Raw genomic sequence first — 576,716 nt, 5'->3', positions numbered from 1 at the left:
AAATTCGAGCTAGTCAAAACCTCCTGGCAAGGGAATGTATCAGTGGAGCTCAGAGATAAAACCTAGAATGCATATGGTGAATGCTTAACTCTTGTCAAAGTGACTTATGCATTGTCCCTTATAATCTTTGTTACATTTAACTGAAGACTAAACCAGTTAACCAAAAAATGAGTGAATTTTTTGACTAAATTTTAATAATTAAAAAGATATGTAGGAAATTGGGGCACCTGGGTGGCTCCGTTGGTTAAGCCGCTGCCTTCAGCCCAGGTCATGATTCCAGAGTCCTGGGATCGAGCCCCACATCGGGCTCCTTGCTCTGTGGGGAGCCTGCTTCTCCCTCTCCCTCTGCCTGCGGCTCCCCCTGCTTGTCATCTCTCTCTCTCACTGTCTCTCTCTCTGTGTCAAATAAATAAATAAAATCTTAAAAAAAAAGAAAAAGAACCACAGTACCCTCTTTGAGGGTATTTTGTTAAAAAAAAAATAAAAAATAAAAAAATATGTAGGAAAAACTGATTCATGATCCTGACCTCAGGAATGTATTGATGTTGTCCAGGCGTAAACCAAATATAACATTGCCCACATTTCATATATGTTTAAAATAGCTGGCAGAGGTTTTTTTTTTTTTTTTTGGTACACATTTGTTCAGTAGCGGAAAAATAAATAATTTAAGTATCATGCAAATATATATACTATTCTATAGGTAACTATGTTCTCTAGATGCCATAAATACTCTCTCTTTAGATGCCAGGGAGGGGTGAAGACTATTGTTTTAGAGATGTCCCTCTCCTTAAAATTCAGAAATTTTTGAATATATTTTTACACACGGTACATTTTGAAACATTGATAACTTTTCAGAAATGATAACATTAGAAACTTCAAAAATAATCCTACTTAGTTAATTTGACATATAATACAACATCAGCAAGTTTAAATTATATATACCTATGTCCAACTGCGAGATACATACAATACATATAATGCTATATGTGTGTATGTGTGTATGCACATACATAAAATTTTTATATAAAGCAAGAGAGTTGAACCTGCCCTGGTATCTAGGGAAATGTCTAAAAATTGACACCATAGTTCCTGAGACAGGTACAACCACAAAGCTAGAAACCTTTTATCTTTCTGTAGGAATTTGGCACTGGATCCAAGGAATTCCTTTGTAAACATCCTCCCAGATAAGTTAGTAATACCAGATGAGACTTGAATACTCCTAGCAGTACCACATGAGAGAAGATAGCAATTTGTCTCCCCTTCTTTCTGCTGCAGAGATAAAGAAGAACTTAAATCAATCCACTCAAGCACATGAGAAGGGGAAAATTTAGTTTCACGACTAAAGCAATCAGATTATTATGCTGTGTCTCGTGGCACTATACCACAAAAAACAAATTTCTGCTTCTGTTTTCAAAACTGAAATATGGCAAAAGTGAAATTCTCCCCTACCTACTCTGTCCCTACGCAACACAAGCATATATATAATGATTGCTCATGAAATTTCCATTGCAGTTACTGTACAAATTCACTTTCCAGCAGAATTTTGAAAGCAAATGGACCCAGAAGATTGTCAGAAGCTTAAATCTGAATCATAACCATGTTTCACATTTAAGGGGTCCAAGAATCCAAAACTTCTCCCTTGCATTTATGGTGAACTTGAAATACAGCTGAGTTGAAATAGTATTTTTCTAGGCATCTTACAATATACATTCCAAGTGGGAAAGATGGAATAGGTCATTATTCAGAACAATTTGCTCCTAGATGATGGATCAGAGGAATCACTTGCTGAACAATCACTCATTCTCAGCCAAGACTGTCAGCATTTGGAATACGGGTTGACAAGAAAGTCTGAAGTGACATTTGCATCATGCCAATGCCACCATCATCATGCGGTGCTCCTTTCTCATTTTCTTATAGCAGTCATGGAGACTGAGCACAAAGAATAAATGACTTGAGAGAAATGAAAAAAAAAATAGGTTGTCGGAGCACCAAAGCTGGAACAGGGTGCGTAAGACAAATATTAATGCATTCCTTCTGTTGGAGCAATGAAAAAAGGGACTGATTCTAAAGACTTGGGATGTCGTCACAATATTAGGAGGCTAAAGACAACAGGATCAAAGCCAAAATTGCTGAGAAACACACCAAGAAAAAGTAGATAATTTTGTAAAAGAAAAGACCTCATCCAAGCTAAAGTTTAGTCCCCATTCTATACGAAGAACAACTTTTGGATCAGCAATCAGCTAGAACCAAGGGTTCAAATCCCAACCGGGTTGATGCTGCACTTTCTTTCTGCCAAGATAGATAAATTGAGTTTGGCATGGAACACAGGCCTTTTGGGAAAGACCTTAAAACCCCATCTGTTCTATTTATTCTAAAGATCCCAGTGCAGTTTTTAAGAGTAGGCATTTATTCTGAGGCAAAATTGGGGTAACGTGAGAATTCAGGGCTGATAGACATAGCCCTAGTGACACTCACTTTATAACAATGATTGATACTGGTCACCATTGCCACCATCACCACCACTGTCATAGCAAGCTTAAAAATTAAAAAGAGAAAATTATCAAAAGCAAGCAGTAGGAAAAAAGAGAATAAGCCCTCTTAGATATTATAAGACATGACTGAAAATAAAATCAAACACAAAACTATTCATATAACTTTGTATATGATTTTATTATCTTTAAAAAATTCAGCTTGCTAACCAGGCTGCACTTAAGGAGAGAAGAAAAGGAAACCTTAAAAGACTAAATGTGCCCACTGCTAATGTGGTTTCCATCATTCCCTTACTTCCTCTGCTGAGGTAGATAGTAGTGAATACATGTTTTAACCCAAACGGAGCTTTGAGGTGCAGTGGCACTTACAGGACAGAGCTAATAATGGCTATGGCTTTTCATGACATCTCTTTGGTACGCTTCAGCATGACCTTGTCAAAGTTAAAAGCTCATAAAATTCCTATTTACTTTTTGTGGCATTACGATTCTGCATAACAGTGCTTAAAACAAAAACACAGTATAATTATACTGTCAATCAAGCAGCTAAGAAAGGCATTTTCCACCAGCCTCATACCTAGCAAACTGTAAATAATTTATAAAACCAGAAGTCATGACTAAGTGGCCGTGTTTGGGGGCTAGTTAAGCACTTGTCATAGTGCCGTGGTTTAAGAGAGCTGGGCACAAAACACTGCTTGTTTACTTTTATCCTGTGAGTGTAAAAAATTGTTGTTTGTGCTTGTCGCCTTTCCATGCGGGTTCTAATAAAAATATCAAATTGTCAATAGAAATTTGAACAGGTGTACAGTGAGAGTAATAATGATGTTTTATTCATATGTATTTCCAGCCCATTTAACTTCATCCAACAAACAACAAAAAATATTTTCTTCATTACCTCCAATTAATGTAAATGTCAAATGTGTTGAATATATTATCACACTGATAATTTGTTGTGTTGATTGATTTGTGGAATGTTTTGGATTAAAGTAACAATTTTTCTTACTTGACTCACAATTGCATGTTGTTATCCGTCACCTCTGGATTATGTAAATAACAAATTTGTTTTCATTAGATCTAGTGCTAATTCTGGTAAACAAGATTTTCAAAGTGTCAATGATTTCTGAGATTTCCAGCTCCTTCATTATTTTTAGTTATTTTATTAATTATTAACAGGAATTTATCAGCTCTGGAGAAAATATATATATCCTTCATGCTAATGACCAGACAACCCTTTGCAAACCCTTTATATTTGTAAAGCAGTAGCAAAATAAACTCAAAATAATTAAATTCTAGGTTCCATATCCCTCTTTGTGTTTTAAATTCTATTTGTTTCTTATAACACTCCCTCATAATAATCAAGATGTATATAGGGAAACATTTCTGTAATTGATTTTGTGCTAGTTTTTTTTTTTTAACTGCTCTGACCATTACTTAATCTTCTTGTTAAATATATTTAGAATGAAAAATTTGTGGTCAGTTCAGAGGCAAGATTTAATGGTAAGTTTAGTAGGTTTCTTAATATGATAATGGAGAATTTTTTTAATTTAGATATCAATATATTTTATGTTCATATTTAAAGTTAAGTGAGAAATTTAAGTTATTTCCTTCATGATTCAGGAGAAAAATCTAGTTTTTTTTCCCTTTATTTTACTATCTTCCATTATCTATTTCAATTAACTTTTCTTTGTTAAATGGGAAATATAAAGAAGGCTTGAGTATATATAAGCATAGGATTAAGTTCTACCTTAGTCATTTTTTAATCACTCTGAGAATTGGTTTGACCTCCCTATGCCTTGGTTTTCTATTCTGTGAAATGGGTATAATATTTATCATAAGGGGTTCATGAAAACACTAAATACTTGTGAAACAACTAGCTTACACATGGCAGGTAGCCAACAGTTAATTTTTATGGGTCTTTCTTCCTTTATTTTATTTTTTATGTGTAAATATCATCTAAATCAGGACACTGCATTCTATAGAAATGTGATATTTAAAAAAATATTTTCTTGTATATACGTAGCTGGTACGGACTGCAACCTAACTCCTGAGATAGGTAACAAATAATATTATTTAATTTTGATTTTTTATAGAGATTAGTGAATCTTCAAGTAGATTTTTACTTAAAAGCAAAATAAAATTAACATGGTGAAAAAGATATATGTCATGTGGTGGACATATTCTATTTTAAACTAGCTTAATTTCTAATATGAGCTCTTATGTGTTTTTAAACTGAATTGACTCTTGATTTTCTTCTATTTCCCCCATGGTCTGGGTATAAATACCTCGAAGCTTATGTAAGTGTGTGGGTTGATGGGAGTTTGTGTGATGGTGGAGGGATTTTTCCCTGCTATGGGCAAGGTCCTTGCCCATAGCAGGGAAAAGCATTGCCCTATGTCTGTCAGTCATCCAGCTTACCCATCAGTTGTCCATGCTGAGTCAGCTTTCAGTTCTGTTTTCATAGATTTTTCTGGTTAAGGTCCTTCATAGCCATATTGTTGCCATTTTCTTTTTTTTTAAGATTTTATTTATTCATCTGACAGAGAGAGAGAGACAGCGAGAGAAGGAACACAAGCAGGGGGAGTGGGAGAGGGAGAAGCAGGCCTCCCGCGGAGTAGGGAGTCCCATGTGGGGCTCAATCCCAGGACCCTGGGATCATGACCTGAGCTGAAGGCAGACGCTTAACGACTGAGCCACCCAGGTGCCCCTATTGCTATTTTTCTACTACACTGGCACAGAAGAAGTCACTGAAGCCCTTTCAGACCCCCTTTATCTCAATACTCTATCCTGCCTTATAATTTCTGACATCTCATTAACTCTCCTGGGGTTTTACCCAGGAACGAAAGCACAGGTTCCCCCTAGTAACAGATCCCACAGACTTCTCAGGAATATTCCTCTCATCTCTCCTCAACTTGGACCTTGGTCTGTAAAGCAGGGAACAAGCTCCCTTTCTCAGGGACCCATATCCATTTACTCTTACCATCCTCTGCTTCTTTCCTTTTCCTCCTACCTTTGAGAAATATAGGTTACTGTTTTGTGTCAGGTAGTGTCTTGAATGTATTGCTCATGCTTTGCATTTCATTCCAGTCTTCTAAGGCCTAGGATGAAGCTCAAAGACCAAGAATTGTCTCTTAGTTTTCCCCTCACTTGGTGGGGTAGAAGGTGGCCTTCCTGAGGCAGTTCTATTAGTTTAAGAGGTAATGTAAAATACTGAGCTGATGACATGAGAAAATGGCCACATGGTATAAGGGGATAAAGTTTGAAAAAAAAAAATCCTACCACTAGAAAGGTATGAAAAACAATCACAAGGGTGAATAATGGAGTAGCATTCATCCTTTGGGAGTCATTTATTCTAGCATCCATTTCTCATCCTACCTTATCTGAGCCTGAAAACCACAGAGTAGCAACCAAATTTGGGTCAAGAGTGAGAGGTGTAAGTAGGGACGTAAAGAGATCGAGAGGAGGAAGGAATTGGAACAGTCTGGGCAAATAAAAGGTAAGGGATTGAAAGAGGAATCTCTCTCTGTACAGCATTGCAGAAAAAAAGCACACTAAGGAAGCAGACACTGGTTTCTTGCCTAGGACATCCTGGACACACGGTATATCACATCACACTATCATGGAGACAGATATGGCAAAAGTCACCACTTATTTTCCGTAAATACACCCATTTGAAGAGTGGATTCTAAATTTGTAAGAATGCTCCTAGGCTCCATTAAATAAAAATAAACATACTTAGAATCGTTTAAGTGCCTACTAGCCTTCACATTTCATGTTAGCACACATATTCCAAGGCATATCTGCTGCATTTTCTTTACTCCAAGACACATTGTGCCTGTTAGGCTTGGGATTAAGAGAAGGACCATAAAAATAGCAAAACCCAACAGCTAAGCTAGCAGAAAATTCTGGCAGTGGGCGTAGTGGCTTTCATGACTGGTAGTAGCATTAGGATTTCAGTCGAAATGCCTTTTGTAATCAGTGTAACTTATTGAAGTCTGGTCAGATTTTTTGTGTCACTGACTTAGTCAATGAGGAAGGCATTCTAAACACTTAGAACCCCTATGAACAGTATTCTCAAAGCAATATTTCTTCAAGGAATTCTAGAGACAGAGGCCAGTTATAACCTCTGGTCAGTAGTGTAATACTTATAAGAGCTTCATGTAATGAGGATGTTTGTCTCTGGTCCATATCCTGAGATAAGGGATGAACTGAGAAATTCAAATCCAACGTTAAGAAAAAAAAAAATGATACATATGTATGTGCATGTATACACACATACAAATACACATACTTAATAATAAACACACAGCTGAGACAATTAGTATAGGTTCAAAACAACAACCAAAAGCAATTTGCCATTGTCAATAAATAGAATAAAGACTGTGCAATAAATGAATGAGAAACAAATGCCTTTTAATTATTGCCTAGGTTGGGGAAAAACCCAAGGTTTATCTGGAAATTGACTATTACAGTAATATTTCTTATATAGCCAATCAAGTGGAAATATTCAAATGCTCAAACTATGATATCAGTAAACTGGCCTGCAGTTGAGACTAAACATTATTAAAGTTGAAGTGCAGTTAGAAGACTCTCTGTGGTAATAAATATTATGTACCAAGCAGTAAGCCAGTACTTCAATAGGCTCTTGAGACTCACTGTAAGATTGACAGGCCCTGGTGGCTCCTTGCTGGAGGGCCATTCTGCCAACTCCAAAATATGTAGAACAAATCAGGAACTTGCCTTTATTTTACCTTTTACATCCAGATTAAAAATAGTCTCAGAGATTTGGAATAAGACAAAATCACATTTAGAAGATGGGTGATAGACATTGGGGAGGGTATGTGCTATGGTGAGCACTGTGAATTGTGTAAGACTGATGAATCACAGACCTATACCTCTGAAACAAATAATACATTATATGTTAAAAAAAAAAAAGAAGAAGAAGAAGAAGATAGGAGGGGAAGAACGAAGGGGGGGAATCAGAGGGGGGGATGAACCATGAGAGACTATGGACTCTGAGAAACAAACTGAGGGTTCTAGAGGGGAGGGGGATGGAGGGATGGGTTAGCCTGGTGATGGGTATTAAAGAGGGCACGTACTGCATGGAGCACTGGGTGTTATACGCAAATAATGAATCATGGAACACTACATCAAAAACTAATGATGTAATGTATGGCGATTAACATAACATAATAAAAATTTTTTAAATGTAAAAAAAAACTAATGATGTAATGTATGGTGATTAACATAACATAATAAAAATAAATTAATTAAAAAAAGATGTATTAAGTCACAACTTATTCATTAGGCCTGAATTTATATATTCTCTGAGTGTTTATTATGACTGTTATAGTAGTCAAAATTTGCACTAAAGAAAATCAGATTAATTAGGAAATTTCCAGCGTGATAACTAAAACAAAACGTATTTAAAAGTGATCAGAAATTGGATCTAATAGGAAATATGATGATAATGACCAAAGCCAGCTCTCTGAAAATTACATTTACTCATGGAGAAATTTGGAAATTATTTTTCCTGACTTGCATATAAAGTACTTTAAGAAAAGAAATCACATATAAGTCTTAGAAGTCAACCATGTAGTAAAGAGGGTCTGTAGTTTCTTAATAGCATATCACTTTGCTTAATAAAGATGAAAATGTTTAACGGATCATTAGAATTTTTCCTGTTCCTCAATATATTAATACAAGATATTAATTATACAGTGTCCTTAACACTCTGCTAGAGTTTGTGGTGGGGCCCACATAAGTAAAACGGCCATTTCTTTGTGTGAATCACAATAAGGTTTAAAAGTCAAGTCAATCCATGGGGGAAAAACATTAATAGGTAACATATAACAAAATAATAGACTACATGGTATTTTGGAAAAGAAAATAATCTAGAGAGGTAAAGTTTATAATGAGCTAAAAGTGATCAAGAAAATATTCAAGAAAATTCTATTAAAGGAAATGAAAAACCAAACTTTCAAAGAAATAGATGAGAACAACTCAGGCCAAAACGTTTTTAAAAATCATGCTGTATAGCAAATATGATAAGAAGAACCTTAGCACTAATTAGACTACTAGTATTCATCTCCACAATTTGTCATTAGAAAAAGGGAGATCAATCTGGAGTGGTAAAAATCTGTAATTTCATATCATTTCACATGTAAGACAAGAATAAGTGAAAATTAAAAAGCTAAGGAAATATTTTCTTTTTGAAATTTTTTTTTAAATTTATTTGTCAGAGAGAGAGAGAGGGAGCACAAACAGGGGGAGCAGCAGGCAGAGGGAGAGGCAGGTTCCCTGCTGAGCAAGGAGCTAGATGTGGGACTCAATCCCAGGACCCTGGGATCATGACCTGAGCTGAAGGCAGACGCTTAACCAACTGAGCCACCCAGGCATCCCAAGAAATATTTTCTGATAGAGTTTTTATAAGACTTGGTACAGACTTATAATAAAGAAGAAAACAAGTACAAAGATCAGTGCATGGTCCCAAGTTTGGGGAACTAGGCGGAATGTGGTCTCATAGACAAAAATGGAATGATGACAAATTAATGTTAAATATGACTCATTGTGAGAGATATTTCAAGAACCTGGTCTGGGTGGAGTTGAGTATTAGTAGAAGCCTTCCTGGGCAACAGGAGTATGATCAATATCCTTATTATTTGAACATTTTGCATCTAAAACATACTTTAATAATAAAAAATTAACAATTATTCAGTGCTTATTCTGTGCTTAACCCCAAGCTAAACATTGTATCCATAATATCCCATTTAATCTAATTACACAGTTCTGGGGATTTATAGTGAAGGAGTAGTCAAAATAATTTTCTGGTTAAGCCTGATCTTAATTTTAGAGTAGTCAGCAGTCACCTAGACCTCAGAGTATATGATCTGACCATTGCATATGGTGGGGATTGGGAGGGCATAGGACAAGGAGCTTATGAGCAGAGGTTTTTACTTCAAGGAGCCTAGAGTCTTAGATGAAAAAAGAAAGGAAAATAAAAAGAGTGGTGTGAAGTTTGTTCCCCAGCTTGGGCCCTAAGATTTAATTTGAACCCCTTTAAAAGAGAGGGTTTTTTTAAATTGTTTATTGTTATGTTAATCACCATACATTACATCATTAGTTTTTGATGTAGTGTCCCATGATTCATTGTTTGTGCATAACACCCAGTGCTCCACGCAGAACGTGCCCTCTTTAATACCCATCACCAGGCTAACCCATCCCCCCACCCCCCTCCCCTCTAGAACCCTCAGTTTGTTTTTCAGAGTCCATCGTCTCTCATGGTTCATCTCCCCCTCCAATTCCCCCGCTTCATTCTTCCCCTCCTGCTATCGTCTTCTTTTTTTTTTTCTTAACATATATTGCATTATTTGTTTCAGAGGTACAGATCTGTGATTCAACAGTCTTGCACAATTCACAGAGCTCTCCATAGCACATACCCTCCCCAATGTCTATCACCCAGCCACCCCATCCCTCCCACCCCCCACCACTCTAGCAACCCTCAGTTTGTTTCCTGAGATTAAGAATTCCTCATATCAGTGAGGTCATAAGATACATGTCTTTCTCTGATTGACTTATTTCGCTCAGCATAATACCCTTCAGTTCCATCCACATCGTTGCAAAATGGCAAGATCTCATTCCTTTTGAGGGGGGCTGCATAATATTCCATTGTGTATATATACCACATCTTCTTTATCCATTCATCTGTCAGTGGACATCTTGGCTTAAAAGAGAGGTTTTATGTAGAAATAGAAAGAACTGTTTATACAGTGATGTTCAAGAAACACAAGACAATATAATTTCACTTAGGTGTTGTTAGGTGTTGACCCAGAATGGGAAGAAATGAGCCTTTCACTCCCTTCAGCTGGGGACATAGAGCTTTCTGGCACCACAATAGCTCTAGAACACCTCTGTCATTGCTTGATTATGGAAAAATCTCAGCAGAGCACTGGTGGAGATGAGATGCTAGCATGAGATGACAGATGCCTGCGGTGGGAGAGGGAAGGGAGAGTATCCATTTGGTGTCTGACAAAATGCTGAAAATGCCTAGTGGAAATAGACTTTTTTGTTTGTACATGATAAATACCCTCTTAAGACCCCCAGAAGTGCCTGAGTGGGAATAAAGGGAAGGGAATGTTGCAAGGGGATAGAAATTCTTATTATTCAGGTGAGGGCAAGAACAGATAAAATTTTGTCTATTCATTTATTTAACAATTAAGTTCTGTATACCTGAAATGCTTCTGTAATTATTCTGGGAATTAGAGCAAACACAGTGAGCAAGCAAGACAATGTTAATGGTCAGTAAAATGGAGATACACATCACTTAATAAATAAATGGTGATATAAAGAATTTATACAACTCAAAAGCAGAATAAATAAGCAATCCTATTAAAAAATGGATAGAGGAACTGAGCAGACATTTTTTCCAAAGAAGACATACAATTGGCCAACAGGAGCATGAAAAAGGTGCTCAACCTTTTGAACCACTTTTTAACCACTAATCACTAGGAAAATGCAAATCAAAACCAAAATCAGATATTCCCTCCCACATGTTAGAATGGCTATGATCAAAAACACAAGAGATAACATGAGGATGTGGAGAAAAGGGAACCCTTGTGCACTTTTGATGGGAATGTAAATTGGGGCATCCACTATGAAAAACAATGTGCTGATTCCTCAAAAAATTAAAAATAGAAATATCATCTGATCCAGAAATCCCTTTCCTGGATATATATCCAAAGGGAATGAAAACAGCATCTGGAATACATACCTATACTACATGATCATTGCAGATTTTTCACCAAGATATGAAAGCCTAAGTGACCATCAACAAATGAATGAATAAGGATTACTATATGTACATATTGGGTTATATGTATTATGTATGTATACATACAAACACACAATGGAATACTATTCATCCATAAGAAAGAATGAAGTTCTGCCATTTATCAAAAATGTGTATGGACCTTGAGGGCATTATGCTATGTGAAGTAAGCCAGACAGAAGAAGACAAATACTCCCTGGAATCACTTGTGGAATTAACAACAAAAAAACTAGTCAAACCCATAGAAACAGAGTAAAAAAGTGCTTGTCAGGGGATGCGTGTGGAGGAAATAGGGAGAGTCTGGTAAAAGAGTACAAATTTTCAGCTATAAAATAAATATGGTCTGAGGATCTAATTAATGTAAAACATGGTGACCATAGTTGATCTGTATTTCATATTGAAATTTGCTTAGAGAGTAGAACTTAAGTGTGCTTATGGGGAAAAAAAGATAAATATGTGGGGTGATAGATGTGTTAATTAGCTAGATGGGGGTAACCCTTTTACAATATATACATATAACAAATCACCATGATATATATTGTAAAATCTTACAATTTTATATGTCAGTTTCGCCTCCATAAGAAAATAAAGAAGAAAGAAGAAAGAAAGAAAGAAAGAAAGAAAGAAAGAAAGAAAGAAAGAAAGAAAGAGGAAAGAAAAGGATCAGAATTGTCATTGCTAAAGAAAGAAGTTTAGCAGAGAGCCAAAAACTCAAATGAAGAATGCCAGTAATGGATTTCTGAGGAAAATAATATTTAAACTGAGACCTAAAATATGAGTAGAAATAAGCCAAATAAAAAGATGGGAAGAGGGGAGTTCCATACATGGAAAAAATTTGCATACATTCTCGAGAATAGAGCTGATGCTTTGAAGGAATCAAAAGCTGGATTAAATGGCTGGAATGTATGAAGTCAGTAAAGGGAGGCTGGAGAGTATAGATTGTGAAAGACCTTGAGTTAAGACTTGATCTTGAAGACAATGGAAAGTGATTGACTTCTCATTTATTGCATTACATTTTTAAAAGATTATTATGACTGACACATGAAAAGATGCTCAACATCACTCATCATCAGGGAAATACAAATCAAAACTACAATATCACCTCACATCTGTCAGAATGGCTAAAATTAACAACACAGGAAACAACAGATGTTGGCAAGGATGCAAAGAAAGGGGAACCCTCTTACACTGTTGGTGGGAATGCAAACTATGCAGCCACTCTGGAAAACAGTATGGAAATTCCTCATAAAGTTAAAAATAGAACTATCCTATGATCCAGCAATTGCACTACTAGCTATTTACCCAAAGGATACAAAAATACTAATTTGAAGGGATACATGCACCCTGATGTTTATAGCAACATTATTAACAATAGCCAAATTGTCAATAATTCCAAATTATTATAGCCAAGCTATAATGTCCATCAACTGATGAAGAGATAAAGAAGAAATGGTATGAAATATTACTCAGCCATAAAGAGGAATAAAATATGGCCATTTGCAATGACATGGATGGAGCTAGAGAATATTAATGCTAAGCAAAATAAGTCAGTGAGAGAAAGAAAAATATCATGTGATTTCAGTCATATGTATAATTTAAGAAACAAAACAGAAGAACATAGGGGTGAAAGAAAGGGAAAGGCAAACCATAAAACAGACTCTTTTTTAAAATTTTTTTAAAGATTTTATTTATTTATTTGAGAGAGAGAGAATGAGAGATAGAGAGCACGAGAGGGAAGAGGGTCAGAGGGAGAAGCAGACTCCCTGCTGAGCAGGGAGCCCGATGCGGGACTCGATCCCAGGACTCCAGGATCATGACCTGAGCCGAAGGCAGTCGCTTAACCAACTGAGCCACCCAGGCGCCCCATAAAACAGACTCTTAACTAACTTAACTACAAGAAGAAACTGAGAGATGCTGGAGGGGAGGTGGGGGGCGTGAGTTAAATGGGTGATGGGTATTAAGGAGGGCACTTGTTGTGATAAGTACTGGTTGTTGTATGTAAGTGTTGAATAAGTAAATTCTACTCCTGAAAGGACTATTACACTGTATATTAACTAACTGGAATTTAAATAGAAACTTGAAACTAGAAAAAAAAAGATTTCTGTGATTATCATATGGAGGGTGGATCTAAGGGATGAAAGGCTATAGAGATACAGGCACTGGTACGACTGGGAGATTCTTTCATTATCATGGACCTAGATGATTGTGGCCTGAACTAGGAAAACGGCAAGAAAATGAAGAAAAGCAACAGATTTGAGAAACACTTAAGTAGTCAAACAGAAGGGACATGGTAATTGATAGAAAGTAGGCAATTAAGAAGAGTTCAAGAACAGTACTCATACTGTTGAGTTGGGCAACCCAGAGCAAGGTGGTGCTGGTCCCTGGGCTTAGCCCCATTGAGGAATGTGGGACAAAGGAAGGTTGAATAAGAACTAGAAACCAAACCTACAAGGTTGTCTCCTTATGGATTCCATTGCACCACATTTGCCTGGTTTTTCTCTTAGCACTTCTCATAGCTCCTTGTCAGTTTCATTGTAGGTTTCTTTTCATCTGACTGACTTCCACATTTTGGAGAGCTCAGTCCCTGGACCTTTCTTCTTTTCTACCTATACTCATGACAAAGATAATCCATCCACTCTCATGGCTTCAAATACCACCTATAAACTGAGAATTTCCAATATCATATTTCTTGCTAAGACTTGAGCACTGAACTCCAGACACATATATCCAAATGCTGACTTGTATCTGTACCTAGATGTCTGATGGGCATCTCAGACAGTTATCTGAGCTTTATCCAAAGCTGAATTTCTTCTTCCATCTCCACCTGTTCCTTTTCATCCTATCAAGTGGCTTCCCCTATGTTCCCAAATCCTGTCTGGTCTCTCTGCTTCTACCCCTTCCCTTTGCAAGCAAAGGGATCACCATTGAGTAAGTAAGGAGACCACATTGGGGGCTTTGCTGTAAGCCAGGAGAGTGAGGTTGGTGGCTGAACCAGTGTGGTAGAAAAGTGGGTGGTGAGCTGTGGTTGGATTGTGGATATACTTTGAACTTATAAACATATTTCAGAGTCTTTGCATGGTTCCTTTGATTTAATGCATTCCCAGCAGATACTCCCAGGGCAAACTCCCTCACCTTCTAAAGGCCTCCAAAGGCCTCCTAATCTTATATTTCACCTTTCCCCGCATTTTATACTCTTTTTGCTAATGTATTTCTATCTCTTATCATGAGTCACTCTTTAACATTCTATATATTTTATCTACCTATAATGTATTGTTGGTTGTACTCCTGGAACATAATAAAAGTTCAATACATATTTGTAGAATGAAAGGGTAAATTAATTAATTCCAAAGCATCTGAGAAGGTATAGCATTTAGAAGTAATATATAGACTATCACTGCCAGGCACTCATTTCTCAGATCTTGAGGGACAATTTTGAGATATCTACTAAGACATTTTCATACCAAGAAACTCTAGAGTGGTTCAACAAAATCTAACAACCATTAACCATTCTTAACCATGTTAAGAATTCTGGAATAAAAATAGATCCAAAATTAAGTAGAAGCTTTCTAGATAATAAAATTACATATTTTTCCCAAATGCAAGAGAATGCTTTATATATCTTCAGAAATAAAATGTCAAAACTCTTGATCCCAAAGCAAAGTAACTGCTAAGAGAAATAAAATATTTCAGCAATGATGCTTTATTTTCCGTCCATGAGACACCATTTCTCTCTCTAGCAATTCAATAGAGTGAAACAATGAAAGTAATGCCCTCGACCTATTGTATAGAGATATTTTGTATTCTAAGGACTTTGTTTAATGAAACAAATGTTTTACTGCTTACAAATGTTAAGAACTTAGACTTGGTCCAGAGACAATAAAACCATTGACGTGATACCTCATCGAATGACATGTCAAGGAAGAATCAAGATTTTTGTGTTTGTTTCTTTTTACCAGGCTTTCCTTTGCTTTCAAATAAATGTAAAAAGAGAAGAAATTATAGAAAGTATTTTTGTAATTTTAAAATCATAAAATATATGATTACAAAAAACTAATTGCAAATTAAGTATATTGGGCTTAAAAGACAAATATATCTGGGTGCTACTCAGGTAGTTTCCCTTTTCTATATAGAGCACAGATAATGAGTCTCAGTTGTTTTCTGTTATACTCTATCATTTTCCAGGGATTCATAAATTATACAATACTCTGCTTAATCTTCTACACCTTCTTTTGCTTCTCTATTCTCTGTTTACACATTCTGAGTATATGTCAGCCAATTATCAGCATTTTGATTATAAACAGAACGAAACTTCTTCCAAAGCCTGTTAGCATATAGAACAAGATATTTTGAAATATTTTCTGTCTTTTTTTTTCTCTCCACAAATCCATAAGCGGTATAACATTTCTTTTGCCATTGCATGAACTTGGCATTTTTAACTAGCTTGGGATTAGCTTTTCTGTGTGTTCATGAAGCATTAAAGCTTTGCTGAACAAAACAGTTCCTCTGACCTCTGCTAGAAAAATGGAATATCTTTAAGCATGCTCTTTTTATTAATGGATTTTTCCATTTGTAAATCTTTCCCCAAACCTCTTCCCCATGGCTCACGCTGTGTGACAGTGTCTAGAAAAATCATTATTTATGTCCAGGAAAAATTTTCACATCAATAAAATCTGGGGTCACAATTAAATTATACTATATTTTGTTAATTAGTAACTACTTTCATTAGATAATTAGTTTATTAATGCAAAATCATCAGGGTCTGGCCAACTTAGAGTTAAAATGGGATCCAGATATCTGTTTTACATTCCTCTCCAAGAACACAGAAATATTAAGATTGTCATTAAGATATGAAGCATTTTAAATGGAACCAACAAAATAATCCCTTAGATATTGTGAATGAAATGAAAAAAGATAGATGCTTAGACTGGTGAGTAAGTAAACAAATATATATATATATGGTAAAAAAGAATAAAATATTAATACATGATACGAAATGAATGAGCCTCAAAAACATTATTCATTTTTTTCAACATTTATTTTTTAATCTAATTTTATTATGTTATGTTACCATACATACATATTATGTATGTCACCATGTATTACATGATTAGTCAAAAACATTATTCTGAGTAAAAGAAGATATAAAACATCACATATACTATGAATCCATATATATATATCAAATCTTAAGAAAAGGCAATTATGTGATACATAAAGTAGATTAGTGGTTGCCTGAGCTGGGCATGAGCATGGGGATTAATTATGAAGAAGCTCAAGAATCTAATTAGAGTGATGAAAATGTTCTAAAATTAGATCATGGTGATAGTTGCAAGACTCCTAAGCTTGCCAAACATCTTTGAATTGTACAGTTAAAATGCATAATTTTATCCTATATAATTTATGCCTCAATAAAGCTATAAAATATATAAGTAAATAAATGCCTAGGTCTATGTACTATTAAACACCCATATGCTGTCTTTTAAGGTCATTACTCTTTACCATGACAATAGCATCCCAAAGAGTCAACCAAAAGCCACCACCAAAACGGATAAGTCCTTTAAAATATATGAAAATAGGGGCACCTGGGTGGCTCAGTCGGTTAAGCATTTGCCTTCGGCTCAGGTAATGATCTCAGGGTCCTGGGATGGAGCTCCGTGTCGGGCTCTTCACTCAGCAGGGAGTCTGCTTCTCCCTCACTCCCTCTCTCTCTCTCTCAAATAAATAAATAAAATCTTTAAAATAAAATAAAATATATGAAAACAATAGGAAGTAGTAGACAATTTATCTACTCTAAGGAAAGCAAAAACCAAATAAAAAAAATAGTGGCAGTTCTCCCTGACCATTGAATTTCAGAAACCTGTTACTTTGCTGCCTAAATGCATAAATATCCTCATTTATTCTATGCCAACAAATACTAGAAACAGTCCCATTAATACTATTTTCATATTATTTTTTCTCCAAAACCTGAGTTGAATAAACATGTATTATTCCTTCAGAAACCAAACTAGCAGTTACATCTCTTCTAAAATACCAAATGAATAAATAAATGCATTTTATACATTCAAATAAATAACGCCAGCAAAATTTCCCTTCTGGTTTCAAATATCTTAGTGGAATTTGATGATTTTATAAAATGAACTACTTTGGGGAATTGTATTCAAGATTATGGATAAAGTTATATAAATATTTGAAAGACTTTTTTTTTCCTTTCTGCAAATATGTTTCAGCACTTAGTGTATGGAACCATCTTTTAACAAAGCTATCTTTGTCATATCTGTGACCATTTGGAGTCTCTTTCTATACCCATTCTTAAGTATGAGTTTTATTCAGGGGTTATCTATACGTTTTCTGTTTATTTTCTTACTATTTAGGTAGAAATTTGAATATTAATATAGATAATAGCAATTGATTTGCCTAAATATTTCATTTTCAAATTTATGCATTTTTTTAATATTAAATGATAGTTTAATGATAATGATAGCCATGGATCAAGTAAGCTGACTTGTATCCAAGGAGATAAAACTTGTGACTTTGCCCTTTTAAGTAGTAGCCAATAATCAACCGAAGTGCTCACATCAAAATGCACCTTGTTGGTATCAATGACTGACTTTCCCAAAATAAGAACTATTTAGAAAATCTGTCACTTTGGTATATCATCCACTGGCCAAGAATTTCAGGTTCTAAGCAGATCAGTGCTGTTCAAAGTTAAAAGGAGAAAAGATATATAATATATGAGCTGCCTTGGTTATAGATTTCAAAGGCCTAAAGGATTCATGTATATATCAATAAGAATTTGAGTCTGAGAAACAGATAAACCATTTAAAACAGACACCCATCACCTAGTTCTAATTAAGCTTTGCTACATGGAGGAGGATACCTAGAATAATAAGTTCTTCTGAATTTAAAAGGGAAGTTGAAAAGTTGAATATTCATGTGAAAATTCCCAAATGTTAAATGTTGACAACTAACTCTCAAATTGCAAAACATCATAGATGACAGTATTTACCAGAGAACTGGGTCTCCTAATGGTGAACTCAATCCTTCTGCTTCACAATGCAATCTCATCCATTTTTGTACCTTACAAGATCCTTCATAGTCGAGTACCACATATATACCAAGCTCCTGCCACTGTTGCAGCCTGTCTTTTGCTTTTGCTCATGCTGGCCCTTTGGCTTAACATATCTTCCTTTCTCATAATTACTTAGCAAACTCTGGATTTTTAAAAAAATTTTTATGAAAGCTTCCATTTATATCTCTGATACTCCTTCATTATAGCAACTATTCCTTTATTAAAGCAATATTTTTTTAAATGGCAGTCTAGTGGGAAACAGTTTCTTAATGTTCCTTGAAAGCAGGGTGCCATATGTTCTCATTTTGTGTTCACAGAATAGTAACTACATATAGTTAACCCTCAAATGTTTGAAGGAATGAATGAATAAATAAATAAATTACTTGCATTAAAAAAGATAAATTTCCTACCTCAGCTCTGCTACTGATTTGTTATATAATCCTGGACAAGTCATTTCCATTGCTGGGCTTCAGTTTCCTCACCTATATAATGAATGCACTAGTCTGGATTTCCCCTGTGGTCTTCAATACTCTATTTTGATGTTAGTGAGATAGTGATAGTAATATCAATAGTAAATGAGTAATGTCCATTATTAAATCCTTATTGTGCCCAAGGAGCTGTGATAAGTGCCTTCAACACAGTATCTCACATAATTTTCACATGATAGTATAATATTATATCATAAATTCATAAAATATATGAAAACAATAGGAAGTAGTGGACAATTTATCTACTCTAAGGAAAGCAAAAACCAAATAAAAAAAATAGTGGCCGTTCTCCCTGACCATTGAGTTTCAGAAACCTGTTACTTTTTTTTTTCCCATTATATAGATAATAAAATATATGTTTGGAGAAATGCATTTTGTTGTCATTCATCAAACTAGAAATGCAAAGTTTATCGTCCAGTTTTCTATCACTCCTTTCTTATCAGGGGTTTGTGAATCATAATAACTGAAGTTCCTATGGTTTAAGACCTTAATTATAGTAACTGGCAAGGCTAGTGATTATCTGCCCAGCCCTGTACAGCACTGCATTTTTCCTACTCCAAATCACACAGAGCCATGCTATTCAGAGTGTGGTCCATCAACAAGCAACATTGGCATCACCTGGGAACTTGCTAGGAATGTAGAATCATGATCTCCAGCACAGACCTGCTGAATCAGAATCTGCATTTTAACAAAATACTCAGGGGATTCCCAAGCACATTAAAATTTCAGAAGCACTGACGTAGAGAAAAGCTGTTCCTGGTTTATCACTAATCCTATCAATATGGAGGTAGATAAATAGGAAGTGTCTTCAAAAAGGAGGTCTTCAAAAGTGGAGAATAAGAGATGTAAAAAGAAGTATCAGTGATGTGATCCTGAAGTCATGAGACAATATCTAAACGGCAGTTAAATTCACATTTTATAGATGACAGAATACCCATTTGTGTCCATTTCTACTTTACATAACAATGTCTCGATAAATTCATCTGCCAAGTTTAGCATCCAATTGTTGGTCATTTATTTTCTTTGAGAGTCGGTACTCCTATTTTACTGAAGGTTTTACTTATTGTGATTTTATCCTATAGATGGTTGGGACTCACAGTAATTGAAGTTGTATTCTCTTCAGAGACTTTAATTACAGATATTACAAAGAATCAGGGTAGGGGCACCTGGGTGGCTCAGTTGTTAAGCCTCTGCCTTCGGCTCAGGTCATGATCCCAGGGTTCTGGGATCGAGCCCTGCATCGCGTTCCCTGCTCTGCAGGAAGCCTGCTTCTCCCTCTTCTACACCCCCTTCTTGTGTTCCTCTCTCGCTGTGTCTCTCTCTGTCAAATAAATAAATAAAATCTTAAAAAAAAAATAAAAACAAAACAACAACAACAACAACAAAAAAACACAAAGAATCAGGGTATCTGTTTTGAAACCAAACCTTCTAGAAGTTGTTTTGTTCTTTTTTCTGTAGACATTTGTATATCCTACATCAGATTTAAACCATGATAACAAAAGGTCTTCAGTTGAAATCATTACTAATAATTGCCATTGTGAAGCCTGAACATATACTTTCTTGAGTGATAACAGGACAAGAAAAGGTTGAGTGCCTCACTGTATTCAGTAACTTAGAGCAACAGGTATATGTGAACTCGAAAAAATTATCTTTCTTTTCAGTAAGCAGAATTTTTTCTCTGTTTCTTTTTCATTGGAAAAACTGGTGTCTAGCTAGCTGAGAGAGAGAGAACAATGGGGTATGCATCACCTCAGTATCATGTATTTTTGAAAAGAAATGATTCTTCCTTTGTTCTTTGTCTCTTCTGGGCTAATTGGGTATATGAGAAAAAACTTCTCTTGTATAACTCTACAGTCTTTAAAAATGTTCTCAAGTGTTATGTTAAGAACCTATTTCTTTTGGGGATCATACCTCATACTTATAATTGAATTCTTCCTGGAAACAATGGAAAGGAAGAGATTTATTCAAGGGAGGTCACAGTCTTAGAGTAAGGTTGTCCCATTTATAAATATATGGATTGTGCATTTCTATTCTTTCTGCTTTATCAATAAGAAATATTGTATATGTATTTGTAAAGGATAAATCAAAGCCATATTTTACTGAAATTGGCAGATGGTGTCAAGATCAGCTGGACAAAATCTAAAATAACAGTAGTTACAACTTTTGTGGATTCTAATCCTAGAGCTGATCATTGGAAGAACGTTAGTTATTTCTGGAGTATTGTTACTAGTATGTAGTCACAGGGTAGGGGGAAGTTTTTAATAATACGTGTGACAAACGGGCAAGGAGAGTCTGAGACCAGACCCCCAGTTGAAACACCAGCAAAGGTTCAAAGCTGAGCTTATCCATCTCAAATATTTTCATTACCACTTAGTTTACCTGTTTCTGAGAGTGTTTGTGTGGTAAATGCTGGGAGAGTAAGTTTTCCATTCTGACTCCTTTTTCTTCAGTGAGTCTCTGTTCTTTCAATCCAATAATACTTTTTATTGCTGAGCATTAGATGAGACTCTAATCATTTATTTGTTTGCTATATAGCTAGGTTTCTATTTTTCTTCCTTGGCAATGTAGCTATTTAAGATCCATGAATTTTCAAAAATGATATTTTAAAATAAGAACTTGTTATATGCAAAAGCCTTCCTAGTCAGCAACTACAGCTTACTTTTCTGAAACATTCTTCAGCAAATCTTGATATTTGCATATTTGCTCTGTCTTATGGTGATTATATCCAGCTGATTCTTCCTGAAGAATAATATCATTCTTGTTTGAGTCAAAAACAGCAACAACAACAACAAACAAAACAGTTCTTACTCCTGATACACCAGTTCCTAAGTTTTTGAAAAGTTATTGCCTTTACCAACACCTTCCCTTGGCTCAGGAGGATATAGGTGTGTGGAATCTGAGAGTCCATCATGCAATCAAAAGTTTTGTTTCTTCACCGTTCATCCCATTAAATATATAATACACATACATACATATATACATACATATGTATGCACATGCATATAGATATAACTGCATACATTCGTAAACAAATATCATCACTGCTGATTGTGTCCATCTGGCACTCTCCCACTTTCTCTGTATATTCTTCCTTGCTCTTTAAAGTTGTGTTTATAGTGAAAACCAATTATTTAAACTTGGAGTCTCTCATCCCAAACACTTTTGCCTTAAACTAGGATATTTTTTTCCTAATTTTCTACTTTCATGACACTCTGTTGACATTCTTTGCATTAAATTTATTTTTTAACACACAGTATAAAGTAAAACAGAATTCCAAATTTTGAGACAATTTACAAGAATCTGGTGGCTGTTTAAATAGTAGCTGCATCTAATCAAATGAATCAACTTAGCTCTCCACAGATTTGCCAATAAAAGCCCATCATTCATGAATTTATAGCCATAAATGTGTTTGGAATGTTGATGTTGATGTCTTATTTCAAATAAGAAAGATTATAAAATCAGAAAGGAACACAATCACAACTCTATTAATCATGAGTCAGACATTTCCTGTGGCAATCATATTACTGTTAGTTCTCAAAAATGATGCACCTATGCACGTATGCATACTTATGGTGGAGGTCAAGGCAAGGAACTCTTCATCTCTTTCTACTTTATTTCCCACTAGATTAAGAGTTACTCATTCATCTTTTCATTAATATTTTTGCTTCCTGCTATGTATGATCCACTGTGTTAGCCTTAAATAAAAATACCTGCAAACTAAGCTTGAAGATGACAATGAAATTTGTTTCAATTCAATACATCAAGTTGGAGGTACACTTAACTGGTTTCCAAACCATGTGCTAGCCCTGAAGTAAGATAGAGTAATAAAATAGAAGATCTTTGTCAGAGAAATCACAATATCTTGGGAAAAACAGTACAAGAATCAAATGCCAACTGAGAGCCTGTAGTGCTCTGCTGGTGATAAAAATTAAATGCACACACAAAAAAGAGTCATTAATTTTTTTCTGGAAGTGGAAGATATGCAAGGAACAAAGTGAGTGGGGATTTTGTGGAGATGATAACTTAGCTGGGACTTGAAGAAGATAGAAGACCAAAGTAATTTGGTGTAGTGACATTTGAGATGTGGCAATTTGTGAAAAAGCATTCAGCTGTGGAAACGCAAGGCATGCTCAGATTATTTCCAATAATCCATTAAGGCTACAAAAAAGAGGGGCAGAGGAAAGTGGTAAGTTTGAAAAGGGGGAGAGAGATGTTAGCAAAAAAATCTCAAATACCTTGTTAAAAAATTTGTCAACTATTCTGTAGAAACCAGTAATAATTTCAAATCCTGTTGCCTGTGATCAAACAGTGATATAGGACTTAAAGCAACAGTGGGCCGTTCTGTTTAAGACACCGCTAGGAAATGGGGCACCTAGGTGGCTCAGTCAGTCAAGTGTCTGCCTTCGGCTCAGATCATGATCCCAGGGTCCTGGGATGGAGCCCTGCATTGAGCCCTGCATCCGGCTCCCTAATCAGTGGGGAGCTTGCTTCTCCCTCTTCCACCCTCCCTTCTTGTGCTGTCTCTCTCTCTGTCTGTGTCAAATAAATAAAATCTTTAAAAAAAAGATGGCCATACACTACACATAATAAAAAAATAATAATAATAATAAAAAGCTCTAGGAGATAATTAGAAGAAACTTTAAGTGTCTTTAAAAATGTAGAAGAGGCCAAAGAGAAGTTGTTGGTACTTACAGTAACATTGGCAGAAATGAGTATTGAAAATCAAATCTATATAGCCAGATCTATAACAAATCCGTAATCACATCACTATTGTAATGTACAATTAAAAATTTAAGGTTACCTTGGAAATCATGAATTTTATCTTAAAGGACAAAACATAATGCTCTTTTGACATGTCTCTAGACATGTTTATTTGTTTCCTATGGTATTTAGAAATTAGATTTAAGTATGATGATCATAAATACAATTACTTATTTTTTCTACTATTTCCAATAAATATTTACTCTGTGCAACCAAGTAATGCTGGATTGGTACATTTTATTATAAGTTATGAATTATAAAAAAGTCTCTATATAGCTTATGTTTCACAGAGGGGATCCCAAAAGTGTTACCTTATTGTTGTTCACAGGTAACCATCAATGGCATGTCCTCAACATGCTGAGATATAGTTCTCAGTTTTATTTACCACTGCGATATAGATATGATACAATTTTCTCTCCCTTTTTCCTATTTTGGGAGTGGTAGTAGATAATATAATAACAAGGTAATGTTGGTAAAATTCCCATTAATTGTATAGCTGATAGTATTGAGCTTTTATTTTATGATGGGCCCTGTGTTAAGTACTGACCATTATATGCAGAAATTCACTTAACCTTCAAATCAACCCAGAGGAAAGTTCTGCTATTTCCTTTATTTCACAGATATTGCTCAAGGATGTTTAGTAACTGGTTGAAATCATAGAATGAGTAAATGTCAGAGCATGGATAAAAACCCAAGTCAGCCATAGACTTAATTTCATGCTAAGAGAAATGTCTCCCCCTATCCTAGATAGTTGGTTTTATCATTTAAGTCATCCCTCATCTCCCATATAATACATTTAAGAATTATACCCTATTTCAGCATTTCTGGTGTATTTTTCAAAAGGTTCTTGTCCTACATTTTTGTTGTTTGGTGTTTTTTTCTTTTTTACATTTTTTTAATTTTATTATGTTATGTTAATCACCATACATTACATCATTAGTTTTTGATGTAGTGTTCCATGATTCATTGTTTACATACAATACCCAGTGCTCCATGCAGTACATGCCCTCCTTAATACCCATCACTGGGCTAACCTATCCCCCTCTAAAAACCTCCCCTCTAAAACCCTCAGTTTATTTCTCAGAGTGCGTAGTCTCTCATGGTTCATCTCCCCCTCCGATTTCCCCCCCTTCACTTTTCCCTTCCTACTATCTTTTTTTTTTTAACATATAATGTATTATTTGTTTCAGAGGTACAGGTCTGTGATTGAACAATCTTACACAATTCACAGTGCTCACCATAGCACATACCCTCCCCAATGTCTATCAACCAACATTTTGTTGTGGTTATTTGACCCTTTCTTCAACCCAATTTAAACAAGTTATAAAATATAAAAAATATTAAACAAGTTATAAAATAGATTATTTTATTATTAACTGAGAGTATTGCCATAAACTGGAATAAAAGAATCTCTATGTGCAATGTTATATTTTACAAAAATTTTAGATTAAATGTTTTTCATTTAACACCACTACTTAATTCTTAGATTCACAAATCTGTAACTCTAACTCACTTCAATATTGTTGATGTTTCTTTACATATCAAAATTTAACATTTGGTGACTTGATAAACTGAATGATAATAGGAACTTTTATGGACATCTGTGTCTTAATTTCTAATCATCAGTACTATCCAGTGAGAACCCTAAAATTGGAGAAGACATGAGATATTTTAGAGACACTGGGAGCTTGTTTTCCCTTTTATCATTTCTTGAATATATCTAAGATGACTTCACTATCTATTAGATAAAGTCAGCCCCCCATAAATCTTAAACAGATACAAAATCATTTAAAGACAAATTTGAAATAGATGTTTGAATGAAGTCCATAACGTATCTATGACTTATCTATTATATTGTTTATCATAGCCATTTTCATACCCTAAATATACTACCGATAATAACAATCATAAGATACTTAATCATTTTTTAAAATAACTGAACTCCAGTCCCATCCACGTTGATGTAAAAGTTGGGTATTCATCCTTTCTGATGGCTGAGTAATATTCCATTGTATAAATGGACCACATCTTCTTTATCCATTCATCTGTTGAAGGGCATCTCGGCTCTTTCCATAGTTTGGCTACTGCAGACATTGCTGCTATGAACATTGGGGTGCATGTGGCCCTTCTTTCACTACATCTGTGTCTTTGGGGTAAATACCCAGTAGTGCAATTGCTGGGTCATAGGGTAGCTCTATTTTTAATTTTTTGAGGCACCTCCACACTGTTTTCCAAAGTGGCAGTACCAGCTTGCATTCCCACCAACAGTGTAAGTTGTTCCCCTTTCTCCACAACCTCTCCAACATTTGTTGTTCCTTGCCTTGTCAATTTTTGCCATTCTAACTGGTGTAAGGTGGTATCTCAATGTGTTTTTGAATTATATGGTAACAATGAATCATGGATCACTACATCAAAAAACTAATGATGTATTGTATGGTGACTAACATAACATAATAAAATAAAATAAAATTTAAAAATAAAAATAAAAATAAAAAAATAAAAAAACAATGCTTATGGATCAGATATACTCTTGAATTTGTTAATAACTTATTCAGCAAGTGTTTCCTGAGCTCTTACTAAGTATGAGACACTATGATAGACAGTATGAAGAAGAGAAGGATAGGACCTCCCTTTAATTTTAAATTTTACTGTGAACATAGAAAACTATACTACTTTGTAATCTAATAAGAAATCCAGCAAATTTTTAAATAGAGAATAAAAGTAAGGGGTAATCTACTTCATCTGGAGTGATAAAAGGAAGCCTCTTTGAAGAGGTGTCTTAGAAGCTGGGAAGTGAAGAAAAGGAGAAAGCAAGACCAAGAAAAGAGTAACTTGGGTGCCACATTAGTTATCCACTGCTGCATAATAAATAACTTCAAAAATTATTGGCTTAAAACAGTATACATGTATTACTCATGGTTTCTGCAGGTTATTAATGTAGGCACAGCTTTGCTGGGTACCTCTGATTCAACGTCTCTTAGGAGTTTGTGTTTATGTTGCTGGTCTGTGCTGTGGTTTCTGAAAGCTCTACTGGAGCAGGATTTGCTTGTAAGCTCACTCACATGGATATAGTCAGAATTAGTTTGTCACCAGCTATTGGACTGAAGACTTCAGTTCTTTGGTGACTTTTGGTCAAAGACCTGCTTCAGGCCCTGCCACATGGCCCTCTCTATAGGGCAGCTCACAACACTGCAGCTGGCTTCTCTTCCAGGAAGTAAGAAAGAGCATTCACTCTTTTATACCTAATCACTGAAGTAGCATCCCATTACTTTGCTGTATTCTATTCATTGGAAACTGATTACTGGATCCAGTCCATACTCAGGAGAAAGAACTAAACAAGGATGTGAATATCAGGATTTAGGGATCATTGGAGTGCATCTTAGAATCTGCCCACTACAGGTAGAAAAAAACAGTGTGGTACCCAAAGTCTTGAGTGAGGAAATAGCTTGGGATATTCTAGAAATTGTCAAGAGACCAGTGTAGCTTTAAAGTGGAGAAGGGAGTCAAGATTGTGTAATGAGATTGGGACAATTAATACAAACCAGATAATTTAGGGCTGTGTGGGTCATAGTAGGAAGTTGTGAATGTAAAAGTGAGAATACCTTTCCAGAAAATCTTCCTTTTAATAAAATATATAGGATTAAAAAATGAGTAAAAGAATGTTGAATATATTCAAATTTATACTTTCAGTGAACTAGGGTAGCAGTGTAACCCTGAATTCTCACACGCATACATCCAGTGATGAGGGAAGTATGAATTATGCATATAACATTTCTCAGCTTCTCACAGTTTTCACTGGAGCCTGCATTTCAACACTGATTGCAAATGGTCCATGAATCTACCCAAAGCCAGATATGCTGAACAAAAGCTGCTGTTGCCTGGGACAACCCTAGCCTTTAAGCATGTTAGGACATAAATTGTGTTTCTAGGAATTTTACACAGGATTTTTTTTTTAAACCTGTCCTTGCAAACCAAACACTTCACATAATTTGAAGTTTCTTATGAATTTTTCCAAGAATGTTGCTTGTAACACTACTACAGAGATGAATTTTAATGTACAATTGGAGCACGTATTCACTGAGATATTTGATTCTGTAATTTATGATATTGTTCTTTGTATAGTTGACTTTTTCTGCCATGGACACAGCTTTTTTTGGAAATTTTTCTACTTCCATAAAGTGGGTAATGGAACCTAAGTACTTGCCATATATAATAGAGTCTAGAGATTTCTTAGATATAACCTGGAGAGAAAAAAATGTCAAAAAATTAAAAGAATATTCATCTATAGGGAAATGAAATGGAAAAGAGCAATAACTCCCCATAATAAGTATTTTAAAAGACATCCTACCTAAAATCATTCTATTGGAGAAGCCATTCTTTTTATCCTATCATCTAAGTTATAATAATATTTTGTTAGGTAAACCAACTGATACAATTTTTCTTAGCTCTCTGTCTATATATCCATGCATCCATCCATGAAGGAGATGGAGGTCATATTTTAACTTTATCATGTGCACAAATAAAATTATACCATATTTATAACTGGGAATATCATTTCATTCTAGGTCATAGATCTTTATTTTGTTCAACATTAGTGTTTCAGATATTAATTTTTTTAAGATTTTATTTATTTATTTAACAGAGAGAGAGACAGCTAGAGAAGGAATACAAGCAGGGGGAGTGGGAGAGGGAGAAGCAGGCTTTCCACCGAGCAGGGAGCCCGATGCGGGGCTCCATCCCAGGACCCTGGGATCATGACCCCAGCCCAAGGCAGATGCCCAATCACTGAGCCACCCAGGTAGCCCTCAGATATTAATTATTTTATGTGTCTTAGCAACCCATTAACAAAGAGCTAATTGAAGAACACAAAATAAGTATCAAGTTATTCCCCAAACCCCCTTTCTCAGTAGTTGTTTCTCCTTTTAAGAGAACATTATCTTTCTCACAGATGGTTGAAGTGATGTATTATGGGAAATTAAACACACTTGGCTTTTTTCCTGAATTTTCTACTTAGCAACTAAGGCTGCTCACCCCAGAAGTATTATTTAACTCTTCCCCAGATACCTTCTTAATCAACAGCAGTAGGATTCACAGTTGGAAAACTCTTTTTTTTTTTTATGGTCCCCAAACACTGTTTTACTTTTTTAAGTATTTGTAACATTTTAGGATAGCAGGCCATAAAGAATATTTTTTTAATCCAAAGGTAGGATTTAAAACAGACTTACTCGTAATCATCTAAAAATTTAATACTGTTAAGAATGTGGAGAAATGTCCCTAGAGATATGAATTGATATAAGCTTTCAGCAGGACCATCTAGCAATAGCTCAACATTTTAAATGTGCAGACTTTTTTTTATCTATTAATTCAATTTCTGGAAATTAAACATAAAGAAGGGAAAAGAATATTTGTACACAACAATAAATATAAGAATATCTATTTTAGGTGTTTATAGTGATGAAAAGTGAATCTGTATGTTCATGTGTAATTGATAAAATAGCAGATCTAAACATATTATAAATTCATATTATGAAATCCTTAAGAAAAAGATAGGCTTAACATTTATGTACTGGCATGAAATGGTAATTAAGGATTAAAAGGCTATAGAATAATATGTTTAATATCACATTTATCTAATAAATGTACTTGCATATGGGCTACAAATAAAAGGGCATCCATCAGTCTCCTATAAGTTGTGGAGTATGTATCTGTTTGTTCACTGTAGTACATATCTCTAGTGTTGGCAGCCAACATACTCCCCAGCTGGCTCCCATATTTTGTAAAGATGAGACTGAATTTGACATCCAGAAAAAAGCAGGCGGAGCCTGGGTGAGGGGTAGAATAAGAGAATAAGAGGCATTGTTGGCAATACTGGATTTCTAGGGTAGAGAGGAAAAATAATTTTTCCCCTACCCTTCTGGGTTCTTGGTTGAGAACGCCCCTTCTTCCCTCCCCCACTAATAAAAAGATAAACAGGAGAGGAACCGACAAAAGTTTAATAACATGTATACCTCCTGTATACATGGGAAATACCCAGGAAAACAGAGTAACTCTCCAGACTGGCCCAAGCCATCCTTAAATATCATCTCCAACTAAGGACAAAAGAAAAATATTGGGAGTTGGGAGGAAGGTCAGTAATGGGAGTTTACTAGAAAAGCAGAGTTAAGAAGGGTATGCAAACTTAAGTCTGCATTCTTCATTAATAAGAGTTTCTAGAGATGCCATCACTCTCCTTTTCTGGTACAGAGAAGGATGCTCCCTTACAAGAGATTTCCCCTTGTAAATGTAAATGTCTCTTTTAAAAGGATAAATTCTACTCTGTTTTCAGAGCCTCTCAAAAATAAGCAGCCCCAAATAATCTTTAAAGAGGCATACTGTGGGGTGGCAAATTCTGCTCCCCTACTCCAGCCACACCTCTGCGTTTCCCAACTATTTCCATCTGTGAAGCCTGACTTTTTCCTAAGCTACTTTGACCTGGAACTTTGTCATTTGAAATAGTAGTGCTTTTTAGCTGTTGAAAATCATTGTTTGATCCTGGGACACTCTAGGTTATTCCATTCGTATTTGTTTTTATTGTTTGTGAGTGTGTATTTGTTTTCACCTGTTTGCTTATTTTTTATTCTGTGCTATCATTTCATATACAGGTTTCCCCCATTACCTGAAAGTAGAGGGTTCTTATGAAAACATTTTTAAGTTGAAATGGCATGAAGTAAAGAAGCAATTACCATTAATTTATATGGAAACATTTTTGAGAGTTCCTAAACCCCCAAACTAACCTCTCTTAGGCTTTTTGATATATTAAGACACATCTTGGTAATCGATTCACAAAATAACCAAGATAAAGCACAGATGCTCACAGACTCAGTTCAAAGCTACAGCAGCTTGATGCTGAGATGCTGAGTACAGTTCCTGGGGAAGGAGCCTGGCGGGGCCTCTCTTGCTGCTCAGGGTGCTGCTGCCTCTATAATGGCTCACCGCAAAACAAATGCTGAACACTATATTTGCTTTTTATTATTTTTTTTTGTAAAAGTAAAAATCCCTCTTTGGATTTATTTCACTTGGGAAACACAGGTACTGATGTAGGTCTTTCATAAAAGCTAAGTGGCATAACATGAACTTTAGAAAAGCAGGGGATACCTTTATGTGAATTTGAAACATTTTTATTGCAAATGTACTAACAAAGCCACTCAAAATATAATTCTTGTCTAACTTTCATTTTCACTTTACTTATTACAATTAGCTGACCAAAAAAAGAAAAAATGGGTCTAGAAAGGAACAAAGTGATGCTTAGGCATGGTTTATGATGTTTATTTCTTGCATTATTAATTTCTTGATTAGTGATGGCAAATCATAGGTAAGACCAGTGGTTTCAACATTATTTCAGTCATGAGCCCTACTGGCCAAGAATATTTTTTTTAGATTTTATTTATTAGTGATTTGTAATGAGAAAATAAGAGATGTTCAAAAATGTTATAAAATTTCTCATAATATTGAATATACTTTCTCAGAGTACATATACATATAACACAGACATAAATACATCTACAGTACACAGGAATATGTACATGTGAATACACACATCCTTTTGCCTCCCATATCACAAGTCATTTTCCTCCTAGGCCAAACATTTATTGGAAGTTATACCAGACAGGTTATAGATTTACCAGCACTACCTGGAGACCATTAGATCTTATTTAAATACATCAGAACTTCAATTCCTAGTAAGTAACTCAAGTAGTCCTTATTAATCAGATTCCCAGAATACTTTTGGGAGCTTGGAACTCCATTATTTCTACTTCATAAGATAAGTATTTGGGAGGAAATATCTAAATTGTGAAATATTGACTTGTTTACTAAAAAAAAAAAAAAAATGAAAGAAACAGCAGTAGTTAGAAAAAGAATACTGCTCCAAACATTCTAAAATCAATATGCAACAGAGCCTCAGTGGACAAACAGAAGATAGCTGTGTTCCAGTCTTCTGGGGCATTTTTCTCCACCACTTTGGGTATAAATTACCTTGTTATCATGAAAAAGAAAACCCAAACAGCAATGTCTAGGAGAGAAAGAAAGACACATCATACTCCCCAGTAAATTATTAACAAAGAAGATAAATCAAAATGTTTTGTAGGCCCTACTACAACATTTATGAATTACTCTCAGTCCTGAAGAGGAATAATAACCCAGTTCTTGGATTTTGAAAGTTATATTTAAATATATTTCTCAAGATTTCCAGACAGATTTGTTTTTGCCTTTCAGGTGGTACATAACAATCATTGCCAAAATTCCACTTGCTTTGGTGATTTCCTTTGAACAATTTACCATATTATGTACTTATGCTCTAAACACCTGTGTTTTTAATTTGCTTAAAAACATTTCTATTAAATGTTCTTTCCTAAAATTTTGTTAGAAAAAAGTACCTTTTGATATTTACTAATTTTGTATTTTAAGTGAAGATGGCCCCTCATATGGCTCCCAGATTCTTTTGTATATTAACTGATATTTCTAAGTATTTATTGTTTCCAATCTTTGCTACAAGTTATGTTATGCACTGCCAAGATGAACAAAGAGAAGTAAAGCTGGGAGGAAGCTTTTCATATCAGGTTGAATTTATGATTTGTTGGAGAAAATTAATATGTAAAACAATAATTTTACAGTAGTCAATAAGGGCTATAATACTGTGACCATATGATTTGAGAGAACACATAGGGAATCATATGTTTGCCTGCACAACTTGGGGAAACCGATGAAAGCACTTGGTATATAAGCAGAAGCTTTCTTTCTTTTTTTTTTTAAGATTTATTTATTTATTTGAGAAAGAATGAGGGAGAGAGAGTGAGCAGGGAAGTTCAGAGGGAGAGGGAGAGAATGCCAAGCAGTCTCCCCACTGAGTGTGAAGCCCTACGCAGGGCTCCATCCCACAACCCCAAGATCATGACCTGAGCAGAAACCAAGAGTCAGGTGCCTAAATGACTGAGCCACCCAGGAGCCCCATGAGCAGGAGTTTTCTAAGAGCCATTATGCCACTGTCAGTTCTACCACAGGGACTATGCACTTGCTTTTCCATCGGCCTGGAAAGATATTACCTTCCATTCTACCTGCATCCTTCCTTGACCTTATAAGGTACACCTCATCCTTTATACACTAGCAAGCACTACCTTTACCCTCTCAGAGAGACCTCTATAGCCCTGCAATTTGAATTAGTTTTCTATTCAAAGAAAATTTTTCTTAGCAATACTTTTCTTTATCTGCTCTTCTAAGTTTGAAATTATATGGACCTTTGTGTGATTATTTCATTACTGTCTGCTTCATCTGCACTGTAAGCCCTGTGAGAGCTGAGGCTCACTTTAATAGCTCTAGCATCTGGCAGAAACCTGGCATATAGTAAGTGTTCAATAAACATTAGTCAGATGAGTGACTAAATGCAGTTTGCTAAGTTTCACTATCTTCATTCATCAAATAGATTACTATCTACCCTATCTTTGATAAATTATGAAAGGGCAGATGTTTAAAAATATGACATGTTTATCAACATGTGCACTGTTATAGTTACTATCTCATGTTAACTCAATATTCGATACAATTCCTGCACATCGTTTAAAATTCAGAATCTATGTATTCGATGTTCATGTCTCTTAGTATTTGTAAATTAAGATCACTTGCCCTCTTACTTGTGGTTTATATTCTTAGGATTTCTTTATAATAATTTTTTATTTAAAGATTTTATTTATTTATTTGACAGATAGAGACACAGCAAGAGAAGAAACACAAGCAGGGGGAGTGGGAGAGGGAGAAGCAGGCTTCCCGTGGAGCAGGGAGCCTGATGCGGGGCTGGACCCCAGGACCCTGGGACCATGACCTGAACCAAAGGCAGATGCTTAATGACTGAGCCACCCAGGTGCTCCTCTTTATAATATTTTTAATAATCTTCCTTCTTTCTTATCATCAGAGTGAACAGAGGTGCATTACAGCTCAGGAGTTCCTTTAAGTATAAAAATCCACAGTACAATCAGTACTATTTTTCTATTTTTCTCCCAAATATCAAAAAATATCATCTAACTTGTTCTCACACAGTTATTGGAAAAAAGTTATTGCTATCTTTTATCATTCTTGGTCATTTTTCAAATTTGTTTTAATAACCCTACATTTCTTCAATAAATTATGATTGAGTGTTTAGCACATGCAAAACAATGTTCAGTGCATTTGTAGGTTATGTTGTACTTTGTATCATCACAGGTTAAAACATCTTAAAACTCCTTAGGTAGGGCTTTCTATCCTTTTTACATAACACAGGTAGAGAATCCTTTTCCCTGTGAACATACAATTAACCTACTTTATGCCATTGCTAACACTTCATCTCTGTTCCAATATTACCACCAATTCAGAACCCAGATGTATTTACCTACTTTTTCTCTCCCTTAAATCTTTTTTCCTTCTTTCTCACAATAAGAAAACCAGCTCTCAGTTCACATTTTTAACTATCCTCATTTACATTTCAGAACTAGAATGTTCTGCCTTCACACATTTAGGGATTTTTCAGCAGTCTGACAGTTTTTAATTTGATCTTGTTTTGCAGGTCATGAATTCAATTTCTGAATACTTTACCATTTTTCGTTTTCTCAAATAGAATAATGTTCCATCCATCAATTGTTATCTCCTTATCTTCAGGTTGTTTTTTTTTTTTTTTTCATTTCCCCTAAACCAAGGTCAATGTTTGTAAAATCTGCTTTTTACTAATTAAATCTGACATCATTTGATAATATCAGTGATACTTAAATAGCATATAAATTCATCTTCAAGTGAATCCACCCTGGTGAATTGGAAGGTATTAGAGATTACATTTACAATAATAAACAAGTCATGTACATTATTTTCAATATTTAAAAAAAATATTCAAACTCTATAACTTGTCTGTGAACTGGTCAAATATGTTCTCTCTGGCACTCACCAGAGAGAAAAGGTCTGATCACCTTTTAAAATGGTGTGTGCAAATTTTATTAATTATGTGTCTCCTTAGACTAAAATGTGCTGAATACTGCTTCCCTGAAACAATTTCTGCTTTGTTACTCAGAAACCTGAATTTTAAACGGGAATAAAAAAGTAGCTTAAAAGCATGTCGATTATACTAGCATAAGTTTTATTGGAGGACTTCACCTCACTTTATAAAAAATAATCAATGATGAAAATAAGTATAATGAGTAAACATTATCATACAGTAAGAGAAACCTAGATGTCCTCCCCAAGGCATCCAGGGAGGCTCCTCAGGGATTAAGACCCATTTTCTGCTGGGCTTTTATGTGCTGAGAAAACAAAAATGCAGACCGCAAGGAGATGTCCTTGACTGTATAAAAGTTCCATCAAACATGAATTTGAAGATACCAAAGAACAATTATGATATTAATAATAAAGGAACATGTCTCTGTGTTTTTTATTTACGTGGGAGAATCTGGTACTAGTTAGCAGAACTGATAACCAAAACTAGTAGGTATTAAATAGTGCTTAATCTGCATTGCCTTGTGCCTTCTCCTTTTTTTCAGACAAATCCCAGTTTTACATTCAAAGAGCCATGTAATCAGACTACAGTAGTATTGCTCTTTGAAAGCTCATAATTTACTTAGAATTCAAGCCACAAGCCTGCTCTATGCCTCAGTATATTCAGTGATGAACCCAATAGCTTCCCATTCTCAGAAGCAAAGCTTAGACGGAGGGCTGGTCATTTGGCTTCAAAACAGAATTGTGGCAGTGACTCAAGACCCACTCTCCTTGGTTGTAGAGCTCATAGCTTTTTGCCTGTATAAAACTCAGGAGCTATCTTGTAGTCTCTGTATGTAGACATAGATGAGAATGCCTAGCCAGATTGAATGCAAGGGAGCAAGAATTAAATAATACCTCTTCTCCTTAGCATGATGCTCTTCTTTCCAATGCCTAGGTGTGACAGCAAAGAAAGGGGGATTTAAACATAAGCTGAGAACAAAAGTTCGAGTTTGGTGACCATCCAGTAGGGTATGGTTGAGAAAAGCATTGATTTAAAAGTCAAAAGACCTAGTGTTCTCCTCTGGCTCTGATACTTACTGGCTCTTAGGCCTTAAAGGAGATACTAAACATTTCATGAAAGGCCATGAATTTTCTCCTGTTGTTCACATGTAGATTTTTTTTTAAGATTTATTTATTTATTTTAGAGAGAGCAAGAGTGCAGCAGGGAGGGACAGAGGGAAAGGGAGAAAGTCCAAGTGGGCTTCCCACTCAGCACGGAGTCCAACACTGGGCTCCATCTCAGGACTCTGAGATCAGGACCTGAGCCAAAACCAAGAGTCCATTGCCCAACTGACTGCGCCACCCAGCTCCCTCCACACATGGATTTCTATAAGAATCAAATGAAAACCCACATCTGAAGCATCTTCTTCTTTAGAATTGTGGGTGTTAATTGAAATGGAACCATTGTGGCAAAACATTATGAAGAGGGGCCAGGAAAAACTGGATTGCAGTCTGGCTGGGGTCCCTGAGGCATGGAATCTATTCCCACCTCTGACTACTTTTCTAACTGTAATTTTTAGAAAGCCTCAGATGCCTCGTGTACAAAGTGAGGCTTTAATAATATCTATTTCTGAAGAATGTTGGGCAGGTTAAATGAAAGAATTGATGGAAGCCATTTAGCAAATGGTGAGGTACATAGTGCACAAGAAACACTTGCTGCCACCATTGTTACTGTTGTCATTACACTTATTAAAGGACTTTACCTTGCTCACTCCCAGGCACATTTCTCCCATTTGTTGTATGCCTAGCATCAGACATTGCAATTTTATGGTCAGCAAAAGCAAGAATAAAAGGCTGGGATACCTGGTGCTCAGGAGATGCTAGGCTTTGACAGAATATGTCTCTCACACCTTTCAAAGGAGAAGAGAGTAAAAGTTAAAAAGCATTACTATTAATGGGGTTCTGCAAACTACAGCCTATGGGCCAAATCTACCCACCACTGGCCACCTGTTTTATAAATACATTTTTTATTGGAGCACAGCACATCTATTCACTTCCATCCTGCCTCTGGCTACCTTTATGCTACAATTGCAGTTGAGTTGCGTGGTTGCGGTAGAGACCCTGTGGCCCATAAAAATGAAAGTATTTGCAACGTGAACTGTCACAGAAAAAGTTTGCTGACCCTGGTATAGTTCAGAGGGCTATCAGGTGGAAGACAGCACAAGAAGTCAGGGGACCACTATTAAGTATAATACCAAACACTGAAGTAATTAATCAGAAAACCAAAATTCATACAAGCAACATAAGATTCTGAAATTGATTTTTAAGTAAAAAGTCTCACAAAATCCTGCTATGAGAAGACTGACCCCAACGCAGGCCTGGCTTAGGATATACAGCTGGGCAAAGGGGCCTTGAGCAGCTGAAGGGAAGTGAAGCATAAACATAAGGAAGAACACTGTGGCTAGTGGTTATATACCAGCCATAAACATCCATGATGCCTCTATGAAAAAAAAAATGAGTTCAAAACTCAATGTGTAAAAGTCTAACAATGGATTCATAAAATATAAAGGAGAATTCTATAGCCTGAGAGCTAAAGGAAGTTTTCTAATGCTTAATTGTACCTTACCCTTTAGAGAGAGTCTGTGATGATACATATTCAATATTTCATAAGTGAGCTTTTATTTTTATTTTGTTCTTTCCTGTCACAAATGTGCATAGTTGACCAGCTAACTATACCCTTAGCATAAACTAATGATTGCTATGTTTCTCTTAATTGTACCAGATTTATGAGGCCTATCATGTTATCACTTTTAGGGACCAAATAGAATAAAGTATTCAAGTGATTACATGCATATTTTTTGCACAAACACAAATGGTGATAATGTGGAAAGTGAACCAATGGTTTGTATATGGGAGCCTCTATGAGATTGCTCACAATGTTAATTGTCGATTGATATGTGAAGAACAAATCCACTGAACATAAGTCTCAAGGAGTGTTAATGTGTCATAAATGAAAGAAAATAATTATTTTTCAGAGTTGAAATAGGTTTTTAAAGTTGAGGGGCATCTGTGAAATAATTCCATTTGCCTGTTTGGGGGTATTTAAAAGAATCTCAAATGCAAATTAGTAAGATATAATGGACAATCGCTCTTAACAATATAATTGTTATACTCAAGCTTATGCCAAGAAAGGTCTTACTAGTTGTGATCACAGAGACATGAGTAGGTATTGGGGGAAGGAGTCTTGGAAATAATCTGACCTAATTTCCATGGTCCTTTAGAAACTTTCTAACTTGAGACTTTTTTTTTCCTTCTAGAAGAGTTAGCCTCTAAAAACATTAAGCTTAAATTTCTGTCTTTGCCTTTCTGAAGATGATTTATTTAACTATATATTTCAATTATCTCATTTGTGTTCTTAGAGCCACATTTAATTGTTCCCATCTCCAATAACATATTTTAGAAATATCTGTTATTTCTGAAGCTTTCTATTATTGTGACATTGGTCAGGGTTGGAGGGACACACCATATCTTCCTTTAAATCTATTTTACTTAAATTCATCAGCAAAACCCCATTTATGACATTTTTATCAAGCATTGTCAGAATATATGGACTGAATTTTACGATCTGCTTACTAGATTGATGGTTTATATGAGTAATTGACAGAAATGCTGGTTTCTAGATTCCCCTGTAAGCTTTGCAGATCAGAAAGGGTAAAATCATTTTATAAAAGCCTCATCCATCCATTATTACTAGGCAACATGCAATGGGAAGACGAGAGAGGAATGCCAAGAATCAGACCTGCAGGAACAATTGTGGAATGACTCTCTTCCCGCCTCCAGAATCAAAGGGCACCTTGGGATCATCTCTGAACAGCAGTCTGGGCTGGTATCGAATCCTGTCAATTCCCGGGTAGATACAGCTACAGAATCTCCTAAAAACTCTAGTGCCAATATATAGTTTTAAGAAAACAAAACAAATACAATTATATCCATTAAAGGCTATGCTTATTTTCTGAACCAATTCCATGAGAAATTCTAGCTGTGAAGGCCTCAGGCAGGTTCACTGTAATAAGACACATGAGTGGACTGGGCCCCACGTGATATGCAGAAACAAGTCTGACTATTAAAATGTTCATTACACCCATGGTCACCATGAGTCATCATCTAGCCTGAGATTGCATCGAGGAGGAAGAGAGAGGGCTAATTATAAATGCAGTTTAATTAAATCTCTAGAGCCAAACTGAGTAAGAAATGGAAAAAAGATTCTTTCGCAGAGGTTAACTTAAATTTGACCTCCATCCTAGACCCATAGTTGCAGGCATGATTGCCCCATTTTATCAGATAAAAAAAAAACAAAACCCTCAAAGCAGAGAGGCCAAGGGGTTGGTCCCACATTAAACAGCCAGAAAGAGGCAATGTTAGAAACTGAGCCCTGATTTGTCTGTCTCTACCAGCAACCTATTAGACCATCCCTGTGCTGTGAAGGAGGATGATGTAGGAAAGCAAAATGAGGAGCCCAGCTACCTGGGTTTGAATCCCACATTTTCCCATGTAAGTTAGTGACTCTAAGCAAGTTACTTAGCCTTTCTGTGCTGCAACTTCCTTATCTGTACAATGGGGAAAATAATAAATAATAGTGTTAGAATTAAATTAGTGTGTATAAATAACCTGGTACAAACTACTCAAGTGTGTACTGTTATCATATATCCTATTTGCTCCCCAATTCTATCCCTTTTTCTCAGAAAGAAAAATATTTAAAAGGAAAATTGCATAAATTTCCTGAATAATCAAAATGTTCAGACTTTACTTGGTTTGTGGAGATAGAAATACACACACACATACACATTTATACATACATGTGTGTTTATATCAATTTATAAAGTCAAGAATTAATTTTAGAAATAGTAACTCCACTTAGACTATGCTGCATTTTCTTTCCCCAAATTAATGCAAAATCTACATTAGAATGGCTTTCAATGTTTGAAGAAATGAAACTACTCAGGAGTTTACATAGGGAAGCAATTTGCTTGGATTGAATAAGGTAATACATAAGTATGTAAAACCCTTTCTCTGTAAATGCTGCCTTTAATTAGGAATGGAGCCCTGAAAGAAATCCTAGTTATTATACCCACGAATTGAACTCAGGCAACTATTTTAATTGGAACAGAAAGAACCAAAATGCAGAAGATTTATCAAGGAGGTTTAAAAAAAAAAAAAAACTAGTTCATAGAAAACAACATTTTGTGTTCTTTTTCTTCACTCCAGCACAGAGATTGGAATAATCCCCTTGTCAGAGGAGATGGATGGCGTACATTCGGGATTCTGCAGGGCATTAAGTAGTTGTTGCCATGTCAAACAACTCTCTCCCATTATTAATACTGAATAAAATCAACGTTCTTCTCCTTATTTCCTTGGCTGGAGCGTATATACATATCCATGCTCGTATATTCTCCTCCGTTCTCAGCCCTCCTCCTGTCTTTGCATTCTTAGCATTTGTTGTAGTACTTGCTCTATCGCGGTTTTCTCTTCAGCAACTTCTCTCCCTTTTTAGACGTTAGCTGAAGAAAACTTGACCTCTTTTCATTTTTTTCCCCCCTTCCTTGGGCCATTTTGCGAGGGGAAAGGGCACGTTTCTGTCATTCTCCCACAAGTGGATTTATCTGATAGAAGCCGTCTGTGTTCTTGCGATAGCCGATGGACATCTGGATGAAAGGGAAAAGGAGCAGTGGGTTTGGGCAGATGATAAGTCTGGAAAGGGCTGTAGTGAGGATGACTTCACCCGCTACTCAGCTGAGCCTCCCTTGCCCCCCACTTGATAAGACTGCAGAGCTGATCTCCTGGGCTGTCCTCTTGCTCAGGTTCCTCCAATGCCAGGAGGGAGCCAGGAACAGGGATAATTAGCATGCTTCAGGAATTGTGTAATGGGGCACCGGGGTGGCTCCCTCAGTGAAGTGTCCAACCCTTGATTTCCACTCAGGTCATGATCTCAGGGTCACGAGATCCAGCTTCACGTGGGTCTCTGCACTCGGGGGGCAGTCAGCTTGAGATTCTTTCTCTCCCTCTGCCCCCGTCCCCCCCACCAAAATAAATAAATAAATCTTTGAAAAAAAAGAATTGTGTAATAGTTTAACAACGATTAAGATATGTCACTTGGTAATATCTGGGGCCGGTAGAGCCACACTGTCCTCAATGAGTTCATAAAGAATGAAGTGGGGGCACCTGGGTGGCTCAGTCAGTTAAGCACCCGCCTTGGGCTCAGGTCATGAACTCAGGGTCCTGGGATAGAGCCCCATGTCCGGTTCCCTGCCCAGCAGGAAGCCTGCTTCTCCCTCTGCCCCTCCCCCTACTCGTACTCTCTCTATCAAATAAATAAAGTCTTTAAAAAGAAATGAAGTGAGAGTTTCCTGAAGCACTGGAAATGATTTTGAGGTAAATGAGGCCTAGAATAGTAACAGCAGGAGCAACTGAGGTAATACTAGAAGTAATAGCATTGGTGGTGTAGTAGTAATAGTAGGAGTAGTGCTAGTGACTGCAGTGGCAGTAGCAGGAGTGAATTTTTATTGAGTGTTTACTATGTGGAAGGCACTGTTCTAAGTGCCTTAGATGAATTCTCTTGGTGAATCTCTGTAACTATTAGGAGACTATTATCACTCATGCTTAACAGAGAAGGAACTGAGGTAAAGAGAAATAATTTGCTTAATTAAGGTCACATAGGTAATATGTATTTGAGAGGACATTCAAATATGTCTATCTTACTCCAAAAGTGAGGCTCTTTTCCCGGATTCATAGTGTCTTGTTTTGTGTTATGTAAATTTGTGCAGAGTTTTGCGAAAATCCTGAGGAATTGAGATTCTTCGTCACTAGATGTTTCTGATTTAGAGTTCATGTTTTTAACAACCATATAATGAAATTCTTTTTAAAACTGAACATTTGTAGTATTTCATGAGAAAGAGATACTGGAGAAGAGTGGGGCAGGGTCTGTGTCTATTTAGAGTGACACATTTGCACGGCATGTGCTTCCAGGGTTACTTAGAAGGAGGACACTGAGTTTAGATGGCCCGACCCTTGCTAGCCTGTGTAGAGTTAGCTTCACAGTCCTTGCCTCGTTATCATTTTACATATTCATTGAGCAAATTTCTGATCTTTATTTAAGTAGGCCTCTCTCTTGGGAAAGAACCTGCTGACCAGCTATTTTAATATTGGGTTCCACAGCCATTATATATTCTATTACTCATTATTTAATTGACTTGCTTGTACCAATTAATTTTGGGTTTGAGATACCTTGGGATGGTGGTTTTCCCACCTCTAAGGAATTAATCACATCTGGATATGTCGATGATTAAAAACACAGATCTCTAGAAGCAACACAGATGTTGGAAAGATTTTTAATAAACACTTGTGGCATTAGAGTTATCACCTTATAGCCTGTGAAATGCCCTTACATATATTACATTTATTTGGATGGTCTTTTTATGAATATCTGTGTCATACTAAGCAATTAGTAGCACAAGAGCATGCACCCTGTCTTTATTCATCAGTAAGCCCCCCAAAACTGGCATTGAACCTGGCACAGTGTAGGTTTTTGAAAAGCTTCTGTTACATGATTAAAGGCTCTTGTCTGATCCTCACCAAAATTCTTTAATATAGGTAGAGGAGGTGATGTTATCCCTGTTTTATAGATGAGCAAACCAGCCAGAGGAAAGTTGAGTAACTTGATCATGGGACGGTTTAAGTGGTCAATTACTGAATCCACAATATTTTCATTCTTTTTTTTTTTCAGTGTAATAAACAATGGTGAAAATTATATGAGTCCCCTAGCTTATGTAATTTTCAGGGTTCTCCTTCACAAACAAAAGATAAAATAACACTGCAAGTACAAAATCAAGTAGAGAGTTTGAGAAACTTGTTAAGTACTTAAGCTTAAAACTTAAGCTTCGTTTGGTTCATGTTTTATCTGTCTCTGATATGCTAGCTTTTTTGTTATTGTTCTAATAATCAGTTGTCAAAGGCTCTGCCAGACTCCACGAGAAATGTTCTGATTTTTTCTTAGAGAATTTTTACAAAGATTTCCTTTTTGGAATATTGGCAGTTCTTTTGTCCTGACTCACCTTGTTAAGTCAGGGCATCGGATGCAGAATAATCATAAAACCAAGATTTTCAGGGCATTGGATGCAGAATAATCATAAAACCAAGATTTTCAGTGGCTGGGGCCTTTCGTATGACATCTTTAGTGATGTGTCTGATTTAGACATGTGAGAGTTGGGGGACCGTAGGTGAGTGGAATCATGTCAATGAAGGTCCATGGATAGTAGAGCATAAAGCATATAAAGAGAACCAAGAATCAGAGAGAGTAATGTTGCAAGCTGCGAAGCAGAAAAATGCAGGATGAGATGGGAGAGTAGGTTTGGTCTCCAGTCCTTAAAGACTGACTAAAATGCCTGGACTTTAGATAATGGGCCCCGGAAGTGATAAATTTTTGAGTGAGGTGATGATACGATAAAAATTATATATCAAGAAACAAACCCTAAAGCATTGTTAAGATGCAATGTGTTAGCACTTCATTTCAATCATAAAGTAAAGGAAAGAGGATATCTTGCAAAATCAAAAACATTATCTTTATTGCTCCACTAGGAGTAAGCACACTGAAATTATCGGACAGAAATCTTGCCCCTTGGCATGACTATTTATGTGGTCTTCCTCATACCTCACCTGGCACACTTTCTCAGCCTCTTTGGCTTATCCTCTCTGAGTTCCCTAAATCTCTGTCCTGTGTCACTGTCTTTTCTCTGGCTAGATTTCCATCTAGTCTCATCACTTTCAGTATTATCCATGTGATGATGATTCCCCACATCCATATCCCCAGGCCCCTCCCCTTTTATTTAAGCTCTAGACTCATTTAACTAAGAACTCCATCTACATGTCTGACAGGATTTTTATTCTTTCTTTCTGTCTTTCTCTCTTTCTTTTTAAAGATTTTATTTATTTGTCATGTCTGACAGGATTTTTAAAATCAGTAAATCTAAATAAGAGCTCTGAATTTGTTCCCATGTATCCTCTCGGCCACCAGCCTATATCTCTCCTAGCTTTCCCTGTTAGAGAAAATATTTCTGCATTAACTCAGCTACCCATGTCAGATACTTCATAGTTAAATTGGATTAATTTCTTTCCTTCATACCCCACATTCACTTCATTAGTAATTTGCTATCGGTAAAATATATTTTGATTTTAAAAGAGTTACCCTCTAAGGATTCTGGAGATATACCAGCAGCAGAAATAGCAGAAGTTTCAAATCTCATGAATCACCATAGAAAAACAGACAAAGCACATTGAGAGTGAAACCCAAAATCCATGGACAATATTTACCATAAAATTAGGTGACAAAGTGTCCCCTGATCTCCAAAATACAGTGAGCAGATTATAATCTTTAGATAGTATTTCCCACTGAATTAAACCTCTTACAGAGCTCATTTTAGGTCTGGGGCAGGAAATACACAAGTTAAGCCTGGGATATTTTGTGATTCCAGATACCAAGGAACCTATCCAAGACTACTTTGGGGTCATGTTGAAACAACACTATAGCCTGTCTGAATGATCATTGGCTAAAGATAGGTCTATTTGAATGTCATTGAAATAATAATTGCAATAGATCAAAATCTAACAAATATTGTTTAAATCCATGAGTTGAAAATGGTATTTTTCAATAAATTAGCCCCACTCTTTTCTTCCCCCAAAGGAGTAGAGAATAAAGAGCAGTCTCTCTCTCTTCAGACACCTACAACCATACCACCCTGAACATGCCTGATCTATATATACATTGCCCTCCTCAAAGTAAATTATTAACCCACAAATAACTTCTCTTTTTCATCTTTATATTTATTTACTTATTTTAAATTTATATACAATATAAATACAAAATTCACTCTTTTGGGTATACAATTTTGACAAATGCATAGAGTCATGCCAGCACGATCATCATCAAATTATAGAACATTTTTATCAACCCAAAATATTTGCTTGTTGATGCTCCTCCTTGCCTTCAACCCCTGGCAATCACTTATTTGTTTTCAATCCCTATGGTTTTGACTTTTCTAGAATGTCATATAAATGGAATCATACAGTATGTAGTCATTTGAGTCTGGATTCCTTCACATAGCATAATTCATTTGAGATTGATCCACATTGTGTATATGAGGAACCTGTCTCTTATCATTGCTTAGTAGAATTATATGGATACACCATAGTCTGTTTATCTGTTCACCAGTTATAGGACATTTGGGTTATTTTTCAGTTTGAGTTATTATGAAGAAAACCACTGTAAGTATTCATTTCCAAGTGTTAGTGTGAGCAGAAGTTTTCATTTGTCTTTGGTAAATACCTAGCAGTAGGATTGCTAGGTTACATTATAAGTATATGCTTAACTTTATAAGAAATTGCCAAACCTGTTTTCCAAAATGGCTAAACCATTATAATATTTTTAAAAAAGGAAAAAACCCTAATGTGTTATGTTTGGAATATGATGGGGAAACAATTTGTTATCTTCAAAACTAGCATATTGGTAAAGCATGTATCCTAGCTTCGCTGTCTGAATCATACCATTGGGTAACAAAATAGATGAGAAGAAGTGTCTCTTTATAAAAGTATTTCTGGTAAGAAATGAAATTATGAGATTAAAATATCACCATTTTGCAATCTCTAATGAATGAATAGCCCTAAGTATAAATAATTACTGGTATCACAAAAAGAGACACAATCATACATAATGTGCTTCTGGATGAAAGAACACAGAACTACCACTAAACTTGATAAAGGGTCAAATCTGAGTCTCATGAAGCCTCTGGATCTAGCTGCCAATTTTCAGGAAGTACAGAGGACAGAAGATCACAAGTGTTCAACTGCACCATGTTTATGCAAGCTGCAAAATCCAAACTAAGAACGTCTTCATTTTAAATAGCTCAGGACTTTTAACAAATATGTAAACAAAAAAAAAAAAGGAAAAGGAAGGATGGGGAAAGCTGTAATTTAAAGGAAGCTTATAAGATGCATCAACTTTAAGAAAAAAAATTGAGCTAAACCCAACTATATTGGCTAGGGATGCACACTGGATGATAAGACTATAAAATTGGGAGGAAGAGATAAGAGTAAAAGTGAGAGTAGTGCTAATTTTAAAAGAGGAAAAGGATTTTTGATAACACCAATATGAGATTTGGTGGGAAAAAAAAAATGATCCGAGAACAGATCCTTGTGTGATATCACTCTTTATGAGGTAGAACAAATAATAGCTAAAGAAGAAATATTTAGAGGTGTTGAGGAAGAATCTCACATGTTTATGTTGCAGTTGTTTCAATCAGGCAATATTTTCAAGAAAGGACTATTCAAGCTATAAAAGTCTTCATAAATTTCTAGTAGGATCAGCCTGAAAAAGAAATTTGGGGTTTGGAATTTGAGGAGACTTGGGTGACCTAAGAAACCTATATCCAGAGGGGTAGGGGAGGCAAATTGAGAATAAAGATAAAGTAACCAAATATCTTTTGTTTATGATGTGTTCCAAGTTTTTCTTCAATATGCTATTAAAAAAACAAGGTGGAGTATATTAGGTATTGGATCAGATATATTAGGATTTTGGTTATTTGTTGAATAAATGAATGAAAAAGATCACAGACATTTTGGAAAAACTTGAGGAAAAGGCCATAGGAATTATAACACTGAATTGAGTGTGAATTGATATCCGGTTAGCAGGATTTTTGTGAGCCATGCAAGACTTCCTCCCAATAGTCAAAAATTAAACTTGTGAAAGTGATCAATATAAATTTGAGGGAAGGCAGAAGCATCAGCTGATGCTCGCATTACGACAAATAGTTTCTCAAAATTAGTTCAGAATCTACATTGTGCATATATTTCTAGCTCCAGCAATTAGTTGTTTTATTTGTAAATAAAACACTTTCTACAAAGCATATTTCCATCCACATAACAAAGCTCAATAAAGTGTTTTAGTCCCTGCTGGCCACTATTACAGTTCTATTTTTTAATCAGCAGATGTTCACTTATTTCTAACTACGTATAAACATGGCACTGAATGATATCACTGTGGTTCATAGATGTGTGCCCTGCTTATCTGAGGTTTAGCACCCTTTTCTTTTCTGAGAAGTAAACAGCATGCAAAGTACCGGAGTTCGGAACATTTGGTTTAAGGTGGATACATTAGTTTGCATAATGGATTAAAACTTAGAAAAGTAAAAGTGAAACTCACAACCCTGCCATGAGACATCTATTCATCGTTGTTGATGCCTACAAGGGACTTGCCATTCCCATAACTATTTGCTTCTTTGAAAATATGGATATGGTCCTAGTGAATTGAAAAGGGAAAAAAAATCTATAATGTCGATAGGAAAATCAAACACAAAATTAATGATAAAAACATCAAAGGAAATAGATGTCTGCTTTTATCTCTTGTTATAAGAAAACACTTCAAAGAAAATCAAACAAAACAAGCATAAGGTTTCCATAGATGACTCTTACATATATCATGCGAGCCATGTCTGAACATGGTAGAACACATTTGATGGACATTTCATTTATAAAACCTCCTCTCTCAATACACACTACACACTTAGTTTCTTTGGTTATTGGGGTATTTATTTCATCCCACTGACTTATTCATGCTTTCATGAATGTTTTGAACTACCTGCATTACATTTTTTTTGCAAATATTTCTCCCAACTTGATATATTTCTGGATAAATTGATTCCTAGACAAAGAAGCTACAACAAAACCAGGATCACAGCTCCATCTCGTCTGCATTCTTCCTCCTCCCTTTTAATGCAGTCTACACAGACGAAGTACCTTCTACTTAGCCACATGTAATGCAATATTTATTATAAATAAAGCTTTGATTCCATTAGTCTGGCATGGTCATCAGCATCAGTTTGGAAACCTTTATCTTTTAGACCGATTATCGGAAATTGTGACAATGATTTTAAAGTCATTAGCATTTAGGTCTTTGTTTCTGGAAGTCGAATATATTTAATTATTATTTAGCAAACTCCTATATAGTGGCAGGCACTATTCTAAGTGTATTACAATTGTTAACTCATTTAACCTGCACAACAGTCCTATGAGGTTCCATTAATATCCCCATTTTGCTGATGAGGAAACTGAAGCACAGATCTAAGTAATTTGTGCATGGCAAATGATTGAGCTAAGTACAGAAACACAGGCAGATTGACTCAAGAATCTATATAATCACTATGCTAGTCATAAGAATACCTGGGGATGCTTGTCTAAATATAAATTCTATGGTCTCATCCCTAGCAATTCTATGTGATTGAGGCCCGAGAGTTTGTATGACTTCCTGTATTTGTAGGCTTACTGAGTACGCACCTTCAATGTTGCTAACCTGATACGGTTATTTCATATACTTCATTTTTAAAAGGGAAACACGGGCTTAAATAAGTCCTCTAGTCCTGGCTCCCTGCGCTTTAAATGTCACTGTATACCTGCATTTATTTTACCCATAGGCAGAAGAAGGGACTTACTACATTGTATGAGTTTTATAGGTGCCAAGAACCCATATGCTTTCCAAGGCCTTTGGTTTTGAATGCAATTCCAATATTTTTCTTCACCTAGACTGGTTTCTTAGGAAAATGCAACATCTCTTCTTAAGTGTAATAACACTTACAGTGTTAATCTATCATTTGTGCGCTTCGTGTAAATGAAGAATTAGAAAACAAGTGTTGAGAACAGGGTTTGGAGTGGGGAGGGTGAGTGTAGGGGCTGCCTAAAAAGGGAGTGGGAGAGAAAGGCCTAGCAGATGCCACCAAAAATATGGAGTGAAGAGCCCAGGAGGATGCTGAGGGTAGCTCTGCCTCTTTGGTTTTGCCAAGGGCTGGCTGTGTTGCTGATACAGACATGGGGTTTTAAAACCTTATCAGTCAGCTTCAGGTACTACCTGTCCTTCGAATCTGCATCTCTGGGTGACAAACCTCTTTGTCAGTAACTCATTTATAGATTTTGCCGCTGGTGAATTTCCTTATCTAAACTCTTTAGGCAAATAAGCTGTAAAGTAGCCCAGATTGGAGATGCATTTCAGTATTGACCGTGCTGGGGCTGTGTATAGTAAGGAAGCTAAAAATCTTCATGTCAGATCAAATGCTATTGAATCAGTCAGGAGAGGGCATGGAACACAGTGTCCTGACTACAGTTTCTTTGCATTTAGCACCTCTATGAAATGGTAAGAGAAAGAAATAGAACCTAACTACTCAACCATTCCTACTTCAGCTGGTTTAAAGCCAGGGTTAATTGTGAAATTTGACAGCTATTGTGTTTCTCACATAATTAGTAGTAACAGTACCTAAAAGCTAAACCTCTTAAAAAAGGAGCCACCATGCTGCTCTTATATAGCTACCTTTAGGCAGTTATAAACTAGTTCCATTTCAGTTCAGGTTAAATTTTTAGTATACTGCAATGAGATAAAAAGTGTAATTGTTCCAGTCACTATAATTTGAAATAATTGACTTCAGTGTTACATCATAGTTTTTGCAATACCAACAAGTAAGAAGGACATTTGTAGCATTACAGTAAATAAGGTTTTCTACCACCAGCTTGTAAGCATTTTACCCTCTCCTGGGAGTACTAATGTCTGGCTTGGGCTTTGAAAGTAAATGCTACCTTTGCTCCATCATATTCCAATTCTTTTTCACTGTAGTGAATAAAGGGAAGGAATTAAATAGCATTTAGTCATCCCAAAGGTCAAAAGGAATATTATAATTCCAGAAAACTTCACTTTGCAGCTAAAACCCTTCATTGTTTTGGCTTGGCAGCTTTACTGGAGAGGACAATTTTTGCGACTGAATTATAGCACTGAACATGCATTAAACACAACAGGCTTACTACTGTCAAATTATTTATGCCACTTATAAATTTTAGCAATTTGGCCATAAAGAACAAATACTCACGATTTTTATGAAAAGGAAAATTCAGAAATATTGAAACTATTCACTGGCTTCTTGTAACTCAAACCCAAATTTTTTATTGAGTTAGAGAAGGCATATTTATGATAGGGAATTAGAAAGACATAACTTGAGCATTTTTATAAGGTTCTGTTTAAGATTCTATGGCATAATCCAGAACAACATGGTATAGTGGGAAGACCATTATCTTTTTGAATAACATGGGCCTAGGCTTGAGACCAGTATATCCTAACTATAGGACTATGATCAAATTCTAAGATTCTATGGCTCATCTGTGAAATAGAGATAAAAATATTACCTATCTCATTTTTTATTGTATAAAACGCAGTAGAAACAGCCCATAAAGAGTGCAGCATAGTATCAGATACTGATTTAGAACACAATAAATATCATCTATTATTGTCACTATCATCATCATCTTCATCATCATTATTGCCACCGTTTTTATGGTAATTCAATGAACTTAGTGTTTCTGGAAAAATCTAATAATTTGAACACTGTAGCAAAGAATGAAATAGAGGTGACATTTCTCTTTCAAAGTCATAGCCAAGGGTGTGTTTTCAATTTGATGCGATATTACCTAATTTACTGTAATGCTACTATGATGTAACCCCTTAGCCAATTATGTCAAATTATGGTGACTGGAACAATTAGACTTTTCTTCAATAGCAATGTACCAGCTACAGAAATTTCTATTTATGCCTAGCCACACACTAGACTATAATTGTAATCCTCTTTTGATATTAGTTATAGCCATTTGACTGAGTTCTAGCAAATGAAATGTAGTTGAAAGTGACATATGCCACTTAGGCTTCACACATAAAAACCTCTTCACCATTCTACCTTCTGTCTCTTTCCCAACCTGCTACTTAGAAATTAGCACCCATCCATATACTAAAGATAGATCCCAGTTCCCTGGGTACAACCTCAGCAGAACTTCCCTACAGGAGCAAACACCAGATACCATCAGTTGTAATTTATGTTAGAGAGAAATAAACCTACAAACTAACTGATGCTACTAAGTTTCGAGGGGTTATTAACTACTACAGCTATTAGTAGCTTGAGTGATACAAGCATACTTGTTTACTTTTCTTCCTTCAGAAACATATATTAAAAAATCACAATACAGGAGGGTGCTTGGGTGTCTCAGTCAGTTACGATTTCAGCTCAATCTCAGGGTCTTGGGATCAAGCTCAGCAGGAGTCTGCTTGGGATCCGCTCTCTCCCTCTTCCTTTGCCCTCCCCCACCCCACTCTTTCTCTTTGTCAAATAAATAAATCTTAAAAAAAATACAGGTATTTTCAATTGTATTATTGAAAAGCAGGAAATGGAAGGTGATTGATTTAGTAGATCAGAAAAAGTATATATATATATTTTTTTAGATTTTATTTATTTGAGAGTGAGAGAGCAAGAGAGAAAGCATGAATAATGTAAGGGGCAGAGGGAGAAGCAGACTCCCCACTGAGCACAGAGCCCAATGCGGAGCTCGATCCCAGAATTCTGGGATCATGACCTGAGCTGAAAGCAGACTCTTAACGGACTGAGCCACCCAGGTGCCCTAATAGATCAGAAAAAGTATAAAACCAAGGGAAAATATTTTGCAATCTAGAATTCCTTGCTTATCCAAAGTATCAAATAAGAGTGAAAAGCACAACATACACATTTTCAGATGTTTGGTCTTAATGTAACATCCCCCAAGCTGTTGAAGAATATTCTCTATTAACACAAAGAAATAATCAAGAACAATATCCATGAAACAGAGCATCCAATATAGGAGAGAGGCAACGGGATCCCAGGATGGTATTGATGGGAGGTACCAAAAAGAGAACTGTACAGCAGTCTCAGAAATCAGCCAGACCCCAGCAAAGAAAGAAAGAAATGGAATTATTAGTCACCTTAGTCTTTGTATATGAAATAGTACTAGGCATATAGGAAACTGGGCACATGAAAAATGAGACAATATTAATTTCAGAGTAGACAAAATAATGCATGAAAAAAGAAGTGCATGCATATCATATAACATGGTTCTACTGTGGTTACTATTTGCATAACAAATGTGACATAGTTTTTAAATAATCTGATCCAAAATTATGACACAATTATATTAAAAGTTTGGGAAGGTGTGTGCATGTGTGTTGAGAGAGTATTTTAAAAAGTGCATCCTGGGGCACCTAGATGGTGCAGGCAATTGAGCATCCAACTCTTGGTTTCAACTCAGGTCATAATTTCAAGGTCGAGAGATCAAGCCCTTCCTTGGGCTCCCCATTCAGCAGGGAATCTGCTTGAGATTCTCTCCCTTTTCCTTTGCCCCTTCCCCAACTTGTGCATACTCTCTCTCAAATAAATAAATAAATCTTTAGAAAAGGTACATCCTTATTTTCCAAGGTAAGGAATACTTAAAAAATATTTAAAACTGAAAAATTATACCTAAAACCACAGTATGGGCATGTTCTATAGAAAATGGAATGTAAAGGTAACTTGAAAAATGGATTAAAGCATGGAAAATTATACTCTTTAGAAACAGGAATCAAGGATGGGATGGGAGGGAGTGGGGAAGGCTTATAGAACTAGTGAATTTGTAACATTATATACATATAAATTTGATTTGAGAATTAAATGTCTTTGCAGATGTCACACACCTTTTCCTCTTCAATGGCCTTGTTTTTCTTTGCCTTTTTTTATTCCAACTCTCTAGCTCTCCTTGTACAACGCTGATTGTATGCAGGAATCACCTGTAAGCTTTTTAAAATGTAAACTCTGGCCCACCTACACTTACTGAATTTCTTGATGGCAGACGAGGGTGTTAGTAATTTTAAAAAATTACTACTTAGGCCATTCCAACACTTAACCAGGTTAGGAATTGTTCCGCTAAATTGTGAAGAGGATTATTAACATGACTTATACTAGATAATGTTTATTGAGCATTTACCATGAATCAGAATCTGTTCCAAATGCTTTACATGTGTCTGTCTATTCCTCAAAGTATTATGAAATGTATATGATTTTTTTTTTATTTACAGAAGAGTTTCAGAGAGGTTAAGTAAATTGCTTAAAGTCACATGGGTCAAGAGTGGTGAAAGCTTGATGCAAACCCACAACTGATTATGGATTTGAACAATGTTTAATCACCACTCTATACTGTCATTCTCTGCTAGTCTTACAAAGATCCCCTCATACCTGTTATTACTCCATGGTCTAGAAGGGCCTGGTTCAACTAGACCTTGAAAAATGTTGTCAGTGATCATTATGAATTATGTTAATTAATGTCTAATACTGTTTGCATTTCTAACTATAGAATGAAAGGTTATAATTTTCTGTTAATGGAATTCCATATTTAGTGAGTCGGTTGATAAAGCTATGTCAGACAGAAAAAGACCTTCAGAAGTCCTGTATTTGTAATGTGTAAGTCATCACATGTACCAGGGATTCCTAAACCTGGCTGATTGGAATTCCCTTGGGGTGCTATATAAAAACTACTAAATTCCCTTGGGGTACTATGAAAAAAAACTACCAAATTAAAATCACTGAGAGTATAACTTGGCAACTGTAGTTTCAGAATGCATCTCTGGATATTCCATAATCAACCAGGTTTGAAATCATACCACCTATGTGGAGAGGCAGACCAGTCTTTCATGTTCCTTTGTTATGTTTCTTATCATTAGTGGGAATAACATTCTTGTGCTTAGAACAAGGGAATCTAATTACAAATCATCACTATACACTACATAAGGGCCTGGTACCAAATGTGGAATTAACTAAAGCAGAAAGGACATATTCATGCTTTGAAACAAACATTATTAGAATAAAAATTGTGGCATTTCTCAGTGTACTCAAAGAATTTCTCAAGGTATTTAAAGTGATCTTAGAAATAGTCTAAATTTTGGTGATACTCAGCAATGAGGGGACACAGTGAAATTTATCTCTATTTTTGTCTCACCGCATATTGGCTGTCAGGTTGAGACCCACAACCTGGAACTTCATTTAGAATGTCACTCTACCTTGTTTTGTTCTTTTTGAATCTGACCTTTACTTTATCCAAATATCATTTTGTCTGTAAATATTAAAATGAGTTGCTGGCCACTCAGTGTTGCAAAATATGTGAAACACTTTAAAGGATTTTCTGGCTGGCACAGAAGCTCTTATTGTGCAAAGTTAATCTTTTGAAAATGTTTTACTATGGACAGCATTGCTTGCCATAATTAGGCAAGTAAGAGAGTCACTCATGAAGCTGTAACAATTGGGTATTATGCTTTCATCTCAAATAATTTCAAATATTAAATGCTCATAGAATAGGATTTAAAAAAGGTTTCTGCATCTTAAAGGCCACTTAGGCTATAGTGGAATTGCCTATGCCCAGCATGTGCCAAATGTTTTTGCATCCTTAGGTAATAAAATTGTGAACTCCTGTGGCTACACGGGAATTTAAGACATTATCCTGTCCCAAACTCTCCAGACCAGCTTTTGGTAAGAAGGTCATTTACCCCATCCCAGACAGTTAGGCATTATTACCTGCCTACTGTGGTGTTTAATAACCTCTCCATCAGGAAATGCTTCTACATATCTGAAATATACTGATTTTCTGTTGTTGTTTTGTTTTTCCAGAATTCTGGTGAAGAAAAAAAGGGGCTGCTTTAAGGTTAAGGGCTCAGGCTGCATAGTGAGTCTTGGGATTTGTTCTCCCCCTTTGGAATGTGGTCGCTATATATTTTGGTCCTTGGCAGCACATCCAGAGCCATTACACACAGTTACGCAGTTTATGCGCTGCACAAAAGCACCAAGGAGGTTGTGGGGTTGAATTCATATGTACTCCTGTCTAAACTCAACACCTACCAGCATGTTAGGTCTACTCCCACCCCATTTCCCCCTTCCCCCCCACCCAGGCATCTTTCCTAATCTTCTGCATCAAGGAGAAGCCCCACAGGGAATGTTTCTATTTTTCTGTTTCTATTTTTGTGCTTGTTTTACCCAGCTTGCTCAAAGGTGCCCAAATAGGAACATTGAAGACAGTGGCTACAATAGTGAGTCTCGGTCCTAGAGGGCCTAGATTTACCTTGGATACTGTTTGTTGTTGTTGTTGTTGTTTGTTGTTTTGTCCCACAAGAGCAATTCTGATTCAGCAAGTCTGGAACAGAGCCTGACAATGTTTTTGTTTTGTTTTGTTTTGTTTTTTGTTTTGTCCAACAAACACTCCATGTTACTCTGATGCAGGGGGTCCAAAATCATGCTTTCAGAAAAAGTGGTTGGGTAGGTTAGCTTCGTTAGGTTGGCACCTGGTTGTCTAATGAAGCTACTTCCATTGGGATCATGGAGGCTTTGGCTGCCTAGTTGGACCTCATTTGATTTGTAGTCAGAAGCCAGTGGAAATTTTTCAGCTTATCGATGAAGTTGACCAGCATCCCTCAATATCCACAGAACTCTTGTCATTACAGATTTCACTTTACATATGTGTTATTTTCACTTTAGGTGTTTCCTGCATGCTTTCTTTATTTTATTCAAAAAACATTTATTAAGCACCTGCTCTGTACAATGCATAGTATTTGAGAGACCCTGATGATCCAATTACAGTTTAGTAGGTTACTTCAAATATGCATGAAAATACCCCCGATTAAGGTACAAAGTAATAAATTTCATAAAAATTACAGTGCTTTAGAGTATAGAGAAGAGGCCATAATACCATTCCTGTTATTGTGACATGATACATGACTTTATACTATCTACAGAAGCAAAGACAGGATTCAGAGATATTAATAATTGGATTTAAAAAAAACTATATTCATTGATTCATATATTTTATCACTATTTTGCTTTGGGGTGTTGTAATACTACTGATAAGTTAAGTCCATTGGCCATGGCATTTCATGTGTGCTATATAATTATAAATTTGAAAGTTTTCCGTTGAGATTTTTATCAGATATAAATGCACAGCATAGATCAAAATGATAATTCCTTACAGAGTTTATATACTCAGGAGCCTCTAACTTTCAATTTAGATGTTTGTTCCAATATTGATTTTTGTATTGCAACACTAGAAATAAATTCTGATCTAGAGTTGACAGCATAATGCTTTAAATATGTTAGATTATTTTAGCTTCAGCAGTTTATTTTTTAGTTGTTTTGGGTGTGTAACAGTATGGCTTAGGTTGTCATCTTTTTAGACTACCAATATTTAAATAGGGAATGAAAGGCAGGCTGATTGTTTGCCCCTGGGCACCAAAGTAAGAAATCTCATCATCAGACTATTTTGTAGTTTGTAACCACGTAAGAGGACACCTGTATCTCTTACCTATTCCATTGCTCCTACATTTCACATGAGATAATATGAGGAAATGAACAATCATTTTGAAGCTGTATGTAATAAATTGGGATGTTTTCTTATCTGATGGCAGGATTAGACAAATACATAAAATTGGTGAGGGTAGTAAAAGTGAGTTTGGAAGTTCTTAAAGCTCTCCTTTCATAGTATCTGAGTCTAGCCTGAATTTCTCATTCGTAAAATAGGGACAACAGTAGAAGTTTCCTGATGGATGTTTATGAGGAAAATGAGATGATATGTTGGTCAGTTCTGTGCTTGCTTGACACAGGATACATGCTTCAACTTAACCCAGTAGATGTTTACTGAATATGTTCTATGTGGCAAGCACATTTGTTCTAAGTGCTGGGGAATCAGAGATAAACAAAACAAAGTCCTTGACCTCATGGGCCTTAAAGCAGGGGAGACATAAAGCTGAAGGTAACTCCAAATACAGAATGTGGTCTGAAAGGACAACCGTTCGACCTTATTTATTTCAATTGGTACTTTTCAAACATACTTCTTTCTTCTTAGTCACTCCAGATTTAGTAGCTCCATTTATGACATACCCAATAGTATCCATTACCTGTCAAACAACAATTTAAAGATAGAATTCTATTTGTTCAACTCACCCTTGTTTTTCTTTTTACAGCTTCAGATAAACTCTATTAAGGAGATGTTGTAATAGGAAAATTACACGCAAGAGTATAATAATTACCTCAATTCTCATTTCAGCTTAGATCAATTTTGAATGACGACTAGAAAAAACAGTTAGCTTCTCTAGGATTCCGTTTCCTCAATTATTTCCATGAAAGTTTACCCTTGAAGAAGAAGAAGAAGAAGAAGAAGAAGAAGAAGAAGAAGAAGAAGAAGAAGAAGAAGAAGAAGAAGAAGGCGGGGGGAGAAGGGGGAGGGGAGAAAGAGGGGGAGAATGGGAGGGGATGGGGAGAGGGGTATGAGGAGGGGGGGAGAATGAAGAAGAAGAAGGAAAGAAAAAGAAAGAAAAGAAAGAAAGAAAGAAAGAAAGAAAGAAAGAAAGAAAGAAAGAAAGAAAGAAAGAAAGAAAGAAAGAAAGAAAGAAAGAAAGAAAAAGAAAGAAAGAAAAGGAAGAAAGAAAAGAAAGAAAGAAAGGTTCTTTAACAAGTACTTAATTAATCCCTATTCTATGCCAGATACTGTTTTATGAGCTGGAAAATTAGATGAGTCAATAAATAATTAGTTATAATATGTCAGAGAGCTGAAAGAGTGCTAGGGAATGGAGAAGGGGAAAACAAGGAAGTGGTTGTGAAGGGGGCTGTGTTTTGGAAATGGGTTGTCAAGTAACAGCTTCCTTGAGAAGATGGTATAGGAGCAGAGAACAGAGAACAAAGGAAACCAGGGGATAAAGGAGTGGAAGAACTTTCCAGGCTGAAGGAACAAGAAATATAAAGGCCCTAAGGCCAGAGGGATGGGGTCAGGGAGTGATCTTGAAAGCGACAACTTTGTATTATTCTGTAGGTGAAATGAGAAGTCATCTGGAGAGTTTTCAGCAGAGATGAGTGTTTGTTGGTGTCAGAAGGAACACGGTGGAAAGGAGACTACAGAATTGGACTGGATGTGTTTTTCTTGACCACTTACCTACAGCAGGGAACTGACAATCTGAATGATGTTACAGGTTTTCCTTCGAAGAAAAAAAAATCACATTACTTCTTTATGCAGAATAGTTGTATCTAGGCATAGGGTTTTAAGTTTTCTATATTCTTTGATCCATTCTGGATGTTTCAATTTTTTGATCCATTCCTTGTGGTTTTCTTTTAACTGTAGAAAAATACTTGATTGAGGCCATATATCAGAACTTAATGCTTTAGACCAATTGGAAAACTGAAAAAAAAAATAAACCAACTCATAATCATTTTAAAGATAAGAGTCAACCTGGCATTGCAATATAAATAGAGACCAATTTAGACAAGAGACATAAGGAGAAATCTGGAAATCTCTTTCAAGATGTGATAATATATCCATGTGTGAATATCATTGCATGTGAAAAGCTTCACTGGATGGAAAACTTAATGCAGTTTGCCCAGGGTTAGAAACTATGGAATTATGTTAGATGAAGGTCCTAATAGAGATACACAGAAATCCTAATAAAAATATTATTGGTAGGGGGTTTAGGTATTTAGACTTTTAACTTTGGATTACAGACAATCTGATGTGTTCACTTTGCCTTAGGATTTCAAAATTTTTTTAGTAATACTGTTATTATTCTTACAGGGAGACTAAGCATAGCCAGCAGTCATATTGGCTTGAAAATTGCACTGTCTCTTTAAAAAGATTGACATGCTTTGTGAATTGTGAATCTCTGCTTTGTTTTCAAAAACAAATGGACACATTTCCCATTTAAATAGTGGTCTTCACTGTCTGCCCTTTGAATAAATGCTGGGAAAGTGTCTGATGTGCATGTATTTATCTTACAGCTTGACAAATGGAATTAATGCCAAAGTGTTAAGCCATTACTGTGTAGGGGAATAGAGGTCTCACAAATACATTTGCTATTTCACTTTTTCTGTGTGTTCTATGCATTGAAGCCTGGGTTAATGATATCCTCAGAAATTGTATGGTCTGTTAAATGGTAGTGGTGATGAAATATGGTTGCCACTGCTTCCAAAAGAAAAGCTTTATGTGATAATAAATCCACAATGTTGGAAGGGTGAGGCTAGGAGTCAGGGATGGGTATAGAGGCAAAGACCCAAAAGGTAGGACCAATTAATATCTTCCAGCCTTTGGAAGCATATGTTGTCATCCTGGAGTTTCTCCCTTTCAGATTAAGAACCAGCCACTACCAGCACCAGTTACTTTCTCATGAGGGTTTCTCATCACGAATGCAAAAACATGGCCACCTTGTAGTCCACATCTCCTGAGATAATACCTGAAGCTAAGACTTGGTTTCATACTCAGCAAACATTAGAACCATCACAAAGACATAACAAAGATATACGATGCCCTCACTTATGAGAATTCGAACTCCACGTTTTGGGGGAAATATAAGAGAAAAAGAGATAAATCCCTTTAGCCCCTTCCTTCCGCATAACAGATTCCCCCCTTCTCCTCCTCAACCCCATCTCTTCATCTCATGTCCCTTCTCCTTTCCATTTTGAAGTAGACCCAGGCCTCCACCATCCTCAGGGATAGGAAAACCTCAGGGCAAAGTGAAATCAAAGTACTGTAGTTAATTCTTAGCTTTTGAGCTTCCCCGAGCCCAGGTCCTCCAGATTTAAAGAAGTTTCAAGGATAATTTTGACAATCAGTGATGTTTACCTTAATTTGCCTTGTTGAATTGAGAACCTAGCTCTTGTATTTGAAGATACAATTTCATTGCATATGCAGTCTGCTTCTAAATTAGCTATTTTTTAAAAAAATCAAAATATCCTGTTTCCTAAGAGTAAGGACTTTCTGTTATATTCATCTATAAAACCTCACAATGCCTAGATCGTTGCTTTGGACAAAATAGATACATATTGAATGTTTCAGTTGAATTATATAAAAATCTCCTGCCATCTTTTGAAGAAATTTTAGTCAGCTATGTATCCCATACACTGCCTAGCCCATTTAAGACTATAGATGAAAGGTTTTCTGTACACTTTTTATTTAAAATTACTGTTTTCCCTTGGTGAACAGAATAGAGTTATCTCTGAACTTGTTTTTAAATTGGAACGCTAGAATGATTGAAGTTTGGCATTATTTACCAATCAAAAGTTATTCTCTAGTGAATATTATTCCTTAAAAATATTCAAATTTTCTAAAGCCACTGTGCCAGATAATCTAAATCCATAGGACACGAAGTAGCAATTTTATTTGATGCTGACAACTTCTCTTTAGGTTTTCCTTTAAAAAAAAAAAAGTCTATGTGAAATCAACTGAGCATAAAAAAAGAACGTCTATTTCTACTATCTACTGATGCCTTTTGAGCTTCCCTTGGTTGGGAATTTAGAATTAACAAAGGAATTTGTGATGTCTTATATACTCTGTACTGTAATCTAATATTCATCTCTGATATCATTCATAATTACTATATATTTAAATCTCAGTTTGGAATTCAGGTGTCAAAGGAGGAATAGAACTGGGAAAGTCTTCATTATCAGTTATGAGCTGCTGTAAAACTTACAGTGTTAAAACATCCCTTGAAATAGACATTAGAGACCTGAAAAAGGGATAATATAAAATTGATCAAAACCTGTATTTCAAAGCAGCTTTCCCCACCGTCCAGAAAAAAAGGCTTTAGATAGAAGTGGTTTAGGGTTATTTCATACATGAACATGAACATTTAAAATCAGGCAGAAATTTCTATCCTTCATTGGAAAACTCAGATAGATAGATACACACACACACACACACACACACACACACACACACACACAGACGGATAGATGGATGGATACAACATATCAGGAGTAAATTCCAGAAATAAACAAACTCACCATGAACCTCATCTCTCTAAGAAAAAAAAATCACAGAGGCTCATTGCAAAGGTTAATCAAGATTCTGGGGGGACATCTCCTGTGCAGCAGCTGACAAGCATTTCATTAGGGCAGAAGTCTGAAGCTTCAGTGAGATTCTGGAGAACAAACCCACCAGGAGCCAGATTGCTGGGAGGAGGAGAGATCAGAGCTGGGTGGGGTGAATGGACTTGAATATTGACAGAGCTCTGAGTCTCTTCCTGAAATGGCACCCATTTCACTCCCCCCAGAAATCTTTCTGCTCAGAACCACACAGCTCTTCTCAGCAGCATTACCTATCATTGTGATCCTGTATTCCTGCACTTAATAACTTAATACAGAGTTACCTTTCCCATCAGAAAATCTGCACTAAAATTCTATCTTATCTCTGTGTGTATATGTCCATACACAAATTGTGAATAATATATTTCAGTTACTATTTTCATTTCAGGTATCACGCATTTCCTCTGCAATATTTTATCATTCCCAGTTTCCATCCATTCCACTTGTTTGGAAAGGAAAAAAATATATATGTACACACACACACACACACACACATATATTCAAATTTACCTGTAAGGGTTTTTTGTTGTTGTTGTTGTGATTTCATTTTATTGTTGTGTTTTTTTGACTTATTAGATCCAATCCTTATGTTGACACAGGTATGTTTTATTTTTCATTAGATACTATTGAAAATTAGGGTTGGAACTTATTTGTTCAAACAAAGAAACTGAAAATACCATGATTATTTTGGAGACTATAAAGACGTAAAATCAACATTTGAACCACAGCAGAGTGAAATCACAGCTCAGTAACAAGTTCTCATGGCAAGAATTATTTATAATAATTAAGGCCAGATTATTAATTGGAGAGAGAAACAGAGGCAAAAAAGAGGACTTTTCAAGGCACATATTATGGGGAATGAGCCAGAATTATTTTTAGATTTATTTTTGGACCATCTGTGTATAATGTTGTTTATCTGTGAGACCCAGGAACAGTAGAGTTTGGTGATTTCTAAGTTGTACTGGTGCCTTGGGTAGGCCTATTATGGTTGTGTTGTTAAGTAGAGGAGTGTTCCAATAGTTTCCAGTTCTTTTCCTGTCCATTGCCTTATTTCCCTGCACTTCTTTCTGAAGGTAAATGCCCAACACATGACATGCTCACGTAGCAAATGTCTTATGATCTGCAAAGCCAGTCTCCAAAGTAAATAAAACACCAGTCAAATCCACTTTGTCAGCAGCTTATCAAGAAGCATTTTTGTTTTGGTTGTGCTCATTTTTTCTTTACACTGTGTTTGAAGGAAAGTTTTATATTTGAAAGACTAAATTAACGCTTGGACAGCAATTGATGGTCCACATCACATTCCTGCTGGATATGCACCCACCTCATTTTCCAATAGTGCAGCAAGGGCTATGAGTTTTGAGTATTAGCCCAGATTCCCAAGGATCGGGTACAGCAAAAAAGCTGACAAAACTTTGTTACCCAGAGCTCTGACCATCAAAGGCGGGGGGGGGGGGGGGGCGCAATGGGGCCGAATCTGCCTCTCTTGCTCTTTCCCTGATCCTTCAGATAAATTCATTACTTTGATCCTTAAAGCAGTAAATCTGACACTTCTCAGCAATACTAAATTCACTTCCTGCCCATTTTGAATAGAAGGACGTTTATAGCCGTTGTCGGCTCCTCGGAATCACAAATCCAAGAGTGACAGTGGGACTGTCACCCCTGGCTATCCTGCCGGATCCGTGGCCCAATATGGAGACACATGCATATTTAACAGAAGGCCTTTCAGTGGTGAAAGCAGTACGTCACAGCCGAATACATTTATTATAACATCAAATGGCTAAAACTGTTTATTCTGTGAACATAATGGTTTTCTGTGTCTTTGGTTCATCTTAATCTGTTTTAGTGCCCAGCTTCTCTCAAAAACCTCTTTTGAATGCAGAGTTATTCATTTCAGAGAATAGCTGTAAGAGGAAGAAGAATAAAACAAAATTAGCAGTTGATCAAGAGTACTTTCGGCTGCCACACTTTCCATTAACGATTTGATTTGATGTGAGTGCAATGCTTTCCCTGATACATTATGATAGAATAACACTGACAGAGAGTAAAACCAGAGAAAACTAAAACTTGATCCGAGCTACGGCAGCCTGCCACCCTCTCTATTAGCATTTTAATTTGGTGGGAACTGTGTGGTGTCTTAGTCTCAGTTCCCAGGAAAGACTTTCACATTTAGGAGTGCCTTATCCCTATCAAGTCATCGTGAACTTTTTTAAGAATTTGTATGTTTGTTTATTAACGATCACCTCTGCTTTCCCATTGGCAATGGAAGGTGTTTATCAGACAGTGCTCTACAGTCGAAATCTAAGGCTGCCTCTTGATGACAGATTGTAAGTCTTCATCAGGACTAAAGTACGCACTTAAAGAAAAAAAAATTCTGATAATACCTTTGTTGAAGTGGCTTCCTGAAAGAGAACTGTGTTTTCAGGAATGAAGCTGAGACATTTATTTGTTAATCCTAGCTCGGCCAAGTCCAATGTTCTCCTTCCCCTTGAGACTTCCCAGAACTGGGCTTTGTGACCTGGCTTCCCATGTCAGATGTGGGGTTTGAGAAACAGTATGTTAGATCCACCGAAAAGGAATGTTTTTCTTCTTCTGAAGTCTTAAACTCAGAATGTTTTATTCTCTTGCCTGATTGATCAGTTATTAGCCAGAAACAAACTATATACATCCAATTCGACCCCCTTAAGGGTGACAGAGCTTCTTTTTAAAAAATATCTCTCTCTATATTTTATTCCCACCCCTCTCAGCATCCACAGAAACTCAAAACATTTTCTATACCTTGACATTTGGAAGCAGTGCAGATCTGAACATTTGAGAACAAAAAAAAAAAAAAGGAATATATATATTTTATCACTATATATATTTTATTACAAAGGGGAAACTCCTGTTTCTTTGAATTTCTTAAGTTGCCACCCAGTACAGATCGGGCTCTGATTCACTGTATTTTTTCTATTTTTCTGAGACGTTGTATTAAAGCTTCCCTTTTCAAAATCATTTCTCATATGCATATTCCTTAACTAAGAGTCTTCCACATCAAAGTTACACTTTGAAGCTTTCTAGCAAAGTAGCAGCCCGGCAATCTATGACAATAGTAATAATTTAGTTGCGTGGTTTTATTGGAGGAAAAGTTTCATCCTTATTTAAATAGTGGTTTTAAAGCTTAATTAACTAAATTGATAGCTTTATGTATGTAAATTGCCATAACGGAAGAAGGGAATATGCAAGATGGGGTGGGCGAAAGTGAGGGCAGTCTGCCCTTGTCCTATAATGCCTTTTTATTAAGCAGATCTCTATGCTCCCTGGGTATTCGGAGGCCTGTCTGTGGTGTTGTAATTTTTAACAGGGGGATCTGTGTGGAGACAAGGTCTTTAAACGTTTAGAAGCTAATCTAGCCACAATCTTAGGAGGATGAGACCTGTTCATTATTTGGAGATTTATTACTTTGGTACACTAATGCCCTTTAAAAATCAGATTCTTGAAAATAAAATATTCTCACCCAGTCAGCCCAGAGACCAATGGTAGGGTACATAATGCCACCAATGTTTTTCCATTATCCTGTAAACACCTGTGTGTCTGGTATATATATTGTAAAGCTCTAATGACAGCTTAGATCTCTATAAAACACAGCCATGTACAAACATATTTACCATATATTTACCCATTAATGTTTCAGTATTGCACTATTAAACATATGATTTGTATACATTATATTAAAATGTTATTTTAACTTATATAAAACTTATTTAATATATATTTATTTGTAAGCTTATAATAAAGTATTTATTAGATTAAACCAACTGAAATTTATGGCACTCAGCTGTCTTTGACCTATAAAATGGTCATTCTATGTGATTCAATGTACGATATATAAAAATAAAATTTCAGTTGATACATATTCATTAAAAATACTTGGGATCGTTTTCTTTGATCACAAATCTGATGAAAGCTATGGATTTCTCCTTAGAAAAATTTAGAGTGATATCAAATTTTGCATATAAATTTAGGGTGTTCATGGCTTTCTGATGAGCATCACTTAATTTATCCAGTCTCTTAACAACCTTCACACGTTGTCTGAGATTGTATAGAAAGGCAGACGGCAGAGAACCAAATGGTGTCTGACCGATCTGCTGTCCTAAGGGAGGGTTAATATGAAAACAAACTACAGGCCTAGGACCCACAAGGATTTCTAAATGACCACTTTGGGGAGAAAAACTACAGTCTAAGGATATTAGAGTTTATTCTCTGGGTAATTAATGGCCCCCCTTTGGCCTCTTCTGGCTTCTTTCTTTGAGTCTTGGGTTTTCTTTTGGCGAGGAAAGCAAGAACAATTGCTCTTTCAGACCTCCGAACTGTAGACCATGGACTGAATTTCATCTCTGTCTTAATCCGCCAATTTTTCCTAGTGTGTTATTTCGTCCCCAAGACCATTTCCTTGGCAATCAGAGTAAACCATGGGCATGAACCTAAATAACGCACTCTAAGAAAAGGTAGGAGAGAGTGACGAGCGCCCAAGATAAGAATCTTTGAGAGTTAGTTTACCTTGGAAGAGTAAATAATGTAATGGGCTCTTTCAGTTTAAACAGCTCTTAGAGACCGCCCATCTCCATTCACCTCTTTGAAATGCATGGTGACAACACATTGATATTGCTGAGGTTAATGACTGACTGATTAACAAGAGAGAGCACATTTGCAGGCAAATGAGCTGTAATAATTGTTGCGGGAACTCCTTTGAAGAAAATGCTTTAAATAGGCTTATAAAGGCTTTTGAAATGGCTTCTTCGCTCCATCCAGACAAGCCACTCCCTATTCCCTTCTTGCCTTCTGTGTTCTCTCCAGGATAGTGGAAGAGAGAACTCCATCAAGCTTGTCCTGAATAATCTAAAGCATGGTACTTGTTCATCCAATCTGAGGTATTTCAGGCAGCAGTTTCTTTAACTGGGTGGAATTGACACTTTTAGCAGCTTTGATCTTTCGTTTAGGTCTGCTAATTTAGAAACCATGTGTTAAAACTTAAAATCCAGGAAGACTCAATGTGCCTATTTTCCTATGCCTCAGAAAAGGAGTTGGACATTTATTTGAAACAGTGAATATGCAGGTATCAGCAGGTATCACATACGTGGAGTTACAAAAGGAGTGTTTCTCCATCTCTTTTAAACTCATGTACTGTTTTGTTAACTAGAAGTACTTAATCTTCATGGTCCCCAAATTCCATCAGATTTAGGATGATTCTCATCCTCTCATAGGAGTCAAAACTTTGGCCATGTCTAATTGCCAGTGTGGCAGCAGGCTTCAAAATTCAGCATGCATCAAAATCCCCTAGAGGGCTCTTAAAAAGAAAAGGAAAGAAAAGAAACGGACTTTGAGGTCCTGCTCCCAGAATTTCTACTTCGGTAGGTCTAACAATTTGCATTTCTAACACATAAATTTGATGCAGATAGTGATAGTCCAAGAACCCTCCTTTGAGCTCATTGTTCTTGAGTTAACTCCTCAGGTAGAGATGCCTACAGCTGGTCCTAACCCCTCCCACCCTCTAACCCACCATCCTAATCTTTCCATACACAGGGGCAGACATCAGCAGGTCAACTACTTGGGGTAAACAATGGGTCAGTCACCCTCCCTTTCTTGTTCATATGCTATGGTTTTCTTTTTATTCTTGTTTTTAGTCATTTACTTAGTCAACATGCATTTGACAACTTCCCAAGCATAGGCATTAAGTTAAGGTCCTGAGTTACAAAAGTGACTGCTGACAGTCTGCAGTCTGATTAGGGACCTTCCTGAAAGTGCTGCGTCCTGGGTAAGAAGGTAGTACACTCAGGTGCCTCAGATAAATGGAATCATTACGGCATCAAGGGGATGGGGATACAGTGATCAAGCTTCACTAATCCACATGTTATTTCTGTAGTATTTTTCTTTTAATTCCTTCTCTTTAAAAGTATATTAAATTTATTTTAAAAGGGTTCATTATATCACTACCACAAAAGTTAAAACAATACAAGTTCTCATGAATAGAGGGTAACCAAAAATAAATAAAGATATCTACAACAAGACAAGTCCATTAAATTCTGGCTAGATATTGTTACCTACAGAAAGGTCAGTACCTGGGGTTTTCTTAGTGGAAAAAAGGGAAATGAGCAAATGCTGGGAGGATATTAAAGACATTCTAGCAAGACATGAAATGTCCACTTTGATGTTGAAAGAAAATGGGGAAAGGGAGCATTTTTCATTATGTAATTTGTTGTTATTTACTGCTGTGTCAAATATGCTATCCATAATTTTATTAGGACCACCAGTATGATTTACCTCCCTTTTTCAGAAAATAATAAATAAATAAATAAAACTCAGCTGGAAAGAGTCAGAAAAAAATGGGATTGACAGACTGGAGCAATAGTCTTTAACTACTAAGAAACTGAGACAGCCAGGGTGAGGAGGATGTATCAAAATGTGGTGTACAGGACAGAAAGATGGACTTGTAGCATGAACTGTGCCTCTTTTAAGGAGTCACCTCAGCTCATCTGTATTCCCCCCAGCTTGGAAGGGTACCTTTGACTCTAATATGTTTTGTTTTTTAGTTTTATTGAGATATAATTAGCATATAACATTATATTAGTTTGAGGTGTACAACATAGTGATTTGATACATGTATATATTGAAAAATAGTTACCAGAATCAATTTAGTCACCTCACAGTTTTTTTTCTTATGATGAGACATTTAAGATCTATTCTCTTAACAACTTTCAAATATACAATACAATATTGTTAACTATACTCATTATGTTATACATTACATCCCCAAAACTGATTAATCTTATTACCAGAAGTTTGTACATTTTGACCATCTTCATCTGTTTCCATTATCTCCCACTCTTTGCCTCTGGCAACCATAGATCTGTTCTCTGTTCCTGTTTTGTTTTTAGATTCTCTATATAAATGAGATTATCCAATAATTGTCTTTCTCTGTCTGACTTGTTTCACTTCACATAATGCCCTCAGGGTCCATCCATGTTATCACAAATGGCAAGATTCCATTATTTGTTATGGCTGAGTAATATTCCATTTTATAAATAAATACATTTTCTTTATCCATTTATCCATTGTTTCTATGCCCTGTCTATTGTAAATAAAACAAATGGTAAATAAATCCAATAGATCAAATTATAAATTTGAATCTAATGCTCTTAATGCAAAACAATGGCCAGCTTTTCATGGAAAACTTTAACAAGTATTTCAAAAGGTGTTCTCATTGCCTGGAGTATCTGTCTTACCATTGCATGAAAGTGCAACTAGAACAGCAATATCAGGGATTACATTTTATTATAATGACTGTATATGTGAACCATGCTTCTGATGTAGGAATTGGAGAATATTGTATCATTGAGAAAGTACCCATGGATGCAGTTATCACCTTAGCTAGGCAGAAAAGTAAAGATATCAACTTCTTTTCTTGGCCACTGATGAAAATTGTGAGTTGAACTTAGAATGAGAAAAGCAGTTTGACATCAACGGTAAGAGTAGTTAATACCATCACTCTACCTCTAACACCATTACATATAATTTAAATCCATACTTACTGGATGGAAATAAGAAGGAGAAGAAGATGAAGAAGACAAAAAAGACAAAGATGAAGACAAAGAAGAAGAAGAGGAGAAAGAGGAGGAAGAAGAAATAAAACTTATTTTATACTAATTTTTTCTAACTTCCACATGCATTATCTCAATTTATTTTTAAACTCATTTAGCAAATAATGAAATTGGATCCCAGAGACTAAGTTAATTTACACGGGTCACCTTTTCAATTTGTCACTATTTGAAGCCAATTCTGATTCTTAGTCCCCATTCAATGATAACTAGTTGTAAAAATTATAGTATTTGTAATAGTAATAATAATAGCATCTGTTGAGTGCTTATTATGAGCTCTTTTACATGAATTATTTAATTTAATCTTGACAACAGTCTATGAAGCAAATATTATTATTTGTCTCCTAATTTTCTAGATGAGGGAATGATGCTCAAAAAATATAAGTAATTTTCCCAAGGTTATATAATAAATGGCAGAGCTGGGACCATACACGGAATCATTTTCATTTTGTGAACATTGGAGTTCTTATGTGTCTGTTCTCAAACCATCTTGAATGTATTTTGAAAGCATATCTAAGTCCTGGATATAGACATTGATATGGAACCAATATCAGCCATTAATGTTCATACGCATCTCCAAGAACCAAAGCTCTGAAGTTTTCTCTGAATCACCTGGGGCATTATCCTGTCTCTGCCTCCCATTGCCACATACTCAGGGAGGCATTAACCATTAACTCCTCTCATTAAATGAATTCCTGCTAGGGGTTAATAAGATGCTGTTGTGGCTTTGTAATATCATTTGCAGGCAATATTTGCTTGTAGGATTTTTTATTTCCTGATCTCAAAACAAACAATACTAACGTGATGGTGGGGAATATGATCTATTCCCCATATTCCTTTCTGTGAAGTCAGTCCCAAAATGTAGGCTCTTAACCTACCATACCATAACCAAAATACTTAAAAGTCCTACAAAACCTGACTTCTTAGTTTTAACAATATCTACCTCCAACTTATAGCAATTATATTGCTTTTTAAAAATATCTGGTTTTTAAATAATCAAGTACTAAATGAGAATATCATCTGGTACCAAAAAACCCTGAAAGATAAGGTTGACATTCCCATAACTTCATTCTTCAAAAGGTAATTTTTATGGTGGGATGTGTGTGTGTGTGTGTGTGTGTGTGTGTGTGTGTATGAGTGTGTATGTTTTATTTTCCCTAGACCATTTTCTACTTACTTACATGAATCTATGTATCCATAGGAAATACACAGTATTGGTTTTTTTTTTTATTTTCACATAAATTGTATCATAGAATATACATCTTTATCATTTGCATATTTTTTCCTATTCTAAGTGATTTAAGAAACTTTGCATATATATAGTTTTTACTTCATTCTTTTAGCTGCTGTCTGGCCTTCTCTAATTTGTATATGCTATAAACTCGCCATTGTCTTACTGATGAATATTTAGGCTGATCGCAGTCTTTTACTATTTAAACAAAGTAGCAGAGAGTATCCTTGCCCAGCACATGCTTGTCCATCAGATCCTCCTCCATTTATGCAAAGTTTTTTCTAGGAATGATACATAGGAGTGAAATTCTGAATCATAAGACATGCAGGTTTCAAGTGAGGGAGAGAGAGAGGAATAACAAGAGATTAAATATACTAGTGTTGCCCTAATTGCCTGTATTAGGGCTGTGATTCAGAAAGGGTGAGGCTCGGTTGGTCTGAAATATAACCCTTTTAACTTCATCATTTAGCATATTCCAGGCTTTTCACCTCAGCTGCCACTTCAAAGCCTGTCTCATTTATCTCTGCTCTCTCTAACATTAGCACCCATGGAAAAAAGACTCCACGAGGTAGGAGACTGACAGTACTGTGCAGTTGAAATGCTAGAGACAGAATTCTCTATTGCCAAGGGAGATGTACTGTGCCTCTGAATATTTAAAAGTTAACTTTTTACCTTTCCTGGAAATGCAATCAAAATGAGTTGTACACCACCCCCACCCCCAAAACATCCTCCCCCATCCCCACCCCCAGGCAGCTCCTAAGGAATTAATGACCAGCTGAGGTTAATGAGTCCCCACTCAGCTCTGGGCCATCAACTCTCCCAGCTGGCCGTTAATCCCCTAGAAATGCCCCACGCCTTGGTAGTTACTCCTTAATTATGGAAGGCATTAAGGATCAGGAGAGAACCCTGAGCCAAATGAAAAGGCCATTTTTCACTGGTGCTCAGCATGGGACACTTCAAGTCCAGGTGGCACCAGGAGACACAACCACATTTCTATTAAACCAACTGTTTCTGAGGAGGGGTCATCAATCTCTATTTTGTCCTTTGATCATCCAAATTCAAGGAGGCTATTCAAGGCTACCGTAGATCTGAGACCAAGCAAATAACTTGTTTCTAATGAATTCTTGATTAAACTGTCTGAGGACCAATACTTTGGACTTATTCAAGCCAGAGATAACTTTATCTTCATGTCTGGGAGGAGTAAGTGGTTATCTATATGGTTTGATTTTTTAAAGGAGTCTAGGAGTTCTCCTTTGCATCCATCTATTTCTCCCTACTTACCTGTGTCTAAAGCTAAGCTGTTAATTATTCTCTTGGGTCTGAATAGATTTTAAAATGGATTACTCAGAAAACCAGAATTATTTCCCCATGGCCTTATTAAATTTTTTTCAGCTGATGGGGTTGAAGGCACTAGCCATTACCATTTTACTAACCAAAGCAGTGAATATTTTTATCTGTTTTTAATGTGGAGGTCCCAGTGCCTGCGAATTTTGAAACTTGTTAGATGAAAGTATCAAGGTTAACATTAAAATGCAGGTTTGGGCTGCATTAACAAGCTGATTAACAAGCATTAACACTTTAGTCTGAATTAAGTTAGTCCAAGGCGCTTGAGGGAGCCGTCAGAGTGAGCCAGAGGCAGTACTGAGAGTTGAGGGAGTTGTACAAATAAAGCCTAAAGAAAACTCTACCTTCTTCACCATTTTGTCCCAGTTGAAACATGCCCCGTTATTTTTTCTAGCATGAAGATAACATTAGATTAATTTGAAGTTAATACTGTAGCACACAGAAAGCCTACCTTTAAAACAGGAAGTGCAAAGTGAGGCATTTACAGTATCTCTGTCTAGGGCTTTTGAGACAGAGAAACTGGGCACAAGTCCTGATTCTGCCCCTTGCTTAATGATAGGACTCTGGGCAAGCGCTTTTACCTCCCTAGGGAAAAATAATGCCTCCTCTATGTTGTGAGGCCAAAAGACAATAATGCCTATGAGAAATGGCGCACAGTTCTTCATAGTTAATGCTTAATATATGGCACTTATAGACAGATTTAATCCAATGTCTAATAAAAAATAACAATCACATTAAAGTGAAATCTTGGAGTCATCTTTGTCTTTTTCATTTGCCCTCTAAATCTAATCTGTCATAAAATCCACTCTGTAAGTTTGTGCACCTGTGTCTTTGCTGCCCCTACTTCTGCCAATGAAACTTCCCCAATTAATCACTTCTCTAGCTTCTCCATTTGGACCACTTAACAACTTGGTCCAAGCTCTTCCCTCTCGCTCCTTTGGATCCTACTGTTACCCATCCTCTACTGATCTTCTGGCTTCCTGTGTCTGTCTTCAAAGCTTTCTTCCAAATGATGGAGTCAAGTGTTATCACACACTACCGGAATTATTTTTTCTTTACTACTTATCCAAATCCTCCACATCTTACAAGATTCAACTCTAACCCCATCAATTTCTTGCACTTGGCCCACAGCACCCTGCCCTCTGAAATCCTATTAGCCTGTAATATTCATATCACTCATCACCTATCTCACATTCACTCAGATTGTTATTTTTCTTTTCTTTTCTTTTCTTTTTTTTTTTTTTTGGTATGTGTGTACAAACCTTGCCTCCCTAGTCATGTTGTACATTCAAGCAATTGCTTACATTTTTCATTCATTGACTATTCTCTGAGTATTCTTTTTAGCATGGCTTTCATTTTCTAGGCAATATACATGGCTCCAGGGATAAAATAATTACAAAAGAAAGGCACAGTTCTCTTTCATGAAGCTTATGGGTTGAGAGGGAGATATACAAGGTAGATGTCAATGAAATGATAACTAATGTTTACATACTTTTAATTTGCAGAAAGAACATACAACAAAAGAATCTAAGCTTGAGGAGCAGAGAGCTTGCTCGGAGAAAAGATTGAAAAGGAGTTATCTGATTAAGAGTTACCTATTTGAGGATGGTAGTAAGAATAACCCACACAAAAAGAACAGATTTATCAAGGATCAATGGCAAGACAATGGACAGGAGGAACTAGAGAGTAGATTGGAGGAACTGGAAGGCCCATGGGGCTAGAGCCAGGGAATAATGGAGAAAAGGTGTGAAATAAGGCTGAAGAAAGAGATAGTTTATTATGGTGTCTACAATTTCTCCTAAGAGAAATGGTATATATTTATTGTCTCATAAAGGCTCCATGCCTTCCAGGTCCCTGGTAGATATCTGTTGAATGAATGCCTAAATGAAATGGTGATGTTTATATAATTGCTATTTGTTCCTCGTGTGTAACTGGAGAATGAATAGGAAATCTGTAATGATTTATTGGTAGGATTTTCAAGGGCTTAGATTTCTGACCCAGCTTCTAAACTGATAAAAATACTATGAATTATGTGGAAAAACAATGAAATAAAAAGGATAAAGCAAAGGGAATGTATTCTACTTAGAAAGAATTACTGAATGTTTAGTTCCAGAAATGAATGATTTAAAAGAAGATATTTCCTTTGCTCTTATTTTTTAAGCTATGCCAAGTAAAATATCTCAAAATCTAAATAAATTCCCACTCCAGCTTCTATAGTGACTTTATACAGTGTCTGTATAATTGTTCAAAATAAATCTTCATGACTTTGCTGCATTTTGTATTGGGAACTTAGCTTCTTTAGTAATGAAAACAAAGTTAACATGACTTGACAAGAAGTCCTCCTTTCCTATAGATGAGTACTGTTGGCATTGAACATAAAAACACTGAAGTATGTAAGTATATCATTTCCCTACAGGCTAGTTAAGAAGAAAAATCTTAAGAATGATTTAACCGCATTACCTGAAAGTATAACACACTTTTGGGTTAAGTCAAGTCAGAATCCTGACTTAGTATCTACATGCCTCACTCCTTACCTCCCATTCTAGGATGCTTTATTACACGGAGTGGATATTTCCCCCCTTCCTCCTCCTAAGACATTATCTGGTCTCTATCAAAGATTAAACTCAGTTCTCTAGTCAGTCCAGGGCGACACATCTATTCAAAGTATTAATGGATAATCAGACTCCTCAGGGAAATTTAATGTGGTTAAATAGTAATAAAGGAACTTTCCAATAGAACATAAACAATACCATAATGAAGAATATTAAATCATATGTTTTGTCACTGAGCCCATTATAGAGCCAATTTAAAATTATAATAAATTTGCATTTGGCACTTGCTAGAGATTGGCAAATTTATTCATGTGAAAAATAGGGAATATAGATTAAATGTCTTTGGATTTCCCTGTTAGGGAGCACTAAAAAATAATCACTCTTGTATAAAGATACCTTTGTCTATCTATCTATCATCTATCTATCTATCTATCTATCTATCTATCTATCTATCATCTTTCTTTTTAATATATACAAACATAAAACCCACATACATTCTTAGTCCATTAAATGTGCTTTACTGACTCAAAAGATATATTTTAATTGAAGCATTTCAACACTTGAAAATTAATGACAAGCAACAGAAAAATTAGTGATTTGATTTTAAATGCCTCTCTCTTCCCAGAAACTGGCTAGCATTTTGTTCCAACACATGATGTATGATGTATGAAGGGGACTGGACAAAGAGAGAAGCAGCGTGAGCCAGGAAAAGTGATTCAGAATTGGCTGGTGCAAAAGCCAAAATGCACCCAGACTGTCTCCTCAGCAGCAAACAGGAGACAATCTGGTCACCTTTAAATGACTGGCAACTATACCCTACAACCAGTTGCTGGCATTAGTGGGGCTGGTTTTTATATCTTTCCCTCCATTTCCTGAAAGTTCTTCTGACTTCTTTTTTTTTTTTCTCAAGAAAAACAGCAATAAGCCTGGACAGGACACCCTGACCCCTTTGTGACCTACAGTTTCTTTTGCCTTCTAAGAAGGCAATACCAAAAGTTATGAGCTTGTTTCAATATCACTTAGTGATGACATGCTAATAGCTCCAGAAGAATAGTACGATTTGATATTTTTCAACCATATTTTTACCCAGAAATTCCACTCCCAAGTGCTTGTCTTGATACATACTGGGATGTCTCTCTTAATGTCACCTATTATGTAAAAGATTCGAAACATCTTAAATGTTGAATAAGAAATCGGTATGTAGTGAATGGAAGTGATGTACACGTATGTTTATTGAAATGAAGGATACTCAAAATAGATCATTAACAATGGAGGTAGGGTATAAAACAGTATAAATGCACAAACAAATATACATATATAAATAGTAGTTATAGTCGAGGTGATGGGCAATTTTTAGACTTTTCTGGGTTTTGTGTATTTTGTTTTTACAGTAAGCATATATTACCTGTATAATCCTGGATAAGAGTAGCAATAGTAATTTTTTTCCCTCTCTTTAAGTAAATATGTCTAATAGTAATAGAATTTCCAATGGTCAAAGGAGATATTTTTCTTACACAATGTGTTATTGATCAGGGTACTCCAGAGAAACAGAAGAGAGACAAACAGATAGAGACAGAGAGATAGAGAGACAGAGACAGAGAGAGAGAGAGAGAGGGAGAGAGGGAAGGAAGGAAGAAGACAAAGAGGGAGGAAGAGAAGGAGAGATTTATTATCAGGAATTGACTTACACCAGAATTATGGAGGCCGGTAAGTCCCCAGATCTGCAGCCAGCAAGCTGGAGAACCAGAGGAGCTGATGGTGCACTTGCAGTCTGAGTCTGAAGGCCTGAGAACGAGTAGAGTGGTTTGTGTTCTAGTCTAAAGGCTGGCAGACTTGAGACTCAGGAAGAGATGATATTTCAGTTTAAGTCCAAAGGCAGGATAAAACTGATATTCCAAACTGAAGACAGTCAGAGGAGAGGAATTTCTCCTTACTCCTGGGAAGGTCTATTTGTTCTATCCAGGACTTCAACTGATTGAATGTGGCCCACCCACATTAGGGAAGACAATCTGTTTTACTCAGTCTATGAATTTAAATGTTAAACTTATTCAAAAACACCCAACAGAGACACCCAAAGTAATATATGACCAAATATATGAGCATTTTGTGGTCCAACCAAGTTAGCATATAAAAGTAACCCTCACACACAGAATTTCTTAGACCTTATCTATTTTCCATGCTCTGGACCAGAGAAATATTGTAGATTACAAAATGGTTTTAATTCAACAACAGAAAAGGAAGAAAGAAGTTTCCATACAAGGCAGTCTTTATGTTACCTATGCTCACTGTGTGTTAAATAAAATTTTGAATGGTTTGTTTCAGAGAAAATCTGAAGAATTGAGGGATTTTGCAAAATAATTCAGACAATATCTTTCTATTGAGCCATTTTCTTTGAAATAATGGGTTATTGTCCAATACTGTGATTGACTTTTTACATTAATCCTAGGCAGTGGTACATTTGTTGTGCCATCTTTTAGGCTTCTGAATAGAACTATAGTGGGAACATAAAAAGCACAATATAAAATCAGAAATTTTTTTTTAATTTTGTTTTAGTGGAATAAGTGTCCAGAGAGAGAGAGAGAGAGAGAGAGAAAGAGAGAGAAAGAGATTTTGGTTTTGATATTGATTTTGGTATTTTAACCATCAAACACTTATAATTTTTAATGATCTTTTTTTCTGCTAGGTAATTATATTAATCTGCTATTGCTGCTTTAATAAATTGTGGCTTAAGCAGTAAAAATGTATTATCTTTCAGTTCTAGAGGTCAGAAGTCCAAATAGTCTTAATGAGTTAAAACCTAGGTGTTGGCAAGGTTGCATTCCTTTCTGGAGGCTTTGGGGGGATGATCTGTCTCTTTGACCTGTCCAGCTTCTGGGAGCCACCCCTATTCCGAGGTCCCTGCCCCTTCCTTCCATCTTCAAAGACAGCAGTGTTTCATTTCTCTGTTCTTTCTTTCATGGGCACATCTTCCTCTGACTGACTGTCTCCTCTGCCTCCTCCTTCCAGTTTTAAGGACCCTTCTGATTACATTGGACCCATGGAGATAATTCAGGATAATCTCCCCATTTTAAGGTCAGCGATTAGCAAACTTAATTCCATCTGAATCTTAATTGCTCTTTGCCATGTAACCTCACACACTCGAGGTTCCTGGGATTAGGACATGGGAATCTTTGGAGGACCATTATTCTCCCTACCACAATAATTAAATCTTTTCCACTGAATAGAACCTCATGGGGACTTTAATCAAGATGTCCTTGTCCTCCCTAGTCAAAGAGCTGTCATGTAACTGAGGCAAAGCCAACTGTGCTTTATTCTACAAATTTATACTAAGAAAAATGATCAAAGACTGAGAAAGTTGGAGCATATTAATTTCAGTGGTGGAATCTGAGACTATCATAGATGGCTTCTCACAAAGATTCTCTGGAGCTACTGCCCCCTGTTGTTTATCGGTTTCCTTGCCTTATTCTTTATTCTTCATTTATTTCTGTGAGTTCCCATATCTTTCCATTGAATTCTGTTTTTCCTTAATTTTTAGCTAGGGTGAATTTCCTTGGCTTACAACAAAATAATCCTAATGATACAAGAAATGACAAAAAACAAGGGAGATGGAGGATAATTAGAACCGCCTTCCAAGTGAATAAATATAATTTATTTTATACCACTGTGCTTAAATATTATAAATACTCTAGATAGCAAATGGAATTTCATACTTTTCTAACAGCACACATGTAGAATTACAAAATTGCATTGTCGTTCCATTGGACTAATCATAGAGATGAATTAGGGGACATTGTGGTTATTTATGTATTATTTCTATTTGTTTAAATGAACTCATGGCCCCAAGGCCTATGGGCATGTGTACAAAAATTAATAAACACAAGACTAACTTCTCACAGCAGTTTCCGGAAACCTCACTGGCTTTTGAGATTCTCCACTAAGTATAAATAAGAAAATAACTATAGAAATCTAGGGTGCCTGGAGGGCTTAAAATCTATGCAAAACAGATTTTATTAAAAAATAAAACTAAAAGTTGGCCTTGTTGTTCTTTCATATGTGGTTTTCACTGAAGTAAACTGTAATGAAATTCCTTTAAATGCTACACAAAGAATTCAAACAAGATAAATCGCTGCCTTAGTAAGAGGGTGTTAAAAAGAATCAATAACAAATATCTCCCACTTTTTTAAAAAAGATTTTATTTATTTTAGAGAGAGAGAGAGCCAAGAACAAGGGGAGGAGGAGGGGAAGCAGGGGGAAGGGGCAGAAAGAGGAACACAGGGAGAAGCAGGTTCCCCGCTGAATAGGGAACCCCATGTGGCACTCAATCCCAGGACCCTGGGATCATGACCTAAGACAAAGGCAGACACTTAGACTGAGCCACCCAGGCACCCCATATCTCCCAGTTTTTAAAGTTTGTGTTATGGTACTTTGCTTTTATAAAAGACTTACCTCTGTACCTGGTTTTGCTACCCGAATGAAATCCCAAGAGGATTTTCACTTTTACAGAAAAAGGTGAAAAGCGTAAAGAACGTTCAGTGTTTGTTTTGCAGTGAGCTGTTTTAGAGGCAGCTCGCCCCCCTGAGCAGTGAGAGGGGCCCTGTCAAGCTCCTTCCCCAGGAACCACACTCAGCATCTCAGGATCAAGCCGCCAGGGCTTTGACCTGTGTCTGTGAGCATCTCTGGTTTGCCTTGATTTATTTTGTGCATCTGTTAGCAAGATGTGTCCTAAGGTATCAGGAACGCCTCAGAGAGGTTATTTTTGGGGGGTCTAGGAACACTCAGGATTTTTTCCATACTAATTAATGGTAACTGCTTCTTTATGCCATTTTGCCTTACCAAAGTTTTCATAGGAATGCTCTACTTTTGGATAGTGGGGGAAACCTGTGTAGGATTTTAGTCTTGGTTGGGTGATTTAAGGAGGGTCTAAAGCAGTAGGGATTTGCTCTAGATTAGATAGTGTCAGAAAGTGGGGGAGTTCTAAGATTGGATATCTCAATCAGTCTTATCCAGAGGAAGGGAGACTAGCAGAAGGATAAATCTGCAATTGGTATAGAAGTAGCAGTCATTTGGGCCAAGAAAGGGGGCATTTGGTATTTTGTGGATGGTACAGTGACCTTATTTTTGTCTGTGCTTAGCAAAATTATGGAACAGTCTTGCTTTGTCTCACTTTATCATGGTTTCAGAGTAACCTGTTTTGAGGTTAGTATTCTGTGAGAATTGTATGTCTAAAAAGAGAATAACACAGTCTAGCTCTAGGTTGTCAGGCTAGGTTCTAAATGTCAGCATCTACCTCTTTTCTTTCTTTTCTTTCTTTCTTTCTTTCTTTCTTTCTTTCTTTCTTTCTTTCTTTCTTTCTTTCTTTCTTTTCTTCCTTCCTTCCTTCCTTCCTTCCTTCCTTCCTTCCTTCCTTCCTTCTTTCTCTTTCTTTCTTTCTTTCTTTCTTTCTTTCTTTCTTTCTTTCTTTCTTTCTTTTCTTTCTTTCTTCTTTTCTTTCTTTCTTTCTCATTCCTAAACATCCTACAAGATGCTGTATAGCCCCCCCACAAAAAAGAAGTATCCAACCTAGAATGTCAATAGGACTGAGGTGGAGAAATACTCTGCTAACTGAAAGTACTTATAGTAATAATAATAATAATAATAAATTTTGGGATTATATTTTGTGAGGTGATTTTTCTGAGGTTACAAGAAAGAAAGAAAAAAAGCACCAAATTTCCCAAACTATTCCTTCTACCAGTTACTTCTTGCTTCAAGTGGAGGTGAATTAACACTTCTCACTGGGGTACCACAAAAAAATTTCCCGATGGGTTTGCCTGAGACCCGGGGTATCTGGAAGAGAGGGTAGTCCAGAGGTAGAGGGAACCCAGTAAGGGTACTCTGAAATGGCTGTAATCCTTGAGTGGCACTCTGAACCAAAGTCCCTCACGATCTGTCCTTGTCTTCCCCAAGGCTTTGTCCTGCTCATTTTTGTTGCTCAAGACACTCTTATACAATCTTCAAAAAGCTAGCTCCTTATCATTGAAGTCTCTGTGCAAATACATTTGATCACACACACCCCACCTCCAACCAGTCTTATTACTCTGTTTTAATTATTTCATGAGGATTATACTAAGTGGACTTATATCATTTATTACTGTATTTGCCTATATTTTCCAGTAGAAAGTAAACTCCATGAGAGCCCCAGCCTTGTCCATTTCACAGCCGTATCCCCCTTACCTACAGCAGTGCCTGGCACATGCCAATAAGTGCTCTGTGATTCTTGCTGAATAAATGAATGAGTGAATGAATTAGTCTTGGCTTCATCTCTGTTCCTGTGAAGCCATATGGTCAGAATCACAACCAAATGCTATCCTGGGAGAAAGAGGAGCATGCTGAGACTGTTGCTTCTACAGTAGTGGGACGTAAGACTCTCCACACATAACAGTAAATTTTTTAAAAAAAGAGAGATAAAAAACAAGGAGAGATACTGGAGAAGTATTCTTCAATTCTATAAAAGCAAAACAGAATCAAACAAAACATCAGGTGCTGATAGGAAAGGAGATAAGTTTGATGGCAGACAAATGAGGAGGAAAGACTGAAACAAAAACCACAGAGATTTCATTGTTTTGTTTTGGATTTTTATGTCTGTCTTTAAGAAATTTTTTTTCTTGAGACAGAAAATCAGAAAAGTACTGCCAAGAAAGTCAAAATGAAAGAAAAAGGAAGAAGCCAATGGATAAAAAGGCAGAAGACATTTGAAGATACTCGACAAATCATTGTATATTTAAAATCAGTAGGGTCAGATGACATGAATTCTATATGTTCAGAGACTGATACATAATTTTGCAGAATATCCTCCTATTAATTTCTAGAACTTTTCAAAGGCAAAGAATGGTTCCAAAAGAAAAGAGTATATTTAGACCTTGCCTTAAAAAACAGGTGTTTGGAAAGGCAAGCATCCAGCTAATTACAGATTGGTCAGCTTAGTGGTAACAATCAAGAAGATACTAAAAGAAATTACCTTTCCCCCAAAAAAATCATATTTCGAGCCCCTGGAGAGGAACACAGTTCTGAGAAGCAAACAAGATTTTGTGAAGAGTGAATCATGCCAGACCAACTTAATTTTCTTTATGATAGACTGGTGGGCCGTGAGATAAAGGGGAAGTAATAGATGTAATCTACCTCGATTTCATTGAGGCTTCTGATTCTGTCCTACATAGGATTCTCATCAGTGGGCTAGGAAGATTGGTCTATGCTGTACCACTATTAGGAAGGAGCATAAATGCCAAAAGACTGCCCCAGAAGGATGGTTATCTGTGTCTCAGGATAGAAGCATGTTTCAAGGACTGGTAGGGCATTGTAGCCCACAGTATGTTAGGAGACAGCAATGGATGATTTAGCAAGAAGGGGGACACAGGAGGTCTCGTGACTACCTTTATCATTAATCATTGTATCTTTGAGGAGTTTGCTTCCTTTCTCTGGAGCTCAGTTTCACAACCTGTAAGATGGGTAAGTTAAAGCAGATATTTCTTAGGTCCCTTTGAGCTTTAAACTTGTATGATCCTTTGGTTAATATTATTTTAAGGATTTCTTCATGTTTTGGATAATAAAATTGAAGGTTCTCATAGACATATGGGCTGTTTCAACATTATTTACAACTTCCATTTAACAAAAAAACATTACACAGGAGAGGTTGCCCTTTTTCTGGTAACTCTCATATCTATATAGTTTTTTCATTTGCATAGTAGTTATTTTGAGCGTTTGTCGAGTGCCCAATATGTGCTCAATGACAGGAAATGAAGGAACTCAATTTGTCAAATGCAGCAACTCTCACCTTTTATGTATCATACGTAATATCTATATCAAAGTTTTCTGAAAAGCAATAATTACAGAAGAATGTTAAAATGAAGTATTTGCTAACAGATTAAAAACAAGGACTAATATAAACTGTAAGTTTAAAAAATTACATTTAGAGTCATGCAAACTAATTATGTTTGCTACTTAAATTATAGCAAAATGGTTTATTGCAATAAATGAAAACTCAAATGCATAAAATCTAGACCTCACTTTCATTGACTTAAAAGCTACTTGCTTATTAAAAGCCTATGCCATTTTCTTTTTCATTAAGTAGTTTATTCAGAAAGCTAACCAACCTTGGTCAACTCTAAACTATTCTTAATTCCTGAGAGCTGATTGATTTCTTACAACTTTAGCTAGTTTATATGGAAAGCATATCTTTAAATTTCTTGTAAAAAGCACCCAGATGGAATAACATCCTAAGGTGGTAATATGCTTATTGTTCATTACTTCACGTTTTAAGTTGGCATTTCAGATTAGTTAAGCATTTGATACAGCTCATGTTTATGCAAGTGTTTACAAATTAGAAAAGCTGTTAGCAGCATTTAATTTGTTTGAATATATATATTTAATTTACTGCTTCTAATGGAAAGAAGCTTAAGGGAATTTAAGAGTCATAGCCTTATTGATAGACATTAAGCATATGCGGAATGCAGTTTTTATTGCTAATATTTTACGTTTGCTGCATGCCAACACTTAAGTGCAGTAAAGAAGGCTGTGTAATTCCAAAGGCAGGAATGTGTGTTGTACATGTAGAGTGTTTATATCACTATACATATTTATCTTTATGTGGGCTTTTTCACTGCCCTCTAAATGAAATGTGTTTCCCTCCCACTAATTTCCTCACACTAGTGTTATAATGAGAATGGAATGCTCCTCTGATCTTTTGGCATGAGATTTGTCTAATCACACAGAAATTCTGGACACAGCTCAGATCCTGTCATGGCAAATATCATTTCAAGCTTTTGCCAATGGCCAGTTTACCTCCAGGACTATGTGATTAAAATGAATCATTTAGAACAAGATATCATCCAGCTATCTTTCTGAAACCCATGCAAAGAGTTTACGTTGATCAGGATTCCTACTGACCCATCTATAGACACATTGCTCCTGGCTATAGATCTATGAGTAATGATGACTTCATCATTATTATTTTTGGAAATTATTTGATTTCAAGCTGAACAAAATCACTTATTCAGACATGATTTAGGCACCTACTTTGTGCCAGGTTCTGAGCTGAGTGCTGGGAGTGCAAAGGTGAGTAAGAAAAGGCTCTTCTCATCATCATTTCTGAACCGGGCTATTAGAGGCAGGCTTCTGTCTAATTTCCCTGACCCTGATTTTACTGGTCCCTTCCGATTTATCCTCCACCCAGCCATTAAAAGCAACCCATCTCAAAAATAAATCAGAGCATGTTGGACCTTATGTTTAAACCCTCCAATGACTGCCCTGTCTCCCACAAGATAAAATCTGGGCTTTCAAACATAGCATCAAAGGTCCTTCATAATTTGGCCTCTCTGCAGCACCATTTGTCACCCTCTTCACTACACTTTTGCTCCAATAACACTGAACTGTTTTTTAGTTCCTCTATACACTTTTTCTTGCTTTGCCTATTCTATCTCTGGCAAAAATTCTCTCTTTATCTGCTATCTTCTGTTCTTCCTTCAAGACTCAGTTCAACCACATTTACTTTTCTGATCTCCTTTCCAGCCAAGGACCAGGCAAATTAGGGCCAACTGTGTTAAGGCATTTCTCATGCCACCTACATATCTCCATAACTGCATTTAACCACCTAGTTGTATAATCACATGTCTATTGTTTCAACTCCCCCACTAGATTGATGTTTTTGTATTTGTTTGAAATCAGTAACTTTGTTTTTTTCATTTCGATAATACTAGTTGGTTCTTTTTAAAATTCCCACCTGTTTTTATTTCCTCTGGGCATGAAATTTAAAAAAAAAATTCTGTCCCGTATTTTGGGTGTCGTTTCTTCATTTATCTTGAAAGATCCTAAACATATTCAGTTTAAATTCACTTTTTTGTAGACTCTTCAGTCATTTCCATTTATATTAGAGTGAATTAATCACCTGATTGTCAATTTTGTGATCCTGCATGTTGCTACTTTTCCCAATCAGTTTCAGAATGTTGGCTTTAAGTTTCATCTTCAGTGGAAACCTTCCCTACAACATTCAGCCCTTGAATAGGCCCCTTGAGTCCCATGGTCCAAACCAAGTCCTTATAGTCTCATAGCTGTGGCTCAGGATTCCTGTCCTGTGAGGTTCAGATCCACTCATCAAACCAGTGAGCAGCCTGCCCAGGTTTGACAGAGAGAAAGACTGTGCCTGTTCTTATCCTTTTAATTTAGCCTCATATAAGCTTTAACTGCAGGCATCACTCAATCACCTTTTGTTTCCCAGGCACAGAAGGGGTACTTCAGCCTGTCCTTTTTAAAAATGCACCTGGGTTCAGTCTGTATGAGCTATGAGACAATTCTAACTCCCACTATATCCCCATATACACACTCTTTACCTCTTCTATTCTGAGACTCAATGCCCAGGAGACTTTGAGAGAGGTCAGTCTTAGTTAACACTTGGATTTTCTGTTCCATTTCTCATCTTCAAATTGTTCATCTTTGGGCCATGGTTATGTATTTTTACTTTTACTTTTTAACATTTTACTTAACAATCTTATATTTATGATGAAAGGAGGAGGAATCAAGGAGTGAACTGGTATGTTCATCTGTCATCTTCATTTTCCTTTGAGGAAATAAGTAGAAATGGGAAGTGGGGACATAAGGGGCTGAAGGAATGGGATGAGTCAGTTCGACAAATAAAAATGAGAATATTCTAGTGTAAGAAACAGTGTTAAAACCCAAGAGGATAGGGCTCCCCCCACTTCTCCCTCTCCCTCTGCCTGCCACTCCCCCTTCTTGTGCTCTCTCTGTGTCAAATAAATAAATAAATAAATCTTAAAAAAAAAAAAAAAACAAGAGGTTGGAAATACTAAAAAGATAGAGGCCTTGATCCTCAGGGGTTAGGATGATATATACTTAATCTCATTGATTCATAAAACACACTCTTACTGAGTACCTGGTCTATGGCAGACGATTTTAAAAAATTAATAATGTGGAAAGTTTGAGGAATCTAAGCTATCTGGAACACCGACCTTATGATTAAACTGGCACTAAATGATGAGTTGAAATTAACCATTCAACAAGTAGGGGTATTCTCAAGAGAGGTAACTGCATGCAGGAGGCCCTAGATGTTGAAGAGAGTGTGGTGTTATGGAAGTACAAAGCTACTTCAGTGAAGCTAGAGCAGAGATGGCAAAGCTCAGGTCATCTAACCTCATGGCTGTATTCAATCCCGTCTACAAAGAGATTATTTCCAGTAATGGAAAATGCCTCTTAGACCCTGCAATTCTATTCTGGGCCACTAATGTGTTCCCTAGGCGTTCACAATGATGCCTGGGTACCTCCTTCTTTTCACCCTCCTTTAGATCATTTGGTATTAAACAGCCCAAACTGAAGTTTTAAGAGCTGATACAATTTTCCTTCCAAAGATCTCATGTCAAGTATCTCCAAATTGTTTGGAATCCAATTGAATAAATTATAATGTATGCGACTATCTTTTCTCTCCCAACCTATCATGAACTCTGAAATGATATGATGTCTCACTCCTAAATTACTTAACACTGTTCAAATGCCAACTAATTCTTCCTGGTTGGCCAAAAATGAGTACAGGATGGCAGTTCCCCCAGGAAATTTCTCCTCTGGGAAATGAAGCTGTTAGCAAAGCAAGTCAAGGACCTGTTAGACATTCTGCTGTTAAACAAATGAGACTTTCAGCAGATGTCTGGAGAGTTGAAATCCCCATCACTACTCTGTCTTTTCTCTGCACTGATTTTACAATCTGTGTCTAGTAATACACCATACATTTCCTCCATGTGTCCCAGTGTACTCTCACAAAGATAGCACTTCTGTGTTCTTCATTTGTCCTAACCCATATGCTCCTGCCCTCAGGTCTGGGGATTTCCATATGAATGTATATCTTCATGACATTTACCCCTGTTCTGCCTCCTGTCTAAGCAGTCTGTTTATTTAGGAGTGGGTATAGTCTCCTATTACAATGTTATAACCCCCTTCCATTGAATTATATATAATAGAGAGCCCACAGAATCCAGGTAATAGTTACAAAATCACTCCACTCTTGCTGGCCTATCTCCAATGCACTGTATCCAATTTTTTTTTTTCCCTCAACTTCTTTCCAGTAAAAATTACCAGGAATTCAGAGTTAAACTTTCTTTTTTTTTTTTAAGATTTTTTATTTTTATTTATTCATGAAAGACAGAGAGAGAGAGAGAGAGGCAGAGGGAGAAGCAGGCTCCCAAGGAGCAGGGAGCCCGACATGGGACTCGATCCCAGGACCCTGGGATCACGACCTGAGCCGAAGGCAGACGCTTAACCATCTGAGCCACCCAGGCGCCCCAGAGTTAAACTTTCTATGTTCTTTGCTACTCTGGACCAGCAGTAGGGACCTCTTCTCAGAGTCTATTATCATGCAAAATCTCAGGCGTCATCCCAGACCTACTAAATCAAAATCTGCATATTAACAAGATCCCTAGGAGATTTACATTAAATGCATATAATTTGCAGAGCACTACTCTATCATACCAGATTTCCCCCATATACCTGAACCTTATTCTCACTTCCTCATGCCATAAAGCTTCTGGATCAGCTTCAGTTGGCCTCTCTGCAAGCTCACCAAAGGTAATCAATCTCTGTCCAAATTCATCCTTAAGATATAGAGAAGATAGTTGATTCATTTGGCATTTAAATATGTGACACTGTTTGCACCATGTTTTCTCCAAATAGCAGACATGAATGTACCATTTCTTTTTTTTTTTTTAATGTACCATTCTCTTGACTTTAACATATCTGGGTTCCACTGCCTATAACCACTGAGAAAGTGCCGTTATCACATAACCTACCACCTGTTTTGTAATGTTTACAAGATACTCTTAAATATTCTTAAATATTTATATTTTTAATTTAATATATTAAAAAACTTAATTTTATCCTAAAATATATCAGCTGTTGTGAATAGAAGATAACTTTAAGTATATCTCCCCCACCACCAAGAAAACAAAAACAGAAACAAAAACAAACCAGTATTATTAAATTTGAGTTAAATACCGTTGTCTACCAAAAACTCTGAGCCTAAGGCCTTTTCTTTGTTAGAAGGAGAGATTGTGAAGTATTAAAAGTATGCTAAAGATACAGAGCTCCAAAGTTTTTTTTCTTTGATGTAAGGTGAAGCCCTGAAAGACTAGAAAAGGGAACTCTTTTCATGCAATGTGTTTCAAATGTTATTGCCAACTACAATTAATCTTGCAGTCAAGTCTTTGGGAAACACCGTGCTATTCAACAAAGACTTCCCGTCACTTACGTCCTATAGCGGTACTTGCTAATAGAGTTAAGATTATAAATCTGAGGGAAGTGTGTCTACTTTAATTAACTGGATCAGAGGGAAATTTTTAGCCACTTCTCAAAGATGATGCTTCCTTGACATATATCTATATAGTATTCAGAAGTAACAGTGGTCATGACTGATAAGTGACTTGTATTGGTCTGTTTGCTACCATAAAATAGGGAGCCTCCTTATCAAAATGAGACTTATAGTTTCACATTCAATGTGAAATCTTTCTTTGTGCCAGGCACACATTTGGAAACAACCTCTCTATTCTGCTTAGATCTCAGTGTTTATATTGGTACATTTTCCACAGTGACAAGTAATGTACAAGGGCAGAACAAAACATCACCATAGCCTTGCAAAAGCTTTATAATAACATTGTATTGCTTTGAACCATTCAATCAATTGTAGACATGGTTTAAATGTACAGAAAAACTAAATGCGATACCATGGGAAAAAATGAAAAGTATTTTGCAACCTAACTTCAGCATAAAGAGTTTGGGAGCATATTTTTTTTTAAGAGAAGAAAGTTACACCTTGGCTCCCTGGATTATTGTATTTCTAGTATGGCCATAATAATTTCTCTTTAAAGTTTCAGAAACCCAGTATTTCACTCAACAAAGCATGTTTTATGCTAATTAAAAGTGCCCAAGAAGTCATGAATTCCCTATGATCTTTATGGAGAGAAATCAATACCTGTATCTATTTCTATAAAACTCCAGGGTTTTACTGGTGGATATCAGAATCCAGAAAGGTAGGCTTTTATGTTGTGTTTCTTGTAATAATGAGCAATCTAGGGTCAATAGAAGTCTCATGCAGAGTACAGAATAAAAGAGCAACTATGAACCATTGAAAAATAAATGCAGAATCAGATATTTGTAATGCTGCTTAAAGCAAGGCTAATCTTTATTCAACATTTTTTACTCACATATAAGACTCCCATTGTGTGCTGTCTTAGCAATGGATATATTACTGAGTTTCTAAAAACTCTGTATTAATGCAAAGAATTATGGTTTTATAACTCAGTGGGGGGATGCATGTACGCACACAGACAGACATACGCATAGACCCCAATTATTGCTATCTCTAGCAGCATTTATTATAATAGGAATTCTTGAAGTGTCTTGTTTTTGCTGCAATTCAAAACTATTGAAATGTTTTGAGGAGGGGGACTGGCTGATACCTACACATTCACCCAAGAGAAAATGACATGGATAGCTTTAAAGAGTGCTAAGATATCTCACTGCATGTCTCTAATGGATACCATTCAGATTGGCTGCAATCATAATCCTAATCATCATTACGAAAAACTTAAAAGTCTATTTAATCATATTTGATTTTGTGTCCAATAAAATTATAACATAATAGTCTATCTGCTGCATTGACTGATATCACAATAGAATGAGTTTTATTGCTACAGATCCCTAAAGTGTTTTCAGCAGATTTTTCTGAAGAGTGGGAAGAGGCAAGATTCAGTGAAGGAATAGGTTCCAAAAGAGCTTCCTATTGAATATTTATTTGAATATTAAGTTCAGTATTATAACCGGTGCTCTTCCTCAAATGATGCCATTTTTTCCTGAAGTGCAAGTGTTTCAAAATAACAATGGAATTATTTCAGAATTCCACTTGTAATAACTCATATATTACCAATTGGCTGATAAAAACTGGTGGCTCCATAGGAAGACATGGGCATATAAAACACACACATCCAAGCAACATCAAAAACAGAGTGAAATGATAAAATGTCATACTGCTTTTGGAAAATTAAAAGCAATTCAGTGAGAGTTGTGTAATTGAATGTTATATCCTCTCGCAGGTAATTGTCATCCTTATTTGCCACTGCCAATAAGCTGGCAGTAACTCATATTAATCATAGATGAAGGTAAGATTCAGGATTTTCTTTTTCTGATTGCTGTCCTAAGTTTACCCTACAGAGGCTATTGTTAGTACCTTAGTGCCTTAGAATTTATTCACAGTGTTGGGCTGTGTTCTGAAGTCCTCTAGGAAAAAGGGCTTCAAAATATACCTCTCCCTGTCCCTCTTGTTGAGAGCTCTTTTCTTGTGAGCCGGTAGGAAGTAGCATCGACAAATCTGTGCTCTTTGATAATTGGCACATATAGGATCCCTGTGCATTCTGGTCCCTGCTGACTCAGGAGAAAGAAGATGACAGGGGGCGGTGTCTTGGGCGGGCCGTTTGTGCTCAGGCTGCATGCTGAACACAGCTCCTGGGCAGCCATCATTTGTAGACTACCTTTTCATTGGAAAGTAGGCCTTCACCTTTGGCAGGTGGCTCTATTATACTAAGCAGCTCACAAATCTGGTGGGGAAGCGCCTCAAACTTTCTTTGAATGGTTGTGTTCCACATTCATAGGTGGTGTTCAGAAAACCTGCATGAGAGCAATAATTGTGCTCTCTTTAGAGGCAGTGGTGTGTCCTGAAAAGCTCACATGGATAAGCCATGTGTGGCCCCTAAAGCCATCCACCACACTTGTAACAGAACACACCAGAAGTTATAATAATGAAATGCTTGATGGCTTTTTCTCTCAGCTGCCTAATTATGAAGCTTATATTTTATAACCATTTGAAGTTTTCTCATTGTTGTTGTTTTTTTTTTTTTGGAAGAGTTTTTATTTCTCTCAGCATGAAGGCATCCCACGTGCGTAGTTTACATAGTCACAGGAGGTAAGGTTTTAGTTTTATCTTATTTTTATGTTAGATATCATTCAGGTCTAGCTTTAGCAGCAGGCTTTAGTCCAAGAAGTACTGAAAGGAATGCACCAAAATCTCTTGCCTCAAAATGCCTCTCCTTTATCAATATTTGAAATCCACAATTAGAGATTGTCTTTCAATATGTACAGATGTCTACACTCTTAAGATTTATTTATTAAAATCAAAAGATACCAGAAATGGATAAACAATAAAGTTGTTCCTTATCTCAGTTCAAAAACATGTACTGAGCATCTCTTAGGTATCTGAAACTCAGCTGGGTCCCAGAAATCCAAGGAGTGGGTATATATTCACTTCTCTTCCAAGCAGCTGACATGAAGTTTATGATGGATCTGGGGACTAGGTTAGAAACTAGACCCATGTTTGGAAAAAAGAGTGAAGAGAAAACAGGTTTAACTTCCCTCACAATCTCAACAAGAAATAGACTCAGTTACATTTAGTTAAATTGTACACTTGATACGTCATTTGGTTCCTAATATGTTTTATGTACATTCAGCAATAAGCTTAGGTATAAAAGAATAAAGGGGTGAGAAAAAAACACTCAGAATTATATAGCAGTTATTTAATGTTTAATATATGAAATACCTCATGTTTAAGGATGACACCACTATCAAGCCATATTGCTAGATACCATAAAGAGGTATAAATTGTCAGAGCAGCAAAAGTACACAGTGACCCTGTGTTCAACTAAGCACAGCATTCACTATAGTAGTTAACCTTTGACTGTAGTAGTAAATTAATGCAGATCTCCAAAAAACACTCCTATGCAAAAATCACTCTGGAAACACTGATGCATAATAATAAAAGTCTAACAGTGACTTGACCTTCAAAGCTTATGGCTAGGGGAGGTATCATGTAGTGTTGAACTAGGGAGGAGCATATGTTCATTAGGAAGGTTGTTGAACACTAGACATCTTATATTTTATGGTTAAATTCTGCCACAGCCAAAGAACAGCAACTTGCATTATAAAGACAACAATGTCAGGTGTTCCAACCTATTTTAGTAACACCCCTTTATTACTGAAAGTGCCTCCGGTAAATGCCCAAATTGCCTATTTGCACTAAATAAAATGTCACTTTGTGAATAAATTAGGCATTTTATGCTACCTTCTGTATGTCTAATGACATCCGTTGTAATATAATGTTTGCTTGTCTCTAGAGGCTGGCTCTAGAAATCAGCTTGCACCTGTGGCTTTTGGGAGATATTAAGTAGAGCTTTTTTGTACTCATTTCCCCTGGCAAAATGTCAGCAATATTCAAGGAAAGACTTGAAAAATATTACCAGAGTATTTCTCGATACACCTCTAGGACTTAAAGTTTTGAATTTACACGGACCTTTTGACATGTCGCGGTCCCTGTCCAGTGGGAGTTACTAGCAGCTTGTAGTTCATACTCTTCACCTTGATTCGGCCTAAGAACAACTGGAGTTAGATTAATGTTATGTGCTTGGCATAAGTGTGACTAACTCCACCAGTTTTGTTTTTTTCAGATGGTCTGGTTTTGCATTTATCTGTTGTTACCTCTATCCTGAAACAATTCAATTTCTGCTTTCCTTTTTTATGCACCTTGATTTCATACAAAAACTATAAAAACTATAAATTTAGCATGGCCACCAGAAGGGAAGGATGCATCTGTAGTGTATAGTGATCCAAATAAATCCTTAAAGTTGCAAAAGTTATCCAAATCTCATGTCACTATGTCAACACCTGGAAAAGTTTCCTCTGGTGGCTTTCTTGACCCTATATATACTAAAACACCAAAGTTGTGAGCTAAGTTTTTGAAAGATGTTCCCTTAAAAGGATGGTCCAGATAGAACTTTCACACAAAAGTGTAAGGTATAAAGCATTTGTATTCAGAATTTCTCATCTTCCTCTTTTGTTCGATTTGGCAAGAAGTGGTAAAAGTGAGGACCCAGGCAAAGGATACCCTAATGACTCATCATCTAAAAGAGAGAAATTATGAAAATAGTTACAGTAGTTCTTCAGCACACTTGATTCTATAAGAATTTTGAATAATAGCAATTGCTAAGATAAATTGAGTATTTACCATGTGCCGGTAATTATCTAAGGCATTTTACACACATTGTCTCTTTGAGTAGTTACAACAACCCACGGAGATAGGCAATACTATTATCCTGGTTTTTCAACAGAATAGGAAATTGGTACTGTAATAAGCTACATCAAAATTAGGACAAGTCCCCTTATTAAGTCTTATTCTTTGCATTACAAATTCTCCTTTAACTTGGAGAGTTGTATAGTATGTTATTTATAAGCATAAGTGATGGGAGTGAGAGAATCTTAGGTTGAATACCCTCTTTGCCACTAACTCTTTAGTTGACTTTAGGTATCAGTCAAGATATTTTCTGTTGCCAGTTAGAGAATAACACAGGCTGACACACAGAGAAATATTGGGAGAAGAAAAATTTATTCCCCATAGAACTGAAATTGCTAAAGTAATGCAGTTTTGGGGCATGATTAGTCTCAAGATTTCAACAATGTCACCAAGACTCAGTCTCTATTTTCTAACTCTCTTCTACTTCCTGTTGACTTCATTCTTAGGCTTCACTTGATGACGTGATGGAGGCTGGTACTTCCAGTCCTAAAAGCTCCCAGTTTCAAGTTCTGTGGGAAAAAACCCAAAAAACAAAAAACCCACAAAACTCTCTAAGCCCACCAGTTGGAGCAAAAGTCTGAAGCCTCATAGCTGCATCTCTGAGCCAGTAACTGAAACCAGGGGAATGCAATGCATTGATTTGACAGCATTAGTCTGGGTCACATGTTCTTTCCTGGAGCTCCAACTTAAGCATCTACAAAAGAGTGGATGTGAGTGGTTCACCAGTAGAAAATTGGACTGTTCTTATTGGGAAAAAAAAAAAAGTGGGATGGGGATGGAGGAATTGATTCTGAGCATCAGAAACGACAAATGTCTGGTACAATTTGGGAGATTTTCTTCATCTCTTTGAACGTCACTTTTTCATCTGTAAAATGGGGGAAATTATTACTACCTAATAGAGTTGTGAGAATCCAAAGAGTATGTGAAATACAACGTATAGAATCTTCTAGTTAATTGGCTTCTCCAACTCTTATTTCTCTTCTTTTTCCCCTTTTCTCTTCCTCTTAGCCATCATTTTTATTTTTATTTTTACTTTTCTTTGTCATCATCACCAGCATATTCATAAATCACTTACTACTGGATCTGGCCCATGGCAAGTCTCCTATAGAAGAAAACCCTTCCAGAAGGAATTGAGTAGAGAAAATATGATAGTAGCTCAGCATGTGATTCCTGGAAGTCAAGCTCCTCAAAAGAGGTATCCTGGGTCTCAGTTAAATATCACATCTAAGTATATATACAATTGCTTAAACAATACTGCATACATCATTGCTGGCTTAGAGATCATCTAGTCCTCTATAAAATCCAGGTTCTGGGGTTAAAGGTTATTTCCTTCCCTGTCTTGGAGCAGCAACCAGATAAAAATGTTCCATTGCACCTTATAAGTTGTCTCCTAGAAAAAGGAGTGAACCCCAACCTAACACACACACCTCTCTTAAGCTTTCATTTCACATCTGCATGAAAATTATACATTTTGTGACTTATAACAAAATTATAGAAGACAATCATGTTCCCTGTCTTTATCTCTGATTGGATACATCACATAAGCCATGCTTTATTACCAATCCCCAAATGATGTGATTGGATTATAAATGCTAAAATTCACAATTTCTTCATCATTGCAAAATAGCAAGCTGATGAGTAAAAATATACTTAGTGTTTAAACCCAGTCACCACCTTTTCTGAACATTAAAGCTCAGCATACATTTCAGTTCAAATTAACAATTGTACAGTGAGTACCTGCTTGACTTTCCTTAATTTCCAAAATAAAATCCTGGGGTAGGGATTTACTGGCCCAGGATAGATCAGTTGCACATCACAGGACAAATGAATATAGTCCCAGGAAAGTGACATTACATTAATCTACTCTCTCCATGGTAATCATGGGGGATGGGTTGAAAGCACAATTTAAAAAAAAAAAAAGAAAAGAGAAGAAAAAGAAAATGGTTCTGGACAGAGAACAGTGTTCCATCTGTATCTACCTCCAATACAGACTTCTCAGAATAGCTAGAAACATATGGATTTCAGCTTTATTGAGGTATAACCGACAAAATTATAAGATACTCTTTAAAATTATAAGATATTTAAAGTGTACATCTTGTTGATTTGACATATGGGTACATTGTGAAAGGACTCCTAGTCTAGTTTATATATATATGAGAATGTTTAAGTTCTACTCTTAGCAAATTTGAATTATACACTACAGTATCAACTCTAGTTATGAGTTCATACATCAGATCCTCAGATTTCATTAATCTTATATCTGGAAGTTTGTACCCTTTTACAAATCTCTCCCTATTTTTCCCACCCCAGCCCACAGCAATCACGCTCCTACTTTCTCTGTCTATGAATTTGACTCTATTTTAGATTCTACATATAAGTAATACCACGCAGTATTTGTCTTTGTCTGGCTTATGTCACTTAGCATAATGCCCTCAAGGTCCATCCATGTTGTCACAAACAACAGGATTTTCTTCTTTCTCATGGCTGGATAATATTTTATCATATACACACACAGACATAGACCCACATACACACATGCACACATATCACATTTCCTTTATCCATTCATTCCTTGACAGACACTTAGGTTGTTTCCATATCTTGGCTATTGTGAATAATGCTACAGTGAACATGGAAGTGCAGATATCTCTTTAATATCCTGATTTCATTTCCTTTAGATCTATACCCAGAAGTGGGATTGCTAGATCATATGATAATTCTATTTTTAATTTTTTAAGGAACCTCCATATTGCTTTCCATTGTGGCTGCACAAATTTACATTCCCACCAACAGTGTACATCCTCACTAATGCTTCTTTCTTTTTGATAATACCATTTTAAAAGGTATGAGGTAATATCTTATTGTGGTTTTGATTTGCATTTCTTTGATGATTAATGATGTTCAGCACCTTGCAGCTATCTGCTGACCAGGTACATTTTTTTTCTGGATGTTTATCTTCTTTGAGAAAAATCTATTTCTATTCAGTTCCTCTACCCATTTAAATCAGATTGTTAGTTTTTTTCCCTATTAAATTGTGTGAGTTCTTTCTGTAGTTTGGATATTAACCCCATATTTGGATATTTGCAAATATTTCTCCATTTCCACAGTCGCCTTTTCATTTTGTTGGCTGCCTTTGTTGTGCAGAGGTTTTTCAGTTTGATGTAGATTTTTATAAGTTCTAAATAGTTTTGGGTTTCTTTGGGGGGAGGCAGTCATGAATAAAATGTACCACCTTCCTTCCCATATGTCTAAAACCTCATTATCTCTTTAACATTCAGCCCAACTTTCTTTTGCTCTTGGTGTCAAATCTCCCCCCAAAAGAAAATCACTGCCAAGATCAGTGTCAAAGAGCCTACTGCCTATATTTTCTTTTAGAATTTTCACGGTTTCAGGCCTTGAATTTAAGTCTTTAGTCCATTTTAAGTAGATTTTTGTGTATCATATAATATAGGAGTCCAGTTTCATTCTTTTGCATTTGACTTTCCAGTTTTCCCATTAGCATTTATTAAAGAGACTGTCCCTACTGTATATTCTTGGCTCCTTTGTTATGAATTAGTTGACCACATATGCATGGATTTATTTCTGGGCTCTCTATTTTGTTTCATTGATCTGTGTGTCTGTTTTCATTGCCAGTATCATACATTCTGATTACTATAACTTATCGATATAGTTTGAAATAAGGAAATGTGATGCTAAACTTTATTTTTATTGTCTTGTCAAAATACCACTTACATCTTCATTGAGACTTATTCATTCAGAGATTAAATGATCATCTAGAATTACCTCAAAAAGAATTCATTTTTTTTGTTTTTGTGCAAAAGATGTAATTCTAAGATTTTATATATTTTAAATAGTTATGGGTTTTCTTTGGTTTGAGATCGTCTTTTTTTAAATTTTATTTACTTGACAGAGAAAGAGAGAGAGTATAAGCAGGGGGAGCAGCAGAGGGGGTGGGAGAAGCAGGCTCCGCACTGAGCAGGGAACTGACTTGGGGCTCTATTCCAGGGTCCTGGGATCATGACCTGAGCCAAAGGCAGACGCTTAACCTACTGACCCATCCAGGAGCCCCTGTTTGAGACAGTCTTGAACAAAACTTACCACCTTCCTTTCTATGTGTCTAAGACTCCATCCTTCATATAAGATTCAGCTTAACATTTCCTTTCTCAAGCATCTGTAGCTGGGGATGTGGAACACAAATACTGTATTGCCTTTTCTATTTTTTTTTAAATGTGTGTGTCCTACCCTCTGAACAGGATTATAATCAAGGGAAAACAGTGAGTTCCATTCTTCTTTGTGACCTTGGTATTGAGCCCCAAATCTTGTATAAAGATTTTTCTTTAGCTGTAGCAATTGTTGTTAATAATAATAGTGACTGCATATTGAACTTCAATGATGTATTGTGCACTGAGATGAGCATTTGATAGTCACTCATATGTAATTCTCAGGAAACACTAATCAGGCAATTGTTATCATCTCTTTTAAGTACACAGAAACTGAAACTAAAGTGATAAAGACTCCTATCCAAGATGGCATATGGAACTCCATGCTCTGTTTCTTTTTTAATATCCAAAGACTATTATTAATTACCTATTAAATCTCAAAGTCTTTGAATATGTTTCTTCACAATGAAAAAACAGTGCACTTGTAACATTACTACATTGAGGGGTATAAGATTCTGCTATCACAACATGTTTTCAGGCCCATATTGAACCCCTCATATCTAGCCCTTCTATGAACTTCTTTAATAACCTTCACACATCAGTATTATTACATTATTGGGTATCTGGTAAACTGAACAAATGATGGATGAATACTATGTTGTATTTAACTTTTTTTCTCAATACAGCACCTGACATATTATAGCAGGTATTGAATAGATAATGCTTTCATATATAGCTAAAAGAATCAATCCATCCATCCCTCTATCCATAAACACAACAATTAATAAAGAGGTTAGATGGTGCTACAGAGATTTGTCTACAAAATATCATGTAATCTGACTTGGATAAGTAAGAGCAATAAGTGACTTTCCTAGACTCTTACCACCTTGGACCTTCGTAGAGCACTGCACAGAGAACTCTCTAGGGCTAATTGCCAACACACTGCTGCCAACACAGTGCCAAAATCCCTTGACTTGCATTGTTATTACCTTATTCTTATTTATTCTATCTGAAATATGGTTTAATATTAATTTATGTACTTGATCCTGAGTTTTGCTATCAGCAGTGAACATTTTCATGTGATGTAAACAAATATGAACATTTAAACAAGCAACAGATTACCCAGCGGTGAAATGTACTCACCACTTCTAAAGCAGGGATCAAACCAACATCTTCTGAGCACTGAGTTAGCAGGTTAAACACGGCCAGAGTTGTCAGAGTTTGCATATGCACCCTTCCTCATAAGCATATAGGAGACCTCCTGTGTTGCCAGCAGCCCTGGACATGGTAAAGGGAGGATCATGTAACTCAGAGAGATTATTTAAGACTGCTAATAAACTCATCTTTTCAGTGTAGATTGGAGAAGAGCCAATCTTCCTAACTCTTGAAAGTGATTTCCTCCAAATATTCTTAAGTTCCATTTTACTTACTCCATGCTTAAAAATCTGTAATACAACTGAAAATATCATTATCCCTTTAGTGACTTTTTTAGCCTCTACTTTAACAACACTTTTCTTTGTAACAATATTTTAATGTATATGAAAAAGCACAGGGTAGGTCACCTTACCTGATCTTACTAGATGGAAAATCCATTTACTTTGGTGTTTTTGTTTTCTTTTGCTTAATGTGGAGTTACCATATCCAAATCCAAAGCCTGAAATGTTTCAGATTGTTCAAAAGAAGATTTTGAATAATCACATGAGTTAATAAATGTGGCTAAGTATTCTCATTCATAAAACGGTATTTTTTACCATGTCATATGTATATATGTATGTATAAAAACTTATATATATTTATAAAATAACTATTTCCTGATTATGCATAATTCAAACTTATATCATGCTATAATTCATCTCTACATATCTGACCTCCACCTAGATAAAAGAAAATTATATTGAGCAACAATGCAATATAAATGAACAATATAGAGCACTAATGTATTATCGTTACTAGATAATAAAGCAATGTTTGCCAACATCACCTAACCTAGACTAATATAGTCATCAAAAAATAAATACAATATGGCCCTGATATTTCCTCCCCTTCTACCTCCTCCTCCTTTTCTGTCTCTGTTTCTGTCTCTGTCTCTTTCTCTTGTGCACGTACGTACACATGCAGAGCTTACTTATACATGGTTGCTTGGCAGCTGGATTCAACCTAAAGAAAAATTTTTGTAAATCGGTATCTTCATAAAATTAAAAATGTTTGAACACAGAACCACAAAAACACATGAAAAAAATGTATTGGATATACTAGTATGACTTTGTTGCTATCATCTTACAATTGCAGCCAGAACTTCATTAGGGATTTAGCTAAATGTTCATTTGGCAGTGACTTCCTATTTGAATAGTATAGAGTAAGAATTTCAGGATGTTGTGATTTCTATGCTTTTGCTGATAGATATACTTGCTATCCTCATAATTGGTTTATCCCAATAGATAGCCTCCTTAGAGACCATGCAGTCACGGAAAATATCACCCAATTTCCTTCCAAGAATTGTTGGAAGGTTTAATCAAGAAATGTTTGTGAGGTGCACTGGGGAGGGAAGTACTCCCCAGAGGCAGAGAGAAATGATTATTACTAGAATTAGTCTTTACAAAAATCTCTAATCATCGCCCAAACAAGATGAAGAGATGATGGAAAAAATCCTACGCAAATTAGGAGCCAAAATTTCCAAATATTTTTTTTTTCTTTAATTGGAGCACTGTTTTTTTTTTTCCTTTTAATGTTAGTTGCCATTGGGGGTCTAATATTTTAAATGAGGTTTTAGAACAAAAAGAACATTAAAATTATGGATTTGGACTTCATTCTATGCTTCTACAATTCTAAATTGCCTATAATGTCCTTCTTTACACATGCGTTGTAGGAATGGTTGTTTTTCACAGACCCTGCTCTTCTACTAATTAGTTGCCAGAATTAAGTTCGCAATTACCCAATTGAAATATTTTAAGAAAATGTGTCACGTATCAGGAAAATAATTGAAAAGCATAATTTGAGGAGGAATTTGGGTCCTGTCTTGTATATTGTAATAATTCGGATGTTCATTGCAAGTGAGAGGGATCTGATTCAAACTGACTAAAGCAAAATTATAGATTTATTATAATGATCCTTAAGTCACTCATGAAGCCCAAGAACAAGAATATAGCTGGGCCTGAAGACTTATTGAAAGAACAAACTCAAACATTTCTAGGACTTGCTTTCCCTATCCTGTCTCCTCTCTCCACTGATCATGCTTTTTTCTCTTTCTCTCTATAACAGGATTTTCTATGTTTCATTAGCTCTTGTAGAAGAAAATCTAGTTGCTAAGAATCGCATCTCATGTTCTAGGCTCTTCAAAAGAGACTGACACAATTTTTCCTGTTTCAGTTCCAGAATTCCTAGGGAGGGACTCATTGTTCAGGCCAGGTTGCGTGCCTACATTTAACTGATCAACTTAGTTAGCTGGTGGTCTCCCTGAAACTAACCTAACAGTGGATGGAGTGAAGATTGAGGGGCAATCTCCAGACAGAAGTGCTTGGGAGACAATTCCCTAAGGACCACCTACAGGCCTTTAGAAAATAATATTTCTAAAACAATCCACAGGTTGCTTTTCTAAGTGTAAAATAGGAAAAAAAATCATACAATTAAATAATATTATATTTAACCTTATAAAAATAACTTGATCTAACTTAATCCCAAAAGTGTAAGAGTGAAATTTTTTAACTGGTTAAGACATCATCACTACACAAGGGTGATAAACTCAAAAGAGTGAAAAACTTAAAACTATTTGTGGATGGTATTCTCCTTAGTTCAAGCATATAGTGAATAATGAACCTATGGAAACCTTGTGCTAGGAAGTGGGAATACAACAATGGGCAAGACAAGCTAGTGGAGCAATTGACACATTAAAAAATAACATACAGTAACGAAAAAAATGCAATGATGGAAATGTCTGCAGATTATTATGGGAATACTGAGAAGGAACGAAGCCCTGTTAGGAGTGAGGGGTGATCATAAGTCGCTTCCCAAAGGAGTCAACCCCTGAACCATGTCTACCATGGTAAGTACAAGTTATTCAGATAAAGAAATGGAAAACGAGCAGCAAGAGGTAAGCAGGGGCAGATGACAGAGGAGCTTGAAAACCTAGCTACAGAGCTTGGGTTTTCTGAAAGTTCCTAAGAGACCATGGGAGTGGCGCTATCCAATTTGCTCAGAACGAGGTCTGAGTTACATTTCCCATAAACACAATTCTAGATGTTTGGTTTCTAAGTAACTTCTCAAGTGATTAAGTAAGCTAGGCTAATTTGGGGGAAAAAAAAAAAAGGTAGTCCAGCACATTCTGTCATGTCCTAATTATATGATAGCCCCGTCCCACATCCACACACTTCCAGGTAGAAAAAATCTGCTAGTTTCAAGAAACAATTGTGCTCATTCAAAAAAAAAAAAAAAAAATCAACAGAATTAACTATTTGAACACCTTTTTCTCCCTTGTTCCAAGAATGCAGAACACTTCACCATATTCCCTTCCTTTGTATTGCTCACCCCCACCAGGCCCAGGCTTTCAATTATAGTCAGGCTAAATTGCCTGCCTTCCCCTGCCTTTTACTCATCATAAAGTCATTTGAATTTGCTCTTGGGAATTTTCATGCCCAGGACCGACTCTTTCTCCCCATCTGCCAGAATCTATGGTTCTCATTATTAAAAACTCAGTTTGAGGCCATTCCTCCTGGGGCTGCTCATTGCATTAGATAGAGGATATGTGGGACTCTCCCTCTGTCAGTCCCAACCATCTCTTCTACTGCATTCATGATATGTGAGTGTATTTTTGTTCCTAACATTTTTGTGTGTGCATTCTTCTTAAAATATCCAGAGCTAAAACCACAGAGCATAATGATATGCCCTCTCCAAAATGTTTATTAAGTTGAATGATACTAACTTTAATCACAGAAAGAGCAAACAGGCATGGTCAGCTTTCCTATGTGCATGTTTTGTATCAGTTTCAGAAATATTTCACACAACAAAAATATTATTTCTATTGCCACCTTGTAAAATGAGATTGTGTCCTGAAACAATATTAAAATCACAATCCCAGGAAACTCATCATTCCCCAATAATAAAATGTATTGGCTTTAAGCTGTAGCAAGTCCTGAGAAATTGGTCCATGAAATCAAGGCATAATAATTTAATGAAAATCTATCTAAAAAGAAAAAAGAAAGAAAATCTATCTAAGAACTTTAAAATATATATGAGAACTAATTATCTGTTACTTGTCCTCTATGGTTGATTTGTTATAGCTAGCACCTGGGCCTCTTATTTAGCAAATAAAGAAAATGCCAAATACAAAAAAAGTTTTTATCATTCTGTTTTTTTTTTTTTTTTCAAATACAGTCTTTCCAATACTCTAGAAAGGGATCCTGGTCATATAATCTATATTTGTGTGAGGACTTTCTCAATATAATGAGAGGCATCTATTTACTAAAAAATGCTAGCATCTGTCATTTAACAGAAAATAATTGTTAAATTATAAGTCTACCACCACTTAATTTTTTTATCCTCTAGGTACAAGTTTGGTCCCAAGCAATTGCTATTTATTTATTTGTTGGCATTAAGAATGTTTTCAGTACTCCTGCCCTGGATTATGTGTGTGCATGCGCACCCTCTATTTCTTTAGGATCTTCCATTGTTCCCCAACTTCTGAACTCTTCCTTGACCCTATTTTACTCTCTCTAGACTTAGCTGTTCTAACCACTATTCTCCCAACCCTCCTCTATGCTTTGTTCTCTTTTCCCCTTTCCAACTCTACCTGTACTTATTTTACTGCACAATTAATGTTTTATTCCAATCATGCAACATATTTACAATTCTCCTGGAACTTCATTTTCAACCTTAAGGCTTGGCTGTTCCAGTAGCAATGAGGTGCAATGGAAAAAAATGCTAGAGGAGAAAGGAGGAGACTCATTTCCTGTGTGCATGTTTTATGTAAGGTTTAGAAACATTTCATACAACAAAAAGATGATTGCTTTTGCCATCTTGTAAAATGTGATTGTTTTGAAAAAAAAATTAAAATCACAATCTCAGGAAACTCATCAGTTATGACACCTATGAGCTGGGTGACCTAAGGCAAGGAATTCATACTCTCTAGAATTGTCTCTTTCTTTACACTAAATCAGTGGTGTTGTTAATGTGTTTCTTTCTTTCTTCCTTTTAAGTAGACTTTATTTCTTAGAGCAGTTTTAGGTTCACAGCAAAGTTAAGGAAACAATACAGAGATTTTCCCTATACACCCTGCTCCTATATATGCATAGCCTTCCCCCTTATCCGCACCCCCTACTAGAGTGGTGCATTTGTTACAACCAATAAACCTACGTATCATTATCAACCAAAGTTCTTAGTTTACACTAAGGTTCATTCTTGGTTCTGTACATTCTATGGACTTGGACAAATGTATAATGACATCTATCCATCATTATAGAATCATACAGAGTAGTTTCATTGCCCTAGAAATCCTCCTTTACAAATGTGTTTCTTGTCTTTGTTTCTTTTTACTTTGTTGTTATTTAATTTTTTTGTTTTTGTTTTTGTGAAAGAGTGACACTCTCCCTTTGTTTTTGTTTTAACCAAATCTTCTGTTGAATATGAATGTTTAAAGCAAAAAAAGAATTACTCTATTTGATAAAGAGATGGAATCCTGAAAACCTGTCTCTTAGGATCCATCTTGTCACATCAGCCCAGATGCCAGAGAGACCTCTGTGGACTCACAGGAATATAGTCTGAAAACCACTGCTAACCCTCTCTTTATATGGCTTTCATTCATGAAACATACCCGGGATGGAGCTGAGAAAGTGAACCCTTGTTTAACACATTCTCATGGCAGCTGTTGAGACGGTATTAGAAAGCCATTAATGTTAACAATATGAAAGGCTAATGCCAAGCTGCTCAACAAACCATCAGACCCATACAGAAGATACTCAAATGTTAACACTATCTTTTGTGCTGACTAATTCTCCCAACCATCAACTTGTAAGTATCACAACTCTCTCAACCTAGTGGGCCCTGGCTTGCTTCACCTCCCATGCTGCAGAGCTGGAGCCTGTTTCCTATCATCTGTCCTGCATCAGCCCTTCTTAGTTTTCAAAGTTGGGGATTTCAAGTGAGATGTATATACTACTTAGAGACCTGGCTCTACCTAAATGATCTGGACTTACAAGTTACAGAAAAATTGTCTTTCCGGTTATAAGAAAGAAAGGACCCAGACAAGAATGCCAAAAGAAAGTCATTTAACAGAGTTACTAAGAGACATTCAACAACTAAAAATTCATATAGATTTTACTTTTCTTGTTTAGTAAATATAACCTGGGATTCATTCTTAAAAGCATTTGCTTAGACCCCATAGCTTTTGGAAAGTCAAACTTGATGACAGATGCTGCGTACTTATGTATTCCATTCACAGATTTGCTAAGAAACTTGTCCTTATGATATCATACATTTTGATATAGTAATTAACCACACAAAATAACACAGAGAATTCATGAGTTAATATAGACATGTGGGATGGACAATGGCAAATGTTTCCTTATGACGTGAAATAATTCTCATTTCAAGTAAACTAACTAAATGTCATTTTAGATAACATTTGAGGTTGGGATGATTGTGGCAGATATACATAATTTTATTTGATGTATAGCCACAGACAAGTGTCAAAATTAGGAGATCTGGAGGGAAAAGCTTCACTTTCAAGCGTCAGTGCAAGCCATAAATCTTCAGTGTCCCCTAGTCCTTACACTTAGATCTAGACTCAGTCTGACTTTCAGGCCATCAACAGCTGGGCCACAAACACCCCCATATTTCCTTTATTTTGGTTATCTCATTACACTTCCTGTCTTTCAAAATCCTACAACAGTAATGGTTAATATTATGCAATTTAGCAATCGATGTCAGAGTATCTTTTGAAGCTTGCTAGTTATTTAACATCTTATTCTCCTCCTCCCATAGCCTATTAACAGCTAAACTATATATATATATATATTTTTTTTTTTTCTTGTTCCACTCTTAGAAGGATTCTGGAAAGGGTCATTGGAAACAGTCATTGAGGGAGCCCTTCACAATTTTGTGAGGATAATTTATTGGAAAGAAGTAGAAATAGAAATGAAGGTCTACGAAAATAAAATAGGGAACATAGAAACAATCAGTGAGAGCCAGAAGAAGAGAAGTCTCTCATTTTAGAGCACATGCTTCCATTCTGGCCCTGGGATCTCACGGAGTTAACCATGAGGCTTGAACATCATGTGTTAGCATCTCACAAAACTTATGTTGATGGAAGTTACTCTCATTGCTGCTGCTGTTATCAGTGTCATATTTGTTTGGGAATTGGCAACTTTATTATTATTTCTTTTTTTAATTACTGACTACAAATCCAGGCCACAAATCCAGAATAATTAAAGTCTTTACCTTCCATCCAGTGTTTTGTTTTGCTTTGTTTTGTTTTGTTTTGCTAGAAGGTAGAATGGAAGTTACAATATTGATCAATGCAGTGTCGAAACAGTGAGCCCTCCCCGTCTCAGCAGCCCTGAGTAATGTATTTGTGAAATTTGGCTTAATGAAATAGTTTTTTAAATTTTATATAGATCTCTAAAATTTAATTTTATATATATCTCTTAATTTGAGAGATAATATGTATATTATCTCTTCCTTAAATAAACTATTTTCAAGGTAGCTCCACTTACAGGTCTTTCCATACATGTGTATGTTTTAATACATCTTAATACACTATTTGTTTAAAAAATAGGGGGCTACTGTGAATTTATGTGGTAAGCTTGGATTGTGATCCAAAAGGCATACTTCTGCCTTATAAATGAAATGATCGGTCTTGCATTTGTGCTGTCTCCCCCCATTGAAATGAACAGCGACTGTGATAATTACCGAATGTCTATGTTTATACAAAACATACCAAATATAGACATTTGCTAACTATCAACATATATGCTGGCTTTTATAAATGCACTTGGCATGTTTAGCAATTATCACTGAAAGTATTTCCATGAACTTGAACGTAGATGTTGAAAATTCTATTTAACTAACAAATAAAAAAATACCATCTTGTCATTATTAATTTCTCAGAAATATGTTTATAATTCAATGAATTCAAAGCAAAGGTAGTTTTTGAACTACCTTTGAATGCTTTATTCATTTACCTTTAATTTTTATCTTATTTAAATTCTGCCTTAGCCTATCTTGATCACAAAATATACTCAGTTTAATTTCATTTTGTCAAGTTCTTAACTATTAAGCTCAAAATACCACTGCATCTGTCACATGATCAGCAAATCCTTACTCTCTAGGATGTACAAGATGCCTTTTTTTCCTATGCTGATTGACAAGCAAAAGGGTAGGCCTCAAAAGACTTATTTGCCACTTCACTCCACTTTTTCTCCACTTATTTTCCACTCTTTCCTCAGTGAAAGTAGATCTGACATTTACGATCACTTTCCTAATGAGCTGGAGGAGTTGATTATTGCTGTTTGGTTGTCTGTCTTACCGCTTAGGTTTCCTTTAGGGCATACCGGGTATATTTTCTTCACTATGGCCCCCTGGTGTTTGCCACAAAGCCAAGTCTTAACAAGTATCTTAGTTGAATGAGCCAGTATTTGATTTTATTCATATGTGTTGGGCCAAAACTGACTTCCTAATGTAGTAAAATCATACTATGCTTCACATAATGACTTTCTTTTTTTTAAATTGTGCCCCATGCTTATTTTATGCTCATCAGTATCTGATTTTCCAATACAGTGGCCAAGTTTCATTTCTCCACTTACCGGAGCCATCCTCTGAGGTCCTCATCATTAATTGATATTTATTGAGCATTTCCTAGTGTGCAGCTTTACACCGGCCCCTCTGTTTAAAATATTCCTCCCTAAATGTAGGAGTCTATCGTTCACATTAGACACAGTCCTCCATCAGATGCACAGAAGTTTCAAAACCAGCATTGGCTGGCCCCTAATTAATCAAGACCGAACGGTGCTTCTCCTCGTTTGGGGCTGGGTGCCTTCTCAGCCCTGACAGGAAGGCCCGGAGGAGCGTTGATTGTAAGATGTTCTGACTACAACTTATGCCGCTTAATAGCCATCACGCCAGAAATTTACGATCCTATATCACACTTTAGGGAAGCTTCTGCAACTTGCCAGCTCACTTTGTTTGCAGTAGTCAAAGCCCTGGAGGCATCAGCATTTAACTGTGATTTGAAATTGCTGAAGTGGGCCGTTCCACCAGGTTGGGTGGCCTACACAGCAAGTCTAATAACAGAGGGCATCTGTTTGGGGGGAAATGGCCAGGCACGCTGTATTCAGATGATCCTCAGCAAGAAGGCCTTAAATGCCTGAAAACAACTGCTTTTCTCCCTTACCCGCACTCAACCCCTTTTTCTGTTTGAGGATGGAGCACAAGTGTAACCTGAGCTGACCTTGGGCTCAATGTATTTATTTATGGTTTGTTGAACCCTTGGTCAAGTTTCTGTCACTGTTATTAATCATTCAGATTCCAATTGTCAAACAGACAATTGGAACCCTTCTGCACAAAAGCTGAGTAAACAGGGTGCAGTTGGGGGGTGGGGAGAGAAAGAGAATGAAAACAGAGGATTAAGGCAAATAAAATGGATTAATCCCTGACATGATCATTTATACCAGGACTAGGAGTCCAACAGAAGGTCTGTTGTAGATTATGTGTGTGATTAATTGCTGCTATAGTTTCATCAGTGACAAAATGATTAATAAAGTTTAGGACAAAGGCAAATCCTTTTGGATCTGCACCTAAGTGTATAAAATCTAGCAAGGGCTTCTCATTCAGACCTCAGTTCCCTTGCAAGACAGGCAAACTTCTAATTCATATTTCTGATGCCCTAATTAGGAGAGAGCTCTGCCTTTATAATAGGTCCACCTTCCAGTTGCTTGCAAAATAGTAAGGGGTTAGGAACAAGAACCCACTTCTGAAAAGACTTCCCAGCAAGAGGTTTATTTGTGTTCAACTACTAAGAAGCATAAATACTGCTAGCCAGCAAATTAAGCAATAATCCCTCTAGCCCTTTGCCCAAGTAAGCGATTGTGCATTTCAGTACAAAATAGGATGTCAACAGCGGAGATGGCATGGGAGAGTGGATGGATGCAAGGGAGGATTTAAGCGATAATAACGTTTTATTTCTGAGATTTTAATCATACTCAATAGGGAATGTCAGTTTGTGATGTTCTTTCATATACTTCATACCCTTCAACTCCTTAAGACTCACAGTAATAGAACTTGTTGTGGATAAAAATCACTTAGGGTATATGCAGGTATATATAAATGCAGGTTCTTAGGTCCCTCCCCCAGCGATTCAGCATCAGCAGATAAGGGGAGAGGGGGACTATGGGTAATCTGTATCTTAATAAACATCTGCGGGTCAATCTGATGGAGACAGATCTCAGAGGCTTCACTAAATGCTCTTCAAGGCAAAGTATGTTATTATAATGTTTTTAATTGGTGAAGAAACTAAAGATCAGAGGAACTAACTTAAGGTCAACATCAAACTTTGATGTTTTTACCACTGTCCTTTCTTTCTGCACTGAATATTTTGTATGGGAAGAGTCACAGTCACAATAGACAGCCACAGAGGAACGTGGTATAAACAATACAAAGCAGGGCTTTCCAGCCTTAGCTACACTTTGAAATCACCTGGGGGGTTTCAAAAATATGGATGCCTGTGTCCTACTCTCATATACTTGATTTTATTGGTCTTGTGAGTGCTTTGGGGAATGGGTATTTTTAAAGATCACCAAGTGATTGAAAGGGCACATAAGTTTTGGGACCACTGGTATGAATCAATGAATTAAGACAATATGCCTACATTGACTCAAGCATGTCATATGAAATATGAGATGGCTTTCTGTAGTAGAGGAACATTTTAGTTTTAATAGTTATGTATTTGTTTTATTGTATATTTTTGAAAAATATAAAGTAATAAACCAAACCCTTTATCTGATACATATTCCTTAAGACAAAGCTAAATTAGGCATTTACAGTTTTTAAAAAGTGAATAAATTAAAAAATCTATTAACCAGTTAATAGTATAACTGTATGTGGAAGGGGCAAAAAAATATGGATGTAGTATATAAATAACTGAAACTTAGAAAAAAACTGGGTTAAATTATTATGTCTCTAAAAGGGACCCATCTCATAAATGCAAGTAAGTTATTGAGACAACGTCTAAGCCCTTAATTATTTGATTAGTGTATTAACATACTGATAAGTCAACATGTCAGCTACTCAGAGAGGTCAGATGTCAGGTAGGCAAGACCATGAAGCATCTGGGATGAGAGAGGATGACAGAGGCATGTATGACAGGGAATGACTAGAAACAGTTTTACCTTCTTTACAAAAATGGGCCATCTAGAAATGAATTTAGCATAAAGAGATGAGGTAGAGATGCAGAAGGAGACAAGATACTCCTCCAAGTAACTCAGGACCTTAAGAATAGACCTGAGATGATATTATTGAAAACAATACTGGAAATTATCTGAATTCTAAATACAAGAATATAGCGTAGAAAATATTAAAAGGTCTAATGAATGAGAAATTGCATAGCTGAATATTATAACATAAAATCACAATCATCACCATAATAATAATAGCGATAATAGTATGATATAGTACTGGCAAAGGAATATCTGAGAAAGATGAATGGTACAAGCATAGTATCTAACAGTCTGTCCCAACATGTCATATTAAGTATGTTGTAAAGATAAACATTGAATGTGTTGGCAAATGGCATTGGGACAATTAGCAAATAATAATAATGTTGTAAGTCTAATTTGTCACTTATACCAAAATAATTTCCAAATGAAATAGAGATATACATGTAAAGAAAAAAGGGAAAAGTATTTGAAAAAACACAGTAAAATATAAATATGTACAATATATTTGAATGGAGAAAATTTGCTTTGATGAAATCAGAGACAGAAACCATCAAGGAACATGTTGATACATATAAATAATTCAATTCTCTTAGGACAAAATTAGTGACAAATCAAAAATGGATAAAAATATTTGCAATTTATGTTATAAAATGTTACTGTCTTTGGTATATAAATAGGTTTTATAAATCCGTAAACAAAAGACAAATATGTCAGTAAAGAAATGGTCAGTAGACACTCTAATATGTAATTCTCAAAGAAAAAATATATTTATTAAAAAAATGCAAGTAATGAAATGCAAATTAAGATAAGGATAAAATACGTTCTATCAGCTTGGCAAAAATATTGAATTATAAATAGGTTATAAGTAGTAAAAATAATTTTGGAGGACTATTGGACAATAAACAGCAAAAGCATAATTTTATAAGACTTTTGATCTAACAGTTCTACTTTTAAGAATTGATCAAAGAAACAAATATTGACAGGAACAAAAATTTAGCTCTAATATTGTTTATTTCCACATTAAATGGAAGGTAGCAGTCTAAGATCAGGGAGCCAGCATGGTCAAAGTCTGGTGAGAGCTCTCCCTCCTAGCTTGTTGACGACCTCCTCACCGTGTCCTCACGCTGGGGAAAGAGAAGCTCTGGTATGTCTTCCTCTTCTATAAGGACATTAATTTCATCATGAGGGCTCCACTCATGACCTCATTCAACCTAATACCATCGCACCAGGGGTGGGGGGAGCGGTTAGGACTTCAAATATATAAATTGGGGGAAGGGTGATATATTCAGTCCATAGGAATGTGGTAAAAAATATAAATATGGGGGACTCAATGAACCAAGAATGTCAAAACATTGATACTGCTAAACTTGGGCCTGAGACACACAGTTGGGCTCATTATATTATTTTCTTTCCTTTTTTATATGTTTTAAAAGTTTTCATATATAAGTGCATTTTTAAATTTACGTGATAGGATAATATGTAATGACATGGAAAAAATTTTCAATATATTTAACTAAAGAAGTAAGCTAAAGAAACTTACCCTGAGGGATGCCTGGGTGGCTCAGTCGGTTAAGCATCTGCCTTCAGCTCAGGTCATGATTGCGGGGTCCTTGGATCCAGCCCGGCATCAGGCTCCCTGCTCACAGGGAGTCTGTTTCTCCCTCTCCCTCTACTGTTTCCCCTGCTTGTTCTCTCCCTCTCTCTCTCTTGCTCACTCTGTCTCTCAAATAAATAAATAAAATTTAAAAAAAAAGTATTGATCAAATCTGAAATTTTGGAGTAAAAAACAGCAAATATCTTTGTGGTCTATATAAGGGAAAAAAATCTCATAGGATAAAATACCAGGAGATTCAAAAATTATAGCAGCAGTATTACGGCTACATATAATTTTTTTAATAATCCATATCCACATCAAAAAGCATGTGTTACATTTTTAATATGCAAACATGTTATAAAAACAATGGTATCAATTTTTCACCGTGACATTTAAAAATATAAATTTCCTTTAAGTGGTCAATTATTTTTTGACATTTATTAAGCACCTAATGTGTGTCAGGGCTTGTGCTTGGAACTGTAGACAAAAAGGTAAATATGAAATAACCTCCTGTCCTCATCATATTCACAGGGAAATTAGGTATACAAATTAAGTAATTATGTCAATATAAATGCTATCATACCAGGGTACATAGATGGCTATGTGAACTCACAGAGAAAAAAGACATTATTTTGGTTTTTTTGTTTGTTTGTTTTACTTTAGGTTTCCTAAAAAGCAAACAAGAAAAAGTTACCAACTACTACTAGTGTACTACAATATTTCTTGTCATGAGGAGGTTTGAGTTTTAAGTAGACCTTGTTATAACCACTCCTTGTGAGCTGACATTTTGCCCAGACCATTCTACCTCTGGGCCACTCCATTTCTTCTTGATTCCTTGACAGGTTCTATCAAGCCAGGAGACCAACCAGTGATCTTGGGCAAGTGGAGATACTTCCAAGTGTATGGGAATTAGTATGGGCCTTGATTGAGCCCTTATATTATTAGAATATCTATAACGACCTTACATTCCTTATAGTTATTATTAGAAGGAAATGAAATGAATCTAGTTTTAATAAACCTTACCAAAAGCAGAGTACTCACTCAAGGCTAAGAGTTACACTGTCTATTACAGTACTACTAGGCCATAGAACACGTGTAATGTAAGTGCACATTGCACTGTGCTATAACCATAAAATACACTCCAAATTTTGAAAAGTGATATATATATATGTATATATATGCATATATACATATATATATGTATAAAACTTAGTTGTATATAAAAACTTTTTAAGTGGGAGCTACTAGGAAATTTAAAATTACATGTGTGGCTTACATTTGTGACTTCACATTATAGTTCTATTGCACTGCAGCCCTGGATTAAAAGCTTCAAGTAGATGAGTACCAGAGGTACCTCAGATTCTGATGTTTTATAAGTATTTTATTACATCTTCATAACAATTCTGTCTGGTGAGGATGGCATTTTATAGACGGGAAAACCATTAATCCATGGCCCATCAGCCCACTTCCCAAGTTCACTGAAAAGCATTAGACAACTTATTTTATTTGTTTGTTTAGTTAAGTACTTGTTTTGTACTTAAATACTGTGTAGAAGTGGGAACTATTACACCATTAGATCACTTAGCATGTTGCTTTGCTCTTCATATTCTCCATGTGATAAGAACATGCTCATAAACAAGGAAATTCATCAGTTCAAATACTCAATCTCTCTCCACATCTCTCTTACATACACACAAACATATGTATCTCTCTCTCTCTCTCTCTCACACACACACACACACACACACACACACACACACCTCTAAAGAATTCTTTGTCATTTCAAATAGTCTTTTAAAAATATAGAGTATGGTTGTCCTATTTCTGGAGAAAACATCAATTCTAATAAACATGTGATGCATACTCATAAAAAATAAATTAAAAAAGTAAAAATATAGAGTATGAATTTTATAGCTGAAGGGAAATTTGAAGTCTTCTAGTCCAGAAGCTGCTTCTCCTCTGCCCTACCCACTGTCTTCCCCCAGCTATGGAATCCTTTCTTCAAACTAGCTTTCGGATGGAGTGCCAGTACCAGATGCAAATAAAAATGTGCAGTTCTGGTGGATGCAAGGAAGATCTCCTGGAATCTCTCTCCCTCCATTTCCCTCTCCATCTCCTGAGGAAACTCCACATTTCCAGTTTAAAAAGGAAAGTGAGGCTCAGAGAAGTCAATTTCAGAAACAGTACTTGCTTTATAGCCCCGGAGATGATACTTTCCTTATCATCAGGGGCATTTCCAGAACTAATCGGAAACTTGACTGAGAATAGCAAGGATATATCTTCATCCTAAGAAAAGAATCAAATAAGGATCTTTCTTGGTTATATAGCCTCAGGAGACAGTGTAGATAAAATGCCTTAAGAGAGAAACCAACCAAAACAAGTCAAATTAACAGGACTTTATCCACTTACTTCAAAATAATTCTATCTTGGTTTCCAGAATTAACTTTTACATTCTGGAAAGGCCAAATGCTTTTTTATTTCAAGTTTGAGACCTATTTTTCTTTTGGAACTAAGTGAACACTGGGCCTTTTTTTTCTCCACCCCCTCCCCCCGCCACCCCTGTCTTTACTACAATTCTTAAGGAAAACACACTGTGGCCAGCCTGCTTTCACTTCACCCTCAAATTCAAGTTTAGGATGGTCACATCTGGTAACCACAGATGGCTATCACTGAAGGCAGAGAGAAAGTGGAGCCCTCCTTAGGTTTTCAGCTACTCCACGTGTTTGTTGCTTTAACCCTAATAACATTTCTTCTTTGCTTACAAATAAAGCTCAGCCACGTAACCTTTTCAAGGAACTTACTCTCATTCCTCAAAAATCAATGATCAGGAAGACATCAGTATTTGGTTCTGAATGAATACATGTCACTCTACTCTGAAGAAAACCCAATGTTTACATTTTTATCTGTTGATATTTTAATTAACAATATAAGTGCTATGTTTGCCCTGTGAGTTCAATGGGAAAAACTCTGCAAATAAACAGCAGTTCCCTCTTGGACAATCACTCTGTAAATTAGCTTACTTTGTCAATAAAGTGCATGCCTATCAGGCTCTTCAAAGCAGCAGGGGTAAGGATGTTCATTTACTTAAGCAGTAGGTTCTACCATTAGCGTTTGTGATTGGTGTTAATTAGAACTGTGTGTGCATGTCTCTCTGCCACAGAGCCCACATTTTCAAAATCCTAGTAACAATCAAGCTATTAATAAATTAAGTACCCATATTTGTTTGTGTTCTTTTTTAATCTAATTGAAACTTTCTGAGCAATATCAACATGATAAGCATTTGAGGACCGGTTTCTCAGTACTATGATGAATTGAATCATGCTTGACTTCTGTTTTTTTTAAAAGAGCTAATATAGATATTTAACATTTCCACTGGACTTTTTCACAATGGGTACAGTTGGGAATCCTATGTATTTTGACTATTTGAGGCAAAAGCTTATTTATTTATTTTTGACTTTTCTTTCTGCATTAAGTGGACTTTGATAAAGTAAATGTTTTATTGTCTCGAAACCAAGCATTGAAAGCATGTAAATTAGCTTTACAGGCATCCAAAAAAATTTAGAGGGTATTATGAGGTATCTAAGTGGATATTAATGTTATGTTAACAAAGTTAAGTAGTTAGAGCCATTAGGTAGGTAACTGAGATGATGTAGGTAGAGACATAGATAGGGAACTCTGCCATCTTCCCCAGTGGGGAAGACAGTATTTGCCTTGGACCAAAAATATCCAGACTGGCTAGATTTTCAGCTCTCTCTCTATCTCACTTTGCCTCAAGAGATACAACCTAAATGTTTCTCAGTTACCCTGAAACTGGACATCAAATGAGCCAACTCAACTCAAAGCCATTCACCATAGTGCTAGCATTACAATAAGGAAAAGAAAAAAATGGTTTATATATCACTCTGTTGGAAATTTTTTTTATCAGCCAGCACATATTTCTCTGGAGAAATTCAGCGACATCTCAATCCAACTTTATGCTTTGTATTTACATCTTAAAGAGAAAATTTTTTTAAAGATTTATTTATTTATTTTAGAGAGAGAGTGTGCATGAGTGAGGGGGAGGAGCACAGGGAGAGGGAATCCTCAAGCAGACTCCCCACTGAGCACAGAGCCTGATGGGAGGTTCCATCCAGGGGCCCTGAGATCATGACCTGAGCTCAAACCAAGATTTGGATGCTCAACCAACCCAGCAACCCAGGCACCCCCATATTAAAGAAAATTTTAAAACTTATGCTCCTTGAAAAATTCCTGATGGATCAAGTTAGGGAAATCACAATTGTTGTTTTTGCAGTAGTTTATTTTTGGCTTCAATATCACCAATCACCTAGTGAACTATTTATTTCTTAACTTCCTGTCTTAATGCTGGTGATTTGATTCTTGGATATCTAAGGATCAATTGTGCCTATGCTTGTGAGTTCTTACATTTTTGTGGGTGTATTTTTTAATGATCAGAAAAGCCAAAATCTTACAAAAACACTTTTGAAACAATTATACTTTAGTATCTAATTATCTTAAAAATACTTATGGCATTTAGCTTTAGACAATGGAATTTGTTGTGTTAAATTTTATCCTCATTAGTTCCTGATTCTTATGTGCTCTTGAATTCATGCTCCACTGTTGGTAGCATCCCCATAGTTCTACGGCAACCATGCAACATGTTACAAAGATCATTACAGTTGGGGGAAGAATAATCACAAGTTGAGGACACTTGCAGTAACATGAAAAGGAAACTAGAAATGTCCAATGTGCATGGACATCAAATTTGTTCTAAACTATGTGCTCTGGCACAAAAGGAAAAGTATTTGTTTACATGTCAACAGATACCTTTGTATTTGTGTATTCCTTGTATGTGGCAATTCTTTATTTAAGATTATTTTATTTTTTATTTAATTATATTGAAGTCTGTATGTGTAAACACTTGGGAAAAGCAGAATGTTTCCTATTCCACATTACATTTTCCTTCTTTCTTAGATTTTAAATAGTATCTTATTACAAGGGAGAAATTTCTCGTAGAGACACAACATAAATTCTTCTTAACTGTTTATCAAGATAGTCAGTAAATTAAATTTGTAATGAAAATGTTTTGTGTTGTGAGGATACAACCAGATTATTTTTCCTGTTGCTAGATACTTAGAATTTGCAGGCTGTATCTATATTCTTCTTTTTTTATTATTATATTATGTTAATCACCATACATACAGAGTTTTGTAGTCTGTAGTTTCTTTTTTTTAATTTTATTTTATTATGTTACGTTAGACACCATACAGTACATCGTTAGTTTTTGATGTAGTGTTCCATGATTCATTGTTTGCATATAACACCCAGTGCTCCATGCAGAACATGCCCTCTTTAATACCCATCACCAGGCTAACCCATGCCCCCACCCCCCTCCCCTCTAGAACCCTCAGTTTATTTCTCAGAGTCCATAGTCTCTCATGGTTTGTCTCCCCCTCCAATTTCCCCCCCCTTCATTCTTCCCCTCCTGCTGTCTTCTTTTTTTTTTTTAACATATAATGTATTATTTGTGTCAGAGGTACAAGTCTGTGATTCAACAGTCTTGCACAATTCACAGCGCTCACCATAGCACATACCCTCCCCAATGTCTATCACCCAGCCACCCCCTCCCTCCCACCCCCCACCACTCCAGCAACCCTCACTTTGTTTCCTGAGATTAAGAATTCCTCATATCAACAAGGTCATATGATACATGTCTTTCTCTGATTGACTTATTTCGCTCAGCATAATACCCTCCAGTTCCATCCACGTTGTTGCAAATGGCAAAATTTCATTCCTTTTGATGGCTGCATAATATTCCATTGTGTTTATATACCACATCTTCTTTATCCATTCATCTGTTGATGGACATCTTGGCTCTTTCCATAGTTTGGCTATTGTGGACATTGCTGCTATAAACATCGGGGTGCATGTACCCCTGCGGATCCCTATATTTGTATCTTTGGGGTAAATACCCAGTAGTGCAGTTGCTGGGTCATATGGTAGCTCTATTTTCAACTTTTTGAGGAACCTCCATACTGTTTTCCAGAGTGGCTGCACCAGCTTGCATTCCCACCAACAGTGTAGGAGGGTTCCCGTTTCTCCACATCCCCACCAACATCTGTCATTTCCTGACTTGTTAATTTTAGCCATTCTGACTGGTGTGAGGTGGTATCTCACTGAGGTTTTGATTTGGATTTCACTGATGCCGAGTGATGTTGAGCACTTTTTCATGTGTCTGTTGGCCATTTGGATGTCTCAATTCACAGAAATCGGTGGCATTCCTATACACCAACAAGACAGAAGAAAGAGAAATTAAGGAGTTGATCCCATTTACAATTCTACCCAAAACCATAAGATACCTAGGAATAAATCTAACCAAAGAGGCAAAGAATCTGTACTCAGAGAACTATAAAATACTCATGAAAGAAACTGAAGAAGACACAAAAAAATGGAAAAATGTTCCATGCTCATGGATTGGATTGTTCTTCCAAGAACAAATATTGTGAAGATGTCAATGCTACCTAGAGCAATCTACACATTCAATGCAATCCCCATCAAAATACCATCCACTTTTTTCAAAGAAATGGAACAAATAATCCTAAAATTTGTATGGAACCAGAAAAGACGCCAAATAGCCAGAGGAATGTTGAAAAAGAAAAGCAAAGCTGGAGTCATCACAATTCCGGACTTCAAGCTCTATTACAAAGCTGTCATCAAGACAGTATGGTACTGGCACAAAAACAGACACATAGATCAATGGAACAGAATAGAGAGCCCAGAAATTGACCCTCAACCCCATGGTCAACTAATCTTCAACAAAGCAGGAAAGAATGTGCAATGGAAAAAAGACAGTCTCTTCAACAAATGGTGTTGGGAAAATTGGACAGCCACATGCAGAAGAATGAAACTGGACCATTTCCTTACACCACACACAAAAATAGACTCAAAATGGTTGAAAGACCTAAATGTGAGATAGGACTCCATCAAAATCCTAAAGGAGAACACAAGCAGCAACTTCTTCCACCTCAGCCATAGCAACTTCTTCCTAGAAACATCGCCAAAGGCAAGGGAAGCAAGGGCAAAAATGAACTACTGGGACTTCATCAAGATAAAAAGCTTTTGCACAGCAAAAGAAAACAGTCAACAAAACCAAAAGACAACTGACAGAATGGGAGAAGGTATTTGCAAATACATATCAGATAAAAGGCTAGTATCCAAAATCTGTAAAGTACTTATCAAACTCAACACCCAAAGAACAAATGATCCAATCAAGAAATGGGCAGAAGATATGTTCTTCTTTTAAAAAAAATTAAAGGCAATGTTTTAAAAGAAAACCAGCCAGTTATTTTCAAATATATGACTTCCTTTTCTTAAAAAGGCCAATACTTTTTAAAACAATAAGCAATTTCATGGATGGTATACTTCTGATAACAATAAAATATAGATGTTAAATTTATATATATCTTAAAGATTTCAGGAAAAGAAAGAGAAAAAAAGAGAAATAGAGAAGCTGCTTAGGTCCACTGAGAATAGGTGTACTTCTATATAATATCAGAGATTTGCAGGTTTTTCCTGGCCTAAGGCATGGGAAAGATAAAGCATTGATTTGGTTTTAAAGGATTTTGTAAGCAAATGTATACAAAGTGTTTATAAAGGCCCTTGGAGTATGTTGGGAAAACATACTGCAAAGGTACTGCTGAATTTATAAAAATAGCCACTAATAGTAGATCACAGTATTCCTATTTATTGTACAGTGATAAATTCTATTTTTATACTGTACAAAAATATATGTATAGTCCCAATGGCATTGCATGGATCTAAGAGTTGATAATATTTGCCAGTTCCTTCACCATAATAAAGGCACATCTGACTCATATGACCTTTGGAGTAAGGGAAAATCTGACTTCATTTTTAATTTGGCATTCACTAGTATGCAAATATTTCTTTTTAATTTTTAAGAAATAGGAGTTTTCTAAATTGAAGCAGACACTGTCAGTGCCTTGTTTATATCCTTCCACCCCACAGATCATTTGCAGCATGTGAACTGGACTTAGAACCATCACTACCAGAGACTCTTGGCCTGAAAGATCTCTGTACCCTGCCTGTATGTAAGACAAGCTGGAAGTGTCAGGGTCCTTATGCTTCTGGGAAACAGTGCTCCATGAATGACTGAAGGGAACTGATTGACAGATAGCTCTCCTCAGTTGTCCCTTAAGAGAAAGAACTCTGAGGCATGTGTTCTACACTGTTTCCTGGAGTCTCCCATGGGATTCCACTCCACTTGCTCACAGTGGCCCTCTGTTATTGTAGACTTATTGGCTTCCTCCCTTTCATGTCTTACCTCCCTACTTCTCTACCACTGATTCCTGCAATCATGTCTCAATAGACTGTGTAAAAAAATTCTTGTTTTAGGATCTGCTTCTAGGAAAGCCCAATGTGAGTCATGCATTTTTTTTTAAATTTAGTTACATATCCATGCAGTTAAAAAATTCATAAGCTAGAGTATATAACAAAAAATAATTTTCTATACTACCCTTGTCCCCCAACAGTAAAACACTTAATAAGAATGGGCAAGAGGAGTCCTTGTCTTGTTCCGCATGTTTTAGAGAGTCATGTGTGTCTCAAATACACAAAGAAATAAGTTTATTAAAAAGACGAGATGTTTTTACTCTCAAGTCCTGGCATTTAATGCTGGCACAGGGTCCACCCTTAATATCATAGTTCAGACCCATTGAAGTGCTTATTCACATCTCTTTCCTGAAGTCTTGAAATAAGAGACAATTGTGTTCAAATGCTCTGAAGGTTGTAGGTTTTGTTACAGTCATTGTTGAAAATGGACACTGCTTCAGAGGACAGAGAGGTTTTGAGCATGAAGCACTTAAATAAAAGACAAATTAATTAACTTGTCAAGTTCTTTCAGCATAAATGTAATAGATTCCTGAATGATGAAATAATATTTCCCAGTAGTGCTATATATCCATTTCTTGTTCTCTCCCTGTTCAAAATTTGTGGTCCTGAGGTATTCATGAATTAGTATGGTGTTCACCACAGTTACACATAGAAACTGAAGAATTTTTGAATTATTAAACAATTTAGATTCTTAAATTTGTATATATTATGCAAATCTATACAAATACATTTGAAGTGTAATACAGTCTGATAAAATTTTTTTACAGTGTCTACTAGAGAGACAATGCTGAAATTATATTTTTTTACAAAATTATCTTAAAACATTAAGTTAAATTTCAAAAAAGTAAATAAGCATTTCAGTTTTATTCAACTAATTTGTTTTAAAATTATGGTGTTTATTAATTCTAATTTACTTTTGCTTTTTAATTTTTAATAAATAGTTGAGTTTTTAGAATAAAATAATTTTGAAAGCATGATAAATGCTTCCATTTGTTATACATTTCCATTAACTTACATTTTAGTAAAATTATATTCAAATTTTGCAAAAATGTAATTCAATTACTTTTATATAAGTCAGTATTGGGATAGAAATAAAAAATATTACATTAGCACTCAGAGAAAAAATGGCAGAAAGTTTAAAAAATAGACAAATTTTCAATGCAGTGATCTAGTTAAATTTTGAAAGTAAATAGACTATCAAACAAGACCCAAGAATTCATGAAAAGGGCATTACACATTCTTTACTTAAAAAAATTTAATTATTGCTCAAAACAAGGAAGATGAACAAGAAAACTATTTTTATCCGTTTAGCAACATGAACAAGTTTGAATTTTCATTTGCTTTACTAAGTAAAATTTTAAATACTCATAACTACAATGCAAGTGAAAAAAGGATTATTCACATCAAATTCATAATTCAGAAGCAACAATTATATCTCCTTCCTGCACATTAGAAGCTAAAGGAAATTATATCTACAAAATTATCAAATTGGACAAGAAATATAAAATAAACTGCAGCTATATCAAGCTTATAAATGATAGTTCTAAAACGCAGTCATCACATTTCTCTGATAGTGCAGGAAAAGTTTTCTAGTGAAACAAAATGCAATTCAAATTAAGAATTACCATTTTCCATTGATTTAAGATGGCAGAAAAGTATTTAATTTTGCCCCAAATTATTTCAAATGGATAAAGAAACTTTAGCAAGTAGTTTTTACATCCTAATTTCAAAGACAAAGTATGTAGGTATTACAAAATATTTGGCTAAAGATTAGCTTTTGCAAAAAATCGCATTTGTGATTAGAAGCATTTTAGGTTCTCAATTAAAAGAACACAAAATATCACTTGCACATGCATACACACACATATACCACATGAATCATTAGAACTAAAAAAAAAAAGGTTTGAAAGAGCAAACAATGAAAAGTATTTAGCAAAGACAAGGAAACCTTTGATACAAAACATTTGTGTGACTGGTTAAAAGAATATTATATGTCTAATATTTAGCCAAGCATAATGAAATTTTGCACAAAATAGACAATGGAAATGTTGAAAAATATATTTACTTAACAGAAATATTTTTAAATGTGATGCTAGCGTGGCCAAACATGTAAAATAATTTAAAAAGTTATGATGATCTAGAATAGTAAATTCAAAATGTGAACACTAACTTAATGGATAATAAAATGAGAGATTAAGTCATACAACAATTTTTTTTTAAAGATTTTATTTATTTGAGAGCGAGAGTGAGCAAGAGAGAGAGAGAGAGTGCATATGAGTTGGGGGGGTGTGGAGGGAGAAGGAAAAGCAGATTCCCTGAACTGGGAACCTGATGTGGGGCTCGATCCCAGGACCCTGGGATTATGACCTGAGCCAAAGGCAAATGCTTAACCTACTGAGACACCCAGGCACCCCTATACAACAAATTTTTAATCAAAATTAAACATTATTAAAAAAAATTAAAAACAAACATTATTCATGGAGATTTTTATCATAGAAAAAAGTCATGTTCAGGGTGCCTGGGTGGCTCAGTAGGTTAAGTGTCTGCCTTTGGCTCAGGTCATGATCCCAGGATCCTGGTATTGAGCCTGAGGTGGGACTCCCTGCTCAGCAGAAAATCTGCTTCTCCTTCGCCCTCTGCACTTCCCCCGCTCATTGTCTCTCTCTCTCTCTCTCTCAAATAAATAAATAAAATCTTTAAAAAAAGAAAAAAGTGGGTGCCTGGGTGGCTCAGTCGTTAAGCGTCTGCCTTCGGCTCAGGTCATGATCCCGGGATCCTGGGATCGGGTCCCGCATCAGGCTCCCTGCTCCGCGGGACGCCTGCTTCTCCCTCTCCCTCTCCCCCTGCTTGTGTTCCTGCTCTTGCTATCGCTCTCTCTGTCAAATAAATAAATAAAATCTTTAAAAAGAAAGAAAGAAGAAAAAAAGAAAGAAAGAAGAAAAAGAAAAGGAAGAAAGAAAGAAAGAAAGAAAGAAAGAAAGAAAGAAAGAAAGAAAGAAAGGAAAGAAAGAAAGAAAGGAAGAAAGAAAGAAAGAAAGAAAGAAAGAAAGAAAGAAAGAAAGAAAGAAAGAAAGAAAGAAAGAAAGAAAGAAAGAAAGAAAGAAAGAAAGAAAGAAAAAAGTGATGTTAAACATCTAGTATTCCTTAGAGATAGATATTATTGAGGTTTCCAAAGAAGAAAACAGAAAAATAGAAATTATTTCATTCGTTTACACCTGTTCTTATTAAGAAGTACATGTTTTGATTTAAGTGATAATGTGAAAAGATACTTTTTTAGGTTTTGGCATTGATTTAAAACATTGTCTGATGTTTTTGATAAGGGAACTAACATGGCAAGTAAAGAAAGAGGCATAAAAGCTAGAATTTTGACTTAAAGTCCAGAGCCATTCTTTGTGCAACGTATGGCACATAGTTTGAATTCATTACTAAGAAACATGGCCTTAAATGTGAATAATATTTGAAGCAATTCAAGTAGTAAATATGGCATTTTCTGGATCTGCTATAAGATGGAAAATGTTGATGAGAGATTTTTCAAATTCAGCCTTACTAGAACTCCTGGACAACTGAAAAAACTAAATTATGTTAAAGCATTAACAATTAATTAGACAATACATGAAATGTACAAAAAAGTAAGAGTCGTGAAACAACAGAATATCTTTAAATAAAGAATGTATCAGGATCTTTAGTAGAAAATGAAATTAATTTGGAATTATCACTCTCCACACTTTTTACTGATTATGGATAGTGCCAGCAAAAGATTTGCAAGAAAGCCTGAATAGATCTGAGTTTGGCAATATCACTTGTTAATACAGTTTTATTCCCTCAACTGAAAAAAATTCATAAATCAAAAGAAACTGTGAAATATGCAACATAAGTGGCTCTGCCCATACATTTCAGATAATGTCTGTGGATGCTTTTGCACTACAAAGGCAGAGTTGAGTGGTTGCTGCAGAGACCAAATGTCCCTCAAAGTTTAAAGTATTTATAATTTGTGTTTCTACAGAAAATGTGCTTCAACCTCTGATATAGAGAGTGCTTAAAGAGACAGTCATCTTTGATATTTTGTCTACTTTTAGTCATAAAGCTATAGCTTCACACCTATTTTTCAACTTTTAGAGTTAGATTTGTGAAAGGAGAGGATAGACTATTTAATAATTTTGTTAGCTTGATTTATAACTTTTAGACATTTAAACAGATAGTACATGGCCTTCATTCACACTCCTCACCTGGGGCCTGCCAATATAAGAGATGGACTTGTCCTTCAGTTTCCCAGATATCTTCTCCAAGGCCTACCACCAGTATCATTTTCTGGAACATCCTTGCAAACATACATCAATGCGCACACACAAAACGAATACAAACTTGCATTTAGTCTCCTAGCTTGCCATTAATATCATCTAAAAAGACTCACAGCATCTCCTTCACCTTCTTCCCTAATAAGGATGACAAAGCCTCAAAGATGATGATGCCACTGGAAGCTACAGATGCTGGTGATACAGGTTTCCACATTGTGTTCCAATGTACCCCACCAGGTAAACTAGGTTCTCTCTCTGGCCATCATAGCCTTTTATCTATATCTATAATGTAAGATGTCTTCATTTTCATCAAAATTATTTCTATATTTTTTAAATGATTGATATGGCTTTCAGGGGTGACAGATATTTCTTCACTCTTAGGAGTATGATGATGAGTGTGGGGGTGTAAGTCTGAAGGTAGAAGACACAAGATGGATGAATTGTTTGCACAATTAGTGAAGAAAAGTGGAAATCAGTGGGAGTACACAGATCAGAGGAAATCAGAGCCAGAGGGCTGCATGTGTGGAAGAATGGCAGAGAAAACCTGACTGGCCCTCACTTTCAATGCCCCTGCCCCACACAGTGGGAAAGAGGAAGGTAATATTACATGACACATGATGGAGGTCTTTAAGTTTTGAGGAGTAAAGTGTGGGGTTAAACCCCTTCTCCATTTCTACCACCTAATTTTAAGCAAAAAACTATAGATTTCACTTATATTTCTGGTGAGAGAAACTCTTTCTGGTGAATACCAAGAGATGTTTTAGTACTGCCTGGAATTTGAAACAGAATAAAATTGGACACAGCGTGTGGGGACAGCTGACATCTGGATTGCTTACTTATGTGCCTGTTTTTCTTTCCCAAGTCTGTGGTTTCAGACCACGAGAGAATATGCCTTATTCTTCCCTATTTCTCCAATTCTAAAAAGGTGCTTTGGTTGCAATTATGCGACCATTAATTATTTGGAAATCTTATTAGGTGAACCAGTTTCTAAGTTCCAGAAGGTGTGGCTAGCGAAATTGACTTTCCATACATACCAAGAATGTAGTGAAGAATTCTGAATTTTTTAGTTGCATGATACCCAAGCTCTATCTCCCTTTAGTTAAAATAGAGATGCAAGTAATAGCCATTCTCTAATTTAGTGCAATGCTGAGGTTAAAAACTCCATTGTGATAAAGGGGTATCCCTAAGCATCTAAATCCCAGGAATTGCCTTACATAACTGAAAAGACTCTCATTTATTTTGTAATTTCTGTTCCTTTACAATATACTAATAAGTGCCACTTTGGAAGAATCATACAGAATTCATTTTAGTCTTTGCAATGAATTGAAACAGAGGCATTATGAAATCCTTGCAAGGATTCCTCATGTTTGAATTTGATGCTCTCAGTGTTTAAATGACACCCCTTGAAAAGATTCATACCGTTTTTGGAAAAAAAAAAAAAAGACCAATTTCAGCTCTGTGAAGAGATATGGAGAAATTAATTCCTCTGCAAGACATCTTGAAATGCAAGATTGGTTTATAGAAACAGATCGTGTAGTGCGATTTTATTTCTATTCCACTAACCTTTTTTTCTACAACTTGGATTGTTTTTGATAGAACACTCTGTTGATGGAAATGCAAACATCCAAGGAAAAATAGATTTTTTTAATGATCAGAAAGAACAGCTTTCCCATAAAATATGGGGTTCACTGAATTTCCAGGCACGCGGAATTCTTTTATTATATGTGAATGTTTTATGAACCAGCATTCAGAAAAGAGGTTCCATGGGCCTAAAGGGAACATAATGTGTCAGGTTATATTGATGGAGTGAGCGGTAATAATGATAATAATAATAGCTAAAATTTATTTTGTATTTTTCTTTTAAAAAACTCCAAGTATTTCTCATATACGCAGCTTTTGTTTTACCCTATAGAAGGAGTGTTTTCAGAAGGATGCTGACCCATCAGGAGGCCATAGGGAAATAGTTTCATTACCCTTTAGTGCCAGGCTGTGTAAGAAGGATATTTATCTTCCTGGGGCCTGAGATGAGGTGAAACATACATCGTCATTCTGATCGTATAGCCTTGAAGTCCCTGGGGCCCCATTTCATGGTCTGCAAGTAATTTAAGTAAAAACACAGAGAGTATATAAATATGGAAATTCTGCTAAGACATTTCCTCCTTTGTAGAATTCTCAAGGTTCACTTTTCTTAGTCCTAATGATCTATTTTCATCGTTTTTTTGGAGGGGGTGGGGGGGAGGAAGGTTGCAGGTGATACTGAACTAAGGACATGTGTGCTAGCCATGGTCCAAGATTGGGTGCAATCTGGGCAGTAGGAAGAAGGCAGGTTTATAGCCAAAAAAATATAGTATTTAAAATGGACAGTATAGTATTTCTCAAATAATCGGCTACTGAGATGAGAAAACAAACTAAAGAAAGGGAAGTGATTTGCTTAACATCAATCAAATCTCTAGTGTTCAAATGAGAATGAATACAAGTCTCCTTCCTCTCTCCTTGACAGTTCAAAAGGGCAAGGCTTTGATGGAAAATCATGAACCCTGTTAGCTCTTACTACATTTGAATTGAACCACTGATAAGGGATATATTAAAGTCCTTTCCATTTTTTTTTCAGAGTAAAGTAGGAAAATGCTGTGAAATTTGTCCCCATTCCTTCAGTTCTTTCCAAGTTCTGCCTGTCACATTCCTACTGACACACCATTCCAAAAGGGCTGCTCCTTTTCTTCCCTAGAGGGAGAATTATTAATTGCATTAATTTATTTGCCATTGTCACTTTTGATTCTAAATGAGTAAAAAAATTTTCCTTGGGTGCCTGGGTGGCTCAGTTGTTAAGCGTCTGCTTTCATCTCAGGTCATGGTCCCAGGGTCCTGGGATCGAGCCCTGCATAGGGCTTCCTGTTCAGCAGAAAGCCATCTTCTCCCTCTACCACTCCCCCTGCTTGTGTTCCCTCTCTCTCGCTGTGTCTCTCTCTGTCAAATAAATAAATAAAATCTTTAAAAAAAAGAAAGAAATTTCCTTAATAAAGAAGTAATTTTGCACAACCTTAGTACTAGAGTCTTTTCTAGAATCTTCCTGGCATCTATCCCCTTACCTCTGAATGAAGACCTCCAGGGATTAGCATTCTCTCCACTACAAGGAAGTTATATTAATTACTAGACCATTCTTAATGTTCATGTTTAAACATTCTTCATTATAATAAACTACTGCTTGCCTTCCTCTCTATTATAACCACTGGCTCTAGTTTTGCCCCCTAGAGCAACACAGATTAAAATGAGTCCTTCCTTGTGAAGTCATTTTCATATCTGAGGAGAGCAACTTCATCATTCCTCAAATTCATCTCTTTTTCAATATAATGTATCTCCGAAGAACAAAAATAAGGTGGCCCCCTTTAATTTCGAATTAAAGTTTGGGAAAGATAACTAAGTCAGACATATATCAAAAGGCTTTAAGAGAAGTGGTAGGTGATCTAAGAATCTTTCAGCATCAGGCAGGGAGAAGACCTCCAATATCCAGCCATTTCTGTGTTGCCATGAACAAGTTTCTTTTTCTTATGAATTACTTTTTGAATAGTATTTATAAACTAAGAAGATTGGATTAGATAATGATCATGTCTCCCAGTTCTAAATGTCCCATTCTTACCACATATTTTGGAAAGAAAACCCAATATTAGGCTTACTGCTCCCTTGAAATTCTGTGGGTAGGTAGTAGTTTTAATCCACACATTTCAGGTAAATTCTAAAGCATATAGTGAAGATGAATGCCTTGAACAAACTATACTAGGGTCTTGGAGCCCTCACAAGCCCAAAAATGTGTAACAGAAAACACCCTAGTTTTGTAAATTTCCTGGAATTTTAAGCAAAAATGTGACAAAGCCAATTAAACAGGTTTTTGCCTCTGTGAAGGCTGTAAAATCCCAGTGTGATTTAAGATAACATACCTTCTTATGTTAGTGAATAGTCTATGTTGTTTATTTTGTGGAGAAGAGGGCAAATTAGATTTTTAATTCTATCTTATATAAGGACTGGATCTAGGTTATTTGTAGACTAAAGGTTCAGTATAATCTCTAGGAGTGCCATGGTTTGAGTAAGGCCAAGTCTGGACAGTAGCTAGTTCTCCTTATATAGATGAAATGTTGATTAAGATACAGGAGGCACAGACTTATTAAATTTAATAAAATTCAATAAAACAAATAAAAAATAAATATCTCATTGTAAAGCAACCAATAATAGTTGTAAATCCAGGTACAGAACTCAAGTCTTCTAATGCAAATTTAGCTTTTCCTATTAGAGTAATAGGCAACTGTCTGGAATTTATATATAATTCATTATTCTTCATTATACAATTATTTGTATCATTTGAGATAATACGTTGGCATTTTGAAACTTACAATTCATTTGGACTAAACAGCTGAAGTTACACTTGTGAATATTTTTGATTCAGAAAAACAAATTGATGGGCAAAATATATCTTCTGCTCCTTCTGAAGAAAGGCTGTTGCAAGGTTGAGGGAGAATAAAGTAGCACTGGGGTCTCCAACTGGACACTATAGTATCTCTTGCTAAGACTCATTTCCAGATTTTGGTGTGTGTGTGTGTGTGTGTGTGTGTGTGTGTGTGTGTGTGTGTGTGTGTGTGTGTGTGTGTTATTTCTTTCTGCTACTTTCCTACAGCACTACTAATAATCTCATGAATACTGCACAGATGTTTTCTCCACTCTGTGGCATACTTATTTTTCAAGTGGCTTCTGAGAGCAGATGTTCCCATGTGTCTTTGTAACTTCTTTTCAGTTGATGCTTTTGCAACATTAAAAAAAAAAAAGTGTAGGGGTAGAGAAGAGGAATACTAAACACCAGTTATAGAAGGAAAATAAAGACCAATGTATGTTTAACTTTTTTATTGTGAAAGAACCTCCATTCAATTCAGTTGAATTTAATAAGTATTTATTGGAAATCTATGTGTAAGACCCTTGGCTCAGTTCTGGGAGGGTTCAAAGTAGACAGATGTCACATAGGTTGGAGGAAGGATATTTGCAAAACAAGAACACATTCACAAGGCATATATATTAGAGCTGGTATCTCAGACAGAAGGCAAAAATAAAGTACGAATGTTTAGAACATATGCAAAGAAAAGTAAAATTATCAGCAGAATCTGGGTATTGCCTCATGTGGTGGAATAATTGGGAATTTAGATTCAGGAAGTGGTTTAAAGCTAGAGTATAAAGAACCATGAACAACAGACTGAGGAGTTTGTGATTAAGTGGATTTGTACTGGGGAATGTTTCTGAGTAGAGGAATAACAAAATCAGAGCCATGTATTTTGGAAGATTATTTTGGCAGCCATGTATAAGAAGGATTGGGGAAAACAAAGACAACAGAGATAAGAAACCACAGTTATTCATTCTACTAGTGATGAAATAATAAGGTAGGATGTAATCTGTAAAAATGAGAGAGTTATAGATGTGAAGATATTGAGGTAAGAGAGTCATTGTTTATAAAGTGTTCTTTTGTTTCTTTCTCTCCCAAAAGATGTGAGTTAGAAAGACAAAGGAAATTGTGCCATTAATAGAAATTGGGATGTAAAAAATGTTAATGTAAGGGTAGAGATTATGAGTTTGATTTGATTGCAATCTATTCAGTTGTTAATGTCTGATAGGTATGCATATCTGGTCTCAGGAAGAAAGTTTCAAGCTAGCAATAGATACACAATGTGGCTGTCTGTATAGAACTGAGCAGTTACCAAGAAAGAGGCTGAGAAAGACTGGGGAAAGGGATCCAAACAAATCCTTGGCAATTAGTGTGGTACTGATAAGAGAATCAAGGAAGAAGAAGAGCCTGTTTAGGTGACCAAGACTATAAGTTCAATGAAGTAGTAAGAAAAACCTTAATAATCAAAATCGTACAATAGGTCCCAAAGAAAGGAGAATCTACCTAATTCCATTTGGTAGGTAGTTTGAGGAATAAGCAAAGATTAAAGGATTTGACTGTGAAAAGGTTTTGATGACAAATACTGGGTTAAATATTGGTTGGTGGTTGGACTTAGAAATGAGAACCTCAATATATGCTTTAATTAGGTAATGTCTTATGGATAGAGAAGTTTTGTTTTTGTTTTTTTTTATAAAGAAATGATAAAGATTTGTTTTATGTAAAACATTGGGTGTTAGCTTATTTTAGGGTACTGAAAATATAAAGAAAATTTGAGTAGAATCTACATTATGCTCAATGAATCTCTAATTTTTCACTAGTCATGCCAGTGAGAGGCTGAGAGGCTGTTACATCAACCAGATAGACCTGGGGTCCCAAGCTTGGTGACAGAAATTTCATAATCTCCCATTGTCCTCCCTGCAAGATACCCTCATTGCAAACCTCGACCAGATTTCTCTGTTAATCTGTCACTCATCTATAACCAGGAGATGACCTCTTTTTCCTACTATCTTAATTTTGCCTAATTATAATAATATAACATGACAAGGATACCATCTCCCAGAATCCATAGAATGACTTTCTAGGGTAATCTTGTGAGGGAGTTTTTGCTTCTCCATTTCTGTTCTGGGCCTTTTATTTTAGAAGCTTTTGAGGGCATAGCTTTTCCTCTCAGCAAGTGAAGTGCTTTAAGATTTTAATTCTATTTGGTTTTAATTGTTGATCATCATTTCCAATAGAATTGGAAAGTCTATGTTCGTTAGGCCCATTGCTGTACCTTTTCTAATTTTAGAAATCCATTCTTTATATTCAACCAGAGTCTTCTTCCCCCCAAATTCAAAATGTTAGTCCTTTTTCTCCCTCTCGAGAGGGAATAAGAGACATTAAGCAAGTCACTTAATGTATGTGATTGTCACTTTTTCTTCTAAGATTGATATGATTATATGTGAAATGGCTATGGAAGTACTACATAAAACCATAAAGCATGAACAGGTTTTTAATTGTTAGTGATATTAATTATAAGTAGGAAAATAAGCAGTTAGAATAAACAACCATGGGGTGTGACAGCTGGCTGTAAAAAAGACAAAAGTTACTTTAATTATAAAAATATAAAAGCAAATGTTTGTGGAACCATATAGTGAAGGGACAGCTATGCTGTCCCCCACACAGTGATCCATGTTAACATTAATAAGTAATTTAGAGTACCTCAATTGGGCATGAATTAACTAATTAGTACTTGGAATACTGGAATACTAATGTAATAAAATACTAATTGTAATACAAATGTAATATTTGTAATAGTGATCCAAATTTATCAATAAAAAGTTAGCATTTTCTAGAAGAAAATTATATTCAGCATATTCTGTACAGAAGGAGGGAAGAATGGAATGCATTCAGAAACATTTTCAGCCCAAATATTTGAAAACTTTACAAAAAAGTCTTGTACTACAAATTTAAGCCTCAGTTATTTGTAAAACTTTTTTTTTCATGACACTGATTTCCCTAGAAATGCTGAGTAAACCCAACCATTCAGCACATTCATTGGACCTAGCCATGCTCAAGCTCCTGTCCTGCAAGATGAAAAGTAGAGGTAGCACAAACAACCCTTATAAACACAGAGCATCACTTTCAGTACTCTTCACTTTTCCTCTTACGGTCTATTTCACCCTAGCATTTCTATTGCTATGATTCCTGAAAGCTACTACTTTTTTACCCCTACAGAACAGACAATTTCAAAACTCAATTAATAAATTAATATATATACATATATATATATATATCCCACTTCACCCTCCTAGTGAAAAGATGAGCACTATTGCAGCAAAAAGCTACTTAATCCTTGCTTGAACCATACCGTGTTTTAAATAGCTGCGAATTAGTAGAACATACCTGGAGTTCTCCTTCATTGATCAAATAAATGCATAAAAATGATGCCTTCAGGGAGAGGAAAATCTTCTTAGTGGAAGAATATGTCATACAGAGAAACAAATACTTATTTGTTCCTATAATAGTGCCTACTACAGAGTTACATTCCAGCATGTACCTGATGAATAACATGGAGTTTTCATTTAACAAGTTTCTGCCCAACATTGTTCTCAAATGAGGAAGTTGAATGTCTACCTTGCAAATGTTTAGCTCAGAGTTCTTTCTAAACAAGAAGTTATACCAGGAGAGAATTATGTCTTGTTTTTAGCTTCTGTCTTCTTTAAAGGTGAGATGTTTGTATACTTAAAGACAAAGTTTTTCCCTTGTAAGTCATCTAGAAGGACATTAAAAGACTTATATGTGATAAATCCTGAATACTTGATTAAATTTATCATGGGCTAATTAATGTATACTTATCTATCCCTGAGATCATGCAAGGAAGACCCACCATCCAATAGTCTACTAAATGAACAAGCAAAATCTAGTCCTGCATGCAATAACCTATACAAAGAATAAATGTCAGCCATGAAAAATTCTCTTTGGACAAAAGGATATATTCTTTTAAAATTAGTGAGAATTGAGCTTCAATTATTCAACTTTCTTCTTTTGATTTAAATCACATGTTTACAATATTCCTTCTCTTATAATTTCTTTAATGAGCAAAGTTTTGATATTTGGTAACCTGAATAGACTTCTCAGTAGGGTATTATTGTTATAAAAAACAGTTTATAATGTTATAAGGATCCTCTTGCTCTACATTAATTTTAGAAACATAATCAACTCTGTCAATTCTATCTATGACAGACTTTTAATCTGACTTAACACCCTCTGCCACTCTACCACTTTATTATGTAGGCTGTGCTGAGGAAATGAAGACTGGCATCAGAACCAGTAAAACACATTAAACAGAAAAGAAAAACCATCACACTTAGAAGACATAGAAGACCAAATAGAAAGCCAAATGAAAAGCAATTTTTTATGGTTTGTTTGTTAGAGCTATACATGATTCTTAAGCCTATCCATTGGTGCATATATCAGAGACCCGGCTATATTATTCCTGCTTATTCTTATTCTAAGACATTGAGAAAGTCCCTTACTTAGAGTCTGTGACTGAGGAGATGATATGCTTTTACCCTAGCAAAGCAGTGATATCCATCTGTCCAACCATATATCTATGCAGTCATCCATCTCTCATTCAAAGCTTCCTGTGTTCTAGCCATGATGTTCTTAAGTTCCCACCAAGCAAAATGTTGTTATAGATATTTCTAAATATTTTACAAGTAATATATATGATTTTCATTAAAAATGGACAGGTGTTGAAAATAATAAATAAAGGATTTTGTAGTACCTTGCCCATTCTTCCCCCAACACTGCTGATTCATAGAACCAATTCCATAGGACAGGCTGCAAGATGAGCAGTTTGGACACTTGGACCAGTTGTTGATATTATCATTATTATAACTACCATTATTATCATAATATACACTCCCATCTCTCATCTCTGTATATCCATGATCTATCTTGCCCTGTTTTATGCCATGTAATTTAGGTTTTTCAATTATGTTTATTATAAGTCTCACCAATGTTAGAAGGTAAGTTCAACAAGGACAATAATGTTCCCTGTTTTATTCTCTGATGTGTTCCAAACTTTTAGAAGTGTTCTGGGCAAAACATGGGCACTTAATATTTGTTTAATGAACCAATTATGTCCTATTAAGAACAAGAACTACTATTATGTGTTTGCTTTGAAGTTACGTGAATGCTTCTTACGGACAAGTGCAAGCCCATATATATAGGCTTCTGGATGTGCAAAACGAAGATTCTGGGTGATTTCAGTTTGCAAAGTGGAATGAGGACAATCATTGCTATCAGGATCTGTATATAAAGAGCATAGCTGCCCCATGTGCTAGACACTCTGCTAAATACTTTGCAAATATTATCATCTCATTTATCTAATCTCAAAAAGCACGTTATGTTTTATGATATTTTATCATTCTCTTTTCTTATTGAGGAAAGAAGGTCCTTGCCCAAAGTCATGAAGCTTGTATGCTTAGTTAAAACTGAATAATACACTGCATAGTACAAACTCTGACTCCACTCTGATATATTATCTACATGCACTCTGTTAATAAGTGTTTCTCAATTCTTTGAAACAAAAGGAATGTGCAATTTTAGGGCATCACCCATTTTTAAGAAACAAGTATCATATTTCCTTTTTTTGGGGGAAAAAAAGAGAAAGTGAGAGAGAAAGCCATCTTCAGCCATCCTTGGTAAAGCCTTTGTAATACCCGTGTAAGTCAGTAATTCCTTCACTTACTGTGGCAGCTAACAACCACAAAAATAAAACCAGTCAGTGCTCTCAACAGCCCTTTCCCTTTATTCAAGTGAGATTTTTGCCATAAACTGCCTTTTAAAAATAATCTCTGAGGTTCGGGTGACACTGTCCTCTTGGATTGTTTGTGTCCTGGACTGTGGAGAAGCCGCTGACTACAACCCCATCATTACCTGACATAAATGGAATCCAGAGAAAAGCAAGGCTCCAAATGAGTGAGGAAGTGCCTTCTTTTATAGTCCAGCTCTTTTCCCTAATAGATAATCTGAGTATCAAAGAGAAAATTCAACACTTCTCCCAAATACCAAAGAAAACAAATGCCACTGTATCTGGGAGGTGCTGAGGCTTTAAACGTAGTGATGAAACTTAGAACTGATTGTAACACAGGGAGAACTTGCTTACATGACTCACAGCTAAAAATGACTGAAATCACCTGAACAATGACAAAGGCAGGGTCAGAGAAGGACAACAAGAGATTTATCATGGACAAGTACAAAGTAATATATGCATGCGGCAAAAAGCCATCCGACATTCAGTGCATAAAGGGAGGGAAGCTGGCCAATTTGTGTTTCCAGGGGGGCAGAGAACAGTCTGGGTCTGGCATAAGGAGACACTGAGCCACAGAGAATGCAGGATCTCACCTGGATTCCTTAGAAAACATGGTCTGTGACAGAAAGATGTGGGCATGGCATGACCAGACTTGGGTTCTAGTCACACTGTGCCTCCAACTCGCTACATGGCTTTAGGCAAATTGCTTCATCTCTCTTCATTGTGGTTCCTTTAGTTCTAACATGAGTGAGGGCAAGAACATGCTCCCTGCTTACCTTGCATAAGTTGCATTGATATCAAATAAGACCATATACCTACTGACTTAAAAGGAGGTCCATTGCTAAAATTGTTTAAAATTAGGACACAACAGAAAAAAAATACCATAATCCCACATCACACACACACACACACACACACACACACACACACACACACACACAGGTCATAAGCATATATAAAATGGCAATTTTATGTTTTTCCTTGTTCTCTGATTTCTCTTTGTGATAAACATCTTTTTTTAACTCATCTTTTTATTATGTTATGTTAATCACCATACATTACATCATTATTTTTGATGTAGTGTTCCATGATTCATTGTTTGTATATAACACCCAGTGCTCCATTCAGTACGTGCCCTCTTTAATACCCACCACCAGGCTAACCCATCCCCCCAGCCCCCTCCCCTCTAGAACCCTCAGTTTGTTTCTTAGAGTCCATAGTCTCTCATGGTTTGTCTCCCCCTCCAATTTACCCCCCTTCATTCTTCCCCTCCTGCTATCTTTTTTTTTTTAACATATAATGTATTATTTGTTTCAGAGGTATAGGTCTGTGATTCGACAGTCTTGCACAATTCACAGTGCTCACCATAGCACATACCCTCCCCAATGTCTATCACCCAGCCACCCCCTCCCTCCCACCCCCCACCACTCCAGCAACCCTCAGTTTGTTTCCTGAGATTAAGAATTCCTCATATCAGTGAGGTCATATGATACATGTCTTTCTCTGATTGACTTATTTCACTCAGCATAATACCCTCCAGTTCTATCCACATCATTGCAAATGGCAAGATTTCATTCTTTTTGATGCCTGCATAATATTCCATTGTGTATATATACCACATCTTCTTATCCATTCATCTGTGGATGGACATCTTGGCTCTTTCCATAGTTTGGCTATTGTGGACATTGCTGCTATAAACATCAGGGTGCATGTACCCTTCGGATCACTACATTTGTATCTTCGGAGTAAATACCCAGTAGAGCAATTGCTGGGTCATAGGGTAGCTCTATTTTCAACTTTTTGAGGAACCTATGATCCTCTCGATAGATGCAGAAAAAGCATTTGACAAAATGCAGCATCCTTTCTTGATCAAAACTCTTCAGAGTATAGGGATAGAGGGAACATACCTCAATATCATAAAAACCATCTATGAAAAACCCACAGCGAATATCATTCTCAATGGGGAAAAACTGAGAGTTTTCCCCCTAAGGTTAGGAACACAGCAGGGATGTCCACTATCACCACTGCTATTCAACATAGCATTAGAAGTCCTAGCCACAGCAATCAGACAACAAAAAGAAATAAAACGCATCCTAATTGACAAAGAAGTCAAACTCTCATTCTTTGCAGATGATATGATACTTTATGTGGAAAACCCAAAAGACTCCCACCCCAAAACTGCTAGACCTCATACAGGAATTCAGTAAAGTGGCAGGATATAAAATCAATGCACAGAAATCAGTGGCATTCCTATACACCAACAACAAGACAGAAGAAAGAGAAATTATGGAGTTGATCCCATTTACAATTCCACCCAAAACCATAAGATACCTAGGAATAAATCTAACCAAAGAGGCAAAGAATCTGTACTCAGAAAACTGTAAAATACTCATGAAAGAAATTGAGAAGACACAAAATTGGAAAAACATTCCATGCTCATGGATTGGAAGAAAAAATATTGTGAAGATGTCAATGCTACCTAGAGCAATCTACACATTCAATGCAATCCCTATCAAAATACCAACCACTTTTTTCAAAGAAATGGAACAAATAATCCTAAAATTTGTATGGAACCAGAAAAGACGCCAAATAGCCAGAGGAATGTTGAAAAAGAAAAGCAAAGCTGGCGGCATCACAATTCCAGACTTCCAGCTCCATTACAAAGCTGTCATCATCAAGACAGTATGGTACTGGCACAAAAACAGACACATAGATCAATGGAACAGAATAGAGAGCCCAGAAATTGACCCTCAACTCTATGGTCAACTAATCTTTGACAAAGCAGGAAAGAATGTGCAATGGAAAAAAGACAGTCTCTTCAACAAATGGTGTTGGGAAAATTGGACAGCCACATGCAGAAGAATGAAACTGGACCATTTCCTTACACCACACACAAAAATAGACTCAAAATGGTTGAAAGACCTAAATGTGAGACAGGAGTCCTTGAAAATCCTAAAGGAGATAAACCTTTTTTTCCCCAATCGTTTCCATTTTTTTGTGAGAGAAAGAGAGAAGACTAGAGAGGGAAAGAAACCTAAGTATGTAAAAATGAAAATTCTAAATGCTATAATGGGAGAAAGATAGAAAAAGAGATTCCAAGATTAGCTTTTTAAATTTTTATTTATTTATTTTTAAGTTTTTGTTTAGACTCTAGTCAACATATAGTGTAATACCAGTTTTAGGAATAGAATTTAATGATTCATCACTTACAGATAACACCCAGCAAGATTAGCTTTTTTTTAAAGCATAATGTTTCAAATTAGAATCTTGAGAAAGAATAGAAGGAAGAATTTACCACCTTGTGAGGAGAGCACACATAGTAAGTTTGGGGCAAATGTTGATTAAATGAGTGTATTGTATAGCATCAAGCCCTGACCTTTGTATTAATGGAATTAGGAAAAAGCTGCTTTAGACTCAGTGGCTATGGGCTTGACTTGAGTGAACCCATGCAAGGTAGCTTTGACAAGGTTTCTAGGCTCATTTGAGGGTGTAAGAGAAGAGTTGGAACTTTTAGCATTCATTTTATACCCCTGCTCTGACATTTAGCATTCTCAAAGATGCAAAGCAATATTTTGGAGCAGTAAATATCAATAAATACTAAGCCATCGTTACCTTTGACAATAATGTAACACAGCTCTCCTCCGACCTAGGTGTACTCTCTCCTTATACTTGCCTTATGGCCAAAAAGAACACATCACTCAACTCAGAGCACTAGTCAGAACTGAATCTCTTAATGCAAATCTCGCTCCTTCTTGGGGAAGAAGGGGCAGTCTGTTGAAGTCAAAGAGAAATTTCCCTTCTCCATTTTTTCTAAACCTTGGTATAAACAGAATCCTGCTGTTGATATAACTAGGAAGTGGATGCCTCTCACTTTTTTGCAAAAAACCAAGTAGACATTAGTTTTTGTGATTTTGTTAGTTTTATAGAAAATCTAAATACTAGGAATTATCCTAATTATTCAAGACCTAAGTTTTGAAAATAAAAGGTATACTTCTTTTCCACTTTTTTTTTTTTAAGTAGCTATCTCCCCTGGTGACTTTAAATTTTTATTACTGACCCTTAACAACATTCCAGGAAGGCAGGAAGGGAGGAAACACAGGATCAGAGAGGTGCTCTTGGCAGTAGTCGTTCAAGCCTAAACTGAAGATAAATCATCTTAGAGACACTAATGCGAGTCAACAATCAGATGAGTTTCTATTTGCCAAAACAATAATCAAAACAACCAAAACTAAATGCCTGTACAACTTTTCTGGGAACCAGGGGCAGTTGGATGGGATATGCTGGTGCCTGTGTTTCCTTAGATAAAGATTCTCTGACCAAAGAGTAGCAGTCAGCTTGCAAAAAAGAAAATGACGTGGAAAACAAAGTAATTACTGGATATTTCAGATCAAGAGTTGTTACTGGGGGAAAACACAAATGCACGGGCACGTGCACACACACCCAGATGTGTTAGGAGAAGGGATTCATGTTGCTACCCTATTTGTCCTGTTTTACTTTGTTTTGTATGGATATAGTTCTAGCCTGGTCTTTGTCTTCCTATAAGACAGAACAGAGTAAGCCAAAGAACAAAGTGCAACCATGGGCAGTAATTTATGTCTTTTATGGCTGCTTCATTAGAACAACTAAAAAATTGGAGAGGAAAAAAGAGTTAGATATGTATCTCACCTAGTGGAAGAGATTTGACATGCTTACACTAGAATTCCTCTTAGCAAATTGTGTTTAAGGAAGTACCTTAAGAAGCCTCTTAAACTAATAGGTGAGACTCAGCAATTGGATAGGAGACAAGATAACAAAGTGATAGCTAAGTTGCTCTCTTTTATATGACCTAGGAGAGGTAAGAAGGGGGAAAGGGTATGGTTAAGAATTATATCCAAAGACATTTTTAAAAGGTGTATGATTTCCAGTCGGTTTTGTTGCTACAATACAATGCCTCCACCATCCTTCTTAAACCCTCAGTAAAGCTGCTATATAGAAAAATCTTATGTAAGGATCACTGTTTTGATGGAAGTTCAGAAGACAACTGTGTTCCACACCAGTGTCACAGAATAAAGGTAACATGTGTTTGGCATTTGGGTGATCCATAAATTGAACTTAGGGCAAGGTGCTGGTACCAAAGGAGTTGAGAATGTCAGCCCTCTAGGAACATAGAGGAATCTGAGGAAATTGGATTTTTCCCCAAAAGGAGTGTATCTTATCTATACAAGTGATTGGGAAGATAAGCCCAGCTAACATCTGGGTTACACAGAGAAACCTAGGTTTTTGCAGAAACAGCTTTTCTTGAAAAAGTTATTCATTTTTGATGTGCATACAAAAATATGGCCATTGGTGCAAAACAGGATTGCATATCTCTGAATCATGGAATTCTGGCACTTGATCTTTGAGAGTATCTCACCCAGTGACTCATTTTATAGGTGAGGACAAAAGTCATCCAGAACCAAAAGTACTGAACAGGCCTGACTGTCTAATGCAAAGCATTGTTCAATCTACTGAGGTGCTTCAATTTGAAATGATACCGACTTTTTTCTTAAGTCCTTATTAATCACTTGTGCTAAGCTTTATGTGTTTGAGCACTTAATATATGCTAATTTATTTTACTTGGACCTATTAGATATCATGGGGGGAAAAAAAAACAGAGAAAACCAAAACTGAACTTGAGTCAGAGAAATTAGGGAGTGGGCAGATGAATTCCAGAATTAAGAAAACAAGGCTTCTATGAGATTCTACTCTCTCAATAGCAACAAGTTGATTGCCAAACAGGATCTGTATTTGAATGTCTGAAAACAGTCACAAACTTTTCAAGCTCTGCAGGGATGCGTATTTGAGATGTAAACGTAAGAGACAGAAACAGACTCTGACTCAGCAGTGAAGTTAGTGGCTTGAGTTCAGCAATGTTTCACAAGATTTGATGTCTTTTCATTGCTCTAGAGCAGAAGTGGTAGAAAAAGCATCTTAAACACACACACAAAAATATAATTTAAAAATAGCAACAACAACTGAAACAACTTTTTTTTGTCCTTCTGGAAAATCTATGCCAGGAAACTTCAGATATAGGGAAAGTCAAATAGTATAGACTGTCTCTTAGTTGCAAAGAAAAGTAGCTATATTCTGCTAAATCAATAATTACTAGATGTTAAGCATTTTACATATGATCTCTCATTTAGTAATTATGTCTCTTGAGGGATATTGGATATTTAGCAAGGACAGAAAGTTCACTCAAAGCCAAGAAGATGACATAATAGTAAAATTAAGCCATGTGTCAGAATTGGACTCACTAGTCAGTTTCTCTATTTTTATACACATCTCTTTCTTGAAAAATTATGAACAGCACCAAGAGAAAACAGACCTTTGTCAGAAAAAAACTTTTATGGCCCTGATTCATGCTCACGTCATCTGAATTAGAGGACATTCAAAGATTATAGGGCACCATGACAAAGCAAAATGTACTGGTACTAGATTTTGACATACATTTGGGTATTCTCTCATGGCAATGTTGTAACTTTAGTAACTGGCAGTAATAATGGTCAGATATTTGGGGAAACTCAAAATTGTAAAATCAAATCAGTACTAAGCTGCTTCAGATATTTAGAACATCATAAAATAAGGAGCAGAAGCTCTGTTTGGGGGCTTTAATCCTGTATATCTTATAAATCAAGAGCTTATAATATATTTTAATACATTCCTTGAAGGCTCCAAGCTTTGATCTTTGGCTTTCTCTTCACTCTGTAGAAGTGTGTACAAAGCAAGTTCTGAGAGTAGAATTTGGCACCATTTGTTGCTAATCTTAGGGGGAAAAAGTCCAAAGCCAGAGATAAACATTTTTCTACTATAAAATTTTGAAAGCAATAGTGCTTATCTCACTCTGTTTGATAAGCAATGCAAATTCAAGTGGCTCTCATTTTATCCACGTTTGCTTCAATTTAGAAGACTCTCAATAGCATATATGTGGAAATTGTATTGTGTATTTAAGAGAACATGATATTTAAATTGACTTGAATTCATTTTTAAAATCCATTACCAGCACTACACTTTTTACTTTGAAGTATTAAAAAATTACTCTCATTTCCCCTTCTTTCACAATGAGCTTCTCCTAGTGATAGCCCATCTTTACAATACTGATGTAACCCTGCCGAATAGAACCATGGCTGCACATGACCCCCCTCCTTTCTGGACTGGGCAGTGAAAACACAGACTGAGATAAGCTGACAAAACTTTATCTTTGGGCATAACTGCACAGAACCTGACCACTGTACGTATTTGTCAGTCAGATATGAAATTTCAATGGAAAGGTGGATTAGTACAAAGCAAATCCTAACCTGTTGTATACTGAGTCTCCTCCCTCCTCCCACCAAGTTCTTTTTTGCCTCTGCACACATTAGAATTCTGTTTGGAGCAAAACTCCCCCCTCTGCTATGATCCATCCTAAACCGGATGAGCATGTGTCCTATGTTTCCGGCAAGGCAACCTCATCACCAAGTGTGACGATCCCATTTAATTTGCTCTATTTTGCCTGGATTTCTCTGGTACTTATTCTAAATAATTGAGATGGGTCCTGGCCCAAGCTTCTTAATGGAATATGCCTTTCCACCTGTGGATTTGGCCTTTTCACCCAACTTTAAGGAAAGTTTAAGTACTTACTGGGATGACTCCTTGGAGGGTATTACTCCTTGGGGTACTTTTATATTATAACTACATATATAATTCTTTCTGGCTTTCCTCACTAGGAAAAAAAAGAGAGAGTGTTGGCATTTTGAAAGGCTGTGTCTCTGCATTTTGTTCTATAAATCAGTTTTCTTGCTGGAGTCAAAGGTCAGTCCTCGTGCTGCATAACAATACTTTTCAGCCTAATATTAAAAGCTGGCTTCATTTTACTTTGTAATATAATAAAGCTTCACTTTAGCATTAATATCATTCAAAAGGCAGCTGCTCACATAATAGGTTCCTTTTAAGCAAAGTGGGAAAACACACATTTATCAAACAATTTTCAGTTTGGAGGCTACAATTTCAATTACATCAAAAACCTCAGCCAATCAGGCTATTACTTCTGAAAGATGTCAGATCTATGCATCTGACTGGATATCGAATAGTCAATGAGTTTATCATTGTATAACATATTTATAAAAGCCTTTATAATGTGGAGAGGAGGGAAGAAAGGTGGCTTTAAAAAAAATGTTTTCTAAGCCAATTTTAAAGAGCCCATGTCAAAACTGAGACACACTTCCTATAAAGAAAATAGTATTCTTTCCTGGGTACTATAACATGATGAATGTCAAAAGCAAAATTGAATTTATCTCAGTACTGGTGCCATTTACTTGTGTAGATTTTATGTTAGTGATGACACTAGAAATGGAAGCTTCCTGGTTTGCTTTTTGTAAGTTATTCTAGTAAAATCCGTGTCACTTACACACAGCTGAACCTAGATCCAGCCTGGACATGAACTATCCTACCAAGGTTGACATGAATTTTAACCATTGAGAGATAAATCTTTCTTATGCATTGCATGTCAAATCTTTCTTATGCATTGACATGCATTGCATGTCAACCTTCTACAATGTTAGAATATAGTTAGAATATAGTTTGGTTTACAAAGTTATGTAAAGCTTCTTTTCAGTATCTATACATGTATTTTTCTTTTCCTTTCTCTGATATATTCCAAAGCATGCAGTATACTCCCTTAGCTTATGATTCCTGAGAGCATCATTTTCAAATAATTTATGAAAGTAGAAAAATAATATGATGGTCAATCCATCTAACATGCCCACTTGCAATTTCGTTTTCCTATTGCATTTGACATTTAATTGCAAATACTGAGATGGACTTGACCCAGAGAAGTCTTGCCAAACCAACCCACAAACAAAAGCCATAGTCAATTCTATCTGTCACTATGATTGATAAGGAAGCCAGTGCCTTAATTTCTCAGGTGATTTTCCTCTCATCCTGATGAAACTGCCAATCAAATTCAAGAGACAGGCAAGAGAAGAAATATATTTCAAAAGAAGGAGCAGCTGTAGGTGAAGGCATTTGTTGCTACCACTTCTACCTTCATTTTTTTCTGATTTATTCTTCTTTTTGTTATTCCTCTTTTCCTTCTCCTTTCCTTTGTCTATCTTTCCTAGGATATCCACCTCTTAAATATCTCCAGCCTATGGCAAAATACTCACATATGTCACTTAAATGCCACAAGTGGCTATGCCAGGCTATGAGTCTCAGAACTCTCATATCTTTAGGTTTCAGTGTGTGGTTTTTTTTATAACTTTTTAACATCAGCCCCTCTGACATACAAGTCTCATGATCCTTTTTCACATCACAAAATAATATTCCAGAACCATCTGTGTTTAGATTGCTGTGTGTAGTGGAAGCTAAAAACATGACATGCATTTCCAGGGCACCCTAGCACCCCTCTCTGGCATTTTCTCCTTAAACAGCAAACACATATACACGTGCATGTGCATGCATATGCAATTCTAAACGGAATTCAGAAGACATAGCACTGGGAACAGCTCACTTTTTAGAAATTCTGAAGAGCTAGAACTACATCCTCCCCCACTACCAGAGACTCAATCAGCCTCCACTGAGGGGACGAAAAAGAAAGAAAGAAGAAGAAAGAAAGAATGAAAGAAAGAAAGGAAGAAAGGAAGAAAGGAAGAAAGGAAGAAAGGAAGAAAGAAAGAAAGAAAGAAAGAAAGAAAGAAAGAAAGAAAGAAAGAAAGAAAGAAAGAAAGAAAGAAAGAAAGGAAGAAAGAAAGGAAGAAAGAAAGAAAGAAAGAAAGAAAGAAAGAAAGAAAGAAAGAAAGAAAGAAAGAAAGAAAGAAAGAAAGAAAGAAAAAGAAAGAAAGAAAGAAAGAAAGAAAAGAAAGGAAGGAAGGAAGGAAGGAAGAGAGAGAGAAAGAAGAAAGAAAAAGAAAGAAAGAAAGAAAGAAAGAAAGAAAGAAAGAAAGAAAGAAAGAAAGAAAGAAAGAAAGAAAAAGAAAGAAAGAAAGAAAAAGAAAGAAAGAAAGAAGAAATAAACAAAGAAAGAAACAAACAAAGAGAAAGAAAGAAATAAAGAAAGAAAGTGGCTGCAGTTTTAAGAGACAGCCTGATCTAATTGATCCCAGCTCCTTAGGGAGGATGTTCTTCTCTTAATTAAGACCACAGCCACCTGCTTGGTGTATTGGTGTCTAGCAATTCAGTTGAGCAGGTCCATCGGCAGATTAGGACACCAGCTTTTACTGACTCATGCTACAGAAACACTAGCATATTAAGCTCTAAAGCTGATTCTTAAACTGTCATAATGCTGGCTGAATTATAACTGATTGGAATACGGAACATGAGAATGCTGATTGGCTGGGAGCAAATCAAATCTGAGTGAAACCACGCTGCACTAATAGAATAGTAAGTCAGAATGCTTGCGAGAAATTATTTATACTGTTGCTTTGCAAAAGTCCTGATCATTCTTTTAGCTTATGTTCTCCAGCAACCATCCTAAGATGTTTAATCAAAACCAATGTTAGCTGTTCTTTGGAGTGCTATTGGTATACTTTTGCCCAGTGCCACATTTTATGAAAGAGTATCAGCTCTTTTAGGCTTGTACTATATATGTGTTAACCCACTCCCATAAAGCTGTTTATGGGAACAGGTAAAACTTGGCAGTTAATGATTTTTAAAAACCCAAAAGATGACCAATTGCTAAACAAATTTCAGGGATTCCTTGAGTTTTTGGGTAGCAAACAAAAGCCCCAAGTGAATATAGTTTATTTTTTAAAGAAAAATACAGGTTCTAACTCTTGACATTGTGGTGAAATTATAAATTCACTAAACACTAATTAGAACTAATCGTCATATGAAGTTAAAGGGCACCAGCAAGCAGGCTTAAACCAAACTTGCATTTGTTTTACATGATTTAACTGTTCCCCATTTTTCTTTCTACTTTTTATTATTGCTTGGGCTCTATGTAGCAATGCCAATAGTTAGTAATATCAATAGTTAATAGTATAGTAGGCCTAAGATAAAAATGTCTAACATTCTTTAAATATTAAAAAAAATCAAAACAATTTTTGATCAACTGTGTAAAGTTCCTACCCTCTAAATTCTAAAATACACTCTTCAAATTCTAAAATGTATTCTCTTTATGTAGTTGTTCATTACCTTTAAAAGTTTTAAGACCTTTTACATTAAAGGTACTATGGACATGCAGAATGATGTGGGGTTTTGATTTTTTTTTAATTTTTTTTATTAACATATGATGTATTATTTGTTTCAGGGGTACAGGTCTGTGATTCATCAGTCTTACACAGTACACAGCACTCACCATAGCACACACCCTCCCCAATGTCCATCACCCAGCTACCCCATCCCTCCCACCCCTCTCCACTCCAGCAACCCTCAATTTGTTTCCTGAGATTAAGAGTCTCTTACAGTTTGTCTCCCTCTCTGGTTTCATCTTGTTTCATTTTTCCCTCCCTTCCCCTATGATCTGTCTTGTTTCTCAAATTCCTCATATCAGTGAGATCATATGATACTTGTCTTTCTCTGATTGACTTATTTCACTTAGCAAAATTCCCTCCATGTCGTTGCAAATGGCAAGATTTCAGTTTTTGCTGGCTGCATAAGATGCATAATGCATCTTCTTTATCCATTCATCTGTTGATGGACATCTAGGCTCTTTCCGTAGTTTGGCTATTGTGGACATTGCTGCTATAAACACTGTGGTGCACATGCCCCTTTGGATCACTACATTTGTATCTTTGGGGTGAAATACCCAGTGGTGCAATTGCTGGATCGTAGGGTAGCTCTATTTTCAACTTTTTGAGGAACCTCCTGTTTTCCAGAGAGGCTGCTCCAGCTTGCATTCCCACCAACAGTGCAGGAGTGTTCTCCTTTCTCTGCATTCTCGCCAACATCTGTCATTTCCTGACTTGTTAATTTTAGCCATTCTGACTGGTGTAAGATTTTGTTTAATAACTCATATATTAGTAAGAATATCCATATGATAAAATTATTTAATGTATATTAATATTTCAACATTTTTCAAGAATACATTTGTCCTGGGTGCCTGGGTGGCTCAGTTGGTTAAGCGACTGCCTTCGGCTCAGGTCATGATCCTGGAGTCCCGGGACCAAGTCCCACATCATGCTCCCTGCTCAGCAGGGAGTCTGCTTCTCCCTCTGACCCTCCCCCCTCTCATGCTCTCTCTCTCTCTCTCTCATTCTCTCTCTCAAATAAATAAATAAAATCTTTAAAAAAAAGTTGGTTAAGAATACATTTGTCCTAAGAAGCCCAGCACAAAGAATGCCACCAGTTATATATTTTTAGAAAAGGTCTTTTTCGTTTTGATTATTTTTCATGAGAGTTGGCACATGGATTTTTATAATATATTTACAGTTTCAGAATACCAAAAAAGCAGAAGTTCTCATTGCTCTTAATTCATCCACAGAGATTATTACTTTTATAATTTTTATAAATATCCAGTAATTTTTAAGTTTTATATATGTATATATAATGTGTGTGTGTTTGTAAATTTCTAATGTGAATAAAGTCAAGTTCTAGATATTTTTTTCTACCTAGTTTTTCCACAAAGCAGTATTTTTGGAGGTCTTCCCATGTCAGTTCATATAGATTTACCTATTTTTTCAAATGCTGCTGTGTTTTTTTATTGTGTAACTAAGTCATAATTTATTGACACATCCTGATGTTGATAGAGCTTTATGTTGTTTTCAACATTAACATTCACTCTTTTAATGTTGCAGTGAAAATACACAGAGATACAAGTATGTCAGCCATATTAAATACTTACAAGTGGAACAACTGTGTTCAGGATAATGCATTTTATATGTAATGGAGATGTGGGCCCTTCAGTGTAGGTGAAAAAGTACATCAGTTCTCCACTGTTCCCTCTGCCTGAAGAACTTTGCCCTCTAAAAAGTCCTGTGGCTTTCTTTCTCCCTCAATTAAGTTTTCTGAATCTTCCTCCACTCCCTCTATAATAAGACTACTATACTTTCTCCCTCTGCTACCTAACCTTTACTTAGTTTTTTTTTTATTTCACTTACAACCATCCAATCTATAATGCATTTATTTGTTTCATTATTTATCATCTAGATTTATCAGTTTTGCTTTCTTTTTTTTTATTAAAGATTTTATTTATTTATTTGAGAGAGAGAGAATGAGAGAGCACGAGAGGGAGGAGGGTTAGAGGGAGAAGCAGACTCCCCACTGAGCAGGGAGCCCGATGTGGGACTCGATCCTGGGACTCCAGGACCATGACCCGAGCCGAAGGCAGTCGCTTAACCAACTGAGCCACCCAGGCGCCCTATCAGTTTTGCTTTCTGCTAGATTTCTGGTACCCAGATCAGTGCCTAGTGCTTAGTTGAATAGTGGGAAAAAACGAGGAAATAAATGAATGATAGTTTTGCCTCTAAGGCTACCTATCTCGGTATTTGGCTTTCCATCTTGAAAGCATAGGAACATGGAAAATCAAGATGTGAAAATTACATACTTGTTAAAAATCATGTTAAAATCATCTAGTAAAGTTTTTGTTAAAAATACATGCCAGTTTCTCTGCTAAGGGAAACATAGCCTTTGTCTCTGCAAGAAAAATTGCATAATCATTTATGAACTCCACCAAATGAGAAAAAAGTAATCACAGAGGTTTTTGTGATCATCTGAAATATAATCCACTTAAGGTATTGGATAGTTTAACACAAGGTAATTTATCTACTTTTTGATATCAGGACAGAATGAAGTAATTTCCCGGGGCCTCTTATAGCATGCTTGGTACTTGAACAACAGGGATCTTATTGACCAGAATTAATGTTATGACATCAAAGTCTACTTCTTGGTATTCCCCAGAAGCTCTGCTCTAAAAATCTTCCTTCCAATTACCACCATATTTCTCCTTTGTCTTTTCTTTTGTGTTGCTGAGACTTCAACTGGGATGGTTACACAGACTATGATATTATATACCACTGGTAACCAAATAGAAAATAAGAATTTAGAACATTGTTGTCCATCTGCCTTCACTCTCTCGGGGTGCCTGGGTGGCTCAGTCAGTTAAGCTTCTGCCTTCAGCTCAGGTCATGATCTCAGGGTCCTGGGATCGAGTCCTGGGATCATGTCCTGGGATCTGAGCCCTGCCTCAGACTCCCTGCTTAGCGGGGTGTCTGCTTCTCCCTCTCCCTCTACCTTCTCCCCACCGTCTTTGTCTCTGTCTCTCTCTCTCTCTGAAATAAGTAAATAAAATCTTTAAAAAAAACTGCCTTCACTCTCTTAATTGAATTTTATCTGTTTAGGATTTCAGAATAGAAGGTTTAGAGGATTTAATTTGTAAAAGCTAATATTCTTTTTCTGATCATTTTAATACCTTAACTCCCTAAAAAGAATTTCATGGATTGAACAACTTATCAACCCAGAGATGCTTCAATGAAAGTAATTCAGGAATTTCAACACATTAAAGGTCAAAGGACATAAAATTATAGAGTAAAACTAGCTTAAGAAAAGAGAAAGCAAAGCCAGGGTTAATTCCTGAGGTAGGATTTATTATCTTCTAGAACAATTTAAATTTTCAAAAAATATTTTTGAAAAAATTAGTGTTCCTATTAAATGCACACTCACTCACATACTTAGCATTGAAAAGAAACCAGATAAAAACTAATGGAAGCTGGGGCACCTGGGTGGCTCAACTGGCTAAGCATCTGCCTTTGGCTCGGGGTCCTTGGGATCAAGCCCCTGCTTAGTGGGGAGTCTGCTTCTCCCTCTCTCGAGCGTTCTCTCTCTCAAATAAATAAATAAAATATTAAAAAAAAAAAACTAATGGAAGCTAAAGCAACTGATGAGAGTTTCAGTATTCTGGTCTCTCCTTTTTTAATCTCTAGTGTGTTGTGGTTTTCATTGGTATCACTGTTTATAAGAAATTATAAATGACAAACTTCAGGCAATGTTTGGGATGGCTTGTGGTATACTAGGGTTATGTAAAGATTCAACCTCTACAGTTAGAAAATATTCTAAAATATTGAATGAGTAATTAGTTGTAATACCTTAGAATACAGAAAAAAGCTGTGCATTCCAAATGCTTATGTTGTCACTAACTAGTAGGAAAAAAAAAAACATTTGTGCCAACTTCATGCATATTAAACAGATACATGCCATGTGGCCAAAAAAAAAGAAAATTGGTTGGAATGTAAAAGTAACTTTTTTAAAGGCTACTCATGTATGTCTGCACTCTCTTTTAATCTCTTTGGCATTTTATAGTTGGCACTTTTCTTTCAGTTTAAAAAAAAAGTGCTTTTCTCTGAATAAGAATGAATCACCAACTTATTTCCATGTTTACCAAGAGTAGCTCAAAAGTTAGTGTTGTTTTTCTTGATAGCAGTAGCTTCAAAGGATCTTGTCTCTTCTGAAAGTCATTACAGGATTTCAATTTTTTTTAGTTTTATAGTCAAAGAAGTTAATTGATCATTCAGTTCACTCCAAAAAACTCTTACCTATTTTATGACACTTCGATTTTGTGTTTTTGAGTTAGAGAAAAGGAAACTTCATGCTTGAGTCAGGGGAAAAAAGAAGACTCAAGTCAAGAAAAGTATTTCCAGACTCTTTGGAGTTGAGACATTTTTCTGGACTCAAAAGTCCAGTGTAATTTACAAATTACGTTTAAGTTTGATCGTGAGGCAAATTTGTTTGTCATTGTTTCAAGGATTAAACTAATATGATAACTTGTAGATCTGAAATCAAACTTTTTTTTAAGGTTTTATTTAAATTCCAGTTAGTTAACATATAGTGTAATATTAGTTTCAGGTGTACAGTACAGTGATTCAACACTTCCATACCTTACCCAGTGCTCCTCCTTGGACATTAATAAAAAAAAAAAAAAACCTAATGATTATGTGAACACATTTTTATTTAACTCATTTATTCAAATTTACTCATTCACATATTCAGCAGTTACTTACTGAGTGCCTACAATATGCTCAGACATGTGCCAAATTGTAACGTCATGGTGATATAATGGTGAACAATAACAGCTAAAGTTTCTTCTCTCATACCTTTAGAATCATATATAATAATTTTCAGAAGGGATATCATTCCACAAAAAAATATTTTCTCATCTGGCAACCCACCAGAAGGTTCTGATCAGTCTACAAAGATACTAAGAATTTAGTCACAGGAACAAATTCTTGACTCCATCCAGGTAAATCTTAAAAAGTAGAGAGACTTTGGTTGTAGTCGTGGTTACAGGACATTGCCAATCACAGATAGGAACAGTAGTTCCAGATAAATCTTGTGATACTTTTCAATTTAGAATTAACAATTTTTGCCCCACAAGGGGTGGCTGAGGCTTACAGCAAAAATTCTTTCTAATAGAACTTCAGTTTGGCTGCTAGAAGACTTTGGCCACAAGGACTAGACAGTTAATTCAAGAACGGAAAACAATTAGAAAAATAAGAAAAATTCACAAGGTATACTCAAGGTTGTATTGACGCTCAAGTTGACTACCAGGTGAGATAAAGTAATTCTTTTAACTCAAAGAGAATGAGAATGTTGGTAAGATGGCAGGAAGGGAGGCTTCAGATTAAAATAAAAGTCCAACTGCAATAAGGAAGAAAAACAGTCTTTCAAAAAAAAGAGAGAGAGAGAGTTTGTGTATTTTGGGTGGTAACTTATAATAAAGTAATTTTATGATATTGCAAGGTAACCTGAGATGAGAACTGGGAGATCCACATCCCTCTGTTTCTCTTTGTGTTCATCTTCATGTTTAAAGGTTTAAATCACTTGAGGATCAAAACACCCAAATTAATCTCTGAATACTTTATGTTCGTCCAAGATTGTAGTTCTCTTCTTTGAGGAAGAGAGAGCGGTCTTGCCAGAAGAGGTGGAAAAAGCAGGGTTTATAAAAAGGTTGAAGAGGAATCATTTAATTCTCACCATACTTGGCTTTCCCAGGAACGATTATGCATTTCTTATGAATGTGACATTGAAAATCTGTACTTTTTATAGTACACAGTGGGAAAAAATGTAAGCTGTAAAACGTTGCTTTAAAAACGTGTTTAAAAACAGTGTTCTGACACTTTATTGCACAATGAGCTCTTACATTAAGCATTTATGGCAGCTACAAATTCACAGCATGGTTTTGATGCAGTAATAAAAAGCACCAAAATGGGTCCAACTGACATTTTACAGCCAGAACAAAGGGTTGAAAGTTTAAAGCTTATCTATAGCTACTACATGTTACATATTACCTACATTATCTATAGCAAGATTACATGTTACCCACCCTAAAAATATTTCTAACAGTCAGTTATTAGTAAATTTCTTATTTCAACCACTTTGAAGGACAAAGAACATGAATTTATATGGTCAAACAAACTTAAGGTAATTAGAAGGGACTCAGTGTGTATTTGTGACCACCAAGTGCATACACAGTTCATTCCAAAATCCATCCTTGCCCAAAGGAATGAACCAATCTCATTACTATTCTTCTCTGTAATTCCAGTGGTGTTTTTCTGTGTTCATCGAGGGTATTGAGTCTAGAATTCTCTCAGGTGTTCTGAATTTTGGCAAAATATTGAGAATGGCTTTTATACTTTGGATTAGCCAACACAATCACAAACATGTAGTGGGGTCCAATCTTCCTCCTACTCAAATTCCCCCACCTACCGTGACCAAAGCTATGGCTCTTTATCAATATCAGATCACTATGTTGGCTGAGTGATGTTTTGCCTAGGCCTTATCCAAAATACATGACAGTCTTGAAGCTGCTCATTTGAAACCTTAAGGGACTTGATAGTTGAAAACAGGTGTCCTATATAATTCTGGCAGTTGATGAACAGGGTTTCCTAAGTGCATTTAAGTTTTAAAAGATACACAGTTTACTGGGTAGCTACCTTTCTAGATAGATAGCGTTTTCAATGGGAGTGAACAATCTGACGTTTTACTTAGTTCATGAATTTGTCTATGGAAAAAGAACTAGAATTATTTTCCCAAGCCAATATCTTTTTGTGTGTGTGTGTGAAATTTCCACTGCCAAAAGGCTCATGACTTGGACACAGCATAGTCCAGTTTTTCAGTATTGCAACAGAAGCCAAGATGCGCTCTTCCCCAATGGCTGGTTGCATTTGCCTGAATGCCATGTTCATCAATTTTAATGTTGGACAGACATCTTGGGATTGATTTATATAAATGTATTTACCAGCCAATCTATTCTTAATATTCTGGACAAATCAAGTATATGCTATCAGTAATCAAAGTATCTAAGATTTTTTTTTTTGTTTTATGGATCCAAAAATATATAAATCTATAAATATTTTATCAGGTTTTATTCTTTTTAAAATACTTTAACAAACTGTGTTTCATTTGATTTATGCCTATGCTCTTTAATGGCACAGGTATCATTTAGATATATGACAATGTATATCTAGAATCAAAAATCTTTAATTCCTTGAAAATAAATTTCTTATGATGACATAATAATGTCAATGTAATTAAAATCCTGCATTTAAAATTCTGGGATGAAATTAAAGTTCCTTTCGTCTCTTTTTGAGACTACTTTGGATTTCTTAAATCACATGATCCATGATGCTGTATTGCATGTATAAGGTTAGTACCACCCTTGAAAACACTGTGTGTGTAGTTGACAGTCTATAACATTTGACTCTCCTTCTAGCTCAAAGATACCTCATTGGCCTCCATTATATATATTATTCTATTTATTTCATAATCTTAAAATGGCAAGGCAAGCTGCTCATTCTCTTGTAAAAATATGAGAAACATTGCACTGAAAGGTAAAAATATATTTGAGAATATTTTATTACTTTGTAAAATTGAACAAAAGTAGTCATGATAAAGAATAACTTTGCTCCTTTGTTATTATTATCAGCTTTTACTAATTACAAATGGTAAAACCACTGTAACAAATGCAAACAGTGTAGAAATGCATCACATATGTTATAAATATCTGTTGCAACCCTTGCCAACACCAATCTCATCCTTGATTTTCACAGTATTCTTCCCATACTTTTCTCTTATACCCAATTAAGTATAGGTACATTATATTAATGAGATTACAACTTGCTTTTCACAAGAAACAATATTACTTAGACCTCAAGTTTAGAAAGGCCATCTTTCCCTACCTCAAAAATCCTTACAAAAACTCTTTTATTTTGTGATTTTATTTTTTTCACTTAGATTTTTCCATCCATCTACAACTTGAAGAATTTATATTGTGCTGGTATACTTATATATATATATTTTTTTTATTTCAGAGTGCTTAGCCAGTAGTCACAATGACATGTAATAAGTTATTATAATTTTTGACTCTAAGTTTCAAATGAAATCAAAATTCCATAGTGGAGAGATGGGCAGAGGCTTGTGAAAGGAATTTTAACTTAAACTGGGCCAACAAACAAGCCAGGTAGGTGAGTTGATTGTTTTAAACTGGAATCTAGTAGAAGATGAAGTGCAGAAATGTCTCAGAATTCTTAGTGAAGTTATCAAATTACATTCAAAAAAACTATCAAAATATATATTCTATCAACACAAGAAGTGTCTGATTCCATTAATGCTTTAAAAAGTTAGTGTGCCGGAAAGGGAGAGACAGGGTAGCAGTGTGAGTATATGTAAGGCTAAGAAAGAGAGAAGGGAAGAGAAACCATTAAAAATATAATCCATTTTAAGTTTTATTGCACAATCATACTTCCAGTTTTTTTTAAATAACCATCAGTGAAAATATTTTCCAGATGTATAATTATAAATAAGAATGGAAAATAATGCTTGAGTCATTGAAATGTTAAATCAACTAACTCAAGTCTCTAAATTTGGTTAGTTATTTAAAAATTCTTAGAAAAATTGGGGCACCTGGCTAGCTCAGTCAGAAGAACATCTGACTCTTGATCTCAGGGTTGTGAGTTTGAGCCCCGAGTTGGGTGTAGACATTACTTAAACAAATTAATAAACTTAAAAAAAATAAAACTAAGAATAATAAAATAAAAATTCTTGCAAATGATTCAGTGGTGGTAATAATGATAACAAATAAAAATTAAATGTCAACATCCATTTGAGCAAGTTAATATATCAATATTGAAAGTAACATTGATATTAGATGTCAATAATGTAAAATTAAATTTAGTAATTTAATTACAATAATTGTTTTTTTAATTATAAAGTTATTATTGAAGTAATAATAAAAAAGGACAAGAAAATTGGTATGTAATTAGATAACCAAAAAAGAGAAAGAGGAAGTTGAGTAGAGAATTGAACCCTGTGCCACCTTTTTAGAAGATCCCTCCTTACAATTTAAAATAATAATCTTGGAGCGCCTGGGTGGCTCCGTGGGATAAGCATCTGAATCTTGGTTTCAAGGCTCAGGTCATGATCTCATGGGTCATGAGATCAATCCCCATGTCGGGCTCTGCACTCTGCATGGAGTCTGCCTGAGGATTCTTTCTGCCTCTCCCTCTGTCCCTCCCCCCACCTGCGTGCACTATCTCCCTCTCTCTCCTTCTCTCTCAAATCTTATATTACTGTAGGCCTAAGGTTCCTAACTTAGGGTCCATGGAACACCTAGCTAATGTGGAAAGCTCCACAAATCCCCTGAAATTATATGCAAAATTCTGTGGCTGCTTGTGGTGGCGATATGTACATGTGTGCATTCTTCTTATATAAATCGTCTGTGGCTTGTGTCATGATTACAAAGGAATTCATGGTCTCCAAAGGTTAACAATCAGTGATATAGACCTTCAGAGTGTACAAGGCACTTTCACAGTTATTAACTAGTTTGATCCTAACAACATAGGAGCAGACCTGGCACTAAGCCCAGGATACTTTTTTTTCATGTCTTGGTGGTCCAGAGAAAAATGGCCTGGAAAAGCTATTTTTGCTAAACTACACTTACTAAATGTAAAAGCCTCTCCTATAGTATTTGAATTTGACACTGAAGGAAAATGATGTGAAGGTGTTTTATATATCCTTGAATGAGGACAAATACTTTTTGTGGGAAAGGAGGGTAGGAGGCTTCCTAGTTTTTCTTACTTAGTACCCATTAGCCAGATCTACCACTGATGAGTAAAGAAATGAGTAACTCATAATAAAAAAAAAAAAAAGGATTTCACTTGGTGGGGTTCCTTAAAGGGAATAAAGCTTCCTTTTTATAGTGGAAGCTTCATGTATTTCTTTGAATCCCAACATATGAATGCCAAAGTATTAGAGACAAGAGAGTTATTACCCTGAAATTCTAGTTCAGCTATTATTCTTCAAATTAGTTTATTAAAATATACCAGTGGGGAGAAAGACCCACCATTAAAACAAACAAACGAACAAAAAAACTCAGGAAATTTCATCCTTATAAACATCCATCTTTTCTTAGAAGAGTAATATTCACTTCCCTATCCTGAAACACACAGATATCCAATCATCTGAACTTCAGTCAAGCTAAAGCAGAATAAATAGAAGCTAACGTATTTTTTTAAATGTCTAAATTTTAGCTATTTAGAACTTTGACCCTCTACCTATCTAAGTCTTACTCTTTGCTAGTGGCCAAATTGAAGTACTTCTCTATAGTGCCACTTTCAAAAGTTTTAGCCCTAATGATCTCCTTCTTTAAGATCATGAAACATTTACCAAATCATTTTGATATGTACTTTTAGTGTTTGCTTCTATTTTTTATGTTATTATTAAAGCTTCTTTAGAATAGAAAAAAATGTCTTTATACAATATTTGATTAAGAGCATATTCTCTGCCTGGAGTCAGAGAGCCTGAGTTTGATTTCTAGCTATGTCACTTAGAATGAAATTTTGAGTAGACTACTTAAAATTTCTGAGGTTCAATTTTCTCATCTGTAAAATGGTGATAATAGTACCCATACCTTGGGATAGTCGTGATGATTAAATGAGTTAATATATGCAAAAAGTTAGACCAGTGAATCATCCAACCTATGAATGTATTAGCTACTCTTGTTGTTTGTTGTTATTGTTGTTTACCACTTTCACATGGTAGACACTCAGAAAGTATTTGTGGACTGATGAATTTCAGTTTCTATATTCTATAGTAATTCCTGAACCAAAAAAGACCTTGAGTTTAATTGATTCTTGTGATTTTTTTTAACTTTTTGTTGTCATTGGTGGGATTGTATTTATTTGTGAATATTTTAAGAACATGATTTCCCAAATGGAAACAAACACAGACTTCAGGGCTTCTGAATTCCTTACCCCAAAGTATTGAAAACCAGGTAGCTTAGTCTGAGAGATTTATTTATAAATGTCAAAGATTACATAAAAACATAGGTCTCCTTATTTCTAGTGAGGTTCTTTTTATTTCAGAACTTAATGCAAACTACATATAATATTTGATGCTATTTGTTATATATTTACTGTAGTAAGATGAATCAAAGAGTAAATTAGTGGCTTGGTCTACAATATTACCTAAACTACACACAGTACACTATAATAAGTTTTGAAGAAGTTCTGAAAATTGGAAGGTAGGTCAGATGGTTATACTTATCATCAGTAGTTACCAAACAAATTATAGTATTGGCATATTGAAAAAATACAAGCTTTTGAATCAGGTAGACTTAGGTCTAAATCCTCCATTTACCCTAACAGCTGTAAGTCCTCATCTAAATTATTGGATCTTTTTGAGCTTTAAGAGTGGCAGGTGCTCACAAATTCATCACCTATCTTCAAAATTTCATGTTGTCTTCCCAAATACTAAACTGATTTGGATTTTCAGGATCTCAAGTCTCAAGAAAAACAGAAAATAATGTATTTCCTTATAGAAATCATTTGCCTTCCCAATTCAAAATTTATGCCATAGTGTCTAGTATACTGTACATATCAAATGAATATTATTTTCCTCTTTCCCTTTGTCTTACCCAACAGTCCTAGGCTAGGAAAATGAAATACAGTTGGTGGCATAATGCCCTTATGATATACAGATATAGATATATAAATTTCATTGTTACTTAATTATTTGGGGTTCCCTTTTGCCATATGCAAGTTTTACATATTCTAGTGTGTAACTTACATTATTTTATGTGATCCTAATTTTTCAGGAGGGCTCTATTTTAAATTTATTGGTAGTTTCTAAATTTAAAAAAATAATGGCTAAAGAACTTGTTAGATTTTCTACTTGTATCAGTTATGCTAAGTTCTGTTTTATAAAAAATTTGTCCATTTTATTAGGTTATCAAATTTATTGGCATAAGTAAATTATTTTTTAATATCTATGTAATCTGCATCATATCTTTTTTAATTCCTGATATTTATAGTTTGTGTTTTTTTCTTTTTAAATTAGTCTTCCTAAGGATTACAAATTTTATTGAACATTTCAAAGGACCAAATTTTGTCTTTGTTGATTTTACCCATTGTTTTGCTATTTTACAAAGTTGCCTTTAAAGACTATGTTAGTGCTATCCTATAGCTTTTGATATGTTGTGTTTCTGAGTGTCCATCAGTTCAGGGCTTTTCTTTTTCTTTCTTTCTTTCTTTTTTTTTTTTTTTTTTTGAGAGAGAGGGAGGGAGACGGGAGAGGCAGAGAGAGAACCTTAAGATGCTCCATGCCCAGTTGGATGCTTAACTGACTGAGCCACCCAGGCACCCCATCAGTTCAGGTTTTTAAGACTGTCCTTTGTGATTTTTTTCTTTGGCCCATCAATTTTCAACTTATTCCTAAATATTTCAAATGACTTCCTATTATGTGCTTCAAATATCATTGTTTTTAGCAAATTTATTCTGTAGGTTTATTATCCTTGGTATTTATTAAGACTTTTTTATGGCTGAGCCTCTAGTCTATCTTAGCAAATGTTCTATGTAAAATTGAGGATATATGTTCTATTGATGATACAATTTTAAGGCATATTTGTGCTGAGTATAGAATTTCCTTTTTTTTTTTAAGCTTTTTAAAGATGTCATTTTGTTTCTGATTAGAAGTCAGCTGCCAGTCTCATCATTTTTTCCTGTATGTAATGTGTCTTCTTCCTCTGGCTGATTTCAAGATTTTCTCTTTGTCTTTGCTTTTCAGTAGTTTGACTATGATGTTCTTGATTTGGGTTTCTTTGTATTTATCTTGTTTGTAGTTTACCAAACTTATTAAATCTGTGGGATGATTTCTTTCACAATGTTGGAGAAATTCATGGCCATTATCTCTTCAATATTTCATCTGTCCTGTTTTCTCCCCCTTCTTCATCTATGATGCCAAATATGTATATATTAAACTATTTGATAGTATCTTTCAGATCTTGTGTACTGTTTTATTCTCCTTTTGTTTGCTTGTATTGATCTGTCTTCACATTCACCAATCTCATCCAATCCTTTCTCTGTCTGCTGATAAACCCACGAAAGGAATTTTATCTCTACCACTTTTTTTTCCCACTATTGCTAGTATTGCCATTTAGGGCCTTTTCTGATTTTCATCTCTCCATCTGCTTTTGCATGTTGTGAACCTTCTCCAACATATTTATCATACTTATTTCAAAGCTACTCTCTAAAAATTCTAACATCTGGACTATTTCTTGTCTAATTCATTTCCTTTCTTGATGATGGATCACATTTTCTTGCTAATTGTATATTTCATAATTTTTTATTGAATGTCTAAAATAAATAAAGATTGTAAATAATTCCACCCAAACATTAGTATATGGGTTGCCAACCTAGTTCCAGTCTAATCTGTATTTGAAATAAGTCTGGACTTTATGTTGCTTTAGTTAGATTCATTTCACCATGAGCTTAAAATTATTTGATACAGGGTATGAATGCCTAGAGTGTTTCCTTTTTTTTTTTTTCATCCTGCCTCTCCTCCCTGTAGATTACTCTTGCCCAGTACACAGTGAAAGCCATCAAGTACCTGCGAGATATCTCTCAGACTTCTTGCTTCTTGCTTTCCCTTCACACTTCAATAGGCCCTGTGTGCCTCTGCCTCAGGAAGATCCCTTTTGGTTTTCATGCCCCACCTCCAGCTCTGCAGCCATGGATTGTCACTGCTTCATACTCACGGGATGAGGCTCAGAGTGTCCATAAAGTTTCTCTCAGTTCTAAATCCATACCCTCACCATTGAGCAGGTTCTGTGACAGCTTCTAGTTAGTCAGTGCAAGGACTGAATTATCTGCAGTTTCTCAAAGTTCTCAACTCCATTTTCAGATATTAGGGATCCATATGCTGGTGCCTCAGAAAGTGCCTCTTTTGGCTGTTCTACACTGCTTCCCCCCTTTTCTCATAAACATTTGGTGAAGGCCTGTCAAAAAAGAGTGTGGGTACAGATTTCAGTTGTTTCTGGAGTTCCTGGGATTGTAAATGGGCATACCAGTATAGATTCCAACTTTAAATGTTCTTACAAATTTAGGTGCTTTTTACCCACATCTGTGGAGTTTTCCACCTCTTTCCAGTTCTCTGTCAAGGGGGAGAACAGAAATGGCTTTCTTTTTTCTTAGAAGCGGTTTGGCATTTTTTTGGATTTTTATTTTATTTTGTTACTTTGTGACTCCTGCTTTCTAACAGTCTTTAATAAACTGGACTTATGTATGTTACTTAGTTTATGTTTATTGTTTGGGTGGGAGCAACATTCTCTTGTGACTTTCTATACTCTACATGGAAAGATATATTGGAATTCTCATACAACTTTATTCTAGCTATTAATTACTTTTTTATCTTTTTTAGCTATTAATTACTTTTTATTTACTTTTATTACTTTATTCTAGCTATTAATTACTTTTTTTATCTAATACATCTCATAGAAAAGAATAAGTCATAGCAGATATTTACTCATTAATAACATATTCTCAGTTTGTGCCAGACAGTATTTTAAGCATTTTAAAATCTATTAGCTCATGTATTCTTCATGACTAACAATTAAATCCTAATATTATCCTCATTTTAATGTGAGGAAACTGAATTTATGGAGGTTTGTGTGAATTACCCAATATGTAAAGAACTCAAATGATTCAATGAGATAAGGCAAACAATGAAATGGAAAAATGGGGAAAAGAAATGAGTGGAAATACACACACAAAAAAGGAAATGCAGATGGCTCATAAGCATATGAAAAGTTGTTCAACCATATTAACCCTATTATATTAAAACCATCATTCCCTCCAGATAAGCATAAGTCAAAAAGTCAGGCAATATCAAGGGTTGTCAAAGATATGAGACAGTGGGTACTCTCATCCAACAGCGATGTACATATCTACTGATACAATCACTTTGGAAGTTAGTACAGTAGCATCAATTAGTCAAGTTGAACATTTGCATATCCTGAGCCAAGAAATGCTACTACTTGGTATATACTTTTGAGAAACTATTTCACAAAGGCAACAGACTTGCACATGAAGACTTTTTCAGAACCAGGATTCAGATCTGGATACTCTATTTTTGAATTCTTCTTCACAACTACTACCTTATACCAGAAGTTCAGTTGTACTCACCCAAGTAATATTCCTGCCATACTAGAGCTCTAATTAAGTCTCTGAGAGGCCTTAGAAGGAACAAAAATGTAGAGAGAGCAGATGACATGTTCAAAGACAGTGAAGCATCCAAGTAGGCACCAGTCACCAGTCAGGAGTCACTCTCCAATTGGGTAAAGATGTATGGATTCCTATAGCAGCAGAGCAATCCTATTAAGAAATGAATACCTATAATGAGCTTCAATGGATCTGTGTATGGTTCTGATTTAAGCAAAGTAACCCCCTCTTTTGGATATTAACAAAGTCCTTCTCCCTTAGAGATGCTGCCTCTGGGAATTACAGAAAGGTATCAGTTTTTTACTCAGCAGAAATATAAAGCCAATGCAGTTCAAATTATTTAAACAGAAATCATTCCTGTTTGTACTTCCAAATAGCAATATCAACATCTGTAGTTAATTGATCATCCAGTAAGAAACACTCTTGTAACTAAACTCACTATCTATGAGTATTCAAACTATTCCAGCCAATGTTACCATTCAAAATACTACTTTAAAACAATTTGTTTATAACTAATAAAACTTTTAAGGGGTTCCAGGAATCATGTCTTGGGAAAATATTGGCAAATTTTCTGGCAGAGGAATGCCCAACAAATTACTTTTCAATTATGTCACATGACAATAAAGGTTTTTTTTTTGTTTTTTTTTTCAGTTATTGGGTTTAATTATAGGGTTATATACCCTATCACCAAACAATGCTATTTTCTTTTGCTAAAATTTCTTTAAACCACCTAAAATAAGTAACAACAAATTGAATTTTGCAACACCAAAGAAAACATTCTGAATTTAATATTGAATAAGTAATTTGTTTTCAACGGACTATATCCAGGCATAGTGCTGTAGCATGGTACAAGTATATGTAGTTGAAGGTTAGTGTTTTTAATCACGATCAACTCTAAAGTAATGCTTATTGGTATTGCATCTACGTGTCTGAGAAATGTACTGACTGACAGTGCCATGTCAGAGCCACCATCTTCAATGTTACTACTAATCATCTAACCTTTTCATGAGGCACCAACTCCAGTACAGGGGGGAACAACAACAACAACAAAAGAATCACATTTAGTTGTGTTCTGCTCCACTGAGCCCATTGAAGATGGCTTTTCTGTCTCACTCTAATGGTTTCATGGGGGTGGGGATTGATCTGTGAATCACTTGTATGATATGATTGAAATTTTATATGAGTGTGAAGTGTCAGGTGGTGTCAAATTCTCTCATTACCAGGCAGCAGAGGGAGGCTGGATTGACAAGGACTTATCATTTCCATAAATATGGCTCTGTTTTGATTTTTATGGACATCAGGTTTTGTGCTTTTTTGCATGATGCAGTCAAAGAAACTAGTGTTGAGTACTTGACTTATGTATTGTGAATGGTAAATAAAAGCTAATTCTATTGCATGCTGATTCTCTTAAAAGCATTCACTTCGTTGGACTTTCCTTAATTTATTTTCCATGTGTTTCACTATATGTTATAGATTACACTTCCCTTAATAAAACCAAAAGGAGTGTCTACCACTTTTCAGTTTCATAGGCTACATCCTCTCTTCACCACTAGCAAGGTCAGTCCATTCTCCTCCAGCACTCAAGTATACATTTCGAACAATATTGGTCCATAAGCCAAGAGTAAAAGAAAGGCCTCATGGGACCACCATGTTTAGGCATTGTTTCAAAGTCCCTTTTCTCTCTCTCTCTTCTTTAAAGATTTTATTTATTTATTTGAGAGAGAGAGAGCAGGGGGAGGGGCAGAGGGAAAGGGAGAGAATCTCAAGCTGACTCTCTGCTGAGTGAGGAGCCCACAGGGGTCTTGATCTCATGACCCTTAGATCATGACATGAGCTGAAATCAAAAGTCAGATGCTTAACCAGCCACCCAGGCACCCCAGTCCCTTTTCTCTTAATTCCAGAAATTACTAAGCAAGAAATGAAGCATCAAGTGAAAGAACACATGTTGATTTCCTAGATTTTTTTTCTGTTTACCATTTCTATTGTCACAGTTCATGTGGTGAGAGCCTACATTAACACTGCTAAGCCCATGGATTTCTGTATTTTGTTACATTAGAACTTGAGAGAGACATTTTTACATTATAAAATATACTCCACATTGTGCTTCTTAAATGTTTTCATTGCCTGAAACTCATATCTTGTAGCTGTGGGAATGAGAATGTTATCTTTAGGTCAAATTACTGTGTGGTGAAGCATGGACCAATTTTCAGTTTAATGCAAATTCTATTTTGGGGTTCTGCATGAAATACCCATTGCCTTTGAGGTGATTATTTACATTTTATTAAAGAAATGCTGATTTTGAGTTATGAGATGCTATTAAGTTGAAACAGCTTTATTTAAAAACATCTCCACTTATATGATGATATACCAAGATCAGAGTTCCAATTATGGGGCTTGACAGAGGTAATATAACACATGCTTTTCATATTGTAGATACTTTCCTTTGTGCAACATTAAAAAAGTACGTTGACACATTATGTTATAATTATCTTTAATTTTGATGATATTATAAAATAACCAACCATGGCATTATGAACACATTACTCCTGAATCTTCAAAATTTGGTGTCAGACAGAGAAAGACAAATACGATATTATCTCATTTATAGGTATAATCTGAAGGAACAATTAAAAAAAGAAACCTCATAGATACAGACAACAGATTGGTGGTTGCCAGAGGGAGGGAGCAGGGATGGAAGAAATGGGTGAAGGAACTCAAAAGGTACAAACTTCTGGTTATAAAATAAATAAGTCATGAGGATATTATGTACAGCATGACTACTATAGTTAATAATATTGTATTGTGTATTTGAAAGGGGTAAGGGAGCAGATCTTAAAATTTCTCATCACAAGAAAAAAGAAATTCTGTGACTGATGTTAAGCAGATGTATTACAGCAACCATTTTGCAGATATACAAATACACACAAACTGTTATGTGGTACACCCAAAATTAATAGACTGTCTTATGTCAATTATCCCTCAATTTAAAAAAGCAAAAGAAAAAAATTTAAGTAATTTCCAATTAATTCTTGGCCTCATTATGGTACTAGAACTTATCTTCTGAGTGTGGGCATGTGAAACTTTAGAAGGTCTCTTTCCACTAAATCATAAATTTAATTTGTCCAGTATATCAAATAATAGGTGGCCTCTGTTCCTTCCATAACCTTCAAGTTCATTTGCCATTATTATCCCATAAGACTTTGCCAACTTTTCGAAGTTACTTTATGTAAAATCACACAGGTAATAATTAAAAATCTGGGGGGAAAATCTGATTCAAAGATTTGTGGGGTAGTAGCATAAATCTGTTGAATAATTTTTCCATCCAGGGTGGCAAAAAAACATTTTGGTATTGAGAAAGCCATCTCATATTTTATTACCTCCCTTCTTTTTACTGCAAAGATTGTTTCTTTTTTCCTAAGAAAAAAAGAACCCTTCTTTGTGCATTTTTCCAAAACACAAGAATGTTTCTCTTAGTTTTGCTTTTTATTAAATTATGAACATATCATTGAACAATATTTTAACACTATAGCTCAAACCCAAACCCATTTATTTAGACGTCCACAAAACCAGAATAAACAAAAAATGAAAAAGATTTGAAGAACCATTTGTCTTTAAATAGTAAGTTGAAACAGCTTTATTTAAAATATCTTTTCTTCAGTGTTGATATGAATTAAAGGTATAAACCAGAAGTAGAGGCGCCTGGGTGGCTCAGTCAGTTAAGTGTCCAACTCTTGATTTCAGATCAGGTCCTGATCTCACGGTTGTGATATCAAGCCCCGCATCGGACTCTGTGCTGGGCATGGAGTTTGCTTAAAATTCTCTCTTTCCCTCTCCCTCTGCCCCACCCCCCACCTCAACCTCTCTCTCTCTCTCTCTCTCTCTCTCTCTCTCACACACACACACACACACACACACACACACATACACACACACCACACACACAAGTATAAACCAGAAGCAAGAAAGTACTTGAAGTATTCATGGAAATACTCATTTTTAAACTCCTTCAAGTGCTTCAAAAGCACCTACTTATGTACAAATAATTGATGTGCTAATTACAAATCTTTTTTGTCTTGTTTATTTCCTCCTTTCTCAACCCTAAAGCCTCATTAGTGAAGTTCTTCTACAGGTTTTGATGTTATCACAGCTTTAGAAAACCTGAACCAAATGTCATGTGTCTTTTTCAAAAGAAACACAGCATGCTTCATAGTGAATTGGACTCCTTCTGATTTTTTATGATTTCTGTGATGGAATTTTTATTTATGTCAAGACCAAGGTCAAGAACAAATGATTTTGCTGCATAATCACACTTGTGTGCAAAGAAAAGTTTACCAGTCTATTTATGCTTTGATCTATCTTGCAAAAAGGGAACTTAAAAATATAGAATTATGACATTTTAGAATTGCAAAGGCCCTGAGAGATAATCAATCCCATCCTATTTGTTTTAGACTAGATTTGATCTAAAGGAAATTGAACCCTAGAGAAATTAAGTAACGTAACCACATTATTAATGGCAGACTTTAGAATAGCCATTGAATCTTCTACTGTAAGTCCCAGTCCAGGGTTCCAGCTACTATGATTTAAATATTTTCCTTTGTCCACTTTTAAGTTTGCTTAGACTATATTTCTATTAACTGAATTTTCTAGTTTAGTTATATTTTATAATAGGAGATGGATGTGTGGCTCTCTGTAAAACATTTTATAAACCAATTCTTCTTAGATTGTGTATATGCAATGCAAAAGAAAGTAAAATGTTGTAATATTTTCAGGGAATATATAAATATAAAACATATATATATAATTTTAGCAATATAATGCTTATATTAGATGAGTTAAAGAAATGAATTTGAATTATTTGGAACACCTAAATTCACTTTACTGAGATACCATCCTTCTTAAATTGTAGCATTTCAATTGCATAGTAAAACTGTCTGGCATCTTTTAACTAATTTTTCCTTTCTTTTTCCATTTTGCAGAAATATGATTTATTATTATTCTTTAGATAATAAAATTATTCCCTGTCTTCAAATGTGTCACATATATTGAGTGCCTACCACATGTCAGCCATCGTTGCAGTGTTTTCTCCAAATCCTTTTACTTAGAAGCCCCTAGAACCCTACAAAATAAGCTTTGCTATAACCATTTGTCAAAAGAGAAACCTGAAGCTTAGAAAAGTCAAGTGTCTTGTCCAGAGTCACAAAGCTAGTAAGAGTTAAAGCAGAAGTTCAAACCTGGGTAGCCTAGCAAAGGAATACCTAGTATCATGTTTAAAATATGATCTTGTAGGGGCGCCTGGGTGACACAGGCAGTTAAGCATCCAGCTCAATTTTGGCTCAGGTCATGATCTCAGGGTCATGGGACTGAGCCCCATGTCAGGCTCCATGCTCAGCATGGAGTCTGCTTGAGGTTCTATCTCTCCCTCTGCCTTGGCCCCTACCCCTCTCATGCTGTCTAAATAAATAAATAAATAAATAAATAAAATCATTAAAATATGATCTTGTATAAGATCCCCAAAGTCAATTGCTTTCTCAAGGGAGACTATATCAGTAAATGATACTCTTTTATTAATTTCTCCATATTTTTACCTTGTAGAACCTACCAATAATCAGCAGGTTGCTAGATGTGTTCAAACAGAGATGAGAATCATCTTTCAAAGATATATGTAGGTGCTGAATAGTATGGATATGAATTCTGAGATTCTGTGAATTTTAGGTTCCTTGTGAGATGAATTGCAGTAGGATACAGTGTTGAGAATAATTCTGATAGGTTTTTTAGTTAGAACACCATCTGCATTACCACTAAAATTTTTAAATTGAAGTGTTTGTTGTTCAAATAGTGTTTCAAAGGCACATATTTCTCTCCCAGTTTCTTCCTTGTTTAGCTTTTATGGATTGCAGCATGGCAGAGTAGTCATAAGAATGCTGTCATTTGGAAACCAGATATCAGAATACTGGTGTCTTTAGATGCCTTCTAATGAAAAAAGTATTGTTAGTACTGTTCAGTCTGAGTTTTCCCCCATCTCCCAAAGCCGAAAATGAGGCAAAGGTTTATGCACAGGTAGTTTATTTGGAAAGAACAGAGTTGTGAAGGATGGAGTGGTAGAACAGAAAAAGGAAGGAAGGAAGGAAGGAAGGAAGGAAGGAAGGAAGGAAGGGAAGGAGGGAGGGAGGAAGGAAACAAACAAACTAGGAGTTTGTCAAGTTGGCCACAGAGCTCAATGGCTATGGAGACTGAATTTTATCTCCCCTATGACCTTCTGAATAGCCATATGAAATGCTTCTCAGAACTATCCACCTGCAGCAAGAAGGGGGAAGTATTTGTTCACTTGCATTTGTCTCCTTTTGTCAAGTGGCGTGCATTTTCTGTTTGCAGAAGCATAACCACTGAGATAATTCCTATGGGCTCTAAATTTTGCATTCAGAGAAGCCCCAGGACAAGGAACAGGAAGAATACCCATGTGAGCTCAGAGCAAAACTCCTTGTAGTTCCATCTGCCCAAGCTGGCCCAAACCTGCTCAACTGGTCACTGTACAGCACAAGTGAGGTTCAAGAGGATTTGTAGTTGAATATAAGAGAGGTCTATGTCAAAAGCTTGCCATGCCTTCCAATTTTATTCTTTCTCCATATTTCTGATAGGTAGAGAAACACATGCAGCACAACTGGAAGAAAATGTACAGTTTTGAAATAGCAGGTACCTTCAATTTCAGAGCATGGCTTACTAACCTAAATGCAGACCTAACTGGTCCAATGGTAAAATTAGTTAGAAATGTCCTGGGGAAAGGAAGATAGCCTTACAGACTCATGGAATTGTAGAAATAGAGGGATCGTGAAATATCACTTAGTCCGTCTGCTGCCCTGAAGCATTAATTCATAACATATTTTATTGTCTTGACATTTAAATATAGTCAATTGACACAATTACTTTTTGGAACAAAGTTTTACTTACTTTCTTGGATAGGGTATCAGAGCAAACTGCTGGAGCCATAGGATGAATTAAGAAAGTTATTCTTGTGTCTACTAAAGGAAATTTAGTAGTTCTGGGCTCATCAAATTCTTATTTATGGGTAAGACTATTCAATGATTAAGAACTCAATAAATAGGAAGCAGGCATACACAAACAGGAACATTACATACACATTTTCCAACAGAAGTGTCTGTTGTCTTTAGTTTAAATATGGTCTCATGGTAAACTGGTTCTTAGATTTTTTTTTTTTAACCTTGATCTCTAGACTTAAACGAAATCAAAATCTCCACCTTTGCTTTTGGTAGGTTATAAACATTTTATAGGACATCTCTTCTGGAAATCTTTTACTGCCTCCTCTTTGGGACCATGTTCTTAGAATTTTTTGTTTGCAGTATATGGATACCAATTCAATCTACAACAAACGAAACACATGCATGCATTCAGTCAGGTAATCAAGCATACACACACACACACACACACACACACACACACATACACACACAGACATCCTTTAACTGTCCTAATAAAAAGTTCATAGAATTTCTGGCTATAGTAACGACTGGATTCAAATATTCAAATGATATCATTAGTATTCTCTCCAACTCTTAACTCTGTTTTTACCATGGTGGCTTAATTTCCAAATGTGGGCACCAAGATCTTTAGATTTATGCTCTGTCAGCCTAGCAAACTCCAGGGAAAGGGCTTGCTCTTTCCCACTAGCTCTAGGAAAATTTCCAGGAAACACTCTGACTGGTTGTTGTGAAACTTATCCATTGTTGTGGATAGGAGGATGGAATGCCAGTTGTCCAGGACAGGATCACATGGTAACTCTAGGAAGAAGAGGGTAGAAACAATTCCTCCCTAACTACGTAGATTGACATTAGAGGAGCTATTGAATCTTTAAAAGTCAATCTGTGTGTTGTTACCAAAAGAAGGGATGTTGAGACTGCAAAAATAGTAGGTATATCTTCCGTGTTTTTCTAATGGCATTTAAGAGTTTAGAAAGTCTGTCTCCGCACTGGTCCAGAAGCATCTTGAGGCCAAAGGCTGTTTCTTGTAAATTTTATTGAAACTATGATTTATCAGAGTGCCTGGCACTTACTACAGATTAAAAATTGAACTAATCACAGTTCCTCTAATTAAAAATATCCCATGTCCTTCAGTTCAGTTTATTTATAGAATAAACCAAACATTTTAAAACTATATATGACAAAGAGCAACTGTCATCTAATTCAGATTACACGGCGCAAAATAGATCAATAATTAACATTCTACCCAATAGAGAGGATCAAATGCTTAAGTAAAACAGTATGGGTAGCACTGTTGAAGACTGCTTCCAATTTTATCCTCAAAACATTTCATGATCAGTAGTTGTTCTGTAGATTTTTATGCATGTAAATAACGTCAATGTGCAAATTAATAAAATTATATCATGTTTCATCATGAATAATGAATAGCTGAAGAGTCTTCAATAAGAAAACTAGATTTGCTACATTTTAAGCATTTCAACAAAAACAGAAGTGGGAATTCATTAATATGTCGTCTAGGTGTTTTTCTTTGTGTTTAATCTGTTACAGAAAACAAACTGTAATATAATTAAATAAAATGAAGGCAATTGCGTATCTATTCAGGTTTGGCCATTCTCTTACCATCACATCTTATCTGTCACTCATAGGGATAAAATAATATCTCCTGCTTTAAAAGAAAAATTTCCAAAGTGCTGAAACAATTTTACACAATTCATGGTGAATGTAAAAATAACCTACAATAGGGTCTTATGCCAAATTAGGCAGCACTTTAGAGAAGCAGGGAATAAAGGCTCCAAGTGAGAGGGAGCTAGGAAGAGAGCATTCTCCTCCTTGTCAGAATAATTGGTTCATTAAATGGAAGGAGAGAAGGGGAAGAGATAAAATCGGAGGAGAGTTCCCACTATTAAATATGTATTGCACAATGTCTCTCTCAACTTGCTTTGCAGCATCACGGCTGATATACACACACCTTAATAAGCAGCAAAGTGAATAGGGAGCTGGACTTCCGATTGTTCAATCTGGTTTTTCCCCCCTGTGATAAAGAGGAGGGTGCACTGGTTCCCCTAATCCCAGGGATCAAGCCCTGAAGCTAAGCAAAAGGAAGAAAGGGCTGATTAAAGCCACAGCAGTCAAGACCTTTGTACAGTTGTGATATGTGGGTGTGTATAGACACATGCCTGTATAAAGAGCACACATGTGGTCAGTGGAGTGCTGTGAGTGAGCCTCTAGAATGAATAGTGCCATTATAAACATAAGTCATTATTAGTAGCCGGCATAAATAGGTTGGCCTGTCATGGGGTTAAGATCTGTGATCCACTGGGACTTGCTACTCTTTAGAGCAAGGTGATGCAGCTGCCGTTAACAGAAAAATCTGTCTTGAGAACATATCCAAGGGCCCATGGAAAAGTGGTTGCTCGTAGATGTGGTCTTTAATTAAAGTGGTTGTTGTAGAGAGAAGGTCATCAATCGGAGGTGACCCTTGGATCGAGTTTTGATCTCCAACTCACTGTTCAGTTTTATTCAAGGGACAAAGAGTCAGGAGGGAACCAGAGGGAATAATATCAAGGCAGGAGACACATTTACTTGTGATGTGTAAAACCATAAAGGGTTCAAAGTTTGGGTTTTGGTTCAAATAAAATCCCAAGAGTTCACATGGTTTTCTAAACCCTCTGAACCTCATCAATGCAGAGAACCAGCTGAAAGAAATCTTGCAAGAGGAAAATGGTCCTCAAAACGTTTGGCTACTTGACGAAAAAATCTGGCCAGAAAAATACCATCAGCGACTTAGCCAAGTCCAGGCAAATGACATGGAATAGTATGCTTTAAATGTCCTGCAAGGCAGCTTTCCCAGATTTTAGCTACTGTTTGCCTAAAGAAAGTGAGATTATGAATGGAGGCACAAATGGTGTACCTAGCATTTAAAAGAAGTCTTGTCAAGAAACAAAAAATGAGGAAGTTTACGGAGTCACAGATTATTGAGATTAGATTATTGAGAATAGAAAACAAATCACAGAACCACAGAATGCCCAAGATGTGGTATGGCAACACTGTCACCCAACGCTTATTCTGCTGACTTGTCTCCTCCTAGAATAGAAGCTTAGGAAGAGCAATGATGGAAAAATCAAGTCAGTGAGGAAAGAGGGAATCTAAATTTTCAGAGCTTCCTATTCCTTTTTCATCCCTTCACCTCCATTGCCATTACTTCTCCTGTGATGGTATAGGACTGACCATGGGCAAATCTTAACAGAATTTCTTCTCTTCAGCGTCCTCTCCTTATCATCCATGCTCTTCTGGATTCTTTGTACACTCTTTCCCTATTGTCACTGCCCAGGGTTTCTCAACCGTGGATTTCTCTCACCTTCTATATCCTGGCCTTTTCTCCTTATTTAGCCATGAATATCCTCTTAGCATAGTAGCCAGCAAGCACACGGCAAAGCAATAGTCAGGTACACATGTTAGAGAATAGCTTTATGTGTGTAAATTCCCTTTTGTGAATAATTTCCTAACAAAAATAATGTCCAGTGATGAGGGGGAATCTGTAGAGGAAGGAATCCTCCAATTCCATCATCTATACAGCTGTTGTGGATAGTATACTACGTTGATCCTCTCACTCTTCCCCCAGTTTCTGGGATTATGCACATGCCGAGAGATTACAGGTGCATCTCTCACTGGCAAATGCCCTTGACCTCAGTCCAGCTTCACCCAAGAATACCCTCTCCCAGGGACAGCTGTGACCAAAGATGGGCAGATGTGGGAGTGGAGAGCCTTTCACGCCTCCCCCCATAATTTACCCTAATTTGTGACAACTCTGAAGAGCCAGCCTAATTCCAGATCACTGCTTTGTTTTAGGATCATGTAAGGATTTGGTCACAGTAACTTGTCATTCATCTCCTTCTGCCTCACTCTGTCTTCCTCACTTGCTTACAGTTGTGTCTCCTGAGATCACTCCCTAATAAGCCTTGTGCATATAGCTCTCTGTTTCCAAAAATACTCAGTGTAAAACAGTACTTCTTACATTCTCAAGTAGGCCAGTCAGGTTCCCACAAATACTACTGTTTAGTAGAATCCTGCTGCTGAGAGCGGAGTGGCTTACATCTTGCATTAGGAAGAGGAGGGTGTTGTAGGGGGAGCTGAAGCAGAGACTGCCTGAGGAAGAGTGAATAGAGGTCAGTGCGGGCCTTGGCAATTATGGGTGCATAATAATGGGTCTTAGCATACTAGAGGAAAACCCTCGCCTCTGTCAGACAAGCTATCATTCCATTTTCACCTCCAACCTGCAAATTTCAAACCTGATCCTTACTTTTTATATCTGCCCTCCATGTTGCAGGTACAAAAACATTTCAGAACAAATGTGATCTGATCATTTTCCTATAAATAGAGATCTTAATTATCACATTTATCCATTTTATTTCTTTTGAAAGGTTTTTAGAGGTTGTATATCAATGACATCCCTTCCGAAGGATTTGCATTTGAAAGGCTGTTGTTCAAATTTAATTCACATTTGACACAATGTTTTCTCTTGCAGAACATTATGGAGTATCTGAAAATCAGTTTTCAGCAGGCTCTATTCTACATCCCTCTGATCATTTCTTTTTATTATGGGTATATTCTAAGTGAATTTCATGTGCATTGTGGAAAATGAAAAAAAATCAGAAAATGTTCATATTCTTTATTCAGTTCCATTTTGATTTTTAACCTGCTCTTCCTATATTGTCTTCCCCATGGGGAATGCTGCCAACAGGAGCCTGCAGGACAGTGTCTCTGGGCTTCCTGGGATTTCTGAGGGCCAGAACAAGCATTAACCTGAAGGGAGCACAGTGCCTTGTTGATGGAGAGTCACGATTAATTTTTATCTCCGACTCTTTGCTCTTCTCCTGTGAGAGCAAGTCTGTATGAAATCACTCCACATGCCCCGATGGTTTGTTTTGCACATCAAGCTCCAGCAGTTCTCAGTGAAAACTGAGGTTATATCCCACAAACCCAAACTAGAGTGAGGGCTCTCTTTAAGGGTAGCAGGATGTACAGCTTCGCTACTGGCTAATCCCATTATCTCAGGGGAAAAAAACAAATGACGTGGAATTTTGATAGAAGAGGTACCCTTCTTAAGGACAGCTGTCCAGCAAGGAGATTAGAGACAGCAGGAATTAGCAGCTGTCTGTTTGGTATGTTGTTCTCATATTAGGAGATCTCATCCCTGGAGTGAGATCCCCCACCCTAATAGATATACACCAAAATCAGATGCAAATGCAGGATACAGAGTAAACTGCAGAATGGTATGCTGTCTTCGTATCATTGCTCATTTTACAGGTTTCGTCAGTTTCTGAAAAACGGTGGAGGATAATTGGCCTGAGATGTAAAGCCACACTTGGCTGTTCCAAGGAACAAAGAAAGACAGCTTTAGCCCACAAGGCCATATTTTGTGAAACACACTCTTCCTTTTTAGTAATGAGCAGATACACAGTGCTCCTTCTCAGCTCTGAAAAATCTGTAGTTCTCCCCCTGCCATGTTGTACAAGGCATTTAAACTGGTGCCATTTGTAATGCTGTGGTCGGTCTCATTGAACCAAGAGCCTACACTTGTTATCGTAACGAAAGGCGAATGACTGTAGCACTCCGGCGTGGCTGTGTGAGAGCTGCAATATCCTTCCAGCGTGTTTGACCTTAGGACGATAGCATCAGAAGCCGTGACAGCAAATAATCAGGACCCAGAACCTGCCGTCCCAGCCACTATCATGATCTTCTGGATGTATCCCATGTTTCCTGTTTAAAAGTGGGCAAATATTTGTCAAAAAATATAAATATGAAAATCTGACTGGGGAATTCAGGTCACACAAAGACGACAGAGCAAGTAACCAGTACTCCCCAGGGGAATCATGACCATGTTGTCACAAAGAAAACGCGTTCCCCGTCCAGACTTGGTCATCCTGCTACAAGGCTGGTACCGTGGTTTTGCCAAAGGTGACTAGGGTCACACCTCTACTTTTTGTTCTTACTTTCTTATTTGAACTCTGTCACCGTTCTGACTTCTCTTTTTTAAAGTCCCCCCGCCCCGTGCCATATGTCATTTATACCGTAATTTACGTGATTTACTTTAATCTACTCTGGATAGGACAGAGTGATCTTAAAAATAAATTTGATTATATCACCTCCATAATAAAAATGTCCAATCATTCCCATAATACTCAGAATAAAATAAAATAAACCCTTCAGCAGAGGGCACGACTGGGCACGATGTATGCTTCCCTTTCATTTGCTGATCTCCTCACACTGCTCTTCTTCTCCCTCATTATATTCCAGCAACAGCAAGTGGCTTTCCTTTCTTTCTTCTCCTAGGACGCACCAAGTTCTTTTCTTTCCGCAGATTTTTCCTCAGGTTTCCCCTCTCCCTACTCTCACTTAAAATTATTATTTATTTCACTGACTTAGGCACTTCCTTAAACTAATGATTTCTTCTCACCACTCAGGTCTCACCTTAAGTGTTACTGTCCCGTTCAAGTCTTTTTTTTTTTTTTTCTTTTTGCAATGCTATATTAGTTTCAGGTGCACAACATAGTGATTCAACAACTCCATACATTAAGGCTATGCTTACCGTGATCAGGGCAGTCACCATCTGTCACCACACAGCACCATTACAACTGTATTTTATATATCTCTCTCTCAACTATATTCCCCATGCTGTACTTTTCATACCTATGACTTAATCATTCTAAAACTTCCCCTTCACCTATTTTGCCCATCCCTCTAAGTGTCTCTCCTCTGGAAACCACCAGTTTTATTTATGCTCTCTGTATTTATGGTTCTGTTTCTGTTTTGTTTGTTCATTTGTTGTGTTTTCTAGATTCCACATATAAATGAAATCATATGGCATTTGTCCTTCTCTATCTGACTTATTTCACTTAGCATAATAACCCTCTAGGTCCATCCATGCTGTCCCAAATGGTAAGATCTCATTCTTTTTTATGGCTGTGTAATATTCCATTGTATATACCACATATTCTTTATCCATTCATCTATCAGTGGAAACTTACGGTGCTTCACTGTCTCGTCTTTTATAAATAATGCTGCAGGGAACATGGGGGGTACATATATCTTTTCTAATTACTGTTTTCATTTTGGGGTTTAAATATCCAGTAGTGGAATTACTATTGTACTATTTTTAATTTTTAGAGGAAACTACATACTGTTGTCCATAGTGGTTGAACCAATTTACATTCCCACCCACAGTGCACAAGGGTTCCATTTTCTTCACATCTTCACCAACACTTATAATTCCTTGTGTTTTTCATATTAGCCATTCTGACAGGTGTAAGGTGATATCTCATTGTGGTTTTGATTGCATTTCCCTGATGATTAGTAATGTTGAGAATTTTTTACGCATCTGTTGGCCATCTGTATATCTGTCTTCTTTAGAAAAATATATGTTCATGTCCTCTACCCATTATTTAATTGGTTTTTCTGGTGTTGAGTTGTCTAAGTTCTTCAGCTGAAGTCTTTATTATCCAATTTATCTGTCTTTATTATCCAATTTAGTTTTCCCTACTCCCTGTTATTTTACATCTAAGCTTTGAGATTGTTCCTTACAGGTTAGCAGGTACAATCCTTTGTAATTATTTTGTATATTTGTTTTCTGCCTCCTTCTCTAAACTATGAAGTTCTTGAACTCAAGAATTGGTCTTTTCTCCCCCAATCTCTTCCCCCCCCGCCATTATCTGCAGAGTCTATCACAGTACCTCTCACATATTCCGTATTTAGTAAATGTTTGTAGAATAAATAAATAAATAAATGTTTCCATGTGGCCTATTTTATTTTAGACCTTACTTTAGCTTTCTTCCTCATTTGGCCCCCTAAAGAGTGGAGCTTAGCATCCCATCCTGTCCTCATCTTCAACATTTTTTGTGGACCCATGGAACCCCTTCCTTTCTCTTCCTCTGTCTTGTGCGTTTCAATAGGGAAAGACAAAGCCAAAGTAATGTCATTGAGCATAGGAGAGGGCATCACAGATGGGAAGGAGATAGAACATATGATGGAGGGCATCAGCATGGTTCCGTGTCTTCTCAAAGGGCTTCTGGCAAAATGAGAGCAGAAACAAGCTAAGCAGATGGTAGGAGTCATCTGCTTTCACTATTCAGTTGTTTATGTTTCGCCTGCCTTCCTGTCACTTTCGGCTCTTGAGTCCTTATAGGCAGGGTCTTGTCCATGATTATTATTGAAGGTGTCACCAATGAAGGCTGAGTATTTTATAAACACTGAGTAGTTAGCAGTAAATTTTTTAAGGCCATGGAGGGAAGTTCAGCAATTATATATGATAAACTTGACCTGAACCAGTGGTGTTTCACATTAGTTAGATGACCTTGAATAGAATTGGCCAGAGTTTCCTATGTACATTTTCTCAAACAGCTTTTACCATGTTAATTACTCTAGTGATATCAGGTGGACTCACCATCTGAATGTGAAAAAACAAACCATTTTTTTAGTAGTTGAACAGTCCTAAAGCATAGCAGCAGTAGGAGCTATTAACATATAAAGTTCACTCATTCGATTCATATTTATTATACCAAACACTATTTGTTAGTGATATAGAACACGAGGAGAACTTGTCCTTGCCTTTTCACCTTATGCTACTTAAACTAGAAAGATGAACAAAACAGAAAAAAATATGTATATGAAACTACTTAGTTCTCTAGCACAATCAGATTTATCTGTTGAAAAGTATGTCTGATACTACCCTCCCATAGTCAGTGTTGTTGTTTTTTTAAGACTGAATTATCTTTCTTGGGTTAGGGCTTAAGCTGACAAAAATGTGTTGTTCATGGGTTTATGCCAACACGAAAGCTTTGAGCTTGATAATCATAGGGAGGCCAACAAATCAGACAAGGAAACATTAGAAACGCATTTATGACTATGATGTCGTGGTTGGGTTTTTGTTTGCTTATTTTTTCTATAATAATAAATTCTAAGAGTATATAGTTAAATTGAATATAAAAATAAAACTGTAGTGTTTAATATACTGAAACTAATTTTTTTATAAAAAATAGAAAACATGTAAGAAAACTCTATGATTTATAAATAAATGTCAAAAATGTTGACCATGGATGAGCAGGATGCATATTAGATCTTCCTGGTCTATCACAGTCATTATCATAAATGTTAGGTATGTGGATTTGGTGATGTATTTTCAATCAGCATTTACATATAATATTTAGAATATCCACAACGTGTTACTCACACATTGTGTAAGTCTATTGTGTGTTTAGAAGGTAATTCTGTCAACAACTATAAAGGGTTTGAGATTTTACCCTACTTTGAAATTAACAAGCTTGCCACAGTTTCATAGGTGCTGGCAGAAACATGAGACTTCTGGATTTAGAGACACACGGCTTTATTACTCATAGCACTGCAGGCAGCATAACTTTATGTTCTCATTAGTCCCTCTTGACCTCCAAGTCTCAGAGGGCAATGACGAGATGGATCCAGGTAGATGCTGCGCACACAGTAGGTCTGTGTCATTCTGAAGACCACTGACGTTAGAAAACCCCAATCTTGTATTTATTTATTTTAAATTTATTTTTTTAATTTAAATTCAATTAACATATAATGTATTATTAGTTCTAGAGGTAGAGGTCAGTGATTCATCAGTCTTATATAACATCCAGTGCTCATTGCATCATGTGTCCTCTTTACTGTCCATCACCCTGTTACCCCATCCCTTCACCCCCCCACCCCAGCAACCCTCAGTTTGTTCCCTATGATTAAGAGTCTCTAATGGTTTGTCTCCCTTTCTGATTTCATCTTGTTTTATTTTTTCCTCTCTTCCTCCATGATCCTCTGTTTTGTTTCTTAAATTCCACATATGAGTGAGATGATATGATAATCATCTTTCTCTGATTGACTTATTTCACTCAGCATAATACCCTCTAGTTCCATCCACCTCGTTGCAAATGACAAGATTTTATTTTTTTGATGGCTGAGTATTATTCCATTGTGTATACATACCACATCTGGGCTCTTTCCCTAGTTTGGCTATTGTGGACATTGCTGCTGTAAGCATTGGGGTACAGGTGTCCCTCCGGATCACTACATTTATATCTTTGGGGTAAAGCAGTAGTGTAGTTGCTGGGTCATAGAGTAGCTCTATTTTCAACTTTTTGAGGAATATCCACACTGTTTTGCCGAGTGGCTGTACCAGCTTGCATTCCCACCATCAATGTAAAAGGGTTCCCCTTTCTCCGAATCCTCGCCAATATCTGTTGAGGAAACCCCAATCTTTTAAAGGCACTGCTAGCAATGCTTAGTCTTTGCTCCAGAAGGAGTATCTTTATTATATTCTTCAGGAGAAAAAAATACATATATATATATATATATATATATATATATATCTTTTGCCCCAGAGGGAGACACTATCTCTAACTTCCAAAGTTCTTCTGCTATATAAACATTCTTGAAAAGATAGTCTGGGACAAAAGCTGTGACAAGACACATATACATGTCATAAAGAATTACCCTGTATGAGACGCCTGGGTGGTTCAGTTGTTACGTGTCTGCCTTCAGCTCAGGTCATGATCCCAGGGTCCTGTGATAGAACCCCACATTGGGCTCCCTGCTCAACAGGAGGCCTGTTTCTCCCTTTCCCACTCCCCCTCTTGTGTTCCCTCTCTTGCTGTCTCTCTTTCTGTCAAATAAATAAAAAAAATAAAAAAATCTTAAAAAAAAAGAATTACCCTGTAAAAATATCGCTCACTCCTAAATAGCATGCTAAAAAAGATTCTCAATTTTAAATAAAACACTTAAAGCAACAAACTAAAAGACATAATGAGGGCAGTTTATATTTACAATTTGAATAAAAGTTTTTTGCATGAAAATTTGATTTCTAAACTTGAAGTTTGAGAAGTCACATTCTGACATTTTTTAAAGAATGTAAGCCCAGCTTTGGTATACAATGTCATTATCCTTCTGACACAGAGAGATGAATGCAGTTTTCAGAATGTTTAGTCCAGAAATTTTGAAATAAAACATTTAATTTCAAGAAAGGTAAAATTGCTTTTTTAAAAAAATGTTAAAATTTCAGAATATTAGAACTTAAAATTCTTAGAGAAATTCTGTAACCTCAGAAAATTCTTGATGTTCATTAGCATAATTTAACTCATACAATTCCCACATGCTGCACAGGTACAATTAATTTCAGTATACAGAATATGCCTCAAGGAAGTTTCAGAAACATGAGTCCACATGTTACAATGGCCTTTGGATGGTTAGAATTCTCTGCTCAAAGTGATGAAAATAGAGAAAATTGAGATTTCCAGCAAACTCTAGCAACTGAAATTTTCCACATTACATAATTTTTTTGGTTTAATTAATTCTTTATACTTCTGTCAAATACTGCCTGTATGTTATACCATTTACAGTGAGCTGGAAAATAAACAATATATAAGATAATGTTTGTACTCTCCAGGAATTCACAGTCTAGATGAGTTTAAGAGAAACTATATTGATCCAGCCATGCTGCACTGTACATTTCTTGAATAGTAATAAATCATATGGAGCCAAAGCTTATTTAAGATTGATCAAGAGGAAGAAAAAGAAAAGTACTTTCTACACATAACCGCCCTTTCTTCACTTAGAAACACCAAAGTTAAATCCCTTAATGAAAAATGGCTTGATGAAAATGTATAATAAGGCAAATTCAGCCTTTCAAGCTTTTGTTTGTGACCTTGAGCAAGTTAGCTAACCTTGATTTGCCTTATTTTTTTTTCATTTGAGAATGGAGATAATGATATCACTTACCCAATAATGCTGCAAAAAAATTAAGAAAAATGGAAAGTACTTGTGACAGTGCTCAGCACAAAGTTAGCATTCAAGAAATGTCAGATATCATAGTTGTGATTGCTGATTTAAAGGGTAGCTTCACTAGGATAGTTTTCCAAAGTGCTCTACTTGAGGGGCACCTAGGTGGCTCAGTCAGTTAAGCATCCGACTTGATTTCAGCTCAGGTCAGGTCCTGATCTCCGGGTCCTGAGGGCAAACCCCGCCTCAAGCTCCACACTGGGCGTGGAGCCTGCTTAAGATTCTCTCTCTCCTCCAACTCCTGCTCCCTTTCTCCCCCACCCAGGCATGTGCTCTCTCTCTCTCTCAAAAAAAAAAAAGCTATTCTTGTTGTAGTGCAATATATTCACTGTAGATACTTTATATATACAACAAACACATAATTCTGGTTAAATATTTTAAACTTTATTTTCTTTTTTATCAGCTTTATTGAGATATAATTCACATACCATAAATTCACCCATCTAGTAGGTAAAATGTGATGCTTTTTAGTCTGTTCATTAAGATGGGTAATCATTTGTGTATCTTCTTTGGATAATTGCTTATTTAGATCCTTTGTCTATTTCTAAATTGGGTTATTTGGCATATTATTGATGTATGAGTTCTTTATTCTGTAATCAAATATCAGATCTATGATTTGAAAATATTTTCTCCCATTCTGTGGGCTATCTTCAATTTCCTGATCTACAATTCCTTGGAAGCACACAAGATTTTAATTTTAATTAAATATACCTGTTTTTCTTTTGTTGTTTTTGTTTTGGTGTCATATCTAAGAAGATTTTGTCTAGCCCAAGATCATGAAAATTTATTCTTATATTTTCTTCTGAGAGGGTTTTAGCACTTACAGTCAGGTGTTTGATTCACTTTGAGTTAACTCTTTGTTCGTGATATTAGGAGATGCTCCAAATTTATTATATGCATGTGAATAACTAGTTATCAAAATATCTTTTGTTAAAAATACTGTCCTTTTCCCATTGAATTATCTCGGTAGAAATCAACTGATGATAAACATAAGAGTTTATATTTGGATTCTCAGTTTTATTTCAAGGATCTATACATCTATTCTTATTCCAATATTACTTTGTTCTGATTACTATAGCTTCATATTAAGTTTTAAAGGAAGGAAGTATGTGGCCTCCAAATTTGTTCTTTTCAATATTGTTTTGGCTATTCTGGGACTCATATTTCCATAAGAATTTTAGGATCAACCTCACAATTTCTGCAAAAGATGCCAGCCAGGATTTTGACATGGATTGTGTTGAATCTGTAGATCAATTTGTGGAGTATTACCATCTTAACAATATTGTTTTCCCATCCACAAACCTGGATGTCTTCATTTACTTATGCTTCTTTTAAAATCTTCCAACAATGTTGCATAGTCTTCACTTCTTTTGTTAAATATATTCCTATTTTATAATTTTTGATGATCTTATAAATGGGATTATTTATTCATGTTCAGATTGTTCACTACTATTATATAGAAATAGAAGAAATTTTTATTTACCCTGTATACTGCAACCTTGCCAAACTTGCCTATTAGTTCCAATTATATTTTAGAGGATTTCTTAGAATTTTCTATATCATCCATCTATGTTCAAGATTTCATTTATTTCACTTACTTGCCTAATCTCCCTGGCTAGAACTAATAGTACAGTGAGCATAGAAGTAGTGCAAATGGACATCCTTGTCTTGTTCCTAATCTTAAGGAAAAGCATTCAATCCTTTCATCATCATCATTAGTATCATGTCAATTGTGGATATTTTTACTGATGCCTTTTATCAGATTGAAGAATTTCCCTTTGATTCCTAGTTTTGTTGTTTCTTCATGGATGTGCATTAGATTTTGTCAAATGCTTTTTGTGCATCTATTGAGAATATCATGTGGTTTTTATCATTTATACCATTGATACCATTATATCATTTATACCATTGATACCAGACACCATTGATATGGCGTAGAACAGTAATTGATTTTCAGAAGTCGGACCACCCTTAAGTTGTGGAATAAATACAATTTGGCCATGTTGTATAATTATTTTTATGTGTTGCTACATTCAGTTTGCTAGTGTTTTGTTGAGAAGTTTTACATCTATATTCATAGGAGATATTCATTTGTAGCTTTATTTTCTTGTGAAATTTTTGTCTGGTTTTGGTATGAAAATAATCCTGGCCTTACAAGATAAACTGAGGAATGTTACTTGCTTTTCCTTCTCTAAACAGTATATAGTTAGATATTTTTCCCCCCTTTTCTTTCCTTTTCTTTTCCTTTCTTTTTTTTTAAAGGGTAGAGATGTATTCTTACTGGTTTCTCAAGCATCATGCATTTCCACCTGCCTTGAAATAACCATGAGACTTTTGTAGGAACAAAAGTAAGACCTGTGTTGCTTTATAAGGTCATGTTTATAAAGGACACTTGACTTTTCCCATAAGATTTTTTGTTTTTGTTTTATATCTTAATACTGCTTCTAGGCAAAATTCCTCAAGATATGGGTATCTATTCTGTCCTATCAGACAATTTCATGTTTACTTCAGTTTGATAGTAAAGGAGATCAGAACACGCCTTTTCAAATCCCAAAAGTCCAAATTATTAGAAAGCTTAGACCGCAAGCATTCAATTTTTGAAGGCTAGCCTGACATAAAATTTTATTTCCATTTTTATCTGAATGAGTTTCCTGCTCTGTATTTTTAGTTGAATTAGAGAGAAATTATTTTTCATGACAAGCACCACCTTTGAGCAGGTAGGTTAATCACAAGATTTCACCAAAGTCAGATTTTAATTTTGACATAACTTTTGCAAAGCCTTTACAAATAGTTAAAAAAAAAAAAAGCTAGCCAAAATTGTTTAGACCAGTGGTTCTCAACCAAGGGTGATTTTATTCTCTCTATGCATTACCCATCCCACCTACTCCCCAACCTTGAGGGGACATTTGGTGATGTCTAGAATTATATTGCTTTCACAATGGAGGGAAGGTGCTACTGTCATCTAGTGGGTAAAGGCAAGGGGTAGTGTTAAATATTGCACAATACAGAGGAGAGCCCCACATTATAAAGAATCAAAAAATAATCCCATGCAAAAATGTCAGTAGGGAAAGGTTTAAGAGAGCTTGGTTTAGAGAGACCAGCGATTCTCATACCATGCAACCCTAAACTTTTTTCTCTAGTGCTAACAACTACTAACCAATTCTTGATTTCTACACTTTTGATATACCTTAGAGATATAGACATTCTAGTTTCATTAAGTTGTTGAAATAATTGGTTTTAGAACAATCCCTAGGATAATTTTCCTTACCTTTCTCCAGATGATGATGCAAATTAACAACCTTGCTGTGATCTAACAACTCATACCAGGGACCTTCTCTAGAGAAATAATAGTTGTCATGTATACATGTTAACAAATACTCAGCAGGAAAGTGCAAATGCAAAACACTTCTAAACAAAAGCATTGACACTGTCAAAAGTCAGACTCCTGAGTTTCATATTTGATTTCCCCATTCTTTCTCATATCCAAACTGTCAATAAATAAAACTCTTTGCCTTTTCCTCTGTCATAGCCAGTCACTAAAATGTTCCCCAGTGATTTTTGTCTCCTGGTATATATTTATTACCTCTATATAGTCTCTTCATTCTGAATTAGGAAGCCTCTGTGAACGCTAGGTGTGCAGAAATTATGCTTTATGACATCTATGGCCGGGTCCCCTTTGCTCTCTTGAATAGCTTGTTCTGGGAAAAACTACCTACACTGTCACGAAGACACTCAAGCCATCTTATAATGAAGTACCCATGGCATGGCAAGGAACTGAATGAAGCCTCCTGCTAACAAGAAGTACTAAATTGTAAGGTATGTCAGTAAGCCACTGTGGAAACAACTTCTCCAGCCCTATTCAAGCCTCAAGGTTGACTGTATCATTAGTCAACATCATGATTCAACCTTTTGAGAGAGCCTAAGCCAGAACCACTCAGCTAAGGTGATTCCAGGTTTCCATGACCCATATAAGATAAAAGAACTGTGTGAGATAATAAATGTTAATTTAAGCTGCTAAATTTGGGGGCAGTATGTTATGCCACAAGAGATAACTAATACAACCCCTTTTAACGTCTCTGAAAGCCATGTATTTTTCTTCATCCTCACTGCCAGTGTGGTTCAGATCACAATCTTATGCAGTCAAAAAACCTGTGAAGATAATCAGTGTTGCCAGTCAAACTGCCTGGCCCCTTGGACCTCAGCACAGGCATCTGTAGTTCTCTTGGGTAAAAGTATTCCTATGACATAAATGTTCCTCAGCAAACTTAGCTGGGGTCCAGATGGACCAGATGGACACATGCACGGGTACACACACACACACACACACACACACACACACACACACGCTATAGTCATTTTCTCCTTGGTAAAGATCCAATTGGAAATAGCTCAGGTACATCAGATGACTCCACATTGTGCAAAGAGTCGCCAAGAGACCAAAGGTTGATCTGTGAGACCTTAGTGCTTAAGTGGGAGAAAATATTCAGATTCCATATTCTTCTATATTCTATTCCTCTTTACAGACCCATTTGTCCCATCTTGCAAACTTTCAATCAGAAGTGTTTCAGACCTTCATTTTTTTTCTGACTCATCCCTATTTTCATTGATTAAATTACATGAGAGATGAAGTTCATATCAGTGAAAATGGACATAAGTAAATGTGCATCTTAAAATTGGTATTATCCAGATCCTATCACCAGCAATATTGAAATTCATTTTTTGCCTTAGCAAAAACTGCCCTTAACTTGGTACTTGTATCACCACATTGTAATCATGTGCTAGCTTATGTATCTCTCCCACTCCATTGTAAAGTCCCTGAGGGAAGGAACTGTGTCCTGTTAACTGTTGTATTCACACAGACTTACTCAATTCTTGGCACACAGTAGATGATTAGTACTTACATAATTCCATGAGTGAATAAATGAATTGATTAATTAACCACATAGATAAGAATACCCAGACTGAAATTGTTAAAGATCTTACTTTCTTCTTTAAGTTATTTTTGTCCTTTTCCCTTTTTCAAAGATCACAGATTCTAATGTAGTGACTGACAAAGAATCATTCAATTTTTGCTTAAATTTCAAGCTGTTGCTCAGTTGCTCACAGATATTTACATACATCAGAGTCTTCTAATGATACTTACTGGGCTTCTACCAGAATCATATTTTAGCTAAGATTGCCTAAGAAAATGAAGTTAGAGCATGATTCTTAGAGAACTAACACTGTAGAATGTCTGGAAATATAACATCATTCTAGAGTGGAACAATAATTTTTTTTTAACTTTTCATAAAATAAATAGCAAAAGAGTTTTCTCAAGGATCAAGCTGCTTTTATAAGGATAAAGAGAATATAGGTGTTAAAACATCTCCAACTCAAAGTAGTACTCTATATACTGGGTGCCTTATTTATGACCACACAATGGTAGAAACTTCAGTCTTACAGATTCTCCTATTTGGGCCTTTATTTCATGCTCCTGGCAGGGAACAGGTATCACATACTGCTCTAGGGTCTTATATGTTGTCTAGAAGCCCTCGAATCATGATATGTATAGATTTTTTTTTTAATCTCAACTAGTGACTTTTAGAAGTGACTTATCTGTTAGTTTTTCTAAGCAAATGATCCTGTTTTTCCTGTATTCTGAGCCAACAGAGTACCATGGCTACAGTTAAAACTATTGAGTTATCAATTAACCTTCTGCTATCAATCTAATAAAGAGTTAATGAGCTAATTGTCCGTTTCCCTTTCATACTAAATTGAGACTTTCTGTTTCCTGGGGTCCTCTTAAAAGTCTGAATATTATTCAGGTTATCAATATACTCATAATTCACTTCAGGAAAAGAAAAACAGAGTTAATTTGGCAGGCAATATATCTTATTCTCATGGGGGAAAATAATAGAATGTCACTGTTACTGTTTAGAGTAAAAGCTAGATAGCACAGTGCTTTACAATATTGAGTACATTTTTTAATAAACGAATTAATGAATGAATAAACATTGAAATGATGGGCTTTTCTCTTTGGATGTTTTACTACTTGCCCTCATGTTTGTTTGATATAATTATTATCCTTTCAAAAATAAAAGGTAAGAGTTGGATCAACAGAAAACATGAATTAACTTCACAATTTAGTTCTCTAAATTATCCCACGTATTAGATATAAGGAAAAAGTATTAATCCGGGCCTCAGTTTCTTTCATCCACATCCTCATTGATTTTGAAGGCAGACTTGTTATTTGAACAATTGAGTCTATCTCCAGTATTTCCAATCATGAGAAGCTGGATGTATCACCATATCCTCTGAGCTTCAGATAATTAATTTATGAAATGGAGATAATTATACCCAATTTGGAGAGTTAGCGTGATATTTTAAAATAATTACATCAAATAAAGTATTTATATAAATAGTATGAATACTCATAACCAATATGTGTTATTATTGTTACTAATAACTTTAAAATTTAAATAATTTCACTTAAGTAGATTAGTTCTGGATAATCAGAACTAATACACCTTATCACAAAGATGGAGTGAAATCCCTTTTATGCAAAATCCCTTGCATTTATATAAATCTTAAATAGATTAGTTCTGGATAATCAGGTTTCTTATAATCTCTGTAGTCCTTTGATAGTGAATGGAACTTTTCAAAATGTTTCTTCTTCTCTAAAGAGACTACCTCAATTACAATAGATTTATGGATTTGCTGGTGTGGATAGTTAGCATGGCACACCTTGGCTTTGCTGATTGGCTCCATTCTGGGTTAGTGTCTTTTCTTCTGACCAGAGGAATTACTGAAATGGATTTGGTGCCTGCTGAGTGGTGGTTCGTCCTGTGCCCATCAATACTGTGTTAGGGACTTCGTGTATGTTTTCCATAAAGAATGCTGTCCTCTGGTAGTTCAGCCAATAGTTCTTCCTACTCTAATAGTTTCTGTTCGTGGCTTAAATTATTCCCATCCAAACACTGGCTTCACATCTACCTTCATCTCTCAAAGCAACATCACAGTTTAGTCCAGTCTCTCAACAGAGTAAAACAGAAACTCACTTCCTGAGTCCATCTCTCATCACTAAGGTACTAAATTTGACCATCACATGTCTTTTGCATAGTGAAAAAATTTTTTTTAATTTTCCAAATATGAAATGTAATTTCAAAGGACATAATTTTATTTTATATTGCACAATCCCACATACATGAACTTGATTATTCTTACTCAAGGGAATAACTTCTGATTGTTTTATTGCTTTAAAACATAATGAAAAGGGTATAGTCATTGAAGCCATAGGATTCTGAGATTCAGATTAGTTCTCTACTACAGAATATGTACACACCTACACAAATAAAGCAAAACAAAGAGTTAATTATTTCTATTAATTTCTAACAATTTGAATACTGAGCAGTAAGGGTTTAAGTTATCAATCAAAACCATCTCAGATAGCCACCTCATACATTTTGCTTTAATGTGAAGTAAAGAAATAAATATGAAACACTTTTCTGTTTTCAAAAGTACCACAGAGAATGGATTTGAAATGTAAACAATCATTTCAGCTGTACTCTATGCATAGATTGATTATCACATTGCCAGTGGACAACTCAGAACCAAATGCATCTGAAAAGTTTAGGTACTCATAAGAGTATAGGCATTCTTGCCGTGCTCATTTTTCTTGCTATTGATTTATCTTAAGACAGATCTATTACCAGAGTTTTTACCTGGATGTAATAATCATTTCTCCTTTTCTCTTTTCATTTCCCTGGAACAAGACTCAGATAGCAGTGGAATTAGTCAAGGGAGAGTAGGTATTCAGAAATTGAAGAAATTCATAGTCCTGTGTGAATACTGGTCAGAATAGGAAAGTGGATTTAAAGAGTGACTAACCAAAGCCATGAGTGAGAAGGCAGGTCCATATTCAGAAGAACTTTCTAAAAGGGCAAACAGGATGCCAAAATTTTTAGCCAAGGGTTCAATTAAGAGTTAGTTCCTACTGTATGGAAGGTCCAAAAGGCAAGGAGATTAAAGGAGAGAGTCAGATTTAGCAAAGTCAGAGCAGGCAGCAAGAACTGAATCCCTCAAACAGCTAACATGATAATAATGGCAATACCCTAAGATTTTTATTGGTAGAAAAATTATACATGATTATATCCCTCCATAATGCCATAATATCCTAAAATCTATAGACATATAGAGACATACAAATATATGTGATATTTATGTTTGTGTGTGCATCTGTGTGTTTGTATATGTCTTATCTCCAAGTAACTTAAACTTTGGATGAGAAGGCAGTATGTATACTTTGCTGTTGTTCTTTAGGGGAGAGGCCCTTGTACATTATGATATTCTTTCTCTCAATCTAGATGTGTCTTATCTCATTTATAGTACTAGATTAAAAATGCCTCTGCTCCAGGGTGAATTGAACAAAAGGTGATGTACCAAGAAATACATTTTTTTTCTGCTTATTATAAGCATTGTTTGGTGAGGGGGACGGCCTTGTTAGAGTGGGACTAATGGGCTTCATTTTTATCCCTCATTTTTGTTTGTTCTTCTCTGGCAAGGCTAAGGGCATCCATCTCAGTCACCAAACTGGGGCACCACATTGGTTCTCTAGAGGTAATTCAGTCCCAAACTTTTCTATATTAAATAGGTGTAGACTCACCTATTTTACTCCTAACTCCTAGAAATCCAGATTATGTTTTTCGAAGGAATAACTGCTGAAGAACAGAGGATGGATTAAAAAAAATCTATCATCTGATAAAAATATATAATCTTATGGAATCCAGATTCCTCTCTCTAATTTTCTACCTGTCTCATCACAGACCACCTTGCTTGGTTCCATTTGTGGAGTTTCTGGCTTTTAGTTGCTTCTCATCATTTCAACTTCATGTGAGCTAGTTTGCTAAACAAACATTAGTTGCTGTGTTAGCCTAAAGTAAATTTCAATTGTACCAACTTTCAGAACTGGGCAACTGGGAGGTTCCTTAATACTTTCCAGTATCTACAATTAGGAATGATGTCTGGGAGTTGGATCCCAGGAGAGCTCAGCTGGCCTGTGTTAGCCCACATGTCCAACCTCTTGGTGAAAAATGTGATCAGTCTGCAGAACAGCATCCTGGATAGACCCTGAGCACCTGTGGGATCTAACTTTTTAGCTCCTGGTAGTAGGAATGCCATGCCACCAATCTCTCAGATTCCCCATGGTGATGAGTTTGCTTCTCTGGTATACCACCAAAGGATTGGCATTCTTCTCCAGATCCCTCTAATTACTTCCTTTAATATGTGACAATTTCAGTCCCAAAACTATATAGCAAATAATTTCTAACATGATTCCTAGTCTTCTAATGCAAGTCCTTGATCATATTTCTTAATGAAAATCTGTTCAGCTTGAATTCATTGTTTTCACTATAGAAAAAAAAAAAAAGCTTTCCTCATCTCTTCCACTGCAATAACAATGTAACTATTAAGATGTGTTGCTAAGGTCTCCTCTTTCCCTTTATTCCCTGTGGATTTGTTCTAATCTAATCAGAAAAAATCTTGAAGGTTAAGATTGGCCCTCAGTGTCACTGTAAGAAAATTCCTACCTGAACCCTTGACAAAAGAGTTGACTGTTTCCAACTAACAATATAATATATTAATTATATTAGATATATAATAAAATAATTATTTTCTTTATTATTTTGTTTGTTTGGGTTGTGCATGGATGTGGGAGTTTTGTTTTGTTTTGTTTTAGTGTTTATTATTTGGGGGACTATGGAAGAAAAAAAAAACTAACAGCATCAAAGGGCTTATCTCCTAGCAGCTCTGAAGAGGTATATGCAGAAATGATAGTATCTATGTGGAAATTTAAAAGGGATACATTTGAGTTGAACCTATTAATTTCTTAAGTTGTCACAGGAAAAAAAAATCTGTCAAATTATTTTTGACATTCTATACAGTTTACTTTTATAATTAGTGCTTCTATATTCAGGTTGCCGAATTAGGTCCATTTCTGAGTATTTTATTCTTATAGAACATGAGTGATTACAGTGGAAACCAGCAAGGAAGAAGAATTATAATTGGATAAAAAATTTAAAAGACTGAATTAATTATTGGGAACTATAATTAATCAGGGTTATTCTTCTCAAGGTTAACACTTTAAAAAGTATTTTACAGGTAATATAAAATGCCTCACTTAGTTAAAACCTTTTATAATGATGATAATACACCTTATCACAAAGATGGAGTGAAATCCCTTTTATGCAAAATCCCTGTTTTGTTTAATTTTCATACCTTTGTTCTAACATCAATCCAATGGTCAGCCAGCAGGACAGAAGGCAGGATAATTGGGTTTGGAGTATTTTTACTTGCTTATGGGACTTGTAGGACTGCGGGCACAAGGGACACTGGTTTTCACACTGTTATACCAATTCCTAATAGGCATCTGTCCACTTTCTCTAAGGCTTCCACCTTACATTTGAACTGCCTGTCTAGTGTATGTTCAAGAGAGGCCCTTTAGTGGGGTGCCCAGGTTGTTTTAAACAGGCTTACATTCTAGAATCTAGAATCTCTTTTTTTTAATTTTAATTTTATGTTACAGGGAATTGCACATTTGCATAAAAGTCGGTAGACTCTGTATGTATGGGCGTGGGGGTATATGGGAAGTCTCTGTACCTTTCTCTCAATTTTTCTGTGAACCTAAAACTGCTCTGAAAAGAAAGTCTTAGGGGAAAAGAAAAAAAAGTAGATAGACTACTCTGAATCCACTTGTGCCCTTTACCCTGTGCCAAAATCATCCACCTATGAATAATTCCACCCCGTTTACTCCATCCATATCCTTTTTCAAATTAATTTGGATAATGGCAGACATGAATTAATTTAACTATTAATAATTTCAGTATATAAGTCTAAAATCAAACCCCTTTTTGTTAGCATAACCATACATACCATTCATAACTAAAAATTAGTCATTCTTTAATATGATCAAATATATTTAATGCATTTATAAGGGAACTAGAATCCCTGGTTTATAAAGAAACAGTTTTCCTAAAAGTCAACACGTTTTTAAATCTTACTTTTTTTTTTTTTTGCATTCAAGTAAACTCATTGTAATGCTTTCTGTAATTTCATTTTTGAAAGTATTTGGGTTTATATGCTTCTGTCTACCAGTTTATCTTTCCATTTATAAATATGAATAAAGAGATACTTTAACTTGCATTTATATAAAACTAGTATAAGCTGTTCCTGGATAGTGGGATCCAAGTTGATTTTTTTCAAAAATTATGTGTCTGCGTGTCTGTGTGTGTACGTGCGCACACATGCTTTTGAATATTGTCTGAATTTCTTCTAATGAAATATACGTATGTATGTATACCATACATACATATATATATATATACCTGTGTACATATATTTTTTCTTTCAAAAATAAATTCATTTTATAATAATATAATGGAGTTACCTGTCATTGCTAAGTTCAAGGGTATAGTTTAGAATTTAAAAAGTATATTCCATATGATTAAATATATTGTATATATATCAGAACAGTCTAAATTATGTGGCAAATGACTCCAAAATATCAGTAGCTTAAAATAACAAAGGTTTATTCCATGACCACACTATACATTTGTTGAAGATCTGGTCACTGTAGTCATTTTGGACTCCGAGGGACTGAGCAACCAGTATCTTGAAAGTTGTGGGTTGCCATCCCAAACTGAAGAGAGAGAGAGCTTTCAAGAGGCTTGCGAAAGCAAGTAAATGCTTAGCAAGTCACTTTTGTTCACAACTCATTGGCCAGGTCCAATCATATGGCCCTACCTGACAATAAGGGGCCCAAGAAGTGCTTTCCTATCATACATCTAGAAGTGGTTAAAGGCCAGAAATATTTATTAGACAACACTAATATTTACCATAATAATTCAATAATTTTCTACATGAATGGGCTACCTGGTTCAGATACGTATTTTTTCTATTTATGCTTTATTTTTCAAATTTTGCCTACCAAAGTTGCTATGGGATGGCCCAGGAATAAGGAAATTTTCCTTAAAAGAACATACCAAAGAAAGACGCTAACAACACCCTGAACACCCTGGGACCAAAAGAAGATGGACACAATTACATACACAATCAACTCTCATGTACCCAAAGACTGCTGTGCGCCAGACACCGGGGGTAAAGACTGAGGGAGACATAGATTATTTCCTCAAGGGTTTCAAAGGCAAGTTGAGGCACCATCATTTTTAATAAGAACATAAGAATGTATCTACTATTGCCACATGCTGTCTACCTGGAAGGGTAAGTTAGTACAGCAGTGCTGTATAAATCCCGGCCGAAAGGAAGTCAAAGAAATTTGTCTTCGTTCCATTTGGAAACTTTTCAGACATCTCCTTTTCAGTCATACTGACAAAAACTGAAGCAACTTACATGTTTATTGTAAATTTGCTGAAGAATCATAGTGACTTCAATTCTCTAACCTACCTATTTCTAGTCATGCTTCAATTTCAGTAACACTAACTTTTAATTCATTTTTCCAACCTAGTTTTTACTTAATAAGTGACAGATGTTCATTATAAATTTTTTAAGATAAGCTCAGATATAAATTACTCAATACTGCAACACCCAGAAATAACTACTGTCACCTTTGGGCATATGTCCATGTAGATAGTTTTCTCTGTGTACGTGTGAATTTTTTATGGATTACATTGCCAGTATCATAATGTACATCTTGCACACTTAATGAACTTCAATTAGATGTATAATGTAATGTAAAGGTCCACAATATTATAAATATTACACAAATCATTTTAGTGTCTGAATTTTGTACAATTTTATATAATTTCCTTAATTATTGTAATTTTTATTGAGTATTTATATTGGTTCAAATATTCCAGCAAATATAGGTAATCTTGGGTTGACCACTATAAGTACATATTACACTCAATTTTATTTCTTTTAGATAAGTTACTAGATGTGAAATTTCTAAGTCAAAGTGTATGTACAGGGAAACCTGGGGAGCTCAGTCAGTTAAGCATCTGCCTTCGGCTCAGGTCATAACCCTGGAGTCCTGGGATCAGACTCCCTGCTCAGTGGGCAGTCTGCTTCTCCCTCTGCCCCTCCCCCCTGCTCTCTCTCACTCTCTCTCTCTCAGATAAATAAAATAAAATCTTTAAATAAAAAAAAAGTATGTGAAGACATCCAAATGGCCAACAGACACATGAAAAATTGCTCAACATCGCTCGGCATCAGGGAAATCCAAATCAAAACCTCAATGAGATACCTCCTCACACCAGTCAGAATGGCTAAAATTAACAAGTCAGGAAATGACAGATGTTGGCGGGGATGCAAAGAAAGGGGAACCCTCCTACACTGTTGGTGGGAACGCAAGCTGGTCCAACCACTCTGGTAAACAGTATGGAGGTTCCTCAAACAGTTGAAAATAGAGCTACCATACGATCCAGTAATTGCACTACTGGGTATTTACCACAAAGATATAAATGTAGGGATCCGAAGGGGTACGGGCACCCCAATGTTTATAGCAGCAATGTCCACAATAGCCAAACTGTGGAAAGAGCCAAGATGTCCATCGACAGATGAATGGATAAAGAAGAGGTGGTATATATACACAATGGAATATTATGCAGCCATCAAAAGGAATGAGATCTTGCCATTTGCAACGACATGGATAGAACCGGAGAGTGTTATGCTGAGTGGAATAAGTCAATCAGACAAAGACATGTATCATATGACCTCACTGATATGAGGAATTCTTAATCTCAGGAAACAAACTAAGAGTTGCTGGAGTGGTGGGGGTGTGGGAGGGATGGGGTGGCTGGGTGATAGACATTGGGGAGGGTATGTGCTATGGTGAGTGCTGTGAATTGTGCAAGACTGTTGAATCATAGATCTGTACCTCTGAAACAAATAATGCAATATATGTTAAGGAAAAAAAAAAGAAGAAGATAGCAGGAGGGGAAGAATGAAGGGGAGTAAATCGGAGGGGGAGACGAACCATGAGAGACGACGGACTCTGAAAAACAAACTGAGGGATCTAGAGGGGAGGGGGTGGGGGGATGGGTTAGCCCGGTGATGCGTATTAAAGAGGGCACGTACTGAATGGAGCACTGGGTGTTAGACACAAACAATGAATCATGGAACACTATATCAAAAACTAATGATGTAATGTATGGTGATTAACATAACAATAAAAATTAAAAATAAATAAATAAATATGTACACTTATAGACTTTTGCTGTTGCATGCGAATTTATCTTTCAACCTGTACAACAGTGTAAGTCCCACCAGAAATGCATAAGAGCACTCTTTGTCTTAGAAACTTTGTAAATTAATTAGCGAATTGTGTGTGGCTGCTAGTAAAAGATTTGAAATTATAGGTCTTCTCTTATAAACAGCAAAAAAGCCAGACAGTTAAGGGAAGTATGGCAGTTCCTTGTGTAATCAGTGGCCTATGATCCTCTATCAATCCGCTTTGCTCTTTTTAGAATACGGCTTTGTTCCTTAAGTCTGCTGTATACCCACAATATGGATACTCTCTGTAACACCATCTCATCAGTGTGTTAGAATAAAAGGAGGAAAACAGATCTGTAAACGTGTAAAAAGTAAGTAAGGAGGAGTAAGCCCTCCTAAAAGAGGTGATTTTAGGAAACCTCATCAAACGGTTGTTGCTTGCACGTTATTGGCCTCCCCATCTATAAAAGAGGGTTGGAAATATAATTTTTAGCTGGATATATTGCTTCTTTCAGCAATATACAGTACTCCCTAATAAGGAAGCTGTGGTAAATTAATACTGAATAGGAAATTAACAGCTTCTGTCAAAACATTGCATGTGCACATACATAAAGATAAATACATTTAAATCTTTACCAATAGGTCAAAATTACTTGCTTTTTTAGCTTACTTTTTGATCAAAAATTATCTATAGTTTATAACTATTTTTTGCAAGGTAAAAAGACCATGAGATTAAGTAAATTCAGGTCACAGGAATAGATTTCTAAAGTAAGAGGAAATTATTATCCAATAATTCCATACAAAGATAAATTTTAAGCATGTTGTAAATTCAGATGGTACATGTATAACTAGATTAATTATTGAGTGTACCTTTATTTTCTCTACTAAAAAAATAGCAATTTATCTATTTAGCAATCTGAAAAATGAGAAATTTTAGAGTATTTTGAAAAATCACTGAGAGAAATGAACTGGAAGTCATGATTGAAAATGATAAATCATCTTTCAAATTACAAAGTCACTTGTGGCAGGTTCCCTAATAGTTTAGTCTACTCTTATAGTACCTCTCATTTTACCTTTTAATAATAAAATATCCCTAAAGTAATTATACCTTCCATTTGGTTTCTTAGAGCCCTATCTCTGATAAATCTTCTGTTAAACACAGGAAAACACACACACACACACACACACACACACACACACACATAAGCCACACAATAAGTGTGATTATGTGTTTTTCAACATTGTTAATTTGTTAATTTTGGGATTTTTCAGCATAGTTGAGCCCTCCTGAGATTCCCATGTTTGACAACATAATTTCTATGGAAGAATCAAGTCAACAATGGAGCAAAGCAAAATAGTATGTGGATGAAAATTCTGAGATGTAAGAGTAAGATCAGTTGTCACTGTTCACTTTAGGTCCTCGGGTAAATTCTTAAATCCTTCTGAGTTTAAGATTCTCTAAAGGAAACTGTAGGAAATAACCGATTTACAGTCTTAGATAAGATTTGGTAGTAAGAGATACAAAAGTACTTTGTGCATAATAAAACTCTATTCAACAGGAGGTGATAATATAAGTATCATATTAATAAAATTCTTAAAAAAGGAGAGTCATTCATCACACATTGTTTTCTTGGAGGTAAGGGCCAAAACAAAATAATTGTAGTTGTTATTGACAGTCTAAGTAGATTTCCAGGAGATCTCAAAAATTATTGATTCTCAGGGCACCTGGGTGGCTCAGTCTTAACCAACTCTTGATTTCATCCAACTCTTGGTTTCGGCTCAGGTCATGATCTCAGGGTCCTGATATGGAGTGCCATATTGGGCTCCGTGCTCAACAGGGAGTCTGCTTGAGATTCTCTCTTTCCCTCTCCCTTTGCCCTTCCCCTGGCTCATTCTCTCTCTCTCTCTCTCCCTTTCTCTCAAATAAATAAATAATAAAATCTTTTTAAAAAGTTATCCATGAGATGCATAAATATGAAGAAATGGTTTACCTTCAAATTCTCTCTGAGAGAATTTGGGACTCAATTATAGGAATCTATAGCCAAGTGTTAATCTCTAATAAAATTTGATATATTTCAAGAACAAGTAATTATATAATGAACAACAGTAAAATATTAACTTTTAAAAGCACTCTTAAAATCTAGAAATATATAGTAAATTGAAATTTTTCACTTAATTTAAACTACCTTCACCTGAACTCAGAACTGGGTAGCTGTTTTCAATAGTAATTTTGGGATTCTGCCTTGAATTTTCATTCGAAACATGTAGTGTTTCTCCTCCATATTGGAGTGTGAAGCTTTTCCAGTAGTAGTCCAGTGATTAATGCTTTTAGCATCCTCCAGTCCTGTTTCCATCCAGCTCCCATGAAGAAGCCAGAAAACACACTAGATATTTCTACAGGGGGAGTTTATGCAGATATTAGATGACTAAATCAACACCAAAGGACTACCGAGGTAATCCAGAGATAGTCACTGCAAGATGTAGCCACCATCTCATGATCTGAGGGAAAAAAGAAAGTCGTTGGAGGTATCAGAACTCGGAAAACTGGAAGAAGGACTCTGCCAAACTGGGACTCAGACATGTGATGAGTAGTTCTCTCCACCTGCTGATATTTCCTTGGGGTCCCATAGAGCTGAGAGTCAAGCCTTAGAGGAAGAATAAATACTGCCCAGATGGTGATAGCATCTCTATGGGATTTGAGGTTGGTTCAGGTTGCACTGAAAGAAACTGGAAGCTGGGAACTAATTGTTACTGCAAGACCAAGAATAACTTATCTAGAAAGTTTGGAACCCACCCCTGTCCTTACTGTTGATGCAATGAAATAGGATATATTATTGTTTGAGTAGTAACTGTCTTCCCAGCTCCTCTTGCTACCCCCCTCCCCACTAAATCAACATTTTGCCAATACAGTTCTAGAACATTTTGTGATTCAAAATTAAGAGAATGGAGGGAGGTAGGAAGAACTTTCAGAAATGAGGAGAGAAGGGGAAGATGCTTCTGGAAAGACTGATTCTAAATTCAATGGAGAGGATAAAAAAAGTAGAAAAAATACCAGCAGATCAGAAATGAGGTAAGAGGTTTTGATATTTCAGGGTTTGAAGGACTTTAGAATAAGTATGAGGTAAGAAAAACCGAAACGTTGGAGGGAAGTGTTTCCAGATGTATTGATGTGGGAACTTCAGTGTTCTTTGAGAGATGTCAAGAAAAGTTAGAGTTCCTTTTTAGTTACTATCTGCAGAGTCAGCTCCAAACAGAAATTAAGTCACATGCATCTCAGCTTTTATTTAGCTTTCAGTGAGTAGAAGCCTAGTGCATTTTTAGAATTCTGTAGAAAATATCTTATATAGTCTTCTCTATGTAATGTTTACATGATGTTTCACACTTATATTAACCACAAACGACCACCCAAATGAAATTCAGTTAGGGAAAAGAAGATAAAATCATGGAACAGAAAGGATGAGATTCACTAGTCAAAAATGAAACATTTTGAAAGTTCTGTAACAATTATGTTTATGTGTGTCCTTTAATTAATAAAATGTTAGCACAATTAAAAAGAACAAATGATCATATCTAAATGTTAGTAAATGGCACAATGATTAATTATATTGATTATTTCCTACTGACATCTCAAAATTTTTTTTCCCACTGACATCTCAATAAAAGAAAACATCAACTCTAATCATGTTACTTAGAAATAACAAACACTTTGGGGGGGGCAGAGCAAGATGGCGGAGGAGTAGGAGACCTGGATTTCCTCTGGTCTCAGGAGTTCAGCTGAATAGGGATCAAACCATTCTGAACACCTATGAACTCAACAGGAGATCGAAGAAGAGAGTAGCAACAACTCTGTGAACAGAGAAGTGACCACTTACTGGAAGGTAGGACGTGCAGAGAAGTGAATCCGAGGAGATATTCGGGAGGATAGAAGGCGGGGGAGGGGGCCTCCGCCGCTTCTGGCAAGTGATAGAGCCGCGGAGCACAAAATCGGAACTTCTAGAAGTCAGTTCCGCGGAGGGACGTTGCTCCAGTGGCTAAGCAGGGGGTGGAACCCTCGCGGGACAGTGTGGTCTCAGGACCCTTGGGGTCACAGAAAGACCCGGGGTGCCTGAGTGCGGCAGAGCTCCCAGGTATCGGAGCGGGGAAGCCGGCTGCAGAGACGGAGCCAAGGCACGGGCTCTCAGCTCGGGGATGCCATAAACTGCGATCCGTGGCCCAGTCGGGGCACTGCTCCTCCAGCAGGGACCCAACAAGCGGCAGAACCGGGGAGACTCCCCTTCCTCCCCCGGGAGGAGCAGCGCGGGAGCACACCGCAGGGATTTGCTGGGTTTGGAGACTCCACACCGGGTCGGGTGCCAGAGATAGAAATGCTCAGTCACAGGCCGGGTGAGCACGGAGTGCAGCCAGAGACCGGGGAGACAGGAGTGACTGCTTTTCTCTGGGGGCACACTGAGGAGCGGGACCCCGAGTTCTCAGCTCCTCCGGGCAGAGATCAGGAGGCCACCATTTTCACACTGGTCCTCCAAAGCTGTACCGAGAGCTTGCAGGGAACAAAAGCTCCTGAGAGCAAACCCGAGCAGCTAGCCCAGACACACAAGGGCGGGGCAATTCCACCTCCTGCAAAGACATTTGGGAACCACGGCAACAGGCCCCTCCCCCAGAAGAGCAGCACGAACAGCCAGCAAGCCAAGACCAAGTTTACCCGTCAAGGAGAATGGGAGAACTCCAGCACTAGGGGAATACTGGACATAGAATTCATGGCCTTTTTACCATGATTCATTAGTTTTTCAAAGTTAATTTTTTTAACTTTTTTTTTAATTTTTCTTTTTCCCTTTTTCAACCAGCATCTTATCAATCCCTTTTTTAAAAAAACATTTTTTGTTTTTCATTTTTAGAGTCATATTTTATCCATTCATAGTAGTTACACTTAGTTTTGTCATATATATATAAGTTGTTCTCTCTTTAAAATTCTGAGATACAGTTTCTTCTAACAGATCAAAATAGACCCTAAATCACTAGTGTATGGCTTTGTTCTAGTCTCCTGCCTGATCACATTCTCTCCCTTTTTTTTTCTTCTTTTCTTTTTCCTTTTTTTTTTTAAATCTTCTTCTTTCTTTTTTCAAACAACTTCTTATCAATTCCTTTTATAGAATCTTTTATAATTTTCATCTTAACACTCATCTTCCATCCCTTCATTGTATCAACCCTTATTTTGTACATATATAGTCTTTCTTCCTTTAAAATTTTAGCAGGCAGTTTCTTCTAACAGACCAAAATACGCCCAGACCTAGTGGGTGGCACTGATGTATGCACTAGCCTGATCATATTTGATCATATTCTGTTTTTTTTTTGTTCTGTTCTGTTTTTGTTTGTTTTTATCTTTTTCTTTTTCCTTTTTTTTTCTCTTTCTTTTTTCTTTCTTTCCCTTTCTTGCCCCTGGTTTCAGGTCTTTTCTGATTTGTATAGAGTATATTTGCTGGGGACATTGTTAACCTGTTAGCATTCTGTTCTCTCATTCATCTATTCTCCTCTGGACAAAATGACAAGACGAAAAAAATCACCTCAGCAAAAAGAACAAGAGGTACTACCATCTGCCAGGGACCTACTCAATACTGACATTACTATGATGTCGGACCTAGAGTTCAGAATCATGACTTTAAAGAGACTAGCTGGGCTTGAAAAAAGCGTGGAAATTATTAGAGAAACGCTTTCTGGAGAAATAAAAGAACTAAAATCTAACCAAGTCGAAATCAAAAAGGCTATTAATGTGGTGCAATCAAAAATGGGGCCACTAACTGCTAGGATAAATGAGGCAGAAGAGAGAATCAGCGATATAGAAGACCAAACGATGGAAAATAAAGAGGCTGAGAAAAAGAGAGATAAACAACTACAGGATCACGAGTGCAGAATTCGAAAGATAAGCAATACGATAAGACGAAACAACATTAGAATAATTGGGATCCCAGAACAAGAAGAAAGAGAGAGAAGGGCAGAAGGTATATTGGAGCAAATTATAGCAGAGAACTTCCCTAATGTGAGGAAGGAAACAGGCATCAAAGTCCAGGAGGCACAGAGAACCCCTCTCAAAATCACTAAAAATAGGTCAACACCCCGACATCTAATAGTAAAACTTAGGAGTCTCAGAGACAAAGAGAAAATCCTAAAAGCAGCTCGGGAGAAGAGATATGTAACCTACAATGGTAGAAACATTAGTTTGGCAACAGACCTATCCACAGAGACCTGACAGGCCAGAAAGGACTGGCATGATATCTTCAGAGCACTAAACGAGAAAAATATATGCAGCCAAGAATACTATATCCAGCTAGGCTGTCATTGAAAATAGAAGGAGAGGTAAAAACCTTCCAGGACAAACAAAAACTAAAGGAATTTGCAAACACGAAACCAGCCCTACAAAAAATATTGAAAGGCATCCTCTAAGCAAAGAGAGAGCCTAACAGCAGCATACATCAGAAAGGAACACAGACAATATACAGTAACAGTCACCTTACAGGCAAAACAATGGCACTAAACTCATACCTTTCAGTAGTTACCCTGAATGTAAATGGGCTAAATGCTCCAATCAAAAGACACAGGCTATCAGACTGGATTAAAAAACAAGACCCATCAATATGCTGTCTGCAAGAGACTCATTTTAGACCCAAAGACACCCCCAGATTGAGGGTGAGGGGGTGGAAAACCATTTACCATGCTAATGGACACCAAAAGAAAGCTGGAGTGGCAATGCTCATATCAGACAAATTAGATTTTAAAACAAAGACTGCAATGAGATGAAGAAGGACACTATATTCTACTTAAAGGCTCTATCCAACAAGAAGACCTAACAATTGTAAATATCTATGCCCCTAACATGGGAGCAGCCAATTATACAAGGCAATTAATAACAAAAGCAAAGAAACACATTGACAACAATACAATAATAGTGGGGGACTGTAACACCCCGCTGACTGAAATGGACAGATCATCTAAGCAAAAGATCAACAAGGAAATAAGACCTTAAATGACACACTGGACCAAATGGACTTCACAGACATATTCAGAACATTCCATCCCAAAGCAACGGAATACACATTCTTCTCTAGTGCCCATGGAACATTCTCCAGAATTGATCACATCCTAGGTCACAAATCAGGTCTCAACCGGTACCAAAATATTGGGATTATTCCCTGCATATTTTCAGATCACAATGCTTTGAAACTAGAACTCACTCACAAGACAAAAGTCGGACAGAACTCAAATACATGGAGGCTAAAGAGCATCCTACTAAAGAATGAATGGGTCAACCAGGAAATTAAAGAAGAATTAAAAAAATTCATGAAAACCAATGAAAATGAAAACACAACTGTTCAAAATCTTTGGGATACAGCAAAGGTAGTCCTGAGAGGAAAATATATAGCAATACAAGCCTTTCTCAAAAAACAAGAAAGGTCTCAAATACACAACCTAACCCTACACCTAAAGGAGCTACAGAAAAAACAGCAAATAAAGTCTAAACCCAGCAGGAGAAGAGAAATAATAAAGATCAGAGCAGAAATCAATGAAATAGGAACCAAAAGAACAGTAGAACAGATCAACGGAACTAGGAGCTGGTTCTTTGAAAGAATTAACAAGATTGATAAACCCCTGGCCAGACTTATCAAAAAGAAAAGAGAAATGACCCAAATCAACAAAATCAGGAATGAAAGAGGACAGATCACAACCAACACCAAAGAAATACAAACAATTATAAGAACATATTATGAGCAACTCTATGCCAGCAAATTAGATAACCTGGAAGAAATGGGTGCATTCCTAGAGGGGTATCAAATACCAAAATTGAACCAGGAAGAAATAGAAAACCTGAACAGACCTATAACCACTAAGGAAATTGAAGCAGTCATCAAAAATCTCCCAAGAAACAAAAGCCCAGGGCCAGATGGCTTCCCAGGGGAATTCTATCAGACATTTAAAGAAGAATTAATACCTATTCTCCTGAAACTGTTCCAAAAAATAGAAATGGAAGGAAAACTTCCAAACTCATTTTATGAGGCCACCATTACCTTGATCCCCAAACCAGACAAAGACCCCATCAAAAAGGAGAATTACAGACCAATATCCTTGATGAACATGGATGCAAAAATTCTCACCAAAATACTAGCCAATAGGATCCAACAGTACATTAAAAGGATTATTCACCATGACCAAGTGGGATTTATCCCTGGGCTGCAAGGTTGGTTCAACATCCGCAAATCAATCACTGTGATACAATACATTAACAAAAGAAAGAACAAGAATCATATGATCCTCTCAATAGATGCAGAAAAAGCATTTGACAAAGTGTAGCATCCTTTCTTGATCAAAACTCTACAGAGTATAGGGAATGAAGGTACATACCTCAATATCATAAAAGCCATCTATGAAAAACCTACAGCAAATATCATTCTCAATGGGGAAAAGCTGAGTGAGAGCTTTTCCTCTAAGGTCAGGAACGCGGCAGGGATGTCCACTATCACCACTGCTATTCAACATAGTATTAGACTAAGTCCTAGCCACAGCAATCAGACAACAAAAAGAAATCAAAGGCATCCAAATTGGCAAAGAGGAAGTCAAACTCTCACTCTTTGCAGATGATCTGATACTGTATGTGGAAAACCCAAAAGACTCCACCCCAAAACTGCTAGAACTATACAGGAATTCAGTAAATTAGCAGGATATAAAATCAATGCACAGAAATGAAATCAGTGGCATTCCTATACACCAACAACAAGACATAAGAGAGACAAATTAAGGAGTCGATCCCATTTACAATTGCACCCAAAACCATAAGATACCTAGGAATAAATCTAACCAAAGAGGCAAAGAATCTGTACTCAGAAAACTATAAAATACTCATGAAAGAAATTGAAGAAGACACAAAGAAATGGAAAAACGTTCCATGCTCATGGATTGGAAGAACAAATATTGTGAAGATGTCAATGCTACCTAGAGCAATCTACACATTCAATGCAATCCCCATCAAAATACCATCCACTTTTTTCAAAGAAATGGAACAAATAATCCTAAAATTTGTAAGGAACCAGAAGAGACCCCGAATAGCCAGTGGAATGTTGAAAAAGAAAAGCAAAGCTGGCAGCATCACAATTCTGGACTTCAAGCTCTATTACAAAGCTGCCATCATCAAGACAGTATGGTACTGGCACAAAAACAGACACATAGATCAATGGAACAGAATAGAGAGCCCAGAAATGGACCCTCAACTCTATGGTCAACTAATCTTTGACAAAGCAGGAAAGAATGTGCAATGGAAAAAAGACAGTCTCTTCAACAAATGATCTTGGGAAAATTGGACAGCCACCTGCAGAAGAATGAAACTGGACCATTTCCTTACACCACACACAAAAATACACTCCATATGGTTGAAAGACCTAAACGTGAGACAGGAGTCCATCAAAATGCTAAAGGAGAACACAGGCAGCAACCTCTTTGACCTCAGCCTCAGCAACTTCTTCCTAGAAGCATCGCCAAAGGCAAGGGAAGCAAGGGCAAAAATGAACTATTGGGATTCATCAAGATAAAAAGCTTTTGCACAGCAAAAGAAAGAGTCCACAAAACCAAAAGACAACCGACAGAATGGGAGAAAATATTTGCAAATGACATATCAGATAAAGGGCTAGTATCCAAAATCTATAAAGAACTTATCCAACTCAACACCCAAAGAACAAATAATCCAATCAAGAAATGGGCAGAAGACATGAACAGACATTTTTCCAAAGAAGACATCCAAATGGCCAACAGACACATGAAAAAGTGCTCAACATCGCTTGGCATCAGGGAAATCCAAAGCAAAACCTCAATGAGAAACCACCTCACACAAGTCAGAATGGCTAAAATTAACAAGTCAGGAAACGACAGATTTTGGCGGGGATGCTGAGAAAGGGGAACCCTCCTACACTGTTGGTGGGAATGCAAGCTGGTGCAACCACTCTGGAAAACAGTATGGAGGTTCCTCAAACAGTTGAAAATAGAGCTACCATAGATCCAGCAATTGCCCTACTGGGTATTTACCACAAAGGTACAAATGTAGGGATCCAAAGGGGTATGTGCACCCCAATGTTTATAGCAGCAATGTCTGCAATAGCCAAACTATGGAAAGAGCCAATATGTCCATCCACAGATGAATGGATAACGAAGAGGTGGTATATATACACAATGGAATATTATGCAGCCATCAAAAGGAATGAGATCTTGCCATTTGCAACGACGTGGGTGAAATTGGAGGGTGCTATGCTGAGTGAAATAAGTCAATCAGAGAAAGACATGTATCGTATGACCTCACTGATATGAGGAATTCTTAATCTCAGGAAACAAACTGAGGGTTGCTGGAGTGGTGGGGGTGTGGGAGGGATGGGGTGGCTGGGTGATAGACATTGGGGAGGGTATGTGCTATGGTGAGTGCTGTGAATTGTGCAAGACTGTTGAATCACAGATCTGTACCTCTGAAACAAATAATGCAATATATGTTAAGAAATAAAAAAAAGTAGAAGATAGCAGGAGGGGAAGAATGAAGGGGAGTAAATCGGAGGGGGAGACGAACCATGAGAGATGATGGACTCTGAAAAACAAACTGAGGGTTCTAGCGGGGAGGGGAGTGGGGGGATGGGTTAGCCTGGTGATGGGTATTAAAGAGGGCACATTCTGCATGGAGCACTGGGTGTTATGCACAAACAATGAATCATGGAACACTACATCAAAAACTAATGATGTAATGTATGGTGATTAACATAATAAAAAAGAAGAAGAAATAACAAACACTTTAAAATCTTATGTTTAAAAACATACAGTTAACAAGCAGCTTTCAAACTTTTGAAAAGCAATTGGATGGAAAGTAGACATTGAGGCTAGCTTGTGTTGCCACTGTAGAATCTTTTTTAAACTCCCTTTTGCTTTTGCATTGATTTTTAAGCATACCTGTGACTGACAAGGCTTTCATCTCTGCATTCTTGCACAAATGTACATTAAAAGTAAAGTGAGCAGGCAAACAATGGTTGTAATTTACTTTCAGTCAAAGAGTTTGCCTAACTTAAACCATTCTAGGTTTTTTAGCACCTTGCATAAGATCTCCTAAGAGGAAGCTTGCCTCATCTAGACAACAAAGCCTATGACAAATTACAGTAAATTTAGGAAATGTTTAAATACAATGTTGCAGAAAAAAACATCACTCCAGTGCTCCAGTTTTATGCTACTAAACATATGACTTCAAGATTGTTATTGACTTTTCCTAAACTTTAGTTGCTTCATTTGCTTAATGAGGAAACTAGTAATGCTTCTCTTATGGATTTGCTAAAAGAATTCAGTGAAATAACAGTTATATCACTGACGTAAAACTACTACTACTTGGTATTTTAGTTCTATATGTACTAAATATCATAAGTGCTATATTTTCTTTTGTATGTAAGGTACCTATTCTATATGCATAAAACAAGAGAATTGCTGGGATTCCTGAAGATTTGGGAGTACTTGATCCTGTCTGTTCTTAAGAAATGTCTGTCCCCACAAAAAATTAATTACGGCATTTATTTCTTTTTAAAAGTTAAAATAAGTTTAAACAAACCTGTTTTTATATTCCATGATACACCTCAAAAATTGCTTATCTGCTTGATATTAGTGAGGTTAGAAATTACTTATATATCTTTGAAAGCAAGATTTGGGGGCCTAAATACTTTAAGTATTAATATTAGAAGGTAATCATATGCTCAAAACAGCAGTACTACTAATAATAGAAAAGCTGTAGAATATGAAAGTTTTCCATGTACCCACTCCATAGAAGCTGCCATTTTTACAAAGTCTCCCATAATAATTTCCTCTTACTTCAGCTTTATGGCAGGCCCTCACTCCTCCACCTAACCAAGTCAAATATTTTACCTATAGTCTTTCTTTTTGCCTTCTGCCTTCTATTCCCTCAGCCTATAGTGCTTTGCTCATTTTTAAAAAATGCATGGCATTACTCTTTTCTACTCTTCGGAAAACACACATGCAGACACACAGGCAAACATGAACTTCTATGAAAAATTTCAGATAACCATCTGTGATGGAATCAGAAAACATACCTGGAAGGTATCTTAATGAATATTCACTTCTACCTCCTTATCAAGAAGAAATCCAGAACCCAACGTGGCTAAATAACAAACCCAAGGTCACTCAAGGACTAGGCAGAGGCCTGTGTTACTTCCTTAAACCTGGTTACAACTATTTCCAAAGTAGAATGTTCAACATTTATCTAATAAATATCGTTTGAGCATTTTCTATTTGCCTGGCACTATCCCAGGCCCTTGGGATATAGCCATAAAAAAGAAAAAAGAATAAATGACAAAAAGTCTACCTCCACATCATTTACTGGTGAAAAACAATTAAGCAAATAAATATTTAATATCATGTCAAGGACAGGCAACTTCTACAAGGAAAAATAAATCATGTGAAATGAAACAAGCAGCTACCTTTATACCCCACTCCCTCTGCTCTACACAATGACAATAGGCTCAGTGCTCTCTAGGCACGCCTCCTCTTTCCTTTACAACTACCTATTGCCCTGTCTTTAAGTCACTAATGTGACAAGTCCTGGATTCCCCCACTCCTCCTTTTTGCTCTACAGGCCTATTGGCATGCTTGCTTTCCTCATTTAATTGCCATCCCCTCCCTTTAGCTGACTGGTCTTCAGTAGTAGCACAAGAAGATTGTCCTAGTGCACGGAGAGCTTTAAAGTAATTCATTTCTTTAACTATTCTCTTTTCCAAAACCACCTTCTTGAGAACCTACCTATGGTCACCAGTTCTTTACAGCTCCCCTGCATAGTGCTTATCTTCTGCTATACCAAAGAAGGTGAACTCTTATCCTGTCCAAAGCTCAGTATGATGTACTGTCCTAGATTATAAAGACTTCCAGGGATAATTTGAAAATGCAGGGATTCAGTGAGGTGACAGAGGCATTTTATTTTATCCTGACTGTAAACTCCCGGTCCAGTGCCTATCTCTACCTCTCTTCCTCTCTCCCTGCCTCTGTCTTTCTAACTCTATCATCTATCTGTCCATCATCTTTCTCTCTCTCAATTCATTTTCTATCTATAATCTTTATTTCCATCAAGTATTGAATACTTACAAAGCACCTATTATGCCTCTTGTTCAGAGAATATATCAGTAAGCAACAATAAAAATCCCCTGCTCTTTTAAAGCTTACATTCTAGTGATAAACTAACTTTCTTCCTTCCTTTCATTCTTTCCTTTCTTTTTTTTTTCTTTTTTCACTTTATCTAAAGTGAGAATTAATAAGTGAGAAAGTTGTCACAGGGATGCACATGATCGTTTTTTTAATTAAAAACTAAAGTTAGAACTTTTTTTTCTTCCCAATTGAAGGTACATTTGATGTGAAGGACTGGTTTGACAATGAGGATTAACTTTGCTAATTAGCTTATTCAGTTGCTTGAACTAACGCTGAAGCTGTAAACTTTTGACAAATGTATATTTAAAGCACATATGTAATATACTCCCTTCTGGAAAATACATAATTTGTAACTCTAAACAAATGACAATTAAAATTTAGATATCCATTTAAAAATATATGAAGACGTTTTCCAAATTTCTTTTGGGGAATACTCAAAGCTACCATTTTCAAGGTCCCCATGCTAGAGTTCTTATACTTTAAAACTTATTGAGGAGGGGGAGGAGGGGCTCAAGGCTCCCTTGAATTTACTTTCCCACTTACTAGGAGATCAACACACGTTCTATAAAGTTCTTTCCTAATGGAATAAATGAAAGAAAACAACGTGTTAAAAAAGGTTTGAAATTGACAAAGTTTTTATATTCATTACCCTTTGTTTATAGTTTATGGTGTTCTTCCTAATGTAAAGGAGGGCTTCTCAACCTCAACACTATTGACATTTTAGAAGGTAATTCTTTTTTTTTATTTAATTTTATTGTTAATCACCATACATTACATCATTAGTTTCTGATGTAGTGTTCCATGATTCATTGTTTGCCTATAAACCCAGTGCTCCATTCAGTACATGCCCTCTTTAATACCCATCACCAGGCTAAACCATCCTCCTACCCCCTCCCCTCTAGAACCTTCAGTTTGTTTCTCAGAGTCCATAGTCTCTCATGGTTCGTCTCCCCCTCCAATTTCCCCCCCTTCATTTTTCCCTTCCTACTATCTTCTTTCTTTTTTTTTAACATATAATGTATTATTTGTTTCAGAGGTACAGGTCTGTGATTCAACAGTCTTGCACAATTCACAGCGCTCACCATAGCACATACCCTCCCCAATGTCTATCACCCAGCCACCCCATCCCTCCCACCCCCTACCACTCCAGCAACCCTCAGTTTGTTTCCTGAGATTAAGAATTCCTCAGATCAGTGAGATCATATGATACATGTCTTTCTCTGATTGACTTATTTCGCTTAGCATAATATCCTCTAGTTCTATCCACATCATTGCAAATGGCAAGATTTCGGGGTTTTTTGATGGCTGCATAATACCACATCTTTTTTATCCATTCATCTGTGGATGGACATCTTGGCTCTTTCCATAGTTTGGCTATTGTGGTGAACATTGCTGCTATAAACATTGGGGTGCACATACCCCTTTGGATCAATACATTTGTATCTTTGGGGTAAATACCCCCAATAGTGCATTGCTTGGTCATAGGGTAGCTCTATTTTCAACTTTTTGAGGTACCTCCATACTGTTTTCCAGAGTGGCTGCACCATCTTGCATTCCCACCAAGAGTGTAGGAGGGTTCCCCTTTCTCCACATCCTCGCCAACATCTGTCATTTCCTGACTTGTTAATTTTAGCCATTCTGACTGGTGTGAGGTGGTATCTCATTGAGGTTTTGATTTTGATTTCCCTGATGCCAAGCACTTTTCCATGTTTCTGTTGGCCATGGATGTCTTCTTTGGAAAAATGTCTGTTCATGTCTTCTGCCCATTTCTTGATTGGATCATTTGTTCTTTGGGTGTTGAGTTTGATAAGTTTTTATAGATTTTGGATACTAACCCTTTATCTGATATGTCATTTGCAAATATCTTCTGCCATTCTGTCGGTTGTCTTTTGGTTTTGTTGACTGTTTCCTTTGCTGTGCAAAAGCTTTTTATCTTGATGAAGTCCCAATAGTTCATTTTTGCCCTTGCTTCCTTTGCCTTTAATTCTTTGTTGTGAGAGTTGTCCTGTGCATTGTAGTATATTTAGCACCATCCCAGCCTCTACCTACTAGATACCAGCCACAAACCCCTCTTGGTTATAACATCTAAAAAAATGTCTCCAGATAGTGCTAGAATGCCACCTAGGGGGCAAAATCACCCCTGGTTGAGGACTACTGTGCTTTTGGAAGAAGGTGTGTTCACTTCCTTCCTGAGAGAATAACAGGTAGTCCACTTGGATTTGCTTATTCCTGGAACTAAAATCTCAGCAAACTTCTCTACTTATATTTAGTCAGGCCAGAACAAAATAAACCTTTTCAAGACCTATTGTCCTGGGATTAGTAACTGAGTGTCTCACACTGGGAGGCACCTATTTCATGGGGACTCTTCCTTTGGGAAATTTCCTCACATTCTACATCTAGGTCATTTATTCTTTTGAGATACAGAATGTACTTAGCATGAAACTGTTAAGCAGATTAGTTGCCTGAAAATTAAATCTAAACATTTAATGTACACAATCAGGGTAAAGTCAGTTACTTACTTATTCCTAACTATCAGCTGTATAGACAACTATAGGTTGATATAACTATAGAATATGATTTTAAAATGAAAAATGCTATGACATTTGGTGAAACTGCTTTGAGTGGAAGAGATCCACATCAATAGGCTGTTTAATGTGATGCAGAGTTAATCACAGCTCTAAGAAAGTAGGTGCCAACTGTTGAAATTCCAAAGGGAAGAGTTAGACTGTACAAGCAGGACTTAGAAAGAAAGAGACAGCTTAAAAACTAGTTTTGCCAATCTTATAAAAAGTTTAATTTGGAGGGGCCAACAGGTTGGAAATAAAACAATTTCTTGAAAGAGTTACTTATGGTGGAGAATGGATTGATGGTTTTCACTTCCTGTCAAACCTAGTTAGAATGGCCATATGGAGATCCTAGAGATGTGACTCTTGCAGTTTAGTGGGTTTGGTGGATGGTGCCTGATTAACCCCTGAATGAAATGGCTATCACAGAGGCTGCCTGAATTGTCTTAATGGCAGCAAAGAACAGAGCTGCATTTGGAAACAACCACACTTTCCCTAAATGCAGGTAGATGCAGGTCAAAGGTAATTATGTGACATCCCACAGTGGGAATATTGCCTTAAGCCTGATTTCCTAGAGAGCTTATGCCCAGTGGCAATTGACCTCAGTAGAAGAGGCTGAATATACACAGTGAGGTGCAGGACTGAGGAGGAATGGTAAATGACCAACTGAAGGAGAGGTACTATCCAAGGAAGAGGATTATCCAGGACAGGAGTTAAACGGGGCACACATGAGAAAAAAAAAAATCACCTTTCAATATCTGCCACCTCCAGAAAAAAACAGCACCCCATTGCACATTGTCAATCCAGAAAAATCTTTCCTGTCATCGTCCTCTCTTCCCTGTTTCAACTCAAGAGAAGCCACAGGCAACCTAGAGAGTGAGGGAAGAGGAGAAGCAGTCAGGACATAAAAATTAAGAAGCCAGCCACATGTCCCCATCCCAGTATAGGAGAGAGGTAGAGGAACGTGGGAGCTTCAGAGGAGGGTACACTGGGAGAAACTTAACTTTGAATGACCTTCTGAGTTTGTGATCAATAAAACAGAGTGGACAAAGTCATTACTAAATGGAGATGATTTTTATGGCTGAGATTGAATGAAAAATGGCTTACTGGGTCAAGGGAAGGAGCTAAGCTATGAGATTTGCCCAGGATTTCTTCTATGTGCAGAAGAACTGGTTGCATGAAAGTGATTTGAAGAAGCAGTGAGGGGAAAAAATAAAGTTGTTTTCTGATTACACTCTACAAGTCCTGCTTGTTCAACATATCAGCTATGTACAAGTAAACATTGAACAGCTTATTCAGTGATAATCCAATTGACAGCTTTATAGTATAATACAGTATCACTTTTATTTTGCTATAAATTACATATTGCTTGCTCCTTCATCACTCAGACAAAAATGCTCTTGGTTCTTTTTCATCATAATATAGTGAAATCTTGCTGTAGTGCTGTACAGGATTTATCAGTCTCTAGTTTAAAAGAACAAGAAACGAAGAAAAAACCACACACAGAAACAATTCAGAAATGCTTTTTTTATTATAAATCTTCCCTAAACATAGTAAAAATAATAGATTCAGGTAGACATTGATGACTGTTGTTATAATTCAATCTCTGCACTTTGATTATAACGTAAACCAACTGGATTTCTTCAACAAAAAAATAGCACTCAAATCAATCTTGCCTTATTGGTATCCTTAATACTATATATGCAATTATACAGCTTAGAAAAATGTCATATTCCATAAGCATTTATTCTTCCAGTGGATAATCAAGAGAGAAAATTCTCTAGAGAAGCAAAACTGGAATGAATGTTTGGGTTGGAAGCATATCTCAGCCAAAAGAGAAACAAGTGTCATTTTCTAAGGGTAGCTTGCCTAGTCGGGAAATTTTATATACTATTTATCAATAAACCTAAGTTCCAGACTTGTAGTTAAGACTTGTACACTTGGGCAGCCATTATTATTATTATTATTATTATTATTATTATTAAGATTTGACTACAAAGCTTAATTAGAGGCAGGTAGAGGAAAGAAGAGGAGAGAAAGTAGGAGAAAGAAATAAAGAAAGAAGGAATATCTATCTATTTTTTTTTGAGAAGGAGACAGAATGGGGGGAGGGGCAGAGGGGGAGGGAGAGAAAGAGGGAAAGAATCCCAAGCTGACTCTGTGCTGAGCATAGAGCCCAGTGTGGGGCTGGATCTGATGACCCTGAGATCGTGACCTGAACCAAAACCAAGAGTCAGATGCTCAACCAACTGAGCCACAAGGTACCCTGAGAATATCTATTTTAAAAGTACCTGAAAAATTCTAAGGTGGTTGCATTTAATTATAGCTGGATCTAAGTGTTCAAGTAAAATGAAACTGTCTCTACATTTTACCTTTTCTTACTTCTTGTGTTGACTTCAAGTTCATTTGTCATCTATGTTGACTTATGCAACTAGAGCCTTACATTCTTTAGCTCCAAGTTTAGGGGAGGAGAACATTTTTTCCATGGCGCTCCTTCTCACATTAGTCCTTAATTGGCATAGGTTGCATACTCATTTTGAACACATCATTGTGATCAAGTACATGTTATATAATAATTTTCCAGGTCTAGAAAATATGCCCACTGTGAGTTATGATGGGTAGAACCAGCCCCAGACAAACCATAGGCACTGAAAATTGGGAAGGGGAGTCTCCAAGCAAAATCTTGATGAAGGAAGAAAGAAAACTAAGTAGATAAAAACAGGTTCCATTTAAGATGATTTATGTAATCTCTTAGGATTTATTCTTTGTGTAAAACAAAGATTAATAAATGAGCTCTGCATGTTTCATATGGTCATTATTATAAAGCTCAAATTAGATCATAGATGTAGAAGTATATCAAAAGAAGTATTAAGAAAAATAACTTTATGTAGTGTGGTGAAATAGTCTGCAGATCAAAGAAAGTTATGTTAAACTGTCCATATGTTGAGACTAATGAAATAGTTCTTCAGTGGAGGGTTTTGTGGTATTTCTGTCTGTGTACATCAGCAATTATTGGTATTTTGTTTACTAGGACATAAATACTGCATTAAGATGATAATATATATTCAGTTGTTGTTGTTCCTCAAATATATAATAACCATGACATGAATAAGCAAGAATGAAATATTGGGATTCAATAAATTTCTGGGCAGTCACAAGGCAAATATTTTTTGGAGGGTGAAAAGGCTATTTCTTTTTCCGAAGATGACAGCTTGGTACAATGAAAAAATATAAACTTGAGATTCAAACAACACTGAATTTGAGTTCCTGCTTTACCATTATTCACGTGTGAGATGTTGGACATGTGACATAAGAGATGATAACTAGCTTGTGAGTTGATGAAATTTAGAGATAACGTATGCCATAGGAGTTTTCATATAGTAGGCACTCAACCAATGGTGATTTCATTCTTTTTTAATTTTATGTAGTTGTCAGTACACTCTCCTAGCAGTTCTTGATAATAAGATGCTTTCAAAGGATAAGGAAATTGTATGGGACTTGAGTTGAGATGAACAGGCCAAATTCTTGCTAAATGACCTTTGCTGTATTTCAGAAAAGTAGGAATATGAGTTAGAGTTTGATGGGAGAAGCAGAGCCACTGTAAGTGATGTAGAATAAGGGATTTTTAAATAGGGATTAGGCCTTATACAACTCTGGGAACTGGTAGAGACAGTTGAGGAGGAGTTCTGGGTGGAGAAATGAAGAATGATGGGAGGCCATGCCTGTCTCTCACCATTTGGCGTTGCTGCCAATGTGACCTGCAGGAGTTGCTGTGCTCTTGTCTTCACCACCAAGTTGTAACACATTCAATCCAGGACTAGTGGACACTGAAGGAGGAGATTGGGCGGGAGCTGAAGAACCTATGGGTCCAATTTATGTCCCATGTCAATAGAATAAGCTACCAGATCAGTGACAGTATGTGCAAACAAAGCCACTATACCAATAACTCTGAACCCAAGGACTGCTAATAAGGAGGAACTGAAAAAGTGACTGTTTTTGGTTCACATTATGAAGGGGGAGAGGCAATTGGAAATGCTTTAATCCTATTTTTTTAACTTTTTACTTTTAAATAATTTCAGCTTACAGAAATGTGTTGTACAAACAACCTCATTATATCCTTTACCCAGATTCTGCCATTTTGTCAGATTTGCATATTCTTTTCTATCTCAATAGACACACACACACACACACACACACACACACACACACACACTTACACATTTATTATCCTGAAATATTTGAAATTAAATGTTATACTTGGAGACCCTTTATCCCCAAAGACTTCCATGTGTATTTCCGAAAAGCAAAGACTCCCTCCTACGTGATCACAACACAATTACCCAAAACAAAAAACTAGCTATGATACAATACTACTGCCTAATCTACAAAACTTACTTAAAATTTACTCAATTATTACAATAATGTCCTTTATGGTCAAAAAAATCAAAAAGTGAAAAGGTCTGGTCCACATTCTAGTCCAGGATCACATGTTGAATTTGGGTGTCATGTTCCCTAACCTTCTTACTCTGAACCAGTTCTTTTAGTCTGACTTGGTCTTTCATAACCTCGTCATTCTTTAAAAGTATAGGTAGGTACTTTTGTATATGATCTCTCCACTTGAGTTCTCTGATTTTTGCTTAAAATTAGTCTGAGGAGTTTGCAGGAAGAGCAAGAAATGATATTTTGTTCTTTCTAGTCCATTACATGAGATGGTGTCTGCCTTCTCTTATTTTTAAGATATATTCCTATACCTTATATACACTGCAGAGAATTTCTGTTTCTTTGAGACTAGTGTTAGCATTTTTTTTTTCTGTAAGGAGCCAGAAAGCAAATATTTTTTACTTTGCAGGCGAGGTCTCTGTCACAACTACTCAATCTGCTCTTGTAGCATACAAGTAACCATAGTCAATATACAATGAACATGCGTGGCTATGTTTCAATACAACTTTATTTATGGACTTTGAAATTTGAGCTTCATGTGATTTTTGCAAATCATAAAATATTCTTCTTTTGATGTTTTTCATCCATTTAAAAATGGAAAAATGGTTATTTGCTCCCAAGTCATACAAAAACAGGTTGCAGTCTATCATTTGTTAAGCTCTCCTCTAGACCCACGGGTATCAATACTTGAAGTTGCTTTCTTCCTCATCACAGCTTCTGTATCACACAGATATCTCAGCTGGAAAGGCCATCTTTGAATGTTTTCTTTGCCATTGAATGTTCTGAAATGTGTGGAGGGAAATCAGAGATATTTAACTTGTATTTATAGAAACTGATTTTTCTTTATTACTCCATAGTTTTCCTCTAGTTCTCTTCTTGTATGTGAGTATTGTACTTAGAACTAATTTTCATCTATTGCACATTAAACAATACTATTAGTTTGATTAATTAATACATAATACATCCTGGAGACTAATTTGTTTACTCCTAGTGGACTCATTAAGACTTGCTGTATGAATGTGGGATTAGGTTTTTAAAAAGGGAATCACCTTAGGATGATTGACTCCCATGTCTGTTTGGAAAGAAAAAAAAAAATCTGACAAACGAAAATCAAGTAATCTATATCCCTCTCTTTAACCATAAAAGAACATTAAAGGATTTCTAATGCTTCGTGCATATAACTTGGCTTCCTGTGGTGATATTATAGAGTTGCCTAATTTATTCTCAAAAATTGATCATAGGAAAAGCCAATTAAAGCAGTGTGCTAATATTTTCCTCCATAGGTGACTAAAGCAATGAGCACTTGCATCTCTGCTTTATTTCTGCATGCCAGTGCATATTTTAAGTTTAGTATCTTGCCACCCATGTTAACATTATTGCCCCTCATGCAGGAATAAAGTAATTTCTAATAAACAAGACTGCTGTTAGGTGAGCCCCAGCCAGCAAGCATTGTCAAAGGCAGGAGAACAAGTTTCTCGATGATATATTTTTGTACTGTATTTTGCCTTTTAGGAATAGTTTATGCATCTTGGTAGGATGAGATGAGCATAATAAATTGTAATCCTTCCCCATTTTTGTTCCTTATGCACTGTTTTTGGCTGAGTAATTAGATATTCTGACAGAGCCGCCAGTAGAAAATTCAGAGATACAGATATACGCACCTGTCCTGTGCATATTTTCTAAACTCTTATCTGTCACCTAATGTCTCATCCAAGGTCTTGCTCTCTGAAACAAGCTGAGATCCAGTTATCAGTGGGGGTTTCTGCTGAAGACATGTGCCTGAGGGTTATTTTAGTAAGAACAGGTTTGGTAATTAGAAATCTTGGTGCTGAGAGTGTACTACAGGGCTGAATATGCAGACACTTTCCTTTCATTGAGAAATCTCTGTAGAAGGTTTGAGGCAGATCTTCACAGCTTATTTTGCAAGAGAGCAAGTGTATTGTATTTTTATTACTTGTGCAGCTCCGGGTCATCTCAGAGAGTGGCAGTGGCGTAGTTTATAAAGAGTTGTCATTATTGCCTGGCTTTGGGTATTTATGCTTTCAAAAATGTGGAGTAAACAGTTTGTGATAAATTCTCTCTGGGCCAAGGTTATTGGAACTCCTTCACTGGAGATATTTAGGTATTGGATAGGCACCCAACTGTCCTATGCGGTTTCGATGCAATCAAGTCTGCGGGCCTGGGGTTGAAGAAGATGACCTCCATAGACAGGCTGCCCTTGGGCTAAATTGTTAAGTAGGCAAAATTCCCAGTTCCATTTGTCATTTCACCAGAATGCCCTCAGGCTGTTCCCTGCCTCCCCAGAGTTATTCTGTCCCTCACTTCATCAAGCAATCTCTCCAGTCTTAACACTCAAAATTTACCTGGTCGGTGCCCTGTTCCCCCAGGACCTCCATGATTGTGTAAAGGGGCTATTTAAGTGAAATCATTTTAATGACTTAAGTGATTCTAGCTTACTCTCCGATTCCTCCACATCCTGTTCCCCGGCCCTTCATTCACTTAGCATATGTGCATTTTAGAAGGAGCCTACTAGTGTCTTTGAGTAAAGGCATAATTCCAATAGCATATATTTCAGTTATCATGGCAGAAAGTGAGGAAAGTATTTTGGAGACCTTTTCATTCTTAAAACCATTCCATAAGGAAATAGTTCCTAGGAGGAGCCAATGCCTTCTCTAATAGTATTAAGCCTTCCTTTGCTGAAAGGTTAACAAATATTAATGCTGACATTCAGAATAATTCTTCGGCAGGTCTCCTTGACTCCTTACAAGTCAGTGAACGGTAAATGATGAAACAACAACAACAATAATAATAATTTTAAAAAATAATTAAAATAATAAAATAAAAAGTAAACAAGAAAGCTTACAAAAGGCAAAGTTGGGAGGTGGAAGGAATGACACGAAACAAGAGGCAGAATAAACTTATACCTGGATTTAATTGGGAGAAGATGCTTTAATCAGCCAGAGAGGAAAAGATGAGCAGATAGGGTTTGTTACTCTAAGTGAAATGCTGATAATATGCTGTAGAATATAGAAGAAATTGTAGAGACTGAAGGGATCCTCAAATTCGACTAAGACATGTATTTGGCCACACCATGTATTTAAGAGATGAGGAGTTTGAAACAAACAATATAAAACTGATTCATTCAAACTCAAGATAGAGAGGTATTGACTATTACCAGGAAAATTCGAGCCCCTAAAATATGGAAGAATAAAGTTTCAGCTTGAAACAAGCAACCATAACAACACAGTGCAATGATTATAACAACAAAATTTTAAGTCAAATGTATTTAAAATCCTGATTTGCTGGTTGTGTGACATTATTCTGTTTTGATAAACCAAGCTTGGTACCCTTACCTGTAAAATTCAGCTTATTAAAACAAATGAGGACCCAACAGTATAATCTCAGCACAAGGCCTGGCATAATGTAGCCAATCAATCAGTAACATTGCTGTGATTTAAGAACCAATGTTTCTCTTCCCACGGATAATACATGAGGTAGCCCCAGAGTGAAAAGCAATGTGAAATTATTAAACCTTGATCACTATACGAAATATTTATAATCTGCTCATGTGTAGGTATACTCCAAAATTTCCCTGATAGGGAGGTTTTGTTTTGGGGGTTTGTTTGTTTGTTTGATTTTTGTGAATGACTGCATTCTGAAGAGGGATAACTGAAGAGAAGGAACAGGAAAGATCTGAGGGGTGGAGAATGACTACAGTTGAATTACATTTGGGTGATTTAGGACAGCAGTCTTCAATCTGGGTAACATGAACTCCTGGGTCTATGTAATGATTGTTCAAGGGGTCCACAAGCATGGAATTTAAAGAGACTTGATTCTTAAATCCCAACTTTTCTATGGATCCGTTCCTAAAACTGATCTGACCCCACTGTGATCTTCTCTATCATAATTGCCTTATCCTACAGTCAGAAAAGAAAGCCAGATATCTTAACTGTCCAACATCCTGAATCTTCTAATTGCATTACTCTAAAGGAAAAAAAGCAAAATCAAAAACTTCTGGGGTACCAAAGAACTTTTCAAAACATACTTGTAGTTGATACTAAGAATCAAAATGACCCCTCACCCTCACTGTCCACGTCATTGAGAGAGAGATTCTCATTAAAAGTTTACTCTCTCCATTTAATAACTATTTTTCAAAAATTCATATGTGTATTTGAATCAACTATATACAAATCATCATTGTGATGCTACCTAAATCCTGAAGAACCTGTTTAACCCTCCAAGCCATATATTCATGATTGTATATGAAATCCCTAATACAAATTTAATATTATAAGGTTTCTTTCTTAACTTCTTTAATATTGTTTTTTTTCTCTTAAGTTGAAATGCTTGGTTCCTAATATTACCCTATCCACTTTTTTGATTTATCCTGCATTTCATGATTATGTCGACAGTGCACTAAAAGTAAAACCACTAGGTGAAGTTGAAAACATTTTTGTAGTTCTTTTTGTCCTGGAATATACACTATTACGGATATATTGTCAGAGTATTGTCCTTACTATGTACTCAAATTCCATATAATGATTAAATCAAATTTTTTACAGAATGTTATTCATGTTTTACTTTATTTTGGATTTTGGGGTTAGTGCTAATGATTCATTTATGTTATAATACATAAATAAAATCATTTACATGGTTTAAAAATGAAAAATATTTTAAATTCTCAGAAAACTCTTGCTTTTGTCCTACTTTGCATCCCCTTTATAGGTACACATTTTTATTCTCTCTTGTTTCTTTTCCAGTGTTTATTTTTTTAATAAAAATAAACAAGTCCTTATATATGTATATTCCTATTTCTACTTCTTTAAAAATTTCATTTAATGTAACCTGGAGATCATTCGGTACCAGTACATAAGTACTGGTCTTCATTCTTCCTTACAGCCACATCATACACCCTTTTTGGTAAGAAGCACAGTGATTCATTAAACTGATCCTTTCATGCTGAACATTTCAATTGTCTCCAACCTTTTGTTGTTTCACATAATTTTGCTATGAATAACCATTTGATATTTCATACTTGGGATGGCTTTCTCTCCTAGATGAAATCCTTACACTCAGATTGTTTAGTCAGGGTGTTAATACTATGCCATTCTTTTGCTGTTGCCAAATCTTCCTCTGTCGGAGTTATGCCACTTCTCAGTCATCCCAGCAACATTGCAGAGGGCCTCTTTCTCCCTGCATTGCCAACAGAGCATATGGTAAATCTTTTGGATTTTTCCCAACTTAATAGGTGAGAAATTGCCTCTCTTTATAGTTTAATTTATACATATCTTATGATCAATGAGACTAATCATTTTTGTTTTGTTTTGTATTTGCTTAACTTTTTTCTGGAACTCTCTTAACATTTTTTGCCCAATTTTATACTAGGATTTTTAACCATTTTCTTCTTGATTCTTTAGGAGTTTTTTATATACTAAGAAGATAAACCATTTGCCTATAATACATAACTTATGTACCCTGATGAGTCCCAAACAATTTGCATTTGCCTTTGAAATATCTCTTACCTTGTGATATCTCTACTGGGGTTTTCTAAAGGACTCTCTAAAGGGTTTTCAACTCAAAGTCCCAGTGTAAGTGAGTTTCCTCCTCCAGGAGAAATATTCTCTAAGCTTCCTTAGTGATTATCTCTCTCCTGAGTATTTAGTGTTTTAGACTTGTTTTTATTTTTTTTCAAATTTCCCATTGTCGTTTTGTTTTGTTTTGTTTTTTATTATGTTATGTTAATCACCATACATTACATCATTAGTTTTTGATGTAGTGTTCCATGATTCATTGTTTGCCTATAAACCCAGTGCTCCACACAGAACGTGCCCTCTTTAATACCCATCACCAGGCTAACCCATCCTCCCACCCCCTCCCCTCTAGAACCCTCAGTTTGTTTCTCAGAGTCCATAGTCTCTCATGGTGCATCTCCCCCTCCAATTTCCCCCCCCCTTCATTTTTCCCTTCCTACTATCTTCTTTCTTTTTTTTTTAACATATAATGTATTATTTGTTTCAGAGGTGCAGGTCTGTGATTCAACAGTCTTACACAATTCACAGCACTCACCATAGCACATGCCTTCCCCAATGTCTATCACCCAGCCACCCCATCCCTCCCACTCCCCACCACTCCAGCAACCCTCAGTTTGTTTCCTGAGATTAAGAATTCCTCATATCAGTGAGGTCATATGATACATATCTTTCTCTGATTGACTTATTTCGCTCAGCATAATACCCTCCAGTTCCATCCATGTTGTTGCAAATGGCAAGATTTCATTCCTTTTGATGGCTGCATAATATTCCATTATATATATATATATATATATATATATATATATATATATATATATATATACACCACATCTTCTTTATCCATTCATCTGTGGATGGACATCTTGGCTCTTTCCATAGTTTGGCTATTGTGGACATTGCTGCTATAGACAGTGGGGTGCACATACCCCTTCGGATCCCTAAATTTATATCTTCGGGGTAAATACCCAGTAGTGCAATTTCTGGGTCGTAGGGAAGCTCTATTTTCAACTTTTTGAGGAACCTCCATACTGTTTTCCAGAGTGGCTGCACCAGCTTGCATTCCCACCAACAGTGTAGGAGGGTTCCCCTTTCTCCACATCCCCACCAACATCTGTCATTTCCAGACTTGTTAATTTTAGCCATTCTGACTGGTGTGAGGTGGTTTCTCATTGAGGTTTTGATTTGGATTTCCCTGATGCCAAGCGATGTTGAGCACTTTTTCATGTGTCTGTTGGCCATTTGGATGTCTTCTTTGGAAAAATGTCTGTTCATGTCTTCTGCCCATTTCTTGATTGGATCATTTGTTCTTTGGGTGTTGAGTTTAATAAGTTCTTTACAGATTTTGGATACTAGCCCTTTATCTGATATGTCATTTGCAAATATCTTCTCCCATTCTATCAGTTGTCTTTTGGTTTTGCTGTTTCCTTTGCTGTGCAAAAGCTTTTTATCTTCATGAATCCCAATAGTTCATTTTTGCCCTTGCTTCCCTTGCCTTTGGCGATGTTTCTAAGAAGAAACTGCAGCTGAGGTCAAAGAGGTTGCTGCCTGTGTTCTCCTTTAGGATTTTGATGGACTCCTGTCTCACATTTAGGTCTTTCAACCATTTTGAGTCTATTTTTGTGTGTGGTGTAAGGAAATGGTCCAGTTTCATTCTTCTGCATGTGGCTGTCCAATTTTCCCAACACCATCTGTTGAAGAGACTGTCTTTTTTTCATTGGACATTCTTTCCTGCTTTGTTGAAGATTAGTTGACCATAGAGTTGAGGGTCCATTTCTGGGCTCTCTATTCTGTTCCATTGATCGATGTGTCTGTTTTTGTGCCAGTACCATACTGTCTTGATGATGGCAGCTTTGTAATAGTGCTGGAAGTCCGAAATTGTGATGCCACCAGCTTTGCTTTTCTTTTTCAACATTCCTCTGGCTATTTGGGGTCTTTTCTGGTTCCATACAAATTTTAGGATTATTTGTTCCATTTCTTTGAAAAAAGTGGATGGTATTTTGATAAGGATTGCATTGAATGTGTAGATTGCTCTAGGTAGCATTGACATCTTCACAATATTTGTTCTTCCGATCCATGAGCATGGAACATTTTTCCATTTCTTTGTGTCTTCCTCAATTTCTTTCATGAGTATTTTATAGTTTTCTGAGTACAGATTCTTTGCCTCTTTGGTTAGATTTATTCCTAGGTATCTTATGGTTTTGGGTGCAGTTGTAAATGGGATCGACTCCTTAATTTCTCTTTCTTCTGTCTTGTTGTTGGTGTATAGGACTTGTTTTTATTTGTTTTGTTTTATTATTATTTTTGTTTTTGCTTCCAGTAGATAAATATCCTTTCAAAAAGATAGATTGAAAACTCTTTAAAATGTCCGTCATAAGATTAATTTCTTTTTTACCTAATGACTGTGGTTTAAAACCTACATTACACAGATATTTCTATATGTAATTATTAACCATATTTTTTTTTAAATAGGAAAGCTAACTGACTTCTTTTCAAGTGTTTTGCAAACAAGACTTTGGTTAAATATAAAAATACAAGTTTTAAGAAATCCACATACTTGATGTAGGGAGTCATTAAAAACTATGCAAATGTCCCTCTATTGAAATGATTGCTGGTTCACTCAATTATTACATAGTTTTAAGCCAAATAATTCCATATTCACATAAAAATCTATTTTTACTTATACAGATAGTTCAAAAAGTATATGTAAATTTTAGAACCACTGAATTACATCCCTTATAAAAAATTTATCACTGATGAGTATTGAAAAATTGCTCGAGAACTATTCAGTATTACTGGAACATTGCTTTATTCTCACTGACAGTCAGATTTTTTTTTCTAAAAAAGGCAACATGTTTTTCATTTCTTTAAGAAGTTAACCTCTTGTGACCCAGCTTCTAAACAGCTATTGGAAAATAAGAGTGGTCAATTCCCATCTTTCAAAGGAAACAAAACAGCTTAGAACAGATTTTAAAAGATTTTAAGGTTTTTGGGTTTTTTTCCATCATAATGTGAATCCAGAAATCTTCTGAGAATAAATCCTGTTTTTGAGTTCTAATAGAGGTCATCTTGCAGGTCAAAAAAGAAGAGTTAAGAGTGAGGAGAAAGGAAAACATTTGTAGACCTGAATCCACCCATAAAGGTTACTTGCTATGTTTATTATTTTATCAGATGGATGTAGGAGGAAGAAAGGGAGCTAAAATATATTAGATACCTATTATGGGCCTATCACCTAGTCCTATTCTTAGTTTTCATAAGTGTACTTTGAGAAAGGCATTCCATATTTTTGGATTAAGAATCTGAGGAAGGTGACAGAAATTAAACTAATTTTGTCCCAGGCAACTCCGCTGATGAGTCATCTCATGTCTTAGATGTGTGAACATGTTTCCTGCTTTTAATGAGTATCTTGATCTCTTAAGATAATACTTTCTAGACTTCTGTCATCTGCACAGTACCATCATGTATTACCATTGCTGTGTACCACTTATGCAATTATTTAGTATTTTTCCACCTTTAAATTGACATTAGATCTACTCACTTTGTTAACTTCACATTGTCCTAAGAAGTAATAGCCAAACACAAATATAATAGACTGCTTGTGTTTTCTGTGCTATATATTATAATAAATACACAACTTTAAGCTTGTGTTATGTTCATCCATGCATTACCTGAAATATTGTCACTGTTTTGTGCTTACCACCTTTTCAGAGACACTATACTGGAAGAAATGTACTGTCACTAGGATGCATTTCTCCTTAGTCCATTTTCAAGAAACCAGTCTTTCCTTGGTTTGGGGCCATCAGCCTCCCTTGGGCTCTTCCTCCTCTAAAGAAACTATTAAGCGGAATAGAGTAAAACCAGGAATGTAAGTAATTTAGTAGAACATCAAGAGAATAGAGTTAAAAGTTGAAACTTAGGAAGGTGGAATAAAATAAGCCTAAGGCTGTAGCTAACTCAACCGTGGACAATTCCTGAAGTCCTGACAGGAGGAGAACTGACCTATGGCTTCCCTGAAGCAAGAGGAAAACATGCAGATTATGCACTTCTTTCCCAGGTTTATGTGAGGAAGATGGCAGAGATATCAAGGCTTACTCTGGGGATCTTAAAACAATACTTTGGCTTTGAGCATTTTACACATTTTAATGATCAGATACTCAAAGGAAGGAAAAAATAAGCAAAACATTTCAAACATAAATGAATTTAATTCAGTTTAGGTCCTGACCATTGCAGTTCTGGGAAGCCAGTTCAGGAAGTCCTTTAAATTAAATGATTTGTAGATATCGTTTAATGTTTCCATGAGGAAAAATCCAGAAAAAAGAATAAACATTCATGAAATTGTTGTAGATTTTTTGTTTGTCAGTATTCCGTTTCTGCATTCTGAGAATAGTAGTAATACTCTGATAACAACAACAACAAAAAAAGCACTCTTGTATTTTTCAATTAGGTGATGTTATGCACTGAATGTCCAAAATTCATGTGTTGAAGACCTACCCCACAATATGATATATTAGGAGGTGGACCTTTGGGAAACAATTAGGTTTGGATGAGATCATGAGCAGGGCCCCCCATGATAGGATTAGTGTCCTCTAAGTAGAGGAAGAAACTTTGACTTTCTGTTACATGAGGATACAGTGAGACTATAGCTGTCCATAAGCCAAGAAGAGAGCCCTCACCAAGAACTGAATTTGCCAATACTTTAATCTTGGACTCTCCTTCCTCCAGAACTGTAAGAAATACACTGTGTTGCCTTAATCACCTAGTCTATGATATTTTGCAATAGCAGCTCAAGCTAAGATGGCAAGGAAATTACCTGGGGGAAAGTGGAGGTTTAGGAATTCGTTGACTCGTGTCCTGGAAGAGATACAGCAAGGGATAGCTGGCTTTAAAAGGAAAAGAAATATAGCTAAATGGTTGGGATGGAGTAGGATGCAAAAGACCAAGGGTGGAGAAAACTTTGGAAAAGTTTAAGACGAGGGAAGTTCCTAGGGGTTCCTGGCAGCTTGTATGCAAATTTGAGATGCAAGAGAGTATGAGATAAAGTATGGATAATGGTAAAATACACGGACTTCGGACTCAAACTGGTTTTGTGTCTCAGGTCCTTCACTCACTAGGTTTGTGATGTTGGAGAATTCATCTCCTTACTATCAATTTTCTCATATTCAAAATGGGGAGAATTAAAGTCCCTAATTCAATGGGTTCTTTCCATCAAGTGAGGTAATACATGTAAAATATTTAGAGTTTATGTTGGCTTTTTACAATCGGTATACATAATATAATTCATGTGGAAGTGTTCTTGCCACCAGACTTGGACTACAGAATCAAAAGTTCATGAATAGAAAATTGCCTGGGAAGAATAGATATTTGTGAACTTTCGTAAATGGAAAAAGGCTACCACACCTCTTTAGGAATATCAAGTTTTTATATGTATTGTACATGACAATAGTTAGTGGGAACAGAAAAGGAAAACATAGATCTTTTACAGATGGTCCTGGTTATTTGGAAGAGCTACTGGTATTTATAAAGGAAACTTCATTCACCCATCTGTAGCAGATGTTGTTGGATTAATTTTTCAGTTAGTGGTGATAGGTTTCAATTTATTCATTTCCCACTGTTTCTGTTTGTCTGTGGCTGCCCAGAGTTCACGGTATTGTGAAAGACTGAAGCCAGTTTGGATTTCCAAAATCAAACTCTCAAACTACCTGGGTCTACCAGATATTATAATAATAGCCCTCCTCACTGTATAGGCAAACCCTCAGATAACCATTTTATTGTTTTATTTTTTCCATCCTTATATTAGGGTTCATTAAGAATTAAGATATACTGTTGCTTTTTTTTCTTTTTTTTTAGTTTGTAAGGAAATAAAAGAACAAGGTGGGCAAGGAGCTATTTTAGGATTATAGTATTGGAAGCTATAGTTGGTTGAACACTCCTCCTGAAGTGCTACCCCAGCAAAATTAGCATCTACCCAAATATACTTCTTATTTAGAAATAGGGTCTTTTCAAATGTAATTAATTAAGATGAGGTCACACTGGATTAGGATGAATCCTAAAAATATTGATTAGCATCTATATAAGAAGAGGAGAGGACACACAGAGAGACCTACAGACTCAGAGGAGAGAGAGAAGAAAGTGATGGAGATAAAGATTGGAATGATATTTTCACAAGCCAAGGAACAGCAAGGTGTGCCAGGAGCCCCAAAAGCTAGGGGGAGGCAAGGAAGAATTCTTCCCTGAAGCTTCAGAGGGAGCATAGCCCTGCTGACACCTTGACTTTGGACTTCGAGCTCCTAGAACTGTGAAAGAGTAATTTTCTGTTGTTTTAATCCACTAAATGTGTGGTCACTTGTTATGGCAGCCCTGGAAAACTAATATGGAAATAGATACCATTTCCCCTCTGTCCTGCATTTTTATAGGTAAGGAATGAAAGGTACAGCAAAGTAACATAAGTTGACAGCTAAGAGTTACAATATCTTCAGAACAGAATTGTTATCTAAGTCTTGTGACTTCCTGTATGACTTACTGATTATCAACTCTCTGTTAAATGCCTTTAATTCTTGTGAGAAATGCTGAAATTCTGTGGCATGTGTGTGTGTGTGTGTGTGTGTGTGTGTGTTAACACATTTGTTTCATTGTGTTAAAGTGTTTTCTAAATCTAAATTATGGCTTTCATTGCAATGCACCTATGATTATTATAAAACAATTTCTGTTTATTTCCCTCCATCCGTATGTCATTATGGTCAGTGAAAAGAAAACTTCAAGATATTTGTTGTTATTGAAATCCTTTCTGTTATTCCCTACTGGCCCAAATAATCTGATATTTTGTCATTGTGCATCATTCACGAGGACAACTTCACAAGATAAGGAATAGTCTTAAAAGTGCTTGAATCTTAAAACATAACCCTTTTTAAAAATTCTTTTTGATGACAAAGAGATTCTTAGAACATTATCTTTAGTAACCTCATTTTGAAGAGATTGAGGTTATTTGTTACTGCCTTTGCAAATTAGGAATAAATTGTTTTTGATTTGCTCCAGTTTTATTAAAGGAACAGAACAATAAATCTTTAAGTAGCAAAAGATAAATATAAAAAATTTTGTCAGAGTAATTGAGTTATGCTGAGCCATAAGTATGCATTTTGACAGTAATTTAGTGTATCCTTTCAGAGAGGCCCTAGGAATGGAAATTCCAGGAAATAGTAACATATGTTATTTGGCTGGTAGGAGCTTGCCTTAGGAAAAAGTTACCAGATACTATAGTGACACTAATCAGGAAAATACAAAGGCAGGCTGATTTCATGTGTAAATGTGCATTGTCTTTGGGGAAAATGTGTTGCATTTCCATAATCAGAGTAAGCCACAGTGCTAACATATCTACAGGAGAACATTTGTACCTCTAGTGTTTGGTGTATATGAAATGCAGTGACATCTTTACACTTACATCATGTTATCCACAGACTCTCTAAAGATTCTGCCAAAATAACTCCCATGATTATTTTGAAATCTCTCATTTTTATCATGTTGTCTTGAATATGGCCCTCAAAGAACAATTCCTTTGGTTTCTAAGCATTCCCTCTAACACATCTTGGCAAAGGAAGGGAAGGAGTGAATGAGTGAAAAATGTGAAATCTAAGATAGTAGGGCAAAGCCATTTGGATTTATTTATCTGCCAGGGTCTTCTGGATGACAAGGAATCCCTCTTTCCTAAGCTCACTAATTTTCCCAGAAAATTTAAATTAATAGTAGTTATCACTGAAATGGTTTTCTAGGGCTATCATAACACATTACCACAAACTCGGTGGTTTAAGACAACAGAAATGGATTCTTTCACAATTCTGGAGGTCAAAACGGTGGTGTCTGATGGGTTGGTTCTCTCTGGATGATCTGAATAAGAGTATGTTCCATGTCCTCTACATAGTGTCTGATGTTTGCCAGCAGTTCCTGGTAATCCTTGGCTTGTAAAATGCATCAGTGTAATCGCTGCCACCATCTTCAAATGCCTTCCCTCTGTGCTGTTTCTCTAATCTCCTTCTTTCTCTTCTAAGAACACCAGTCATTGGATTTAGGGTCCATCCTAAATCTAGAATGTTCTTATCTTAAGATCTTTAATTATATCTGCGAAGACTCTATTTCCAAATAAGGCCACATTCACAAATACCAGGGATTAGGACTCAGATATACATTTTGGGGGGCCACTATTCAATCCACACCAATCTCCTATATTGCACAGCAGTCATATTCATCTATGGCCAGATGAGTCCTATAATGTTATCACTGGTTTATTCTAGGCTCCCACACAATCTAAGTAACTTGAGATGATGTGCCCTATTCAGTAAGCACAATATTCAACAGCGCACAATAAAACAAATGAAATTAGGGATACATTGTTTAATTTAGGATATTATAATATTAGAAACCAGAATGCACAACATTTTTTCTATTTTTTTTTAAGAGAGGGAGTTGGAGGAGGGACAGAGAGAGAGAATCTTAAGCACCCTCCATGCCCAGTGCGAGCCCAGTGCAGAGCTCAATCTCACAACCCTGAGATTCTGACCTGAGTCAAAATCAAGAGTTGGACGCTTAACTGACTGAGCCACCCCGGTGCCCCTCTCATTTTATGCAAAAGACAGGACCCCTGTCTCTATCTCTTTATTACTAATCTAAACTGTGTATCTACAAAGCAAAACAAGTTGGCTCCAGAGTTGTTGTAGTGCCTAACCTTCAAAGATTCATCTGAACACCCAACTAAAAGGTCTCTGCCTCTTGCCTGAATAGAGATCTCTAGTTAGAAAATATTTTCTCCCATTCATCTTGCTTTTCAGAGTTGAAGAAGGGACCTTAGATGCCCACTCTGCTATTTGTTAAAAATAAATGGTTGTTGTAAAAAATATTAATTATAATAAACTTTAAAACTCAACCTTTCAAAATGGGACTTTGGGTGAAATTGGAAAACAGGATGAAGGGCATATCAAAGTGAGCGGGCTGTAACTCCAATGCTTCATTGAGAGCAGATGGCATTCAGAATCAGTCCACTTATGATTACTCCATAATAAAGATTAAAGTTGCATGTCCCCTTCCAGAGGTATGCTCGGCAGGCTGCCAATGTTCTGAACAAGTTCTTGGCCCACCTTGTTCCATGTTAGATTTTTTTCCTCCATTTATCTAAATCACTTCATATTTCTACTAATAAATCTGTCCATTAAATAGTTAATTTTTTTAAAAAATGCTAATTTTATATCATCATTATTTTTGTTATATGGGGCTGTTAACAGTGACTGGAAATTTTTTATTTTTCCAGCTTTTAATCTTACAATAATGTTTTGAATCATACACGTTTGAGCTATAGTCTTTTTCCAAGGTATGTGAAGTTGGTAATTAGACAATGAATACAGGGCATTTTTTCTGTGAAGCTGGCCTTGTGAGTAAAGAAATGTGGGTGTTATAACAAGGTAGCAGCTGTAACTGAAATGCTAATGCACAGCAGGGAGTCTGATACAAGGCAGTTTCATTCTTCTCCTGAGTTGGCTAGAAGCCATTATTTCCAGAGGATAAAGTAGTGCTTTGTTCCAATCCATGACCACTTGCGAGTTTCCATGGACAGCCCACACAAGACCTTGGAATGATTATACACACACAAAAAGCAACCAGTGGACAATTTTTTTGATACAATTTGTATAAATCTAGAGACGCTTGAAAGCATGCAGGTGACTACAAAGTCAAAAGAATATATATTTGAAGAATCACTTAAAACCAGCCATGCAGTTCACCCTGAGAGCCCATTTGCTTCTTTGTCTTAGTATGTATAATGTTACACAGAGGTAGGTTTAGAGTAGGCCTGTCTGAGAGGTCCAATTGCATTTGCTCAGCAATAACCCATCTCCTTGTGACTATTACTTTTCTTCTCCGCTAAGTATAATTTTTAAACTTTTTTATTAAAGCATAATATAAATACAGAAATATGCCCCATGTATCATAAAGGGATAGTAGATGGATTTTCCCAAACTGATTACAATTGCATAATTCACGCACAGGTCCCAGAACATTCCCAGAACCCCATAATTCCTCTTCATGCGTTCTTCTAGTCACCATCTCCCCCAAAATAACTATGCTGATTTCTAACATCATAAATTTTTTTTTCTACTTTATATCAATGGACTGCATGCAGTTTATATGATTTGTCCCTGGCTTCTTTAATTCAGTGTTATTTTTTACAAGATTTATCTATGTTTCTATGAGGTTAGAATTTGTTTATTCTCATTGATGCATAGTATTCCACTATGAGAATATTCTACATTTTATGAATTCTACTGATAGATTTTGGACTTTTCCATTTTGAGACTATTTTCAGTAGAGTTACTAAGAATATACTAGCACATGCGTTTTGATGACTATACATTTTTATTGGATATGCATAAAATTTTAGGAGTGCAGGCAGTGTTCTCTTCAGCTTTTGTAGAAATCAAGTACCATTTTAATATATCTTCTGCCTGTATTTCTATGAATATATGATTTTTGTTCTTGTTGACTTTTACATTTACTTGGAAAGCTGATACTTTTCATTGTAGGACTTAAAATTATCATTCACAAGGATGATTGTGCCAAGAATTATTGGGTAGATGAATTTTGATCTTTCCCTTGAATATTGATTATTATAGTTAGGACTACTAGTGTTATCTTCTTAATTTATCTCGAATCCTTTCCTTCTCTGTTATTGTATGCCATGCCTTTAGTTCAGACTCTTCTCTCTCACCTACACCACACATTAGTTACTTAGCTTGTTTCAACTGCTTTTAGCCAATGACACCTGAAGCAAATCCCCACTGACACCCTCACCATAGGTTTGATAACACCAAATAATCTACACCACTTCTATAAGAGTTATGCTTATAAAAACTGAATCATAATTTTGTTATCTCAAAATCTGCAATGTTAAATCACTTCCAAGTTTTTTTTTTTCTTCCCATCAAGTTCCTGCCTTCACATGTAGTCCATAATTTACTGGTTTACTCCTGTCTCAACACAGTCATACTTTCTAGGTTCCAGCTTGTTCCTTTATATTTTCCTGTGTTTAACACTATTCTTTATCCCAAAGGTTAGGTACAACACATTTTAATCATACTGTCCTCTCTGATATTTCCTCTAAGTTTATATAGTTTTGTATTATTAGGTATGCTGCCATAAAATTTATTTGTTTTCCCTATCAAGCTAAATAAAAGAAAATATACCTGGGCAAGGACTATCCTCATTTTATACCCCAACTACCTTGCATGGTCTTTGACACATGGTATATACTCATTGATAAAACTAAAAACAATGTTGACTGACACTTGTGTGGTGTGTGTGCTGCTATTCCCAAATATTTGGACACTTGAGTTATTTCTTATTTTTCCTTACTATAAATGTCATCTACATTCAACTCAGCTGCTGATGTTCAAAATAAGATTCTTAACTAGGATTGATTCTTGATGATTTCTCTTGCTATCTTGCATCAAGTATGGTGTGCTTTTGCTCTTAAAATCAACTAAGCTAGAAATACTGTCCTAACCAGGAAAGAGGCATTAGCCAGTTTTTCAGGGGGCACGAAGTTTTGTTTATACAGTATTCTAATCCTCCAAATGTCAGAATTTAGTCAAGGTAGGAAACACCAGCTTCATATTACTGATCAAAATATTTGTGAAAATGCAAGGTCTCCCTTGTACAAGCTGATCAGCGACCTCACCTCCTTCCAGGCTGATTGCCAATGCATGGCACTTTGCTGACTCTGCATAGAGCCTTCTAGAAGGCTCATGTAACTGCAAGATAAATTATGTTTCAATTCCAGATGTGCATTTTCAGAATGCTTAGCATCAAGTCATATGCCATGTTCATTTCCTTCAGCTTTCTTTTTACTTTTTAAAAACTGAACAGCACATGTATCAAATGTGTTAAATTGATGATTTCACTTGCTGTTATAAATTACCTGTAGTGCTTATCCCATCAAGGCCCGTGGCCTGAATTTACTTCACAGGATTGTAAGTGCTGGTGGTTTAACTAGCACATGTGCAAAGTGTTTGTCTTAAACTTGAAAAATCCTGAACTCCTGTTCTTTTCCGTAGCTATCAGTCCTAAATTATAACTTCAGTTTTATGACACCGAAAAGGGGCTGTTGTAAAATACAACTGTTGTACAGGTTTTATCCTTTCTACAATGAAAAGGAAAAATGTGTGTACTAACCTTCAATAAACATTTAGAAGATTATATTGAAGGCTCTTCAGATCTGGTAGAAATCTGACAGAAACATTGCTGAGTCCACAACCTACAGAAAAGAACCAATATGACTGGCACAATTTGTTTCTTAGTTTCTAAATCCAGGTAAAGATTTCTTGCAAAAGACAAATACACTACTGCAAACGTACAGGAAGCCCAGAGAGATTTCTGACTCACAGTACAAAGACGTAAGAAGTGAAATAAGAGATATTATCATCCCATTATGATTCAGAAAATACATCTATTTTGTACTCAAGCATTTGAAGTCCAGGCCTTTACAGAAGCCATTGGACTCTAATCTAGGGTGCTATGAGGTTTCCCTTGGCCAAGCCTACATTCCTTTCTTAGCCAAGACTACATTTTGTTGGCCAAGTCTTACTTTCCCATTGTGGTCCACAGAGCAAGATGTTTTTGTCATTTATTTGTCAGTCTTACATTCTTTCTTAGAACTGCAAAAGGAACCCCCACCAGCAAGGAAATAAGGAATATGGTCCAGCCAAAATCGGCAGATAAACTACTGATGTGAGTGTGGATTTGCAGAATCTTATGTGTGGGCTTAAAATAATAAAGCACAAAGCCATGCCCAGCCCAGGCAGAGCCCCTGATCTGCTGCTGCTGTCCATGGTGCAACAACACTTTGAAAGTCCAGGGCATCATTCTTACAGTCCATAGCGGCTTCTATTCTTCAACTTTGGCCATGAGAGCTGTCTGTCTAACATCTTCAGAATTCTGAGTGAAATGAATCAAAAAGTAGCAGACATATGGAAGGGAGGAAGTCAAAAAATAGACAAATGAACGAGGCTTTCGGAAAGGTACAACTTCTGAAAAGAGAAAAAGATGAAAAGCGATATTCGAGGGGGCACCTGGGTGGCTCAGTCAGTTAAGCATCTGCCTTCGGCTCAGGTCATGATCCCAGGGTCCTGGGATGGAGCTCCGTGTCAGGTTCCCTGCTCGGCAGGGAGTCTGCTTCCCCTCTGCCTCTCCCCGCACCCCTGCTTGTGTGCTCTCTCTCTCTCAAATAAATAAATAAAATCTTTTAAAAAATAAATAAAAGAAAGAGAGTTCTAGGATACAGAGAAAGGACAATTTCTTTAGGCAAAAATATATCATTATTGAAGTGCTGCTTGAATACTCGTAGTTGTTTTTTTTCTGTCTTTCCTATTTTGAAAACATATTTTCAGTTGTCACACTGTAGTAAAAAATTATGTACGTTCCAAACTGGGCACGGTTAATTTTATGTACCTTTTGAAATTTTTATCATATTTCTGATTGTTACATGTGTTTTTCTCTCTAGTAATTTTAATGAGCATGCTCTCCTCTATTGACAATCTGCTTATGCTTGTGGAGCTTATAAACTTGACAAATATATAGAATTAATTTTACAACTCAAGGTGAGTTTGAGTGAAGATTTTTTTTCTTTCTTTATAGCTTTCACTTCACAAAAGGAATGCAGATCAATGAGAATAAAAATGTTTATAATTGTAAATTTTTAGAGATTTTAAGTGTTTTGAGATATGGTTTGGGTAACAAGAAAACTGTTGAGCATGGCTTTCTTCTTTGTGAATTGATTCTGTTCATCCTTTTTCTCCTTAAACCCAGTCTTGTTGAGCTCAGGTGGAATACAGTGTTTGTTTTTGAATTTTGGAAGAGATATAAGTACCTGTTGTTTAAAGCAGCTGTTTCTGAAATACCCTTGCTTTTGTACATTGAAAAACAGTTCTAGCAACATGACTTGGTTTGCTGTTATTCTTTATACTTTTAAGTGTTACTACTCACATTTCACATACATTATCTCATTAACTATTCCCAACTAGATTGCAAATTAATTAAATTAATTTACTTATCATTGAACAAAAGGGAAAATAGAATTCAGAAAAATCAAATGACTTGCTTAGGGTCACTAAGGTGAATCCTGACAGATCTGAAATTAGAAATTAGTGCAACTGAGTCCAATGTTTGTTTTACAATTCCCAGAAGAACCAGGCTCTCTCTACTGCTCCACATCAGATTGAATGATGTAGATGATGTCTCACTTGTTGAATGGAGACTAAAATTCATTAACTTTTAGAGTATCAAAACAACTGCATTACAGTTACCAGATTTTCTTGCATGGCAGCTATATGCAGTACAACTGTCATCTAGTGAGCAGAGCCCAGGGATGCTACTTAACATCCTATAGTGACAAGACAGCCCCCACCCCTACAATGATCCCACCTGAAATGTCAATAATGCCAATATTGAAAAAGACCGGCCTTAAAAAAATCTGTCAATGTTTCCTTGCTTTCCTATTTTCCTAATCTATACCAAAGAGTAAAATGCTGGTTTAAGAATACCAAATTGAAAATTTGAACCCAATTAGATAAAGACTGGAAGTTATCAGATAGCAAAATGAAAAGTATCCAGACTTTGGAGGTGGATATAACTGCTTTAAAATTCTAAATCTTCTGCTAAGATATATATTCCCTTTGGACAGGCCATTTAACCTCTCTGTGCCCTAGTTTCCTCTGGTATAAAATAAGGATTATAATTCCTACCTTCTAGAAATTTTGACAGGATTGGAAATTATTCTTATTATTACTATTATTATTATTATTTTCCTTCCCTACCTTCCAAGCCTTTATCTCACTTCAGTCTTGTGTAGCATAATGCACCTAGGGTGTTTCCTGTGTGTCCAAGATCCCTCACTTTAATGGCCCATTCTCTGGACATTGGTACCATCAACATGACCTGTCTAGTAAATCACTGTTTACTGGTAGATACACACCCCAGTAGGAGCCTGACTCTTTTAGTCAGTGCCTTGTTTTCAGAGCTTCACAAAGATCCCCTTGGATGGGTAACATAATTGACAGAAATTATGATTTATTGATTCACTTCACCCTTATTTGTCTCCCTCAGAATTAAAATGAGCTCAGGGTGTGTCATGTCTCCACTAAAGTCCCAAAAGGTGTGAGAAAAACTATACAGGGAAGAGAATAGATTTGACAATTAGTTAGATTTGAGTTCAATACCATCTGCATCTCTTCTAGCTGTTTATTTCTTTAAATCACAAATGTTTCTGAGTCTCAGTTATCTTTTCCATGAAATAGGGTCATCCTATGAAAGGAAATAAGCAATACATACAACATGCACCTAGCTACATGCTTAACAAATGGTACCTATTTATTATCAAAATTTATGAGTATTGTGTACATGCATTGTGCTTCGATCATAGGTTCTAAGGACCCAACCTTAGGTTCACTCAAAATCATCTCCATTGCATTTAAAAAACAAAACAAAACAATAATACTTACAAGAATGGTTTTCCCAAGACATTTTTGTACTTCCTTTTTTTAAATTTTTTTTATTTTATTGTTATGTTAATCACCATACAACATTAGTTTTTGATGTAGTGTTCCATGATTCATTGTTTGCGTATAAACCCAGTGCTCCATGCAGAACGTGCCCTCTTTAATACCCATCACCAGGCTAACCCATCCCCCCACTCCCCTCCCCTCTAACACCTTCAGTTTGTTTCTCAGAGTCCATCGTCTCTCACGGCTTGTCTCCCCCTCCAACTTCCCCCTCTTCATTTTTCCCTCCCTACTATCTTCATCTTTTTTTTTAACATATAATGTATTATTGGTTTCAGAGGTACTTCCTTTTTTATGTTTAACTTCTTTTTTTCTGAAACTTCCAAATTAACATGATATTATCATTTGATAGAATGTTTGTTTTGCTTTGTTTTTAAAAAATTTGGGATACCTGGGTAGCTCAGTCAGTTAAGTGGCTGCCTTCTGCTGAGGTCATGATCCCAGGGTCCTAGGATGGAGCACTGTGTAGGGCTCTCTGCTCAGCGGGGAGTCTGCTTCTTCCTCTCCCTCTGTGCTCTCTCTTGCTCTAGCTCTCTCTCAAGTAAATAAATAAAATCTTTAAAAAAAAAATTTATAGGGCCTAGGTGGCTCAGTAGGTTAAGCATCTGACTCGATTTCAGCTCAGGTCTTTATCTCAGGGTCATGAGTTCAAGGCCCGCATTAAGCTCCATGCTGGGCACCAAACCTACTTAAAAAAATAAAATTTAAAATTTAAAATTTAAATTAAAATTAAAAAATTAAAATTTACATCTGGCTATTACCATCTAAAATTCAGTGGTTTACTTTAATGACAGGACAGCACTTTTCCTTTTAGTAGCTCTTGTCCTTAGGGGTTTTGAGGTAATGAATATTTAGCAGATTTTAGTAATGTGACTACCAGAATAAACCAGACCCATTCTCAAAAGAGATATAAGAAAAAATTAAAAATCCTCTCATTTCAAAGACTCCTGGTTTTATCCTCTCCCAACTTCATCAAAACCTGTTTTATATGTGCACATTGGAGGAAAACATCAATAGAAATGAGAAGTGAATTTGCCTCTAAGATCCTTATTCTTAAATCAGTGATGCTTATTCTTTTTTTTTAAAGATTTTATTTATTTATTCATGAGAGAGAGAGAGAGAGAGAGAGAGGCAGAGGGAGAAGCAGGCTCCCAAGGAGCAGGGAGCCCGATGCGGGACTCAATCCCAGGACCCTGGGATCATGACCTGAGCCGAAGGCAGACGCTTAACCATCTGAGCCACCCAGGTGCCCAGTGATGCTTATCCTGAGGAATGCTGTTTCCTCAATACCTTGACACATTTAGTTGATCACCTTCACAATTGAATCTAGCATGAAGAGATTGGAAGGATAGTGCAATGACATCGATACCACATAATCTAGAGAAAAAGAAAAGACAGAATATCTTAGTGCAAAGATGTTCCAAAATATTCCACTATAATTCCTTAATCCATAAGGAAATATAGGAGTCTAGAAGAGCATGAAGAACAAATAGTAAGTAGAATAGTTTCACATTCACACTTTGCTACTTTGATGAGTGGGAGATGCCAGAAGTCATCCCAATTCTAATTCATAATTTTTTGTTTTAAATCACCTAAACACTAACATCACTTGGGCCATCAATCTCCAACTTGGGATTCTGTTCAGTTATCCATCTTTCTATTTGTTTTCTTTACTCAATAATTATTTATTGAGTAATAAGGGATTCTGTATATAGCAATGATTTAAAAAGAAAAACATGGTCATGTGAATTTGACATTAAAATCTAGTGAGGAAGTCATAAAAAACAAGGATATAAGTGAAATAAATCAAATGGATGTATTGCTCTGAAGGAAACAGGTGAACTAGAGAATAAGAAGGGCATACCTTAGAAAGTTGTCAGGCAAGCCTCCACTAAAAAGTTGGTAATTTTTCTGGTGTGTGTGTGTGTGTGTGTGTGTGTGTGTGTGTGTGTGTGTGTGTGTGTTGGGATGAAATGCAGAGAAGGAAAGTGCAAGAGTATTTCAAATTAAACAAAAACACCTGAAAACTTCAAGCCCCTTCTAAGACTGTGCTATGCACCATTGCTTCAAAACCTTGCTGGATGCTACTTCAGGGTTATATGAGAGCCAGAGTTTCATTATGTGACACATTCATGCTGCAGTTAATAGACCTAAAATATGGCTGCCATCTAATATTATTACTTGATACAATGATTCTTGGGTTAATTGTAGACCCTTTGACAAACAGATGGCATGTATTACATGGATAGGGTTTTTGTTTGTTTGTATGCTTATAGAAGTAATGCCTTCCCATTTCCTTCAAACAACCATACAAAGACAGCTGCCAACTGCACTTAAAACAGCCTAAATATCCGGCCTATTTAGTATTGTAGTTTATGAAATATCAACTTGGTAGTGTCATTACTAGTTATTTGTTCCCTGTAGACTGTGAGCCCCTTGCAGACAGCCATTATGCCAGTTTTGTATCTCTAAAGCCTATCATGATTTCTGCATTACAATGGAATTCATTAAATGTTTGGTAAATTAATTCATGAGTAAATGAGTAAATGCTGAGCTAGTAGACTTTGGCAATGTCTTAGAGGAACCATTCTAAGAATCTAAATCTCAGATTATTTTTCTAAACCAAATCAAAGAAAATAACTACAGGGGCACCTGGGTGGCTCAGTCAGTTAAGCATCTGACTATTGATTTCAGCTCAGGTCATGATCTCAGGGTCATGAGATCGAGCTCTGCATCAGGCTCTGCACCGAACTGGGAATCCTCTTAAGATTCTCTCCCTCTGCCCTTCTCCACCTGCTCACACTCTCTCTCTCTCTCTCTCCCTATAAAAGAAAAAGAAAGAAAAGTACTACATAAGAAAATAACTAGTAAGAAGCAGGACATATTAAATTGAAAAACTCAAACATTGACCTTACTTTGCTAACAAGAAAGAAGGAAGGAAGGAAGGAAGGAAGGAAGGAAGGAAGGAAGGAAGGAAGGAAGGAAGGAAGGAAGAAAGGAAAAGAGTTTGGTTAGAAACATTCAAATTTGGGTTGAAAGTTATTGCTCTATAACTGATCTTCCACTTTTCCTAAAGTAAAGAAGATTCTGTCTTCTCTCTTCAACTTTCTGTTCATCTCTGGGATCTTATATCCTACATTGGCAAAAGACCTTTTATTTCCTCACCTGAAGCGGTAGAATATTGGAAGCAACTAAAGAAGTAGGTTAGGAATATTTATCAATCTTTTCTATTAGAGCAGAAAGATGAAGCTTGGGGACTGAAGGTGGAAAAGAAGAGAGGGGTGTGGTCGGCTGCAAATCCATACTTGATTTTGGAGTCCCTTCTCCATATGTGGAAATATTTATAGAATCCATGTGCACCCATTTTTCTTTTAATAAAAATATTTTTTTTCTCACATGTTCAAGTAAAATGGACCTTCTAGGAATATGCAAGATTTTATTCCATGGCATCACACATCTTCTGGCATTCTCATTCATCATACTTCTTTCTACTACTTTGAGAAACATGTGTACAAGTATACAAGTACACGTGTACATTTTTGCTAGAGAAAGGGTCTATCAGAATCTCAAGAAAGTCTTAGAAAATATATGGAAAAGAATAAAGACTTATATGGTGGGGGCATGAGCCAGTAAATGAATACAAATATGGGGGACTAAAGCTCTAAAAATGACCATATTGTCTTTAACAGACTTTTTCTTCTGTCCCAAAGCCTTCAGATATTTCCAGGTGTTTGTACTGGTTAGGATATTTTCTGCAAGTGCTGAAATGCAGACATTAAGAGTGTCATCAATGAAGGCTATTTTTCATTGTTTTTGATTGCTATAGAAGAACACACAAGCCTACAGCTGAGATTCATTGAAGCACCGTTCCCTTCCTCAGGGAGCTATTTCAATAAAAACAATGGAATCAGTTAGCATAGGTAATAAAATAATTATAGTAATTTATTTTGGCTATTAAATGTTGCATCCCCTTAGCTAATCATCCACTTCAAGCTGTTATTCAAAGTGTTTGCTCTTTTTGCCTTTAAGTTAAACATCATGAATTTCTATGCACTGATAAATCCAAATCTAATAAATTCCTGATGCGTTTCCTTGTGCTGTGACTACTGACAACTCTCACTATCTTGTTAATTCAATGTTATTCCACACCAGTAAAAGATGTTTTCTAGTACAGTATAAAAGCAAAGAGTTACTTGCACCTAACTTTGTACCAAGTTGCAAGTATATTTAGCTTTCATTACTTTATGACTATAGGGCTGCATTGAAAATGCTGTATAGGCACTCGGTTACAGAAAACCTATTTTATAAGAAGCAGTTGTAGAAAAGTGCTGGCAAAGCCCAAAATTCCTAAAAGAGAATGGCCCTATATTCTTGGGGAGGATTAGAATTAGAAGTTACAGGGATCGTGGGGCGCCTGGGTGGCTCAGATAGTTAAGCGTCTGCCTTCGGCTCAGGTCATGATCCCGGGGTCCTGGGATCGAGCCCCGCATGGGGTTCCCTGCTAGGCGGGGAGCCTGCTTCTCCCTCTGCCTCTGCCTCTCTCTCTCTCTCTTTCCCTCTGACTCTCATGAATAAATAAGTAAAACATTAAAAAAAAAAAAAAAGAAGTTACAGGGATCTCTAGTGAAGGAAATAAAAAAATAGACAAAGGAACTATCTGAGAAGATTTTAATCACAGGATGTTAACTATACTTTCTAAAATGACCCTAAACATCTCCTGCCAACATTTAGTCCATGGAAAGATATTTTTCATGATTCAAAGAACCTAAGCATGTTTTACCATATGATTGAGTTAGGTGTCTAATTAATTTCAGTTCTCTTCAGTTTCATATCCATTTTATTTTGATAAGGTTTAAACCAGGCATATCAAATAATCTGAAAGTAGAGTTGTTTTCCTGTTTCATAGGCATGTTATGTGAATTGTACAGAGAGAAGGCAAACTGTCATTCCTGATTCTCATTTTCAGACTCCAGATAATTAAACAAAAGAAGCAGCAGAAAGGACTTCACATGATTCCTGTAGAGACTGCAGAGAATTGTACTATGATCAGTGTACTTTAAAGGAAACAATTCATTCTTTAACCTTCCCCATCCTTCTGCTTTTGAACCTTTGCACTTCTAACTCACCAAATAAATCAATACAGGTTTGCCTTTATTTTGAAAAAAATAATAATAATAACAATTTCTGGAAAACCTTGTTCTTTAGTATAGGTTCTAAGAATAATTTCCAAACTGAAAAGAGAACGTATTTGAGAAGGTTTTTGTTTGTTTACTTAAAGATTTATTTATTTATTTATTTATTTATTTATTTATTTATTTATTTGAGATAGAGAGAGGGAGAAAGAGCACACAAGAGAGCAGGGAGGGGGGGCAGGCAGAGGGAAAGAATCTCAAGAAGGCTCCCTGCTGAGTACAGAACCTGGTGACCCTGAGATCATGACCTGAGCCGAAATCAAGAATCCAGTCCAATGCTTAACCGACTGAGCCTCCCAGGCGCCCGGAGAAGGATTTTAAAAAATTATTGTTATTAATCCTATCTGGGTTTTAAAAATTGTTTTGAGTTTGTGAGGAGTATCAGATAATTGAAAAGCACCTTAAAAACTAATGACATTTTGGGCCCTAAAGTTGTAAAATCATAAATTTCAAGAAAGTAGTTTCCAAATGGACAGATTTTCATTGATATTCTACTTACAAAAAATATTCTGAAGAAATGGATAAAAAACTTCCTATTGAACAATATAGTTGTCAGTTGACATTGAAAACTTGTTTTTGGTTTTTATTCCAGTTGAGATCTCAGTTATATGCCATCTAACTTGTCAGCATCTGAAACTTTACTTAGGTAAGAGAAAGAGAAACCTCTACTAGGAGGTAGGAATTCTCTAACAACTTTGGCCTAGTGCCCGTGAATTAATGAGGCTCTTCAATATAGTAATGCACACATACACACACACACAATACCCATTGAAATGGATTGATTCTACTTCCTGAGTTGTCTTCATATTTACAGTACATTAGAATACATTGCTCTTGGTATTACCTGTAATTCGTTATAGTAGGAAGAAAGTATCTGCCAGTGTTGTATAACTCTACTTATCAAACTAACTACAGAGTCACAATATCCTAAGTAGCTCTGAGCCCTCTGTTTTCCTTATAAAGACATCAATTATCCATAGTGATGAAAAGCAGAACTTGCAAAAAATGTTCTACAGGGCCTTCTGAAAGTTACTCTCATTATGGCTCATTTTAAATTATATCTAATAAAATTCTTTCTTAAAAATAGATGGGCTTTGTGTGGTAACCAGAACTGTCTTTATTGAAATATGATTTGATATATTTTGATATATCAGTTTTTATACTATGCAAGTAAAACAAATGAATATCCATTCAGAAAGGGTGCCGACATGAGAATTGAGCAGCAAGATGGAAATTAAGAAGCTGACTATTCTGCCAGGAATTGGAGGGGAATAAGAGGTTATATGCACACATCCACCCATAAGACCTAAAACCACTCCTCTACGTTGGCACTATAGTTAAGGGTGAGATTTTTTTCTAGGCATTACTAGTTTTATGCCCAACCCCCCTTCCTCCTATTTTAAAAATTCATGTTAATTTGCTCTGCCTCATTTCTTTCAGGCCTCTCAATCCATTATGGAGAGCTTTGGTATTACCTATTAACAATGCCAGAAAATATTATTCACTGTGTTGATAGTGGTCTTGAATGAATGATCATTCCCAACCTGTAAATATATTCTACTAGAGAGAAATATGTTTATAAGGTTTTATGGACCCAGTTGCTGAGTTAGAATTGGTTTATTGGAAAAAACATTTAAATTAGATTCTTTTGTTTAAAAAGTTATGTGTTGAATAGCTGGGAGCCAGGAAGTGATTTCACAAAGGAAATATAAATGTGTTATGATGAATTTAAGTAGTACAAAGAATACAAAAAGCTTTACATGTAAATTGACTTTATAAATTAGATACCATAAGCTGGTAATAGAACATAGTAATACCCATAGACAAATTCCAGTCAACATAAAATTTGAGCGCTTTGAAGATACAGCCAAATCTGTTCTGTTAGAAGTAATAGAAATTTTCTGCCAGTGATGGACTTAACACAGTAGATAACCTTTTCATTAGGCAATTATGTGTTTCAATCCACAGGATATTCAGTATATATTTTTGTTGTACTTTTTCAGATGTCAGTGACCCCATTTCATAAAATTTAAGTCACACTGAGGTTTTAAACATCTGAAGAAAATCAATAGATGAGACATTGGAGACTATTATATATCCACTGAAAATATTTTTTCATTCTCTCTTTTTTAAAAAAAAATTATTGCTCAAAGTTCCACCTAAACATCAAAAAAATCATTGAAAAACCTGGGTGATAATTACCCGTGTCTTGGATTTTACAGTAAAGCGCTTTTGTATCTTTGTAGCATTTGAAGTTCTAATCCACTTGGTACAATACCCTAGGAAGGGAGGGAAGGAATGTAAAAGCACACTAATCCACTGAGCAAGGTGAAAGAAGAAAGAAAGAAAGAAAGAAAGAAAGAAAGAAAGAAAGAAAGAAAGAAAGAAAGAAAGAAAGAAAGAAAGAAAGAAAGAAAGAAAGAAGGAAGGAAGGAAGGAAGGAAGGAAGGAAGGAAGGAAGGAAGGAAGGAAGGAAGAAAGAAAGAAAGAAAGAAAGAAAGAAAGAAAGAAAGAAAGAAAGAAAGAAAGAAAGAAAGAAAGAAAGAAAGAAAGAAAGAAAGAAAGAGAAAGAAAGAAAGAAAGAAAGAAAGAAAGAAAGAAAGAAAGAAAGAAAGAAAGAAAGAAAGAGAAAAGGTATTACTCTAAGTCGGGCTTTATTACCATCACAATCAATAGAAACAAATTTGTAGTCACAGTTCACCTTAAGTGACACTAATTAAAGAGAAAACGATGTGTAATTAATGCATAATTAAATTGCAATTCCTAATTAGTTTGTTTGGGCTATTAGGAACTTACCATTTAGGGTTTCAAGAGAAACTGGGAGATTTTGTCTGAGTCTAACTTAAATTATGTAAATAGTACAGAGTTCTGTGTTAGAAAGTAGATCCAAGACCACTGAGTAAAAATTATAAGGAGCTTATAAATCAAAATAGAACATTAAAAAAAAAGGACCTATCTAAAAGTGAAATGAGCTGCCTGCCGTAGATGGATGATCCCCACCATTGGAGATAAGCAAGGAGAGGTGGGACGACTTATGCTGACAATTTGAGAGACAGGCTATAGAATGTGTGGGTGGAAATTTGGAGCAACACACTTTAAGGTTGCTTAAAGCATCAGCTATTCTCATTGTTTTGTTCTAGTGACCATCTCAGGGTTATAGGCGTTGGACCGAGAGCTCCTAGGCATGTTCTGTATTACCTGAACTTGCCTCTCACAGTACTTGCTAAAGCTCTAAATGAAGACGTTTCTGTATCTACCTCTCACTTAAAATAGCCCATGGATCTCTTCCCACTATCTTCACTGACAAGATAGAGGAAAAAGAAAATAGAAATGATTTTAAGGATAACCATTTGTGCTTCATTTTGTGCGGTATCCAGATCTCATTCCCTTTCTTTGGAAATCTCCAGTAGCAGATAGGAGCAGGGATTTGTCACATTATAAGTGATGGGTAAGCAACTGTCCCTGATCTGGCCCTAGGTCTCAGAAACAGGGTTTAGCAGTTTCCCAGCATCATTCTGTAACCCTCTAATCAGAGAAAGCCATGCAGCATCTTAATAAATTATTAGTATTTTATTTCAGTTAGTATATTGAAAATGTCTGCCCTGAAAATTCAGTATGGGCACTCAGTAACAGAAAACCTAAATTATACAAGGGCAGATATGGAAAAGTGCTGGCAAAGCCCAAAACTCCTAAGAGAGGATAGCCCTATAGTCTTGGGGAGGATTAGAATTACTGGTTTCAGGGATCCCAACTGAGGGAAATACAGAATGCTGGCTTGAGTGGTAAAGCATGGTCATCACAAATTGTCACAGTCTCCAAGATACCCCAAATAGCTCTTCTTCACAAGTTCATCTGTTAGGTTTCTTTTGTTTGCCCAAAGATTGAGAACAAAATGAGATTTTATTGTTGTTTTGTTTTGTTAGTAACTATAGGGTAGAAATTAAAAGAAGAACGGGGAAATACCAAGCACTGGGAAATACAGGAACCAGGATGGCTCTGATGGATCTAAAAATAGGATTTGATGGATTGCCACAACAGGGCAATCGCACATGAGAGAATCATTTCCTACAATTTCCCTCTTTTGCATTATCCCACTCAGAATTCACATGTCCGTGAGACACAGTCTGACTGGTCTGAGGTCTCATACGTATCCTGGCAAGGTCAGGACTCTTTGGTGTCAAGAGCAACAACAGTTACTTACAAAGGCAATTCCCCTAGAAAATCTGTATACTCATTAAAAGAGGGGAAATTGGATGTTGGGCAGGAAAAATAAACAACTACAAACTAAAAAGGGAACAAAATAAAAACAAGAATACTTGTATACCAGTAGTTGCAGAAAATAGGCTTTCAACATTCATTCCACAATTACTGATTGTCTGCTGAGTTTGAGACACTCTGCTCACATTAAAACAAGTTTTTCTTTCACACTGCTGCCTGTCCAGGAGGGATACACTATGAAAAGAGACCTTTGGCTTTTAGTGGTCCTTTCATATTAAGACTAAATATCTGCATCTGTGTTCACAGTGTTATTTTTCTTCAGTTAAAGATCTTTCTTCTCTCATTTGAAATTTGCTTTTTAAAGGAAGTTTTCATGTGTAGATCACTATACCTCCTAGGAAACAAAAGGCTTCAGTCTCAGCCTCAGCTCTAGTATGTTTTTTTGTTTGTTTGTTTGTTTTTTAGTAACCAATATCAAGACACAAGGTGTATTCACACACACACACACAGACACACAATCGTAACGTTAGATATCAGTATATCCACAATCTAGTTTTCTTAGTCACAGTTCTTCATTTGCAAGAAATAAAAGAATGAGCTAGGTTATGATACTAGAAACAAAACTCATTCAAATTAGATGGAACACAAAAAGAGAAATTACTGGAAGGCTACAAAGGTATCTTGTGGCAAGTAAGGTCAAGAATTCAAACGAGTTTCATGATGGACAAACTGGGAACTGAGAGGAAAAACTCAAGTCACTACCATCTAACACCCAAGCATACTTGTTCCTTCATCTTCTCTGAGTCTTAGATGAAATGACACCTCAGTGTGGGCTCCCCTGATTTCTCTATTAAAACCCAAAATGTCATTCCATCTCCCACTGTGGCACCCCCTAACTACCCTACTTTCTTTCTTTTCCAAAACATCTAACATCTCTATCAGTCATAACGGGCTATGCTTTGCTGCAGTAATAAATGAGCTCAAATATATTAATGGCTTGTAACCACAGTAGTTTCTTACACTACATATATATATCACAGCCCACCACACCTCTACCCCATGTGGATAAATACATATGCACACATGTACATGCATATAGATGTGAGTGTGTGCGTGTGTAATTGTACATATACATATATATGTATATAAATGTATATATGAATATAAAATAAATTTTAGTTTATTTAACTTGAAATTAAAAATTTCTGGCATTTGTAGCAAAATGTTGGTTAGGACTCTTTTGGTTATCCAAGGGTTGTGGCTGAGGATAGTCTGAGTGGGAATTCAAAGAATTGTGTACCTTCTCTGCTAAAAAGACCTTCTAATAAGCTTCTTTCCTGTGGGTCAAGGCAAGGATAAACATAATTTGTACTTCTCAATTACCCCCTCCCCAGCCCTTTTCTTATTCTCAGTGGATATAAAAAGTAGATAGGAGAAAAGAAGAGAAGCATTAGGGTCCCGGGCCTTTTTGGTAGTACAGGATTGGTGGTACAATGTTTTCTTCTCTTCACAGTGTGTTTCTTCCTTAAAAAACCAAGTAGGTATGTGCTTGGGGTGGCGGTGACTTCAGGTACATCACTCATAAAGACTGGACGTGTCAATGGGAAGAAACTAGCATTTCTTCTGCCCCCTGGTTGGATCTCTGCTTCGGTAATATGCTTACTGGTCTGTGTCCACACCCATCTGAGTAAAAGAAAGAGAATTGGTAGGAGAGTTCAGGTAAAATAATTGTTGAATAGCTTGCGTGCCTACTGTCTTAGCAAGGATGTGAATTTCCAGCGGGTCAAGTAGACACCAAACAACCCTGTAAGTAATATTATTGCCATCTCACAGATAAGGAAACTGATACTTAGCAAAGATAACAACTTGATCAAGGATTCATAGTTAATAAATGGAAGAGCCAGGATACAACTCCAAGTCCATCTGGTCCCAAATTCATCTTCTGAACCACTATATGATAGTCTCTGTGCCACTTTATGTGTATGTCTTTCTCCTCCACTCGATTATCAGCCCTCAGAGGCAAGGATCATGTTGAGTTCATCTTTATACACACTCTGTGCTTAATAAAGTGCCTTCCAGATACCGAGGAAACATGTTTAGAATTAAATCAAAACTGTGTGCCCTCAGCATCATGAAGCAATGGGAAGGCATCTCCATGAGAATCATTTGTCTGTAATTTCAATGTGCAGAGTTCTTTGCATTCCACCTGTCATTTCCTCCTTTCTAATTCTCCTCCTAGGGTTTCTCACTATGATGCATCACCTAAATTCCTCTTAGTTACAACATCTAATGTGACATGACTAGTGCAACATGAGCACATAAGCCCTAGAGAACTGAAGAACAGGAAGGTTGTTTTTGCCACACTGTGGACTTAAGGCAAGTTATGAAAAATATAAGTTAAAGGTTAGCAGTGAACCTCCAAGTTAAGAGCCCTGCTGTGGAAAGATTCCATCCTTCTTCATAGTCCACCAAACTGCTGTATTCCCATAGAAACTGAGTTGAATAAGCCATGCAAGCATCCCCGTTTATTTTTCCAAGAAAATTGCCTTATTAATGTACATTATGGAAATAGTGCTCCATGTCAGACCTAACAAGAAGAATTTGGACTACATGTGCTCATTGAAAATTGCATCCTGTGCTTTCCATCCCAGTGGAACTCGGGGAATTTTATGAAACTTATTTTCAGGCTCTGCTTGCTTTTTCAACAATCCCTTCCTCTGAAAACAATCCCGTCTGAAATGACCTCCTTCCAAAACACCCCAGATGTCAAACAGACATGGCAACCAGATCAGCAGTTCAGTGACCCCAAATAAATGTTTCATGGGGACTAGGTCTACTAGTCAACCTAAAATAACAGGGAAGTCAGAAGTGTACAGTGGTTTGCTTAGCCACCTGGATCTTGGAGTCCTGCAGGCCTGAGCTGAGATTCTGGCTCTGTCCCTTAACAATCTGTGTGACATAGGGGATTAATACATGCTAAGAAAAGTTAATAGTAAAATTCTCCCTTCCTCTTCTTAGAGTTACTATAAAATTAAATTAGATAATATTTGTAGTGTTTAGCACAATGTATGTCTAACACAACATAAGCCTCAATAAATAATTTTAATAGATTTGGCAATAATTAAAATGTATCCTAAAGTTTATGATACATAAGGTATTACCTGTAGAATGCTTCTTTTAAAAAAGATAATGGGAGAAGTTAGCTTAAAGACGAAGCCGAATAAATGAATCTAAATGGCAGAATTTCATACACTGGGGACACCACCCAATTTTTAACATTGGGGGAGGGGTGATTTTTCAGATTATAGAAGGCAAACTCTAAACTACCTCCTCACTCACCCACATAGTTTATTTACTACATCAGTTTCTAAGGCTATAGTGGATGAGAATTAAAGGCTGATTTGACATGGCAAAGTGAAGAAAACATTTCTCCAACACAGGACTATTACTGTCTTTGGTCTCCTTAGGGCATGCTGGCAGAAACAACCTTGTAAGTTGCGAATTCCAGAGGCTATAGATTTTTGCTCTCTTTCTTGGCAAATCTTCTTTGCCCATTTCCCATATGAAAGCAATAAAGTCATTAATCACACTTTTATTTAAAAGATACTATCATTAAGCATCTTTTAAATATCCCGTTGTGTACTCAGTTTTATACATCTGGAATTACAGGCTTCCTCCCAGGTAGTCTAGATTCTGTGTATTTTTTTAAAAAGTGTTTTTACTGATGTGCTCTGAAATTATAAAACTGTTAATCTCCACCACAGTGGCAAACTTTTATGGTGTTTTTTGTTTTTTGTTTTTTGTTTTTTTTTGGTTCATTGTTGAATTTTTTAAATTTTTATTGTGAACTAATCTGTTTTTATTATTTTGTATTTTATTTTACTTTAAATTCCAGCATAGTTAACATACAGTATTATATTAGTTTCAGGTGTACAATATAGTGATTCAGCACTTCCATACATCACCCAGTGCTCATCATGACAAGTGCACTGCTTCATCCCCATTGCCTATTTCACCCATCCACCCACCCACCTCCCCTCTGGTTACCATCAATTTGTTCTCTATAGTTAAGTATCTGTTTCTTGGTTTCCTTCTCTCTCTCTCCTTACCTTTGCTTGTTTTTTTTTGGGGGGGAGTGGTAGGTTGTTTCTTAAGTTCCACATGTGAGTGAAACCAAATGCTATTTGTCTTTCTCTGACTGACTTATTTCGCTTAACATTATACTCTCTAGCTCCATCCAAGTCATTGCAAAAGGCCAGATTTCATTCCTTTTTATAGCTGAATAATATTCCACTGTGTGTATATGTCACATCTTTTTTATCTATTCATCTATCAATGGATAATTGGGCTGCTTCCATAATTTAGCTATTGTAAATAATGCTGCCATAAACATAGGGCTGCATGTATCCCTTTGAATTAGTGTTTCAGTATTTTTTGAGTAAATGCCCAGTAGTGCAATTACTAGATCTTAGGGTAGTTCTATTTTTAACTTTTTGAGGGTCCTCCATACTGCTTTCCACAGTGACTGCACAAGTTTGCATTCTCATCAACAGGGCAAGAGGGTTGCCTTTTCTCTACATCCTCTCCAACACTTGTTGTTTCATGTGTTTTTGGTTTTAGCCATTCTGACAAGTGTGAGATGATATCTCTGTGATTTTGCGTCTTTAGGTCTGAAATGACTCTCTTGCAGGCAGCATAGAGATGGGTCTTGTTTTTGTTTTTTGTTTTTTGTTTTTATCCACTCTGTCACGCTATGTCTTTTGATTGGAGCATTTAGTCCATTTACATTCAAAGTAATTACTGATTGACATGTATTTATTTCTGTTTTGTTACTTGGTTTATGGTTGGTTTTATAGTTTTTCTCTGATCATTTCTTCTCTTTCTCTCTTTCATGGTTTGCTGGTTTTCTTTAGTGATATACTTGGGTTCCTTACTCTATTTTTTGCATATCCACTACAGTTTTTTGATTTGTAGTTACCATTTGATTTATATGTAACATCTTCTGCATATAGCAGTCTATATTAAGCTGATGCTTGCTTATTTTTAGACCCATTCTTTACTCCTCTCCCTTCCTCTTTTAGATATTGGGTATCATCTTTTACATCCTTTTATTTTGTGCTTCCTATTTTCTTACTCTTACTTGTAGTTTTTGTTTTCCACTCATAGAGTCTCCTAAACGTTTCTTGTAGGGCTGGTTTAGTGGTCATGAATTATTTTAACGTTTGTTTGCCTGGGGAACTCTTTATCTCTCCTATTCTGAATGATAACCTTGATGGGTAAATTATTCATGGCTGCACAGTTTTCACTTTCAGTACTTTGACTATATCATGCCACACTTATCTGGCCAGCAAACTTTCTGCTGAAAAATCAGCTAATAGCTTATGGGTTTCCTTTGTATGTAACTGTCTTCTTTTCTCTTGAAACCTTTAAAATTCTTTCTTTATCACTTTTTTTTTTTGCCATTTTAATTACTATGTGTCTTGATGTGGACGTTCTTGGGTTGAATTTGTTGGGGGATCTCTGATTCCATCCTCAGATTTGGGAATAGTTTTTAGCTATTATTTCTTCAAATACATTTTCTGCTCCCACTTTCTGACTCTTCTCCTTAGGAATCCCTGTAATGCAAACATTATTTTGCTTGATAGAGTCACTGAGTTCTCTAAGTCTATTCTCATTATGCAATATTTATTTGTCTCAGACCTACTCAGCTTGATTGTTTTCCATCTATCCCCCAGGTCACTGATATGCTCCTTTGCTTCCTCTAGCTTCCTATTTATTCCATCTATTGTATTTTTAATTTCACTTATTGAGTTCTTCATCTCTGACATGTTAATTTTTATCTCTTTGTCAAGGGCCTCCCAGATGTCCTCCCCCTTTTTCTAAAGTCTATTGAGTATCTTTATGATCATTACTCTAAATTCTGTATCAGGCATATTACTTATTTCTCTTTCACTTAGGTCTCCTGCTGTGATTTTGTCATGTTCTTTCACTTGGGACATATTTCTCTATCTTCTCATTTTGTCTACCTCCCTGTCCATTTCCATGTGGTAGGAAAGTCAGCTACATCTTCTGCTCTTGAAAGTAGTGGCCCTATGAAGAAGAAATCTTGGAGTGCCTTGCAGGGCAGTGTCTCCCATTCACCAGAACCTAGCACTGGGAGTCTCCTATATGTGTTGCTTCTGTCCTGCTATTGTGTCTGAGTTGCTTTTCCTTTCAGTACAAACATCTGCACTGACTCTCTGCCTATTATGGGCTGTGAATGTTCTCAATGATATTAATGACATCCAGGCAGTCCAGTTCTGAGGGGACATGACAGCAGGAGGACTCAAGGGTGGTACAGCAGTGTTAGCAAAATTTGCACTGAGCCATTGGTCCTAGGCTGGATACCCCACTGCTGGGTGGCCACCAGGACATGGTACACAGGGGTGGTGGTGGTGGCTGGGGTGCACAGCATCTGTGCAAAGAGTGGCTAGGCAGGGTGCATGCAGGGCATTAGCAAAATTTGCACTGAGCCACTAGTCCTGGGCTGGGTCCGCAAAGTGTGGTAGTGGCCAAAGGCGCAGCATAAAGCAGCAGTGGCTAGGGGCACACAGCGTCTGTTTGAGGGCAGCTGGGCATGGAACATGGTGGCTGGGATGGACAAAGTGTGTGCATGCAGCATCTGGCTGGGCAGGCTGTGTGCAATATTGGCAAAATTTATGCTGAGTCACTAGTCCTGAAGCACAAGGGTGTGACCCTCAGAAGCAGCAGCTGGGCTGGGTGCACACAGCCTTAACAAAACTTGCACTGAGCCCAGGGCCAAAGCCAGCAGCTGGGCTGGGTGCACACAGCCTTAACAAAAATTGCACTGAGCCCAGGGCCGAAGCCAGCAGGCTTGGAGTGGGCAAGTCCTTGGGAGAACTCATGGGCAATGCTCACTGTTACAAGTTAAGTAGCAAGCGTCTCTGCAGTGCCACCTCCCACAGGTGGCTCTGTGTTTATGTTGGAGGGTGTGGAGGAAAATGGCACCTGCCAGCTCCTTTTTTCCCAGATAAGTCCCCCAGTACACTCTGAAATCAGTATAAACAGATCTCCCTCCTGTTGTGCAAGCTGTCCTTTCTATGTTGCCTTTCCTCTGGTTATTGTCTCTTTATGGGCAGGGATGCAACGATCACTCACCCTCCCAGTAACGAGTCAACTGACTTTTAAATCTCCAGGCTCCAAGTCCCACTGGTTATACAAACTCACAGAATTCAACCCCTCTGATTTTCAAGGCCAGACATTATGGGAATTCGTTTTCCCTGTGTGGGCTCCCTGGTGTTTCCCCTCTTCATGACCACAACTCCCTCCCTCCTGTGGGCAGCTCCTGACCACCTTTTCTGCCTTTCCTAACCTCTCTGATGTGGCTTCTTCGCTACATTTAGTTGTGGAGTTTTTTCTGCCAGTGTTTGCTTTCTGGTTTATTGACTTAGACGTGAGTGATATCTAGTTGTAAACATGGGACTGAATGAGCTTAGGGTCCTCCTACCCCGCCATCTTCCTGGCACCCCCCAATCTATTGTTTTTGGTTATCTACCCCATATTTAAAATTTAAAGTTGGATAGATCTTAGGAGAAACATCATACAGGATAATTTCAAAATTATTTATACTATTAACTACTGGGCTTTCTGTATTCTGCTCATTTTCTTATCTTATCCTGAAAAATAATGAAGGGAAAGACAGGCCAGTAGATCTAAGGATATGAAGATGATATAACAGAAAAGAAAAGGAAGGGGAGCAAGAAAAGGAAAAAATTCAAAGAAAAAGAAATAAGCTAAATTGAAGTGTATGGGACATAAAAGGGACAAAGATATCAGCAAAAAGGAGAAGAAGACATGGGGGGAAATCTGCTCAACAAACTGACATTCAAATTTCTGGTGACTGGTGGTAAAGCTCCTTTAATGGTCCTAGGAAAAAGTTTGTTAAGGCCCATTTCTTCAAAGATTTTCCTGATGCTTATTCAGTGGATCTAACAAAATAAGGATGCTTTTGAGCTATTGATTGGTGCAAATGTGGCTTAATAGCAGAATCTACTTTTTTAATCTTGGAACTGCCAGTCCCTACAATTTTCAACTAAACTTCAAGTTGTTCGATTATAGGCTGCCATTACTAATTGTTTTTAAATTTCATAGGACATATCTAGTTCAGGAAATTTTGTTCTTCAGCAATAGATTTTTTTTTTTTTTAAGGACTTAGTTTTTAGAACTTTATCTGCTCAGGCTTATGAGCATCTAATTTTGGATGTCTTAATCTTGAAACAGCTTGAACTTGGTTGATCACTTAGAAAAATGTGGTCTCATTGACTCCTGAGTAAAATATAATTTGGGTCACCATCCCCATTTGCTCAGTAGTATTAAAATGATGCATTCCTGTAGGTTTACATGGGCTGGTATCCCTGTCTGTCCTATAGTTCTTTACTGGAATTGAGCAGAAAAGGTCAAATGGGGGCTAATATGTCAAAAGGCTGTAATTAAGATTTAGAAAGATTAATACCGATGGTATTTAATGAAATTGGCTTTTAGAGGAATGTTCATCTATTACTGTGATATTTAACATTTTTTTCTTATTAAAATGTTAGTGCTGAATAGAAGCACCCAATCAGTGGCAGAAATATGAGTTTATATAGCCATCTATGAAGGGGGTTGCAACTAATAAACAGAGAGGTTTTTTTCTGTGTATGATACTGATGATAAAAACTAATCTTTTCTACTTAAGATATATTTTTTTTGTTTTTTTCCCAGAGCTTTCAAAAAAATTTTTTTAATGCAGTAAGAAGCAAGCTGACATAGCTATATCATATCACTACAGTGATACAAGTTTTTTTTTTAAATTAGTCATTTCAGAGTCTATAGAAATCTCAAATACACATAGAAAAAAATCTATCAATTTTTTACACATAAGAGTAAGTTTTGCCTCTAAAGGGAATATACCATGGTTAAATCCAGCATATCACATTGAAGAAAAGACTCTGTAGTCTAAAGTAGTGGCTGATGCCTTTTGGTGTTTTGAAGAAGGAACTGTTTCAAATTGTAAGGAAATTTCCATTTCAAAAATAGCTACTGAACTATCACAATGACTGCTTTGCATATATTTTTGGTCACAAAAATACCATTGTTATTTTTTACTATGGATATGTAAATGAGATGTTGATAGGATTAAGTTCTGTCACCTTCTGAGACAGTCTTATGCTTGCACTATTGAAGTTTTCCTCCCCCCCCACTATTTCCTTTACATTTAATTAAAGCCATCAAACTCATTTTGCTTTCCATTCTGCATGAGGTTTCCCTCTCCCTTTTCTTTTTGGCTTTTTCCCTAGTGATTTTCTCCTGAATCCTATTCAGTGTTTTTCATATTTGCTCCGGGTTGTGACTTATTTCATTGCGTGACATCTTTTTCTACTTTCAGTTCAGGAAACTATTTTTCGATTTTATATTTAAAATATAAGGAAAATTCAATAGTTTATTATCAAAGATCTATTTGGACTGATTATTTTCCAATTAAATTTGCTAGGTGGTTTGATACCATGCAAGCAATTTATTGCATTTGTTTATGAATGAAAACTAAAATATGCATTTTGGGAAGCTCATGATACTATCAAGTGAGTGTGAGTGTGTGTGAAAAACAAGTAATTCTTAAAGTTGTTATATCTGTTTCTGTGTTTCTAAATCCTACCAACCATCCACATTTTAAAAAATGCACATAGGCACATGTGCACATTCACACATGCTTCAATAATCAGTGTTTAGACTTAATAAAAGGGTTGCATACTATGTTCCATTCTTGTAAGCAGGTTGAACACATATTCATAAAAAGGCTTGACTATACACCATTTAAAAAAACTTTGTCATTTTTGTTGTTTTTAAGAAAGGCAATTTAGGTGTGAATGGAATAAGATAGACTCATTGAATTAGGTTGAATATGAGAACACCCACCCTTGGAGTGGGAAGAGCTCTCACAGCTGAGGCATTTCAGAAAGGATTTCCTTCTAGGGGGCAGAGCAAGATGGCAGAGGAGTAAGAAACCTGGATTTCGTCTGGTCTCAGGAATTCAGCTGGATAGGGATTGAGCCATTCTGAACACCTACGAACTCAACAGGAGATTGAAGAAAAGAATAGCAACAACGCCCTGAACAGAAAAGCGACCACTTTATGGAAGGTAGGACGTGCAGAGAAGTGAATCCGAGGCAATATTCAGGAGGATAGACGGCAGGGGAGGGGGTCTCCGTTGGCTGCTACTGGCAAGTGATAGAGCAGTGGAGCACAAAATCAGAACTTTTGGAAGTTGGCTCCACTGAGGGACGTCGCTCCAGTGGCTAAGCGGGGGGTGGAACCCTCATAGGACAGTGTGGTCTCAGGACCCTCGGAGTCACAGAAAGACCGGGGGTGACTGAGTGCGGCAGAACTCCTGGGTTTCAGAGCAGGGAAGCCGGCTGCAGAGACAGAGCTGAGGATCGGGCTCACAGCCAGGGGTTGCCATAAACCGTGATCCGCGGCACAGTCAGGCCACTGCTCCTCCAGCAGGTACCCAACAAGCGGCAGATCCAGGGAGACTCCCCTTCCTCCCCTGGGAGGAGCAGCGTGGGAGCGCAATGCAAGGATCTCCTGGGTTTGGAGACTCCATACCCTGTCGGGTACCAGAGATAGAAATGCTTGGTCACAGGCCAGGTGAGCAAGGAGTGCAGCCAGAGACTGGGGAGGCGGGAGGGACTGACTGCTTTTCTCTGAGGGTGCACCGAGGAGCAGGGCCCCAAGTTTTCGGCTCCTCTGGGGCGGAGATTGGGAGGCCACCATTTTCACTCTGGTCCTCCAAAGCTATATGGAAAGTTTGCAGGGAACGACAGCTCCCGAGAGCAAACCCGAGCAGATTACTTAGCCTGGACCGGCAAGGGTGGTGCAATTCCACCTCTGGCAAAGATATTTGGGAACCATGGCAACAGGCCCCTCCCCCAGAAGATCAGCAAGAACGGCCAGCCAAGACCAAGTTTACCGATTAATGAGAATGGCAGAATTCCAGGCCTAGGGGAATACTGCATATAGAATCCATGGCTTTTTTACCATGATTCTTTTGTCTTTCAAAGTTAATTTTTTTTTCACTGTCTTTTTTTTTTTATTTTTATTTTTCCCTTTTTCAACCAACATCTAATCAATCCATTTTTTAAAAAACATTTTTATTTTTCATTTTTAGAGTCATATTCTATCCCTTCATAGTAGTTACACTTATTTTTGGCATATATATATAAGTTGTTCTCTCTTTAAAATTTTGAGATACACTTTCTTCTAACAGATCAAAATATACCCTAAATCTCTAGTGTATGGCTTTGTTCTAGTCTCCTGCATGATCACATTCTCTCCCCTTTTTTCCTTTTTTTTTAAATCATATTCTTTCTTTTTTCAAACTTCTTATCATCAATTCCTTCTTTAAAATTTTTTATAATTTTCATCTTTACAGTCATATTCCATCCCTTCATATATCAACCGTTATTTTTGTACATATATAAGTTTTTTTCTTTAAAATTTTGGGAGGCACTTTCTTCTAACAGACCAAAATACACCCAAAATCTAGTGTGTGGCACTGATCTATGCACCAGCCTGATCATATTTGATCATATCGTGTTTTTTTTTGTTTTGTTCTGTTTTTGTTTGTTTTTATCTTTTTCTTTTTCTTTTTTCTTTCTTTCCCTTTATTTTCCCTCAGCTTCAGGTCTTTTTTGATTTGTTTAGAGTATATTTTCTGGGGATGTTGTTACCCTGTTAGCATTTTGTTCTCTCATTCATCTATACTCCTCTGGACAAAATGACAAGACGGAAAAAATCACCTCAATAAAAAGAACAAAAGGTAGTACAGACTGCCAGGGACCTACTCAATATGGACATTAGTACGATGTCAGACCTAGGGTTCAGAATCATGTTTTTAAGATACTAGCTGGGCTTGAAAAAAGCATGGAAGTTATTAAAGAAACTCTTTCTGGAGAAATCAAAGAACTAAAATCTAACCAAATCAAAATCAAAAAGGCTATTAATGAGGTGCAATCAAGAATGGAGGCGCTAACTGCTAGGATTAATGAGGCAGAAGAGAGAATCAGTGATATAGAAGACCAAATGATGGAAAATAAAGAAGCTGAGAAAAAGAGAGATAAACAACTACTGGATCATGAGGGCAGAATTTGAGAGATAAGCAATATTGTAAGGCGAAACAACATTAGAATAATTGGGATCCCAGAAGAAGAAGAAAGAGAGAGAGGGGCAGAAGGTATATTGGAGCAAATTATAGCAGAGAACTTCCCTAATGTGGGGAAGGAAACAGGCATCAAAGTCCAGGAGGCACAGAGAACCCCTCTCAAAATCAATAAAAATAGGTCAACAACCTGACATCTAATAGTAAAACTTACGAGTCTCAGAGACAAAGAGAAACTCCTGAAAGCAGCTCGGGACAAGAGATCTGTAACCTACAATGGTAGAAACATTAGCTTGGCAACAGACCTATCCACAGAGACCTGGCAGGCCAGAAAGGACTGGCATGATATCTTCAGAGCACTAAATGAGAAAAAAATGCAGCCAAGAATACTATATCCAGCTAGGCTGTCATTGAAAATAGAAGGAGCGATAAAAAGTTTCCAGGACAAACAAAAAGTAAAGGAATTTACAAACACAAAACCAGCCCTACAAGAAATATTGAAAGGGGTCCTCTAAGCAAAGAGAGAGCCTAAAAGCAACATAGACCAGAAAGGAACAGACAATTTACAGTAACAGTCACCTTACAGGCAAAACAATGGCACTAAATTCCTATCTTTCAATAGTTACCCTGAATGTAAATGGGCTAAATGCCCCATTCAAAAGACACAGGCTATCAGATTGGATTAAAAAACTAGACCCATCGATATGCTGTCTGCAAGAGACTCATTTTAGACCCAAAGAAACCCCCACATTGAAAGTTAGGGGGTGGAAAACCATTTACCATGCTAATGGACACCAAAAGAAAGCTGGGGTGGCAATCCTTATATCACACAAGTTAGATTCTAAACCAAAGATTGTAATAAGAGATGAGGAAGGACACTATATCCTACTTAAAGGGTCCATCCAACAAGAAGATCTAACAATAATAAATATCTATGCCCCTAACATGGGAGCAGCCAATTATATAATGCAATTAACAACAAAAGCAAGGAAACACATTGACAACAATACAATAATAGTGGGGGACTTTAACACCCCCCTGACTGAAATGGATAGATCATCTAAGCAAAAGATCAACAAGGAAATAAAGATTTTAAATGACACGCTGGACCAAATGGACTTCACAGACATATTCAGAACATTCCATTCCAAAGCAACGGAATACACATTCTTCTCTGGTGCCCATGGAACATTCTCCAGAATAGATCACATCCTAGCTCACAAATCAGGTCTCAACTGGTACCAAAAGATTGGGATTATTCCCTGCATATTTTCAGACCACAATGCTTTGAAACTAGAACTCACTCACAAAAGAAAAGTCGGAAAGAACTCAAATACATGGAGGCTAAAGAACATCCTACTAAAGAATGAATGGGTCAACCAGGAAATTAAAGAATTTAAAAAATTCATGGAAACCAATGAAAATGAAAACACAACTGTTCCAAATCTTTGGGATACAGCAAAGGCAGTCCTAAGAGGAAAGTATATAGCAATACAATCCTTTCTCAAGAAACAAGAAAGGTCTCAAATACACAACCTAACCCTACACCTAAAGGAGCTACAGAAAAAACAGCAAATAAAGCCTAAACCCAGCAGGAGAAGAGAAATAATAAAGATCAGAGCAGAAATCAATGAAATAGAAACCAAAAAAACAGTAGAACAGATCAATGAAACTAGGAGCTGGTTCTTTGAAAGATGAACAAGATTGATAAACCCCTGGCCAGACTTATCAAAAAGAAAAGAGAAATGACCCAAATCAACAAAATCATGAATGAAAGAGGAGAGATCACAACCAACACCAAAGAAATACAATTATAAGAACATATTTGAGCAACTCTATGCCAGCAAATTAGATAACCTGGAAGAAATGGGTGCATTCCTAGAGGGGTATCAACTACCAAAATTGAACTAGTAAGAAATAGAAAATCTGAACAGACTATAACCACTAAGGAAATTGAAGCAGTCATCAAAAATCTCCCAACAAACAAAAGCCCAGGGCCAGATGGCTCCCAGGGGAATTCTATCAAACATTTAAAGAAGAATTAATACCTATTCTCCTGAAACTGTTCCAAAAAATAGAAATGGAAGGAAAACTTCCAAACTCATTTTATGAGGCCACCATTACCTTGATCCCCAAACCAGACAAAGACCCCATCAAAAAGGAGAATTACAGACCAATATCCTTGATGAACATGGATGCAAAAATTCTCACCAAAATACTAGCCAATAGGATCCAACAGTACATTAAAAGGATTATTCACCATGACCAAGTGGGATTTATACCAGGACTGCAAGGTTGGTTCAACATCTGCAAATCAATCACTGTGATACAATACATTAACAAAAGAGAGACCAAGAATCATATGATCCTCTCAATAGATGCAGAAAAAGCATTTGACAAAGTACAGCATCCTTTCTTGATCAAAACTCTTCAGAGTCTAGGGATAGGGGGTACATACCTAAATATCATAAAAGCCATCTATGAAAAACCTACAGCAAATATCATTCTCAATGGGGAAAAACTGAGAGCTTTCCCCCTTAGGTCAGGAACACCGCAGGGATGTCCACTATCACCACTGATATTCTACATAGTATTAGAAGTCCTAGCCACAGCAACCAGAAAACAAGAAGAAATACAAGGCATCCAAATCAGCAAAGAAGAAGTCAAACTCTCACCGTTTGCAGATGATATGATACTGTATGTGGAAAACCCAAAAGACTCCACCCCAAAACTGCTCGAACTCATACAGGAATTCAGTAAAGTGGCAGGATATAAAATCAATGCACAGAAATCAGTGGCATTCCTATACACCAACAACAAGACAGAAGAAAGAGAATTTAAGGAGTCAATCCCATTTACAACTGCACCCAAAACCATAAGATACCTAGGAATAAATCTAACCAAAAAGACAAAGAATCTGTACTCAGAAAACTATAAAATACTCATGAAAGAAATTGAGGAAGACACAAAGAAATGGAAAAATGTTCCACGCTCATGGATTGGAAGAACAAATATTGTGAAGATGTCAGTGCTACCTAGAGCAATCTACACATTCAATGCAATCCCTATCAAAATACCATCCACTTTTTTCAAAGAAATGGAACAAATAATCCTAAAATTTGTATGGAACCAGAAAAGACCCCAAATAGCCAGAGGAATGTTGAAAAAGAAAAGCAAAGCTGGCGGCATCACAATTCTGGACTTCAAGCTCTATTACAAAGCTGTCATCATCAAGACAGTATGGTACTGGCACAAAAACAGACACATAGATCAATGGAACAGAATAGAGAGCCCAGAAATGGACCCTCAACTCTATGGTCAACTAATCTTTGACAAAGCAGGAAAGAATGTCCAATGAAAAAAAGACAGTCTCTTCAACAAAATGTGTTGGGAAAATTGGACAGCCACATACAGAAGAATGAAACTGGACCATTTCCTTACACCACACACAAAAATAGACTCAAAATGGTTGAAAGACCTAAATGTGAGACAGGAGTCCATCAAAATCCTAAAGGAGAACACAGGCAGCAACATCTTCGACTTCAGCTGCAGCAACTTCTTCCTAGAAACAGGAAGGGAACTCTCTCCAAAGGCAAGGGAAGCAAGGGCAAAAATGAACTCTTGGGATTCATCAAGATAAAAAGTTTTTGCAGAGCAAAAGAAACAAGTCAACAGAACCAAAGACAACCAACAGAACAGCAGAAGATACTAGCAAATGACGTATCAGTTAAAGGGCTAGTATCCAAAATCTATAAAGAACTTATCAAACTCAACACCCAAAGAACAAATAATCCAATCAAGAAATAGGCAGAAGACATGAGCAGGCATTTTTCCCAAGAAGACAACCAAATCACCAACAGACACATGAAAAAGTGCTCAACATTGCTCAGCATCAGGGAAATCCAAATCAAAACCTTAATGAGATACCACCTCACACCAGTCAGAATGGCTAAAATTAACAAGTCAAAAAACAACAGATGTTGGCGGGGATGCGGAGAAAGGGGAACTCTCCTACACTGTTGGTGGGAATGCAAGCTAGTGCAACCACTCTGGAAAACAGTATGGAGGTTCCTCAAAAAGTTGAAAATAGAGCTAACCTACATTCCAGCAATTGCACTACTGGGTATTTACCACAAAGATACAAATGTAGGGATCTGAAGGGGTATGTGCACCGTGATATTTAGAGCAGCAATGTCCACAATAGCCAAACTGTGGAAAGAGCCAAGATGTCCATCGACAGATGAATTGATAAAGAAGATGTGGTGTATATACACAATGGAATATTATGCAGCCATCAAAAGGAATGAAATCTTGCCATTTGCAACGGCGTGGGTGGAACTAGAGGGTGTTATGCTGAGCGAAATATGTCAATCAGAGAAAGACATGTATCATATGACCTCACTGATATGAGGAATTCTTAATCTCAGGAAACAAACTGAGGGTTGCTGGAGTGGTGGGGGTGTGGGAGGGATGGGGTGGCTGGGTGATAGACATTGGGGAGGGTATGCGCTATGGTGAGTGCTGTGAATTGTGCAAGACTGTTGAATCACAGATCTGTACCTCTGAAACAAATAATGCAATATATGTTAAGAAAAAAAAGAAGAAGATAGCAGGAGGGGAAGAATGAAGGGGGAGAAATCGGAGGGGGAGACAAACCATGAGAGACAATGGACTCTGAAAAACAAACTGAGGTTTCTAGAGGGGAGGAGGGTGGGAGCATGGGTTAGCCTGGTGATCGGTACCAAGGAGGGCATGCTCTGCATGGAGCACTGGGTGTTATACACAAACAATGAATCATGTAACACTACATCAAAAACTAATGATGTAATGTATGGTGATTAATATAACAATAAAAAATTTAAAAAACTAAAAGGATTTCCTTCTGTGGCAAAGAAAGAGATAATCTATGTCCCAAAAATATTACCATACTTCTTATGTTAGTTATCTGCAAATCATAAATTGATGTAATTAAATGAGTTGTTACATTGCATATTCTTTATATACATCTGTGCATGCACACACATGCATTGCTATTGTCCATTCAAAGTAAATATATTTTTTATGTTAAAAATTATTTTATATTCCTTTTATAACTGTGGCATAAACATCGCTATCCTTAAATATGTTTTTCCTTAATTCAAATTAAGATAAAAATATTATTAAAATAGTTCTTTGTATTCAAATCATATATATATATACATTGATTAAATCACTAACTTTCGAAGTTTTATTGCTCTTGACAAACTGTTTTGTACATATTCATTTTTCCTTTCATATTCTCTCTTTGGAAATGGAATTTGGTGGATATCGCTAAAATTAATTTGCTTTCGAACTTCTGTTCCACTCATAAAGAAATTATCTGTAGATTATTTTAATAGTCAAAATATATACATGTACAACATTTATATATTAAAATATGTGTCCAGCTAGGACATTGTGAGCAGTGGAGACAAATGTTATTCAACCAAAGAATGAATAGGAATGCCTATAAAACCTCATTTCAACTGAATGATCTAGAGATGAAGAAATTGGGAACACGCATTCTTAAATAACATTTTTTTTTCAATTTTGAATATTGATTGAATTCTCTCTGGAGACAAATGAACGATATTATAAAAAAGTTATAATTTTGAAGATTGCAGTATAATGTAAGAAAATGATTTAAAACATAGAATTTAGTCAAATGAGTTATTTTGAAAATTACTGAATTTTAGTGAAATCTTTGTGAAATCTTTTCCATTTGCGTGTGTCCTTCCTTCCTTCATCCTTCCCTCCCTCTTTCCTTCCCTCCCTCTTTCCTTCCCTCCTTCTTTCCTTCCTTCCTTCCTTTTCTCTATTTCTTGAGAGTTTTTATATGTGAGTCCAGCATATAGAAATTATAGTTTTATAATTTGAAGCAAAGACAATAAGCAGTTTAAGGTGATGTAGGAGGGCCATTTATTTGAAATTGGGCTCATAATTTATTCAGTTACATATGATGTGGAAAATCAGATGACAAAACAATATTTATGGGTAATCACTTTTTGTTATAAAATATATAGTTGTAACTATGTATATATAACGATGTATGTGTGTATATTCAGGTGTATGTGTGCAAATATGTATCTAGAAAAGATTAAGAGATAAAAAAGAAAGCATTATCTATAGGGGCGCCTGGGAGGCTCAGTCAGTTAAGTCATCAACTCTTGATTTCAGCTCAGGGTTTTGTGAGATGGAGCCTTGCATCAGGCTCACGCACTGGGTGTGGGGCCTGCTTAAGATTCTCTCCCTCTCCCTCTGCACCCCCCCAAAATATAAATAAATTAATTAATAAGTATCTATTTTCTGTGCTCAAACTCAGAGTTCTGATTCAACAGGACTAGAAAGGATCTTGGAACTCAAGATATTTTAAAGCTCTCTAAAGTGAAACTGATGAACTACTGGCCTAAGATACTGGCATTCAAGGACAGGGAAGGGAATCAATTCTTCAATTGACTCATTCAAAATATTCCCAATGGGATGTGAACATAAAAAAACTCATACATAGGGGTGCCTGGGTGGCTTAACTGGTTAAGCATCTGACTTCAGCTGGGGTCATGATCTTGGGGTCCTGGCACTGAGCCTGGCATCAGGTTCCCTGCTCAGGAGGAGTCTGCTTATCCCGCTCCCTCTGCCCCTTCCCCTGCTCATGCTCGCTCTCTCTCTCTCAAATAAATAAATAAAATCTTAAAAAAAAAAAGAATTCAGATAATTGGCTCAATGAGGCAAGATTATTTTTAAGTTTGTATCAGCTATTTTAGTGGTCAGAGATTTTTAGATATTCTACCAAGATATCCATCAAAACAAGTTTGTGCCCAAAATGTATACTTCAGTATTTCAAAGGTAATTTCATTTGTGGCATAGGGCTCTGTATTAGGGTTCTCTAGAGAAATGGAGCAAATAGGATATATATAAAAGGATATTTATTATAAAAATTGGCTCACAAATATTATGGAGACTGAGAAGTCCCGTGATGTACTCCCTGCAAGCTGGAGAACCAGGAAAGCTGGCAATCTAATTCAGTCTGAATCTGAAGCCAGAGAACCAGAAGCACCAATATCGGGGGGCTAGAAAAATTTGGTCTTCCTCTGCCTTTTTTTCTATTTAGGCTCTTAACATATTGGATGATGGCCACTGACATTGGTAAGGGCAATCTTCTTTATTCAGTCTACAGATAAAATTTCTAATCTCTTCTTGAAATACCCTCAGACACACCCAGAAATAATATTTGACCTTAGCACAGTCCAGTGAACACCTATAAAGCATCAGCTCTGAATATTATACCTAATTTCACTATATTGTAAGTCTGAGGACATAATCTTAGGGGTTATTTTGGGTACCTTACATTTAGTGCATTCTGCTCAAGCTTTACAGGTTCACCAAGATTAAGTTGACAAAGGAAGGAAAATAACCACACCTACAAGCTTTTTATAGTCAATGTGATATCTATATATGCATAACAAATAATTGGTTAGGATTAGGTGATAAGAATCCTAACTGAGATACCGGAAACTGCTGAATGGGCAATGGATAATTTTAGCTTTTTGGTTTTAGAACTCAAGAAGGCAGTGTTAGGGATATCAAATTATCTTTATGTATGTAATCAGATCATGGTGCTTTACCTGACAAAGAATCAATTTTAAATCTCATCTGGAGAGTAAATGAGAGGACTGAAGTTGCCTTACCTTCTTCCTTTGAATCATTCTTCGACACATGCTGAATGACATCAGTGGGCTTTATTAGAGATATTGACTTTAGCTTTGGTTTAAGGCATTAAATGTATATATTTCTCCTATTAAAGCCAACCACGCTTATGTGAGAGTAATAAAACAGCAGACTTTGGCGCCATCCATCTTTTGTTATAGATTGCTGAAATGATGTTGGAGAGTGTATTTATAAGTAGTGCATACTTGTGTTGCCAAATATTGACTTTGCTTGCTAACTCCATCACATAAAACTTCTGACGACAACCTAAGTAAAGTTCAGTTGAAGATAAAATATTGCAAAATAAATGCCAAAAATGGAAACCATTTTTCAAAACACTAAATTAGGAAGTTAAGGAATCGGGGCAATTAATCAATATTTCAAAATGATGAATATATTTTACAAAACACCACTTGAAGTGCTCAAAAGGGAGGTTTTTCTATATATTTAAAACAATGTTTATTTTAGGCTTCTGTGGCATATTTCAGATGAGGCTTTTGAAAAACACTTTACCTAACATTTTTGCCATAGTTATATTCATCATCAAAATGATATGAAGAAATACATGTAAATCATTTAGTATTTGATGCTAATAATTACACATATTTGAGACCCTAAGTTCTAAGCGTTTTACCTATGTTTATTCTGTTCTCTTTACAAGCCTATATTATTATTATTCTGATTTTAGAAAATACACTAACAGTGAATATTCATTCAGTCATTCCACAAAGTTTTGTTTTGTGCAAGACAATTCCAGAATTTAAAAGCAGGTCAAGTCACCCAAGTACATGGGCTTACAGGGTAGGTGAGGTAAGGAGAACAGATAAGGAGATAAACAAAAAAGAAAATGTGTTAAGACAAATCAAGAGATAGGATTGGAAATGTGAAATTGTCCAGAAGATAGGGCGAGGCCAAGAAGGGAGGAAGTAAGGCAAGATATCATTGTTTGCATGCAGAAATCCACCTGCAGGCAACGGGGCATATCTAAAATAACCAAAGAAAATAAACAAGCCATTGTGACCAGAGTTGAATTTAAAATATAGTTGTGAAGATATACAAATATAAAACCCTAGATATGAGTTCAATATGGGCCTTAAATACCATCTATATGCTAATGACCCCCTATATGTTATCTCCAGCCCAGTCGGATTCCTAGACTTATAAATCCAAGTGTCAGTATGATGCTTTGACTTGGATGCCACCTAGCCATCTCAATCTTTGACATATTAGATATATCTGTGTCTTATATGTGGAGCAAAAACAATGAAAAAAAAAAAGGTAAGATAAATAAAGCATATGCTAATCCCAGCAAAGGGAAAGGTCATTGGGAAAGGCTCTAGTAGGAAGGACTTCATGAAGAAGGATGCTGGATATAAATTAAAGTTTTTAAAAAATGTAATTAGATGGAGAGCTAAAATTACATTTTTGGGAGACCTAAACATCGCAAACCAAGTTTAACATGAGACGCTACATATTACTATCTTTCAAGCTTTGTGCTATATAGCAAGTTGGTTTTGCCCACCTCCACTTCTGCCATGTGGAATTTTGTGTTTCCAACTGAGGTATAAAAATGCAAGTCCATTTTATCTAAAATTTCTCTTTTCTCCCTAATTGGCCAACAATAAAGTAGTTCCCAGATGATTACTTATTTCAACATTAAACACACCACTGTCATCTCATTCTTCCCTTTCCAGCAATCATTCACATTTTTTTTAATGGTAATTAGCCAACTTTTATTGTTTAGCACTTTGTAATTACAGAACAGCTTCCAGTCATCATATAGCTATCCCTAACAGTTATTGGAAATCTATGCCTTGTGTGTGATCGGAAAAAATTTAAATTTCCCCCATACTATTTTGCCATTTTCAATGAATATCTTTATATCTCACTTCACTTGCTTTATACCTAACATCTCCCTATTTGAGTGTGAAAATCTTGCTGCAAAAATACCAGCTTGTAACTTAATCTCTGGTTAGAAAAACAGATTTTTTAAAATATTAAGATAATTTATTTTGGTGGCATTCAACCTTTAGTTACTAGTATAACTATACATGATGATTTTGATGGCACAAAATTTTGGGAAAATAAGTAGCAGTTTCCTATTCCTTAATTTTGGGTTTTCACTTCTAGTTATACCAGTTCAAAATACATGATTTATCATGATTTAATTGAAATTAAGAAACCCAGCCATAAAGTGAAATTAGCTGATGTACTTCAAGTTCAGGAGAAACAATTCTAGTTAAAAATTAGACAAAGAAAAAGCTTGATATGAATGGAATTACTAGAGACTTATTCTGTGTTACCTTGGAGGTATGTTTGATTAAGTTCCTATGATTTGGAATCAGCTTACTTGAATTTAACTTTCCAGGTGCTAGATGACTCTTTGGCTATGCCCTTTCTAAACCTCAGTGTTGGGCTCTGTACAGTGGGATTGAATAGAGTAGTTAATGCCAACAATTGTCATGAGGGTGTTCATGGCTGTTCAGTAAATGCTTCTTTTGTGCTTAGAGGTAAAATTCTACAGAAGAGGGAAGACCTTTTTCCAGATATAGGATTGCATTTACAGAATATATGTTGGTAGCATATACTTATTATGAGGTTGTTTCTTAGAGAAATAGCAGAGGATACTTAAGACACTTGGAGATTAACAGCCTGAAATAAAAAACAAAAAACAGAGCTCCACCCTTAAACAAGTCACAGAATTTCCAATTCAATAATCTCATAGACCAACCCACACTCTGTGTGACTTTTATTATTGAAGAAAAGGATTTTAAAAGCAGAATCCACCAGGTCATTGGATCAGTTAAGTTTTTATTATATCCATAGACCCTTAAAGCTCTCTTTGTAATCAGCCACTTCCATCATTTCACTGACTTGTTTGTGTTTTGGCAACAGACCCCAGGTGAATGGGCCTATCTGGGGATGAGAAGAAAGGAAGCCACCCAAAGCCCTTTTTTGCCTTTGCAAACTGATGGTTTCCAAGCAGTTTCTGGTGTTTGGAAACACTGTGTAGTAACTGGGGGAAGAGGCAGCTGTGCTTTGGCCCACATGAGGTAATTTGCAGACACATTTTAATTGCCTTTTAGGGAGCATGAAGGAGTTCCAAATAGTCTAATGAGTTCCAGCAAACACCTGTGAAATGCTTTTAGACGGCCATGTAATACTGAAATTAAGAATGTAATGCAGCAATTGGAGGCATTTTCTTTTTTCTCTCTCTTTTTTTTTTTGTCTTCTCTGAAAAGGATAGTGAGAGATATTTTAAAGACCCCTTGGGATGCCTGGGTGGCTCAGTCGGTTGAGTGTCTGCCTTCGGCTCGGGTCATGATCCCAGGGTCCTGGAATCGAGTCCCACGTCCGGCTGCTTGCTCAGCAGGGAGCCTGCTTCTCCTCTCTTCCTCTGCTTGTGCTCTCTGTCAAATAAATAAAATCTTAAAAAAGAAAAAAAGACCCCTTGACTATTGTAGATTTTCTGCTCAACAAATGATACTTTATCCTTGACTCCTTGGACTCACATAATGAATTCAATAATGCTTGGTAGAATCCTCCCATCAAACTTATATTTTTTAAAAAAAGACTCTTGATTATACAGTAAAATTCAAATGAGAGATATTAGACAGATAGTTATAAATCTAAAACTATGCTTCTATTAGCCAATAAACAATATTAAAGGGATAGATCTGAAATTTTAAAAAATCATAATAATATGGTGATAGATGGAGATTATGCAAGATACCTTATAGCTTCTCTCCCTCCCTCCTTCCCTTCCCATTCTTTCCCTCCTTTTCTCTCTTTTCTTCCTTCACTTTGTTAATGGTTAATTGTCAATTTAAATAAAGATATTTTGAGAGATGAATGACATTCTAATCTTCTTAGTAGGCACTTGGGAACAAATGAACTGCAACAGAGGGAAGATGAGTATAATTTGGAGATTCAAAAAAAAGACAAAATTCAGAAATTATAGCCTCATTCTAACTTCAAACCCATATTATGATTTTATGAGTGTATTTGTGTGTATGTACCACTGTGTAACTACATCTTCTTCCTTCTTAGAAGTAACAACTATCTTGAAATGTGTATTTATCATTTGAAAAGATCTCTTTATACCTTTAATACATACAATACATAGTACTACACATACATAGAGACACACACACGTAGTCCAACAAAATAAAGTAAAATATTCTAAAGTGAAATCATACTGCATTGTTTTTCTGCAGGTGTTCTTTTCTTCTTAGCATACCTGTAGGATACATCAATGTTAATAGATGTAGCTATAATTTGTTTATTTTCATGGCTGTGTAATGTACCACTGTAAGAATATCCACACCTTATTCTTTTGTTACAGACATTTACATTGTTTTGACTTTTTCACTATTACAAGCAATGTTTTGCCTATGACTGTAAAACATTTCTTTCCTAGGAATGGAATTGGTAGGTGATAGATTATATGCATTTTTGACTGGACCATATTTTGCTGATTTTCTCTCCAAAGTGATTATACCAATGTACTTCTCTACTGTACTTAGTGGTGCATAAGAATTCCTATAGATCTTTATCTTTCAGTTCCTGAAATTGACAGTCATTTTCAAGTTTGATGGATGGGAAATTCTAATTTCATTTATTTTGTATTTCCTGGTGATTAGTGAGATTCTATATCTTTCATATGCATATGGATGCTTCATATACAATCTGTGAATTGCCTGTTAATATCCTTTTTTTGTTTTGTTCTTTAATATTTTTAGTGGATTTTAGGAATTTATCTATGTGGGCCACAAAAACTTCCTTGGTTATATGCCTTATAAATACCACCTCCTTGTTTACAGTTTATCTTTTTTACTTTGCTTATGTTCAGTTTTGACACACACGAAATTTAAATTTTAATTCTTTATGATTTGTCATTTTATGTCTTATTTTAGAAAGCCTTTCCTAGTCTGGGGATATAATAATGTTACTATATTATAGTCTCTTCTATGTGTAATAAAGTTTTGTTTTTCCTATTTTTAAAGTTTAATCCATGCGGAATTTGGGCTGTGTAATTTGTGAGGTAGGAATCCATGCCTTTCCCATATGGCTAACCCCTATTATTAGCACCTGTTAATAGCACCTTTCTTGCTCATTTGCAGTGACCTCTATTATATATCAAGTTTCCGTGTGAGCATGTTCCTAGAGATGCACTGCCCAATGTGGGAGCCTATGGATACAGTAGATATTTATATTTTAATGTGATTAAAATTAAGCACAATGTAAAAATTTAGTTTCTTAATCACACTAGCCACATTTCAAGTACTCACTAGGGATATGTGACGACTCACTACTTTATTGGACATTGCAAATATAGAATATTTCCATTATCAGAAAGTGGAATTGGACACTTTATTGCACAGTGCTGTTAAAGAATTAGGCTCTCTGTTAGCTTTAATTCACCTCTTTCTACTCCTGCTTCTGTTACTGCCCCAGTGCCACAGTATCTTAATTAATACAGTGTCTCTATAATTTTAATATGTTATAGGGCAAGTCATTTTTTTGTTATTTTTCGGAGGTTTCTTCCCTATTCTTGACATTTTGTTTCTCTGTGTAATGTAATTTTTAGTATCGTTTTAAGGGAATTTGATTGGAATTTCATTAATTTAAATAGAAATCTGGCAACATTTTATATCTTTACATGATTGCATTTCCAATATTTAAAGAGTATATTTAAAGTATGTAAATAGAATTTTTTCCACTAATTTAGAATTTTTTTTAATTTAAAGTTTTCTCTACAAATATCATGTACATTTTGAAAAGCTTATAAGTGACTTAAAATTTTTGTTACTATTCTAAATTGTATTTTTCTATCACCTGTTTATAGTTTGAGTATGGTAATATCATTAATTTTTATATATTGAAACTTTATCCAGCACTCTCACTGAATTCTCATTAAACTTCTTTTGTTCTATAAAATCTCTTAAGTTTCCAATATAGACAATCTTAATATTTGTGCATGACAATTTTTATATTCTGTTTCAATTTTTATAACCTCTATTTCATTTTCTTTTTTTTCTTTTTGTAGTACCATGTGGATTAGATTTTATAGGGAATGATAGTGCTAAAATCTCATGAACTTTTTGGTTTTTAGCAGATACCTTTTTATAAGGTTCAGAATATTTTTTATTCCTAGTGCTTGTGTTTTATTTAATTATAAATTACTATTAAATTCTGTCAAATTATTTTTATAGCTATGTTATGATATTGTTTCATTATGCCAATTAATATGGTAAATTAAGAGTAAGCATTGTGATACTAAAATGTTTTTACATACCTAAAAATATCCAACTAATTATGAATTATTATTATTGTTATATTGCTGGATTTGGTTTTCTAACATTTTGTTTAGGATTTTTTTTCTAAATCTAAATGTAAAAATAAGATTTTATCTAACCACCTTTCTTTCTCTTATCTTTAAAAGTTGTGCTGACTTGGAAGTATTTGCTTGATATATGACAGAGCTTATAAATATCTATTCTTTTACCATCGCTTGAAAAAGTTTTATTTCAATTATGAATTGTTCCTTGAGTAATTTTTAGAAATTATTCTCTGGCCCTTGTATATCTTTTCTTTGTATATATTTGATTTACTAAATAAATTTCTTAAAGAGTTAATGGCAGTCTTTTGATGATTTCATTTTCTTCTCACTTTTGGTAAGTTAAATTGTTATAGGAAAATTTTCTTTTTTGTCTGTTTCTTAAAATACTATTCTCTTCTGATCTTGTTACTTTCTGCTGTGAAATCTTTCATACCTGATATTATTCATTTTGTTATTTTTCTTAGTTATTCGACTAGCCCTCCCAGAGTGCATTTTAGTAGTCTTTAAAATAATTAACTTTTGGTTTGGTTGATCATTACTAATTCATCTTTCTTTTATCTTTTATTACTCAACTATTTTTTATAGTTGCCTTTTCTCATTTTCCTTTGGATCTATCCTGTTGTTTGTTTTCCAGTTTCTTGAGTTGGTTAAATGCTAGATTTTTATTTTCAGACCAGACCATTTTATTTTTCAGCTTTTTTTTTTATTCTTCATGTAAGCATGAAGGTTCTGTTTTGTTTTGTTTTCTTCTGATTGCTACTTAGCTTCATCCCATAATTATTTACTACATTATTTAATTCCAACTATTTTACAATTTTCATTTTGAGTTCCCTCTTAACCCATTATGTATTTGAAATAAGGTGTTGAAATTCCCATATGTTTTGGAGACTTGGATCTTTTTTCTTCTTCTTTTTTTTTTTACCTAGATTTCATCCAATTATAGAATTTGGCAGTGTAATTCTGATGCTGTAAATAAACTGAGCTTTGTTTTATAGCTTAGAATGCATTTACTTTTTTTGGGCGCCTGGGTGGCTCAGTTGGTTAAGCGACTGCCTTCGGCTCAGGTCATGATCCTGGAGTCCCGGGATCGAGTCCAGCATCAGGCTCCCCGCTCAGCAGGGAGTCTGCTTCTCCCTCTGACCCTCTCCCCTCTCATGCTCTATCTCATTCTCTCTCTCAAATAAATAAATAAAATCTTTAAAAAAAAAAAAGAATGCATTTACTTTTCTAAATACAGTATTCTATGTAGATTTGGGCAGAATATCTGTTGTATAATTGTTGCAGAAATGTTCTGATATATGTCTGTTTAACTGAGCTGGATAAATAGGCTATTGAAATCTCATCTTTTCTTGCTATATTTTTTATTCTGTTTGACAAATATCTTAATAATAAAGATGTGTTAAAATTCCCCAGTATGATGTTGGATTTGTCAGATCCTATACATTTTGTTTATATTTTGAGGTTATATTATTAGATTTATGCAATTTGGATTTCTTTTACCTTGCTAGTGAATTGAATATTTTGTAATTAGACAATAACCTTCTTTATTTCTAATAATATTTTTAACTTTGCGGTCTACTGGTCTGATGTTAAAGTAGTTACAATGTTTCTTTTTGACTACTATTTCTATAATAAATCTCTCCTCAGCTTTTTTCAATCTTTTCATATTTCTGTTCAGCTTACATAAATTGGATACTACATTGAGTTTTTGTGTGTTTGCTTATTTTAGTGCATTTTGACAACCTCTATATTTTAGCTAGATGATTTATAGTTATAATGATTACTCAAAGGTTATTTATTTTTAACCATAATATTTTGTTATTTTCCTCCTTTTTAATTCTTTTCCTATCTTTCATTGAGTTCTTTAGCTCATATGTTCATTCATTCATTTGAGATGATTTATTAAGTGCTAAGTGAATGCTAAACACTATCTTATAGGTTGGGAAAATAGCAGGGGTGCTCTTGCCTTCAGAGAGCTTACAATGTAGAGTGATGATAGATAATAAACTCATGAAGAATTATAAGATCTTGTTTGTCAAAGGCGACAAACGCTAAGGAGAAAAATAAAGCAGTAGAATATCAGTGAATAAAATGATTACTGACTGGGGTACCTGGGTGGCTCAGTTAGTTAAGCAACTGCCTTCTGCTCAGGTCATGATCCTGGAGTCCCAGGATCAAGTCCCGCATCGGGCTCCCTGCTCGGCAGGGAGTCTGCTTCTCCCTCTGACCCTCCTCCCTCTCATGTGCTCTCTCTCTCTCTCTCTCATTCTCTCTCTCTCTCTCTCAAATAAATAAATAAATAAATCTAAAAAAAATGGTTACTGATCACCTATTTCAAGATTTTAAGAGGAAAAAGGCAATGATCCCTTTCAGTAAAAATAGCAAAGTTTTATGTTAGTGCATAGACATAAACTTGGCAATTTACTCTGCTGTAATATAAGCGGGGTGCCGGGGGGATATCTTCTCTTATTTTTATCCTCATTTTCCCTAATCTTCTTCACTTTAATAAAAACATGATAAAGTTTGTCCATTCAGTCTTTCTATTATCTTGAGCATTTCATATGGGAAGATAAGGGCTGCCCTCTCTGTCAGTGTTAAGAATGATTATGAATTCAGGGCGCCTGGGTAGCTCAGTTGGTTAAGCGACTGCCTTCGGCTCAGGCCATGATCCTGGAGTCCTGGGATGGAGTCCAGCATCGGCTCCCTGCTCAGCGGGGAGTCTGCTTCTCCCTCTGACCCTCTTCCCTCTCGTGCTCTCTGTCTCTCATTCTCTCTCTCTAAAATAAATAAATAAAATCTTTAAAAAAAAAAGAATGATTATGAATTCATACTGGTCATCACTATATATCCTTTGTCAGCCTCTATAATTTCAGAAGTTACAAATTAATTTCCTAAAATATGCTCCCAATCTATATCATAGGAAAACTATGAGTGTTAATGAGATTATACTGATAATTATGATGAATCATTTGAAATGCTGGTGTTCAGTCATTTTGACTTCAAAACATGGACATTTCAATACAGATCAACCTTATTCAAAACCTCATAATACACTTGTGATATTCAGATCTATTGCTTAGTGTGATTATTATATTTATTGGTATTGTTTAAAAAAAAGCTGATCTTGATTTTCCAGAAAATGATAATGCCATATGTTTTAAATTGTGTTTTCTGCTTTATTTGTGCAATGTGACTTTTTCCCCATCAAGCACCAAGTAATGTTGCTTATTGGTAGGTTAGAATAAATAAACAGGTATGTTAAGAGGCACCTGGGTGGCTCAGTCAGTTAAGCATCTGCCTTCCACTCAGGTCATGATCCCAAAGTCCTGCTCAGTGGGGAGCCTTCTTCTCCCTCTTCCTCTGCTGCTCCCCCTGCTTGTGCTCTCTCCATCTCTCTCTTGTCAAATAAATAAATAAAATCTTTTAAAATAAACAAATAGGTTTGTTAAGTACATAGTTAATATCATTTTAGCAGATAGAAGTATAGATTTGACATTTTTTATTTTGTCACTTAATCTTGCCAGATTGATTTATGACAGATAATAAAGTTGTCAGAGGCCTTTTGTTGTTGGCTATATTTTGAGAACACTGAGAGTTTTGCTGTACGTGGAGAAGAAAAGTAGGTCTTTGACTGGTATGAATGAAATGACAGTTCATCCTGAAAATAAGGCTTTGTGCTATGACTGGGGTGTCACTATTCCTTAGCAATAAAAAAATCCCATTAAAAAATCACTCCTATTACACATTTGGCTATAACATGTAGTCAACTTGGCTATTGGAGCAGTGCTGTTTAGGAAATGGAAAATGGGGAAAGGAGTTGTTCAGCACAGGTTCTATGTAATAAAAACTATTTGCCCTTGGAAGATTTAAAATACCTTGTTTTCCTTGTCTGAATAACCTGAGAACATTGTTTTATTTCATTTCAGATATCTTAAACACAGACGTTTAGTTATTTTATTTTCTTCCCCCGAAATTACTGCTTTTGAACAAGATAGACATTTTATCTCTGCTATATTTATAAATAAATTAAAAACAAATACAGTTCTGTCAGATCCTTTTTGCCAGTGATCTTTCACCACAACCAAAATATTGTAATACAAATAAGAGGATCTCAATATAGATACCCAAGAAAATCAAGACATGTTGATAGCCCACAGAATGACTGGATTGATACCAATTTATTAGAAACTACCAGATGGCACAACATAGGTAACCAAAATATTGTAATACAAGTAAGAGGATCTCAATATAGATATCCAGGAAAATCAAGACATGTTGATAGCCTGTAGAATGACTGAATCTATACCAATTTATTAGAAACTACCAGATGGCACAACATAGGTAACATAAAAGATGAGGCGTAAAAAATAACATTTGGAAGATGATGGAAAAGATCTTTTGATTCTTCAGGATGAAGGGAAGGGTCAGAGGCCGCATGGTGAGGAATCTGAAGACAATTAGATTTTTCCTATTACGAAGGTTAACAATAGGCTAAATTTCTCCTGTATCTTATTTTACTAAATTGTCTACTTCCCCACCAGATTGGAGTCACATTGGAAAATTCCTCCAACCCCACCCTCACAAAAGAGAGTGGGGAATCAGGAGGCAAAAGGGGGAGGTTATTTTTCTTTTTATATGTAAAGATTACAATAAAAGAGGTAGTGATGATAAAGGAAAGAGATTTAGTTATTTTACTAACTCTGAAGAAATTGGATCTTGACAACTGTGGAACAGTCCCATGATACTTTATGAAATAACCAAAATTGAGAATATCAACTCTTATATCTTATCTAGTTCCTTTTCAATTATTACATTATTTATACTCCATAAATTTCTCTTTAGGATTTTCAAAAGTAAATGTTTTTTCCTTACTTAAACCAAGCTTTCTCCCGAGATTCCTCATCCAGAATAGGTCTACATTTTAGTCATATCTCAGATGTCCCTTCTTCTCACAATTGCTTTGCAAAGCACACAAAACAGGACTCTGAATTGCAACAGTGTGTGAACTCTGTCACAATGCTACTATAAAAATGATATTGTGCTTTAATAGCATAGAATATTTACTCTTGCCATAAGAGGTTGATATTATCTCAAAACTCAGAACATGTAAGATGGAGTTGGTAATATTTGTTTCTTGCCTGTTGGCATGTCACACATAACAATTTCCTGTAGTACAATGTAGTCCTAGAAGGGAGGGTTTGTGTCAAACTCATTCATTCTATGAGCTTTAATTAAGTGTATTATACACTCTATACCAATTAGTTACATGTTTTTCCCCACTTGAAAATCTTGGTTTTTAACTGGTATATTTAGTTCACTTATATTTAGTATAATTACTAATAAATTTGTGTTTAAATCCAATGTTTTCTATTTTTTCCAACTCCTTTCCTTAATTTTTTTCTCCATCTTTCTTTCTCTTTGAATAATCATTTTTATTAATTCATTTTATTTTACCAATTTTAAATGATTAACCTAGAAATTACAGCATACATTCTTATTTTTTTTACATTTACCAGTTTATTAAATGATATGATAAAGGATATTAAGTAATAACCGGATGAAATGATGCAGAGAGCGAGGTATGGGGAAAGGGTGCAGAGCTTCCATGCCCTCTCTGAGCATGCCACTCTCTGCATCTCCATGTATTCACCAACCAGGAAACTCCATTGTCTGCATTCTTGAATTATTAGCATCTACCTTCAAGTAACTTTATAACTCCCTGTACTTTAAGAACCTTATAATATTTTAACTCCATTCATATCCCCGCTTCCCTTTGTGCTGTATTTTAATAATACATATGTTTTAAACACACAAAATCTTATTATTGTTTTAAGAAGTCAATGTTAATTTAGATTTAACACATAAATACCCTTTTCACTGCTCCTTATTTCTCCTGAAATGCTGTTTCCATCTGGGACCATGTTTCTTTTGCCAGCATAAATAACTTTAGTATGTTTTGAGTATGGTTCTATTGGTGACAAATTCTCATTTTTGTTTCTGTGAAAATTTTTGTATTCTACCATAATTATTGAAGAATATTTTTGTTTGTTATAGAATACTAATGAGGCAAATATTTTCCATTAACATTCCATTGCTAGTTAGTTTTCACAGTTTCTTTGGAAAAGTCACCCATAAGGCTTATTTTTTCCTTTGAAAGCAATAGATCTTTTTTTCCCCATGTCTGTTTTAAGTATTTTATTCTTTGCATTAGATTTCAGGTTTTTTTATTGTTTTGTTTTTTAATTCTGCTTGGTGTTTATTGGTCTTCTTCAAACTATGGCTTTGGGTACATTAATGTTGGAGTAATTTTAGCCAGTATCTGTGTTAGTTTAGGTCTTCTAAGAAGCAAACACTTAGATAGGATTATGTACAAGAAATTTATTAGGTGAAATGTTTTTGAGAGAAAATAGAAAGGATCCAGAAGAAGGTAGAACTATTGGATCATAATTCATGTCTGATCCTAAGTGAAGGAGACCAAGGAAGATGTTTGAGTGAATGCATCTTAGACTGCTGGGAAGTCCAAGTTTGCCAAGGTCATTGGATACGCCTTGAATCAAAGTCACCCAGAAGAGACTTGTCTTTTCCAGAAACATGCCTGTCTTAGCATCCATGCAGGATGTAGTCATTGTCTGGGAGCAACCTATTGAAACGGTGGCCTTGGCCACATATCATAAGGTGATATTTTCAGATGAGTTGTAGGTCAATTATGTTCCCTGCAGCCAGAGATATGAGAGGCATGTTCTCATGCCCCCCTATGGTATCTCTTCAAATACTACTTAGTTTCATTCTCTCTGGTGGGAAGCCTCTAAAAGGGCTTCCAACGATACCTTCCTTTGGTATTCATAATCTTATGTAATTCCTTCCCTTTGAGTATGGGTAAAACATAGTGACTTGCTTCTCATGACTAGAATATGGTCAAAATAGTGCAAGGTCACTTGCAGATTAGATTACAAATAGACTGTGGCTTTGATCTTGGTCTCCCTTCTTCTCCTTCTCCTCTTTCCCTGTTCCCCCCCCCCCCCCGCTTCATCCTCCTTCTTCTCTCTCTCTCTCTCTCTCACTTTTTCTTTAAGGAAGCTAGCTGCCATGCTATGAGATATGAGTTGTTCTATGGAGAGGCCCATGCAGCAAGGAACTGAATGATATCCAGCCAATAATTGGAAAAGAACTAAATATTTTCATCTAAGAGCCAATGAAGGATGGAATCCTGCCAACAACTATACTTAAAAGCATATCCCCCCCATAAAACTTTCAGATGAGACTGTAATGCTAGTTTTTAGTGTGACTGAAATCTAACTGGAGACCTTGAAATAAAGACATCCAGCTAATCTTTGTCCAGATTCATGACCCATACAAATTGTTAAATATTCTAAATTATTTTAGCAAATTGTCCAATGTAGTAGAAAACAACACCATGCATGCAAAGATCTGCATCATTATCATACCTCTAACTCTATTTTGTTCGTATCCTTGAACATAATATATAATTTAGTTCTCTTATTTTAATCTATAACATTGCATATTTTCTAGCATATCTTTCATAAATGTTAGTGTGAGAAAATGACTTTACAACAATGACAATAATAAATTGATGAATTTGAGTTAGGCTAAGAAGATATTAAAGCAGTATGTTTATAAGTATGGGTTTTGAGTTATGCAGTCAATTTTGAGTGCTGCTTTGGCCATTTAATACATTGTGGTCTTGTATTAATGTATGCTTTCGTTTCCAAATCTGTAGTGTATTGGTAATAATAATAGTATCTGTCTACTAGGGTTGTTTTGAATAAATGAGATAATTCATGTGAAATAATAAGAATATGCTTTAATTTCAAATAAAATCAATAATTTAAATAACAGTATTTCTAATATTGTCAATATTATTATTGTTATTACTAGGTGCTTAAGTATTTCTTATGCCTGAAAAACTTTTTTTTAAACTCTTGAATATAGTTAATTATAAAAGAAAAGAAGACCATCATGGAAAAGATTATCTGTATACTTCTGCACTGATTTCATTGTTCTAAAGAAAGTAAAAGGAGGGGCACCTGGATGGCTCAGTCAATTAAGTGTCCAACTCTTGATTTCACCTCATGTCATGATCCCAGGGTCCTGGGATGAAGCCTTCTTCACTCATCAGGGAGTCTGCTTAAGAGTCTCTCTCCCTTCTCTTCTACCCCTGCCCCAGCTCTTGCTCTCGCTCTCTCTCAAATAAATAAATAAATAAAAATCTTAAAAAAAAAAAAAAAGAAAGTAAAAGGACCCTGACCAGACTATGACATAAAAGGCAATATAAGAGCTGTGCTATATATTCTCATTATAATATAAACAGGCTCATGTCTACATCTTAATCTTTCTATTCTAAGACATTTTTACTGTAATAGTTTATAATAATTATAGGCTCAATCCTAAGCTAAATCTTGTCCTTCTAAACTATGTTGAATAAATGGTGACTTGTCCACTCACATATTCTTCTATTTGCAGAGTGGGATGTGCACAAATAGTGCAGTACCCATCATTGATTAACTAATTACAGAATCACTCCATCAGTAAATCAGCACAACATCTGTGACCCTATACACCACCACAACCCCCTTGTCTATTCCCTTGGAGCTTTACTGAGGCGGTTCTACTGACATAATATATTCATTATCCATTAGATCTGGCACACGCTCTGCAGTGCTCAATTACGATACAATCGAGCGAAGGGTCTGGTGTCGGCCAATGTAATGACTTTCTGATTATCTGTCTTTAAGTGATGAATGAAACGAAAATGTACTGCTCAAACCAAATATAAGATTGTTAGGATGCCAAATGAAAGCTGTACATAGTCTCCTTTATGGGAGAATGGCAGAGGCCTGCTTTTATTCATCAATAACTCCCTAAAGATAGCTTCCAAGTTTTTCCCACCTTTTGGTTATAAGATTATTATGAATCCATTGAATCTAAGTCCTAAATTGACATTTTGGGGTCATTGCAATACCCTTTGAGTAAGGGTATAATTCATAAGAACTTTCAAATACTTTTGCATTTGCCTAGTCTTTTGACTTTACTTGCAGCTGACCTCCCAGTACTAGTCTTATTACTTCTAGCTTGTCACCTGAATCAGATTATTTTTTGAGCTGTTTTTGTCTCATGGAGAGCTGTAAAATAATTAAGCAGATTGATACATAGACAGGCATTTAAAAAAAAACATGCCAGGATTATAAATAAGTGGAAGACTCAAAAACATTTTGTTGTTCAAATAATTATGAAGCAGGTGTTTGATAGTACAATCATTTCTGTTTCTGTTTACATCTTTGGTTATTATTCTGTTAATTATAATTGAAAATCCAATAAAGCTTCATATTGGAGCACTCACAAATCTGACTTAAATTACAGCTTCTCAATTTATTCCCTTAAATAGAACACATTGGACTTTTGGTTATAGAACAATTTTTAAAATCTGATCCCCTTCCCAAGTCTTTAAATCCTGTATAAAAATCGAGCCTTTTGAAAGATACAGACAAGAAAGAAACATAAATCTATTAATTTCACATGTCACACTTAGGCTTATAGGACGTTTGTTGTTTGCCTATCCAGAAAGTTCCTATAGTGGCTCCACCATCATAAGCTTGGGCAGATCTCTACCACAGTCTGTGCTTGAGTTATGTAAACAAATTATGGGAAATAAGAGATCTTCTGATTAGAATTTCTAAAATGAATTTGTAGTTTATTCTCTTACTTTAGTTTCCCTGTTTCCCAGCTTCCTAGCTGACCTGAAATTCAGCCTCTAGATCAAAAGGGAAATCATTTGGATCTCATTTAATTAGGGCAAAGAGAGTCTTTGGCTTGTGGGAGATTGATAGCTCCAGGCATAAGGGATTGATAGCTCAAAGATGATCGAGGATAATTTGAGAGGTGATGTCCTCCCTATTTGTTTTTATTTGTAACGAATTAAATCTACTCGAGGGTGAAGAAGTGTGCATGTGTCTACCAGATGCTCTCATTCCTAGGATTATGACTGCCTTCTTATCTTTTACTGTAAAGAATGACTGCACTAGATATTGGTTAAATGTCTTCAGACCTTTTAGGTAAAGTAAAAAACAAGGGAAAATTGTCTCTAAGGGCACTGCTTAAATGAACTCACTAATTAATTAAGTACATCTCAGCATTCTTGATTTGGGAACCCTAACAAGAATCTTATGAACTTATAGTTTGTAAAACTAGATAGGATAGATAAATACATATTGTTTTCAGCCAGGATGGAAAATACTTAAGTGGAAACATTAGGCTCTCTAGAGAAATGTGAATTAATTTTAAGATCATTGGCTGCTTTATTTTTATTTCCTATTTGTTTAGTTAAAAATAAATACTAATTTAAGGATGTGCTGATTTTTATTTACATGAGTGATGAAGTGGCAAGAAGGTCAAAAGTTCTTTTTCCGGGCGCCTGGGTGGCTCAGTTGGTTAAGCGACTGCCTTCGGCTCAGGTCATGATCCTGGAGTCCCGGGATCGAGTCCCACATCGGGCTTCCTGCTCAGCAGGGAGTCTGCTTCTCCCTCTGACCCTCTTCCCTCTCGTGCTTTCTATCTCTCGTTCTCTCTCTCTCTCAAATAAATAAATAAAATCTTTAAAAAAAAAAAGTTCTTTTTCCTTTGTAAGACAGAATTTTTCTAGAGTATGTTTTCAAAAGAGTACAGGTTTAATATATAGCATTCTTTTCATTGTCTCTCAATCTTATTTTTGCCTAGTAAATAAATACAAAACATATGAAACTCAGAATCTTGAATACATTTTTTCTTTTAATCATAAGACTCCAATATATTGGAAGGTGATAATTTAATCATAAATAAAGTATCTGGGGCACCTGGGTGGTTCATTTGGTTAAGTATCTGACTGTTGGTTTCAGCTCAGGTCATGATCTCAAGGTTGTGGGATAGAGCCCTGCATTGGGCTCAGCGGGGAGTCTGCTTGAGATTCTTTCCCCTTCCCTCTCCTTCTGCTACTTTCCCTGTTCGTGCTTGCTCGCTCTTTCTCAAATAAAAAATTAATAAATTTTTAAAAAAATAAAGTATCTGAGGCCATGTGAATTCTAGCTTTCTGTCTTTAGGCTAGAATAAACACAAATTATTTCAGAAAGATGCATGCCTACTGTCAAAAAAAAATGTCAATTTACTCTTTATGTAAAACTTCTGGATCAGAGAGAAAGGATTTTATTTATTATAGAAGTAGTGGTATCCAGAGTGTCAGCATTTTTTATGCCAGTTATTAGAGCTCCAAGTTCCACAGGGTGATACCAGGTCACACCTACATACACAGTGGCTTGTATTACAGGAGAGGAACCCTGATCTCAAGGAACCCAAATTTTTTATAATGAAAAGTTAGCCTATCCTTTAAAGGGAGATGCCATCGCTATCTTCCAGGTTCTAAGGAAACCCTTCCCTTTGCTCTAGCAAAAAACATTGCTTCTAAATTCCAAGGCTGTTTTTCTATACAAACACCCTTGAAAACGTATTTCAAAGCAAAAGCATGTACAAAGACATGCTAAAATATGACAGATCCATGAAGAATTGTCTTCCAATACCTATAGCTTTCATTTTCTAGAAAAAAATAAAATTATTTCTTTATATTGTTTTAAAAATTCATGGTTTAGAGAGCATACTTACAAACATTTTATATTTCTTTAACAGCATACCTCTGAGCTAGATTTTACTAATCCTATTTTAGAGATGAACAAACTGAGTCCAATAGACTAAGTCCTGTAGCATTAACTGGTGAAGCTTCAGAAACCTCAATCCAGGTCTTCTGCATCCAAATATATTCATTATATTTTCCACAAGGCCAGAGAACCTTCTTCATTCACCACACTTATTGGCAACTGCATATAGAAGAATTGGTTAATTATGCGCTAGGATTTGAGAAATGTTTTGGGAGGCTTATCATCAAAAAAACAAACCAAAAATACCTCTTTGTCCTGCTGCATGTGCATAAAGTCCACTCTTGAGGATTTCTTCTTTCATTTGGAATACTATCCCAGGGCTTTCATATCTTTGAAGATCCTCAGGATTCTCTTCAGTTCCTCCAGCAATATGCTTAAGTATAAAAACGTCACGTAGAAAAAAAGCTGAGAGTCAGATTTTTATCTGCTTTGCCCAGGTACTGATCACACCAGTTTCATTCTCCTGAGATAACTGGGAACCAGGGATTTGGAGAAAAACAAACTGGAGAGAGAGATAAGAGTGTGCACATACTTTGTATAATATATAATGTGTGTGTGTGTGTGTGTGTGTGTGTGTGTGTGTGTGTGTGTGTGTATAATAGTTTTCATTCTCAGGAGTCTAAGATATTAAAAGGGGGTTATTTAATAATATAACTAAAATATCTGAGATGGCTAGGGAAGTCCTTATAAATGTTTATACTACTCAGAAATTATAAACATCAGAGTGTCTGGCTGGCTCAGTCAATTAAGCGTCTGCCTTCAGCTCTGGTCATGATCCCAAGGTCCTGGGATTGAGCCCCATGTCAGGCTCCCTGCTCAGCAGGGAGTCCACTTCTCCCTCTCCCTCTGCCTCTCCCCCGTCATGCTCTCTCTCTATCAAGTAAATAAATAAAATCTTAAAAAAAAGAAATTATAAATGTAGGGCCATCTTATAATTTATTATGCCAGCTTTAAAGCAGATTTTGGAGGACTTGACACTCTACCTTAGGTATAATTCCAGTATGTACACTGATGTGATCTCATTATACTGCAAAATGAATATTTTAATGGAGTTTCACTTCCAGCCATGATGGAATAACTGTAATTGGACTAATTCTCAGGCCATAAGCAACTCTAAAAAGGGACAAAGTATATAAAACAAGTATTTTTCAAATTTAGAACATAGAAATAAGGACTATAATTTCTCAGAGCAGTTAAACATATTAGGTAAACCCCACTGTTGTCCCAGATTTTGACTAAAGTCAATTTTACACTGAGCATACACAGGTAATGTCCATGGCATTCTTCACTGAACTGAGGTAGAGATGAGTTCAGGACTGCTGAAGTAACTGAAGATTATGAAACAGCCCAAGACATCAGGAAGTTGTATTGAGAATAAACCGAAAATATCTACATTATACCACTTGGTATTTTTGACCAAATACTAAACTGTGTATGCTCAGGCAAAACAGTAAGAAGTCTGTCAAACAAGAGAGACTGAGGAGCTCTGAGCTGAACAAATATTCCAGGGACCTCTCACCATCCAAAATGGAGAGCTTTTGCAAATCGCCCTGGTCATTTAAACTAGGTCATTAACCCTGGTGACCTAAGACCCTCAAATGGACATGCCTTAGTTATAGTGTAACTCTAGATCCAGAATAAGGATTATTCTAAACCCTCTGTAATGAAACATAAAGCCAAGACTCAACAGAATCAGGCAGAATCATCAATAAATTAATTGGTTATCTGAATAAAACTCAAAACCAAATGCTGCTCAGTCTGGACTCTCAACAGTATAGCATTCAACTGTCTAGCAATTAATAAAAAATCACCAGACACACAAAAAGGCAGGACCATGTGATCCATAAAAGAGAGATGGGGGGGACAACACAGTGTTCAGAATGGTAAAATAGTCAATAGAAATAGACCCAGTGATAAAATAGATGTTGGAATTACTGCACAAGAACTTTATTTTTTTTTTAAAGATTTTATTTATTTATTGGACAGAGAGAGACAGCGAGAGCAGGAACACAAGCAGGGGGAGTGGGAGAGGGAGAAGCAGGCTTCCTGCTGAGCAGGGAGCCTGATGTGGGACTCGATCCCAGGACCCTGGGATCATGACCTGAGCCGAAGGCAGACGCTTAACGACTGAGCCACCCAGGCGCCCTGCACAAGAACTTTAAATAGTCTTTATGAATAGGTTCAAGGATTTAAAGGATTAAATGATGGATATAATAGGGCATAACAAGTGAAAAAATAAGGAACTTCATTTAAAAAGGAACTAAATGAAAAACATGAGAAGAAAAATAAAATACCCAAAATGAAAATTGCTGGATAGGTTTTTCAGAAATTTGGAAACTACAGAGGAAGATATTAGTAACTCAAAGACAGGGCAATAGAACAATCCAGTCTGAAGCACGGAAAGAAAAAAGGCTGACAAAAAAATGAACAGCACTTCAGTGAACTTAAGATGGCAAGCAATATGATATACTTGTAATTGGAATCCTACAGTGAAAGCAGAGAGAAACTCAGATTCATTCATGCCAAAGGAAAAAAGGAAGAAAAAAGGAAGGAAGGAAGGGAGAGAGAGAGAGAAGAAAAGAAAAAGAAAAAGAAAAAGAAAGAAAGAAAGAAAGAAAGAAAGAAAGAAAGAAAGAAAGAAAGGAAGGAAGGAAGGAAGGAAGGAAGGAAGGAAGGAAGGAAGGAAGAAGAAAAAGAAATAATGGCTGAAATCTTTCCTAAATCTGATGAAAAATATCAACACAAGGTGGCAGAAACTCAACAAATCCCAGGCAGGATAAATAGAAAGAAAATCACTCATGTAAACCATAGCCAAATTGTTGAAGACCAGTGATAAAGAAAAAGAAATATTAAAAAATATCCAGATTGGGGGGGAGGTGACTTCAGTATCTACAGGGGGAAATACCAATTAGAAAATGATAGAATGACTTTCTTAAATGCTGCCCCTCTTGAATTCTATGTCCAGTAAAAGTACCCTTCCAAAATGAAGACAAAATTAAGTCAGTTTCAAACAAATAAAAGCTAAGCTTATTTATCACCACCAAACTTGTTCTATAAGCAATGTTTAAAGAAGTCCTTTAGGCTGAAGGAAAGAGATTTATCCCTAGGAATGAAGAGCTGTGAAACTGTAAACTTGGGGGGGGGTAAATGTTAAGATTTTTACCCATAATTTTTAAGTGTATTTAACTGATAATAGGTAATTTTAAAGCAAAAACAATAGCAATGTATCCTGTGGTTCATAATTATATGTAAATAAAATGTATCGCAGTAATGTTACAAAAGATGGGAGGATATAAATGAATTACACAATTGTGAGGTTCTTACACTATGCATACAAGTGGTATATTATCCAAATGGTGTAATACTAATAAGTGGCCAACTATCAAAAGTTAAGGATGCACGCTATAGACCCTAGAGCAACCACTAAAAAGTTAAACACAGGAGTAAAAAGCCAATAAAAGAGATAAAAGTAGATTGCTAAATTTCTCTATAACTTTCTGTTTTGTCTCTAGGGGAATTGTGAATAACAAGAACAGCAAGGTAGACATTTTAAATTGTAATCTTGGTTTATATATAAATTGGCTGTTGTTTATTTCAGAGTCAGGGAGTGGTTATAGAAGGTTACAGGATTTTTTTCTTTTTAATCTAACCCTGTTCTTTCTTACTTTTCTGTGGAATACACTTTACAGAACTAATCTAATCATAATCCTGGATCCTACCTTAAGTAATGAATGGATCAATCAGTCAGGTTGGGAATGAAGGCAAAATTTAAGAACCAGTAGACAGAATGTACAGAAAGATGTCTGCTTTAAATCTTAATCACACATTCTAATTTTCAATGAGCCATTGTGCTGAATGCAACTTAATTTTTATCTTTTAATTTTGTTAAAACATATAATACTACCACATTTTCTTTTTTAGATGATTATTGTGATCAGATGTCTCAAACACTTGTTTTTCAATTAAATGACTGGATTTATTAATTTTTTGGCTATTGCATTATACACAAAATATCACGAGTCATCCATGTGTAATGTTTACTTGGTTGTAATTCCCTAGTTATGAAAATTGGCTATCTTTACCATTTTGTCTACTAAAACACATTTTTATTACATGCTTTCTTTTTCTCTACCATTCTTTTCTTATCCCCCCAACATGCTCTATTACTATTATTATTATTATTTTATATTTGTTAGATAAAAAATCACTGTGAATTTGCTATATGTCTCTAAACCTTTATTTTCAATTTCTTTACTTCTCTTACTGTAGACCAGTAGCAAACAGCTTGGTTCACGGACTACACTAGTATAGAAATTGTATAAGTTTCATCAAATGAGAATGATATGGTGTTCCTAAAGAAAAAAATCAGCTATATGATATTAACCTCTATCTGCTGCAGACACTAACTCAATGTGCTAGCATCACTATATTTTTTTTCTGAATTTGAACCCTGGCACAGACAGCCACTTTGGAGGCCTATGAGAGTGGAAATTAGTTTCTGTATCAGCAGCAAACTTTATTCTATAGTTTGGAACTAGAAAGAGAAAGTAAAGAAGAAGGTGCTTTACATATGTGAAAGCAAAGATACATGAATGGTGTTACCCTTTAAATCCTGTAGGTCTGAATGATAAGCATACCTCTTTTTTCCTGGAGGATTAAGCCCTTGAAGGCAAAAGATTCCTGTAAGAACACACCATTCTTTTCTCTGTAAATAAAGTTCATTTATCTTATTAGCTCCAATATAGGGTCAGGTAAATGTCCTGAAATAATAGGAGCAGGAACAATGCAAAAGCCATTCCTGAGAGAAGAAAGTGACCAAGAAGCCTATTTGTAGGGAAAACTTGTGTTGGCAAATGATTAAGGCAACATCCCATTGTGATAATGGTTTGTTAATCTTCACAGTCCAAAGAAACAGGGTCTAAAAAAGATCTCAGAGGTGACTGACTGGAGAAGAGAATCTCTATGAGACTCCATCCAGTTCTGGAAAGAGAGCTTTGTACAGAGTTACACAGCCAGGGCCATCAAAGAAAGATTAAAGAACAAACAGCTAAAACCTTAGGATTTTCCTAATTGCATAATCACCTGATTAGTGTAGGTTGAATTACATAATTGCACAGTGAGTCTTGACATTTCAAGACAGAGCATGCCGTTCAAAAAGGGAAGTAGGGAGGGGTTTGGAGATGGGAGTTCACAGGGAAACACCATGGCCTGGCTGAACACTGTATACCAGGGAAAGCTCCAAAACACCACCAGCGTTCTCATCACAACTTCTGACTTCCTCTTTTGCCAAGTGAGCAGATCACTGTGACAGGCGGTTTCTCCACTTAGTGAACTTAAGAAAAGTTAGCTTAATTTTGGATCTTAGGGAGTTCTTTGCTATTACAGGAAACACATCTCTCTCTCTCTCTCTCTCTCTCTCTCTCTCGCTCCCTCCCTCCCTCTCTCTCTCTCTGACCTATCATCTATCTATCTCTATGTATCTATGTATCTATTTATCATCTATGTATCTCTATCTATGTATCTATGTATCTATCTTTCATCTATCTATCTCTGTATGTCTTCTTACCACTATTAAGCCTCCTAATTGTGTTGAATATAATTGATATGGTACTTGGCCCTTTACACACTTTAGAAAATAAACCCATTTGTGTTTTTGCCTTTCTTTTTGTTTGCTTTGCCTCTCTTCACTTCTTTTTGTCTTTCTAATGGCCCTCTCTTCTGACACTTCCATAAGTTGAAATGAGCCACAGTTTGTGAATATCTGAGATTTTAGAGTCAGATTTGTTCTTATTCAGGGTCTTTGACTTTTTGAATAGCTTTTTACCTTTTTACTCAATGATTATCTTTTTTAAAAGATTTATTTTGAGAGAGGGGAGGGGGCAGAGGGACAGAGGGAGAGAGAGTCTTAAACAGACTCCACACTGAGCACAGAGCCCAAGTTGGGACATGATCTCAGGACCCTGAGAGCACGACCTGCAAGAGTCAGATGCTTAACCGATTGCACCCCCGAGGCTCCCCTCTTTTTTTTTTACCACAGTGTAAAATATGTGTTTTAATTATCTGACTTCCTTCCAACAAGATATTGTGACTCTTAAAGATATAGTTGTTATTAATCCCCAAGAGAGACTTCAACTAAAAAAAAAATCACCTTTTGTTTGAAATTAATACTGAAATAAATTTATCTCAATTTATTCTCTTAGTAGAAGAAACTTGAACACAATTCTGTATCTATTGTTGCTAAATAATACTTCTACGATATATTTTTTCTCTATTTCTGTGTTTTATAAGATTCAGCTTTTTAGATTTTTCATAACCATGTTTTTATATCCAATAACTGATTTGTTGAGCAAAGCCCATATTTTAATAAGAACTCATAGTTACCGCCCGTTAAAGAAGGAATTGTTGGAGTCAACTTGAAGTCACTCATCTGGGAATCCCACATGCTTCCAGCTAAATTTTCTGAGCCAGACATCCTCAAACATGCACATACACACTTCCCTCTAAGGTTCCATAGGTATATTAATGAAGATGCTTTTGCTTGCAAAAGAAAATTTCAACTGAAACTGGCTTAAACAATAAAGGTGTTTATAGTCTGCGTATGTGGAAGGAGAGAGGCAGGGCTGGCTGTAGGCATAGTTCCTCAGGCTTTAAGCTCTCCTTTTCTGTGATTTTCTTGACTCTGTTCTCCTCCCTGTGTTGGCATCATGCCATCATGGTCATCAAGTGACTGCCTCAGTATCATTAATCACATTCAGACATAAGGATGTCTGGGGGGGAAGTGGGGTGGGAGTGACTTTTCCTACTTGTTTATGCTTCTTAGTAGCAGGAAGCCTTTTCTAAGACCTCATTTCCACTCCCAGATGACTACACTTTATGTCTCAGTGGCCAAAGTTAGTTCACATGTCTGTTCCTAAAACCTTCAACCAAAGAAGATGGGATTATAATATTTAGTCTAGAAATGTCAGGATTTACCCCTGGGTTATTATGAATAGGATCACTATCCTCTGAATCACATGGAGGAAGAATTAATATTTTAACAAAACCAAGGTTTACCTAAGAGTTGGACAGATGAAGGGAATAAATTTTAGTTAGATAACTAATAGTGCTCTACAGAAAGGACAAGAAAAATTAATAAGTGAATTTCATTTCACACCAGAAATCAATAATGAGATTTTGGCTCAAAATGTTCTAAATGAAAGTCAATCTTGGGGTTTTTTTTAGAGGGAAATATTTGGATCTGTAAGTTCTCTAACCCCATTATGAATAAAGCAAAGCAGATAATACAAACAGATAAAGAGAAGGGGAGATTCATGTTGATGTCATTGAGTTCTGACTACAGCCAGGTCTGAGGCTATCTTTAAATCTGGACTTCCAGATTTTTGAAACAATAAATTATCTTTTGTCCTAGACCCTGTTTAAATTAGGTTTCTGCCATCTGTAACCTTCTCCTATCCAAATTATATCTAATACGGATAAGGTTTCAAAATAAAAAGAAATAATATCTTCCTTCAGATTGGGTCCTTGCACCTTGACTTTAAAGCCAGTCTTAATGGGAATCATATAATGGTGAAGTTCATGTCTCTGCTATATTATTAAGAGCCTTGCTATAATTTTCTGAAACCAGAATAAACTCAAAACCTCTCTACTATTGTATGAGGGAGCAACAGGAAAAAATAACCACAAGCTTAGAAAAAAGGGTTGAATTTTCCTCAGATAAGGAAAAATGATGATGTACCCAAGACAGAAAGCCAAAAAAGATGAGGCCTGACAGGAACTAATGTTTAAATTTTATCGCTCCATGAACAAAGGACACTGCTGAGAACGAAGCAAGAGAAGACAAAACCTGGAAGGATTCTAAGCCAGAATTCTGTTGCTGACTTGTTATGATTTTAGAGAGTGACAGTTTTGAATGTAGACATGATAGAAATATTTAAAGCATCCTAGACTAATTGGACAATGAAGAGTCACCAACATGATCCAAGTTTGATTTAAGAAAAATCAGTCTACAAAACTGTTAATTACTGATTAATTACAGTAGGAAGGGACCATAGATAGGAGAAAAATAGGACACTTGCATTATTCTGGCCAGGAATGATAAAGGCTGACCTATATACTAACAAAAAGAAGGAGAAAATATTCTAAAGGTAAAATTTATTGAATTTATTGTAATAGGAAGATTATTAAAATTGTTGCCAGATGATTTGGTTTTTACTTCTGGCTCTGGTGATAGCTGTATGATCTCTATCAAATGTATAAGAACAAGAATTTGTATATAAATATCCACTAAGTTACCAAACTTACGAAGTTTCATATTGTTTTTCCTTGTTTGTGATGGTCTTCCAATTAGAGATCAATTGTTACATTTCCTGCACAGAAAAAATAGAAGTAACTCAAATATTATGGCCCTACCCACTTCCATCTACACTAGAATAGCAGTGAAATTTGAAGCTATTTAGTGTTAAGAGTGGCAAGTACAACTATTCAAAAACTTTCAGTGTACTAAGAATAAATGCAGCTAAAATAAAAACACTTAAGAGAAAAATATGTTGTTAAATGAGTTCATTGGTACTACCATATTAATTTACATCTGTCACATCTACAATCAGATGTATTCCACAGAAGCCAAATGTAATGTGACTCCATGGAGACTGTTATTTTTAAAAATATTTATTGTTTTCTTTTTATGTTCACATGTGAAGTGAATAAGCTGGCAAAAAGCAACCCTGCCAAAATTAATTGAATAAAAATATGAGAAATGTGCCTTTTCTTGGCTTCTCATAAACTAAAAGCTGCCATCTGATCTCTAGAAACTTAGATATAATCAAAGATGTGATAAGAAATGGGGGGGGGGTTTCTCCAACATAAACTGGAAAGCCTTAAAAGACAGTGAGCAAATAGGGTATAATTAAAAGCTATGAAAAAAACAGACATACCTGTAAGCCAGGGGTCAAAGCATTCCATGAATATACCACATAATAAATGGAAGAGGCTTGTGCACTTATTTGGTCCATTTAATGAACTTATTAATATACCACTGTTGTATTCTTCAAAATAGTCATGTTTATCCCAGTGAAATTACTGTTGCTGACATACATCTGAAATTCTTAATTGTTTCTAATGCCTCATCACCCTCTTTTGAATGTCCATGGGAAGGGTAAATATTTCATTTAAAGGGAAGGATTATCACAGAGATAAATAATCAAAACCTAACTATATGCTGTCTATAATACATGCATTTTAAATACAAAGATATGGGTAGATTGGATGTAAAATAATGGAAAAATTATACTGTATAAACTGTAAACACAAAGCTGGCACAGCTAAATTAACATCCAACAAAGTAAATTTCAAAGCAAAGTATTATAAGATCTAAAGCAGAATATTAAATAATGATAAGAGAAACATTTCATTTGAAAGATATAGCAGTCCTCAATATATACGCATCTAATAAGTGAGCATTAAAATTCAAGAAACAAAATTGATAGAGCCAACAGGAAGGATAGAAAAAATTGCAGTCAGATTATAACATTTCTCAGTAATTGATAAAATAAGCAGACAAAAAGATACAGATGTAAACAGCACTATCATTCAACTGGATCTAATTAACATTTATAAACCCCCAAACACATATTAACCCACGTTAAGTCCCAAAACTATACAGTATACTTTATTTTCAATAGAAAGACTTCATATAGAGAATTCATGGAGATTGAGTAAATGTTGGAGCATAAGTCTCAATAAATTTCAAAAGTAAATGAAATTTTATCAGTATATTTTTTATCACAACATAAATCAATAATCAATAATAGTAAGATATCAACAAAAAAAACTCAAATATTTGAAAACCAACTAATTTATTTTTAAATAACCTGTGGGTCAAAGAGAAAATTGCAAATTAGAAAATATTTGAACTGGATGTCAATGAAAACACCATATGTCAAAATTTGTGGGACAAAGGTAAAGCAGTGCTTAGAGGAAAGCATATAGTTGTAAATGTCTATATTAGAAAATAAGAAAGGTATAAAATCACTGAGTAAGTTTTCACCTTTAAAAATGAGGGAAAAGAAGAGCAAGCTTAGTAGAATTTAGGAATAATAAAAGATAAGGCTGGGTATTAATGAAATAAAAAATAAACAATAGATAAACTGACCAAGCCAAATTGGGCTATTTGAAAATATTTATAAAATTGGTAAGCCCCTAGCAAAAGTTTTCAGGAGGGGGTGCCTGGGTGGCTCCGTCAGTTAAGCGGCTGCCTTCAGCTCAGGTCATGATCTCAGAGTCCTGGGATCCAGCCCCGCATTGGGCTCCCTGCTTCTCCCTCTTCCTATGCCTGCTGCTCCCCCTGCTTGTGCGCTCTCTCTCTCTCTGTTAAATAAATAAAATCTTTAAAAAAAAAAAAAAGTTTTCAGGAAAAGACAAAAATCACAAATAACCAATATCAAGGCATGAAAGGGAAAACCTCACTTATATAGATTCTACAGATATTAAAAAGGATAAAAAAGAGTATTGTGATCACTTCTATGTCAATAAATTTGACAAAGTCGATGAAATGGACAAATTCCTTGAAAAACACACCTTACCAAAGTGATTCAAGATTCTCCTCCATCATGGCTAATATTCATCTTGAAGAGATTTGATTGTTATCCAAAAGCAAGTCAGAAGACTCAGGATAATTATTAGGTTTAGTAATGACATTTTGTCTCAAAATGGTATGATGCCTATTAAATAATTATATTGAATTTCTTAAGACATTCAAAAGTGATTACTAATCTCCAATTGAAAACAAATTCTTTCAAACATTTTGAACAATAGCATCATCCAAGGAAGAACGTGGCTTTTCAATACAATTAGTTTAAGGGGCATGGCATTATTATGCATAGATTTTATCACAATTACTCATAATTTTAAGGTCATAAAACGTATGACATTTTCTTTGCATTTGTGCATGGAACAGTCAACTTCAACCTGCAGATACTTTCTATGGTATTCTTTTTTTTTTTTTATATTTTATTTATTTGACAGAGACATAGCGAGAGAGGGAACACAAGCAGGGGGAGTGGGAGAGGGAGAAGCAGGCTTCCCGCTGAGCAGGGAGCCCGATGAGGGGCTCGATCCCAGGACCCCGGGATCATGACCCGAGCCACAGGCGGATGCCTAACGACTGAGCCACCCAGGCACCCCTCTATGGTACTTAAAAAAAAAAGTCCTCTTTCCTTTTGTCCTGTAACCTTAAACTTCTTTCTCTGCTTTCCCTCATACCATCGGAGCTGGAGAATTCATGGTAACACACTTATTCATTGATACAAAGGATGTACATCCATGGACTGTGTGTTTTTCATTGCCATCCTAGTAATTAAAAAAAAAAAAAAAGAATGCCTTTATGGAGCATGCCACCTTCTGCTTACCATAGTCTTCACCACTTGTTCTTATCTTACAATCCAGTGTTTTACATATGTTAGTTTACTGTCTGGTGTCTGTAGGTATTTGAATTTAAATATGTTTCTTCCCTCCCCACCATGTTAAAACTGATCCTCCAGGGCTTGCTAATCAGCACCTAATTGTCAAATAAGATAGAATTTGCTAATTTATGCTCAAGGATATCTTTATAGCATCTAGCACTGTTGATCATTCCTATCCATCTTTTTGAAACAGTCCAATCTTTTTTTTTTTTTTTTGAGAGAGAGAGCACGTGCCCATGCACATGTGAGCAGGAGGGAAGGGGCACAACGAGATGGAGAGAATATTAATCAGACTCCACACTGAGCACCAGGCCCTACTCAGGGCTCCATCTCATGACCCTGAGACCATGACCTGAGTCGAAATTAAGTCAGTCGCTTAACCGACTGAGCCACCCAGGGACCTCTAAAACAGTCTGATCTTGCGTGTGTGGTGAATGTGTGTATGTGTGTTTATGTGTATACATGTGTGTTTTCCAATAGAAATCTCTTGATTTGCTTTATTCTTTTTCTTGGACTGCTGTAACAAAGTATCGAAAACTAGGTAGCTTAAAACAACAGAAATTTATTCTCATAGTTCTGGAGGCTAGAAGTATGAAATCAAGGAGCTGGCAGGACCCTCTCTGATAGCCCCAGAGAAAAATCCGCCCTTGTGTCTTCTAGCTTCTGATATTTGCTTTCAACCTTTGGGATTCCATGACATGTAGATACCTCATGTCCAGTCACACAACTGTCTTTTCCCTGTGTGTCTTCAAATCATCTTCTGTCTGTGTATGTTTGTATCTAAATTTCCCCTTTTAATAAGGACATCAGTCATATTGGAGTAGGGCCCACCCTAATAGCATCATCTTAACCTGGTTAAATCTGTAAAGACCCATTTCCAAATAAAGTCTCATTCTGAGGTACAAGGAAGTAGGACTTTAACATATCTTTTAACAGGAACACAATTCAACTCATAACACCTTCCGTCTCTTTGATACTCCTTGGTTTCATTCTCTGCTTGCCTTTTCTCCTGCTATTCTATGAAAGCATTCTCAAAGGATTGGTCCCTGGCCCTCTGTTCTGATTTTCTATACTCTGTCTTGGCAATAGTGTGATTTCAAATATTTCCACTGTGCTCACACTTTCTAAGTCTCCATTTCTAGACTGTCTTTTGAACTTTAGTTTTATATTTCAAGTTGCCTGCTGGAATTCTCCATTTGAATACCCTGGAGGCATCATGGACCAAATGTATTCTAAATCTAAATATAATTTTTTCCTTGGATTACTATTATAAATTTGAAATTCTACAAGTAACATAGTAGGAAACCCCCTTCCTTTTTACTCCAAATCTAGAGAATTTCTTGGACTTTAAACTTCTACATATCTAGGAGTTGCTATAAGCTCAGTTTCCAGAGTACATTATCTGGTTCACATTCTAGCTCTACTAATTGCTAGGTGAGTGCTTCATGTTCTCAAGTGTAAAATAGAGTAAATTTATATACCTGATAGGGTTGCCTTGTGGAAATAATAAGATGATGTATTAGTGCTCTTAGTATAGTGCCTGGAACAATAAATGATTGTTGTGGCTGAAATAACTGTTAATAGTAAGAATAATTACTATATGTCACTATATTTCCATTCTCACTTTCTCTGCAGACTTCATTGTTATTCACTTGCAATTTATAGCTAACTTCTCCCCTTACCTCCAATCTCTCCACATTCTAATCCAGTCTGCAGATATCTCCCAGATTTATCATCCTGTTCCATAGCTCTGTTCATTCCCCAGGGCACCATCCTTCATTGACTCACCATTGTCTACAAAATAAAAGTAAAACTTCCTAGATTGAAATAAAAGGGCCTCTGGCCCCAAACCACCTTTTCAACCTCATTTTCCATAACTCACCTTCATATATCAAATACTTCAACCAAACTGAGCTATTTGACATTCTTCACACATGCTGCATATTTTGGCACCTGGGCTCTTGTTTATGTGGCTCACCTGCCTCAAACTCAATCTCATTTAAATCGTGACCAGGCTTGCAGGCCCAGGTGGAACACCTTCTCCTGCAAAAAGCCTTTCTTAATCATTCCAGCTAGAAGTAATCTTACTCTACTTTAAAATTGAGTAGTGTGTTTCATTTATGTATTCACTTCCCAAATATTTATTGAATACTGATATATTTATATATCAGGCACTAAAGTAGAGACTGGAAAACAAAGATAAAGATAATAGACATAGCTCCTATGCTCATAAAGCTTGTGATCAGAGAGACATGTTAATATGTTTAAAAATGAGAATACAATTTTAATCTGTGACAACTACTATGAGGTATCATTTATTTTTATTGTATTAATTCATGTGTTTATCTTACTTCCCTAAACTAGACTGTAATTCACTTGAAGACAGGCCACACATATTAACTATATATTTTGCTATCAAAACCAATGGACACTTGCAGCAATATCTGCATCTACCCATTTTCTACAACTAACTTTCATATGTCAAATTCTTTAACCAAACTAAACTAGTTGACATCTCCATACATGCTGCATATTTTGGCACCCGTGTGCCCTGTTTATTCCCCTTCATACATGGTTGAATTTTTCCCTCAAACATGGTTGAATTTCTTACCTAAGGATAAGAAGGAGTGACTGCCACCTTAGATAGTATGTAGAAAGTTTCAAGATATGATAATATTCACCTTAATAATAACTATCTAGAGAGCTACAAAATGCTAGAGCTTTAAAAGCATATCTGAGAGCAGAGGACACAAAATGTTTAAATGAACTAAAATCTAAATAGCAACAATTCATTTCTAGGAGGAAAGGACTTGCAACTGAAAGAGAACCCCCTGGAGGAGCATAGGCCTTCTTCAAGTGCAAGACAGCAGCTGACTGAAAGCTGGGGCAAGGCATGATAGCTGAGAGGAAACTTCTTAGAACCTCCAGGTTTTTACTGAGTGTGATCCAGTGCTTTCCAAACACTGGAGATTGGTCAAGAGGATGGAGAGAAATCCCACTGAGGCACTCTAGGCCTTCACCAAGGGTACTGAAAGATCCTCCAAAGGTTGGGGCAAGGGATAAGATAAAGAGAAATTTTCCCAGGCACAGAAATCTGGGAGTGGGACTGCAAAGAAAAGAGTAGTAACTCCCCAGTAATCTCAAAACAGTTGAAACAAATAGTGAACTGCATCTGTTTAAAGCTGCAACAAAACCTAGATACAGTTCCCCTAATGTTTAGATTGATTAACGCTCCATCTCTCCAACACTATCATCTGACAGAAGAAGAGATATGCCATCTACTAGGGGTGAATATTGTTTATTTCAATCTCTACTGTCTGTGTCTATATAATGTATAGCATATAAACCCCAAATTATGAAACACATAAAGAAATAAGGAAATGTGACTGACAGTTAAAAGAGGAAACACTCAATAGAAGCAGGTCCAGAAATGGCCTAGATTACCACACAAGAGCTTTATAATCACTATGATTAATATGTTAAAGGATCTCGTGATGATAAATATGTTAAAGGGTTTAATGTTGACAGATAGAGCAGACTATACATAGATTTAAAAAGATTCAGTGAATTGGTAGATAGACCAATAGAAATTATCCAAACTGAAAACATAGAGACACTGCTTTAGTTTGCTAGGGTTAGCATAACAAAGTTCCACTGACTGGGAGGCTTAAACAACTGAAATTTATTTTCTCACAGTTCTAGAGGCTAGAAGTCTGAGATCAAGGTGTCAGGTTGGTTTCTTCTGAGGCCTCTCTCCTTGGCTTGTAGATGATTATTTTCTCCCTGATTCTTCACATGATCTTCCCTCTGTACACATCTATGAGCAAATTTCCTCTTCTCATAAAGACATCAGTCATAATGGATTAGGGCCTATCCTAATGACTCATTTTAATACAATTATCTCTTTAAGACCTATCACAAATACAGTCTCATTCTGAGGTACTGGGGTTAGGACTGCAACATATGAATTTTAGAGGAACATAATTCAGCCTATAACAGACATGTGGGAAAAATATCCAATGGTCTAATAGACATGTAATTACAATTTTAGAAGGAATAGAGACATATAGCAATGCACAAGAATATTTAAAGAGATTATAGAGGAGAATTTTCCACAATTAATGAAAGACATCAATATAAAGATCCAAGTGTAGAGAATCCCCTTGATGGATAAGTATACCCAGACACATCATAGTCAAACTGTTAAAAACAAAAAAATAAAGAGAAAATTTTAAAAACATCCACAGGGTGGGAGGAGATACATTACATGAAGGGGAACAGTTTTAAGGGTGAAAAATGATGGCTAAATTCTTATCATAATGGAAGATCAAGAGATAATGAAACAATATTGTTAAAGGGCTGAACGGGGCAGGGGGGGGCTATCAAAATTATCTTTCAGAACTGAAGATGAAACAAAACCTCTATTAGACACCAAAAGATGAAGAATTTGTTTCTAGAAACCTGCACTATATGAAATGCTAAAATAAATTTTTCAGGCTGAATGAAGTGATAGCAAATGGAGCCCCAGATCTGCCGAAATCAATGAAAAGCATCAGAAATAGTATGTGGTTAGGTCTAAAAGGCTACTGGCCATTAAAGTAAAAATGATAACAATGCATTGTGAGGTTTATAACACATGTGGAAATAAGCACAGAAAGAGTTATCTAACATCAAGGTGGTTAATGCCTTCAATGCCCAACCATTGTAGTTTCTATAAGAAAGATGTTATTGCAAACTTTAGAGTACCACTAAGTATATATCAAGAAAGAATTTCTTCTTCCAAATTAACCAAGAAGAAAAGAAATACTCATCTTTCACTGCTTTATTTCCTTTTTAAAAATATCTCTCCTTTCTCAAGTTCTCTATGTAATGATATAATCATATATAGTACATATTAGAAAATATATATATACAGACACATATATTCTATGAGTGTATACCAACCAATACTGGTTAAAATTCTCTGGTCAATAGGAATTTGAGAAAAAGTATGGAGGCAATGTCAACACCAGCTAAAGAGTAGAATTTGAGCACACAGTTTTCTATAGAAGTCTTCTGTGGAAGCTCTAAATTTCTTTCGATCAATTATCTCTCCCTGAGCCATGGGCTTTGCCTTGTCTTGGCACAACAGAGGCCTCATCATCCTTCCTCTTACACTGGGCACTGATTATCAAACATCCTCTGTTGTGCTGCTTGAACTATCATCCAATTCCCCTGCAGTCAATCTCAAGTAAAACTGAAAGGCTATGTTAAAAGAGCACCAACCTTCAAAGTTGCATGTGGAAAATATTCATTTTCGCACTCTGTGATTGAAGTCAGAGATGTCTTACTGTCAGAATTCTCAAATGTCACTCCTTCTGTAAGAGAGTAGAGGCCATAGGAAGTGTGTGAAACTTTCCTTTCAAAAGAACTCCGAGTGAATACTTAGTGGCAACAGAAGGTGCCAGGGTGAAAAATGAAAGCTGCAGGGCCTTGTGAAAAAACAGAGCTCAAGGATTTGGTTCTGATGATGATGATATCACTGTATAATGTGGCATTAATTTCCCCATCCCCATTTCAAAATTGGAGGTTGAAATGATGACCTGGCTAGGGGGTCACCTGTTGAAAGACTTGACTGGTAAGTGCTATGAATTAGAGATGACGACTGGCACTGGTACCCAGGAGATTTGACTCCTCGTCTCAGTTCTTTCCTGATCGGTCCCTATGCCCATAGGTATTTTACATCTCTGAGGTTCCATTCCCTTGTCACAAAATGTGTTGGAATTGATGAGGGTCGAGATTCTTTTCAAGGCTGAAATTTTATGAGTGAATGTCCTGAATTTTCTTCTTGTAGACTTACTTTTACATAGCAAAAAATGACTTATAGTCAAAATCAACCTTGAAAATTCCATGTTGGAGACTAATTTAACATCTACCATTTTTATATAATCTCAATACAGGTTTCTCTTTGATGGTAGATTTTTTTATTTTTTATTTTGTTCATGGCTAAACACAAGTAGGTAGTTGGCTTGTGTTTAAGTGGCCTTGTGTTAAAAATACTAATCTTTATACACTTTGTCTAGAAATGTCATTTTTTTATTGTCTATTGTGCAGATTTGGACTATATAAAATAATATTCAGGTGTCTGCTTTATTTAAATTAAAATTCAGTGCACAAATAACAAATTCTTTTTTTTAAGATTTTATATATTTATTTGACAAAGAGAGAGAGACAGCAAGAGAGGGAGAGGCAGGCTTCCTGCTGAGCAGGGAGCCCGATGCGGGGCTCGATCCCAGGATCCGGGGATCACGACCCGAGCCAAAGGCAGACACAACCGACTGAGCCACCCCGGTACCCCTTGAATAACAAAATCTTAAACCTGGTTCTTCCTTAAGCTTTTCAATTCAGCATACAACAGTTACTATTCTATTTATAGGTGTAACAAATTTTAGCAATTACCTTTAAGGAGGTCTTTGATTACCATGTGATCCCATTTACAAATTTAGTTAATGAAACAACTTCAAACTTTTAAATTACATGTATAAATTTAATAAGTTTGATTCCCTTTTAATTACTTCAATTGTTTGGTGAGCCTCAATAAGAAGTTAAATAATACTTATATATTTGATAAATAAAACCTACAAATATAACTATTTTTAAGTTCCCTTTTATGTTCCAATAATGTATATAATAAGCACAATAAGATTTCAGCTTAAAACATATGTCAATTAACTCCTTAATTTCACATCTTAAACTAGAATTGCAAAACTGTCCTGTTACTTTATTAGGTTAAAATCTTGTATACATTGTAAATACATGAAAAAGTCAAATATACTTAGTTTCCTTAACACAAAAAAATATTAATACTACAGCTGTATTCTCTTCAGTATTTTTTCTGTATTTCATTATAAATAAAACCAGGGTTAAAAATATTACCCATTAAGAAAAGAAATACATCATCTTATGCAATTTAGGGACTATCTTCTTAGCCAATTAAAATCAAATAATGAAAAAGATACTAAGAAATAGGGATATCCAAATGTGAAGACATGCAGGGTAATTTCTCCTGACCCCAGTTGCTGGATTCAGCCCATTTCTATATCACTATACCTTCAACACTGTAACTTAGAAAAGAAGATAATCCTAAATTTCACTTCCTTCAGTTTGAGACCTATTACTATCTAATTAACCTAATCATCTCATAGGAATCTGCTGTTCCATCCAGACTACCATAGTAACTTGGTTGAATTTGCACCTTTATGCCTCTTAAGATTTTGAAATGTTTTTCTATGTAGTTCCAAAAATACATTTGGAATGATGGAATCTTGCACAGAAGTAGTCCTCCTGTCTGGTAGGACTACATAACTTTTTCAAGATATTATAAGCACTCCTGACTGACTCTGTGGGTCACACATCTTTACAGTCTTACCAAAGACAGGGAAGGCATTCTTACAATGAGAATTATATGAAACCAAGACTAAACAAAGACACATTCTTTCTTTTTTTAATAATCACTCTGGGTAATGGGGTGCACATCTATTGAAGGGATGAAAAACAAAATCACCTGCTTTATATTTTTGTTTTTATTTTCTCTTTGTGTCCTCACTTTCCTTACTCACATAAACTTGAATTGCCATAAGGTAAATGCACTTGCAATGCAACCCCTTTCTATTTTCTTAAATGTAGTGCTATAGTTCCCAAATGCCACCCTAGGAATGGTAGGGCTTTTGAAAAGGACATATCCCTAGGATCCTTCCCCACAGATTAAACTTTATAAGATCTCAGTTTGACCAAGGATTCTATGCATTTTTAAAAACTATGTAAGAACAATGAAGATATGAGTTTAGAATCTCCGGCCTATTGGGCCAGGATCCAGGAATTCTTAATACTCATGTTTGGCAACTACCTAAACATATGCCCTGAGCAGCTTGCTTGGTCTCTCTGAGGGGTAAAACATCTTCATGTTACACATGAGGAAAGTGAAGAAAAGGTGCCATTATGATCTAAGCCTAATTTCTTCTCCCAGTGTGTAAGCTGCAAGCTGATTGTCAGCAAGTATTTCAAGCAGAGAGGAATTAAAACCAAGGAATAAATACAGAAGTATGGGAAAAGCAGAAAGTATAATGAACGGCAAGGAAGTTGCTATCATTCCATGGTCAAAAACAGCACACTCCCTCCAGGAGTCTGAAGGTTGAAGTGAGGACTCTGGCAGTTATTTGGTATGTCTATTCTAACTGGAATCCAAGAACTGGGGGAAACATTCCCAGGGTGATATGTGGCCCCACTTGGCTAACTACAAAATAGAAACATGCCACACTCCATGTATTATCTAACTTCCCCTCTCTTGGTGACTATGGCATCTTAGGTCCTTAAGAATTAGAGCCCATATCTAGTAATTCCCCCAAAGATCTGAGTTTCCTTTTCCTAGTGCACAGTTACCTGGTCAAATAGATGTAAATCACTTGACAGAAGGTCTAGAGAGTAATATTTTCAGTATATACTATGGCAGGATCTCTTGGAGTAGGAGGTCTTTCTGCAAAAACCCAGGCTTCCTTCATTAAGAGGGTTCCAGATCTGCTAACCTATTCAGGTCTAGAAACAGGGTAACATGCCATTAGTCTCCGTTATGATAATTCAAGTAAAGTCTCTTATACCAAACCTAGATGTTTGATTTTGTATGCAAATCAATACAATAGTCAGTTACCCATCTAATTCATGGTCAGCAGATATTTTTTCTATAATAAGCCAGGAAGTAATTATTTTAGACATTGCAGGCCAGATGATGTCTGTTGCCATTGTGGTGTGAAAGCAACCACGAAAAATGCACATGTGAAAGTGCATTTTGATTTATTAGCCACTACCTAAAATCCCTTTAAAAAACAGTCTAAAAGCCACTCCAGCCCTGCTGCCAGTTATTGTAACTGCAGTTTCTTTGCCACTGAAATCAGGGAGTTCCCTCAATGATGTCACTTCTCATAAAAATCACCCTCAGAGGTCAGCCACCACAAAGTGTTTAAAGGATCCTAGTAGTCCTGGCATTCAGGCTTTCTCAATAAATGAAGAATTGTCATGACTCTACCAGGGAACATGGAAGACAGTGAGCAAGGAAGTGGGTAGAATATGGCAAATTCACTACAGCATTCCTATCTTCTAATCTTTGGATTTCTTCTTGAACATTATTAGAGGGAAGTTCTGTCATCACAATCTCATTAAATATTTATCACTGTTGAGTCAATGTTTCAGTCAACCAGTCAAGCAATCTGTTGGAGCCCCTTGAATCTAATACATTGAATCCATTGTTGTGTTCTGTCTTCCTTGGTCTAACAGTCTCAGAATTCTGTCATATACATATTACCCAGGTTCTACCAATATAAATTAATGCAGTCTTGCAATTCCTTCAGGATATAGGCTATCCCCTTCTAGGCCAAACTTTGATCTTATAATCCTGGGCCTATAGAGATCTGACTCTAGTTTTGGGCATGAAGGCAGTGAGGGTGTATCTTGAAAATAACGGGCATCATCTTGCCAAGTAACTGCCTCAGGTGAGTTTATTTTAGGTAAAGCAAGGGAAGGCTGGTTTCCTCTTCCTTGGGCAACAAGAACTGCTTATTCTGGAAAAGGAAGCTCAGAGAGATTTGGAGTTTCAAAGCTTTCAGATTAATCTGAGTTAAGTCATAGATCTTCATTGCAATTTTCAGACTTCTAGTCCTTGTTAGCCAATGCTCTGACATTTATATAAAAGACACGCTGAAGTTGTGAATTCAACTTATATTATTATTCTACAGCTAATAGGATCAAATTTTGGGTTTGATTTTCAATGGCTTAATTCTGTGACCTCGTAAGAGTCTCCATTAGGGCCATCACAGAACTTCTCTGTTTATATTTTGAGCTAAGACTTTAAAGCCAGGAGATTACCATTTTCTTTCTTTAAGTATAGTCAGAAGCTACCTAACTGCCCCTCAGTCCTTGTAATCATGCCCACCATGAAGCAGTTACTTGGCATCCACAAGCCCAGCATTAATAAGCGTATCATTCCAGGAGATGAGAGGCAATAATTTCAGTTACTGTGTTGTCCTTTTACAGTATGGATTACACATTTCCCATTTTCTACTAGTAATATATATATAGGCCTGATCAGATTACATAACCAATTCCAGATGTTTGTTTGTTTCTGGGAACATTATTGGTATAATACTGCATCAATTAGTGTCCAGTAAGGAAAACGGGAACCACTTTAGACATTGTAAGAAGAGAGAAGTTTAATACAAAGAACTGGAGGTGAGGAGCTAGAAAAGCAATAGAGGAAAGAAAGGAGGGCCAGAGGAGCAAAGGAGTTGTTATTGCTTGAAGTTCAAAGAGCTGTTCCTTATCTGCCTATAATCGCTGCACTCATGATCCTGATAGTGTGTTCACAGCCACACCACTGCTGCTAAGAGAGACTGCACCACATGATCCTGCTGAACCTGACACCTATGCTGCTGCCTGTGGTCACACTCATTTGCTCACTGCTTCTGGTTTACTGCCAGAGGCGCTGAAATAAGAAGGAAGGAAGGAAAGGAGGGAGGGAAGGAGGGAGGAAGGGATGGAGGGAGGAAGAAAGGAAGGAAGGAAGGAAGGAAGGAAGGAAGGAAGGAAGGAAGGAAGGAAGGAAGGAAGGAAGGAAAAACCCCCTCTCTTTTGCAAGCATCTTCTAATCTCCAAGTGGTACCTTAAAACAGTTTTCTGGATTCCAGTCCCAGGGACAGAAAGGGAAGCGGCAAAGTTATGCATGAAGCCAAGTCTGTTATCACAGACAACATCTAGAATTACAAAGTATCTTTGGAAATTGTAGGGACTATTTATTTCTGTTTGCATAAGAGCTTGTATTTTATTTTTTAATTTTTTTAAAGATTTTATTTATTTATTTGACAGAGAGAGACACAGTGAGAGAGGGAACACAAGCAGGGGGAGTGGCAGAGGGAGAAGCAGGCTTCCCGCAGAGCAGGGAGCCCGATGTGGGGCTTGATCCCAGGACCCTGGAATCACGACCTGAGCCGAAGGCAGATGCTTAACGACTGAGCCACCCAGGTGTCCCAAGCTTGTATTGTTTTACAGGTGTAACTATCACTGGATTCCATTGTCCCAACATTTTTGCTTTCAACATATTACCGGTGATTTTTGTTTTATATGTGGGAAATAAACATTTTGTTATTTCATTTTTGTGGTAACTGAAGAAATGAATTCATTATACATATTCTAGTTGGCTTTGTGGAATTCATTTTCCTATTGTAACCAATCACTACAAATCTTCAAATGACAGACTCTTTCACCATTTCAATCCCCTGAGTCATTTATTATGGCTGCAAATGAATAAATTGCTTGGGGCCCAGTTCTGCTGGTGTTATGTTGAGAGATTTAGACTAGTCAATGTAAATCCCCTGCATTTTGACAAAAAAAAAAAAAAAAAAAGGAAAAAAAGAATAGGACGAAGGAAGGAAAGAAAGAGAGAAAGGGATTTTGTTTTCTTTTGGCTCTTTTGCACTGTTAATCAAAACTAGTTAAAATTCAGTGAATTACAAAAAATAGTACCAAGTTGCTCTTTCATAATGGAGATTATGTAGCTGCCTATACAGAGGGATTTAAGCATGTGTGGCCCAAAAATGCAATATTGAATTACTCAGATTGAAATCCTTACTTTACTCTGAATTCATTACTATGGGCAAGTAAATTTTCTACTTTCTAGAGGATTCTACAAAGTGTAGAGTATGTTCTTTGATCCCCCAAATCTATAATTAATTGAGGAGGAAAAATGTACAAAAAGAGGTAACAATAATAAAATATAAAAATAGGTGATATTTCATAAGAGCTGTATGAGGACTTAATGTCAATACCATTCACTTTTGCTTCTCCATTACTATCCATGGAGCAACCCACTTTTGTAGGTATTACCCCTGAAGCCCTGAGATAATATTGAGCAGAAAGAAACCCAGGTAGTACAGAGTACAGAGGTTATTTTATTGAATGCATGTTGTGTTTCTCCTGGCCCTACTCAAAAAGTAAACTTTCCCCCAGATTTATAAAATGATGCTTTTTCCATATTTTGTCTCTGAACTTTACCTTCAACTGGGGCTCTGCCAGCCCCTCAGTTATCCACTGTGTTAGTTTGCTAGGGCTGCCGTAATAAAGTACAAAAAAATGGGTGGCTTAAAACAACAGAAATTTATTCTCTCACAGTTTGGAAGATAGAAGTGTGAAATCAAGGTGTCAGCTGGAACATGCTGTCTTATGATGGTAATAGGCAAGAATTCTTCCTTGTCTCCCCTAGCTTCTGGTCTTTGCTGGCCACTCTTGCTATTATTTGCTTGTAGATACATGATTTCAATTACATGGACTATCTTCTCCCAGGTGTCTTCACTTTGGATTATTCTTCTATGTAAGAATGTCCAAATTTCTGTCTCTATGTTCAAATTTCCCCTTTTTATAAAGACACTAGTCATATTGGATTAGGCCCAACCTAACGAACTAATTTTCACTTGTCTACTTCTATAAAGAACCTATTTCCAAATAAAGTCACATTTTGAGATAATGGGGGTTAGGACTTTGACATATCATTTTGAAAGGACTATAGTTCAACCCATAACATCCATCTTCCAAACTCAGTGTTCAGAACTATAATTTTCTCATGGTCTTTGGCATATTTGATTTATGGTACTACCAGTTAGGCTAAAAATATTCTGGATTCCTCCAGGTACTACTTTCTTGGCATTTGCTCTGGAACTAAAATTCAAGATGTCCTTACCCCAGAACCAGCATGTATTTGTAAAAATACTAAGTTATGTAAATGATACATAACAAATAAGAGATAAAAGTAGTGTATTTAACTGTACTTTATATAATAATGTTTTAACAATAAATCATCTTTAAAGCGCCTAAGCAAAACAAAAATAAAAAAATCTAAGCAAAAAGTCAAATTGCAAAAAAAATTTTTTGAGATAGTGTCCATCATAAAATTATGCACATAAAAAAATAGAACTGTTACAGAGAAAGCATGACTGATCATGGAGGACTGTGGCTAGAACACAAAGAAGAACCTAAGCAGATTTTAAAATCTTCTTTCTACTCTTTAAGCTGGATGTTTAGCAAAATTTACTCAAATTCTGATCATTCCTTTTGTAATCACTCATCCATCAAGTGAATGTTATTGATATTAGGTAGAAAGAAAGTAAAAAATTTAGTGAAATGAGCCCTCTCTCCCATCAGTCCCACCTGCCCTAGCTGCCTCAATTACTAGCAACCACCACAGCTTACAAAAGCATCTATGAAAAGGAGCTCCACCTACTTTTAGTACACAGTCTCTTCCACGGAGCAATGACAAGTAGGAAAGGTGAAGTAGAATACATTTATAAACATAAATGTAACCATATTATTGAACAAACAGAATTTGTAATCATTAGCAACTTTATTTTTCACCCTCACTTTGTCTTTAAATTTGCTCAGTGTGTTTGCTTCTTCTCCTGCCCCTCTATGAAAATTTACACAGGCACCATGACTTTTCTGTTTATTCTGGGTTAATTAAAAAACAAAAACAAAAACCAGTGATCACTCAGTTACAAAAGCAATTTTCATTCAGAAATTAGAATATATATCCTCTTATAATAAGAAAATAATCACATTTGGTGAAAGTTAAGTCTTTCTCCTCCTCCAGGTTGTCTTTAATGGGTAGAAACACCTTTAGTAAGGGGTGTTGTGGGGGATGGAGAGGAGGTAGGAGGGAAGATAACAGATAAGAAAATTCTTACTTTACTAATAAATTTGGGAGCCTTCACATTTAAAGTTTAAAACTGTCTTTTTCTCTTATAAGGTGCTTATGTGGGCTCTTCATAGAAACTCCCCTCTTCCCACCACTGGCCCCTCTCACCTGCAGATAGATCTCTCCATGCTGGAAATGCCCTCTTATCCAGCCTGTCTTTTGTAGTTTCTTCCTCAATCTTTGGGAGTGTGGTGATCCCTATAGCTTCTATCAATTGAGCAGCACTTGCTGCTCTATATGGTGTTTGGTCAAGACTTAAGAATACCCATGCTAGTTCTTCCACAATTGTAAATTACCTCTGATCTATAGGAAAAATCGCATAACCTCTACAGCAGACTAGGAGGGCAGGCTTTCCTATGCCATCGTCTGTCTCTGACCCCTCATTTAGCAGCAGCCATCCCATTTCTTGACCTTTTGATTTCTCAGGGGCAAGTCTGACAGCAGTCCTCACCAATCCTAAGCATAGAATACATACCAAACTCCCTGAAATGGTCTCACTGAAGCATCTCCCAACTGAGTTGAATTCAGAGTCATTTCACCCAGTCTCTCTCATTGGTACAAGTGGGACTCATCACAGACAGTAACTCACGTCACACATAATTCTCTGTTCCAGGCACTTTCGGATCCTTGATACAGATAAGGATATTTAGGCTGATCTCATAGATTCACACAAATTTACTTTCAAAAATATGCATTTTTTTTTTTTACTATTTCACTTGGGGACTTGCTATGGATTTTCTTTGCTTCTTGGCTAAAACTTCCATCTTAATATCCAGTTATACTGCTGTAAGACTCTGCTACAGAAACTACACCAATGGGAAAAGAAGACACAGGGACAGCGGCCAAACGGTTCTTCAGCTTGTAGTCTTAGCATTTCCGTTTTCTGTACCATCCGCAACTTCTCCATGTGATTTGATGCTTTGTGGCGAACTCAAACTCCTTCCCAAATCCACCCCACCTATATCCCTTGAGGGAAAGCTCCCAAGAGCGCATGTCTCTTCTGACAGAGGGCGAGCCCAAAGATGGCGCCCGCCAGTCTCCCTGCCGGAGAGCGTGCCAGCTCTCTGCAAATGTGTGTCACACCAGATGCCTGCCCTTCGGCCTGATGCTCCAAGACAAGCAAATGGGCTTTTCCCGCACAAAGTCAAAGTTGTGGAGCTTTCCTCGTCTGCTTCTGTGCCGAACCCTGAGGCAGGTGAGTCCTCCCGAGGAGCTTTTTTCTCACGTTGCTATAGCCTTGTGGGTCTCCTGTACGTGAGCCGCTTTGGTTTTCAGAGCTAGATGTTTTGGGTCGTCTCTCAGGTGCAGGTCTTTAAAGTCCGGGTGCCCAAAGTGGGGTTGTAAGGCTTTGCTTCTCAGGAAGAAGCTCGAAGTTCTGAGTTCCCTCCTGACTAGGCAGCCACCACCGGGGGTGTGTTTTATAGCCTCAGGCTGGTTTGTGTCCTTTCCTACACAATTTCTTGTGAGTCTTTTTCCCTTCTCTCATTAGTGGGAATCACTCAGCCAGGTTTTAGGGCGTGTTTTTTTTTTTTTTTTCCCAGAGGAAGTTTTTCCTTATGGAGCTGTAGGTGCAGGGTATTCATGGAAGAGGAGAGCTCAGGATCCTATAACGTTGCCCTCTTAAACCAGAATCTATTAATAGTGATTTGAATGTGGACGTGTGCCTTATAATATTATGTGTCTTAAAATAGCATGGAGAGGGAGTCCTTTAATAAAGGACGACAGGAAGTCCCCTTTCTCAATTGAGACGTTTATCACTCTTTCCTTGAATGATTCTATTATTATAATCACAAGAATTTAGTTTCTTTCCTTCTCCTTGTATTTCCTGTGTCTTAATTAATTTGTTTTTGACCAAATCAAGGCAGTGGGAATCATGAGCTGGCAGGAGTGATCTTCCTCAGGTGCAGACAATAATGGGATGCATTTTCTTTTCTTCTTTTTTTTTGTTAAGATTTTATTTGAGAGAGAGCAAGAGAGACAGAGAGCATGCATGAGCGGGGTGGGGGGGTGGGTAGAGGGAGAAGCCGACTCTCTGCTGAGCTGGGAGTCCAATGCAGGGCTTGATCCCAGGACCCTGGGATCATGACCTGAGCCGAAGGCAAACGCTTTAGCGCCTGAGCCACCCAGGTGCCTGGGGTACGTTTTCTATAAAGAAGTTTAAAACAGTAATAAGACCAACTGAAAGTCAATCTGCTTTTTATTATTATCATACACCAATAATTCTAAACAGTGCTGTTACTAGTTGAATTGTATCCCCCCCTCAAAAAGGTACCTTGAAGTCCTAATCCCCAGTGCCTCAGAATGTGACTTTAATTGGAAATAAGATGTTTCAGGTGTAGTTAGTTAAGATTCGGTCATATTGGGCGCCTGGGTGGCTCAGTTGGTTAAGCGACTGCCTTCGGCTCAGGTCATGATCCTGGAGTTCCGGAATCGAGTCCCACATCGGGCTCCCTGCTCAGCAGGGAGTCTGCTTCTCCCTCTGACTCTCCCCCCTCTCACATGCTCTCTCTCTCTCAAATAAATAAATAAAATCTTTAAAAAAAAAAAAGATTCGGTCATATTATGGTAAAGTGGCCCCAAATCCAATATGAGTGAGGTTCTTACAAGAGACAGAAAAACAGGGAAAATGCTATGTGTAGATGTAGGCAGAGATTGGAATAGTGTATTGGTAAGCCAAGGAACACCATGGAATGTATTTCTTCATTTAAAGTTGGGAGAGAAGCATGGAAGTGATTCTTCCTCAGAATACTCAGAAGGACCAATCCTACCAAAACCTTTACTTCAGATTTTAGCTTCCAAAACAGCGAGAAAATAAATTTCTGTTGTTTTAATCCACCCAATTTGTGGCATTTTATTATGATTGCACTAGGGAACTAATACAAATACTAATGATAAACTACTCTTTCTGTGTCTTAAAATCACTAATTAAGTTACTAACATAACAAAACAAAATAAGTATTAGTAAATACTTGCAAAATTCTTCAGCCAAATACATTTTATTTCCAGACCTAATAAAGTTCTCTACAGTAGTGCAATAGATTCTCCTTCTGACTGAAACTTCGCTTTGGACTTGGATAGAAAGGCCAAATGTAGGAGGAGGAACTTGATAAGCAGGACACAGTGAGTAGATAGTGGAAAGCCATGTCTGCCATGTGTTGGCAATGCTTAAAAAAAGTAAGCGTGTTGTCAGTATCTATTATAATATAAATGCTGGGGTAAAAATGCCCTGACATTTACACTATGAGGTTCTGCCCTCACTGACCACAACCATCATAAAAATACCTGTAGTTTGCCTTTGTTATCTAGATTTTGGTCTGCTTTATCCACTTCTGAACTCTTAACTTCCAGTCCTAGCTCCATATAATTTCCTGGATAAAATCAGTTTTTTGTTTTGCTTTGTTTGTTTGTTTGCCTTAATTTACCACCTCCATGTCTAAGAGTCTATGAATAGTCAGTCTGAAACACCATAGAAAAATGGTAGCATGACTCAAATGTAACATCAAGTCTTCTGAGAGCAGAGATAATGATTTCTCAAAAAAGATACCAAAATTGATAAATTGCTGATTTGCAAAACTAAGCAGACCACAAAAATGTAAATAAACAACTATTTATTTATTTATTCATTCATTCATTCTCTTTTATCCTAGGCGTCTATTTTGACCAGAGAATACTGTTTGCCCCATACTTCTCCCCACATTCAAAGTACCTTGGAAGGATATTATGCATTCCCAACCTGTCAGCTTTGGCTGAATTACAGAGTGCTCAATTATTCTCTAATTGAATAGCTGCCCAATGCAGGCCACGTAATGACTTCCTGATTATCTGCCTTTAAATGATGAATGAAATGAATATGTAACATTCTGTTCAAATATAGCATACTTAGCATGCCAAATGAAAACTGATTTTGTGCTCCTGTCTCTGAAAAACGTATATTTTATTGTAATTCAGTTCAATGGTTGTTCGGCTGCTTGTTTTCTAGTCATCAAGATAAACATTGAATGAGCTATCTAGGAGAATATTAGTCTTCATTTTTGCTTTCCAACAGATGCTAAAGGTGTTAAACATTGTTTAGATTATTTGGGTTCCTTTCTTTACATCATCTCATTGGAAAAAAAATGAGGAAGGTCATATTTTTTACGAACAGTTCTTGTTGGCAATGTTCCAATACACACTGGCTAAAAAAAAATCTGTTATGAATGTGTTTCAAAGACAACACCATTAAAATATGAATAAATTATTTTTTGGCAAGAATGCTTTTTATAAAGCGGCAATTTATAGTATTAGCACCAAAAAAGAATACATGATTTGAAGTCTGATTGTATGCCTGGTCTGTAATAATAGTGGTTTGTACGACCATGATAGTTCTTTTTCCTTTTTACATGATTTTACCTTCAATACACTAATTTATAAAAACCAACTCAAGAAACTGTATGAGAACTCATTGAATGTAATAGTAACTTCTTTTTCTAAAGATATTTTATTTATTTGACAGAGAGAGACAGCAAGAGAGGGAACACAAGGAGGAGCCTGAGAGGGAGAAGCAGGCTTCCCTCTGAGCAGGGAGCCCAATGCGGGGCTCGATCCCAGGATCCTGGGATCATGACCTGAGCTGAAGGCAGTTGCTTAACAACTGAGCCATCCAGGCGTCCCTGTAATAGTAACTTTTTAAAAAAATTTGTCAGAGAGAGACCATGCACAAGCAGGGGAAGCAGCAGGCAGAGGGAGAAGCAAGCTCCCCACTGAGCAAGGAGCCTGATGCAGGACTCCATCCCAGGACCCTGGGATCATGACCTGATCCGAAGACAGACGCTTAACCTACTGAGCCACCCAGGTGTCCTGTAATAAGAGACAGCTTTTCCCACTCAGAAAAAAAACACTCAGGCAAGTAAGGAAAGAAAGAACTATGGAGAGAGGGAAGGAAGGAAGGAAGGGTGGGAGGAAGAATTTTGTTACTTCTTCTAATATGTGGTTAATAATTGCACAGTTAAATTGGTGCTTACATGGCATTCCTAGGAATGGTTTTGTGTGGTATATATCCTGGATCAGGTTTCAATAAAATGCTCTTGAGATAAGGAAGAGAACATCCTCTAACACTTCTTGAAATTTTCCCTTAATTTAATTTTATTTTTTTAAAAGATTTATTTATTATTTGAGAGAGAGCATGCACATGGGTGCATGAGTGGGAGGAGGGGCAGAGGGAAAGGGAGAGAGAATCCTCAAGCAGACTCCCCGCTGAGTGTGGAGCCCGATTCCAGGGTCCTGAGTTTATGACCTGAGCTGAAATCAGGAGTCAGCCACTCAATAGACTGAACCACATAGGCGTCCCTCTAAATTTTATTTTTATAAGGGGAATTACTTAATTAAAACAGGAGAAAGAAACCTTTCACATATGTTTATTTCAAGATGTTAAGATAATTGATTTAGTACTCTCAGAATATGTTTCTTTGCCTTATCTCTCTTCTTTTTCGTGTTCTTTTGTTCTTTTTTTTCTATTTGTTCTCTTTTGTTTTTCATTATAAAACATGAACTGACAGCTCCGTGGATAAATCTAGCCCACAAATGCTTTTGGTTTGGTGCACTAGCATTTTATAAAACCTTTGAATTTATTTTCGGCATTTAACATGGGCAGGTTTCATATAAACACGTGGCTATCCAATTTCTCATTTAAAATTCATTTCTAGGAATACAGGCCAATAGGAGTTACCTCTTTAGATGAGCCATGCACTGTCTAGTTTGCCAAAATCCAGCCCATTTTCCCCATATACATGGTAAAACTGGCACTCATCGGCTTTTAAGTTTGCAATCTCTAGGACACATTTCAAATTCCATTGTTGGTCCTGCCATATCCACGAAAGGGTGTGCTCAGCATAGGGACACACAGGACCAGTCACTAATTTCAGAAAGCAACATTAGAACTTGTGCCAAAAATTATTTCTATATTAAGATGAGAAAGAAACTGTTTGCTAAGATATACTCATTGTCATGGTGCCCATTTTTATTGCACATATCAGATACTGATGTGTCTTAAATAGCTCATGAGCTTTTTGGAGACTGGTAAGCTTTCCACATTATGGAGCAATTGACAGTTACACCAACTTTTTTGGTTGCTTTCAACATGGTATGATGTTATGGTTTAATTAAAAATAAGAATTATATGATAAACTTTTGGAAGTAGATAGTTGACCTTAGAAGATGCCTGTAAAGAAATAGAGGTAATAAATAACATTAATAGTATGAGTACAAGTAAACATGACAGAACTGTCTATACTCCTATTTCCAGTACAGTCTTCACCAGCCACATTATGAGCTAAAACCATATGATCTGATAAGGTCTGATAAGCTGTCCACTAAAAATGAATTTTTCAAAATAAAGGTGACATTTTAGCACTCAGCGTGAAAGTCACTGTTATTGTGCTATGAAGAAAACATTTTGAAAATAGATGCTTAAAAATCCTTTTATTCCATTCTGAAAACTATAGTGGGTCATCTGTAAGAAGAAAAATGTCTAGATTAATCTCTTTTACACACACATGTGCACATGTGCCCACGTACACACATAAAACTTAGCTGCAGAATCATTGAACTTGTCTTAAACATCTCCCAAATATGAAGATTCTGTGCATTTTTAAGTCATTTATAAAAATTTTGAAATGCATTCCTTCCTGAAAATTTGCAGTGCAATAGTAAAACCTTTCACTTAAATAGTAGGTTGGAATAAAAAGCTTTTGTGATTGAAAAATTATCCAGTGTTTTATTTCTTATATCTATTTATATTTTTATATTGTATATTTAAATCCATACATATAAAAATTATGTATTATATATAATACTATATATATTTACATGTATATATATTTGTAAAGTCTCTGCTAGCTATGACAGCCATGAAACCTAAGATTAAAATTAAAAAATCTTATAACCAGGTAGTTAAAGTGTTGTATTATAATTTTAATCTTCAAAACTAGAAAACTATAATCAGCTGGATTGTCCCTTAAGAAAATTACTGCATTTCATTGGTTATAAAGTATGCATGTTAACATCTCTGAAATTAGAGGTGTACCTTACAATTGATGGGTAGCCTATGATAGTTAAGCTGGCAGTATTTTCTCTTTCTTAGTGACACATGAAATTATAGAACATCTTATATTTAATGGACGATAGCACTAATAATTATGCTAATGGTACTATATTTAATGGGAAAATAAATTCTGTATAATATATAAATATAATTTGTGAAATACTTTGATTTCATCTTTCTAAAAGTGCACTTTATTTCATTATTTTATAGGTTTTATAATGTGTAAAATGCATTGCATAGTAAATATATATAATATATAATTGTTTACATAATGCATATTATAAAAATATTTATTAATGGGACATATAATCAGAAAAGTTTGGATATATAGTTCTGGCCAATGTACCACATTGTTTAATACTTTTTGTCTTTTGAAAATCTGGCCAGTTGAGAAAAAAAAGCTAAGAAAGGAAAGACTACACTTGGAGAAGGGGGTGGATTTATGTTGCCTTTATGGACTGCGGTTGCCTTTGTGGAAGAGAGCTTCAAAGATGAGAGCAATGTTCTATTTCTTAAGACAGTTGTAGTCATATGGATTTTCATTTTATTATTCAAACCATATGTATACATTACATATACTTGTAATGTATATTAAAATGTATATTTATTAATACAATATTATTTGACAGATATTGCAGTACACTTTTAACTGAAATACAGCATACTGTTTAAGATATAATTGTTGCTATATTGTTTCTATGGTTTGCTTATTGCCTAATAGTACTAAGCGCTGTTCTTTGGTATGAGAGACATAGGGGTGGAAAATCCACAATTCTCTTATCTAAGAGCTTACATTCTTGTGGGAGACATAAACAATGAAAATATAAATAAGATATTTTCATAATTGATAAAGGCTAAGAAGATAGAATCACGGTGGGGTGCCTGGGTGGCTCAGTCAATTAAATATCTGCCTTTGGCTCAAGTCATGATCTCAAGGTCCTGGGATCGAATCCTGCATTGGGCTCCCTGCTTGGTGGGGAGTCTGCTTCTCGTCTCCCTCTGCCACTTCCCTCTGCTTGTGTTCTCTCACTCTCTCTCATGCTCTCTCTCTCTCTCAAATCTTTTTTTTTTTTTTTTTAAGAAAGAATCAGGGTATTGTGATAGAATTGATTGGATTTAGGCTTCAATACTAGTTAGGGTTGATAGTAGAAAACCTAAGGTTAGAGTGATTTCTAAAGTGAGACTGATTGGTTCTCCAAAATATTTCCCAAATCTATCCACTCCTCTTCCTCTCCCAAGCAGGATAATCTGTGTCTTTAAAGTCAAGAGCAGCCTTCTCCCTGGTAGCCCTGCTATCAGTACATCTGTATCTACCATCAGTCCTTCTCCACCCAGAGCCTTTGAGTCAGGAGGCTTCAGGTTTCATTGTCTTCAGACTCACAACCATGTGTCTTCTCAGCTGTGATTGGTGAGATTCAGGTTTAACAAAAATCAAAATGAATGAAGCCCATCCCATATACATTCTCACCACATAAAACAGAAAAGGACAATAAATTCCCTCAAGGAACCAGGAGTTCCCTTCAAAGACAATTCTTCATGACCTATTAAGAAGCAGCATCCTTTCTTGATTAAAATTCTTCACAGTGTAGGGATAGAGGGAACATACCTCAGGATCATAAAAGCTACGTACAAAAAGCACATAGCGAATATCATTTTCAGTGGGGAAAAACTGACAGCTTTTCCTTTAAGGTCAGGAACACGGCAGCATTGTCCACTCTCACCACTTTTGTTCAACATAGTACTAGAAGTCCTAGCCTTAGCAGTCAGACAACAAAAAGAAATAAAAGGCATCTGAATTGGCAAAGAAGAAGTCAAACTCTCACTCTTTGGAGATGACATGATACTCTATGTGGGAAACCCAAAAGACTCCACCCCCCCATCCTCTGCCAAAATTTCTACAACTCACACAGGAATTCAGCAAAATGGCAGGATATAAAACCGATGCACAGAAATCAGTTGCATTTCTATACACTAACAATGAGACAGAAGAAAGAGAAATTAAGGAGTTGATCCCATTTACAATTGTGCCAAAAACCATAAGATACCTGGGAATAAACCTAGCCAAAGAGGCAAAGGATCTGTACTCAGAAAACTATAGAACACTCATGAAAAATTGAGGAAGACACAAAGAAATGGAAAAATGTTCCATGCTCATGGATTGGAAGAACAAATATTGTTAAAATGTCTATGCTACCTAGAGCAATCTACATATTTAATGCAATCCCTATCAAAATACCATCAACTTTTTTCACAGAGCTGGAACAAATAATCCTAAAATTAGTGTGTAACTGGAAAAGACCCTGGATAGCCAAAGGAATGTTGAAAAAGAAAGCCAAAGCTGGTGGCATCACAATTCCGACTTCAAGCTCTATTACAAAATTGCAGTCATTAGGACTGCATGGTACTGGCACAAAAACAGATACGTAGATCAATGGAACAGAATAGAGAACCCAGAAATGGACCCTCAATTCTATGGTCAACTAATCTTCGACAAAGCAGGAAAGAATATCCAATGGAAAAAAGACAGTCTATTCAACAAATGGTAGTGGGAAAACTAGACAGCCACATGCAGAAGAATAAAACTGGACCATTTCCTTATACCATACACAAAAATAGATTCAAAATGGATGGAAGACCTAAATGTGAGACAGGAATCCATCAAAATCCTAGAGAAGACAGGCAGCAACCTCTTTGACTTTGGCTGCAGCACCTTCTTGCTAGACACATCTCCCAAAGGCCAGGGAAACAAAGGCAAAAATGAACTATTGGGATTCATCAAAATAAAAAGCTTTTGCATAGCAAAGGAAACAGTCGACAAAACCAAAAGACAACCGACAGAATGGGAGAAGATATTTGCAAATGTCTTATCAGATAAAGGGCTAGTATCCAAAATCTAGAGGAACTTATCAAACTCAACACCCAAAGAACAAATAATCCAATCAAGAAATGGGCAGAAGACATGAACAGACATTTCTCCAAAGAAGACATCCAAATGGCGAACAGACACATGAAAAAAATGCTCCACATCACTTGTCATCAGGGAAATACAAATCAAAAAACCTCAATGAGATACCACCTCACACTGGTCACAATGGCTAAAATTAGCAACCTAGGAAACGACAGATGTTGGCGAGGTTGCAGAGAAAGGGGAACCCTCTTACACTGTTGGTGGGAATGCAAAGTGGTGCAGCCACTCTGGAAAACAGTATGGAGGTTCCTCAGAAAGTTGAAAATAGAGCTACCCCACGACCCAGCAATTGTACTACTGAAGTTTTTACTCCAAAGATACAAATGTAGTGATCCAATGGGGCACCCGTACCCTGATGTTTATAGCAGCAATGTCCACAATAGCCACAAACTATGGAAAGAGCTCAGATGTCCATTGACAGATGAATGGATAAAGATGTGTGTGTGTATATACATATATATATACACATACACATATATATACATGTATATACATATATACATATATATACACACACACACACACATACAGTGGAATACTACTCAGCCATCACAAAAATCTTACCATTTGCAAGATGGATGGAACCTAGAGGTTATTATGGTAAGTGAAATAAGTCAGTCAGAGAAAAATAATTATATCTCACTCATTTGTGGAATTTAAGAAACAAAACAGAGGATCATAGGGGAAAAGAGGGAAAAATAAAAATGGAATCAGAGAGGGAGAGAAATCAGATACAAGAAGAGTCTTGTATCTAGACTCTTAATCATAGGAAACAAACTGAGCGTTGCTGGAGGGGAGGGGGTTGGGAGATAGGGTAACTGGGTGATGGTCATTAAGGAGGGCACGTGATGCAGTGAGCACTGGATATTATATAAGACTGATGAATCACTGAACTCCGCATCTGAAACTAATAATACTTTATATGTTAATTAATTGAATTTAAATAAAAAGAATCTGCTGGGTTCTTTAGACTTTACCTTTTTGATTTTCTAATACAGTAATTTACACATGCTGGGAATGAGAATGGGATAAGCCAGCGTTTGCTCTGGCATTTTGGCATTGGCTAATGTTATTTGTTTTTTGAAATGGTTGCTAGTAAAAAATAAAGATATATAACTTTTAATCAACTAATTTCCCTTGAAATCCTGTTTACTGATGTAAACTAGCACACTAAATGGTGATGGATTTTCTCTAGCATATTCCTGGAAGGAGAGGGCAAGTTAAAATTGCTCAGCCATGTTTCCTGTTTCAAATTATGTCCTATTTGTTTGCTTGTTTTTTTTTTTTTAATTTCTTATTGTACCTGGCCTCTATGTATAGATAACAGATTTGTGACTATTAACTTCTCTTTTGAGTAGACAAATCATCATACAGTGTTTAGCAAAGCTAAATGGTGAAAAAAAAATGAAGGGAAAATATTTCTAAGAAGTATTTAGCTATGGGTACTTGGGTGGCTCAGTTGGTTAGGCATCTGCCTTTGGCTCAGGTCATGAACCCAGGGTCCTGGGATTGAACCCTGTGTCCAGGGAGCCTGCTTCTCCCTTTCCTCCCTGCTCCTACTCTCTCTTGCTGTCTTTCTCTCTCTCAAATAAATGAATAAAATCTTAAAAAAAAAAAGTCTTTAGTTGTACACTTATAGCTGAAACCTGAAGCTCTTATAATTTTAAAGTATTAGCTGTAGACTGAGGTATCTGTGTTGTATAACCACTAACAGAATTTAGTAGACTTTTTTTTTTTTAAGGATTTATTTATTTGAGAGAGAGAGAGCACGTGTAGAAGAGAGCAAGAGTGCTAGCGAGGGGGAGGAGCAGAGAGAGAGAATCCCCAAGCAGACTCCCTGCTGGATGTGGAGCCCATCGCGCAGGGCTAGATCCCAGGACCCTGAGATCATGACCTGAGCTGAAATCAAGAGTCAGATGCTTAACCTACTGAGCTACCCAGGTGCCACAGGGGGACTTTGTTTCAGTTTGTCAGTTCACAAACTCTAAGAAGTTTGTTGGTTCTGACAAGAAGGTTGTCTAGCCCAGGTGTATCCTGGTGTTCATCCTAACTCTTGAATGTGTTTTCTACCTCTGTCACTGGAATCTGGATTTTGCCACCAGCAGAAACTGGTGCGTTGGCTCTGTCAGTGTGACAGCTCCTATCCATGCTATGCTTCTTAGCATTTCATTTGTATTGTCCTGAAAATCCATGGCCTCCAATTTCCCCCTCCTCATCCTTTGTATGTAACACTCCAGTGATGTTTCAGTTTTATAAGTATTAATGAATTCACTGGGACTTCCAAAGCACTAAATCTAGTCATGGTTTTTGGAGGAGATTCCTGACAATGCTTATTGACTCCTTTCTTCTTTTTTAAAACATTTTTTACATTAAAGGGATGGTATCTTGTAAAAGATAAACTAATTAAGATGAATTAAGAAATTTAAAAAAACTTTTGTTTACATTAAAACAGAAGTTAGTAACCAGGTTTTTAATGTACAGTAATAATAGCTACTCTTCCTTGAGCTTCCACAGCACCATGCCTTGCTGGGAGCTTTATATATAACAATGTATGATGTTATCATTATGCTGTGTGTGTGTGTGTGTGTAATTGAATGCCCTATATTATCAGAATTTCCATTTGGTAAAATAGAAACAATACCAATCTCCCAGGGCTGTTGTCATAACACCTAGGTAACGCTTGTTTAAAGTGTTTGGCACATGGGTAGTACTTCAGTAGGTTTGTTATTGCTATAATTTTGATTTATTGTTATTTCTGTCATTCTTACTTGATAAGGGACCTATTTCACAGAAATTAACTTGCTTTGAAGAGTTCATCTAATATGACAAGGCTCAGATTTGAATCAAGGACTGAAAGCCTCCTTTAACCATTTTGTTTCCACCTTCATCCTAGGCATTTTGATTGTTTGCTTTTTGTTTTATTTTGTTTCACTGAATCCTGTGCCTTCTTGATAAGGTCTTTGCCTTACGCATGCTGTGTTTCTTTCTGTTTTTTTCTTCCTCCATTCCACAATTTTTTCCCTAGCACCAGTGACTTTGCTTCTCTCCAGTGTACCTCCTGGGGGAAAGATGAAGTTAGGAAATAAGCTGCAAAGCGTTCCCTTTTCATGCTTGCCTCATTTCTTACCTCTTCTGCTTACTTTAGAGCTTTGCATTGATTTTCTCTATTATATATGTCAAAATGCATGTTTTCTTGTTTAAATTGCAATTGTGGAGAATATAGTGTCTTACAATTCTATTAAACACGTGGAAAGTATTTTTTATTGTTGTTGTTTTCATGTCAATCAATAAAACTTTAAAATTAAACACCTTCATTACAAGTGCCAGAGGATTCAGGGCAAGGACCAGGGTGAAGTACATAAGGTGCCTAGGGTGCAAAATTTAAGGAGGCCCTTTATCTCAGCCTTATGCAGGTGTAAAGTCAGCACCTCTGAGTGATGCCTCCTTAAAATTTGCATCATAGGAGTTTCACTTGGTTTCACTTAAGCCCAGGCTCTAGGAGTATCTAGATATTCTTTCTTAGAATTACAGTTTCCTTAGATTATTCCTGAATTGAGAAGAACACTTTGTTATTTTGGCTTTTTCATAATAATGGGTTTAACTTCTAGCCCTCTTGGAATTTGCTGTGGCATGATAACAAGTTTAAAACCAGACAACGTTCTACTAAAGGCCAGGTGTTCAAAGTATAATAAACAGCTCCCTAAAGATTAGAAAATGAATATTTAACTAGATGACTACATTTGATTTCCTTCATTCATTTTTTATTATTTTACTGAAAACCTTCTTGATGGAAATCATATTGACAGGATTTTAATATCTTCTGGTAAATGAAACCTGTCATTCTAATAGGTATATTTCTTTGCAGTACTATCTGGTAAACTCTGGTGATCAGTAATTTTTTCCATAGTTAAGACATGGGGAATTTCATGCAGATTGTACCTCAAGAGTATAAAATTTGTTCTGAGAGGTTGGTAGTTATGATGAAACTAGTTATATTAATTAGGTCCCTGTTTATGAAGAACCTGATTTTTTTTTTTTTTTTGGAGAAAAAAATAACCATCTATGGAAGCTTTAAGTGCTTAATTATTTGTATTTTCCTCTCAAAGGCAAAGAGAACTATCCTGCCCATCAAAATTGAGTTTTGTGCAGAGGGTTTTAGATACCTTCTCAAAAAACTAGACCCAAGAAACAAAGCTTTCTAGAACTGACATTTACTAAAAATTAGCAGTTGATACAGTTACCTTGGAAATAGAGGCCAGAACAACATCTGCCTTTACATTTCCACTGTGTTTATCTTACTATTGTAGTTCCAGAAGTTCTAATGTAGTGAGAAACGGTTTAGAGCTCCAGTATCAGATTTTGCTAAGTAAGTATTTTCCAATTATCACAAATGACAGTTTTCATCTGATTGCCTATCAGAACTCAGAGAAAAGTCCCAAAGCTATGCAAAAAGCTGATAAAATCATCAGGTTTCTCTACACTTGTACATATTCCTCAATATTGCCTTGTCACCTTCATTCTCATGCTTATGCTTGGAGAGGGCCCAAATGCAATTTTATTGTTGTTATTGTTTTTAACTTGTGCTACCAACATTAAAGGAGATTTGCAAGTGTGTTATTGTTGTTTGTTGTAAATTCTCTTAAGATTCTCATGGAAGATTGAACCCAATATAAAGGCATACTCACGGGATGTCTACACAATATAAGATGCCCTGTTTTGTAACTTTCATAATGCCTTCCCATTTCATTTCTTTGAACTGAATTAAGTCCAAACCTAAGACAAATAATGACTTTCTGGTAATCTCTCTATAAATGATGAAATGTAATATATACAGTAACCCAACAGAAAGACAAATAAATAATTCCTGTGACCTTTGGGAGGAAAGTGAAACTATTAAAAGTTAGAGGTCTTTTTATTTTTTAAGTTTGCTTTTGTTTATTTTAAAATATTTTTTCTTTACTTTCCATATCATGTTTGTTAATGGTTATAGTGACAGGCGTTGCATTTCAGAATCTCCTCAAATCCTCATGGTAGCAGCAACTGAGACTGAAGAAAAACTGGTTATATCGGATTAATCTGGGATTTCCAAACTGAGTTCAGATCAAAAAAGAAACCCAAGATTTCCCAGTGAATGGGATCTTGGTTTTATTCATATAAAGCTCTTCCATTACCCATCCAGCATGATGCTTCTGAAATGCAGAAATCTGTCACTTCTGAGATAAACCCACTAATCCACCTCTGTCCTTGGCATTCTCTGTGTTCCGTGGGCAGATCTTTTTGGTGTGGATATTTCCTATCACTTATTCTCAGTGCTACCTTTGTGTCATAAGCTGATAGCTTTAACCGATGCTTTTCTTGTCTTCCAGATTCAACGAAGACATCCAGACGGCTCTGTATGGTGTTTTGAGAGCAGCCCCTGTTGAAGCTCTTCTGTAGGTAATCCTTAGGAATGACAGCACATGTGTCATAAACTAAAAGAGTTGCTACTGTGTTCACCCCATCAAAGCATCTGTGAATTCTTGTTCCTAAGTGAATATGCAAAAATCAATAGCTTCATTTGGTATTTTTCTTGTTCTTAGGATTCTAACCTTTCTTGTTGTTCACATACATGAAAAAAAAAATGCATGTGTTTATCAGAAAAAAAACAGAAACAAAAGCAAAAAGAACCCTGGCTGTTTCTCTCTCCTCCTAGGCTAGTTAGTTATCCGGGTCTCTCATTACACTCTGATTTACCACTTAGCATAATTCTCCTACTTGTTGGTTTGATCTCTAGGCCAAAAGCTGCTTGCTGATAAAGACAATGTCTTAATCATTTTTTAACCCTCAGGACTGGCGTGTAGGTCCTTAAAAAAAGTTGTTTAAATAATTGAATGAGCTAATGATAACAGAAAACTTTAAAAAAATATATATTGATATCCATATAAAGACCCAGATATAAAATCTACCCTCTCCAACTCCATCGTGTTTCAATTTTATGTGTTTACACTTTTCACTGGTGTGGCCTTGCTTTTCAATCTAAGTAACTGTCCTGACTTGGCTATTCTGTTAAATGAGCACATGACAGTGTGCTATTTTTCTGTTGTATATGTTATACCTTCACACTGGAGAAAAGAAAAAATGTCCCTATTGGGGGAAGATTTGATGTGTTCTAATGATGCTGGCTGTCTCAGACCTGGTGGCTCTCACCCTAAGAGCTCTTCTTGTCACCTGGTGTGGTTCTGTCTAAGTGTTAGCCAGTTGGTGAATGAGATTTGGGAAAAATTCCAGGCTATAGTTAATTACTTGCCTTTTTCAAAGCTTGACTTTGTTGTCTTCGTGGATTCCTTTTCTCTATTTAGTAAGTGGCTTGTTTTGCAGTTTTGCGCATCTAATCTTATTTACAGTTTTCTTCCATAAAATAGGAACACGATATAGTACTGAGGCAAATTGCGCATTGCATTAGATTTATCCAAATGTTTGAAAAAGGCAGTTAAGATAATCCATGTACCAGCATTCTGAAAACAGTAAAGAATCCTATAACTCAAAGGAATTTATCATTTTTATTGTCATTCATTTTACCTTTTTAAAAAACATCTGGGAATGTCAGACTTTTGAACCTGTGACATGAAACGTTTCAGTACTTTTGTGGAATTTTGATGGGCTTTTCTGGTCTTTTCTGTTTGTTTTTTTTTTTTTTTTTTTTTTAACCCAGGATGGGTTGTTTGTGTGTATATATGCTTTCTAGAGATTTACAGTTTTTTTGGCTTTTCAGTTTATTCCTTTCACTTTGGTTTTGCTTGTTCATGCCTACAGAGAATAAACTTTATGATAAAGCTGATACATCAACTCTAAAAACGACAAGTCTGTGGGATTTAGGGGGAGGGGGTATTGGAAAAAGAACAAGCTGTGGAAAATTAAATAGTTCCCAAGAGCATTTTACTTTCTGAGTTATAATCCCAAAGAAAATTGCTATAATGTAAAAGGCTTGGAATAAGAACTCTTGATATTAGATACATGTAAACTATGGTCAAAGGAGCTAAGAAATTGATGAGCTGTAGAGAATATTGGCTGCTGTGTTTAAGATGCTTGGTAACTCAATAAATAAATAAATAAAATAAAAAAAAGACATTTCATGGGTGTATTCTGAAGTGGAGTCTTCGGTTGGTTAGATACTTTGGCAGCCTGGGTATTATTGATCTATTGAAGACAAAGAGGAAAACGTTCTGATCGGTATGCTAAGAAGAGTTTGCTTCCTAGGGAAGGCAGGCAGTTTCATGCTTCCTAACTCTTCATTGCAATTGTGAAGCCCACCTAGGAAGACAGAGGTTTGAATTATTAAAGAAACGGAGTTTTCTAGCCTCGAAGCAGAATTTTTAATATTCTGCAAATTTTATAACATCTTGTTTGGAAATACACATTTTTCCCTCATGTTTAGAGACAGAAAGAAAGAAAATTCATGCAGAAGTGAGAAAAGTTAACCATGACACTAAAACTCAGTTGAATGTATTAAGGTATAACGGGTTTTACACTCTTAAAGACTGGTGATTTAGAATTTGAACAGCCAGACTGCTGTTATTATGATCCCAAAATCATATGTGGGAAAATTAATGTTTTTATTAATATTTTAAAATATTTTTATCTAGATAAGCTGGTAAAATAATAAGTAAAATTTCAACTCATATGGAACTTTTTTCCTTAAAATATCCTATTTTTGTATTATGACATGAATTAAATCTTTTTTAAACATAGGAACATAAGAAAAAAATACAGTACATAGCATGGTTGAATACATGTTTTACTTTCTTCTTGGCTGGATAATGCTCTAGCTAGTAGCTAAGGGTGAGGGCTTTAGAATAATACAGGTTTAAGATGAATTGCCTTTACCAATTTTCTAAGTGTCAAATCTTGGCAACCTTTTAACATTTTCAAATTAGTTTCCCAACCTGTAAAATGGAAATTATAAAAGAAAATAGAAAACATGTTACAGTGTCTGAAATACAATAAATAATCTAAATATGTTGGATATTCATATGATTCCAGTAACTATGGAGGATACAGTGAAAAAAGGTAGAAATTTGTTTGATTCAAATCCTATGGTCCCTTGCTCAATTAGTAAGATATCTCCAAAGTAAAACCTTTTTTTGTGCGATGACAAATCTGTAAATATATTTTGATCCCACTTCTCTTTGGGTTGGAAGTGTCTGGCAGTACATAAGTTCCAAGAGGGGTAGAGGTGTGACAAGGTCTTCTTTCTGCTTTGACAGAAGTGCTCATTAGTGCCTGCTAATGAGAAAAGCTTGGGTCAAAAGCCAAAGAGAGTACACTCTCATGGTAAGAAATGGGAGAGGTCAAGGGGCCAAGGTCAGAAATCAGGGATCCAGGTTACATCCTGAGAGTGGATAACCCAGTATAGAGAATCGGGTGGCCATAAGCAGAAGGTGCACTCTCTTGGACAAGAGAAATGAGCACAAATTGTCATAACTAAAATGAATTACAGCGGTTCATTCCTTGACATCAATCAGAATATCATTAAAACAGTTTTCTCTGGAGTTCAGGCAAAAAAAAAAATTAAACTGAAGCATAATCTTTTTGATGCTGGATAATAGAAAAATATTGCTTTCAAAGCAATATGCCTATATAATATAAAAATATTTGCCTAATGGAAAGGGAATTAGAGATAGGATTGTTACAACTTGGAGATCAAATCAGAGGATCCTGTTTGAAAAAAGGTACTCTTTGGTCTACCCATGATACTTATACGCCTTATATGAACAAATGCCTTAGTTGATGTTTGGGTTTGATTCACTCATTCATTCATTTGTTCATACATTTTAAAAAATTTTGTTTCTGTAAGAAGACTTAATCATGCCAAAATCTTTATCTGGCAAAATATTTCTCTCTTACCTTATGAACATGTTGACATGTTCTGCTTTATCTCATTTTTTCCTTACAGCCAAGACAGGGACACACTTTCTCTATTTACAGAGCCATGTGATCATTGGTATTATCTTTTCCTGCTATCATGCTTGTCCCTCTGTAATGCACTTTGTCTCTACCAAACATTCAGAAAGGTCTTTGTAAAACATATACCCAAAGATGGCATTCCCCTGCCTAAGACCCTTCATTCACTTCCCCTTGGTTTCAGAAGACAATCTAAACTCTTCATGTAGACCTTAATGGCCCTGCATACTTCCCTTGCTTAACTCCCAAGCCCCCATGACATACTCTCTCTTGCTTTTTCACTGCTCTCAAGTCAGTAGGGGCCTCTTACTCTTCTTAGAGCATCTCAGCCCTTTCTCAAACTAATATTTCTCTGTCTGGCTGCTCTTAACTATGTTTCCCAAAGCAGACTTGTTCTTTTCCTTTATTAATGTTTCAGCTCAAATATTACCTAATTAGAGAGGGCTTTTTTTTTTTAAATTTATTTGACAGAGAGAGAGACAGTGAGAGAGGGAACACAAGCAGGGGGAGTGTGAGAGGGAGAAACAAGCTTCCTGCTGAGCAGGGAGTCCGATGGGGGGCTCGATCCCAGGACCCTGGGATTATGACCTGAGCCAAAGGCACACGTTTAACGACTGAGCCACTCAGGTGCCCATAGAGGAGGGCTTTTTTAACCAACATATGTTATTGTATCATCACTCCATTTATTATCTTTACAGCACTTATCACAGTCTATTATTATTTTTTATTAATCAAATTACATTATTATGGTGTCTTTTGACTCTATTAGCATGTATACTTCATAAGATTAAACGTTTTTTTCTTTTGTGATTGTGACTCTGTCTCCCAGAACCAGAAAAAAATTCTTAGCAGTTGGTAGGTACTCAATAAAAGTTTTTAAAGAAATAAATGAGTAGGGGCGCCTGGGTGGCTCAGTCGTTAAGTGTCTGCCTTCGGCTCAGGTCATGATCCCAGGGTCCTGGGATCAAGCCCCACATCGGGCTCCCTGCTCTGCGGGAAGCCTGCTTCTCCCTCTCCCACTCCCCCGCTTGTGTTCCCTCTCTCGCTGTGTCTCTCTCTGTCAAATAAATAAATAAAATCTTTAAAAAAAAAATAAATGAGTAAATCATAGACTTACTATGTTGTCACGGCCATAGTTGCTAATCTTTCTTCATGCTTTGAGTTATACAGTGTTTATTGATGACTTACCACTTGAAAGGAACTTAAAACTTGGGGACATACAGATTAATGAAGACTTGTTTCCTTCCCTCTGTGGGAGGGCTAGCACATATGTTGCCACTTGTCTTGGTGAATTCTTGGTGAATTCCTGAGTGCTATGTGTAGATAGATTCCAGGGATGTGTCTCAACTCGTGAAAGGATGCTGGCAACACAGAAGAGGGATGAAGAAATACTCATATCCTAGATTGGCCATTTTTGCTTAACACAATAGACACATTTTCAAACTATTGTTCTTGTGGAAAAATTGGTTTTCTGTAAGTCCCTCTTAGGTGCCATGATACCTTTAGCCATAGAACTTTTTTACATAGGCAGACATTACTCTCCTTTTCCAACTCCATGCTCTTTCCCCTTCCACTTCCTCCTCATGGCTCTTTTACCTGGTTGTGGCCCCTCATGTCTCAGCAAATGGCTCTTCTTCAGGGCTTCATCCTCTGACAACCTCTCCACCTTCCCCAGACTGGGCTAATTCTTCTACTGTACACTTTTCATGGCCCTCTAGGCTTCCTTTCCTAGCACTTAGCACTGTTACCATTGTACATGGATTAATGTCGTTAGTGGATTAATGTGTGTCTCTCCAGCTGGACTGTGAATTCCATGAGGACAAGTTTGTCTTTGTTTTGCTTGCTATTCCCAATACCAATTACATGGGATTACATTGTGTTTTTCCTAGAAGCTCCCTGTCAATATAATATGATGCTAATTTGGAAGCACTGAATCTAATACGAAGTAATTTTTTTTTTTAACATTGCCTTTAATGATTTTGTTACATTCTCACTGCTGTGGCTTTGTGCTTGTATCTGGACATGATGATTTTATCAAGTATACAATATAAAAATGTACAACAGTGAATGATTATGAAACTGAGAAAGCTATGGCAGTAAATAGATATTTTACCACACAGCCACGAGTGGAAATGTTCTGGGCCTAACCAAACATCGCCTCTTCCATTTTGCAGCATACAACTACTTTTGCCTACATTATTCACCTCCCATTCCAGATATCTTTCACATCTTATATTATGGACATTACCAGTGAAAACTGTCCCTATCCAGTTAGAAAACACCCTGTAAATAGCCATTTTCTTTCTCTTGCTGCCTGTGTCCTCTCTCTCCCAAATGCTTTAGGCATAAAAAATATTTTGTATTGGCTGAGTGATTTGCTTCACTTATCAGCTGATTTTGCTCTTTCTTTTTTAAAGACAGTCTCCAGAAGTCCCTCCCTACTTTTTAAAAAAGAGTGAAGACGTGAGATGAACAAGATACTTAGACTTGGAGAGCCAGCTACTTACATTTATAACCTTGAGGTTGCCTTTGATCCTAAATCAACTTTTAATTACCATTGTAGTTACATTGGTGAAAAAACGATTCTATTAATTCCAGAACACAGCAAGGATATGACCAGTACTATCTCATGAGTACAGTTATTTTAAGGCTTTTATTACTAATTATAGTTGGTTTATTATAATTCATTGTTCACTGGCCTTCTAGGCTATTTACTTAAGGTTCTATTCAGCATTACAGCTGCTGCTGCAGCTGCTATTCCTCCCAGACTCTACGACTTTATGAGAGTAACAGGGCTCCTATTTGGAAGAGGGTGTAATTGGGCTCAAGGGAGTTACTTAACTTGGTGTCCCCTGGAATGTGCTACAAGAGGGTGCATTATTGCCAACTTCAAGAAGAGGTTAAGAATGTAGAGAATGGTAGATGAGCCCTTTAACCCTTACAAACTGACATGAGCAGCAACGAAACTGCTTATGTATCTATCTACTTATTTAGCTATCCATAGCCACTTTTTCCCTTTGTATTAGAGTCCCCCTTTATAAATGAATTTTCTTTCTTTCTTTCTTTCTTTTTTTCTTTCTTTCCTTCCTTCCTTCCTTCCTTCCTCCTTCCTTCCTTCCTTTCTTTCTTTTTCTTTCTCTTTCTTTCTTTCTTTCTTTCTTTCTTTCTTTCTTTCTTTCTCTTGCTTTCTTGCTTTCTTGCTTTCTTGCTTTCTTGCTTTCCTGCTTTCCTGCTTTCCTGCTTTCCTGCTTTCCTGCTTTCCTGCTTTCCTTCTTCCTTTCTTCCTTTCTTCCTTTCTTCCTTTCTTCCTTTCTTCCTTTCTTCCTTCTTTTTCTTTCTTTCTTTTCTTTCTTTCTTTCTTTCTTTCTTTCTTTCTTTCTTTCTTTCTTTTCTTTTCTTTTCTTTTCTTTTCTTTTCTTTTCTTTCCCTTCCTTTCCTTCCCTTTCCTTTCCTTTCCTTTCCTTTCCTTTCCTTTTTCCTTTCCTTTTTCCTTTCCTTTTTCCTTTCCTTTTTCCTTTCCTTTTTCCTTTCCTTTTTCCTTTCCTTTTTCCTTTCCTTTTTCCTTTCCTTTCCTTTCCTTTCCTTTTTCCTTTCCTTTTTCCTTTCCTTTCCTTTCCTTTTTCCTTTCCTTTTTCCTTTCCTTTCCTTTCCTTTTTCCTTTCCTTTTTCCTTTCCTTTCCTTTCCTTTCCTTTCCTTTCCTTTCCTTTCCTTTCCTTTCCTTTCCTTTCTCCTTTCTCCTTTCCTTTCCTTTCCTTTCCTTTCCTTTCCTTTCCTTTTCTTTTTCTTTTTCTTTTTCTTTTTCTTTTCTTTTCTTTTCTTTTAAGTAGGCTCCACAACCAGCATGAAGCCCAATGCAGGGCTTAAAATCACAACCCTGAGATCAAGACCTGAGCTGAGATGGAGTCAGACACTTAAACTGAGCCACCAAGTCACCCCTATGAATGAATTTTCTTGATTGTGCAATCCCCTGTCCAGCCTTATTTCCTCTTTTTATAAATGAAAGATAGTAGGTTTTTTAGGTTCTTATGCAATTCATTTATTTCACAAACATGACTGAACACCTACTGTGTGCCTGGAACAAATTTTTCTTCTCATTCAGACATTTCTTAGCAAGCAGATACGAAGATACTCATTCGACCTCTTTCTGTAGACTGGAGGAATCCCCATTCTGGCTGTTAAGTACTTTGACAGGTGGTTGCATGAAAGTTTACAATGACATCCTGATAGCATGATTGCCCTATTTTCTAACTGAATCAAGTTACAGAATCCTTCAGTAAGTTTGAAAGAGGGGGGAAGGGCAAGATAGAATGTAAAGTGTCAAGTACTAAAGATATTTCTCTAAATGTGTGAACTCTGAGGTTGACCAGATTCCTTCTGTTTTACCCTGTTTGTGCAAGGGCAGACATTTTAACCAACCTATATGTTAAACTTCTCTTTTCATTAATGAAAAAAAATTTACACAATTAACCCTAGATAACAAATCCTTTGAGTCAAGCTTTAGAGAAGAATATTTAAAATACTTGTCTTAGCATTACTGTAGATCTCTGGTTGAAACCTTCAAATGCTAGCTATCCTCCATTGGACTATGCATTTCTGATTATAGTAGATCAAATATAAACTAATGTTTCCAAGAGAGTTAATTCAGTGCAGAGGCCATTATATCCCACTGTCTCCACTGAAGTATTTTAAAATAAATTACAGATAACATTAAGGAGAGATTGTCATCTTGCTCCCTGCTTGAATACTTGCTGAGTTACAGAGTCAGCAGTCTTGCCACAGGGCTGCAATGGGAGCAGAGCCAAGAGGAGTGAGGGATATCTTGGGAGAACATACCCTATGTGAAAACCACATACAAGTAGAGGCAACCAGCAGCAGTCAAATCAGACCAAACCAGAATGAGACATGAAACATCTCCCTACCTGAATCAATTGGTTTGTTCCATTAAAATCGACCCTAATAGGGCGCCTGGGTGGCTCAGATGGTTAAGCATCTGCCTTCGGCTCAGGTCATGATCCCCAGGTCCTGGGATCGAGTCCCGCATCAGGCTCCCTGCTCCTTGGGAGCCTGCTTCTCCCTCTGCTTCTCTCTCTCTCTCTCCCCCCCTCTGTCTCTCATGAATAAATAAATAAAATCTTTAAAAAAAAATCGACCCTAATATCTCTTTCCTTCCGTATTCTAGACTTTAACTCTGTATAGCTAGACGTAGAAGTGGATAGGAGGAGAGCAAAAGCAAAAATAAACAACCAACAACAAACACAACTTGCCTTCTTCACCCGACCTACCCCTGTTTCAGGACCCTAACTTTGAGGTTCACTTAGTGACAGAGAGAAGGAGATCAGTGTTCTATTGAATGATAACAAAGATACACAAACTGTCTGAAATGAGTTTGTATGCTTATAAGGTGTTTATTGTAGTAAAGTATACGTAACAAGAAATTACCATTTTAAAGTGTAAAGTTTAGTGGCAGTGAGTACATTTCCACTGTTGTGCAGTCACCACCACCATCTGTCCCCAGAACTTTTCATCTTCCCAAACTGAAACTCTGTGCTCATTAAATACTAACTCCTCATTACCCTCATCTACTTTCTGTCCCTGTGAATTTGTCTACTGTAAGTACCTCATGTTAATGGAATCAAACAGTATTTGTCCCTTTATGTCTGGCTTATTTCACTTAGCACAATGTCTTTAAGGTTAATCGAAGTTGTAGCATGAGTCAGAATTTCCTTTCTTCTGAATAATCCCTTGTGTATGTGTGTGTTGTGTGTGTGTGTGTGTCTGTGTGTATACCACATTTTGTTTATCCAATCATCTATCAATAGATACTTGAATTGTTTCCACATTTTGATTATTGTGAATAATGCTGTTGTAAACAGGGATGGACAAATATCTGATTGAGTCCCTGGTTTCAGTTCTTTTCAGTCTATACCTCAAAGTTGAATTGCTGGATTATAAAGTAATTCTATGTTTAATTTTTTTTAAAGCTTTGCTTTGAAGAACACCATTTTCCACAGAAGCTGCACTATTTTACATTCCCAATAGCAAAGTACAGAAGTTCCAGTTTCCCCACATTCTTGCTGATACTTGTTATTTTCGTGTGTGTGTGTGTGTGTGTGTGTGTGTGTGTGTGTGTGTGTTGTTTTTGTTTTTGTTTTGATAGTGGTCATCCCAGGGGGTCTAAATTGATATCTCATTGTAGTTTGGACTTGCATTTTCCTACGGATAGTGATGTCAAGCATCTTTTCATGTGTTTATTAGCTATTTTTGTATCAGTTTGGGAGAAGTAGTGATTCAAGTCCTTTGCCCATTTTTTAAAACTGGATTTTTTTGTTGTTGAGTTCTAAGACTTCTTCATGTAGTCTGGATATTAATCCCTTATTGGATAAATGATTTGCCAGAGTTTTCCCTCATTCTGTGGTTTGCCTTTTTATTTTGCTGATAGTGTTCTTTTATACACAAAAGCCTTCAATTTTGAGGAAATCCAGTTTATCTGCTTTTTTTTCTTTTGTTGCCTATGCTTTTGGAGTCTTATCCAAGAAATCATTTCTAAATCTAGTGTCCTGAAGTTTTCCCCTTACATTTTCTTCTAAGATAGTAATAATTCTGTTTTTATATTTAGGCCTTCTATCCATTTTGAGTGAATATTTCTATATGGTGTAAAGTAAAGGTCCAACTTTATATTTTTGCATGTGTTTGTCTAGTTTCCCAACATTATTTGTTAAGACACTGTCCCTGTTGAATGGTCTTAGCACGCTTGTTGAAAATCACGTGACCATAAATATGAGGTTTATTTCTGAGCTCTTTATTCCATTGTTCTGCATATCTGTCTTGATGCCAGTTCCACACTATTTTATTTTATTTGTTTTTTAATATAGGACTAAAAAGAGCAGTTAATGGAATTTGCCCAGGATGTCTGGGATGTAATGGGATAACGGGCAGTATGGTTAAAGGCAGTGATCTGAAAAAATAAAAAGTTATTTTAAAAAGTAAAAATTAATTTTAATACCTCAACAGGTTGGAACTATTTGTATTGGTCAGCTTTTCTACGTTGAAACTGCGAATCACGCAAGCATAAATCTCAGTGTATACAACACTGAACGTTTATTTGGCACACAGTTCTGCAGGTTGCTCAGGCACTGGCTAGTCTAGGCTATGCTGGCGCAGCTGTGGTGGCTGTGCTCCATCTGTCTCTCATCCTTCTCTTGAGACCAGAAGGCTACGCATGATCATCTCATGGGTATGCCAGAACCATAAAAGGGCAAGTAGAACAAAGTCGCCTCTTAAGGCATCAAGCTTGGAACCATCACACTGCCATTTCTGCCTCATTCTGCTGGCCACGGCACATCCCATGGCTGGATCTGTTGCTAGGGGTGAAGGAATATGTTCTATTAACTGGAAGAGGGAAAAGTCACATGGCAAAGGAGGGAATTTAAATCATTTAGACCAAAGTCCTTGGTAGTTTTAAAGTAAAAAATTAACTTCTCTTATTATTTATATTTCACTTATGACTTTCTTTTGGGGGAAAATGGAGACTAAAATCTAATTTACAGGAGAAAGTTTGGGAGGTGGTGGAATTAAAAAAAGACGAAAGATGTCTTTTTCTCCTTAGGTATATGTTTGGATTCATTTTCATTAAATGTATGAGTGCTGCTACTTCCATGCCTGCATGCCTGGTTTCCTTACTGTGAACTACTTGAGGCCAGGAGCCTTATTATTGTAAGAGGTACTACTTATAAAGGACTTACTTATAAGCAATACTTATAAAGTTCTTACTGAGTGCCAGACTCTGTGCTCAATGCAGTAAAAATACTATTCTACTTAATTCTCCAAACAGCAATCTTAAGTAATAATAGAATCCTCATTTCACAGATGAGAGAATTAAGGCACAGAGAAATTTAATTACTGGACAGATTCGTACAACTGCTTTCCCTGGTAGCTAACCCTGAGTAGTAGTACAATGAAGGCAAGATTGCCATGAGACAGAGGCATCGGACACTATTTTTGCCCACTATCCAAAAATAAATTTTCCAAAAGGAAAAAATTGTCAGAAATACTGTAGCAAAAATTACATCAAAGCAGTCATAAACAAAGTGAAATAATCACTTCTGTTTGATCCTCACCATTGTAAAGAATTCACAAATTGTTCATTGGCATAAAAGTAATCCATTGGTATAAAAGTAAACTAAAGGCAGACTATAGACTCTCTTGGAGAGACCTACCACCACTCTATGTATGTATATAGATACATAATGCCCACTTCTCAAGTTTTTCTTTGAATTTTTTGTTTGTTTTCACCTAAGCTTTGGGTGTTTGGTAAATTTTGATGGAATGAATAAATGTCACAAATAATTTAAATGATGAAGACAGACTCTTAAGATATATAAAACATCTCTTATGAGCTAATGTTCTTTTTTTTTTTTTTCACTAAAACAAAGTTATCCTAGTTTCTCACTGAGTTATAATTAAGTCTTTGGTCCAGATGTAAACTGCTTTGCCTTGGTCCATGAATTAATGCTTAAAGATAAGGAAAAAAAAAAAAAAACAGAAGTAGTAAAAGATTCTGTAACCATTTTTCCACAGTCTACATTTATTTGGATTCAGAATAAGATATAAGAATTTTAACATTTATTATGAAAATAATATGATGGCATAGAATAAGATGGTCTGAATGATTAATTTCATATGGCCAGAACACTGTGCAAATTTAAATGATATTAATGCTTTGGTTTTTCATAGTCAATATTTGCATTTCTTAATAGTGAAAATCTGCTTAAAAAAATCAAATGAATCATGATCCTGAGGCCATGAGCAACTGGGGATTATTTTAAAAGCAAATTTCAGACTTAGCTATACATCTCTTGATAGAGGTCAAAATTTTGAACATTGAGATGTTAGAGGTCTAATTCAGCTGTCCATGCTTTCTAACATGTTTGAATGTTAGCAATCATTATACTTGGAACCAATAAGTATCTAGAGCTGTTCTTTTTTTAGAACTGCCTTTGATCTGCAGAGGACAAACAGGAGCCTCAGTTAAGCTTTTAATAGGGTTATTTTTATGGTGTGAATTATTTACAGTGATTCTTTCTGAAATGGTATTCTTCCACCCTCTTTAAAAAAAAAAGTCCCTCTTCAAAAAAAATCAATAAAATGGAAATAGAGACCCCTCTAAACATTATTAAAACCTGAAGAAAACATTGGTAACATTAAATATCATTGCTGGAGGTGATTATGATAACAAAGTTTTACATGAGGCCCTATTTTCTATTGCAAAGGATGGCGTACTAACAAAAAACTGTACTCTGAGCCAAATACAGAACTAGTTAATATTTTTCTGTGTGTTGGAAATAAGTCATGAAATTAATTCCAGAAAAACATTGATTTTTTTCATTTAAGAATTTTTCTCTGGAGCACAGCTAAGTTCTCCCCACATCGAAGAATTTTTATTCTTCCTTACAGAATAAAATGTAAGTAACACCTTCAAAAGCTGACAGTGGCATTATTTGAAAGGCACAGTGTAGTGCTTCTGACTTTCTCTAGGTTAGCAAAACAAACAAGAAATCTTGTTAGAATTGTGTTTAAAACAAGGATAAATAGGCTGTAAAAAAGACCGAAGAAACCCCATAATGTTTAATAATTATTTTGGCCTTGTTTCTGTGGTTATTCTTTATTTCCCAGCATTTGCTAAGTTATAAATAATGGAGTACAAGAGAAGAGTATTATTCTTAACAATAATGGAACAATCCAGACTGGGCTCTGGAGCAGCATGTTTTATAAAGTTGAGTGTGGGTGCTTGTTTTCGGACAGTCCTTAAAGCCCTGCATGGACTTCTCCCATCCAGATAATTATTATCATATCAATCCATTTAGTTAGCTAAAATTTTCTACTTCAGGCCTATCTTAGAGAATAACCAAAATGTCTGGACTAATTCTCCATCTCTCCCTTCTTCTACCCCTGTAGAATTTAACTGACTTGTCACTGATATATATTCTGTTTGTGCTGGTAGTGCCAACTTCATGTAATTCAATTTGTATTTCAGGGTTATAATTTTATGTCAAACTCTTTTCAAACAAACAAACAAAACTTCAGTTAATTCAAATTCAGCCTCAAAGCCCAAATTTCTTAGCAAGGTCTTCTAAAAAAGTGTTGCAAAGTACATGGAAAGTTCTTGGACACCGGAGATATTTTGCAGACCCCTCCCACTCACAGGTGCCACATAAAATGTCACATCTTTTCTGAAGCCTTCCCTGAATTCCCTAGTTAGAGTTTGTCACTCTATGCTATATCTTTTGTCCTCTTGATACCAAGTGTATAATTATCATGGGGTACTTATTTATTTACAGATTTTATATTTCCTACTAGATATTGTAGCCCTTCAAAATACAGACTATATAATGTTCATTTTTATTTCTCATGATTATCCCCCCAAATAAATGCATGTTTATTAGCTGAAATAGTGCTTAAATAGTTATTGAGTGACTCTAATTATATGTTCGGTTTTGTTCATTTGTTTTTATATCTCCAACCCTTAGACTCTAAGTTTCTACGGGTGAGAACCCATATATATTTTGTTCACTACTGTGAACCAAGGCCTGATTAATGGCTTTTAATGTTTAAGAGAGTTTCTGAACATAAAATTCTTTAACTCAAAGGAATGAACCTCTTGATAAATATTTTGGCATCATGGAAAAGTTGGTTTTAAGATATAGCTGTAATTTTCAAAATGTCGGTTGTGGCTCATATTTATTTTATATGCTATCAATTCAGTTGACTGTGACCACCATTTTAGAAAAGGAAAAATGAAGTTGGATTGTATTAGTTTTCTGCTGCATAAAAAATTAACACAAATTTAACAGCTTAAAACAACATTAATTTATTTTTTTAAAATTTTTTTAAAGATTTTATTTTATTTATTTGAAACAGAGAGAGAGAGAGAGAGAGCACAAGAGGGGGTAGGGTGAGAGGGAGAAGCAGACTCCCTGCTGAGCAGGGAGCCCAATGCGGGACTCAATCCCAGGACTCCGGGATCATGACCTGAGCTGAAGGCAGTTGCTTAACCAACTGAGCCACCCAGGCACCCACAACATTAATTTATTATCTCACAGTGGGTTGGGTGTTGGTGCACAGGTTAGCTGGAGCCTCTGCTCAGGGTCTCACAAGTCGCAATAAGCTTGTAAGTGGGGACTGGGTCTTATATTAGTCTCAGGGTTCTCGTCTGTGATACTGTGATTTATGATAAGAAATATGTATTTGGTCTCTGTCCCATTTTTGGTAGAAACCCTTGGAATTTCCTAAGTGATGAGAGCACAGAGTTGGCTTTTGTTGTGTTAATAGGTGATTTTTGGGCTGCACCTAAGAATGGGGGCTGGTTGCCAGTAGAACCAACAATGTGATTAGAGTATGGGAACTTTCAGCCCTACTGCCTGACCTCTGGGGGTGAACTAGAGGATGGACTAGAGGTTGAATCAGTTGCCACTGGCCAGTCATTTTATCAGTCATGTCTATGAAATGAAGCTTCCATTAAAAACCCAAAGGGACTTGGTTCAGAGAACTTCTGGGTTGGTGAACATGTGGCGATTCTTAAAGAGTGGTCTGATCCACCTGGAAAGGGCATGGAAGCCCTGCACTCTTTCTCCACACCTTGTCCTATGCATCTCATCCATCTGACTATTTCTAACTTCTATCTTTTTTATAATAGCTGGCAATCTAATTGAAAAACAAGTTCCATGAGTTCTGTGAACAGCTTTAGCAAATTAATTGAACCCAAGGAGGGGGTTGTGGGAACCTCAGATTGATAGCCAGTCAGTCAGAAATACACGTAACATCTTGGGACTGGTATCTAAAGCCCAAGGAGGGGGTCGTGGGGATCTGGCAGGCCAGTCAGAAGCACAGGTAGAGACCTGGGCTTGCAATTTACATCTGAAGTGTGTGTGAGGGTGGGCAGGGGAGGCAGTCTTGTAAGACTGTGGAATCTGATGCTATCTCCAGGTAGATAGTGTCAGAATTGAGTTAAATTGGGGGATAAACCGCTAATGTAATGTCCAGAGAATAGCTTAGTGGTATGGGAGAACCTCTTCCATCCCATGTTGGAATTCGTACTAGAACCCTTTATATTTCAAAATCCTCTATTTCTTCAAGTCTCTGACCTCTTGACCCTCTTTTAAAGTGATCACCTGATTAAGTCAGGCTCACCCAGGATAATATCCCTTCTGATTAACTTAAATTCAGCTGATTAGGGGCAAGAGACTTTAATTACAGCTGAAAAATGTCTTTACCTCTTCTTATAATGTAACCTAATCAAGGAGTAACATCTTATATCCACAGGAATTTTCCCTACCAAGGGGAGGGCATTACACAAGAGTATAACTCATTGGGAGTCATTTTAGAATTTTGCCTATCCTATTGCTTTAGTGATATGTGTGTATGTATGTGTGCAGGTTCATTGTTTAGGTATGTGTATGTCTGCGAAAGTAGTGGGTCCTAATGTCATAATGCAAAAGCCATTTTGAACCGTGGGTCACTTTCAAAAAATTTGAAAACCACTTGGCTATAGGATAAATTTACAATGCTTCTCAATTTCCAAAAGTAAGGAAATGCTTACTCCAACCATAAACAATGCTGAGCAGCTTTAGAAATCCTTTTTTTTTTTTATATTCGTTACTGACTTTTGTGATTTTTGCAGTCACTCATTCATTCAATCCGTATTGAACATATTCTATATGTGAGGCTTTGCATTAGGCAACAAAGACCATAAATTCCTTGAGATCAGCAGTCATGATGGAAGATCTATGTATACCTAAATAAAAGACCAATGTAATACCTGTTTGGAGGTGGGGGGGGGGCTGTTAGAGAATTTTGAAAGGGAAACAATGGTAAAAGTTCGTATTTTGAAGAAGTTTTAGTAGTAGTATTTCTGCTAAAGCACCATGTTTCTTTTCCAGCTTTCTAAAACTCAAGTTCATAGCTCAATAATAGGAGAAATAAGACAAGCAATTAAAAGGAGAAGAAAGGAAAAGATTAAAGAAGAACTTATAAAGGAGCCTGGATCTGAAATAGGATTCTCACACATTTTAAAGAAATAATATCATTCTACTCAGCAATTAAAATAAAGAACTTAAAGTGCATTTCTAATATCATATCTTATATTTTTTATAGTTTTATTACTCACCTCAGGTTACATCTCAGGGATGGAGTGAGCAACCACTCAAATTATTATTGATAAGGCTTGTGTGTCTTTGCATTTGCTGGGCTGGCAATTGGTTTGGCACAAGCTGTGAAAACCCCCAAATCAAGCACAAACCCTGCTCTCATCTGTCTCTGCCACCAAGCAGAAGCCAGTGGCAATGAGGAGATCATACACATTATACTTTGATTGTTATTTGGACATGCAGACTCCCCAAATTGCTCATAAATGAATGTCAATTCCCCTAAACGAAAGTACATTTTGATTAGCTAATTTTATTGTGACACACTATCCCTTATTAATGCACTAGAATACCATTGTACTTCAAAGCTTAGGTTGAAATTTTAAAGCCTCTGTCTCATTTTCTAATATATCATCTGTAGAAAGGGCTGCTCTGTTTCTAACATTGAGGTATTGTGTGCTGTACAAAGAAATGTTTTTCCTTAGTATCTTGAGACTTTCTGTTTCCCAATGAGCTCAGATTCAAGGTTAACACACAAGTCATTTCCTGGGCAGTTAGATGAGGATATGTTCAGTTTAATGATTGTGAACCAATTGTCAGAAGCCTGGCTTCTGCACTTGTCATAAAGTACCCTCTAGTTCCTTATTGCCTTAAAATTTCTATCAGGGCCATTGTCTTCCACGATCCTTTGATATTTCTCCCTTAATATTGATAGTATTTTTCTTGTAAAAATCTCCAAGAACTTAATGAATGTGTCTCATTACTCTTTTATTAATGTTGTTGATTAGATTTATGGATTTATGGATTCATAATTTGGGCTTATGAAAGATTTGTTCCCTTTGAGACACAAAGCCCAAGAAACAAATTAACCCTCCCCATCCTCATTCTTTCTTCGTGTTCCACCTCTATTAGAAAAAATAAGCTTGGAATGCAAAACAAAAGAAAAGAATTATAGTTGTCACTAATTGATTGTTTTTCAGCATTCATGTGCAGTGTATAATTATCTAAAATTATGTTAAAATCCATAATTTTATGTGAAATGAAAGAGAAAGTGAAGCTCCATCTAGAAGGTAATCTAAATATTATAAACTCTATTAAATCTAACAAAGTACCTAGAATGACAACCTTGAAATACTTGAGTCAAACCCTTTATCTCCTGCCCATGAGTTCTGTAAAGATAGCTAAAAATAAATTGTTTACTCATTTTCCTGTAATAGAGATTTCAGTTCTCTATTTGCATAGCTTTCTTAGGGATGTTGCAGCTATTTCCACTTCTGTGTGTATTAATGCAAAAAGAGTTCAAGGGTAGATGTCCTTCAGATAATTCAAAATACATGTTATACTTGCAAAAGTTCAGTTTCAGTTGAATAACCTGCACTTAGCACAGAGTGACATTTAATTTAGATGTTCAGTAGTATAGATTATTGGTCCTGGGGGTTATACCTTGGCCAGTAATGAGTGCAAAAGTGACATATGACTGATGTTATTGTTTGCAAATTATTATACTGCTAGTGAAGGTAACTATTAAAGACAATCAAATATAGCTCAGCTGTATAGTGAAATCATTACTTTCTGCAAATATCTTGTGATTTATTCAAAAGCATTATGAAGCACCAAAGAATTTGAGAGACTCTCCACCATAATCCAAGGAGGTTGTGACCTCATAGATTAAATGGAATGATGAGTTTCTGTTGTCACAATGACACAGCCTTGAAGATGCAGCCTTGGCAGTACAAGGTTAGCTTGATGGGATTAAAGCAATGAATGGATTTACATAACATTTGAAATGTTGGTATGTGATCTTCATTGTCAAGTAAAATATTGACTTAGCAGAGATTGATTTGCTGTTGAAAACATTCATTTCTGGTGTAGAATAAAATTCTGAAAAACCTTTATCTTACTAGTAGCTCTTCTCTCCAAATATGTTTTGAGGGCAGTTTCTCTTTGGACCACAGTTTCATCAATACCTGGGCTCCTACTGTATTCAGATTCCTTACCATGATAATAATCTCTTAACTACTCCCCATTTCCTCTCCTCTCCCTCTCCCTCTTCCTCTTAGCAAAGATGGTGATTGGCAACTTTAAAAATGATCTCAGGTTTTCAGATATTCTTTTTCAGTGTAACCAAGCTCTCATCTGAGGTTCATCAAGACTGGGTAGCTTGGCTCATGAAAAGAGTTAAAAAAAAAAAAAAAGACTCCAATTCTCCTGTCCACCATTTCGCTGGAAGAATTAATGGCATATTTAAATTTTCAGTTTTCCAAAGAAGCCCTTTCATTGTTCTCCATCCTACCACAGTGCTGAGTTTGTATTTAAACGTTTCATTTTGTGCATTTCAAACTGTCAGGCTGAAGAAATACCAATAAGTGTGTTAGGTTTAGATAATCGAAAATTCCCTTTACTCAGCTTCTTAGTCTATATTTATCTGTCTGGCTGTGAAATCTATTCCAAGAGTATTCATCTACCACCCAAATCTATTCACCAAGCATCAAGACTCATCAGTGAGATGGAATAATGCCATTTAATTAGTCTTTGATATACAGCTTAATTAGGTCTTAATAAGGGGTAGTGCATCCTAAAATCAATTATCTTGCTCTTTTTAATAAGAGCAACTAATTAGTAGGAAAAATCACCACAGTTTTCTTTTTATCCTGAAGCTTTCCATGGTGCTAGGAAGAAGGTTATGAAGAAGAAAAAAATACTCCAGAATATTTAGAAGAAATGTCATCTTGAACCTAAAAGGATATATTCAAAATAGTTGCAATAGGTTAGAAATATTTTACAGAAAATGCAATGCCACCAATTTAGCATCTTCGCATATTTTGTGATTTTTTAGTTCGTGCAATAAAGAAAAGTTAAATGCCTTCCTACCTGTATATTTAGCTCTTCCCTTAGTATTGTTAAGTATCCTAGATGTAGGTCCACTGCAACTATGTCTTCAGTAATTAGAGTGCCACATTTTCAATTAATCATTTTGATTAACTGGTACCTGTTTTGTTCTAGCCTAGGAAGTGCCCCCATAAGCTGCTAAAGACAATTACTACTTGAGTGACTCTGTGTTCTAGGTCTTAGGATTTTTCTGTGTATATTTTGTTTTCTACAATATAGTAGATTATACTTAGCTGTTCAAAGAAGGATTGCCTTTTCATGATACTCATAAATTTAACACATTTATTCAACTTCTGTGAACTAGGTACTGCTCAAGCCACTGACATTTGGATGTGAATAAAACAAAGTCCTTGCTTTCAAAAAAAAAATCTTCAAAGAGCTCACATTTTAATGATATGAAATAAGAAGTGAACATGAAAACAAACAAGGGAATTTCAGAAAATGGTCTGTAAATGCAGTCACGTAGGGTACTGTGGTACAGAGTAACTGGGGACAGAAGATGTGCTTCAGATGGGAAGGTCAAGGAAAGGGTCTCTGAGGAGGTATGTTTAAGCTGAGACCAGAAGGAAGAGAAGGAGATGGTCAGGGGTAGGTCTAGTAGAAGAGCAAAGGAAAGGCCCTGAGTCAGGGAAAAACTTGTTGTATTTGAAGAATATAAAGAATGGCACTACCCCAGATATCAGTAATGGAAAGGAGGAGGGGTAAAAAAATGAGGTCATATAGAAGTTGGAATTCAGCTCAGGCTGAGCCTGGTAAACTATGGCAAAGAATTTGGATGTTATTCTGAGTAGAGTAAGAATGTGTTCGTTGGGGAAATAGTGTGATTGACCTAACTTACATATTTTCACAATCAGAATGAATATTTAATTATAGAACCTACATGGTAAGTATATAGGCTTTTACAGTACAGTTGCTTCAACTTTATGTTTGAAATTTTTCATAATCAAATGCTGAGAAAAAAATATGGCCATTGAAATAGAAGAATTAGAAGCATGGGATGATCTAAGCATCAGATGATGTTAGTTTAAATTAGGATTTTAGTGGGAGAAGTGGAGAGCGAGACCCACCTCCTCCAAATGAGAAGGCATAGTGATTGTATTAAAAATGAAAGGCACATTATGTTGGGCCTCTGAAAAAAATTGTCTAGTGATTATTGTATTGCATTTAGAGTAAGTTCTTTCCATGGCTTCGGGTCACCTAGCCGAAGAGAAATACATTAATAGTCAGAAATGCCTGCCTTGTCAAGTTTGTCAAGAGTTGGAAGAGGACTTCATGGGGATCAAACTGAGCCAGTGGAGTGTACTCTGAATTATGCTCCATTACTTATGAACTGAAGCAATGCTGCACCATCTGTCCAGGTGTATATGACTTGTTTTAATTCAGGCATGCTTAAGGATACGGTAAAGAACTTGGAAGCCAGGTTCTGTCTTTGCCTAGTTCCCTTTGGGAAAAGCACTCACCTCAGCAGGAGGCTAGCTTCCAGGAAAATCCTTCAAAGAATCCATTAATACTAGCTGCTTGCTGCTAACTACTTCCTGGGAATGCATGCTTTATAGAAAGGGACAACAAATGAGGGACCTTTTTGAAGAGCCTCGTAATCAAGCTCAAGAAGGTAACGGACTTTATGCTTGGCCTCAACCACAGTCGTGTACAATTGGCACTTAATAAAAACAACTCTCTGATGATAAGGGCACCTGTACCAGGGAGAGCAAATACATTAATTTTTTTTCTTTTTTTTCCTGAGAGCTGTAAGCATCCTCTCGCTCTTGCTTGCCTCAGCAGTACGCAATCAAAAGATGAACTAATACACATACAACTTAGGTATATGTCACATTTGAGAAGCCCTTACTGGACAAAGTCCTTCAATAAATTTAACTTATATTTTTAACTTGAGCACTTTCAGAGGGCATAATGATTTCTCTTACAGAGCTCATTAGGTCTTACCTGGGAGATTTAAGAAAGCAAAAAAGCTGAAAATAGACATGATCTGCTGTAAAGGAAGTGCTGTAGCTATAGTTGGCTACTCAGAGTTCAAGACTGTATCACAGTGATGAACAGGTGCTTTCTTGCTTCAGTCTGCATTTTTTGTATTGCCTTCCCATAGTAGGCAGTGATCACAGCACACCACCACTATTTAACAAGTCTAACATGCTCTCCGCCTCTTTGTTTTTCCCTTCAGTGTGTTAGTCATGCTTTTTTGAGGGGAGAATTGTTCTGAAAAGCCAATTCCCCTCATGAGGCCTAGTAAATTGTTGCCTTCCTTTGATAGCTAATCCTGATTCAAATGTTGATCCTGATAGTTCAGGTCTCAGCTTAACATCCTGTGAGTACTAACTGCTGAATGGGAAAAGCAATAGAGCTACTGTGAGACAGACTACATCAGAGGTGCCACAGAAGAGAAGAACAGATGTTTTGGTCTCATTTAATCCCAACACAATGGGATTTGGGGAGGGAAAGTGAGTAGGATGGAGCTATTGTTGGAAGAAAAGGGTAAACAGCTCCAAGTCTTTCTAATGAAAAGATTGGATTGAACATGGCATTTATACATTCATTCAGAAGGAACTAAATGTCTGACCTAATCAAGAGCAAAGGATTTAGGGAGACTTCATGATATAGTTTTAAAATTAGAAGATTATCAGAATGAGGTTTACAACTAACAAGTTCCAGTTTTTAGTATTCTGCCAACACACATACACAAGTTACACTCAAGTTTAGGGCCTCAATACAGAGCTCAGCCCCATAAAGGATTGACTAAAGGAAGGATGGATGGATTGATAGAGAGGTGAAGGAAGGTCCTCATAATAGAATGAGTGAACACAATTTTTGACCCTAAAATGACATTATTGGTACATTTTAGAGATGAAAATCAGAACCACACTTCAGTATTATAGCCATATGCAGGAAACCAAGATTTATGCCAAAAGTCTCCAACCTCATCTTTTCCCAGGCATCTTGGTGAAATGTCACGTTTGCTTTGCTCAGAGTAAGCCAAGGAACTGCTAATACTGGAAACTCTGGATAATCAACACACATCAACTGCATAGAGAAACTTGGCTCTAATTTCAAACTCTTAGAGGCCTTCAGTTGACTGAAGTCTTAACAGTTGGCTCTGGCTTACTATTGCCTCTGTTTCTAAAGCCTCATCCTCAACTGAAACCTCAGTAATTGTCTGTTCCACATGAGCTATCACTTTGTTACAAGCTTTCATGCTCTTTGTTTTTACACTGAATTGTTTTGTCTGCATGTCTTGTTGTAGATAATAGATGGATAGAAGGTATAGTTAAAAATGAAGAGCTGGCTGCAGTATTTCAGATTCAAACTCATTCAGTTTCCTTGCTTTGTGACCCTGAGTAAGGAGTTAAATTCTCTGAGCCTCAGGGAATGTGGTGAAGAATGAAAAGATGCTTATAAAACTCTTAGGATAATGTTTGGCATTAGTAAGCCTTCAGATGTTTATTGTCATTATTTTAAGGTTTAAAGAATATTTTCTCTCTCTTTTACATTATTATATTCTATGATTGAGCATAATATTAAGGACTGAGGTGCTCCAGCCCTTTTTGTATTTCCTGTAGAAAATGTTTTTTCTTCTTTCTGTTATCTTTCTTTATAAATTGTGCTCTTTTGATATATATTTTTTCATTACCCATACATAAATCTTGAAAGTTAATACATAATAGTACTTTCACTAAAACCTTCTCTTCCCACCCCCATACCAGGTTGTTACAACTAAACCTATTATTATTATGTCTCCCTACAAAGTAGTGAATTGACTCACCATGATAGCATTTAAGTCCAACAAATTTGCCATATGACCAGTAACAAAATTGTCTTAGGTATCTGTTTTGGCTTCTGTGCATTGTCAAATAACATAATTTGAAGCAAGAGTAAAATAGATATTAATTACAATGATGATAGGAAGCACAAGAATGCCTCTGCCATTGTTTTATGTCCTTCTCTGCAGAAATCTATGAAGATAGGAAACAAAAGGCAGCCTGTTTCTCTATATGGCTCACTTCTATATAGTTTGTATAGCCATTTATGGCTTCTTTTGCTCTTCTCTTTAATTGATTTCCTTATTCAGCAAATAGAAGCAAGATACAATTAACCTTGTGAGTAGTTCTTTAGGGGGGTACATATTCAGATTTGATTGGGTCTCAGTTGGGTCACTCTCATTGACCTGAAGGTCAAAAAAAGAACATGCTTGCTGCTTTTGGGTAAGTAATATTGAATTAAATCTCTTCAGAGACTAGTTTTAAGCCTGGAAAAGTCTTCTGGCTTAAACAGTGAGATAATTGGAGTGTCTTGTGGCATCAAGTGTTTGAGTGCAAATTAATATTTCTGTGTGATTGCTTGCTATACGTTTTTAAAGGATTCCCATTGAAAGTGAGTTTAGTTTACATACAAGCCTCACAGTTATCTATTGAAAACAGTTGCAAGTAGCAGTTACAGCAGTAATTACTGGGCAACCATTTGTTTAGGATATGAAGGTCAGGTCATGTTTTCCTGACACATTAAACAAATATCTACATGAGTCAGGGTGTTTCAAAAGTTAAATGCCTTCTGATGACATATATTTAATTGAAATTCCACAGAGCAATATTTCTGTTTTTCTCTTGTCTTGAGATAAAGACGTCCTCCTCTCTTGCTAAAGAGTAAGTTGTGAAATTTGGGGTTTGGAGGGCAAATAAATTCAGGGCAGGAGGGATCCTTTTGAAATCTTGGCATACAAATGTCTGCAAAACTACTCCAAATTGGAATGGCTTTTATGAAGTTTTTAGATCCATAGAGCCACCCATGTCGTCTTTTCTACACTCTGATTCTCCTAACTTGATGAATGGTTTCAATTTATTAAAAAAAAAAGTTTCTCTGTTCATTTTCTGACCCCAGCACATATTTTAACTTTAAAATATTTCTGTTCCTCAAGGTAACACTCTAGATACACAACACTCAGAAAGGACCATATCTAATTTGATTTATTTTCTTATATACTATATTATAACCTCGAGGCTTAATTTTTATGTAGTTTTAAAGGTGGAATGTTTGTTCCTCAGGTGTGTTTTATTCATTAAATATTGGGTGCTTAGGACCTGTGATCTTGCTGAGGGACTTAAAAATATTCTTGAGACATGAAAAAATATATATATATATGTCTTAAATCTCGAGAAGAAAAAACTGAATTTGAGGTCAATGCATGCTTAATTCAGTGTTCATAACATAGCACATCAGTTCTATTAGTTGTTAAGTTTAATATCATCAAAATTTCCTAACACTTAAAAACATTTTGCAGGTTAGATAGCCTTGCTTTATAAGAATTCCTGGTGTGCACAATTACTGTTGAGGAGTCACTGCCAATCATAAATTAAGTCAGTGACATATAACCAAATAATTTCCAAAACAAAGTTATAAACAATAACTGTTCACCACATTAAAATCATCTTAATGTCAAACAGACATGCATGTTAATATTTTCAATATGATTTTGGAAAAGTGCCTCCAAGAATCAATTTGAAGATCTAAGGAATGCTAAAAGTGGCCTTCTTGGCCCTCAGCGAATGAAGATGTTTTCTACTTAACTCTTACCATAAGATGTATATATTTAGAACTGAAAGCAGGGTCTTGAAGAGATATTTGCATACTTATGTTCATAGCAGTAATATTCAAAATAGGCAAGAGGTGGAAGCAACCCAAAGATCTATTAATGGATAAATGGATAAACAGAATGTAGCATATACATACAATGTAATATTATTCAGCCTTAAAAAAAGAAAGAAATCCTGTCATATGCTACAACATGGTTGAATCTTGAGGATATTTTGCTAAGTGAAATAAGCCAGTACAAAGGGACAGATATTCTATGATTCCATGTATATGAGTTATTGAAAGTAGTCAAATCTACAGAGACAGAAAGTAAAAGGATGGTTCCTAGGAACTAGGAGATGGGGAGTTATTATTTAATTGGTGTAGACCTTCAGCACTGCAAGAAGTAGTTAGGTATATCTATTGCACAAACGTGAATATACTTAACACTACTGAACTGCATACTTAAAAATGGTTATGATAGTAAATTTTATGTGTTTTTATAATTTGTTGTTTTCAAATTTTTATTCAAATTCTAGTTAACATATAGTGTAATATTGGTTTCAAGAGTAGAATTTAGTGATTTATCACTTATATATAACAGGGCTCATCACAACAGGTGCCCTCCTTAATACCCATTACCCATTTGGCCCATCCCCTAACCACCTCCCCTCCATTAACCCAATGGAGTTTGTTCAGTTTGTTCTCTGTAGTTAAGAGTCTCTTATGATTTGCTTCCCTCTTTCTTTTTTCCCCCTTCCCCTATGTTTATCTGTTTTGTTTCTTAAATTCCACATGTGAGTGAAATCATACTGTATTTATCTTGCTTTGACTGACTTGTTTCGCTTAGCATAATATGCTCTAGCTCTGTAATACACTCTAGCTCATTGCAGATGTCAAGATTTCTTTCTTTTTGATGGCTGAGTAATATTCCTTCGTGTGTGTGTGTGTGTGTGTGTGTGTGTGTGTATCTTTGTCCATTCATCAGTTGATGGATGTTTGGCTTTTTCCATAATTTGGCTATTGTTGATAATGCTTCTATAAACATTGGGGTGCAAGTGTCTCTTTGATTCAGTATTTTTGTATCCTTTGGGTAAATACTAGTAGTGCAATTGCTGGGTTGTAAGGTAGTTCTATTTTTAACTTTTTGAGGAAACTTCGTACTATTTTCCAGAGTGGCTGCACCAGCTTGCATTCCAACCAACAGTGTAAGAGGGTTCCCCTTTCTCCGCTTCCTTGCCAACATCTCTTGTTCCCTGTGTTGTTAATTTTAGACATTCTGACAAGTGTGAGATGATATCTTACTGTAGTTTTGATTTGTATTTCCCTGATGATAAGTGATATTGAGATCTTTTTGTGTGTCTGTTATCCATCTGTATGTCTTCTTTGGAAAAATGTCTATCCATATTTTTTAACTGGATTATTTTTTGGGTGTTGAGTTTGATAAGTTCTTTATAGATTTTGGGTACTAACCCTTTATCAGATATGTCATTTGCAAATATCTTCTCCCATTCCGTAGGTTGCCTTTTAGTTTTGTTGATTGCTTCCTTCACTGTGCAGAAGCTTTTTATTTTTATGAAGTCCAATAGTTCATTTTTGCTTTTGTTTCCCTTTGCCTCCAGTGATGTGTATAGTAAGAAGTTGCTATGACCAATGTCAAAGAGGTTGCTGCCCGTGTTCTTTTCTAGGATTTTGATGGTTCTCTGCCTCACATTTAGGTCTTTCATCCATTTTTTTTAAAGATTTTATTTATTTACTTATTTGAGAGAGAGATCATGGGGTTGGGGAGCCATAGAGGGAGAAGCAGACTCCCCACTGAACAGGGAGCCCAGTGTGGGACTTGATCCCAGTACCTTGAGATCATGACCTGAGCCAAAGGCAGATGCTTAACCGAATGAACCACCCAGGCACCCTCTTTCATCCATTTTGAATCTGTTTCTGTGTATGGTATAAGAAATTGGTCAAGTTTTACTCTTTTGCATGTTGCTGTCCAGTTTTCCCAACACCATTTATTGAAGAGACTGTCTTTGCCATTGGATATTCTTTCCTGCTTTATTGAAGATTAGTTGACCATAGAGTTGAGGGTCCATTTCTGGGTTCTCTGTTCTGTTCCATTGATCTGTGTGTCTGTTTGTATGCCAGTGCATACTGTCTTGATGACTACAGCTTTGTAATATATCTTGAAGTCCAGAATTGTGATGCCTCCAGTTTTGCTTTTTTTTTTTTTCAAGATTGCTTTGGCTGTTCGGGGTCTTTTGTGGTTAGCTATTACAAGTTTTTGAGCCCTCACTCTATTCCTAGGATTGTGCTATATATAGAAATATTTTGATAAACACAAGTTTTTGTCTTGTTTTCATATCACTTTCCCCAATATAGTGGGAAAGAAAAAAATATATATATACACACACACATACACACATATATACACATATATCTACATGTATATAATAGTTCTCAAACTTGAGTAATTTAAAACCCATTTAAATTAAAAAGAAAAGTAACAAAAAGGTAAGACATAAATTTTGTGTAAAGTTAATGAAATATGTACATAAGTAAAACCTGATTGAACAAATAGTATTTAACTTTTGGACAATTATAAAGCAAACAAAAATTATAAATGACACTATTACTTTTATTTCCTTTAAATATGTGATCCCTTCTTTGTATGGCAATGTAGATACATTTGTTAGGCCTTCAAATGGGAGAAAACATTTTTACATTTTTTATCCCATGTTATTTTCTTTAGCATATGACAATATAGTGTGATATGTCCAACATGATTAAAAAAGTAAATGCAAACTTCAGCATTTAAATAGTATCATAGTACTTAGTTATAAATGCTCAACTGGATGATCTAGAAATGCTTACATATATATTTTTTTTAAATCATTAATGAAATAAAAACAAACTTAAAACATTTTCAAAAATATTTCAAAGACACCCTCTGAGAATACAAGAGGAACCCCAGTTTGGGAAAACCTAAGTTATAATACAGTGTGAGAAGAGGTATTAAAGAGATATATATATAAAGTGATATTGGAATATGAGAGGATGATTTATTCTGCTACAGGGCACCAAGGAAGGCTTCAGAGAGAAAGTGTCAATTAACATTTAAATTGGACTTCCTTAGCTGAGTATGAAATGCCAATGAGGTAAGTGTGTGTGTGTGTGTGTGTGTGTGTTTGTGTTTGTGTGTGTTGCTAGAGAAGCAAATTCCAATAGTGGGAGTAACTGTAGCAAAGGCCAAGGCATAAGACAGAGTGTGGTACACCTGAGGGAGCAACATGTAGTATATTTGGGAGTGTAGCTGAAGATAGAAGTAGAAAGGTACAGAGGGCCAATTTATAAAGGACTTTGATGCCATACTTAAGAATTTTGAACTTTATTTAATAGTAATGTGGCACTATCAGAGACTATTAAATTACAGAGAAAAGGTTGATTATATTTGTGTTTTAGAAATACACTGAAAAAGAATTACATAAGGACAGGTTGTATAGCAAGAAAATAATAACTGCCACCGGGAGTTACAAATAAACCTAAAAGATTTGTCAAGACTGAAGATAAGTTAATGTAAAGGCAATTATTTTGTTTAATGTTAAGGAAACAATGATTTTTTTTTTCTTAAGGAGGGACCAAAACTGCAAAAGAAATTTGTATATTACTATTATTTAGTATTTGAGATACAGTAAATACCACCATAAAACCTTTTAAAATAAATAGCTGGAGTTTCCAACTAAAAGGACTAAGAGGAAGTGTTCTTATATTTGTGAATATTTTTCAAGTGAGAGCAGGTCACTGAATTACAGATGTGGGAGAGATAAGGAACCGAACATTTTAAGACTCCCAGTGCTGTGTTTTTTCCTACTGAGTATGATTCATGCTTCCTTCAAGAACAGAAGTGAGAAGATCTATCTTTTTGTGATAAGCCAAGTTGAGAAAAGTGCAGGTATGGGAATTTAGGTATGGGTCATAATTTTGGTTACACCTTGATTTGGAAATTTTGGTTACACCTTGAATTGGAAAGAGAACAGATGAAAGAAAGATTCTCATTCATTCTTTGGTGTTATAAGACGTCACTTAGAAGTTGAAGTTGAGGCAGTCATTAAAAACATGTTGCTAGCCTGACTTCCTGGATATCCACAGATGAATTAAATTCATTATTTCAGGGGTGCCTCGGTGGCTCAGTGGGTTAAGCATCTGCCTTCGGCTCAGGTCATGATCCCAGCGTCCTGGGATCAACCCCTGTGTCGGGCTCCCTGCTTAGTGGGGAGCCTGCTTCTCCCCTTCCCTCTGCTACTCATGCTCTTTCTCTCTTTCACTCTCTTTCTATCTCAAATAAATAAAATCTGTAAAAAATTCATTATTTCAAAAATTGAAGTTATAAACTTACCTGTCTCAAACATTGTCGCTCTTTCTGAATTTTACTTTTAGTAAATGGCATGCCTAATTTTCCATTGACACTCCCTCCTGGTTGCTAAAACTATAACCCTGGTAACCCTCTAGAATCCCCCCTTTCCCAGATTTTCTTGCCAAATTTCTTTGCTTCTATATTTATAGAATTCATCCATTCTGCTCTGTAGTAACTGCAAGCTACTCCCTCCATTTAATTCCTTATTATCTCAAACCTCTGTTCTTAAAATATTCTTGTCTCTGGTTTTGCCTTCTTCTCAATACATCCTTCACAAATCTACCATAATAATATTTTGACCTAAAATATAATCAGTCCCTAATATATTGGGACAGTATGGTTTCAGTCTCATGAAGTCATATAATGGGTTTAATATCAAGCATAATGTTTATAGGCTGAGAATTGTGAGACAATATTATTTAGCCTTCATGTCTTAGTTTCTCTCACAGTAAGGCTGTGAGGATTAAATAGTATGTAGAACAATACATGGTACATAGTGAATGCTTAGCAGTGTTGTTATGGTCTTTGTTGTGTCTCCCCTCCGCCCCCCCCGCCCCCCCGCCCCCCCCAGCCTCCTTATCTCAGGAAAATCCAATGTGGTAATCAAGGCTTTCTGTAATCTAGCCACTGCTCACCTCTCAGGTCTTATCTTTCTCCTATGATATTAGGAACTGTGGGCTTCAGACATGTAGAGGAACCTGAATGAACCTGAATGAACCATGATTACTCTTCGTTTTAGGCCCTTACACATGCTATTCTCATTAAATATCTTTTCCCCTTGGCAAAATAATTTCTAATTTCCTTCTTTGTTCATATTAATGGTCTTGGAGAGCAGTTTGCCAGCCCTATCAGAACGCAGTAGCTGTAATGCTATATATTCCTGTGATACCTCATATGTACTTTTATCATGACAGTTATTACCCTGCTTCGTTGCTTATCTGTCTCATCAACCAAGCTGAACTCCCTAAGGCCAGGATTTTAGGCCTTACTCATATCTAAAATTTCAGGATGTAGGCCAAATATATCTTAAATGAAAGTGGCTTGAGTTACGTTAGTAGCCTTCCCAAATTTCAGGAGATCCTCAGAAATCTCTCTGTGGAGAATAAACCCATTTTGATGATAGATTATTACTCATATATACAAACCAGAATTGTAAAATTGGAGAACATTTATGAACTATTTAAAATTAACCCCATTATTTTAATATTTTACCTCTTTTCCCCAAATTAAAACTTGAAATTGCTCCCTGGAGCAGTTGGTAATTTGTATAGTTAAATATATTTGACAAAGTATAGTTTTCAAATGAGAAAACATAGACATATATTTCAAAAGAATAGTAGCTACAAAATATTTTAACACAAAGGAAATTTTGATCAGAAGTCTCTTAGAGGTCAGTTAGAGAAATCAAAATGTTCTGGCAGCTGGAACAATTGAGATTAAGTAAACTAATTCCATGGTTTTCCTTTCTCAGAATGGTCTATTATTGCTTTGGTTCATTTGCAAAATAATTTTTAGTTTCAAAAAGAAAATTGTGTTGATATTAAGGAAAACATTTGGGAATTGTAATTAGATTGTAGAGAAGAAATTATTGTAATGATGCATCTTTTCTTATTCAGTATATTAGATCTCTGTTTTCCATTTTTCTTTTGTTCTTCTCAGGTTATCAATTTTTTTCCTAGCTTTCTATTTTTTTTTTAAACTACAATGTTCAGTGAAATCCCCCAAACAGTCTATACTCTGAGGAACTTATATTCTTCTAAAAGAAAAGGTTCTAAGTTAAAATTGGGACACTGACAGTGCTTCACAGTCTCAAACCAATTCCCAGGGTAATGCAGAAAGCATTTTTGACCCCCTAAAGAGGGTATGGCATGAAATGTGCATTCAATTCTTCAACTAGGGAGATAATTTAACATGGAACCTTATGTATTTGTTATCCTAGGAATCTGCAGTTTCTCTTTTTGTCATTCTTTGTGTGTGTGTTTCTGTCTTTGTTTTGTGTATGTGTGTGTATGTGTGTGTCAGTGTACACATATATATACATGTACACTCTCTGTATCATGTGTTCCAGTGAAGATAAATCTATCTGTTCCTGAAAGACTAGGCAGGAAGCTCAAGCCTGGCCAGGTACAACATCAAAATCTACTAACTCCACTTTTTTTTTTTTTTTTTAAACCACGTTACTTACTAAGAATATCTTCAGTCTGAAGAAGATGACAAGTTCATTTTAAGGAGGACAGAGACAGAAACCAGGATCTATTTGAGCTCTTTCATCACTTAATCTAGCAGTATTCACAGCCCCTTGAATTTTCAGTTATATGAGACAGTAGATGTTGGATTTTCTTTTGTTTATGGGAAAATGAATCCACACTGATATATGAGCATTAGGTAGTTTCTCATGGGTTCCAAAGTCTTGCAATATGTAAGAGGCCCTCAAAAGAGATTTAAAACATAGATTCTCAGACCCCAAACAGAGACTTTGGTTCATTTGGGAAGGAGAGAGAGAGGGAGAAAAATGCTGGATTCTACATTTTAAAGAAGGATCTTCAATTATTCTAACGTGGATAGTCTACACACTATATATTGGAAAAACTAATGTAATGATTCCCTGTTTTCTTTTTCACAGTTGTCCAAAGGCTGTCCTGAGGAAATGTTTTAGACTAATATTAAAACCAAAATTAAAAGCAACTTGAATTTATATCCCTTAATCATTTACCTTTGGAATTTCCACCCTTTCCTTTGAGTTAACATCATCCTGCCTGCAAGGGTCTTGGGGTAAATTTTTACGATGTCAATAGCTCTCCTGTAGGTTCTGAAAAATTAACTGTACTTATAATTTACTTTAAGATAATTTAAGGCTTAAGAGTTATTGTTTTTTGTAAACTTAAAGAACAATTTATTAATTTACCATCAGAGTTAAATTTTATATGAACCACAGTAGTCAGGTCATCTGACTGGCCTATTCCTATTCCTATTCCTCCAGCTATCAGAGCCAAAGACAATTTTACTGTCCAGTGTTCTCTAGATCAGGCTCAGATAAAAGAGTTTAAAAATCTGTTTATTTTAATTCGGGAAAAAAGGAAAGAAAAAAGGAAGGCAGGAGGGAAAAAATGAACTGTGGAAGAATGAAGGAAATTATTGAGAATTAATTATATTAACTGTTGAATCTACTAAGAAGAATAGAAATTATTTTTCTTAGCAATTCCATTCTACTAATTTCATTTAATTCACTGATTTGGTCAGTGAGTATCTGTGGAATATTAGCTATGTTCCAAGCATTGCATTAAGAATGAAAAGATGCAGATACATGGTGCTACTTTAAAATAGTTCACTGACTAATAGAGAAATCCAAATACATTCAATGACTAGCATTATATATATTCCATGTCTGCTAGATATGATGGTGTTACAAAATGGAACTTTACATTTGTAGGAGAAATGCACATCTTAAAAAGACACTAGAGCTGTATTAAATAAGTAATTCTAATAGTTATTAATTGAGCATACCTCAGAGAATTATCTTGCACAGTGGGATTGGCCTGGAGAAATTATCATTTCAAAAGATAAAAACACAGAAAGCAATTTCTCTACATTGGTTAATTGAAGGAGGGCACCCTGAAACACACTTAGAAGAATCCATGGACCTGTTTGTATGTCTTGCAAAAGCTGTATGAGCTCTAATAGCAACTCTGCTGTTTACTAATAGTCACTGAACCTCTCCAAACCACTGTTTCCTAATTTTTAAAAAATGATAAAATTTATTGTATAAGACACTTGAAATGCTCTATATTCCTCTGTATAGATCTGTATTTTCATTTGTTTTGTTTTACTTCTGCCTGATGACTTCGTTTAATGAAGAATTATTTCAGTGGTAGTTGCATAAGCCTTTATTCATCTGAGGTATATTTGCTGGGTATAAGCTTCCAGGTTGACATTTGTTTTTTACTACTCAAAATTTTCTTCCACTGTCTTCTCGCTTATGTTGTTTTTAAGAAAAAATCTTCTGTCTTCTTTATCTTTGTTCTTTTGTAGGTAATGTCTTTTATTTCTGCTGGTTTTAGGTTTCTCTTTATTACTGGATGTTGGAAATGTTATTATGACTTACCTTGATATAATTTCCTTCATATTTCTTGTATTTGAATTTTTTGAGCTTCTTGGATCTATGGACTCATAGTTTTCATCAAATATGGAAATTTCTACAAATATTTTTCTTCCCTGGGTTCTTTCAGGGACTCCAATTGCATATTTTTAGTTCACTTAAAGTTATCTTACAGTTCATAGATTTTTGGTTCACTTAAATTTTTTTTTTAATCTGTATAGTTTTTTTGTAACTTACTGCTCTGTTTTTAAGTTCACTAATTCTTCTCCAATTACCAAGGTGCTATCAGATATCATCCAGTGTATTTTCTATTCTTTCAGTGTTTGAAATTTTATTTTATTTTATTTTTTTTAAAGATTTTATTTATTTATTTGAGAGAGAGAGAGCATGAGAGGGGGGAGGGTCAGAGGGAGAAGCAGACTCCCTGCTGAGCAGGGAGCCCGATACGGGACTCGATCCTGGGACTCCAGGATCATGACCTGAGCCGAAGGCAGTCGCTTAACCAACTGAGCCACCCAGGCGCCCTGGTGTATTTTCGATCTCAGAAACTATTGTTTTCAGCTCTATAATTTTGCTGTAGGTTCAACTTTTATATCTTTCACATCTTTACTTTTTTTGATAGATAGTACATAAATAACTTTTAATGTCCTCTTCTGCTAATTCTAACATCTGTGTCAGTTCTGGATCAGTTTCAATTGACTGATTTTTCTCTTCACTATTAGTCATCTTTTATACTTCTTTTCATGTTCGTTACTTTTTTATTGGCTCTCAAACATGTTTTATCATGTTGAGTGCTGGATATTTTTGTATTCCTATAAATATTCTTGAGGCTTGTTCTGAGATGTAGCTCAGTTACCCAGGAACAGTTTGATCCTTTTAGGTCTTGTTTTTAAGATTTGTTAAGCAGATTAACAAGGCTATAGATTTGTTAGCCTAAGGCTAATTATACTCCACTACAGAGGCAAATTCTTCTGAGTATTCTACATAATTCCTTGCAAATTTTGAGCTTTTTCCAGTTTGCCTATTGGGAACAGGCACTTTTCTGTTTCTCTCTGAGCAGTGGGTACTGTTTCCTCTAATCCGTTTAGTCACTGCTTTTCTTGGCTACAGCTAGTTTTTTTTACACACCAGTCATCACTGCCAAATACTTGAGGGGTACCTGCTACAGATTCATGATTATTTTTCTCTGTGTAGTTCTCTTCTCTGAAATACTCTAACTTGCAAACTCTGTCTTCCTTAGTCTCCCTGTACTCTCAGAACAATCTCCTTAACTCACGGATTTTTCTAGGCTTTGCCCGGTTTCCTTCTCTCTGTGCTAGTCTGGTCAGTTTTTCAAGAGAGTAAATTGGGGCAATTGTCAGTTTCACGTTGCTTTCAGGAAGCTTCACCCTTCATTACCTGGTATCCAGTGTCTTGAAAACTATTGTTTCATATATTTTCTTTTTTTGTTGTTGTTTCTAGATAAGAATAATTCTGGTCTCTATTTTTCCATCTTGGCTAGAAACAAACATTCTTTAAGGGTAATTTTAAATACCAAAACATCTTTACTCTCAGGGCATAATAGGGTACATTTCCATGTTTCATATTCCTGGGGGTGGGGGGCAGAGAGTATTGCCCTATTCAGGTTCTCAGGAGAAGTGCCCTTGCAGAGGGAGATTTCATTATTTGGATAGACTCTAGAGAAAATGGCAATAGCACAGTATTTGGTGACTTGTGTGAGCTTGCTTCTTACCAAGAAAAGCACACATTTTGGGAATCTTAGCCAAGGCTTTAGTGTTGTTTTGTACTATACCCTGCTGATTGCTGTAATGGATAGAATTGTCTTCTAACTTCTATGTGATTCATTCAAGATACATATAAGGAGGGTTTATTTTGGTTTCACATTGCTTTACTAGGTAGTGGCAGAATACTGAGAGAATAGGAACATCATTTCTTGATTTTTAGAAAGTCTGGTGGATCATAGAATGTATTCTGTTAAAAATGTAATAGGAAATTGAGAAAAAAGGTTAAATCAGCCAGAAACTTCATTTTAAAAATGTAATGGAAGACTTTATTTTTATTAATGTCTTAAATTGAATATACTAGCTTAAACTCATAGGACTTGGGGTAAAATTGATCATAGTCTTAATGTTTTACATTTATATTTGAATATATATGTGTGTGTATATATATGTGTGTGTGTATATATATAGTTGGCTTATTATATATGTGTGTGTATCTGAATATGTGTGTGTGTGTGTGTGTGTGTGTATGTGTATATATTGGTTAGCTTATTGTTAACAATAACTATATATATATATATATTCATACATACCAGTGTATAAATTTTAAAGTATAAGTACCTCCACCTATTCACCCCACATATCCTCTAATATTGTATAGTCTAGATGACTCAGTTTATTTCACAGTACTCTAAATGATGACATTTGTGTGTCCCCAAGTTTTCTCTTTTGCAGTTAATGTTTTGATACACATTCTTGTTCATACATCTTTACAGAGTTGTATGAATATTTCCATGAATTAGACTTTTAGAAGATGTAGATTATATACAGTTTTACTCTGACTATAACTGAAAAATGGCTTCCCTAAAAAATTGCTTCCCTAAAAAAATTATTCTTGGTTTATATTACAATATATGTAAAAAAAAAATAATGCTTGCCCCTTCGATCTGTCAGGTCTGGTATGAAAACATTTACTTGAGATATCTAATTGTACAGTATAATCCCCTATACATTTTTAGTTGGTTTACTATTATTAATAAATACATAAGGATAAAGTGACAATTACTAATTTGTAACTACTCAACTAAATTGGCAGTCTAAATAACTATTCATTATCAATCTATAATTATATGTAATTAACTTATTACAAAATAGAAGTATGACTCCTCCATGTCAATGTCTTAAGAGACCAAATGAGAACGTTTACCTTCATAAATAGGTTTGTGTACCAATGATGTATAATAAATACTCCATTACTTACAATTTTGTGTTAAGAGCTAATATCATAACCAGTTCTCTCCACTTTGAGAAATCTGGCCTGTAAGTAGGTGGATTTCTGTATATAACATTTTACATATTTTTGTCAGGGGAAATAGTCAGAATTAGATAAAATTATATTGTGAACTTGCAAGAAAGGAAGCCTGTAGAAACAAAATGAGTAGTCATAATATAATAAAAGCAGAGTTTCCTGACTAGCCTTTCAGGATGTGCAAGAGGAATCCAGACCATATATCTTTTCAATTTAAGTGTGGAGGAGCACACATTACTGACCATAATGTGGACAAAACATGCCAAGAGGAATCCATAATATTGCTATAGATCCTTCTGGGACTGTTACCCAAGGAGTCTTTTTTTATTGGTGTTACTGACTTATCTGTTGTATGGACAACACCCTCAGGGACTATGTCTTTACTTGCATCTGTTACTCTGATTGCTAATCATGGGAATAACAAACAGAGAAAGATGAGAATAGACCCATTTGCTCTTTTTCTTTCAGAGTATTACCAACAGTAATATAGATAATAATCTGAGGAAAATAGGGTTGTTGCAATTTATTGGACATGCTGCAATAATGCTTCCTATGGGCACAAAATGAAATAAACCAACAGTCTGCATTTTAAACATTGAGTTTTCCTAGTAATGGCAGATGTGGGTAAATAGATCATATCCTCTTAATGAGGACATGTTAAACTTTAGCTCTTCTGCCTGATCTACATGCATGTGAGCTCTCTCTCTCTCTTTTTTTTTTAAGCATTTCCAAGTGCTACATATGAGGAACCTAGTTGCAAAATCATCAAAAAGATCTTTTGTTTGGGAACTGATGTGAGATACATAAACTTTTGAGCTACAGAATTAGCATAGAAAATTCAGGGAATCTATACTGTATATGTTAAAGCATCCCTCTTTTTTTGTTACACTGGGACTGCCTTAATAGAAACTTATCTAAAATGTTCAGGTTCCTGTTTTTCTTCATTGCATGGACCAGTTGCTGTCTGTCAGTATTCTGTCTAAACTTCAGTAGATAAAAATTTCACTGAAGCTGGATCACCATCAGGAAGTATTATGAAAATGTATTTTGACACACAATCAGAGCAATTGTCAGTTTCTTCCTATTTCCTGAGTTTTAAATTATAAGAAATATCTTTATTTAACTTAAAAGCTTAAAAAAGGGCACTATTAGTACCCTCTTGTAAAATGAAGTCACCTGCATTACTCAAAAGAAAATTTAACATCCCATTTATTAATGCGAGAAATATTCTGAGACCCAATTCTCTGTGCATGTTCTGTAAGCATCATAGTGGAAACTTGTGAGAACAATAGACTCTTGAAGCAAAAATTATCTGCATGTATGTATTGGGCTGCCATTTGGATATTTATGTTGCTATTTTTTCAGAGTTCTAGATGGCAGAATGTCCATCTATAAATCAGGAAAAAAAAATAGCCAATCCAGAAACTATCAAACACATTCACATTTCCTGTATCAATTTGTGCTATAAAATAATCTCTCATTTTGAATAAAATTCAGAAAAAAATTTTTAACATACTTTATACCAGCTAAGATGCAAATATCATCCTGGAATGCCAGGAAATTCATCAATGATGTGGCAAACAAAGGCAGAAGAAAAATTATTAAATTTCCATACTACCTACAGCCCATTGACAAGTCCTTGAAACAGGGAGAGTCACATTCCTCTAGGGACTCAACTGCCTTGATGTTAATACTTTGCTAAAGGCAAAAGACAATCCTAACTGCCCCCCACCCCGCCCGCCCAGGATCCTGTAAGTCTACTTTAACATATAAAAATTCCTTTAGAAATTTCCTTTATCTCTAAACCCCCCAAGATACATGTTGGCAGTCATCCCCCAAGCATATGGCCCACTGATATACATCTGAAGGGTCTCGTGACTAAGGTTTTATTAGTTGGTAATAAATGACCTTTTCCCAACAATAGCTAGCCCCCTCAAGGTTCTGGAAACCTTGCTTCCAAATTCCCTGGAGACTTAACCTATCCCTAACCCCCTACCACCTTGAAAGTATATAATGGGCCACTCCTCATGACCCTGGTGCAGCTATTTCTGCCCACGGGTCCTGTTCCTGTACTTTAATAAAACCACCTTTTTTCACCAAAGACGTCTCAAGAATTCTTTCTTGGCCATTGGCTTCAAATCCTAACGTCTTTCCTACATCATTCAACACCAGTAAATGTGTTTAAAAAGAAGCTTTAGAAGCAGACTTGGGTAAGCTTATTCTTCTCTGCAATAAAGACCAATCATTTATATTCAGTAGTAATTAAGGAATTTCCCCCCAGATCTTTTTTTCAAGGCTCTCTTTTGATTTCTGCATCTTCAGTGTTTCATGATGTCAAGCTATTGTATGTATATATACCTAGAAACTTTTCAGACAGCTATGAACTTTGCTAGAAGAAATCAAGGGAGGGAGTCCGTTGAACTGTGAGACTATTTGGTCCTTGTTTTAGGTATTTTTCTTAGAATAATTGAAAACATCATTTATTTTCTCATTAACTTTCATTTAGTGGTGAATTTTTATTAAAAGTCTGACTTCCCACTTTCTGAGATGTATGTTTGGAATTAAGCACTAGGAAAGCCTTCGGCTGTTTCCCATTGTCCTGTGCTACATACTCTCTTCAAAGAGCTTGCAGCCATTGGGCCCAAGCACAGTATACTTGGCAGGTAAATACATTTCAGCCTGAGAAATGAAAATAAGCTCATTAAAAGTTATGGACAAATTGATAGACAAGCTGATGAAAAAAGAAAAAACATTCTGAAATTTTTTTTAAATCTGGAAGAGATATGAACAGCTTGAGAAATACATGATAGTCTCTGTCACCAGCAAATCAGTGGGCAAATACTGACATCAACTAGGTGGTTATCCCATGCCCCCAAATTTTGTAGGGAAAATGGAAGTTAGCATTTATTTAAGACAAAATTAAGTAGACTTTTAGAGGCATGTTATGCTTTCTTTTCATAAATGACCTCAATTTAGATTCTGTGGTCTGTGATCCTCTGAAAAATATCGAGAAGAAAATTGACAGAAACTAAGTGTAATGTTGGATCATATGAATTTCCCTTTAGAGATAGAATCATATTTATAAATCTTAAGGAATGGACTGAAAGCTTGGTTTCACCTTTCAAGAGAAATTCAAGGAACACCTCATTTAAGGGAGGACTCTTGATTGACTTAAGATTGATCTTGCCCATATAGGTTGACAGTATTTATGTTCTTATAAATTAATTATAAGATGATTGCTACGTTCAGATTGTGAGGGTCTATATGTCTATGAAGAGTGAGAGCTGATGGGTGGAGTTAGCTGAAAAATAGAAAGCTATTGTTTTTAAAAAAAAAACTTTATTATTATTATTATTTTTGGTTGTAAGTGCCTGTACTTTTTTATCTTTAAATGTCCTGGTAAATATCTTCCAAAGGATGGATCCTTCTGTTTCCTTTGAGAATGGGCAATGAAGGCATGCAGAAACAGGAACTTCCCTTACAGGACACTCTCTGTTACTCAGTTGCCATTTTGATTTTCTTTCCATGCAGAGTTTTTCTTCCCTTAATTCTCATTTGTGATGGTAAGTAGATATCCGAAATAATTTTGACCAACAAGACATGTCTTTGCAATATGCTGATGTTTCCATGAATATAAAAAGACATTCTCCTGCAGGCGGTTGCATTGGTTTTAAAATGCTGGAACTATCCATTTTGAATGTAATTATGCAAAATAAATGAAAGAAATCTACCCTGCTGATATTTATGTAACAACCTCTAGAATAAATCTTCTGATTTACAAATATACTGGGACCATTAGCTAGAAGCCACACCACATCATTATTTCACAGAACTTTAGGCAATTGTGATGACTTTTTTTCAAATCAGCATTATTTTGCAAAGTAAAATAAAACAGAAAACCAATTGACTTTTTTCCTAGCATTTCTGAAGAAAGCTGCTTAAAAATCAATGAAGGTTGTGCTTTCAGAAATATTTTTAGAATTGCACTTTATTTTTTGAAACTGATTTTTTTTCCACAGTTCATTTTTTTTTTTTTTTTTTTTTAGAGCCACTTAATATTCTTGAATTGTATTTAACTTCCCTGGGAAACTGTAAAGAGTGGGTTGAAATCCATAATTGTATTAAAGCTATGGGTCCCTGTAACAATAGCTATTCCACAGGTGCTGGAGAATGCCTTGTAATAGGGTATAAAAGCAGAGAGAAAGTGAGATTTTCCTCTTCCTGCTTATAAGTAGTACTAATCCAGAAAGGGAGGGTGAGGGATTTGGGGGAAAAAACAGAAAGAAGGGATTCTGTCCAGAGACGTGTCAGTAGTCAGGTTTGTCTATAGCCACAAGCATCACAACGTGCACAAACTGAAATATTCCCCTGAAGCTTTCCTGGGGAATATTCATGCTTTCCTGCCCACTACAGGCATCTCTGATATCCTGCTCACTTTACAAATGAAACATCTCTGTTATATCCTATTCCTTTAACATCTTAATTCTATGCTAGGTAGTCAGCACTTTATTTGATCAAATACTCCCTAATTATAGTTTTTTTTAAAAAAAAATAATGGGTGACATCTTAGCATTTTTAGAGGAACTTAGAAGCAGTGTCTTGACTCAAAGGACTGTCTCCAGGCGTATAAATCTCAAATGCAACTTTGTGAATAAAAACTCTTGTATAGATGGGGCAGTCATTAATATTTTAGTCTTACCACACATAATGGTATTTCACGACTATGAATAGATAGCCCTGGAGATGACAAAAAGATAATATGAAGGTGTCAGGGGTACACTTTAACTTTTTTTTTCTTCAAGTAATGTAGGGGTGTATATGTGTGCATGTTTAAATGTATTCAAATATTTTATTCAAAAATTCAAAAAATTCTGTTCCTGAAATATATATATATAGTTTTCTAAGAATAGAATCTGCTTTCTGAAGAAAAATTTATATATTAAATATCTTTTTTAATATCTCAGAGTTTAAAAAAAAACAACAAAATAATTGAAAATATATAAAGAGGAAATCCAAGAAAATATTTATTTCAAGTTAAATTAGATGTCCAAGTTCTCCCCAGGCATAACAAAGACTGGGTAGACATCATTGTCTATTTCAGTGAATTCTAAAGGGTGCTTAGGTAATGAGAATAGGTAGTTTGGAAATCAGAGACCTAATTCTTTGAGTAGTTATTTAGTTACTGTATGTGTTTATTATGTGCCAAGTTCTGTTTTGAGCACTTCACAGATATTTTATTTACTTCCTAAAATAACAACCCTCAGGACAACATTGAGATAGGTACTATTACTGGTCTGCCCACCCTTCCTGCCTCCAAACGAGCAAACGGAGGCACAGAGACATTAAATGATCTGGCCAAGGCGACATAGCTGACAAGAAGTGGAGCTGGGATTCAAAAACAGGCAGTCTGGTCTCAGAGATCTTGCTTTAAAACCACCACAAGTTTCTGTCTAAGGTCTAAGGCAGTGTGCTTCTCACACTTTAGTGTGCATAAAAATGGCCCAGGGAACTTACGTAAAGCCATGCACTCCCCAGAGATTCTGATTTGATAGATTTGGCTGCCTTTCCCTTACTACTCGTTTTCTGTTTAGCACCTTGTCGTTGGTTTCAGTTTGGGGTTTAAACCTTTCCCAAGATGATTGATGGTGGGACATCTTTTCCTTTCAAGAGAAAACTTTCACCCTCATGCGTGTTTTGTAACCTTGTGACCTTAACAAGATGATCTTTGAATAGTCTAACATTTATACCTCTCCCCTTACCTGAATTACTTAGCCATATCCATGATAACCTTGTTAGAAGGAAAACCACCTCCCAAAAAATGAGCCAGCTTTCTCCCCTTAACCCCCCAAAATCTGGCAGAACTTCATGAGGATTTGGTGTGATTTCTAAACTGTCACCTTTTGGATTCATCAGCTTGGGAAATGGAAATTTAAAAAATAAGTAAATAAATAAAAAAGAAGATCTCCCTGAAGAAAGTAACTTCTTGAACACAGAGGGGGGAAAAAAATTCCTATAATTGGTTTATCTCATTTGACATTTTTGAAAAGAAAATATACAGATGCCATTGTTTAAAACAGTTTTTAAAATTATGCTTTCTATCTTTATAGCAATAGGCTTAGTGAACAGATTAACTTGCATATCCTCTTCCTGGGATCGTTTGTTTATTGTGTGTGTTTATTTTAAGGTTCTGATATACAACTATAATAAGTAGTCATGTACTCTATCAGATTATTAAAATATCACAGCATCTTAGTACCTATTCCTAAGCATTAGATAGGCCCATGTTGATACCTAGTTTGCTCACTTACCAATTACATAAAGATATAAATACCATTTTCTCCTGAAAAATTAAAAATCTCACCCCAAAATTTCATGTGCTGTTTTTTATTGTTTTTTTTTAATTTGTATAATCAATGGTATTTAAAAAATGCTTTTGTAATTGTTATAGTATTAAAAGCACATACAAAACAAAACAGACTTAACCCTCTACCAATCCAAAGAACATGTGATCTTAGAAGATACCTGTGAATTTTATTAACACATATATTCTAGTGGAACTGTTTTCTTCTAAGATTTTTTAACATGATTTTTCTCTGTGGAACACATTGAGAATATAAATAAACCTATTCTTTATTGGAGGACATTTTTTCATAGTTTCTCCATTAACATACCTAGCTTTATCTCTCCAGGACTGGTTCTTGGCCTTGGTAAATAATACAAGTTAAATAATTTGATTTACACCTAGTGAAAATGCTTGCTAGAACATCACCGCCAGAACTCTCCTATTTGCTTACCTCTTGGTATGGTGTCTGAGGATGACTTTAAGACTGCAGTGGACCATCCCTAAAAAGTCTGTCTTGCATCAGAACAAGAAAAAATAAAAACCTTAGTTTATTTCTTTCTCTCACTTTCCATTAGAATTCACCATTTTGGATGTCTTGACATATCTGTCTCTTCATCCATCCACTCATACAACAAACACTGAGTATCTGCTATCTTACCTAGCCAATTATCAGTCATGTACAAAACCCAGTGGAAATATGTGGTCCACATTTTCTTTTTCCTCTATATTCTGCAGGATTCATTCTCTGAATCTTAAAACATTACCTTCCCTACCCTGCCCTAATCCACATAATTTTAAACTGTTTCTATTAATGATGCCACGATTCTCCTGGAGTATACACGTTCTTGACCTACAATATCCTTGATAATTCTTTAGTCCAACAGAGAAGATGAAACCTGTGTTCAAATAAGAAAAAAAAAAAAAGATAGGATTCTTGTCTAAAGAAAGTCTCAAAAGAGAAAAAAAAAGTCTTCTTTGTTCATCTAGCTTTCTAGAAATCCTCCAAAAGTCCAGAGAATTAATTTGGGGGCCTGTTCCTAAACATGTACTATGAGGTTTTTACAAAATTAATAATGTAGAGCTAAGTTTTCTTTTTACATTGAAAGCTACATTCTATGCTGAAGAAACTAATTTTTCTTTCACTTTGCATTTCTCTTCTACCAGTGGCTATAGCGGAGGAAAAAACTCATATAAAACAAACTCAATATACAAGTACTAATGGACTCAGTAACATTTAGTATTGGCAAATTGCTGAAAATTTGTCAGGTAATGTGATTTTGTTTTCAGTTTATGACACTGGAACGTAATGTAATGTCTAATGCTAAGAAGAGAGAAAAAAAACCCTATACTTCATAAAATTGTATTACTGTATATGGGTTTGGCATTTGAGAAGCAAATGAGAGCAAGTTGCCCTTTTCTCTATTTCTTAAACAGTGTGTAAAGTTGTTAGATTATACTGTAACATTTTAAGAAATGCTTTGTGCTATAAGAAAATTGCTTTCAAGAGCATGGTGATGTACACCAAATGTAAAGCATGTGAGTGAGGACCCAAATGACAATGGAAGGAGGAAAGACCTGGAGCTGAGTTCAGAGACCAGGAACATCCAGGGATCAATAATTATGACAACCTAAGATTTTAGTTTCTTGACCAAGAAAAAGAATAATGGTTAAATTTCAGTTATGTAAGTGCAATTCTTAGTAATGTAGATTTAAATCAAGTATCTATTTAGGGCAATTTTGCATTCTTTTAAAATACTGCAATTGCAAATTCTTTAGACTAAGATGTTAACTCTTTTGTTAAAGAATGTAATATGCTTTGAGAGAGAGAAATGAGTAAATTATTTTGGGGTAGTTTGTCTAGAAGTTCTAGAGAAAGTCTGGATTTTAATTTTTATTGCCATGTACATTATTATGGACTCTGAGGAACAAACTGAAGTTTCTGGGGGGGGGGTTGGGGGGATGGGTTAGCCTGGTGGTGGGTATTAAAGAGGGCACGTATTGAGTGGAGCACTGGGTGTTATACGCAAACAATGAATTATGGAACACTACATCAAAAACTAATGATGTAATGTATGGTGATGGACATAACATAATAAAATTAAATTAAAAAAACTGCAAATGCAAATTCTTTAGACTAAGATGTTAACTCTTGTTAAAGAATGTAATATTCTTTGAGAGAGAGAAATGAGTAAATTATTTTGGGGTAGTTTGTCTAGAAGTTCTAGAGAAAGTCTGGATTTTAATTTTTATTGCCATGTACATTATTAATTTGAATAGTTTTCTTATCTTCGTGAACCAGTTTCCTTATTACAGGTAATTGGGATAATAAGATCTTTTCTACATATCTCATAAGATTGTTATAAAGATCAAATTAAATGTGAGAATGCTTTAAAAATAAATTATTAGAGTCACGTGTCTCTAAAATCTCATTTCCTTATACACACCACTGTGTAGACCTGGTGCTTCAAGGGATGATTTCCCATTTGTTGTCTGACTTTATATGTGTTAAAGAAGAGCAAGTTATGGGGATGCCTGGGTGGCTCAGTCAGTTAAGTGTCTTCCTTCTGCTCAGATAATGATCTCAGGGTTCTGGGATGGAGTCCTGCATCAGGCTCCTTGCTCAGCGAGGACCTTGCTTCTCCCTCTGCCTGCCACTCTCCCTGCTTGTGTTCTCTCTCTCTCTCTCACACACACACATACACACACACAAATAAAAAAAATCTTAAAAAAAAAAAAAGAGCAAGTCATGGACTGAATGTCAAACTTCTTGGATTCTACTCCTGACTCTGTTCTGTTTATAGTGCCAGAATGACCCAGTGGAAACTGAACATAACTCTGATTAAATGATAATGAAGACATAGTTTGCCCTAGCTCAGTCAGGCAAGTTCTGAAAGGCGACATCTGCCTTTACTCAGTGAAGCTCTCTTCAGGGCTTATAGAATTCAAAGATGACATTTTTGGCAGTTTCTACCAACTGCTTGGTCAAAGCGGTGACCTCATTCCATTGATGAACTCCAGAAAGCCCATGTAAACTTGTGAAAAGTGATTCAAAATGTTGCTTATGTAGAGATACAGCCCTGCAACATCTCAGGCATGGTTTCAAACCATCCTTTCCTTTGCTTCTTATCAAAGTAATAGATGATATTTCTTTTCGTTTTCTGCTTTGCTTTTCCTTCTAATTTTGTGTCATCTTTCCTTCAGCAGTTTTTCAATGATTATTTTCCACCATCTCAGAAATGTTAATTTTCCATACTGACCTTGGTATTTTCCAGTCTACGTCCAAAGAACTCTGCCTTGAATTTAACATGGTGTGAAGGGTATGCTTTCCTATTCTGCTCTTTTCCTATTTTTTTTTCCCCAAAGAGTTATCTCTAGGGTTTATTTTCTACTCTTACTAATACTTTTTTCATGAGTATTTCATCAAATAAAAAGAAACTTTTCATTTATTTCTATAGATTCCCAGTGTGCTTTTTTATGTTGTCAACTTTTGTTTACTATATACATTTTCTGTGTTTTACTATGTCTAGATCACCTCAAAATATAACAGTATAGGAATTTGAAGTCCTGTTATGTATACAGGGTGGGGAGCTGCATGCTCAGTCGTACCAACAATTGGTGTTGGTGTGTTTTATATTTTATAAATATATATTATTTTCCTGCTTTGATGCCATCTGTTGCTGTCTCTCAGAGGACTTATGATATCAACAAGAATAGACATTTTAGGTTTGAATCTGTCTAGATCTTTTATATCTACAATATAGAACAATAAAGATATATGAACTGTGTTTTATAAAACACAGTTGTGTTTTATATTTTAAATATTCAGTGTATATGAGAAGTACCAGGTTCTGCTAGTTCCTGGTTGATCCAAATTTCTACTTGTCTCTAATTGTATTTCACTCATCCACGTTTGTAGAATTTTATTCTCTTTAGCATCTGGTGCTCTTTGAATTTATTGCTCATATTTTTAAAATCCTTTAACTTTTTAATCATGTTTTATATTGTTTGCAATTTAGTAGAATTCTTTGTGCCAGCATCTCATAACAATTTATTTCAGAAAGTAGATAAATAATTGAGAAAGGTGCCCTTTTCATCAGTTCCTTCTTAGTAAGCTTTTTTTTTTTTTTTTCTGTTCCTTTCAGCTTTCTTTTGGCCTTTTATCTTTTCAAAAGCTTTTCTGCAATTTCTCTATTGCTCTTTGACTTACCATTAAAGCAGGCATTTGTTTCCATGTGTTTCTTTTTGGTTTTTGAGTGAGATGTATATCTCGCCTTAGCTTAAAAAAAAAAATCTTCCTGAAGCTGTTCATTATTCATTTTCTTTGTAGAGTTCAATCATTTGTTCTCATTTGTATGTTTCAACTTATAACAGTGAATTGTTAACTTAATTCTTCAGAATCACCCAAAATCTTTTCATCTTTACCTTGTTTTTTAACCATTTTGGGGGTTTTGTACTTTTGTCATTTGTCTTTTCAGAATTTCATATTATCCTTTTGCCATGTTTCAATTTCATGCTACACTGAAGTTGTGACTCTTCTCAAGTCCCTTTTCTTTTTGTCATTATTTACTTTCCTTTATCTATTCCTGTTCTATTTCAGCTTTTCATCTATTTCAGCAATTCCAAAATTACATGGACATTTTCACTGTTGTACAAGTTTTTGTTACCTTTTCACCTTCTTCTTTGTTCTTGGTATGAGTTCTACTGCCACTTTACATACTACAATTATAATTTAGAATTTTTATGGAATCATACTTAAGACTTAGTCATTATAACTTCACTTACTTGCGCTTTAATTCCCCACTTATATCTTAAAATCAAGTTTTATCTCCCTGTATTTTATTTCTCTTGTAATTTATTATTTCATATTCTTTTGATCCTTTTTCTAAGACTATTTTAAACTAATTTTACTGTCCTGACAATTCTCATTTCATTTATATTTTATTTATGTCTCTTCTTTTGTTTAACATGTAGCACTCTGCCCCTGATCTTAATGTTTCAAATTTTCCTCTTTGATTCCATCTGTTGCTGTCTCTCAAAGGACTTATGATATCAACAAGAATAGACATATTTTAGGTTTGAATCTGTCTAGATCTTTTATATCTACAATATAGAACAATAAAGATATATGAACTATTTACCCTACCAGTGTCATTTAAAATGTTCCTACTAAATAACCCCTACTATTGCATGTCCCTTTATATTTTATATGTATCTTCTGATCCCTTTGCCTATAACAAGAATAATTGCACTAACCACTTAGTGTTTCTGCAACAAGGTAGCAGAGTAAATCTGTTGAGGAAGAATTAACATTTGTAGCATCAATAGCTTTTTTTCTCATGAGTATTTTAAAACAGTAATAAATATTTTAAAAGGGAGGATGGTCTCCTTTACCTAAAACCTTGAGATGATGAGTTTGGTTTTCAAAACCACATTATTGAGTGCATATGTCATGTCAGGGCTATGATGTCATTTATGAAAGAAGAGTCCGAAGTTTAAGAAATTTAGGTGTTTTCTTTGTGTTGTAAGTCTTAGCTGTGTAGATATGTCCTCCTTGAGTACCTTTTCTTCTCCTAAGATTTAATTATCTTCAGTGTTGCTTTTAATGATCTTTTGCTTTCATTTATACTTTTGATACCTAGTTATTAACTAATATATTGTTTGGTTTTGCCTGCTCTTGAATTTTACAGAGAAATGAATCACCCTGTGTGTGTTCTATGATTTGCTTCTTTCTCAGAATAGTATGTCCAAGATTCATCCATGTTCAGGTATGTAGCAATTATTGATTTATCTTCACTGATCTATAGTATTCCACTGGGTGGAAATATTTATGTGTTTGGACACTTTTCTGATATTTTTTAGGATAAATTTCTGGAAGTGAGTTTCCTAGGTCAAAGATAGACTTTTTTAAAAAGACTTTCGCTATGTATTGAAATTTGTCCTCAAGTTAAACTTCTAAATGTTTCTGAGAACACTTGTTTCTCTCTCAATCTCACCAACACTGTGATTTTTTTGAAAAATCTTTCTAATTTTTTCACATTAAATTCCAAACTCATTCCCTTAATAATTAGTTCATTACAACATGGATGAAATTTCCCATAAGAAAATGGTGCATTTAAGCATGAAGATATGATGTTAAGGTTGTTTGATAATTTCTCCCTCTGGGGAATACTCTTTAGATGTGACCAATGAATCTATAGTTCTTGGACATTATCCTCAAAAGGAGAATATTAGACCTTGGGCTTTCACTGAAAGGAAATTGTTTCCACAAATGTAGTTTTGAGAGACAGCAATTTTGTTCAATTTTAAATCTGTGCATATAAAACTCAATTGCAGTGTGTGACTGGCATCTATTTTCTGGCTAGATCTGCCTTCTGCTTTCCTCTGTCACACTTTGACCCTTGTTAAGTAAGTGGCATCTTTCCAGAGGAAATGATTAAATCCAACAGCTGGTTTGCAATCAGGATCATTCAAAATAAAAGCTTAGCATTCCTGTTAAAGCTCGGAAAAAGGGGAAAAAAATCTATTGATGATGAACTAATGTTTTGGGAGCATTGATAGAATTTTTTCTTAAAAAACTTTGTTTTTTTTTGGCATGTGTCTCTCAATCTTATATTTCAAATCTTAAATGTATTTCTTCTTCAATTTCTCTTCCTCTATGTAAAAATTAAATTGTATCCTAAATTTTGCATTTATTAATCCTTTTATTGTAATTTTGAACCTAATTTCCAAAAAGGATCCAGCTAATAAGTTATCTGAGGAAAGAGAATTTGAGAAGACATTGATTCTTTCTCTTGCCCATCTTAGAAATCGTAGGGAAAAACAAAGGGAGTGTGACAGAAGCAATCGGCCTAGACCTTTCCCCAGGTAAAGATCAAAGTGATGTTATAGATCTTCATCTTTTGCTTTGACTATTAGATTGAAATTGTCTCTTAATCTACGGTTGACATGACTGAAAAGCCTCCTCCATAGATAACTCTAGCATTTGACTCCTTCTGGCAGGTAGGAAAGGAAAATAGCAAATGATTCTATCTCTAATCTCTGTGAATTTCTTCTCCAAAATCACTGTAACAAACCTTTACACAAAACTGCCTCTTATTTATTGATATTTCTGTTTTAGCCAAATAATGAGATGCCTCAAAAATCAAAAAATTATATTTGCATTTAAAGTACTTTGTTATCTAACTTCGATGTACTAGCTTTTCATGTGTGGAGAAATCTCTAACAACCTTGCCTGCATTGATCAAATGTATGTTGGAATATATTATATTTATTATTTATTGTTTATATATATATATTTACAATATATTGAAGCACCTAGAATGCCACATAGCACATAAAAGACACTGAATACGTATTTATTTAATAAATGAAAGAACCATGGGAGTTCAGTCTATATTTTTCTATTATGACAGTTATCACAGTTGCTGTAATTAATTTCCTCTCTTGAAGTTTCAGTTATTTAGAGTAGGCTTAGTTAACTTACAGAGGACTGCATAAAGCTAAACATTATTTTGCATTAGGCTTTGGACTAAATAGACCAATTCAGCCAGGTTTGGAATTTCTGTGATACATATATGCCCACTAAGTGATCTTATCCCATTGCAAACCTTGACCCTTAATTCTAATTCTAGTTTCTTTGCTTGCTAAAAATCACTATGTGATTTTTAGATGAGATACTTATCTGAGTCCTAGTTTCTTGATTTGTAAAATAGGGATAAGAATTACAAGTCTGTGATGAAAATTGATATTCAAGTATGTAAAACCCTGCAACATAGTGCCAAACACATAGATGTCCAAAGCATGTTAATTCCTCAGCATCAGTAATAAGAAAGATACACTGTTAATATATTTTCCCTAAATATGTACCCAAAACATCTGGTTTGATTAAAGTCAGTAAGATTACTGAATGTAAGCCTGTCCTAGATATAGTGGAGAGACACAAAGACCAACGTGGTGTCAGCTCTACCTATAAGAGACTGACAGTTTGCAGGTGGGGAGAAAGGCAGATGGAGAGAAATACAAATCATTATAGTTTTGGCATAATGCAAGAGTTTATTAAAAGATTTACAAGTTTGGGGGGCAGTGCCTGGGTGGCTCAGTTGGTTATGTATCTGCCTTTGGCTCGGGTCATGGTCCCATGGTCCTGGGATCAAGTCCCACGTCGGCCTCCCTGCTCAGTGGGGAGTCTGCTTCTCCCTCTGCCCCTCCCCCCAGCTCATGCTCGCTCGCTCTCTCAAGTGAATAAATAAAATCTTAAAAAAAAGATTTACAAGTGGCGATATACTTGAGCTAGAATTGCAAGAATAAGTAGAATAAAGGAGGAAAGTATTTGATGCAGGGAACTATTTCTAAAAGCACACAGAGGCAGCAATATGTGGGAGGTCTTTGGGGATTGACAAGCCACCAAGTATAGCTGGACCATAATGTTTATGAAAGTTTTAATAGGCGATTACTTGAGAAAACTGATTGGTTCACATATAAGTTCACAAATGTTTGACTGCGAGTAACAGAATGTGCAAGTGGACTAAAAGAACTGTATTGGTTAATTTCGCTACAGGTAAGGGTTGATCCGTTGATTCAACAATATCAACTAAAAAAAAAAAATAACAAAACCAGTTTCTTACAGTTTATATCTCTGTACTGTGCCTTCTAGGGTATCAGTTTGCTATGGTAGCCTCTCTTTTTTTATCAAAGAATGGCTGTCAAGAGCAACAAGGTTCCATGCTTTCTCATTTTTGCCTCCTGAGAAAGAGAACAATCTTTTGAATTTAATGATCAAACAAAGTTATGCATTTTGTCTTGATTTAGCTGACATATCACATACTCATCCCTGAAATTAGCACTGTAGCTTGGGAATTCCATTCTTACTGGCTTAGGCCTGATTGACAGTCCCATCCTTCACCCAAAGCTGTGTGAAGGGAGGTAGAATTATACTAACTGTCTGAGGCCTCTCCACTTGAGTTGTGGGTGGAGTCAGCCTGCCACATGGCCAGGATGCTACACAGTTGGGAAGATGAACCAAGATGCTGCTCTAGCAAGAATCGTGCTCTTCAGAGTCTTAGCAACAAGGGCCTCTAATGCCATATTAAGAGTTTAGAATTTCTTTCACTGTAAAGAGAAACTGTCATATCAAGTGAGATTTTATCTAGCTGTATTTAGCTTACTTGTGGGCTGTAAGGGTAAAACTAGACATAAATGAGCTGTTATCCTGCTTTCAAGGAAATCATATTCTCATATTACTCATGTGACCCAAACTATGTTTTTTGAGCTGATATTGAGTCCAAACTGTAGATCAAGTGTAGGCATTCATCCAGTTTTTAATATGTTGACATTAATGTGATATTTTCCTGACATTTTTGGACATGATAAAAATAATAGCTGATACTTCTAGCTCTGTTCCAGATGCTAAGTTTTGTACACAGATATGTCATTTAATCTTCCTAACAACCTTATAGGTTGGTATTTTTTCTCATTTTGCAAACAAGAGAACTGAGGCTTGGGGAAATTAAATAATTTGCCCGAATAGTAGCAGATCCAGGATTCAAAGAGAAGCTTTCTGATGATATAAAATCTATACCCTAAATATGGTGTCATTTTTTGAAAAATAATATATATTAGGTGCAGCCTCACATTGGGAAGAAAACAAAAGATAAAATGAACCATAAACCTGGCACAATATGCATTTGAAGACTCATGCAGAGGGCTTAACAGAACATATCTATAATATGTATGAAATTTTCCAAATGTATGGTTGAGTGCGTGTTAGTTTAGATTTGTTCTCAAGCATAAAGGAATTTCTAATATTTTCTCTAAATATTTAAAAGTGAAATTATTTGAATTGAACACATCTGGAGAAGTGGGGGGAGGAGGAAAGAGTTGGGCTGAGTGAGGAGATAGGAAGGAGTTTTCTCTTCATTCATCATTGCTTTCTTGAAAGAGGCCAAGGGGAACTAGCAAGTGATGTTGGCACACTCTACTAAATTATTTTGGTTGATGGAAACTTGGAATTCTGGATAAACTCCAAGTGGATGTAAGCACTTTAGGGAATTGGATAGTACATGAAATATAACCTAGAATAATGTGAAAAATAATGGATATTGGCAAAAATAGTCTTGAAACCCTCTGTGCCCTGATGGGCTTTGATTTTGAAAGCTCCTTTGAGGAAAAAATGTTTAGGAGTTGTCCTATCATGGGCTCTTTAGACTTGATGCCCAGTACATGTCAGCAGTTAGAGCCAGAAATAAGATTCCAGGTACATTAAGAAAGGGATAGAAAATACTTAAAATATTATAAATTAATAACATGATTGAACAATGGCAAACTGCAATATCTGGAATAGGGTATCCCATTCCAGTTGCTTTAGCTTATAGTCACCTAAGATGCATATTTAGTTTTTATAAGTGCATAATCTTTTAGACAAAAGAAAAACTTTAGAATTTACCTCTGGTATTTAAACAAACTATAATGTATTGGTCAAATTTTCTTAGCTTGTAGAAAGAGTACTAGTTTGTATAAAAAAACTTGTATGCTGACATTACAAAAATAGATTTACATTTTCTGAGGCTTTGATTTTTCTGGCCAGAAATTCCAACTTTACATATATTAAAGGGGTCCATTAGTGTTCATCTGTGTTTCATTTTTCAGGCCAGAAATACTATTAGAATGATTATCCTTATTTTGTATAATATATATATTAGCGGAAGGCTTCTTTCATTATTATTATTTTATTTTTTTACTTCTTACGGGTTGCATTATTTTTCCTTTTCTCTTTAAGATTTATATCAATTTAGTCACCATTTTGGGTGATTTCAACTCTGTATTCCCAAATTTGAGTGTGTCTGTGAGCATAGTCTCTTAGTCCTTAGTCCAAATTAGAATCTACTTCATCAGTGTTTCCATAGTCATTTAAAGGTTTAAAAGTTTTGGATTTCATTTTGAACAATTATTAGTCTCAGATACATGCCTAAATAATGTGTAAGTATCAAGACAAACTGGTAAAAATTTGTTGTACATCTGAAGATTCTGTCAACATGACATTCAGATAATTGAATGAATTTCTCTACCTTCATCTGCATACTTGGCATTGAGCGCCCACAGCCTTGCTCTGTTATTAAAGAAAATGACTTCACCATTATCATGTGTCATGCTGGGACTTTTTCATGAGTAATAAATTATGTATTGTTAGAGGTCAACATGATAAATTATGTTGTTTTAATTTTAACGAGGGTATAATTCTAAGACCACTAACAAGACTAATAATTATGCAAGTTGATATAATGCTAGGTGTAATCAAATATTACATTTATGGTAGATGGTAGTAGCTCTGATGTCTCAGTTTATGTCCTTGCTTCCATGGATAGCTATTATGGCAACAGGAAACTTAAAATACTCAACTATGTAACAAACCTATATTATAGAGTCGGATTTTTTTTTTTTTTTAGTTTTTCAAACTCATTAATGGATGCTATCATAGACTAAAGATACTGGTGTCTGTTGGCAATAACCATAATAAATGTGTCTTTAAGACAAGACCATAGCACCAGAGTTCATAAACGCCCTGAGTTAGGAATTCCTCACTTTGGACATTTACTCAGTTAATAGTTTCTTAGTCTTGAAATCATTCAAAAAGATACAGCAATCTGGTATGCATGTACATGGCCAGAGACAAATCAGGATCTTTCCTTTATTTAGTTTTATTGCCCTTTGGTATATATATGTATATTTTACTCTTAGGTTTGAGGTTATACCCCAATAATAATTTAAAAAAATAACAAAAACAAATGCAAAAACAAAGATCTGTCACCTACTTGCTGTCACCTGGTTTCTGTGGAGAAATTAAAAATTACATAGCATAATGGTTGAGAGTGTTGGCTAGTTTTGTTATCTAAAGAGTGTCTCATAACCTCTCTGTGCTTCAGTTTCCTCATCTTTAAATGGGAATGTTAACAATTTGGATTGTTGGGGTAATAAATGATAATGTGTAAGGTGTCTGGCACATGCTAAGTTCTTGATAAATATTATTATGCCAAGATAATATTTTTAATTGCCACCAAAACATTGCTAGGTAGATATTATTAGAAAGAGGATTAGATAACTTAAGATGCCTAGCAGAGCTACAATTCAAATCTAGACCTAGCTGATGCCTGAGCACATCTTTTCTCCCCCACCATAGCATGCAAACAAAGCCTAGAAAATAGGAGACCTGTCAGCACCATTCCACAAATGGACATTTAGGGGCTTAATGGAGAAAATAAACTGGTTACTAGCTTGATTTCTCTCCCTGTTTCTTTTTTTTTTTTTTTTTTAATAAACACTATATAATTTTATCCTAAAGTAAAATTTAAAGGGACTTTAATAAGGTATTTACAATGTGCTAGGCATTTTCCTAAAAGCTTTGTGTGGATTAAATTATTGAATCCTCACTCCACAGAGTACTTAAGTAAATTTCTCAAAATCACACAGGAAGAAAGAGACAGAACTTGAATTCTTCACCACTATATTTTAAATCAATGAAAATAAATTATATTCCTGGTTATGAAGACTCAGTATTAACAGAAAGCTATGAATCCAGTGCATTCCCAATCTATATGCCAATTATATGAATATTTCAATGGAACTTGATAAAATGATTTTAGAATTTATCAAAAAAGATGTACAAGAATAGAAAACAATTAAGGAAGGAAATGGTGAAACTTGATTTATAAGATAGCAAAACGTGCTGTAAAAACTACAGTAATTAAAACATTGCTGACCTGGCAGGATAACAAACAGATAACAGTGACAGAAGATAGAAATCAGAAATAGTCCTGTATGATTTTGAAAATCTAACATATAATTAATGTGGCATTTTAAAGCATTTCAGCTAGTAGGAAAAGGGAATAGCATTGGTTAAATAGCTATAATATTGGGGGAAAATATTCATTTTCTCACCAGATGTAAAATGAAATTCCTTTTGGATTAAAAATAACTAAGCATAAAAAATAGAAAACCATGAACATAATTAGAAGAAAATTTGCAATAATATTTTTTTAATTTCATCATATGAAAGACTACTTTGCATGAAGTATAGAGACTATTAAAGAAAAACTAATAAATTTGACTGTATATTCCCATGATATGATTTATTTTTAACAAAGTATCATTATTATGCATAATACTGTATATTTACAATGCTCACATGGATTTCATTATAATAATTTTTAAATCACCTCATATAGAAATGACTTTTATATTTTTTCTGTTTGATCAAATATCATATCCACAGTAAAAAAGAATAGAAAATTAGCTAATTGTTGATGTGAAACATAGAAATTTCCACTTTTTATAGTTAACTGATAAGCAACATAATGAGCTTGATTGTCTACCACAGGGTGCACGGACTTAGAACTTGTCAGAAAAATAATTATTAGAACCATAATATGTTGGGTATCTTCATGATCATCTACTCTAGTCATTTTTCCAAGAAGTTTGGGTTCTAGTATCTTTATCAGAGTTCTTTACTTCTTCATATGGCTTTGAGTTACTGTCTAGTGTCCTTTCATTTCAGCCTGAAGAACTTACTTTAGCATTTCTTGAAGGGCAGTTTTAGTAGCAGTGAATCTCCTTCAGTTTTTGTTTATCTGGGAATGTTTTCATTTCTCCTTCACTTTTTGAAAGATAATTTTGCTGGATATAGTAGTTTTGGCTGACAGGTTTTTGTTTCTCTTTTCTTTAGAAATATCATACTCTCATCTGGCCTCCATGGTTTCTGATAAGAATGCTGCTCTCAGTTTTGTTGGGGATACTTTGTATATGATGAGTTGCTTCTCTTTTGCTGCTTTCAAGATTTCTTGTCCTTTGCTTTTAATAAATTGACTGTAATGTGTCTTTATGTGGGTCTCTTTGCTTTTATCCTTCTTGGAACTCATGGAATTTCTTGAATGTGTAGATTTGTACTTTAACTTGGGGAATTTGGGGCCATCATTTCTTCAAATAGTCTTTCTGTATCCTTCTGGGATTCCTTTTAAAACTATATTACAGTATTCTTAATGGTATCCAACATGTTTCTTAGGCTTTGTTCATTTTGTTCTTTCAGTTTTCTTTCTGTTCCTCAGATTGGATGATTTCACTTGACCTATCATCAATTTTGTAGATTCTTTCTTTTGCCAGCTCACTTCTGCTGTTTGAGTACCTCATTAATTTTTGACTTTCGTTTTTGTGCTTTTCAGATCCAGAATTTCTGTTTGGCTCCACTTTATAATTTTTACCTCTTTATTGGTATTCTCTGTTCATACATTATTCTCCTGTTTTTAAATTCTTTTTCTTTACTTATTCCTTAGCTCATTAAACATATTTGAGACAACTGAATTGAGTTAAAATCTTTTTCTAGTAAGTCCAGTGTACGTGCTTCTTCAGGAACAGTTTGCTAATGTTTCTTAGCACACCTTCTTTCTTTCTTCCTTTTTATTCTTCTGAAAACTGGCCATTGTGGATATTATGTGATAACTCTGGAAATCACATTTTTCTCCCTCCCCAGGGTTTGTTTCTGTTTCTACAGATGTAGGGTTGTAGCTGTTTAATGACTTCTGTAAAATATTTTGTTAAATCTGTATTTGTTATGTATAATTTATAAAATATTTTATAAAGCCTGTATTCTTTATATAAAATGTGTTCCCTTTTTTAAAATTGAAGAATGCTTGATATACAATGTTATATTAGTTTCATGTGTACAATATAGTGATTTGACAATACTGTGCATTATGCTGTGTTTACCATGGTAAGTATAGTAACCATCTATCACCATAAACATTCCTTTAGCTTGTTGTCAGGTAGGTTTGACAGAGATTTTCGTGGAGGCCAGAAGGTGAGAGATAGAATAAAAAGAAAGGAAAAACTCTTCCAGTTTTTTCAGGTTGGCTTTGTGCTGGCACTCCTTTAATGTTCAGTCTTAGCCCTAACTTCCTGCTTGCACTGAGCCTAGATATCACACAGAGCTGAAAGCCTAGGGTCTTCTCAGGTCTTTTCTGAACATGCCTTCTGCCCTGGGCATGTACCTGGTTCTCTAAATTCCAAAGTATACACAGGAATCTTTTGAGTACCCTAATTTCTCAAAGAAACTCTCTTCCCAGATTTTCATTGCTTTGTTGTATAACTCAACCAGTCTTTTACATCAGGAGATTATGGGTTATTTCATTTGCTTTACAGTGTTTTGGAAGAATGCCTAAATGAGTTATGATTTGGGTGCCACAAAAAAACAAGCACCATGCATCAGTCCTTTCAGTAGTCTACTGACAGAACCAATACAGTTCTTTGTGAATAAGGTCTGCTCTGCTTCCTCTGGAACCAGAGACAGGGTCCCACACTGGGGATTTTGGTTTACATCTTCAGTACTACCAAAAAGACAATAAAGGAGGTGGGGCAGGGCCAGATAAAAATTCTGCAAAGCTTTTCTACCGATTTTTATTTGCTCTTTTCTTGATTAGGCATTCATTTGGCTGCTATAAACTTTTGACTTCTTTACAGACTTCTGACAAAGTAGATCCTGACAATTTTTGCTTGATTTGTTGGTTTGTCTGTGAGAGACGGGGTCTGTCATGCCATTTTTACTGACGTCACTCTGGCTGTGTAGATTTTTAAAACTTATATATGATGGAATGTAGTATAAAGAACATTACAAGGTGAGAAACACTGAAGATATTTGAAAAATATGTAATAGACAAAAGATTAATATCCAGAATTCATAAATTAGTTCCAGTAAGAAAAAGGCAAACCAATAAAAAGAAATTGGGCAAAGGATGTGAACATGCAATTTACAGAAAAAGAAATACAAAAGGTTAAAAGCATATGAAGTCTTAATGGATTGGAGGATAATTGAATAGTTTATGGGATATCCATACTGTAAAATCTTCTGGCATTAAAAAGAATGGATACTACATACTGACAAGGGATAGCAGAAAGCAATACATTGAAATGTGTCCCCATCTTTGTTTAATAATGAAAAGTAATAGCAGTGGTACCAACACAACTCTATCCATATTCACCTACATGTATATGGAGGTATAGAATATGCTCTAGAAGGGTATATAATGAGGTGGGGGTGGTAGTTACCTTTTACCCAAAGGAGTAAGACTTGGCAGTTGAAAGGAGACTTTTTGAATGTTTTTTATTTACAAAAATAAAATTTTACAAAATAAAGAATATATTATTTGTGGGGCACCTGGGTGGCTCAGTCACTTAAGTGTCATTTAAGTGTCCAACTCATAATTTTGGCTCAGGTCATGATCTCATGGCTCATGGGATCAAGCTCCGTCTGCCCCTTCCCCTAATCAAATAAATAAATAAATCTTTGAAAAAAGAGGATATATTGTTTGTGATATAAAAACATTCTAAAAATTTACTGAAACTTCTTAAGAGTAAAAATATGACTCACTGTCCTTCCATTCCAAGTATTTATTTTCAGAGTTCATGTTCCTTTCCAATCTTCTTTTAACTGATTAACCAATATTGTATAATTAGAATCAAAATATATGTATAATTTTATTCTGCCTATATTGTCAATAGTCCCATATTGGTTATTATTAATAACTATTTTTATGTAACCTAAAACATATTTGGAACTAGACTAAAAATAATAACAACCAAAATTAGATTTGAACAGCTCTCCACTGATTGAAAGTAGTATACTCCTTTAACCCATCTACTTATTCTTGGACAATTGGGCATATAGCCCAAACTTCCTTTTTTTTTTTTTTTTTTAATATATTTAATAGCATTGGGATCCAGAGAGGGTATGTCTCTTGTCTAATATTACACACCCTAGGCATGTCGGAGGCCAGGGCCCAGATCTCTTCATTCTCTTTTTGATATTCTATCATTAGTTAAATCTTTTTTTTTTAAATGATTTTGTTTATTTGTTTGAGAGAGAGAGAGAGCACAAGCAGAGGGAGCAGCAGGCCAAGGGAGAGCAGCGAGCCTGATGCAGGACTTGATCCCAGGACCTTGGGATCATGACCTGAGCCAAAAGCAGACGCTTAACTGACTGAGCCACGCAGGCACCCCTCATTAGTTAAATCTTAAGAGAATAGAGATTGTTGAGAAAGGAAGAATTTCTAAAGAACAGTTTAGGTGAAAAATGTAATCTTGGCTTTCAGTGATGGAAAGGGTTTCTGTACACTAGCTTTGTATCACTGGGTTTGAGGTCCAGAATTCTAGGAAGATTCTTTGAGCAACTAGAGAAGGTAGGGAGGGGCACCTGGGTGGCTCAGTTGATTGAGTGTCCAATTCTTGGTTTCAGTTCAGGTCATAATCTCAGGGTCATGTGATAGAGCCCCACATCAGGCTCTGTACTCTGCATGGAATCTGCTGGAGGTTATCTCCCTCTCCTGCTCCTTCCCCTGCTCACTTGTACTCTCTGTCTCATATATACATACATACATACATACATAAAATCTTTAAAAAAATGTAGTGAGAATAACTTAAGCTCAGCATTGTCTCACTAACAGCTTTTAACATCGAACTAAAACTTCTTTCTTAGACTAATGGGAATGATAGTGTAAATTCCCTTTGGCATTCTTGAGGACTGGATAGAGGAATAAGGATCGGGCATAAGATGGATTAAAATATGACTTCATCAGAAAAAGTGTTAATAAAATAAATCTTTATCATAAGTTAATACAAAAAAAATGGAGGAGGTTGGAGGAAGGCATTGATATCTATCACACATCCATCAACTTGGGAAGCATCCAGGAAGACCTGGCTGGGAAGTGAACAAACAGGCTAAGAAGGGAAGGAGGTCACCACAAATAAGATACCAAGCAAAGTTCCTTGGAGTACTTTGGCTCACGTTTACAAAGGACCTCTGTAGACAGTGTAAATCACATTCAGAACTGTTCCTACCAGGACAGAGGAGCCATTCTATACTTTTTGTCTAATCAGTCCTTGGTTAAGCTACCTGGTGTACTTGGGGGTGGAGGTGGGATGTGAATTTCCAGGCACTTTCTGCAAGAGATACAGGTATTGATTGTTGGGAGTAAAAGCACACTCTGAATGTTTTTGTAGGAATATGGCAAGGAGAGGAGATACACATAGAGCATGGACAGTGTCTATGACACCAACTCAACATTTTTGTGTCCCAAAGAAGAAAATGTTAACTGCCTTAAACACAAAGTACAATAGTCTAAACAATCTAATCTGAGACCATCCATGTAAGTTATAAAACATACATCAGTCAACAGTTTGTTTTACAACAACTCAAGAAATGTTTAAAAATTAGCAATACAAGAAACAAAAAGAAAGTCATCTTTGCAAGAGATCTGGAATACCATGCTAAACTTATCTGGTGCTCGTAAGGAAGAACTGGCTCATATTAGATATTCATTAAGTATTTTTTGAACTGAACTACTAAAACATTATATATCTTTTTTTTAATATTTATTTATTCGAGAGAGAGAGAATGGGAGATAGCACGAGAGGAAAGAGGGTCAGAGGGAAAAGCAGACTCCCTGCTGAGCAGGGAGCCCGATGTGGGACTCGATCCCGGGACTCCAGGATCATGACCCGAGCCGAAGGCAGTCGCTTAACCAACTGAGCCACCCAGGCGCCCAAACATTATATATCTTCAATTCCTGATGGTATTAATTTAAAAATTTTTAAAGATGTATTTATATTAGAGAGCGAGAGAGAGCGAGAATGCGTGCACAAGTGGGGGGAGGGGCAGAGGGAGAGAATCTTCAAGTAGACTACCTGCTGAGGGCGAAGCCTGATGTGGGGCTCAATCCCGTGAGCCATGAGATCATGACCTGAGCCGAAACCAAGAGTCAGACGCTTAACCAACTGAGCTACCCCGGTGCCCCTTGATGATATTGTTAAATAAGATAAACTTGATAAAGGTAAATATAAGCTTCTTTACTTGTATTCTGCCTAGGCCAAACTGCTCAAGAATAGGACTCTAAGATTAGGAATTCCTCATGTCAGTGAGATCATGGGATACATGTCTTTCTCTGATTGACTTATTTTGCTCAGCATAATACCCTCCGGTTCCAAAAAAAAAAAAAAAAAAAAAAAAGGACTCTACAGAAGAAGTACTCATTAACTATAATATGAATAAGTCAATCGTGTCTTTTGTCTGCTAAAAAAAAAATCGATGGAATTTACTGATTGAAATATCATACACTTGTATCTTCACTTTGCTAATGAGATTAAACTGGGGTGCCTTTGTCTAGTTCTTGATTATGGCAATTAAAGAGGGACATAGATTAAAATATGCTCTGTGAATGGTGTTTAGGTTGGCCCAGTGGCCTTGATAATGGTAATCATTTGACTGATGTTTATGAGAACCTTGATGGAGTATAGTTGCTTAGGAAAGCTATTGAAGGTAATAAGACACCACCCTTGTTCCTACAGTCTAGGCTTAACACCTCTCTGCACAGCCTTCTTTTGAGTTCTAAACATTCAAATCCCACACCATGGCTACAAGAGCCTGCAGGATCCCTCCTATGACTCCTCTCTGATATTATGGCCTTTCTTATTCTTTTTCCCTCTACATACCAGAGACATAGGGCTCCTAGAAATTCCTTGAGTACCTCAACTATTCTCTAGCCTCAGGACCCTCACACTCTTCCTTCTGCCTGGAATACTCTTGCTCCAGATACCAAAGAGCTTGCTCCTCTCCTTTCCTTCAGGTATCTGCACAAAAGTCACCTTATCAGAGAGGCCTTCCCTGATCACCATACGGAAAATTCCAACATCCACCTGCACTGACATGCATACTTCCTAAACTCATTATCCTGCTTTATTATTTTTATAACCATATGACATACTATATATTTATAAGCATACTTGTCTGCTGTCTGTGTCTTTAAGATATAAGCTTCTTGAGGACAGGGATTTTGTCTGTCTTATTAACTGCTGTATTGCCAGAATCTACAGTAGTCACTGGCATACAGTAGAGAAATTACTCAGAAAATACTTTTGAATAGCTGCATGATTGAATAAATCTAAATATGAATAAGATGTACTCTCTAGAAAATCAGAGATTAGTAGAGTATACCTGCATAAACAAGCACAGTATAAAACATGATAAGATCTCTAAAGAGTTACAGAGAGGAAATGATGCAGGGGAGAGGGAAGCAGGGAAGGCTTTACTTTGAAGGCAAGTTTTAAAGAGTCACTACGCCTTTTCTTTTAGGTGGTAGAAGCGCCCAGGGGGTAGGGAGTCAGTGTGAGAAAAAGCCACTCAAAGCATAGAAAATAGCATGTGCAAAGACCCTAGCACATGAAATAGCTAGCAGATAGTTCAGTATGACTGGGGTGCGTTATGGAAAGTGATGGAAAGATTATAAAGTCTTTGATTGTCATGCTTATAAGTTTAGATCCATTCTATCCTGAAGGCAGTAGAGAGTTTCAAGAGAATCTTAAGCAAGAGAGTGATGTGTTCCAAATTATCTGTTACAAAGAGGAGCATAAGATATGTTGGCTTTATGATTTGGAAATCTGGATGGCTAGCAGTGTACTTAGGCAAGATAGACCAAGCACTTTAGAGAACATATTTGGGTGAAAATGTTAAATGAGATGTTTAATTCTGATCTTGTGAGTTTGAGGTATTTTAGGCCGTTGTGTGTGTGTGGGGGGGGGGGGGGGTTGTCTAAACTAGAGGCAATCAGAATACCTGTGTACTGTGTGGGAGAGTTGAGGGTAATAGAGGCTGTGAGTGAGATGACCCAGAAAGAAGATCTAGAATGAGAAATTTGAGCAGAGGACCAAAGTACTGAAGACACTGAGAATGGTTTACCCAGGGAAGACAAGAATCAAAGATGTATGATCATCTGGAATTTGCTATAATATGAAAAGGGGATTTCACTGATTTTTTAAGTCTTCAGTGGGTGAACTAGGAATAATAAAAAGACTGTGACACATTTATGTTAGTCATTTACATATTCTGTATTAAAAAATCCCAAACTAAATAGCTTAAAAAAACAGTACACATTTGTTATTTCAGTTTCTGTGAGTCATGGAGTCAGGAGTGGCTTAGCTGGGTGGTTCTGGCTTGGGGTCTCTCACAAAGTTGTAGTCAAGTTATTGACCAAGGCTGTAGTTTTCTTAGGGCTTAACTAAGGCTCAGTGATCTACTACCAACGTGGCCACTTCATGTGGCTGGCAGGAGTCTTCATTTTTTCTTCACAAGTGCCTCCCCACATGTGGACCTCTCCCTAGGGCTGTTCGAGTGTCCTCAGGCTGTGGAGGCTGGATTCTCCAGAACTAGTGATCCACGAGATAGGAAGTTGGTACAGTTATATTTCTCCCGACTGACTCAGTCTTGGAAGTCACATACCATCACTTCCACAATATCCTATCAGTTATAGAGGTAGGCCCTATTCAGTGTCAGGAGGTGGAGACTACTAGGCAAGAACCGAAATACCAGGAGGGAGCATCATTGGGGGCCACCTTGGAGGTTAGCCACCATATAGAACTGACTGATAACAGAATAAGCTGCTTCATGAGATGGTAAGTTTCCAGTCACTGGAAGTACACAAACAGAGCCTGGGCTGGAACTGGGCAAATAAGAGGAGGTTTATAGAACATGCTATAATTAGACAAGCTTCCTCCTTTTATCACTGTTCTCCTGTGGGTATTTAAACTGACTTGGAAAAAAGAAGAGAGCAAGAAACAGAGTTGAAAACACCAAAACAGTTTTCAGTTTTATAGCAAAAACATTTGATAAGTTATTTGAGCGTTACATTTATTTAAGTGAGCCTGGACGTGAGGGCAGACCAGAGCGATCCCCCAAGATGACATGATTGGCAGTATACCTTGGAGAAGGTAGAAAGAATTTAAACACTGAGAATTGTTTAATTAGCCTAACTCCATGCAAGACCTCTCAGCCTAATTTTCATTGTTTGTATTACATACCATAACATCTTTCAGTATCAGCCCATCTTTTTGCAGCATCAAGCCCCAAGACTCCGAAACAGTGTTTTAGATAGCCTACTAGGCATTTCATTCTCTAAAGAAACCAATTATATATGAAATTAATAATTAAAAATTATAAATAGAAAGAACAAGAAAACATGCATACTCCATGTCCTGCGGGTAGATTTTTGCATGGTGTGTAGGGAATTAGGTGCAAAAAAAATCCATTTATGTTAATGGGCAATGGGCATTGCATGTCTAATTTCTCATGCACCATGCTGCCGATTTCCCCCCTGTGTCTTTGTCAGTACATGGGACCAATGGAGGGGGGAAGAAAAGTGAATGATTTATTTGATGGTCTGTCAATCATAACGGCAACCAGAGAAATTCCAAAGCTGTTTTTAACCTCTATAGAAAGAGTTAGTTAGACCATATGCTTTTTTCTTCCTGCCAGATGCTGTCATTCATCAATTTCCTATTAAGAAAATGGGATTCTGCAAAAACCACTGAGGTTTTTTCTCATTTGTAATAGATATTCCACAAAGTCAGATTGCAAACATATTCAGCTTCTGCAAAATAACTTTTGACACCTGATAATATCCATATTAATTTTGACTGACCTATAATGGTGTTTCTTATGTGTGGTCAGTCCATCATCCAAAAATATTATTTTAAAATTACATTTTCTCTGAGTTTAAACCTAGAGGTTAAATAGATTTGTTTGTGATTATCCAGCCCATAAAAAGGGTAGAAATTAAATGACCATTTAAAAATATCAGTAACCTAATAAAACGCCCTTTAGAGAGTAAAGAGAGATAATAAAATGTTTGAGAATTAAAGTAAGCAGCATGAGCCAAACGTTGATTACCCAAAGATGCCAAAGAAAGTAAAAACATAAAAAAACCCTATATTGTGTTCTCTCTCCACCAAGTAGAAAGATCATTTTGTTTAAAGCAAAAGAAATAATGGCTTAATCCTGGGAGGATTTGTTTGCTTGTTTGTTTGTTTGTTTGTTTTCAAAGATGAAGACACCAAGGATACCTCAGGGCTCCTTTTCTTAGGGACAATAAAATTCTTTCATCCTATACTAGCAACACTGTGTCTTTAGGCTTCAGCACACCGCTCTAACAACAATCATATTTTGGTTTTTAAATTTGAATGCTCTAGGTAGTTGGAATATATTGACACTTGCCATCATTTCTACACAGATTTTCTTGAAGTATTCTTATGATAACACAGGTGGCTTCAAATGTTTGCTTGTCAAGCTGAATTCACTTAGCAAACCAACATGGAAGTGTAGGGGAAAAGAGTATCGTTGCCTAACTTTGAATCTGCAGTATTTTGCATTGCCTTATTAATAGGAACTGACTCTTTGACAAACCCTGCAAATAGCTTATAGAAGAAAGGAATGCTCTGAAATTCAAGGCAAATTTCCTTCAATAGTTAAGCACTGATCAAAATTCTGAATTTTCTTTGGCTGTCAGCCAGCAAGAAACATGCAGGGTCTGCTTATTGTTTAAGATTTTGGTAGAAAGCCATTCAGGAAGAAAAAAAAAAATCTATAACTTTACAGCTGTCAGACTTTGTTGTATCCACTCCAGCCTGATATTCTCGTCTAATTTTTTTTAAAGGTCACAAACGAGCTATAATATAGTTTTTAACATTTTAATTTTCCCTCTTCTTCCCCTGCTGTTTTTTACCCCTGCTGGGACAGCTCCACTCATGAAGGTCAGGGGAATGATAATGCTGAGGTAGCTCTGTCTTTTTATTCATAGACCAGGTAGAGAGTGCATATAGCCATAAACGTGTACCTCCATCACACAGCATTGCTATTGACCCCTGCCCCGAGCTGAAGATTGTACCTTCTCAGGGTATAACAAATGATTCACTTTGCAGGTAGGCAGAGGCCTGGAGCTCATTTAGCTAGACACTGCCAATTTTCCTGAATGATCTTTTGTGATTGGTTTTCTCATATGAATAGACTATTTGTGAGTATACCACTGAACTCTGTTTATTTAGGAATATGTCTTTGACAAGAACAGCTGTCCTAGAGTTGAGATGATTAGTACTTTATCTGCTAATGCAAGTTCCCATTCAGCTGTTGTCTAAAAACACATTTTTAGCCTGGGAAAACATTGTTGTCACTTTTGGCACGAAAACAAATTTTTGCTGTTTGATCAAGTTGAGCCATTAAAAAAATAATCCTTATTTAAGGTCACTGTGGCTTGGCCTCTAACTGCCAACTAAGGTTCCAGTTCTGTAAGGTGACCTACAAAAATGTGCTGGTTTTATACATATAAATAGTAGCCACGTTTCCTCTTTCTTATCCCTTCTCAATTGGGTACATGATTAAAAGAAGGATAGAAGTGAGCACAAAGAGAGACAACACCCTGATTCTCTGACCTTGTCTTGGGGAGAAAGTTCTTTAATAGGTCCATGTTGGGTGAGGATAGATGGAGCCTGAGGCCCATGACTGGAGAATTATTTAACCTGGAGCTAATATTTTTTTTTTAAGATTTTATCTATCTATCTATCTATCTATCTATTTATTTATCTGAGAGAGAGAGCACAATCAGAGGGAGCAGCAAGCAGAGGGAGAGGGAGAAGCAGGCTCCCCGCGGAGTAGGGAGCCCGATGCGGGGCTCGATCCCAGGACCCTGGAATCATGACCTGAGCCAAAGGCAGACACAACCGACTGAACCACCCTGACTTGGAGCTAGCGTTTTAAATAACTTACTTAGAAGTATGATGTTGTCTTCAAATGAAGTGGTACAAATACATAGTCTGTTAAATAAAATATTAAAAAGCAAATACTATTTTAAAAATTACTATTTTTTATTTTTGAATTTTAATATACTAGGGTGCCTTAAAAAATATTGAACCTCGCATCTCAGAATGAGCCCATCTCTGTTACTCAGTGTACTCCATCCCTTCTCTCTCAAAGGAGGTCCACATCTTTAGAGGGACTTTTTAATTCTCAGCTCAGAGTTCTCCATCCCAGTCCCCATTCATTATGTTTTTACTTTTTCCTTCTCCCAATATCTAATAAGTCAGCAATCTTTTATTTTTTTAAATTAAAAATGCATTGATTCTGCCTGAATATAGCCCCTTTATTTCCATTTCTGCTACAGTGTCCAAACCCCCATACATCATACCTGAAGCATCTTTAGCTAAGGACTTATTTTTCTTGGGAGTGTCCAGGCCAATCCTTTCTACCCCTTTGTATTGTTTCCTGAGGTTGCAGTAACAAATGTAACACATTATCACAACTGGGTTGCTTAAAATGGCAGACGTGTATTCTCTCACAGTTCTGGAGACTAGAAGTTTGAAATCAGCATCAGCAGAGCCATATTCCCTCTGGGGGCTTCTAGGAAACAGTTCTTCCTTGTCTTTTTGTTTCTTTTGGTGCTTGCCAGCATTCTTTGGCATCCCTTGGTTTGTGGATGCATCACTCCAGTTTCTGCTTCCGTCTTCACATCTTTGTGTCTCTGCCTCTCCTGTGTCTCTGTGTCTCTCTGTGTATCTTCCATGTCTTCTTAGACATCGGTTGTTGGATTCAGGGTCTACTCTAATCCATTATGATCTCATCTTAACTAATTACATTTGCAAAGATCTTATTGTCTAATCAGGTCATGTTCTGAGGTTCTGAGTAGACTTGAATTCTGGGAGACCACCTGAACCCATAGTACCATCCCAGTGTCTCTTTCTTCAAATGACCTACTGGGATCACTAGCAGTAACCAGGAGAAGAGCAGGAGCAGTGGCCTACCTTTTGCTGTTAAAGACATCTGATGAACTGACACTTGTAGAGACCACAGCAAAGGCATTAGAATAAACAATGTGAAAGTGAGACTGAGAGACATAGAGAGAAAGTGGTCTCTTCCTCTCTTCTTTGTAGAGACTGTGACCCAGGGTATGGGAAAATGTGTCCAGTAGGGACTGGAAGCCACCACAAAAACATGACATATCTTGTAACATCAGTGGTTATTGAAAATAATATTTTAGGTTAAAATAATCATGACTACTTCTTAAACACTTAATTTTAATTTTTAATTATTAGAGCTTCCAAATTTTTAATTACTCAGAATGTTCATTCACTCTCTTCTGACATGAGGATGATTTTATTGGAGAAGTCTCTATCCATTCTGTATGACCACAATCAAATTAATCTCAACATGCTTGCCATGTAGTAAAACTTCAATAAAGATTTGTTAGATTAATAAACCACTCTAAGAAATTGCTCTGATTCTGCCAGTCCTATACCAAGAAACTATTTCAGAGCTTTTCATTTTTTACAGAGACCCAAGTCCCTCTTCTGACATCCATATCACTTTGCAAGCTTGTCTCCTATCATTTTCCCTGAGTTCTTTAACCATTATATCACTGCTCAAACCAAACAGGAATGAAATGCTTCTGTTTGCAAGAAATCCTTTTTACTCAGAATTTGAACACGCTGCATTGTAGAATCTGAAAGTAGCAGTACCTTAGAACACTGGGAAGAATGATCTTATCATCTACTGTTTGGTCCAGAATCTAGTAACGCCCCCTCTCCCCCCCCCCGCAGACTCAGACTATAAACATAGTAGATGGCACACAGAGGTCTTCGAAATAACTCTTTATCATCACCATCTTCTCCTCCTGTTCTTCTTCCTTCTCTTTTCTCCTTCTTCACTTTCTCCTGTTCTGTGTTCTCCCTCTTGCTTTTTCTTCTTCCAAGATAGAAGTCTGTAGGTCCTCTGACCAATTCATTTGTCTTATTGAATAGCTTCTTAGATTATAGGGTTTGTATCTTACTTAGCTTGAGTATTCCTAACTCCTGACATGAATTCCCTCTACTAACTCCTTCTTCTTTACTTATCTAAATACAAACCAATGAGCATTAGCTGTCTGCCTCATCTCCTTGTCCCTTTATCAGTTATGGTACAGCCTGGGTTAATATAAACCAGAGGAGTGCAAATGCAGGGGCTCTAACAGTATAGAAGTTGCATTAACTCTTCTATAGCAATCTGGTGGTAGGTGGATAGTTCAGGAAGTTGTGATTCTGTAAGGTCATTCATTCAGGGACCTGGTTACTCCCATTTGACTGTGGCATTGCCTTCTAGAGGTGTTGTTTTTTCCTGCATAGTCAAAAGAACTTATCAGTTTACCATGACCACATTCCAGCTTTGTGGATGGAGAGAGGAGGTAGAGGGCAAATATCATCCTTTAAAAGTTTAAGGGAAATACTGTCTCTAACTGGGAGTTTTATTTTTAATCAGAAGAGAGAGATATTGGATCCAGGTTGTAGTTCGTAGTGCCTGCCTATTCTCATCCACCTTGACAATCCCAATCTGGTCTCAACTCCATTAGGAGTTCCCCTTGATGATTTCAGTAATGGTTTATACCCTTCATTTGGCATTTACTGTACAATGCATTTATTTACTAATTAAAATATGTATCCTAATTCTTAACTCTAAAAAAGTCTTAAAAATTAAAAATATACTTCATAGTGATTAGCATACAGTAGGCACTCAATGAATACTTCTTGGTTCAAACAATGTGTCAGAATAAAGTTGGGGTTATTGTGCAGCCTCAATTGCTTTTTATGATACCCTAATGTGTTTCAAACTTGAGCTTCTTCATTAATATTCAAGAGAGAGAACTATTATCTTAAAGCAAACTAAACTTTGCTGGCTTCAAAGAATAGATAATAAACTATGGAACCCACTAAGGGCGAATGTCTTTGAAGTGAGTATATAGGAAAGGGGAATTAATCACCAGCATTAACTGTTTCTTGGAGGCTTAGAGAAAGCACTGTACTTGCAGAAAAGAATCATTTACTTAGGAGAATGAAAGAGAGATTGGTTATGAGAACCATAGAGGTCAATGGCTTGTGCAGCCAGCTCTGGATACTGAGGTTTAAGAGGGTGTAACCCAGAAGACCTAGAGGTTGGGAAGTTGAAGGACCACTGCACGGGAAATGAAGAATATGAATTAAGAGATTATAAACCTTCATCAGTGTGAATGATGAGAGTTGGGTCATGTGCTTTTCTTCAGACTCAATTCATTTCTCTCTCTCTACACAGGAGACTTTTCAGAGTCAGCTATATTCAACTTTCTCTATAGTCGTGGTACACGTACACTACCCTGCATTCTACTTGTCATAATGGATGGTATATCTAAAGAACAAATATGTCTGCTGACCTAAAAGATCAGTTTACCCCTTGTCTCTGATTAAGAGAAACTTCTGTGGGAAGGGAATAAATAAGAAAAGCAATTTCTGTGCAATTGAAATTGTTTTAGGTTTGAATTATTAGCCAGTAAACGGAGATAATGCTCTAATAGTACTGTTAACTTCTGTCACCTGGTATATGCGAAAACTTCTAATGTGGCCACACTCTACTTTCTTTGGGTTGACGGGATACTCCGCACAAAAGGGAATCCAGGAAGCAGAAATGGCTCTCTCTCTTACATATAGTATGTAAAAATGGGGGTTCTGGAGTCAGACTAACGAGAGGTTGTCATCTTACCCCCAAACCTGTAGCTGTGGAACGTTGGGCAAATCACTGAATCACTCAAAGTCTCAATTTCCTCTCTTAAAAAGTGGGAGAATATTAATACCTACTTTCAAAGTACTACCTGAAAACAAGTTATCACCATCTCACAGAAATCCATGCCTCTGTGCCCTCTACCCTGTTTTCGTATCTGCAGAACTCCTTGCCCCCTCTAGCACTGGTAGCTGCTGAATAGACAGATGATCTTTTGAAATGGTAAATCAGATGATGTTACTGAACTACACAAGACTATCTAATGATTTCCCATTTACTCAGAATAAACTAAATCCCCATCCAGGTGTGTAATGCTACAAATTTGGCCTTGTCCTCTCCCTGACCCAGCTCCAACTGTACTGGGTTTCCTTCTGTTTTCTGTCATGGGAAACTTACTTTCCCCATATGGCTTTGTGCCTGAAGTCCTCTTTTCTCTTCTTCCTGTGGCTGGCTCCCTATAACTTTCAGACTTGAGTTCAGCTGTCACCACACCTTTGTCAGACCATTGAAACAGTTCTCTCACATTTACTGTCTGATACATCACCTTGTTTAATTTTTCCCAGAGCACATATCACTAACTTAAATGATCTGGTTTGCTTATTTGTCTCCTTGTTTATTTTATTTCCCCTACATGCAAGTTGTGCAAGGACCTTCTCTGCCTTGTTCAGTCTGTTTACCTGGTACTTAGAGGAGTACCCAGAACATATTAAGCACTTAATAAATATTTGTTCAGTTAAAGAATAAGTGAATGAAGGACTTGACATCTCATAAATGTACATTACAAATTAATTGAAATAGTGTATAGAAAGCATGTATATTGGTGTTGGATACACAGCAAGTGCTCAAGAAATTCTAGTGACTATTGTTATTATGAACCATCAGTATTGTACAGCCTACCCAGCTCCCACCTGCAGGCACTTCTCATCCATAGTTCTTTCCAGTCCTGACAACATTCTTTCCCTGAGCCTAGGGATTCACAAAGTGAAACCTAGTTTAAAGAGTCCTGGCTTATAGGAATTAAGTAGCAATGATAGTCATCCACCCTTATTAAATCAGTTATGTGGTGGTGGGAGGTGTATCTATAGAAATAACTGCTATTGGGGGTGAAGCACTGGTGTGAAGTAGGAAGAGATAGAAGCTTTGGAATCATTCAGGCATAGGTTCTAATCCCTGTCTCTTGACACTGACATTTTCTCTCTGTGTGGGCTCTGGAAATATACTTAACTTCCCCACTCTTTATAATGTTCCCTCTTAAGCTTGTTTTAAAGGATTAAATTAAAAGAGCTATTACATACATAATATCAATGACACACAGTAGGAGCCCAATATCTCGGGCTATTAATAATGTTAAATAATGACGTTCATGTGTTTAACCAAACTTCTGAACTTCCAGGCATGGATATTGTTCCATGTACCTTTCCAGCTGCAAATAGCTTCAAGGTCCCTCTTCCCAGAGTAAGTTCTAGGTGGAGTTAAGTAAAGGCAGAAAGATAATGCTCACTTTTGACAATTTCACTGACGTGAGGCTGAATCACCAAGCTGGTAAAGAATGAGAGTTTGCTCATGAATCAGAGAATTGATGCAAACCAGCATTATGGTCACACAAGTTTCTAAATCATGGAAAGTACAGACATTGCCATTTTCACTTCAGAGAACTGTACCTCTGACTGCATGGGAAAGGTAGTAATTGGGAAAGTGCATAAAATTGAAATAATCACCTGTTTAGGTCTCCTTGTGCACAATTTACTAGAGGCTTAGTTTTGACTCAGTGATGTAGAATGTGCCGAATGAATATTAGAAGCTAAGATTCCCTCTAGACCATGTTGTAGGGGGTATAAACTGATTTTAAACAATATTTTTGGCTGCGCTGATGATACTTGAGAACATATATATATATTTTTTAAAGATTTTATTTATTTATTTGACAGAGAGAGACACAGCGAGAGCAGGAACACAAGCAGGGGGAGTGGGAGAGGGAGAAGCAGGCTTCCCGCTGAGCAGGGAGCCTGACGCGGGACTCGATCCCAGGACCCTGGGATCATGACCTGAGCTGAAGGCAGATGCTTAACGACTGAACCACCCAGGAGCCCGAGAATATATATTTTTTAAAGATTTTATTTATTTATTTGACAGAGAGAGAGACGGCAAGAGAGGGAACACAAGCAGGGGGAGTGGGAGAGGGAGAAGCAGGCTTCCCGCTGAGCAGGGAGCCCGATGTGAGGCTCGATCCCAGGACCTTGGGATCATGACCTGAGCCGAAGACAGATGCTTAACGACTGAGCCACCCAGGCACCCCGATACTTGAGAATATTTTAAGACCAGCTCTGTACTGAGGGAGCAAGTGCTAAATTCATACAGTATTTACACATCCAGGATTAAAAAATACCAATTCTACTCTCGAGGAGGGTAGTTTGGAATTTTAAAACACACTTTAAAGGACCCATAAAGAACATTTAGAGTCCATCTATGCAATGTGAAGAATGGTCATTCTTGTCATATTTATAAGCATTTGTCATGGGCCGGGGTAAAAAGATGAGTGAGATATGGAGAATGCACTCAGTGGTGGTGATGGTGATAGGGAGAAGAGAGTTAAAGGTTAAACAGAAGTTTCAATAAAAAAAACAAACAGGAGAAAGCAGATGTTGTGAAAGTGTCTATTATGATGATTCACAACATTCACTTAACAGATAGATATTTGAGTGCCTTCTTTATTCTAGCTACAGTAGTGAGACATGTATCCCATCTGGAAACAGATGGATTAACAATTAATAATATCATGGAAATTGTGTTAAGTAAGTTATGTGAAGGAAAAGTAGGCGTGCTGTGAGAGCCTAAGCTAGTCACACAATATTCAGCTGCTTACCTCTCCTGTTAGTAATGACAATAGAGGCATCCAAGTAAAGAGTATTAGTTCTTGAGGCAGAGGAAAAGACTGAGTGAGTGATGGACTGGCTCTGACAGGAAAGCCTACATCCTACATACTGCCTCCAGCCCTTCTATTTTGCCTAAGAAAGGCAGAATCTGCCCCAAGGCAGAATTTTTTCTCTTGATGCCAAAAATTGATAAGCTTTTTTTCTTCTTTTTTCATAAAAGTTCATGGTTAATACAATTAGACACATTTATATTTTAAAAAAAGATTTTTTAAAAGATATTCAGTATCACCTACATATCTAAGTATTCTCCAGCTATTCAATTTTAAATTTATCTTTTTTTTTTTCCAATTGAATCTTTTCTTAGATAAGCAATTAAGGAATGGTTCACAAGTGACATTTGAAACCCACTGTACTTTTTTTCAAAATGTGGAATTCATCATTCCCTCAGCTAATGTGCGTGAGACATTTGAATTTTAGAAGACCTTGCCGGTTGTACACGACACCAAGAGCAGGCCAAAGCTGAAATCCTGAAAGGTAGCGCACCATGTTATCAAATGCTCTTTTCCCTTCTGGGTAGTATTACTTACATTGTGCAAATGTGTTATGCAAAATAATCTTAAAACTGATGCTGTATCTTTGCCTCAGGTTCATACAATATTCATTGAAAGTTTTACAAAAAAAGAAATTAATTTAGTATAAAAATCAAGCATTTTAAAATGCCCATGTATATCAGTGCAACAGCATTCCAAATGGAAGCTCAGAAAAAGGAAGAAGCAGCTGAAGTCAGAATTTCATACATCTTATTGAAGTACCTGTGCATCTATGTTTGTATTTATGTTTCTAGCACAGTAAAAGCACATGAAAACCTGACACGAGAAATTCTGACTCTTCCTAGTTTCATGGCCTTAGACAAGTCACTGTGTATCAACCAACTTCATTTCTCTCTGTCATTTAAATGGTGCTGCTAATGCCAATGACAGCTCTTTCATAAGGTTGTTTGAAATATGAAATCAAATTGTATTGAAAAACATGTTTTACAAACTGAGAAAGTGCTGTGTAAATCTAACTTAACTAAATTATCATGAGTCAACTTCTCTGACCTGAGGATAGAGGTTTGGAGACTCTGATAAACATATTTATGTTTATACATTTAAAGGCAAGAGCAAGTCATGGAGAATTTTGGCCTCTCGGTATATGTGGACTGTATGATTTTTGTCATTTGCCTAGGTCAGAGAAATGAGTTGATATTTTCATTTGCACACAACAATGTACATTTTCCAAAGTTTTTGTAATTTCAGGGTTTTTCTGCTATAATTTATTTGATATATAGTGGGCCCCTGAATCTTGCACAATTTTAATATCTGAGACTTTGTAAGCTTAATATTTCCAATGTTGCAATTATATATGGGTTGGAAAGGATTACATGATTGCGAATCACCTTATGTAAGCAAATTTTTAGATGAATTTTCATAGTGTATTTTATCTTATAATCCTGAGATACAAAATTACATCAGATGCCTCATCTTTTGGAAAGAGATTTTTTTATTATTAATCCCTCATGCAAATCATAAAATGATCTTTTTTTTTTTTACATTTTCAGCTAAAGCTGCTTTGCTCGTTGACTTTTGTGCTTTACAAGTTCGTTTCTCTACAGTTTATTTTTATCAGTTAGGTAATTCATATTCTTTGTCCAGAGTATCATTCAGTTATCAATTCCACTGGGAAGTCTTGCAGGTTCTGTCAATTCTTTCTTGTGACCTGATTTCATACTAATGATTATTCTGCCCTTTGGCAATTAGATATAATTTGGTCTGAAAGCAAAATTGTCACTAAATAAGTAAATATTACTAATAAACCACCATTAATTTACATCAAAATGTTTTGTGACAGTCCATGACTTTGCGAACGCAGGTACTTCCCAATAGGTTACTTGGTTCTCACATGTATTAATAGCAAAATAAAGCAGATTTAATTTACACAATGAGGATGGAGGCAAATTACATGAGGAAAATTAAATATGTTGGACTTTTCATAAGACTGCTGGAATCTAAGTTAAAAAGTTATCCATATAATTTGCTTTCTTGAAGACCACACTTTTGTATTTGTTTATTTGTCATTAATTGATACTCATACGCACATGATTCAACAGTTGTAGGATTCACTGGCAAAAGGAAATGCAGTAATCCTTATGCCCCAGGTAGCGAAGTACCTAATTGAAATGCACTACAAGAAAAAGTCAAGTTTATTACCCTTGCCTACAACTTGTAGTGTGACATTTTGCTTTATAGCATTTGGAATCTTTCACCTCCCAAGAACAATGAACTTCAAAAACATAATACAAGTGGGAAAATTGCCTTAAAAATGTAATTTTAAAAATGATTCTTTGAAAATACTGTTAAATGAGAAAGTTTGGTGAAAAGATGAAACTAATATTTCATTCATCTTCTATTGATTCATATTTAAACCCAATGTAAAGTTCAGATGTTTAGGGGAAAGAGAAAAAATCTAAGGTGATTGAATAAACTAAGTCAGGATGATTCCTCAAAGTTCAACTCAGATATTGTCATTTGAGAGTCTGGTATTGGCTTCTGGTTTTTGTTATTGTTGTTTCTTTGGGTACATCTTTTCAAGGAAAATGGCACGATTATTAAATCTGTAAATTCTGTGAGGGATTCCATTTTCATTTAATATGGGATATTTTACCCATATGCAACACAAAAAATAAATTTTATCTTAAAGGAGGGGTAACCTAACTGAGCATATGAGCAGGACTAATCCTAAATGTTAGTCTGTGGGTTGCAGATGGGTCTTTCATAACACAGTGATTATAATAGGTAATAGTTCTTAACTGTGCCAGGCACTGAGGACTTTGCATATATTGTCATTTCATCCTCACATCAGTATTAGGAGATGAATATATCCATTATACTCATTTTATACATAAAGAAATTGAGGTTTGCACTGTGCCTGTGATTTACATTTTAGCTCAGACTTCTTCCCATTAGAGTCCATCACGTCAGACCCCAAAGAAGCCTATAACAGGGCACTTCAAACAAATATACAATCCAAGTAAAAGCAGCCTATTCTCTCTGCCTGCATTTTTTTTTCAAACTCCCACACTCCCTGTGGCTCCCACCTACCCCTTCCTCCAACTTGGAGTCCATTTCCTTTTATTCTATTCCCATATTCAAAGTATAGAGCCAGCACTGAAGAGGAGCTGCTCTAACATTTCTCATTAGCAAGTCAACTTACAAGTTCCGTATCTTCCACAGGGTCAGCCTCTAAGGTTTTTGTTTTTGTTTTTGTCTTTAATAACCGGTAGGAATTTTAGTCTTTTTTTTTTCTTCTGAGAATAAAAGAACAAAAAATCAAAATTCTGAAACTCACCTCTTAACACCATTAACAAGGCTTGACCCAGATTGTGGCATTCAGTCTGAGTTCAGGAGCACAGGGATTAAGAGAGTGCCACGCCACAACTCCAGAACCCCTAACAATTTTTATAAATCATGTAAAAACAAATCAATGTTCAGGGAATCTGTCATATTACTTCAAACAGCATTTATAGCTTCCTGCATTCACTTCTTTATTTTTGTATGTGCATTTGAAAAATAAACTGAATTCCAGAAAACACCTAAGGGACAAAGATTCAAAATGGAACTGACTCAGAGAGGTCACCCCCTCCGTTCTTGCTGTTTAAGGAAGTTCCTGATGGTGCTGCTACTTAGAAAAAGAGCTACCTAAAAGTTTCATGAGATGAAAGACCAAAGAAGTGTTATAAATAAATCAAGAAATCAAGACTGAATAACCATTTTCACTGTTAACAATTTCAAAAATATAAACTGTAAGTTATCAAGTACATAAAACAGCTTATGAATTATAGGGAAATCGTGTGGAATTGGAATTTAACTGTTATGCTTATACCCAGGAGACACAGTTGCCTGGGACTCTCTGATAATTAAAAGGATCCTTCACTTCTGTAAAAATTGGGAATATCAAGCTCTATAACTCTGAAGTAAATAATACTATTTATATTTCCCCAATCCAGAATTTTAACTATTCTTTATATAAAACCCATTTAAGTATCTCCACAATTCTTGAGGTATGTGGATACCATTTCAGGGCAAAAAATGTTTTACCTGAGATATATTTCAAGGAGAATGTTATACTTAGTTAAGAACTGACACAATGAGTCTATGGGAATGTTAGAAGTGAGAATAAAAAACATCATCTGTAGGTTACGTTGCACTATAAGAATTTTGGTTGCCAATGCTAACACTTCTTTCTCAGGCAAGATGTACTGAAGTGGTCAACAGGGAGATCTTAGAAACTTAGAAGAGCTATAGAATTTTTTAATGGGGACCATAAAAATCTACTCAGAGCCAGGCATACATTTCTGTAAAGAAATGGACTGTCCAAATAATGTGGCCCAGTACAATCCTGCTGCTTAAAGAACCAGATGCCATGTAGCAAAGAGGATGAAAATCACCGACTAAATTTTGCCCATAGACACAACTTGGCCATACATGTTCCATAGCAGGGACTGGTTCTGTTTCAGATTCTACAGTCCTAAAAGTGCATGAAATGTACACATAACTATTACATACCAACTACTTCCCAGGCACAGTATTAGACTGTGGGGACACAATGTTGTGGAAGATAGCCCATAGTCTCTGCTGTTAAGGAGTTTATATAATAATGTGGGAACAATAAGACATAATAATTCAGATAGTAAGTGTTATGAAGAGAACCAAATAAGGCCTATTCCCTGGGAATCTACTTGAGGTAGATTGCTAACTTTCTGAGAGGGGGACATTTGAGCTGAGAGCTGGATGGCAGGATGGCAGGCCTGGAAAGACCTGGGGAAGACCCTGTCAGGCAGTGATCTGCAGTAAAATATTTACACGGGAAGATACTTGTGTTTAAAAACTGGAGATACAGACATTCCTCTCCCTGCTACCCTCATCTTTGACCAACAAACAAATGTGGGTGTATATTTAGGGGTAATATGATAAGAAAGACCAGCTCTTGATTCAGCCTGGGAGGGGTTTGCTTTCTTTCCCTTTGAAAACGTGGGTTAACAACGATAATGCCCTCCTCAACTTTCTCTGGAGCGTTGCTAGGGTGACACTGTAATTCAAAGAACAGAATATCAATAAAGCCAGGATGTACAGGAATGTAAACAAGCTTTAAAAAAATAGTCCAAGTGTTTGTTAAATAGACCACAACGGGACAGGTCCATTATCATTGCAGAAAGCTCTGTACTTAGTATGTCCAATTATCTAAATAGCTCGAAAACATAATCAATCTATCAGTAGTATTCAGCTTTCTAGCTCTGATATCTGATTGTGAATTCTCTGTGTTTATTCATATTTCTGCCAAATGTCGATCCAGAAATGTATTAGCATCTGCCAGTGATGAATAAACATAAGACTGTGCTCCTCCTGCAATTCTTAGGCTGGTGAACAAGGGCTAGTCCAATCCACACCTCATAGATGTTTCTTCACATCACAGACTGTGTTCTTTTCTTTAATAAAGTCAGCATAGTCAAGGATGACTTTGACCTTGAGTCCTTGGCCTTTAGCAGCAGCTCCTCTCTTTTTTCCCTCACTCAGCCTACTCAGAGTCATGCATTTTAAAAGACCAGATCTGGTTGCTTTCTTGTCCATCAGTTTTCTTAACAGGCAAATACTTGTGGGATTCCAAAGATGTTGGCTCTGAAAACCTCTGGGAGCTGAGAGCATCCAGCAGTGCTTGGGTGGAGAGGAGTGGGAAGGTGAGGGGTGAGGCCAGCAGCAGTGCTTAGCCACTCGGCCTTCTAATTGTGAATGTGCACAACAGCTCTGGGAGCCTTTCTTTGCTCCTGTTACATGCACTGTGGTATGCCGAATGCCTGTTAATTAGTCCCTTCTGTATATAAGTTGTGGGATCTGATTGTTCTGGTGACAGTGAAAGAAGAAGCAGGCAACTGTGGTAGAGATGAATGAGTCACATAGGGTGCTGGGTGAACATACCAATGTCATTCATTTTCTTGAAGCCCTTTGCATGGGGAGTATCAGCAAGTCTTCACAGATATCTCAGCCCATGATGTTTGCCCTGCTAGAGTGAGCCATGTACCGTCTTTGATCTTGGTACTTACTGTTTTTGTGATGCGTGTTCTGCAGTCCAGATTCAAATGTAGTAGAAGAGAATTGGATTAATTCAGTTAATTAAGTTCTATCAGCCTGTTTTTGGCCAGTCTGAGTAGACAAAGGAACTTTCAAAATAGGTGCCAAAATTGGTGTTTCTAGAGGCACTAGGGGTGCTGACTAAATATTGAGGTCTCTAGTTTATGTAGAAAGACCTGACAAGGTTATCTTGGTCATCCAGAATATTTGAGAGGAGTATTATTCTTAGTAACATTTCCTTGTTCATGGGTGTGTGTACATGCTTGTGTGTTAGGAGGGAGGTGTTTGCACTTCACCAATGTTGTTGCTTATCTGTTAATGTCTATTGAACTGAACTACCTGCCTCTAGCTATTAACAGTACTAGAAAACAAGTCATTATAATAATAACCCTATCACTCTGGTCATAGGTCAGTAGCAAATTCTTACTATTTCCTGGACATTCTAACGCTTTTTGTTTCTTTTTATTTTGCCGTTCCATCTACTGGTTACCCCTTTTCCAAATAATGAACTTCTACTTGTCCTTTAAAAGTTATGACTTCAGAAAAGCCTTCCAGATCCTCAAAGATGATCACCTTTTTCTCGGAGTCCTTGACAGTTTTTATATACCACCACCAAAGTGCTTAACACTGAATTTCATAACTATTTGTTCATATATCTTCCTCATTTATAGACTGTGAGCTCCAAAGTCAGCTAGCTGACAGGTTAGTGAAAGGGTTAGGCAGTAATTTTCTAAAATTATCTGATATTTAGCAAGAAAGTTAGTTTGTAAAGAATTGGAAATTATCTTTTGGCTAAATTGTTTTCCATTAGACTTTTCATATTCTCAAGTGCAAGCATTGTATCTTTTTCATCTCATGTCCTCAGAAACGTAGCACCATGTATGAAACAGTGCTTGGTAACTGTTTGTTGGCTTAATGAATGAGTGAATGGGTGTCACTTTCTAGCTGAAAATATTTCAGTGACACATTACTACCTGCTCGAAATACTCAAATGCATTAGGCTTCTTATAATCAGAGGTTAAAGAAACTAGGAGTGGGTTAACCTGGAGCAGATAATGCTTTCTTTTGCATTTTCACTTATTTGCGGAGCTATGTCTTCTGAAAATGATAAAGTCTGTTCTTCCTCTAAGCTCCAGCACTGGTGTGACCTCTCTGTATCCTTATTAAATTCCTGGAGGTAGAAGTGTTCAGGAGCTTGAGTTGTCGCTCTCTCTCCCTCTTTCTCTCTGTCTCCCCTCCCCCCCGCTTTGCCCCCCCTTTCTCTTTCCACTTTGTTCCCCGGCTCCCTCTCTGTCACTTTGTGTCTCTCCATTGTCTTGTCGTCATTTGTTTAATATTTCTTAATTTTCAGAATTTTTAGATTGTATTTCAAATATTTGTGAACACATTTGCCTCGTCTGCTAAACTGGTGATTGTTAACCAGGATCCGCCCCCCCCCCCCCCAGGGACATTTAAAAATGTCTGGGGACATTTTTGGCTGTTACAACTGGGGAGGAGGAAGGGGTGCTTCTGTAATCTAGTGAGTAGAGCCTGGGGTGAACATCCCTACAATACACAAGACAGCTTCTCACAACTAAGAATTATTAATCTTGTACTGTCAGTAGTACTGAGTTTGAAAAATTCTGCACTAGACTATGAACTCTTTGAAGGCAGGGAATGTGTCTCTGTTCACTGACAATTTTTTGAATTACCAGAGTTCAACATAAGGCTTAGCCTATTTATGTTCAGATAATGTTTGATAAATGAATAATTTGATGAATGAATTACTGGTTGGTGGATGGATGGTTGGATGGGCAGGCAGATGGATGAATCAGCTGATCAATCTGGGACCATTTTCCAGCCCTTTAAATTCTTGGCAGCATTTCCTTTCCAAGTCAGAATTGCTATTTATTATCCGAATTACAGGGTAATCAAGCCACCAACCAAGATGTTGACCTGACCAGCTCTCATTTTGAGCATGTACTTGACCACAGATCCTGAGACATTCATTCTCAGCAAATATTACTAGCCCTTTTCTGGTTGTTTGGTAACTGGGTCATTTGTATGCTCTCCCTTTGTGCTGTGTTTCTCCTATTTGATCATCTGTATTACTGGTGTAATACTTCTTACAATTGCATTAATCTCTGAGGCTTTTGAAGAATCTGATGTGACTCTCACTTAAAAAATCCTCTGAAGGGTCTCCTTTCTGGATTTCTCCTAGGCAATAGGATTTGGTCATGACCTCTGAGATAGAAAATAAATTCATTTTCTTTTGGTCAGTCTCGTCGACTTATCTTTCAATCATCTGCCTTATGTTTTTGTTTGTGATTTTTTTATTTAATAATCAGGCATGGTGGGATGAGAAAATATTACTCCACTTAGTCTGAGAAGGTCCCTCAAACAAAACCTGTCCACATTTTGTGAAGTCTTTATACTGTTTTTTTTCCACTTGTATTATTTCTACATTTGATACAGCAAGTGCCCAGTGGATTTTAGGTAAAAGACTATGTGAGTCACATGTGATTTCTCTGACAGGCTTCTGAAGTGGTTTCCATCTGTGCACATCTTCACTATATTATGAGCTGGCTCTGGTCAATGAATACCATGACACTATTTACACACAGACACACACACATGTATACACCTTCCCTGGAATTAAAGAAATCACCAGGAATTATGTGGATTGCTTGAAATTTTTGCTACTAAATAAGAATGCTGAGGAAAATTCTCCTTCAAGTGATGCTCTCTCTATATTGACAAAACTTAAATTAATTGCATTGACAATTAATACTTAGAAATAAGATGAAGGAAAATATTGGTGTTTAGATATCTTGGAAAATTTGCACTCTGTCCAGCAAGATTTACCCTCCCTTTTTTTATTGTGAGATAGATTATGCATGAATTGTATAATGTATATGTATATTATTTAAAGAACAAAATAAAATGATCACTGTGTACCTACACAAGGCTAGGAAATAGGACATTATTATATCTGAGAGTTTTTTTTTTTTAAAGATTTTATTTATTTATTTGACACAGAGAGAGAGAGCACAAGTAGGCAGAGCGGCAGGCAGAGGGAGAGGGAGAACCAGGCTCCCCGCTGAGCAGGGAGCTGGATGCTGGGCTCCATCCCAGGACCCTGGGATCATGACCTGAGCAAAGGCAGTCGCTTAACCGACTGAGCCACCCAGGCACCCCTGAGAGTTGTTTTATGTTTCTTAAATTCACCTCTTTTTCCTTCTCTCATAGTAACTGCTATCCTGAGTTTTGTGTTCATTCTGTGCTTTTACTTATAATTTTTACCCCATGTATGCTTTAATAAACAATATATTATTTAGTTTTACCTTTTTTAAAATTATGAAACCATACAGTATATTCTCTTCTGTCTTAAATCTTTCTCTCGATGTGTTATCTTTGAGATTTGTCATTGTTTAGGTGCGTAGCTGTAGATCATTTATCCCATTGTGTGACTGTACCATAACTTATTCATTGCACTCTTGATGAAGATTCAAGTTGTTCCTCCCTCCCTCCCTCCCTCCCTCCCTTCCTTCCTTCTTTTATCCTTTTACAAACAGTGCAGCCATCAATATGTTGAAAAATAGATCCTGGCATACATTTGCAAGTTTCGTTAGTATACATGTTTGTTAATAGCATTGTAGGGTTGTAGAGTATATGTAAGTTTAAGTCAGAATATGCTGGATATGTAATTAAGTAACAACAACACCAGATCTCAGTGGCTATGTAATGGGGGTTTATGGCTCTGTCCTATTACATGTACATTATTTGGGGACTGGGGATCTGCTCCCTATCTTCTTCAGTCCAGGACCAGTCTGAAAAAGAAGCCCCAAATGATAATATTGCCATGATTGTACCGGAGCATACAACAACTTGCAAGTAAAAGCTTCTACTTTTAGACAACATCATATACAACACTTCCATTCATATTTTATATGCTAAAGTAAGTTACATGGCCAAATCTGAATTCAACAAGGTGGGATGTAAAATGCGGGGAAGGGCACTGCAGACAAATATGACAGTACATTTAGTGACAGTAATATAATCTACCAATATAATCTGTATATAACTTAGTATTTTACTAGTGATGTCAAGCTGTAGTCAGAGTAGTTGCATCAAATTTCACTTCCACCAAAAAGATCAGAATTCTGTTCACATCTTCACCAGTGGTGCTTCATATTATCTCACTTTTAAATTTTTATCAGTCTTAATGGGGATGAGTGATGTCCCATTGTTGTTTTAATTTGCATTTCCCTAATTATTAATGAGGTTGAACATCTTTTCAAATGTTATAGGCCATTTAAAAAATTATGTGAAATTAATGCAATTAATTAATGTGAAATTAATTAATGTGAAATTAATGCTGCAATTATGTCTTCGAAGAGAACTTAATGTTTTTCAATTATTTTGAAGTAAGTTTAGATTTACACTTAAAGTTGCATCACTATATACAGAGATCTAATATACTCTTCACTTAGAATTCATTTTTCTAAACCATTTGATAGTAAGTTGGGACATGATGCCCCATTACCTCTTAATACTTCAGTTTGTGTTTTTTATGTAGAAGAGTAATAGTACATCCATCAAGATCAAGAAGTTAACAATGATCTAATATCACCTTTAGTCCAGAGATACCATTCAAGTTTTGATATAATTAAGTGTTCCTTATAGACCCAGGATCCAGTCCGGGAGCACGTTTGGTTCTCATGTCTCTTTAGTCTTCTGCAATCTAGAGTAGTTCCTCTGTCACTGTTTCTCTTCATACCTTGACATTTCTAAGGTGTACAGGCAAGTTACTTTGTAGACTGTCCCTTCATTTGGAATGTGATATTTTCTTGTCATTCATGCTTTTTGCTTTGAATTCCACAGAAGTCATATTGTGCTATTCTCAATACATCATATCGGGAGGCACACCACATTGATTTGTCCCAGTACTGGTGATGTTAACTTTTATGTTTTGGTTAGGATGTTGAATGACAGAAACCTACCCTCTAAAATTAATTAATTTGGATATTGTACCTAAATTGATAAGTCACTTAGGAGTATATTATGAGAACATTCTTTGAAATTATATACTAATCCTGCTCCTCATTCACCTACCAGATTTAGGATCCATTAATGATTCTTTTCCTGACTTACTTATGACACTGGTGCTTGCCAAATAGTGATTTTCTAATTCTATCTAGATTTACCAGTTAGCATGCTACTGCAAGGTAGAGTTTTTCCCTCCTTTCCATTTAACCAATCAATTAATTTGTATTTGTTTACTTATATCAGTATATACTTGTGTATTCTTATTTTACTCAAAGGTTTACAATCCCTTACTACCGCTATTTATTTTCATGGTAAAATAACATGGCTGATGGAAGCCCCTTCAACCTGGCTTCTGTGACCTTTGACATGTCCTTATCATACTTTGAGCATTTCCTTATGTTCTGGCTCACCTAGTTGTTATAGGCTCATCTTATATTTTCCCTGTCAAATCAGCCATTCTTTATGGAGTCTAAGTTCTTTTAGTGAAGAATGGTGTTTAGAAACTAAGATCTAGGTATTCAGTAGGTTCATTGCTACTGAGGTATCATTGCTTCTAGGTTCTTTTATTAAACACAGATAGGAAATATAGGTCTATATGTGTATGTGCGTGTACACATACACACCCCTATATATGTAGGTAGGCAAGGTAAAAATCTTGAGTTTATACTGATATTTTCTGATGCTAATTGAACACCACAGAGTTTAATCTAGTCTTCCCTTTTCCACGTTCCTAACTCCCTTCTCCAACAGTGAGAAATCTGGCTTCCAATGCCCTTAGTCTATTTACTTATTAGATCAATCTTCTCTGTATGTAGTCAGACTTATGGATTAGTCAGCCCAAAGGTGAATCCTTATGCACTGATCATTCTCTTCCACTGGTCCTCATTCCTTTTAGGCACACAAACCAAAAGTTCACCAAAAGAAGGGAAAGCAATAAGGAGGGAAAACAAGTCAGAAAGCTCAGCTCTGGACATGAGCCCTTCCTGTTTGGGGTAATCCAAGGCCAAGCCCCTGACATTCACAGGTACTATTTAAAATTTCAGATCTCTGCAAAGGAGAAGGAGTACATGGAGAAGAAGTACTTATTTTTTTTTTTTCTCATTAAACTTTTGTTTTAATGGGTCTCAAAATTCTGTGACAGATTTTTGGTCAAGTTGTTTCCATTAAAAAGTACTGATTTTAAAAACTAATAACTTAAAACTGACACACACACACACACACACACACACACACACACACACACACACACACACACACACACACACACACACACACACACACACACACACACAAATGGTCCACAAAACTTTCTCCTTTCCTTCTGAAGTTTTTACGATGCATTGTTACCATTAACCAGTCTTTTTCGATTAAACTTAAATGGCCAATTGACACAAACAGTTCTGAGACCATTCTTCCACCATTGATTAAGACTGGGGTGGCAGGTATTGGGGATAATATTCATTTAGCCTTCTGAGCTTTCTGGGCAGACTTGGTGACCTTCCCAGCTCCAGCTGCCTTCTTGTCCAGTGCTTTGATGACACCCACAGCAACCATCTGTCTCATGTCACGAACAGCAAAACAGCCCAAAGGAGGAGTCAGAGAAGCTCTCAACACACATAGGCTTGCCAGGAACCATATCAACAATGGCAGCATCACCAGATTTCAAGAACTTGGGACCATCTTCCAGCTTTTTTCCAGAACAACAATCTATCTTCTCCTTCAGCTCAGCAACCTTGCAAGCAATGTGAGCTGTGTGACAATCCAGCACAGGTGAATATCCAGTGCTGATTTGGCATGGATGGTTCAGGATAATCACCTGAGCCGTGAAGCCAGCTGCTTCCATTGGTGGGTCATTTTTGCTGTCACCAGCCACATTGCCACAACGAGCATCTTTGACAGATATGTTCTTGACATTGAAGCCCACATTATCCCCAGGAAGAGCCTCACTCAAAGCTTCATGGTGCATTTCAACAGACTTTACTTCAGTTGTAACATTGGAGCAAGGGTGACCCCATGCCAGGTTTAAGAATACCAGTCTCCGCTTGGCCCACAGGGACAGTACCAATACCACCAATTTTGTAGACGTCCTGGAGAGGCAGACGCAAGGGCTTGTCAGTTGGATGAGTTGGTGGCAGAATGCAATCCAGAGCTTCAAGCAGTGCGCTTTCACTGGCATTCCCATCTTTACAGGTGACTTTCCATCCCTTGAACCAAGGCATGTTAGCCCTTGGCTCCAGCGTGTTGTCACCATTCCAACCAGAAATGGGCACAAATGCTACTGTGTTGGGGTTGTAGCCAATTTTCTTAATGTAGGTGCTGACTTCCTTAATGATTTCCTTGTATCTCTTCTGGCTGTAGGGTGGCTCAGTGGAATCTATCTTGTTAACACCAACAATTAGTTGTATTACACCCAGTGTGTAAGCCAGAAGGGCATGCTCACGGGTCTGCCCATTCTTGGAGATACCGGCTTCAGATTCACCAACACCAGCAGCAACAATCAGGACAGCACAGTCAGCATGAGATGTGCCTGTAATCACGTTTTTGATAAAGTCTCTGTGTCCTGGGGCATCAGTTATGGTCACATAATACTTGCTGGTCTCGAATTTCCACAGGGAGATATCAATGGTGATAGCACATTCACGTTCAGCTTTTAGTTTATCCAAGACCCAGGGATACTTGAAGGGGCCCTTTCCCATCTCAGCAGCCTCCTTCTCAAATTTTTCGATAGTTCTTTTGTCGATCCCACCACATTTGTAGATCAGATGACCAGTAGTGGTAGACTTGCCCGAATCTACATGTCCAATGACGACGATGTTGATGTGAGTCTTTTCCTTTCCCATTTTGGTTTAGGTTGAGAGGTGGTTTTCGCGACACCTGTGTTCTGGCGGCAAACCCGTTGCAAAAAAGCAGAAGTACTTAATTTTATGTAGATGAATTTATCAATTTTTTTTATGGTTTCTGTTTTTTTACAACTCATTCAAGAAGTCTCCTACACCCGAAAGCACTGGAATGTTCTCAAATATTGTCTTCTCAGTGGTACATATTTCTGCCTTCACATTTAGGTCTTTAATGTCCTTGGAATTGATTTTTTTTTTTTCCTGTGGTATGAATTTGGGTTCCAAATTATTTCTATTTTTCCATGTGTATAACCAACTGTCTCAGCAACATTTATGGAAATGTCCATTCTTTCCCCACTGATTTGAAATACTGTCTCTGTTGTATTTTAGGCTCCATACACTGTTTTATTAGTGTATTCAGTAATCCCTGTACAGTACCAATACTGTTTTATTACTCAGGCCTGGACTAGCTACCTAATTTGATGGCCCAGAGCAAAATGAAAATGTGGAGACCTTGTTTAAAAACTATGAAGAATTTCACAACACTGAGAACAGAGCATTAGACCAAGCACGTGGCCCTTCCAAGAACAGGTCATACACCCATAATGCTATCCTTCACTAGAACTGAATATATCTTGTTGTTTCTGTTAGGTAATTGTGCTATCAGAGTGTCTTTCTTCTTCCAAATCACTGCAAATTCATTTTCTTTCTGTAGGAATCCACTAAATATCACATGTGAAGATTTCATTCCTAAAATAAGTCTACCTCTTGGATTGTACTTTTCTAGAATATATATATATATATATATTTTTTTTTTTTTCTTTCCCCTCCAAGGGGCTGCTTCAAAAATGTGCAACAAACTTGTGGCTTAAAATAACAGAAATATGTTGTCTCACAGTTCTGGAGGCTAGAAATTTAAAATCAGGATGTCACCGGGGCCATACTCTTTCTGAAATCTGCAGAGAAAAAGAATATCCTTGCATTTTCTGAGCCTCCAGTGGTGGCCATCCATTCTTGGCATTCCTTGGCCCCGAGATGCATCACTCCAGTTTCTGTGTCCATCTTTGCATGGTGCTCTCTCTGTATGTCTCCTGTCTTCATGTAGCTATCTCCTTATAAGGACAGTAGTCAAATTAGGAGCTCACCCTACTCTAGTATGATTTCATCTTAATTAATTATATCTGCAAAGACAGTATTTCAAAAATGAAATACAGGGTATTTCATTGAGGTACAGGGAGTTAGGATTTCAACATATCTTTTTCTGTAGGGGAGAAACAATTCACCCCCTATCAGATACCATGAAGTTCAGAGCTAAATAACAAGATCAGTGATAACACCTATGATTTCCATAGCTATATTTTTTCTTAATCCTAATATACTAGTTCTCAATTATATTTTACCTAGACCTAATTATTCACTTCCGTTTCTGTTAAATATATTTGTGTGTCTGTGTGTGTGTGTGTGTGTATCTTTGTTAGAGCTACCTTCACTTTTTTGTGGAATGATGTGAGTAGTGAGTGAGCTTTTAAACTAAAGATTTATCACCTAAAGATTTATCTTTAGGTGTTATTCAGTTACCACACAAACCTGCCAGTCTATCCACAAGTTTCATTATGAGGAAGGAGAGTATGTGATGGTTATCCTTTCAGGTGTGGTATTATACTACCTGTATTAATGTACACATTCAACCTTTTTAAAGTTATATAACCTCCTTAGTTCTCACATTTCCTAAGTTTAAAAATGAGAATAAAAGTTGTATTTCAAGTGCCCACCACATGATAAGTACCCAATGAATATTAGCTTTGATTAGATATTTTTGTAACTTAATATGGCTAACAATTAAAGATATGTGCAGTTTATAAATTATCAACCATAATTCTGCTCCAAGTGGCTTAAAAGGGAATTCATGCATTTATTTATTCAACAGATATTCATTGAATGCCTAGTGAATGATAGCCATTTTCCTAAGTAAACTCATATGTCCTCTAATCCAAGAATAGTACCCAATACACAGTAAATGCTCAATAAATCAATGTTGAATGAAGGAAAACAAAGTCCCTGATATCACAGAACTTATAATCTAGTTGGAGGAAAGATGCATTGAATAAATACATAATGTAAAGTGCTGTTAAGTTCAGTGAAGAAAGATAAAGCAAGATGAGATAAGGGTGATGGAGTGTGGGGGTGGAAAGCAGTTTTAGAAGAAAACCATGAGTGACCTAACTGCCTTCCAGGCAGCAGGAATAGGATGCAAGAGCTGTGAAGTGGGAATGTGCTTGGCAGGTTTGGGAAACAGCAAGAGGCCATTGAGTTAGTAAAATAGAAGGTTCTTTCCACTTGAGCTATCTACTAAGGCCAAATACTTTTTTTTTTTTCTTTACGATATTTATTTGACAGAGAGAGAGAGGGAACACAAGCAGGGGGAGTGGGAGAGGGAGAAGCAGGCTTCCTGCAGAGCAGGGAGCCCAATGCAGGGCTTGATCCCAGGACCCTGGGATCCTGACCTGAGCCGAAGGCAGTTGCTTAACTGACTGAGCCACCCAGGTGCCCCAGGCCAAATACTATTATATAAATGTAAAATGAGTCCCGTTTGTTGTATAAGAGCTCGAGAAGAAGGGAGAGAGAATTTGTCCTGGCTGGGTTGGTGATTGAAAATCTTGCAAAGGAGGAAGGATTTAAACATGGGTGGAACAGAGTCCCCTAAGTGTGACCAAGTTAAGAGCAGTGTCAGCATCTCAGAGGAGCTTATTAGCAATGCAGACTTTCGGGCCTCACCCCAGTCTACTTCCTGGGGGTGAAATCCAGAAATTGGTCCTTCAGTAAACTCTTATGGTGATTCTTACGCATGCCAGAGTTGCAAAGCACTGCTCCAGCACTGCTTCTTGAGCTTTAAGGAACAACTACATCACCTGGGCACTCAATTAAAATGCAGATTCTCATTCAGTGGGTCTGGGGTAGAGCCTGAGATTCTACATTTCTAACAACCTCCCAGATGAAGCAGACAACAGGCGACACACCAGGGCCTGAGAATTGATATTAGCCAACTTTTTCTGTAAAGGACCAGATAGTAAATATTTTAGGCTTTGCCAGCCTTTCGGTCTCTGTTCAAACGTGAAAGACAATACATACATGGATGGGCACATTCTCCTAAAATTTTATTTATGAACACTGAAATTAGAATTTCATAAAATTATTATGTATTTCAGAATATTCTTTTTGTTTGTTTCTTTCAACCATTTAAAAACGTGAAAACCATTCTTACCTCACAGGCCATAGTTTGCTGAATATGGCCCTGGCCTAGAATAATGTTGTATAGGGCAGGGCGATTCCATTTTCTTGTCCCCCAATTGTATAATAAGTGCCTAGAATTTGTACAGGAGAAAGTTAAACAAGATAAATTTTTGCAAATGAGAAAAAAGCCTTCAGGAAAAATACGTTGTCATTGTTAATAGCATGTAAAGAATCATTACATGTTAATTATTTATGTAAATACAATACACATCTTATGCAACCATATAAAATACATGGTCAGAGAAACTGGAGGAAGGCTAACCTGGATATGACAGAAGATGAACATGATAGTTAGTTTCAAATATATGAAAGCTTGTCCTATTGTGGAAGAAAGCTGCATAGTCTGCTTTTCTACAGAAGGTAAAACTAGGATCAGTGGGTCTTACAGGGAAGTAGATTCCAATTCAACCTGAGAAAGAACTTAAACAGTTGGAGTTGTGCAACCACACAGCTGGTTTTCCCAGGAGGTGATGTTTTCAGAGTCGCCAGAAATAAAATAGAGAGTCTGATGAGCATGAGGGAAGAAGAAATTATGCATTGGATCTAGAGCAGATTCCATGTCTAATATTTTTCCAAACTGTATTTTCTTTTACATTCTCTCCAGTTGTCTCTGGCTTAATTCTTTTCTTTTTTAATTTTTTAGTTAACATATAATGTATTATTCGTTTCAGGGGTACAGGTCTGTGATTTATCAGTCTTACACAATTCACAGCGCCCACCATAGCACATACCCTCCCCAATGTCCATCACCCAGCCACCCCATCCCTCCCACCCCCTCTACTCCAGCAACCCTCAGTTTGTTTCCTGAGATTAAGAGTCTCTTATGGTTTGTCTCCCTCTCTGGTTTTGTCTTGTTTCATTTTTCCCTCCCTTCCCCTATGATCCTCTGTCTTATTTCGCAAAATCCTCATATCAGTGAGATCATATGATACTTATCTTTCTCTGATTGACTTATTTTGCTTAGCATAATACCCTCTAGTTCCATCCTTGTTGGTGCAAATGGCAAGATTCCATTCCTTTTGATGGCTGCATAATATTCCATTGTGTGTGTGTGTGTGTGTGTGTGTGTGTGTGTGTATACACACACACACACCACATCTTCTTTAATCCATTCATCTGTTGATGGACATCTAGGTTCTTTCCATAGTTTGGCTATTGTGGACATTGCTGCTATAAACATCTGGGTGCATGTGCCCCTTCAGAGCACTACATTTGAATCTTTGGGGTAAATACCCAGTAGTGCAATTGCTGGGTTGTAGGATAGCTCTATTTTCAACTTTTTGAGGAACTCTGGCTTAATTCTTAAGTCCACTCTGAATAACTATATAAAAAGCCTCCTATCTAGACTCTTCACCACCAGCCTTATCAACTCAATCCAATTCAACAGTGAAGTGTCAGAGAAATCCTTTGAAATCTCACCTCCGATTGTTACTTCCCTGTGCTCAAACCTTTAATAATTTAACTTTCCAGATTAATTATTCAGTAGTTTTTTTATTCTGACATTCAGTCCCCTTCATAGCCCTCACAAGTTTTTTATTCCCCACCTCTTGCTCACCCATTTGCAATGGACCACTTGTTAGTCACAGAGACCTCGCTTCTATACCCCTATTTTCCCTTGCACAAGCTATCCCCACAAGCTGCTGTACCCTTTTATCCACTCCCATTCCTATTTTTCATTTGTCTAAATCCTACTCATCTTTTATTTTTTTAAATTAAATTTAAAAAAACAATTAAGTAAGTTCCAGCACAGGGCTTGAAGTCAGGACCCTGAGATCAAGACCTGAGATGAGATCAAGAATTGGATGCTTAACCGGCTGAGCCACCCAGGTACCCCCCTACTCATCTTTTAAAGCACATCTCTGTTACGACCTCCTCCATGAAGATAGGTATTATTCATATACACATGTGCACATATGCACATGTACATGCGCACACATACTCATTTGTATCTCCATTTTGAATTATCCTCATGGTATTTAATAGCCACTAGTTGTCTGAGCTATTTCTTTAGGAACTTGTCAGGGTCTGGGTCCTTTCCATCTCAGTATACTGTTTCATACATTCAACTCCCCCCTTACCTATTAAGCTTTTTACATTCTTGCCTCTTTTGTTCCTCACATGCTCTCAGTTCATTTCTGTTTCAAGGCTTCTGTGCCGCTAATGCTCTTCCTCAAGTCTAGACCTCAGCATGGCTGATTCTTTCCATCACTTAGATGTTAGTTCAAATTGTTAGGTCTTTTGACTATGCCATTTGCTCTCTACCCTATTGTTCTGGTTTTATTTTTTTTTAAGAACATGTATTACTCTCTGGCTCTATATTATTTCTTTGTTTACTTGTTTATGATCAGCTTTCGTGAAACATTACTAGAAAGTGAGGCCCATAAAAGCAGATGCTTTTTCTTTTTCTTTTTTTAAGATTTTATGTATTTTTTGACAGAGAGAGAGAGACAGTGAGAGAGGGAACACAAGCAGGGGGAGTGGGAGAGGGAGAAGCAGGCTTCCCTCAGAGCAGGGAGCCCAATGCGGGGCTCGATCCCAGGACCCTGGGATCATGACCTGAGCCAAAGGCAGACGCTTAAGGACTGAGCCACCCAGGCTCCCCGCAGATGCTTTTTCTAATGTGTAACTGCAGAAAAATACTGGGAACATGGTAGACACTGAGTGAATAAGTGGTTAAATAAATTAACTCTGAAATTATATGTGCTTTAAGAGCAGATATATTACCTGTGCATCTGTTCCTTCCCTTTAAGTCAGCATTCATTGAGAATGGGCCAAGATGGCTAGTGCAATGTCATGAATAAACTTTGTTGTATGGATTATTGCCATCAGAGTTCATTCCCTATCAAAGCAATGAACATCTATAATAAAGAGCCAAAAAACAATTGAGATGAGAAATAATAAGTACTAAAAGCTTGTGAGTAAAGCAAGATATAGAGCAGGCTGTAAAATATTATGTCTTTTTTGAGGGTGGTTAGCAATGACTGAAACTTGAGTTATATAGAAAAATATGGAAAGATGCATGTCAGGTTACTTTGGCAAGGATAATGGATAGAACATAGTGTGGGAAAAACAGGGAAAATGGACAAATAGAACAGTTAAAAAAACACATGAAAGCAAAAGCACTGTTGAACGGCACTCCTGTAAAAAGAATTTTTTGTTTCTATAATGCATGGGTAAAGGTTAGGGAATGTGAGGGCTGGAAGGTTCATGTAAACCTAACTTCAGGAGTATAGGTCAAGCAGAGAGGCTGGGAATAGGCTTTAATTTTTCCAGTACCCATCTGATTTGATGTTTCCTCAATAATATATCAGTGACACTTGGGCAGAAATTACACTGCTGGACCTCTGCTGAGCTTAAATGCCTTGGCGGGTAGAAGAGTTCTCTTTTGGTGTGTGCCTTCTGAAAAGTTATGATGAAAGTCATAGCAAGAGAATAAATAAGGCAAGCTAGTAGGCCACAGTTTCAGGAGTCACTTTCCTGATTACTATGGCCATTTTAAATACAGGGAGGAAGTCCAAAAAAAGGAGGAAATACTGTGAGAAGCAGAAAACTACATTTAAAATATAATAGAGACTCCTCCTTGTAGGTCTCCATTACAAGTCATCTGAGAGCGTGTGCCACTGCCAAAATCCTAAGGGCTCTCAGACTTGAGAGGCAGATGAAATGTCCACATCAATTCCTGTAGCATACACATCAAACACCCTCAGCAAATGCCCGGTGGATGGCACATGCCTGGAAAACAAGGAGCCATCCACATTATCTCTAATTGCACACCATGTGCTCTGAAAACCACCCACAAAAATACCACGCTGGAATCACAAAGGAACAGTCCTCATTATCCTTATTATCTTCCTCTTATGGAATTAAAGGAATAACAGTGTGCACAGTAATTTACCATTTTTCTTAGCTTTATAAACACATCAGAAAAGAGCTTTGTTGAATCAAGGCAAGTCCAGGAAATGGGCAAATAGGTAAACTCTTAGGTACTTGCATTTTAACTTTGCCTTCATATGGTGTGTGGTTAAGAGGAGTCTCTGGACTCACAGAATATGTCTGAACTTCTGTGATCTTGGGCAAGTCTGTCTACTCTCTAAACTTCAGAAAAACTCACTATAAAATATTCATAATTCCAGTAGACACGTCAATGATTGGTTGTTGGGAATTATATGAAAGGGTAGATGTAAAGTAGATGCAAAGTCTTGGCATATGCCAAGTACATAATAAGTGATGGATGTTAGCTATTCTTAGTGTTTTCTCATGACAGAATATAGTTCAAGCACATCTTTGTTGGGTTGGCTTGATAGTTAATGACTTTTAGAAGAAATGAAATGTTGGTACAGGACAGTCTAATTTTATGCCAAAAGTATAATCCTGAAAAGGACTCATAATCAAAAACTGACACAATTCAACAATAATTTTGCCCTTGTAACAAAAAGAAAGTAATTGGAGTGAACTCTCAAGGTGCTTAAATCTGCCATCACTATAGCTGAGGATTGATTCTGTGGCCATGTCACTGGCATTTTTTCCACCTTATTTACCTTGTTATATAAGACGATTTTTGCAAACTCAAAAGTGTAGCTAGATTAGAGTTGCTTTTTATTTTGTCAGTATCATCCCTAATAATGTGCATGACATCCTGTTCTAAATTCACAGCGTTTATCATGGTAGCTGTTTGGCCTTTATAGCTTTCATCACGCCTAAATTCTTTCCAGAGTTACTACCTTTTAGCTGGAGCACTGTTATTCCTTTGAAAATGAACATTTCCTTGATATTATTAAAGCAGATTTGAAGTTACAATAAGAGCGAATGCTGAAATAATAGTGCCATAAGTTGCCAAATCATTCAGAAGTTCTGTTACTTGTAAATAACAGCTTGGTTCACCTAATGTTGAAAAAGAATAGCGAATATTTCCCTTTATCAGCCAAAGTGGAGCCAACACAAGCCAATAGCATTAATATAATTTATAACCCACTTGACCTAAAATTTTAAAATGATGTAATGATTGACAATTTTTTCTTAAAGTGGTAGATAGAATGTTAATTTATTTAAAAATTTATGTATATATTTAAAATAGGTATTTTGTTCAATATTTATAAAAAGTGATCAAACTCTAATAGCGCCGCCTAGCCAGTTAGCACCGTGACTACAGAAACCTGTTACAGAATTGTAGGCCCACACAGTCTTGTTGCCTGTTATTCATTCTCATAAAGTCTCCAAACTCAGTAAATCCTTACCATAATGTTAATGTGCCAGCAGCTGCTAGGGCTTAATTATTTTATAACGTTCATAAATGTGTCTGTTGTCCTACCTATGTTCAGAATATAGGCCAGACTGCATGAAGTTTCCTAGCCGATGAGTCTTCATGAGATAAAGCAGTTGGAAAAATCTCTCAGCTTCTACAGTGATATGCAGGTGAATCTTCCTTGTGGTGACTGGGTTCTATAGTCACATTCATGTTCTGTAGCTCCGGATGCATTCCTTCCTAGGTGCTCTTTCCATACTCTCTCAAATATTGATAAGAGATTCCCTTGGTACCATCCTCTTGCCTAAAAATCTTCTAACAGAGTAGGCTACCTGTGTTCTGACAGGTTATAGTAATTTTGAAATGAGGTGGACTTTCCTGTAATTATATAGCCATATTTTTACTAAGCTTGTAATGCTATAGTGGGAAGGTACCTGTTTATCTAACAGTTGACAAGGAAACCTTTAGAACATTTCAAGTTTGTTGGTTTCAAATTTCTGTCATAAATTGGAGTGCCAAAGACTTCAAATTGGGTAAATTGTAAATTTCAGTGATGGGCAGGTTTCCCACTCTTGTCCTTTCTCTCATATTAAGTCTCCTTGAGGGGCACCTGGGTGGCTCAGTCAGTTAGGTGTCTGCCTTCGGCTCAGGTCATGATCCCAGGGTCCTGGGATCGAGCCCTGTATCGGGCTCCCTGCTCAGTGGGGAGCCTGCTTCTCCCCCTCCCACTGTTTCTTCCCTTGCTTGTGCTCTGTCTCTCTCTCTCTGTGTCAAATAAATAAATAAAATCTTAAAAAAAAAAAAAGTTTCCTTGAGTCATCTAAAAGCCCAGCGTTCTGTCTCCGGGGAATCTAAAAGGACTCCAGAAAACTCCGTGGTTTGATTTTCTCCCTTCTCACTAAATATGAATCATGGCTACAGTGTTCTTTCATCTGAACCTTAATTTCTGTTAGTTGACAATGGTTGCTAAAGCAGTTATTCACATAAAATAGCATTTCCCCAAAAGATGTCCCCCAGAACCGTCATTCTGCAGGATACTCTGCAGAGAAAACAAAACAAAATGGTTTTGTGGTTCCATTGGTATGGGAAATGCCTTATATTGCATCTTCTGTTGTGGAGATTAAAATTTGACATTGTCATGTTAAAGATTCTAAGCAGTATAGAAGCTGTCCAACTTTGCTTAGTTAATATTTCCCAGAATTGCAACTTGCTGCTACCCATACCCACCATCATTTTTTGTTGTTGTTGTTTTTAATATCATACCTTTAGAGACGCTGAGATAAAATAACCCTTGCTGAGGCCCTAGTTAGCCTTATTGAAGAAGATGGTACTTGCACATAATGGGTTATTCATAACTGTCATTATCTTTAGTCCCAAATTAGCAATTATCAGATAAACCCTTGGTGTGAGTGTTTGTATCTATACACATATATTTATTTAAGATAGGTGCCTCACATTCTTTACACATAAGGTTTTATCATTTTAATTGCCTGGTCAGTATTGAAGCATCATCTCAGTATCTACTAAATTGCAAGTGTTTTGTCTTTATTTTTTACCTTTCATATTATGTTCCTATTTTTTTGTTATCTTAATTTTCTGAAGACTTCTTTGTCATTTCATGGCTGACTTCCAGCCTTCTGGCAAGTGTGTGTTTTGAAATTAGTTTTCAAAGATCCACACACAAAAATCACTCTTAACATTAAGAGGAGCCATCTCCGAAGTTGGCATTGTTTTACTTTGCAAGAGCAAGTTTGAATTGAAAGAAGCAGCACTGTATTTTTCTCATGGGTCTGTCCTTTGGCTCACTCTCTGGGAAAATCCTTATCTCCTCAGATCAGAAAAGAGCACTGACTCTTAAGGAATTAGAATATAATCCACATTTGCCTACAGTAACACACAGTAGCTTCAGAAATCTGGGTTTGTTCACATCTGGGTAATGATGGCAGAATACCCCTAGTTAAAAGGGCTTTCATGATATATGTGGGGGATTTTGATTCCCTGTGCCTCATTTTTCATCTTTGCCTGACTTGATTTCTTGTTCTGTTTTGTGCTTCACTCTTGTAAAAATCTCCTTACCCTACCCAGCCCTTCCTGATTCTCTCTCCTACACACATGCATGTGCGCATGCACGCATGCACGAACACACGTACATATATACACACACTCATACAAATCACAAGGAAAAAGTGAAAGGGGGAAAAAGTGAAAGGTCACCTTCATAACGGGTTTTCCAGGATTATTTAGATGTAATGAATAAAATTGCAAATTCTATTGAGGCTCTTAGAACTAATGAAAATTATCAATGTGTTACACAGCTGCATTTCAGTTTTGTTTGTCTGAGCCTGGAACAGAATAGATTTTATAAATAGAACTTAAATGTGACCACAGAGCATGCATACTAATCAGTTCATTTTAAGATATTGTTTTGCAATACTTTTAAGATGCACACATGCTGAGAAAAATTACTTGTCAGAGGAACAATGTGGAGCAATTTCTTACCAAAGTTGCTAATGGAACTACTTTTTTCTCTTTTCTTTATTTTCTTTCGTTCGTTCTTTCTTTCAACATAAAGCATCCATCCTTATCCATCTTTTCTTTTAGGTAAATGGTAAAATGCAGAAGATTTAGAAAGAAGGAAGGCTTTGTTCCAGCAAATTTCTATAGGAAATATGACTTAGTGGTGGAAAAGTGATCATTAATTTGGGAAAGTTAAGATAAAGGTAATCAAAATATATTGGTTAGCGCATGCTGTGTTGTATAGTCTGTTACACACTTTCTTGGCTCATGTAAACCTAGAGGGGCTTTTTTTCCTGGCTGGCTCTAAAGAGATTGGACGCATGTGGGATTGAGTGCTAAGTGGTCTCCCACTGCAAGTATTCTCTATTAGCCACTGATTTCCTCTAAGTAGGCAATCCTATCTGAATAGTTCTGATATCTGGATAACTTCACTCCTCTTTGACAGCACGCCCCCCTGCGGGAATGCATTTGTTTCACTTGTTTGAAGGTGGAAATCCCAGGGGAGAGTTTTGATGTGGGATGAAGCACTAAGCCCAGAGCTTCCCATAAAGGTGAAATGCAGACTCTTTTAGAAGAGGAAAGGTGACTCAAAGGAAAGCTTCACTTCCCCAATCATTAGCAGAAATGAATGTGAAATTGTTAAAACTCAAATGTATTTTAAAAAGCCAGCTGTGGCCTCTGTAAAGGTGTGTCTCCTCCATTTCCCCACTGGGCCTCATGAAGGGATTCTCAGCTTGGGAGTACCAACAGAAGTAACGAACCACAAAGAGTTTTGAGGTACCTGTCATACTGGTGGGATGGGATGGGGGGGACAGAAATGACATGGATAATTAAAATTCCTGGAAAACTGCCATTTCATATTAGCCATTCCTCACTACCCCAACTCTTACTAAAGCCATTGACAAGGAGAAGAAGATAAGCTTATGAATACCGATACCTTCCCAAATCAAACCAGCAAATACCTACTGAATACCCACTATGTCCAAAGTACTGTATTTTTACCAAATTCTTCAGGACAAGTAATTGCAGCATCCCAGGGGTCGGCAACTATGGCCTGTTGGTCATATCCAACTCATAGCCTCATTTTGTACAACTTAGGAGCTGAGAATGGCTCTTACCTTTAAAAAGCATTGTAAGTGTGCCTGGGTAGCTTTGTAGGCAGAGCATCTGACTCTTGGTTTTGGCTCAGGTCATGATCTCAGGGTCCTGGGATCCAGCCCTGCATAGGGCTCTGTGCCCAGCAGGGAGTCTGCTTGAGATTCTCTCTCTTTCTCCCTCTCTTCCCCCACTTGCCCTCTCTTTCTCTCTCTCTCTCTCTCTTGCTCTCGCTCTCAAATAAATAAATAAATAAATATTTTAAAAATTGTAAAAAGCATTGTAGAAGAAGATGAAGACAAAGGAGGGAAGGGGGAAGGGAGTGATAGAAACAGTATATGGCCTCCAAGGTATAAAGTATTTACTATCTGGCCCTTGACAGTAAAAAAAAACAAAAAACAAAAAACATGCTACTCCTGCACTGTGCAATATTCAGGAATCAAGAAAATAGTCTGGAAAATTGTGCAGTCCTGAATTATTAAATTCTACCTGTAAAGCTAGTAAAGTTAAAAAAAAAATAGTGCAATGCAAATCACCGGGGTGGCCAGTGTTTTCTTTCCAGAACTTGTAGAATCTTGGGGTTGAAAGGAATCTCAGGAGTTCTCTAATCAAAGATTTCCAAAATGCAGCTCCATATAAGATTGTGCAAAATAATTGCAGCAATACCTGGAAGAACAGGTTTTTATTTTAATATAACTAGCATATCAAAGACATGATTTCCCAGGTTTTATTGCTTGGAATGAATCTAAAGTATTAAGTAAACAATTGTGCAAATGCTAGTAGGTATGTTAGGAGGCATTAAGAGGGCTTGTGAATGAGTATAGTCTACAAAGCACAGATTCTATTTCAGTCTCTTTCTATTTTTCAATTGCGAGGGCTAGACTGAGACTATATATCTATCTTAAAACCAAAAGAAACACACTTCACATATGCCTTTATTTTAAAGCAATAAATACTCTCTATTTTAAAAATCAAATATTGTTAAAATTATATAGCATAGAAATTTAGTTTCCAATAATCCCCTTGCAAGAATGACCCACTGTTAATAATTTGGTTTATATCTCTCCAGATCAGATTTTCTAGGTACATAATAACATAGTTAATATCTATTACATCTAGGCATGATTTTTTGGTTTCTGACATTTCTGATCTATAAATTATTATTATTGGCATTCAAATCGTGTTTAGGTTTTTAGGGGAAAATAAAAGGGGCTTTACTTAGAATGTTGATTGCAATCCAAGTAGTTGCATATTAGGAAGCAGGGTGCAAATTGGGAAGGATTTTATCCATTAAATCCAGACACAGAGGAGGTTGGGAAACTAAATGAGTGATTGTGAGTCGTTTATGCAGTTCTTTCCCACAGTCTTCATTTCTGCCTAGGCTGAAGGTTAACCTGAAAGGTTAATAAAATTGCTGACAGCTTGTGGGCCCCGGGTGATGATAAAACTTAACCACCTCTTCCTAAGAGGAGTTCCTGCTTCTCTTTCAGCTCTCCTCACTTCATATTCACACTAGCAATTCTCGAACTTTGTAGATCACAGTCCATTTTTAGACAAGGCAAAGAACACCCAAAGCCAGCTCCCTCCACCCGTACCCAAGGGTACTTTTGAATGGAAAATAAACTTGCTGATGAGCAGTTAGTTCGAAGACACAAAATAAACAATGGCAACACAATTTTGCCAGTGATATAGAAAAATTAGGTATCATTTACCTGCTTGAAAAAAAGTGCAACCTTATTTACAAATACAGTGTCCTAGGAGTTTAAACTTACACTGCAGTTATAAACCAGTGTCCTATGAATTTAAAATATGCACTCGCTCTTACAGTTTTCACAAGCTATTTAAGTGTCACAGAAGTGTTACAAATACATGGGTGGCACATCACTACTGTAATACTACTGCTTTAGCAATAGGAATATGAGTGGTTCATTTGTGAATGTGTACTTTGAATCAAGTCTGGTTATTGTAGGTGAAAGCCACGGGTCATGTAACCTGTAGACTTTAGGGTTAACCAGTTAACACACAAACTTAATCAACAGTGATGAAACTAACAGTAATTTATAATTTTTTAAAAAGAACAACAGTAAGTTGTTACAACAGTAATAGATTGCAAATAAGATGCCCTGCCTGAAAATTCCAACCATAAATAAGCCTTTCGACATATATACTGTGCGTCCTCTGCCAACATTGGCAAGGCCTCTGTGGCAGCCCAACTTAATATGAGAGTCTTCCATAGAGTATATTAACCTGTTAATTTTAGCTAACAAATACCAAATTTTGTTAAGCCTTAAATTAATCTATCATACAAATGAAAGTGATCTCTCTCTCTTTGTCTCTTTCCCTCTCTCTTTCTCTTTCCCTCTCTCTTTCGCTTTCCCTCTCTCTGGCCTCTCCCTCTCCACCTGGGATTGGTAAAAAATGCAGTCTCCTCAGTGGATGGGAGCTCCTCTTTAAGAACTGAGAAATGGGAGCAGCTTCTATTCTTTAGTCTTCAGTGATAACCTTTGAGGTTGTCAGCCCTAAATTACATGGGTCTGGTAGAAAGTGGGAAATTTACCTATTCACCCATGCCAGATTTGGCCCCAAGACTTTTGCTAAAAGTCCAAGTTTTCAGAGATTATGTTTTTAGCGCCTAGGCATTTACTTCACCTGGACACAGCTCTGGCCTCTATAGAAATAATTCAGATGTTCCCTGGAGTCTGGCTGTTCTCCATAAACCAAGATTCCTCTCTCTTGAAAATAATCTAAGTCTTTCCTTCCATTGTAGAGCTTAGGCTTATGAAACAAAGGGAAAGTAAAAGAAAAAAGAAAAAAAAGCTCTTATTTTCTCCTCTTAGAAATAAGAAAGCCTAGAGTTTCAAGGCTGCTCTGGGTAAGTTGGTAGTGGAGAGATTTTACTCCCTTGTAATGTACCTATAACAGAGAAAAAAAAATGGACACCATTAATTTCTCCATCTGAATTCCTGCTACACTACAAATTGCCCTCCATTTTATATAGAAGTTTGATCACTTGATTACTTTACCCAGGATGGGTGGACTTCAGATAATATGTTGAATATAACCAACCATAATGATTTCAGAAGCTGGCTACCAGGTCTCCTTTCCCATCACACTTCTCTTCATCTGTCCAAATCAAATTATCATTCTTTGGATTAAAATCATACAACAGACCATTTCCCTCTGCCTACATGACAAGGACACGATAGACACCTTCCTAGGTAAAGGAGCCCAACTATTTGTGAACACACATATTTCTCCTGATTTACTTTCCAGACGATACCCACAGGGCAGCCATGTTTCACAAAATGACTTCCAAATTTCTCAAATGTTCTAAGCTCCCTCAGCCAGCCTGAAATATTTTTTCCTCTCGTCCACCCACCAGTCTGTAGCTTTGCCCAACTGGCTAATTTATCCTCACCTTTATTTTTACCTCAGCTGTTTCTACCTCCTGGAGTATTGTCCTGATCCCACCTTGGCTGAGTTGGCTGCTTCTGTGTTCCCATGATATCCTGGGAACACCTCACTTAGAGTACTTATCAGAGTGTATTTTAATTTTGAATTTCCTTACTTGTCTTCCTCACAAGACCCTGAGCTCTTAAATGTAGTGGCTATATCTTGTTTATTGCTATATCTTTCAAATTTAGCACAGCCATGGCACCTAACAGATTAGCAATTATCATTGCATTTAATGAATAATTCCCTTTAGCATGGCAGTTTAAAGAAATAGCAGTACTAAACGTAGTAGATATAGCAATAAAAATCATACTAATATTTATTGTTACACACACTATCTCAGTTAAACTTTATAACCACCTTTCTTTAAAAAGCTAGTACTTCTTAGAAGTGAAACAGTTAGCCCAGGTGACAAAGTAGTAAAAACTAGGGCTGGGATTTTCACCTAGGTTTACCTGACTCCTAAACTGTGTTTAACCTCTGTGCTACCCTGGGCAAATTCTAGAGGTTATTTCTGTGCAGATCATTAGTTTTGAGGTCTACCACTCTGAAAAACAAATCTGTAGTGCCCAGTGGTATTAGCAAACAGATGAAGAGAATGAACGTTTTTTTCCTAATAATCCCTTCTGTGGGAAGTTCTTTGAGAACTGTATACTCAAGTCTGGCCCTCAGTTCGGCAAACCCCACAATTACTCGACTACTTCACCTGGAACAGATTCAAACCATGGTATAGTTGTTTTATAGTAGGTAGTACGTTCAACTGAAGAAGCTTTTTAAGAGATGACTAGATGTTCTAGGAAAGATAACTGTTGGTCATTGTTTTTCGTGGCCAAATACTCATTGAAAATAGAACCTTTTCCAGTTTTATTCTGACTTCAAAGCCAGACAAAAAACTTAAATAAATTATGTGCGGGGCAGCACAGTCAGATCATTAGAATCTTCACCTACCTAAGGGTTGTTGAAAGAAGTGATCTCACCCCTTAACTTTCAAATTTATACGGAAAGTTAAAAAAAAAAAGAACAGAAATTTTATTAAAGTTTTTTTTTTCTCAGCATCTTTTCCCAAGGGACTACAGCATGATTGTACATAGGATGCTAAAACTTTGTTCCACGTGCTGTTAATCAGTTTTCTGTGAAGGAGATATTCTATGGTAAAACCTAGTGTGGAAATGGGTAGTTTAAAAAGTTAAGCAGATTTTTTTTTTTACTGGACCTTTTATATGGTATGCATTGTGACATTCTAAAAAGATGATGCAATTTGAGAAAAATCTAATCTGACTGCATGACTTTTATTTTCAGTTTCACTGATGTTTACTAAAAGGGTAATCATGGAATTAAATCTTTCAGTTAAAGTACTTCTGTTCTTTGTCAGAACTCCTATAGCACATATCAATATATCATATAAGGATGGTTTTGAATTGCTTAAAATGTGGTTCATGATTAACTTTATTAGAGATTCCTTAATGGCCGTACTTCTCTATTTTCTATTCCAGTTGGGAAGATTTTAATAGTCACATTTTATACAATATAAACCATCCATATATGGCCTCTCAATATGTACTGCAGGGCTGAGAGAAAGGGAGCATCTCTCTGGATGCACATAATCAGAGGAATTCATTGTAGAGGAATTCAGATGTGAGCTTGGACTAAAAGTTACTTAGTCTGGGATTGGTAGCAAGGGGAAGAGGAGAACCCCCGGAGGGGATACAGTTTGAGCAAAGGTACTGAATCAAGTGTCAGAAATGTGTAGGTAAAGAGAAAACCCAGTTCTGAGATGACTAAAGTATTTATTTGGGATTCAAAGACAAAGAAAGTTGGAAGCTAGATTGGAGCTAAATAGGTGAAGTATTAATGTCAGAATATTTCTAAATATCCGAATGCTAGGTATGGCGTTGAAGAGTATCCAGACATCTTGCTAAATTTTTAGTGCCAGTGCATAACTGACTCCTAGTTTTCATTGCTGTTCTTGAGAGAGGAAACCAATAGAGACCACCAAAAAATGATGTGAAACAAAACTAAATTTTTGTTTCTCTAAGTGTCACTCAGTTGTGGGTCTTCAAAGCAGGAATCAAAAGACCTAGATACAGGACTAAAAGGAAGACACACAGCAAATAAAATGAGATTTTGAGTGAACATTGATTCATAAAGGAGATCATAGATCTTTCTTTGCCATTAGTCATATTCATCTTTTATGCCACCAATGCTGATTTCAACTATGCTAAAGCCTCATTCAGAATGGACTGCCTATGATTCCAGCAGGCCCAGGTCACTCAGCAGACACTCTCCATCATGCTCACTCATTGCTTGACGAGCTTTTCCTGAAACTGAATAGTGTAGTGATTACAAGTACAGAACTGGGGTTTGATTGCTTAGTTTCTCTGATACACGTTTCTTCACCATGTGCAAGTTATTTGACCTCTTTAAGCCTCAGATCTTTCTTTTGGAAAATGGGCACATTCCACTTCTTACCCTGTAGGGTTGTGGGAGAATTAATAAAGCTCTGAGCATAGCTCCTGGGATAGGGTAGGTGCTCAGTAAATCTTAACTGCTACTCTGTTTTTGTTGTCACCCTGGACGGCTTGAAAGAATGCATGAATTTTGTTCCTGCTCTTAAAAAATCCTAAAAAGTAAAGTCCTACAGAAATATGAAGAATGAAACAAATGGAATTGTTTTAATTCCTGGCAAATAATACTTTTTTTCTTTTTTTTTTTTTTAACGTATTTTTGCCTTGGCCAGAAACATCAAAAAAACAGTCATAGCATCAGCACCTTCAAGTCCAGTAAAAGGTTACCATTTCCTTTAAATCTCATGTTGCCTCGATCCTGCTAGTAGCCAGCACACATTTAACATGTTGAAACAAAATACAATCCATAAGGATATTAATATAGTTTAGGGTAATTTTTGGAATCTGAGCACAAAGTGACAGTTGATACAGACTTTTACTTATCAATATATCTGTTTCCCTCTTTCTACTATATGACCATAATAGTTATTAATCTCAGTATTTCTAATGGTTTTTTTTTATTCTTGGCTACTTTTCTGATATATTAGTTCTTAGCAAGAAAAAACTTACTTGGTAATAGTAGACATAAATTCCACTGTCTCTTCACAGCTCACCATTTACAGTAATAGATAATGGCATAATTACTTTTTGAGTTTTAAAAAATCCACTGCAGGTATATGTACATTTATTTGGTTTGGAAGTTCCTTTTTTTAGTATAATTCATTTACTGTATTTGGTATGATGGATGGTTCCAAATGAAGCCAAACATCTAAAGAAAATTCTTTTTAATAGACTCATAACCCAGGTATTAAGAATATTTTTTGCTTTGGGGCACCTGGGTGGCTCAGTCGGTTAAGCTTCTGTCTTTGGCTCGGGTCATGATCCGGGCGTCCTGGGATCGAGCTCCATGTCAGGTTCCCTGCTCAGTGGGGAGCCTGCTTCTCCCTCTCCCTCCACCTGTAGCTCCTCCTGCTTGTGCTGTCTCTCTGTCAAATAAAATCTTAAAAAAAAAAAAAAGAGAGTGTCTCTTGCTTTTTTTCACCCAGAGGCACTAAGGCAGTTTTTCTCCTCAAATTTATCGCCATCATCCATCAGGAGTATTTTTTTTTTTCTTGGTTTCTAGATGATATACCTGTACCCATCATTCATCGGCTCAGTGAAAATGTACTAACTACTATGAACCAGGCACTGCTCTAGGCACTGGGGATACAGCAGTGAACATGAAACACATAAGAATTCCCATGCTCACAGAGCTCTTAGTCTAGTGACATTACACTAGTACATTATTGCCACATAATTGCTGCAAAAAGAAGCTCACAGGGTCTCTCTCATACATAAACTTAAAAAAACTGAATCTGTCATGCATTTCACCTTGGCTAGATCTTTTCTCGTTACTCAGTCCAAACTATGCCAACTTGATTTTTATGTGTATTAAATCAGGAAGCGTGAAGAGTCTTAGAAAGTAGGATCAGAAACAAAGTTTATGATTCACAACAAAAGCCCAGTGCTGGGTGTCATTTTAGCCCCAGTTCCCTGACACCCAGTTCCTCTGGGTAATGTGTTGAGGGCCAGATGGAACCTATACATGTAGTAGGGTACCTTAGAAGGAAGGAGACTGATCTAATGAGGAGACTCTACTCACATATAAAGGTGGCTTTCAAATCTGCCCATTCTCCCTGCAAAGAGAGAGATTCTTTTTATTATCGTGGAATGTAAGCAAGTATCTTCAAGAAGAGATGTCTTGTGTGTCTGTATCTTTCAGAAAATGTATATACACGTGTTCCTTAAGGGGTCTTGTTCTCTTTCTTTCCAAGGATGCCTGCTTGTGCAAACATTCCTAAGAAGATTATCTGCATATAGGAATTATTGAACATATGGGAATGCTGCACATTCATAGAGAAATATTTCCCAACAATATTTAGGTTGTTGGGAAATATTATAATCTAATTGCTGCAATTAGATTGTAAGCCCCATGAGAATAGGGATGGTGTTCTATTTCATATACCTACCATAATGTTGTGCATGTGGTAGGTGCTCAATAAATATTTGTTGCGTGAATAGGATTGATTTTAAAGATGGTGGTGATAAGGATGGTCATGTTTTTTTTTTTTTTGTTCCATAGTGTTCAGAAGGAAATTAGTCTTTCTGAGACTTAAGGCAACAATGTTTTGGAGAAACCACAGACAGAATAAAGGAGAAGTTACTAGCCACGTTTGCTCAAAAATAGGAGCGTGATAAATTATCTACTTCAAGGAAACAGTGGTTCTCAGATTTGTTTTTTCTCTTTTCCTGTTGAGCATTACACCTATAAAATGTTCAAGTAAAAATATAATATATCAGAATAATTAGAAAATATTAAATATTGTACTTCCCTCATTGGAAATTACATTGACATTTTCAAAATTCTGAGAATTTCTGCATAATCAGTAAAATCAACATTAACAAAAAAATGGAAAACAAATGATCCATTTAACTTTTTAACCTATCTTTTCCAAATGTACCTATTTTAATATGTTTAAAATTTATTAACATCTCATAGATATATGTACAACAATGTATTTTGAGAACTGTAGCTATCCTTTAGGTTCTTGAAATACGGCAAAATATTTTACTGATCGGATTTCTAGTTCCACCTACTAATCTTGGTTCTGGAAATATGAACTTCCTAAGAGTTCTCAGAACAGGAAATATTTTCACTACACTCTTGGTCTTTTATTTATTTTTGCACATAAGTAATGAAAAAAGGCAAAAAGGGGTAAGAGTGACTTTCATCAAAACCATAGCTGGTGACTTAATCCAGTATATGGTCTTAGAAGAAATTGAGAGAGTTTTGTCAGGCTTTCAGGGTTTTACATTCCAGGCCAGTAGTATCATTGTCTGGCCCCTCATTGTCATCCCCTCCCCCATGTTCCTAATGGATACTTTTCTGAGATTTTGAACTTTGGTTATATCTTTTGGATGAGAGGTATAGGGGTAGTGGTGGGGTGGGAGTTCGTGGTTTCTTTAAATAGAAACCATATTTATACATAGTCACCTGCATTTGTTCATGAAATTACCCAATGGTTTCAGCCAAAGAGCACAAGCTTATGGCAGCCTGTGTTAGCAGGGTGAACACCTGGAGCAATGCCAGGCCTTCCAGCTAGCAAGCCAGTGTGAAATGAAAGCAACTCTGTGTTGACAGCTTTGACAGAAGGTGCCACATACAAATTATAGTTCAAAAATTAGCTGCCAGATTATTAATTTGAAAGGAATGTGCACGGTGTAGTTTACCCCTTCTAGATCTCTGGCTGAGCTTTCTCATCTGTTGATGCTGATCTCCCTGCTTTCCTTTAGCTCCTATCACAACACTGGAGACTTCTGGAACTCCTTGCCAGGGAGGAGTCAGAAGGCAGAAAACAGCCAGGCAGGCTTTGGCTCCTTTGAAGTTTCCAGTGGGTCTTGGCTATTTATGTGGCTTTCTGGACAATTATCTCACGTGTAGAATTTAGGACAGTCAATTTCCAGGCCCTGGATTGCTCATCTATAAAAAGAGAAAATGAAAGATTGGAATAAATAGGGTAGGCCTGGTACTCTGTCAGGACCTTTTACGAAATTTTTTCTGAGGTTAAAAATGATACACGACTATTAAATAAGTTAATATAAAACTATAAATTGGAATATAAAAATTACCCATAATTCTGCCTTACTCAAAGCTCTTCACAATATTTTATTGTATATTCTTTGAGATTTATTTCCTATCTACTTATTGACGTTTTTACATGTTATGATTCATATATACTGTTCTGCAACTTTTTTTTTTCTTTTCCTTAGTAATTGGGCATACTTTCCTGTCAGGACGCTAGATTTCTTTTTTCTTTTTAATGGCTGTATAGTATTCCATTGTATGGATACTTCATAACCTGTTTACTCAACCTTTTACCGATCTGTATTTGCATGGTTTCCAGTTATTCACCAGTGCAAATAAAACTGTACTAAACAGCCCTCTGGATACATTTTTTCACTCTTGTCTGTATAATTTTACAGGATAAATTCTTTGAAAAGGAATTGCTGAGCCAAGGGCCCAAGATCCTCTTCAACACTACTTAAGATGCAGGGTCACCTAGGCAACCACCTCATATCAGATCTTGTCTTCTAGTGAGAACTCCCTCTCTGTGTAATGGCCCCCAAATTAGCAAATTTCTAGAACTGCACTTCTGCTGGGGCTTTTCACTTCTTATCCAGCATACAAACATAAAATGATTCCTTTCTTGCTCATTTTTATGGGTGATAATGTGTTCCTCCCACCCAGCACTTCTTTTTATTTCACTACAGCTGTAACAAGCGCTTATAAAAGCAGCAATCTAGGTTACCTGAAAACCTTTTCCTTGTTAACATGGCTCAAAAAACTAAGACTGGAGATAGAATCGGAAGGCAGTAATTCAGCCCTGGTTATATAAAGGTGCTTTTGGGTGTATCATTAACTTTTCCTCTTTGGTTTATCTGTTTAAAAAAAAATAGGGGCACAATTCATTTGTTAAGTTTTAGTGGATGGACTCAAAGGCCTTGTTAGGGCAGACCCACTCCATCGTCTTCCCTTCACACAAGTGAATGCAGTTTACTTTAGAAAAATGCTAAGTGAATGAGATGCTCCATAATAATAAACAAGTATCTTAATACTCTGTGATTAGCAGTCTGTAATGACTAATGTTTAGACCTCCCTGTTTCTGTCAAAAATCCATTTTATCAGACACAGAAATGGCCTAAATTATTTGAGATGCATTAGCTATGAAAAAGACCTCTTGCAGAACTAGATATTTAAGTCTGTGACCCTTCTGAGCTGGAGCAGCAATTACACAAGCTATCTGTTCCATTCAGACCCAAAAAAGAAAGTATTCAGTGCCAGTAACCCAAAGCGCAGTAGTTTCAAACTCAAGATACTCTCATGTCAGTATTGACTTATATACTCTGCCTCACCACCCCTTACCCCAAAATTGCTCTTACCCTCCAACCATCTAGTATTTCTCAAAGACTTCGCAGGACCACCTGCAGAACAATTGCCTTCTTGTTAAATTGCAGACTCCTGGGCCCTATCCTGCCCTAAAGAAAGTGTGCTTGAAATATGCAATTTAGAGGAGTACCCCCCCCCCCCGGCCAGGTAATTTTCATGCACTCTAATATTTGAGGAGTTCTGCTATACTGGATCATGCATCTGAAACATTCACATGCATAGGAGGCACCTGGCAACTAGTTAAGATGTAATTGATTGAGACCTGAGCTGGGCCCTGAGGTTCTGCATTTCAGGATCTCAGATCTGGTCATGCTGCTGGTCTGTGGATCCCACTTTGAGTACTGAAGCCCTACCATGGGACATTTGAAGGACAAGGGTCTGTCTTTCATTTTCCAACCCCAGTGTGGGATTAAGTGTAATCAATGTTTCTTTGACTGAACAAATGAATTGATATCAAATCAGTGGAGGTGAGAAATGTTATCTAGTCTTAACTAATATTGAAAAAATTTCAGCACAGTGTGATGTGTATGTTTATGTTCCTTTTAATATATAGGACATAGGGGTGGTTAGTTGTCATAATCAGGTGTACATATCCCACACAAAAGGCTACACTCCAGAGTCAGCTATTACAGGAACAGCTTTCTTTCTGAACGGCAGTGGGGTTTTGTTAAATAACAAAAGAAGTGTTAGTCAAAAGATGTCATTGGGAAATCTATGATGTTCAAGACATGTGCAGTGATAAAATATTATAGAGGTGTTCTCTGCTTTTACAAGAAATTAAGAATTGAGAGAAAACAGTAGACTATATTCCCAGATTAGTGGGCTGCTTATTAAACAGGTCTTCTGACTCCGTGGTTAGCCAGATCCTACAGAAAGCACCGACCTTAATGATACAGTTTATGCGATGTAGTCTTGGAGCACATAAAAGGGTGGAGGCCTGGCATTCAGATGTATGATTGTTCTATGGCTGGATGCTAATAAATGCTTTTATTCGGGGCTCAGTTTCCCTGACACTTGTTTTCATTGTAACCTGTTTGTGGAGGAAGTAGGTCTGTAGATCACATGTAACCACAGTGTATAACAAAATTGGCTCAGGTCTGCAGGCAACAGGAAATACCTGGGTCCAAGTTCCCTGCCATCTTTGTATTTGATCTGTCCACAAACATTGGACAGGGAGACGCAGAAAGGGCCAAGGGCTGGCTCTGTCCCAATTATGCTGGTTATGGGTCCTCTTCGGGGACCAGCAGCCATGATCCTCACGCAAGCTCCCAGAGAAGGAAGGAACGAGCTTGGTCCCATCTTGTCCTCCCGCCTCCATTCAGTTGACAGACAGCAAATTTCTCTTTAATGAAAAACTTTTATCTGAGGAAGTACATATTGGGAATGTCTCAGGCTGTACTAGAAGTGTATTCTAAGCAAATCAATAATAGTAATGATAATGAAGGTGATGGTAACTTAAATACTAAAATGTAAGATGAGATATTACTAACATTTTATTAAATATTAGGTATTAGATGCCCATTTTTCTGATCAGACTCAGTGATAAATGGGGTGATATTTGTGATAGTGTGTAGAAAGGTAAGAAAATGTGAAATGAATTTTATTTACGTTTTAGGGGACAAAGTTCTCATATGTCAGTAAAACATCAGGAGTTTTTGCCTTGTGAGATGGTACAAGGTATTTTGAATGACTGTTGAAATATGGAAGTCTAATTTAAGCAGAGCTTGAGATAGAGGTCCCACAGAGAATTTTTCCTTTCCTCTGGAGATTCAGAAGATTTGTAGGCACACATGGGAAGGCAGAGCAGTGAGGAGATCAGGGAATTTTAAGGTTCACAGAACAAATTGCATGAATGCTTTCTCAAAATTTACTCAATTACACATAGTTTAAACGAGAAGGGGAGGAGAATATTTTTTGATCATCAAAGTGCAAGTTAAACTTTGGTCCTCATCAAAATTGTATTACATGTTCTATGAAAAGGAGTCTGGCTTGAAAGACCAGGAAGGAGACTCACTGCTGGTTACTTTTGCTTCTCCTGAAAGGCCTTTTCATTCCTCAAGTATATCCCGGTCTTGTGCAATTTAGGCCGTTCTTGCTGAGTTAACCAGACCGGGGAGGTCAGCAGTGATACCATAAAGGAATGAGTAAAGAATGACTTTAAGGACCCAAAGCCCAAATTCTGTCATAAGTGTCAAACTTTCTGTAAATGACCGGACTATACATATTTTAGTCACTGGGGCCATCTAGTCTCTGTCACAGTTACTCAGGTGTATCATGGTAGCACAAAAGCAACTATAGACAATATGTAAACAAATGAGTATGACTGTGTGCCAATAAAACTTTATTTACAGAAGCAGGTGGAGGGCTTAGTTTGCTGCCTCCTGCTCTACATCAGTGGAGTGTATGTCTTTGCCTTGCTGTTTCCTGTGAGTTAAAAGAAATATCTTTTATAATAGACTTGTCTTTAATGATTCTTCATTAAAGGTTTAACAAGTATTTCTTTAGCACCAAGTATGGGGACTACACTGTATTAGTACTATGTATTGGGGGATCAAGGGGCAGAGGGAATAGGAAGAAGGGAAAAGGAGTAGCATCAAGCCACCCCAAAGTGGCTTAAAATATTTCTAGGGAACACAGGCATGAAAGTAAATGGGACAAGTCAAGGAGGAGAAGTAGGTTTAGTGTATAAGCAGCTAGGTACAGGTATAAACTGTATTTATCTCTTGGTTTATTCCATTGCCCCAGGGGTAAATGGATAGTAAAGAATTCCCGCAGAGCTCAGGAGGTCTATAGTTGACTGGAGTGATTATATATCCATCTATGAAATCCAACCCATTGTGATTAGACATTACCTGCCTCATCCTCTTCCTTGGAAAGGCCATATTACTAATGCTTTCTCCTATCTGTTACATCACCTTTTCTCATTTTTTTCCCTATTCTCAAAATTTAATGTTCCTAAGAATCATCATCAGATACTCTTGTTACAGTGCAGATTCTGTGTTTAGTAGAAGTGGTGTAGGGGGTGAGATTTTGCATTTCCATCATGGCCACCGATGCCAGTTTACCAGGACATATTTTTCAGTGGCAAGGTCTGAGGCTACTTTAACAGGTCTACAGACAACATGCACATTAGATGAGGACCCTGGCATCCCAGACTAAAAGTATTTTCTACTAGAGGAATTTCAGAGTGTAAATGTTGAATAGATAAATGATCTTCCTTAAAAAATCTTGCCAACTTTCTTCCCCAAGAGTAAGGTGTCTATAAATTCCCCATTTACTTATTATGCATTTTTATAATAGGACAGCTGCTGTGAAAATACAAATAGATTATCTGAGTTGGTTAATACTTTATGCTAAACCTTAATATTACACTCTAGGTTGAAATGGCTTCTTAGATAAGTGTGGGAGAATGGGGTAAAGGAGAGGGGAGGTTTGGTGAGTAGATAAAGGATCACGAATGTTTAGGTCATAGAAGCTGCCTAAGGCAGCTAAAGGCTGCGTTGAAACTGCTGGAGTAGCTGTAGACACACAGAGGGATTCCAGACCCAGGGCTGAAAGAGCAAGATGCAGAGAAAAAGGTACAGAGGAAATGGGCAGGGAAAAACTCTGGGATTTCCTTCACTTCACACTGAAAGGGATATGAGGGATGATCTCGTTTTGTGTTTCTCACTTTTCTGGCCCCATGTTCCTAAAGCATACTTACCAGAGCTACTTTGAACCTGTGGACACCACATTATGCCTTATTTCTCCTCCCCATACCCAGCCCCCAGGCTGGTATATCAGATTCTGAGGGAGGAAGTTGGGGATTCTCATGTCTGATAGATCCTTTTGGTTTGAGGATTCATAAAGCTTACTCACCTTATAGATGGGAAACCCAAGGTGTAGGGACAGTTGACTTGCCAAAACTTAGCTAAATCATTTTTCCAGAGTCAGTCTTCAAAATCAGATCTCCTGACACTCAAGCTCCTGTCATTCTACTACCATCTCTACTCTTCAGAGACATTTTTTTTTTTTATTAAGAAACTCAAGGACATTGTGTAGGCCATTTATCAATTATTTATAAGCTCATTTTTCCCAATATTATGTAATTAGTTATCACAACACTTTGGAAAAGTGCTCACTGATCCTCATAACAATGCCTGAACTATTGATTGTGTGATCTCAAGTAAAGCTTGATGAATTAATTGTTATTACCTTACCTACTTAATAGCAAGATCAATTTATTCAAAATGTTTATTTGACAAATAGGGTGTGCACTATAACACAAGCATCCTAGGAAGTATATTTTAACACAGACCCTGTCCTTAAAAGGCTTGCATTTTTAGTGATGAGACATATTCATGAAAATCTTGAGAAATGCTCAGTGAGGAGGCCTGGGTAGCTCAGTCAGTTAAGTGTCTGACTTCTGCTCAGGTCATGATCTCAGGCTCCTGGGATCAAGCCCATGTCAGGTTCCCTGCTCAGCGGGGAGTCTGCTTGTCCCTCTCCCTCTGCCCCTACCCCGCTCATGCTCTCTCTCTCTCTCAACTAAATAAAATCTTTCAAAAGAAAGAAAGAGTGCTCACTGATTTTCCCAGAAGAATTGTATTGGATTTCCAATAAAATATTATGAAAAAAATATGACATGTGTACCTTATTAGAATAAGTAGTTTATCTCACTGAGTTTTAATTGCCTGCTATTTATTTAGCCACAAATTAAAGAAAAACATAAAAAACAAAACAAAACAAGAAAGCAAAGGTTACCCATTGCCTAGGATGATGACTATGCATGTTAGTCACTGAACAATGTTTTTTATATATGGTATATATTTGTTTTATATATATATATAAATGTATTATATATATAAAATATATATATTTTATCTGGACATTGTGTTCTTTTCTATTTTGGTAAAAATAACTTATCAGTATAGGTATTTTTGCTTCAACACCTTAACCAGTGTTTCTCAGACTTCATTGTACAAAATTATGCTATCAAAATTTTAAAATTAATGTTGAATACCAAATATTTTGCATGTATACACTGTGTATCTATAAACACCAATGTATTCCTCCTACAAAGAAGACATACCCTATTATAGCAAGTGATTTACATAAATTACTTCTTTTTTATCCTCCCAACAACCTTCTGAGATAGGAAGGGATTGTTACCGCCATTTTACAAATGAGAAAATTAAAGTAAGTTAGCTGAGGTCACAAAGTTATTGAGTGGTAAAAAGAGGCTGTAAGGGATAAAGTCCAGAATCTATTCTTTGAGCCCTTAAGGTACAGCCCTGGGGTCAGCAAACTGTATGCCCCTCCTAGGCCAAATCCAGCAACTGCCTGTTCTGTAAATAAAGTTCTGTTGAAACAGAGCCACAGCAGTTCCTTGAAGTATTATCGATGGCTGCTTGAGAGCCACAACAGCAAAGTTGAATACTTGTGACAGAAACCCTATGTCCGTCTTAACTTAAAATATTTACTGTCTGATGCTTCACAGAAAAAGTTTGTCAGTCCTCTTATATTGTATCAAATATACCATTCAACTCTGTGAATTAAATGAACAGTTGTGTCCTATAATTTTTTGAAATGTGTGTTAATATAGTGTGTAAAATACGTAGGTGCACCCCCAACTTTGCTTATTTCCAGTATATAAGTAAAACTCATCATACTTTTTATATTTTCTGTCATTTTGATGAATGATTTATAAGCCAAAGTTAGAACTATCTTGCATTCTCTCTTGGCTAAACATTGCAAACATTTAGAATTTGGTTCAGGGTGCACTGGAAATGTTTGCCTATTAGGATTAACATTTTAACGTGCTTTTCCTAAATAGGTTACAACATAGTTATAGTTTAGAAGTCTAATGAAGGTTTGGTGGTATTTTGGGATAACTTCAAAATATACTTATTTTTAATTATATTTTCTTACCAAGCTCCATTTTAAAAGCTACAGAAAAACATACATTGTAAAATTGCTAATAAATTGTAGAAGAGTTGTGCAGCATATTTTTCTTACTAATTTTAAGGAGGAGTTTTTCAACATTATTGTGAATCATAATTATGTCATTATATGTTATAAATATATTACATGTATTTACACTACATAATTAGACCTAATTCTAATTATGTAGATTCATGGTAATCAGCTAAAATTTGCTTTAAAAAACCAAGATAATTCCTCTAACAGATGCTACCTTAATAGAATATTAATTTTGAGAAAATCTCATGAAAATAGGAAAATTAATAAGTAATGATTAAACTTCTAACATGCAAGCAGAATAAGATGCCATGTCACCATTCTCCTAAAGCTTTATTATAAGAAAAAGTGTTCTGAAATACTCTCAAAAATTTCATAAATAATGTTTTGGAGAAATCATTTCTTAACTTGAAAGAGAAAACAATCCAATAATAAAACCTCAAAGTTTTAAAGATTTGTTTTGGTTATACCATAAATACTTGCTTTTTAAAGCTCCTTATATAAAAACCTTTTTAAAGTAACAAAGAGGTAAATAAAAACACTATTTCCCACTGGAATCTTGCTCTGTAGATGTTAAATCTAGCATCATTGCTGTAAATTGCTAGTTGTAGTCTTTGATTGACATGTTTACCCAGATAATGTAACAGTTTTTGTGAAAGAAATCTACTTAGTGTCTGGATGACATGAAACATGTTTCTTGTGGAAGGAAAAGCCCCAAAGTGTTCTTTCAAATGGGAGCCTTTTCTCTCCCAATCTTTTGAGCTGATAACGAATCGTGTAATTTGTTTTACTCCCTCATTTACCCAACTAGTAGTTCAGTTGCAGAGTGCATCTAAATATACTTTTAAAATCCCCTCGGTGGCTCTGTCCTTGATTTTATTTCAGATTAATTTTCAACACTGAGTTTCAGAGGACCCCATTCTGTAACACAAGATGTTTGACCAGGGAACCCACGTGGTTGTCTTGAGTGAGTGCTGTCTCTTCTATTGGGTTTTAACCCTGGCTCTATTTTCTAGATACTTGAGCAATTTGTCAGTATGCTTCAAATGAAGGAAATTACTCATTATTTCTAATGTTTTTTCCACTAAATGTAAAGTACATTTTTTTCTTTTTCTGTAAAGTATATTCTTTCTTTTGAAGCTGCTGCACATGTCAATTTACATGGGAATGATAAAGGATATTTCCAAAGTTTCTTGAACTTGTGCAGAAGAATTTGATCTTTACATGGCCTTAAGCCTTGAGGGTATAAAATAGCAAGTGGTCAGGACACGGCAAGGAGGAAGCAAAACAACCACTTCTCAGAAAACTGGTCAGAGTGGACAGAAAACAGTTTGACTGTAAATGGTGGACTACTCAGCCAACAGTCTTGAGGCTCCGTAATTGCTCTGTGTGAGCTCTTCTATGGCCAATGAACTCTATAGGCAAGTCAGTTGTCTATGAGCCAATGACTTGTTTAAATGGGCCAGTCACATTTGCTAGTGAACTTTTATGGCCATTGCTGATTTGGGAGGCCACCATCACAAGGGGCTATTCCTGCCCTTTTATATCCATATGCAAGTGAATTCCCAAGGCTTTCCTCTTCCCTGAGTTACTATCACTTTAACACTCTGCAATCCCCAACGAGTAAAACCAAATCTCTGTTTTGGGATAGGTTTTTCTTGCCTTGGGTATAGTAAACTCAGGTTCGCTCTCACTATGCCTCAGTCATTATTTTACTTGTGCCAGGGAAATTAAATTAATGCTGAACAAAGAAATCAAGTCTATAAAGTCTTATGCCAGCCTTATCTATAGCAGACTCTCAGTAGTTGAGGATTTAATATGTGCAGTTTCGAGTATTCACATGTTATTTGCAATTTTTTGTGCCAAGAAACAAATCTGATCATGCCCTTCAAAGCTTGGTTACCTTAGAGTCATTCCATTCAACAGGGAGCCTGGAACCCTCATTTGAGAAGAGCTCATTAATTTGATTCTCATTATTTGTGCAGCAACTAAGGAAAAGTGAGCAGAACTTTTATTTTTTTATGAACATGGGCTACTAGCCTAACAACTACTAGTCCTAGCCATGGAAATGGAAAGGTTTAAGAGAAGGGTTGGTTCATAACTACACAATTATGTTGTAAATTAGTGTTACTTATTATGTATTCAGCATTGATCTAAAGGAGTTATTTACCACTATTTGGTTATAACTTATTTTTGTGGGAGGGAAAATAAATACAGTGTTATTTGAAGGGGAGCTTTCCAAAGGATCATTGACATGTCCGTATATAACTGGCTATTCTTGTTTACATTCTATAAGCATTATTGTTTGTATAGCCGTCCTTAGCCCTAAAGAAACACACAAGTTGCCTTGTCCTCAATCTCTTTTCAAAATATTTCTATAGACTAAATCCATACCATCTTCTAAGTGCAAAGGGAATCGGCCTAATCTTTGTTCTTGGCAATTCAGAAAATAAGAGAAATACTAGAAAAACACTGGAAAGGAATCATACAGATTTCAGAAGAAACTGTATGTTCTGAGGAAGTCAATACTTTGTGACTATTTTTTAAAATAGGAGAATGGCTTGTTTTATTTTCACTGGAGACCAGACCACTAGGCCATTTATTTTGATGTAAAAGAGTATGTGTTTTGTTTCGGTTTTTGTTTTAATCCAGTATCATGTCTGTAAGAACCTAAAAATAGTACCTTGGGATGAGGAAATGCTTCAGCAATACTTAGAAGTGACCTTTATTTCATGCATTTTTTTTCTTTTATGTATTTATTTATGCAGCACAGAAAACAGCATAGCTTATCGGGTGCTTAAAATAATCTGGAGATCAAGTCAGTTAAAATGATTTGGAAGGAATGGGCCACTCTGTGAATTACATCCCATTACTCCCTTTGCCCTGTCCAAGGCAGACATCACTAATCCATCAGAGCTCTCTTTTTTGCTGTGCCTGGATGCAGAATCCTTCTTGACAGACAGCTCCCATCAGCCACTGCCAATCAGTTGGTAACTGTTTCCAAACTACTGTCATTGTTAAACTAGACTATTTTCCTAAAACCTTAAACAGAAGGTAATCATACATTTTCTTGCCTTTCAGACTACCACTGTGATTAATTCCTACTACCTGTTTCATATAGTCGATTAATCTCATGCATTTAAAATGCTGAACTAGATGCAAGCATTTTGTGGATACAGTACACCTACATTTTTACAGTGAAATGGAAATTTTCCAGAAAATTATTTGAAATGCATCATTATAAAAAAAACTAAAATATCCCCTTCTATTAATGTAGTGGTTCTCAATCAGGAGCAGTTGTACCTACCAGGGGACATTTGGCAATGTCTGGAGACATTTTTGGTTGTTCCAAGTGGGGAGCAAGTACTACGGGATCTAGTTGTTGGGGGCCAGGAATGCTGCTAAACATCCTGCAATATATAAGACAGCTCCTACAACAATTATCTAGACCCAAATGCCAATACTGCTGAAGTTGACAAATCCTGCACTGAGCTATTAAAACACTAAGTTCTAGCACAGATGTTGAAAGAGATAATTTTATAACTAAAATCCTTAAGCTAATAATTTGATTTATAAGAAAAACTACCTAAGTACTCTTTATTTTTATTTTTTGTATTGGTGAAAAATAATGGAAGAGAGACTGATGTAAACATAACTAGAAGACCCCCTACTTCCTGATTTGATTGGTTGATTGAGTATAATTAACATACAGTATTAGTTTCAGCTGTAAAATATAATGATTCAACAATTCTATATATTTCTTAGGGCTTATCAAGATATGTGTACTATTAATCTCCTTTATCTCTTTCCCCCACTCCCCGACCCAGCTATCCTCTGGCAGCCATCAATTCTCTATACTTAAGAGTCTGGTTTTTTGTCTCTCTCTCTCTCTGTCTCTCTCTTTTTTTTTTTTTTTTTTTGTTTATTTGTTTTGTTTCTTAAATTCTATAGATGAGTGAATGCTCTTTTTTAAAGGTAAGTGTAGTTATACTTGTATTTACAATCTACCTTTGGGTCTGGTGTTTACCAATTTGATGAATAAGACGTTCCCCAAAGACATGGAGGCCATGGGTTCTACCTAGAGAATACAATTGCAGCTCAGCATTGTACTTCTTTTTCATCATCAGTGAACGAGCAAAGTGTGAGTTCTTCAATGTTTCACACTGTGTTGAATCTCACACTGAGAAACTGCTCTTGTAATACAAGATGGATTTCAAGGGTTCTCCATTTCTTTTAAGTGTTAAGTTTAGTCTAGCAAGATTTTTTTTTTCCTATGAAAGCTCAGTGCTATCTCCTAAGCAGGCCAGTTCTTTATTTATGAAATTTTCTCATTGCCAGATGCGGTTAAGTTTCCCTAATGAAGTGATGGGAGTGAGAAGGTTTTTGCTTATACTACCCCAAAACAAAACTTTACTTTCTGAGGATTAAATCCATCACCCTTCCTCCTCCCTTAGTCAACCAGAGATAGTGAATGTCTTTTAGACTAGATTCTAAAGGCACAGTGGCTGAGAACATTTCATATTAACTCAAATATATAAGCCTTAATAAGCCAATTTCCCATTCAGTTTAATCTATTTTCAGCAGATCAAAATAATTAAAAATGCTAACAGTTATGGTAATTTTCAATACACTGTGAGAGAAGCAATTTAGATAGCACCTTCCCGACGAATCTATATTTGTATAAATGCTGATCAAGAATATTTGTTCAATTTTATACAAATCAAACATGAATAATTTCTTCCATATTACTCCTTCCATTGTTGTGTTTTCCCTCTATCTAGTTATCCATTTGCTGCTGGCATGCTGCTCTAGGAAGATTTGATTAAAATCAATAAGTTATTGGGAAGATGGCAATTAGCAGTCTTTCACCTATAATAGCATTGTCTGTTAAGCTTCCTTTGTGTTAATCACAATATTTTAGCAAGACTCTCCTATCCAGCCATGCAATTTAATGGAATGGAAGGTTTAAAAAGCATCCTTAATTTGGGGATGGAAATACGCTTCTCTGTTTTTCACTGTTTTGTTAGGAATACCCAGCATTTCTGTAGTACATCAGAATCTTTATCTCCTTTGAGAGTTTCCCAATTTTAATGTCTCAGAAATAACTGCACACAAGTTTATATTGCATAAACCTCGTCAGTTCAACGTAGCATAAAAAGATAGCAGCAAATATCAACATATAGATTTGCTTAACTGTCAAAGTGACTCAATAGTTTGTTTATAATAGATAATTGACATGGAGGAGTTCTTCACTTTTGCTGTATGATATCAAGTGGTAAACACTTGAGTGGTAAATGCCTGGGCTAAAGGCTGAACCTTGACTAATGCCCCTTGACAGCAAATAATGATTGTCAAAGTCATTAATTAGAATGAGGTCATGGTACCCTTCTTTCTACTTTCGTTTCATTTGCTTCTTTGTCTGAAGACTCCTTAGTTCATTGTAGCTACTCTTTCTTTAGAGGAAACACACATATATACAGCTAATGTGCTTGCTATTTAACCATGTTGATTAGAAGGGCCACTGTTATCCAAAATTTTTACATAATGGCATTTGCTATGAAAACATAGACACTTACGGTAGTAAGTGAATGTTTTTCCTTCAGACCCGGAAAACCCTAATTCATAAATTTACTACTATTGTCTACAGAATTAGTACCAAAAAAAAAAAAACAAAACACATTAAATTGGAGACATTCAGATAAATAGTAGCCATTTGGAAACCCTTTGATTTCTTAGAGTATTGCCTATTCAGTTTTTGCCTAACATTATAAGACTTGTTTTTGTAGCTAGTACCTCTGAAGTGTAAAGTCCCAAGTGAGGATATGCAGATTGTACAAAAGAAAATTTTTTTTGTCTATAAAACAAAATAAGTAAAGGAAAGGATAATGGGTAATTCATAACAACTCATTTTGGGAGGACAAGAGAAACTATAATATTAATTAATGAGATTTTTTTCAATCTGTAGTGTTCAAATTCTCTAACTCTGCATTGCTCCATATTTGCCCTTGTAGACATGGCCTAAAATAAAGGAAGCAACTTAAGACACTCAACATTGCCTTAGCTCCTTTAAAAAAAATAATAATTTTACCTCTACACCAGCATGATTTTAGGTACTTGGTATCATTTTTATGCACCTAATAAATTCAGTTGACTATTTTTAATAATAATGAGTCTTTTGTTAGACTCAAAAGAGAGTTGAAGAATTTTTTTTTCTAGCTGACATCTGAAATTCTTGTTGCAAAATAATTTTGCAGATGTTGACTTCTAAGTAACATTTATTACAGTATGAAAATTCTGCAAAAAGATTTTGTAGTAAGAGGACCATGGCAGTGGGTTAGGTAACTAGAGAGGTAAAAGGACTCCAAATAAAATTTTTATTCAGTTTGCATTTTGCCTTGAGCACTACCATTGCTCTTAAATTGGCAAGCAACAAGAGTGACAAAAATAACAAAACAACAAACCAGTTGGGATTTCTGAGTTCTGTCTCTAGAGATTCTGATAAAATATCTAATAGGTGGGGCTAAGGAATGTGCGTTTTAACAAACATGTTTGTAATTCAAGTGCAGGTGGTCTGAAGTCCACAGGTTGAGAAACACTGGCTCATGGTCAAAGAAAATTCATGTTCTCTATCATAATTCCACTCATTTTATAGTTAACTACCACCTCATCAATATTATTGCTACTAAATCAGATGTGATTGGAAGGTTTGCTCAGGTAGGTTTTGCCCAGTTCCTCAAAGTTCTTGAGAGCATTGTAGGGTATTTTTGGTGGGAATCTATTTTTATCTTTATTATTTTTAAAAGATTTTTATTTATTTTAGAGGGAGAGAGGATGGGGTTGGGCGGGGGAGGAGCAGAGGCAGAGGGACAAGCAGACTCTGTACTGGGTGTGGAGCCCAACATGGGGCTTGATCCCATGACCCTGAGATCATGACCTGAGCCAAAATAAAGAGTCAGTCACTTAACCAACTGAGCCACCCAGGCACCCCGATGCAAATCTATTTTTAAAAGTTTAAGACATCAGATTCAGGGTCAACTTCAGGTAGTACTACTTAGGCAGTTCTGTTCTCTGTAAAGGGTAGTAAGGGGTACTGAGGTATATTACTGCATGTATAATAAGATAGAAGAAATTGTATTTTCCAGAACTTTTCTTTGATTGAAAGGATTAACATGATTAACCATTTGGGGTTTGAGGATGGGGTCAGATGATATCCCCTAAATAAATGCTTGAGAAATGTCAATTCCATTCCAAGAAAGAAGAATCTGGTTAACTGAAGGGAATTCATTTTGTTGAGTGGGTGATGAGAGTATTTGGAAGTGGAGGTGGGCAGAGCTCAGTCTCTTGGGACAATAAGAGAGAGAATTTCCTATTTGTTACAAACTTTGCAATAGAGCAGAAGTTGTTTCCAGAATGCTTTGACTTTTTTAGGGATTTGTACACATTAACTATTTTTGTTCATTCACCAAATATATTTTATCATTTCTGATATGTTGGCGAATTAAAAAATTAAAGACAGTTTCTTATTCTCAAGGATTTATAGTGTATTTGGAAGACAGATATATAGACAGATATATAGTGCAAACCATTGCATGAGTTTTGTATTTAAGGTACAGAGTATGGTAAAAGCCTAGAGAAAGCTGAAGCGTGTTATGCCAAGGGCCTCTGAGGAAGCTTCAGAAAATAATATGTGAGCTGACAAGACAATAGAAGTTTGACGAGAGAAGGCAAGGCATTCTGAGCAGTAGGAAAAGCATACTCAAAGGCAAAGAGGTACATAAAGAAAATGATCAGTAAATGGCTAAGGTCTTCTAAGAATAGAAGAGGGGTTCAAGGGCTGGGCAGCTGAGCAATAGCCAAACTAAATCCTAAACTTCATGCTAAGAAATTGAGATTTTTATATAGACGACTTACATAGGAACGTCAATCTGCATTTTAACATGTTTTTCAGTTGAATTTTGCTAAAGTTGAAATATATTGATGCTCGATGGTAGGAAAAATTCAAGGAATTTTGAGCTGGATGCTTACATGGTCGTGTTGGCATACAAGTTCCTTCTGAGGGACAGGAGAAGACAAATTGAAGATGGCAAGACTGGAGAGAGAAAACTTAAGAAACAACTGGAATAACCTAGATAAGAGATGATATGGTTCTCAACGAGGCTAGTAGTAAAAAGGATTGAAAGAAAGGGATGATAAAGAGCATAAACTGGAGAGAAAAAAAGGAAGGATATTTTAAATGACTTGGTGACTAATATGATGTGAGGGGTGAGAAATAAGGCTAAGGGAACCCTTAGGTCGGCAACTTTGTCAATTAAAATGTCGTTTCCTCGGATAAAGAGGAGAAGCCATTTCTTTTTGGTTGGCAGTACAGCTTTGGAAAGGGATAAGATAGTAAGATTGCTTTTGAGAATGTTGAATAGAATAAGCACTTCTAAAATTGATTAGGCCTTTATTAAAGCATAAAACATATACTTAATTAATAGCTTCTGAATGTTCAATTCTCAATGAAAGAATGGCTGATCATCATCTACTTTAATTCTGTCCCAAAGAGTCACTTAGCAAAGAAAGATACTAGATAAGGGACTGTTGAGGGAGATCCTGTTTTGGATCACAGAAGCAAATATGTTTAGAGACCAGCATGTCTTGTGGGTTAAGCATCAGTTTCTCCTCATAAAGACAAAGCCATATAGGCCATGAGGCCCAAGACCAGTCCTCCAAATGAGAATTGCTACTTTTGGAGGCAGAAGTACGCTGAAGCCAGAGAGCGTTTATGAAAGAGATAAAATGGGATCTAAGGGGACCTGGGTAGAGTAGAACACATTCTGTGCTCTGTAAGCCTTCTGAGAATCTCTCTAGGAGACCCCTGCTTAGGAGATCTCCTGTCACCCCGAATTTTGTTCACTGGACTTTTCATAGATGTAATGAATTAATTGTCATGTAATATTTGGAAATATATTCCTCCGTATATAAGTTGTAATGTCCATTAAGGCAAAAATTATAATTATTTTATTTATAGCTGTCAGGGTTCAGAGTTCAGTCAGAGAAGCAGAACCACTAGCAGATACATCTGTGTAATAACAAAGGATTCGCTACAGGCGTTTGACCTTACGCAGTGTGGGAGTTGGTGAGGCAGTCTCTGCAAGGCTGTTGTCTTCATGTCTCATGCTGAAGATTACAGTCCATAAGCATGCAGGCAAGAGTTGAAGATGGATGGAATGTTGAGATCAAGAGTAGGCTGGAAACCCCAAGCATGGACTGAAACCCATGTCAGTCCTTGTTTTCTCTGACAGTAGTGGCACGGATGTCCTGTAGCAACCTTCCATTTTGATGGAAATAAACACATGTTCCTGGCTTATGAGTCAAGCTTAAGGAAGATCCAGGGAAGGTGAAGCATTAAAAGCCCAGCTGCTAGGTTACATCGGTAAAGTGAGCCAGCAGATCATTGACAATGTGAAATTCAGAATGGTTCTTGCTTCACTTGCATCTTAACAGATCTCTCATAAGAAATGTCTCTTGTGGCCCACTCTAACCAGAAATAACAGAAAAGGGAATTCTGGGAACTGTTGTTCAGCTTAGCTAAATGGATATATTACAAAGCCACCACAATAGCTGTATCTTCAGCAACTTCAGAATGCCTATCATAGAGTAGGCACTAAATTAATGTTTACAGAGTAAATGAATAAATGAATGACCTGTGGAAGGAGGAGGGGTTTACCAAAGGCTGACATGAGTTCAAAGAGCAAGGATGAAATAAATGTTTTATCAGTCCTTTATCATGCTGTGCAATGGAGTCCAAAGCCAAATGAGAGCACACACACAACTCTGTGTTTCTGTTTCTCTTTCACACATTCTCTCTTTTTCTCTTTAAAATGTGTGAAGTATAGGTAATAAATTAGTTGAAACAGCATTGTCCTAGTTTCCAGGCTATAAACTCATCGCTGTAATAACTACAAAGCCTTTACAGTAATGGCATATGAGTAGGAATTTGTGAAATGAAATTTTTGGCAGTTCATTAGTAGATTTGGGTTTTGCCTCAGCCTCAGGGAACAGAAGGGATCCCAGAAGGTATAGCAATCAGCAGATGAACTAACCCTCCCCTCAATAATGTGAAATGCTATTTTGAAAGAATTAAACAATGAGAAATAAAGCCTGGAAAATGAAATAATAGCTCATTAAAAATAATCTTTTTGAGTTATGTGGGATGGGAGAAAATACATTCTAATCGCCACTGTAATTCAAATAACTAATGTGGTAGTTTCAAAGAAATTTTATTGTGTTCCCAAAAAGTCCTTTTACACTGGTTAACTAAATGTTTCAAGGTCTGTATCATGCTTTAATTCATTTTTGTCCCTGGAACCTATCAGAGTGCTGGCGTGTCTTAATGTTCAATAATATTTGTTGGAAGAGTAAATGAGAGAATGAATTTAGAGCATTTAATAAGAGGCCTGAAAAATATTTACTTCACAAATTTGGCATGATTGGAAGAAGAGGCTGTAGTTAATGATACAGACTTGTAGGCAAAATACAACTTAAAACACTGAATAATGGGTTCTTACTGAGGCAACAAACTGACCTGGGATGTTGATGCCTCCCTCAAGGTCACCCCTAAGGAAACTAAAAGCTAGAGGAAAGCATGGATTTGAGGAATGAAAAATTAAAAACCAGAGGACCTCTGAGGAGTCTGAGGTCTGTCTTGGCTGTTTGGGAGTTTGGGGTAGGTGATGATTTAAGTGTGAAGCAGAAACCCAAAGGGGTTAACCTTAAGGACATGGGTTGTAGGGTCCTATGAAGCTTTGGTCCTGCTCTTTTACTGCAGAAATTGGACATAGTACTCTAGGCCTCCAGGGTATAGAAAGAGCAAGGATAAGATCAGAACTTGTTGGGGCGCCTGGGTGGCTCAGTTGTTAAGCGTCTGCCTTTGGCTCAGGTCATGATCCCAGGGTCCTGGGATAGAGCCCCACATCGGGCTCCCTGCTTGGCGGGAAGCCTGCTTCTCCCTCTCCCACTCCCCCTGCTTGTGTTCCTGCTCTCTCTCTCTCTCTGTCAAATAAATAAATAAATAAATAAATCTTAAAAAAAAAAAAAGATCAGAACTTGTCAAAGCCATATTGGTGCAACTGGATAAAAACTTGCAGGCTGGCCAGGCATGCTCAGGCATTCACATCTCCATTCCTCCAACCCCCAGTAATAAAAGATTAGGACTCAAGGGCCTTTTCTTAGCGTTGCTGCTTCCTGAATGTTTAAAGGTGAAACAGTGATCAAAAGAGTTGCCTGATGGATTGGAAATAAATGGGAATGCTGAGCAGTCTTTCTTTTGTTTCTGGAGTTTTGTGTTTAGGAGCTTTTCCCCTTCCAACTCGTTATATTCATCTGGACGTATACCATCCAGGCTCGTCAGCCCTTCCTATTACAGATTCCACACAGAACATCGGGTATTCCATGACATGAGTTAAAATACACTAAGATACATGCAGCAAGATAATAAACACATATTGTACATATTATACGAAACTGTGATTGTCAGAGTTGGCAAATAAGAATGCAGGAGTGAGTTAAATTTGAATTTCAGGTAAATTATGAATAATTTTTTGGTGTAAGTATGTGCCATATATTTGAGATGTACTAAAAAATTTTTTGTAGTATATGTGAAATTCAGATCTGTCTGGGAGTACTGTGTTTTATCTGCCAACCCTACACCAAACAAAAGACATAAACACATTAGAATGGTTGCCTTTTGAGGGTAGGGAGAGGGATAGATTTGGGAAAATTCAGATAAAATAGAATAAAATAGAGAAACAAAAAGAATAAAAACAAAAGAGGGCATATACAGATCCAAGATGATAAAATGCCCTACTTTGAGCATAATTAACTAGCAGATTCTGAAAATAAAGACAAAGCCTAGTAGCTCTTGGAGAAAAAAGGACTCTTCTTCCACGAGTTATAGGAGCTTTATTATAGAAGAGATATGTAGATCACAGTGTGAGACTGACTTGTGAGATTCCCTGATAAATTAAAAAATGGGTTTGGGAATAACTAATTATTTTTAGATAAGCAAGATACCTATTTTCATTCTTTCCAAAATGTTCATCATTAGTGAATAAAAATAATGAATGTTCAGTGCTTTAAAATGATAAGTTCAGGGTTATTGTGTTATAAAAGCATATTTTGAAGTACCACACCAGGTTTCAACACACACAGGTAAAACACATGTACAAAATAATTACTTGAGCAGCAAAGAGTGAGTTAGAGCCTAACATGTTTTGGTCTCCTCCTGCAATTGCCACTTAAAGAAAATACCCTCAGCCAAGATAAACATGACTCTTGAATCATGAAGCCCCAAACCTATCATAAGCCCAAGTATTTTAGCAGCAAAGCCATTCTTACTATCAGTCCTGAGATAAACAAATAGTTTTCTCAGACCCTCCATGGCAGTCAAAACACTGATATTTTGTACCTTGCAAGTCTGAAACAATGTGCAAATCAAAATGTTGGATTAACAAGCTCGTACAAGCAGCCAAATTCAAACAAGTGAGTTCACTCGTGGGGATATCCAGGTGAGCAAATTGCAGAATTCCTGGCTGGGTTCTTCTTTTCTTAATTAAAACAGTATCTGGTGTGGAAACTCTCCCCTCTTTTGCAGCAACTTGAGATGTTCGCATCAAATAGAAATGAGAGCAAAATCCATAGACCTATAAACCCAGTCCCTTCCAAATTCCCCACAGTCCTGCACAGGGGACACCACTTTCCTTTCACTCTTTATCTAATGAATTGTTCTTCACTCTCTATCCCCTTGCCCTCCAAATTCAGATCAGCCGAAGTTGCTACACCATTCCTTTTGGCCTTAGGATACAGTTCCACTGGTTCTTCAGGGTTTACCTGTATTTCCACCTCTGGCAAAGTCTGTTTCTAGAACTCTAGCCTCCCTGGTTTATGTTCATGAATTTATCACTAAAGTTCTCAACTGAGCAGCTGACATAAACAAGCAGCTTATTCCTGAGAACAAAGATCTTTGAGCCAATTTCAGATTTTCAAAATAAACAATTAAATAGCCCTCTGCGATTTGGCTCATATCATTCATCTATAGCCTAGTAGCTGTAGTGTAGGGTCTGAAGTTATTATACTGAGTGCTTTGAAATCCAAACTCTGATGGCCGATGGCTGTGTAAATATGGCAAATCTCAGCTTCTTTTAACTGCATTTGCTAATGAACCAACCAAATACAATCTTTATTTCTTTAACTTTTCCATTAAAGTTCTTCAGAGAAAAAGCTGAGCAGCAAACCCATTTCTACAGAAGGTATTTGAGGTCTATGCCATTTAATTAGCTTGTGGTTTTGGGCAGGTAATTTCCTGTTTATATTCATATATGTTCATATGTATATTGTACCTACCTGATGATATTGTGGGCATTAAAAATTCAACAAATATTTTTTAAGTGTCTGTAATGTTTGCCTTCAGTAAACAAGATGGTCTCTTAGAACTTATATCTTAGTGTGGGAAGACAGATAATAAGCAAATAGGCAAATGTTGAACAGCGTAAATAGCAACGAATAGGTGATTCGTCATGAAATATAGCGTATGTACACTTTCAGAAATATTTGGCTTGTTTTTTACTTCGTTTAATCATATACTTATATATTAAAGAAATGGAATTATATGTTTACTCTCCTAGGTACTCTACCAGATAAATCAGGATTGGTAAACTTTTTCTGTAAAGGGACAGATAATATGTATTTTAGGCTCGGAGGCCCATAACGTCTCTGTTACAACTGCTCATCTCTGCCATTGCAGCACAAATGCAGCCATGGATAATACATCAACAAATCGGCATGGCCATGTTCAATTAAAACTTTATTTATGGACCCTGAACTTTGAATTTCAAATACTTTTCATGTGTCACTAAATATTAATCTTTTGATTTGTTTTCAATCATTTAAAAATATGATAATGATTCCTATTTGGTGCATGATTCAAAACAGGCAGCAGACTGGATTGGGCCCCAAAGATCCCTGATCTAGACCAGTTTCTCAAACTTTAATATGTGTACAAATTACTTGAGATCCTGTTAAAATGCAGATTCAATTTAGTAGATCTGGAATGAGACCTGAGATTTTGTCCTTCCACCAGGCTCCCAGGGAATACAGCCGTTACATGTCTGGAGTAGTGAAAATATAAAAAATATCTTTGTCAACACAGAAAAAGTTCTGCAAGAATACCGAGACAAATGCTACAGAATATATCTCTGGATAGGACAGCAGGAAAATGAGGCGTAAATAGAACTTTCCCTATTTTTCCTTAAACTTCTCTTTTGCTTGATTTTTTAAAACTTAGATTTTATTTCTAAAATAATTGTTTTTTAAGAATATGAAATTCAGGGCAGACAAAAACAAACTTGGCAGAGTCATAGGATGGAATTTTAGGAAGTTATTAAACTCATGATTTTTAAGAATAGTAACAGACATAAAATATGTATAATATCACATTAATAGAAGATTAGTAATAGACATGAAAAATATGTTAATCATACGTTAATCATGTTAATAGAAAAAAATTCAGCATATACACAGCACATATTGTACCATACACACACGTATACATACACACAAAAAAGAAACAACACAAAATGTTGCCAGTGATTATGTATGGGGAATGAAATAAGAGGGATTTTTACTTTTTTTCTCTGTTCTTTCCATATTTTTAAATTTTCCATGGTTAACATGTATTATTTTAAAATCAGAAAAATGAGATACTTTTTACACAAGATGAAGAAACAAATTAAAAATTGACATGCTAAAGTCATCAGTTACTCTTCACTCTCAGTCAATGAAATTTAATTTATTAAGTTATTGAGAGAATGCTCCCTGAGCAGAGGCCTATGACCTTGAGAAAGTAGTAGTAGTAGCATTTTTGGTCAACAAGGTTGGAAACTTCCAGTCAAGGTCCAACAGCTGACAAGCGGCAAGACCTAAACTCCAACTGAGGCCTTCCAGCTACAAGCCTTGTGTTCCTTCTCCTCTTTACTGCTTCTGTCTGAGCAGACATGGAGCCATGCATGGCAGCTCACTGTCCAGTCAGATCTCCAGGTAGAACCACCCTAGAGAGAATTGTAAATTTACCAAGGCTTGGCTTAAGCAGTGGTATAAACTAAGATGGTACTTTAATTTTTTTTTTTTTTTTTGAGAGAGAGAGAGAGAATGAGAGACAGAGAGCACGAGAGGGAAGAGGGTCAGAGGGAGAAGCAGACTCCCTGCTCAGCAGGGAGCCCAATTGTGGGACTCAATCCTGGGACTCCAGGATCATGACCTGAGCCAAAGGCAGTCGCTTAACCAACTGAGCCACCCAGGCGCCCGATGGTGCTTTAATTTTAACAGATATATCCAAAGAGGTGTACTTCACATGTTGAAATTTGAAGATACTTACAGTTTGGAAGGGAGGAAGATTTTTCATCTTAAGAACTGGGCAATTACATAAAACAAAGTCTTAATTATTCTTTCTTTGAGGAACAGAAATGCCACATATTTTTGTTCTGTCTGAGGCATATGAAAGGAAATATAAATTTATGAAATAAACCTTAGAAAATAAATCATGTGACTTCTGGATAAATCCTCACCATCTTGCTAGGTAGCTTTGTTTTGATAACATTTACTCCTACAAAGTTCTCATATTGCGCTCAAATTGTAGAACTTTCACCCTCTTGTCTTCCTTTTCTTCTCTGGGACCATGTGGAAAAATCATGAGATTTATAAGGCTCCTTGAGGGACCAGAATCTCAGAACATCCCATCATCCTGCTTAGGAAACTGATGTCATGATTTTGCTCTTTTCATTTCAATACTCTATGGGGTGAGTCTAGCTTTAAAAATGTCAAAGCCTTGGTTACTCTATCTCATTTAATTCTAACAACATCATATGATTTAGGCTGGACAGGGTCTCTTAAGAGCTCAGCTCAGAATTGTTGCATGACTTGCCTAAGGACACACAGCATGTAGATGGTAAAAATAGAAGTTAAAGTCTTCTGATTCTGGGCCCAATTCTCTTTTCACTAAAACTTCCTGTCGATTTTGGAAAGGGGTTAAACCCAGAGCCAGATGATAAACAACTAGATTTGTTAGGATGTTTTACTTTATTTCAAGTTAAAGTTTCTGTAGTTTTTTGGATTCTACACTGAATCCAATATAAGTGAAACAGGAACTGAAGTAAACTAGGGCACATTTAACCTTGTTGTTATGTGTCAAAATACCATTGGATTTATCTATTTAAATACATTTCAGGATTTTTCACAACAAAGAACAAATCAATGCATGCATTCTTGAGTAAGATGCTTTCTGAATTTGGGAGTTTCATTTTTGTGATTTTCTTGGTATCCTGATTAGTGTTAATATCAAGCTTATCTTTTGATCTAAGATAAATGATATTTTTTTAAAGAAATTGCCGTTGAAGTTGCTACTGTTTTGGCTTTGATATGTTGCTTTATTCACATTTTCTTATTTTTCTTACTACATATTACATTTCAGGGTCTTTGAGAAACAACCTTTTCATTTGCAAAATTCCAATTATAGATTTTTAATAAAAGGGCGTGGTTGGATTTATTTGTTATTGTAGATTGAGTAAAAATCCATTAGTAAATTAAACTGAAATTACTTCTTTCACAAAGGAAGAAATTTATAAATCAAGAAACCCAAGGTTACCATAGCAATCTGTAGCATCTAAAGATTGGAAACAGAGGACTATATTCTCCTTTGTAGAAAACACTTCATTAGAGGAAAGATATATGATATGTCTTTAGGGTGGAATATGACAATAAAAGTAGATCATCACTTAACAAAAATACTTTCATTTTTTCCCCAACTAAAAATAATGCAAGGTAATTTAGAATGATTTTTTAGAAAAAAATATGTATAATATTTCTGTCTTTGGCACCGTTTGGTATTTATTCAATAACAGGAATGGGGGAGGATTGCATACTTAGCTGACTATATTTATTGAAAATACCCTAACTGTAGCAAAAATGTTATGTGGAAAACTGGAAAAAAGGAATAAGATTAGAGAGAGGAAAGCATTTTTTGGAAAGCAAGAAGCGAATCAAAAGGGGAGCCACATCAGTCAAATCTGAGGTGGACTTTCTCTAGGAATGAACACAAAATTTGTGTGTGTGTGTGTGTGTGTGTGTGTGCGCGCGCGCACGTGCTATATGTGTCTTTGCATGGTTTCTGGTCTTTTGGCTCATCAGAGACATACCAAATAGACCTGCTGTAGTGGACATCTGTTGTTTTTGCCTGCCCAGCATCCATTCCCCCTTCTTTTGGTAACAGCATTTTAATTTTCCTTTGAAAAACTACACTTTGCCCACCATGTATAATCTTTGTGTGATATTCATTCAAGGTGTCTTGCTTTCCTCTGGCCAAAGGGTAGGCACCTAACCCCAGTAGGCCAGCCAGACTCTCCCATGGGTGTCTGAATCTTTCACAAATGATATATGGTCAGAAAATGGCTGGCAGGGATCCATCTCAACTGTAACACCGTGAAGAGATTCTCCTTTGCTTCCTGCAAGTTTGATACTCAGAGCCTCCCAGTTTCCATCTTTTCAGATGGCTGATTGCTCAGGTTTTCCTTGTATTCAGATTTTTTAAAAAATTAGCTTGCCACAGACAATAGATTTTAGCCACAGACTGAGACTCCAGACCATGAAGAAGCCAGATGAGAAAGCCATGCAGTTCTCTAAGTGTTTCATATAAATGGGATGATTCTTAAAAGTAGTTTAAAAAGACCTTAGTGGAAAGAAGTAATCAGCTTTTTATGAAGGACATGAGCACAAGGGCTGTTGTTGTGATTTGGATATTTAATGGCATACCCTGAGATTCATACTTGTTGTTTTTTTTTATTAATATTAGCTTTCAGAACTCATTTCTTTTAATGAGTTAGAGAAAATTAGCCCATTTTTCAGATGAAAACAATGTGTATCTTTGATAAATGACTTAGTCAAATAACAAAACTAGTAAGTAGAATAGCCTAATCAGGTTTTTGTTCTTGACCATCAGAACTTCTGTACTTTCTGTAATTAAAAAAAAATTCCAAATTCTGTAAATTTTATATACTACACTATAGCTAATGTGTATGGTATTGTATGGAAGGCATTGTATATTGGAATTTCTCTCCATGTTGAAAGATTGCTTCAATCTCAGAAGAGTTGTCAGTTTTTTTTCCGAGCCTTAGATGTTCTGAGCCTTATATGCCCCCTCTAGGAGTAGTATTTAATAGTAATGCTGCTAATAATAATAGTCAAACATGGTAGACCACTTGTTATTTCTCAGTCTCTGTATTAGCCTCAGTATATAGATTATTTCATTTAACCCTCAAAACAGCATTTCAGAGTGGCCATTACTATTAATACTATTATCTTCTTTCCATAGAAGAAACAAGTTTAGAGAAGTGGATGTGAGCTGCCCAAAGTCTCCCAGGTACTGAGAGGTGGGGAGAGGATGCAAACACAGCAAGTTTCACTCCCAGGCCTGACTCCCCTCACACCACAGTCCTACCCCCACAACTCTAACTTTAGTTTTGCTTGGTGGGCTTCATCTTTGAGTTATCGTTCCTTAAAGGGTTGTGTTAAAAGTTACTAAGAACAATATCCTCCTTTCTTTCATAGCAATAAAAAAAATCAATTAAATTCTCCTTTAGCAGTAGGATATCATTCCCTTTTTTAAAAAAAGTTAATAACTGTACTCAATTCAGAAGGTACTGGGGGAGGCCCCCTTCCCACCCTATCTCCAAGGCATCTGGCTCTTCTCCTATTTGCTCTATTTTAAGCCCCAACTACAGTCTATCCTTGGTTAAACTTCCTGGCCATTGGTTGCTGCCTCCCATGTCCTCCTGTTGGATGTGACAGTTAAAATGCTAATTTTTGGTTATATAGCTGTCTTCCTCATTAGACTATGTATCGCTCTAAGTTTACAACTCAGTATTCATTGTTATATTCCCAGAGGCTTGCACATTACCTGGCGCATGGCAGCACTCTGTAATGTCACTGAATAAATGGTCTAATGAAGTCTCTATTTGAAATCCAAATTGACCTCCACCTCACAAGTACATTTTTAAAAACAGAGCTCCCTACGCTTAATGTCTTCCCCTTCCCTTGATTTTAATTATTTACATTACAATTATTTAATCATGTGGCAGATAATTAAGGGATTCATTATTTATGTTAAATAAATTAGCCCGCCATCGCTTCTCTCCTTCCCCTTGGCTGCAGAGCCTGAGCTTCAGTCATCCTCCAAGGAGTTCTGACACCTTCTGGGCCCAGGCAGCAGCACTGTCATGGTTGCCTGTCCTGCCAGTTTCTTTGACACGTTTGCCTGTGGGCATTTGTGCTCCCACTCTCTTTTCTCCATCCTTTTGCTTCTCTGCCTTGGTTGTTAGTCCTAGAAGCTAGGCAGTCCTAGCTAGGTCCCTTCTAGACCTAGAAGTCCTAGAAGACCATAGGCAGCCCCTTAACTCATTTGGGTCTCAGTTTCCTCATCTCTTAATGGTTCACAGAATTGTGGTAAGGATTTAATGCTCTACTGCCTTGGACCTTTTCATAAAGAAAATGCCAGCTTAAACAATTTTATGCTCTAAAAATGCATTAGTGTCCTATTATATGTCTGTAGGAGGCATCTATATTTACCAGCAATAAATTAGATTTACAAATCTATGGAATGCTAGAGCTGGAAGTGTTTAATCATAATAATCTATTCCAATTTCTCTTTCTGCAGATGAGAAAATAGGCTGAGTGCATAAGTCATTTCCCCAAGATTTACTAAACTATTAATAGCAGTGATGAACATTTATTAATAATAACTAACATTTAATGAGTCTTGGTCCGTACAAGGCATTGCGCTAAGGGTTTCACATACTTTATTGCATTTAATGATCACAAAGATACCTGAGAAAAAGTATTACTCATTTGACTGATAAAGAAACTGAGGCAGAGGGTTTATGTAATCTGCCCATAGGCGTGGAGGTAGTAAGTGGCAGTGTTAGGGCTCAAGCCCAAGCTCCTCTTAGTTCAAGAACCCAAATTCTTTCTCATTATGCTAAATTACTTTTTCAACAGTAATCATTCAGGAGTAGGCCTCCAACTAGGTGAGTTTGAAAGTATTCAATCTTTGTGATACTATCACTTAGCCTACCAGATCCCCAGATATACATCTTATAGGTGTATAGCTCACCTCACAAAGAATGCCTCTTTGTTGCAGAGACAAAGCCACACTAGGTCCCCAATGACCGTGTGATAGAGTTGCATGGCTGGGCTCTGAATGTCAGCATCCGTGCATCTATTTAGATATCTTCGTGATGTCAGCATTTGTGCTTATAGAGTTTTAACATTTATAAGAGTTCTCTTTCTTTAACATCAAATACAATGTGCTCTCTGAAATATTTGGAGGATTTTCACGCCTAATGGATCCTTCTGAGCACATTGGTTAATAACATATTTAATCTCTAGACAATGGCTATTCCCTCTGATTTAAGTAGGCTTATAGTTGTGTGGTTGTGACACTCTAGTATTCTGTCAGCCCCCAAACAGAGCTTTTTGATTTCAGATGTTGAATATAACTGTTGATTCTGGCTCAGCAGTCTTCCATTTCTGTCCAGTGTTTATGTGGAAGCAGTGGAACACAAGGGAATTTATGTAGCATGCCAGTACTTTAGTTCACATGAGGGAAGACAGTGTGCCCATATTTGCTGCATGAACTATGTGTTTTATTAAATCTGCAACAATGGTTGAACATACTCTGTTGCACAGAAGACAGTGTTTTCCCCAGAGAAGAGATCCTGTGTCTGATTGACAGGGCAGGTGACCACAAGGTCAAGGTTGCTTAGTGGTACGGCCATCTGTTATTTTGGCACGTATCTGACTGGAGGGCATTAATGTGTTTGTAATTTCCCACTTGATATGAGAATAAGGCTAAAAAGACACTGTCGCCATTGGGAGCTGCAGGGCAGACCAGCAGCAGCAGTCTCCCTCCCAGCTTCCGGCTCAGAGTGGCACAGTCTGTGCTCAGCTCTCCTTTCTGGGTCCCCCTCTCTGGCAAATCATTGAGAGGGCAGCTCATTTTGGCATAGTGCTTAGAGAGAAAAATAAAAAGCAGCTCTCCTCGGGGATTATAGTAAATAGTTTAAAATCACTCCTAAAGGTCTTGATCATTATAAACCTTTTTCTAAAGTAAAAGAGCCAACTCTTCAGTTTTGCCAGAAAGCAGTGAAATCTCAGTATCTATTCATATGTTCACTCCTCATTGCCCCATTTGGCTGAGATGTCTGTGCTGAAACAGAGGATTTTGATTAAGCACTTACTATGCAAGGAGTTATTTACCTATTGTTAAATTGTAGAGCCTGCTGTACGGGTGAGAACAAAAGTGATAGCTCTGGAGCTTTTCTGGTAAATGGGCAAGTAACTTCTCTGAACCTTCATCAATGCCAAATTCTCAATGAGTAAAACATTTCAGAGAAAGATCATTTATAAAAATGTCTTCACAGCCACATGAAAGCATAGGTGAGCTGTATTGACTAACAGGAAACAAGATTTCAACTTCCTAATAAATGCATTGGTGTCTGCTGTTATCTATTGATTTCCTAAGTTCAGGCAGCTCTTCCTTTTAAATTAAAACAGGGAATAAAAGCAGATGGAGAAGAAATTCTTAAGCAGACTATAAGTGAATAGAAAAAATAACATATTTTCAGACATGGTGTACTTTGAGAAAGAATAGTCACCCAAAGAAGTAGGAGGATTTAGCAAGAAGACTGTTCTTCTTGAAGTTTAGTTTTTGCTAGAGCACTTCAACTACCTAGAAATGTTAGTATAATGGAGGACCAGCATGTGTAAGTAAAACTTTCAGAAGATATATAAAAACTTTGAAACAGTATGAAGATAAATCCACATCTCTCTTCTCTCATGATTTTTATCTCTGTTAAAATTGTGGCTGAAGACATTCAAGTAAATGTATACACCTTAATAGACTATAGAGTAGCATTAACTCTGCAAGGAAATTGAGACTCGCCCAAAAAGACATCTTGATTTTCTTACCTCAGAGGGATGAAGGGATTTGGGGCACATTGGTGGGATTTGGAATGGGGGAATCTAGTTGTTTTTAGTTTTTGCTTTTGATTGGTACCAAGGAAACCATTCCTCAAAAGTACTGCTTTTCTTATATTCTTCTAAATGTATTCAGATAATTTTCTATGATAATTATTCAATAATCTTCTCTACTTTTTATTATCATAGGAAGAAACTCAAAACTGAGTATCATAAAAAATAAAAGACCATTCACTTCACATGCCTATATAAAAAGAAAAGGATATAGATTTGTTATCAGCTAAAACTTCCACCTGAGGTATAATTATGTTTTGGAACATGGATTTCTTTCTTGTTTTGTTTTGTTTTATTTTCCTGTTTGGGATTTGCTGAGCTTCTTGAGCTGTAGGTTTACGTCCTTAACCAAACTTGAGAAGTTTTCACCATTATATTTATTCAAAATCTTTTTAGTACTGTACTCTTTCTTTTGAGACAGTTGTAGACATTCTGTTACCATCTCATAGGTTCTGGAGACTGTTCATTTTTTTGTTTGTACTTTTTTTTGAAAAGATTTTATTTATTTATTTATTTATTTATTTATTTATATAGAGAGAGAGAGAGAGCAGAGAGGGAGAGTGAGAGGGTGAAGCATACTCCCTGCTGAGCAGAGAGCCCAATGTGGGGCCCTGGGATCGTGACCGGAGCCGAAGGCAGATGCTTAACCCACTGAGCCACCCAGGCACCCAACTCTGTTCAGTTTTAAAAAATTTCTTTTACCTTTGTTTTTAAGATTGTTCTTTCTTTAGGTTCACTCTTTCCCTTGTCATCTCCATTCTGCTACTGAGCCCATCCAGTGAGTAATTCATTTATTGTATTTTTTCAGTTCATTAATTGAGTTAATTCTTCTTTTTATCATTATTTTCTTTGAGGAGACTATTTTTGTTTTGCTTCAAGTCTATTTGCAATTATTTGTGGAATTATTTATATGCTTTAAATTCTTCATCAAATAATTCCAGTTTCTATCATCTGGGCATGAATGTCTGTTAATTGTCTTTTCCCACATAAATGGAGATTTTCCTGGTTCTTGGTATGTCTGATAATTTTGGGCTAAGTCCTAGATATTTTCAGTATTATGTTATGAGATTTTGAGTCTTGTTGTATCCTAAGGAGACTATTTACATTTTTGTTTGTGCAGTTAAGTTCAAGCTCTAAGTTACAATGCACCTTCTTTGGGCTGAGGCCCTGATGTCACTTCAGTGTTCAGATTCTCTGTTAGTGCTATTCAGATCTGTTCTACCTGTGTGCCACATAGTGGCCACTCTGGGTTCTGGATAGTGGTTTGTTTGTTAATTCAGCTCTCAAATTATGTAATGTGCTGATTAGAATTAGATGCACATGTGCCCGAGTCTTTTTATAAGGAAGTTTATGGTATTACTATCTCAAACTTCTGTACAGTCTTCCTACTGTTTCCCATTTCCTTGAAGCGCCTTTTTGTAGTGTTCTATTCAGAGTGCTGGGGCTTTGGTAACCCAACACCCAACTCTGCTGTCTACTAGTGTGATTATGTCTGCATCCTGGGCCAAGTTGTATAAGGACAGAGAGACAAAAACAATACACCAACGTTATCCTCACACTCTTGGAACCATAGCTCCACCAAAGAGAGGAAAGTACTCCTCCCTCAGATTTTTGGCTCCTGTGGGCTCCCATGTCTGCCACTACATTTGTAGACTGTAGCACCGGATTGCTTAGGGGCTGGAGTGTGAGACAGTGGAGAAGATAATGAAAGAAGAAAAATGGGGATTTCTGCCCTCTCTCTGAGTGTTGGAAGTTCTCTTCCAGGCAGAATCAGGGGGAGCCTTCTCTGTGCCTCAGTGGCCCCTTTTAGGTGTCAGATTACTTTGAGATTAAATTGAGGGAAATAAGAAAAACATGGGTAAGCTCAACGTCACTTCAGTGGTACTACGAATTCTTGGCTTCTTCCCCAAATCTGCTTGCTACTATTTATTTTTCAGAGTCCTTGAAGAGTTGCTTCATTCATTCTGTCCAGGTTTTACAGATAATTACAGTGTAAGAGTGGGGTGTGTTTATTCCATCTAATCTGGCCCTAAAACAAGTTGGCTTAATGTTAAAGTATTAGTAATTATATGGCCAGTCTGACATAAAGCTTTTAAAATATTTAAAGTTTTGGAATTTATAATGCTAAGTGCCACTAATTCAGCTTTAGTATTAATACCAAAACAAAAGGCTACAACTATAAATCAGTGAATTTTAAAAAAATTTATTTTGTTATATTTTTTGAATGTTGTCCATGGAGTAAGTAGCAATCACAAAAGATTATCCCTTCTTCAAGACCACGAATTGTCTTAAGTGAAACTTCAAACCTGCCGCAGTAAGTACTTTTTGTACTTATGGCTCATCATTTTTTTGTGAACTGAAAAATAGTACTTTTAAACAACCTTGTTAAAAAAGAGGGAGGGGGAGGACCAATCTGTGGCTCCCCAAAAAATCATTATGTAAAACTCTTTCACATTTTTTGGATTCTACATAAATGCATGTCTAATACAATTTTAAATTGCTTTGTGCCAGGGAATGCAGAGTACCTTTGGACCTCTGGGGACCATGGTCCATTTTAACAGATGTTTTAGGTAAGATTTCTTCTTAAGAAAAAAAACTAAAGCAAAGAGTTTTGGGTATCCAAGATATAAGGCATCTCTGGCAGCCTTCTTATTTTCTCCTAAGTGGAAGGGTGGATGCGATTGGAAATATGGTCCCTTGTAATACTGCTGGCCTTTTCTGGCACCTCTCTACTCTTCTTTCCCATTTCTATAAGGTCATACTGTCTTTTCCTAGACAAGATGATGAGTGATCACTTAGTAAAGTTTTGGCTGGAAATTCTATTATATCTTTTATAAATACAAACTATTAAACTATTAAACAATAGAATGAAAGGACAAAATCCAGTGATAGAATTTTGGTCGTGGTAGCTGGTAAGAGAGAAAAATTCTGAGTTAAGGGCAATCCCTTTCCTTTAAAATTAAACCATGTCTGTAAATGCTTATTTATAACCTTATGTCCATCCTATACCTCTTTATTGTCTTTAAAACACATTGTTTTGAGCGCTGTCATTCATACAGCTGGAAAAGGTGAATTGTATGTACCATCATCATATGCAAGAGTAATTTAATAACCATTTATTAGCATATTAGTAAATGAGGGCAGCAGTTCCTTTAACAGACTGTAAAAGGTATCTTTGGGTGTTCTTTTTTCCCCAGTGACTTGGTGCTTTTTGTTCTGCGATGACAATATTCTACTTCCAAAAGGCATGACTCAGTCTGTAAGACAATGTCTTCTTACTTGCAGAATCAGATTGCTAATACTGAAAGAATGCATCCCTTCACTTAGAGGTTTGCGATCTCTCAGGTTTCCAAGTGACAAAAAATATTTGATGCTACCCATGTTATAATAATGCTAATAGCTAAAATTCAGCAGGTACTTTTATGTGCCCTGCACTATGTTAAACACAGTACATGTATTAACTAATCCAGTGTTTGCCATGCAGCCTATGTGGGCAGATAATGTTTTTGTTCATATTTTACAGATATATTAAACTGACACTTGGAAAAGTGAAATAAATTATCTCAGGATAATTCGGGTGGCAAATGGCGGAGCTGGCATTTAAACCTAGATTTTTCTAACATCAAAGCCAGTATCTTTTCTAGTCTGCTGTAAATAACTAGGAAACAGCTGTTGCTCATAACCTTTTACTTTACCTTTTATTTTTTCTATTAATCCTCACCCACTTTGCAGTCTCATTAGACCTCCCTTACCCCCCACCAAAGACACTTCAGGTGTTTTAGATGTTCCCAGGCATTTCTTCTAGGACTCCTGAAATAGTCTTTGTAGCAATTACATGCCACCCAGGTTTTACCTTCTTTTCTGGCTTCCATGGGGCTACAGGAAAGAGGGTCTCCACTGCCTTTTCTTCAATGACCGCTCTTGCTATCCTCATGGGATCCCAGAAGTTCCATTGTCCTGACACCTCACTACGCCTAAAATGTATCCTTAGAGACATTGGTATTGACTCTCCCTTTCCCATCATGATCTAACTGTATTAGCTGTTGGTTGGAGTCCTATTTTCCAACTCTTCACAATGCCATCTTCCTCTCATCTTGCAAGTCTCCTCAAAGAAGTCTTCTTTGATCATATCATCTAAACTTTATCTGTACTGCCACTCATGTTCATTTCCATTGGGTCACTAATGATAATATAGCTATATATCTATATATTTATGTAAGTTATATATTATAAATACATATATATACACACACACTTTTTTTTCTGCTTATTTGTCTTTTCTTCCACTAGATAGTAAATTCCATGAAAAACAGATTCTTCTCTATTTTACTTTTTGGAGTGTTCTTAACGATTAGCATTGTGCCTGGCATGCGGTAAGCGTTGAATAAATACTTGTTGAATGCATGAATGAATTTCAGCCTGGGGTTGAGCCCCTTAAATTAGGCATAAGATTTAATATAATCAACATATAAAGGCAGCTGCATATACCCCAAGGCATAGGACAAAAATACTAGAAATTATATTAATACTTACTATTTATATAAATATGGAGAATGGAATTAACTTTAACAATATTTTACATACAACTTAATCTGAAGTATCTTTGGGAAGAGTGGGAAGTCCATGTGTTGGGCCTGTTGATGGAAGCCCACTCACTCCTTTGTCTTTATTGAACGCATTGAGACATATTGCAATTTACATATGCTCTGATAAATGGATTTGCAGACTGTATTGCCAAGTTTTAACTAAACTAAAATGGGCAAATAGCCTAAATGGATTCTTTTAATGAAACTGTGGATTGGAGGTGATAAAATACTAATAATGGAAGCATAAATGAGCAATTGAAAATGAAAGGACACTTCTAGTAATGGAATGAGATCTTCAGAAGCCACAAGACCAGGTATAAAACAAGCAAACAAATAATGATTATCTAATCACGTTTGACTTATCAAAAAGTTAGTGTCCACAGATTTAATTTATCAAGAAGAATATCTGATGTAAAGATTTCTATTTACTGTTGCCAAGGATCAACTTTGCACTGTGTGTTGTGCTTTGAGATATTAGCTAATGTTGGTAGAATGAAGCCATCACAATTAGACATTTAAAAATAAACCATCTGGAACGTGAAGGCAAACTTTAGAGTTGCTTGAAGGCATACCCTAGAGTTGTTTCAGCAATAGGATATTAAAAGATATGCAATGCTCATTCTAGCACCTTACAAAATTGTATTGTACTTAATGATGAATGTTGAGAAGCCTATGTTGAGGTTTCTTAAAAGCAAGAAATAAAAAGCCACATACTTGTTCTTCCTGCTACTGCAAAAATAGCTGAAATAATATACAAAAACTAATATAAAGTATAAACTAATATACTTACGTTTCTCAATACATACTATAAGATATCAATAACTATTTGAAGAAACAATCATCATTTTGAATTGTGAACTGTGGAACTTATCTCTGCAGTATGTATGTAGGTAGGTAGGTAGGTATTTATTTTTATTTGAGAGAGAGAAGGAGAGAGCAAGCGAGAAAGCACAAGCAGGGGGAGCTGCAGAGGGAGAGGGAGAAGCAGGCTCCCTACTGAGCATGGGGCTCGATCCCAGGACCCTGGGGTCATGACCTGAACTAAAGGCAGACACTTAACCGACTGAGCCACACAGGCGCCCCTTATCTATGCACTTTAATAAGTGTACTGATACTACAGTTTGTCCCAAATTATGGTATTTGCTAAGTTTTTATTTAACAGTGTTTTACAAAAATAACTTTTTTTTTTTGAGCCATTAAGAAGTAATGTTCCCAAGAAGTTATTTTTCACTCTTGCACGGCTTCTCTGATGCAGACTATGTTTTATGGAGAAGTGTGGGATTGTATCAGTAGGTGGAATTACTGATGACGAAGGTTCATTGACTAAAATAAACTGTTAAGGATTAAGGTTATAAAAAAGACACCAGACATAGAGTTCATTCACCACTTTATCCTGGTGTAAACTAAAAATGCACATGTTAATACAAGTTATCAACAATGTGGCTAATTTTTTAAAGCAAGACTATTAAAATATAGAAGCGTCTTTATACACTATATAATGAAATGGAGATTGATCATAAGGACTTTTGTTCCTCAGAGAGATTCTCAGTTTTTCTTACCAAAGTTCTTAAAAGTGTTATTCAATTGAAAGGTGAATTATGTGTTACTGTGCTACCTAGCAGTTACATATTTTAAAAAGGCACACTTAAAGAATCTCTTTGGTAATATTTTCACAATGAGTATGAAAGAAGTACATATTTTTAAAAACTTTTGCTGTGGAAATGCATTTTGAAATACAATATTTTTTTAAAGTTTATATTGAAAGTCAGTTTAGTTGCTTTTGAAAACAATGTGTGTGACATTTAAAAAAGAACTCAGGTCTGAGCACTTAAAAATTTGGATATTGTATTGTCAAATTTATTTAAAAATCTTCAAAATAATATTTTAAGTTGGGTTTTGAACTGATCTTTTACAAATGAAATATTAGTAACACTTTATGAATAGTTTGCAAGAATAACTGACATTAAAGAAGATTAAAATTTATGAACTACATTTAAGCAAAAACTACCCTTCCATAGTTGGTTGATGAGATTGAAAAATGATTATCATGATTTAGTAAGCATAGTCAATGATTTGTGAGGTTTTTTTTGATCAGTGACAATGATTAAGAACACATGATTTAAAACAAAACAAAACTTGGAACCAGACCTGTGAGTCACTGTAACAGAAAGGGAATATTCAGTCACTTCACCTTCATTAAAAATATATTAAAGATGATGATGATGATGATGATGATATTCTCATACTTCTAGACCCTGAAATACAGGAACAGCAAAAAGAATAGATATTGAATTAATCAATCCACAATATGTTTTTGTTTTCCTAAAATCCAGATACAACCATTTCCTCATTCTTAAACTTTACTAATAAAACACAAAAGGAGTACGATGCCTATTTGTCAAAATAATGCTACTATCTGCAATATAAATGGCATTAATAAAACTTACTAATATATTTTAGAAAGATCATGATGTTTTAGATCATTAATAAATAATTACAATTTGGGGCTCCTGGGTGTCTTAGTTGTTAGGTGTCTGACTCTTATTTTCGGCTCAGGTCATGATCTCAGAGTCCTGGGGTCCAGTCTGGCATCAGGCTCTGCACGGAGCCAGAGAGTCTGCTTGAGGATTCTCTCCCTCTCCCTCCCCCACCCCCCCCCCCGCTTGTATGTGGGCTCTCATTCTTTCTCTCTCAAATAAACAAATAAATCTTTAAAAAATTAATGACTAATTATAATTTAAATGACTTTAATTACCATAAGTTAAATAATATAACATTTTATGCTTATCTCATACTTTAAATTTCTATTTTTCATGAATAGTGCAGTGCTAAATGCATATAATGTGCATTTAAATAAGAATTTATTGGATTCATGCTCAACAGATTTACACTGGGAAGAGTGCTCAGTTTAAAATGTTGATAGGCCAGTGAAATGAGTTTTCTGTCTATGGGCAGCAATAGGGAATGGTGGCTTATTGCATAGATTTTGGAGTTAGATCTGTGTTTGAAGATCAGGCCTGCTCTGTACTTGCCAGTTAATTCAGTTCCCTGAATCCCAGTTTTTTCTTCTTACAATGGAGTCTACTTCATACCATTATAATGGGAGGTATGTTATGTAAAACATAGAGCACAGTGGTGGTACCTAATAAGAGTGTGATAGGTTTAAATTTTTTGCAAGTGACATTGTATGTAGGTTTTCATAAAATATGTAGGGAGGAGACAACATATGTATTGGACATATTTGTTCCAGGCAGATAAGAATTTATCTGTACACCTGAATAAGAATGATAACACATATAATTGTACCAAAAATGGAAACTAGGACTTAGATATTTAAAAACAGTATATAATTAAATTGTGTTACATTTATTCAAGCAGACAGTATATGAACTGAAAACAAATGTGCTAACATGGATAAATCTCAAAAACACAATTTTCAGTTAAAAAAAAGCAAGCTGTAGAATAAAATAAGTTGTACAGTATAACAACACATAAGTTTGAAAACATGAAAAACAATATTGTTTACAGATAGAAGCATATAAAATGAAGATGTGGAGAAATGCTTGAGAATGATATGTACCAAGTTCTGGGGAATGGTTACCTTTAATAGCGTGAAAAAGAAATGCAATTGAGAGGTAAAAGCATGCAATCCAACAGCATTTGTAAGGTTTTATTCCTTAACCTGACTTACTGGAAACATGATACTGCCATGTTTTTCACCATTAAAAAAAAAGTCAAAGAGAAATATTTGTACAAAAAAGTAGTGAATGGCTAACCATTTGAGGCTGCTGTCTTTGAAGGAACAAAGGGAGGGAGGGATGGATTGAAGGACAGAGGAAGGAAAAATATTTTGAGTAAGAGTAATTTACTTGATGTTTTCCTTCAAAAGACTTCTTGAACAAGCAAGCCAAAAAAAAAAAAAAAGTGGGGGGCACATCTGCTTAATGGGCTGGCATTGAATGCTTAATTATTCCACTTTTGACACAAGGACATGTTTTAACATCTTGAACATCCGGGTAACTTTTCTTGTGTGAAGTCTGAGCGAGAAAAGGAAATGCATTGTCTCTCTCTACCTTTCTTCTTTTTATTTTAATAAGAGATGGTATCATTGTAGGCAGACAATTTGATGTCATATTTTTCTATGATATTTTCACCGTGTGCACCAGGGCGCCTGTACTCTGCGGCTGCATGACATGCAGGATTTTTTTTTTCCCCTTTCACATCAGAGCCTCAAAAACAAGCTCCACAGCATCAGGCACAAAGACTATCAATAAACATTATATCTTTTCATTTTTTTCTTTGTTATTTAATAAAAGGCAGAACGATGATATTTGGATGTCACACAGCAGACATTTCAGAAATTATTTCTCTTCTCATGGGTCTTTGATGACCATGAGTTCTCCCACCTCCAGCCTGTGTGCTTGACCCCAGGGAATGGGCGGGAAGCCACTGTTGGGAGTGCAAGTGAGAAACTTGCTGAGCAGTCACTGGCCTTCCCATTCATCAGACTGCAGGCGACTTGGTAGATGATCTGTGGCTCTTTCTCACACCTGTGTGTGTCCCCTCCCTGACCATACCCCATCCCTTCCCTCCATGGTTTTGCTGTCAGTGGGAGTGGCTTGCTGACATACCTGGCAGAATGCAGGCCACTCGAGTTAGCATACCAGCAAAGCAGCTGGGTTGCTAGGGAGCTGCCCTCTGAGCCTCCCTTGATCTATTTTTAAATTTCCATGCTTGTTTCCTCTCTGAAAGGAAGCAAAGGATAATACTGCTTGGCTTTCTCCTCTCTTAAGAAACAAAGTAACCAACAAGGCTAAGACCTGTTGTGAAGTTAAAAAGCATTTGCTAATTAAGCTTCAGAATGTTATGGTATTTGTGCCCATCTAGTTTCTGCCTAATTAATTTCCAGATAAGGCGGCATCTCAGAAGAGGTAGAAGTAAGTGTCTATAAAGAGTGTAGGTGAAATTTACTAGCACTTAAAAAAAAAAATCCATTATAAAGCTCTTGAACCACTATTCTCCCAAGCATTTAACAATAACCCATTATAAGATGCCCAAGATCCCCCACCACAGGGAATAAATGAGAAATTTGGAGGGCTATTGAACAGTGAGTTTTCACAGCTGATACACACAAAAGTATTTAGCACAGGTGTTTCGGTAACTGTGAAATACCGAGGAAATTCAGTCTTCTGTGACACGTAGATTCACTGTCTTGTGTGGGATGGAATCTTATGGAACTTGCAAAATATCTGTAATATAAATAAAAGAAGAAGAAGGACAAAATTAGCTTTTACAGAACTCCAGAAATTGTTCCTTGTATGGAAAAGTCTTCCTTTTTGGCCACTGATAACTAGCAGTTTTCTTGGTATTTTTTTCCAAGTTAAAATGAATCCAATTTCAAATGTTGTTAGTGAATTTTTAAAATGATGTGTTATATGCATGCAGGTGTGGAGAAATCTGGTGGAATAACAAGTGTGCTAGTCTCCATGTGTCAGGATTTTTTTTTTTTTTTTTTTGAGCCTTTTAAGAGATACTTTTCTCCTTCTCCATGGCCATTTTCAAACCTTGGTAGCAGCTGATAACAAGGTTAGGAGCTGATCTGTCTTCCATTTACAATTCTAGAAGTAAGTTACACTTTCTAGAATTCATAAGAATATTCCAGTGCCACCATTTGGGAAATCATGAGCTTGGACATTACAGTTTCTCTATATATCAATGTGGAGTTCAGGAAAATAGATATACTTAAACAACACTATTAGTCTATATAATTTCCATAAAGCTTTTCGTTTCTCTTTTGTAACTTTCAGTCTAATGTGCTTTGCCAGATGAGATGTTGTTAAAAAAATGTTCATCTGTAAGAGAGTTTACCTAGAATCCTTCAGAATTACAATGGGATTTCTTCATTTAAACCTCACAGTCTAATTTCTAACATATACTGAGAACTTCCTGGGGGCCAGCCATTTTTCTAAACTCTTCCTTGCCTTTAATATTCACAAAAACTCTAAAAATAAAATAGTTATTATTTCCATTTTGGTAGCTGAAATAATTAGTTTCTTGAGAGGAAGTTACTTCCTCTAGGTCATTCAAATCCAGAGCTGTCAGATCACAGAATCTACATACTAAGCTACTGTCCCATGTGATCTGCCTTCTATGGATACGTAGTACAAGTTACTGATGCAACTTGAATTTTTAGAAGTTTCTTAACTAGTTCAAGGCATTTCCCAGTATGAACTCCTGAAAAGTTGCACTTAAGATAGATCACTCTTAGGAAATTAGCCAGGAGAGGCAGGTTGGCCTTGGGGGTCAGCAAAATAAGGGGTTTAATCCTGGTCCCTCTACTGACCATTTTAACTTGGGCCAGTTACTAAAACTCAGTTTTCCCATCTGTAAACTGGTAATAATATTCTCTCCCCCAGAGGGTGGGGTTATGAAGATTAAATGAGATGCTCTACACAAAACACCTGCCATGTGGTTACATTCAATAAATAGCAGCCAAAATTAAGATTGCCACTGTCAAAGTGTAATTTGGAAACTACTTTAGGACTTAAGGTCTCTGTCTTATTCTTCCAAATTCAAGGACAAATGCTTAGTGAGCACACCAGAGCCCACATCCATATTTGCAGTTACATAGGTAGGGGGGTGTAGCTCTAGTCTTAGAGTGTAGAAACCAGAAGGGCAGAGCGTATAAATCCACACAAACTGTCAGGAGAATCTTGAAGTGTTCCCTCTTTTGTCCAGCTCTTAAATGTTTTGGTGGTCAGTGATGTTCTGGGAGAGATAAGAATTGTTCCTCATTGCCATATGTTTTTTATGACTAAGAAATTATTTGATATCATAAAATGAAATATCACTGGTAAGAAATTGGTTTTCATTTTTTAGAATATTCTGGCATGGCTTAGAAGCCAATGACTGTTTGACATTGGCTTTGAAGCCAATGTCTGTTTGACATCTTCCTAAATCTCATACTGATAACTTGCCATTTGTAGAAGAGGAATACAGAAAACATTGAGTCTCCGCAGTGAAATGTGATCTTCTTGCTCTGTTTTTGGTACAGATCTATCAAGTATTATATGTTCTCTGGAATGGGGCAAAGATTCAGGTGTTACTGCTAGAGTGGCAAACTATGAAGGTGCTGAGAATCTCTGGGAGTTATTTGCATTCTTTCCTTTATTGAGTACCTACTACATGCTCAATCTGGGGTACTCAATACAGAGTACTGTGTAGTGTGTACCAAATGCTTCTGGATACCAAAGATACAGACACTAATTGGCACCATCCCTGGCTCAGTTGAATGAAAAAAACAGGCAGGTAAACAGGAAAATAAATGAGTGCCCTAATTGTTCTCTAAGAATATTGCTGAGAGAGGTAAGGGAGGCTGGTGTGCATTTTTTCAGGACATGCCTGTTATTCACTGCCTTCTCTCCTTTGGCTTCCAAACCAATGGAGAAATGAATAGATGAGTGAGATAGCAGTAAAGTAGTCCGCTTCATTACAGAAAAACTGGGTTGGAGAATGTGACTAGGTCTAGGGGCCAGTGTGTGGGTTCCTCTCAGCTCCTGAGCTCCCCTGGCCAGCCAAGATGAACTGATTATTCCCCTGGTCTTTGGCAGGGGAGCCAGACCACTGCCAGCTCCCTTGGCTAGGGTAGAGCTCTCTCAATGTCTCACTGTGTGGAGAAGGCAAACAGGTGTGGGCCTCTAGGGGGGCTAGTTTTGCAGAGTCTCACAGAGGAAAATGAATGTGCAAGAGCACTTTTCCTCTTACCATGAAACTTGTCACTCTGCCTCCCATGAACATAAGTGAGAAATGGGGTTGGAAAGAAGGGTGAACACTTTCCTCACCCAAGAAGCCAAAAGAAGTTATATTTTGGCTCAAGAAGGAAACATGTTCAGAGGAGAAAATCTGTTCCTCTTAAAATCCTTTTTGAGCTGAATCATGAAGGATGAAGAGGAGCCTGCAGAAGAAGAAAGGGAAAAGCATTACAGACAGACAACATGGTAAGTGCAAAGAAGGAGATAAAAGGGCCCAGCATGAGATCCAGGTGAATAAAGAGAAGAAAATAGATTTACTTTCAGATTTATGTTTACAGCTTCCAATGTGCTTTACTATCAATATTTCCTTTTGATCTTTACAGTAATGCTGTGAGAAAAAATTGTGATCACAATTGATATTCCTTTTTTCTATGGCATCTGTGATTGAATGAGCTAAGGTATTTAAAGTATTGTACATAGTATGTAGAATACAGTTAACAAATATTAACTACTATTACTGTTAATGCTGTAATTATGTTTATTATTACTACTACTACTATTATGATTTTTATTGCTCTGGCTATTGCCAAATTCCCTTAGCTAGTAAATGGCATAACTAGTAAGTCCCACTGTTAGTGACTTCACTAGTACGTGTGTAGCTAGTAAGATGTCCAGCTAGTCAGAGGTAGAACTGGGCCTTAGTGACATGATATCCAGTAGAGTCCAGGGACATAATCGGCACTCTGAAGAACTGCAAAGGGTCTGTGATTTTGCCCTTTTATATTAACAAGTTAAGTTTGCCACCAAAAAAAAAAAAAAGTCATTTTTATTACTCATGACATACAGCAGGAAGCATGAACTTCATGTTCTCACTGGTTCTCCTTGACCCCCAGGGCAATGTGGAGTGGCCCAGGTCCACAGAGTGGGCTCGCACCACAGCTGAGGAATCCAAAGCTTAGAAAACTCCCAGTTTTGGGGGGCTTCTGAGTGGCTCAGTCGGTTAAGCCTCCGACTCTTGATTTCAGCTTAGGTCATGATCTTAGGGTCGTGAGATCAAGCCCTGTGTCAGACTCTTGGAGCGTGCTTGAGATTCTCTCCCTCTCACTCTGCATCCCCCTGACCCTATTCGCTAAAAAAAAAAAAAAAAAAAATGAAAAAGCTCCCAGATTTATAAGGAGTTGGACCTTCTTAACCTTTGCCTGGAGGGAGATGTTATCTTTATTATCCTAGTCAGGAATTAATTCTGCCTTCTGTCCCAGAGAAAGATAGGATCTCGGGCTTCTAATTCTCTTTGCTGCATAAACATCCTTAAAAACGATAGAACAGAAATTCTGTGCAGAAACAGAGAATTGTCTCCCAACGAGCATGTTGACAGAAAGTAATATATTTTTTTTTTCCAGGCCAGTTGGTCAATCTAACAGCACCCGGAGAAGGCTAAACTGATGCAAATAACAGAGGGATCATAGATAATCTTGGTGAACAGATTCCATTCACCTGAAAGTTCCTTGCAATTCTTCCTTTAAGATACTGGCAGAAGAGACGAGAACTTTCCTAGGGAGAAATCCAGTAAAGTTTCAGATCTCTCAGAGCATGTGTTTCTCAGAAATCCATAGGAACCGGAGTGTTTCCAGTGCTTGGAATGAAGCATCATCTTGAGGATTGTATGTCCCAGAACGTGAGAAGCTTGTACTATAAGGTGGAGACATGGTCCAGAAAAAAGTCACTGGCTTTAGAGAAGGCAAAAATGAGGTAGTATGGTTTTGTGGACAGAAGTATAGATTCAAACACTGAATTCTCTCTTTCTTCCTTCAGGTATATATTTTAATGAATTCTTCAACTTTTAGAAATACGTATTTCTGGCTCTTATCCCTAGAGTTTCTCATTCAGTATGGTCTGTGGAATCTCTTTTGAAAAATTTCCCCAGGTGGTTAATACACAGCAAGGACTGGTGACTGCTCTTTTTGGAGACATTTTTAATATTTGGTTTCATATGTGAGTAAGTTAAGTGATTTGTAAATAACTGTTATTGCAGCTTACAATTTGAGAATTATATATATATTTTTTAAAAAGTTCCCAAAGTAAGACTTAAATCGTCATCTTCTAAATCCCATCTCAAATTTGGTATTTGGTATGTGTTGTTTCATTTATTATCTCCTCTTAGAAACTCTAATGATTCCTCTTGTAAGAAAATAGCTTATCATACTAAAGAAGCTATGCTAGATAGTATACTTGGGTTTTGCTTTTCAGCTTTAGAAAAACTAAGCATCCCTAAATATGCTCCAAAAGGGAAATTCATGTCAGTTCTGCTTATTTGTGGTGTCACTGTAATGCACCACTTCATAATGCATCTTGAGTCTGTCAATTCCACCATCTAATGTCTAATCAAAAGTAGGTGCTGGGTTACTGTGGTTGATTGTCAGCATAATCACATGTTAATGTGACTTTCTGTTTTTCCTGACACCATCCTACAGTGTCAAGACCCTTCATAACTCTTTTCCACCATTCAGTTTTTCCAAAGAGCAGGCCTATCAGCTAGAGGCCATGAAATTGTCTTCATATCTTCCACAGTTACAGATCAAAAGCAAAGATGACGGACTTTGCTTAGGCACCTCTAGTTCCACACTGAACTACATGGAGGGAATTTTCAACCTTCCCCAGATATGAATATTAACAAGAAGTGGATGCGTAGAGCTATATATATGGTCCCAGGAAAAGGCACTCAGAGGCACATTTTAGCATATCATGAAAGAAGACTGGATTTTTTCTGTGGTTAAATTGATATTGTTTATTACATGTTTTATCAGGAAATTCATCTCATGTGCTCGAGTGTTTTGATATGTTAGAGTTGGTTGTTCTAACTAGGATTTCTAAAGAAAAAAATTAGTGGAAACAGTTATAGTTTATTTGCAGGTGTGAGTGAGACTGAAATTTTGGAGAGAGAGTTGTATGTTTTCTATTAGAATGTTATTTCATTGAACAAATAATTGAATGCCTCTTAGGGTAACACTAAAAATGTAAAAAATAATAATCTCATTATTTCATATAACACTTGCAGCTTAAATACCTCTTTGATGCTTATAGTTTGATTTTGAAAAGATGGAGAAAGTATTGCCTTTTTCTTCAAGGATATTAAAGAATTTGAGGGCGGGGGAGGTTGAAGGAGTGGCATATAGTAAATAATAAATTAATGGGTTACAAAATAAAGTTTAATCTCTTAGCAATCAGAGATTACGTAAAATATAACATGGTGATGGAATTTATTTTGACTGATAATTCACAAAGATCCTAATCAATCATGGTTAGTGGGCCCAAATTATGAGCTTAGGCTACGTAAAGTAATCGGATGAAAATGGCTTCTCTTCAGGATAATACAATTTGATTTGCCAAAATATTTCCTAACCAGTTTCACCTTCATTCCTGAAGGGCCTTTACATATATACTTTTCAAAAAAAAAAAAAAGAATTGTTTCTGTTCAAAGCTGAATTCAGCTGCTCAATCAGCAGTTATAGCAATGGAATCCCTAATGTGAAATGTCAGCTTCTTGTGTATCAGATAGTGTAAAGACCAGAAGGAAAGGGGAGCACCTAGAATTTGGAGGCAGACTCAGTATCTAGTTCATTCTACTATCTAAAGGATGAGGAATAAAACCAGGAATAATGAATTTTCCAAAAGGTGATTAAAATTCAAAATCAGAGTAATTTTTTCCTTAAACTATCAAACTTTACTTTGCACTCATACACAACTACAAATGCTCATTAAGCACCTGTTAGAAGAAAAGAACCTTAGAAATAAAAGGAAACACTGTTGGGGTGCCTGGGTGGCTCAGTTGGTTAAGCGACTGCCTTCAGCTCAGGTCATGATCCTGGAGTCCCGGGATCGAGTCCCACATCGGGCTCCCTGCTCAGCAGGGAGTCTGCTTCTCCCTCTGACCCTCCCCCCTCTCATGTGCTCTCTCTCTCTCATTCTCGCTCTCTCAAATAAATAAATAAAATCTTAAAAAAAAAAAAAAAAGAAAAGGAAACACTGTTGTGTGTAGTTATCTGTCACCATGTAAAAAATTACCCCCAAACTGTACTGCTTAAAACAACAAGCATTTATTACCTTAAGTTTTCTTGGGTCAAAAATTCAGGCACATTAAATTGATCCTCTGCTCACAGTCTCTCACAAGGCTACAAAGTGTTGACTGGGAATTCAATCATTTCAAAGCTTGACTTTAGGAGGAGTCCTTTCCAAGCTCACTAACGTTACCATTGGCAGGACTCAGGTTCTTCCTGGCTTTTAGCCAGAGAAATCAGTTCCTTGCCATATGGACCTCTCCTGAGGGCTATGCACAATTTGGAAGGTTCCTTTCAAGAGGGAAAAAGCATGAGGGAGAGAGAGAGAGAGAGAATATGAATGAGAGAGATGGAGAGAGATCACAGTCTTTGTACCATAGTCTCAGAAGTACCTATCACTTTCATTTTTCTATTCATTACATGTGAGTTGCTAGGTCCAGCCCACACTCAAAGAGAGGGAATTAAAGAGAGGGATTTACACAGCACATGAAAACTGAGGTAGGTCATTGGGGGCCATTTCAGAGAATGCCTGCCATGTATAGAAATAATCTCATTGAGCCTTTCATTTTATAGCCAAGGAAACTGAGGTGCAAAGTTGTTAATTACATGTCCAGTGTAACATAGCCTGCCTGCTATTGTTGCAAGAGCCTAGATATCCTGGCAGAGTTCACAACTTTCTGATAAGAGAAAGGCAAGAATGAACAGAGGTGGAAGTATAGAAGTTATTTGCTACCAAAGTGGTTTTCAGCCTCTGTTCATAGAGTAAAGTGGGCAGGCTTCTAATGGCTCATCCAGCCCTTCAACCAGATAAACTATTTCAATTAGTTTTGTATATTGGTCTTTTTCATAGTATGCCTTTAAATGAAATGGTTCTACTGGTCAAACTTAACCTGAAAATAATTGTTCTTCATGAATTTTATTTGATAAAATTTTTCAGGTTTAATATTGGAACTGAAAGATAACTCTGATCACATTAATGCATTTTTTCTGACCCTTACATCATTTTATCCAGAAATTATTTTTATTACTTATAAACGGATAAAGGTTTTTAATAGTTTTTCTCTAAGACTCAGTATGTTTGAAAATGTTAGTTTTTTAATAATTTTATCAATAACTTAAGCCAATTCAAAGTAAACAGTTTTAAAATTGTATCGCTTCTCATTACAATGAATAGATTGGAGAAACTTCTTGGGATCAGTGATATTACATATTTGAATGAACTTTTGTCATCTAGTAAAATAGGTATATACCAGTTTAAGCACCTATTACATGTAATTAAGTCTTCCATATTTTTTCTATCAAAATCATTTTATATCCTATCATATATACGTAATAGGCACAAACCTTAGAAAGACATACAAAGAGAGAGAAAAACCCTCATTGGAGGTCTATTTTTTTGTTTGTTTTGCAAATTTCTGGAACTTTGGCTTAGAGACTGAATTTCTTTTAAATGCATCATCTCAACAATCTTTTTTATTAACTTGCTTTTTTACTTAAAATTTTATAAACCCTGTCTAATTTCTATAAAAAAACACCTAGATCACTTTAATCCCTCATTGTCATTTAGAATGTTTTCCAACTTTAAAAATGTATTATAAACATCACTGTGAAGACTAGCCATCTGTATTTATCTATGTATCCTTCTTGGAGTTTCTCCTTTAAATGATCCTCTAGGAGTTAGATGTCTGAGTGAAAGGGTGTATAAAGACTTTTGGTAAAAATCCCTAAATCACCCTTGAGAAATTTTACATTCCCAGGAGCAGATTAGGAGAAGAGAGGAATCTAAATATAGGTTTCTGCAACAACCTTTCTTTGCAACAGCCCTTTTGTTTAACTTTTCTGTATTTCTTTTTCTGAAAAGAAAGCACTCGCCATTTTCTGAGAGGAAGGAAACTTGGATAGTAGGAAAACATGAATTTAGGTTAGCTCTCAGTCCCCAAGAGGTCCAAGTGGATTCTTCTCCTGGCCAAATGCACTCCTGCATCCCTACTCATCTACATGTAACACCAGAAAAAGGTAGTGCTCTATTTTGCTCACTGTTTCTCCCGTCTGTATCTGTGCCACTTTAGGAGGTATTAAAAAATATATCACAAACATTTAGAGGGGAGCAAGGGAACTCATTGATTTTCTGAAAGCAATTTGTTAATTAACATCAAAGGAATGAAATCTGACTTGCGTAGCCTAGTGAGTGGCATTTTTTCCATAGTCCTGGTTTCTATGGTGATGAAGGAAACTCGTTTGTTCTGGGTCACTCCTAAGTTTGTGCATGAAAGCATAAGAGATTATTTCTGTCTAATCAAGTTATTTGGAAAAGTTGAAGGGGAGGTGCAGTGTTTTACAGCCATCAACCCTCAACAGAATAAAACACAATAGCTGAGAAAAGGGGATTATATCTTCCTTTTCAAAACAGAACTGAGAATTTCTAACTGACCCCAAAGCCTCTTCCAGCAGAATATCTTCCCCCCACTTTGCACTCATATGAGGAATGTGGAATCACATTTCTTAAAGGGAATTAGAGTACATATTGAAAAACTCTACAACCCGACTTTGCATAATGAATAGGGAGTAGGGTGTGCATTCATTAAACAATTTTACTTTTGAACTTAAATTTTACAGTGTGTCAAATGCCTCACTAGGTCTGCATCTCCAGGAAGCCAAGTTCTGCTACAATTAACATAATTGGGAAAGCTGGAATAGAGAAGGAATGGCTCACCTCTTTTTTCTAACCAGATGTCCTGGCCCCTGTGGTATATAGACTTAAGCATCTCTTGCACATTGCCCTGCCTGTCCAACACCTTAGCTACTCCTTAAACAGATGTTAGTTTTGTATGTCATTATTGGACTTTCTGTATCAGCCCAAACATTATTTTTATAAAGGATTGTGGTTTCAGTTATATTTTGATTTCTATTTATAAAAATTTTACTTTTTTTTTTCTTTCTGAGACAAAAAGATGTGAATTCAGATCTTTATCCTGACATTTATTAGCTGTGGGGCTAGGGAAAATCCCTTAACATCTTGGTACTTCAACTTTCTTGTGTACAGAATGAGTATAGTAAGATTTACCTATTCAGGATTGTTTAAGGGTTTCCTCTATATCAGTCATCCATTGCAGCATAACAAATTACACCCAACATTTAGCAGCTTAAAAGAGCAGACATTTATTATCTCATAGTTTCTGAGGGGCAGGAATCCACAGAAACTTAGCTGGGTGATGTGGCTTAGAATCCCTCATGAGATTGCAGTCAAACATCAGCCACTGAAACACTACTGAGGCTGGAGACCCTGCTTCAGAGCTCACCGTGAGGTTGTTGGAAAGCTTCAATTTGGTGCTGACTGTTGGCCTTACGGCTTCTAATTCTCATCATTAAGGGTCTTCTCATAGCAGCTGGCTTCCCCTAGAATGAGTTATCTGAGAAGAAAAGGTCAGAGCACAAGAATAAGAAAAAACACCCAACACAGAAGACACAGTCCTGTTTATAACCTAACCTCAGAAGTGACAACCTATTATTCTTGCTGTATTTTATTAGAAATAAGCTACTGACATCCAAGGAGCCCAGTAAGCCCACATGAAAGGAAAAGGGAACCAATCTCCATTTCTTGAAGAGATGAGTATCAAAAAATTTGTGGATTTATTTGTAAAACCACCAAGCCTTCCTTAGTTTGCACTTTATATTCATCTCACATGCGAATATACACGCCCTCTCAAGGCCACCAAAAATCTCATGCTACTTCAGCCTCTGCTAAATCCAGACTCTTATCATCTAAATTGAGTCCAAATGTAGATAAGACTCTTAGGATTTAGTCCCTTAAGTACAGGCCCTTGAGTATAGTTTTTTTTTTCTACTTATAAAACTAAAGGTATGTGTTATCCACCCCCAACACACACAGTATACATATACACATATAATGGTGGGGCAGGCTTTGGATGACCACTAGGCATTCGTGATCTAAACGGGTGAAAATTGGAGGCACAAAAAAGTCATTGGTCCATGGCTATTGTGAAATCCAGCTAGGCAAATGTTGGATATTCATTGATAAGTTCTTAAGGCCTGGACAATAATTTCCCATGGCTCTCAGCTCCAACCATCTGGTCTCTTTGTTCTCCTTCCTCCTTCCTTTTTCATGACATGTAGAATGTAGTTGGCTAGTTTTCTCAGTCTGCTTTCTGCCAGTAGAAATTTTGGAGGTCCAAAGGGCGTCCTTTCATTTTATTTCATTCGGAGGTTCTCTGTTCATTTTATGTTTTCTCTATCCGTTTCAGTTCAAGATGGCAATACTTTTGCAAATGTAATTCTTTTAAAAACCTTATTGGTGTGAATCTTAGTGAAGATCATACTAATAAACAAAAGCACATCCCTAATTTCTTCAAGATAAGCCTCTCTACCTTAGGATTCTATTGAGAGTACTAATGCACAATGCTCTTAGGATCTCATACTACTATTGTTTGATTGAAAGGATCTGCAAGACAGCTGATGTCTTGAGTGGGTCTTTTATCTGACCAAAAGTAACTTGGATGCAGTGCTATAACTTTTTCTGAGATATTATGAAATAACTATACAGTCACTCCCTTGGCTTCGTATCTGGACTAGTTTTTCTGGCAACAGTTTGTATATATTCTTTGCTCAGAGTCATTTCTTAATTTTAGAATTGTTAGCTATCTGGAATGTCTGAGAATTTTCAAAACCATCAAGTCCTGGTTCTTTCAATTCTAATAGTTTTTCCTTTATTTTTCTTCTTTGTCATTTTATTATAAGGAACAAGAAGAAACCAGGAAGTCCTCGGATCAACTTTCTTAGAAATTATAAGGTTGTTGTCAACTATCAGCTATGGCTGTAGTCATCTCAAGGTTTGAGTGGGGTTGGAGAATCTACTTCTAAGTTCACTCGTATCGTTTCAGTACCTCGCTGGCTCTTGGTTAAAGACCTCTGTTACTCATTATTTGGGCTTCCCCATGGCAGTTGGCTTTTCCTTGCATCAAATAATTGAAGTGTGTGATATGTAGAGTATGAGAGTGAGATAGAGCCTGTTAAGTTGAAGTTGCAGACTTTTTATAACATAATTTTGGAATGACATCCCATCATTTCTGCCATATTTTATTCATTAGAAACAAGTTATAAATCTAGCCTACACTCGTACTTTCTCTGTCTCTTTAAAAAAAAAATGTGGGGGTGGGCTCCTGGGTGGTTCAGGCACCCTTAGATGCCTGAGTTCTCAGTTCAAATTCAGAACACTTAACGTGTTCTACTCTTGATTTCAACTCAGGTCATGATCTCAGGGTCCTGAGATTGTGCCCCACGTGGGCCTATGCGCTGGGCGTGGAGCCTGCTTAAGATTCTCTCTCTCCCCCTCCCTCAGCCCCCCTCACTCTTTCAAAATATTAAATAAATCTGGCCTACACTCCAGGTGAGAGGAACTAAGCTCCACCTCTTGAAAAGAGGAGTATCAAAGAATTTTTGGACATATTTGAAAAACCATCGTACCCTACTCTTGTGGACTGACTTGTGTCATCCCAAAAGACATGTGTTTAAGCACTGACCCCCAATATGACTATATTTGGGGATAGAGTCTTTAAAGAAATAAATAAATTTAAATGAAGTCATAAGGGTGGGGCCTAATCCTTTAGAACTGACATCCTTATAAGAAGAGGAAAAAACACCAGATCTCTATGTGTGTGGGTGTGTGGGTGGGTGTGCACACGCATGCATGCACACAGAAAAGACCATGTGAGGACACCTCAAGAAGCCTAGATGAGTGGTCTCACCATTAAGCAATCCTGCTGGTACCTTCATCTTGGTCTCCAACCCTTAGAAATATGAGAAAATAAATTTCTGTTCTTTAAGCAACCCAGTCTGTAGTATTTTGTTATGGCAGCCTGCATACTAATATATTCACAAAACACTATTTGTATAAGAGGGAACTCAAACTTCTGATGGTCACAAAATCCAGCCACAAATTCACCTGTATGTAAAAAATTTATTTCCAGTTTTTATTTGTAAAGTTCGTGAAAATATTGTACATTATGTGAGATCAGTGAAATTGATGTTTTGAAGCAGTGTGCTGTGCTTATACTGTGTTGGTTTTAAGTAAAGGACCTATTACACATAGTAGGTATGTAATAAATCGTAATTTTTTCTTAAAGATAGGCACTTATTTATACCCATGTGGAATCATGTTATTACTCTAATTTATATATGAGAAACTTAGACTCAGGAAAGTCTGTGGATTTTTCCCATGTTGGCATTCCCAATAAGTAACAAAACTGAGTATATAGCACCAAAGCTGTGTTCTTTCCATGATACAAAGTTGCCTTTCTAAAGAGGTCACACTAGTATTTTAGACACTTCAATTCTTGGAATTCTTTAAATAGGAAAACTTGAGGGTCTTCCAGTGACAAGTACCACAAGTAGAAATCCCAGTAGAAATTATTTTATCTTATAAATCTTTGATTACACGAGATCCATGTATTTTTATTTTAAGCCTTACATAGCACATTTGGGGAAATAGAAAAGAAGATACACATTTATTCATTCAACAGTGTTCAGATACTAGTGCTACATAAGACATTGTATCAGTTATTTTGGAGGCTTACAGAATGATTTGCAAGGGCTCTGAACAACTCTGGAATATATAATCTGGTGAAGGCAATTAGGTATGAGCACAAAGAATAATCATTAAGTGTTATCAATTACTATTGCCACAGTAGTGCTGCATAACAAACCATGCCAAAACTCAGTGACATATAACACCAATAATTTATTCTTGCTTACTTATTTGTGGGTTGCCTAGGCAGGCAACTATCTGACCTAGCCTGCTCTTTGCTTAGCTTGGTACAAAGTGATTAATTGCACCAAGATTTGCTCCAAGTGTCTCTTACCATCTTTGATTCAGTATGCTAGCCCAAGTGTGCTATTCTCATGGTGATGGCAGAATGATATGACGGTGCAAATAAAAACCTCCAGTTCTTCTTAAATATTAGGCTCTGGAAACATTTGTCACTTATCCCATGTTCCATTTGCAAAAGAAGTCACACAGTCAAGCTCAACATTAATGGGGTGAGAAAATAAGAGTCAGCCTTTAAAGGAGGAACTATAAAGTCACATAGCAAAAGACATGGATACAGAGAAGGGTAGTGAATAGACAACAGTAATATAGTTCACCACGATGATAACAGAATAGTAAATTCTTTAAGAGAAAGAAAGAAAGAGTTAGGACTATGAGAGATCATATTCCACTGAAAGAAGCAAAGCATCCATTTGTGAAACAACTAGAGAATGATTATAGGCAACCTCTAAGTAAGAATAAATAGCATACAAAATTTGATCCATGTGGAGAGGACTTAGGGAAGTCTTCTTTATCCATGTAGAATTTTTACTCACCAAATGAATAACTTTAGTTCTCTCTCTCTCTCTCTCTCCTTTACTTCTTAACAATTAACTTCAGGAGAGCATGCATATATTTCCATACATCTTAACTGTTTATAAGATATTCTGGTGGCGAAATAATATGGTTGTCATGGAAGCAATCAAGAATCAGGAATCAGAACTCAGGAGAGTGCGGGCAGCTGACCATGGCTCATTTTTACAATACAAAAGACTTTGTTTTTTCTTTACAATAAGTCACTCATGAAGGACTGCATCTATCAGTATCTTCATTTTATGATTCCAAATCAAATTTATTAAACAATTGTAGACCTGTAAGTATCTAAATACAGACACATATATGTGTATATATACTCTATATCTATGTGCATCTTATACATTATTTGTGCACTTTAGGTATGACATTATCATTCCCTCACTGCCTTAGTTAAATTTAGAATTTTCCTACTATCCTGGATATTGAGACCAAAACCCAACTCAGAGATCCTTTATATTCAACTTTGCTTCCCTAAAATCTCTACTCTCAAGGAGTTTTCCAATTTATTTGAAGAAGCAAAAAATATTCAGAGATAAATGTTCAAGAAAACAGATAAGGATATACAGAAGGAATAATTGGGTTTCCCTAGGTCCTATGTCTGCCTTTCTGTGCATTCTAGCTATAGCCCCTTCACATTTTTAACTTTAAGTAATTGAACAGACATTTTCAAAGGTGTCATCTTCATTTGTCCTACCAAAATCGTTATTTCAGTCAGTTTAGCAGTGATCAAGAAAATTCTCATTGTAGCAGGGGACTGTGTTATGTGCTTTGGAAGGTACAAAATAAAAAGACACCATGGGTATCTATACAGATCCCAGCACATGGGAGAATCAAATAAAAAATGATCTGTTGTTTTGTACATATAAGGTAGAATGAAATTTTGTGTGTTCCTTCCTCTTAAGGGAAGAAAAATTCACTAAGTAACATTTGAGCTGCTCTTAAATAGGATTTCATTAAAGAAACACTAAGTGGAAGCAACGTACTCTAGAAAAAAAAAATTGGAGATGTCTTTTAGGCCTTTGAAAACTCTGCATCTTAGACCTAGACAGAACACCAGTGCAAGAAATGTGGTTATGGAAGTTGTAAGAATAGTTGATGTTATATGAAGTTTTAGGAGAGAAAGAGCACACGAGTGCACCATAGAGAAAGACTATGAACAGAAGGAAAGAAAACATAAAGGATCATCAAGAATGAGCAGGAAAAAAGAAAACATGAACAGCAATGGAGACTAAAAAATTATCACACAGGGCAGCTAAGGGAGTGTAGTATCATGGAAAAGGAGGGAGTATCAAATTCAAAAGAAAAATCAATTGGAGAATAAATGAGGACCATGAGAAGGAAGTTGGTGAAAATTAATTCTCTTACTAGAGAGAGGATTATTCTTATAGACTGTGAGAAAATAAGGAAAGGACAACTGAACAAATTGCAAAAATTTAAGAATAGGAGAGTAGTTGAAGAGGTTCATGTTAAAGGGTCTTAGTGTTAAATTATTTTATTGAATGATCTGGATCTGGGTGAAGTCAGGTAATGAGTTTATTCTTTCCCTCACTGCCCCTTAAACTGGATTCCTAGATACATTCTTTAATAATCTGGATGAAATCTTAATCCAGTACCGCAGCTAATCTGGTCTCTTTTAATTCCCAAGAACAGCCTTATTTTGCTAATTTAATAGTCCCAACCAATGTAGTATTTAATCTCAAAAGACTTTCAATTTTAAATTATCTCTACTCTCTTCTCTCGGGTTTACTTGAGGCTTAGAAGCTTGCAGTGGGAGAAGATCCATGGGTTCATTCTTCTCTTTTCCTTATTCACCTGTTCCCCCACTTCCTATTTATTTTTTACTCTTCCAGGATCTCCTTATGTGGGGAGTGGACTAAGGGGGAAATTGCTCATTCTGCATGGTTGGAATAGTTGTCATTATCCTTTCGAGATGGATATATAATTTCAGGCTCATGTCTCTTTTGTCGAGTTTCTCAAAAGAGAATCTTTTGTTGAGTTCCTTAGAGCTACTCCCACAGGGAGGCGCCAGTTGGAGCTGATTGCCTACCTCTTTACGGGGTCACGTCATCCCTCCATGAAGTTCTTAAGATGATCTCAGGCTGGCACTCTATCTTGAGGGCCATTTTGTTTCCCAGGAAATGTGTACCTTTTCCAGTTATTGGTGGAGGGTCAGTTTATTCTTGGTACACATCACTCCATGCACCAACTCTTTCCTTCAGACTTTCCCAGTGAAAATTAGATGCCAAATCTTAGGTTCTAACTCCTGGGGCATATGTTAAGGTGTCCTTGGGGCCCTTTTGAAAAGTTTTTCACTTGATGTAATGTGAGGAGCAAGGACAGGATGTAGTAGTATTTAAATTATTTTCCCAGTGAAATTTCCCGATGGCTTCTTAAACCTCATTGTCTTATACATTCAGAAGTAGTGATGGTTCCTATGCTAGCAGAACTGGTGTTGAGCCATCTCTTTTGCAAGTCCTGTGTAGCTGGTTTAGAAACTCTCTTTAGAATGGGGGGGTATTTGGCAACTATTGTGTTGTTCTCAGCCAAGGACCTGTGCAGAAAATTCAAGACAACAGGAAGAGTTGAATTTAATATCCTGATACATTAGTAAAATAGGAGATTAGATCATTTATTGAGAATGAACAAGGGCATTTAGAGATTTTTGTGGTTAATAAAAGAGAAATAGGGACTCCAATAAATGAGGTAGACCGTCAATTAGCAATGAGGAAAAGATCAGTAAATAACATTTGAGAGGTTTGATAATGTCAGTATGAACTACAACCCATCAATGCAGTTATGGGAATTTTGCTGTCGTAAACAGTAAAATGGAAGCTAAAGAGAAAAAGGAATAGAGTTTTACTTCCAGTGACAATCACTGGCAAAATGTTTTGCAGCATAAGATGATATTAACCATGGGTTAAAACCTACAGGAGAAACCAGACTAGGTATAACAGGAATAATAATAATGACCTTAACCATTCATTAAGCACTTCTCATGTGCCAAGGGATTGCTAAGGTCTTTATACATATGCTCATGCGATATTATCCTTGTGGTACAGAAAAGGAAAGGGAGTCTTAGGGTAAGTTAAATAACTTCCCTAAAGTCCTTCAGCTCTAAATGGAGGTTGGGGTTTTCAAACTCATATCTGTCCTGCACAGTGTTTGTACTTAGAGGTAAATCAGAAGAGTAAAAGTACACTTAGAGATGAATGCTTATATAGATCCAGATGAAAAGAAGAGTATGGTTAATGTCAAGTGGAATATTGGGAACCTATAAATCAAGGACAGAAATTCAAAGTTACTGTCAGGGTATTAATGAAGTATAGTGTGGCTGTGAAAATGGGATGCCCAGGTGGTGTAGAGCTGAGGGTCATTGGAGTAGAAATAAATCAAAGGACTGATACAGTAGGGTGTTGTTTTCTTGATGCTGTGAATAATGTATCTATTAAAGCTAAAGGTGGAGGATAAGGTACAAAATAGAGAACTTATGATTTAGGGAATAAAGAGGTCACAGAATTTAAGGGAAATGTCATGGAAGCAGGCAAAATGTGATGGCCCCCCCAAAATAAATAAAGTTAAAAATAGTGTGGGCTGCATAAAGACCTGGAATTGTTGAATCAAAGGAATGGTGATATAATTAGGAAGTGGCATTGTGAAGTAAATGTGCTTCCAACACTGAATCCCACCCAAGGTGTGAGAAAAGGAATTACCTCTTGAAGGAATTGAGCAGGGTGTGTGATTTTCAAGGAAAGAAAGAAGACCAACCCTATATTCCCCCCTTCCCCAGAGTGGCCTTTCCTTTCCACACAGTTTAAAGTAATTCCCTTTTCCAGTCATTCTCCATCATATTAACCTCTTTTATTTTTCTCATGGTGCTTATTACTATGTGAAACTACTCTTGTTTGTGTACTACTTTATCCATAATAACACAACATGAAGGCAAGGACTTTGATTTGTCAACCACTGTAGCCTCATCATGGAAAGCAGAGCCTGGCCCATAACGAGTGCTCACTAAATGTGTGTTAGATAAATGTATGAGTTGGACTGGATATTTGAGGAAAATTTTTAGAATATGTTTAAGCTTTTTACCAGTATAATAGGAATATCAAAGAGGAGAAGCAGGAAATGTGTCTGATGTAGCTTAAGAAGAATAGGCCTGAACTAGATATGGAAAAGTGTTTGGTAAGATATAAAGTACACCTAACTAGAGAAACCTAACCTTCATTGGTAAATGGAAATACCCTGAATGATGGAGATAGAGAGCTGGGAAGCACAAGTCTCCAGGATCAAGGTCACTGTGGGAAGATAATTGAATTATAGGACTCAATATTTCAAAGACCTCTTTGGGACTTGGGTGAACTGTGGATTCTTTACCACCTGTGACTCTACCTGACTTCAGTTGTTTGTGACTGCTGAAGAAGATAATAAAGACACTAAATATGATTCCTTTTTCTTCCCATTCTTCTTTCATTTATATTTATCTTGAAATCACAGAATGATTCTTTGGTGGTAAACAGCAGACTTTTTTTTTTCAGGTTAAATGAAGTGGAATATTGATGTTATTCTGTAGTTTTGTTTCTATTTTATTTTATTTATTTTATTTTATTTTATTTTTTATTATGTTATGTTAATCACCATACATTACATCATTAGTTTTTGATATAGTGTTCCATGATTCATTATTTGTGTATAACACCCAGTACTCCATGCAGTACATGCCCTCTTTAATACCCATAACCAGGCTAACACATTCCCCCGCCCCTGTAGTTTTGTTTCTTAAGAAAGAAGGCTTCTCTTGGAGAATATAGGAGAGAAGAACCCACAAAATCTTTTCATTTGCTAATAGTGTTTCAAGTTGTAGAGGAGAAGGAGAAGATAGTCTGTTTTAGGGTATGATTGTTTCATTGTTGAAGTTCAGAACAGGCAGGGAAATTAGTGAATGGGGACAAGGAGAAGAATCCGAAAGCCAGAGTTTTCCCATCTACACTGAAAACAAACTAGAACTTGGACTAAATGAACAGTACAATTACTAGACTATACCAAGTTTCCGTAGGGTTTTACACCAGTTAACCAGAAACATTCTCCAAAATATCTGCCTGGAAATGGCTATTTGGCCTTTTGTTTCAAGGGAGTGAGGTGGTCCAATGAAGCTTTGTGAACTCCCTACCATATAGAACTTTCAAAGGAGTCTGCTCTTATGATAGTCTAAAAAAATCAAGCAAAAAGAGTTTGCATTTGCAGCTTATTTAGACCTGAACTGACTGAAGAAAAGAAAATCACCCAAATGCTTAAAAAAATTGATTCTCTAAATTCTGACCAAATAGTTTGGAATGGTTGTTTATCCTAATATATTAGAGCTCATTAGATAAAACACAGGAATTGCCAGAGAGGATTAGTGGGGGTTCTATTTGTTTGTTTGTTTGCATTTCCTTATTGGGATTTATAAATTCAGCCACGGATAAGAAGAGGGATACAGCAGTGTCTGATCTAAAAAGAAATTAATTAAAATATTGGAAAACGAGGGATTTGGTAAATGATCCAGATTAAAACTGAACAAACATGGGAGAAATTCAGAGAACAAACATAAAATTTAAAAACATGGTGAGGCATAAAGTCTTAGTATCTTTATAGTCTCTTTATGAGAACAAGGAAAGGAGCTCTTACAAAGCCCCAGGAGGGCAAGGAGCCATCTGTGCATGTCTAGGACATCAGAGACTGTAATATAATGGTTAAGGCTGCTGTGCTGTGTACTTAGATTGCTGGATTCAAACCCAGCCAGATCACTTCTTAGCATATCTTGGGTAAGTTACTCTGCTTCTCTGAACCTTTGTTTTCTCATCTGTGAGTTGGTAGTAATAGAATCTACCTCATAGGGCTGTTGTGAGGATCAGATGAGAGCATTATAGAAGCTTTCTATCCTCTGTTATTACACTTATAGTGTGAGACAAGGGGCTAAAGTTGAGCCACAAACTTAATGTGTGCATGGTTGAGTCAAGGAATATAAATGAGTAAAGCACACTTGATGTAAGAAAAAAAGAAATGTTGGGTCGCCTGGGTATCTCAGTTAAGCTTCCAGCTCTTGATTTCGGCTCAGGTCATGATCTTAGGGTCCTGGGATTGAGCCCTGTGATGGGCTCCACACTCAATGGGGAGTCTGCTTTAGGATTCTCTCTCTCTCCTTCTGCCCTTCCCCCACTTGCTTGCTTGCTCTCTCTCTAAAATAAATAAATCCTTCTTTTTTTAAGATTTTATTTATTCATTTTAAACAGAGAGAGAGAGAAAGGAGGGGCAGAGAGAGGGAGAAAGAATCTGAAGCAGACCCCGCACTGAGCACAGAGCCCGCCACAGGGCTCAATCCAACAACCGTGAGATCATGACCTGAGCTGAAACCAAGAGTCAGACACTCAACTGACTGAGCCACCTGGTGCCCCAATAAATAAATAAATAAATCTTAAGAAAAAAAGAAAAGAGGGTGCCTGGGTAGCTCAGTTGGTTGGGCGACTGCCTTCAGCTCAGGTCATGATCCTGGAGTCCCGGGATCGGGTCCCACATTGGGCTCCCTGCTCAGCGGGGAGTCTGCTTCTCCCTCTGACTCTCCTCCCTCTCATGCTCTCTGTCTCTCATTCTCTCTCTCTCAAATAAATAAATAAAATCTTTAAAAAAAATTTAAAAAAAAGAAAAGAAAGAATTGTCTTCTTGGTCTACCTTTTATATTCTCACTTTGCATAGATTATCTGAGCACTGAGAAATATTCCTATGTTCTCAGTAAAATAAACTCTGATAAATGGCATTTGACTACTCCTCTGTGTTAAGGATGTGATAGGGAGTGGTGGGAACTGTGGTAACCTGGAGACCCTGTAACCTTGTAGAGCAGGCAGCCTCCACATACTTCCAGCTGATGGTTACATTTGAGAATGCAAGCCTAGTATTGCCAACTTTTTTTTTATTTTTCAAAAGAAAGCAGAAACTTAAAAAAAAATTTTTATATATTTCCTTAATAGTTTTTGTAGTTAATACTTGTCTTTTAAACACTGGGCAGGCTAAATGTTCGGTTCCCTGACTGCACACTGATGACCTAGTGCAAGGACCTGTAGGTGGGAGCGTAACCTATTAAAATGCAAATCCCCCTGGAATGCATAGCTCCTAACAACACTGTTACCACCAAGTGTCACTAGAGAAAGGACTTGGGGGTAGTGGAGAACATCTGGGGGAGGTAAGATAAAAGGAGAGGTGGGAGGAAGCCAGAGGCAAGATCTGCTTACTCTACCATTTCAGCTAAAACTGGTCGTAATATAGAAAACTAGAGGAAAGCAAGAGGCCATTTTTGAGTGGTCATAAAGGGAGAGTTAAGGGGAATATTTCAAAGTAAGAGTTCTTAGGAAAGATGAATAAATAAAAATACTATTTTTCAGTCAACATAAGAAGTATGTGGCAGTTTTAAAACCTCTTACTTAGGAAAAAAAAAGCCCTCCTACTTAGAAATATAGTGTTGTTTTCCATTTACCTCCATCTATCTCATGTTTGTTTCTTAGAGACCTGAGTACATAGTACTTTTTAATCTGTGAGACATTCGGGGAAATTGAGAATTCTGTTTGTACCACTGCTGAGCACATTTTTGTTCTGCCTAAGCTTGGTGCTCTTGTCATTGATAATGGCCTTGTTGTATATTTGCAGAATGTTTTCCTTTGATTTTGGCCATCAGCTATACTTTTGAAATGTATCCAGTAGCTCCCATCACTGCAGAAGCTGGCTATATCGCAGATACTGGTTTCCTGTCATTGTCCACATCAATAATTTAGAACCCATTGCATTTATTCCCCTATTAAAAAAAGTCAAGGAATAAAACAGAAATAGAAGATACAATTGTGGCCCTTTAGGAGCTTAAAATCTAGTAGAGAAGGCAAAACATTAAGCAATAGAATGTAAGATATCCCATATAATATTATAGTATACTATACTGTATATATAGTATAGAGTTTATATATCTAGTATTCCATAGATTGTATACAGTATAGTATTGCTGAAAATTATTGCCTTGTAAATAGAAAAAACAGGTCTTGAATCTCATTCCTCTATTGACCAGCTGCTTGACTTTAGGCTTATCTGTAAAAAAAGAGGATAAAGATACCTATTTCCCAAGTAGCTGAGAATAGAAAGAGATACTATTTGTTCAGCAATTAGCATGCAATTGCTGTCTTATAGTTAGTACTCCAAAAAGGCAGTTGGATGAAGTGTTATTTGCCTTCAGGTAATTTATAATCCAGTTATGGGTAAAATATATATTATATAAAAACTTAAACAGCAATTCCATTGCTACCTAACTGGAATAAAATAACAAGATGTCTCAAGTCAATAACTAATAATTTATAAATGATGGTAAGAAAGACACTGCTCACAATTTCTATATAGAATACTAAGGTCTGTCAAATTATATATACTTAAAAATTATTGATTGAGGTATAGCATATGTATGATAAAGTGCATGAACCTTAAGTGCACAGCTCAGTGGATTTTTTTCATATGCATAAACCCATGTAACTACCACCAGTGAAGATACAGAACATTTCTATCACACTAGAAATTTCCTTTTTTCCCCTTTCTTGTGTCTATCCCCTCCCATCCATCCCCAGTTAACTATATGGATTTCAATCACCGTAGACTAGTTTTACCTATTATTAACTCTGTGTAAATAGAACTGTGCAGTATGTACTCCCTTTTTTTTTTTTAAGATTTTATTTATTTATTTATTTGAGAGAGAGAATGAGAGAGAGAGCATGAGAGGGGGGAGGGTCAGAGGGAGAAGCAGACTCCCCGCTGAGCAGGGAGCCCGATGTGGGACTCGATCCCGGGACTCCAGGATCATGACCTGAGCCGAAGGCAGTCGCTTAACCAACTGAGCCACCCGGGCGCCCAGTATGTACTCCCTTTTATCTGGCTTCCTTCACTCAACATTTTTTCTATGATAGTCATCCATTAGTAATGTATGAGAGAATTCCTGTTGCTTTACATCTTCACCAATACTTGAGATTCTTAGTTTTTAAATTTAGACATTCTGGGAAGGATATGCTAATACCCATTTGTGGTTTTTATTTGTTTTACTCTTATGTCTAAGAATAGTATGATAGTTGTTTAAATGCCCTGCCTATTTTTAAAATTATTTGGTTAATTGTCTCTTTCTTATGGATTTGCCTCCTTAGGTTCTGGATGTATGAGTAGATAGACTTCTTTCAGTCCATGACTTGCCTTTTTACTCTCTCAGGGGTTCCTTCAAAAGAAATTCTCAATTTTACTGAGTTCCAATTGAAAACATTATCTTGTGCCTTTTATGTTTGTGTGTGTGTAAACTTACATCTTTGCTGATCTAAGTAGTCTGATATTCTGATTCTTTTGAGATGGCTATTTTGAAACACGAAGAATTAAATACCTGTAAAAGTTTCACATAGATGTTATTCCTAATCAAAAGATTTATTTAAAGTATATCAGATCTTATTACTACTATTTCCAACCCTTTAATTTGCCCCCAGATGGCTACATATTACTTTATTGAGAATCTGTCCTTTAGTTCCATTATCTAAAATTTTCTTGGTGTTTTGAGAAGAACATCTATGACCAAGAGGGGTTCTGCCTCATTTTAATTATTTTCAGGACAGAAATAATAGGTCCATTGTGATTCCAACTCCAACTTCCTTTTTTTTTTTTTAAGATTTTATTTATTTATTTGAGAGAGAGAGAGAGCACAAGAGAGCAGGGTGAGGGGATGAGCGGTAGAGGGAGAAGCAGAATCCCCGCTGATCAGGGAGCCCGATGTGGGGCTCGATCTGGGGACTCCAGGATCATAACCTGAGCCGAAGGCAGGCGCTCAACTGACTGAGCCACTCATGTGCCCCCCCCAACTTCCTTTTAACTTATATGGAGTACCAAGGAGCAAATTTTTCCCTAATCTGTGGAGGAGGGATCAAAATAGATTGCTTAATAATGAAGTTTGAAATAGTTTATTTAAAGATATTATTCTCCCTTATAGCTTAACTTTCAGTGTTAATGGAGTATTGAGATTTAGATCACTATATTAGTTTGGTAGGGCTACCATAACAAAATACTACAGACTGAGTGGCGTAAATAACAAATTTATTTTCTCACAGTTCTAGAAACTGAAGGTACAAGCCTAGGTATCAGCAGGTTTGATTCCTTCTGAGGCCTCTTTCCTTGGCTTGCAGATGACTTTCTTCTCACTGCATCCTCACAAGGTCTTTTGTCAGGGCTTGTGTACCCCTGGCATCTCGCTGTGTGTTCAAATGTTCTCTTGTAAGGATATCAATTAGATTGGATTAGGATCTATCCTAACAGCCTCGTCTTAATGATCAACTTAATCACTTTTAAAGACCCTATCTCTAAATACAGTAACAATTAAAGGTACCTGTGGTTAGGTTTTCAACATACAAATTTTGAAGGGGACACAGTTAAGCCCATAACAATCACTGTTGTGATTTTTAGAAGAGTATAATAAGGAAAAGTGCCACATTAGAAAGCAGAGGATATGTTCAACAATGTGCAGATATGCAATTGTCATGGAAGCTGAAGGTTCAAGAAATGGAGTAGACATGGAAACCCCACAAAATATTACCCAGATGTACAAATGAGTAGACAGTCGTACAAATGAGTAGACAGTTGACTGAATAGAACAGTGCTGAGGAGATCCAGTTTAGGGCCACACCCTGAGCTGAGAAGAATCATGAAGGAAGGTTTTCTGATTAAGAAGATTTGGTAGCTGATTGTGAAGGAAAAAAGATCATGGATTTTCTGGAAGATGGAGGACATTATCTCAGAGAAGAAAGTTAAGCACTAGAGCTAGGATGTCAGTCAGATACAGATGGGTGGGATATAAATGATAAGATAAGGGGTTATATTTACTTGATTCTTTTCAGGTCTGCCTTCATGGAACTCAGTTTTATGTATAAAATCCTGTCATTCAGATGAGAAACATTTATTAAAGCACCTGTTAAAATCAAATTCTCATGAGGTTTAAGCTCTTATTTCCTGAATGGGGAAACTAAATCCCCTTATTATTCCCTTTAATACCAGTCAAAATCTGTCACTGTGTTCTTACCAACATTTCCAAATCCTAGGACTCAGATATCTTGTAGAACATCTTTCATTCCCCATGAGCATGTCAGACCAGTAGTGTAATGTAACAGTTCATATCCAAGATCAGTGGGAGAGAGAGAAGTGGAACAATAGCCAGCCCCCTCCTGGTAAGGCCCAGGATCCCACAGGTTGTCTCCTGTCTGCAGAAGTCCCAAGTGAGGTAGTCATTGGCCATACCCAAGGAGAACATTTGAGAACTGCTTACCTAATGAGCTACAGCTTAAAATTATATTAGACTATCCATGTTCATTGAAAATGGAGTTTTCTTTTAAAATCAGATTTAACTAGATTTAAAAATTTTTCTTCCCATAAAACTATGTATATGACTTAAAAGAAATCAAATAACACAGCAGAATATAAAGAAGAAAACAAAATCATCTGAAAATCTCCCACCCTGAATTAATCATTGTTATCTTTATGGTGACTATTATTTTCAAAATCTCTCTGTGATGAAGAATTTGTAAAAGTTTACATAATTGAGATCATATCATACCAGTTTATTGGCAACCTGCTTTTGTCATTTAATGACATATCATGGAATCCTTTTGCTCTCAACATATTTAGATTTACATCATTATTTTTAATGGCTTCATGGTACTCCTTTGTGTGGATAAACCATCAGTTTTTAACACTGATCCCTCTTTGAAGGACCTTGAAATTGTTTCCAACTCTTTTGCTATTATAAGCAGGCTTTAATGAACATCATTGTGCATTGACCTTATTATTTTCTTTCAATAAATTCCTAGAATCTGGAGACCTTCTTAAAATGTCAGTTTATGGGTAAGATGTAAAATTTTCCTGAAATAAGCCAGTACCCTCTTTTATTTTTAATTATTTTGTATAGAATATTTATGGCTCTTGGGGGATGGCTTTCCTGTTCACCTTCAAAGATTCTATAGTACAGCCTTTACTCTCAGGCCTTTTGAATTGCTCAGAAGAAAAGAACATGCATTGCTGTTTATGTTTCTATGTTCAAGTCACCATGGAATATTACTAATCGGTGAGGCTGGTAGAAACATATAGTAGTTCTGTGAAATGCAAAATTTCTGTGAGATAGGTGATTTTTGCATGAACCTTAAAGAGATAGAATTTAGGTAAAGCATTTTAGGCATAAAAAACTAGAAGAATCAGCAAGGTATTATAATGTGGTTGGCAATTGAGGGAAAAAGAAAGAAGGAAATTGTGGTTAAAACATTTTGGATCAAGATCTTTCCCCGTTGACTACTCTGAACACACCTATCTTCATTTTCCTTCTTGATCTCTACCCCATCTAGGGAATGTCTTTCAATTCCTTGAACACAGCAAGCTGTCTCCTATCTCTGCTTCTGTTATCTCCTCTGCTCTGTTCCTGGACACCCCCACACTGTCCATTCCTCTTTCCCTAGAATACACAACCTTTACTTGACGAAGAAATGTCTCCCTCAGGTGTTCATCTTATGCTCAATTTTGGGAGTTATTCTCATTAAAAAGCCTCCTCTGAGTTGCCCAGGCTGAGTTAGTCCCTCCTATTTGCATCTACGCTGCAACTAACAGTGTATTGATTTCATTAAGTAACTTATTTAAATTATCTGTTTTGTCCCATTTAAGGTTGTGCTGTCATATTCATCACTGATATTATTAGGGCCTAATCCAGTGCTTGGGAAAACATGTGCATGGGTGAATGTTTTTAATGAACAAATGAATAAATGAACAGATTGCAATTAGCAGAATAGTTTTGATGGAATGGATCCATACAAGGTGATAGTTGGAAACTAGGCTGGGGAGTCAGATAGAGCTTCTATTGAAGAGAGTCTTAGAGGCAGAAGAAAAAAAAAAACTTAAAAATAATATGTTAAAATTTTAATCTGTAGACTCCTACAGAACTCTAGAATCGAAAACAAGAAATGTGTTGTGCCTGGGTGGCACAGTTGATTAAGCAACCTGCTCTTGGTTTCTACTCTTGGTGGTGAGATTGAGCCTTGCGTCAGGCTCTGCACTCAGTGGGGAGTCTGCTTGAGATTCTCTCTCTCCCTCTCGCTTTGCCCCTCCCCCTGCTCTCTCTCTCTCTAAAATGAAAAATAAGCAAATCTTAAAAAAATACATAAAATGAGCAGAGGATCTGAAAAGACATTTTTCCAAAGAAGACATGAAGATGGCCAACAGGTAAATAAAAAGATGCTCAGCATCGCTAATAATCAGGGAAATACAAATCAGTTGTCTCCTCACCTCACACCAGTCAGAATGGCTATTATTAAAAAGATAAGAATTAACAAATGTTGGCATGGCTATGGAGAAGAGGGAACCCTCAGGCACTGTTGGTGAGAATATAAACTGATGCATTATAGAAAGCGGTATGGAGATTCCTTAAAAAATTAAAAATAGAACTACCATATGATCCAGCAATCCCCCTACTTCTGGTACCTATTCAAAGAAAATAAAAACACTGAAATAAAAAGATATATGCAGCCCTAGGTTCACTGCAGTGTTATTTACAATAGCCAAAACATGGAAACAGCCTAAGTGTCCATTGATAAATGAATTTATGAAGATGTGGGGTATATGTGTGTGTGTGTATATATAATAGAATACTACTCAGCCATAAAAGAGACAGAAATATTCCCATTTGTGACAACATGGATTGACCTTGAGGGTATTATGCCAAGTGAAGTAAGTCAGACAGAGAAAGGCAGATACCATGTGATTTCACTTATATGTAGAATCTAAAAAAACAAGACAAAACAAAACAAAGCCCAGACTCATAGATACAGAGAACAGAATGGTGGTTTCCATAAGGGCAAGATGGGAAGGGGTGAGGTGGGTAAAGGGGATCAAGAGTTGCAGATTTCTAGTTATAAAATAAAGTCATGGGGGTGTAATGTACAACATGAGGAATAGTGTCAGTAATACTGTATTAAGGTTATATGGTGACAGATGGCAATTAGATTTACTGTGGTGATCAGTTCACAACTAAGAGAATATTGTATGTAAATTATACTTCAATTTAAAAATTAAAAAAAAAGGTGATTTAATTAAATCAGAGTGCCTGAGACCATATAAGTCCTATGAAGCACACTTGCAAGTGGTATCAACAATATTAGCCCTGAGTAGTCTCAGAAATTCTTCCTCTGACTTATTAGGACAATGTTTCTCATGCTGTTTTCCTGCAACAAATAAATAGATATTCTTTGAAAAGTATTCTGTGTCATAGTTACTTTTGGGCTCAGCATCACATTCATCAAGGAAATACAAATCAAAACTACAAAGAGATATCACCTCACACCTGTCAGAATGGCTAAAATCAACAACACAAGAAACAGCAGGCACTGGCAAGAATGTGGAGAAAGGGGAACCTCCTACACTGTTGGTGGGAATGCAAGCTGGTGCAGCCACTCTGGAAAACAGTATGGAGGTTCCTCAAAAAGTTGAAAATAGAGCTACCATATGACCCAGCAATTGCACTACTGGGTATTTACCCAAAGAACACAAAAATACTAATTCATAGGGATGCATGTACCCTGATGTTTATAGCAGCATTATCAACAATGGTCAAATTATGGAAAGATACCAGATGTCCATTGAGTGATGAATGGATAAAGAAGATGTGGTGTGTGTACGTATGCTCATATATATGTGTGTGTATGTGTGTGTGTGTGTGTGTGTGTATAATGGACTATTATTCAGCCATAAAAAGAATGAAATCTTACCATTTGCGATGATTTGAGTGGAGCTAGAATATATTATGCTAAGTGAAATAAGTCAGTCAGAGGAGGATAAATACCATATGATTTCACTCATATGTGGAATTTAGGAAACAAGACAAAAACAAGCAAAGGGGAAAAAGAGAGGGAGGCAAACCGAGAAATAGACTCTTAACTGTAGAGAACAAACTGATGGTTACCAGAGTGAAGATAACTGGGGGGATGAGGGAAATGGGTGATGGGGATTAAGGAGCACACTTGTGTGATGAGCACCAGGTGATATGTGTAAGTGTTGAATCACTATATTTGTACACCTGAAACTAATATTATACTGTATGTTAACTAACTGGAATTAAAAAAAAAAAAAAAAACATGAGAGTAAAAACAGCTAAATAGCATTCTTTCCTTGTAGGAGTTCTCCAATCATCCAGTATGCTAATATATGTGAATTGGATATATGAATATCCAATAAGTAGGCTTTATAGGCAATGTTTTCCAAAGTTAAATGTCATTGTGCACATCTATTCTGATAATTTGAAACTGTTTAGTACAAAATACCATTTTAAGAAAGGTTCTTCTAAGTTAACCATGACTTGGGAGACAGTCCTGTCTTTTTTTTTTTTAAGATTTTATTTATTTATTTGAGAGACAGAGAATGAGAGCCAGAGAGCACGAGAGGGAAGAGGGTCAGAGGGAGGAGCCCGATGTGGGACTCGATCCTAGGACTCCAGGATCATGACCTGAGCGGAAGGCAGTTGCTTAACCAACTGAGCCACCCAGGCGCCCCAAGACAGTCCTGTCTTTATAGTTTTCCTTTTCTTTTCACTTTATATTTTCCCAACAAATTACTAAATTGCTTGCAATAACTTCATCTCCAAGTAGCCAGTCTGTAGCTTGCCTTTGGTCAACATGGATTTTGTAATAAAAGATAATTACAACATTTAATCAGACTTTGAAAACTTTTGGCATTTCTTGTTTTATATTTTTAAGATTAATTTATTTGAGAGAGAGAGAGTGTGAGCACAAGTGGGGGGAGGGAGAGAAGGAGGGAGAAACTTAAGCAGACTCCACGCTGAGTGTGGAGCCCAACACAGGGTTTGATCTCACCACCCTGAGATCATGACCTGAGCAGAAACCAAGAGTAGGTCACTTAACTGACTGAGCCACCCAGGCACCCCATCCTCTGCTCATTTTAAAATCAGACTATTGGTGGGTTTTGTTTTTGTCATTGCAGTTACTGTGTTGTGTGAGTTTTTTATATATTTTGGATATTAAGCCTTGATTGCGTGTATGAATTGCAAATATCTTTTCCTATTCAGTAGGTTACCTTTTCATTTTATTAATGGTTTTCTTCACTGTATGGATGCTTTTTAGTTTACTGTAGTTCCTTTGGTTTATTTTGGCTTTTGTTGCCATGGCCTTTGGAATCAGATCCAAAAAACTTCACTAAAACCAATGTTGAAGAACTCAGCCCCTATATTTTCTTCTAGGATTTTTATGGTTTCAGGTTTCACATTCAAGTCTTTTTATTTTTAAAGATTTTATTTATTTATTTGAGAGAGAAAGTGAGCGAGAGCACAAGCTGGGGGAGAGACAGAGGGAGAGGGAGAAGTAAACACTTCCCCATTGAGCAGGGAGCGCAACTATGTGGGGCTGGATCATGACCTGAGCCCAGGCTTAAGTAACTGAGCCACCCAGGTGCCCCTCACACTCAAGTCTTTAATCCATTTTGAGTTTATGGTGTAAGATAATGGTCTAGTTTCAGTCTTTTTTATGTAGCTGACCATTTTTTCCAGTACTACTTATTGAAGAGACTAGCCTTTCTTTATTGTATATTCTTGCTTCTTTGTTATAAATTAATTGACCATATGTATAGGTTTGTTCCTGGGCTCTTTATTCTGTTCCATAGATCTGTGTTCTGTTTTTATGCCAGTACCATACTGTTCTGATTACTATAGCTTTGTGGTGTAATTTGAAATCAGGGAGCATACCTCTCTGGCTTTGTTCTTTTATCTCAAGATTGCTTTGACTATTTGGGATTTTGTGGTACCATACAAATTTTAGAATTATATGTTCTAGTTCTATGAAAATGCCATTGGAATTTTGAAAGGAATTATATTGAATCTGTAGATTGCTTTGGGTAGTACGGACATTTTAACAATATTAATTCTTCCAACCCATGAGCACAGAATATTCTTCCATTTATTTGTGTTTTCTTCAGTGTCTTTCATCAGTGACTTTAAGTTTTCAGGGTACAGGTCTTTCACCTCCTTGGTTAAATCTATTCCTATGGGGTGCCTGGGTGGCTCAGTTGGTTGGGCGACTGCCTTCGGCTCGGGTCATGATCCTGGAGTCCCAGGATCGAGTCCTGCATTGGGCTCCCTGCTCGGCGGGGAGTCTGCTTCTCCCTCTGACCTTCCTCCCTCTCATGCTCTCTCTCTACCATTCTCTATCTCTCTCAATAAATAAATAAAAATCTTAAAAAAAAATTTATTCCTAGGTATTTTATTATTTTTATGTGATTTTAAATGGGATTTTTCTTGATTTCTCTTTCTGTTAGTTCATTATTAGTGTATAGAAATGCAATAGATTTTAAAGCACTTATTTTAAATTACTTAAAATATATCCCAGACTCACCAGTCTAAGACAGATTTATGGGGACAAAAGTCTAAAGTAAAGAAGACTAATGGTAAAATACATGTTTGTCATTCTTGGGTATATGTGAGACCAAATAAACTGAGGAAAAAAGGTACCAACTAGTCTACTTTTAATAATGATACAAAAATCATTCAAGACTGGCATACTGTTTATAAACAGCTACAAGATTTGTGTGTTTTTTTTTTTTTTAAGTGCCCCAACTGTGTTTTCCTAAGGGGGATAAATATTCCCACTGAACTCCTACTTATCCTTCTAATTTACTCATTTTTAAAATTGTATAAGTCAATGAATTTCAAATTGGCAGAGTTTGAATTAATGTGATTTAGATCATAGATCAAAGACTTAGCATTTTAAATGAAAATACATTTTCTATTGTACTTCTATGGCATATTTGGTGAAGTGTATAAAGCACCCTTCATATGAGTAAACAACCCCAAGAATGATCTATTCCTTTCATTTTTAGACTTTTTTTGAGAAAAGATTTCTACTGTGAGCCAGTTTTTCATGTGTAAAGAAGCCTAATAAATAAGAGCAGAGACAAGTGGAGTATCTTCTTTTGAAGTGTGGGATCATCATCATTAAGCAATGACCACAATGTAGACACACACAAGTTTTTTTTTTTTTTTTTTGATATGCATACGTGTTAAGGGTAGAGACTACTGCATTTGCAAGGGTACATTACAGTGGTAGAGAATGTGTACCTGGGTTCAAATTACAGCTCTACCAGTTATTAATTCTGTAATCCCGGGCAAGTTTCTGTGTATAAAATCCTATGTATAAAATTACATCCTCTTTATGATTGTTGTAATATTTAAATGAGTTAATTAATATGAAGTTCTAGCATAAGCTAGGTACACAGAAAGTGCTCAATACATGTTACTTATTATTACAAGATTATTATAACCTAATAGATCATTTAGTTCTAATTCTTTAATTTTCTTAGTGTTTTTCAACTGTTTCAGGAGGCACCTATCTTATTTACACCCAAGTTTCAGTGCTCAGTTATACATGTTGTACACTGTGGCCATTTAATATTGATTTGCTATTTATTAGTTGATGTATTAGTATTCATTGATTAGTTGAATTATTAGTATTTACTGATTAGTATTCAGCTGCTTATATCCCTAAAAAAAAAAAAAAAAAAAAAAAACTCTTTTCCTGGCTTTTTGCCAAGTCCTAGGAAGAAGTCCATCCCATCTTTTCATTTCTTATCTCCTCATATCATCACTAATTTCCCTCTCCTAGCCCAAAAGGATTGTTCATTTCCGCCCGCTGCTTCTTGTTTTGATTTTGTTTGATAGGAAAGAAGAAAGCTTTTTTTACCACCTCTACCAAAATGTACTGTCCAGTGAAGGGTAATCATTTAAAAAATGGGCTTTGCACACAAACAGACCTAGGTTCATATTACCCACCTTTTCCCTTACTAGCCCTGTCAGCTTGGGCAAGTTACTTCACCATGTGGAGCCACAGCTTCCTCATTTGTATAATGAGCATACTGGTAACTTGGTAGAATGGTAAGGATGAGAAAATATATATGTCTAGGATGGAGGAAATCTGTAAATGTTGACTCTGATCATTACCATTTCTGTTTTATTATAACAATTCATCATTAAGTTTACAAATAAAAAACCACAATTCAATATTTAATTTTTAGTAAAACTGGAGTATGCTTAATCATCACACATAATTTCAACCTGGCAGAAGCTAACTTCAGAATTTTGTCCCATTTCAGCTGATGAAGCATTATTCAACTTCTTTTCTGTGTACCAAACCAATAGGATTTTAACTTTGAATTTTAAAAGATCTTATTTTAAAGATCCCAGTCATTGAAGATTTCCTTGTTTGTCAACATTTTAGGCAAAGATATTTTGAAGAGTATGAGGAATACAAGGCAACTTCTAGTATATATGATTTAATTTTTACTTCCAGTTAGAATCATATTTGAAATTTAATGCAGTGTAAATGAACAAACACAAATCTTATGTGAGTGTGTATATTTATACATCACATATCTCTCCTCCTCCCTAGGGAGAGACATAAATCCTGCCAAAATTAGAGCAAAAGAAACCAGCCTTTGAGAAGCCAAGCAATTGACATGATACAAGTCAGAATCATTCAGTCAAAGACTCATTCACAAATGAATTTGCTGGAGGGGTCCCTGGGTGGCTCTGTTGGTTAAGCACCGGACTCTTGGTTTCAGCTCAAGTCATGATCTCACAGTCCTGAGATCAAGCCCCAGGTCAGGCTCCCCACTCAGTGTGGAGTCTGGTTCAGTGTACAGTCTGCTTCAGATTCTTTCTCCCTCTCCCTCCCCTCTGTTCCTCCTCACTCCTACGCAAGCTTGGGAGCACACATGCCCTCTCTCTAAAATACATAAATAAATAAAATCTTCAAAAAAAAAAAAAAACCCCATCTGCTAGAGTGAAAGACCTTGGCTTTGGAGTGTTACCATCCTGAATTCAAACCCTCTTTGCCAAACACTGGTTTTGTGACCATGGACAAATTTGTTAGCTTCTTTGATCATCATTATTATTTTCCCCCATGAGAATACTAGTACCTGCTTTGAGGTTGTTGTAAAGAACAAGGAAGATACCATGCTTGCCATACAGTGATGACTATCCAATTGCTCATATACATTTCCCCAGCGTCCCCCACTATGTTCCAAGAGTGGGTAAAACAACAACAAAGGATGACTAAGAAACAGCTCCTATCTTCACAGACATCCCATTCTAACTCTGCTGGAAGAGTGGGCCAGTATTGATGCTCCATGTGGGGCTATAACCAGGCACTACTTTCACACAGTGAGGTTTGAAAGTTGATTTGCCTGGGTAATTCCTAGCTCTATCACCTATTAGCACTTAAGTTTAGGCAAGTTAGTTAACCCCTCTGAGCTTCGGTTTTCTCACCTATAAAATAAAGCTAATAAGGGTAAAGAAGTACTTTTTTTATTTTTTTAAAGATTTTATTATTTAGAGAATACAGGCTGGGGGAGGGGCAGAGAGAGAGAAAATCTCAAGCAGACTCTGCACCGAGCATGGAGCCTGATGCAGGGCTACATCTCATGACCCTGAGATCATGACCTGAGCTGAAATCAAGAGTCAGATGCTTAACTGACTGAGCCATGCAGGTGCCCCAATAGAAGTACATCTTTCATACATTTATATGCATAGTTTAAGGACTCAATGAAAGTTTTGTTATATTTACTACTTAATAATGATTCCTCAGGAAAACAGCAGATATACTTGAGTCATTTTAAAAAAAAAAATTTCTTCCAGTTATCAGAAATTCTGTGTGAGCTCATAGAGAAGTTAAATAAGCACAGATAGGAATGATCTTTATTATATTCCCTCTTATTCAGACACCCAGACAATGGGTTCTCACTGAGCACCACACTGGGGGCACTGCCGTTAATATTAATAAGAAGGATGATGACCTCTTTGTAGCCTCAGAGAAAAGAAAAAGTCATCAGTTTTTAATGCTCCTCTCAAGGAGCCTACCATTGCCTTCTCTAAGTGCTCAGAACATTATCTTGCTATAGATATCTCCACTCTTGTAGCAGAGTCTACATTATTGTGGTATCTAGTCATAACACAGTGAAGTTCATATATTTTACTCTAATTAATGTCATCTTAAAGGGTGTGCTGTGATGAATATATGTAAATATCTCATGAATTTGACCATGCTTTCAGCTCTGAACTCTGGCTTCCGGGAGTCAGTGCGAACTAATTGAATAACAGAAAACTCATAATTTAGCTACTGTAAAGAAACTGAAAGTGTCCTATAAACTATGCAACTAGGTCAGGATACATGATTATCTTTAGAATAAAAATTGAAATAATTCTCCAGTTTCTTTGTGTCTTCTGAATATTCGCTGAAGATATTAAATTGGAAGAATGGACATGTACAAGTATGGAAATTAAAGACACATTTTAAGTGTAACTCCTTTGGTCCCCAATGTAACACACACTTCTTTGATCCTTGGTGGATGCTCCGTAATTGCTTGTTAACCCCAAGAAAAACACTGGAAGATCACAAAGGAAATAGGTAGGACTCCCCTGTGCTCTTTTTTTCAGTTTTATATTGCTATGTATCCTCAGGCAATGTCCTGGATTTCTCTCTCTGAGCTGAGAGGGTAACAGTCATGTCTCCTCACTTCCCTAAGGCCAGACCTTCATCAAGTCCCATTTAGATGCAACTATGTTCCACCTTGTCTGGTCTCTCCAAACCTGCACATATCTGCCAGACTAGTCTCCCTAGTACATGGCTTTCAGCATATTACACTCTTTTTATTTATTTATTTATTTTTTTAAAGATTTTATTTATTTGACAGAGAGAGCACAAGCAGAGGGAGAGAGAGGGAGAAGCAGGCTCCCTGCTGAGCAAGGAGCCTGATGTGGGACTTGATCCCAGGACCCTGGGATCATGACCCGGGCCGAAGGTAGCTGCTTAACCGACTGAGCCACCCAGGTGTCCCAGCATATTACACTCTTAAAAGGCCTCTGAAATGCTCTGAAATACTCTTGCCTGGTCAATAAGATTACAACCAAAGATTATAGTAATGAAGCATGGTGGTAATAGTTGTTGAAAGTAAGGAAAAACCCAACTTAAATTGACAAACAGGCAAGCCGACTTTACTGGCTACCTCAGTTGAAAAGTCTAGCCTGATCTTAGACTTCAAGTGCTCTGGGCTGTTATTTTAGGAAGGTCTGGTTTTTTTTTGATTTCTCATCTCTTGGCCCCACCTTCCTCAATGGATTGGCTTCATTTGCAGACAGGTTTTGCCCTGGTGATTATGTAGATGGTGATTAGCTCTCCTGGGCATGTTTTTGTCCAGAAGAAACATGGAAGTCTCTTTTCTGATAATATCCACCAATGTCTTGACTCCCTCTTACTGGACAGTTTTGGTCATATGATCATCCTGTGACCAGGGGAATAGAACTCACGAATAGGCTTGGGGCTAAATAACACATACCAGTCTTGGAGTTCCCTCAGAAGTAGTAGAGACTGAAAGTTCTGGATGGGGAGATCCCTTAATGATGAGTAATCATGGCCTAAAGTAGGGCGAATGGTGGCTAGGAGACACAACAGATGTGTATCAGGTGTAAGTACTATCAATTTAATCCTTTGTACTCACTGTTAGTACAACTTTTAAACTGGAACTGTATGGAATGTGGAGATTTAGGTGGATATAATATCAAACAATGCAAAGCATGTCACTTTCTATGAACTCTTTGTGAAAGAGGTTTAAAAATATATATTCTGAAAAAGAAAATACATATATAGGCTACTCAGAAAAAGATCCAAAAATTGAGAAGTTAGAAGAAACCACAGAGTATTCTCTGCCCACCTCCTCCTCCACCACCACTACCCCCTCAAAAAAAAAGAGAAAAGACTGCAATTCTGATGTGTGATATTTTAGAAGTTAAATATATTATTCAAAAAGGGTAGGAAAGGGTAAGGTGGGAGTGCAAGAAGATAACTTATTTATCAATTAGTATGTAATTTGAGAAAATATATATTTTTAAAGATTTTCTTTATTTATTTGACAGAGAGAGCACAAGTAGGGCAGAGGGAGAGGGAGAAGCAGTCTCCCCGCCAAGTGGGGGTCAATACCAGGACCCTGGGATCATGACCTGAGCCAAAGGCAGACGCTTAATGACTGAGCCACCCAGGCACCCTGAGAAAATATTTTTTAATATGAGATCTAAAGATTTAAAAAAAAAAGATCTAAAAATTTAATTTTTAAAGCATGTTTGAACTTCAAAAACATAAAGTATATACAGCATTTAATAGTTTAGCTAATTCTTGCCATTTTAGCCCAATAAGGCACATGCTTCCAGTTCCACACAGGAGTTGTAAGAGTGGGAAAAGAAAAGAAAAAGCAAACTTTAAGTTTCTAATGAGAACCAGTTCTTTCATACAAATGGAAATGTCTGTGGATTCTCCTCTGCAGATTGGTGAGTTGGGCTGCATGTATTTCCCAATTGGTTATTAGTCTCTGAATACCACCCTTCTGAAATTCTTTCTCCCTAATATATATTTTGTTTGTGAAATTAATCATATCCCAATGACAGTATTGGTAATTTTAGAAGAAATTGTGATTTTTTAAAATCCCTGCCAGGTGAAAGTTGCCATCTTCAATTTTCAGTCAGCTTTCCTATCTTCTCTGTAGATGGCTATCTTGTTAGTATAACCTATATGAAGTAGACTATGCAGGGTTAGATATGAAAGTGTACAATATCCAGCAGACTCTGTTTGAAGTATTGCCTATGTGTGCCTGGAAATGTTTTAAATCAAAGGAACAGAAAGCACCATAGAGGGAACACAGTTTTTTCCCTGGAGCTTTGTGTTCCTGGAGATACTGCTTGGAAGCCAGACTTTTCCCTCCAAAATGCTGATTTCTTGACAGTGAATCAATAGTTCTTACCACTATTTGGAGAGAGGGAAAGAAAGAGACTATGGGACAGTGGAACATGGTGTAGGCTGGGCTTGCCACAGTAACCAACAAATCAGAGGGAGGGAGAGAAGGTGGGAGAGAGAGAGAAAGGGAGGGAGGCAGGGGAAGTAGGGGAGAGAGAGAGAGGAGACAGGCAGAGAAAGTAAGAGAAAGAAAAGAAGAGAAAGTGGTTATTATCTACAAGATTAGAATGGAAACTGGTAACACCAATTAACTAAAATAAAAGAATCATATGGTGTAACACATGGACAGTGCAGCCTAGAACAGGGGTTGGCAAACAACAACATTCCATAGGCCAAATCTGACCAGTCACCTGTTTTTTGTATAGCTCATGAACTAAGAAGAGTTTTTAAATGTTTAAAAAATGTCAAAAGTAATATTTTATGACATGTGACATGTATTATCTGAAATTTCAGTGTCCAGAAACAGAGTTTTATTGGAACACAGCCATGCTCTCTTATATACATATGGTCTATGTTTTTCATGCTACAAAGGCAGAGTTGAGTAAATGTGACAGAGACCTATGAATGGCAAAGCCTGAAATACTTACTACCTGGCCTTATTTATTAAAAAAAAAAAAAAAAAAAGTTGTCAACTTCTGGTCTAGAAGAAAGAGGACATTTACTAGAGAAGAGAGAATAAAGCTAAAGATCTGGATATACTCCATACTATACTGATAGTTTTAAAATTAACTCCTTGGTAAAATGATCTTGTTTACAAATAATTACCCATTGTTTAAATAACCAGTTAAAAAAGGTGTTTTATTGTTTTTCATAGAAATACAAGAATTGGGGGAGATAATGAATAGTGTCTGGGTTAGAATGAACCATACCTAATTTAGTCTAGCTTAAAGGTCTATCTTTCTGGTGGAGAAGATGAAATGAACTCCCTCAAGGGGACATTTTTCTACATTGTTTTCATCTTCTGAGCAGGAAACAGAACAGAAATGCTCTCCCTCTGTTTCTAAGTAAAATAGGTCCAATTCCCTGAGCTTTAGGCACCCTTGATCTTTTATGTCAAGAACCCCAGCTTGACATGGAAAGTACTTACGTTATGAGACATATGAAGTATGCCACATATGAAGTATGCATGAGCTTATGAAGTGTAGATTTTGGACAAAATCACAGCTGTTAGGATATAAGCGAGCCAATTTTACCTTTTAATAATGAAACATTACTTAGGTTTGAAAAGAGAAGCCCCAGATGTCATGTATGTTAGCACTCTTGTACGACCAACAAGAGCCAATATTCACCGGAGTGAGGGCTTTAGCCTCTTTTTTTGTTTGTTTTTGTTTAATTACATGGGAACCTATAGACCTATTCCTCTTTGAAGTAAAGAGAAATGTAGACAAATAGATGTTGCATGTGTCTTTTTTCTTCAACACATACATTTTGAATGGTAGTTGAGGATACAACAGTTTTACCCAGCTGGACATTCTCAGAGAAGATACTTATATAAGTACTTCCTATTTCTTCTTTATTTATTTTTATAGGACCATCTAATTTTAGTATATGAAGACACATGAATGGACACTATTGCAGAACTGCTTGTTTTAGTCAGTCATTTCAGATTCTTACGGAATACTTCCTAATTACTAGTCAGTTAAAGCTCCTGGCCTCAAGGTTTTATACTCTATTTAGGAGGGACATGAACAAGTGACATAAAATTAGGAATCTAGAGGGAAATGTGGATGAATTTCTTTTATTTGGAGATTTGATAATGATTTATTATGCCTTATCATGTATAATTATAAGAGTAATGGAAATGCCTAGTAATATAGTATTAGAAATAATTACTGATAAACTAATTTCATACAATATTCACCAATAAAAGGAGAGCCTAAGAGTTTCTTAGCAATTTATATTAAATTTTTAATAAATTTCAAGTCCCTTAAATGCATACAGAATTTTAAATTTAGAAATACTAAACAAATATAATGCTTGATATAATTCAGTTATCACAAGTAATTATTGAAAAAAATAAAGCTATAATAACTAGCAAGTCATTATGTCATGGGAAGTAAAAATTTTAAGCTTGTAGTCATTAGGTATGTCCTCTAAAATGTGTGACTATTTGTTGTACTGATTTAAATATATCAATTTTTGACTTTGGGGTAAAACTACATAAAATTAGAAATTAAAAGGAACATTATGTTTTACTCATAGCACTGTGACTACATGGGTACCATCCGACAAAAGGGAAGAGCTATATGGCCAGGTAAACTCCATTTAAGCTACCAAATAAAACAGAATGAGTGCTGATAATTCAGTTATGATAGTATAAATCAGCATATTCTGCATGACTCTAAAAAAGAGAAAGAACATAGAATTATATATACAGGTATAAAACTCATTCAACAAAACAAAAACAAAAACTCATTCTAAATCAGGTGTTGACAAACTACAGCCCAAGGACAAATCTGATCCACTTACTGTCATGTAAATGAAGTTTGATTGCAACACCGCCAGGCCTATTTCTTTGCAAATTGTGTATGGCAGCTTTCATGTTACAACCGCAGAGTTGAGGAGTAGTGGTAGAGATCATGGCCTGCAAAGCTTAAAATATTTCCTGTCTGGACCTTTACAGAAAAAAAAAAATTGTTATTCCTTGTTTGTAGTATCCAGGAAGCTGTCTTTATTCTCTGTATGACTTCTGTAGGAAAGGTTTATCTCTCTGAACTTTTATTCAATATCAAAAATACTGATTTTACAATTTTGATTTCTTTTGGATCATCTGTAGTTATATTAGTAACTGTTTTTTGGTACCTATAGAAATATTGCCGAGAACTAACAAGGAAAATAAAACCAATAAAAAATGAGCAAAGGATATAAAGAAGCAATTCACAAATGAGGATATCAATAATGAGTCAAATTTGTGGAGAAATTCTCAACATCATTAACTATCAGAAGTTGTGAATTAAAACAAAAATGAACTGTCATTTTACATCCATCAGATAGGCAAAAGTTAGAAGATTGATATTATCAAGTGTTGGAGAGGATACTGTCGAACAGGAAGCTTAATCTCCCATCTTCTATGTGTTTGAGCAAATTCTAGAAGGAGTAAACTTGCAGGAACTGGGGAATGTAAGCCTCTATGTACTGCATATCTCAGAGATATACTTATGAGTGCTTATCCCAGGAGGAAAAAAAAATGTCATTCAGAGGTCCATTACAAGAGCTGTTCACAGGTCAGTGGTGAAGTGAGACACCTAAAATTCAAAACAACAGCCACAAAACACTAACCAAAAAGAGAGAGGGAATGAGAACCCAGTCAAAACATTCTAAAATAGATGTTCATGTGAGGGACTCATTGAAGCTCTCTCAGCTAATACCAACTAGGAAATGACATAATTTTATTTTCTTAGTATCCATATTTTTTATTTTTTTATTTATTTTTTAAGATTTTATTTATTTGACAGAGAGAGAGATAGCAAGAGCAGGAACACAAGCAGGGGGAGTGGGAGAGGGAGAAGCAGGCTCCCTGCTGAACAAGGAGAATGATGTGGGGCTCGATCCCAGGACCCTGGGATCACTGAGCCACCCAGGTGCCCCCAGTATCCGTATTTTTTAAGGAACATTTGACTTTTGCCGAATTCCCAGTAACCTGAATCCTATATGGAGAGGCCAGAATTCATTATAGCCTGTGACCCAGCTCTGCTCTGTTGTCATAAAAAGGATCCTGAAATGTGATCCTCTTGTGTCCCCCACCAAAAAAGTGAATTGCACATTAATGAAAGTTCTTCTGTGATAGAAAGCAAATCCAGTTTCATTGTTTACTCCCCTTTCTGATTGCTCATTTGAAACTGTTTAATTTTTCCTACAATCATTTTGTGATTCTTACAAATACCCTCTCAAAAGAGGGGTGAAGGTGTGTTTCTGTCAGAGGCTGTGATGACTTGGAGAAAAAAAAAAAAAAACATTTTCCTTCCTCATGTTTATTTACAATAAACTTTATAGGCATTTCCCAAGACAAGATGATCATGAATGATCCTCTTCTTAGTGAATCTTTCCAGTTGGTTCACAAAGTAGCTGACATGCACAAATACACTCACATTCCCGCTGGAATCAATATGCTCCATTTCACATAGGAAGAGGAGTGTCTTGTTCTAAGGCAGAGATTCAGTGGTCCATATTCCCTAGTTTCAAGGGCAGTCTGCCTCCAGTAACCTTTTTACTTCCTAGTGGTTACTTTATGTGTTGATGTTCTTTAGTAGGAGTGACCTTCCCGCCAATTGTGTGTGGTCAACTCTGCCTTATTCAGATTTTGCTTCAGAGCCAGCTCTAAAGTCATGACAGTTGGCTTTCTTGCATACATGTCCAGAAATAAGTATTATTGGTTTGACACTGTTCAGAAAGAACCAAGGTCTGTATGTGGTAAATTGTGGCAAAAAGACACATGATTAGTCAAGTATACTTATTTACCAAAATCCAAAGAAGCATTCTAGAGCTTTTAGGAACAGTTTGTGTTGATAGTACTAACTTTGGAAAATTAGGATGAAAATTTACTGGCTTTTTTTTTTTTTTCATTTTTATTTTTGGTTTATTTATTTTTTAATTTGGGGGTACCTGAAAATATTTAAAGGAATGTTATCAGTCAACTTCTATGCTTACATTCTCTCTATACCACCTTTAAGATTTGTGATTATAGTTTTTAAGGGTCCCCTTTATGGTAATGAATGATATGACAGTTAATAAAGCAGGAACAAAGTCATTATCATGCAACAGCTAACAAATTGAGAAATTGTTGCATCTCACATTTTATTCCATTCTCTTGCTATTTTATTTTAATACCGTTTCATTGAAAGTCACATCCATGCAATTGCAAATACAACTTGCCTGCATTTCTGAGTGGTTCCAAGAGGCATTTTTTACTTTTCTGTGTCTTGCAAACTTAAACATAGGCAACAAGGTTATCATTTCGTAACTGTTGAAATGCTGCCATTCATCTTCTGTGATGTAATTTTATATAGTCAGTCTGAACCGTAGCTATGCATAACTATTTCACTGATACTCTGTCAAATGTCACAAGCTTTCAAGTTCAGCACCTACACATTTATTGCATTGAAGCTGGAGATTACCTGAAAATCATCTTGCCAGGTGCTTCGTCCCATTAGGTATAAAGAATATATAGAAGGTAAGGGAAGGGCCTGTGCTGTTTTTATGTGTATGTTAAAAAGAGTTTTCTGAAGACTAGCAGTGTTCCAAAATAATGATTGCAACTTACATCTTTTGGTAGCTCAATGTCTTGCATTTTTTGAGAAATGAATAAATGAATGAAATATATGAAAATGCTTTTCATCAGTCAGCCAAACATGGCTGAGCAATGACCTCACAGCCCTCATTGACCTTAGAACCAAGCACTATGTAGGTGAATGTAAAAAGAATATACAAAAAGAAGGAGGAGAAAGAGAGGAAGAAGAGGTAGAAGAAATTGTTGTTGTAGTTGTTTCTGACAATGTATCCTAATTCTTAGGAACACAGATCTTGGGCTCAGACAGATCGAGTTTTGAATCCTGAATATGCCACTTCCTTGTTATGTGGCCCGATTAAAATGAACGAACAAGCACCTTGTATTGAATTCATATTTTGTGCCAGGAGCTGTTTAAGAGATTTACCCACATAAGCTTACTTAATCATTACAACAACCCTATGTGATATGTGTTTTTAGTATTACTATTGTTATCATCCTCATTTTGTAAATGAGGAAAAAGGCAGAGAATATAGAAGTTGTTCAGCTAATAAGTAGCAAAGCTGGAACTGAATCTGGTCCTCACTCCTAACACCAATGTTTAACCACTGACTCTTTGTTAAAATGCTAGTTCTTAAGCAATTGAACTTTTCTATTTCACAAATACAGAAAAAGAGATTATTATACCTACCCCTATAGGCTTGATGTGAGAATTACATTAGATAAATCGCAAGAAACAAAATGTCCCCACAACTCCGAGGACTGTGGATTCATTCTGATCAACAATTCACATTTCCTGTGTTCTTGCTGTCACTGCTAACTCAGAGTCTCTCAACCTTCTACAAAGTCACCCTTCCTCCATTGGTATTTATGGGATTCTTCAGTTATGCTTCATGAGACTTCATGTAGCTTCCCATTCAGGTATACCTATACCCTCTTTCTTCCTCTTTGTTCTACCACTTCCTAATCAATGACCTATATTCATGGAAATCCTTTAGGAAAACCCCAGGTGAGTACAGCTGATGGCATCATCATGAGCATGCCACCAGTTTTGCCAAGTGCATTGTCTCTAGAACTGCTCCTGTAGCCACCAGTCCTGTAGGAAATAGGAGTCCCTTCAAGCACGGTCAGCATCTCTACCATAGTTTGGCTTCCAACATGATGCGTCAGGTTTAGGGCAGCCTGACAGCATTATCAGAAAGTCTTATGAAAACTGCCCCTTGAGATTTTTCTCCCTAACCCATTTTCTAACCCATTTAAGCCACATTGCTGGTGCTTAAAACCAATTCACGAATCTGGGCACGATGAAGATGTTTTTCCTTTCCCTTCAGTGGTTTCCTAGGATCTCTAGAGGACGTACATATGCACAGACCTTCTCACTTAGCACTCATGCAAAAAAACAAGAACCCCTAGGCAAATCAACACATGTAAATAGATTCTACAGATCCTTGAGGTACCAAATAGTCATCAGTAGACTTATTCAGATAAATCTAAATTATTTTTAAATTCAGCCAGACCAAAATACACAAATACTTATAGTAAACATACTAAACATTCATTTTATCTATTTCCCTTAACCTAGGAAATAGATATTTTAAAGTTAGCTTTCCAACCATATATAAAGCCATTCATTCAGCAGTTTTCTTGTTTAAAACATAACCTACAAAGTTTACAGAAGGAATAGAGAAGGATAAGCCACAATCCCTGCAATCCAGAAGTTTATAATCTCTTTGAATAAAGGAGACACACATACTAGGAACACTAAAGTAGTTAAGTAAATAAATGTGCAAATGTTAATATTCATTCATAAATTCAGTCACCGAATATGTATTGAGTGTCTACCATGTACTAGCACTGTATTAAGAATAAGAAGTACTGTGATGGATAAAACAGATGTACTCTCAGTCCTTATGGAGCCTATATTATAATAGTGGAAGAAATAAAAAAAATACATAACAAGAAAAAGAAAGATTGTGGAAATTCATTTACCTTTTTAAATATAGCCAAAATATATGTAAAAAAAAAAAAAGTCATATTCTGAGGTACTAGAAAATTAGTACTTCAGCAGATGAATTTGGGGATGGGGGATACAATTCAGCCCATAATAGACATCATCAGTATTATGTCTTGCAGTGTACCCTAGCACTGGTCCAAGACTAGTTGGAACGGAATCATCTGAGGTAAAAAAAATAAATAAAGCATTCTGGACCCTACTCCTAAAGAGGTTGGATTACAAAAAAGTGATATTATTAAGCTTTCTGGATGTTTTTGATATGTATTCAGGTTTGGGAACTCCTAGTAGAGTAGTCAGGAATAGTTGGAAAGACATATACACGGTCAGTGTTGAGTTAAACACTAAAGAGTGGAGTAAATTTGGATAGCAGCAGTTCTCAAACTTTTTGGTCTTACAACCTCTTGGAAGATGGCTAAGAGCTTATATGTATCTGTTTTATCTATCAATATTTGTCTTATTAGAGTTTAAAATTAAGACATTTGAAGAATAATATATAAAAATAAACTATTATATGTTGACATAAGTAACATTTTTTATCACAATGTTTTCTACAACAAAAAATTAGCAAAAGGATGTCACTATTTGACATTTCTGCAATTCTTTTAATATGTGGCTCAATATAAGATACCTGGATTCTCATATCGGCTTCTGCATTCAGGGTGTTGTGATATCATTTGTCATGCAGCCTCTAGAAAACTTCACTGTACATTTATGAGGGAATGAGAGTGAAAAAGGATAATAATGTCTTAATAACATTATTAAAATAGTTTTGATCTCACAGACCCCGGAATGGGTCTTGGGTATTTCCAGGAGTCCTTTAGCACACTTTGTAAATCACTGATGTCGATTAGAAATGAATATTTTGTGCTTTTGTTAGATGAGCTATGTGAGAAAATACTTCCTAACAGAATGGCTATGACCTATTTAAGGATAACATGGTTATCTTGGCTAGAATATAGTGTAGAGTTTGCTTCCTTTGGACCAGAGTGTTCCCCTTGTGCCAGATTGTTGCTCTTGAACATGATTCTCCACTCATAAACGGGATTGTCCCTGTTTTGGAGGGGCTTGTGCTTGTCTTCCTCATATAGCTGCTGTTTTTTACCCCAGTTGTTTTTTGTCATTTTCTTTCTAATTATTAATTTTGGCAGGCAACATAGCCTAATGATTAAGAACAGGGACCGGCAAACTCTTTCTGAAAAGAAAGATCGTCAACACCTTAGGCTTTGTAGTCAATGTGGTCTCTGTGTTGGTAACTCAATGCTGCTATGGTAGCATGAAAGTAGCCACAGAAAAATCTAAACAAAGGAGTGTGGCTTTGTTCCAATAAACTTTAGTTATGGACACTGAAATTTGAATTTCATATAATTTCAAGTGTCATGAAATGATATATATATATTTCCAATTTAAAATGTAAAAACTGTTCTTACCAGTGGCTATACAAAGTAGGCAGTGGGCCAGAATTGGCTCTTGGGGCTATTATGGTTTGCCTCACAGTTAAGAATGAGTGATCACTTTCAACACAACTGCTCTAAAGCTTCTCTTTCCCTCTTTGCAAAATGGTGATAATAACTTCTTCATGAGGTGTCCTTTGTTTAATATGCACAAAGGATTAATCAGAATGCCTGGACCATGCTAGTTTTTGTTTTTATCAACTGGTGTAACAACATTCTAAGTTAATGATTTTGAGCTGAGTCTTATCATGAGCTTACTTTTTGAACTTGTAGTGAAAGATGTTATAGTTTGTTACAGGAGAAAGACCTAAACTAGTTGTAGTAAATTTGGGCAAGGCATTTTTCTTTCTGGATCTCATTTTCTTCACTTTTAAAATGAAGTTGGTGGAAGGCCAGTCTGCTCTAAAATTTTAAAGGCTCTAAACCCAGAAATGCTAATTGGCTTACTTGTGTCTTTATTTTCCCATCAAAAATGAGAGTAAAACAATATGGGCTCTTCCTTTGGGAAATATATGAATTTTTTAATATCCTCTAGAGAAAGAAAGTTCAACACTTCAGGTCATTTTAATTAACTGACAAATACAAGGCCCCATGAGAGCATGGATACTTGTTGACTCTTCCATTTTTAGTTGTTTACCCATGCTGGTTACAAATTTCAGTGGTCTAAATTGAGTTTCATGTTTGGCTGAATAGAACATATTATATATTTTATTTTATTTACTTATTTTATCTTATTTATTTTCTCTCAGCATAAAATAATTCAGTCTGTGTTGAAATAGAATTCTGGAACAAAGAACTTCCACTTCTGTTATTTAAGCATCTTTAGTAGGAACAGAGACCCAATCTTAAATGGGAATTTATTGTGTGGGTGTACTTGAAGGGTTCTTGTAACTCCAAAGCTTATACTTTCTGAGGATCTAGTTCATCACATCTTGATTTTGGCATAGTGTCTGATGAATTTTTCTCTCACAACCAACCAGTACCTATATATTATTTAGATCAAATCTTAAAAAAGAGTCATTTGTACTGGTTTAGACACTATTAGGTAGAGACCTTTACACAAGGCCATACCATGGGGCCTTGTTCAGTATTTATTTGGTACCTGTAATATGCAAGGTTCTCCATTAGGCACTGAAAATGTAACATTGGACAAAGCAGTAAGACCCTGCTCCATGAAGAGAGGAGAAGGAAAAAATGAAAAGTGATAAGTACTAGAGAGAAAATGTTTGGGGACTTTTTTAGATAGGTTGGTCAGTGCAGGTCTCTAGGGGAAGAAAAATCTGAACCAAGACCTGCAATATATGAAAGAGCTAAATATGAGGATAGAAGCAAACACATATGGTGCTGCCCTGTGTAGGCATTGCTCTAAATGCATTACATATATCTACTCACTTAATCCTTAAGGTCACCTTGTGAGGTAGGTAGTATTATTAGTTAGTTTTATAAGATAGGAATCTGAAACACATAGAGATTAAGTAATTTGCTCAAGGTCAGAGCTTGTAAATGTCAAAAGCAGAATTTGAACGCAAATCTTAGCCTTTAATCAAAACATCATACTGTTCCTGAGAAAACAGCATTATAAGCAGAAAGAACAGGTAAATGTAAGGTCTGTTTTTTTGAGGCAGTCTTGCTGGAGCACAGGTAATGGCCTGATTATTGCTTCCTTGAGCTAGAGATTGTTGGTGAGGGATTTTCATTAAGAAGAGGAAGCTGGCTGGACTGTCATCATAACAAGCAGGTCAGCATGGTCAACCCACTCAATCAATAAACTTTTTATAAGTTAAAAAAAAAGATAAAAATTAGGGACTGATATACCAGCACACTGAAAAATGATGTATTAGTGCAAACTTATTTTCAATTATCTTCAGAAAAACTGGTTTGACCATTTTTGTTCAAACAAATTTGACCATTTGAATACAGACTTAGATATGATGTTTTCTGTTAGCTTATTGATTTTAGTATGTTGTTATCTTTACTATGTTGTTATTCATTGTACTGTACTTGCTTCTAGAATGTGGTATCTTTTCCTGCCTTTAGTTTATATTATAGGTAACTAAAACACAGAGGTTCTATTTGCCAAACCAACACAAGAACTGAAGATGTCCTAGAATCTGTGTTGAAGATGTTTGAATCATTTCACTGTCAGAACAATTGTATGACAGACAACATTTTGAAATGTCTTAAGTGTTACTGGAAGGCATAGCAGGAACTCCATTCTTCTGTGATCATGGATGCACACCAGTTTAATAAGAATACCAAACATACATTACATAAAAGAGACATACAATAAAAGATAAGACAATTAATTTAAATAACTATTTTGAAAACAGCAGTTAATGATGAAAATAGTAAAATTAAATATTTAATTTCTGAGTTTTTTCCCCCAACTGGTTATAAACCACCTATTAACCATGAGAGTTCTTCCACTGAAAAATCAGTGTTGTTTTCATTTTACTTTTATTTATTTATTTATTTATTTACTTTAAAATATTTTATTTATTTACTTGACAGAGAGAGACAGCAAGAGAGGGAACACAAGCAGGGGGAGTGTGAGAGGGAGAAGCAGGCTTCCCACTGAGCAGGGAGCCAGATGCTGGGCTAGATCCCAGGACCCTCGGATCCTGACCTGAGCCAAAGGCAGACGCTTAACAACAGAGCCACCCAGGTGCCCCTAAGTGTTGTTTTTATATACAGGATTGAATTTTAATATATCGGCAGAGAAATTTAACCTTCTTAACTCAAATTAGGTCATTATATGACATGACATGGAGAGAATAATTTAAATAACTTGTTGCTTTCCTATATTTCACCTTTCTTATTTATGTGTGTGTATATATATATATAAATACATAAGTTTGTGTGTGTGTGTGTATACACACACACACACCTCATACATTCATCTCAGTATTTATAGAGCAAAACAAGGTATGAAGCATTCTACCAGGCATATGAGTCATTGAAACTTCAGAATATGCTAGAATGCAGCACATATAGGGCTCATACATAAACAACTATAATACAATGATAATAATGGCATTGATGATACTAACATTTATGGTGCCCTTACGGTGTGCTAGATATAATGTCAAATGTATTAGATGTACTCTCTAATCCTCAGAATATGGTTTTAAGGTAGTTAATAATTCTGAAGAAGTTGAAGCTCCTAGAGGGTAAGTAGCTTGCTCACAGAGCTAATAGGTAGCAAAATCAGGATTTGAACATATTTGTCAGACTCTGAAGAAAATGCCTATTCTGTTATGACATTTCCCTGTGTGTTCTACAGGATGTTATTAAAAATAGTGAATGAAATGTTTAGAAGGTCAAATCAATTTGGGAACATTGGGTTAAACTGTCTTAAACAGGTTTATTAACTGAAGGGCTTCTTAGAGCTTTTAATATGCTAATATGCAAAGTAGAACTCCAAAAAGATGACATAGGATGGATGTTGGCCATGAGTATTTAATTGCTGAACCCCAAATTCATCCCCAGTACACACACAGAGTGTGGTGTAAGAGTATCAGTCCTTGAATACACTTTTGACAGGCCTATTACACCCACTGTTTTAATTTTTTAAAGGGAGAGAAGAGACATAAGAAACATGAGAGAGATGAAATATAATGGATAAATGACCTTACAGGCAAAAGTAAATTCTAAATTTTCAACTCCCCACTGAGAAAATACACAAATTTAAGAGTGAAAATGAGAGTATGGAAATATGAAGAAAGGCTAGGAATAGACACGAAGAAAGCAGTGTAATAACAGAAGAACAAAGATGTGGACACCATCTCATCTGGGAGATCAAGCTGAACGCCTCCTCAGCTGGAGAAGTCAAAGAGTAGAGAGAAAAAAAAGAGAAAATCAATAGCATTGGGGAATGAATATACATTGAAAACTGTTGTGGATGGGGCAAGGATGATTCTGAAAGGAAAAATGCCATCAAATCAAAACTTTCAGATAATGTTTTGTTGTTATTGTTATTTTTAAGTTATGAGGCCTAAAATCCTCTGTGGTAGGATTAAGAAAAGAGAAGGTAGAAAAGAGAAGAATTTTTCCCTCTTACATTGGCAGATAGTAAGCAATAGTAGTGTTAAGAGCAACTTTATTAAAAAAAAAAAGGAAAATCTGAGTAGTTTTGAAGGCAGAAACCAAGGACATAGTCAAGTAGTGAAGGTGGATATAAAGAATAATTAAGACCAACATTTCAGATGAGAGTTAAGAGCTTGAGAATCAAAGATGTGGGTATGTCTTGTTGGATTTGAGGCCTATAAAACTTTTCTGAGCGCTCTCTCTCTCTCTCTCTCTCTCTCTCTCTCTCTCTCACACACACACACACACACACACACACACACACACACACACACACACACACACAACACACACACACACACAAAGTGGATATGAGAAACCATGAAGAAGTAAGAAGAAAAACTGAGTGAGTTCTTTCACCCACCTTATCCAGTGGATAGAAGTCAACTAACTTATGCCAGGAGGAAATAACCGGTATCAGTTTGATAATTTGAGGACAGTGAAGAGATTTTTTAAAAAATAATGGAAATATTACTTACAATTTAAAAATCAGTTTTGTCAAACTTTATAAAATGGCTTGTAATTTGACCATCGTGTGTGTGTGTGTGTGTGTGTGTGCATTTTGACATGTATAAATTTCATATACTTTAATATATTGATATAAATGTCTCATAGATATGGCCTGAGGCTGAATGGCATGAATTTGCACTCCACACATATTCTCTGTAATTATTTGAGGACAAAACAGTGAACAAGAGCAGAAAAAAGAAACCAGGAAACAAGTCTAACAGGAGGACAAATCCAAATATTAAGGATTAAACAATGTTATACTAATGAAGACCTTCAAATAATTGATCAATTAGTAATGAGGTATTTGAAGCCAGAGATGGTCTACCTTGAGGAATAAGGACACAGGTAAAGAAAGGAGGTTTGAAGAAAAGAAGTAAAATTTATAAATTAATCTCAAAATGAAATAGTTTTTAAAAATCATACATTACATCATTAGTTTTTGATGTACACTACATCAAAAACTAATGATGTATGTTGATTAACATAATAAAACAATTAACTGAAAAAATAAATAAAAATAATAGTGTAACTTAGTTGTGGTTTCCTGAGCAAAAAATAACACTGTCCATGGTCTTAAAACTTCAGTGAATTTTCAGGCCAAGTTGTTCTTCCCTATACGATGGAGGGTGTAGAGATGGTGGGGCGGGGGGGGGGGAAGAAAGAGTGAGAGAGATATTGAGATAAATAAGAGGAAATAAACTGTTAAAGACTACTATTATAGATATTAATATATTAATATTAAGGAATTTTTAGGGACAAGGGAGACATTTTACCTCATTTTCCCAGGAAAAAAACATGATAAGGGGAGGGCATACAGGTAGCATTACCTTCATGCAATCAATATTCTAGCTACCCTCACCCCACCTTCTGCTACACAGTAGTTAAGATTCTGAGCTCAAATTCAGACCTTGGTATTGGTTCCTGGAAGAGAAAGGAATTGAAATACATGTATATTATGAATTTTGAGACACTGTGAGGCTGAAGTGTTAGAAGAGTAGATTTTTGGTTCAAGAGGGAGAGGCTGGTGATGAGAAAGGTGCATTCTAATACTCTTTGTCTTGTGAATCAAAAGAAAGGAGAGAAGGGGAGTCCAGAGCCATGATCGTTCCAAAGAAAATTATATTAGAATTTGGTTTCACTTACTATAAAAGGGGATAACTTTTTAAAGGTTCATAATGTAGTGAAATACGCTCAAGGGGAAATTAGAAATGGTTAGTGTTAGTTTTCTATTTTCTACTGTAACAAGTTACCACAAACACAGTGGCTTACAGTATATTTTATTGTCTAACAGTTCTGTAGGTGAGAAGTCCCAGTGTGGGTCTCACTTGGGTAAAATCAGGGATTGACAAGGCTGCTTTCCTTTCTGGAGTCTCTAGGGGGATAGAGCCTTACCTTTTCCATATTCTAGAGCCTGTCGATATCTCTTGGTTTGTGGTCTCCTTCCTCCATCTTCAAAGTCAGCAATATTGCATTTCTCTTACTTTCTTTTACTGAAACATCTCCCTATGACTCTCTTTTCTGCTTTCCTCTTCTACTTTTAAGGAGTTTTGTGATTACATTGGCCCCACCTGGGTAATCCTGAATAATCTCCTTATCTGAAGGTCAGCTGATTAAGACCCTTAGTTCCATCTGCAACCTTAGTTCCTTTTTGCCATGTAACCTAGCATATTCAGTTTCTAGGGATATAGTTGGGGATTTAGGACATGTGCGTCTTTGGAGTCAGGCATTATTCTGTCTGCCACAGAGTAGGAAAAAAGACATGCTCATATCCTAATTCAGCTCCTGTGGGAAGCTTTCCATGATTCCACCTTGTAGATACACTCTGCTCCTTTATGAGAATAAAATGAGAACAGGCATGTGAAGTGGTTAGAACAGTGTTTGGCTCTTGGGAAACTGTGCTGGGGATTTTTCATTTTCTTCCTCATGCAAGGAAATAGCGCACAGAGACAGATATTAAGCCTAGGTCTGCCTGACCCAAAACCCATGCACATAGGCATTATAAACTCTGACAAGGTGCAGTCTTAAGTAGCAGAAATCATATACTGATGTGCTACTGTTATATTTCATAATAAAAGATGGAAAAAGTACCAGGGTTTATGGAGAGGCTGATTAAATTCATTTTGTGTCAGATATTTGTAGAATACCTACACTGTACCAGGCCTTGTTGTAGGCACTGGGGGAAATGGCAGTAAACAAGACAGATAAGTTTCAAGCTTTTAGGGAATGTATATTCTGTTTGGGTTTTGGGGGGGAGCGAGGGGAGGATTTGGGGTATTCAGCAATGCAAGTATAAACATAATATGCTTTGGGGATTAAGAGGCAGTGTGGTAGGTAGAATAATGTCTCTCCCTTTAAAAAAAAACAAACAAACATAAGTCCGTAACCTAATCGTCAGAACCTATGAATATGTTCCTTTACACAGCAAAAGCAACTTTGCCGATGTTTTTAAGGAAAGGACTTTGAGATAGGGAGATTATTCTGGGTTTTCTGGGTTGGCCTAATGTTATCACATAGTCTTTAAAAATGGAAGATGGGGGCAGAAGAGAAAGTCATAGTGATGTGATGTGACAAGGACTCAACCCACTCCCACCGTTGCTGTCTTTGAAGATGGAGGAAGGAAACTATCAGCCAAGGAATGCGGGCAGCCTTAGGAACTGTAAAAGATAAGGAAATGCATTCTTCCCCTGGAATCTCTAATACCATGATTTTAGCCCATTGAGAACAGTGTCAGATTTTTGACCTCCAGAACTGTAAGGTAATGAATCTTGTTTTAAACCACTACATCTGACATAATTTGTTACAGCAGCGATAGATAGTTAAGACAGGCAGTGAGGTATAACAAGGATTACACTGACAAGCATCTTCCCTGAGATACTCTGTATGCCCAAGAACACCTTTTTCTCCTGAAACAATTAGTAATATTTTTGTCATAAGTAGTAAACCACACTGAGCTAGATAGAACAGAGAGAGTTCTATATAAGGGTACAGTGATATCTCACAACACCCAAGGAAATCAGTGTTGCCAATCCCTTAAAATAGGTCCAGAACCACGAGCAGGAAGACTGTCTAGACTTTTCCCTTTGCATTTCCTTTCTCTTCCTCTCTAAATATCTCTCTAAACTGGCTCCCTTATTCTCTTCAGTCTGCCTGATTGAATATAATTGTTGGCAGATCGGAGTTATGTGCTACAAGTCCAGTCACCCAAAGGCAGAATCTCAATGGAAACTTCTAACTTCTCCTTCCCCATCCTTATTTTTAGTAAAGAAATTCTCAGTCTTCCAGCTTGGGGTTAGGTACCTTCTCTGGTAGAACAGGAAATGGAGATTGTTATAAACTGAACAGACACCCAATATGTTTATTCCATGATGCTTATACTGTAACTGGAGAGATAATTTTAGGAAAATATATCACTATGTTTAGCCAATCTCAGTTTCTGTTCAAAACAAAGAGTTTGTGTGAGGCAATGTGAAAGATATGAAGGCAAGCAACAGACATTTATCAAGCATCTATTTTTATGCCAAGAACTCTGCTAAGTACTTGGGTCCCAAAGACATAGAATGCTTAAGGAATGGAGGAGAGAGAATAATTCACATTATTATGTGTATGTGCTGAATGGAAGATCTGTGCAATGTGCCGCCAGCACACTCAACAAAACATCACATCTTGCTAAGTTGGCTGGAATGGGAGGGGACTGGGGCAAATTCCTAGAGAAAGTAATTGGAACTTCCAGGTGAACAAGGGAGGAAAATGCCTCTCAGGATAAAGGAGAGCATCTACACATCCTGCAGTCATAAAAATAACCAATGAGGCCCGGGGCCAGTGAGTGGTGCAGAGCAACAAGGTTTACAAGGGGAGAAGATTCCAGTTATTCAAAGCTCACAGTCTTAATAGAAGAGTAAGGGTAGGTAATAAACAACTGTCACAAGGTCTGAATACATCAGCATAATAATGAAGTGACAAAACACACAGAGAGTTTTGGAGGTAAGCTTGAGAATCAGGGGTCAAGTTAAAATCCAGCTGGGAAGACTAGATGTATTCCTGGGATAACCTGGCTTTCAAGCAGTTTCATAAATAGTCTGTGGTTAATAGGAATGAGCAAGATAGAACCTGAAATTAATTAAAATGCTCCTCTTTGGTTCAAAGTATACAAATATTATGCAAAGCAACTTACTACTATGTGGATCGCCAAAGCATAGACATAGCATTTGCTTCCCAAGGTGACATGGTTCCTGAAAGACTAAAACTCTGTAATGATTTCTATCATCTCTTCTCTTTCTTCACCAATTTTCTGGTCTCTCGGAAGAGAAAGCTGTACAATGTACTATGCCAGGAAAAATACGAGAAAAGCATCTTGAATATCGAGTGGCAATGGGAAATCCCGGAGAAAAAGAATTTCCATCACAAAGTGTTCTCTTGTCATGGAGTCTTCGCAGTAGGCCACTGGACTGCACATACTAAATCCCCCTTGCTTTGTTTCTTTTTTTAAATTAATCATTTGAATACGTTGGGGCTTCAAATGTTTACTGGGTGATTATAAACACATTGAAGTACTAAAGGAAAGCTCCCGGGACACTGTATTCACCCTCATCAGTGTTTTAGATTTTATTTTGACACATCATCAATTGGAATTTTTAATTCAGACTATTTTCAAATGTTACAGCAATTTTACGTAGTATATTATCTAAGTTCCAAGTCTTTGGATAAGGGTAATTAAACATGCCAAGTTTGTTGCTACAGCCCTGAGTCTTCAGTCACTCATCCGCTGGTTATGTTCCTATATTGCATTTATGGCTTTCTATGTATTATTTGTATAGTGTTTGAAAAATGTATTCACTTTTAATTCCTTGGAAGCTTAGCTCTAAACCTAGAGAAAAAGGACCCAATCTCTTACAACCTACGTAGGTGAAATTCCCAAAGACATACCATGCTTCTGAGGCATTTTTTAAAAGAATGTTTATCTTCTAAAGAAAAGACTCCATCTTTTAGGACTCAGGTATTGATTATATCACTCCTTTTGACATAATCCTTTACTCCTTATGCAGACAAAAACACCATTGATTTTTATAAACTAGTGACATTTTTTCCCCATCACTAGAAGTTTTGTTTGGAAAAAGAAGAATGGAAGCCAGTTCAGAGTAATCTATCTTTCTACATAAGTATTTCTGTGCCACTTATCACAGCAGTACCTGGGCACTCAAAAGCACCATTAGACTAAAACACACTGGAGGGGGAAAAAAAAACACTAGAAGCTAAGAAAACAGAAAGTTTAAAACATTGAGAGAAATAGAAAAAAATGTTCTTTGTTCGTGGGCAACCAATAGGACTTGAAGGAAATTCTCAGGAGTAATTAAAAAAAATATATCCTTTCTCCATATCCGTTTATTTATTTAAAAGCTTCTAAAGGACTATTCTAAGCCTTTGATTCAGATACAAAATACCACTGAGACTTGCTGTGGTAAATCAAGGATGGAATATAACACTTATTCTAGCACTCTGGATATAAGACAAAAAAGAAAGCAAAAAAATATATATATATATAAATAACTGAGGTACCAGTTGACCCCAAAAATGTTTTGAATTCTCCAGTAGGACAGTCCTTTTTCACCGGGATACTCAAATGGACCTGATGCTTGTCCAGTGAAATATGCAGAATGTGAGATACATTTAGGAAATGAATTGTTGGATGGTGAAACTTGCCAAGCCAACTAATTTAAAGAGAAAGGGATTGATGTCATAAATTACATTCCAAACTGACTTTGTAACTTAAGTATCTTTATCTCCTACTATAAGATCAGTAAAATTATAGTATTATATGCCAGATGTCAATTAGGAGGGCAGAATAGTTTGCAGTGTCAAAAGCTATGTATTCCACTCTTCTTAATATATAAAAGAGAAATTACTGAATAATTGCCTATTTATATCAAAAATATAATCTACTATAAAATTGTTATATATGAAAATTCAAATTTGAAGATAGGCCAATTTTCCTTGGCACATGTAATTTACAGATTTATATTACAATTCAATCCAACATATTGAGAAAAAGCACATTAATGGGAAAGGAATAAATATCTAATTTATAGGAGAGTAACTGCCATAAAGTTTTATTTGTATCATGATGTAATTTCTGAGTAAAAATACTTTCTGCTCCATTTCATGGTGGGTAACCTGCCGATTCTTATGATTTCCCTCCTATTTTAACAAAAACGACTCAATTTTTTTATGTGACCTTGTTATACAGTCAGAAACACTGCTGATAGAAATTACATTTCAACGAGTAAAGCCATCTTCACCTCAGATTTACATAGAAGTTGGCAAATTAAAAGTATTTTAATAAGGCTAGCAGTGATAGTTCAGGAATGAGATTTAAACTGATCTTCTGTGCCAATGAGTGCATTAACTTTATTCAAAAATAGTGTATGTAAAATGGCACACAACTGACATGAGCTGATTATGATAATGTCTTAGTGCAAATTTTTGAAAATCAGGTACTATAAAAATATACCATTAACTTTATGTTAATAAAATATTTTGCTTGATGCCTTTTAAATTATTCATTTGAAGTAGTCTAAAAATATAAAGGAACTCTTATTATCATTCAATTTACATGATTACTTTTAAGTTCACTTTTTTGGTTTAACATAAACAGAGTGTAAAATTCACATCAAGCTTTTGGTATTTAAAATGTGTAATTTTTATGCAAAAACTGGATGCTGTGTTACATTTTTAAGGTTGTCATTAGTATAAATATAATTTTGACTTCTGATTTGAAACAATTTAACCCTTAGGAGAAATTATCATGTTTCCCAGGTTGGCTCATTATTGCTGCTTTGATTATAGATGAATTCCTTTGTAAAAACACTTTTTAAAAAATCTAAGCACTGACTTGAAACCCCAGGGGTTCTCACAGATGCATTTGAAGAAATGATGAAAATTATCAGGAAAAGAGGATCATTTTTTTTCCCGAAAAGGTCAGTTTGTTTTTAAGGATTAAACAACCATTATGTGCTCAGGTCTGTGTTGGGCTCTCCATGGCTTTACACAGGACAGCACACCAGTTGCCTGTCATTGCTTACAGTCAAATGGAAATTCCTATCATCAGTTACAGTTATAGCACAGTGTTGGGCACATGTTGCTACCCAGGAAGCTGGATTTATGTTGTCAAAAAAGTAGAAATATGAGACAGTAAAACTGGTAAGAACCCTAAATATGGTGGGTTTTGACTTGAGTAGGAGGGATCTAATCTAGATTTTTAAAGAGAGGATGTAGCCCTTCAAATGGGAGAGAAATTTGAATGAAAGATCGCTTGTCTTCTTTAGAATTTATAGAACATACCAAAGTCTAGTTCTGTTCACAATGTAAATAATTTATTTTTTAAAAAGATTTTATTCATTTTTTTGACAGAGAGAGTGAGAGAGCACAAACAGGGGGAACAGCAGAGGCAGAGGGAGAAGCAGGCTCCCCACTGAGCAGGGAGCCTGATGCGGGACTCGATACCAGGACCCTCGGATCATGACTTGAGCCGAAGGCAGATGCTTAACTGACTGAGCCACCCAGGCGCCCACAATATAAATAATTTACAATTGAAATTTACATATATACTTATATATACTTCAGTCCATATGCAAATATAAAACTAATTATATAAATAATTACTTGAAGCCATATGCAATTTTTAAAAATATATAGATTCATGGAGCACTGGGTGTTATACGCAATGCATCATGGAATGCTACATCAAAAACTAATGATGTACTGTATGGTGACCGACATAACATAATAAAATTATGAAAATTATTAAAAAATGATAAAATGATAAAAAAAGATAAAAAAATCTATAGATTCATAAAAAGTTCTCCAAATGCCAGGCAATAGCTCACTTATTTCAAAATGTGTTTCAAAACTCTATTCTTGGGAAGGAAGGGAAAGAGGAAGAAAAATGAAGCAGGAATTTGACTTGTATGTGCTGTGTATCAGCCTGATGCTTCTTTTCCATATAGACCCAAGTTGTGATTGCCTCCTTCCTGCATATTTAAGAGAATGAGTCTCTGTCACATATCATTGCAGGCAAACCTGCCATAATTTAAAATCTTTGGCATAGTCAGAGAAGAGTTTCTGACTTTTGTGTGGCTTAGTATAATCCTGTCTCCCACGAATGGTACTGATTTGACATGACTGGACAAGACACTGAATGAGGTTCCCAGGAGTTTGGTAGTATTTGCAGAATTAGATTATCTTATCCTATCAAAATTGCAAGGAACCTTACAAGCTAGTCATCTCTTCTCCTACCCAGTTGAAACTCCTTGTACAATATTCTGAAGAGATGTTCATCTAAGTTCAATTTGAATGGTTAAAGAAAAAGAGGGGGCATTATTCTATGCACACCAGTTGCTCATCCACAGGCCTTTCAAAAATTTAAACACAGGCACCATAATATTTCAGTATCCTTCTCCAAGCTGAGCATGTCTGTTCCTTTATCTTTTTTTTTTTTTTTTTATGAGAGAGTTCCCAAATTATCTTCCATTTTCCTCATCTTCTTCGGGATACTGTCAAGTTTCTTTTTTTCCTAGAAAACATATCTATGGATGCTATCATATGGTGATGCAGTGGCAAGACACAAACCCACACACATACATATCACTGGACCCTGCCCTCAAGAAAATTTAAAGAGGGAGGTAAACATGAATCAAAGAACAACAAAAATACATAAATTGTGAACTGTGTTAAGCATGTAAAAGCCCTCAAGAAAATTTAAAGAGGGAGGTAAACATGAATCAAAGAACAACAAAAATACGTAAATTGTGAACTGTGTTAAGCATGTAAAGTAAGCATCCTAATCAAAATGGAATATCCAGAATGCTCTGTAAATTTTGGATCTGATAGGACCTGCACAAAAAGAGAAACTATTACTGACCTTGATCTGAATACTACATAATACTGCAGCCAAAAGGTTGCTTTAGCTGGCTCAGTTTGAGCTTGTGGTAACTTGTGTTTTATTTTTTGTTTTTTTCAAATCAACTTTTATCACATCAACTTTCTGTACCTTCTACTTAAATAATTGATTTTTGAACATCAACACAAAACCTTACACTTATGAATGTAAAATTCCATCATCTTGGTTTTAGCCCATGGGTCTAACATGTCAGGGTCATTTTTGAATCATAATTAAGGTGTCCAACATCTTAAGTTAACTTTTGTATCAGCTGAGAAATTCATAAGCATTTATTCAGTGACTTCATTAAAGAGCAAGACCAAATATAAAGCCCCAAGGTATGCATCAAAGACTTCTCTAAGTTGATACACTGATACATGTATAAAATCTTTCAATACCTAACCATAAGTATAGACATATGTTGTTTGTGCTTTCTAATATCCATTTCTCCTTCCTCTGGAAATACATTTTTCTTGAGGAAATGTTCTTCTGCCATTATCACTTCTTATAATTTTGATATAAATGTTGAACTCAGTCTATCCCTGGTTCACAGAGTGTCATATGACCTAACTTGGTCAATGAGAATATTGACTTCTGCTGGCTACAGAATTGGGCACATAATCTAAGTCATTCTAGTGAGATTAAATTCTTGACCTTTTGTGGAATTGCTGGGAAGAGAGATTCTTGCTGAAATTGAAACTGGGAGGACTTAAGATTGGAATTGCTGGGAGTCACCATATGGAGAGGGCCTAGCTAAGCATTCAAGTGACATATGAAAGTGGAGCCAAGAGATAAAGAGAAAGAGACCAAACCCTCACCCAGCTGTTCTAGATTCAAAGCCAGGTCTAGATTTTTCTGTTGCATAAGCCATAACATGAACTCTTCAGCTTTAGCCAGTTGGCGTTAGGTTTCTGTCATTTGCCAAGTGTTCCAACTGATACCCCATATTATTATGTAGTCCATATTTTCTTTTTGCCCACAAGAATGTCATGGGAGTCTTTGTCATCTGTTTTATTGAAATCAAGATAAAGAATATCTACAGTACTTTTTTGGCCAATCAATGTAGTAACCCTTTTGTCAAGGAAAATTAGATTTGTTTGTTTGTAGTAAATTTATGCTGGTTCACACTGATCATCTCTTTTCTGAAACCATCTGGTTAATAATCCACTATAGAAGCTTAACTAGTTTAGAAGATAAATTCCATATGCTCTTTGCATCACTAACCATGGAATAATATATATTTTTTTCCTCTGATCTTTTGGATGTTTTTTTCTAAAGTCTCAGGCACATTATTCCCAAGGTTTTTGACATGAGTATCTTTTTAAAATACCAAAACTTATCTCAGACCTCCAAATTCTTCTGGTTGTACTTCATTAGTTACTGTTTGTTTAAAACATATATAAAGGCAAAAATTATTAATGTTTTTAAATGAAATTCTGTTTTATTAATCATAGCATCTGTAAATATTTGACAAAGTATCCTATCTACACATAGGAAATATTACTTATTCAATCTGTGTATAAATCTAGGTGAAGATGACTTCCCAATCCCTTTCAATCTGCCCCCAAGGATAAGTGGGGCAGATGGCAAAGTCCTGTTAAAATGTATTTGTTTGATGATGCCTAACATTTTATCCCTGGCCCTTTTCAAACAAATGCAAAACCCATGGTCCCTTTCTTCTGAAATCCCTTTCACTTCTTCCTGTCAACCTCTATGGAGGTTGCTCTTTTGACTTTGCTCAATAGAAGTCTTGAAATGAAAAGTGATGACCTCCTGATGGGGAAGAACATTTGGGCTCTCAAACCCACAAAGACACTGGGGCATAAACTGACACGAGTAAAACTTCACTTAGAACCAGAAGGTGAGGTTGGGCATGGGGCAGTTCCCTTGGCTTTCCCTAGCACAGAAAGAAAGAGAGACTACAGTCCCAATACTCTCAGGCGGTAATTACCAGACAGACTGACCCTAATGAAAAAGCACTACAGAGCACCTTCTTAAAAGCTTTTGGTGTGTGATTTTTTAGATAGTGGTGCTCAAATGTGGACCACTGATGATGCCCAAAGTTTTCCTGTCTACTTTAGGTGGTTTATTTTTAAAATGAGGTTAAGCAAACTGCAGTTTAGGGGAAAACCCATTTATTTTTACCTTAGTAAACTGATTGTCATTTTGGCATATCACCTTTATGGTTGGCACAAACTTGACAGTGTGACACATTAGCTCAAACAAACAGATTTTTCAGAATCAGATCCTCACATACCAGGCAGCAGTGTTTTTCTTTAAACACTTTGTTGCCATTGTTCTTAGGAGTTGCTACCTATAAAAGGTCGCGGGCTATAGTCTGACACTCTATGACTGCCAGTTGGTGATTAGTGCCTGAGATGTCAAACCTTGCTTTTTGATTCCCATGTAACAGTGAGATACACACTTTGTCCAATCTCTGTCTTAATTTTTGAGAACATGAGACACAGTGGATATAAAACTGATAAATTTATCCAATGTCTCCACATTACTAATAACTGAAATCTTGGCAGAGGTTGTCTCTAAACACCAAGGCATAAACTACTTGAATGAAGAGTTTTGTAGTGCGTAGTTATGAGGCAAGTTTATCATAAGAGATGTAATACATGAAGTTGAAGAATTTCAGAGAATGGTCCTCTTAATGTTCAGCTTAATGTAAATAGCTGAAGAACTGACATATTTGGGTTAAAATTATCTTTGTAAGTGGCCAGTTGTTTGAAACCTGGGTAGGCAAATATGTAATGAACACTTAAAATACAGTAACAGGCCACTTATTTTTATTTTTCTCAAATATCCTTCTAGAGAAGCAGTTGACTTCATGACTCAGGTTTGGAGTATAATGATCATTCCACAAATATCCCAGCAGCTTGAGACTTCGACACCTGATGCCTGAATCACTGAAAGTATCCTCCAAGTTGTCTTCTTGTCTCAGATCCACTTTACTTTTTTTCTCCCAGAAAAATCTTCATAAAATACTCCTATAGCACATATTTTTTTCCTGCCACTCTGCATTTGCATTTTAGTTCTACAGCCTGGGAGAAAATAAATAGCCTTCAATATGCCAGTTACTACAAGTCTGAAATCAAAAGTGATGGAGAAATGTCCCCTATTTTTTGTGGTGTTCTTGTTTGCTCTGTCAGATGTGTGCATTTTAGGGATAGAATAACACACTGAAAGGCAAAGAAACAGAGTAGAAAGATCATGATTCAGGACAGGGTCAGAAAAATTGATCTGTATAGAGCAGATAGTAGATATTTTAGGCTCTGCAGGCCAGATAGTCTCTGTCGCAACTACTCAACTCTGCTATTGTCGTATGAAAGCAGCCATAGACACTACCTAAACAAATGTGCATAGTGTTCCAGTAAAATTCTATTTATGGGCACAGTAATTAGAATTTCAAATAATTTTCATGTCTCATGAGATACTCTTCTTTTGATTTTTTTTTTTTTTTTGACCATTTAAAAAATGTAAAAATCGGGGCGCCTGGGTGGCTCAGTCAGTTAAGCATCTGTCTTCGGCTCAGGTCATGATCTCAGGGTCCTGTAATCGAGCCCTGCATTGGGCTCCTTGCTCAGAGGGGAGTCTGCTTCTCCTTCTGCCCCCTCATCCCCACTTGTGCTTGCTCTCTCTCTCTCTCAAATAAATAAATAAAATCTTAAAAAAATAAAAGTTTAAAAAAATCATTCTTCGCTCATGAGCCATACACATGCAGGCTGTGGACCATATTTAGCTTGCAAGGCTATAGTTTGCCAACCCCTGGTTTAGGAAAGAGATTGATTTGGATATGACTCTGAGTTCTGCCATGTACATGAAAATACAGGGTATCTAGCTTTTCTGTGTACTTAATTATTGAATTATGTGTGTTGGGGAGGGATCTACTTGCAGGGGTCTGCAGTATTTGATGAGTTATCATAAGTAAAACAACTAGCATGGTCTTAATATTGTAGGGAATCATGAATTATGACATACCTCTACTCTGGGAAATCAGATAACATGTCTCTCATATGTAACCTTAAGAGCAGTAGCATCTAATATGCACTCAGGAATTACTGCTGATGTGGAAAACACCAGATTTCATCTTTCTCCTCTCTTAAGTTGTGAGGTGAAACATCTTTGATCCTCCAGCATGGATCTGGATAAATTTCTGAAATTCTTTGACTTTTTAATAATTCATTTAATATGGAAACAGTAATGTTTCCTGCCATATAAGTTGTTGGGAAAATTTTAGGAAGTAATGCATATAAAATGCTTAGACAGTGCCTACTATGTTTTAAGGATTACTCAATAAATAAAAAGTTATTAGTAATAATACTACTATTAATATTATTAAATGGCTTCAGAGAACCCACTGGATAAAGTCCAAATTATACAACTTTATTCCAACTGTCTGATCAACTGGCTTATCCTAATATTTCAGAATTCTTCCTGTGTGCCACGTACTTTTCTTCTGCCTGTTTTCCCTCATCCTGCTCATAACTTGCTCATTCCCACTTAAATGTCTTTGCTCATGAACTTTCTCTTCTGTGAAAATCTTTGTCCCAACTTTTCCTCAGAGATATGCTGTCAGAACTTCCACATTCTTCTCAGTTTCTACTTCTGTTGGGTCTTCCCTAAGAACTGTAGACCTCACTGATTTTTCTTTTACTTTTAATACCAGGAACACGTTTATAGTGTCTAATATAATTTCACACCTGATTGTGTATATTTGTTTCATTTTCTTATTATCTCAGAAGTCTTATAGGAACCAGATTGTGATTGCCTGTAAAGGAAGGAATGGTGAGATCTACTTGTTCTCTGTCCCTCTTCTCCCTAAAATATCCTGTCACTTTGAATACCTATCTGCTGACTGATGGGGTCACTTAAGTAATCTGTATTATTCCTGATCCTGGATCCTATACTGATCCTGACCCTCTAGTAAAGACCTCCATTTGATGGAATACTCCCTGTTGGCTGGAGGTTGTAATACACTGCCTATTTTCCCTATTGCTTACTTACCTGTAATGTCACACTGCTTGAGCTCTGCTTTCCTGCTGCTTCTGGAGACAGAGACACATTTTACTCTTAATAGCAGTTTATTTGTTCAAAATTTTAAGCAAATTTTTAACATTACACCTAAGTAAAAATGTATCCTTTTAAAAATGGGTTCCTTTTTGAGTATTTCCTGTGGATTCTGAATTATTCAACACATGATGCCTGATTTTTTTCACTGGAGTTAATTAGGCACCCAGTTAATTGTGATTCATTGGGTAGCATTTGGCAAGACTAGATGAGGTCATTCAAACAAAGATTTTGCACTTCTGAACACATTGTCTTTTGTTGCATTTGAGATTAGGGAGAAGTAAATTTTCTTTTCCTCACCTTGCCTTTTTTCTCAAGTATTGTATATGCATTTTTTTTTTCTCTAAGGAGAAGAAAAAAAAAAAAAAAGGGTGGGGCCTGGAAGAAGGGTAAGAACATAATGACATTGTTATTTTCTGCCAGTGAGGCATCCCTTCTTTTCAGTTCCTCTAGCCAGGGAGGTTCCAGTCAAATGCCCTTCCAAACTTGTGATTTCCTCTATCCCATCAGCCACAGGGTGCATGGCAGGGTAATGCATGATGTTTCTCTGCCCTGCAGACTAGACCTTCTGGTTTCACAATTCCAAAGCCCCATGCAAAGAGCAGAGGGAAAGCTGCCTTGGTATCGAGTTGTAAAGTAGAGAGAATGGGAAGAGACTTAAATGAAAATATTTGCCAGCTCCTTTATTGGCCTCTTATCTCCTTCAGCAGGAGAAGATTTCAAGCTGCTGAAATTTAAAATGATAGGAAAATCAAAACCTGCATCTTCTTAATAAATCCCATTCCCCTGAGCACCAGAGATTGGTATTAAACCCCAACATTGGTCAGAAAGACTGGCCCTCTTTCTGGGAGCTCTGAAAAGGAAAAAGAATTGAAAAGGCAAGCATCTCTTTATTATAACAAAAGCAAGAAGGAAAAATATTTTTCAGTTACAGCTCTGTCCTACCTTGCTTTATCCTTTTGTTTGGGCAGCAATCACAGATCCATATGCTAAGTGGTGAAAGATATTTTTTTAAAAACTTTTGTCTCCTTGGGAGGCTTCTAAGCTTGTTTTACTGGCAACTATGAAATCACTACTGGGTCTGTCGTGTGGTTATTCTACAGATGGTTTGCATGGGTGGCTTGTTTCTACTGGATGAAGTCTCCCTTTGGACTCCAGTTTGGATTTGAGAAATTCATGCACTACTAGTCTTTACTTTCTTTTGAAAAATTCTAACACTGTTTCACCTGTAGACTATTGCCTTTGGAGTTTTTGAATGGTAAGAAGAAAGTAACATGGTGGAAACCTAGTCAAGTAGCAATGATGCAAAGGAACAAAGCTTCACCAGCCATCATGGTCATTCTAGTTTGGATGGGTGACAGGTGGTCTGGCAATTATCTAAGTACATACAGAAACCAGCGTCCATTGGAAGCTCAAAATAATCTTACAGAATTTTACCTAAAGGCAGATGGTAACACTTCTTTACACTTGTGGGGTTTTTTTTTCACCCCTCTCTTCTCCAAAATAATCACAGTTACACATGCAGTTCATTCCATGGACATTTATATATGCCCAACAGAGTGCAGTCCTTTCAGATACATTCATTTCAGTATTATTACTTTAAAAACAGAATGCAAATGTACAAAATGGATCATTCCAATTTGCAGAAAAGGTAGGTTACACTGTAACTTTTTAAAGGCTTTGCTTCATTTTCATGTCTTCAACTGCCAAAAAAATTTAAATTTATTGTACTTTTCCCAGGATCCAGGAGGTAACTGACTGTTGTGTCATGGGATTGGCTTTTTAGAGTTATGCAAAAATAGTTTTAAATGGCTACACAATTGCTCACTGATGGGTGGTCTTTGGTCTAGATGGGAATAATATGGCCCTATGTTTAACATTTCTGAGTCTAAATGGGAATAATATGACTCTCTAATCAGGGGTTACATGAGGATTAAACAATATAACATGTAAAATCTTAGCAAAGAGTTGTCACCTAATAAGCTCAGCTATTGTGTATTGAGTACTCTCTCTTTGCTAGATTCTGTTTTTTGCACTTGATATGTCCTAACTCAGTTAATTGTCATAACAACTTTACCTGCTAATATTATACCCCCCACCCTGGTCAGATGGGAAAACTAAGTGAGAAAAAGTTTAACTTTACCAAGCAAACAAAGGGAGTAATTTGTGGCAGTGAGACTTGCTCCTGTGCTTTTAATCATTACTCCATTTTGGGTCTCCATATAGTATGTAGATGACCAAAGAATTTTAATTCTCCTTGCCCCCAATTTTCTAGTCCTTTATTTACCTTATCTGTATAATTGATATGATTAGACCAGTGACTCTTCACAGAGGTGCCTGTTAGAAACACCTGAGGAACATCTTGAAACTGGACAAGGCTGGACCCAGTCATATGAAGATCCCGATTTTGTAATATTTATTTTTTTGGGATCTTGAAATATGAATTATTCCATTGCAGAGGTTATTCTGATGCAAGGCACCAAAAAGATAATCAGGGAAGAAAGAGGCATAGTAACCAACAAAACATTCTTAACCTTCTGTTTTTTAAATTTTTGCATTTATCTGGATGCAGAAGAAAATCTCTGGTTTTGAAACAAGGTAACTGGAGTCAAGCTATGGCTGTAATTTTTGCCTCTCCAGTGTTTCACCACCTGGTTCTCCTTTCTAAGTGTCCTTGGGACTTTAAGATATTCACATGGAGCTGTCATGTTTTTTGTAGTTTAAACAATTCTCATTTCAGCAATGTGTTTGGCAGCAGCCTCTCCCTTCTTACATGGCAGTAGTACAATACAGGCTTTTAAGCCGCTCTTAACAGAATTACCCCCATGCTGCTTTCTTTTCCTGATATGTTTTTGCCCTTAGTTCATTTTTAGCACTTATAAAGGATTTTATGTTTTTTATTAACATTCATCTGCACCAAGTGTAAGTTGTGATCAAATTCTTCAATATTAATAAATGACAGTTGAAAGTTTTTGTGGCACAGGAAAGAAAAAATGAAATTCACTGTGCTTCTAAAGATTAATCTGAATGGATCTCTTATTATATCAACCCGCTTATTATTTTTACAGATGCATGTGCCCATTCTAACTGAAAGTAAAAAGGGAGTGTCTGCTGACCTAGAACAACAAACAAGTGTATGTGCATTGTTCTTCAAGGGCATCTACAGATTGAAAATAACACATGCTATCAAAAATCATTGTGTATCATTAAAATAGATACTTAGAGTATCTGAAAATGTGATATCAGACATCATCAGGAAATCAAAACCTACAAAACGCTGTCTTTTTAAAATAATTCCTTGCACAGATAAAAAGGGGGGTCACAAATCTTGAGCAACATACAACATAGCTTTTTAAATAGTTAAGACTGATTGAGTCCTTATCATGTCACTGTTTAGAATGCTTTAGGTGATATTATTTCATTTAATCAACACAGTAATTGTATGAAATAGGTACTGTTATTTCTATTTCCATTTCTCACATGAAAAAACTAAGTCTCTGAGATATTAAGCAACTCATCCTAGGTCATCCAGCTAGAGATGGTAGAGTCAAGATTTAATCTGATTCCATAGACTGAGTTCTTTATCATTGTCTGACATGGCTTCCTGATGGATGAACCAATAGGTCAGAGGTCCAAATATCCAGCTGTTAGAAGTACAATGCTATTGCTTACATGACGAAGAGGAAAGCATGAAGGCACCTTTCAGCTGCTATGAAAGTCAAGGTCTTCAACCAGAAAGGTGAGAGTCATGGGAGAAGCAAGAAAAAGACCACAAAATGGAGAAAGCTAAAGAGGAATAGACAAGAGAAGCCAAAGGTAACAGAAGCAGCCATGGAGAAGCAAAGAGCTTGCCAGTCTGAAGAGCAGAGGAGAATGCTAGCTACAAGGAAAGAGAAGATAGGATGGATGGCTCTTTAATAGGCCGCATAGGTATACATCTCCATACCCTCCTAGGGCCCTGGGGTGCTGCATTAGAGACATGTCCATCATTGACAGCTTTGCAGTGGGAGCAGGCATTGGGGCACTTAGTAAAAGGATCAGTCAGGTCTTGCTTTCTGCCGTAGCTTCTGAGAGTATGAATCATTGTTTTCACCTAATCTAACTTTGCGCTAATCAGGACAGATGATGGGAAGGATTAATTGAGAATGACATTAAGTCATTCATTTTACTGTGCTGGAAAGCTAAGCTATGTTATAGCAGAGCATACAAGTTAGAACTTTTGGCATATAACCTAAAATATGTAGTTTAAAATACATTCCCAAGCTTGTAGTCTAAACCTGAAGGAAATTCATAGAGTACCCCTCTAAGGAAATTAATTTTAATTGTTTCTTTGAGCAACCCCAGGCAGTGTGTCTGGTATGTAATTGACTCTCAGTAGGTGAGAGAAACAAAGAAGGAGAAAATAAGAGGAACAGAAAGTGGAGAGAGAGAGAGCTAGGAAGGAAGAGGTGGGGAGAGGAAAGAAGGATATGTGTATAAAACCACTGTGTTCCTGTAACTTTGTTTCTTTTAAGTGAGACATGACAGAAAGCTAAATACAACCAGTATAAATAAACCAACAATGTATACAGCCAAAAAATGCTTAATGGGTATTTCAGAGCAAAGACCTGAATAAAACCAACACTTGAGCAATTTTATTTTTTAAATTTTTGGACAGATTAAGCTTATCTATTTTATTTTAAACTAGTCAAATTGAACCTCAGGTAATCTTCCATAAACCCTAGATTTCTATAAAAATGAGAAGTAATTGGGAATTACCATTATCCCGGAGCTTTCTAATATGCCAAACATTTAACAAAGTAAGAATATACTTTTCTGTCCAATTCATTGATCTTTTGGTACATTCAATGACTGATTTTTTCAAAATGGTCATAAAACTAATCTTCTGTCGCACAAAGTAGTTTACTGTGAGGGAGAAGAGATGGTGTCCTGTACTTTTTTTTTTAACCTTTATAGGTATTGATATTGCTATTCACTCGATCTGATCTTAATCAGAATATTGAAGTACTGTATTGAAAGACTCTTGAAGCGCATTGTAACTTTAAAGGTCAAATGATTACGTCTTTTACACCCTAATCTCTTTGAATAGTCAAGAGTCTGTTTTGTTTTTTTTTTAATTTTGAACTTGCAGTCTAGCTCTGTGTTATCACCTTGCGGTTATAAACAATTTGCAAATTTTGAAATATCCTCTCTTTAAAATTCTCTTTAATGGTGCTGGGTTTTTTTTTTTTTTTTTTAAGAGAGAGGAGAGCACAAGTGGGGGGTGAGGAGGGGGCGGAGGGAGATGGAGAAGCAGACTCCCTGCTAAGCAGGGAGTCCAAAGTGGGGCTTGATTCCAGAACCCTGAGATCATGACCTGAGCCAAGGGCAGACGCTTAACCAGCTGACCACCCGGGTGCCCCAGTGGTGCTGGATTTTTGACACTCCGTCCCCATCAATGGATTCACTATGAGTCAGTCAGAAAGACCTGTAGGTGTAGACTTGTAAGAAGAGGATTTTATTCCTTGTGTTGCTAATGCAAGATCCTATATTACATTCTGACTCTTGTTGACAAGAAAAAGGAAAAGTAGAGCACCGTGAAACAAGATCTTTTTCTAGAGGAGGAGGAAATTACTTGGGAGATTGATATTTTGAGTTTTGATTCCCTAATATAGTTTGTACAGAGTTGGCTGTGTTTTGTCTTTCCAGAGTTCTGATATGTGAATACCTTTTTTTTTCTATTTTTTTAAAGAAAGATGCAAATGTCCTAAATAAAGATAGCTACCACTAAAGGATCTTTTGAAGAAAATAAATTCTTGGTATTGGGGTGTGATTCATTTAACTCTGCAACCCACTGAGTCTCACACCTGTGAAATAGTACCATGACTGATGATTATAATGAATGGTTTATGCTATCAAGAAAATGTAAACCCTTATCTAGTGTTCCGTATTAAAGATTGCAGAAAGGCATGCAACAATTTTAGAAAGAGTTCTATTTCCCAACAATTAGCAATTTTAAAATTTGGTTCCCTGAAGTATTATATTAACTACTTGGGAATATTCACTTATCTACAAGAACTTTCATTGCCCAATAAGCCAGTCTATTTCTTCTTAACCAAATAATCAATTTTGGACATACTGCATAGAATTAAATCTGAAGTAAGTTTCAGAGTTTCAGTCCTGGTTTTGCCATTCCCAAGTTGTGACCATCAGCAAGTTACTCAAACTCTTGAAATCTCAGTTTTCTCATGTAGAAAATGGGGTTATCTCACAGTGTTGAGGAATGTGCATTGAATATTCAGTGCAGTGCCTGGCACGTTTGATATCCTTTTTTTTTTTTTTCTTAGAGAGAGAGAGAGCATGAGTGAGGGGAGGGCAGAGAGAGAAGCAGACTCCCCGCTGATCAGGGAGCCCAATGGGGGGGGGCACGAGGGGGGTGTCTTGATCCTAGGACCCTGAAACCATGACCCAAGCAAAAGGCAGACGCTTAACCGACTGAGCCACCCAGATGCCCCAGCATTAGATATTCTTAATAAGTGGCAGGTATTTTTACTTTAAGTATTTTATGTTACGTGTATTTGGAAGCAGTGCATGGGTTTCTATACATTAATTAATGGCAATATATTTTCCAACAACTTGGCAGTCATACCCTCAAAATATAATTAGGATGAAATTCTCAGCACAAAGTTATAGGTTCTTCAATAGTCATTAGTCCTGCTGTGTCCTTTTGTGAGCTCCAGGAGTTCAAACAGTCTCCAAAATTCCCAACTGCTAAAAGATCAGATTCTGTTGTCAGATGGTCTCCAGGTCACTTTATTGTTCCCTGCCTAAGCCATGTCAGAGTGGTACACATAGTCTCAATCTATACAGCAAGAGATGGCAGTGGGAAGAGCTTAATGTGTTTATAACAGTGAATAAGCAATAGAAAGTCTACATTTAATGAACACATACTATGAATCAGGCATTAAGATGAATATTATGAACACATGATTTCATTAGCATGGTGTTATAATGGCTTCTAAATCAGATAGCTATGAGTTGAGGTCTTAGCTCTGCCCTCATTGGCTGGATGACCTTGGTATGATTTCTTTTCCTCATTTTTTAAAATGTGGCTGACAATGTCCTTCAGAGGGCTGTGTGAGGGTCAAATGGAATAATGAATGTTATGGGTATTTAGTACATTTGTAGGCTTCTTCTTGAGCCTCTTCCTTCCTTGCCGCTCATGACATCCTTCGGTTTTACCTCTAACCCCACAGTCTGCTCCTTCTAATCTTCCTGCTCGGCTTGACTGGGAGTGCCTAAACATTCTGACCTTGGTCTTTCCCTCTACACACTCCTAGGTGACCTCATACAATCCCACGTCTTAAAACACCACCTCATTCCCAATGAAACTCTTAACTTCCCACCTGATGGTCTGTTGAAGTAATTTAGAGGGGTTAAATAAACTGGCCCAAGTCATACAGGAAGGGTCAAATTGGCATAAAACCAACATCTCTCTGAAACTGAAATCCAAGTTATGAAAATTGCAGGAAGGAGAGAATAAAAAACAGATGATTTAGTACCAATCACTCAAGTACCAACTTCCAAACTTAGCAGAAAGACGAAATGTTTGAGTGTTTACTTGACTAGCTGTATATGAAGAAATCGTGCAGTTTTTCCATATGATAGTTCAGCTTATCCTTTAATTAAAAATTTAAAAACAGTTTTTGAAGGTTAAGAGTTCTATCTAAAACTTCACATCATTTTCAAGGAAAATTAATGAAAATTATTGTTATAGCTCATTTATAAGAAGCTAGATGAGAACATTATGAAAAATTAGTGAAATTATTATCAGATGGAATAATTAAAGATCAATTGTGAAATAATCACATAATTCTAGCTATACGCTGTATTGCTCTTCATTAATCAAAGATAATCTGGAATTGCAATACTTAATTAAATGCAAAAAAACTGTTTGTGTGTTCTGGCTCTGAAAGGAGATAATTGGGAGAGTACAGAGCTGAACAGTTACCAGCTTTTGCTGGTTTTTTTGAGAGTCTAGACATGTAAATTCTGCAGTGTGGTGGTTGGTCATTTTGTGGACTATTGAAATCTGACCTTAGATACTCCTTTTTTCCATGAGATAATAATATTCCTCTTTTAATCCTGAAAAGGGGAAATTTAGATCATCAATAAGAAAGTAATGCATCTAATTTTGGCAGATGTATAAGATCTCAAAGGCCCATGAACAAATTCCATTGCATTGTGCTTTCTTTGCTGCCAAAGTAGTGACCTATTGGCTAAAATCCTCAGTGCTACTCAAAAGAGGCAGTAATTCATTCTTTCTCCCATTTGTAAAATAAGGTTATATTTAATACTCATGTCAGTTTGAACACCTAAGTAGCTCATTCAGTTAAGCGTCTGACCCTTGATCTCAGGATCATGAGTTCAAGCCCCACATTGGGCTCCACACTGGGTGTGGAGCCTGCTTAATAATCCTATCAATCTCTGTCTCTCTGCAGGAACTATAGTGAAGTCACACATCAATTTCAAATGCAGCTTTTAAAATTTTATTAAGGTAAAATCTACATACAATGAAATGCACCTATTTAACACATATATCAATGACTTTTGACAAGTATAAACACCCATGGTATCACCGTGACAATCAAGGTATAGAATATTTCAATCACTTCAAAAAGGTGCTCATGCCCCATCCCAGTCAATCTCTACTTCCACCATTGGTACAAAGTACCACCAATCTGCTCATCTGATAGTCTAGTTAAATTTGTTCTTTCTAGAATTTTATCTAAATGGAAGCATACAACATGTATTTTTGGGGGGTCTGGCATCTTCTGCTTGGTATGATAGTTTTGTGATTCATTCCTCCTAACTCATTCTTGTTTTACTACTAGTAATTCTTCATTGGATGAATATGCTACAATTTGCTTATGATTAACCTGTTGGTAGATGTTTGGTTTATTTTCAGCTTTGAGATATTATGAATAAAACTACTATGAACCATTGCCTATATAGTCTTTTGTTTGGTCATACTATAATTCACCTTTCATACTGTTTTCCATCATTTGTTTGCACTTGCTCACTGTATCAACCAACTAAAAATTAACATTAAAAATATCTCCGTGATGGAGGAAGATAGGTTTCCACACTGTATGTGAAAATATATTAAAATATGGAAATGTCTTTTTTGGAAAGGAAGACACACTTATATTATTTAATTCCTTCTTCACATTATGCTTTTGTAATAGGCAAGGAAAATACTATTATTACCCTTAGATTGCAGATTTGTAAACTAGATCTTAGAAGAGTTGAGTGATTTGCTCAACACTATACAGTTGATAACTGCTACTTAGAGTCCAGACCAGAGCCTGCTGGTGCACTTTCTACTACTCTGCCATGTAGAAAATGTTTCACTTCCTCTAACGCATACTTATTAAGTTCCTTCTGCTTGCCTAACACTGCGTTAGGATGTAGGGAAGCATGTAACAACATAACAACAACAACAATGAAAATCCATGTTGTTCCCTCATGGAATTTATTATTTAATTGAGAAGACAATACATGTACTTGAAAAAAATCGAGTGCAATTGTAAGGCAATTAGTTAAGGTTGTTAGAAACTTGTATTCTGGGCTGCATTGAAAACAGGTGTTGAATTAATAGCTAAATAAAGGAGTAGGAAGTTATCTGCAAGGAGTCCATTAAGGAAGTGATTTTGTGCTAGACATTGAAAAACAAAAAGTATGGATTGAGAAAGAATAAGTACAAGGAAAGGCTATGTGTGTCTATGTGATGAAGAGGAATTTGGAATCAGCAAAACTGAGGGGATTTACTTTCAGAATGAATATATAGGGTGGGGCTGGTTGAATGCCAAGTTGAATTATATGGAGTTTACTCAGTGGACAGCAGGAGACATTGTAGATTCTTAAGCAACAGAGGATAATGAGTGAGATGGTACAAGTGATATTTTAGAAATTATCGATTGGTCAAAGCTTGCAGAATGGGATAGATCTAGGAATGATTATCAAAAAGGCTAGTTCAAAGACTGTTGTAACTTAGGTATGAGATGATGAACACCCAGACCAAGGAAAGGGAAATACAAGTCTAAATGTTTTTATACAAAACAGACAAGCTGTAATAGCTCTTCCTTGAATGGTATCCTAATTCAGAGGCATTCAAACAAAATTTCTCTAGAAACTAAACATTCTTGTGCTAACAGAACTAGGTTTTGCAGCCATAGAAATGATTATAAAGCTATGCTTTATAGGACTTAATTTTGACCTGGAGCTTAATTCCTTTTACTACAATTCACCGCCTGTCAACTTACCAAAGGATGCACTAACTTGCTTATTTCAGCGTCTCTCTTTGGAGTATAGCTTAAAGTAGCACCCATCAGTCTTAATCTCACCTATAAGTATTGGAAGTAGTGACTCTGTAGGGGAATAGGACAAAAACAGCTCACCCGTAATTAGAAATGAAATCTCCTTTCATTGAGCAATAGGAAATTGGCCAAACCCAGCAGCTTTTCATACTATGCTGTGTTAAGGATTCCTTAAGGCAAGTGTTCCCTAAATTCTTTCTCTGGTTGCTCGATGGTCTGGTGGCTGTTTTTATTTTGTTCCCCATTTTCATGCTGCCAGCTTTAGGCTCATTCACCATGCCCTGGGCACACATGTAGGTTGGATCCTAGTAATTAAATGAACCATCCTCATAAGCACACCTCAATTAAACGTTTATGTGCGTCATGACAAGTTGAAGAAACCCCCCTACCCCCCACACACATGCATACTCTCTAGAATACAGACTAGAGGTGTAGTTTTTGATTGATTGGGAAACTAAAGATTAATCCCCTAACCAGAAATTTATGGTAGTGAAGTTAAATGACTCTTGTCTTTCTGAAATGAGGCTTTTTGGTTCTTAGTCCAGTGATCATTTCTATGCATTATGATGGGTAAGGCCCCGTAAACTTGGGGAGAAGATAAACTTCAGATCCTACTCTATGTGCATATACTCTTACCTGATTGTCATTTGATATTAGACATGTGACTTATCTTTCTCTGCCTCAAGTTCCTCATCTGTAACATTAGAATAATACTAGTACTTGCCCCCAAAAGTGAAGAAATATTAAAGTGATCCATTTTAAGTGCTGTTGTACCTGGCACATAGTAAATACTCAAATATTAATGATTATCTTTGAGCTGGTGCTTCTGCTACTGTTGTTTTGTTGTTGTGTGGCCTTAATCCAAATTTTTAGTAATTCCTCTTAAGGTATTTCACTCATTCATTCAGAAATATGAACACCCCAAGGTTGAATTTGAAAAGTTCTATGTATACGTACAAACACTGTACTATGGAAAAAACAGAAGAAAGAATAATTCTGCAGGGGCAATCAGAGACCATTTGATAGGTCAGATACATTAAAGCCATGGTTTGAAGGTAGATTTTTTAATTTAATTCCAGACAAAGGAGTGCTGCTGAAGATTTTTGAAGGGAGGATCCAACCTGTGTTTTAGGAAGTTAGCTCTGGCAACAATGTGAAAAAGTCAAAAAGTAGAGATATATAAGAAACACAATATAAAAAGTAGAGGCATGGAAGGATAGCAAAATGGAATGGTTACTTTTGGTTGATTGTTTTTGTGAAATTATAGACCAAAAGTATGAGGGAGGCAGGGAGATAGGAAGGAGGCGGGAGTGGCATGGGGAAGGGCTATGGTCTGCTCTTGATCTAGGTACCACATCGAATCAAGTTCTGTGATTGAATATTCCTTCAGCATAAATCTTGGAACTCACCCACTTTTCTCCCTCTTACCTCATCTCAACCTTTAGCAGCATTTCTCAAATTGGACCCCCCTCTGCTTCTTGAACTTCTTTCTGCTTTTGACTCTAACGACACACTCTGGTTTTCCTCTAGCCCCTGGATTCTCCTTCTCACTCTTCCAGATGTCTACTATTCTTTTTGACCACAAAAGGCTCCAACCTTGGCCCTTTCTATCTATACAATCATCTAATTTCATGCTTTAAAACACAACCTATGGGGCGCCTGGGTGGCTCAGTCGTTAAGCGTCTGCCTTCGGCTCAGGTCATGATCCCAGAGTCCTGGGATCGAGCCCCACGTAGGGCTCCCTGCTCAGCTGGAAGCCTGCTTCTCCCTCTTCCACTCCCCCTGCTTGTGTTCCCTCTCTAGCAGTCTCTCTCCGTCAAATAAATAAAATAAAATCTTTTAAAAAATAATAAATAAAACACAACCTATTTCCTAAAGCTCCCTCTTGTTGAACATATTCCAAACTTCAGCCTCATGCCCATAACTTCTAATCTGACTTACCCCATGGATGCTGTAACAGATTAACATCCTCTTTGAACTTGCTCTTCTCTGAGATTCTCTATCTCATAAATGGCACCACATCTACCTAATTGCTGGAGACCAAGATCTAAAATTTTTCTTTGATTTGTTTCTTTTGGCCAAACTCCATATTCGGTTCATCAGTAGGGGCTGTCAACATTACCTCCAAAATCTCCCAAGTCTTGCCTCTGGTCTTCATCTCTACTTACTCTCACCTTGGATTCATCACTGTAACTTGTGCTAGAGTAAAAATTTATGAACTGATCTAACTCTGTCTCTTTTTGACCTCTACAGTCCATGACCTACTCGGGAGCCAGAGTGATCTGTTAAAAATCTTAATTTCAGGGGTGCCTGGGTGGCTCAGTTGTTAAGCGTCTGCCTTCAGCTCAGGTCATGATCCCGGGGTCCTGGGATCGAGCCCCGCATCGGGCTCCCTGCTCAGCAGGGAGCCTGCTTCTCTCTCCCCCACTCCCTGTATTTTTGTTCCCTCTCTCACTGTGTCTCTCTGTCAAATAAATACAATTTAAAAAAAAAAAATCTTAATTTCAGTCATGCTATTTTCTTTTATAAAAGACCTTACTTAACATCCTGTCTCTTATTCAACTTAAAAAGTCCGATTTCTCTGAATTCATCAGCTTTTATTCTCCTCTCTTCCATTCTACTCCAGACATACCACCTCTCTTTCCCTTGAACATATCAAGCTTGTTTCTGTTTATTATACTCTGTGACTGCTTTTTCTAAATCAGTCAGTGCTTTTTTGATGTCCTCTCTTCAGAGGATACTTTTTTCCTAATGTCCCAATCTGAAATCCCCTCTAACTCCCCCTGAATCCCATTACCTACAGTAACCTGACTTCTTTTGTCTATTATTTATTTATTCATTCTTCCTCTCAGCTCCCTCCAACTGAAAAGTAACCTTTGCTAGAGCAGCAGTCTTGTCATTTGTATTTAAAAATGCTTTTCCCAACATCTAAAATAGGGTCTAACACATGGTAGCTGCACAATAAATAGTGTTTAAATGAATAAGTCTCTAATACCACCATTCTTTTTTTTTTTTTTTTAATTTTCTTTTTTTGAGAGAGAGAGAATGAGAGCGAGGCGGGGAGGGGCAGAGGGAGAAGAGAATCTTAAGCAGACTCCACACTGAGAAAGGTGCTTTACACAGGACGCAATCCCAGGACCCTGAGATCATGACCTGAGCTGCAACCAAGAGTAGGATGCATAGCCGACTGCACCACCGTGGTGCCCCTCTATATCCCACTCACTATCCTTTCTTGCTTGGAACACAGTAAGCTAGCTTATAATTTATATCTCTTTAATAGTCACCCCTTGTAATTGACTCTATACCTAGAATCTTTTAAAACTGCAGTCTGATTATCCAGCCCCCTCTCCTTCATAAACACATCCCATATAGGGTGTGAGCCACATCTTCTCCAGCTTGTTTCCTGGTAATCTCTGCTTAGCTCAATGTGCTGCTTTGTCAAATAGTGGGGAGGAAGATTGGAGATGGTTTCACTACCTTTTTTAGTCATCAGTATTCAGGAATGCTGTTAGTTTTCTACTCTTGTAACCTCACCGTATTGCCTGTGCACCTTGCACCAGGGTGTTTTTTTCAGGCTTCTTTTTAATTTGTAAAAAGGAAGAACAGGAGGCCCAAAGGTGATTACCAGTCAGAGCAGTTCATCATTAAAAAGGTCTGAGACTTGTGGCAAATGGATAACTGTAAGACACAGGTCAAATGGATTTTGCACTATTCAGGCTCCAGCTGAATTACAAAAATTAAATAGCACTCTAATTAACCAGAGTAGTTAGCACATAATTCAGATCTCTAGAACTCCAGCTGATTGTGGATTTAAAAAAAAAAAAATGTATAACATACAAATCCAACAACAACAACATCAAAATCCTACTCTGGTTGGTTTTCCATATACAGGCTTCAAGGGTGAAAAAACATTACAGATTTCTGCAAAAACAGAAATATTCTTACTCTACAGGAGAATATAAGGTGGATTCTGGTTTTCAAAGAGAATACAGTATTAACCTAGTGAGGGACGAAGGAAGTTTTGCATTCTGTTGTTAAATGCTACATATATCCTGATGTAGGCATCTTAGGACTGTACCAGATGAAAGAAAAAATTGGGAGTTAAGATGAAAACAATATTATATGCAAGTTATAGAACTAACTCTGCCTCACTGATTGCTTTCTGAAGTTGTAGAGTAGCCATTTCCCACCAAGTTTAAGTTAACACGCTGGCGTGCACCCTGGATGAACCTCGGATTTGCTAAATAAAGAGAATGATTACATCAGCAAAAATTACTTAAACTCTTGGGGCACCTGGGTGGCTCAGTCAGTTAAGCATCTACCTTCAGTTCAGGTCATGATCCCGAAGTCCCCAAATCCAGCCCTGCATCGGACTCCCAACTCATTGGGTAGTCTGCTTCTCCCTCTGCTTCTCCCCTGCTCATTTCTCAAATAAATAAATAAATAAAATCTTTAAAAAAAATTACTTCAACTTGATAAATAGCTGCAAAACATGTTGGGAAACTTTTAACAGAGACTTAAGATATGAGAGGGCACTGTGGAAATACTAGAGAAATTTTGGGATTGTAGTCTCTGCTCATAAAATGAAAAATAAATTGAAATCTGATTTTACTTTTGCACAAAAGAAGCTTTGGCAGTCACTGCAGTGTGGGCAAATATAAAAGCTGAGACATGAAGCAGGCAAGTGGTTGCTTTAAAAATTAAAGAAATATTAACAGGGAAAATATAACAAAAATCCTGTGTTTTCAAATATCTAACGTTCAAGATTCAATTAAAATGTTTCAATTCAAGGGTTAATTTCACACTTTTCACAATACATCACTTTTTAATTTTTTCCTAAAAATAATGAGGCTAATAATAAGAGCTAACATTTCTTGAGCTTTCACTATGAGTCATACACAATGTTAAATACACATTCATTACCCCATTGGACCTCGTGATTCCAGGAAAGTAAGAATTACTGTCTGTATCTTATGGATGAGGAGACTGTGATTCACAAACTCCTGTAAATTGGCCCAAGAACTCATATAGTAAGAGGGTGAGTTTTGAATCTAGGGGTTTCTGGCTCTAACACACATATTTTTAGTTGCTACCCTATGCTATTTCCTTAATTTAAATTGCACCTTTTCCTTGGAAATGAACAACTGACTAAAATCTGCTTATATGAATCCACTTAAAAAGGATTGTAGTCACTCATAATGTATTGCTCACTCATAATAATATATGCCGTTAAACTTTGGAAAAGTAGTTTACTACTTTTTACCCTAAATTTAAATGAGGGACTCATTGGATAATTTATTCATTTCTGTGGTAAACAAATATTTACTGAGTGCTTGCTGTATTAAGGCACTCCTTTAGTGATAAACAATATAATTTCCTTCTCTTTATGGAGCTAACAGTCTAGTTGTGGAGGATGGGAGGAAATACAAACAAAAAGAAAATTTCAAATAATAGGAACTACTATGGAGACAATAAAGCAGGATGACATGATAAAATAATACTGATGGGTGAATGTGGTATTTAAAAAAAAGTGGTCAGAGAAGGCCTCATTGAAGATACCACATTCAATCTGAGGACTTTGTAAGAGAGAGCAATGAAAAGTTCTGGGAAAGAGCATTCCAGGCAGGGGAAAAGGGGCAAAAGCCCTAAAATGAAAACACATCTGGTGTGTTTGAGGAACAGAAAGTAAGCCAGTGTGTCTATAGTATGGAAAATGTCAGATGAATGTTGAGATGAAGTGGGCTTTGGTAAGAATTGATATTTTATTTTATTGCACTAGGAAATTGGAGGGTGATTTACAGTTCGGAGGATTAATTTGGGGCTATATGATTTATCTAAGAACTTTGGATTTTATAGTTAGGAGTACCATTTTTGTCAGCCTCAAACAAAAATAAGATTAAGAGGGCTATAGCCATAGTGCTGTATTGAAACCGGAGCTTAAGCCCTCATATCCAGAGACCGTTCATTGAGATACAGTTTATACATTTAACTTAATCACAGTGTCAGGCACTATTTTAGGTACCAGGGACATGGCTGTGAATAAGAAAAGTTTTTTTGCCTTATATTCTTATGGAGTACTCGTAATACTGAGTACTAACTGACAGTTCTTTCTAATAATCTATCTTCCTTGTTAGTCTTTCAGTTTCAGGACTTGACTGCATTATTCATCAATTATGACTGATCTAGAACCTATTAACAAGCTTAGTACATAGTAGGTACTCAATATCCTTAACTGAACTGAGTTGAAGATTATCATGTTAGCTTTAATCTCATTGATACAGTATTCCATTGTGCGAAAGTATTTTCTCTTTTTTCAGAACCATGTCCTATTTTTGAACATAATCATATTGGGAAATCATTTCTTTTTTCCAAGAAGGCTTTGTCTTTTTACAGGGTTTTGCTGTATTAGTCACTATTTTATCCTCATTCTGTGCAATGCAGTCTACTTTAATCCTGTGAATTTAAATCTATATGGGATATATCTATTTTGGACTTAAGTTATGTGAAGTCAGTTAACTCCCAAATTTTTTCGTAGGTAAGTTTTTTCATTGCCACCTTAACATTGTTTGTTTTCACACATCATAAAGGAAGTAATGAAACAGAGAACCTTTGTCCTTTTCTATTTCCATCTCTACATCCTACTATAAAAAAACAAACAAACGACTCACTAGTTTCTGACTGTTAAAGAAGTCAGTTTAAAATGCCATTGTATTTTGATCTTTTGGGCTTTCCCTTTACTTTCTCTGAACTATGGACAGATGGTCCCCCAAAAGTGTCCTGTTCTCTTTCATGGTTGCCTATTCAACAACATTGGAATGTCTTTCTCTCTTCTCATTTTCCTTCCTGTGTGACTTATTTTCAATCTCTGGAACTTAGCTTAACTTTGACCATTTCTGAAAGTCTTTGTTTGATCTTCCACATCTGGGTTATCTACTTGGGTTTCTCCTATTGCCAACTTTATTACATGCTATTGTAATTTCTATTTACTCCTGGTTTATTTTCCTAGACTGTAAACTCCCTGAGGGCTGGGACTAGATCTTAATTACAGTTCTTATTTCCACTTCCTAGTCCAGTGACTACCAAATAGTGGACTTTTAACAAAAGTCTATTAAGTGAATGAATAAATGGATAAGTTAGCTGTCATTTTCTAAAGCAGATCATAATTTAATTTGTTCTCATTGGTACATTAAAAAAAAAGACTTTGTTCATACTGTGACTTTTCCAGTCTCCTGAGTTCTATTTTTATAATTTTATTTTGTATAGTTTGATACTTAGCATGTTACTTTAGAGCAATATAGCTTTTTTTTGGATATTAAAAAAAGAGAGCAATATAGCTTTTAAGTCTGAGGTAGAAAAGAAAGAAAAAACAGTCTAGTATTGGTATAAATCTGCCCTTAGGACCCATTTCTCAGGAAAAGTAGATAGGAGTGAACAGTGGTTGAGGATCTAAGAGCAGGCATGTGTCATTAAGAAAGAGAAAAGGGCATCATTTCCACATTTACTTTCATTCCTCTGATATTTCAGCTCACAAAAGCTCTGACTTGATTGTTGACAGTCAATGTGTAAGAACTGGGGTTTCTACTGCCTTTATACAGGAAATCAGTGTGGCTATATAAGGAGTGAGAAATGGTGTTTCCGTCTCATGAATAAAAACTGTATCTTGATGTTGCTGATGAAGAGCTAAAGTTACTAAACCAATGATATACTCCCAGGGAAATATAGGTGAAAAAGATACTATTTTTTTTTTTCTTTTTTTCCCTTTCCTATCTCTTTATCAGTGTTCAATTCAACCCAAGGAACCAGGAACTGAGGAGGAAGGAAGTAATTGACATTCAAAGCCTCTATTTTTAGACACCTTTACACTTTCTTTTGCTTCTAACTAGCAAGGATTTTTCCAAACAAGCCTTTAATTAGCAGGTGAGTTTAATTGATATGTGGGTTTCTCAGAAGGGGAAAGGACCTCAATGTAGAGAAGGAGGGGGAGGGACTCCAATCACTCTCACTCACAATAGAAGACCATTAATTCATTTGCACCTGGATGTTTTAAAGGATCAATTTACTGTAGCAAAGAAAGAAGACAGAGAATCAAAAGGTTGGAATCTGTCAAAGAAAGAGAGGCACTATAATTTAACATGCTATGTGGATGGTGTAAAACTTGGAAAAATATTGCTACTGATGTCCAAATACAGAAACTAACCTATTTGCATTTAGTCAGGTTCTGTCCATGGGCTGAGAAAAGATTAATGTTTCAGAATCAGTGAAGTTATTTTTTTTAAGTTTTTAGTCTGCAGGAAAGTAAAAAAAAAAAAAAAATACATATTTAAATCACTTTCATTGCTCTTAAAGGAGTATTTTATTAATGTAACTGAATGTGAGGTTGTTTTAAAAGTTAAAATCAAAGTGGCCTTGTTATTTATGGGGGCAAGAGAGGATATGTATCCTGTGTTCAATTTTCTAAAGTGGGAGGTTGCAGGAAGTGAAAGGCGTATACATCATGAATCAGAGACCATTGGTTGCATGTAACAGAGACCAATACTAACTGATGTAAGGAGACAAAACAAAAGAATAAATTGAAATCATACTGGCTTTCTCACAGAATCAAATGGATGGCTCAACAATCAAGCCTCACAAAAAGACAGAAACTAGAGAAGCTCTGAAATTTAGTTAGTAGAAAGTAGTGGAGGGTCCCTTCAAGGATCTACCTCTTTAAGGACTCTGGAAAGAGGAAATGATCAGTGAAGCTTGACTTCATATGCCCACCCACTGACGGGGAGGTGAGATACTTCAGTTCTACCAGCATTATCTGTAGTGAGAAAGAAATAGTTCATCAAGTAAAAAAATTCTAGATGCTGATACAACTTTTGACCTACTCCAAAACTTCACATGTAACATATAATCTCTACATGCATATGGAGACATATATTGTTACAAAATGGTAATTACCCCATTTTTCCCCCAATATTCCAGTACCAGTATCCCCTGCCTGCTTCAGGATGATTCAGGTGTTGAGCAGGCATGTTGAAACTCTGTGCCACATCAGACATTGTTAAAGTGCATGTTCTCCATTAGCCAGAGTGGAAGGCTGCCTTCCAGAGGAAGAAAATTCCCTTTGATTCCCTGCAGTCAGCAACTATTAAAAAAAAAAAAAAAATGGCCACACTTTCACCCTTTAAGATGCCTTTTCAGATTACTTGATATTTATTCTTAAGAAAAAACTTAAATAATAGCCTGACCCCTGCTGAGTTCACTATAGAACTGTCAGAGACTTGTATTTATTGGACATATGATAATTACAAAGAACACAGAGTCCTAGAAGAGAAGCTGGCTACATACATACCTCCTACTCCTAAATTTCTGCTTTAATGAGTGTCCCAAACTGAGATTTTTAGCGAGTAGTACTACAATAGAAAATAATTATTTGTTCATAATAGGAAGGGATAGTTCATTATTTATGAATGAACCACTCTATTCAGGATAAATTTTGGGGACTCTTGAAATTTATCCTAAAGACTATATGGTCTCCAACTTATAATTTTTTGACTTTACCATGGCGTGAAAGTAATACACATCTAGTAGAAACCGTACTTTGAATTTTGAATTTTGATCTTTCCCTTGGTTGGCGATGTGCATACAGTACTTTAATTGTGATGCTGGGCAGTGGCAGCAAGCTACAGCTCCCAGTCAGCTACACAGTCACGAGGGTAAACAACTAATACACTTACAACAGTTCTGTACCCATACAAACATTGTGTTTATTACTTTCAGTATAGCATTTAATAAATTACATAAGACAGTCAGTACTTTGTTATTAAATGGCCTTTGTGTTAGGTGATTTTGCCCAAGAGTAGGCCAGTGCAAGTGTTCTGAGCACATTTAGGGAGGCTAGGCCAAGCTCTGATCTATGGTAGGCTAGGTGTATTAAATGCATTTTTGACCTAGGATATTTTCAATTTAGGATGGGCTTATAGGGATGTAACCCCATCATTAAGTCAAGGTAGGTAAGTTTTTTTTTTTTTCTTTATTAGGAAACAGAATGTGTGAGGATGATTTGAAGATTATTGCCTGACCTCATGGCTAATCCAAATGGGAATGCATTACTATCTTTGGCAAAGTAATTAGATTCATAACTTGGCTAACTTGGCTTAGTATTGGCACTTCATATATTCGTAAAAAAAAATCTGAACTGAATGTCATATCCAATTACAATTCTGCCTTGTGTGATTTGTGGCTCCCTGTTTGTATCCTTCTCTAGAATGTTAGCTAGCAATATAAGCTCTTGTAGCAAGCAGCTTACCCAGGTCCAGTGTGTGTTGATGATAGGAAGGTAATAAAAACAAGAACCCTGAATGCTGTAATTGGTGATCCATCCTTCTATACTACTGAAAATTAATTGGCCAGATGTTCCCTACCTAACTGTAAATGGGGGATAATGTAGGAGACTGAGTTTTCAACCTTCCCCAGGTGTGCACATTTGAGCAGAGAAAAGTGATTATGAGTGACATGATGACAGGTGCAGTGCCCATGTTCCACACTGCCCTTGTGTATCTGTGATATATTTAGGATTTTTTCCCCTGAGGCACTTCAGAGATATGAAAATAGACAAGGAATGAAACCAAAAGACCTTCAAAATAGAAGAAAAAAAAAACCCTTGGAAGTTGTGAATATTATATTTGTGTATATTAACCGTGTTGTTATTTAAGGTTACATTTGAGCCTGTCACTGTTAGCTGGTGTTATAATTATGTGCCAAGTCCTGTACTAAGCACTTTACATTTTGTGATTGACCTTCACAGTTTTACAGGTGGGTACTTCTATCATCTCTGCTTTTTTAGGTGAGTCAACTCCCATTCTCAGAGGTGGGATCAATCTCTCATAGTTACATAGGAAGTGAGAGAGTAGCCTTGAGTATCTAACATGAGAGCTCATGGGCTTACCTACTAAGCCATATTGTTTCCAAAACGGAAGGTCTGTTCAGTTCTCCAAAGCACACTGTGATAAGTCCATTACCTGTATTATCTCACTTAATCCTCACAACCAAGAGAGGTATAAAAGACTGTCCTGGTTTCACAGAGGAAGGTAAAGATACTGTAAGAGTTTGATCAACTTGACCAAGGTCATGACTTTATAGAACAGAGAAGGGGCTCAAATACACTTTTCTCTGATTTCAAAGCCCAGGTGTGTGGTGGTGCTACAGAAACGATAGGTCTTCTGGATGTGAAAGCATAACATCAGCACTTTGATTGAAGTCTGATTTCCTTTATTGTCCTTACTCACATGTTTACATTCACAGCAAAAACGATTATTCTGCCATCTTCTCCTATGTAACATTTCCTTGAGCTTTAATTTTGAATGGGGCCCAAAGCATCCCTTGATTATTTCATGCAATTGCCCTCAAGGACTATTTAGGAAGAAAATGTTGTTCTTCTAATAAAACAGCACAGCTGTCTCAAAGAGCTTTTAATCCATCTTTTTAAAAGATGTGGACTTTCTAAAATAATGTCGCCCCATTTGTCTTCTATGAGAGAAGATATTTCAAAACCAGGAACACCTATCATAATAAACCATTAAGATGACTCCAGCCTTTCAGTGTATTTTTAGAATTTCATATTTCACCAAATGTTGTTATATATAATTCATAGTAGTGGGATATGATGGGATATGACAGTTATCCCATTTGTGAAGAAAGACCAAATAACTCATTGTCCCACATCCACAAATAAATTATTCTTGTCCCCAAGCATAAGATTCTTTTTTGTTTGTTTCCTTACCTTAATGGATTTTCTTTTCTACATTAATATTTTTTGCAAAAGACTATGACCCTTTAATATCAATTTGACTGTTGTGAAAAAAAGGAGAATTCTTAGAAATTAGCCTCACTGATCTAAAAATGAAATATTATCAAAGTAGCCCATGCCTCTAGAAGTAAAAGGAGGCCTTGAGTGATAATTATCTTGTACGATTTCATTCACTGTTTTCTGTCACATGTCAAACATGTGAAGAGAAAGTCTAATTTTTCCCTTTGAGACCCTTTGAGCACATACCATCTGTTTCAGCTCAAGGAGGGTCTAGGGTTCTGTTTTTCTTTCTTCATCAATTTCCAAGAGTCCTATATTTGATTCTAATATTACAGTGCTATACTATTGAGAACTTCTAAAAATTAAATTTGGGGTCTTAATGTATTGCTTTAGTTCACAGGGCATTTAAACGCATACATGAGTATAAATAAATGAAAAGTTTCCTTAATTAAATTACCTCAGTGTTTAAAAATATGCCTCACTAAGTTTTGCCTATATTTTCACTTCTTATTCTTTATGGTCATGTATATTTCTTATGGTTTTTAATCTTAACCTGGTGTGAGTTTTAGTCTATGTAGTCTTAGTTGATTGATCTCCTTAAAGAGATTATTTCCTACTCTTTCTTATTTTCTCAATTTGTTGGACATTCATAAAAGCACTCAATAACACTTTTTCAAGTATAAGTGAAATTAATTTAATGCTTTTCAAGAAACAGAAACAGTCCCATGTTGTCTCCTTAAGGGTACAGTTCAGTGTCAAAGGAGAAAAAGATGGCTAGTAAGGAAGCATTTGGAGGAAATCTTAACTCATACTTTTATTATTTTGTTTCTCAGAACATTTTCCATGGAAAATAGTGTGATGTTACATTTTTAAGCCTTTTATAATGCAAACTTCTAAGTATATGTTCATAGAATAGCTAAAAAGTTGTATATACATTTTTCTTGTAAATAACCAATATATACTATATAAGTAATATATGGAGAGAACTTAAATTTACATTTATACATATATAAGCTAGCATAAATAACTTACTTGATCAAAGCATTATCACATATATATATATATTTATGTAACTATGTACAATTATCCAGTTATGATAGGTAATAGATGATTGATAAATAGATCTATCTTAGTTGTAGCGTGTGTGTGTGTGTGTTCTGTTTGCTAAATGTGAGTCTGTGTGTCTTGCTATTTCCTAAATGTTGTCTTTGTGTGTACAAATGCTCATTGCATCAGGCAGCACTGATAGCTTAGCTCTAATCTTTTATGAGAATATATGTAGGGCAGAGGAAAAAATATCCAAGTTAATACTCCCAGTATCATCAGTAACCACACCTCAGCTGGACTTCTTGGACTTTGATATCATATGAGTGCAAAGCTAATAATAATTCCAAAAGTTAGATGGCCACTGGCCTCTACTAAGAGTTCCTCAGAAGGGGATTTTTGGAGCCCACCACAATCAAGAGTTTTAGAGCAATGAGAGAGTCCTGCTAACATCCTTTTAATAACATCTTTCAAGACACCCAAATTGTTAACTACTTGAGCATTTTGCATTAATTCTGATTGCTTTTCAGTAATTAGATGATTAGGACAAATATACAAGCAGTAACTCTTCAACAGATCCTACAAAATATGATTATTTGGACCTGTAGTAACCAGTAGAATTCTACTATTTATTGCCTTCAATATTCAACATAAAGATTGAGAGGTAGAAAATAGCAGGAATAGAACAAAAGAAAGATATAAAATCAGAGAGAGGATGGCAATGGAGATGAACACATTTTGTGTGTCTTTGAGGTGTCAGTTTCTGTGGCAGCGGTATTATATCCCTGATCTCATTTAGTTTTCCTCCTTAGGTGGAGTAGATTGGTTATCTACAGTTTCCAGATAAGGAAACAGATTCCAAGGGATTCAGTGACTTGCCAATGCATTTTACTTCTAGGAAGCCTTTCTTTCCCCATCAGAATTGGAGACAAGCATCCCTGTTAACTGTCTTCCCCTCCCCGACCCTTCAAATTTAAGCTCCATGAAGTAATTACCAAAAATAAACAGCACTCCCTGTCCTCAAAGAGCTGACATTCTAGTGTAGAAGGACAAACATAGGCATAAAAATTTTGCAAGATATATAGAATGTGAAATGGAGAAAGGCATTGTGAAAAATAATAAAGCAGGGCAGAGGACTAGAGAGGGAGTGGTCAGCAATGTCTTTCCAGAGAAAGTGGCATTTGAATGAAGAATTAAGGAGGCAAAGGGGGGAGCCATGAAGTGAGATCAAAAGGAAGAGTGTTCCAGGCAGACATAACAGTTCCTTGGTATGGGGCAGAAATGAGCCTGACATGTCTGCATGCAGCAAGGAGATCAGTATGGCTAGAGAGGAGGGGATGAGAGGGAGAATAGCACGATATCAAGTCAGACAGGTAGTGGGTAGAGGAGGGTGAACACTTCAGGCAATTTACTGTGAGTGAGATGGGAAGAGAAGGCATATTTGAGTAATGGGCTTTGTGTGACCTGATTTACCTCTTCCTCAGATGATCACAGATTGCTGTGTTGAGAACAGACTGAAAGAGGTCAAGAATGGAAGCGGGGAGAATGTTTAGAAAGTTATTAAAATAATTCAGGGAAGCATAATCACATATGGCTTAAACTGAGGGTGGGTGGCAGGGAAGGTGGTGAGTAGTGTGATTATGGATATATATTTGTTGAAGGTAAATCTGACAGCAAAGATACGGGATGTGGGTAAATCTGACAGCATAGATAACAGATACAAGTCAAGGGTCACCTCAAGGGTTTTGGGCTGAGCAACTAGAAAGATGGAGGCACCAATAATAGACAGCTAGTATATTGCAAGACAGTATGTTTTGGGGGAAGGGTTTGGAGCTGAGTTGGACATGCAAATTTGAGATGCTTATTAAACATCTTACCTGAGATATTAGTCTGGCGATTGGATATCCAAGTCATCTGAGTCCATAGGAAAATTCAGGGCTTGGGATATGAATATGGTATCATTACTATAAAGATTGTATCCAAAGTCATGGGACTAGATGAAATCTCCATGGGGTTAGTGAGGGCCTGACAGATACTGATTATAGTTGATAATTTAAAATTACCTGTATATGAAAGAATGGATGTGTGCAACAGAGGTGAAGTGAGAAGGAACAAGTTTGTCTGACATCAGAGCCATTGTGTTTCTTACTCTTTGTGTAGGTCTAGGTTTTTAGTTGAACAAGAGAAAGTGCCTAGTTATTTTAAATAAGAACAACAGCAAGATGGGAATTTACCGAAAAGGTATTGGAACACTCACGGTTTTTTTTTTTTTTTTTTTTTGAGAATTAAAGAACCAGGCTTGAATGCAGAAATAAGGCCTATAATTACAAAACCATTAAAAAAATTGTTATCAATATGTCAACTTTAGCAACAGAGTAAGAATGGTGATGGTAATAATGATGTCAAGGAAACGGGAATCCTTTTTGAAAATGTCTACTATGTTGCAGATCTTTAGATAATTTAGTCCTCACAGCACTTTTGTGAAATGTTCACTGTTATTCTCACTATATGGATGAAGAAACTGTGGGTCAGAGATGTTAATTAATTGAGCACCAGAATCTGGAGGCTGATCCGGATTTGTCTCATTCCAAAAACACTTTTCCCGTTTTACCAGACTGTCCTTTTTTTTTTTTTTAATAACACATGTTTATTTAAGAGTTTGGAAGTTATAAATTTTTCTCTTCCAAATATTTTAACATATGTATTCATGACTGTGCGCTAGAGATTTTACTATGCACCTGTGATTTATCAAAGATTAATAATTATCTTTACCTGAATTGTCCTTTCAGAAAATGTAAGGCTCTTAGATTACTTTTTACTTAATTACCTGGTTCCAATTTATGTGTTCTTATATTATGTGTTTTAATTCTCTTCTTGTATATTAAACCCTGTAAGACACTTTTAATTTGATTTTCTATAATCAATGTTTATTTAAATTTATGACATATGTACCGTTTTCTTTGCTTATCATGTCTTTCTGAATTTCTTTTTTTTTTTTCATTTGTCTGACTTACTGGTTATTTTTTTTATTGTTGTGTTAATCACCATACATTACATCATTAGTTCTTGATGTAATGTTCCATGATTCATTGTTTGTGCATAACACCCAGTACTCCACGCAGACTGCGCCCTCTTTAATACCCATCACCAGGCTAACCCATCCCCCCACTCTCCTCCCCTCTAGAACACTCAGTTTGTTTTTCAGAGTCCATCATCTCTCATGGTTCATCTCCCCCTCCTACTTACTCCCCTTCATTCTTCCCCTCCAGCTATCTTCTTTTTCTTTTTTCTTAACATATGTTGCATTATTTGTTTCAGAAGTACAGATCTGTGATTCAACAGTCTTGCACAATTCACAGCGCTCACCATAGCACATACCCTCCCCAATGTCTATCACCCAGCCACCCCATCCCTCCCACCCCCCACCACTCCAGCAACACTCAGGTTGTTTCCTGAGATTAAGAATTCCTCATATCAGTGAGGTCATACGATACATGTCTTTCTCTGATTGACGTATTTCACTCAGCATAACACCCTCCAATACCATCCACGTCGTTGCAAATGGCAAGATCTCATTCCTTTTGATGGCTGCATAATATTCCATTGTGTATATATACCACCTCTTCTTTATCCATTCATCTGTCGTTGGACATCTTGGCTCTCTTCACAGTTTGGCTATTGTGGACATTGCTGCTATGAACATTGGGGTGCACGTATCCCTTTGTATCCCTACATTTGTATCTTTGGAGTAAATACCCAGTAGTGCAATTGCTGGATCATATGGTAGCTCTATTTTCAACTGTTTGAGGAACCTCCATACTGTTTTCCAGAGTGGTTGCACCAGCTTGCATTCCCACCAACAGTGTAGGAGGGTTCCCCTTTCTCCGCATCCCCGCCAACATCTTTCGTTTCCTGACTTGTTAATTTTAGCTATTCTGACTGGTGTGAGGTGGTATCTCATTGAGGTTTTGATTTGGATTTCCCTGATGCCAAGCGATGTTGAGCACTTTTTCATGTGTCTGTTGGCCATTCAGATGTCTTCTTTGGGAAAAATGTCTGTTCATGTCTTCTGCCCATTTCTTGATTGGATTATTTGTTCTTTGGGTGTTGAGTTTGATAAGTTCTTTATAGATTTTGGATACTAGCCCTTTATCTGATATGTCATTTGCAAATATTTTCTCCCATTCTGTTGGTTGTCTTTTGGTTTTGTGGACTCTCTTTTGCTGTGCAAAAGCTTTTCATCTTGATGAAGTCCCAATAGTTCATTTTTGCCCTTGCTTCCCTTGCCTTTGGCGATGTTTCTAGGAAGAAGTTGCTGCAGCTGAGGTCGAAGAGGTTGCTGCCTGTGTTCTCCTTTAGGATTTTGATGGACTCCTGTCTCACGTTAAGGTCTTTCAACCATTTGGAGTCTATTTCTGTGCATGGTGTAAGGAAACGGTCCAGTTTCATTCTTCTGCATGTGGCTGTCCAATTTTCCCAACACCATTGGTTGAAGAGACTGTCTTTTTTTCCATTGGACATTCTTTCCTACTTTGTCAAAGATTAGTTGACCATAGAGTTGAGAGTCCATTTCTGGGCTCTCGATTCTGTTCCATTGATCTCTGTGTCTGTTTTTGTGCCAGTACCATACTGTCTTGATGATGACAGCTTTGTAATAGAGCTGGAAGTCCGGAATTGTGATGCCACCAGCTTTGCTTTTCTTTTTCAACATTCCTCTGGCTATTCGGGGTCTCTTCTGGTTCCATACAAATTTTAGGATTATTTGTTCCATTTCTTTGAAAAAAGTGGATGGTATTTTGATGGGGATTGCATTGAATGTGTAGATTGCTCTAGGTAGCATTGACATCTTCACAATGTTTGTTCTTCTAATCCATGAGAATGGAACGTTTTTCCATTTCTTTGTGTCTTCTTCAATTTCTTTCATGAGTATTTTATAGTTTTCTGAGTACAGATCCTTTGTCTCTTTGGTTAAATTTATTCCTAGGTATCTTATGGTTTTGGGTGCAATTGTAAATGGGATCGACTCCTTGATTTGTCTCTGTTCTGTCTTGTTGTTGGTGTATAGGAATGCCACTGATTTCTGTGCATTGATTTTATATCCTGCTACTTTGCTGAATTCCTGTATGAGTTCTCGCAGTTTTGGGGTGGAGTCTTTTGGGTTTTCCACATAAAGTATCATATCATCTGCAAAGAGTGAGAGTTTGACTTCCTCTTTGCCGATTTGGATGCCTTTGATTTCTTTTTGTTGTCTGATTGCTGTGGCTAGGACTTCTAATACTATGTTGAATAGCAGTGGTGAGAGTGGACATCCCTGCCGCATTCCTGACCTTAGGGGAAAAGCTCTCAGCTTTTCCCCATTGAGAATGATATTCGCTGTAGGTTTTTCATAGATGGCTTTTATGATATTGAGGTATGTACCTTCTATCCTTATACCCTGAAGAGTTTTGATCAGGAAAGGATGCTGTACTTTGTCAAATGCTTTTTCTGCATCTATTGAGAGGATCATATGATTCTTGTTCTTTCTTTTGTTAATGTATTGTATCACGTTGATTGATTTGCGGATGTTGAACCAGCCTTGCAGCCCAGGGATAAATCCCACTTGGTCGTGGTGAATAATCCTTGTAATGTACTGTTGGATCCTATTGGCTAGTATTTTGGTGAGAATTTTTGCATCCATGTTCATCAAGGATGTTGGTCTGTAATTCTCCTTTTTGATGGGGTCTTTGTCTGGTTTGGGGATCAAGGTAATGGTGGCCTCATAAAATGAGTTTGGAAGTTTTCCTTCCATTTCTATTTTTGGAAGAGTTTCAGGAGAATAGGTATTAATTCTTCTTTAAATGTCTGATAGAATTCCCCTGGGAAGCCATCTGGCCCTGGGCTTTTGTTTGTTGGGAGATTTTTGATGACTGCTTCAATTTCCTTAGTGGTTATAGGTCTGTTCAGGTTTTCTATTTCTTCCTGGTTCAATTTTGGTAGTTGATACATCTCTAGGAATGCACCCATTTCTTCCAGGTTATCTAATTTGCTGGCATAGAGTTGCTCATAATATGTTCTTATAATCGTTTGTATTTCTTTGGTGTTGGTTGTGATCTCTCCTCTTTCATTCATGATTTTGTGGATTTGGGTCATTTCCCTTTTCTTTTTGATAAATCTGGCCAGGGGTTTATCAATCTTGTCAATTCTTTCAAAGAACCAGCTCTTAGTTTCGTTGATCTGTTCTACTGTTCTTTTGGTTTCTATTTCATTGATTTCTGCTCTGATCTTTATTATTTCTCTTCTCCTGCTGGGTTTAGGCTTTATTTGCTGTTCTTTCTCCAGCTCCTTTAGGTGTAGGGTTAGGTTGTGTATTTGAGACCTTTCTTGTTTCTTGAGAAAGGCTTGTATTGCTATATACTTTCCTCTCAGGACTGCTTTTGCTGTATCCCAAAGATTTTGAACAGTTGTGTTTTCATTTTCATTGGTTTCCATGAATTTTTTTAATTCTTCTTTTATTTCCTGGTTGACCCATTCATTCTTTAGTAGGATGCTCTTTAGCTTCCATGTATTTGAGTTCTTTCTGACTTTCCTCTTATGATTGAGTTCTAGTTTCAAAGCATGTGGTCTGAAAACATGGAGGGAACAATCCCAGTTTTTTGGTACCGGTTGAGATCTGATTTGTGACCTAGGATGTGATCAATTCTGGAGAATGTCCCAAGGGCACTAGAGAAGAATGTGTATTCCGTTACTTTGGGATGGAATGTTCTGAATATATCTGTGAAGTCCATTTGGTCCAGTGTGTCATTTAAAGTCTATATTTCCCTGTTGATCTTTTGCTTAGATGATCTGTCCATTTCAGTCAGGGGGGTGTTAAAGTCCCCCACTATTATTGTATTGTTGTCAATGTGTTTCTTCGCTTTTGTTATTAATTGCCTTATCTAATTGGCTGCTCCCACATTAGGGGCATAGATATTTACAATTGTTAGATCTTCTTGTGGGATAGACCCTTTAAGTAGGATATAGTGTCCTTCCTCATCTCTTATTACAGTCTTTGTTTTAAAATCTAATTTGTCTGATACAAGGATTGCCACCCCAGCTTTCTTTTGGTGTCCATTAGCATGGTAAATGGTTTTCCACCCCCTCACTTTCAATATGGGGGTGTCTTTGGGTCTAAAATGAGTCTCTTGCAGACAGCATATTGATGGGTCTTGTTTTTTAATCCAATCTGATAGCCTGTGTCTTTTGATTGGGGCATTTAGCCCATTTACATTCAAGGTACCTATTGAAAGATATGAATTTAGTGCCATTGTATTGCCTGAAAGGTGACTGTTACTCTATATTGTCTGTGTTCCTTTCTGGGCTATGCTGCTTTTAGGCTCTCTTTGCTTAGAGGACCCCTTTCAATATTTCTTGGAGGGCTGGTTTCATGTTTGGAAATTCCTTTAGTTTTTGTTTGTCCTGGAAGCTTTTTATCTCTCCTTCAATTTTCAATGAGAGCCTAGCTGGATATAATATTCTTGGCTGCATATTTTTCTCGTTTAGTGCTCTGGAGATATCATGCCAGTCCTTTCTGGCCTGCCAGGTCTCTGTGGATAGGTCTGTTGCCAATCTAATGTTTCTACCATTGTAAGTTCCATATCTCTTCTCCCGAGCTGCTTTCAGGATTTTCTCTTTGTCTCTGAGACTCGTAAGTTTTACTATTAGATGTCGGGGTGTTGACCTATTTTTAGTGATTTTGAGAGGGGTTCTCTGTGCCTCCTGGATTTTGATGCCTGTTTCTTTCCTCACATTAGGGAAGTTCTCTGCTATTATTTGCTCCAGTATACCTTCTGCCCCTCTCTCTCTTTCTTCTTCTTCTGGGATCCCAATTATTCTAATGTTGTTTCATCTTATCATATCACTTATCTCTCGAATTCTGCCCTCGTGATCCTGTAGTTGTTTCTCTCTCTTTTTCTCAGCCTCTTTATTTTCCATCATTTGTTCTTCTATATCGCTGATTCTCTCTTCTGCCTCATTTATCCTAGCAGTTAGTGTCCCCATTTTTTATTGCACCTCATTAATAGCCTTTTTGATTTCGATTTGGTTAGATTTTAGTTCTTTTATTTCTCCAGAAAGGGTTCTCTAACAACTTCCACGCTTTTTTCAAGCCCAGCTAGTATCTTTAAAGTCATGATTCTGAACTCTAGGTCCGACATCGTACTAATGTCCGTATTGAGTAGGTCCCTGGCTGACAGTAGTATCTCTTGTTCTTTTTGCTGAGGTGATTTTTTTTGTCTTGTCATTTTGTCCAGAGGAGAATAGATGAATGAGAGAACAAAATGCTAACAGGTTAACAACGTCCCTAGCAAATATACTCTAAACAAATCAGAAAAGACCTGAAACCAGGGGAAAAGAAAGGGAAAGAAAGAGAAAAGAAAGAGAAAAGAAAGAAAAAAGAAAAAAACAAAAACAGAACAATACAAAAAAAACTGAATATGATCAAATATGATCAGGCTAGTGCATAAATCAGTGCCACACACTAGATTTTGGGCGTATTTTGGTCTGTTAGAAAAAAGTGCCTCCTAAAATTTTAAAGGAAGAAAGACTTATATATGTACAAAATAAGGGTTGATACAATGAAGGGATGGAAGATGAGTGTAAGGATGAAAATTATGAAATATTTTATACAAGGAATTGATAAGATAAGAAGTTGTTTGAAAAAAGAAAGAAGATTAAAAAAAAAAGAACAAAAAGGGAGAGAATGTGATCAGGCAGGAGACTAGAACAAAGCCATACACTAGTGATTTAGGGTATATTTTGATCTGTTAGAAGAAACTGTATCTCAAAATTTTAAAGAGAGAACAACTTATATATATATATATGCCAAAAATAAGGGTAACTACTATGAAGGGATAAAATATGACTCTAAAAATGAAAAATAAATGTTTTTTTAAAAGGGATTGATAAGATGTTGGTTGAAAAAGGGAAAAAGAAAAATTAAAAAAACAGTAAAAAAATTTAACTTTGAAAAACTAATGAATGAATCACGGTAAAAAAGCCATGAATTCTATGTGCAGTATTCCCCTAGCGCTGGAGTTCTCCCGTTCTCCTTGATCGCTAAACTTGGTCTTGGCTTGCTGGCTGTTCGTGCTGATCTTCTGGGGGAGGGGCCTGTTGCCGCGGTTCCCAAATGTCTTTGCGGGCGGTGGAATTGCCCCGCCCTTGTCGGTCCGGGCTAACCAAGCTGCTTGGGTTTGCTCTCAGGAGCTTTTGTTCCCTGCAAGCTCTGGTATAGCTCTCGGAGGAGCTGAGAACTCGGGGCCCCGCTCCTCAGTGGGCCCCCGGAGAAAAGCAGTCACTTCCGGTCTCCCTGGTCTCCGGCTACACTGCATGCTCACCTGGCCTGTGACTGAGCGTTTCTATCTCTGGCACCCGACCCCGTGTGGAGTCTCCAAACCCAGCAGATCCCTGTGGTGCGCTCCCGTGCTGCTCCTCCTGGGGGCGGGAGGGGAGTCTCCCCGGATCTGCCACTTGTTGGGTCCCTGCTGGAGGAGCAGTGGCCCGACTGGGCCGCGGATCGCAGTTTATGGCAACCCCGAGCTGAGAGTCCGCGCCTCGGCTCTGCCTCTGCAGCCAGCTTCCCCACTCCGATACCTGGGAGCTCTGCCGCACTCAGGCACCTCCAGTCTTTCTGTGACCCCGAGGGTCCTGAGACCACACTGTCCCGCGAGGGTTCCACCCCCCACTTAGCCACTGGAGCGACGTCCCTCAGCGGAGCCGGCTTCTAAAAGTTCCAAATTTGTGCTCCACGACTCTATCACTCGCCAGAAGCGGCCGACGGAGGCCCCCTCCCCCGCCGTCTATCCTTCCGAATATCGCCTCAGATTCACTTCTCCCCATGTCCTACCTTCCAGTCAGTGGTCGCTTCTCTGTTCAGAGAGTTGTTGCTACTCTCTTTTTCGGTCTCCTGTTGGGTTCGTAGGTGTTCAGAATGGTTTGATCCCTATTCAGCTGAATTCCTGAGACCAGACGAAATCCAGGTCTCCTCCTCCTCCGCCATCTTGCTCCGCCCCCCAGACTGTCCGTTTAAAACAAGAAGTAGGTACAGCAATTCAGAAAAAGCTGCAAATTCTTTTCAGAACACTGTGAGGTAGCCTGGGCTGATGGTTTATTTCTATTTAATAGAATGCAAAACTGGAGCTAAATGATCTGGCCCAGCTTGATAACCTATAGAAGCCAACCTGAGATTTGTCTCCCAGTCTACTAAATGTGAGTCTGAACTCTCTCAACATCACTCAGAACTAGCAAGACTAATGATGATCCTAATAAAAATATCTCTATCCTTTTGCAAAAGTTTTTATGTTATTGACTGCCTTCAGTCACAAATATATGTGAATGTACTAAAGTCCTGTATTTATTGATTGTGAAATTGGATTTCATTTTGATATTCCAATGGTACCTCTTTATGCATTTCTGCTTAACTTCAATCCTAATTGTGATAGTATTTTCCTCTATCACAGAATTGCTCTGGATTCTGATCATTTTCACCTTTCCCTTTTTTTTTTTCAATTACTAATTGCTTCCCCCTTCCCCAACCATTCTTGTTTGGAAATAAGGAGCCCTCTTTTCCATCCTCAGGTTCTGTCATTCTGATGTAGAGAATCAATCTCTTGCATCAATTCAATATTTCTCTGCCTGCTTTGTCATTTATTTTTGTATTGGATTGTCTTTCACTTTATTTCACTGGTCTCTTTCCTTTTCACTCTTTTAAAAATTTATTTCTCCCAACTGAATCACTTCAGTTTGGCGGAATGAGATTTTGCTTGCTTTTTCTCCTTCAATGTGTTATGTTTATCATGAGATTAACATCTTTATTTTTTGGCTCCAAAGTCTCTTAAACATTTTCTCTGAGTCATTTTTATTTTCCTTCTTGTCTCTGTGGTTCTGTGTTGTTAAAGTTCTTCATGGCCTGTTTTCCACCTGTCTTTTAGTTTGTCCTGTTTTCTTACATCAGCTTCTTGGGAGGTTTTATTCTTCAATTTTTCACATGATGATATCAGAAATCTCTGCTACTACGTATGGTCAAAGAATTATAAGGCCTCTGCTCGTTCCGCTCTCTGCACATGTTTATTAGTGAGTGGATAGTATTGGAATGGCTTCCATTCTTACAGTAGGCTTGTCCAGAGTTATATTTATTAAAAAAAAGTACTTCAATCTTAAAAGAAAGTATATCTCAAAATAAGATTCAGCTTTGTAAAAACTTACTGTTATTCAAGTAGTCTTGGCAATTCACAACAAATATTTTTCTGAGTTATTCATATTTAGTTATTTTAAGTTTTGATTAATATTTTTGAAAATAAAAAGTACAACACCTGCATATAAGAAAGATTTTATAGTTTATATTTAAGTGTATTGAACAGAGTTGATAAAGTTGGGGCAGCACTTGGACCTAGTGGACAGAGTTGAGCTTTGGAGTTAAACAGATTTGAGTTTGAATCCTGGTTTCGCCTTCTTCCAGTGTGTGGCCTTCAGCAAGATGAATTTTCTCAGCCTCAAGTTTCTCTTTTCTTAATTTTGGGGTAATTGTATCTGCTCTATGGATAGTTAGAAGATTCACTGTGATACCATTTTTAAATGTTTTAATTCAGGGGCTAAAATATTGTAAGTGCTTGAACTTGTAGACATTATTATTATTTTATATAAAATATCAACATTTCTGATCTTTTTTTAAAATGTGAGATTATTTCTGAAAGGAGCCATGACCTTTCTTTCATCTCTTTAGTTTGAGAACATTTGCCTTCTTCCTATTAAGCATTCATTATTTTATAATTATAATTTGAATACATACTTGTGCTGTTAGGAAAAAATATACATGGCAACCTAGAGAAGATTTGATAGCTATAAGTATGAAGTAGATTTTGCATAGGAAGAAAAAAAAACACCTTAAAAATGATTAAATATTTCTGGATTATATCATCACAAAGTAGGAAAATTATAATTGAGGGAAGTCTGAGTAAATCCTTTAGAATAAAGGTGCCTTAAGAACTGATATAAGAAATCTAATTCAGCAGGAGGTTATGTAACCTCATGGAGTTTTTAATGATGAAGATAAGACACATTTCCTTAGTTCTTCTAGGAAGAACTAGATGCAGATGGCATCCTCAAGAACTTCATAAAAATTAGCTAGTTAAGAGTATATACAAGTAAGAGTCCCATTCTCATAAGTCAAGGTTTTGTGTAGAGAATTAAATTCTAACTGTGAAAGTGTTTGCCTTCTGGGTCAACTCCATCTATATCCAAAACCTTTCTCATCTAGCCTGACCTCCTTCTTGAAGAGTTGCTGTTCTACTGGTTGACTGAAATTGAATGTATCCTCTCACCTAAACTTCCACAAGTCAAAACATCTCTGTGCTTTCTGGCCACCCACCTACCAGAGCAGTCCTACATTTGCTAATGTGTGCCAATGGTCACATAATTTCAGTGAGTCCTTTAAATCATCCTTAATTCTATCGTTCAGTCTCTCTGACCTTGTATTTTAATTCCCTTGATTTCTGCTTTAGACCCGTAACTGACAGTCTGTCACAGGCATTTGATATTCTACTTGCTTTCATGCTTAAAAAAAAAAAAAAAAAGTCTGGTAAATGCTTTCAGATAAAGTATCTTGTCTAATGATCAAAATCACAAACAAATCTATTAGCATGTATAAAAATGCCATTAATATTATGTTGTATTGTAAATTATAAACATTATTAAAATGCTGCTTAATATTAGCATAGAATGGCATAAGGCCAGCACGTGTACTGAAACATAACATTTCCCCCCCTTCCGTTTACTACTAGGGACTCACTAAACATTACTCCTAAAGGTGAAATATTTTGGAAGCCCACAGACCCCTACATATAAACTTTCTTTTGTTCCTCCCTCAGTCTAACTATAATTCTAAAAATTTTGTCTGGTAAGGAATTTATTCTTTATGGTTTATACACAACTGTCACATGAGATGCATCTCCCTCATGCTATAGGTACTGAGAGATTTAAAGGATTTTCAGGGCTAATTTTCCCTATCGGATTTTTGCCTTACATGCTCCTTTAAAATACAAGGAATGCTTAATTTGGTATTCCACAGTCCCATTTCTTACCTACTTAGGTGGCTATTTACTTACTGCAGAATAAATTTCAAGTTTTTAAATCTCTTACTTAATTCTTCAACTTCTGCTTTTATTCTTCCACAGAGCCTTAAGAGCATCCCATCAGGCTTGCTCAGTTTCCCCTATTACAGAGTGTGCTTCTGCTTTGAAAACTTGGCCCAGTCTCCTGTATGTGTAATAATCTCCCATGTCTACCTAGAGAATTCCTACCTGGTAACTTTCACTTAATCATCCACTGCTGGAAATAGGGTTTCCCTCCTCTGAACTATGACCCTAGGTTTCTAGCACACTTTCACCCCTTGTATCCACCATGCTCACTGTGAAACATCAACAATGCAGAAAATCAAGAAAGAAAAGAAAAAAAAAAACTCATTATCTCACCCCCTGAGATTACAACTATTAATATTTAATAATAGACTTTTCTTGCTTTCTTCTCCTTTTTATATCTCATCAGGCTTCTCATAATTAAAAGGAGAAAAGTAGAAATTCTATCCTTACTTTATTATGTGTCAGAATACTATTTTAACCTTTTAGAACCATTGATTCCACAATCTTCACAACTACTATAGGAGTATCTTATTTTTATCCTCATTTGTTAGAAAAGAAACCCAAAACTTAGAATTGTTAGGCCACTCTCCCAAGGTCACACAGCTACAAAGAGGTAGAAAGTGGGTATGAGCCAACATTTGCTTCACTTCACAAGTCTTGGATCTTAGCTACAGCATGATGCTGCCACTATGGACATATATGCTGGTATATGTAATCACAACACAATTATTTTTTCTGACATATGTAAAAAAAGTTTAAGAGAAAAATAGAAAAATGGCATTTCTAAGACTAAAAGTGAAACTCTATATTAAAGAGACTCTATGAATCATTATCTTAAAAGGGCAGATTTAGTCATAAGAATAATAATTATGGTTCACACCTGTATGGGGCTTATTACCACATGCTAGGCAGTGTTCTAAGTGTGATAAACATTAACTCGTTCACGTTCACAGTAACTCCATGGGAGAAGTACTGTAATGGTCACCATTGTACAGATGTGCATACTGAAACAGATGAGTTAAGTGATCAACCTAAGACTATTATGATGCCTCAGCCTATAAGAGAGCATTATACTGTGTATATGTATGTATATATGTGTGTGTGTGTTTATACACATATGTATATATATAACATAAATAAGTTTATGTATAAACATATATAATATTTCTACCTCTAACCTTCTGCTTTTATATATATATTTTTTCTTAATATAACCACAGTGTACTTACTTTGAGCATAACATGGCATTTAACATGTAATCAGTAGCTCAAAAACAGGGAATGATTCTTGAACCAGTTTTGTTTGTAGAACCAAGGCGCTAACTTTAATTAACTTTAACTAGGACTGCTCATAGCTGCATGTGAGAAGAGACACAAAAAGGCCCATTAACTCTGAACATCATTTCCATGTTTTTGCCTCTGTATGCCCTCAAGATAGTACTTTTTCCCTGCTGTTCTTTGATTTTGCCTCTTTTTCCATTTTTTTAAAATGTATTAGCAAAGGGTGTGAGTCTAAAATTAATCATGTATTCGCTGTAGCTTTTTAGTTCATCTAAACACATTATTTCTGCAGAAATGGTAGAGAATTTTGAGGAAAATTATATTTTAAAGGTTGAAAAACCTTATTTTTAGGAATCCCCTCATCCCCTTCATGGGTAATTATTTGGTCTCAGTTTTTTTTCTGAGTGTATGTGAGCATGTATGTTTTACAAATATATTCTTTGCCAGCAGAATCTTCTCTCCCGGTAACACACGCTTACTTGCCTGTGGTTTGGTAATATTGAATGAATATTGTTAACTTTCAGATATTTAATGTGCAGTTGTAAAAACTGCATGATTCCACATGTAAACATTTTCTGAAAACTAGCATTTAAAATTACTTTTTACTATTTTCATGACCCTAGACTTTGAAGGAATCCTTCAATGACAGCTGAAGCGAGACATTAGCAGCCACTGTCCTTTTTGTATTCTGTGCCAGGCGCAAGGACTCCATTCCTCTTGAAAGTTTTATCATGTACAAGGCTATTAACATTATGAGGATAGGCTGAAGCATGAATAAATCCTGAGACTCACTGATGATGTCATTACACTGGTCAATAAAATACATAGAGGGAAGGGCTTCCCACACTACCAGGTTGGGTTAACTAAATCAGGATACACGAGCAATTAACTCTTTAATTAAGATGAATGGGTGACATTAGCCCTCCTTAAACTCTGCTCGTCAGCATTTACAAATAGAAAAAGACGGATGCCTCCTTCCCAAGAAATGTGGGTTTTATTTTTCATTCATTGACACAATCTCATTCTTACTACTTTGTAAACAAAGTCAACAAAGCATAGAGGTGGTCAGAGATATTTTAACAGGTTCATTTCCTCAGTTATATCTCTTACTATTTAAAGATCCCATTTTGGAATTTATTAGTTTTTTTTTTTTCCTTTACAAAGCTAACTTTATCATTATTATTATTGAACACAATGGCTTTGCCTTTTTCCCCATTGCACACAAGGAAGATTCATGTCAGAATCTTATAGATGAATGCAACACAGCATGGGAACGGTATCTATCCATTTGTTCTTCCAACAGCTATTCACTGTTATCTGCTACTTTGCCAGTAACTTCGCTTAGCCTTGGAAGTCTGGAGATACATGTTTTACTTCTTTTATGTCTCTAGTTAGCCTTATGAATGTAGATCAGGCGAGTGTTTCTGAACCTCCATTTCCTTATCTGTAAAACTTGATTACTGGAGCAATTGGTCCTGTAATTCTCTGTAAGTGATATTTAACACAGGATAAAGGAAAACAAAGATATGATTCATTCTAAGAACAAAGTGTCGAAACCAGCACTGTGCAAAAACAATATGAGGTGATCTGTAGATGCAATTTCAAATTCTCTAATATCCACGTTAAAAAGGGAAAAAAAATTGAATTTTCATATTTTATTTAACCTAGTACATAAAATACTATTTCAAAACATGTATTTATTTGCACTAATATATACACAGGTAATATGACCTATTATATATATATATCCTATTTTATATTATTGTCTGTACTAATTTTTTGAGATTTTAGAGCACACTTAATTCAGACTCGTTCAAAACCTACATATGGTTAGCTGCTGCCATATTGGCGAGTATAATTGAAATGTTAACAAATATAAGAACAAATACAAGTATATCTCTCAAATATTTGTCAATTTAGACTAAATTTTTTAGACAAAAATTATCCAATGTATAAGTTATTGTTGATATTAAAACCCAAGATAATTATCCAAAACATAAAGAACAAAACTTGGATTGTCCGTGGGCAATAGAATTTCTCTGAATGAATATAATTTCTTATAAGGGGAACAAACAGTATTAAACAAATCCACGTGGCACAGTGTGTCATAAAGTGAGAAGACCCAAGCAAGTGTGGAAACAAAACCTTCCCCACTGTAAATGATAAAAAGTTTATACTCTTGGCTTACAAGACCGTCAACTACATGGTTCGTGATATAGACAGTCTAATGGGTCAGATTCTAATCAACAGAAGGATACTAACTATTCTCTATAGAAATTTACCATTTAAAATGAGTCCTTTATTTCTTAACTTCATTAATATTTTAAATGGAAGTCATTGAATTTTAAGGTTAGTGACATATCCATCTTTTCATAGCATTTTCTACTTTAGCTGATCCCATTTTTCACTGGATTCAATAAATACTTATGGAGTTAAAAAATAAATTGAAGTGTAAAAATATTTTGTTAAGAGATTATAGATTTTATTTTTACAACTTGTCATCTCACATTATTTGGATTTTTTTCATTTTGAGGTATTTCCTCTAATAGAGAGTAAAAATGACAATAATAATAACATTAACAAAAGTATATTTAGTTTTTACTAAGTGCTAGGTACTATGCTAACAGGATTATGGATTTTATAGAATAAAATCTGACTTGGATCTGTATGGATTAAAAAACTAAGCACAAAGTAACCTCTCTGATTCTGCCTCTAAGTAACCTCTCCTCTTTATGAACACTAAGAAACTTTATAGATCCCTTTATTTTCTATGTGAATGTGATTGAACGCATATTATTGATTTAAATTACTTAGAACAGGAACTAGAACACAAAGCATTCAGTAAGTATCTGTGGAAATTGTTTAAATATATTATAAGTTTCTAAATAAGGCAGTTATTTGGGAATATCTACTGAGTGCTTTCCATGTGAGAGACACATTTTAAAGTGAATAAAATAAATATTTGAAAAACTAAAAAGCCATCTTTCTATACAGCACACTCATTACCAAGTGAAAAATATACATGTTAAAATAGAGTCAGTTTTCCACCTTATAGGAGCTTACTTTTTAGTGCATGAAACAGACGTACAAATGATTCCAAGACCACATTATAAAATGCTTCTCTAGAAGGTTTGGAACAGCAAGGAAGGTTAAGTCTTTCAGGTGATAGTAAAAAATATGGAGAAGGTAGCATTCTAGGTGAGTTTAAAAGAAGTGGAACTTTTCCAGGTATGAATGTCACAAACCAAGGGGACACAGAAATGGGAGAGCACACAGTAGACTCTTTTTTTTTAATAACCTGTGAGCTTAATAATTATCATGTAGTAGGAAGTAGCAGCATATCTGAGGGTAGAAAGATATATATGTTTGTATGTGTGTCTCATAAAGAATTTGG

This window comes from Eumetopias jubatus, unplaced genomic scaffold, assembly GCF_037043125.1.
Source record: "Eumetopias jubatus isolate StellerSeaLion01/CBP00866 unplaced genomic scaffold, mEumJub1_p1.0 scaffold_5, whole genome shotgun sequence".
NCBI lineage: Eukaryota > Metazoa > Chordata > Mammalia > Carnivora > Otariidae > Eumetopias > Eumetopias jubatus.
Note: the sequence above shows the minus strand (reverse complement) of the source record.